Source organism: Corella eumyota, chromosome 2 (assembly GCF_963082875.1).
Source record: "Corella eumyota chromosome 2, kaCorEumy4.1, whole genome shotgun sequence".
NCBI lineage: Eukaryota > Metazoa > Chordata > Ascidiacea > Phlebobranchia > Corellidae > Corella > Corella eumyota.
In genome coordinates this window covers 2,252,040-2,739,626 of record NC_137491.1, presented here as the reverse complement: position 1 = coordinate 2,739,626, position 487,587 = coordinate 2,252,040, and the positions used below count along the sequence as shown (strand labels likewise).

Sequence of the window (487,587 nt, the reverse complement as noted above, 5' to 3'; positions counted from 1 at the left end):
TAATAATGAGACTTGATATAAAAATATTATGTACTCACTATTTTCACATGTAGGTTCTGAATTAGACCAAGTTTCATCAGCTTGACAAGTTCTATTCGTATCGCCAACCAAAATACCAACTTCACAGCCGATATATTCTATCGAATCACCTGGCCCATATGGCTCCATGGCGCCGTTTATATTTTGCAGAATAAGATTTGATACATTCACAGTAGAAGCCGGGCATTCAACTTTAAGAAATATAATTAAAGTTTTATATTTACCTTATTTCTATTTATAATTAAGTTAGAATAATATATATATATATATACAATAAAAGAAAAACAATGTACATGTCTTTAAAATAAAAAATATGTCATTAGTGGTGTACAGGCAAATTATGACTAGTCATTCTTAGATATATCTTTATCCTCGATGTGGAAAGGTCGAATGCGCGACCTAAACAATAATATCTCAAACTGCTAAAAGCAACTCGAGACTGTGGGGTCTGTAACTTCAGTTACTCCAACCCAGTCTCGAGTTGCCTTTTAGCAGTTTAAGATATTATGTAGATTATAATTGCCTGATAATTATACTGTTGATTAAGTGCTGGCCCAGCAGGAGTTTATACCGTTTATAGCGCCTTACTTAAGGGCGCTACAGCATGAGAGCAGTGGGGATTAAACCACCCATCTGATGGTGGTGTAGCAAGTGTTCTTACCATTACACCACGCTCCTGTTTTTGAATGGTAATAAGCTAAACAAACTGTTCCAATTAGGCAGGTAACCGAATGGTTGATATATATATATAAAAATATAACTTACGGAAACAAGTAGGCTCCAACCCTGCCCACGTTCCGTTCATTTGACAAGTTCTAACTGGATCACCCATAATAGTTCCAATATTACAAGAATAAAAAACTTGCTCTCCTAAAGTGTATGGTGGTACACTCCCAGCCATATCATTTAAAACTAGATTGGGATCAGTTATTACAGTAATAGGAGGGCATTCAAAAGGCACTAAGAATAAAATATCATATCATTACATTAGGTCTTGGTATGTAAAGAAGATTAAGAAAGCAAATACAAGAAAGTATAGCTACCTGGACAAGACATTGGCAAAGATACAGCTGCACCTTTTACATCAACATTATCATCAGTTAGTGCAATGGCATAATCTAGTGGACAAGCACAGTTATTGTATATGTCACTTATTTCCATGTCAGTTAGGGTTCGATTGTATATCACTACATTTGAGATATTTCCGCTAAAACAAAAAAGTAATAAAGATTCGATATTTCGAAAGAGTAAAATTGTAATAGGGTAATTTAGTTCAAAAAAAATTTTTTTTGCAAAAACACAACACCTAAAATATAATTTTTAGTCAATTACGCTTATTATCTTATTTTAAAAAGTAACTGGTGTAGTGGTCAAAGCACTTGGTTTTACTATATAAGGTCCTTGGTTCGTTTCTCACTGCTCTTATGCTGTAGCACCCACGAGCAAGGTTCTATAAACAAACTTTTGCTGAGCCAGCACATTATTTACTTATAATTATAAGACAATTATAAGCAATAGTATCTCAAACTGCCAAAGGCAACTTAAGATTGGGTCGGAGTAACAGATGTTACTCTATGTTTAGGTTATTTAGTCGACCTTTTCTCAAGGATAAATAAATATTAAAAATAATAAAAATTGCCTGTTAAAAATAAATTATACATTTCTTTTTCTATTTGAATTTTTAGACAAAAAAAATAAGTTGAAAGGTCAATTTTTTAAAACAAACTTACCTAAATGTTTGATCTGGGTCAAATCCCCCTTCAAAATCATCCTGTTCCTGTCCTAAAATTAGAGATCCACCTGGTTGTACAAAAGTAGATGACAAGGGTGCATTTAATGAGGCATCCATTTGAGCTCCGTTAAGGAAAAACTTAGCCACACCAGCCAGTGGGTCACTTGTAAAACATACATGGGTCTAAACATATGAACATTGTTGCAAAATAAATATTGCACTTTTGTGTTTGATTCCCTGAAAATAAATATTGCTAAATTGTTTTTAAAAAAAAACAAGTAGCAGTTTAATAGGTTTAGTTTAGACTATTAAGTGTAAAATTGTTCAAAAAAATAAACATTAAAAAAAAGATGTTTCTTATTTTATTTAAAGCAAAGGCAAATTAACTTAAAAAGTTTAATATTAAATTAATATAACCAATCTAGGGCTTTAAATTCAGTGTTAATTTATAAAAAAAATGTTGCATAGCTATAAGTTACATATAACAATTCAGGATTTTTTTTGTATATATATATATATATATATATATATCTTCATCATCGATGTGGGAAGGTCGAATGCGTGACCAAAACATAAAGTAACATCAGTTACTCCCGACCCAGTCTCGAGTTAACTTTTAGCAGTTTGGGATAGAGTACAATTATCTGGTAATTATGCTGCTGATTAAGTGCTAGCTCAGCAAGAGTTTATATTGTTTATAGTGCTTTACTCAAGAGCGATTCAGCATGGAAGCAGTGAGGATTAAACCCACAACCTCATGGTGGTGTAGCAAGTGTTCTTACCACTACACCACACTGCTGGATGTTATTTTTTTGCACGCAAGCTTTTTAAAAAAAAAAAATGCTTTGACCAATTAAACAAAAGAACAACATACCATTTCATAAAAAGGATTAGATAAACTGAATCTCTGAATATCGCGATCATTCACAGAGAACCTTAAATTTGGTAAAAAAAGTGCAAGTAATTCATTATCCATAGTTACTGTATTGTAACTAACAACCGGCACAACAGGTCCAGCGTCCATTGCCACTTCCACCCAGAAACATAAGGTTAAGTCAAATAAAGTCGGTACCATTTCATTATACTGCACATAGTCAGATATCTGACCTGTATTTGGAAAATGGTAAAAACTGGATGAGGGACAAGACGCTAAAAAAAAATGATGTAAATTTAAAACCGACAGAAATTTTAAAAGAATTTTTAAAATAGTTAAAAACAATTTAAAGTTAGGCCAAAAGAAATGCATATTAAAAAGTAACAAAATCGAAAAAAAACATAAAAAATAAATTTAAAATTACAAGTTGATGACAATTTTTTTCAATTTTGACATCATTAAAAATTTAGCTGAATATATTAAATTAACCTAAACCCAAAAATAAAAGAAAGCTTACGGACGCATGTTGGTTCCACACCGAGCCAGGTTTGGTCTACTTGACAAACACTGATTGGGTCTCCGACTAAAGCCCCCCTCAAACAAGAATACATAAACTGGGTTCCAGGGGTGTAGGGCAAGCTTGAAATGGGGTTAACATCAAGGTTTGGGTCAGCACTTGGGCTCAGTGTTAATGGAGGACATTCAGATGGTACTAAAACAAAAAGTTATTTTTAGGAATATGTTATCATTATTTGGTTTAAATGTTAGTGTGGAGAAATGGTTTAAATACTTTATTGAAGAGTTTTGCAATGGTGATGTATATAGCACGTTAGTATGGTTGACACTAAATCATAAAATGTCTTTAGAACCTTCAAAAAATGTTTGTGGTACTTATAATTATAATTTTCAAAAATACTGGAAAATGATTATCAAAAATCGGGTTACAATATTTTTTCGTGTGACGTAGAAAGTACTTACTAACGTAGTAAATTTAGCTTATCAAGCTGGTACTTTTTACATTGTCACAAACAGGGTCCCCTTTTTTTAAATTAAATTAAATTTTTTTTTTAAAGTTTTTATAACTTAAAAAGTAAGTAAAATTATTGAAAGTTAAAACCATTTTTGTGTTAAGTGACACCAACTTTATTAATTTTTGAGTGAAAAAATATCGCCAATATAGTACTTTAAAAAACACTTGGCTTAAGTCATTGGGTTGTTGATTCGAATCTTACCACGTAATGCCATAGCACCATTAGGTAGACCATAGTGCAATAAACAGTAAAAAAAAAAGTGCGATTTAAAATTACGATAAAAATATCCTAAACCACCCTAATCAACTCGAGATTATGTCAGGAAAGCAGATTGAAAATCTCTTGTGGAATAAATAAATGCAATAATAAAGTGAGAGTACATAAGTAAACCTGTTGCTTGAGAAATATATATATTAATCATCTTTTTTGAAAAAAAATTAAATTATTTTTTAACACACCTGGACACATGCTTTCAGAATAACTTGCCTCCCCATTTACTACTGTGTTATCATTTGTTAAGGCAACTGTAAAATCCAAAGGACATTCACATGCTGTATAAACATTCATTAACTCTTCATCTGATAAAATTCTTGACCATATGACCACATTTGAAATGTTTCCACTAAAAGTTAATATTTAAATGTATTAAACCATTTTTATGATTTTAATGTGCATTCACTCACATTGACTCAGTTTTGAGTTGAATTGCCATTTTTTTTAATATTTTTTCACAAATCATACTTTTAAAATTCATGTTAATTATGTCAGAACTTACACATAGGTAGTAAAATAATAAACAGGCTATATCTTCCACATTCAAACTTAATATTAAACAAAAAAATCCTTTTGAACAACCGGCAGCTTGGTGTAGTGGTAAGATCACTTGCTACACCACCATGAGGTTGTGGGTTCAATCCCCACTGATCTCATGCTGTAGCATCCATAAGTAAGGTGCTATAAACCTATAAACTCCTGCTAGGCCATGAACTCCTGCTAAGCTTAATCAGCAGCATAATTATCGAGCAATTATAATCTATAATATTCCAAACTGCCACAGGCAACTAGAGACTAGGTCGGAGTAACTGATGTTACTCTATGTTTAGGTTGCGCAATCGACCTTCCACATCGAGAATAAAAAATATATAAAAAAAATCTACATAAAAACTAAACCTCAGTTGTTAAAACTTAATAAATGCAATATAAAAAAAATATTAGAAAAAATTTTACCTAAAAGCGCTATCTGCCTGGTAGTCACTAACAGAAGCCACTTGATCCTGCCCCAACACAAATGTCCCACCACCATCAACCACAGTAGTTATACCAGGGTTAAGACCTCCAAAACCAGTAATTTCATTTCCGTTGACAAAGAGTGTTGTGGTGCCACCTACAGGATCACTTGTAGCACAAATATGTCTCTAAACATGATAAATTTTAGTTGGTTTTTAGGCTGCATTTAAAGCAAGTTAAATTACTAGTTGATAAATTTAATTATCATTGATGTGGAAAGGTTGACTTGATGAGTAACAATCAACCAAAGGGTAACTTTTCGACACACTCTGTCTCGATATGCTATTGGCGTTTCAAAATTTTATGGTTATATTTGATTATTATGCTGCTGATTAAATGTTGGTTCAGCAGAAGTTTATACTACTGTTTATAGTGCCTAACCCAAAGGCGCTACAGCATGAAAGCAGTAAGGATTAAACATAGTACATTCTGTAGTGAAGCAAAGTATTGAAGTTTATTCTAACCAACAGTTCTAAAGTCTGTTAGAACAAGTCTACAGTTTGAATATTTGGTATTATAACACATTTTATGAAATTAAAAAATGACATAGTCAACCCAACAAAATTAAAAATATTAAATTTAAAAAAGATACTCTCTCTTATATAAATCAGAAAGATTTACCCATACATTATTTTAACAAATTTAACAAACCTGAGCACTACTCTGCTCATATGTATACTCTTGAATAATCCTTCCATTAACATTTAAGATGATTTCAGTTTCTCCTATAAACCAAAACAACTGCCTGCTGCTTGAATAATAACTAAGTATAGTTTGATTAATTCCTGCTGGTGTTAACCACAGGCAAATAGTAAAAGCAGTCAGAGCTGGAAATGAATCAGTTAATTCAACAACATCTTCAAGTTGATTTGACCTTGGAAAAATGAATAGACTGGGGGTGCAACGGGCTAAAAATATATATATTTTTTTTTTTTAAATGACATTTTTAAATATTATTTTTATCTTAGAAATTTGCATAGGCTATTCATTTTCCGGTATAAACCTGCTTGCTACATTTTTAGATGTCATGAGCTTGAATGATACCCATTTAAAATATATAAACAGTATCAATTTATAGAAATGATGCAGTGGGTAATAAATGCAACTTAAAATTTATTAGCAACTTGAAGTTTGATGCTGTAAACAGTTTAGACTGTATGGGTGAGGGTGAAAGGCAACTTAAAACTAGGTTCAGGTAACAAATGTTACCCTATATTATGCCGTGAATGAGGCCTTTCCAAATCAAGAATAAAAATATTTAATTTTTTATTTATATATTCTTCTTTAATATGGTAAGGTCACCTCATGACCTAAACAAAGAGTAACATCAGTTACCCCGACCCAGTTTCGAGTTGCCTGTGGCAGTTTGGGATATTATAGATTATAATTGCCCGATTATTAAGATGCTGGCTAAGTGCTGGCTCAGTTCAAGTTTATACCGTTTAAACACCTTACTCAAGGGCGCTACAGCATGAGAGCAGTGGGAATCGACATTAAGACTCATGTAGTAAGTGTTCTAACCACTAGGTAATAATATTTACGTTCACAAGTTGGTTCCATTCCGCTCCAAGTCCCAGAAAACTCACAAGTTCGAAACTCATCCCCAGTTAACCTTCCACGCGAACAGATATACATAAACTGTTCACCCGGTGTGTATGGGGCTTCAGACCCAATCACTGGGGTTAAACTTAAAAAGGGGGCCACAGTAGTCAAAGGTGGGCATCGTACAGGAACTATATCAAAAAATTAAACATATTTTTAACTTTTTTTTATTGTTTATAATTTTTTGTTATTGGTCCTTAAAATGAAAGGTCGACTTCATGACCTAAACATAACTCAGTTCGAGTTACCTTTGGCAGCTTTAAATAAGAAAGATAATTTATAGACAGATGCAGATATTGACTATGCAGTAGCTCATGTTGTTTATAGTTGAGAGCAGTAGGCATCAAACCCAGCACATCCTATAGTGAATCCAAGTGTTCTGAACACTCCAGCAAACTCCAAATTTTAATAAGATTATATAAAAAGTATAAAAACAGGTTTGTACTTGGACAAGTACTGGGTAGAATTTGGGCCTGCCCTCTTAATTCTGTGTTTTCATCAGTAAAACCAATAACATAATCCAACGGACATTGACAATCCTGATAAACATCCGTTAATTCCTGATCAGTTAAAACTCTATCCCAAATCACGACATTCGAAATATTACCACTAGAAATATATTAATTAAATATTTGGTTATTGTTTACTTTTTTTTTTTAATTTCTTAAAAATAATGTTAACCATACAAATGTCAAATACTTATGTTAGTTAGATAAGATCACTAAAGCTACCGTGTAATTAAAAGTAAGGTTTTTTTATATGTTGCTGGTCTAGTGTTCTTTTTCAACAAACCCAACATTGACTGGCAGCTTGGTGTAGTAGTAAGAACACTAACTACACCACCATGGGGTCGTGGGTTCAATCACCCATGCTCTTATGCAGTAGCACCCTTAAGTAAGGCGCCATAAACAATATGAACTCCTGCTGAGCCAATCAGCAAGTAATCTATAATATTCCAAACATCCATAGGCAACTTGAGACTGGGTCAGAGTAACTAATGTTACTGTATGTTTAGGTCGCACATTTGACCTTTCCACATCAAGGATAAAGATAAATACAAATTAAAGTTAGCACAAACTTAAAGTAGGATAGTTAAATTATGATACATAACAACAGACTCACGCAAATGACTGAGAGGGAACGAAACCGCCACCAAACGAATCCTGTTCTTGACCTAAAAGCAATAAACCTCCTGCCATAACAATAGTTGATGCAATAGGAGCAGGACCGGTTGTTGAAACAGCAACATTGTTGATATACATTCTGGCTATACCTTCAAGTGGCGAGTTTGTAACGCAAATATGAGTCTGTAAAATAGTTAAAAATAAAATTTATCTGCAATATTTTTGATTTATTTTGTTTAACAACATAAACAAAAACACTATTTAATAGTAAGTTTTCTGTGTTTAAAAAAATTTAATAGTGAAACTTGTTTGCCATAAAACCTATTTTTTTATTTTTAAAATATATATATTTATTTGTCCTCGATGTGAGATGATTGACTTCACAACCTTAACATAGAGTAACAACCGCTATTACAACCCAATCTCGAGTTGCCTTTGACAGTTTGGAATATAATGGAAAATAATTGGTCGGTAATTATATGCTGGTGATTGATTGTTGGCTTAGCCGGAGTACATTCCATTTACAGCACACTACTCAAGAACACTACAGCATGCGAGCAGTGGAAATCACACCCAGGACCTCATGTTGTAAAACCAAGTGTTCTGACCACTACACTTTTCTGCAGGTAAATTTAGCATTTAAAAACAAAAAGGTCTTCCAAAATACAGTAGGAGTAAAATAATATTTTAACATAAAAGTACTTGCATTTTCAGTAAAGTGAGGGGTTGAAAATACCATAATATTCCTAAAATTTACAGTGAACCTTAAAGAAGGTACAAAAATTAACAGCAATTCATTATCCATGGTCACAGTATTATAACTAACAATGGGAGATACATTTGGTGAGTCAGCAGCTACGGATACCCAAACACACATTGTTAGACTGGTTATTTCTGGAACGTCATTGGAGTATATCACATAATCCTCAATCTGATTGGCTCTCGGGAAATTAAAGAGGTCAGAAAATGAACAACTAGCTGAAATCAAAAATTTAAAAAGAATATGACAATTAATTTATACGATTTTAGATATGTACTTATCACAGCAGACTAAACTTAAAATCGAGTTTTGATCAATAAATAATGTATGTTAATAATTTAATTAATGGTCTTTAAATTGGCCAGGATCCTTTTACCTGCGCAAGTCGGTTCCGATCCTGACCACATTTGGTTTCCTTGGCATGTTCTTGTGGTATCTCCGTTTAAAACACCTCTCGAGCAAGAATAAGTAAACTGGTTACCGGGTGTATATGGAGGTACGGAATCGGACGCCAAACTTAAGTAGGGATCCATTCCAGATAAAGTTAAAGCAGGACATGATGCAGGAACTAAGAATAAGAATAAACCTTACCAATGGGCCGGCAGCATGGTGTAGTGGTAAGAACACTTGCTACACCACACATGAGGTCGTGGGTTTAATCCCCACTGATTTCATGCTGTAGTGCCCTTGAGTAAGGTGCTATAAACGGTACAAACTCCTGCTGAGCCAGCACTTAATCAGCAGCATAATTATCGGGCAATTATAACTTATAATATCCCAAACTACCACAGGCAACTCGAGACTGGGTCGGAAAAACTCATGTTACTCTATGTTTAAGTCACGCATTTGACTTTCCCACATCGAGGATCAAGATATATACAAAAAAAAAAAAACTGTTCCAACCACTACACACTGCTTGGTAAATTTATAAAACAATCATACCTTAGATTGTAAGTTAAAAAATGTTGTAATTATTAACCTGGGCAGCTGCCTGGTGTTTGAGAGACTCCTCCATTAACCTCAATATTAAAGTCATCAGTAAATGCTACCAAATAATCGAGAGGACATAAACAGGCGGTATAAACCTCAGTAATTTCAGATTGGCTTAATGCTCGATCCCATATTATAATATTAGACATATTCCCCCTTTAAATAACAACAGTTTGAATTATTATTTTGCAGTATTAAAATTTTGCTAAAAAAAAATTTCAAAATATACAAATTTTTTTATAGTTTGAAATAAGCCTTTAAAAATATTCATAAAATATTTAAAACTCGTACTGGAAAGCTGATGCACCAACAAATTGACCCGCCGAATTGTGCATCTGCCCCAAAATTAAATTACTACCCCCAGTTATAAATATTGAAGGACTCGGGCTAGTTGGTTGCATAAAAGCCACGGAGTTTCCGTTTACGAAAAGCTCGGTTGTACCGCCAGTTGAATATGTCGTGCATAGGTGTGTCTACAATAAAAAGTTATTGAAAAAGGTTTTTAATATAGAAAAAGCACTGCACATCACTAGCTTGCATTGAAATGATAGTGGTCAGCCCACTAAGCCTCAATTCATAAGGTCCTGGGTTCGATTCTTACCACCTTCATGCTGTAGGGCTCTTTAAGTAAGACGCTTTAAACAATATGAACTTCTGCTGAGTCAACACTTATTGATAGCTTACTTTTTAGGCAATTATAAATCTATAATATCTCAAACTGCTATAGCAACTCTAGACTAGGTTGTGGTAACTGACATCACTATATGTTTAAGTCGTGAAGTTGACCTTTCCACATCGAGAATAAATATGTACACAACAGCACACCACCACTTTAGAGTTGTAAAGATAAATAGATACCACATTAGTTTCATAAGATGGAAAACCAAAACAGAGTAAAAAAAATTGTATAAATTTTACAAAATAGGTTTATATATATCCAAAAAATTACAAAACAAAACTTACATTAAATGCAATTGTACCGCTATCAATAGTATATAATTGAACTATAATGTTTTTCACAAGAAGTGTTAAGACACCTGCATTTATCCCCCAATTCAATTCATTATCAGTACCTGGATTGTGATAACTGATTAAGGTAGAATTAATGGTTGAAGATATATTGTCAAACTCAACCCAAAGACAAATAGTGAAATGACTTAGAGCAGGTAGTGAGTTTGTTAGCTCCACGTAGTCAGTTTCCTGGTTGTTGTTCGGGAAATTGAAAACATCGCTCGGAGGGCACACAGCTAAAAAAATTAAAAAAAGATTAAGTTTTTAAATTAACTTTTTTAATTTTATTTTTAATTTATTTTTAAATATTTTTTTCTTTTTTAACAGTTTTTTTTCTAATTAAACAAATAATTCTTTAGTTAACTAATTTCTTATTTTTTCTAATCTATTTATTGAAAAATTAAAAATAAAACATAAAAAAGGATTTATATAAAACAAATTTTATTTTTTTATTTCTAATATTTAAATACTTGTCTCTAACTTAAATATAATCAACGTCATTTTTAAAAATAAAATTATTTGCTCACGGCTGCATGTTGGTTCCATCCCAGAAAAAGTTCCATCAAACTGACAGGTTCGAATATCGCCACCCTCCAATACACCTCGTGTGCAATTATACATAAACTGCTCTCCAGGAGTAAAAGGATCTTCACTTCCTGGAAGTGGACCTAACTCCAGATTTACATTAACTGAAGTAAGTTCTGGACACTCTACTGGAACTAAAAAAATAAAAATAAGTTTTTTAAATACTTTTGTTTAGTCACTTACTTATTAACATCATTTTTAATAAAAAGAAATGTTAAATATTGTACTTGTAAAAATATAATTATTTCACATCCTTTGCAAGTATGACCTATATAAAATAGAGCTTACGGATGATATATATATGTTCAATTTACAGACCTTCAAATTAAAAAAGACTGCCATTTGTGGTGCGTGAGTAAATTATAACGAGTATTGGCTAAAAATTGCAAGAATGCGGAGAAATGAAAAATAAAGGGATCGGAAAATAAGGAAACAAAAAATGAAGAAACAGAAAATGAAGGAATAGAAAATAAAGTGACGGAAAAAAGAGAACAAAAAATAAAGAAATGCAAAACAAAAAAGGAGAAAATGAGGAACTAAAAAATAAGGGAACAAAAAATGTAAACTGCAATTTAAAGAAAAGGAAAATGAAGGAATGGAAAATGAAGAAACTGCAAAATAAGAAAACAGAAAATGAAGAAACGAAAAATAAAGAAGCAAAAAATGAAGAAACAGAAAAAGGAAGGAAATGAAAAATAAAAAAACAGAAAATAAAGAAACCAAACTTGAAAAAAAGAAAAATAAAGAAACCGGAAAATGAATGAAGAAACCTGACAATGAAGGAACAAAAAATAAGTTAAACGAAAAAATAAAGAAACAGATTTAGGAAAATGAAGAAACAGAAATTAAAGTAAGGTAAAAAAAGAAAAGGCGGAATATTAAAAATATAAAATGAAAAAATTTTATTGACTGTTTATTCGTATTTAGGTTAATAATGCTTTAGGAATTAGATAGCATTTTTAGAATAGATTTAGGTTCTGCTGGGGTAATAAAAAATATCCTTTTGTCGCTCCTTAGTTTTTGATTAAATGACATCAACCCTAAATAAACAGTCAATGCTATTTTCACAATTTATCATTTATTTATTTATTTTTTTATATATCTTTATCCTCGATGTGGGAAAGTTGAATGCACGACTTAAACATAGAGTAACATTAGTTACCCCGACCCAGTCTCGAGTTGCCTGTGGCAGTTTTGAGTACTAAAGATTATAATTGCCCGGTGATTATGCTGCTGATTAAGTAGTAGATTAAAGTATATTTAATGAGTTTTAATAAAAAAAAATGCAAAGCAATACCCATGCAACTTCTTAAATTATCTCCAGTACCACCAACTAGTAAAATACTTCCAGGAAGGGGGATTACAGTAATGTCATTTGGACATTCACAATCGTGATATATATTAAAAATTTCATCGTCTGATAAAACACGATCATAAATTAACACATCAGATATTTGGCCTCTACAAAAGAATTAATATAAAAAAATAAAAATTAATTTTAGTATGCGTTTATCCGCAAAAAAAAAAATTTAATTATATACATATAAACTACTTTGGCAACTAAAAGTTTAGAACAATAATAGTTATAGAAAATGTTTAAGTCTGTTTATTTGTTTATTAGGTTTTGTCTAAATTTCAAGGTTAGCACCACATTATGCTGAGTAAACACCAGCAGCATTGTGTGATAAACAAAACACTTAGATACAATACATAACATTTTGGGTTCAATCCCTACAGTTTTTATGTTGTTGCGCCTTTAAGTTAAAAGCTATAAACAGTATAAACTCCTGCTAAGCCAACAGCACATTAATTATAAGGCAATTATAATCAATAATATTCCAAACTGCCATAGGCAACTCGAGACTGAGTAAGGGCAAAGTATGTATAAAAACACAAGTAGTTTAACTAATTCAACCAGATCGTTACCTCATTTTTCTTATTCATGAAGGCTAAAAAATGCATTTCAGGCATAGAAAAAAAACATGAATATTTTGATTAACAAAAACTCCTTATGCAAAAATCTAAAAATTCACGTGTTAAACTACTTGTGTTTACTTTGGGTCATGGTACACCGACATTACCTTATGTTTTGGTCGTGAAGTCATCGAGAATTAATAAATATATCAAAAAAAATTAACAGCAAAAATATTTCAATAACATACGTAAAAGATTGATCTGGATCAAAACCCCCTTCCACTGAGTCTTGTTCTTGGCCAAAAAGAAGTGTTCCTCCTCCATCTATAACACTAGCACCATCAGGATTTGAAAAATCCAAGCCTACACTTTCTCCATTGACAAAAAGTTTGGTAACAACATTTTCCGTGTCATAGGTTGCACAAAGACGAGTCTTGAATTGTAAAAGAGTTTTTTTTCGAAAATGCACATGTTTTAAAAAACAAAAATTTTAGTTTAATAAAAGTCTTACTTCTACTGATAAAAAATCTGCTGGAACAGTGTACCGTTGAACCGTCATTGAGTCAACAAATAAAGTTAAACTGCCAGACAGTATTATCCAAAGCATTTCATTTCCATTATGAGCTGATATTTGGTAGCTAACAAAAGGTGGGGAAGTAGAGCTAGTTGGGTCCAATGTAACTGCTAAGCAAATTGTGAAAGATGTAATAGTCGGAAACGTGCCATCCCATCGAACATAATCTGTATCCTGATTGGGGTTTGGAAAGTCAAACACAGTAGTTTGTGGACAGGGCTCTGTGAATAAAATAGCTCTAATTTTTTTTTTGTATATATTTTTATCCTCGATGTGAGAAAGTCGAATGAGCGACTTAAACATAGAGTAACATCAGTTACTTCGACCCAGTCTTGAGTTGCCTGTGCAGTTTGGGATATTATAAATTATAATTGCCCGATAATTATGCTGCTGACTTAGTGCTGGTTCAGCAGGAGTTCATACCGTTTATAGCGTCTTACTCAAGGGCGCTACAGCATGAGATCAGTGGGGATCGAACTCACGACCTCATGTGGTAAAGCCAAGTGTTCTTATTTAAAGTTAATTGTATTTTTTATTTACTTATGCATTGGAACATGTATCATTTTAAAAAATTGCATGTGACTGTTGACTGTATAAGTAAATATTAAGTTAATTTCAGGTTATTAAAATGTAATTTAACTTTTAAAATTAAATCTCTTTATATCTAATCTAATTTTTTTTTTATCTAATTTTTTTTACCTGTAGAACACGTGGTAAAAATTTAACGGTTAAATTTTTAAATTTCCCTATTCAAAGACTTGATTTTTTTTAAAGTTTTGTCTAATTATATGTATATATTTATCCTCGATGAGTAAGTGACACTGACTTTGCAGTTTTAAATATTGTTCATCATATGCAAAAAAATGCGACTTTATTTTTTTTGTATATATCTTTATCCTCGATGTGGGAAAGTCGAATGCGCGACTTAAACATAGAGTAACGTTAGTTACTCCGACCCAGTCTCGAGCTGCCTGTGGCAGTTTGGGATATTATAATATAATTGCCCGATAATTATTCTGCTGATTAAGTTCTGGCTCAGCAGGAGTTCATACAGTTTATAGTGTGGAATTGATTGCTTGTGCAACCATTTCCTTTACGTGATACGGGGTGATATGAGAGATGGCACATTTAAAGACGTTTTATGTTATGGGTGTGGACAATGTGAAGCTAGCCACTGCAAACAAAATATCAGCGTGGCTAATAACTGAAAACAAACTATACTCTGTATTGCAATGCCTGGTGCGGAAATCAGGATATCTGTTAGAACCTAATTAACCCAAAGATATACAGCTGTATCAGGGGTTAGCAAAGGAGCACCAGGAAGCATTAAGCTTCACGAGAACACGAATAATGTGTTTATGGACCAACTCCGAGATGTGCTGTCAATCAATTATCATTTTTATATCACTTGTTTCCCTAATTTGAGTCATTGAATCGCCTATATATATTTAATTTATTTTGCTTAATATTCAGTGAGATAAAGATTATGTGTTAAACCTATAGTTATCGTTGCGATTATTCGCATTGGTAATCATGTATCGCCAAGTTTACGCCGTTTCACTAATAAAAGTGTGACTGTTAACATACAATCAAGTAGTCTAAATTAGCTAATCAATTAGTAAGGTTCAACGAAGTAGCTTAAATAAATCAACAGCAAAAATAAACTCTGTCAATCAAACTAAAATAACAATTAACTATACAAATGGTGACCCTACAAGAATAGCAACCCAAAAACTACATTATATAAACTCTACAATAGCGCCTTACTAAAGGGCGCTAAGCATGAGATCAGGTGGGATTGAACCCACGACCTCATGTGTGGTGTAGCAAGTGTTCTTACCACTACACCACGCTGTCGGTTTAATTGGGTATGTTACGACATAAGCCTTTGGAATCAAACCCAACACCCTCTACAAGCATAAAGTTCTAACTAATACATGCTTAATATTGTAACGTAAAAACTTTCGATCACGGTGTCATCACAGGGTTGTTTATAAAACCGTAGTCCACAGTGGCAGCTAAGATATTGCTAGATCATGCGCGTAATATTACCAAGAGGCAATATATTTATTAAAAACACAACTTTACTGGAAAAGATATGGTATCATTTTTTTGACAATTTTTTTTAAATTAGGCACGTTAAACCCGCTTATTAACATTTGACTACTTTTTGTTAAGATAACCATTAATAAATTGTAGTGATAATTTAAACGTCATTTAAAAATTAAACAAACTATCGTAATATAATTCATTTTTATTTATTATTACATACCTGGTATTCCCAAAACAATGCAAGTTAAACCCCAAAAACAAAATAGGAAAACTAAATTCCACATTTTGTTTAAACTATACGCAATACTAATGTTAATAAAATGTATCTTAAATATTTCTTTCAGATCAGATAGGAAGTGATTTACAGTCACGAACAAAAGCAGCTAGAGAAGATAACGTCCTGTCGGTATAATTGCGCTTAGAAACAATGCATTACATTTCTTGGTGAGATGTTTTTCTACAGTTATATTACTTTACGTCATAGATTCGAATGCCAGCTTATGTAACCATAGAACAACTCTACAAGTACGTTTAAGGCTAAAACTAATAAATAAAACCGAGCACTTGTGCATAATTTTAAAATTATATAATAATAATATATTTGACCGGCAGCGTGGTGTAGTGATAAGAACACTTGCTACACCACACATGAGGTCGTGAGTTCAATCCCCACTGATCTCATGCTGTAGCGCCCTTGAGTAAGGCGCTATAAACGGTACGAACTACTGCTAAGTCAGCACTTAATCAGCAGCATAATTATCGGGCAATTATAATCCATAATATCCCAAACTGCCACAGGCAACTCGAGACTGGGTTAAAGTAACTGATGTTACTCTATGTTTAAGTCGCGCATTCGACTTTCCCACATCGAGGATAATAATATATACAAAAAAGCATTGTAGACTTATTGCGATTATAGGTTTTTAATTATTTTTGGGTGTCTTAAAATAACCGAAGTACCAAATCTTTAGGAGATCTTCTAAAAAGTCCTACAATTTGTGTTAAAATATTTATAAATTTACAAAATATAAATTTAGAACTGTTGTTGATACCAATGTCAAAAGTGAGACAAAAATAAACCTTAACTAATAAAACTATATAAAAATATATGAAAAAGTTGTTTTAAGACTATATAAATTTGTTTTGAAGTATTAAATTCGTGTAGTTGACGCAAGGTACAGCTAAAGCCGCCTTACCAAAACAATGAGAATGCCAGAAATAAGAATACAGTAGTTTAATTTATATTTTAGTAAACAATATATACAAAACTTCATAAAAAAGCTTTTAGTTATATAGCTTTTTGTACTACTTTAAAATTAAGCTTTACATACTATTTTATTTTAAATATAGACGCACCAAAATATATATTGCAATACGAAAATTTATTGAAAACATTCAAATTAATATATATTTAAAATGCTGGTTCGTTTTCATACTTATGCAAATATTGACCGTAGCTAACACCTAACTGGAGACATTGTTAATTCAACTTATATTTCAAAATCCATATTGCCTTATAAGAAATACAACATTGTTGTATACCCGTTTATATATCACATGTGTACGAAATGATAAGTATTTTATATAGATTTTGATCTCTAAAAAATCACATTTACCGTGGAACTAAAACCATGAATAAAAACTACAGCAGTAAATTATTTTAAATACACATTTCAAAAACACATAATTGTTTAAGTTAAATTAAGTTGTACAAATATATACTGACAGTAATTAGGGTTTAATTAATGAATGACACAAATTTATATAATGCTGTTTTTCTCACTCCTTAGGAAGATAAAACCAAGAAAATGCTAAAAATAAAATAAGTGAGTTAAAAATTTAATAAAAAAAATATTTAAAAATTTTGTTGAAATTATTTTTACCTTTTTGATCCGTAACCTCTTCTCCTTGCTGCAAAGTTGAATGCTAAAACAAAAAAAAATTGAAAAAAAAAATATAAATAAAAATAAGTTTGATTTATTTTTTGTACTTACTTGTTCTACGATTTTATTTGCAGCATCTTGAGCAAGTAAACATGCACTTTCTTTACACGATGTATTATTTCTTTAAAAAAATATAAAAAATTTTAGGAAATGTAAAATATTCACACAAAAAAATTTAGAACAATTTCTAACAGGCCCATTCTTTAATGCAATTAATTTTGGAAAAATCAAGAACTTAAATTTAAAAAATAAAATAAAAAAAGGCCAAAAAACTTTTAAACTTACATATCCAAATCATGTTTAGCTTTGTTATTAACAAGACTTTCCCAAAACCCATGAGTTTCACTAATAATTTTCTCAGCAAAACCCTTGTCTTTAAACGCACCATCAAATGCAAAGTTATTAAGTGGTTTTCCATCTGCTACTTTGTAAATTTTAAACCAATTTCTTGTATCATCTAAGTACCCGGGTTTAATTTTTTCCACATCGCCAATATCTGTAACAAAAATTGATTTTCAAATTTAATTTTCCATAAAGTAAGATATAAAAGTAAATATTTTTGAAATTATGCACAAATAATAAAAGCAAACATTTTATTTAATAGTGTTCTGATGACAAAGAATTATTGCCATTGGACAGTCAACCTTTACAACAAAATTAATTATTAACTTTTAAACTTTTTAATACTATTAATACTGTCCACTAGGTAAAACAAACAATGGTCAAATAAATCAAAAATTTTTCAAATAAGTTAAAAATTTTCAAAAAGCACTGGTAAACTAACATTCCAACTAACAAAGCACTAAACTAATAACAAAAAGTTTATTAAAAAAAGCATAATAAAAAAATGTACAAAACATATTTATTAACATAAAAACTTTATAAAGTAACTGACCGTTAAGTTTATCAGCATCAGGATCTTTCACATCGATTGCAATCACTTTCCAATCTGTCTCTCCTTCGTCTATCATAGCTAACACCCCCAAAACTTTAACCTTTAAACAATAAAGCAGGTTAAATTATTTTAAAACCTCTGGTGTTATTTAATTTAATAAGTGCCTACTTAAAAACAATATAAAATAGGCATGGACTACTACAAATTTTTCGATGTAAAAAAATTTAAGTTTTTAAATTTAAAATTTAAGTTAAAATAGTTAAAAAATTTAGATGAAAAAATGCAGTTGGTGTTCTTAATTTAATATTTTTAAGATATACATTAAAACTAAATAAATAAGCAATTTAACAAAGTATTGGGTTACGAATATTTTATTAATAAAAGTATAAGCTTAATAAGTTAAGAATATAAAGTAGAGATTAAAATCTGCCCTTGCATCAATAGCCTCAAGGTAGAATACACTTAAGCAAATAAAATTGAAGATTAATTAAATATATTACCTCAACTAGGTTTAAAACCAATACTTGTTTAGGGGATTTGCTAATTATTAATTACTTTAACGCTTTAGTTAAGCCTTTGAGATTAAACAAACAAAATTATAGATTAAAGTACCAAGTAATATGCTTAAAATTATATGAAGGTTGCCTTTTATTTTTAAAAGTAAAAGTTTTTTTATCAGTTATACACTTATTTTATAGATGCACATTTGGCTTAAGGCTAAAGCAGCTAACATGTAGAATTTAATATAACAACAAGTTTAAAATAGATAAAATGGCCAAGATTTTTAACCTATTTTCTAGAAAAGTTGAAATTTTACCTCAATCACATCTCCTCTTTTACAAACTCTTGATCCAATTTCACAAACATCAATCGGATCATTATCCCCAGTTTGCTTTGTGTTTGGGTCAGTGTGGGCAGGGTTTTCCCATGTCTAAAATTAAACATTTTATAAAAAAATTTATTATCAATAATTCAAAACATTTTTAACTAACCGGTAGTTACACATATATACTAAAGACAATGTTCAAAGTAAGCCTACTGGATCTTATGCATAAGCATAAAAAAATCAGGTTTTTTGTATGGCCAATGCCTAGGAATACCTTGTATGAAATTTGGTTAATTAAACTTCACCCAATATTTCAAAAATTAAAATAGGGGTGAGGTGAGGTATATAATTAACCTTATAAATTACAGCTGTGTTTTTTTGCCGTTTCCTTCTACATAAGATCCAGCCTACTTATTATTTTATAAAAAAAAACAATACTAGAATTAAATATGTTTAAAGATATTATTTTACTGATAAATTTAAAAAAAGTAATACAATAATTAATTTTTATGATACTGTATATATATATAGAATACTCTAAATGTATTTTTACTTAATATTTTTAAATTAAAAATTAAGGTTACATACTTGTGGAATGGCTCCATAGTTCCAAATATAACCCTTGTATGGGTAAGTATTCGCTACAAATCTTAGTTTTCCTTTTTTGATATCTTGTTTGATTGGGTTTAAGGGATCTTTTGTGGCAATTTCCATTTTGTGGTTCGTCCATCTGGGTACTTCTACAACCATATTGTAAGTTTTCTAAAAAAAATAAGATAATAAAAATTAAAATAAAATAATAGTTTGCTGTGTAGGTTTTACTTTTTGTACTGGCCGTGTGGGGTGTAGTGGTCAGAACATTAGGCTTCACTACATGAAGTCCCAAGTTCAATCCCCACTGATCTCAAGCTCCCTTCCTTAAGTAAGGGTGCTATAAACAGTATGAACTCCTGCTGAGCCAGCACTTAATTAGCAGCATTATTACCAGGCAATTACAATCAATAATATCTTAACTGCCAAAAGCAACTTTATACTGGGTCAGGGTGACTGATGTTACTCTATGTTTAGGTCGTGAAGTCAACCTTTCTACATCAGTGACATCAACAGATCAAAGATGAGTACATATAAAAAAAAAAATATATATATATACATATGTTAATCTTAATTTTGTTAGAAAAAATAATATTAAACAGCCCTACCTTCTCTGATGCAAGCCATGGAATGTCATGAAATGGGGAAATATATTGTCCATCCTTTTCTAAAAATATAAAACCACATTAACAAAAAAACCTAAAGTGCAAAAATAAACTACATTATTTTTGACTATAACGTTTATCTACTTACTGTAAAATATTCGATATCCGAGAGTGTTTGGGGTGCCACGTTCTTCAATTTCGTAAGTCATTTCCACGTTTGCTGTCGACAGGTTACTTGACGAAGTTAAAACTGATTGAATATGAGAAATTCGGCGAATATACGTGGCACAATTCTTCGAGAAAAAAGCGGACATGAAAATATTCATTTACTTGAGTGATTTACTACGCTAAGCCGGCCTTAAGTAAGCAATCATGCGTTACCTTTTTTATGCTTCAATTCTTTAAGTAATTACTCAGTAGTTTATCCGCTTTAATTTGCAGAAAAAAACTTAACTGGAATCCCTTTAATTAGGTTTTAAACCTTATTAAGTTATTGGAGAAAAGTATTATAGTTTAACTAAGCTAATTGGTCATTAGACTATTAGCAATTTAAGTTTTAAAAATGGCAACTTTAGGGGCAAATTTTATGCCTAACCAAGGTCTTGAATATATATTTTTTTATATCGGCCAGTATTTAAGAACTTCTTAAACTACTGTTTGATTAAAAACAATATACTGTTTTAAATGGTTAGAAAATAAAAACCAGATGTGACCAGGAGTTTGTATTTAATAAAAAAACATGTGCTACAAATATATGGCGATTGTATAAAAAAAGAGGATACAGAATTGTACAAAAAATTACAAAAGAATTATAAAAAATTTGTACTAACCAAAAGTATAACTGATAAAAGTATAAACTTTTACAACAAGTCAAATAAGTAATGCTTTGTGCACAGAAATTTGATTCGTAAAAACTATAAGATAATTACCAAAAATAGTTTTTTATATTTAAACAAAATATAATTTTAATAGTTATAAAGTACAAAAAATAAAGCACAATGATTAATATTTTTCAATAATGTTAACAAACAAGTCGCAAACTAACTTAACGTATGAAAAATATTTTTGTTAAGGCAGGGTAATATATATGAATAGCGAGTTTGTTTTATAAGAAAATAACATTTCTACATAAAGAAAATATAAAAAAAATTAAGCAAAAATAGCACCAAATTATATAAGCTCGAAATATGATAACAAAATTAGCACCTAAAAATTTTAGAAAAATTATTAATAAAAAAGTAACAATTCAAATTTTATCAATATAACGAAAGCTTTTGGTAAAATTAACTATTTTACACCACTATCTTTTTAAACACGCCCATCATATCTTAGTCATTAGTTTAAATAATGTCAGGATATCAGCAACTGTTTTCATCTATCAAATAAATATCCCGCCATCCATTTAAGAAGTGTAAAAAGCACCCTAGTAGTACTAATACACAATTTGTTCCAAGCATATTTATTATAAAGTGTTTACTGTGTATATTATATAGTAGTTATTAAGTTACACAGTTGTTACTGATTGCCCATTGTCACCAGTGTCATTATAAACAGCTACCTCCATTTCCTCAAAGTTGGTATCAGCAGGAGGTGAAGAACTGAAAAAGGTATTTTATTTTTTAGTTTGATATATTTTAATTAACCTTATTTTTTTAGCTAAATTTTTAAACAAAATTAAAAATGTTTTTACTTTTCTCTACTCCTCGATTTTCCTCCTCCTTTCTTCTCCCTCTTCCCACTCTTCTCTCCATTCTCTTTGGGAGGAGCATATTTGTCTAGCCTCTCTGAACTCTTCATCTTTAAGGATGCTCTCGGTTTGGGTTTTGGCCTACTCCTAATAATAACAATTTATAATTTGATTAATTTAATATAAAACTTTATATATAAATTTAATTTTAACATGTTTAATATTCAAATTACCAAAAATTAAAAGAGGCGTTATGAAAATAAAAAATGTTAATGTCATTTTATTATTTACTTTTTACCACAATTCTAGTATTTAATAAATAGAGAATAAAATAAAAAATACCTTTCTCTGTCTTTGTCTCCATTTTCATTATCCTTAACAGAGTTTTGATATTGACTTGATCCCCTGCTGCCATTGGCAGTTAAAGATGTAGTCCCATCCGATGCCCTGCTCCTCCTTCTGACTGATCTTCTCGCATCCTTTACTATGCTGGTTGTTATGGCAACAAGGTCCTCAAAAGTTGGCCGAACTTCAGGATCGTCGTTCCAACATTTCTTCATCGCTTTGTATCTAAAAAAAAATAAAATAAAATTTTTTTTTATGAAAATACTTATTAAAAAAGTGCTAAAAAAGAATTTTTAATATTTATTTATTAAGCACTTATAATATAGCCTTAGGCACATAATATAATTTAAAAGTTGAATTTTATGGTCCTAATAAAACTACAAAGATACAAAACACTTAAAAATTTCAAAAAGGTAACGAACCCAAAAAGACCACATCGTACAGATGTAAATTAAATTAAAATATATTTAAGCATAATATTGTTAAAAAAATAAAATAAAAACGTGGCCTATCAATAAACACCATTTTGTGCATTTTGTTAACATAGTATTAAGTCATCGTTTTATGATTTAAAAGCTTATGGTATGTACTATCCATAATGTTCTATATCTGATACATTTGTTAGTTGAAGAAACTTACAGTTTATGTGGGCAACATTCTGGTCTATCCATTCTGTTTCCCTCTGAAAGATATTGTAAGATATCAACAGCTTGGACAGTTGGATAAGGTATAGCTCCTCTCGTCATAACTTCCCACATTGTAATTCCATACGACCACTGTAATACAAGTAATAAAATATAAAAAAAGTGGGTTTTAATTTAAAAAAATTTAAAAAAAAAAAATTAAGTATTACATTCAGAGTTTAAGAGCAATGAGTATTTAAAGTTTGACAATATACATTAAACATTATATTATTTATTCAGTCATTGTTAAATAAACTAACATAAATAAGTTTAATATTTAAAGCCCTTAATAGGCATTAAATTTCAAACTAATGATATAATTAAAATTACTTTTTATTGACTAAACACTTTACAATCAAAAGCAAATAATTAAACAAATTTCCCTAGACTTAGTATTAATGAAATTACAGAAACACAATATAAAAATTCAAAAGACCAACAAAAAGACAAAGACAATTGTGCACGAAAAGTTTTATAAAATCCCCCTTGACAAGTTCCCCAAAAAATATTTATAACTAATATCAGTTCCCCAAAAATGGGTTAAAAGTTATTTAAATGTTAGCAACTAATTGTCAATTTAATGTAAAAAAATCATAATAAAACAGACACCGTTAAATAACAAAATAAAATAATAAAAAATATTAAGAAGTATATATATATACAAAATCATTGTAATTTTGAATGTTTTTTTTTGTTAAAAATTTACATACCACGTCAGTTTTTTCTCCATATCTTCCATATTGAATACTTTCAGGTGGCATCCACTTTAAAGGTAGTTGAGTCTTCACGCTGCTCTTGTAATAATCTCGATCGAATAAATCACGAGAAAGACCAAAATCAGCAACTTTTACAGTCCAGTTATTATCAACCCTAAAAAATAAAAAAAATTAACAATTTTAAAAACCAAAAAAAATGTTGATAAAAAAACTTTTTAACACAGGTTTAACTTTAACAAATTTTAATTAAGATTTTTTTAACAAATTTTACAAAAATTTTTTTTATAATAATGTATTTTATACACTTAGTTAAAATACATTCAATATAGACTACACCCATGCGCACACAATATATTTAAACAAGGTTAAGTAAATAAAAGGAAAACTGTATTTGTATAGTGTTGTAAATGACCATTTAGAATATATATACTCTCTAGACTCCATCCATAGTAAAATGTAGGTTAAGATTATAGTTTTACATGGATTTTATATGTAACATATCTTACATGCAATTCCTTGCGGCTAAATCTCTGTGAACAAATTTCATACGACTTAAGTACTCCATTCCATGGGCTATTTGAGAGCAAAATTTAAGCAAATGTAGAACAGTTAATACCTGTAAAAATAAGTACAATATTACTTTAAAAAGTTTAACATTACAACTTAAACTTTATATATATATATATTACTTTGTCATATGTTATAAATCTATACGCCAGTTTGTTATAATATAGACTTTGTAATAAAGTATATTTAATAACTTGTAATAATATTGTTTGGACAAAAAAAAACATTAAATATTTAATTATTGTAAAACTTATAAGGCAAACAAAATACCAGTTGTATAAGATATATATTACAATATGTTAGCCATTCATTTTTTAAAATTTTTTTGACATTTTTATATATTTGAAGTAGCCGCCATTAGCAGACAAGCAGCTTACAAATCATTTAATAATCCTATTATTAACTACTTGAGATAATTACATGTCAGCTATTTAAGAACACATAATTTAATAACTAGGCTGTTGCAATCAATTCAAGCGAATCAATATTAAAAAAATATTTAAAAAAACAATATTTAATATATCTGTAAGAAAAGAAAAATGCCTTGTGTTTTTTTCTATGTACAAATACCTTAGTTTAGTGAAGTGGAAATAGTAAATGTGTTTGTGGCTTAGTGTTAGCTTTGTAACAACAAAATTACTTATTTAAAGTAATCTGTAAAATTTGCCTTATGGAAAAACAACAATTTTTCTACTAACAAAAAAACAAAATATATAAATATATATATACAACAATTTTAAATAAAATACTGATAGTTTACCAAACTTTATTGAATTGTAATTAAGTTGTTAGTTGTATTGCCAAAATATGCAAAACGACAATAAAAAAATGCTTTTCATAAAAAAACATTAAAAAAACTATTCAAAAAAAATTCACAAAATTAAAAAAAAACTTTTGAACTCACATTATTTCCGTCTCTTAAAAAGGTCCTGAGGTCTCCGTTATCCATAAAAGGAAGAATAATAAGCGGAGAAGTTTGATTCTTTTCCATCTCTGCATCTACACAAACTCCGATAAGCGATAAAACATTATCATGATCAAGTCCCCGCATCATTACTCCTTCCCGGAGGAATTTTTCAATGTCCGCAGGTTCATTTAAAGCTAAAAAAAATCAGATTTTAAATTTATATATATATACACAAAAATTTTACATAAAAAAAATGTTTCCTAAAAAAATTAAAAAGATTAAACTTTAAATATAAGCTCTAGTGATTAAACAATATACTGTATGCTTTATTCCAGTTTCATTTTTTGATTTTTGCTAGGCACTTAAGGATAGTAAAATAGTTCATAATTTTAGGTTACTTTTAAGGCTTTTAACAGCCACATTTGACCAAGAATTATCCCTGTTCCTTAATTCTCCTTTCCATACATCTCCAAAATTTCCACTTGTGATTACTTCTCCTAATCTTAACCTTTCACGCTCTAAGTAACATTTACTTAATCCCATTGCTAGTTCGCTGTCAAAGTTATCCAGTAGAGGGGTCTCATAATGATTGCTTGATGGCCCAGCTAAAATAAAATTAAACAATTCGATGGTTTGAAATCGGTAAGTAAATAGTATACAATATAGTTGTACAGAATCGTAAAAAAATAATTTTGATTGATCATATCATTTTATGTCATTCTTATATATATTTTAAGGCCTTTTGACCAATACAAAAGAAGCTGGTTACATATTAACTATATATATAGTTCTAAAATACCTATTGTTAATTATTAACAAAATGATAAAAAGTTACCATTTCTTGCTGCATAAAAACTTAAGATTGGGTAAGGATTGTAAGTTTGGACATTTTCTTTCATTTTTCGATCCAGATCACCATGCCGTTTCTTCCATAAAACGTAAACAATTAAAACGAGTACAAAAAATCCCACTACGCCGAATAGAATCCCAATTATTAATCCAACAGGGTTGTCTTGACTGGAGCTGGCAGTCTGGCCAGTGTACTGTGCCCAAAACTCATTCTAAAAAAAACTTATTTAAATTACACATCATAGTGAATATATACAAAATTTCTTTTTAAACAACTTTGTTATTTTAGAAATTGTAAAATACGTTTAATCGGTTTTAAACAATCTTTGAGTAAGTTAGCACCTTTAAAACTCTATGACATTAACCATAGGGGTGGTGCACTCTTTTTTTCGTTTAAGAAAATACATCCTTAAATAAGCGTTTTGCACGCCTGGTGTCTTAAAGCGTAAATACGCAAACATAAATCATGCGTGCAAACATAGACCTATAATTTTAATATGCGGGCATGAGCAGCCATGTCATTTTTTTAGCTTGCATGCACAAAATCCTGTCAAAAACTGCTTTACTTTATAGACTGGAATGACATGAATACAATGGGAATCAAACCTAGGATCTTATGGGATGATTGCCATTGCCTTAATTACTTTTATGATAAACTTTTAACAAATCTTTAAACGAGGTATATTATACATATATGTAATATTAATTTTAATATATATATATACACTATTTACAACTTTTTTTTTACCAGTCCAGGTACATCTGTTTCGAACACTTCTCTGGCTTCTTCATAAGAGCAAGCTTCTTCAATACATTCCCTCTCCAAATTACCAGGTTGCGCTTCTTCAAAATGGTGCCACGAATTCTTTAGCAATTTCCGAGACAAAAAACTATTTGCTTCTTGGTGGTTTATTTCTTCTTTTAATCTCATGTTTTTGATCGACTGACTAATCAGTCAAATTTTTATTGAAAATAACCAACCAGTGGTTAAGTGTTATTATATAGATAACTAAAAAAAAAATTACAAATAAATAAATGTGTAGTTTATATTAAGATGTTCAATGATTTAATAATGTAATATTTTGGGAGTTCTATTAGTGTTGTCTGCCAAGTTTATAAATGCAAAAAAGGGCGGAATATTTATAACCTTACCCTAATCTTCCCTTGTACATTCCGCCCTTTCCAAATTTACTATGGTACTAGTCGTTTAAACCATTGCTAAAAAAGCTCAATTTTTTGTTAGTACGTTTTTTCCAATATAAAGTTTATATATATTTATTCAAAATAGAAATATATATAAATGTAAAAGCGAACTGATCCAGTAACTTAAGTCCTATCTTAAAGTTTAATTATTAACTAAACAACAATGACAAAAAAATATTTAAACAATCAAGTCGGTAAAAGGAATTAATATACCACATTTTAACAATTACCAAACAATCGACGATTAGTACTTAACATTAATATTTATTTGTAGACAAACTAAAATATCTGAATAGTAGAATATTGGTCGTAACGCCCGTAACTGCTGACTGTCTATTGCAAAATCCAAGCAGGCAAGCATACAGTTTTTAGTTAACAATTTGACATTAAACAAATAATAATCCAGGCTTTTCTTATTGTTTTTAAAAAAAAAATTAAACGCCTGAATATCTATCTTAAACCATCTAACCATAACTTTAATTTAAAAGCGTTTTTCTATTTACAAACAGACAAAATACTGACGTCATAAAAATTAAAATTCATAAAACAAGCGAAAAAAAATCCACTTTTCCTGTCAATAACTATGATAAGTAACTTTTTGATGTTTTCTATTATGCTGACTGTTCATTGTTAAAATAATCTTGGTAAATTTAATCTTAGTTTCCCTACATCGCAAAGCTTTGTTTAAATGTATTGAGAATTGGCGTCTTGTGATTCACCGCGGTCGCTATAATCTAAATTCACAACGCTTGGGTGATTTTGTTTTGAAAATTTATTTCGACACAAGTTTTTGATATTTTACAAAACTGGTATTATTTAAATTAAACATTTGCATGTAAAATTCAATAACTATTGAGATTTAACAACAAATAGCTTTAACAAAATAAGGCTCAGTGTTTAACCTAACTACGAACATGTTCTAGTTTCCTTAGTTTAGGCAGGGCCATGTTGTAAAAGGCGGCTTCTAATAAATTGATTTTAGTGTTTTTTGGTTTCAGATTTCATTACGTAAGCATTGTAAAACTAACGTGCTATTATTTTTTGTTTTTAACAATAATTGACATGTTAAAAACAATTTAAACATTTTATTTAATTAAAAAAACAACCTCTTTAGGGCCTACATGCCTAATTTACGCCCCAAACATTTTGTTAAACATCATAATCAAATATTGTTATGTCGGCAAAAACTCTTTTAGTAATTAGTCATTTAATAGTTTATCATATACTCCAGAGCAACATTTCACTACAACAATTTTTTTTCACCCTGTTCTGCTTTTTGACACTGTTCTGGAAAATACCCATTTAAAAAAAAATTAATCTAAATTTGGATATAACAATATTATGTTATAATATTTACTCTATTAAATGGCCCTTTAAAAATCACGTTAATGCTTATAAGATGTTTTATTTTAAAACATGATTAGCACAAATTTCGTTTCAAGCAACACGAAATCTTTGCATTGAGTTGGAAAGCTCATTCTACTCCATAATATCATTTAAAGCCTCATCTAGTTGCTCAAACGTTGGTCGATCTTCTGGGTATAGTTCCCAGCAAGATTCCATTTCGTCATATCTGTATTGTAAAGTATTTTTTTAATTTTTTGTTAAAGAATACTGTTTATTTTAAACTTAACAAAACAAAGTTGTTTAATTAAACGTTGAGGTATAGCCATAAACATATAACAAGGCAATTACTAAATTCCATCACAAGTAAGGTTGTTTTAACATATTTTTATGGTTTGAAATCTTAGTTCCGTAACGTATTGTTATCGTCGTTATCATTAATCTTATATTCCCGGGTCTTAAAAGCAGTAAGCCTAAATGTTAAGCCAGAATAATTTTAGTAAATTTAAATTTCTGAAATAATGTCAATGATTTAAAAACGGGTTAAAAAATAATTTTTGTTCTTTTTTGTAAAATGTTGCTTCAATAAACCATAGCGAAATCCCCCGTTTAGTTAAAAAATTATTATTTATTATTCTATCTTAGTTATTTATCAAATGTTTTGACTAAGTAATGCTTAAGCCTTTTTCACTACATAAGTTGATGTTATTAAAATTATTAAACAGAACTTAATTTTCGAACCTTAATTTATTTATCAAATAAATCTAGTTAAAATTGTTTTAGTAAGCTTACATCTCCCATGGACAGTTTATTGGTCTACCTAATCTTCCTCTTCGCTCAACATATTCCAAGATTTTATTGTTAGAAATACTTGGATAAGGCTCATCTCCAAAGGCCATGACTTCCCACATTGTTATTCCAAATGACCACTATGACAAAAAAAAAGAAATATGTTTTAAAGTTTTATATAGTCTATTAATATTACAATGTGTTTTACCAAAATTGTTCAAGACTTTTATCAATGTTAAAAAAAAAAACGTTAAAAAAAATCACCAACCACATCAGTTTTCTCATCAAATTGGCCATAACTAAGACTCTCTGGTGCCATCCATTTACAAGGTAGAGCACCGCGTGAATACTGTTTGTAATAATCTCGAATGAAACCAGCTCCTGTTCGGTTGTGAATATTTCGGGCAAGACCAAAATCAGAAATTTTAATGGTCCTATGGCTATCCACCCTAAAGATTTTTAACATTTATTTACATAAAAATAACTTTTATCAAACTTTTTAACAATAACAAAACATGTTTTACATTACAATAAAGCCTTATATACCATATAATTAAAAGTTTAATTTGTTTAGTAAAGCAATTTTAACAAACTTTTTAAAATAATAAAAAACATACATGCAATTTCTTGCAGCCAAATCCCTGTGAACAATGCCCCTTTCACTTAAGTAATTCATTCCACCGGCTATTTCAGAACAAAATTTGAGCAAGTCAATCATGAATAAATTCTGTAAAAAAACATTTTTATTAAAAAATTTATTTTTAAACATTTTATTATTCTTAATATGAAATATATACAAATATGAAATATATGACTATAAATTAACAAAAAAATTTCCTTTAAATGATATCAAAAGATCTAAACTTATAACATTTTTTGGGTCACGTATGTTGTCCGGCTCTAGACTAAACAACGTGCCGTTTACTATAGAAGAGAATCCGACTGTAGATGATAATTCTCTCGCACCGCAATCCAGACGAGAGAATTTGGGAGCGCCGTAGTGTAAATATGTTTTGTCTAAAACTGGACAACATACGTGATCCCATCTTTTTAACAAAACTTCATTTTTTAATGACTAAAAAACAAACTTACCCCTATCTTTTTCAAAAAAGACTTGAGATCTCCATTTGGCATAAATGGAAGAATTATGCGCGGCGAAGAATACGGAAGACAATCACAAATTCCAATTGCAGGTAAAACATTTACGTGACGAAATGTTTTCATCATTTCCCCTTCCCTAATAAAGTTTCGAACGTCGTTACGACTTCTCACATCTAAAAAAACTCAATGCTCTTTAAATCGTTAAATTCAATATAAAAACAAAAAGATAAACTTTCATTGTAATTCAGACTAAATAAATTTTTTTGGTATTATTTAAATCAAACTTTTGCATGTAAAATTCAAAAACTATTGAGATTTAACAACAAATGGTTTTAACAAAATAAGGCTTAGTGTGTAACCTAACTACTAACATGTTCTAGTTTCCTTAGTTTAGGGCCATGTTGTAAAAGGCGCCTTCTAATAAATTGATTTTAGTGTTTTTTGGTTTTAAATTTCATTACGTAAGCATTGGAAAACTATTGTGCTATTATTTTTTGTTTTTAACAATAATTGAATTCGTTTCAAGCAACACGAAATCTCTACATTGAGTTGAAAAGCTCCTCCTCCTCCATAACACATTTAAAGCTTCATCTTGTTGCCAAAACGTTGGTCGATCTTCTGGGTATGGTTCCCAACAAGACATCATTATTTCGTATCTGGTTTGTAAAGTATATTTTTAATTTTTTTGTTAAAATACACTGTTTATTTTAATCATAACAAGACGGAGTTGTTAAATTAGACGTTTAAGGTGGCCGTAAACATCTACTAAGGCAATTACCTAATTCCATTAATTAAAAAGTTAATGTTTAAAAAATATTTCAGGTATGGTCATTTTAACATATTTTTATGGTTTGAAATCTTAAGGCCCGTTCACACGGCGTACGCAACGCAACGTAACGTAGTGTAAGATTTCGCAACCATTTAAAATGAACAGAGTGGTTCACACGTACGAAAGTTTGCGTTATACGTAAGATTTCGTAAAGTTTTGTAGCCGAAGCGAAATTTACGCAAGATTTCGTAAGCGGTATACTTTTACTAGATATTTTGTATTTGTTAATCCCTAGAACTCGTAAAGTTACGTAACGCAACGCAGCGCAGCGCAAGCTTGTCGTGTGAACAGGCCTTTAATCCCTAGAATCCGTAAAGTTACGTAACGCAACGCAACGTTACCTTGTCGTGTGAACAGGCCTTTAGTTCCGAAACGTATTGTTATCGTCGTTATCATTAATCTTATATTCCTGTGTCTTAAAAGCAGAAGGCCTAAATGTTAAGCCAGAATAACTTTTGTTTTAGTAAACTTTAATTTCTAAAATAATGTCAATGCCTTAAAAACGGGTTAATAAATAATTTTTGTCCTTTTTTTTGTAAAATGTTGCTTAAATAAACTATAGCGAAGCCCCCCGTTTGTTTAAGTAAGCTTACATCTCAGGTGGACAGTTATGTCTACCTAATCTTCCTCCTCGCTCAACATATTCCAAGATTTCATCGTTATAAATTTTTGGATAAGGCTCATCTCCAAAGTTCATGACTTCCCATATTGTTATTCCAAATGACCACTATGACAAAAAAAAGAAATATGTTTTAAAGTTTTATATAGCCTATTAATATTACAATGTGTTTTACCAAAATTGTTTAAGACTTTTATCAATGTTAAAAAAAATACTTTAAAAAAATCACCAACCACATCAGTTTTCTCATCAAATTGGCCATAACTAAGACTCTCTGGTGCCATCCATTTACAAGGTAGAGCACCGCGTGAATACTGTTTGTAATAATCTCGAATGAAACCAGCTCTTGTTCGGTTGTGAATATTTCGGGCAAGACCAAAATCAGAAATTTTAATGGTCTTATGGCTATCCACCCTAAAGATTTTTAACATTTATTTACATAAAAATAACTTTTATCAAACTTTTTAACAATAACAAAACATGTTTTACATTACAATAAAGCCTTATATACCATATAATTAAAAGTTTAATTTGTTTAGTAAAGCAATTTTAACAAACTTTTTAAAATAATAAAAAACATACATGCAATTTCTTGCAGCCAAATCCCTGTGAACAATGCCCCTTTCACTTAAGTAATTCATTCCACCGGCTATTTCAAAACAAAATTTGAGCAAGTCAAACATTAATAAATTCTGTAAAAAAACATTTTTATTAAAAAATTTATTTTTAAACATTTTATTATTCTTAATATGAAATATATACAAATATGAAATATATGACTATAAATTAACAAAAAAATTTCCTTTAAATGATATCAAAAGATCTAAACTTATAACATTTTTGGGTCACGTATGTTGTCCGGCTCTAGACTAAACAACGTGCCGTTTACTATAGAAGAGAATCCGACTGTAGATGATAATTCTCTCGCACCGTAATCCAGACGAGAGAATTTGGGAGCGCCGTAGTGTAAATATGTTTTGTCTAAAACTGGACAACATACGTGATCCCATCTTTTTAACAAAACTTCATTTTTTAATGACTAAAAAACAAACTTACCCCTTCTCCCTTTTTCAAAAAAGACTTGAGATCTCCATTTGGCATAAATGGAAGAATTATGCGCGGCGAAGAATACGGAAAACAATCACAAATTCCAATTGCAGGTAAAACATTTACGTGACGAAATGTTTTCATCATTTCCCCTTCCCTAATAAAGTTTCGAACGTCATTACGACTTCTCACATCTAAAAAAACTCAATGCTCTTTAAATCGTTAAATTCAATATAAAAACAAAAAGATAAACTTTCATTGTAATTCAGACTAAATAAATTTTTTCATACTTTTAAGACTTTTAATAGCTACTGTAATTCCATTCCATAAATGACCCAATGTAACTTCTCCAAAATTTCCACTTGCAATAGGCTTTTTCTTAAGTCTTTGTATCACCAACTGATAAATATGTATAATTATTTAAAATATATTTATATATTTAATTATTTGAATATATTTATTATATATTTAAATATAAATCTATTTAATGTATTAATATATTTTTTAAAATAAATTTTAAACAAATTTTGCCGAAAGTTTTAGACAAAAAACTCGATCAAAAATTTTTTCACTTTTTAGCTTAGCAGTCATTTTTAATTTTTCATAAAAAATTGACTTTTTTGCAAACGTCACATATAATAAATAACAACAAGGGTAACAAATGCAGAGATTATGTTGCTCTTAATTTAGCAAAAGAATGTTTTATTTAAGCTTCATTTCTTTAAAACATTGTTTAGAATATTGTTAATCATCACGCGAAAAAATCAATTTTGACGGTTTTCACAACGCGAATTTCCCGCTATTGGGCAAAAAAAACTACCGGGCTATATTATATTCTTATAGCCCAAGCCTTTGGCAACTCGCGACCAGACTGCGAATTTGTTTACAAAAAATACTATTGTTTTAGTTGTTTAAATTTGTTAAAACACATAAAAAATTTTGATACTAAAACTTAAACTATAAAAGTAAAATCGAAATAATAAATGTAAAAAAGGAGAACAAAAATAAATATCCAAAATTTATTTACAACTGTCTAATAAACCACTTTTTAAATCTTAATTTAAATATATGAAAATTACAGTTACCCCGGTGTCAGGGCAAACGCAGTCCCGAAATGAATCTTGGTAGTTCATCTTCTTTAACAAAATAAATAAAATTTATATAAATATATGGCAAAACATAATTGTTAATTAACGTTTAAGCCTAAAATTACCTTTCAACTATACCTTTCAACTATATTTCAACTATATTCGTTTTCAACTATACCTTACAACTATATTTCAACTATATTCGGATCTCTATTAGTTTCGCACGCTCTTAATGAACAAGGCGTTATAACCTAAGTATGGCAAATGTGCCACCAGATTTTTTAAAATCTGAAATGACGTCATAATTTTACATCGCATGACGTCATTATTTAGGCGTTTATTCTCAAAAACAATAAAAATTAGTTTAAAATATGTTTAATGAATTATTAATATTACCCAACAAACTAACCTTGACTTATTGGTTAATAACTCACGGCAACAAATTACCCCTGGCACAGTGGTTAATAACTCGAGTTTTAGTCAACCAAATTAAACAATTTAAAGTTTTCACGAAAGAAGAAGACTTCACCCACAGCAATCACCCATCAAGTTAACTCTATCGCCCCCAAGCGGAAAATGCGTAAACTTTAAATGTTAAAATTGAGGACAAATTTAGAATGAAGTCGCCCAAAAAATTTCTAAAGTTGGTGTTGCATTTAAATTGATCCACTTAACAACTTCTGAAAATTATAGCTTTCTAACCCAACCCAAATAGATTTTATAGACCATTAAACCTTACCGCGAAACATCGCGTTTTTACAAATGTAGATGCGCACGCCAGCAAATCACCCCTGGCACAGTGGTTAATAACTCGAGTTTTAGTCAACCAAATTAAACAATTTAAAGTTTTCACGAAAGAAGAAGACTTCACCCACAGCATACCTTTCAACTGTATTCGTTATATTTCAACTATATTCCATACCTTTCAACTATATTCGTTTCGTTTAAAGTGCTTGTTTGCTTCCAGTCTTAATAGAGCAACAGTTGAAAAAAAGTATTACGAAATAGTGAGCTATAAAACGAAAAAATAGTTTCTTATTTGTTTTGGAAAAAGTTCCGTATTTGTTCAAGCGGAAAAATTGAAATATAGTTTTCACTCAGTACTCAGTTTCTCTTTATGTAAAAGAACGTGAATTCGGGTGAAACTCTTGTTTGCGTGTCGGTGCTTTAGCAACGTGGTTCGTTTGGTTCGCGCAGACAAATTGCGCCATTGTAATAAGTTCGCTTTTGAATAAGTCAACTTTTTAGTATTTTATTTTTTTGGCTTTTTGCGCACAAATAATAATGTATGTCAAATTAATAATGTATGTCAAATTAATTATAATGTAGGTCATTAATCATAAAATAAACCTATGAAAACATTGCATAAATTTTAAATAATTGTTTTTTTAATAAATTTTAAAAAGCCTTCGTATTTTAAACCTACCTAATTCAAGTTTCAGAAACAAAATTTTATTTTTACATCCATTTCGATTTTATAAAAAAAAAAAAAAGTTTTTACAAAATATTTTTATACAAAAAATAAGTTTTACAAAATAGTGAGCTATAAAACGAAAATATAGTTTCTGACTTGTTTTGGAAAAAGTTCCGTATTTGTTCAAGTGGAAAAATTTAAATATAGTTTCCACTCAGTACTCAGTTTCTCTTTATGTAAAAGAACGTGAATTCGGGTGAAACTCTTGTTTGCGTGTCGGTGCTTTAGCAATGTGGTTCGTTTGGTTCGCGCAGACAAATTGCGCCATTGTAATAAGTTCGCTTTTGAATAAGTCAACTTTTTAGTATTTTATTTTTTTGGCTTTTTGCGCACAAATAATAATGTATGTCAAATTAATTATAATGTAGGTCATTAATCATAAAATAAACCTATGAAAACATTGCATAAATTTTAAATAATTGTTTTTTTAATAAATTTTAAAAAGCCTTCGTATTTTAAAACTACCTAATTCAAGTTTCAGAAACAAAATTTTATTTTTACATCCATTTCGATTTCATAAAAAAAAAAAAAGTTTTTACAAAATATTTTTATACAAAAAATAAGTTTTACAAAATAGTGAGCTATAAAACGAAAATATAGTTTCTGACTTGTTTTGGAAAAAGTTCCGTATTTGTTCAAGTGGAAAAATTTAAATATAGTTTCCACTCAGTACACAGTTTCCCTTTATGTAAAAAAATGTGGGGGGGGGGAGACTCTTGTTTGCATATCGGTTTTATTAAAAATTATTCTTAAAACAAAAAATTAAGTGATTTTAAATAAAGACTTTTACGACCAGGTAAAATGCTTAGTCAAGCATAAACAGATAATTCGCGCTACATTTTTTTTAATCAGAGAAGGTATAGACAAAAACCGAACTCTCTAACAGTCCAAAAAAATTGCTTTTATTTTATCTATCGAATAAATTAAAACCCTAAGAAGCAATTAAAATGTTAAAATTGATAGCTATTTTAGTGCTTGCTCGTAAAATGTTGATACTTAAAGCAGTATAATACGTCATAGTCATTAAATCCAAGATTTAGGAACTATGTAAAAGGTGGAGTGCTTGTGCGGAGTGCGGAGTGTTTTAATTTTTTTTTTATAATTATTTTTTTAAATTTATTATTGACGTCACTTATGGTGACTTCATCAGAATGTTATGCTGATAGCATAAAGTTAACATACAATCATCTGTGGGACATAAAATGTAGAAAACTATACGCAGCAGATACTGATAAATGATAATAATTTTAGGCGGAAATGACGTCATAACCCTTGTGTGCCATATTTTTATATTTTTATTGCCCCATTCTTAAATTTAATTTGCAATCGAATAATGCTAACTAGAAGTTGGCATAAAGGGGTTTAAGGGGTCAACTGGAGCATTATTGGACGAAATAACTTATTACGATTATTAGTTTTGGGGCGTCATAATCCCTGTGTGCCACATTTTTATTGTCACGTTTCCAACCATGGGTTACGTCGATTGCTTACATCTGAGTTATTGGTAAAAGTGCTTACCTCTAAAAAATAGGTAAAAGTGCCTACCTCTGAGGTATTGGTGAAAGTGCCCATCTTCTAAGATATTGGTAAAAGTGCCTACCTCTATAGAATAGTAAAAAGTGCTTACTTTCTGAGGTAATGGTAAAAGTGAGGAATTGGTACCTTTGAGTTTTCGGTAAAAGTGCCTACTTCTGAGTTATAGGTAAAAGTGCCTCCATCTAAAGTATAGGTAAAACTGTCTATCTCTAAGTTAAACTTACACGTGCCTCCTTTTGTGTTATAGGTAAAAGTGCCTATCTTCTAGTTAAAGGTAAAAGTGCCTACCTCCGAGTTATAGGTAAAAGTGCATACCATAAAGTTATAGATACAAGTGCTTACTTTAAGGTATAAGTTTCTACCTCTAAGTTGAAGAAATAGTTATAGATAAAAGTGCCTACCTCAAAGTTATAGGTAAGAGTGCCTACCTCAGAGTCATAGATACAAGTGCCAACTTTAAGGTTAAAGTGCCTACCTCTGAGTTTTAGATAAAAGTGCCTTTTTCAAAATTTAGATAAAGGTGACTACTTCTGAGTTATTGGTAAAAGTGCCTACTTTAAAGTATTAGATACAAGTGCCTACTTTAAGGTTAAAGTACCTGCCTCCAAGTTATAGATAAAATACCTGTTTTAAAGTTTTAGGCTGAAGTGCCTCCCTTAAGTTATATTTACAAGTGCCTATCTCAAAGTTATAACTAAAAGTGCCTAATTCTGAGTTATTGGTAAAAGTGCTCAGCTCAAAGTTATAGATAAAAGTGTCTACCTTCTAGGTAAAGGTGCCTTCCTTAAAGTTATAGGTATATATGACCTGCCTACGATTTATAGTTAAAAGCCCCAACTTCAAAATTATAGGTACAAGTGCCTACCTCTGAGTTATAGTTAAAAGTGCCTTCCTCAAAGTTACAGGTAAAGGTGCCTAAATTTAGGTATAAGCACAAATGCCTATGAAATTTTCAAGTAAAATGGCCTACTTTAAATTAATAAGTAAAAGAGCCTAAATCAAGGTTATAATGACAAGTGCCTACCCTTAAGTTATAAGTAAAAGTGCTTACCCCAAATTAATAAGTAAAAGATCCTGGTCAAAGTTATAGACAAGTGCTTACCTTATAGTTATGAGTGCCTACTTCAAAGTTATAGGTAAAGGTGTGGCACAAGTCCCTACCCCAAAACTTATAAGTAAAAAGGCTTATGTCAAAGTTAAAAACCAAGTGCCTACCCTGAAAACTAAGTAAAAGTGCCTATCCTAAAAGATACTTACAAGGTGCGTAAGACTAACAGTTTACAAGTTTCTTTCTACCTTAGAGCCCAGCTAAAAAATTAAAGTACCGCACCTAAACAAGCATAACAAAAAATCAACATAACACTGAAACAACAAAAAAACACAAAACAAAAAAAAGAATGAAAAAAAATAATAAAAGTATTGATTTTCGTAGTTAATCAGCAGTAAATATCGTAGGTTTGGTGATTAATAACGATATTTTAATTTACCCATACTTCACGGGTGGGTTTATTAAAGACTTCTGAGGTAATGCTTGTCTGATCCAATTTTTCAGCATGTTTCTTTTGCTTCTGATCCAATTTTTCCAAATGTTTTTTTCCTTAAAGTTAACCAAGAATTGTCAGTTTTTTCTCCTTAACTTTACAGCTGAATGAATAAATATTTAATATGTTATTAAAAAGATTTAAATTTAAAACATAACTAACTTTTATATTGAAAAAGTTCCTTACTTGTGGTGCAAACAATGAAAACATTATTCAACTCTTTTTTATTGGGTTTAGGTTTTCTTCTTGAAGGTTTGAAGGTTTCTAATAATAAAGTAACGCAAGTTTTTAAACAGTTTATCAAATGTTTTAAATTTGTATATTATTTTCATAATTCAAAAACTGAGCCAAAGTACTTACATGAGTGATGCACATTTTTTGATTTTTATTTATTTAAACAACATAATTCAATCAACAACTGGTTTCACCGTTCTAACAGGTTGAAAGATCACAACTATATAAACAAGCGAAAATAAAAATTTAAAACTTTTATCCAGTAAATTACTATAAGACAAGTAAATTTATTCAATACAAATATAAAAATAAAGTTATTTTTGGAATTTAAAAAAATATTTAAATAAAATTACCGTACTACTCGGTATATCTTCCTTGTGATTTATCTAAATAACATTTTCTGAGTAAAATACCAATTTCGTTGAACTTAAATAAAAATATATATGTTGTTAAATTAATAAAAATAAAAACAGAAGTTATTGGTTTGTACAAAGGCTTACCTAAAAATAACAACAAAAGCGCCTACCCATACTTAAATTGTTTGAAGATGCTAACATAAAAATATTCTAAAAAGTTCCTACCCATATTTCAATTACTATAAAAAGGTTTTTACACAAAAGTGCCTACTAACCTTTATTTAAACAAAGAAATGTTTATCTAGAACAAATTAAGTCACAGAAATAAACTTACCCAAAAAAAGGTTGAGTTGAGATTTGTTATTTAATCTTACTTAAACTTGGACCCAAGAAGCTAGGTTCAACAACAAAAATTCACTTTTTCAGAGAACTTCTAATACAGTAACTAAAATAATATAAGAATTGAATAAATATTTTATAAAGTATTCTAAATTGTGATATTAATTCTATTTTACCAAAAAGGAGTAAAACTACATACATAAGTGCACTTAGATTTCTTGATACTTATTTTTCGATAAAATTGTTTCATTAATAACTGACTTCACCCTCTAGGGAGGTTGAAAAGTCGCAACTAAGAAAACAAGCAAAAAATAGTAATTCAGGTTAATATAAAAATTTTAGTTTGATATTTTAAACTAGTAAAATACTTCAACCTGATTTGGTATAGTGGGTTACGAAACAAACTTTCATAACTTATCAATAATAAATAATCTTGCAAATTTTAATTAACAAACTATCAGTAAAATAATACAGGGACAAATTTATATAATAAGTAATTTTGTTACCATACTTTTTTTTGTATATCTTTGATAGCGTGACATTTTTCTAGATTACATAAGAAGTAAATCACCAAAATGTTGTGCTAAAATGAATGATGTTTGTTAAATTTATATAACGTGTTTATCAGAAGTTATAGATTTGTACAAGGGCCTACCAAAAAAAGGTTAAACAACAAAGGTGCCTACTCATATTTAAATTAATTTAAGGTATTAATATAAAAATATTACAAAATGTTCCTATTAAGACCTTATTCAAACAAAAACATGTTTATCTAGACCGAATTTAGTCACAGAAATAAGCTTACCCAGAGTAAAGTTTTCAAGTTGGTTTTCAAGTTGGTTTTCTTTAAGCCAATAGTTTAATCTTTCTTAATCTTGGACACAAGATGCTGGGTTGAATAACAATGTTGGTCTCGGAGACTATAAATAAAAGTTTAAAATGTAATTACAATGCTTTAAAATCTAAAGACTCAAAAAAAATTGGACTTACTGTGGTGTACACACAAAGAAGGTTGCAACGGTCTCAAGACAGTCCAAGAATTGTTGAAAGGCCAATCCAGATGTAAAGTTAGACTAGTGTCTACCCAGTATTAAAATATAAAGGTTGGTAAATGGAGATAATATTTCAGTTTCACTTATACCTTAAGTGTAGGTTGAATAAAGACTTCTGAGATAATGCGAAACTGATCCAATTTCGACAACTGTTTCTTTAATTTATTAATATCCAAAGGCCAATAAAGTTTTTGTTTGTTTTCTCTTGTCTTTAAAAGTTTTTCTTCTTTAAACTTCACAAACTAAAAAAATAAAAGTTTAATATGTTATCATAAAAATTTAAATTAAAAACATAAGTAACTTTTAGATTGAAAAAGTTTCTTACTTTTGATACACACAGTAAAAAGATTATTCAATTCTTTTTTATCGAGTTTAGGTTATCTTTTTGAAGGTTGGAAGGTTTCTAATAATAAAGTAATGCAAGTTTTTAAACAGTTTATCAAATGTTTTAAATTGGTATATTATTTTTATAACTCAAAAACTGAGCCAAAGTACTTACATGAGTGTATGCACATTTTTTAACCGTACCTTTTTGAAGCAATTATCTAGATTGCATTTTCTGCATAAAATACAATTTTTGTCAGGCTAAAATAATAAAAAGGTTTGGTAAATTTATAAAAAGTTCTTTTTTAACGAAATTGGTTGGTGAAAAAGCTTATTAAAAAGTAATGTGCCTATCAAAATGTATTCCAACAAAGAAAAGTGTTTATTATTTAGTTACAAAATTAAGCTTACCCCAAAAAAAGTTTTTAAGTTGGTTTTATTTTATTCAAGCCAATTGTTCAATCTATTTTAAACTTGGACACAAGGGGCTGGGTTTAATTACAATTTTCAGCACTTGGGCAAAATGTCTAGAGACTATAAATATAAGTTAAAAAAGTATATAATTAGAATGCTTTAAATTTAAAGTCACAAAACATTCAAGTACTTACTTTTAGTGCACACACAGGAAAAACCTTATTCGTTTATTTTCACATTGGGTTTAGGTAATCTTTCAGGAAAGTTCCTTCACTTTTTTAAAGGTTGGAAGATTTCTAATATAGTAACGTATGTAAATTATTAAATTAAATATTCTAAATTGTTGTATTAATTTTATATTATAATAACTGGGTGAAAGTACTTACATAGGTGCTCACAAATTTTTTAATGCTTTTTTCATTGGAATATTTTACGGACAACTGACTTCACTATCTTGGAAGTTTAAAAGGTCACAACTGTATAAACAAGCAATACTAAAAATTTGAAATTAAAAGTTTAGTCTATTGAGCTAGTATTAGACTTAAGTAAATTTATTTAATACTTGGACAAAAATATAATATTACATAATCTTTAAAAGTAACACAAAAGATTTAAATATAAAATATTACCATATTTTTATGTAGGTCTTTGATAATGTTTATCTAGATCACATTTTCTGAGTAAAATAAGTAGTGCTAAAATAAAAAAAACTTTTGTTAATTTAAAAAAAGTGCTTTTCTAAAAATATTAGTTAAGTGCTTACTAAGAGTTACGCTAAACTAAAAAGCGCCTATCCACATTTAAATTTTTATTAACAGGTTTCTTATACAAAAGTAAGCTGGTTGTTAAAACGTACTTAAACTTGGACACAAGAGGCCGCGTTCAATAACAATGTGTTCAAGACTAACGGTAAAAGATCTAAATATAAATAAAAGTTTTAAAATGAAATAAGAATGCTTAAGATTTAAAAACTAAGTTTTATGTAATAAAAAAGTTATCTACATTTGATGCACACACAGAAAAATTATTATTCAATTCTTTTTTTTGTTGGGAAGTTACTTTACTTCTTAAGGGTAAGAAGATTTTTAAAAAGAGTAACCTAAGTTATTAAATAGTAAATATTTTATTTAGTATTCCAAATTGTTCTACAGTTTTCATATTACAGAAACTGAGTCAAACTAGGTTCTTACACGTATGTGGCTTCTAAGACTTCATTCCAACAACAAAAAAGTTATTTAGAGTTAATTTAGCCAAGAAATAAGCTTACCTTATTCGTTTAATTCAATTGTCTTCAAAGACTTTGTGATAATAAAAGTAAAAAGGTCTATACACTGCAACAGAATAATAAAATTTAGTTAGTATTGTGGGGTACTATAACAAACATTCCTAACCCTTTAATGATAAATAATTCTGCAAAATTTACAAAGGTAATATAAAATGTGCCCACCATGACTTTATTCAAAAAAATATATTTATACCTTGACTCAATTTGGTTACAGAAATAAGCTTACCAGGAGTAAAGTTTTTAAGTTGATTTTAACTAAGCCGGTTGTTTAATTTTTCTAAAACTTGTACACAGGATGGTGGGTTTAACAACTGTCTCCATGTTTTTAGGCACAGAGGCAGTGAGAATGTCCAAGAACACGAAAAATTTGCTTTCTTTATCAAAGAGGTTGCCGAGTCAATTAAAGAAAAAAAATAAGCATAAATAAAAGCACCAAAAAATATATATAAAAATTTTTTTACTTGAGTGCACACAAATAGAAACTTCCTTGGGTTGCAGAAATCTTGATTGTTCTTTTTTTACGTTCAGTGATTCTAAACAAATTTGCCAAACTGAGAAATTAGTTAGATGATTAAATACTGAAGCTTTTGTTCATTATTTTTAATATGTATATTACTTAAAAAAGTAAAAATCATTTACCACTTTGAAAACCATACTTAAGTTTAAAGTAGAAAAGAAAGTTTGAGTTTTAAGTAGAAAAGAAACACTTACTCAACAAAATTCCACATTTCAAAATAAAATGAGTTTTTAATTATATAATTATATAATGCTTACCATGTTTATTAGTGATATTTTATTCTGATTCGGAAATTTTTTCTTTAAATCTTCTTTTTTTTAATAAAATTGGTGCTGGCAAGAAAAAACTTAACGCATATTTTACCAGAAATGTAATTTAAACTCATATGTAAGCTATATATATAAACCTAAATAATAACAACAGCTTGTTAAAATAAATAAACAGGAAAGAAAATTAGCAAGTAGAAGTACAAGAGTTCAGTTATTCATACGAACAATTGTTCATTAAACAAAACAAATTTTATTTAAAATTAATAAAGGTTGTACAAAATAAAATTTAAATTTATATATTCAAAAAAAAGGATGACAACATAAGATTTTTATGTTTGTATGTGTCATGTATATAATAACAACATTTAGATAAAACAGACACCTTATGCCTGATGGCATGCACATTAACTGGCTTCTTTTCAGTCAAGTATCATAACCATAATAGCAATATTTACAATCTTTATACCATGCACACATGCCAGAATGTTACCAAGCAAAAATGAGTAAGCTATTCTGTGACACGCCTGTAGCATAATTCTGCGTACGATTTCTAAAAATAGACACCGTGAAACGGCTTAGATTGTTTAAAATCTTTTGACACAGAGTCATATTAATCAATCATGGGATTGTTTATGGTAGGATAATAAGAATAACTTGGTAGTGTATATAGCAATGTAAAATTTAGTTTTGGAGTTAAAAATTGACCTTATGCAAATTTGAAATTAGTTTTGATTTTTTTTTTTTTTTTTTTTAAAGAATTTTTTTGCCTACAACATTTTACATATTTTAATAGTTTTAGTATCAATTTGACCATAAAGATGTTAAGGAATTTCATAACAATAAACATCAAAATATAAGTTTGAATAATTTCATTTTATGCATGTTAAATTTTTTTTAACAATGTGCATACTTTTAAATTTTAAAAATTTTGTACATGCTTTTTTCAATGGAGCTTATATTAGCTTTGGTTTTTAGAAAGAATAAGAAAAAAGACATTGTGATCACAAAGAATGAACACACTTTAATAAGAAACAAAGAAGTTTAATTTTGTGTTATAAATGTATTGTATACATGTGTTATGTTAAGTTTGCCAGGAATAAACTAACATAATCACATATTGTTAATCGTGTGTTTTTTGCAAAATATTTCGTGAAGCTTGACAAAAGTTTTTTTTTAAGTCGTCACGCTTTGAATTTTCTTTGCATGGTTACTTTTTAATTGTGCTTTGAAAATAAGCAATTCAATAACTAGCTGCTTGGTTAATTCAATTTTTCTTCTCCAACAATTTTCTTTAAATTAGCATTGTAGTTTGGCATGTTTTTATTAGCAATCATTTTTTTCTTTTTTTTCAAAATAGTTTTTAACATGCTTTGTGTTTTCAATGTTTTTCCAGAGTAAGTTTGATTTTGTTAGAGCATAACAACAGCAAAAATGAATCCCAAATCTTGAAAAAAAAACGATGTCAAGGATTTTATCTTGCAGTATGTTGTGTGTATTATTCTTTACTCAGTATTGTTTTTTAAAGCTCTTTATTTTTTTTAAGGCTTTATTTGATGTAACACCACATTTTTAGTTGTTCGTAAATTCGTTGAAATAAAATTAGCATAATGTCTGCCCAGTTTTTTTAGTTTTGCTCTAAATTTAAAAAAATGTTTGATCATCACTATTTTACTTGTTGTTACATCAAAATAGTTTTTAGTTTTTTTATGAACATTTTTTTCTTTTTTGGTTCACCAGCAAAATAAGTTTTCTTTTTCCACAATTTTTAATGCATGCGAGTAATTAGCATTCTGGTTTTCCATGTTTTTATCAACAATTCCCTTTTTCACTTTTTTTAAAAGGGTTTTTAACATGCTTTTAGTGTTTTCAATGTTTTTCCAGAGTAAGTTTCATTTTGTTAGAGCATAACAACAGCAAAAATGAACCTCAAATCTTAAAAAGAAACGATGTTCAAGTTTTTTTATACTGCGTATGTCGTGTGTAAAACTTTTTCTTCAGTATTGCTTTTTAAGTTCTTTTATATTTCTTTTCAATGCTTTTTTTTATGTACCACAGCAGTATTTTTAGTTAATCGTGAATTTGTTGTAGTGAAATTTGCATAACGTCTGCACAGTTTTTTTTAGTTTTGCTCTTTTTAGAAAATTTTTTACTATTTTACTTGTTGGTTACGTAAAAATAGTTTTTAGTTTTTTTTGAGGCACATTTTTTTCTTTCTTGATTCACCAGCAAAATATTTTATTTTTTCATTGTTTTTTTAATCATAAGTAGAATTATAACTACGTTATCCTTTTTTGGTGTATCAACATGATGATTAGCTCTTTTACTGTTCTTGGATTTGTTGTCCATTTTACAACATCATAATTTTTTTGACAGTAATGCTTCTTGGAAAATTTGTTTTAACGTTTCAACATTTTTATCGAATAATTAAGCTCAAAATCAGTGTCCAAATGATATGCCGATTGATGTCAGTTTCATATTTTGCAATATTTGTATGTGTTTTTTTTTGTGTTAATGATTTTGTAGAAAATTGTTTTATATAAAAGTGGGTACTCCAGGAACGACCACACTTTAATATCGAAAAGAATTTTTAAAAAAATTATTTATTATTCAATGAAATGTATATATAAAAAAATTTTAGTATTGTAGTGAGTACTCAAGGAGCGGCCACACTACAATAATTTAAAAAAAAAAAAAGTTTTAATATTTTAGTGGGTTCGCCTCGAATGACCACACTATAACATTTAAAAAAAAAAAAAATTTAAACTTCTTATATTTTGATTATTGTTAATAAAAACTAATTTAGTTATGGGCTTAACATCTTTTTTAGTATTTTTTTTGCAAATAAATAAACAAAGATTAAAGCAGTTTTTTTTTTTTTTTTAACAACTACTTATTTTTTTAGGTATGTAAATGTTGTTTAAGAAAAAATTCTTATTATTCTTTAAATTTTGTCATATTTAGTTTTTTCAAAAAAATTTTTTTTTTGATTTAGTTTTAACATAGGCTAGAATATATTAAATTTAAGTTTTAAAAAACTACATTGCATTACATGGCTATAAGTTGAACTACCAATCATTGTATCAATAATTTTGACATAATTTTTTATTTTTTTAATAAAAGATTAATTTTTTTTTTTTAAGTTTTTTTCAAAATTTAGAAAAATTTTCGCTTTTTTTATGTTATCCTACCAAAATTAAACAATCCCATGACAGTATTTTAATTTGAAACAATTTTTGGGGTTTTAATGTTTTTTTTTTAAATTTATGATTCCATGCCAAAAGCGTTTAAGCAATCTGTTGCCATTTCTATGTAGAGGTTTATTTTTAGAACGCGCAGCAGCATGTATGCTACCTGCGGACCACAAAATAACTTAGCCATTTTCGCAGGCAAAAACATTCTTGGAATGTGCACAGGGTACAAAGAATTATAAGATGCCACATGGCTACGTTACTTAACTGAAAAGATGTCAGCAAGGAAGTGCCACAAGCCATATAGCATATATTAGGTCCAAACATGTTACTTTATACATAAAACATAAAAACATGAAAACACATACTGATATCCGTTAATTAAACTAACAAAGAGCACAAATAAAAAAAGTTAATCTGGTTATATAGTGAATGTAAATGCCATATGGTAACAAGAACATAAAAAAAATTATAGGTATTTTCATCAATATTTACAAAGCCTTTCATATCTAGAAAACGAAATTGTCCTAGGGTAAATAAATTGTTATTTTGGTAGATTTAAATACCTCTTGTTTTTATATGACATGCACATCTACTATAAATCTGTTAGGCAAAGGTGGGCACAGTTATTTAAAAAGTTAACCTTAATGAGTGTTAATAACCACCTATTCCTTTAATTGATAAAATTAAAATTATTATTAAAAAAAATAAGAATAATAAACTGATACTAACAATAAACATTGTCAAGAACCTAGCAAGATTAAAGGATTTTTAGAAACACTTTAAAAATTTTAGAGTCACTTCAAAACGGTTTATTGTCCATCTTTGCCAAGTTATAACTCTTAATAACATAAAAAAATGAAAAAATAAGTAAAACCTTACCTAGTCTGACAAGTAGGGCAGCGTAGGATTAAAATTTTGATACCTGTATAAGCACAATCACAACTATGCCAGATCATGTCGTAACCGCCCTATTTTCCAGACTATGTCCCTACCACATTTGTTAGTTGTAAAGAAAGTGTATGCAGATCAATCGTCTCAGTCCAGGTCCTGATAATCCAATCATGTTTTGAAGATCTTTTAAATAACAAAATGTTAAATAAATAATAATTTTAAAAATATAAACATTAAAGTATATCTGTTATGTATGTTGCTGGTTTAAAAATCCAATTTGTAAAAACAACAATTTTTTAAATCGACGTTTGTCTATGCCATAACTTTTTATTTGCCTTAAAAAAATTATTTTAGGTAATTTATTAATTTTTTACTAAATTAACTTACCTTATTGAAGTATTAGCATTTATTGATATATTGCTTGTCTTCTTGTTTCTTAAAGGCTCCGGTAAATATAGATTAATATTATTTATTAACATTCTTAAAAAATCAATAAACCACTAACAAAATGGAAAATTTTGCTTACGTTATCAGTAAAATGCGCAAAAACACTTCAAACGGCGCCGATTTCGCACCTTTTACTGATAACGATACAACGTGACAAAAAAGAAAAAAAACTTTAAAAAATAGTGTTTCCCCCAATAACAGTTTATTTTTTTTTTAATTTTCAAACTATAAAGTTCTGTTAAAAAACTTTATTAAAATTAAGTAAAATTTATAAAACTGTTAAGGCCTTTTAATCCAAAATTTTAAATCCATTTTTGCGTTTTAACCTAGCGTAATATTTAAAATATCAAAAGTTAAAAATTGGAATAAAATTAAAAATTAATTACGAATAGGTTGCCTAATTTAGTGTACATGAATATAAGCGACTGAAACTTATGATAGGCTATATAAGTTTTTTAACATATGAGAAACAAATGTACGATTGCAAATTCAATTTACTTTGGGAACGTGGCAATAAAAATGTGGCACAGGGGTTATGACGTCATTACCGCCCAAAAACTGATAACCGAAATACGTAAATTCGTCATATGATGCCCCCGTCGACCCCTTTTATCTCTTTTGTGCCAACTTTTAGTTAGCATCATTTAATTGTAAATTTAATTTAGTTTGGGAACGTGGCAATAAAAATTTGGAACACATTGGTTATGACGTAATTTCCGCCCAAAAACTAATAATCGAACAACGTATTTTCGTCAAATATTGCTCTCGTTGACCATTTTATCTCCTTTGTGCCAACTTCTAGTTAGCATTACTTGATTGCAAATTAAATTTACTTTAATAATGAGGCAAAAAAAATTGGCACATAGGGGTTATGACGTCGTTTCCGCTCAAAAACTGATAATCAAAATACGTATTTTCGTCAAATATTGCTCTCGTTGACCCCTTTATCTCATTTATGCCAACTTCTAGTTAGCATTATTCGATTGCAGATTAAATTTAATTTAAGCATGGGGCAATAAAAATGTGGCACACAGGAGTTATGACGTTATTTCCGCTTAAAAACTGATAATCATAATACGTATTTTCGTTAAATATTGCTCTCGTTGACCCCTTTATCCCCTTCATGTTAACTTCTAGTTAGCATTATTCGATTGCAAATTAAATTTAATTTAAGAATGGGGCAATAAAAATGTGGCACTGAGGGGTTATGACGTCATTTTATTACTCTGCACTCCACCTTTTACATAGTGCCCAAGATTTAAACCTATTTTTGCATTTCTAATTTTTCTAATAAGTTAGATTCATTTATTGCGGCCTTCAATTTTTTAGAATTTTAGAACTATACTTTTTTTTATTTTTATTTTTGAACCAAAAAAAAAAATATCAATAAATAAATAATTTACTTAATTTTGGAGTTATATTGTTTAAGATTTAAAATCATCTTCGTTGCCTTTTTATTTTTTTTTTATTTTTTGTTCCTTCATTTTTTCAGCGACCAAAAATTACGCCATATTTGGGAAATCCCCTATTCTTTTCTTAAAATAAAAACAAATGAGGTAATTTTAAATTGGAGCTCTAAAACCAGGTGAAAAGACCAGCCAAGCATAAACACATAAATAGCTTAGTTGATGTTATTTCTTTGTGCCATATCCGCAAACGCTATTTAATAAACTCAGCTACGTTTTTATACTATAGAAAAGTTTAACGTCAGATCGTCCAATTAGTATTTTATATAAAATGGAATCGCGAACAGTTTCGAATAATATTCGAACATCAAGGGACGATCAAAATGTTGAAATTGAGATCGAAAACGTAGAAAATGTTGACGATTTTGAACCTTTAGATGTTGAAGGTAAATATGAAATGCTTTAAGTTTGTTATATGACTGTATTATTTAGACACTAAATTTTACACCATTCAGCCATTAGTTATTTCACATTGAATATTTATATTTTTAAAAGTGCATAGTTTAGGACTTTTTGCAGTTTTTTGCTTGCTTTTTCAAAGCCTAAAAACTTTTACATGTTTTTGCTTCTTAGTTGATGGTCCCCAGCAAAATAGTTTTTTACAAACTTTCCAGCGTACGTTAGCAGACTTTGTGTTAACGACAGATGAGGATAAATTAGCTTACTCAAAACAGAGATATTTCTGCAATCCACCACCTTTGTTTATTTTAACAATTTCACTCGTAGAGGTTACTATCTAAAGTTTTTATTCTACCAAAACATTCATGTATATATTGCATAGCTTATTCAACTGGCAGCATTGTGTATTGGTTAAAACACTTTGCTCTTCTACGTAAGGTTCTGGGTTTAATTCTTACTGCTGTCGTGCTGTACCAGCCTTAAGTAAGGCGTTATTAACAGTATAAACTTTTGTTAAGGCAAAACCATCAGCAGTTTAATTGTTGAGCAATTATAATTTATCATATTCTAAATTGCCGATTTAATTTAAAAGTACTCTTGCATTTTTTAAAGATATTTAAATATAAATATTTAATTAAATACTTTAACTACAACTAATAAAATGTTTGGTTTAAAAGTTTGACTTTATGTTTGCAGCTGATTATTTTTATCTATTATGCTATAAAAGCAGAAAGAAAAGATTGGTTGACAATTAATTCTGGGTTAACAACTTCTCCTTTAATTTATGATCCCTACAAACGTGAAGAAGTTTGGAGATTTTTCTCCTATCTTTTACTACATGCCGGGTAGGAAAAAAATAAAGGTTTAGTTTTTTAAGCCAACACATTAAAATTTTTTTAATTCTAGGATTGAGCATATATTGGGAAATGTGGTGATGCAGTTAGTTATTGGAGTGATGTTAGAAATGGTTCACAAAAGTTTAAGGGTTGCAATTGTTTACATTTGTGGGGTGGTTGCAGGTAAAAATACAAGAAAAAATTAAAATATCTACAAAAAATTGCAAAATTGGTAATTGTAAAACATATATGTTAAGCTGTAATGTTGGATTTTTTAATTAATGCCAAACTAAAAATAAGTTTTAAACAAAAAAAAAATGTAATTTTTTCAGGATCTTTGGCTAGTTCGATATTCGACCCCTTTGTCTATTTAGTGGGGGCATCGGGAGGGGTATACGCTCTTTTGGGGGGGTACTTAGCCAATGTAGTAATGGTAAGAATTGAATTTTTTTATAGTTTTAGTTCTGTTATTTTTTATCTGTAAATGTTTGTTTTTACTTCTAGAACTGGTCAAGAATGGCTTTTAATTATATTCATCTCCTTCTATTTGCCCTTATTGGTAAGATAAAATTAAAATGTTTTAAAATATTTAGTATGATTTTATAAAATGGAAAAAAAAAACTTTAAAAACAAACAATCATTCAATATAAAAAAAAGTACCTTTTGCAGTGCTCAGTTAACAATGTTATAAAAATTTAAATGCAGCTCTTAACAAAGGCATTTCAGAAAAGTATTTAAAATTTAGATTTTTTGAATTACAGTTTCAGTTGATATTGGATTTTCGTTATATCGCCGTATAATTGTCATGGACGGAACTCCTCAAGTCTCGTTAGCTGCCCACTTAGCTGGAGGTTTGGCTGGTATTACGATAGGTTATGTTGTATTTAGTAATTTCAACAAAAATCTTATGAAAGATCCAAAATGGTGGGTTTCTTTGTTAGCCTTTATGGCCTGCGTTGCATTTGCCGTGTTTTGGAATCTATTTCTTACCCCAGTTGGAACTGTTTAAATATTTTTTCAATTATATAAAAAATAATATGTTTTTTAAATTAATTTGATAAAGTTGTAAATTTTTCTGTAGATATCGCTTTTTTTCGCAATTTTTTTGTACTATTTTTCTATGCATGTACTTTTTTGCAGGATAGAATTTTTTCTGTAGTTTTTGCTGCATTAATTCTGTAAAATCAAGCAGTAAGACAGCAACAGCCTTGCCTTGAATTGCCTTATCATGTTCTTGTGCTTTTTACTTCAATAATAATGTATTATAAAATTTCATATATAGTCCCCACTGTTATTTATAGTTTTCTTACATACTGACATTTATAGTTCATTATTTTATACGAGTTGTTACCTAAATAATGTTTTATATATTTTACAAAACTAATGAAATTCTAATGTAAGTAATTCATATGAAGTTTAGAGTTATAATTACAATTGTTTAAAAAATAATTTTGTGTAGTTTTAGCAGTGCTTTTTTTTCACCTTATTACAAATCATTAAAATTAATTTTTGTTTTGTTATCAGGCTAACTTTTATAATTCAGCAGAAGTATAGAAAATGTTAAATCCATATCTTGAATATTATAGCAAAAAGGTTAATCAAAAAATATAAAAACCTGACTCTAATCCATTTCAAAAATTTAAAAGGTTTTTGCCTTTACTTTCTAAATAACTTCTTGGCCAGATTTTCCAATTTGAAACAGATGTATGAAACCAGTAAAATTAAGATGGTGTAGTGGTAAGAACACTTGCTACACCACACATAAGGTCGTGGGTTTAATCCCCACTGATCTCATGCTGTAGCGCCCTTGAGTAAGGCGCTATAAACGGTATGAGTAAGGCGCTATAAACGGCTCCTGCTGAGCCAGAACTTAGTCAGCAGCATAATTACAAGGTAAATATAATCTATACGATCCCAAACTGCCACAGGCAACTCGAGACTGGGTTAAAGTAACTGATGTTACTCTATGTTTAAGTCGCGCATTCGACTTTCCCACAACCAGGATAAAGATATATTAACAAAAAAAAGGTGTAAGTTATAAAAATAAATTTATTCTATCAGTAAACTATCATGGTATATACATTAACAAACAGTGGGCAAAAAATTCAATGTTTGGAGATGTAAATCGATGTCAGGTTATATTGATTTGTAACTGATCAAACGTTGCTTTGATAGTTTTAAGTTTCTCTTCCAAAACCCCTTTTTCTTTTTCACTCTCTCTTAGCACTTCTCTCATTTCTTCCTCAACACATTTAATCTAAAATATAAACTCTTAAGTTAGCCAGTGCTGTTAAAAAATATATACGAATTAAGTTACCTTTGTTTGCAAAATGTGAATTTCTTGATTTTTGTCTTTTAGCAAAGATTCAATTTCCCTTTGCTGTGATTTCTGACAATCCTTTAATTGTATTTCATGATCTTTCAAAATTTGACGAATTTTTTCCTCCAAATTTCTACAATGCAAAAGAGATAAAAATTACATAATGTGGACGAGTTTATTTCAAAATATTTGATTACTTACTGAGTGCTTTGCTTGAAATTTTCTCGTTCCTGTGTTAATTGTGTTGCATTTTGTCTACCTGCTTCTCCCAATTGTTTAACTTGTGATTCTAACTTGCTTAAAATATTTCCTTTTTCCTTCCACCGTGTTTTAAGTTGACTGAAGATAGAAATCGAGGATAAAGATATAAAAAAATTATATATTAGTTTCTTATTTCTTTTTCAAATAATTAGCCAAAATTTAAATTTTTTCTCTACTCACTCATGATCTTGTTGAAGGACTTCACGATCTTGGTCAAGATGAAGAATCTCATTTTTAAGTTCTTGTTTTCTTTCACTCAAAGTTGAATTATCCTCCTTCAACATCCCATTTTCCTATACAAAAATTCAATAAATATTATGTCAGAGAAATAACTAGTATAGTATTAAAAAACATAAATTAATAGCTTTGTTTTTCTTGTAAAAGCATTGTTTTATTTCTTAATTTGACAGGATTTCAAACCAATTTAATATTCATCTACATTAATGTATTTGATTTCTAATTTTTTGTTTTAAACAACATATTTATAAAATATTGCCGTCAAACTTTACATAAAATCACTAATCTCACAATAACCATTAAAAAAAATAGAGTTTAGGCTTTTGTGTTTAACAAATTATAACTTTATAATCGTAAATAATATCAAGAACCTGTGTTAAAAAATCAATTTCATCTTTTAGTTTACGTTGTTCGGTCAGCTCCACTTCCAATTTCTTCTCAATCTCCTTATCTTTGTCAGTTAATGCCTTTGAAAAAAAATTACAAGTTTTAATCATGGTTATAGCAAGTTATGGGTAGACTATGGCAAATCAAGTCAGCAGTAGAAAATAGGTAGTAAATAAGCTAAACAAAGTTCACTTATAAATATTTAAACTTTGGTTTGATTTTTTCTGCTTTTTATTTGCTTTGTGCTTGAAAAAAAATTACTTTAAATACTAATTAATAAGTTCCATACACTTAATATTTTTGGTTTTACCCATAAAAAATTACAACACAAAATGGAATTACTTGTTTCATTTTAAAGATAGTGTCGGTTTGGTCTTCAACTACTTTAGATTTTATCCTCAATGAGTCAAGATCTCGTTCGTTACTTTTCTTTAAACTTCGAATCTCAGTTGTTAATGTTTCAATTTTAATCTCCATTCGACCTCGATCTTGGGCAAGAGAAGATCCTGTAAAAATTAAAAAAAAAATAAATTTGGTTAAAATATAAAACAAGTTTTTTTGTATACATTTTTATCCTTGATGTTGGAAAGTCGAATGAGCGACCTAAACATGGGGTAACATCAGTTACCCTGACCCAGTCTCAAGTTGCCTTTAGCAGTTTGGAATATAATATGGATTATAATTGCCCGATATTTATACTGCTGATTAAGTGCTGGCTCAGCAGGAGTTCATACTGTTTATAACGCCTTACTCAAGGGCGCTACAGCATGAGGACAGTGGGGATTGAACCCATGACCTTATGGTGGCGTTTAATATAAATAATATCATTTCTATCACAAAATCTTTTTTAGAATTTGTTATAACAACTTAGCACTGGTTGGAGTTTTTAAATAATTTTTAAATTTTATTATTACAAAAAATGTAATATACTGTTTAAAATACTTATGCAATAGGTCAAACAAGTTGAAATTTTTTAAGGTAGTTTTTTTTGTACATGATATATATGTTTAATCAGTGTGATACAACCCTGATTAAGAGTTTTTGTTGAGATAGTAATATAAAGATGCAAGTCACTTTGAACTTAGCCTTTTGCACTTTAAAAACAAACATAGCTGAACATTATATGTTTACAATGTAATCAAGTTATTGATACAATGTATGTTAAACAACATGTAACAGTTTTTTTTTTTTTTTTTATGTAAATATTACCTTAACAAGTTTAGTGCATATTAACTCGAAATTTTTATAATTTAATTTTGAAAGATGATATTATGCACAAAGTTTGAATTTTTTTTTGTTTGTTTTGTAGTGGTCAAATGTTAAGATATTTTAGAAATTAATTATTAACTTTTGTAATATTACATTCTGCAATCCACTACTGAAAAATCTGGGTTGATGTTTTAAAGTATTAGCAAAAGAACGGTAGCATTTAAAGCAAAATTAAGTTTATTGGGTTTTTGTAAATGTCAAATAAAAAAAAAATTTGTAAAATATTATTTTGGTGCAAAAGTTAAGTAAGTTAAACCTTATTTTACAGGACTAAATTTAAACTGTGGTAAAACTCAAGTTCAAAATGATTTTTAAAAGTTTTTACTCTGATACAGTTATTTCCCAGGCCCCGATTGGAACCCGGATCCTGGAACAACTTGGCACATTTGGAGACCGGATTGCATTAGTAGATGGAGAAACTGGAAGAGAATTTACTTTTGCTGAAATCAAAAATGATGTCATTGAATTGTCAGCAACTTTATGGGGGTTAGGGGTTCGAAAAGGACATGTGGTCATGCTTGCAATCCCGTTAAAGCCAGAGTACAGCAGAAGATGAACTCGAAATTACAATGACGAGTGCCTATGGTTCCTCAGAAAGTGGCGGAGTATCGATTAGTTTCTCCAAGAATTGTCCGAGAAAGAGTGTTGGTATGCTAATGTCCAATGTAAAGGTTCAAATTATCGACCCGCTGACTGGAAGTTCTTTAGGGGTAAAACAATCTGGTGAAATTTGGGTAAAAGGACCCGGTGTAATGAAAGAGTATTTTAAACCCAAAGGTGAGGACAAATTAGTCAAGGACCCAGCAGGTTGGGTACACACTGGAGATGTTGGGTACTTTGATGAGTTTGATTATCTCTATATCGTTGATCGAATAAAGAATGTCATCAAAGGGTTGGGTGGGATTTCGATTTACCCCGCTCAAATGGAAGAAATATTGCTCCAGCACCCTCAAGTCAAGGATGTTGCTGTCGTGGGGGTTAAGGACCTAAAATTTTCTGAAACACCAATAGCTTTTGTTGTCCGTGAGAATGATTCAGCAAAATCAGAAGAAGTTCTAGATTTTTACAACGAAAAAGTTCCATCTTATCAGAGAATTTACAAAGAAATTGAATTTATTGATGTCCTTCCAAGAGTGGGCCTTGGAAAGGTAAACAAAATTGAGTTAAGGAAAAAGTATGATGAAAAACATGTATTTGAGTAAAGTTGCAAAGTAAATAAGAGTTGCAATATTTCTTAATCAATTAATACACCATTGATTTATCGCGTAATCATAATTTTTGTTATGTTTTTGTTTTGATAAAATTATAAAATTTTTAAACTACTACCCCAGAAGCCCATGTTATATGTAATATATAATATTCCATTTAATGTAAATTTGAAAATTAAATCAATTACTTTAGTTGACGTTTTATTGAAAATTAGTTTATTAGTTTCGTATGTGTAATCATAAATTATATCCAAGAATTAAAGAAAATTAAATTTGTTAATTTAGATTATTATACACCATATTACGTAGTTACAGAAACTAAAGTTTTTAAATCTTTAAATGAAAGATTTTTATTATTTGCATTAGTTTTAATACTTTATTATTTTTTAAATATTGGTAAAAAAATTAGTGTGTAAAAAATAGTAAAAACATGAATAAAAATAACTTACCTTGTTGAGCTAGCTCATGACTCCATAATTTTCGCTCGCCCTTAAGTCCGTCTACGACGCTGTGGAGTGAAGTAACTTGAGCAAGTAACCTTCCTTTTTCTTGAGTCATTAACTCGAGTTGAACTCCCTTTTTTCTTCCATTCTCTACTTCACGCTCCAATTCTTCTACTCTCTCCTATGATAAAAAAACATTTAGGAACTTTGGTTTAAGTATTTAACTCATAAAATTTTTCTAAGGCAGAATATAAAGTTTTCTAAGCAATAAAAAGTAACCAATATTGAATTAAAATGGGTAAAAAAATAACTGAAAAACCTTAAAATTCCTCGTCGATTCATCCTTATATTTTAAAAGTTCGGTTATCCTTGTTTTTTGTTCGCCAACAATGCTTCTCATCTCGGAGAGGAGGGCTCTTGACCGTTGTTCTCTCTCTGTTGCATCTTTGAGATGCTTCTGTAAAGTTTGGGATTGGTTTTCGGTAGCTTGAAGTTTGTGGTTAACCTTAAATTTAAAACAAAATCAATCTGAGGCAAAATTTAAAAAAATATTAAAGAAAATTTTTTTGATTATCTGGTCTAATTAAATAACACAAATACTAAAAAATGGTTTAATGCAATTTAAATCACCTCTTGGAATCTTTTATTTTCAATGTACAACGCTTCTCTAAACTCGTTCTCAAGTTGGTGAAGATTAAAATTTGATTCTTCCAATTTCATTTGAGTTTGTTCAACTCTTAATCTGCAAGTTTGTTCTTGTTGCTGCATTTTTTCTTTTAATATTATATTGAATTCATCACTGTCTATATGGATCATACCACTCATCTTTCTCCTTTAAAAAAAAAATTCAACAAAAATTCAACAAGAAAAAATAATTTACAGTTTAATAACTTATAACTGTGAAATCCAGTATTGAAATACTTCTTTGTAAGCCTTACTTAAATTTAAATCAAAAAACAATTTAACTAACTTGTGTGCTTCTTCTTGTGCCTCCAAGTTAGCTTCAACTTTGATTATTTTCCCTTCATATTCTTGACATTTGTGAACCAACTTACAATTATTTTGTTTAAGGGTTTTTACTGAGTTGGTTAATTCTTTTGTTTCCTTTGCCTAAACACAGACATTATTTATCTCATTTTAAATTTTAGTGTTTTTGTGTAAAAAATTTTTGAACATTAAAACTTAACAGTACGATCTTATAACACAATCAATTAACATTTGGGTTAAATATAGGCAAAAATTTGTAATACCGGCGGCCTGGTGTAGTAGTAAGAACACATGCTACACCACCATGAGCTCGTGGGTTTTATAATCTATAATATCCTAAACTGCTACAGGCAACTCGAGACTGGGTCCATGTACCTGATGTTACTCTATGTTTAAGTCGCGCATTCGACTTTCCCACATTGAGGATAAAGATATGTACAAAAAAAATAAATACACACTAAGAAGCAATATTGCCAAATAGCTTTATTAACTTTTAGTGTTTTAATGCTTAGTTTAATAAACTTAGTTTGTTATTACTTACATGGTTGCTTCTTATCTTAGAAATGTCTGTTTCAAATTTTGTCAAAGCTTTTTTTAAAGTTTGAATAGTAGTTTGTCGTTGATGTGAAACATTTTCAGCTGAGTGAAGTTTCGTGGTTATGTCCTCAATTTCTTTCTACAATATAAAATAAAAATTGCAATTTGAGAAAATTAAAATTATTATTTAATACACGTTATGTGTTCATATTTTAAAAAATTTAAAAACGCAGCAAAATTTTATATGTCAATATTTTAAAATAATTGCCGTCGAAACTTTTAGCTTATAAATGCAATATAAAAAAAAGTTTGCAATATTGCAAAATCTCAGTTTTAAAGTTTTGTTTTTTTACCTCATTTTCTGTAGCTTCTTGTCTTAATTGGTCGTTAATTTTTCGTTCTTGAATTAAGGTATTTTTTAATTTGTCAGCAGCATGTGCGGCCATAACCTATTTAATTTATATGAAAAAATATTTTAAATATCACAATTTTAGGCAATTTATTATTTACTTTAAATTTTTATTTTTGTAATCTAACCTGCAAAGATTTCCCTTCCTTATTTTCCACCTGAGATTCCTGCATTAATGCAATAAGTCTCCTGTTCGCTTGCTCAGCTTTAAATCTTCTTTCTCTCTCACTTTCAAGATTCCTAAGCAATTCCTATATTTAAATATTAAATAAATGTTAAAAAAAACAACAACTTTTAATTGCAAATGATTTTATACAAAAAAATATAATATAAACAAAAAATTAAACTAAAATATGTAAAATATTATGTTAAAAATAAGTAAAATACCAAACACGAATTGTCATCCTTTTTGCTTCCGGTCGCTAATTTTGAGTTTTCTGTTACTTTTGTTTTGATGGTTGTCTTTTTGCAGCTAAATATTTAATTTAACAAAAAAAAAATTAGAATTCTTAAAATGCGAATTTACCACTGCTTAAGATTATTTTTACCTTGGCACCCTTACATTTTTCTTTCTGGGTTGAGGAAGTCGATTAAGTGGTATTTTGGATTTCCTAAAACAATTTACTTTGATAATTTATTATTTGAATAAATTGTCAAATGATTTTAATCTTAAAGTAAATATGGTTTTCTAACAAATCATTATTTGCATAGGTATATTAGAACAAAATATAACTTTATCTTTAAAATAAGGAAAATAAAAAATATAGATAAATTTTACTTGGGAACAAAGTGGACAGAATCAGTCGAAGATTCTGGCAGGTTATTTTCCTTTTTATCACTAGATGGAGATGTTGTTGTGTCAAATCTCTCGCTAACAGACTTAAAATAAAAATAAAAATTTTATTTAAAAACTTTACCAAAAAAGAAGTTATTTTAACTTTTATTGATCCTGGTCCTTTTTTTGTCTATAATCATGGGTTATTCTCACAAAACTAGCTCAAGTCTTTGGTCAGAGTCTTTACCTGGTCCGAGTCTTTACTTGGAATTTGAAATGTAACAAGAGGTTTCACTTGTTGTTGTTTTTCTCTTCTTGCACTTAACACAGCATCTATACTTGATGTTGATATTAAACTTGGGGGATTGGAATGTGAAGTGTCTTTCTGAAGTTAAAAAATATAAAATTAATAATAAAAAAAAGAAAATTGTTATAGATAAATTGAATAAATGCAGGTTTTCTTTAATATTTTTATTACTATCCCTAAAATATATATAATACTGTTAGGTATTTTGTTAAAAATTATATTTAAGGTATGTAATTAAAACATGTGCATAGCTTTATTTTTCTTTAAAAACAAATTTTTTTATTTAATAAAACAAACTTGTGTTTAAAATTTCTTAATAACTTATTGATTTAATGTTAACCAACCTGCATTGTATTTTGTTCTGGCAGATAATTTTCCAACCAATCTTCATCAAAATCTGAAATAACTTCAGGTAAAGTTGGTTCAACTTGGAAACCAAATCTATCTTTGTAATCAACCGATTTTAATTGGGGTAAACCTTGAAATATTTGTTCCCGATAACCTAAATAAATTAAGTTAGGTATGTAAAAAAGTATAATAATTTTTAATATAAGTAAGGTTAAAAAAAACGGCAGTGTGGTGTAGTGGTAAGAACACTTGCTACACCACCATGAAGTCATGGGTTCAATCCCCACGGATCTCATGCTGTAGCGTCCTTGAGTAAGGCACTATAAGCGGTATGAACTACTGCTGAGCCAGCACTTAATCAGCAGCATAATTACCAGGCAATTACAATCTATAATATCCCAAACTGCCACAGGCAACTCGAGACTGGGTTGGAGTAACTGATGTTACTCTATGTTTAAGTCGCGCATTTGACTTTCCCACATCGAGGATAAAGATATATACAAAAAAAAAACATAAAAAATTAAATTTCATGGTTCAATAAAAAAAAAATTGAAAGTGAACTAAAAATGTTAACTTTGTTAAACTTTAGTTTTAAATTAAGATAATAAAATATGAACATTAAAAAACAATTTAAAAAACCTTTAAAAACAAGAAAGATATTATTTAATTGTCAATATTTTTAAAAAAAATGTTTTACAGTAGCTTATTTTAAACAGAAAAAAAGATAAAAAATATAGTTACCTGGGTTAGGGTTGTCACTTTCAGTGAATAACATCAAATGTTTTAATGAAATAATTCCTTGCAGATTTGAGATAACATCTTTCAAATTGTTTAACTCATTTCCATGCACTTCTATTGTTTCTAAACAACTTTGAATCCCTGTTTAAATTAAATATAAACCTTTAACAATCTTCAGATTTAATTAAATGTCATGTCCACAGCAAAATATATAGTATACAACTTTTATTACTTTCGACTCTGAAGTTTGTGGAACATTGTAAAAGTAAAATGATCATAAAATATTAAAAAATTACACTATTTTGCATTTATTACGATCATTTTAAAAACACATAGTTTATACCCTTATATTTTTGTTAAAAATTTTTATAGACTAAAAACATCTTTTTTTTTTTTTTTTGTATATATCTTTATCCTAGATGTGGGAAAGTCGAATGGACGACTTAAACATGGAGTAACATAAGTTACTCTGACCCAGTCTCGAGTTGCCTGTGGCAGTTTGGGATATTATAGATCATAATTGCCCAATAATTATACTGCTGATTAAGTGCTGGCTCAGCAGGAGTTCACACCGTTTATAGCGCCTTACTCAAGGACGCTACAGTATGAGATCAATGGGGATTGAACTACGACCTCATGGTGGTGTAGCAAGTGTTCTTACCACTACACCACGCTGCCGGTCAACTTATTTACCGTGTAAGCAACTTAATCCATTCAAAGAGGTAATACTGTTGTAAGACACATTTAAATAAGCAAGACTTGTAAGTCCATCAAGACAATTTAACGACGTGATTTGGTTTGAAGCCAGGTTGAGGGATTGAAGTGAAGTAAGATGTTCTAATCCTTGTAAAGTTAAAATAGAATTTGAAGATACATCAAGATGCTATAAAAATTTTTTAAGATTAAATAAGAATATTAAAAATAAATATTTTTCAGTTTGAACCAAAAAATTAGTAACATTACAAAAACATGTGAACTAATAAAAATTTAAACTAATAGATTAAACACTATGGGAGGAATGCAGAAAGTCGTGTTAATGTTAACCCAAATTAAAATCGCGATTTAAATTTTTTTTGTTATGCAGAAAGTAAAGTTAAGCTAATTTGAGGTTAAATCACGAGTTAAGTCACAACTTTAACTCAAGATTTTAACTCGATGTGACGGCTGGGTTAAACCTGAATTAACAGCCTGACGCCAGCTTAAAGTCAGTTTAAATTGCGCGTCAGAAAGTCGGACGTTGTATATTTTAATTATTTAAAAAAATTTGGTACACAGTTTTTTTGTAAGTACAATTGTGACTACAGACGCTAGCAGGAGGCGGTCGTGCATGAATAATTTTAAAATTTTGATTGTTACGAGTGTCTTTTCATAATCTTTTAATTATTATGCAAAAAAAAATTCGGCCTAGCAACAGGTTAACCTAGGGTTAGTTAACCTAGAGTTAAATTTAGTTTCTGCATACCATCAAAGGTTTTAACCCGAGATTCGTTAACTTCAGGTTAGTTAACTCGAGATTAGCTTAAACCTGGAATTAATTTAACTGGTATTACGGACAATACTAAAGTACGGGATGCGGGATAGTGCGGGACCGTATGTAAACGTTAACAAAAATTCGCGGAATGCGAACGGAACGGAATTTTTGTACTTTTCTGAGGATGATTGCTGTTTTTATCTAAAGGGCTAAGGGGTGATGTGGGATTGACTTTAAAGGTCAAGAAATGATGCAAAATCAACTATAAAGCACAAGGGAAGATTAGGGGAGGGTATAAAAAATCCGTCCTTTTCCGCATTCAGCGTTTTTTTTGTTAACGTTTACATACGGCCTCGGTATTTTCCACACCCCGCAACTTCCCGCATCCCGTATTTTAGTACTACCCCGTATTACCTACAAAAAGTTGTGACTTAAGTAACAGTCTAAAAACAACTTAAAAATCACTTACAGTTAAGCAAGTAAGATGAGATAAGCCATCAAGACTTGTAATATTGTTGCAGTGAACATTAATAGATTTTAAATTAACGTTTAAATTCGGTATTTCTTTGAAGCTAGTAATTTGTTGATCAATAAGAATAACAGCATCGTTCATTTTAGCTGTTTTCAGGTGAAAAAAAATTATCTGTTTAAAAATTCATTAGTTCTCATATATATTAAATTAGCTTTAAATAAAACATCAAATATTTTCTAATAATTTCTTTTTTTGTTATTATAATTTTAAAAAAATAATTTTGAATTTACCGAGTTTATAAAAGTCGAGTCTGGCTTAATCAACCTGACCAAAATATCGTACGTGATTGGCTGTTGGTATTCTCTGTTGCGTAACAGTAATCTCTGTTCCGTAACACAAAAATAACAATATATGCTTTTAAATAACAATGGGAGTTTTTACCGCGTAAATCTAAAGAATTATTCAGTTATAAAATTTTTAATAGATAAATTGTGTGACATTTAAGTAGTATTTTTTATTGGTAATTAAAATTAACTAACAGCATTTATGTTAATTTTTTAGAGAATACTACTGTAGTAGATTGCTGATTGCGTTTTTTAAAGCTCAATTTTTAAACATTAACCGGTTATAGTTCTTTAAGACTATTTCTACCAAAAACAGTTCTTTTCAGAACTATTTATTATTATTTATTTTTATATAATTCTATACTAAAACCGTTTTACCATATTTAATATATTGATTCTTTTGAACTTATTTGAAAATTGTGTAGCCTTTACTTTTAAGTTTTTTAAAGTAGTTAAGGAAGTCAAGTAGGCTTCTACTAACCGTATATATAGTTTATTTTTAGAATATTGCAGGAACAAGAAAGGCAGGGGCAACAGAAGGAAAAAAAAGAAATGAACATTTCAGAAGTAAAATCGCCTTCGAGTATGCTGACTGTGGTACAGCTAAAATATTTTTGTTTTTTAATTTTTAAAAAAACTGTATTATCCTTTTGTTATTAAAATACAGCATGTTAAAATTACATCTTAAATACAAATTTTTTAGTTTGTTACAACAATTGAGGAGGTTAAGGCCACAATTACTAAATTTGAAACCTCCACCTTGACCAAGTTTGTACAGCGTCAAGTCCACAAGAGTAAAAGTGAGCAAATTTTATGGAACAATGATTTTGTACCATACAGATTTATTGAAAGTTTTAATATGGAATGTCAACATGGCAAAGACCGTAGGAATAGCTTGAAAGCTAAGAGTAAAGTTATACCAGAGGTAAACCACTTAAATTATATTAATAATGATTTTGCTAAAGATAGGTCAAACTGAAAATTACTTAATAATTTACAATTTATTATTTTCAATTTTTAGCTTATTGATCATGTGGTACCTAGAACATACATGTGCTTACAAGGATCAAAAAAAACAAATTGTCCTGCTAACATTAGCATTACCAAAATGAAACTTTTTCCAACATACAAGGTTTATTTTAACATTTTAACTACTGCCTAAAACACAATTGCAACATTCTAATAACAAATTACATTTTCAAGATTAATTTCTATGAGTGCAAAAAAGAATTGAAGCAACTTAAAAACCGAGTATCCAAAAGTTTAAAGTATGAACTGAGCAACTCACCATCATCTATAAAATCTAGAATTGTTTATAAAATAAATTTTCCACCAAGCCACTCACATGTTGGTCATGTAACTGGAAAGGTTATTTAAAAAAAAAATTGTTATATATTTAAATACCTCTATAAAACAAAAAATAATATTAAATTATTGTAACAGGAAGCTGGATATCAGCAGGCAGTGGATAAGCGAATAATTGCTGAAATAGGAAAACTTGTTGACGAAGGTGTTAGCAGTGTCCGTGAACTTAAAAAAGCAATTGCTCTTTATGTTAGACATGATTTATTTAAAGATCAACCCCTGCCATGTCCTACAAATCGAAGATTTTATCCATGCATCAAGGATTTAAAAAACAGCTTTTATTATGCATTTGTAAATAGAAAACTATCAAAATTCGATCCAACCAACGTAAAACTTTTAATTGATGAATGGAAAAAGTCATATGGTACTGATGACAATGTTTTGTATCGACCATATGTGGCAGGAGAAGCAAACAATGTGAAAGAACAAGAAAGTGAATGGGATGAAATTCCTTTTATTAAGTGTAGGCAATCACTTTTATTTGTACATCAATTTGCTTGGCAAAAACGTTTGCTTGAAAGGTATGGGCAAGAGATGTGTCTTTTAGATGCTACCTACAAAACATCAAAATATGCCCTTCCCCTTTTTTTTCTTTGTGTAAAGACCAACGTTAACTATCAAGTTGTTGGGTCCTTTATTATACAAAATGAAACTGCTGATGATATTGAAGAGGCACTTAAAGTCTTGCGAAAATGGTGTCCCAATTGGAATCCCTTATATTTTATGACAGATAAGTGCGATGCTGAAATTCTTGCAATTGAGGCCATTTTTAAAGGTGTTATATATATTAGCCTAAAAAAACATTATATTATTTAAAAAGCATAAATAACAATTAAGCTGTTAATATTTTTTATTTATCGAAAGACTGTAGAGTATTGATTTGTGACTTTCACCGAGAACAAGCATGGGGGAGATGGGTGAGAAAACATGATAATGGCATTGGTGATAAAAGCAAGCAACAATGTGCATTGGGTTTATTGCGATCTGTTGCCTCAGCAGATACTGATGAGATGTTTACAACGGCAATAACTCAGTTGAAAAGTAGTAATATTTGGAATGATAATGCTAAGTTTCAAAGTTATTTTGAAAAATATTGGGAACCTACAAAAGAGGTAATTCAACAAACCACATCTAAGTGTTTAGATTTAATCAAAAAAATAAAATTAAAATCATTATTAATCTTTATTGCATTATTTTGTAGCGCTGGGCTTGGCTCTATAGAGTAAATAAGCTCAAAGTTATTATTAACACAAACAATGGTGTGGAAAGTCAAAACAGAACGTTAAAGGAATGCCATATACGCTTTCGCACAGACAGATCTTTATCTGGAGTTATCACAGTGTTACATAAAGACTTTTTGCCTGAAAGTTTTCAAAGGTTAGTATATCATTTTTAAAATGTGACCCCAAAAGTAGCAGTATCATTAAGTTTTGTTTTATATTTTACACCTAAAACGGTAACTGTTGCTTTTTTAGGTACAGAAATGAAAACCTTGCGGCTTCCAATAACTATCGTCAATACCATGGTAATGTTCCTTCTTTTTTACATGATAGACCCCACAACATTATAAAACATTGCATCAAAAGAATGCTTTCTTCAACTGACATTTCTAGTGAATCGATATCAAGAGTAGAAGATATGTTTTATGTGAACAGTGCAGAAACAAAAGAAGTCTATGAAATTTCTATTTATCAGGGACCAAAATGCTCATGTGTAGACTTTAAAAGAAACTGTTTACCATGCAAACATATGTTTAGCATTTTCAAAAAATTTCCAGATGTGTCATGGGAAAATTTTCCTACATGGTACATAAATTCTCCTTTTATGATTTTGGATCCTTGCATTGTTGATCCTACAAATCCAGTGTACCAAGCTACATGCAAAATTAAACAGACAGTACCACAACGACACGAACCCAATTGTGAATCCAAAACACCATCACAACAACTTAAAATACAAGAGAAAACAAAACACTCAACAATAACGAGAATCTCTAATGCTTTAACAACCATAAGAGATTTATCATTCGATGTTACTTCAGAAGAAGCCTTGTTGAAGGCTGAAGCGACACTAAATGAAGTTATCGAGAATATGAGAAATAATTGTAAACATGATGGTGGGTTGCGAGTGTTGGGATCAGAAGAAAAGATAAAAAAAAAATGGAAAAAAAATCAACCAAAGTAATTAAATCAAAAGTAGCAGTTCATGATGAGCTTCCGAGAAAGTATCCAAAGGCAAACAAGTTTGTATCAAGACATGGTAAACATGCTGATTCTATGCGGGACCTATACCGAGTAACTTCTTTGTTTCCAAAAGGGTGTTCCTTTTATGATGATGGGTCCGACTTTCAAGTTCCACCTGTCAAAAAACCCCGTACTAACTATGTAGCAAAAACACCAGTAGCAATTATAAAGAAGGTTACTCCATCTATTGCGGTACTTAAAAAAAAGGGCTTACTTAAAAACTTGTTAAAAAATGGTCCATATAATATTTCATTAGTAAATATTAAGTCTTTGGATCCCCTTCTTTCCAAGAGTGAATTACAAGTTTTACAAGCCTATGATGCGGACTTTACTGAAGGTTGGCTGTATGACGAAATTATAAATAGTTACCTTTGGTGGTTGTGCAACAAGTATAGCCATATTTTGTTTGTTGACTCATCAGTTGCGACAACTCTAAACAAAAATCCTTCCATAAAAAGGCTGTGGAATAATGTCACTTTGACCGATAAAAAATACATTTTTGTTCCCTGGAATATAACCGGGGCCCACTGGGTTTTGCTTGCTGTGGACATTGAACAGCGAGTTTTGTTATACCTTGATCCTATGAAGGATGTGTGCACAGAATCAAATATGGATGTAAAATCTGCACTGGACATGATGAACTATGTGACAAAACAAAAATTTGGATTTTTAGATTTAAAAGCAAAAGTTGTTCCACATACCCTGCAGCCAGATAGCATGAGTTGTGGAGTTTTTGTCTGTATGTACAGTAAGTGGCTTACTTTGCACCAGAATCTTAAACAACCTGACTGTCAAACTTCCATGTACAGAGATGAGATTTACGCTACTGTTGTTGGCAATTGTCTAACTGGTAGCCACATAAAAAACAAATGTCGGATGTGTGAAAACCAAGACAACAGTAGATGTGATTGGGTCGAATGTATAAGGTGCCAACAGTGGTATCACAGTCAATGTGTTTCCCTTTTACCAACTGAGGCAAAAAATGCCTTATTTGTATGTCCCTTACCTGCAGACAAAAAAAACTAACTTTACCCAGGGCTAAAAGCAACAAAGTTAAGACCGACTGAAGTGGAGGCATAAAAAGTTGAGATCTATTTAGATGTGGTCTGAGATGGCCCCAACAACAAATAAAGTTAAGACCGACTGAAATGGAGGCATAAAAAGTTGAGATCTTATTTAGATGTGGTCTGAGATGGCCCTAACAACAAACAAAGTTAAGACCGACTGAAATGGAGGCATAAAAAGTTGAGATCTTATTTAGATGTGGTCTGAGATGGCCCCAACAACAAACAAAGTTAAGACCGACTGAAATGGAGGCATAAAAAGTTGAGATCTTATTTAGATGTGGTCTGAGATGGCCCCAACAACAAACAAAGTTAAGACCGACTGAAATGGAGGCATAAAAAGTTGAGATCTTATTTAGATGTGGTCTGAGATGGCCCCAACAACAAACAAAGTTAAGACCGACTGAAATGGAGGCATAAAAAGTTGAGATCTTATTTAGATGTGGTCTGAGATGGCCCCAACAACAAACAAAGTTAAGACCGACTGAAATGGAGGCATAAAAAGTTGAGATCTTATTTAGATGTGGTCTAAAATGGCCCTATAATTTTTGGGAAAGATGGTGACAACCTTCTCGTGGTCTTTCCTGTGAAGTGTAGTGAACTAAATCATACACAAACCAATGTCACCCGAAAATTTATTTTGTAATACAATATATATTAAAAAAATGACAAAATTAATTCTGTTGCATGTTTTAAATCATGAAATTGATTTTGTTCCTTTTTCCCGCCGCATTATTTTTTGTGCATTTAAGTTTATGTAAAATTCAGGCCTAGTTCCGTAAATACCTTTGCAGTTTTTGTTTTTTTATTGATAATGGCAAGTTTTGTTAAAACATTGTTGTTATAAAATAAAGTAAAAAAATTAAACCTTTGAGTATTACTTAGATTATAGTCTTTAATACAAAGTAATTAAATTTGGTTAAATGTTTTTTGTTTCTATTAATTCCTAGCTTTCAAATATCAAAGTGATACTTTTTTTCATAACTGATAACTTTTAATTTGTTAAAATGCTGCCATTCTCAATTTGCCCTTATAAAACATAATCTTAAAATGAAGATACGATGACTATTATACCTTTTAAACGCCTAGGTTTTATAAACCACTCAGTTTTAAACAAAAATTATTTTATTTTGGATGGAGGCTTGGGGGAGCTGGAGTCCTTCACAGAAAGAGGGGCTCGGCAGTTCGGATGGCCAGTGGTGGGAGAGGGGTACAAGTTTTTACTTAAATAGTTCATTTCTGTCCCCCCACCACTGACCCACCTTTTCCGGTCTTCACTTGCATATCTACAAAAAAAGTGTTAATGTTTTTTTTAAACCATTCTAAATCGGTAAAATAAAAATTAAGAAGTTACTTTGATGTTGAATCCCCAGCAGGTTTTACTGCCGATCCCCTCTTCTGCTGTCTCCTCCAGCGAGCCCCCTTGCCTCCATGTGTATTTGTTTTTCTTTAAAAAAATATATACCGTATAAGCATTTTGCACTAACAGAATTACAATAAATTAAAAGGTCTACCAAACATTTACAAAACAGTGTTACTTTTAACAGCATCATTTATTTTAGATTTAGTAAAATGTTTAAAAAAATTTTAAAAACAATATAAAAAAATAACTTACTCGCCAAGTCTTTCCTTAACGTGTACAGATTTTCTAAAAAAATATATACTTTATTAGAATTTTGTACTAACATAATTACAATAAATTAAAAGGTCTACCAAATATTTAAAAAACAGTGTTACTTTTAACAGCATCATTTATTTTAGATTTAGTAAAATGCTTAAAAAAAATTTAAAAAACAATGTAAAAAAAATAACTTACTCGCCAAGTCTATTTTTAATACTGTTTGTAGATTTTCTAAAAAAATATAAACTTTATTAGCATTTTGCACTAACATAATTACCAAATATTTAAAATGCAGTGTTACTTTTACCAACACATTTATTTTAAATTCAGTAAAATGCAAAAAAAAATTAAAACAGCAAAAATAACTCACAGTTTATCTTCAATCCCTCCTCCAGATTCTAGGAGAGCCAGGTTATGAGCAACAGGGGGATTTGCAAGAGCTTTAAAATGCTCCTGCATTCCCCTGTTGCCGTGTAAAAAGAAACCTGGCCCTCAAATGTGTTTCCTGAAAAGTTCATCGAATTTGCAAACAAAGAATTTTCCAAAAAATTTCCAAACATATATATGCAAACGTAAAATTTTATAACTGAATAATTCTTTAGATTTACGCGGTAAAAACTCCCATTGTTATTTAAAAGCATATATTGTTATTTTTGTGTTACGGAACAGAGATTACTGTTACGCAACAGAGAATACCAACAGCCAATCACGTACGATATTTTGGTCAGGTTGATTAAGCCAGACTCATAAAAGTCACGTGACAAAACGGGGATTACCCTTTACCAACAAAACCCAAGATGGTAACCGCAAAAATTTTACACAATTTAAATTAGTTTATCCTCACAACAGTTCAATAAAAATTCAATTTTGGACGGACATATTTTTAACCGTGGACCTAATCTTGGTCTTTTCTATGGCGAAATATTTTTGTTTTTTACGGTTTGTTTGATTTATTTAGAAAAAAGTTTATTTTGGAAAAAAGCACAATTTAAACGGCGTTAATATAACGTATTAAGTACAAGGTCCAGTTGATTAAATTAAAGGCAGTGCATTCAATAACTTTAAACAAGTTATAAACGTCGTATCACTTCATAAATAAATAAATAAATAATTTATTTATTTGTAAAACTGCCAGTTGTTGTGTTTGTTTGAACAAAAAAATGTTTTTTGTTATGATCTCATTTTCTTTTTTCGTTCTTGTAATTTTTTTCTCCAGTCTGCACTCACTGGTTCAAAGTTAGCATTAGTCGACGCTTTACCACTACAGAATAAAAACAATTCAATTAAAAATTAATATATATGAAAAACATTAAGATAAAAGATACACAAAAGTTGCAACAAAAACTATTAAATTTTAAAATTAAAATTTAGATTCTAAAAGTTAAACAAATTAAAAAAAATATTTAATTTAAAAAAATTACCTTAAAATTTGATCAGTCTTCCACTTCTGGATCTGTTTGCCAACATCTCCTTCTGCTTTTAACTCCTCCTCCGTCTCCAGGATCAACCTCTTCTCTTCCTCTTCAATTTCCATCTTTGCTCGTTGCCACTTCATCACCATGCCAACCATCTCTTTCCTGGGTTTCTTCGGGACACTTTTTTCTCTCTTGTTCTAAAAATATAAAAAAAGGTAAATAAAAAAAAACAACTTGACACAAAATATAAATTGAATTTGTACCTTAAATAAAACTATAACATTGCTAAAATTGACCAAATTAATCCTCAATAATTAGATTAAATTAAGAAGTAAACACATTTTTAACTAAAACCGGCCATTTAAGCTATTATTTACTACGTCATTTATTTTAAGAGCGCTCAATTTACCGAATAAAATAAATAGGCAAATTTTTTTATTTTAAAAACAGATTTTGTTTAATGAGAACAAACCTTTTTCGCTTTTTTAATTTTTCCCATGTTTTCACTCGTTTTAATATTAATTTTATTATTTTGAGTTAAAGTAGAAGGGTGAGATCCATATTCTACCGGACCTTTTTTTAATTCTGTTACATGATGTCTTTTGGGCTCTAAAAACAAATCCAATTTAACATCTGTAAGCAAAAATCTTCTTGCAAGTTAAAAATTAAATTGAAGGTGGGGGTGGTGGGGGGTTGCTATCATCTGAAGGGGGTAAAGGGGCTGTTTCTTCACCTGAAGGTGGTGGGGGTACATCAGGGGGGTTATTTGGTTAAAAATCGTCGCTGTATTGGGTAGGGTTAACAAAGTAGAAAAGGCCCTTAATATTTTTAAAATAAAATTTAATACAAAATATAAACTAAAATATTGTTGCTTAAAAAATGTTCAATAACTTATAATAAAGCTTAGTGGACATTATATGTCCAATCACATACACATGCACAAAAGGCTGAGATAATTTAAAAACACTGCCACTTGTGATGTGCATGTAAATTTTCAAGGGCAAATATTTGTGAATAGTTGCAATCATATTACTACAATAAAAATCTGGACTGTAGGGTAGGCTACTGACTAGATTGATTAACTTTGTTATCATGTCATTATTAAAATCCCTTTCCCAATAGTGCCTTTATTTTAATTTAAATAATTTAAATTTTAACCTGAACTCTTTGCAGGTTCCTCCCCATCACTGATCTCCATCTCGATCCCATCTTCACCCACTAACCCCACAGCAGGGGAATCCACCCCATCTGGGATAGGTAATGGGGGCTGAGAATCACCAGGAGGTGGGGGTGGTGGGGGGTTGCTATCATCTGAAGGGGGTAAAGGGGCTGTTTCTTCACCTGGAGGTGGTGGGGGTACTTCAGGGGGGTTATTTGGTTGAAAATCGTCGCTGTATTGGGTAACATTGGTGTTGTATGGTTGTTGTGACATGTTGTACTGGTTCCAGTATTGCTGGTAGTAACCATAGTTTATCGACATGGGGTGGTGTGCATGGTTGTCAGGGTAACCAGCATGGTAACCATCTGGTTGTGGTGCACTGGTTGTTTTTGATGAAGTGGCATCATCGCCATTTTCAGGCGCGTCTAAAATCAATTTAAAGAAAATTTTAATTAATGTGAGCTGCTGCTTTAAAAATGATTACTTAAATTATCTTAAAAATTTTTACTATCCAATCTTTAGGCTAAAAGAACTGATTGTTTGCACTATGTTTTACCTGTTGTGTTTTCTGCTACTTTTTTTGGCAGCTCCCACTGTCCCACAGTCTCTCCTTCTTTTTTGAAGAAGTATCTTTTATGTTCACTGTTAATCATAAAAAAACAAATGTTAAAGCATTTGTAGAGTAATTATTTTGCTTTAAAAATAGAGGCTAAAATTAAGTTGGATTAAGAAGCATTAGACTTTAAATTAACTTACCTTATTCCTCATCTTCAAATTGTATTTCTTTTCAGCAAGAGACAAGGTGTGGTATAAACCTGGTTTTAATTTAAATAAAATATGCCCAAAAATTTGGATGTACAGACTACGAAGAGAGACATAGCCCCTATTACCCATTTTTAAAAAAAATGTTGCTATTCTTTTTTGTGTAGTGTAGGAGTTTTAGTCAGGATTAAAAAAATTTTTTAAGTGAATTTGATTTGTTTTTTAGTATTTAATGCCAACCAATTTTTATATCTATAACAACAATATGACTGTGGTAAATATAACAGGCTTTGTCCTTTGGATGCTTACAATTTTAAACTTTTCACCCCAACAACTAACCCTTGCCTTTATTAGAGCAGACAAAAAACGAAAAAAAATGATCTTAACTTTCAGGTAATGTTGCTTTGGTGATGCAGTTGGACACCTAATTTTTTTTTATCACAACAAACTGTCTATGCAAGACAGTCTTGCTATTAACCATCGCTGTTGAGTAATGTTTAAGCAGTCTAAAGTTAACCAACAAATTCCAATAAAATTGAAGTGAGAAAATCAGGTTTAGCGTACCTGTCCCAAAAACACGACCACTCGTCGGGCAAAAAAGATTTTTCATGCTTGTTGACTTGAGTTGTTGCGGTGTTAAGTTGTTTTAGAACATAATTGTCAGATAATTCGGCAGCCTGCCAGTCTTCGATTCGAACCTAAAAAAACAAAAATATTGGTGGTGGCTCTTTTTAAAAACAAATAAAACAACCGTACAACTTAAGAATCGCCAGACTAATTTTGAAGTCTTTGTTAATATCAAAAATAAATAAAATTAAATATAATATCACAGTGTTAAAAGTATGGTGTGGTTTTACAATTAAATAAAACCACTAACTGGGGTCTTAATTTAGATGCTGTTTTACCCATATTAAATCTTATATAACTTATGTACTATTGATAGATCTTATACTTCACTAATGACACCAATAATGATTTCACTTGTACTTTCACATAAAAAAAAACTATAACTACAAGGAACTTTAATTGTAGCACTAATTAAAAAAGTATGGTAGAGAGCAGGCTGTTATAGTTAAAACAAAAATAGTAGTGTTTGGAAAATTTAAATGGTAAAGATATTATAATATTACTGCCAGCGTGGTGTAGTGGTAAGAACACTTCCTACACCACCATTAGGTCGTGGGTTTAATCCCCACTGATCTCATGCTGTAGCGCCCTTGAGTAAGGCACTATAAACGATATGAACTCCTGCTGAGCCAGAACCTAATGAGCAGCATAATTACCGGGAAATTATAATCTATAATATCCCAAACTGCTATTAATATCCTAAACTGCCACAGGCAACTCAAGACTAGGTTGGAGTAGCTGATGTTTCTCTATGTTTAAGTCATGCATTCGACTTTCCCACATCGAGGATAATATACAAAAAAATAAATTACATATAATGTTGGTGATTGACTTACTTCTATTTCGGTGATAAGTTTATAAAAACTTGAAGATTCCTTTTCTATCACAGCAAAATATTCGAGTTTACTTAACAACGTTCCAGACATTTCTTCTATCTTTTCCTGTTGATTAATTAAAAGTAAAATAAAAATGTCGCAAACAATAATGGATGTTTTACACACATTGTGATATATACATTATAGAAACTGCAAGGCTATGAAACAAAGACCTAACCAGTGGGTAAGTTATTTAAAAATATGGTCCATTCCATACTATTTTAAACTGTCAAAGCAACTCGAGGACAAGGGTAACAAATGTTATCCTATGTTTAGGCAATTAAGATTAATTTAAAACATTTTACAATTTAAGTATCTACAATAGATCAAAAGTAATTACACTAACTACTCTTAAATAATTGTTAAAATTAATTGAAAAATAACAAATTACTATGCACAGTACCTTGTTTTTAGATCCAGTTTTTAATAGTTTAGAATCAACTTGTGTGGATTTATCCTCAAAACTTCGTTCAAATAACATGAACTTGCTTGGTTGAGATGGTTGGGGAGATTTCGAATCAATTTCACCTTCCTCAAGTTCACACACATTATATTTACTAAAAATATTTTTTACACTCTTAATTTTAATAATTAAAACTTACTACTTTTTTTGCAAAGCATTTCAATAAAGTTAGTTACACTTTTGACACTACCAAGAATTAAACCGGGTACCCCTGGCCCTAACTGTATAAACTATATGCCACTTTTTGCCGCTGCAATTCTTCACTATTAAATGTATTATATACACGACATTCTTTTTAATTAAAGTTTAATTTTGCACAATATCAGTTTTTTTTAGTTTTACAAAAAAATATTATAACATACCTAAAATCTTCACTAGAATTACTAGCTTCTTCCTCTTTAATAATTTTATCCAATCTAAAATAATAATAATAATAAGATCATAATAATAATAAAGCTAAAGTTTAAATAAAATTAGATTCAGGACCAAAAGTGATAAAACAGTTAAAAAAATAATTACCGTGTAGGCTTTTCTTCAAAATTCTCTTTCTTTTTTACTTCTTCTAAAAAAAATTTTAATCCAATAAAAAAAAACATTTTTATATTACTTAGAGTATGATACTCACATTCAATTAGGCCTACAAAATGTTTTTAACTTATTCTAAATTTTAATTTTAAATTAATATAGTGACCACTAGTGTCTGAATCTGATGATCCGGCATAATTCGTCAGTTTAATTTGATCTCCATTAAAGATTTTCCGCTTTTTCGGAGCAATAGAATCAATTTCTTCATCTTTTAATCTTACTTTTTTTACTTTTGTATCTGCGCATTTAAAAATCATTTTTTAGACAATTTAGTATTTTTAAAAGAGCCTAAATTTTGTTTTTTTTAGCTTCGGAAATAATTCATTTGATATGAGATTTGGTAACTAAAATTGTTTTTAGAAAAGTTTATTTTTAATCTTAAAAGTTACATTATAAAATGCAAGAAATGAGAATCAAACTTAAAGACCCAAGTTTGCAAAAATCAAAATATCAAACATGCACATTTTAAGTTGTTAAAAAAATGTAAAAATAAAACAAACTTACGTGTAGTAAGGGCGTTATCTAATTCCGCGTCAATGTCAAAGTCAACATCAGTTGAAATATTTTCTTTTATCATTACAGGCGATTTTCGATCCTTTTCCCTGTAAAGTTGTTGTTAAGAAATAATGTTATGGATAACTTAAAATCAAAAACTGCCACAGATATTTTTGCAAAACAAAAGCTAATAATTCATTGACTTAAACTAATGATACTTTCTTTACAGATAACTTACCTTCTGTCCGAAGAAAAAAAATTTATTATCTTGGCAATATTTAAAAATGAGTAATGTATTTATATGTCTTAAAAATGAAAAAATATTTGGCCAGATTTTTAACTTAATCTAAATCAAATAAAAATTACAAAAAAGTTTTAATATAATTTTGTTATGTATTTTTTTTATGCATTTTGGTTTTTACAGTGATTAAATTTCCATACCTCATTTTTTCTTGATGCTTTTTATGGGTTTGTAAAATAGCTGCTGCAATAAAAATAAATATAAAATATTTAAAAAAAAGAAAAATAGAATTAAGTAGTAAAAACCAACCAAAATAAAAAAAAAATTTTAACAAATTTGGCAAATAATTGAAAAATCTTACATGACATTTTAAAAACTTACATTTTAAAGAAGTTTTTGATATTAAATATTCCTTATTTGTTTGAAATTTGCTTGCCAAGATTTCGTCTTTAGATTTTGGCGATTTTTGTTCCACAATATCAATAACTGGTTCTTCTTTACTTATATTCACAATATCTTTTTCAACATCTTTTTCCGGTTCAACTTCTTTTTCAATTTTCTCATTTTTAGGAGAATTTTGTTCATATTGTTTTGATATTTCTTCGGGAACTGTCCAGGTGACTTCGTTAGTTTCAGTATTCCAGTAATAAGGGTGGTTCGTGTTTTCATCTATACATTGTGTCCATGAACCCCAGTCAACTAAAATAACAAAAAAATTTAATTTATTACTATAATGTCACAAAACTGGGGTGTTTTTTTCACATTTATTTATCCTTGATGTAGAAAGGTCACCTTTACAACCTAAACATAGGGTAACATAAGTTACCCTGACCCAGTCTCGAGATGCCAGAGCAGTTCAATAAAATATGAATTATAAAAGCACCTTACTCAAAGACAATTTAAGAGCAGAGGGGATTTAACCCAGGATCTCATGTAGTGCAGACAAGTGTTCTAACCACTAAACCATGTCGTTGGTCACTACACCAAGCTGCCGGTTTTTGTTGTGCTATGTTATTTATTTTATATTTCTTGACAAATTATCAAATTGAACATGGAATTTTAAAATAAAAAATTTTTCGTACTTTCTTGTATTGGTGTTGTATCGTCAGCTTGTTTGGTTTCAATATCATCAATTTCTTTCATAAAATCGGCAAGTTTTATATCAACTGAGTCATCATTAACTTTATCCTCAGTTTTATTTTTTGCTGAGTCATTTTCATCATCATCTGTTTGTGCACCATAATCTTCCACTAAGCCAATTCCACCATATGATGACTTTGTACCTTGAACAATTTTATGTTTAACAAAATGTTATATTTTATAACATAAAATTTTCGAAGCTCTATTAGCGTCATCTGCCAGTTTAAATGCATTATACTAAAATAAATGCGGAAAAGGACGGAATTCGCAGGGTAGATTACGGTAAGGTATAAAAATTTTTCTGCCCTTCCGTAAAACGGGCAGATGCTGCTAATAGAATTTCAAATTTTTAAGCATTTTTTTACACCCAAAAATATAGAAAAAGTTAACCTATGGTGGTGTAAATATTAGCTGCATAGGTAGGCACAGTTAACCAAAAAAGTAACTACGTTAAGTGCTAATTCGTTACACAATAAATTAACTAAAAAAATGACCATTTTTAAAAAAAAACAAAAGTTTTTATCTAAGTTCATAATTCAACTGAACAAACCTAGTTTTAAAAGATGTTTTTAAAACTGGAAAATTGCCCAAATAACAGTGGCCAGGTGGTAACCAGACACTTCGGCCCCCGGACACTTCGGCCAAAATTTTTTTTTCAAAACATATGTCATTAACGTAACAGCCAATAAAAACTTTTAGATATACTGTACTTTATGCAAAATTTTATTTTAAATATCGGTAAAATATGGTCTTACGCTGACTTTATACACGGGAATTTCATCGCTGACTCCCCGCCGTTTTTTTGCAGGACAAATCTTTTGGCAACTCTTTAAACATTTTATTCTTTGTGTTTTAGTATATAAATTTATATACATTAACACAGGCAATAACTAATAACATATTTATGCACATTCCTTAGTGTAAAAAATGATTAATTAATGATCTATTTTCTTCAAATATCGTTTAGAAAGACGGCCCTATTTCGCAAAACACGTGATATCATATTGCATCATCGTCTTGTGTCACCTAAAAGCACGCGCTTTCAAAATTAGTTTTTTATAGGTTTTAGTTTGTAAAATTAAAAAATTGACACAGGAAAAGAAAGATAACATATTTATGCATACTTCTTAGTGTAAAAAATAAAAAATGAACGCTCTATTTTCTTCAAATATTGTTTGGAAAGGCGGCACTATTTGGCAAAATACGAGATAACAATTATGCATTGTCTTCCGTCACCTAAAAGCGCGCGCTTTCAAAATTAGATTTTATAGGTTTTAGTTTGTAAAATTAAAAAATTGACACGGCAAAAGAAAGATAACATGTTCTTGCACATTATTATTAAAAAAAAATATTAATTTACTGCTTATTTTGTTTCAAATACTGTCTAAAAACTGTATATAACTACGCAAAAATAAAATTTATCGCGGTAATTAAAATGCAAAATCCCCACTGTTTTAAAAAAAAAATTTTGGCCGAAGTGTCCGGGGGCCGAAGTGTCTGGCATTCGGCCAAATGGTAGTTACATACATCGTTTAAAAATTGAAACATTTAAACCCGATAAACAGCAAAATTAAACAAACATATCCTATATTACCACGATTTTCTTGTAAAAATAATGACTTAACGAACTTAATTTAACGGAAGCACAATTTAACAAAAGTTAACAGGTTCGATAACAATCTTTAAAGTTAACATAAAAGTTAAATTTTAACGAAAAATTTAACTTCGTTAATTAACAATTAATGCATTAAAAGGTTTGGTGCCCACCTTTGATTAACTGTTTACGTTTTTGCAAAAGGCATTTCTTAAATTTCAATTAAGTTTTGGGACTAAAAATTTGATTTAAATTTTAGTTTACATTAAAAATCACTAAACACTTACTGATTGTAGGTTCTGGAGTATTTCTGTTAAGGTTTCGGCCACCAATCTGTAAAATTGGTTTCCGACGACTCATTTTGATTTTCAGATGACTGTATTAAAATCAGCAGATCAGATTAAAGTGTAGAACGTTGTGAGACAACAACTCAAATAAAATAATTTTGCTGTGTGTACGCAACGTTGTTTGACGATGAATTTTGAATTTGTGTACTTTGTGACTGTGAAATAGAAATACATTGTAAAAAATAGATAACAAAAACTTTAAATATATAACAGTCTAACTGTCTAAATGTCAGTTTTAAGCAGCTTAGGGTCACATTTTAAACTATTATACATTTGCTGTCCGTCGCCATTGCCTGTAGTTAACTGTTTGCAGAACTCGTTGGACCAAATCCTTAAAACCAAAGTGTTGTCAACTACTTTTTATTACTTGAAAAGTAGTTTGGGAATAGTTAACTATTTGATGCTAATCAATTTTGAACACAAAACCTTGTTTTTATTATTTTAAAAACTATTGTTTTTGCTTCAGCCTTTGGGTAAAAAGTAATTGTATAGGCTTAATTTACTATGGTTTCACCAGTAGTAAATATACACTCCATCAAAAATTAGAAGTGAAAACCAAACAAAAAAATGTAGCAAAATTTGATACTTATGGGCGTATTTATATTTAAACAAACAAAAATTGTATTAATAATAAACTTTTACATTTTAGTTTAAAACTGTAGGTGGTTAATAATTTAATATAAGGATTGCAAGTGACATAGACCAACCCAAATCATCTTAGTGCGTGTTAATCAAAAATAAACAAAGTTTACCGATTCCATAACAGACGAATATATAAAAAAACAATTTTATAATTGCAAACGGCAAACAAAATCAAATAAAAATTTATCCAACCCAGTTTTAATCGTTTTTGATGCAAAAAATACACAAAAAAAGCAAAAAGAAGCTCAGTAGTTGGTTTAATTGTATTCTAAGCTAGAACATTTTAGTACAATATTTCATCTCATTGTATTTTAAAGTAGGATATTTTATCTCACAGAAAATTATAAAGTCGATTTTAGCGAGTTATAACAAATTAGATCAAAAATATAAAGTCGATTTTAATAACTGTTTATTTTATGATTATTTTGCAGTAGTTTATTGAATAAGAACCCTTTCCGAAAACTGTAGCAATAAAACACAAATGCGTAAACGGTTTAAATGTTATATAAACACACTGGTTTGTAATATTTTTTATTCTTAATATTTTCACCTCGGCTTAATGTTACAAATTATGTAGCCCAACAGTTTTTTTTTAGATTGTATTTTATTTTACCGTAACCTAGGCCTACACGGATTTTAATATCTTTTAAACATCGAAAGCGCTACTTTGCCTAAATTAAACACCAAAATACTGAAAAACTGAACTAACAAAATTGTATTTTAAAATTACAACTTTCCATTCTGACCTCTATTAAACCCTTGGTGTATTAGTTTGATTTAGCCCTTAGATACAACATTTTTACTGTTAATCAAGTAATAAAATTGTTATACTTAGCTTTAATCTGCAGACTACCTATTTGTTTTAAGTATAGGATTGCATCCAATTTTATATACTACGAGAAAGTCTCGATCTTTCAAAAATGCAATCGATTGTTTATTTGTATTTTAACCAACTAAAATATAAATTAAATGATACATATAACTTTTAAATAGAGTATTAACTATCTTAACAATGTTTTATATCAGTTTTAGTTTGTGTTAAATAACAATATTTTTACTTGAACAGGTTTTCGCGATCGCGCTACAATTTCTAAGGACAGTATTCGCTTTTAAAACATTTTTAAAATTGTTTTGACTGCAATCCTGTAAGCTTTTTGCCTTTGACGAGTTAAACATTGGGAGGTTACTGAACCGTTAATAGTAACGAGTTTTATTCTGGCATACATAAAGCGCATATAGAATACATAATACAAGTTTTAAATACAGAAAATATACGTAGAGTACGTTAGCAAAGCCTTAACGAATAGTAATTTATTTTTAAGTTAACTCATATTGCTTGTGACTATTCTTTGTGCTTTAGGTAGGTACTGCTAAAGTTTTAACAAAAAAGCTCAGTTACAACAATAAACTATGGTTTAACCATGGTATAGATGATTTTAAATAGTTGTTCTTTATTAGTTTTTGCTCAAGGGATATATATTTATAAACCAATTAAAGTAATTGCTGTTTCATTAAATAGTTTAAAATTTTACAAATATTAAATAAACCATAAAAAGGTGAAGATGAAATTTAACATCATTTAAGTATATTTTTTTTATTTAATAAATATAAATTTTGTACTAACTAAAAATTGTTCATTTTTTATAAAAAATATTAATAAAATTAAATTTTTAGGTTTTTAATTTTACATTTTATTTCAACAAAAAACTAATCACCTAGTATGTTATTGTATAAATAACCATTTTAAATGCAAAAAAATTGGATTTGAGAATTCATTTTATTGTGAATGGTACGACTTTACATAAAAAATTTGACTATTTTTTATTGAAGCCCATAAAACCTTTACCATACGTAATTAAGTAAATAAATTTTTTTTATCATAGTATATTAATATAATTCAAGTTTAAACTTAAACAACTAATGCATATAAGTTTGGGCAGCTTGATAGATTATAAAATATGCTATTGTGAAACTGGTGTGGTTTGTATAAACTTTAGAAAATCCTAGCCTTTAAATAATTGCATATGAAAATTATTTAGATATTTGCTGAAGAATACAAGAACTTTTCAAAATTTCCAAATAAAAAATGTCGGATGAGGGTAAATAAAATTATTTTTTGTGTGAATATTAAAATATATAATAATAATTAAGACTTGTGTTTATATTGTTTTTTTTTAAGTAGGGTTAGTGCCTTTTTTAATAAATTAACAGTTTATAAAAACATAACATTTATTATTTCTTTTATATTTTATATTTTAGATAACAACGATTGGGTGGGTAATAAATATAATATTAAATATAATTTTTAACAATTTTACATTAATTTTATAACAACAGTTTAAATTAGTAATTATTTACAAATATATATTTTTAATTCATTAATAAGTACTCATATTAGTTTTACATAAATTAAAAAAAATTAATTAAACATTTTTTTAAAGTTTTATTTTTGTTAAATATTTAGAATAATTTTTTTTTACATTTTTAAAATAACTACTTTATTGTTTTTTATATTTTAAGGTTAAAATATTTTATTTTAAACGACTAATATTTTTGTTTTTATGTATTGGAACAACAGTTTGTAAGTATTAGAAAAATGATTTTAGTATTTTAAAAGTTATTATTTTTAATACATATTTGAAAAATATGGGTTTGTTTATTTAAAACTATTATCTTATGTTAAACTTACTCATTTCAAGATTTAAATATTTTAATAAAATGATTTCCATATTTATTTTTATGTTCATAAAAAAAACAGCCCGAAAAGATTAAACATTATTAATAAAATAAAACTGGTTTATTCATTTTAGATAACTAATTGATTGTCCAATTTTCTAACTTTAAATGCAAAATATTTTATTTTAAATGACTCACATTTTTGTTTTTATGTTTATGGAACAACAGGATGTAAGTATTAAACTAAATTAATCAACATTTTTTTTAAATTATTATTTTTGTTGAGTATATAAAATAAAACCGGTTTATTGATTTAAAATTACTACTTTATTGTTTATTTTTTTTTTAAGTTAAAATATTTTATTTTAAATGACTTACATTTTTGTTTTTATGTTTATGGAACAACAGCTTGTAAGTATTAAACTAAATTACTTAAACATTTTTTAAAATTATTATTTTTGTTAAATATATAAAACAAAACTGGTTTATTAATTTTAAATAAATAATTTATTGTTTATTTTATTTACTTTAAAATTAAAATTATTCATTTTAAATAACTGTTATTTTTGTTTTTATGTTTATGGAACAACAGCTTGTAAGTATTAAACTAAATTAATCAAATATTTTTTTATAGTTTTATTTTTGTTAAATATATAAAATAAAACTAGTTTATTGATTTAAAATTATCACTTTATTGTTTAATTAACTCATTTTAAGGTTAAAATATTATATTTTGAATGACTTACATTTTTATTTTTATGTTTATGAAACAACAGCGTGTAAATATTAAATTTAATTTATTGAACATTATTTTAAACTATTATTTTTGTTAAATATATGAAATAAAACTGGTTTATTGATTTAAAATTACTACTTTATTGTTTATTTTTTAACTTTTGAATTTAAAATATTTTATTTTAAACGACTTCCATTTTTGTTTTTATGTTTATGGAACAACAGTATGTAAGTATTAAACTAAATTAATCAAATATTTTTTTATAGTTTTATTTTTGTTAAATATATAAAATAAAACTAGTTTATTGATTTAAAATTATCACTTTATTGTTTAATTAACTCATTTTAAGGTTAAAATATTATATTTTGAATGACTTACATTTTTATTTTTATGTTTATGAAACAACAGCGTGTAAATATTAAATTTAATTTATTGAACATTATTTTAAACTATTATTTTTGTTAAATATATGAAATAAAACTGGTTTATTGATTTAAAATTACTACTTTATTGTTTATTTTTTAACTTTTGAATTTAAAATATTTTATTTTAAACGACTTCCATTTTTGTTTCTATGTTTATGGAACAACAGTATGTAAGTATTAAACTAAATTAATCAAACATTTTAAAAATGATTATTTTTGTTAAATATATAAAATAAATTTTTTTTTTTTTTTAATTACTACTTCATTGCTTAATTTACCTAGTTTAAAATAAAAAATAGATGCGTTAATATTTTTTTGGATTGTAATTTCATGGAACAATAGTTGGGTAATAAATGAATTTTATATAAGTCATTCCGATAAATTTTTTTTATCTAAACTGTAAAAATAACAAAACAAACAACTTTGGTATTAAAATCAATTAATTAAAAAGCACTTTATTTTAAATCAATTAAAAAAAAAATTTATTTCATTTGTAAGGAAATCGAATATAACGAAATCATGGACGAAGTAAGTATTTATTTACAATTAAAAAAATACCCAAATGTAATCACTTTTGTTCATTTAGACAATGGATATTATCTCTGTATTTATATAAAAATTTTATTTAAGTATTTTGTAAATAACCCTAAAAAACTTTTATGTTTATAAACAAAAAAATATATATTTAAAAAATTCTACTACATGACGTTTTACTTAACATAGTATTACTTTTTTTAACAGTTTTGTGAAAATCAAGCTTTAAGTAATGAAGAGTTTGAAAACTACCACCAGATAGCAATTCAAAGTGTTATAGAATTTTTTCCTTTCTATTTAAATAAGGAACGAATTGTAGAAATTACTAAAAATATGAAAAGAATCTATAAAGCTAACAATGACATAAACAATGAGGTAGGAATATTTAATTTTTTTAACAATACCCTTTTATTACCCACATTTATATGACATTAAAGAATATAATTGAGAAAAAAATTTTTAGAACATTTTTGTGGCACAAAGCAACTACAAAAAAGAAATGGAAAAGGTAGCTTACATCTTTTATAATTTGTTTACTTGACTAAAAAATTAAAAGTTATTTGGATTAAATTTATTAGGTTTTTGTTTTGTAATAAATACCATTACTAACAGACAAATATTATTAAAAATTGTTTTGGTTACTTAAAAGTGAGCTGTGTTATTATAGTTTTTAAATTAAATATTTATACATAACACAAAAACAAAGTAAAAAAAATTAGTATGGCTTATTTATTGGTTTCTATAATATACAAACTATTATATTATGAGAAATAAAAACATTAGTGCATACATGAAAAGATTTATTTGGGTAGTTTTTCGAGGACCATGCTTTAGAAGATGAAGAATTTGAAAACCTACATGAAAAATCCTTAAATATTGCTAAAGAATTATTTCATCCTCATCTTATTAACAACCAAAATTTTCAAGATTTTGTGGAACTAAAAAAAGCAGAATACAAAAATATTAATACAGGAAATTGGAAGGTAAGTTTAATATACTTTGTGTAGCACACCGCTAAAACTTTATTTCAGTTTTTTAAAAGGTATTCATTTTAATACATATATGAAAAATTTGAACTTTGTTATTTAAAACCATTATCTTATGTGAAACCTACTCATTTCAAGATATAAATATTTAATTTTAATTAAATTACATTTTTATGTTTATGGAGCAACAGATTGTAAGTATTAAACAAAATTAATTAAACATTTTAAAAATTATTATTTTTGTTAAATATATAAAATAAAACTGGTTTATTAATTTTAAATTACCACTTTTTTATTAACTTTGAAATTAAAATATTTCATTTTAAATGACTCACATTTTTGTTTTTATGTTTAAGAAACAACAGCTTGTAAGTATTAAACTAAATTAATCAAACATTTTAAAAACTATTATTTTTGTTAAATATATAAAATAAAACTGGTTTATTAATTTAATATTACTACTTTATTTTTTTACTTTTAATTTAAAATATTTTATTTTAAATGACTTTCATTTTTTTTTTATGTTTATGGAACAACAGCATGTAAGTATTAAACTAAATTAATCAAACATTTTAAAAATTAATATTTTTGTTAAATATATAAAATAAAACTGGTTTATTGATTTAAAACTACTACTTTATTGCCTAATTTTCTTACAATAAGGGTGAATTGTTTAATTTTAAATGATTTTTTTTTTATGTTTATGAAACAACAGCTTGTAAGTATTAAACAAAATAAATTAAATATTTTAAAAATTTTATTATTTTCTTATATTGTAGCCTTTAACAAATTTGCATTGTTTATTTTAAAATTTAAATGACTTCTTTATGGTGTAATTTACTTTTTTTTAATAATTAAATATGTTATTTTCGAAATCATACATTTTTGTTTTTATGTTTATGGAACAACAGTATGTAAGTATAAAACAAAATTATTTTAGTATTTTAAAAAATATTATTTTTGTTAAATATATATATATATTTTTTTTGTTTTTATAACTCTTTCATTGCTCAATTTACCTATTTTAAATTATCAAATAGATGCATTAATAATTTTTTAAATAGTTATTTAACAAAACAGCAGCTTTCGATAATAAATAAATTTTATATAACTCATTTTTGAAACTTATTCTATTAAAACTTTTAAAACAACATTTAGTGGTAAATAAATTATAAATAAAATCCATTTTTTTATAAAGCAATTAATTTTTTTTTGTAATTTGTAAGAATCTATCTGAAGACAAATATAAAGATTTTATGGACAAAGTAAGTATTAATTTACAATAAAAAAATTGTTAAATGTAATTGCTTTTGTTTATTTAGGCAATGGATTTTATTAGCTGTATTTAAATTATTATTTTTATATATACGTACTTTTAAAATCCCTGAAAAATGTCTAAGTTTATAAACAAAAAAATATATATATTTAGAATTGGCTAGTGACAATTTACGTAATATATTAATATTTTCTTTAACAGTTTTGTAAAAATCAAGCTTTAAGTAACGAAGAGTTTGAAAACCAACATCAGATAGCAGTTCAAAGTGCAAAAAGAATACTCCCTTCTTCTGATTTAAATAATCAAAAATTTGTAGATTATACAGAAAATATGAAAAAAATGTATAAAACTAACAATGACAAAAACAATAATAAGGTGAGAAGTTTTTTCTAGATTTCTTTATTATTTAAATTTATATAACAAATATGAATTAAAAAAAATTTTTAGAAAATTTCTGTGGCAAAAAGCAACTACAACAAAAAAATGAAAAAGGTACATCTGTTAAAATTTGTTTACATAACTAAAAAAAATTTAGTTTACATTCAACATGTTATGTCTTGATTTTGTGAAGAATAGCACCATTAGCATACATATAACTGCCAAAAATTGTTTTGGTTACTTAAAAATAACCTGTGTTATCATCATTTTTAAATTAAATATTCATAAAAAACACAAAAATCAGTAAAAAAAATTAGTATGGATTATTAATTGGTTTCTATAATACAAAAACTGTTATGTTATGAGAAATAAAAACATTAGTGCATACATAAAAATATTCATTTTTAACTTAAATTGGTAGATTTGTGAGGACCATGCTTTAGAAGATGAAGAATTTGAAAACCTACATGAAAAATCCTTAAATATTGCTAAAGAATTACAACATCCCCATCTTTTCAACAACCCAAATTTTCAAGATTTTGTGGAACTAACAAAAGCAGAAATTTTAATTCTTACACAAGACTTAAAAGAAGCAACAAACAAGTGCAAAACAGTAGAGTTAAATTTAAGGACAAGTGAAAGAAACTTCGCAAAAGAAACAGAGGTAAAAATAAACTTTAACTATGTTATTTAGTTCTATATTTCTAGTTTTGTAATATTATTATTTTATAATTAGACAAATAAAAACTCAGCAAAAAGAATTGAAGATTTATTAAAAATCAATAAAGAAAGTTCTCAAATTTTACAACAAAAAGAAAAACAACTACAAGAAATGCAAAAAGTAGGATTTATATATAGGCATAGTTAAAATAATATAACTTTATTACAACTAAAAAGTTTTTTAAATGTAACTATTAATTTTGTTTATAGAGCAAAGAAAACCTTGCAACTGAATTGCAAACATGGAAAGAAAAATGTTCCCAAACAGAATCAAAATTAAAAGAAAATGAAAATCAGCTTACCAGCACAGTTCAGGTACCTACAATAAGTTTAGGGTAATAAAAAGATTATTTAAAAACTTAAAATTAATAAAACTGTCAGTATACTTTTTAGGAAACCAACAAACTTAAAACTGAAATAAAAAGTTTGCAAAACAATATTCAAAGCCTCACACAAAAAAATCATAAGGTAAAATGTCTTTTAAGTTTAAAAAAAGTAAATAGTTTATGATTTAAGTAACAGATATATTTTAATATTTTAACAGATCTTTTTTAAATTTTTAATAGCTTAACATTAAAAAATATAAGTGATAATTTTTTTCAGTATTACAAACCAAGTGAAGTTGAAATCAACACTAAAAAAGAAGGTTTTCTTGGAAAAGGAGGTTTTGGTTGTGTGCGTCTTGGTTTTCTTAAACATTGTGGAGTTGTTGCTATGAAAGCCATCTCATTAACAGGCTCTGAAGATGAAATTGCAAATAAACAAGCCAAGTAATTTGCTTAGTATTTGATTTAAAACCTAAATTTGATCAAATGAATATTATAGTTCAATAGGCTTAACAGAAATATAACCTTTGTATCAACATAAAACAAATATTTTTTATCAGAATTATGCACGAAATTGAAATGTGTTTACATGCCACCCACATTAATATAGTCAGTTATATTGGCTATACAGAATGGGGACCATACCCAAAAACCACTGGAATCATCATGGAGTACATGCAGTGTGGTAACCTTAAAACTTTTATGGTAACAAAAGCCAATGACATTAAGATTGTACCAATACCTGTTAGGCTGCAATTTGCTTCTGACATTGCATGTGGAGTTTCCTTTATTCACAACTTGGATAAAGATCAAAGAATGACACATGGAGACTTGAAGATCGAAAATGTTCTTCTTACAAGTGATCTACGATGCAAAATCTCTGACTTCGGTGGAGCAGAATTAGCAACTGTTACCGATACGGACGAGTCTGATGTTCTCCTAGCAGCTGGGGCAAGGGAGCATACTTGGCTTTATACGGCTCCAGAGCGATTACAGAACATGAAATCGAAGGTTATGACAGCAATGGATGTGTACAGCTTTGCTATGATGCTCTTTATGATTCTTGCTAGAAGACTTCCATGGATCAAAGGCGAAAAGGCAAAACGAGATGACCACGAAAGGTTGGTAATGAAAGGTGAGCGTCCAGATTTAGACAAGACTACAACGTTGAAAGAGTCAGTTTCCAACCAAGATGGAAAGCTTGTCACATTCCTACAAGGTCAAATGCAAAAATGTTGGCATCCTAATCCTAAATCCCGCCCCAAGATGATTAAGGTTAGAGATCAAATTACAAAAAAGCTTGCAAAGCAAAACTATGTGAAGATAAAGCAACAAGTTGTAAACATCGTCGAAGAAATGAAAATTTCACCTCCATTTAAATCTACAATTTCCTTCGAGCCAATTGAAAATTACAGACCATAAACAATGCCACAGATTTTATGTTTTATCAAATTGAATTTTTACAACCAAAACAATCCTATTAAGTTTCATGTGTGGAATTATATGCATGTATTATTATTTACTGATTTGTTTATCATTTTAATTGCATGATTGCTTGGTTATTTAAATAAAAAAATTGTACTTGTAATGTTAACCTATGTAAATAAATGATTCTTCACAGAAAAATATACAGTCGATTTTAGGAAATTATAACAATTACGACACACTAGCATTTCCAAAATATTGTTTAAGTATTTAATAATTAATTGATTAAGTTTTGATTACCAAATGAACAGAATAATGTATAAAATATGTAGGCAACCATTAAACATAATAATTTTATTAAAGGGGAATTAAAAACATTACAGAAAACGTAAAAGCAATACAAAAATAAGTTAATATTACATATTTTAATTCCTATTTATATTTAAATTAAATTAATAAAATTTCAATTTTATTCATAAGGAACCGAAACCTTCCCCCAACAAAGCAACGCAAAAAGGTTTTATTTTATTGAAAAGTGATAAGATAGGAAGGGTAGACACTGGAATCTCTAAATACAACAAAGATAGTTGAATTTTTTGCATCATCGACAACACTGTCATATAATCGACCTTCTTGATGTGAATTTCTCTTTTCGGGAGGGGCTTTATAACTACTATCACCCTTGGAAAAATCACCAGTTAAAACTTCAGCCAAGAACATGAACTTGTGTAAATTAATATTTGCCTGGTAGTAGTTTATTGAATAAGAAGAATTGACAGCAAAATAAACACCCCTTCCGTAAACTGTAGCTTTAAAACAAAAATGTGCAAAACATAAACTAAGAGCTTAATATCTAAAATTACACATAACCATGTTTTATAAAATTTGAGGTAATTTTTGGTATACAAGTTCTTTAAGCCTATGCAAAAAACAAAAAAGACTTAAATTTTATGTCACTGTTCAATATATAAAACATACAAACCATTTTTTCCAGCAAAGTTCTTGTCAAAACCATGAGCACAAATTTTTTCTGCATCCTCTTGCGAGGTGCCATGAAATAAGTGCCATTCACTGATACCATTCTTAATCATATTTTTCTTGACATCTTTTCGCTGTATTTGGTACTGCTGGTAATATTTAAGATTTTGAATTCGTTCAATCTGTTATTTGTAAAATAAACAGTAAATATTTTAAAAAGCATGTAATTTTTTACTAAAGCTAGCGACCATGTTGTGATATTTTATGCACATAAAAACAATAAAAAATTTGTTTTATAAAATGGTGAAATTAAACATCTAAATAAAGATATTTTAGTGAAATTTTTTTTTTATATAATCACAAAAAAATCAACAAACTGATATAATATTGTTGTAATTTAATGGACTGCTTTTCTTGAATAAATTTGAAACTCGTGAATATTCGCTTGTACTTTGTTTTAAATTATTTTTTTTCCAACTTTTTCCTAGCATTTTATCCCAGTTTGAAGGAATCTCTTTAAAAAAATGTTTTGTTAATTTTACTAACATAAATTTTTTGTTAATTATAAAGCGAAGAAACAAAAGTTTTTTTTACCTTCCATTGTTGAGTTAGATGAGTCCTCTCTTATAATTATTCCAGAACAATTTTCAAATGTGAACGAAGAGTCATTAAAGTTGATTTTTAATTCCTTTCCATACAACAAAACATTACAGCTTCCATTATTGTGTTTCTATATTTAAATTTAATACTTTTAGAAATTAAGGCATTGTTATTCATCTTTGACATGTTAAGGCCAACATAACAATTTAAACAAATGATAACTTTTGTTATTAAAACAACTTTGCAAGCTTGCAAGGGGGCATGTTTAAAAGAAGCTATTTTTTATCATTGAAACATTTTGAACATTTACAATTTAAACTTAAACTCAAATTTAATGACCTAATATTCTTTTTCAATTTGTCCAATTGTTCTTACAGGAAAGGAATTCGAAGAGTAGAATAAAGACGATGATAATTTCCACTTCCATGAAATTAAAACAAGAGCTTCTTTTAACTCTGACAAAATGTCTTTAATTGAGTTAAATAACTTGGAAACCCTGTCTTCCAAGCCTGAAAGATGAATTTCATTTGATCTGAATTTAAATATTTAAATGGGGATTAATTTTAAGACCTTACTTTACACTGGTTGTAATATTGTGATACTTACGTTTGGTTAATAATTACATTTCTCCGTGCTTGCTCCGTGCTTTAAAGTGCTCCGTGCTTTAAAGCTTCTATGTGAATATCAATAATTTCATTATCACCAATATTTTTTATGACTTCTTCATCAATCTTTTTCGTGATCAAGTGCTTTGAAAAATGTGCTTTAAGTTCGTCTTCCAACTAATAAAAAAAGAAAGTGGCGATCAAATAAAAAAGGTTGATTTTATAGCCTAAAATAGCAATGAAAGTTAATGTTATTTCTTATGTTTAAAATTATTAGTTTTGCTGTTATCTTTCTGGTCTGACACCTTTATCTTTACGCCATTTCCTTTTTCCAGTTTACTACCCATTCTGATTTTAGTAATAGTGCTGGCTTTAAATGGGAGTTTGTTTTATATTGAGGATAACATTGTAAAGATTTATTGATGTAAATATTAATGCAAGTATTTAAATAAGGTTGGTTTTATTTAGTACAAGTAACAAAACCTCTTACTTTTTTAATGACATCAGATTTGTCACTGAGTAGAGTAATATATATGGTTTCGGGCTCTAGAACATTAGCGTTCGCTTTGTAAAAATTGACCTGCTTTTCTCCACTTAACAGCATTTCTGTGCATTTTAATTTATATGCTAAATTGTTAAATTTATCACAATTCCAACATTTTTACAAAAATTTAAAAAGTGTCCAGTGCTTAGTTGATGTTAAAATATTATAAACTTAACATTTATATTCCGATCACCAATTGCTAATCACAAGTTTTAAAGCTACATCATTGTACCAGTAGTGAAAACCCAACCAAGGATACACACTATAAATTCTACAAATTTATTTAATCAATTTCTTTATATAAATAGGTTTGTACCGTCATTGGAAAGAATTGTATTCTTGAAAATATCCAGGATGGAATCTTCGTACACAAAAACTTTTATTCTAGTTAAGTTGGTTGGGTTTTCTGCTGCAAACATCTGGAAAGCTTGGGACATACAGGCAGCTACATCCTCACATTTTAAACCAACCCCATCTATTAACATATATAAATTAAGCATTAACTATTAATGTAATGCAATGTTTAATATGTTTAAAGTCCTTTTACTCTGACCTGCCATAAAAATATAGCCAATTTGTACATCATATCTACACAACCAAAACTTATGACTTGACATAAAACTTTAAATAAATATAGATTTACCAGTGCCTAGAGTAGGAAATGCGATGGAGTCTTCCCCCAGCAAATCTGAAATGATGTAGAAACTTAACATTAAATAACAGAGTTCTTTTTTTTCTGTCCAGGTTGTAAAGTAAGTTTTACCAACAAAAAATATATTTGATCATTTAACATTGCATAATTGTTAATTTAAAATTTATCTATAATTTTACCTCTGGATAGATTAAAATCTGAAATATCTCCATTGACAATAATATCGGAATTATCTTGGCTTATATCACCCTGTGCCACTTCTACAGTTATGTTTCCATACTTTGATGGTTTAGATTTTTCTTTATATAAAAACAAGACAATATTTTTAAATTTGGCCATACTGAATTAGCACAAAATAGAAATAAAACAAAAATAATACAAATTGTTTTTATTCTTTGTCTAATATGGGCTTCTATGCTAATAATTTCATTATCTTTTTTAAAATTCTTATTGGCTCAGCAAGAGTTTATACCGTTTACAGCGCCTTACTTAACATTGCTACAATTTAATAGCAGTGGGGATTAAACCCAAGACCTCATGTAGTGCAGACAAGTGTTCTGACCACTAAACCATGCCGTTGGTCACTACATCCAACTGCCAGTTTTTGTTGTGCTATGTTATTTATTTTATATTTCTTGACAAATTACCAAATTGAACAAGGAATTTTTAAATAAACAATTTCTCGTACTTTCTTGTATCGTCAGCTTGCTTGGTCTCAATATCATCAATTTCTTTCATAAAATCGGCAAGTTTTGTATCAACTGAGTCACCTTTAACTTTATATTCAGTTTTATTTTTTGCCAAATCATTTCCATCATTGTCTGTTTGTGCACCGTAATCTTCCACTAAACCAAGTCCACTGTATGATGACTTTGTACCTTGAAAGAATTTCATAATTTTAAGTATAACAAAATCTTATATTTTATGACATAAAAAATATAGAATAAGTTAACCCATGTCACAGTAAATATTAGCCGTTTATGTTTTTGCAATAAGCATTCCTTAATATTTAATTTAGTTTAATGACTAATAAATTTGTTTTAAATTTAAATTTACATTAAAAAATTACTAAAAACTAACTGATTGTAGGATTTGGAGTATCTCTGTTAAGGTTTCGACCACCGATCTGTAAAAATGGTTTATGATGACTTGTTGTTATTTTCTGATGGCAGAGTTACTTATCAGCAGATCAGATAATGAATGTTGAAGTGTAAACGTTGTTAAACTTTGACAACAACTTAAATAAAATATTTTTTTACACTCTTACCACAGCCAAATCCTGTGTTTCTTACGAACTGTTAGTAGTAGGACTCGTTGTAGTTAAAAAAACTTAAAACAGCAGAGTTGTCAATTTTTTTTTTTTTTTATTTAAAAAGTGTTTAAAAACAGCTGACTATTTGAAAATATGAATCAAAATATAGGCCTATAAATTTCAACTGTTTTAAGAAATCTTTTTTTACGTTTTCTTGCCTAAACGGAAGTTCCATGTCCATAATTTTGCTTATAAAAAGTCATGATCATTCATTAGAACCTGTATGATTATTGCCACAAAATAACAGCAATAAAATTAAATCAAGGGCCAATAGTAAAATTTAAGACCAAAAACATATATTTTAAAACAAATCAATGCTGTATTATTAATCAAATCAAACATTTTATTTCCGATTTTTTGTAGTTTAATGTGTATGTTATATTAAGTGCTACAAGTTGCGACTAACGTTATTGGTGCGTATAAATTTAAACAATATTTAGGCCACTATGTTAAGCAGTAAATCAATTTTAAACCAAAATAAAAAAAACATTAATATTTCCTACACTATTTATCTACACATTAACTTCATGTTTGAATGTTTAGTTCATTATCACCATTTTAATTTTAAGCTCTTCGAATATTACATTGACTTAGTCTGGAACTACCTCCAATTTTACTATATATTTTTTTAATTCTTATAGCTATATGAGGGTTTGACTTAGCTCTTAAATGTACCTAGTTGTTGGTATCACGCGCCAATTTCTATACAACAAGAAAGGAAAAATTGTCCCTTTCTAGACCTATGTTAAAGTTATTTAAAAGAATAATTTCACGTAACTTTTATTTTTAATAACGGTAATGTAAATTATGTGATTTGTTTTTAAGGTTTAACAGTTATACCAAACAATTACAATGGTTTATGTCAAATGTTATATCTCAGTTCGTGTTAAATGATATCTCCAACTTAAAGCCTAAAGGTCTGCGAAACATGCTACACAAACACGCTGTACAAGTCCGTTTAGAACCCTTCATTAAAGTATTTATCTGTATTAATTAAATTATTTTTAGGTTTTTAAAGTAGGTTCATAATAAATAAGTTTATTTAACTTTACCAAGTAAAGAAGTTAAAATAGTATATTGGCAATTTTTTTTAATCAGAAATTAATATAAAAAGTGTACATACATTGAACAAGACCTACCTAATGTGATTTACATACCAAAGTATAAAGTTTCAAATACAGATTTTTTTAAAAGGAAATTTAAGCTACTTAACAAGGAGGTGTTGAAATAAAATCCTATTGTTTACGATTTTTCTTTGTGAGAATACACATTTTGTATTTAAACAATACACATTTTGTATCTTCAACAAACAATACGCTAGGATAATCGTACTTGGCAGAACATAAGTAATAGCAAAGATTGGGAATTGCACTATAAAGATAACAAATTGTTTTAAAAAGTTGTTTTGTTTGTTAAGTTTAAAAAGCACCTTATCATATTCTAAGTATATGTAAAATATGTCCTTAAAAAAAAACAGAAAGCAATTAGATAGTTCGGTTAGAAACATCATTAACAACATTTTCATATAATCGATCTTCTCGATGTAAATTTCTTTTTTCGGGTGGGCTTTAAAACTATTTTAACCCATTTAAAAACCACCAGTTAAAACATCAGCCAAGAACAATAATTTGTGTGAATTAATATTAGCCTGGCAGTAGTTTATTGAATAAGAAGAGTTGACAACAAAATAAACACCCCTTTCGTAAACTGTAGACATAAAAAACAAATGTGTAAACATTTTAAATGTTATACTAATACAGAATTTTGTATTACTTTTTATTAATACTATTAACACTTAGGCCTAATGTTCCAGATTATGTAGCCCAATAAGTTTTTGTTTTAATTTTAACGTAAACTAGGCCTACACGAATTTTAATATTTTTCTAATGCGCAATTTTGCATAATATAGACACCAAAAAGCTTAAACCTAAACTTTCAAAATCACATTTTAGTTCGCATTAAAAGCACAACTTTCCATTCTGACCTCTGTTAAACCCTTAGTTTATTAGTTTGATTTAGCCTTTAGATACAACATTTTTACTGTTAATCAGGTAATAAAATTGTTATACTTACCCTTAATCTGCGGACTACCTATTTGTTTTAAGTAAAGGATTTCATCCAATTTTATATACTACGAGAAAGTCTCGATCTTATAAAAAATCAATCGATTGTTTATTTGTATTTTAACCAACTAAAATGTAAATCAAATGACACACGGAATATTTAAATATAGTATTAAATATCTTAACAATGTTTTATATCAGTTTTAGTTTGTGTTAAATGACAATATTTTTACCTGAACAGGCTTGCGCAATCGCGCTACAATTTCTAAGGACAGTATTCGCTTTTAAAGCATTTATAAAATTGTTTTGTCTGCAATCCTGTAAGCTTTTTGACTTTGACGAGTTAAACATTGTAAAGTTACTAAACCGTTAATAGTAACGTTTCTTTTCTGGCATACATAAAGCGCATATAAAATATGTTTACCGAGCATAAACCAATGCGCTATCTCATATCAAAAAAATCAAGTAATACAAATTTTAAATACAGAAAATATACGTAGAGTTAGTAAAGCCTTAACAAATAGTAATTTATTTTTAAGTTGACTCATATTGCTTGTGACTATTCTTTGTGCTTTAGGGATGAATATTTTGTATTTTAACAAGCCACGTACTGCCAAAGTTGTTTTTAACAAAAAAGCTAATTTACAACAATAAACTATAGTTTAACCATGGACTAGATTATTTTAAATAGTTGTTCTTTATTTGTTTTTGCTTAAGGGCTATATTTATAAACGAATTTAAGTAATTGCTGTTTCATTAAATAGTTTAAAATTTTACAAATATTAAATAAACCATAAAAAGGTGAAGACGAAATTTAACATCATTTAAGTATATTTTTTTATTTAATAAATATAAATCTTGTACTAATTAAAAATTGTTCATTTTTATAAAAAATATAAATAAAAGTTTTTCTATTGCAAGTTAATTTTTAAGTTTTTAATTTTACATTTCATTTCAACAAAAAACTAATTACCTAATATGTTATTGTATAAATAGCCATTTTAAATGCAAAAAAAATTGGATTTGAGAATTCATTTATTGTGAATGGTATGACTTTACATAAAAAGTTTGCCTATTTTTTATTGAAGCAAATAAAACCTTTACCATATCTAATTAAGTAAATGAAATTTTTTATCATAGTATATTATTATAACTCAAGTTTAAACTTAAGCAACTTATGCATATAAGTTTTTGAAGCTTGATAGATTATAAAATATGCTATTGTGAAACTGGTGTAGTTTGTATAAACTTTAGAAAATCCTAGCCTTTAAATAATTGTTTATAAAAATTATTTAGATATTTGCTGAAGAATACAAAAACTTTTCAAAATTTCTAAATAAAAAATGTCAAAGAAGGGTAAATAAAATTATTTTTTGTGTCAACATTAAAATATATAATAATAATTTAAAGTTGTGTTTATATTGTTTTTTTTAGTAGGGTTAGTGCCTTTTTTAATAAATTAACAGTTTATAAAAACATAACATTTATTATTTCTCTTATATTTTATATTTTAGATAAAGGACATTGGGTAATAAACATAATATTAAATATTTGTTTATTTTACTAATTTTTAACAATTTTACCTTAATTTTATAACAACAGTTTCAATTAGTAATTATTTACCAATATAGTTTAATTCATTAATAAGTACTCATATTAGTTTGAAAACTAAAATATTTTATTTTAAGTGACTGTTATTTTTGTTTTTTTGCTAATATATAAAATAAAACTAGTTTTTAATTTAAAACTACTACTTTGTTGTTGTTTTTTTTACTTTAAAATTAAAACATTTTATTTTAAATGACTTACATTTTTGTTTTTATGTTTATGGAACAACAGATTGTAAGTGTTAATCTAAATTAATTAAACATTTTTAAAATTATTATTTTTGTTAAATATATAAAATAAAACAGATTTATTTATTTTAAATTACTAATTTATTGTTTAATTAACTCACATTTTTGTTTTTATGTTTATGGAACAACAGCCTGTAAGTATTAAATAAAATAATTCAAACATTTTAAAAATTATTATTTTTGTTAAATTTATAAAATAAAACTGCTTTTTTTTATTTTAAATTACTAATTTATTGTTTAATTAACTCATTTTAAGGTTAAAATATTTTAATTTAAATAACTCACTTTTTTGTTTTTATGTTCATGGAACAACAGCTTGTAAGTATTAAACTAAATTAATTAAACATTTTTTAAAATTATTATTTTTGCTAATATCTAAAAGAAAACTGGTTTATTAATTTAAAATTACTACTTTATTGTTAAATTTTTTACTTTGAAATTAAAATATTTTATTTTAAAAGAATCACATTTTTGTTTTTATGTTTATGGAACAACAGCGTGTAAGTATTAAACCAAATTAATTAAATATTTTTCAAATTTATTGTTTTTGCTAAATATATAAAATAAAACTGGTTTATTTATTTTAAATTACTAATTTATTGTTTAATCAACTCATTTTAAGGTTAAAATATTTTATTTTAAATGACCAACATTTTTGTTTTTATGTTCATGGAACAACAGCTTGTAAGTATTAAACTAAATTAATTGAACATTTTTTAAAATTAAGATTTTTGCTAAATATATAAAATAAAACTGGTTTATTAATTTAAAATTACTACTTTATGGTTTCCTTTTTTTCTTTCATGGTTAAAATATTTTATTTTAAATGACTTACATTTTTATTTTTATGTTTATTGGAACAAAAGAATGTAAGTATTAAAAAATTTTTTTAGTTTTTTTTTAAAAAATTATTATTTTAATACATATATGAAAAATATGGGTTTATTTATTTAAAATCATTATTTTATGTTAAACTTAACTATTTTAAGATTTAAATATTTTATTTTAAATGACTTACATTTTTGTTTTTATGTTCATGGAACAACAGCTTGTAAGTATTAAACTAAATTAATTGAACATTTTTTTAAATTAATATTTTTGTTAAATATATAAAATAAAACTGGTTTATTAAATTAAAATTACTACTTTATGGTTTAGTTTTTTTCTTTCAAGGTTAAAATATTTTATTTTAAATGACTTACATTTTATTTTTATGTTTATTGGAACAAAAGGAAGTAAGTATTAAAAATTTTTTTTATTTTTTTTAAAAAATTATTATTTTAATACATATATGAAAAATATGGGTTTATTTATTTAAAACCATTATTTTATGTTAAACTTTACTATTTTAAGATTTAAATATTTTATTTTAAATGACTTGCATTTATATTTTTATGTTTATGGAACAACAGCGTGTAAGTATTAAACAAAATTTTTTGAACATTTTTAAAAACTACTATTTTTGTTAAACATATAAAATAAAACTGGTTTGTTAATTAAAAATTACTAATTCATTGTCTAATTTTCTAACTTCGAGGTTATAATATTTTATTTTAAATGACTAACATTTTTGTTTTTATGTTTATTGGAACAAAAGGATGTAAGTATTAAAAAGATGATTTTAGTATTTTAAAAGTTATTATTTCTGTTATATATATGAAAAATATGAGTTTATTTATTTAAAATCATTATAATAAACGTACTTATTTGAAAATAAAGAATAGATGCAATAATTACTTTTTTCATTCCAAAATACCTTTTTTTATTGAAACTTTAAAATATAAATAAAATCTCCTCTTTAAAATTAGTAAAAAAATTTTAATTTCATTTGTAAGATTAAAATCAAATATGAAGAAATCATGAACAAAGTGAGTGTTGAGTTACAATTAAAATGTTAACTAAATGTAATTGCTTTTGTTTATTTAGTCAATAGACTTTATAAACCGTATTTTAACTGTCATTTTTATATGTTTTTTTTTTTAATTTCTCTGGAAAAATTTTATGTTTATGAACAAACAAATTTATATTTAAAAAAATGACTACATGACATTTTACTTAACATAATATCAAATTTTTTTTAACAGTTTTGTGAAAATCGTGCTTTAAGTAATGAAGAGTTTGAAAACAACCATCAGATGGCAGTTCAAAGTGCTAAAGACCTTTATTATTATCTTAATATAGTTGCAGATGTTACAGAAAATTTAAAAAAAATATATAAAGCTAACAATGACAAAAACAATGAGGTAGGAATATTTAATTTTTTTAACAATACCCTTTTATTACCCACATTTATATGACATTAAAGAATATAATAGAGAAAAACAATTTTAGAACATTTTTGTGGCACAAAGAAACTACAAAAAAGAAATGGAAAAGGTAGCTTACACCTTTTATAATTTGTTTAATTGACAAAAAAGTTAAAAGTTATTTGGATTAAATTTGTTATGTTTTTGTTTTGTAATAAATACCATTACTAACAAACAAATATTATTAAAAATTGTTTTGGTTACTTAAAAGTAAGCTGTGTTATTATAGTTTTTAACTTAAATATTTATACATAACACAAAAACATTTATTGGTTTCTATAATACACAAACTATTATATTATGAGAAATAAAAACATTAGTGCATACATGAAAAGATTTATTTTTAACTTAAATGGGTAGTTTTGTGAGGACCATGCTTTAGAAGATGAAGAATTTGAAAACCTACATAAAAAATCCTTAAATATTGTTAAAGACTTATTTCATCCTCATCTTATTAACAACCAAAATTTTCAAGATTTTGTGGAACTAACAAAAGCAGAATACAAAAATATTAATACAAGAAATTGGAAAGTTAGTTTAATATAGTTTGTAAAGCACACCGCTTAAACTAAAACATTGTAATAAATAAAAAATACCAATGTTTAGATAAACAAAATTCTTACACAAGACTTAAAAGAAGCAACAAATAAGTGCAAAACAGTAGAGTTAAATTTAAGGACAAGTGAAAGAAACTTTGCAAAGGAAACAGAGGTAATATAAACTTTAATTATGCTATTCAGTTCTATATTTCTAGTTTTCTTATATTACTATTTTTATAATTAGACAAATAAAAACTCAGCAAAAAGAATTGAAGAATTATTAAAAATCAATAAAGATATTTCTCAAAATTTACAGCAAAAAGAAAAACAACTACAAGAAATGCAAAAAGTAGGATTTATATATAGGCATAGTTAAAAATAATATAATTACAACTAAAAAGTTTTTTAAATGTAACTATTAATTATGTTTATAGAGCAAAGAAAATCTTGCAACTGAATTGCAAACATGGAAAGCAAAATGTTCCCAAACAGAATCAAAATTAAAAGAAAATAAAAATCAGCTTACCAGCACAGTTCAGGTACCTATAATAAGTTTAGAGTAATAAAAAGATTATTCAAAAAAAATATTAAAACTGTTGATACACTTTTTAGGAAACCAACAAACTTGAAACTGAAATAAGAAGTTTACAAAGCAAGATTCAAAGCCTAACACAAAAAAATCGTAAGGTAAGATGTCTTTTAAGTTTAAAAATGTAAATGATTTATAATTTAAGTGACAGAAAACAGAAATATTTTGACATTTGACCCACACTGTTTTTACTACTGGACTATATATTCTAAAAAATAGATTTAATTGCTTAACATCTAAATTTTAACAGTATTACAACCCAAATGAAGTTGAAATTAACACTGAAGAAGAAGGATTTCTTGGCAGAGGAGGTTTTGGTTGTGTGCGCCTTGGTTTTCTTAAACATTGTGGAGTTGTTGCTATGAAAGCTACCTCATTATCAGGCTCTAAAGATGAAATTGCAAATAAACAAGCAAAGTAATTTGCTTAGTATTTGATTTGAAATCTAAGTTTGATCAAATGAATAAACTTTATAATTCAATAGGCTTAACATAAATATAACCTTTATATTTAGTGTTTATATTAACATAGAACAAATATTTTTTATCAGAATTATGCACGAAATTGATATGTGTTTACATGCCACCCACATTAATATAGTCAGTTATATTGGCTATACAGAATGGGGACCATACCCACATACAACTGGAATCATTATGGAGTACATGCACTGTGGCAACCTTAAAACTTTGATGGTGACCAAAGCTGATAACATTAATATACCAATAGCTGTTAGGCTGCAATTTGCTTTTGACATTGCATGTGGAATTTCCTTTATTCACAACTTGGATAAAGATCAAAGAATGACACATGGAGACTTGAAGATCGAAAATGTTCTTCTTACAAGTGATCTACGATGCAAAATCTCTGACTTTGGTGGAGCTGACTTAGCAACTGTATCTGAGACTAATCAAACTGGTGTTGTCCTAGCAACAAATGCTGGTGAGCATACTTGGCTTTATACAGCTCCAGAGAGATTAGAAAACACGAAATCGAAGGTTACGACAGCAATGGATGTATACAGCTTTGCTATGATGCTCTTCATGATTCTTGCTAGAAGACTTCCATGGATCAAAGGCGAAAGAGCAAAACGAGATGACCACAAAAGGTTGGTAATACAAGGTGAGCGTCCAGATTTAGACAAGACTACATTGTTGAAAGAGTCAGTTTCAAACCAAGATGGAAAGCTTGTCACATTCCTACAAGATCAAATGCAAAAATGTTGGAATCAAAATCCTAAATCCCGCCCCAAGATGATCGAGGTTAGGGATCAAATTAGCGAAGAGCTGGCAGAGCAAAGTGATGTGCAAATAAAGCAACAAGTTGTAAACATCGTCGAAGAAATGAAAATTTCACCTCCATTTAAATCTACAGTTTCCTTCGAGCCAATTGAAAATTACAGACAATAAACAATGCCACAGATTTTATGTTTTATCAAATTAAATTTTACAACCAAAATAATCCTATCAAGCTTTATGTGTGGAATTATATGTATGTATTATTATTTACTGATTTTGTTTATCATTTTAATTGCATGATTGCTTAGTTAATCAAATAACAAAATTGTATTTATAATGTTAACCTATGTAAATAAATAATTCTTCACAGAAAAATATACAGTCGATTTTAGTAAATTTTAACAATTACGACACACTGGCATTTCCAAAATATTGTTTAAGTATTTAATCATAAATTGATTAAGTTTTGATTACCAAATGAACAGAATAATGTATAAAATATGTAGGCAACCATTAAACACAATATTTTTTTAAAACATTACAGAAAACGTAGAAGCAATACAAAAATGAGAGTTAATATTACATATTTTAATCCTATTTATATTTAAATTAAATTAATAAAAATTTCAATTTTATTCATAAGCAACCTAAACCTTCCCCCAACAAAACAACGCAAAAAGATTTTATTTCATTGAAAAGTGATAAGATAGAAAGGGTAGACACTGAAATCTCTAAATACAACAAAGATAGTTGGATTATTTTCATCATCGACAAAACTGTCATATAATCGACCTTCTTGATGTGAATTTCTTTTTTCGGAAGGGGCTTTATAACTACTATCAACCTTGCAAAAATCACCAGTTAAAACATCAGCCAAGAACATGAACTTGTGTAAATTAATATTTGCCTGGCAGTAGTTTATTGAATAAGAAGAATTGACAGCAAAATAAACACCCATTCCGTAAACTGTAGCTATAAAACAAAAATGTGCAAAACATAAAACTAAAAGTTTAATATCTAACATTACACATAACCATGTTTTATAAAATTTAAGGTAATTTTTGGTATACAAGCCTATGCAAAAACAAAAAAAGACTTAAATTTTATGTCACTGTTCAATATATAAAACATACAAACCATTTTTTCCAGCAAAGTTCTTGTCAAAACCATGAGCACAAATTTTTTCTGCATCCTCTTGCGAGGTGCCATGAAATAAATGCCGTTGACTGATACCATTCTTAATCATATTTTTCTTGAAATCTTTTCGCTGTATTTGGTACTGCTGGTAATATTTAAGATTTTGAATTCGTTCAATCTGTTATTTGTGAAATAAACAGTAATTATTTTAAAAAGCAAATAATTTTTTACTAAAGTTAGCGACCATGTTGTGATATTTTATGCACATAAAAACAATAAACAATTAGTATTATAAAATGGTGAAATTAAACATCTAAATAAAGATATTTTAGTGAAAAAATTTTTTTCATTTAATTACGAAAAAATCAACAAACTGATATAATATTGTTGTAATATAATAAACTGCTTTTCTTGAATAAATTTGAAACACGTAAATATTCGCTTGAACTTTGTATTAAATTAATTTTTTTCCAACTTTTTTCTAACATTTGATCCCAGTTTAAAGGAATCTCTTTAAAAAAAAGTTTTGTTAATTTTACTAACACTAATTTTTTGATAATTATAAAGCCAAGAAACACATTTTTTTTTTACCTACCATTGTTGAGTTAGATGAGTCCTCCCTTATAATTATTTCAGAACAATTTTCGAACGTGAACGAAGAGTCATTAAAGTTGATTTTTAATTCCTTTCCATACAACAAAACATTACAGCTTCCATTATTGTGTTTCTATATTTAAATTTAATACTTTTAGAAATTAAGGCATTGTTATTCATCTTTGACATGTTAAGGCCAACTTAACAATTTAAACAAATGATAACTTTTGTTATTAAAACAACTTTGCAAGCTTGCAAGGGGGGCATGTTTAAAAGATGCTATTTTTTTATCATTGAAACATTTTGAACATTTACAATTTCAACTTAAACCCAAATTTAATGATCTGATGTTTTTTTTTTTCAATTTGTACAACAATTGTTTTTTTTAATTTAACCATCGAATGTAAAGAGCATTTTTTAGACCATCACTTAAGTTTTGTGAACAAATATTTTAAATTTAGATTCACATCATAAAAAATATAAAACATTTTTACTCTTAAGGTTTTTACCACACCTGCAAAGTTTCGACATCTCATTTTTATTTTCTGACAAGATTAACAAAAAAACTAATCAGAAAGTTAATGATGAAATGTGGAAAGATGTTGAACAGCAACCCAAATATAATATTTTGTTTGTTTGTTTCTGTAGTAAGTTGCCCATTACTCATTAGCGGTTGCTAAAAGATATCGCCAGAGGAACGACATGTTATTCTTCACACACAGCAGCGTTGTGTAGCCGTTCAATGATCATATTAAATTGTATGATCATTGAGCTGCCGAAATAAAATCTTTCGCATAGTTATATAAGCTGATATTCTTAAGGAACTTGAACTAAAATATCTAAAACTTTTTAGGATTTATTGACCACCATCTTTCTGGCAGAGAGTAGCAGAAAATTTTGCTTGAGCGAATAATTATAAAAAATAGTGATTCCAAATTTTTTTATTGTACAATACAAAAAATCACGGGGTAAAATAGCCCTAAAAAGAACAAAGTAAAACCAAACCTAATGTAAAATAAGTTAACAAAGTTCTTAACACTTTAAAATAAAACTAAAATTAAACAAAACATTAAAAAATTGTTAAACACAGGAGTAAACTTTTGTACTAAACTGAAATACGTGTTATTACTGACGAAACAAATCGGGAGTTTTAACAACTTACCTATCATGTCGTTCCAACTTAATTTACATATATTGTGGAGAGCAACGCACCCAACAACAACATATTTTTAAAAAAGTGAACAAAATATTAGAAAGTGCTCAAATACAGGTGTAAACTTTGTATTTTCGTAATATACGCTATATAAGTGACGTCACAAATTGGGAGTTTTGACAACTTACCTATCATGTCGCTTCAATTTATTTTTAATTTTTTGTGGAAAACAACGTACCCAACCACGACATATTTTCAAAAAAGTGAACAAAGTATTAGAAAGTGGTCAAATACAGGTGTAAACTTTGTATTTTCGTAATATACGCTATATAAGTAACGTCACATATCGGGGGTTTTAACAACTTACCTATCATGTCGCTCCAATTTCGGCATGCTATACGTTGTTTTCCACAATATATGAGACTTAAGTAAGAGCGACATGATAAGTAAGTTGTTAAAACCCCCGATTTGTGACGTCAGTAATAACACGTATTTCAGTTTAGTACAAAAGTTTACTCCTGCGTTAAACAATTTTTTAATTATTTGTTTAATTTTATTTTAATTTTAAAAAGTTAAGAACTTTGTTAATTTATGTTACATTAGGTTTGGTTTTACTTTGTTTTTTTGGGGGCTATTTTACCCCGTGCTTTTTTGTATTGTACGATTAAAAAATATTTGGAATCACTATTTTTTATAATTATCCGCCCAAGCAAAATTTTCTGCTACTCTCTGGCAGAAAGATGGTGTCTCATTGTCTAAAATTTTTGTATAAAACAGGAAAATAATTTTTTTAAACTTAAGATTCAATGGAGGAAGGAAATCAAGAAGAAACAGAACTTTTGACTGTTCCCGAGGGTTGGAAGGAACCCAAATTCACAAAAGAAGACAACAAATATGGAATGTTAGAGGAGAGTTCGTTTGCAACTTTATTCCCGAAATATCGCGAAAAATATCTGCAAGAATGTTGGCCACTTGTCAAGAATTTTTTAAAAGATTACAACGTGGAGGCCGTGCTGGATTTAATTGAAGGGTCCATGACTGTTAAAACAACTAGAAAAACGTGGGACCCTTGTTCGATTTTAAACGCTAGGGATTTAATTAAATTACTTGCTAGAAGCGTTCCCTATCAGCAAGCAATCCGTATTTTTGATGATGACACCTTTTGTGATATTATGAAAGCTGGAAGTTTGGTTAGAAATCGTGAACGCTTCGTTAAACGACGCCAGCGCCTGATTGGTCCAAACGGTGCGACTCTTAAAGCTTTAGAGTTATTGACAGGTTGTTATATTTTTGTTCAGGGTAACACTGTTGCAGCTTTGGGACCACATCGTGGGTTAAAAGATGTTCGAAAAGTAGTAAACGATACAATGCATAACATCCACCCTGTCTATAACATCAAGTCTTTGATGATCAAAAAGGAGTTAAGCAAAGATCCAAAACTTAAGGACGAGTCTTGGGATAGATTTTTGCCGAAATTTAAGCGGAAAAATGTAAAGAACAAATCGAAAAAGCCACGAAAAGAGAAAAAAGAATACACCCCCTTCCCACCCCCACAACCTGAGTCAAAAATGGACAAAGAAATTGCAAGTGGGGAATATTTCCTTAAAGAAGCTGAGAGGAAACATAAAAAACTACAAGAACGGAAATCTAAGCAAGCGGAGAATGAACTAAAGAGAAAAGAAAAACGACTGAAATCTCTCAAGCCACCAGAAGAGAAAACTGTTCCGAAGCCAACCACTTTAAAATCTTCTGATGTTGATATTAAAAAGTTAAAGTTAAAAGTGAAAAAAGCAAAAAAACTAAAAATGGGAGCTACTAATACCAAAATTTAAAAACTTAAAGTCCTTTTTATCTGTAATCTTTGATTTTGAAACCATTGTCTTTTTTATCTGTTTTTAGTTTATTTTTGGTTTAATTTATAAAAATGTTAAACAAACTTCTAAATTTATGGAATATGAAATATCTGTGTGTTTAAAATTTTTTTACTTCATTTCCATCCATTTAAACAATCATATCAAATTTGCATCTGCAATCGAATTAACAAACCGTTTTTCTTAGGTTAAGTTTGTAAAACATGTAACCCTAACAAATAAGTTTAACAATGTCGACATCTGAACCAGTTTCTAATGGACAAAATAAATGGTGGAAAAGGTTGGTAAATAACTTTTTATCCTATTATTTAACAAATATATATAAAAAACTCCTTAAGCTTTTAAACCAATTTGTTGTATGTAAATTTTTTGTTAATGTGAAATACAATTTATTTTCTTATTATTTTTAGAATTTATCCAACTTATGGAAGTGTAAATAATACGTTGGAAGATACATCTCAAGGTAGTAATATTTAAATTAAATTCTAAATTAGCTACATAATCATTTACAAAAAAGAACCTAATTTTCATCCAAAATTTTTATTGAAATCCTTTTTCTAATTATTCAGGAACTGCAGACTTTGATTATGAGGAATTTAGTGGGAAAGATGGAAGAACCTGCCCCACTTGTAAGGGGACTGGAAGAATTGCTAAAGGTAGTTCTTAATTAAAATGATTTGTTTGATTTAATAATATGACTTTTTCGTTTTTGCTATCTCATTCCTACAATTTAAACCTTGTATAGATAAATATTGGCATGCCAATGTCATTTGCAAGCCAATATTTACACAAAAAATGTTTGGCGATGCCTGTTTAGTTTGTTTAGTAAAGTATTGTGATTAATTATCACTTACCCTGTTTAAAGGATTTAAAAATTGACCTACATTTGTTATTTCTGTTTAAACTGGTAAATCAAACATAAAACAATATTTGTAAAATAATTGTCATCTTATTTTGTAAATTTTATGTAAGCCAAAATAAATGTATGACAATTAAACCATTTTTTCTGTAATTTTTTTAAGTAAAACCCTAGTTCTTTAAATTAAGTTATAAATACTTGAGTAAACCTAATACAATATACCAATATATCAATTTTATCTTTTTAAACAAGTTCTTTGTTTGTAATTTATTTTTTTATTCAAATTTTAGAACAGGAAGATGAATTGGTTGCCCTTATTCCTTACAATGATCAAAGATTAAAACCGTCAAAAACGTAAGAACTTTCGTTTCTATTTGACAATATAGTAAATTTATGATACTTTTATTAGTATATATATAAATTATTTTTAAATTTGTGATACTTTTAGTGGCAAAATTTATCCTTTATCAATATCATTAGTTTATTTAGGCCTATTTTGTTTTTTTTCGGCCTATTTTGAAAGATACAATTAATTAAATGCTTGTCATTTTGTAACCTTTTAAAATATGTTTTGTAAAGCCCTTCTATTTTGTATTATGATGTCAGAGTCATTAATTATAAGATCACATGATAGTCGTGCTATTAAAGCAAATACTAAATTTGTTTTACGTTGGGTAAATAAATTTTATTGCCCTATTTTTAAAATCCTTTAAAAGATTTCAACATTTTATTACAATAAATTTGTAAACATTTTTTACAACATTATATATTAATTTTATAGTTATTGTGAATACCCAAAAGATAATGAAAATTTTTCAATTTTTTTGGTTAATGTAAAAATCCTTTTTTTAATTTTTTTTATAACTTTTAACTTTTTTAAAATTTTAAATTTTTTGTAGGAAATTCTATGTAATACTTGCTGTCGTAATATGTTTGTTGTTATGTGGATTAACTTTATTTTTCCTTCTCCCAAGATCGGTGGCAATAGTAGAAGATAAAATTGTATTTTTTAATGTTTCACTTGATTTTAATATGTCCTCTACTGTTATAACTGTTATAGTAAGTACAACTTATGTTAAAACATAATAATTTGATTTTTTTCCAAGTTAAAAATTATTTTTTTCAAGTTAAAAAATTATTTTTGTTTTACCTTAAAAAAAAAAAAAAAAAAAAGAAAGTCTTTATTGTTAATGCCAAAAACAGATGCCAATTAATTTTAACATTCATAAAAGCTAACAAAAAACTTTTATTTTTTAGAATCGTTTTAATATTTCAAACAAAAATTATTTTAATATTCAAGTTTCAAGTATAAACGTAGAAGCTTTTTTTGATCAGGTAAAAAAAAAATTTGCAAACTTTTTTGGAGGGATTTATAACTGAATTTTTTAATATTATATATACAATCTATGTATAATTGAGCTAATTAACAATAAGTATATGTTAGTTTTTAAATTTTCTTTGTTTTTTGAAGACAGTTTTTTAATATGTTTGATTTTTACTTCTCAGGTATCAGTAGGTACAAGTAAATTACCTGAACCACTAAGAATAGGAGGACGAACTACAAATTATCCCGTTCTAATCACAACAGTTATGACATTTGATAAAATTAATTCTTTAGAATTCATGGTGTAAGTTTTAATTTTTTTTTATTTTTTAATTAAACTAAAGACCAACTTCAGTTTTTAATTCAAAATATTGTTTTTAGGGATCTTTGTACAAATCCGAAAAGAAAGGTTCATGATATTGTCATTAAATTTCAGTAAGTTTTTTTTATTTTTGCTAAAATTTTAATATTGATCATCAAAGTGAAATTAAGTTTACAAAGTGACTGGCAGCTTGGTGTAGTGGTAAAAACACTTGCTACACCACACATGGGGTCGTGGGTTAAATCCTCACTGAGCTCATGTTGTAGCGCCCTTGAGTAAGGCGCCATAAATGGTACGAACTCCTGTTGAGCCAGCACTTAATCAGCATTATAATTATCGGGCAATTATAATCTATAATATCCCAAACTAACACAGGCAACTTGAGACTGGGTCTGAGTAACTCATGTTACTCTATGTTTAAGTAATTTGTTAGAAAATCAGAACAAATACTAAAAAAGCTTTGGAATAAAGTGCATAACTTTTTTCAAACAAAAATAACTTCTTAAATTGTCACAAGAAATGTCACAAGAAACTTTTTATTATAATATTAGAATTCCATTGTTATTTTTATTTTTTTTTATAAACTATTTTAAAACTTGTTAAAGAACACCATTTTTTTAAAAAAGAGCTACGCAAACAACATGGTACCTCCAGCATTCAGAACAGAATTCAATAACATCTTATCTTTATATTGATTGTAGCGTAAACAATTTTAATAACAGAGATCATATCAACTAGTGACACTTTTATTTCTTTATTTAAAAGACCTTTAGGATTTAATTTTTACTTTATTATTTCTTCATATATATATATATATCAAAATATGAGGGGTTGTTTTTTTTCGTCAATGTTATGTTGAATTTAAATTGAAAATATTTAACAAAAATATTTTAAATTTTTATTGATTATGCATCTTAAAATATTTACGTTGAACTATATTTTAAACTATAAGTAACAACTAGCCCAACATAATAAGAATTTTAAAACTTACAAAGTAATCTACTAAAATAGGCATTATTTTATAACTTCATGAACTTTTTTCACTGTGAGAAAATACATCTGATGATAAGTGCAATAAATTAATATTTTATTATTGAAATACAATATCATTACTTCATTTGTAATCCCTTTGGTTTTCATTTTAAAGTGTTATATTTTTTATTTCATTGTAAAGATATTGCATCAAAATAGTTAATGTATTTATAATACATTGTTTTGTTTAATAAGTATTGTACCTAAAAATGTAGTTGCAATATTGCTTACGAACTGATTTTGTATTTAAATCTTTGTAATAAAGTAAAATCATGATTCAATTTAAAGTTAAAAATATGGTCTATTAGGTAAAAAAATTAACAATTTATAAAAATTGTTTTAAATATTGAACTTACTGGTACATCGATTTTTATAGAACTTTAAAAATATAAAAGAAATAATTGCAGCACATAATAAGGTTATTAATATTGTTACTGGTATTACTATATCTATTCTAACATAATTAGTAATTTGCTTACAATTTTCAAAGTCTTTTATTGCTTTTACTAATTTTTTTGATCTTTTTTCACCAAAACTTACGGTAATAGTTTGAATATCATTGTTATCTGATACAGAAATGTCATAAATTTCTTCATTTTTTGGGAATTCTGGATCATCTTTATCAAGTACCTCAATTAACTTGTATTTTAGTTGTTGTAGTATTGTGGAGATTATACCTTCATAACCCTGTTAAAAGTATATGTTATTTATGTAAAAATTTATACTTTTTAATTTAACAAAATTAAAACTTCACTAACAATTTATAAGTAGCCTAACTAATTTAAATAAATAATATTTTTCTAAAAGACTTCATAATTACCTTTGTAGTTAGTGCAATATTGTTATAATGATGTGATGCTGTACCAATAGAGCTGGTTTCTCGCAAAGTAGTGGTGTTTTTTTTGGTGATTGGATTGGTGTTGATGGTAGTTTTTTTAAAGCTATTAGTGTATATTAGTTTTTGTTCAGTTGTAGTTTTGACAACCATATTAGTTTTTTTATCCAAATTAGAAGTGGTTGGTGAACTTGAAACCATTTTAGATGGTTCTATATTGGCAACCAATTCTGTAATCGATATTGAACCAGTGTTTGTTGTTTTAAAAGTAGTTTTACCAGTTTTAGGTGATGTGGTAGTTGAATGCAAAGTTGTAGGAGTTGAAAAAGTTACCAAATTCGAACCAGTTTGTGCAACATTTGGTATTTTAGTTGGTTCCAACTTATCTGATCGTATCGTAGTGGTTCTCGAAACAGTTTTATAATCAGTTTGTTGCGAAATTTCATTCTTTTGGCTTATTTTGGATTCAGTTATAGTAGGTAAAATGGTAGTAAAATTTAGACCATTTTTTTCAGTAATTACCTTATTTTCTGTTGTTGAAATATTAGGTTCAATATTTGGTGTCGGTTCGGTAATCAGTATTTGTTGAGTAATTGTTGTATCAGAAGCTTTGGTGGGCGTATTTCTTGTAAAAGTTTTGTCGTTTTTCGTTACTTTCACAATTAATTCTTCAGTCGAAAGTGTTTTTGTTTGGTCGGTAGTTGGCGTGCGGGAATAAGCACGTGTAGTTGCAAATAATCCTACTTTACTTGATGATACTATATAAAAAAATGTCTTTTAATTATATAAATATGTACATTTAAATAACAACGTATTCATTGTACTTTAGCAAAAAAATTGTTACATTGTATACAATATGTCACCAAGAAATAACTTACTATGGGGCAATGTTGTATCTTCCACAGTATTTAAATTGCAAGCCTGATTATATAAACCTAAATTGATTAAATATTGTTCATTAATGGAATACAACAAAACAAATATGCATACACTTATGTAGTAGTACGTATTCTGGGTACAACGTTTTTGGGAGCTCAATTAGCGTCGTCTGCCGGTTTAAACAATTAGTACTAAAATAAACGCGTAAAAGGGCGAAAGAGTAACATCAGTTACTATAGCACCTTACTCAAGGGCGGACAGCATGAGGGGAGTGGGGATTGAACCCACGACCTCATGTGTGGTGTAGTTTAGGGTAAGGTTTAAAAAATTCATCCCTTTTTGCATTTCAAAGCCAGGCGGACGACGCTAATAAAGCCTTCGTTTTTTTATCAAAATGCATTTTTTACTTAATACCAACCTACGCATGAGGCGTACATTAACACATGACCAATGTAATTTTGTTCGTAGACTCCAACTAATAAATGTGACATTGGGCCACCAGATAATACAAAAGTATCTTCACCGCTGTGCGATTCGAAACTCAGGGGCACTGCAGTCTGAAATCTATAGTTTGGATCACCTGTAAAATAATATTGTTTTGAACTGTATAAAAGTGTAGGTTAGGCTTTTTATTTATGACTGTCGATTTTTTAAAAAGCTTTGGCGGTTTAAACAGTTATTGATAATAAATGCCCAACTATTAATTAGTCAATCAGTTTTTGGCTTGGTAAAAGTTGTTTTAGTTTAGAGCGCCTCATGGTACTGCGTGTAAGTGGTGGGGTTTGAACCTAAGGCCCAATGTAGCAAAGTAATAAAAATTACTTAATATTAAGACGTAAAATCAACTTTTTTTTCTTTTGAGGATAAATCAAAATATAGAAAAAAATGTTACTTAAAATTTGCGTATCTTATTGCCCTTGCCTTGATTAAAGAACACATAAATTTTAAATGCTTTTTACCTAATAGAATCTTCTTTTTAAGTAATGCCATTTTAATTAATCTTTAATTTTATTTTTGGATTATTTTATAAATTTTTATTGTTTATATTAATTATTAATGCAAAACCAAAACTTCGTTATGACGTCAGAAAGCGAACTGTAAACTACTTGCAATGTGGTTTTATTAAATTTCACGCCGGGTTTTTAATTAAATATTTACATCCGCTTGCCATGAATAATTTAAAGTTTAAACAGGATAAACAAGTGTTTTGTTCCTAATTGAAATTTTTTAGAATCTTAATCTGATTTCTGTGATGAATAATTTGTTTAAGAGCGATGGCTGTCAAATTTTTAAGTAAACTAATTTGATTTGCCAAGGACAGGTAGTATGTATGATTATTTATGCATGAAGACTCTAATTTTTTACTGTTAATATGTTAAGTAGGCTTGTGAGGTCAAAACTGGCAGCGTGGTGTAGTAGTCAAAAGACATTGCTTCACTAAAAAAGGTCCTGTGTTCCAGCCTCACTGATATCATGCTGTAGGCGCTAGTAACGATATAAACTTCTGCTGAACCAGCACTTAATCAGCAGAATATCAGGCAATTTTAGGTAATATTCCAAACTACCAAAGGTAACTCGGGGCTGGGTCAGAGTAACTAATGTTACTCTATTATGTTTTGGTCGTAAAGTCGAGTACCTTTATCTGATTTAAATTTTTAGCCTGTATTTGGTTTGGTTTATTATGTGAGGTTTTGACTTTGTTATACTTACTTATTTTTGTTATGTCAAGTTTTTCTCTTCCCGGTTCTCCTGTCCCTCGGTACCCGGGTCCGTCGCTGTACCCCAAACTTGTGTAAGGTTTTCCGTCACTCGCTAAACTCGGGTTGTCATGGTTACGGGCAAAGCCTGTGGAGTATTTTTTTATTAAATTTGCCCGAAAAACATACATTTTACAAACGACATTTTACGGAAATGCCAACGCTTTTTTAAAAATTTAACATCATTTTTTTATAGGGGCGTTAGGGTAAGCTTAGGCTAATAAAAATGCCTTATTGTTGGTAGAATAGCAGTAATTTATAAACAGCAACTTTAAAAAAAAAATATTTTTAAGCAATCGTTCGTATTTTTTCACCTCCAATTAGATTTCCCCTATCCGAATACCCTCCTAAAGTAAACACGTGGCCATGATCAGCTGTTACCACTATTAATGTTTCCTCCAGTGACGTCATATTTAAAGCAACCTAAAATAACAAAAAAGCAAACCAATCCTTTAATTTAACGCATGGTTCGGACGACGTCACTATTAAATAACTGTGACGTCACACAAATCAACATTTGTAATTTACCTCAATTGCTTTTTCGAAAGCCACAAATTCGTTCATCGCAATGTTGGCTTTGTTTGCGTGGTGGGCGTGGTCTATTTTGCCTCCCTCGACCAATAGAAAGTAACCTTTGGGGTTACGGTTTAAAATTTCGATCGCCTGAAAACAGAAAAGTGTGATTTTTTAAAAATATAAACCTAAGACCGACAGCGTGGTGTAGTAGTTACGAACACTTGCTACACCACACATAAGGCCGTGGGTTCAATCCCCACTGCCCTCATGCTGTAGCGCCCTTAAGTAAGGTGCTATAAACGGTATGAACTCCTGCTGAGCCAGCACTTAATCAGCAGTATAATTATCAAGCAATTATAATCTATAATATTCCAAACTGTCACAAGCAACTCGAGACTGGGTCGGAGTAACTGATGATGTTTAAGTCGCGTATTTGACTTTCCCACATCGAGGATAAAAATATCTACAAAACAAAAAAGAAGCTATATTAAAAACAAAAAAAAAAGTATATGTTGGACCTTTGACGTCATTTCCGCTAAACTAGGTTCTTCGTTTACATCTCGTTGGTGATCAAAACTTAATTCCTCGTTTTTAAACAACCCAAGTAAATAATCGGTGCTGTTTGGGTTAATGGCATCCAGTTGTTTTTTGGTAGCTACATACCTATTTGTAAAACGTCAACTTTTTGTTTGAAAATTTTGTAAGTTAAAGCGACCTTTAATGAGTATAGCTTCGTTTTAATGTTTCCCTTGATTTTAAGTTATTTTTTTATTTCATTTTTTATTAAAATTTGTGGATTTGCTGTGAATTTTACTATTGTTCATATTTTTGTTAAAAAAGTTAAGAATTTGTTTTTAACTACATAATTTAAATTAAGCATAAACTACTAGCTAAAATTTATCAAGTTTGCAATGGGAACTAAACCCTGGAGTTTTGTTAATTAAATTTATAACCCTATTATTTCTAGGTCTTTTAAATATAAAATTTCGAATTACAAAATGTAAAACAAACCTAGCTTTATCATTGGGTTGAATATTTTTCCATTCCTTTATTAAATCCCTCCCATCGTTCCTTAACCCCTCTTTAGTTCCACCTTTATGGGGTCCCTCATTATTTGGGGGTCTCATATGCGCTCGCCCCCCACCAAGAACAACCTAAAATTGAACTGGTTATTTACTAAAACTAACATTTTATCCAAAACAACCATGTTTTGACTAAACAACCATTTTTGACGAAAAAAAACATTTTTTGACGAAAACAACTCTTTTTTTTCCTGAAACCATCATTTTAAATTAAAACAACCATTTTTTTTATTGAAATCACCATTTTGACCATAACAACCACTTTTTTCCCAAAACCCTCCAACTTTTCAACCACGTTATCAAACTTACATTTATTTTTCTTTCCATTTCTACAAGTTGAAGAGCGATATCTTTACATCCCTCCTCTATATCCTTCTTTTCCATGCTATGGTCCCCCACCCAACTACGGGACGGCGCATGTGCATAGGTAGCTGCTGGCGTGGCATGTTGTACTTGTGTGTTGGTCACAACTCCTGTCCATTTACCTAAGAAAGTCCTCATCTTAGTAATCAAATTTAAGACTTTTTTCGAACGATTTACAAAGCAATCAAAAGAAAAATGCTTAGGTATCAAGGTACATTTTTCCGTTTTTAAAACTACATGTTATATTAAATTCTATAAATAGCATCATAAAAAACTACAGACCTTTAAAATGGGCAAAACATTATATAAGTAACTTGATTCTATCTTAACGTCGTCTTTTTTAGGCAGTATAATTATTACCATATTTGCTAATACCCTACCTGCGTCTGCTGAGTGATGTAAAATTGATTTGACATCGTTTCCTTTTGTTGATGAACAGTTCTTAAAAGCAGCTTTTCCGTTAAGTCCAAGTAATTTGTTCTTGGTTTTTATTCCACTTAAAATTGCTGTAGCTGTCGAAGCACTATCAGGCGTTTGTTTGTCAACTATAAAGTTGTTTGTTTGTTAAACAAAAACTTAAATTATTTGAAATATGCAACGGCAACTTAACCATCAGATAACGAAAATTCAACCCTTAATTAACTTATTAGTAAAAAAAGCTTGGAGATATTAAAAAATATTAAAATTTTTGGTACTTGAGTAAACTTTTGCAAGTCCGGCGTTCGGTAATTTCTCCATTGACGTCACGGTTTCTTCACCGGGATTTCCCCACTTCTGACCTTTGTAAATTCTGCCTAAAAACAAAACAAAGATTCGCCCATTTATTAGCCTATGACAAACTATGTTACGACACCATTATATTGGCTTGTGAACAAAAATGAAAAAAGCACATTCTTTTAAGATTGCTTCAATTTAAAAATGGCAGAATGGCCGAGTGGTCTAAGGCGCTACGTTCAGGTCGTAGTCTACTTCGTAGGCGCGGGTTCGAATCCCGCTTCTGTCACTTACGCCCGGGCTAGCTCAGTCGGTAGAGCGTTGGACTTTTAATCCAACGGTCGTGGGTTCGAGCCCCACGTTGGGCGTTATTTTTATTTTGTAAAAATTTTCGACTTAAGTTTTTTTTACCTGCAGTTAGAGTGGATAACCCCATTCCGTCCCCTATAAATACAATAACATTCCGCGCCGGTTTATCTATATTCTTCCGCGCTAAAGCATCTTTTAGTGTTCTACTTGCCTTGTTATTCCAGAATTCTGGAAATTCTTCCGAAAATACTTCTACAAAGTTAAAAAAAATTGCGTAAATCTTTTTGTATAGCTTGTTAATACCTATAAAATTTCTACATTTTTTTAAAGACAAGTTTAAAAATCTAATAACTTCTACCTTTTAAATTGCTTTTGCTATTTAGACAAACTCCAATGCTTAGTATACAATATACCAAAGCGAATTTAAACGTGTGCATTGTGAACGTAACACTTCTAATTGTCTATGTGCATAATGGCTATATTACTATGAGTCGTTCGTCTATATCAAGCTCATTAATATTAACGTGTAATTACGCTTTTACGGATACACCAATTACGTAACTACACTGTTTTGTTACGTCATAATAATAGATAGGTTTCTTTTTTTAAAAAAGAAAGTTTTTTAATGCTTTTTGGTGATTAATAATTGGTTTTGACGCAAAAAATGTATGTTAGGATATTACGTAAAAAAAAAATTCATTGATAAAAAAACACTTACACATACAAGTTTTTTAACCTCTTTTGCAGTTTTAATATACGTTAAATTTAGCTGTTTTTTTTTTCACATCACCTTAAGGTGATAGGTTTTTATATTTTTTTATTGGGTAAGGGTTTGATATTGTGACGTGTTTAAGCTATCCGTACATGCCAGGCTCAATGGCGAATAGTGTGGCAAGTTAAAAGGTTAAAAGTTAAAAGGTTTAACGTTTCTCAAGGGACAGTCCTGTGGTTAAATTTATCTTAATCAACTTATTAATTACTTATTATTACTTATTAAATTCCGACAAATAATTGGAAGTATCTTATTGCATTTTTGGCATAGTAAACTAAAGAGAAAAATAACTTGAAATTGCAGTAGAAGTCTTAATTCTTAACGTTTAAAGTTGTGTAGTAAAACAAATTAACATTTCTTTAAACTCTGTTATCAAATTAACTTGTGATTTTATAAATAAATAATGAATTTAACTTAACTTCGGAATTTAACACAAATTCCCACGGGCATTTTGTTAATTTATCTAACATTTTGTTTATCACCGGCAGTAAAAGTACAATCAATATTACAGTTTATATTTACCGCTCCGAGAAGGTAGGTAATGCAAATAGTTGCATCCTGGATAGATAGTAAGATTGATTGGTATTTAGATATTACATAATGTGTTTTGATATTAAAAGGTTAATATACATGTTGCAAATTTTAATCAACCAGTAAGATTGGTTTAAAGTTGAAATTTAAACTTTAAATAAAAGAAAGTAGTAACAGTTAAGTTCGTGTATTTATTTTAGTTCCTTTTTAATTTACAAGATTCCGTTTAAATTTAAATTTTTAAATTGATTTACGAGATTGCGTTAAAAAGACAATTCTAAACTTTCTAAAACCAACTTTACAAAATGGCAAGTTTAAATAAATAAGGCAATTAATGATATCGACTTTCTAAAAGTAGGCTTGGTGTAATCAATAAATTTCTGTCAAAAAAAGAAAACAAATTTATTTATTTTTCAATAAATTAGGCTAGACTATTAATAAAATACAAAATTCTCAAAAGAAAAATTTTGTATTCTCAAAAGAAAAATAGGTTTTTGTAATGGGTACTACGGTATAAAAGGTTAACTCGGATTAGTCTTATTGGCTAATTTTTAGATAAATTCACTTCATTTTCAAAAATTAAGGTTAGTATTTTTTATCTGATAGCTTTTATATTTTAGAATTTATAATAATTTGATTGTTTTTTTTATAGTGATTGTGACGTCATGGAGGACGAAACGGCGTCAGTCGTGCTTCAAGATGATTTATTTATTATGGTTCGAAATCTTAAATTTCGAAACATATTGTTATTGTCATTATATTTATTATTGTTTTTATTCTTACTAGTCTGAATTTTGGTTCAAAATAACTTTTGTTCTAGTACTTTAAAAGTTTTTTCAAATTTTAGTATGTTGTTTGTCATAATAAAGTTTTCTGATTCTTCTATTTTCAAAATTTAATTATCACTAATTACTAATTAATAGGTGTTTGTTTAATAAAATTTAAAGATCGTTGTCAGGTTTTTAAATTTTGGTCATTTGTATATCATAATAATGGTAACTCAAAAATGAATTAAAATTTTAATTTTAATCACTAATTACCAAGTAATATGTGTTTGTTATTAAAATTTAAAGGTTGTTATTAATTTTTAAATCTCGGTCAATTGTATATCATGATATTAGTAACTCAAAAATGAATTAAAATTTTGATTTTTATTACTAATTACCAAGTGATATGTGTTTGTTTATTAAAATTTAAAGGTTGTTAGTTTTTTTTAAATCTTGGTCAATTGTATATCATGATATTGGTAACTCAAAAATGAATTAAAATTTTTATTACTATTTACTAATTAATAGGTGTTTATTGATAAAAATTTAAAGATTGGTATTAAATTTTTTTTATGTGTGGTGTAGCAAGAGTTCCACTACACCACACTGCCGGATTTATACTCATACGCCTACTATTAAACCTTCATATTTATACTCATACGCCTACTATTAAACCTTCATATTTATACTTATACGCCTACTATTAAACATTCATATTTATATTCATAAGCCTATTATTAAACCTTCATATTAATATTCATACGCCTACTATTAAACCTTCATATTTATATTCATACGCCTACTATTAAACCTTCATATTTATATTCATAAGCCTATTATTAAACCTTCATATTTATATTCATACGCCTACTATTAAACCTTCATACTTATATTCATAAGCCTATTATTAAACCTTCATATTTATATTCATGCGCCTACTATTAAACCTTCATATTTATATTCATACGCCTACTATTAAACCTTCAAATTTATATTCATAAGCCTATTATTAAACCTTCATATTTATATTCATATGCCTACTGTTAAACCTTCATATTTATACTCATACGCCTACTATTAAACCGCCTTTCAAGTTCGGTTAATTACTTTAATTGGAACTTGTTTATTTCAAATGGTCAAATTATTTTTTTCACTTAAAAGACAGATTCAACGAAGGCAATCACATTATTTGCAGTTTCGATTTACACATTTTCTAATTTAAAATATTTTTTTTTGCTCCAACAGTGAAACAGACCATTTGTAGCTTATTTTAGATAAATCCACATAAGCTAACCTTTAATTTTATAAACAAACAGTTTTTGATGTTGATTTAAAATGAAATTGTTATTTATTTGCTGTCAAGCTTTGGCGTATTTTTCCTCCCTATTTTAACAATGAGTTCCAATGCTTTCAACTATAACTTGTTTATCGAATTTGCGGGTGATTTAACAACTCTTTTCACATGGGAACTCTAACTTCGTTTCTCTAGTATTGAATTATTTTTCCAACGATTTATTTCTGTCCTTTATTAAGTACAAATGTTCGTTTTAAAAACAGTTAGGTAATTTCGTTTTACTAAACGGATGCCACTTAATAAACATGGATTTAGACATTACTTAAATTCAGAGATTATTTTCGTTAGACTTAGCCAGAATTTTATATTCCTGTATCAACTAACCACTAAAGAATGTTTTTAATAATTAAAATTAATAATTCGCTACAAATGGTGACCCCGACGTGATTAAGGTTTTGGGATTTAAACAGAATTTTGTAGCTTCTGTTCTCAGACCAAATGAACACCTTCCAAGGAGTTGCGCAGACGGAGATAAGCAAAGTTTTCAGCTTTTGTTTATCAGCCAAAACTTTAGAAAAAACAGACAATTAACAATTTTTAAATGGGAAAACGTTATTGCGAGCTTTAAATTTTAACAATCAAACTACAAAAACGACAGATGAAGAAAGACCATCGCAGCATTTTTTTACATGTTTTTCTTTGCCAAAGCGGGTCAAGTAAACAAGATGAAGTACATTTCTTGCACGAACTACCTAGTTTCTTTTGCCCAACGATGGTCAACTCAAGACGATGATCGACGCACCCATGTCTGATGCCCACAGAAGGCCGATTATTTTTCCGAAGTAGCCAAACGAGGCCAATATGTCTATAATGCCCACAGAGGCCAAGTCCCTTTATTTGTCGATCGTCGCAATCACCTACCTCATGAAAGTTCGAATGTGCGAGAAATACAGTCATCAAACAATAAACGCTTATTTACAAATTTACGCTTGTGAGAATTAAGACGTGTATCGAAGAGTAGCGGTTGTGTTTTCTTATTTTTGATTACCCCGGGCTCTACTTTGAGTTGGGTTGATGTAGCTTATTTTTGATAAATCCACATAAGCTAACCTTTAATTTTATAAACAAACAGTTTTTGATGTTGATTTAAAATGAAATTGTTATTTATTTGCCCTATTTTAACAATGAGTTCCAATATTTAATAATTCGCTACACTGGTAAGAGTTGATTTAGGTTAAAGTGCCTCATGGTACTGCGTGTAAGTGGTGGGGTTTAAACCTAAGGCCCAATGTAGCAAAGTAATAAAAATTGCTTAATATTAAGACGTAAGATCAACTTTGTTTCTTTTGAGGATAAATCAAAATATAGAAAAAAATGTTACTTAAAATTTGCGTATCTTATTGCCCTTGCCTTGATTAAAGAACACATAAATTTTAAATGCTTTTTACCTAATAGAATTTTCTTTTTAAGTAATGCCATTTTAATTAATCTTTAATTTTATTTTTGGATTATTTTATAAATTTTTATTGTTTATATTAATTATTGATGCAAAACCAAAACTTCGTTATAACGTCACAATGCGAACTGTAAACTACTTGCCATGTCGTTTTATTAAATTTCACGCCGGGTTTTTAATTAAATATTTACATCCGCTTGCCATGAATAATTTAAAGTTTAAACAGGATAAACAAGTGTTTTGTTCCTAATTGAAATTTCTTAGAATGTAATTTTGATTTCTGTGGTGAATAATTTGTTTAAGAGCGATGGCTGTCAAATTTTTAAGTAAACTAATTTGATTTGCCAAGGACAGGTAGTATGTATGATTATTTATGCATGGACCTCTAATTTTTTACGGTTAATATGTTAAGTAGGCTTTTGAGTTAAAAACTGGTAGCGTGGTATAGTGGTCAAAAGACATTGCTTCACTAAAAAAGGTCCTGGGTTCCATCCTCACTGCTATCATGCTATAGGCGCTAGTAACGGTATAAACTTCTGCTGAACCAGCACTTAATCAGCAGAATATCGGGCAATTTTAGGTAATATTCCAAACTACCAAAGGCAACTCGGGGCTGGGTCAGAGTAACTAATGTTACTTTATTATGTTTTGGTCGTAAAGTCGAGTACTTTTATCTGATTTAAATTTTTAGCCTGTATTTGGTTTGGTTTATTATGTGAGGTTTTGACTTTGTTATACTTACTTATTTTTGTTATGTCAAGTTTTTCTCTTCCCGGTTCTCCTGTCCCTCGGTACCCGGGTCCGTCGCTGTACCCCAAACTTGTGTAAGGTTTTTTTTTTTTTTTTTTATGTATATATTTTTATCCTCGATGTGGGAAAGTCAAATGCGCGACTTAAACATAGAGTAACATAAGTTACTCCGACCCAGTCTCGAGTTGCCTGTGGCAGTTTGGGATATTATAGATTATAATTGCCCGATAATTATACTGCTGATTAAGTGCTGGCTCAGCAGGAGTTAATACCGTTTATAGCGCCTTACTTAAGGGCGCTACAGCATGAGATCAGTGGGGATTGAACCCACGACCTCATGTATGGTGTAGCAAGTGTTCTTACCACTACATCACGCTGCCGGTTTCCCGTCGCTCGCTAAACTCGGGTTGTCATGGTTACGGGCAAACCCTGTTAAATATTTTTATGTTAGTTTAGTATTTAGGCTAACACTAAGATTTGTCCATTTGACAAAATGGACATTTAAAAACTGCATCTTGCTGAAATTTATGTCAAAACTTTTTAGAAATTAAATGACATTTTCCAAAGTAAGGTTTTTGGTAAGCTGAGATAAATAAAATGTATTATATTTCTTTTCAAAATGTTTAGTTTTATTTTTTACCTTCAATTGGATTTCCCCTATCTGAGTACCCTCCCAAAGTAAACACGTGACCATGATCAGCTGTTACCACTATTAATGTTTCCTCCAGTGGCGTCATATTTAAAGTAACCTAAAGTAACAAAAAACAAACCAATGCTTTAATTTAAAGCATGGTTCGGACGACGTCTGTATCAAATAACTATGACGCCACACAAATCAAACTTTGTAATTTACCTCAATTGCTTTTTCGAATGCCACAAATTCGCTTATTGCAATATTGGCTCTGTTTGCGTGGTGGGCGTGGTCTATTTTGCCTCTGTTTGCGTGGTGGGCGTGGTCTAATTTAGCAACCTTTGGGGTTACGGTTTAAAATTTCAATCGCCTGAAAAACAGAAAATTGACCGACAGCGTGATGTAGTGGTAAGAACACTTGCTACACCACATTTAAGGTCGTGGGTTCAATCCCCATTGCTCTCATGCTGTAGCGCCCTTAAAGGTGCTATAAACGTTATGAACTCCTGCTGAGTCAGCACTTAATCAGCAGCATAATTACTAGGCAATTATAATCTATAATATTCCAAACATCCACAGGCAACTTGAGACTGGGTCGGAGTAACTGATGTTACTCTATGTTTAAGTCGCGCATTTGACTTTCCCACATCAAGGATAAAGATATATACAACAAAAACCTTGGTTAAAATTGATCAGTTTCAAGTTGCCTTTACTTATTTAACACAATATTGGCAATAACTTTTAATTAATTTGTTAAAAAAAGCTATTTTGCTTTGTAGTATTTTGTTTTATAATGAATTTATTTTTATTTACAACAAAAATCAGTTTTTAATTCTTGTGCATCAAGAATTTAAATTCTGTTATGTTTTAGGAAAACACAAACGACAAAGAGAAAAACTAGTCACAGAAAGTTGTGGAGGGGTCTGTGCGGAAACAAGCAAACAAATTAAAAGTTGTAACACATTCTGTTGTAAAGTTCACTGTTCGTGGGATCAATGGGCAAACTGGGAAAGGTAGGCTTGCAAAATAAACGTTCTAGGTTTAACTTTAGCTTATTCATAAAACCTGCATCGTAGTGTAGTTGTCAGAAAACTTACTACACTTCACGGGTACTGGGTTCAATTCTTAGTGATCTTATGCTGTTCAATTCTTAGTGATCTTAAATAATTGACAGTGTATTAAACTAGAATAACCATTAGATTTATTTATTTGTTGTAGACCTTGCTTGGGCCATACTAAAAAAGATGTTATAGTTAGGTTGTTATACTGGCCTTTTTGACATATATGGAATGCCAAGTTAGCATAGTATTTCAAACGATTTACGGAGCATTTAAAAGAAAAATGGTTAGGTATCAAGGTACATTTTTCCGTTTTTAAAACTATATGTTATATTAAATTCTATAAATAGCATCATAAAGAACTACAGACCTTTAAAATGGGCAAAACATTATATAAGTAACTTGACTCTATCTTAACGTCATCTTTTTTAGGCAGTATAATTATTACCATATTTGCTTATAAGTTACCTGCGTCTGCTGAGTGATGTAATATTGATTTGACATCATTTCCTTTTGTTGATGAACAGTTCTTAAAAGCAGCTTTTTCGTTAAGTCCAAATAATTTGTTTTTAGTTTTTATTCCACTTAAAATTGCTGTGGCAGTCGAAGCACTATCAGGCGTTTGTTTGTCAACTATAAAGTTGTTTGTTTGTTAAACAAAAACTTAAAATATTTGAAATATGCAACGGCAACTTAACCGTCAGATAACGAAAATTCAACCCTTAATTAACTTGTTACCATTATATTGACTTGTGAACAAAAATGAAAAAGAGCTCATAATTTAAACGTGGCAGAATGGCCGAGTGGTCTAAGGCGCTCGGTTCAGGTCGTAGTCTACTTCGTAGGCGCGGGTTCGAATCCCGCTTCTGTCACTTACGCCCGGCTAGCTCAGTCGGTAGAGCGTTGGACTCTTAATCCAACGGTCGTGGGTTCGAGCCCCACGTTGGGCGTAATTTTTATTTTGTAAAAATTTTCGACTTAAGTTTTTTTTACCTGCAGGTAGAGTGGATAATCCCATTCCGTCCCCTATAAATACAATAACATTCCGCGCCGGTTTATCTATATTCTTCCGCGCTAAAGCATCTTTTAGTGTTCTACTTGCCTTGTTATTCCAGAATTCTGGAAATTCTTCCGAAAATACTTCTACAAAGTTAAAAAAAATTGCGTAAATTTTTTTGTATAGCTTGTTAATACCAATAAAATTTCTACATTTTTTATACAATATACCAAAGCGAATTTAAACGTGTGTATTGTGAACGTAACACTTCTAATTGTCTATGCATAATGGCTATATTACTCTGAGTCGTTCGTCTATAGCAACCTTATTAATATTAACGTGTAATTACGCTTTTACAGATACACCAATTACGTAACATACACTGTTTTGTTACGTCATAATAATATATAGGTTTCTTTTTTAAAACTGGATTTTTTAATGCTTTTTGGTGATTATTAATTGGTTTTGACGCAAAAAATGTATGTTAGGATATTACGTAAAAAAAAATTCATTGATAAAAAAAAGCACTTACACATACAAGTTTTATAACCTCTTTTGCAGTTTTAATATACGTTAAATTTAGCTGGGGTTTTTTTTCCACATCACCTTAAGGTGATAGGTTTTTATATTTTTTTATTGGGTAAGGGTTTGATATTGTGACGTGTTTAAGCTATCTGTAAATGCCAGGCTCAATGGCGAATAGTGTGGCAAGTTGAAAGGTTAAAAGTTAAAAGGTTTAAAGTTTCTCAAGGGATAGTCCTGTGGTTAAATTTATTTTAATCAACTTATTAATTACTTATTATTACTTATTAAATTCCGACAAATAATTGGAAGTATCTTATTACATTGTTGGCATAGTAAACTAAAGAGAAAAATAACTTGAAATTGCAGTAGAAGTCTTAATTCTTAACGTTTAAAGTTGTATAGTAAAACAAATTAACATTTCTTTAAACTCTGTTATCAAATTAACTTGTGATTTTATAAATAAATAATGAATTTAACTTAAGTTCGGAATTTAACACAAATTCCCACGGGCATTTTGTTAATTTATCTAACATTTTGTTTATCACCGGCAGTAAAAGTACAATCAATATTACAGTTTATATTTACCGCTCCGAGAAGGTAGGTAATGCAAATAGTTGCATCCTGGATAGATAGTAAGATTGATTGGTATTTAGATATTACATAATGTGTTTTGATATAAAAAGGTTAATATACATGTTGCAAATTTTAATCAACCAGTAAGATTGGTTTAAAGTTGAAATTTAAACTTTAAATAAAATAAAGTAGTAACAGTTTAGTTCCTGTATTTATTTTAGTTCCTTTTAAATTTACAAGATTCCGTTTAAATTTAAATTTTTAAATTAATTTACGAGATTGCGTTAAAAAGACAATTCTAAACTTTCTAAAACCAACTTTACAAAATGGCAAGTTTAAATAAATAAGGCAATTAATGATATCGACTTTTTAAAAGTAGGCTTGGTGTAATCAATAAATTTCTGTCAAAAAAAGAAAACAAATTTATTTATTTTTCAATAAATTGAGCTAGACTATTAATAAAATACAAAAACCTATCATATTAATAATATTTAAATTCAATCATCCGAAATTCTATTAAAGAAACAATAATTTAATATCAAAAATAGTTAATTAATATAAATTATTTATATTTAATTATCAATTCAGATGTAGATGTTTTTGTTATAAATTAGGTAATTATTTTGGTATTTATTACAATATTATCAGTATTTTTGTATTCTCAAAGAAAAAATAGGTTTTTGTAATGGGTACTACGGTATAAAAGGTTAACTCGGATTAGTCTTATTGGCTAATTTTTAGATAAATTCACTTCATTTTCAAAAATTAAGGTTAGTATTTTTTATCTGATAGCTTTTATTTTTTAGAATTTATAATAATTTGATTGTTTTTTTTATAGTGATTGTGACGTCATGGAGGACGAAACGGCGTCAGTCGTGCTTCAAGATGATTTATTTATTCTAATTGGTCCTGGCGAAACTATCATGCATATATTTATTTGTTGTCTAATTGCATTTTTATTTTTACAAATATATAGGTAAATGTCCTCTTTACAATAGTAATTGTGTTGTTACAGTATTGGCTTTAAATGTATATAACTTTGTAGATAATCTTTCAAAGGTTAAGGTAAGGTATATAATTACTTGTGGTTTTAAATCTAGTCTCCTAGGATTTTACAATTGACGTAGTAGTTATTATTACTGCCCCTTTGCGTAGCCTTATGTACTGGTAATTGATATATACTACACAACATATTTTAAACATAAGATAATGCTGTTAATTCTGCTAGGTCTTAAACATTTAACCTTGTTTTAGATGCGTTAAAACTGTACTTGATCCATACGCTGCAATTGACAACAACACATGGACGGATAATTTAGAAAAGGGCACTTTGCAAAGCTTTATGTGATCATTTAAGAAACAATTTATTCAATACTTATTTTCTATGATATTTTTTTAAATGATTCCACGCTTGAAAATGGAATAACTGAAGAATTGACGCTTGCAAACACAAAGAAGAAAAACTTAAAACTCTAAGTTCAAGACTTATTTTAAGCAAATAATTTAAACAGTTTTTCTATTGCGGCAAAAAACTATTTTTTTATTTAATTTATTAATTTTTTGTCAATTAGATTTGTTTTTTATTTATTTACTTTATTTATTGTTTTATAATGCTGCTAAAATTAAAAGAAAAGAGGATAAAGTATATTGCAAAATCATCTTTATTAGTCGTAAATTGGACGCGACGTTTTGATGTATTTTTCACGTGCATAAAAAAACAAAATTTATTGTTTGTAATTTCTCGATAAGTTTAACTAGGATATTAGATAAAGTTTATTTAATTATATGTAATGCCACGTAAATCTAACCAAGCCCCGGGTCTGGGCAACTCTTTAATAAAGAATAGATTTGGAAAGAAGGGTACAGCTCATTTACACGCTGCGCAATTAGCCGCTGAAAATTTCTCGGACCAAAATTTACAATCCGTCACCGAATTGAACTCGCTCGACGATTTTTTAGCGACTGCTGAGCTAGCTGGGACAGAGTTTACTGCCCAGCGATTAAATGTTAGATTTGTGGATGTACAAACCAGTGGTAAGCTATATTTTTAACTACAACATTTTTTTAACATTTATTTATCCTCGATGTGCAAAGGTTGACTACGCCTAAATATAGAGCAACATCAGTTAGCCCGACCCAGGCTCAAGTTGCCTTTGGCAGTTTGGGTCATTATTGATTAAAATTGGCGAGGTATTAAGTTGCTGATTAAGTGCTGGCTTAACAGAAGTTCATACCATATAGTTGAATATAGTGCCTTGCCATCAGACCATGGGCACTACAGCATGAGAGCAATGGAGATTGGACCCAGGACCTCATGTAGTGTAGCCAGGTGTTCTGACTAGTACACCATGCTGCCGGTTTAAAATTGTGCAATATTTGCTATAAAACTATAACAATAACTAAATACTGTTTCTGAATTATATTCAACTTTAAACAGGATTATTAAGTGAAGCTGAACTTTCAAAACAGAAACAAGCACAAGATGAGGTGAACCACCTTGTTGGGATTCCCCGCAGGCCAAAGTGGGATAAAAATACGACCAAAGAGGAGCTGGAAAAAAATGAGAGAGATTCGTTTCTTGCTTGGAGGAGACAATTAGCCGAGGTAAAATAATTTAGTTTTTAAATTTAAAATTGAATTTGGTAATTTTTTTTTACATTTATTTATTCTTGATGTGGAAAGTTCGACTTTCACACTTAAACATAAAGTAACATCAGTACCAGTCTCGTATTGTTTAGTTTTGGAAATATTAGTTTTGGAATATTATTGATTATAATAGCTTGCTGGTTAAAAGCTCCTGATTAAGTGTTCTCAAGGGCGCTACAGCATAAAAGCAGTGAAAAGCATTAAATTATATTGACAGAGGTTTTTCGCCCTGCGGTAATTTGTATTTAAATGTTAAATTTGGTATACCATGCTGTTAATTTTCCAAGCATTTACAACTGCAATTAAAGCAAAATAGTTGCTGATTAATATGCTTATTTGTTTAACGTGTTTAATTTTTTTACCTTAATATGTTAAATATAAACTCAAGAAAAATTATATTTATTAATAAATTAAATAATATACACAGATTCAAGAAAATGAGGACATCTCTTTAACACCTTATGAAAAAAACTTGGATTTTTGGAGACAATTATGGAGAGTAATTGAGAGAAGTGATGTTATAGTTCAAATTGTTGATGCAAGAAATCCTCTATTATTTAGGTTTGTCCATTAATTTAAAAATATTTATTCAGGAATAATTTTCGCTATTTTTTTTTTAATTTAGGGTTTAAAGTTAGCAGTTTGACCCTTTTAATGAACATTAACATTTTGGCATAACTACAATGTTATGTTGGTCTATAACAAAAACTCCAGCTGTTTGCAACTATTTGAACTTCTTTGTTTTAGATGTTCTGATCTTGAAACTTACGTGAAAGAAGTTGATCCAAAAAAGAAAAACATTCTTCTCGTTAATAAAGCTGATTTATTATCAGCTCAACAGCGCCTTGTGTGGCGAAGTTACTTTAAAAATTGCGATGTAGAGGCTATATTTTGGTCGGCGGTTTTGGAAAACGAAAAACTGGAAGCTAAAGATGATGAAGTAGTAATTGAGGAGCAAAAGCCAAGTGTTTTAGAAGATGGAGATCTTCTTACAAGAGAAGAATTTATTGACTATTTAAAAAATTTGATCAACAAAGATCTGAAGGTAGTTGGTATGGTGGGCTATCCTAACGTAGGAAAAAGTTCAACAGTCAACACTTTAATGGGAGTTAAAAAAGCTGCAGTATCAGCCACACCAGGCCGTACAAAACACTTTCAAACGCTGAACGTTGATAAGGAGCTGTGTTTGTGTGATTGCCCTGGTCTTGTCTTTCCAACTTTTGTATCGAACAAAGCTGAAATGGTGTTGAGCGGAATTCTGCCAATCGACCAAATGCGGGATCACGTCAGTCCCGTAAATTTACTCTGTCATCGTATCCCCAGAAAGGTCATAGAGGTCACATATGGTGTCAATATCGAACTTCCCCCAGAAGGTGATGACCCTGAGCGATCTCCAACCCCAGCAGAAGTGTTAAATGCTCATGCATTGTCACGAGGGTTTATGACGTCACATGGACAACCTGATAACTCCCGATCGGCCAGGATTATTCTTAAAGATTATGTAAACGGTAAATTACTTTGTAGTGTAAGCCCCCCTGGTATAGATAAAGAAGAGTACAAAAAATGGACAGTTTCGAAAGTTGAAACTGTCTTAAAAGCAGTAGCTGACAACTTGACAGTCACCGAAGACATGTCTCCATTTGTTGAAAAATTTCACCGTGTTAACAAAAAAGTCGTTCAGCAAATAAGTGAGGTGGAGCGGGAATTTTTTAAACCCCAAGAGGTTCGATCGTTTACAAAGAGTTTACTTCCAGCTAATAATGGTGTGAAAAGTAAGAAACGTCACAACAACAAGAAAAAGGATAAAATGAGAAGAAAGAGAACTGTAGAATATTAAATTTTTTTTCTTTATAATTTTTTTTTCTAATATCATTATCTTACAACGATGATGATAGTAATGGCATTTAGGCTTACATTTTATAGGGGTGTATTACTGTATAGCCAAGCCACTTATGAAACAGTTTAAAATTTAAACTGTTTTTTTTCTTGAAGAAGTTTACTGCTTGATTTTTGTTTATGTTTTTCTTGTACAAATTTCACTGTCTTATTTGAATATGATGGCTACAACAAATTTTAGAATTGCAGAGAATGTTTTGAGTTAAAATTACATAAAATCATTTGTAAATTTATTAATATTTTTGAATAAATATGTTGGAGATAAAATAAAACATGTTAACCAAAATATAATTCTGGTAACTTTTATCTAACTGTAAAAATAAATTTAGGTTTATTTAGTACAGAAATGAATAAAAATTTCCGATGTATATAACAAAATGAATACAATTGCCCATCAAAGGATTTTAAATGACTCACGCGTTTTAAATACAGACGTTTTACGGGTTCGTCTGGTTTTGTAACAAATCGCAGACAAACTAATTTGATTGATTTGTCGTTCTGGTTGATTAATAACATTCCAAATCCGTATCAAATTTTTCTTTTAACCACGTGATTTCTTATCAGTAAAAAGGTGTAAGTTTTTGCTGATAACACAAGCAAAGATTTCCCTTATCTATGGAATGGTGTTTTGTTGAAATTTTAAATAGTTAATATTAAAAAACAAAGCTTTTGTTGGAAATATTTATTATTACTTGAAAATCTAAACGAAGACTAGAAGATTTTATGAGAAAAAAGACAAAAAGTTAAATATAAGAAAATGATAGTTATTTAAATTTTAGTAAAAATTGATAAAATATAATTAAAACCTTTATAATTTGCTAATAAATTAGTAATTAAATCTAAAACAATAAAGCCTTAAGGGTTAATTTATTTAAATTAATAATTGTTTTAACTTTAACATTAAAGCTTTTACTTTTTTGTATTTGGGAAGTTTTTATAACAGATCTTAGCATGTTCAATGTTGGTTCACTGAATGTGTGTGATAAAGTTACTGAACTCCTATTTAGTTCGAGCCTACAAACAATCTTTTGGTGGTAACAAGTGAGTAGTACATTCTGTTATTCCAATCGAGGTAAGATTTAGGTTTTTAAATTTATTTAACACTACTCTGGCAAGCAAGGCAGCGTGCATGCCTAAAATTTTTGTTGTTAAAAAAATGAATATGAAAGTCAGTTTTTTAGTTTTTAACTACATTTAATTTAAAAGTTATACGAGAATTAGAAAAAATATGCGTTAATGATGTTTTGCAGCATTTTTATTTTATTTTTACCTATTAATTAAAGATTTCTTTATAAAATTTAGGTAAATATGCCAACATATTTGTTTGTATGCATAGACAAAAAAATTTTACGCTTGCACGCACACAATCTCGCTGAAAAATGCCCTTCTTTCCAGACTAGTTTTATTACCCAACTTAACATTGAATAAATTTGGTTACCTAATTTTAGTTATCATGGATATCAATATGTGTTTTTATGTTTTTATTTGCATTGTATATAACCATGTTTAAAAATACTATATGCTTTATGCCTTATGTCATTTACTTTACTGGTCTCTTTTTTAACTGTGTAAAGTAGTCATATGGTATCTTTATAATCATTTGTACTATGTACACACTCCAAGAATGTTTATTTATGAAAGCAGGTAAGTTATTTTGCTGGTCCGCAGGTAGCACACATGCTGCTGCGCTTTTTAATAATAGACCCTGATAAAAACGGGAAACCAATCGTTTAAACGCTTTTGACAAAGGTTTTTAAAGAAAATAACTAAAAATATTTTTGATTAATAAACTAACATGGAATTAATAAAATTCTATTTTAAATATAATCCAAACAACCAACAAACTAAAAAAATATAATAATGGATTAATTATTTTTATAGAATTATTAATAATCAGCTTATAGCTATGTTACCCAATTTAAATTTTATATATAAAATTTTTTTTAAAAAAGTTATTTTTACCAACACTGCATTGAATTATTTTGCAATTTTTCTCTAAATCTTTTTTTAAATATTATAGTGTGGTCGTTCCTGGAGTACCCTCTATAATATCACACTATTTTTTTTTCAAAACCTTAACAAAAACACATGTAAATTCCATTGAGTTTTATTTGCATATTAATTTTGGATTTCACCAATAAAATCGAACTAATATATGGTCAATAAAAAAGAAAATTAACAGCATTCAAGAAGCTAAAAAAGTTGTATTAATTTTGCAAATGCATCAACTACAAAAAATTAATTCAAAAGGACTATTTTAATAAAAACTGCAAGCGAAGGAGGTGATGATTAAAAAATTTAACTTTAAAGTGTCAATATATAAACAGACCATCATCTACAAGCAAAATAATGATAAAAACTAAAAAAAATATCATAACAAAAGAATACTACTTTAGAAAAAAACAATGATATATGGTCAATAAAAAAGAAAATTAACATCAATCAAGAAGCTAAAAAAGTTGTATTAATCTTGCAAATGCATCAACTACAAAAAATTAATTCAAAAAGACTATTTCAATAATAACTGCAAGCGAAGGTGTGATGATTAAAAAATTCAACTTTGAAGAGTCAATATACAAACAGATCATCATCTACAAGCAAAATAATGATGAAAACTAAAAAAAATATCATAACAAAAAATATTACTATAGAAAAAAACAATGTTATGGAATATTACCCTACTGGTGAACCATAAAAAAGTTTAAAAATGTTATATCACAAAAAAGGCAATACACTGAAAAATGTGCTGAATTTCAACTATGTATGCCTCGACAAAAAATTATAGTTTACCAATGCAGGAAGAATGAGTAACTACCTAGAACTGCTGCAGTGGTCCAAAGATTGAACATCGGGCATTAAAAAAACTTGAGGTTCTTCAAAAAAACTTGGACATCCTGTTGCAGTGCTCTAATGTTAATGGTGCTTACTTTATCATGTCAAACAGCTGGAATACAAATATTTGAAGCTCAATGAAAACATTGCAAATATTACAAGAAAAACATGCAAGAAAAAATTAAAATGATGAAAATCTACATTAAAAACTAACAATTTAAAAAGATAAACGAAGACTTAAAAAAACAAAAATGGACCTTCGCATCAAGTTCAAAAATTAATTTTGCAAATAAGTACTCGGATGAACTTTATGTTAATGTTGTGGTCATTCGAGGCGAACCCAGCAAAGCATACACATATAACACACACTAAGACTTACAATTACAGTGCATATAGCATAATTTAAATACAAAATCAAATATATTTTCTTCCTACAAATTATGTTGTGGTCGTTCTTAGAGTACCCAATATAACATACACTTAAAAATTACACTGCATATGGTAAAAATAACATGCAAAGTTAAATATATTATGTTCAACTTAATGTGACCCTTAAACTTTGTGCCCAAAATTTTGCATTGAAATAAAAAATATTTCAAGAAAAAAAAAAAAAAAAATTTAAATTTTGAAAAAAACAAAACTCTACATAGCTGTAAGCTTTCAAATTTTAATAAAATATTAATAAATATTCCATGTTAGTATAACAACTTCTAAAATAAACCTTTGTCAAAAGTTTTTAAACGAATGAACCCATTAAATTGGGTCTATTATTAGAAATCGTATGCAGAATTGTGCTACAGGCGTGTCACGAAATGGCTTACTTGTTTTCGTAATGTAACATTCTGGCATGTGTGTATGGTATAAACGATTGTAAACGATACTATTATGACTATAATACACAATTAAAAAAAGAGATCTGTATATGTGTATAACATTAAGTGTGAAGTGTGTATAATTTGAAATATGTTTATTATATTTTACACATACAAACAAAAAACCTCGTATTGCTATTCTTAAAAGAGTGCTAAGTTAGCTTAAACAAGTAAATTAAAAAATTGAAATGTAATTTTCATTAAATGATTTTGGGTAATATTATTGTTTAATAATGCTAATTAAAATGCATGAAAATAAGAACACTGGTTAGAATGTTTTTGTTTTTATTAGCATTTTTCTAAATCTTTTGCACTTCAATTTAAACTAGTTTAAATATTTTTAAAGCTTGCCAAAAATTGTACCAACCACGAATAACAAGCTTGTTTTTTGAGTATTTTACAGAATCGTAGATGGATTGGGGACTTATTATTGATCTGTTACAGATTCACGCCATGTGTTCTTATTTTTAAGTTTATTTAGCAAATAAACCATTTAGTAGGTAGGCCTTTGTACATTTCCAGTGCGATGTCGGTTAAAGTACTCAAGCAATTATTCAAGTAATTTCGAAAAAGAAAAGTCAAAAAATTACCCACAGCATTTGTAAACTTTTTCTCAACTAGAAGAAGAGGTGAGTATAACTAAAACTATTTAAACGAGTGGATATATGATTCGCCTAATTAAAAAAAAAAACTTTCTTATGTTTTTTTACATTCTAGATAATTAAGTAAGCATTTAATTAAAATAAACCCAGGTGCTTAAATGTAAATTATAATATATATAGGTCCATGAAAATATAATATATAGTCCGTTAAAATATTTTTGTTATTACTTTCTAGAAATTGTGCAGTTGTGAAGAGTATTTTGGGGAAATTAATTTTTCGATAAAAGCCTTTGGTAAGCACTTTTATACAGAAATAATTCCTACTGAATTTTGTTTCCCATTTAGCTGTACTTTTTTTATGCAATAAATATTTCTTTTGGTGGGCCTTTGTACAATTTCTGTACAATGTCGGTTTTTCAAAAAGGAAAGGCAAAAAAATTACCTGCAACTTTCATAAACATTCTCCTAAATAAAATAAGAGGTGAGTAAAAATAAATTTATTTAGAGAAAGTAGTAAGAATATATATTGCCTTATTTTTTGTAAAAAAACATTTTAATATCGTTTTACATTCTAGGTAATTTAGCAAGCAATAAAGAAACGATTCCTGATAAATTTTGTTTTCCAACATATACCGGAAATTTTATTTCTAGAAGCAAAGCCAGATACAGTTTAAATTATTTTACACCTGTATTGACTTTTTGAAATTCTAATGCTGGGTAAGTGCCGTTTTACTGTTTTATTTTATTTTTTACTACTGCAGGAAAGTCCTTTATTTTTAGGTATTTGTTTTTCTTATCCTGCAATTATTAAGTTGTTAAACTTTTTTCAATTACATAAAATGTTGTTTTTTTTCAGCAGAATAATAAGGTAAAGAAAGGGTTTCGGATGTCAATAAACATCAGCTAAAATAACTCAAGTTAATGTATGCTGATTTAAGTTAATGTATGCTGATTCAAGTTAATGTATGCTGATGACTTTTTCGTCCAACTGTTTTAAAGGCTATTTGAATATATTATAGCCTCAAAAATCATTGTAAAGTATATTGTTCATGTTTGTATTTAATATTCTTGTAAAGCTTTGTTCCATATCGAAAACTCTAACACACTTTTGTATAGTGTTGGTGTATATGTAAGGTGTAGTGTAACTTTATATCATGTTTTGTATTTTAACTTGCGCTATATTCACTTTTTACTGGTCATTGATATATTTATGTTTTGATGAGCTATCTTTGTGTTGTTGTTGCGTTGGTATCTGTATGCTTTTTGTTGTTGCTTTGTTATTGCCTTGTGTGTATTGTACTATAACTAAACCTTGGTTAGGCAGGTATTTCTAAGGTAAGCACTTAACAACTTAATGAAGGGGTTTTGTTAAAAAGGGTGGGGAGTTAACTTCTGGCTCTTAAACTTATGTAACTACTTAACATTTTGTAGGCATTTAAGCTTGTAGGCAATTAACCTTAAAATAGGTACTTACCCTTTGATAAGCACTAAATCCTGGGTAGACTCTTAACCCTGGGTGAGCAATTTGCCTTAGAATGGACACTTACCCTTAGATAAGAACTTAACATTGGGGAGACCCTTAATTCCGTGTAGCATCTTAAGTTAGGTAGGCACTTGCTTTTTTTTAAATAGGCACTTAACATTGGGTAGGCACCTAACAATAAATAGGCCCTTAAACTTTACCCTAAAGTAGGCACTTAACCTTTGGGAGGAACTTGGCTTCAGAATAGGCACTTAATCTAAGGTAACCACTTAATCCTGGGTATACACTTAACTTTAGGTTAGGCACTTACCTTTTAATAGGCACTTAACATTGGGTAGGCACCTAACTTACATAGGCACTCAAACTTTAGTAATACTTAGCTTCAGGATAGGTACCCAATTTATTGTAAGCACTTAACATTGGGTAGGCACTTTAAATTACGGTAAACACTTGAACAAAGATAGTCACTTAACCTTAACAGTAGGCACTAAAATTAGGACAGACTTTTAACCATGGGAAAGCTTTTAAATTTAGATAGCCACTTGGCCTTTGTGTAGGCACATAACCTTAGGATAGGCACTAAACTTGAGTAAGAAGTCAACATTGGGTAGGCACTTAACATTATGACAGGCACTTTACCATGGGTAGGCACTTACTTTTGGATATGCACTTAACATTGGGTAGGCACCTAACCTTAAAATTGGCACTTAAACTTTACCTTAGAGTAGGCTCTTAATCCTAAGTAGGCACTTTACATTATGGTAAAGACTTAAACAGAGATAGGCACTTAACCTTAAAAGTAGGCACCAAACTTAGGCCAGACTCTTAACCATGGGTAAGCACTTAAAATTAAATAGCCACTTGACCTTTGTGTTGGCACTTAAACTTGGGTAGGAACTCAACATTGGGTAGGCACTTAGCATCAGAATAGGCACCCATTCAAAGGTAAGCACTTAACATTGGGTAGGAACTTGATGCTGGGTAGACACTTAACATTGGGTAGGCACCTAACCTTAAAATTGGCACTTAAACTTTACCTTAGAGTAGGCTCTTAATCTTAGAGTACAATTTTTACTGTCTTATTAAAGAATAGTGCTACTACAAAATTTAAAATAAAAAATATTGTTTTGAGTAAAATTAACATAAAAATCTGTGTAAACTCAATATTTGTGTAATAAATATAGTGGTGGATAAAATACAACATAACTTCTATATATTTGTAAAATTAAATTTAGGTTTGTTTAATATAGAATTAAAAAATCCTTTTTATACATTTGTAACCAACTGTATGAAATAATCTACTAAGTATTTCAAATGACTCACGCATTTTAAATACAAACGTTTTTACCAGTTCATTTGGTTTTGTAACAAATCGAGGACAAAGTAACTTGATTGATGTGTCGTTCTGGTTGATTAATAACAACACAGACGTTGTTGTCTACGTCACGAGATAAATGCAAGGGGAGATTTTTTTATAAAAAGCGTTTAGGTTTTGCACTTTAAGTTTTACCGTAAAAAGCACTTAAATTAATGTTTTATTTTAAATATTGAGAATTATAGAAGGTGTTTATAGTAAGTTTTACTGTTTATTCACAAAATCAGCTAGCTTCCATGAATTAAACGTGCGTAGAGTTTATGTCACAATTAACAATTCATTTCTCAATACAAGTTTAAGATTTCTTTAGAAAATATATAATAATTCGTTTTTATTTTTTTTAAGAATTGCTTTTGTAGAAAAATAAAGATAATTACTTTTATTTTATAAGATAAAAAATAAATATGATAGTTTCTATTTTATAAATTTTTTAAGGTTTTTAGATTATTTCATATTTTTTTAGATTTTCAAAGTTTTTCTAGTAAAACCAAGAAAACAAAATGAAACTTTTTGGATTTATTGCATTTACAAACCTTATAACAATCTCATTAACTTTAACAAGTTACAAAGACCGAGACCGTGTTGACATTTTTATGAACAAAGTTGGCCCATATTTTAACCCCCACGAGACATATCATTATTACTCCTTACCTGTTTGTCGTCCCGATAAAATTGAGCACAAATCACTGACTTTAGGTGAAGTTTTGGATGGTGACCGAATGGCATATTCACTCTATGACGTTCAATTTAAATTCAACATGCAAGACAAAATATTATGTCGTTTGGATTTTACTGAGGACGATTTAACGAGGCTAAGAGAAGCAGTTGAAGAGTTATATTACTTTGAAATGGTCGCCGACGATATTCCGATCAGGAGTTTTATTGGACGATTTGAAGAGAGTGGGATATTTTCAGTGCCCCATGTTCATAAACTTTATCTTTACAACCACATTACATTTCAGTTTACATACAATGGTAATAAGGTAAGTTAAACTAAAAAAATGTTAAAAAATATCTAGTTTTAATAAATTAAGTTGTGGCTAAAATTACTAAGCTTAGGCACCATTTCTCCCAAAAAACAATATTTACTATAAATTTAAATCTTAAAAAACTTTTTAAAATTTTTAGATAGTATCAGCTAATGTGACTACTGCTCGTAAAGATCCAGTCTCATTAGATGTTGATGCACCTTATGGGGTTACTTTTATGTATGATGTAGAATGGAAAGAAACAAATACAGACCCAAAACAGAGAGGAGCTTTACTTAAGGATGACAGGTAACACAACAAATAGATTATTTTTAAAATCTTAAATTATTTATTCTGTTGTTTTTTCATGCAATAACATTGTTTTTTAAGCTACTATTTGAAATTTAAATTAATTATGAAATAAAATGCATTTGCTTTAAATAATAAGGTGAAATTTTTTATATGCTGTAAAACATTGGTTATGCTGTTTAATAAAGTGATTAGATTATAAAGTAAGTCAATAAAACTTGTAATATTTAAATAGAACAAATTATGTTTTAGTTTTTTTCCAAAGACCCTTGAAATTCACTGGCTCTCTATTATCAACTCAGTTATTTTGGTTTCACTTTTAATGGCCTTTGTGGTCGTTATTTTAACAAGAGTACTAAGAAGTGACTTCACAAGATATAATCGGTAAATTAAACCATTTCAAATACCCATATATATACATAATAGTTATTTGAAATATATTAAAGCTGAATTTTCAGCTTCAATTTTAAGTTTTTAAAAACATTATCTAGCTTGCGCTACAGTTTATTCATTAACATTTTTTTAGTTTATTTACTGTCCTCTTTTCAGGAAATTTTTTAGCATTCGCTACAGTTAATTTTAATGTGTTCATAATAACCGATCGTTTTAAAGTGAAACAAAAAACTATATACCATAAATGATATTAATTGCAATTTAGTATAAAAAATTTAAAAACAAAGCTGTCAGAAAGAAAATTATTTTTATCTAAACATATATATGTATATATAAAAAGTTTATTTAAAAGATGTTACCCAACCTTTCCTTCTTTTAGGTCAGATGATGAAGAGGACTTTGGGGATGACGACAATGGATGGAAGATCATTCATGCAGATGTTTTCAGGTTCCCAAAGATGAAGAGTTTGTTTTGTTCGATCATTGGAGTGGGATCCCAACTTCTAGCAATTGGAGCAGGTTTAAACTTAAACTACTACTTTTTTACTAAAACTACTTTTTTACTAAAAGGTTTAAACTACTACTTTTTTACTAAAACTAGTCAATAAAGTATTCAAAAGCATTTTGTTGTACATTAAATATATATAGATTTGCCCCCTGTTAGTAATCAGACTATGTTAGTTTTATTTGTTATTGATTTTATTTTTGTATTGTACATTTTTATGTGTTTTTATCACCCTTTATTAATTTTTCAATTAAGGGATCATTTTAATGGCTCTATTGGGGATGTTTAAAACCCATGGTCACGGCTCAATAAACACAGCTGCAATCCTTTTGTACGCACTCACTTCATGCATCGCTGGTTATGTATCGAGCTCATATTATCGTAAATTTCAAGGATTAAATTGGGTGGCAAATATTGTTCTGACTTCGTCACTTTTTACAGGTTGGTAAGCAGATAATTTTTAAAGGAGTTGTTTCTATTGTTTTGCACCTTATTTATGGGTGCCATGACTTAAAAGCAATGTGAATTGAAACTAGAACCTTAAGCAGTGAAGCTAACAGTTCTAACCATTTTACTATGCTGCTGTTTTTATAGTAGTTTTAAAAACTAGTCAATACCTTAACCTTTCGGTGGCAATATAATTACCATAGTATGGTTTAGGGATGGGCCAATCGAATCCGAGTCTAAGCACTCGGCCTGAGTATTAAGAATATTTTAATACTCGTGCCGTTGAGCATTTTTTGGTACTCGGACACCGAGTAATAATTTGTCATTTAAGATCGTATACGATTTACTAAACATAAAAAAACACCAAGTACTCGGACTCAGTCGAGTATCGCGACTAAATACTCAGGCTTGTCGAATCCGAGTAATTTGGATTTCAGCCCATCCCTAGTGTGGTTGTTGCTTTTAGCTTATATTTGCCTGCGATGACTCTCTGCCTACACAAGTTTTGTAGGCCTATAAATTGGACATTTATATATATCACCCACAAGGCTTATTTATATAAAAATGTTTATTATTTAGGTCCATGTTTTATGATGTGGAGTGTTGTGAACTCAGTTCATTGGTGGAATGGATCAACTCAAGCTCTTCCAGTCACAACTGTTATATTACTTTGCTTTATGTGGTTGCTGGTAAGTTTCCTTTTTATAAATTATGCAATTTTTTACTAATTTAAACTGGTCTAACATAATTTACTTTTAAAACTAATTGAAAGATTAGATTATTGTTCTCATCAATACTTTTCAATAGCTTGCCATATGGTCGGCACTCAACTAATGTATGTTCATGAAAATTTACTCACATATTTTGACAGTCTTATTTATTTGTTGGGCCTTGGATTGTCCACTAATCTCCATTATATTTTTATTAATATGAACACTAAAATAATATAAATTGTGTTGTTTAAATTAAACTGATTAATTTATACAAAATATCAGAAATAATTAAAAGCAAATTTTAGTTTATTTTTGTATTTAAAACAGGTTGGGTTACCACTCACAGTCATAGGTGGAATAATGGGCAAAAACACTTCCACAGATTTTGATGCTCCATGTCGTACCAAGAATATAGCTCGAGAAATCCCTGTGCAGCCCTGGTATCGATATACCATCTGCCATATTATATTCGGAGGCTTCTTGCCATTTAGGTATGTGTGGTACTTTGTAAATTCTTAAAGCCTTAAACCCCAACTTTTTGCATATTTTTAACTACCCTGGATAAGTTAAGTTTAGACTATTTTTGGACACTTTTTCCAATGAAAAACTCTATGTTTTGAGTTATGTTTCTAAAGAGAATCTGAGTAGTTTAATTTTATGCTAAGAGTGCAAATTAAAGCTAAAATTTCCATTTCAATAGAATGGAAAAGCATTTTTTCAACCATTTTTTAAAATGGAACTATCGTATTATATTTTGCTGAGCACCACATTTCTTTATAGAAAAGAACTTTATTTCCTTAATTCATTACCCATATATGTATTAGAGAACATATAACTACTTTAACAAAACAAGATTTGTAATATATATAATCTAATATGATAACTCTTAAATGTTATTACTTAAAAACAAGAACCCTTTCCTTTAATTTTACTTAAACTATTATATGTGCTGCTGTTTTTTCAAAAATGTTTGTATTTTTCAGTGCAATATCGGTGGAGTTGTACTACATATTTGCAACAGTCTGGGGCAGGGAGATTTACACATTATACGGAGTATTACTTCTTGTATTTGTTATTGAATTGTCTGTCTCTGCTTGTGTTGCTGTTGCTTTAACATACTTTCAACTCAGCAGTGAAGATTACAGGTAAAATTTTGCACAAATTGTTGGACAAAATTGTAATTTTTAAACAAGGTTTGTATAAGTTTTAAGAAGCACCTTTTTTACCGAATATGTTAAAAATCAAGTGGAGCACAAATGTCAATAGACTTAAACATTTTGTGCTGAATTACATTAATATTTGTTTGCTTTTATTGTATTATTCTAAACTGTTGAGTTTTTTGTATTCTTTTGTTCTCAACCTTATGTTTGTTTAGTAGGCTATATTAATATTCTTGTTACCCTCCTTATGCTCAATTATTTTTTTATTTTGGAATATTTTTACACTAAATAAAGTGTTGCTATTAATTTGTTTATATTTTTTTGTATTGTTTCAATAAAATTAATTTTTTTGGTATTAAGAATGCTTCTTTTATTTTTTAACCTTTATATAATATAAGCTCTCTTTTATAACAAATTTTTCATTGATGTTGTGTTTAGATGGTGGTGGAGATCCATATTTAGTGCAGGATCAACTGGATTCTTTGTTTTTATGTGAGTTTTAAAACTTTAAAATAATGTAATGTTAGGCTTATAAATTTTTTTTTATTTATTTTGTTTTTTTTCGCGCATTAATGAAAGTAAACAAAAAGATCTACAATAATTGTTACAATAAATGATTTTAAAGTATGTTATAGCATGGTCACAAAACCCAGTATTTATAACTAAGTATAAAAATAAATGTAAATTTTACTCTTTATTTAAATCATGTTGCATGACAATGCCATGCTTGTTTTTTAAATACCGTTTATATTCAACTATCATATAAAAAATTACGACAACTTAAGCTATGTTTTACGAACTTGTTAATGATTTTTTTACATTTTAGACACAGTATTTTAAAACTTATTAAAAATTTAATTTAAACCCAAGAGCCTAGTTTCAAAAATACATTGTGTATTGTGCTACAACTAATACTTGATAGTCTATGTATAATGTTGGTTGTTAAAATTTCTTAAATAATATTTAAGCTTTTCCATACTTACATTGTAAATGATGCCATATTTTATTTTAATAATATTTTTTTTATTTGTTAATATTTTGTTTCTGTGAAATATAATTAATTTTTTGTTTTTTTCTAGATACTCAATATTTTTTTACATCAGGCGCTCAAATATGTCAGGAATTGTCCAAACCGTGGAATTCTTTGGTTATTCCATCTTAACCTGTTTTGCCTTCTTTTTGGCTTTAGGAACAATTTCATTTTTTGCGTCTCTTAAATTTATTCGCTATATTTATGTCAACTTAAAAATGGATTAAATTTTGATTTTCTTTTGTATATTTTTATTACTACTAGGTTATTTCGGCCAAAATAAATTAATTTTGTATTTGGCAATACCAGTAAGCATTTATTTAGAAATGCTTTCTAATAAAACAGATTTGAGCAAAATTAAGCATTTGAACTAAAACAATGCTTTGTGTAAAAATGTTTTTGTTATTTTAAATAAATTTGATTAATTTAACTAACAATATTTAATTATTTATATATTTTTAATTTAGAGTGATTGGTTTTGTATGTTTTTGTACAAAACTCACATTTTGGGACAATATATATTTAAAAGTTTACCAAATTTAAGTTACAAAAAGCATTCAGTATAGATTTTGCAGTTTGTTAAAATTAAATTTTATTTTTTGTCAAAATGTGTTTATTTCTTTTTTTCCTAAGCTTTGCTCTTTTTGAAAAATATTTTAAACAATCTGTACATTTGGGCATTTATAACATAAAAAAATTTAAATTGCACATTTTTTTTATTATTTAAGTTTCCCTTCTATTCCATCCTTAAACAATTGTTTCAAGTAAATTAAATTATTTTGAAAACCTGATTACACTATTTTGTAACATAAATTTTTTCCTTTATAGCTTTACTTGTATTTCTATAATGCTTTTGGGTGTTGTGTAAAATTATTAGAAATTCTTTTTCAATGCCAACAACTTTTTAATTTTCAGTTTTTTGTATTTGTAAAAAATTCTGTTATTTATATTTTGGATCATAATTGGAAATAGTGTCAACTAACGATGCCCAGTTTTTTATGTGTGTTTTTTTCTTAGCGCTTTATTGTATGTTAAATGGCTTAAATAAAAAATAGGGTGATACCAATATAACTTATGAGTTTTTAAATAAGTTTTAGTTAGCTTCTTAATCTAAACAAAGCTATATATAGTTTTTATAAATTATCTTGTGCTAGTTTAAAAGTTAGTTAAAGGTAGGGTAGTAAGATTGTGTTTAGGTGGTGTATTGTTAATACAATTCTATGTGGGGTCCTGGGTGTAATACTCAGTGCGTTAATGTTTTACGGACTTTGGTTTAAGTTAGCAGTATTCGTAACAACTAAGCCAAAAATCTGTCATCAAGTTAATGTACAGGCACAAAGGCAAGTCAATAAAATTCGAAACTACAAAAGCCAGTCAATGTTTAGTATATTATCCAAGCTATACTTTTACATTGAGGATAAGTACAAATTTAGATCTTTTTAAAAACGGTTATTTTACAGAAGTAAAACTTTGCAACCATTAGAATAGCATTTAAATATATTTTAGAACTAACTGTACTGCGATTTCTTTAACTTTAGCAATATTTAACAAGTTTTGTGGGATTATAACCTAATAACTCTAACCTAGTACGTCACGTGGCTCTATTTATAAAAGTGAATCATTCTCTGAAAATATATTGGCAACACTACATTAACACGGTTGATCAAATATCCTATTTAGACAATAAAACTTTCGCAGTTAGGCGAAGATCATATGATTTTTAATCATAATTTATTCATAGCTCTACCTAAAACCGTAGAAGGCATACTACTACATGCATAATGGTATTTATAAATAGTAAAACAAGTTGAATACTAGGCTATGTTGATTTGAAATAAGGAAATATAGGTGAAATTAAAGAATAAGTTGTAAAAATACGTAAAACACTGTTAAAAAAGTTGTTTTTTAGTTCTAAATTTCTCTTATATTGTAGTTGGTATATTTTGGCTGTCTGATTGATTTTTTTTTGTATTTGAGACTTCTAATATTACCATATTAACTTTTACTTTTTTTAAGGATTGACTTTTTTACATAAATTCTAAAGAAATGTATATATTACTTAATTTTATATTTTATTTTTAGTAGATATTAAAAATTTGTATTGTAAAAATATTTTTGTAGCTAAATAATTAATTAAAATGTCGGGTTTTATGAAAATATTTGGGGGAACAAAAGAAAAAGCCCCATCTACTGGAGATGCTATCCAACAACTCCGTGAAACTACCGACATGCTGACAAAAAAATCTGAGTTTTTGGAACAAAAAATTGACGGTGAATTAAAAAAAGCGAAACAATACGGAACAAAAAATAAAAGAAGTATGTTTTGTATTTTCTTAAGGGTTTCTATTAAAAAATACCATAACAAAATATTTACATTAACATTGTTAAGTGTGTTGTTTAAATTGTTTTGACGGGCAACATGGTGTGGTGGTAAAAACACTTGCTACACCACACATGAGGTCGTAGGTTTAATCCTTACTGCTTTCATGCTGTAGCGCCCTTGATAAATTTGTGTATATATGTATTTCGATTTTGTTCAAAATTATTAACTTAGTGTTCTTAAGACGGTCACGATATTATAATTTAATGTTTCAGTGGCAATCATGGCTCTTAAGAGAAAGAAAAAATATGAAAAACAATTACAGAATATTGACGGTACCCTTTCCAGCGTGGAATTTCAGTTAGAAGCGTTACAGAATGCTCAATCAAATAAACAAGTTTTAGATACCATGAAAGTCGGAGCATCAGCGCTTAAAAAAGCTCACGGCAATCTGTAAGTTAGCTTCTTTTTATTTTTTTGTTTCAATGTAGTTTAATTTTTTAACTTTTTTTTAATTTATTATTTTGGACCAAGTTAAAATAAATAAAGTTATTGTTGAAGATTTAAAATTATGTTATCATTAAGCTTAGTTGTTTTTTTTGTATATATCTTTATCCCCGATGTTAGAAAGTCGAATGCGCGACCTAAACATAGAGTAACATAAGTTACTCCGACCCAGTCTCGAGTTGCCTGTGGCAGTTTGGGATTTTATAGATTATAATTGCCCGATAATTATACTGCTGATTAAGTGCTGGCTCAGCAGGAGTTCATACCGTTTATAGCGTCTTAGTCAAGGGCGCTACCGCATGAGATCAGTGGGGATTGAACCAACGACCTCATGTGTGGTGTAGCAAGTGTTCTTACCACTTCACCACACTGCTAGTTGTATGTTAAGTATAAAACAACAATAATCTATACATTTACACAACTTAATTGTTTATTTTCAGTGCTTAAATAAACTGTATTGTATTAAACTATTAATGGAAAGGATTATAATTGTAGAAATGTGTTAAAAAGTAACCTAATCTGCTAAGTAACAATTACATTTAACAGCTTGGTTTTATACGAAAATTTTTGTGTTTTATTGTTTTTAAAAGGCATTAATCATTTTCTTTACATATATATATTTTTTATGCAAATTTTGGGATAGTGTTTTGTAGGTTTAGAGTTAACATAATTATTTAATTAATTATCTGCTTATTTGCAGATCACCAGACGATGTTCATGATCTTATGGATGACATCCAAGATCAGCAAGAAGTCTCAGATGAGATCACAAATGCTCTTGCAACTGGAATATCTGGATCCGAAGATTTTGATGAAGTAAAATTTTAAAAACCATAAGTTTAAGAGGCATTTTGTGCGGTTATTATGCCTATCAATATATGTTGTTGTTTAGTGGACAAAACAGTTTTAAAGATCAGATTTGTAGGCCTAAAAAATTAAATAAAACTGCTGTTTGTGGTGCGTAAAAATTTATCGCAAGCAAATATTAATTGAAAGTTGCGACCGTTCTATAACAATTAAAATGCTGAATGTAGGGCGGTTTATAAACTGGTAATTAATTATACAATCATTTTAAAGTTATAAAATATTAAATAATTATTTCTTTTTCTTCAGGATGATTTATTAGCGGAATTGGAGGAGCTAGAGCAGGAGGACATTAACGAGCAACTTCTTGACATTGATCAAGATCTTCCTGAAGTGCCAACTACTGAAATTCCTTCGAAACCTACAAAAGGTAAGCAAATTGTTTTTTTTGTTTTAAATTTACTATTCTTCCTATTTAACTGTTATCTAAAGTAAAGATTTTCTGTAAAGGAGGCACAATTTTTAATTACAATAAGGGCACCTTGAAGATTTGAAAATCTCTTTGTCTTTATAGGAATTTTTTGTTTTTGATTTTTTTAGTAAAATTTATAGTTTTCAATAAAATTTGACACATTTAGGAATTCTCAAACCTTTTTTTTTAAATTGGTTGTGTAGTTAAATTGAACCAATTTGTTTTTTAAATAAAACAATATATTTAGTTATCGTAATTTGTGCTGGCCTTAAAACAAGGGGTATATTGATTTTCTGAACCTCTTAAATAATTGATTAAAATTTAAATGTTTAAAATTTTTTTTACATCTTTTAAACAGTTAAACTGTATACATTTTATATATAATTTTAATAACTTTTGCCTTTTTTTAAAGAATATTTTAACTAACTTAAAAGGCTATACTATTTAGGTATTACAAAATATGTTAAAATTTATAAAATAAACAAAAAAAAACAATATATATAATAAATAAATATACAATTAGATTTTTGTTTTAAACTATTCATATTCTATACTAAATTTATTTATGTTTTATTTTTTAACAGCCAAAAAACAAGAAGAAGACGATGAATTGGCTGAATTACAAATGTGGGCATCATAAAAAAAAAACAATTTCTACTATTTTTGGTACCATTTAAATTTAAATTCATTTTGAACTTGTTACTGTTCAAAATTGGTTTGAATTCTGTTTTGTTTAAAAATTAACAATTTTTTTGGTTTTAAATTATGAGTTAAAATGTAAGTATTAATTGGTAGGGTTTATATGTTAATATAACAAAGATCTTTTTAAATACCAAGAATGTCTTCTTGCATTTTTTAAAAATATTCAAGTTTGATGTTAAAATTTTTACTTAATCTTATTAGATTAGTAAATTAATTTATCTTAAACCCTAAAACTCAGAATTATTGGCCAATTTTTATTTATAAATTTATATAGTATACAAAATTGATGACCTAAATGAATTTTTTTTCAATGGCAAACTGCCCTTTTTTTTCCTTATTTTGTTTAAGAAACGTGGGCTTCTATTTTTTATATAACCATTACTTAAACAAAGCATCTTCTATATACAGGAAATTTTATATCTTTATTTTTAGGTTGATTTAAAATTTGGTAGAATAATTAATTTGCTAGCATATGCTTTATTGTCAAATTTTACATACACTATATCTAGAAATATTAAAACCATGTATTTTACTAGAATAGTAACTATCAGTTAATAAGGTAAGGAAAAATAAGAGTTGTTTTACAATGCCTGTGAAAAAAAAACGTTACTCTAATATTGGGTAAACTTTGGTATTTTCTTAACAGTGTACTATACAAATTTGTCTAATTAGTTGTAATTGTATTACAAGTTAGAAAATTATTTAAAAATTTTTTGAACTTGTGTTTATCTAATCCTATATCTAATTTACTTTTATACAAAACTATATACAACGCTTGTAGATTATGTTACTTTATAACTATCTAATAAAACATTAAATCACAAAGTGTGGTATTATTAACTGTTGTACTATATTTATAATGTTAAAAATGGTTTTTATTTATCTTAAGGGCATTAAAAACTTTTTATTTTTGGTTAATAATTTAGGAATGATTTTGTTTTGGTTAATTCCAATATGTTGGTAAATGAATTAAATTTTTATGCACTTTTTCGTTGTATATAAATATCAATAAACCTTTTTTTTGAAACTTTGTCTATTTAAGTTTTTCAACTCAACGAATGAACAGTTTTTGCTAACCAAATTTTTTTAATTTTTAGATGAAACAGAAAAATATTCAGCACAATTAGTACGATTGTGTAATATCAAAAGTATTACAGTATAATTTTATAAATTTACAAGCAAAATTATGAACACCTTTTTAGAAAAAATTATTTAAATAAATAAATTTGTCAAAATAGGTCAAACTAAACCTAAAAAATTAAATTTCAAACTTTACAGAAAAAAATGTTTTACTACAAAATGTTGGTAGTTTTTAAGTGCAACTTTTAGGTTTTGATGAACTTCCAATACTGACAGAAGATTCTGTTATGTCATAATATTACTATGATGTCATAATTATCCAGTCTCTAGAACTTGCTGAAGTTTATTTTTCATGATTTCAACTTGTCCTCTAGCAGGTAATTCTTCTGGCGGTTCCTGCAGTTGTGAATTTTGTGAAGTTGGTAAATCAGAATTCTAAAATAACAATGTTTTTAGTAGTTAAAATGTTTAATTAATTGTAATTTTGGTAAGTATAATTCATATATTTTTATTAAGCAGAAAGCAAAAAAGTTTTATTATATTTTTATAAATCTTGGGATCATTTTTTTATGTAGTCATTCAAAAACTGAAGGGTTATAAGAGTAATGTGATGTAAAGTGATAGTTTAAGTGATGTGATAGTTTAGGGTACTTTAAAAGTTTTAGAACTGTAAAAGTTCAAGAGCAGAATGCATTACTTATTTGCAAATAAAAAAATGCATAGTAGAGTTAGAGTTAAGGTATATAACTGGTTAAATTATTTATATTTTGCATACTTGTAAAAAACTGTATAAGTGAAGCAGTTGAAGGGCCTTAAAGTATGTATGCTCCTAAACTTGTATTAACATAAATGTAGTGCAACTAGCACAAAACAGCATAAACTTTTATTCTAAAGCTTTTTGTGCCAGGAAAATGTAATTAACCCTTTAATGGATGTTGATCTTTTGATATCAAATAACGTTTATTTAAATTAGAAAACCTGAGTTGGTATTTGTTGTTTTTCAATAGACAGTGAAGCCAACCGATCAGTTACAGAATCTTGTACAACTTGTAAGCTATCTTGATCCAGATCTTTAATCAAAGCCAGTGTCGCGATGAGAACATTGTTGTCCTGTAAATACATGCTTTAATTTATAATAGCAAAAATGGATTTAAAAATTAATAAAATAATATTATTAAAAAAAAAAATAAAATAAAAATAATATTAAAAAAAACTTTGCTTTTTTGTCATAATAAATTGTGTTGATACAATACATTGAATATTGTAGATATTTCTTAACTAATTTTACCTTAACAAATGGTTTTACTTTTTTGAGTGGTTTGTAAGGAAGGGATTTTGGACTTTGAAATCTTTCAGAATTAATTTTTTTGAGGCCAAGCTCAGCTCGTAACTCACTGCAAAAAAAATTTTAAAATTCGTTAAAAAATATTTTATTTATATTAAGCATGGAAAAAGGGTTTGTTTACTATTGCCAATTGAAATCTTTAAAATAACTATTTTTTTTTGTATATATCTTAATCCTTGATGCGGGAAGGTCGAATGCGCAACCTCTCCCCTAGTATTGAGTTGGCTGTGGCAGTTTGGGATATTATAGATTATAATTGCCCGATAATTATGCTGCTGATCAAGTACTGGCTCAGCAGGAGTTCATACTGTTTATAGCACCTTACTCAAGGGCGCTACAGCATGAGAGCAGTGGGGATTGAACCCATGACCTCATGTGTGGTGTAGCAAGTGTTCTTAATATAAAAACATAAATCTAATTTGATTTTAGACATTCAGATTAACCAAAACAAAAATTAATATAGCATTTTTATTTTATTCTAAATTGAAAAAAAACTAACTTGGTTTCATGCAGTGACATTTGTACAGCTGATTGATATTGCTGCGAGATAGAAGGTCCTTTAAGGTTGGGTTCACCCCCTTGAATTGGGGAAGGTTTTAAGGGGGATTTGGGGGGAGAGTTACTAGTTGAACACTCGGGGGCCTCATTAGCTTCATCGTCGCCAGCGAAACAACTCTGTAAAGCTTCACGAACTTCTTCTGACGATATATCTGTTTTGTTAGTAGAAATTCTAATTCAGTTATAGCTTTTTGTGTTGCTTTTTTAAACCACGTATACTGTGCCAATAGTAAAAATGCACCAGAAATTAATACAGATACAAGTTTTTTCTGGTTTTTACAAAATATGTATTGATAAAAAATCGATTAATATGTTCTTATTTAAAAGGGTTTAATTTTGAGGTGTGTAACACTAACTATGTCAAATACAAAACAGGGCAAATTTAATAAAATATTATTTGGGCACTGTGCTGCTAAATTACTCTAACACTGTAAGTTAAGTGTGATTTTATATTTGTACAAATGGGTTTAATTGAGTAAAGCTATGTTAAATTAAAGGGTTGGAATATAAAATGCCACTTCAAATAAAGTATAAATAAACAATAAAAAGTGTAAGGGTAAGCAGTATAATTAAGTTTACTTGTGTTGTCAAGTTTTTGAAGTTGTGGAATTATTTTAAGAACTTGGAGTCTGTATTCTTCTTCACTAATATTCTCACAGAAAGGGTTGCCTGAGAGCCACAACAGTCTAAATAAAAAATTAGTTTATAGCAATTTTGTTAACACAAAAATCATACAGTGACACAGCCTTTATTTCGAAATAAAATTTAACCCTAATTTAAGGCTTTTTAATTAAACCTTACCATATTCATCTGATTAAAAAATAAAGTTTTATTAACAAAACTTTATATAAGTAATTCCTTCATACATTAGCCATATTTAGTTACAACCTAATTTTATTTTATGCCATATTCCTTTACATGAAGTCCTTAATAAGATTTTATTTTTACCTTAAATCTTTCAAGCCTTTTAAATGCTCCAATTCTTCAATATTGTCAATGGCATTTTTTCTTAAATACAATTCCTTTAACTTTGTACATTTTGAGAATGGTTTTAACGACTTTATGTTGTTGGCACTAAAAAAGATTTGACAGATTTCGTAAAAATTGCTAAAATTTAAAACATTTTTTAATTTATTATTTTTTGAAGTTTAGTTGTTATTACCAGCAGCATGGTGTAGTGGTAAAAACACTTGCTACATCATACACGAGGTTCTGGGTTCAATCCCCACTGCTCTCATGCTGAAGTGCCATTGAGTAAGGCGCTATAAACAGTATGAACTCCTGCTGAGCCAGCACTCAATTAGCAGTATAATTATCGGGCAATTATATTCTATAATATCCCAAACTGCCACAGGCAACTCGAGACTGGGTTGGAGTAACTGATGTTACTCTATGTTTAAGTTGCACATTCGACTTTCCCACATCGAAGATAAAGATATATATATACAATAAAAATAAAAAAACTATATATACAAGCAACATTTATTTTACCTAAAATTTATGACCTCAACATTTTCCAGTTGCTCTAAAACTATAACCTAAACAATTATTGAAAGTTTTATTTTATTAATACTAAAAGATGTTTTAAGCCTTACAAATTAAAAAAAAAAAATTTTTGAGTTAAAAAATATCTGTTAGGAGATTATTATTTTAAACTAGTAAAAAAATTAGTAGGTAAATTTTCATGTTTTGTTAAGTATATATAATTTAATACTTACATCGTCAAGGTCATTTCCCCTAAAAAATAAAAACACTATAAACTATTGAATCACCATAATTTGACCAAATTAACACAAATTTGGTTATTAATATTGTTTTAAACTTACCAACAATTTAAAGTTTTTACTCCCGACAAATCGTTTGCTCTTGCCCGAGCTAGCACCAAATTTTCGGTTAATTTAACCATTTTAACACACAACTAAGTAATAAAAAAATTAAAACTAAAAATGAAGGTTAAGGGTAGACTTACAAGGTTTAATAGAATAGTAATTATGCGGTACTAAAAATAAAACTACTTCGTTGCTTTAGTGTTGTGTATTTAGTAATTCAAGCTGTTTCGAGTTTAATTCATAATTTACCTAACAAAATATTAATATATTTAATTTTATTTATTGTATAAATTTTTTTATTAGAACGGATAGGTAAAAATTTAAAAGTTTTAAGTAGAAATTAAAATCTTTAAATAGATAAAAATCTTGCACAACTTTAGGTCATGCTTGAGCTAATATTCTGAATCAGCTGATTTAGCACATTAAAAACAAAAAAAAAATTGTTGCACAAGATTTTGTTTTGAAATATGTTTTTGTTTTAAAAAAATGAACATTACACAATAAAATAACCTTTAAAGGGTAATTTAGTAAGTATTTCAACACTGGACCAATACTAGCTAAAGATTTTATAATATTTTTACAGACATAATAAGTTTAAGTTCAAACAAAAATCATAAAAATAATGTAACGTAATTAAAGGGAAATTAATATTATTTTCCACAAGAAAAGAAAATGGGATTTTTTCTTCAACTTTTGATTCTTTTGTGGAAGAATTGGAAACTGAAAATTAGAAACTATGTAAGTAACTAATTTATATTTCTATTTGACATATTTCCTAATTTTTTTTTTGTATATCTTTTTTCTTGATGTTCGAAGGTCGAAACGCGACCTAAACATAGAGTAACAACTGTTACTTCGACCCAGTCTCGAGTTGCCTTTAGCAGTTTGGGATATTGTAGATTAAAATTGCCCAGTAATTAGACTGCTGATTAAGTGCTGGCCCAGCAGAAGTCCATACTGTTTATAGCGCCTTACTTAAGGGCGCTGCACCATGAGAGCAGTGGGGATTGAACCTAAAATATAATTACAAAAATATAATTACATAAAATTGCTGAAATATAATTACATAAAATTGTGGTTATTATTATCAGTAAAAATACCTAGCTTTTTGTCTATTCTTTAAGTCAATACAGTTATAAATTAGCTTTGGTTATGTGCTATTGTAGGAATTTAACCTACAACAAGTGGCCTATATTGTATAAATGCACAACTAAATATGCCTTATGCTTATTAGGGCTATTAAATTAAAAAGGAAGTTTATTTGAGAACTAAGGAAATGGTTTAAATTGAATATAAAACTATCTGAAAAGACTTCCCATCTGGAATAAAGCCGTCTATGCATTTATCCCATACTTAGTTATATTAATTAGTAAGCATTAAAAGTATGGATCATTTTTTATTTAGTTTAAGTATTTTTTGCAATAAATTACACAGTATATTGCTATCAGAATATAAAAAAAAGAAAATTTAAATATAATATTAAGTTTTTAATATTAAACATTTCTTGCACATAAAAACTTTATTAAAATTTAGACAATATGGGTTATACAACAGGCTTTAGTTGTAAAATTATATTATTATTTTAATAAGCAACAAAAAATTGGGTGTTGTATTATATACTTTCTTATTTATTAAAGTTATAAACATTTATAGCAATATATGGCAAACTTTTTTATATTTATTTATTACTACATTTCTTTTTTTTTGAAATTTTTTTTTTTTTTAAGTAACTTTACAATCTAAAATATTGTATTTTTAAACCCCTAAAATTGCAGGGCATGGGAATCAAACTTAAGACCCTAACACTTGAAAAGATCTCAACTACTTTTCCACGCAGTTTCATTTTAATATCTTAAACGCTTAACTAGCGTTCCAAAGTTCACAAAAACACCTTTCGCTGAAGTGCTGTTTCGTTTGTCTATCGGATAAAAGCAATATTATGACGTCACAACCAGATTCTTTATTAAATAGACAAAAGGCACCGGTGTCTATTTCTCCATTAATATTGTTTGGTTGGAAAACGGTTTTCTTTTTTGGTAGAAAAGATAATAAGTTTTGTAAGGGCGCCGTATGTTATTTTAGGTATTTAAAATTAAAGCAGTTTTTACTGGATTTTTTGCTATACGCGTCGCAGTTAAAAATATTTTAGTAAGGGTTTAACGATAGTTTAAACAACATTAGTAAAAACTAATTAGTAGATTTGTTAAGTTTGCTAACTAAAGCGCAAGGAATCGTATTAAATGTAACTGTAACACTTTAAACTTACGTGTGTTATTAGCGTTTATAATATTTTATATTTTAACAAGCAAAATAATATATGTTGGTTAAGATTTAAGTAAGTTGTTTATTTTAGATTATTATAGGCAGCTCTATTTTATTTTTTTTTATTTTGTTTTTTTGCACATTGATAAAAGTAAATAATTAATACGATATACAATTAATATTACAACAATGCGACGGGATAAATTAAAATAGGTAAAAGTATTTAATAAATCGGTTTTAATATTATATCTACTATAGCTACATCGTAAAAATAAAAAATTCTTTTCTCAAAAAATATTTTTTTTATCAAGTTTGTTTTTATCGTTACAATAATAAGAATTAAAATTCTTGGTATTCTCTGCAATTCGATATTTTGCAACAATATTGTAACACGATATATTTGGAAGTATTTCCGGCATTTATAAGGAACTGGACAATAAACAAAATGTGGAATGTGCATTTTTTTAACATTTTTCAGCGCCATTTAAATGCTTAAATAAAAAAATAGATTAGTTTTTTATTAGAATTTATATTTATTTGTAAAATATCGCGTTTTAAAAATAAAAAAATAGTATTACGTAAAAATAGAATAAAATAGAAAAAAATAGTTTTTGCAGGTTTCTTTTCGCATTTTTTTTTATATTTTGTTGCAGGAACGATATTTTAGTTTACGCATAATCTACAATATCATTAATTTTTAAATCTATAATTAGATCTAAAAATACACGAAATTAATTGCAACAGTCAGATGAAAAAAGGATCTAAACTAATTAATTTTAAGCTATACATATTTTTTATTATATTAGGTTGAGTTATGTAGATTTTATTAGCCCAAATATTAAGTAATTTTTAAAGCAAAATCAATTATTTTTTTACAGTTTAACATTTATTTTTAAAGTATTTATTTATCTATGCAATTAATATAACTAAAATGTCAAGCTTTAGGGAATATTTGCGAGAAAAAATCAGCCAAAGTTCGTTTTGTATTCTAGTTTGGAAAAACTATTTACTTAAAAGAAAATCACCGGTAAGAAAACGTTAAAGATGAGTTTAATAAAAATCGTTATATGGAATATTAAAAGTAATAGAACTTTTAAGAGCAATCTATAAGTGACCATGCACCCGTAGCGTGGTGTAGTGGTAAGAAAACTTGCTACACCACACATGAGGTCGTGGGTTCAACCCCCACTGACCTTATGCTGTAGCGCTCTTGACTAAGTCGCTATAAACGGTACGAACTCCTGCTGAGCCAGCGCTTAATCAGCAGCATAATTATCGGGCAATTATAATCTATAATATCCCAAACTACCACAGGCAACTCGAGACTGGGTTGGGGTAACTAATGTTACTCTATGTTTAAGTCGCGCATTTGACTTTCCCACATCGAGGATAAAGATGTATACAAAAAAAGGTCGACTTTGCAGCCTAAGTATAACGGCCTTTTTTACCAGAGCTTGTATCTTAAATAAACTTTAGTTAAAATTTTGTAGACCTTATACCAAGTCTGGATTTTGTCTTATTAATGTATTTAAAAGGAGGTTTTTTCTATATATGTTTTATTAAGAATTGTTACAACAAACCACAAACAGGCATTTTAATATGCAAACTGCTACAGAACTTATATTAAAGCAGTTTTACTGAGCAAAATATATTTGTTTTTTTTTTATTTTGTTTTTTCGCACATTGATAAAAGTAAATAATAAATGTGATATACAATTAATATTACAACAATGCGACAGAAAAAAAATGACAAAATCAATTTAATGATTTAAAACATGCCAAAAGTATTAATGTTTACATAAAGATTTTAAGTATGTTATGACATGGTCACCAAACCCAAATTTTAGAATAGTTCCAACAAACCACAAACAGGCATTTTAATATACAAACTGCTACGGCTCTTATATTATAGCAGTTTTACTGAACAAAATATATTTGTTTTATTGGGTTTGGTGATTGCGTTATAATATAAAATATAACTTTTCTTTAAATTAATTTAGTAACTTCTGTTTTATTAATACTTTTGGCATGTTTTAAATCATTAAATTAATTTTGTCATTTTTTCCCGTCGCATTGTTGTAATATTATTTGTATATCGTATTTATTATTTACTTTTATCAATGCGCGAAAAACCAGCATAACTAAAAAATAAAAAAAAATAAAAAAAAACTTTTCTTATTATTTTATTTATTGCTTTGACGTTTCATTTTGTATCGGTAAAATTGTTGATAATGAATAAAAAGGTATGCAAGCTGATATAGGAAAATATATCGATTACAGGTAGTGTGTTATAACCAATATATAAGACCGGAACCCACTTTGTTGGGTTGTCCAATGTTGTTAGTCCAAAACATTTTAGCGCTTGACCAGTCAATATTTGTTTTGTATTCGAACAATAGATCAGCTGTTTTGTCACGTGGTACACTGTGACGTTTCACGTGGTGAAATATCGTTTTGTTTGCTTTTTTCAAAATTTTTTGGTAAATTTTTTAAAATTTATTGCAATTTTTTTATGTAAAGGCCTGTTCACACGACATGGTAACGTTGCGTTGCGCTGCGTTACGTAACTTTACGAGTTCTAGGGAATTCTTTTTAAATTTTTATAAAAATATTTAATAAAAATTTACCGCTTACGAAATCTTGCGTAAATTTCGCTTCAGCTACAAAACTTTACAAAATCTTGCGTAACTTTCGCTTCAGCTACAAAACTTTACAAAATCTTGCGTAACTTTCGCTTCAGCTACAAAACTTTACAAAATCTTGCGTAACTTTCGCTTCAGCTACAAAACTTTACAAAATCTTGCGTAACTTTCGCTTCAGCTACAAAACTTTACAAAATCTTGCGTAACTTTCGCTTCAGCTACAAAACTTTACAAAATCTTGCGTAACTTTCGCTTCAGCCACAAAACTTTACAAAATCTTACGTAACTTTCGCAAACTTTCGTACGTGTGAACGACTCTGTTCATTTCAAATGGTTGCGCAATCTTACGTTGCATTGCGTACGCCGTGTGAACGGGCCATAACTGTGTTAAATTCACAATTCTTTTATAATTTTACTTTTTTATTTAATTTTTACTTTTTGTAACTTTTATTTTCCTAAAATTTGAACACTATTTTCTACTTCAGTATAGTTCCTTTAAACTATTTTAATTTTAAAATATTTATTGTTTTTTAGTGGGTGACGGTATTCGAACTTGCAACCCCATTGGTTTTATTTTTTCTGTTATATGGTCTTAGAGGAAAACAACCAGTTCAAAAATATGCTCAAAGTAAGTTTTTAAATTTTTTTTTAAATCAGTAAAATATGTCAATAAAATACTAGGTCAATTAATAATTTATTATAAATATAATATTAAAGTACTGAAATTATTAAACATTACGGTTTTTTAAAAATTTAAAAGATTTAATAAGAAGTTTAAAAATTATAAATAAATTTATAAACTATAAACTTTACATGATTTTACTAGTGCAATAATTTTATATTTTATTCGTTTTTGTTTCATATTTTCCATTATTCTTAGGGGAAAAAATACCTTTTTTTATGAAAATATTTTTAACGTTTATGTTGTTTTAGCATATTTTAACCCCCAGCCTCTTCCAAGTGCCGGCATGTTGGCAGTTCTCCAGGAATTCTGTCCTGATGTGGACGGAACTGATGTTTATGGATACCCCATCTATAACAGATCAGCGTGAGTTACATTTAATCATATTATTTGATGTCTTAATAGAAATTAATAAGTGTAGATGCATTAGACTTTAAGTTGAAGGCTCTGGGATTGATTTCCACTGCAATATCAAAAAAAAAAAAAATAATTTTTTTATTTCTAACTTAATTATAGTTTTTGGATCGCTTGTACTTCATGGTCCTTACTATTTCTCAAAAGGACTTAATCCTTGCTTACTTATTCTTGTACTTTTGGTCCGTAATTTTCTCTTTTATTTTTTTATTCTTTAATTTTTTTATAGAATTGGACCATTTCTAGAGGACTTACATCATGCATGGGCAAATAGCAGTCAACTACATAATATAAGCCTAAACCAGGACATTATTAACTTCGATGCTGCAGTAACAAACCTATCAAAAACTTCTGACAAATTTAATGAACAATTTCAAAACACAAAAACTCCAAAAATTCATGTTTTTCAAATTCTTAAAAATTCAAGTGAATTTTATGAGTATCTGAACAAAAATTTGTCATTACCATCTGACCAAGCCAATAATATCCTAAATTCAACAATCAATATTTCTAAGCTATTAGAATATAGCACAACTATATCAAAATATCAAGACTTTTCAACCCAAAATCACAAAATAATTAAAAGAAGTGTAAATTTCCCCTATTCTTTATTTCATTTCCATTCACTTACAAAGATACCAAAATTAATGAAAACCATTTTAAAATCAAGTAACTCTGTAAAACATAAGCAATCTGGAATAATAGACAATCAATCTAATAATGTAATACAACCTTTATTGTTAATGGCGTTATATGGTGACGACGGTTTATTGGATTCTTATGCAAATGACACTAATCAACAGTTTGGGACACTCTTAGCTCTAGAAAGTATTCTTTTTACCCCACAAAGCCTTCGATTTTTAATTTGCGACCAAAATTCAAAAATTTTGTCGATTCAGCAAAACACTACCAGTGTTTCCAACAATTTTTTGTGCACAAACAGCAGCGTTGCCAAATTAAATTCCCTCTCAAGCGAACTTTTTCGACAAGTGAACAATACTGCATTGTTAGATTATATTTCTGAATTTTCTAACTCAAGTAGCCAAGTAACAAAATTCAACAAGTTGGAAAATAATTTGGAGTCAGTTATGATAAGTATAAACGACTTGAACAAGTTGTCAAAATATTTAAATTCTTTGTCAACTTTAGCAAAATTCATTCCTAAAAATTCTTGTGTTGAATTGGATTTAAAAGATGTTAATAATACAGGTAAAAAAAATACAATTTTTTTGGCAGTCTATTTTGTTTAATTCAGGATTTCATATTCATTTATCCAACTAAAATGAATATAACTTATTCTGTTAGTAGGTTTTTTTTAATTATTTTAAAAACTTTTTATGTTGTTTTTTTTACATATATGGTTTATAAAGAAATTTAGTGTTAAATTAAATATTTAATTTTTAGATTCATTGACCACCACCCAATCTCCCAACCTAAACTCAACAACACAACTAAACAAAACAACAACGAATCATAAAAAATCTAAAAACCTTGATCTACTTGAAATATGGTTGGCAGTACAACCTTTATTATGTGGCAAAAATATTAATGACGATCATAAAACAAAAAAGGGAACAAAAAAATCTGAAGACTTTTTCTTAACAGGACATCAAAAACATAATCTAGGAATTCTAATTCATGTTTTAACCAGCAATCCGAAGATATTATATGCACCTAACAATACACAAGTTGATGAAGTTATTCTGAAAGCGAACACTAGTTTTGCGATTATTGATTTGATTACAAAGGCTGCCGTCGAATGGAAAAATGTTTCGAAAACAATTAGGAACTCTTTATCGGACCCTAGTGTCAATAAAACAATCAATTGGTTATATCAGGTAATATAATATAAAAATTTTAAACATTACTTTTTTAAACAAAAAGAAAAATTACGTTAATTGTTATTTATTTGTTAGTTATTATTACTTCAACAACTTTTTTTAACAGGTTATCACTTTTTATTATATAGTTAAATACTCTAAATTTAATTTTTAGTTAAGAAAAGCCTACAGAGAAGACCCTTCTTTAGTTGGTAACCTAACAACCAATCAACCATTATTAACCAATTTTCTACAAAGTAACACCAGCCTACCAAACACCACCACACTACATAACCAGCTGAACGAAATCGACAATGCTGCATGTGCGTGGCGCAGCCTAGTGGTCAAAGTCAGCATAAATTGGTTCAAAGGTTTTAAAAATGAAACCGAAGCTGTGAAGTATGCCACAACAAGAGCTTATCATGACAACGCTTCGGTTTTTGCGACAGTGATTTTTGAAGTAGACAAAAATGGGAACCTACCCCCTCATGTTGTTTATAAAATTCGACAGAACGCAAGTTTTACCCAAGACACCAACCAGATAAGATTACCTTATTATAGACCTGACCCTAAAAACTGGGATTTTAGATACTACAACTTTGGTTTTGTTTGGCTTCAAGATTTAATTGAAAGAGCTATTATCTGGCAATTTGTTGGGCATGATGTTGTAAGTCCTGGTGCTTATTTGCATGAAATACCATTTCCTTGCTATAGACTAGATCAATTTGCTATGAACTTGGAGCATATTATGCCATTGGCTATGATCATATCATGGGTTTATACGGTAGCTATGCTGGTACAACATATTGTATATGAAAAAGAACGTAGATTAAAAGAAGTTATGAAAATAATGGGTTTGTCGAATGGAGTACATTGGATGGCTTGGTTTACTTCTATGTTCTTGCAACTAGAAGTTACAGTTACTGTTATTGCATTTTTACTAAAATTCGGAAATGTGTTGGGAAACAGTAGTTTTATCATAATCTGGTTGTTTTTTAGTCTCTATGCAGCCTGTACTATCATGTTTTGTTTCTTGGTTAGCGTTTTGTTCTCCAAAGCCAAAGTGGCATCGGCGTGTAGCGGAATTATTTATTTCATGACATATCTTCCATTCGCATACATGTCGATTCAGGTAATAAATAAAATAATTATAAACTGTTTAATTTAATAAGTATTAAACAGCTCAAGTTTTCTTAAATTTTTTAACACTTGAGCCTAGTTATTTTAGTTTGTTTTTAAATTAAAATTTACTATATAAGTTATATTGACATTTAAAAACTTTTTTTTTTTTAGGAATTTGTTCTTCATCAATCTGTGTCTAGAGTGGCCAAATTATTTGCTTCCCTATTATCAACAACAGCTTTTGGACTCGGTGCGAAATACTTTGCATTATACGAGTTATCGGGGGTCGGAATTCAATGGTCTAACATCTCTCTCACCCCAGTGGAAGGAGATACATTTAGCTTAGCACAAGTGGCTTATATGCTGATGGTTGATACAGTGTTGTATGGGGTGCTTACCTGGTATATTGAAGCTGTGTTCCCTGGTCAATATGGGCTTCCTAGGCCCTGGTATTTTCCCTTTACACAGGTAATTTATACTCTTGTTTTTTATAAGGGGATGTTTCTGCAAAATTAAAAAAAATTGTTGAGCTTTAACAATAATATATATAAGAGGATATTGTTTTTGGTGCAAGAATAAAAACAATAGTTGCATAAACACCACACCTTCCTGCGTAATAAACCAGTTAATAAACCAAAAATGGCACCAAATTAAAAACTTCAAACCAGTTAAGACAACCAAGGGAAAAAAACGTTAAAATTTTGCTAAATAATTAGAATTCTTAATTAAAGCCAAACTTCCTATGTAAAGGTTAAATCAATAGAAATTGTATTGCAGACCTAAACAGCCAATTAATTTAAGGTTAACTTTAACTTAGTAATATCTTAAATTGAATTCCTTGACCTAATAGTCAGAAATTTTAAAGTGTTTTGTGTAACTAATTCCAGATATTAATTTTGGTTTTATTTAATTTTTGATCTGCAGTCTTATTGGATGGGGCATGGAGGGACAGAATCTGAATGCTTTTCAGCTCGTAAACTTTACGAGAGATTGAGGAATTCCAGAAACTATCAGAGCGTGACAGAACACGATCAGGCTGTTGCTATGGAAACCAACCCCACTAGGTTTATCGAACAGGAGCCCGATAATTTGAAACTGGGGTTGAGTGTTCAAAACCTGACAAAGGTAGTTTTTTTTTTTTTTTAATTATTTATTTTTAAATTTGTACGTTAGCATTTTATTATTTTTTTTTAAACAAAAAATAGGCAAAGTTACTATTTAAATAAAAAAAGTTTAATTTAAATTTAGTAAATAATAAGTATTTTATGTTTTTTTTTTTATTTTGGTTTTTCGCGCATTGATAAAAGTAAATAATAAATACGATACACAATTAATAATACAACAATGCGACGGCAAAAAATGACAAAATTAATTTAATTAATTTAAAACATGCCAAAATTATTAATGTTTATACAAAGATTTTATAGTATATTATGGCATGGTCACCAAACCCAGCAAAAGCTAATAAAAAAATTTGAAATTATTTTAGATTTATAAACGCGGTAAAAAGAAGGCGGTTGACAAATTATATTTAAACCTTTATGAAAACCAAATAACTTCATTTTTGGGTCATAATGGAGCAGGAAAAACCACAACAATGTCCATTCTAACAGGTAAAATTAATCACTATTTTGGTGATATTGTGAAGTTGAATAACAATGTGTTAGTTGAATAACAATGTATTATATGTAAATGTATGACTTTTTTTGTGATTCTGACATTATTATTTGTTTGTGTGATTAATTTGATTGTGTTACTTAGTATTTTGTGTATAGATATATGATCATTTTTGTTGACCTATTGATTTTTAATGTTTGATTTAACAATTTAAAAAAAACAAACAAAGCTTACATATTAACAAAATATTGCCTAACTATTTATTTTTGCTCTACATGTTCTTGGCATAGCCTTTAACTTTTAGCTTTTTATCATATTTTTATGTAAAGTTTAGCCTAAATTACCATAAATTACCAGTGGCATTTTGTAGTTGCCAGAACACTTGATTTCACTACGTGAGGTCTTGCTTTTGATTCTCATTGCTTTTATGTTGTAGTGCACTTAAGTAAGGTGCTATAAAAGATATAAACTCCTGCTAAGCCAACACTTAATCAGCAGTTTAATAATCGGGCAATTATAATCTATAATATCCCAAACTGCCATAGGCAACTCAAGGCTAAGTTGGGGTAACTGATTTTACTCTGTGTTTAGATTGTGAAGTCAATTTTTCCACATCGAGGATAAAAATATATGAAAAAATAACATGTCAATATATTTTCACTTACAATGTTTAAAAAACGTTTATGTAAAATTTTGAATAATTATATTTACAGGTTTAATTCCCCCTACATCAGGTAGTGCTTATGTATATGGCTGCGATATAAGAACTGATATGTTGGACATAAGAAAGAGTTTAGGAATGTGTCCCCAACATAATGTTTTGTTCGATGTTCTAACTGTGGAAGAACATCTGTGGTTCTATGCAAGACTCAAGGTAGAAAAATTCCTTTATTTTAGTTGATAACTCGCACTATGACCGGGATATTATAATATGGTTGCAACTTACAATTAATATTTACCTGCAATAATTAACCAGCACACCACAAACAGTAGTTTACTTTTTTTTAGGTCTATAACTTACATATATATTCTCCACTAGGCTTCATATATATTGATGATGACTAAAATAACTTATTGTAATTTTTATATTACTTGTAACAACTATATTTTTTTATTGTCAGGGTGTTGCTGCCAGTGATATAGACAAGGAGATGGATCAATTTTTATTCGATATTGGTTTGCAAGATAAAAGAAATTCAAAAATTGAAACTTTGTCAGGTGGCATGAAAAGAAAATTATCAGTGGCTATAGGTTTGTTAATCTTTTAAAGTTTTTTTTTTGTATATATCTTTATCCTCAATGTGGGCAAGTCGAATGCGCGACTTAAACATAAAGTAACATAAGATACTTCGCCCCAATTTCAAGTTGCTTGTGGCAGTTTGGGATATTATAGAGACTATAATTGCCCCGTAATTATGCTGCTGATTAAGTGCTGACTCAGCAGGAGTTTATATCGTTTATAGCACCTTACTCAAGGGTGCTACACCATGAGAGCAGTGAGGGTTGAACCCACGACCTCTTGTGTGGTGTAGCAAACGTTCTTACCATTACACAATGCTGCCGGTTGTTTTTTAGTAAATAAAATATTTTGTAAAATGTTTTTGTTAAAGCAAATTAAACCATTTTTACTTTTATACATTAATAATAAAATAAATAAAACATGAATAAAAATAAATCATAATCTTTACAGCTTTTGTTGGTGGATCTAGGACAATCATTTTAGATGAACCCACAGCAGGGGTTGATCCCTATGCAAGAAGAGCTATATGGGACCTTATTGTTAAATATAAAGTGGGTCGAACCATTCTACTTTCAACCCATCATATGGATGAAGCCGATTTACTGGGTAATTTAAATATGAAAAAATAGTTAAAATTTATTTGTTGTTTATATTTACATATCAACATCAATTTACTTTAAATTATATTATTTTTGATTTACTTTGGCTTCATTTTTTTATTTTTAATTATTTTTATTTAAGGTGACAGAATTGCAATTATTTCAAATGGTAAACTCCAATGTTGTGGAAGTTCTTTATTTCTTAAAAGCACTTATGGAAATGGATACACATTAACACTTGTTAAAAAGGTAATATACTTAATTAACCTATGTTAGTAATACCATAACTTAAATGCTTGTTGTTTAAATTTTTTTTAAATTTAAATACCACATGTTTGAGTGATTTATTATTTTTGAACTTTGATTTTTAGGACTTTATTGAATCGACGAGTTCTTGTTCAAGCAGTCAACAGGTTTCAGTAGAAGATAAAATAACAAGGTGAATAAATAAAGTTGGTATTAAATTTTAATATTTAAACTGGTGGTGTGGAGTGGTGGTACATAAAGTCTCTTGTTCAAACTCTACTGCTCTTATGCTGTAGCACCCTTAAGTAAGGCACTTCAAACGGTATAAACTTCTTCTGAGCCAACACTTTATAAGCAGCTTAATTATCAGGCAATTATAATCAATAATATCCCAAACTGCCAAAGCCAACTCAAGGCTGGGTCAGGGTAAAATGTTACTTTATGTTTGGGTCAAGAAGTCGACCTTTCCACATTGAGTAAATACTAATTAATAATAATTATAGTCTAGTTTCTTCACTTTTTATTTTGTTTTGGTTAATTAATTTTTAAAATTACCTTATCCAATTTTTTTAGATTTGTTCAAACTTACGTTCCCATGGCGATACTAACCCACCAAACCCCGACCCAACTCACCTTCATTCTTCCCTCAGACTCTTGTAAGAAGGGTTGTTTCTCCAAACTCTTCCACAAGCTTCCTTCACACTTGGACACCCTCGGAATCAAGAGTTATGGTCTCAATGACACAACTCTGGAACAAGTCTTCCTCAAAGTGGATGAGAATACAAGGTTTTTAATTTGGATTTTTTTTGAACATTTTTTTAAAGTTTCAAATTTTTGTTTTATTAATTTATATTTTAATTAATTAAAAATTGTTGGGCCCTTTTAAATTGCATAACAGTATTTCAATTTGTTTTATTTTATTTAAAATTTTTTTTTTCTAGATGGGAAAGTGAATTGTCAACTAATAGTTCCTCACCCAAACTTAAAAACTCCCCAAGCAAGAAACCACATAACCCTTTACCCAATCACCATGACAATAAACCCAATGACCTAAGGTCAGAAGTTGAGTCAACCGACGACCTTAGTTCAGAGGTCGTGCCCCGAAAACAATCGTATTTGACCTCCGTTGAACAAGAAGCAAATGACATGGCATTAGCATGGCTTAACAGTCCGATAAATTATGACGTTCAAAAAACTCCAAATTCAAGTGAAAATTTATTGAAAACTGAACAAAATTTTCTGTGTGGATCAACAAATAATATTTCAAGTCAGCGTAGAAATCCATTTGATAATAATTCGATTACATCTCTTGAACAAGATGAAAATAGCGTGTTTAATGATGATGTTCCATTGCTTCCTAATCAAGGTAGTTATAAACCTTATTTAAAGTCATATATTAGCGATATTTTTGGTGTCACTGAACACAAAAATGAATAATTTCACTTACTTTTAAAGTTATACAACTTAAAAAAAAAATTAAAATTAATTAAAAGAGAAGCCCTGTTTGTCATGAGGTAGAAAGTACTAGTTTGTATACATTCACTATGCTACTTGGTACTTTCTACGTCACACAAAAAATATGGTAACCTGGTTTTTTATGTTAATCATTTTCCAGTATTTTTGAAAATTAAATTATAAGTACCATAGATATTTTTTTTAAGGTTCTAAAGCCATTTTGTGATTCATTGTCAACCATACTAACGTGCTATAAACATCACTTACAAAATTGCAAAACTCTCTAACATAACACTTTAAAATCTAAATATAATAAAGCTTGGTGGACTATATTTGTCCAATTTATATCCATGCAAAATAAAAGAAACTGTTTTAGGGTGGGCTATTGACTAGTAAAACTAATTTAAATTTTGGTTAACAAAACAAAATAAAGAATGATTTTTAACTAAAATCCTTTTTTGCTTACAACTTTTTTTTTTGTTATTTTCACACAGATTCAAACAGCAATAATGACAGTGATGATGACGAGTTGTTGAACCTGAGTAAAGATAACGATGGTATGGGAAGTTATAAACTATCTCCACTTTGCCACAACTTAAGAATTTTAAAGGTAAATTATTAACTTAATTATTTAAAAAGTTCATGTATTCAAAAAGTTTAAAGAGTGGGATTTTTATTTTCTATTAAATAAGGCAATTTTTAGTGGAACATACTAGCAAATTTTAAGTATTAACAGAGATTTATTTTTTTAATAAAAAACAATTAATTTTTAGGGTCTTCTGTTAAAAAGATTGCATTATGCTCGTCGTAGCAGAAAAGCCGTTTTCTATCAAATTATGCTGCCCTCTGTGTTCGTTTCCATAGCGATGACTGTTGCTCTATCCTTACCCAAAGCAGGGGATCCCCCTCCTTTAACCCTTAGCCCCTCCATGTTTCACAATATCACCCAACCTCGAGGTAACTTTATCCCGTACACAGATCAACGCGCACTTTTCTCCGCTCACTACGATGCCGAAGTAGGATCCGGGTTAAAGTTTGTCGATGCCGATCCCACGAAACTAATTTCGACTTTCACACTGCCATCTGGTGTCGGAGCGACATGTGTTCTTAAAAGTCCCTTTAATTCGACCTTTGACCTCTTTGACCTCAACCTTACGACCTCCGATGGTGAATTTGGGGACTTGAAACTTCTCTCAAAATATTTTAACCCGGAATGTCAATGGTCCTTTACAGGGGGGTTACCTCTGTCCCAATTTTTACCCCCAGTTACCCCTGATATTGACTTTATGAACGTGACTGACCATACGGACTGGGCGTTTAAAAATCATGCGCCATGCATGTGCACAAAAGATCGTCATTCTTATGTTTGTCGTAGCGACTATAACATTGAACCAGTAATCCGCAAGGCAGTAACTGGTGACTGGTTGCTTGATATAACTGGTAAAGAACCAATCTTACCATATTTGATGTACACCACAAACAAGTATAGATTGCATAGGTATGGTGGTTTAAGTTTTGGTGAAGTTAGAACGGGGATAAATCAATCTTTCCCAGGTTGGCCTTCCCCTTTAAGGAAAGTAGCAGTTAGGGATGCAGTACAAGTGTTATATAATCATAAGGTAAGTTGATCTTTTACTTTATTATATATAGTGAATTGCCATGGTCAGAACTTGCAACTATAATAAGCCCACGATTATTTATGACTCTTCTAAATCTAAATAGGCTCTTCTAAATTTTTGTAATTGAACATATATGTTTTTTGTACATTGTTCACCAAGCTACACTATTTATATACAAACAAAATATTATAGTAATGATTATAGTTTTTACAATTTTAAGTTTTTTTTTATGTATATCTTTATCCTCGATGTGGGAAGGTTGAGTGGTAGACCTAAACATAGAGTAACATCAGTTACTCCGACCCAGTCTTAAGTTGGCTTTAGCAGTTTGGGATATTATATATATTATAATTTCCCGATAATTAAGCTGCTGATTAAGTGCTGGCTCAACAGGAGTTCATACCGTTTATAGCGACTTACTTGAGGGCACTACAGCATAAGAGCAATGGGGATTAAACTCGCGACCTCATGTGTGGTGTAGCAAGTGTTTCTACCAATACACCATGCTGTCGGTGCATTGTATACTTGCCTTAGTAATTGGTAAAAAATAAATTATATTAGATTTATTTTTAAGCTTTAAGTAGTGTTAGTTTGAAAACAGGTAATGTTTTGTTTTTTAGGGCTTTCATTCTATGCCAATTTATTTAAATGTGTTAAATAATGCAATAATGAGAGCTAACTTACCACAATCAAAGGGCAACCCTGCAGCTTATGGAATAACTGTTATCAACCATCCTATGAATAAAACTGCAGGTGAGGAAACTTAAAAGAATAATTATTTTTTTTCAAAAATGGAGTCAACTGTGTTTAATATAGTAATAAAAAATATAACCAAACTGTTTTAGTGGTTTAAACATTGCACAGTTTTAATTTTAATGCAATACCGGCAGCGTGGTGTAGTAGTAAGAACATTTGCTTCACCACCATGAGGTCCAGGGTTTAATCCCCGCTGATCTCATGCTGTAGCGCCCTTGAGTAAGGTGATATAAACGGTATGAACTCCTGCTGAGCCAACACTTAATCAGCAGCTTAATTATCGGGCAATTATAATCTATATAATATCCCAAACTGCCACAGGCAACTCGAGACTGGGTCGGAGTAACTGATGTTACTCTATGTTTAAGTCGAGCATTCGACTTTCCTGCATCGAGGATAAAGATATATACAAAAAAAATACTAAATGCATCATTTCACTTTTTTGGTAATTTTCAGGTGCTTTAACAATGGATTTTCTGCTGTCTGGTACTGATGTTATTATCGCAATATTTATTATCGTTGCTATGTCCTTCGTTCCCGCAAGTTTTCTGGTGTTTCTGGTTGCAGAAAAATCATCCCGAGCAAAACATCTTCAGTTTATTAGCGGAGCAAGTCCCCTAACTTACTGGATTGCCAACTATATTTGGGATATGCTGAATTATATGTTTCCGGCTGCAGTGTTTATTCTTATATTGCAGATTTTTGATCTTCCAGCTTATACAAGGTTAGTAATAGTTTTTTTTATCTATCTCTTTATCTTCGATGTGGAAAGGTCGAATGCGCAACCTGAACATAGAGTAACATCAGTTACTTCAAGTTCGAGTTGTCTATGGCGGTTTGAGAGATATTATAAAAATTATAATTACCCGATAATTATGCTGCTGATTAAATGCTGGCTCAGCAGGAGTTTATACCGTTTATATCGCCTTACTCAAGGGCGCTACAGCATAAGAGCAGTGGGCGATTAAACCCACCCCCTTATGATGAGGTTATTTTTTTCAACATATTATTTTATCACAGAGGTCCCAATGCTTATGCTGTTGTTGCCTTATTTCTATTATATGGATGGTCCATGACTCCAATGATGTACCCTGCTTCCTTCTACTTTGACGTACCTTCTACTGCTTATGTTTGCCTTATTGTTCTCAACCTATTTGTCGGCATAACAACAGTTGTGACTTCATTTATGATTTCTCTGTTTCGGGATGATCCACATTTAGTGGCAATCAATAAAATTTTGGATGAAATTTTTTTGGTTTTTCCGAATTATAATTTAGGAAAGGGGTTGATGGATCTATCTTATATTGAGTTTATGAATGAATATTATGAACAGGTTTGTGGTTGTTTTAATGTTTGTTTTAGTTCTGCAATATTGAACTTTGGATTACATTTTTATATGGTGTTTCATAAATATATAAACTACCCACTAAAATTTAATTTTATTAAGGATAAATTGTACCTTTCGTTACTTGTGCAATGTTAGATTTTTTTTTTTTGTATATATTTTTATCCTCGATGTGGGAAAGTCAAATGCGCGACTTAAACATAGAGTAACATAAGTTACTCCGACCCAGTCTCGAGTTGCCTGTGGCAGTTTGGGATTTTATAGATTATAATTGCCCGATAATTATGCTGCTGATTAAGTGCTGGCTCAGCAGGAGTTTACACCGTTTATAGCGCTTTACTCAAGGGCGCTACAGCATGAGATCAGTGGGGATTGAACCCACAACCTTATGTGTGGTGTAGCAAGAGTTCTTAGCACTACACCACACTGCCGGTACACCATTTCCAATATAATGAAATTGATGAAACTTTAATTATGTACAACCTAAGACTGATTCTTACGCCTTGAAAAAAAATTTTTCATTTTTAAGTAACAAAAAATTTTTAAAGTTTTATTGTTGTCTTTTGCAGATTGGTGAAACTGGAATGATAAAATCTCCTTTTGAATGGGATTTGATAACCAGGCAGTTAGTTGCCATGGCAATAGAGGGCATAGTTGGTTTTCTGATCACTGTTTTGTTTGAAGTCAACTTTTTTGCCAAGAAATCAAAAACAAAAAAAGAATTAGGTAATTTTAATTGTTATGTAAAAAATAATTTTATGTAAAATTGTTAAAATTCTTAAAGATATTTTGTGCATTTCTTTTAAGCTTCATTATTTTATTTTAATATTTTTATTAATAAATAAACTTTAATATTTTATCGCTATAAACTTTTTTTCTGTTAATTTTTTAGAATACTTAAATGCTCGAGGGTTTGAAGATGCAGATGTGGCACAAGAGCGACATCGAGTAACTGAAAATAATAATGAGGATTTAATCACAGTTAAAAATGCATCAAAAATTTATCGAAAAAAACAAGTAAAAAATTAAAAAAATTTTGGATTATTTATAAAAGCAATCTAAACACAAAAAATTTAAATGAATAAAAATAAATTTTTAGAATAATTTTTATAATTTAATTTTTTTAGAGAAAAGTAGTTGCTGTAGATCAGTTAAACTTCGGGGTAGGTAAGGGTGAATGTTTTGGGTTGTTGGGAGTCAATGGGGCAGGAAAAACGACTACTTTTCAAATGATAACTGGTAAGACTAAAAAAAAAAATTTTTTTAAAAAAAGACTTTTATATTTTTTATCACCTGAAGGTGATACATTTTGTTTGTATTTTTATTGGGGAAGGGTGTGCTGTTGTGACATGTTAAGGTCATCTGTAATCGCCCGGCTCAAGGGCAAATTGTGTGGAATTAGTTTGGCTTAAATCCAAAACCATTTGTAGTTTTCACCACCAAAAATTATATGAAAAAAACTTTTTAACTTTAGGTGCTACAGAGCCATCTTGTGGTGAGGTTTACGTGGGAGGCCACAAGATGTCAGGAAGAGCACAAGAGCGCCTCCTAGCGCAACAATCAACCGGATATTGTCCCCAATTTGATGCTTTGTTCAACGAACTAACACCACTAGAACATTTACTTCTATATGCAAGGTAAATGGGTTTACAGTAATAGTCAGAGTATTGTTATTAGTGTAGTAAAAGGTGATTTTTTTTGTTTGTAAAAAGTTTTATTTGTGAATGTTAAGTAAATTTTGGGGTTGTTTAGGATATTCTACTTTTAAAAAAAATTGTTTTGTATTGGTATAAAATTTGTTTTAATTTAATAAAGTTTTTTTAAACTTTTTTTTGTATTTATTTATCCTTGATGTGGAAAGGTGGACTTTACAGCCTAAACATAGAGTAACATCTGTTACCCCGACCCAGTCTCGAGTTGCCTGTGGCAGTTTGGAATATTATAGATTAAGTGCCCCAAAGTCTAGCTGCTGATTAAGTGTGCTACAGCGTGATATCATTAGGAATTGAACCAGGACCTTATGTAGTAAAGCCAAGTGGTCTAACCACCGCACCACACTGCCAATTAAAGTAAAGGAATTAAATAAAAAAAAATTGTTTTGGAAAGATTAAGGGGAATCCCCGGTAAAGATGAACAAAGGGTATCCAGATGGGCGATCAAAAAACTCGACCTTGAGAAATACAAGAACGTGCCCTCTGGCGATCTTAGTGGTGGAAATAAGAGGAAGTTGTCAGTGGCCATCGCATTAATCGGATATCCATCTGTTGTGTTATTAGACGAACCAACTACTGGTAAGTAAACTTAAGTTTTATTATTTTTGTTTAAATAGTATATATATATATTTTTTGTATATATCTTTATCCTCGGTGTGGGAAAGTCGAATGCGCGAATTAAACATAGAGTCCCTTCAGTTACCAGTCTCGAGTTGCCTGTGGCAGTTTGAGATGTTATAGATTATATTTGCCCGGTAATTATGCTGCTGATTAAGTGCTGGCTCAGCAGGAGTTCATACCATTTATAGCAACTTAGGGCGCTACAGCATGAGCTCAGTGGGGATTGAACCCACGACCTTATGTGTGGTGTAGCAAGTGTTCTTACTACTACACCAAGCTGCCGGTTATTAAAAACCATAAGTTTATTTTCTTATATTTTTGTGTTATTTTATTCTTCTTTTTTGCTTTAAGAATAACCTAGACATAACAACGAACTAAATTCCATTTTTACCTATACATCATATTTTTCTAAAGTTTTGTCAATTTTTTGGCATAAAAACCCTTTGAAATTATTCCTTTTTAGAGAATGAATTCTTTTGGTTTTGGGTTTATTAGAGCTACTAGTTTTTGTGTTTTAATTCAGCTTTTTTCCTAAATTTTTATCATTTTTTTCTATACTATCTTAAATATTCTTTAAAAATCTTTTATTAGGAATGGATCCAGTTGCTCGCCGATTCTTATGGGATCTAATCCTGGATGTTGTGAAGAGTGGAAGATCAGTCCTCCTAACATCCCACAGTATGGAGGAATGTGAGGTCCTCTGTGATCGGATCGCGATCATGGTAAATGGAAGGTTTCAATGTCTTGGAGAAACTCAACATCTCAAGAATAAATTCGGAGAGGGATACATGGTTTCGGTACAAAAATATTTTTTATCTTAAATTTTTTAGTTTAAAAGGTGTTCACACGACAAAGTAACGTTGCGTTACGTACTTTACGAGTTCTAGGGATTTTTTTAAAAATTTTAATAAAAAATATCTAGTAAAGGTCACCGCTTACGAAATCCTGCAGAAATTTCGCATTGGGTACAAAAGTTTGCGAAAGTTACGTAAGATTTCGTAAAGTTTTGTACCCAATACGTGTGAACGACTCTGTTCATTAGAAATGGTTGCGAAATCTTACATTACGTTACGTTGCGTACGACTTTAACAAAGTGAAGGCCCATTCACACGCTACGTAACGTAAAATCTTACATTACGTTACGTAGCGTGTGAATGGGCCTTCACTTGTTAAAGTCCTGCCTCAGAGTTGTATTTGTACTCATATGGCGATTTACTTTCGAATTGTTTATTGTGATGTATTTAATTTGCCAATAGTAGGCATTTTTATTCAAAGAACTAAATATTGAGCATGTATATAAATCTTCTCTAAGGCCCCATTATAGTTGAATATCTTTTTCAAAAACTATAAATATTTAATAAACACCTCACGTTTTTGATTTTCTGTCTTGAATCACAATTTTTCTTTTTTAAATTAGTAACAATTTTTTTTTTGGCCAATCTAAATTTTATTCAAACTTTACCAGATTCGATCCCAAAAACCGGACAGAGTCGCCTCCACTTTTTCCACAAACTTTCCCTCTTCGACTCTTAAAGAACAACACTACCACCGGGTTTCCTTCCAAATCCCTGCACAATTACTCCACCAAGTGTTTAATTTTATAGAGGATAAACAAATAGAGTTGAGTATCGATGATTTTTCAGTAAGTCAAACCACATTGGACGACGTTTTTATTAATTTCGCAAAGGATCAAAAGGATTCAACAATTCAGGAAACAAAGAAAAAGTTAACTTGGAGTCAAAGTTGTAGAAATATGGTAAGTTTATAATTTTAATAAAACAGCGTGGTGTAGTAGTAAGAACACTTGCTAGACGACACATGAGGTCGTGGGTTTAATCCCCACTGATCTCATGCTGTAGCACCCTTGAGTAAAGCGCTAAAAACGGTATAAGCTCCTGCTGAGCCAGCACTGAAGGCAAAAACCAATGAGCAGTTCAACTATTGGGCAATTAAAATCTATAATTCTATAATATCCTAAACTACCAAAGTCAACTCAAGGCCGAGTCAGGGTCACAAATGTTACTTTATGTTTAAGCGAAACATAAGTTGACCTTTTTGTTTGTATATGGCTTTATCCTCGATGTGGGAAAGTCGAATGCGCGACTTAAACATAGAGTAACATCAGTTACCCCGACCCAGTCTCAAGTTGCCTGTGGCAGTTTGGAATATTATAGATTATAATTGCCTGATAATTATGCTGCTGATTAAGTGCTGGCTCAGCAGGAGTTCATACCGTTTATAGCGCCTTACTCAAGGGCGCTACAGCATGAGATCAGTGGGGATTGAACCCACGACCTCATGTTAGGTGTACCAAGTGTTCTTACCACTACACCACGCTGCCGGTATAAATCAATAAATTTATCTAATCTTTAAATTTTAAGTTTAACAAAATATTTCCACCAACTTCGTCCCCTACTCCCAGTCCCGGGGATTCCCCGCGCTCGTTAACTTTAACGGAAAGTTCCCTGTTGGATAACAACGACATCGAAGACGACGACGAACCACTTTATTTGTTCGACCAAAACATGGTAAGTAATGTGGTAGACACTTGTTTTTTTCACTTATTTTTTTAAAAGTTTTTTTTTAGGGTTTATGTTTTTTTTGCAGTTAAAATTAAATTACTTTTTTAAGTTAATTTTTATTTTAAAGTTTGTTTTTTAAATTGTATAAACATTTTTTAATAGAGTCTATATAATAATTATTTAGTGATATTAATATTTTAATTTTTAGTCTCTTTCGTTTATTGATTCAACTTGCTAAGGACTAAACTTGTCTTCCAAGTTTTATGTTAAAAAAATTTTGCAGTACTTTTTTATAATAACAATTTTAACGTAATTAGTTAAATATTTCATGCTTTAAATCAGATTTTTGGTTCGCTGCTTTTTTATTTCTTTGTTTAACAAAAAGTCCAAAGTCAAAATTATTGTAGTTATTCAAAATTAAAATTATTTTCACCTTAATAGCTTCACATATTAGTTTTAAAACTAAAAAGTTTTTTTAAATACTGTTCATCAACGCACTACATTTTCTACATGATTAGAATTTACATTTTTATATGTTTTTTTTGATAGTTCGTCTGTCTATCTACTGAACTGTTTTTTTTATATATTTGTATTATTTTGGTGCTGTCTTTTTTGTAGAGTTAATACTATTCCACATTTTCTAAAAAAAAGCTTTGTACATAGATGCTGCCAATGTATTAGAATGGTATTAAAAATACTAATACAAAAAATATTAATGTACGTTTAATTATAGATAAAACATATTGAAATCGGAAAGTTTGTGATATTTCATAATTTTTGTTAAATACTTATCTATTAAATTTATAAAAGTTTACATTAAAACATGTAATATAGATTAAATATAGGTAATTTTATGTACTTTTTAAATTGAATAATTTTTTAAAATAATAACAGGGTAATTTTGTTTTGTAGAAAATGCATTAAAAAATAAATATACTTCCAGTTAAACTGTTACGTAACAAATGTTTACAGTTTTAACGTAGTTCCGTTGAATAATTAGAAAGAAATTAACTGGCTTTAAATAGTATTATTTGTTAAACCATTGTTTTTAGAACATTTAAAATTTTGAAAAATTTTTATAATTTCACTTGCATAAAACAGGTGTAAACAAATAACGTACTTTCGTTTATTAATAAAAAATATTTCTGAAATTAGTTATAACTTAAAGAATGGGTACAAAAGAATTACAAAGTGTTAAGAAAAAGTCGTCAGATATTATGTATTCGTAAGTTGAAAAAACTTATTGTATATAGTTAAATAATTATATTTTTTATTTAAAACAAATTACCAACAGCAACTTAATCATTCTCAGTATTTAAGAAAAAATCATTTTTAAACATGTTTTATAATGTTTGATTTTGTATCATTCTTAGAAGGGTAACAGACTTAAAAAAATAGTTTTGTCTGTCTTTAAACCGCTAAAGTTATCTAACTTTGTTATGATTTTAGAGTTTCCTACGACAAATGGTTACGGTCTTACTACATGTTAAGAAACACCGAAACGGATATGTCGACTTCTCCTTTTATTTATCATGGGTATCGACCAAATCCATCCACTTTTTTATATTGCCTTAAAAGGTTGGTTGTAATAGGTTTTAAATGGGCTTTAAGTATAAGTTAGCATAGTTATGATAGCTTAATTTAATGTGCTTTAAAAACAAGTTGATATATTTCTAATTGTTGATTTTTTACTAATATAGTTGATTTTTTTGTAGGTAATTTATTAAATGTTAAACATAAATACCTTGGTTGAGCAATTATGTTTTCGTAATTTTTTTAAATATAACCCACACTTTGTTTTTATTACTTTAATTAAATTTTATTAATATTTATTTGGTTTTATCATTTTGTTTATAATAACTTCCTACATAAAATTTATTTCCTAGTTTATTATTTTCTATGTTTAAAATATTATCAATAAAATTTTATGGCCGGTAAGTATGCAGTTTAATTAAACAATAAAAAACATTTATTTTATAAATATTCAAAAAAATAAAAACAAAAATAGATTAGTTATAAACAGAGGTTGTTGTTATATATTTTTTTCAAACATTAAAATAATTATCTTCTATTTAGTAAAATAATGTATAAAATTTTATTAAAATACCATTTTTCCTTATTTTATTTAACTTTTTTTTCTAGCGCTTTTTACCCCCATCATGATCTCATGAATTTTTGGACTCATTTTCTGGCCTTTTTTGTTTTTGTGTACAAAGGATATGTTACCATGACAACGCTAAGCGACCCATTTAACATGATTTATGCTCCTTACTGGCTGCACATGTTTGGTTCGTAAAATTGACCCTGCAAATATTTTTTATTATTTTATTACAAAAATATTTTTCTGTTTATTTTTAAGTAAGGTACAACTGTAGTTTTAACTCTAGCAATATGCTATCCTAAATTAAACAATTCATAAGGGTGAAGGCATATAATATCACAAACTGCTAAAGGCAACTACTGGGTCAGAGTAACTTATGTTACTCTAAGTCTAGGTCGCGCATTCGACCTTTACACATCGAGGATAAAGATATATACAAAAAGGGGGCAATTTTAAAAGACAAGAATATCTAAAATGGCATATAGGCAACTTAAGATTAAGGCTACTAAAAATTATATCCTACAGCTTTATTTGCTGCTGTTCTTAAGTTGGCATAGGATTTATCAAATAAAAAATAGCTCACTTTGCAACCTTTATGTTATTGCTGTTTAGGTGGATGTTATATAATGTTAGCTAGTTCATTTGCTCATCTTTTTAACTGCCATTCGTCGTACGCTCAAGAGGCTTGTTACTGTTTTGATTACACAGCTCTATCAGTTATGGGTGGTTGTTTTTTAGTAAGCTATGAACATTACCTTAGTCCTGTTTCTTGTTGCACCAATGTGATAACACCAACTGGTAAATTTACTTTTTAAACTTTAAAGAGGTAGACTATATTATAAGTATAAACTCAAAAAGTTGTTGTTAAAAAAAGATAATTTCTAACTGTTATGGCAAATGAATTGGCGTTTTTTACTACTATTTCAATAATTTATTTGGATTACCACATCTACTTTTACTAGATGTAAAACGTTTTGACAGCTTGTTCAACCCTTTTTTAGGTTACATCGCTACAATTTTTGTATGTTTGGTTATCGTTGCTGCTTTAGCAATTTATTCACGATTTCCAAATTGCCCTAAACGATATTTATTTCGCTATTTGCCCTCTGGTATTATCTCACTGGCAATAAACGTACCACTTTTTATGAAGTAAGTATTCAGTAAAAATCTATAACCTTTTTATTATGTAAACAAATCACATGTTTAAAAAGAGCTACAAAATTTTAATTTAGGATATTTTCTATGTGTGATGCAACAACCACGACTTGTAATTTGGGAAACGAACGGATGACAGAGTTAGTTATCAAGCAAGGGGTGTTAACTTTTGTTGCTTATATTTTTGTGTTATCTTGCTTTCCAGAAAAATATTTTCCAGGTTTGTTAATCTTCTACTAACATAAATATATTTGGCCCGGTAAATTCTTTATCTATATATGTGGAACAGTCTGAAAGGGGTCAGGCTTAAGTCTACATTTTTTGGGATTACCAAAACGTTTGAGTTAAGTAATTATAAATAGCTTAAAAACTAATTCCACTGGTTCACTTTTTTACTGCAAAAAAACATAATAAAAGAATGGGTATTTGGTCTTTGGTTTATTTTTTACTACAGCATTTTTCTTGAAAATAGTTTAAATAAGACGTAAAGCTTTAGTTTGTTTTACATTTATTCAAGAATGGCTTAATCTACGTACAATCAAAAATGTTTTGGGTGGTTTTAATTGACTTAAGTACAGCACACTTAAATATTTGTACCAACGTAAAATGTTTTACATGATTCAGGTTACTTCGATATTTTTGGCCATTCGCATCAAATTTTTCACGTTTTTGTTGCTTTTGTTCTTTATCACCAAAATTTAAGTATCGAAGGAGCTATGCATGACGTAAGAAAATTATTTGAACAAAGGTTTGTGGCAACTTAACCATTTTTTTATTATTAATCAGTAAATGGCTCTTGCTTTTGTCATGCTTGGATATTGTTGAATGCTTATTAACTTGACCAGTTTTAGGAGCAAGTTTGCGTTTGATGACTTAAACAAAATTGCTACTATGGAGGCAGTAGGAATCAAACCTAAGACTTCATGTTGTGATTTTTAGCCTAGTGCTTTTAACAACTTCACCACTATTGTTGTTGAAAGTTATATCAAAATATATTTTTAATTTTAACTCATAAAAAAATTTCTTTTAGAAAACTAAACGCTGAAGCCCTAAATATATCGAAGTTTTCAACTTTTGGTGTCGTTTTTGCGACCGTTTTTGTTGGATCTATTCTCATTATTAAAATTTCTAAAACATTAGAAAAAATTGTAGATAGAAAACGAAAAATACATTGATGTATATTAAGTTCAAGTTGATCATTTTTAAAATGAACTTAAAATATCTTTTATAAACTTTATATCTTTTTTATTATATTCTATATATGAATCTAACTGACTTTTCTTTTTGTAAATATACAAATAAACTACGATAATGCTCACATAGTGTAGGCGAATTTAGTTATTGAGTAAATTAAGTTGATTAAATTTAAAAGAAATTATTAAGCTTAACATGACCATAAATTTTTAAAGTTAATTTCAATTTAACATTAATCAACCTTTTTAAAAAAAAACGAATTAAAAAAAAACTAAAATATTAACTTTTTACGAAAAAATGATGGGCAACCTTACTTTTTTATTACGTTTTAGAAAAATAAATCAGTTATTATTTATCTGTTTATTACAAAACATTATTTACATTTTGTAAGGTGCTGTGAATAAAGGTAAACTCACGAATACGTTGGGTAACAATTGTTTTAAAATCTTTTTACATCGACTATAAACAATTATAAAAAAGATGAAAAACTAATTAGGTAAAAATATGGCACAAATTGTTCAACCAAACCAAATGCAAACTGGAATAAACACAACACAAAACCCTGCTGTTGTTAATGCCCAGAATCCAGTAAACAACGCACAAAAATATTCAAAAATCTATCAGGGACTTGGGGTAAGTTTAGTAATGATTAATATTATTTTAACTACTTATTTCTTCTTCTTTTGGTTTGTGTTATAGTCTACCTACACCAGCTGACCAGACTAAATAGAGGTAGTATTAAAATATAATGGATTATGGGAACCTTTTTTTTGTATATATATCTTTATCCTCAATGTGGGAAAGTCGAATGCGTGACTCAAACATCTGAACATAGAGCAACATTAGTTACTTCGACCTAGTCTCGAGTTGCCTGTGGCAGTAATCTTCTTTTGTACATTCCGCCCTTCCCGCATTTATTTTAGTACTACTCATTTCAAGCGATGGACGGCACTCCATTGCATGGACTAAATAAAACAAATAAAAAAAAAGAATCAAATTAATTGAGTCCTAGCTTGACCACACTAACCCATTAAAAGTACACTTAATACATGCGATATTCAATCTATTTGATAAATTAGATTCTTGAAATTTTATAGGTACCGGCTTAGTGCCTAAAGTATATTCAGTTTTTATATTGGCTTAGAAAAAATACCGTTTTCAATACTGTTTTTTTCAATATAAAAAATACTGTTTTTAATATGTATATATAATAGTTGTAATTTTTATTTATTTATTTTAAGGCAGCTTTGTTGCTACTTGGTGTTGTAAGTGTTTTTCTTTCTGCATATACAATTGTAGTTGCTGCCAGAGGTCTTGGATTAGGAACTGCTTATATTGGAACTGGCATATGGGGTGGAGGATTTGTAAGTAATTTCAATTAAAAAAAATTTAACAATTCTATATTATAAATTTTACAAATATGCAATACCCATTGCTTAATTTTGTTATCAAGTTTAAAAAAGTTTAAAAATGAAAACTTTAAAAGGCGAAAGAAAACATTGCCAAAGCATATGTTTAATCTACTAGAATTTTTGTAACTTAAATTACAGACGATTTACAATTTTTGGGCTTATAATTTTTGTGCGTTTTTTTTGGCATGACATTCAGCATGTTTTGATTCTAAAATATCAACACGTACAGTAAAGCTAAGCCCCATACTTTAAGTTTTTAACAAACATTTTATATATACTTTAAATTGTATACATGCTAATAAATATTTTAATATATATATATCTTTTTTTATACAGTTTATAGCTTCTGGAGGCTTAAGTTATGCTTCAGGAAAAAATCCAAGTTACTGCAATGTAAGTAAATTTTTAACCAATTAGAAATGGCGCTATGTATTTTCTTTGCTAAAAAAACTATTTATAAATATTATAAAGAACTGGTTTATGTTATTATAAAAAGGTCCTTCTAATTACCACACAGGATTACCGCACAAAAGACATTAACTATTTATTTGGATTACTGTCATTTAATTGAAAAAAAAAATACTATTGATGAGACACTTTTTATTAACCCTAGCCGTAACCCCTTTCTGGAAATACCCTTGGCTGCCTTAAAAACAAAAAAACAGTCTATGTTATTTCTGAATTTTATTATTGTCCTGTGTGTTAAATGTATTGTCCTGTGTGGTCCTGGCAGTCCTGTGTGGTCTTGTGTGGAAATTAGTAGGACTGTTGTAAACAGTTTTATATATAATGTTTGATTTTATGACAGTTTTAACACATTAGTTTTAATAATAGCTCATTTCTAGATTGTTGGTGGGATGGTTGTTTCAATATTTTCTGCTTTGTGTGCCATTGTCTTGTTTGCTTTTTCCATCATTGGAAGTATAAGTTTTGGAACAGTAAGTTATTTAAATGATATTCAAATTCGTTTAATATCTTATAGAGTATGGTAGGCTATTTAAAAAATTTCTATAATTATAAGTTGATCCTAAATTTCTTGTACTCAATAAATGATTACTATTTTTAGGACGCTACCGCAAATATCCTTCTAACAATGATTGCATTTGTTGTTTTTATTTTATCAATTGTTCATTCTGCTTTTTGCTGTGCTGGCATGAGTTGTTGTAATACCAATAATCAAGTAAGAATTTATTAGAAATTTAAATTAACATAATCAAATACAAAAAAATAGTCTTTTATTACTAACAATTTAAAACATTGTTTTTGTAGCAAATGCAGGTGGTTTATGCAAGCCAGGTACCACAACAATATGTTGCCCAAGATCAACAATGTAAGTACATTCTCCTCATTTTATTTTTGTATATATCTTTATTTTTAATGTGGAAAAGTAACATTAGTTATCCTGAACCAGTCTTGAGTTTACTTCGAAAGATTGGAATATTATAAACTATAATTGCCCGAGTTGCCCTTATGAAACCTTTTCTGCTATTCCTAACTAAAATACTCCAATAACCCAGCCGTAAATTGTTATTTTAATTGCGTATTGTTTCTTAAATAACATTGCCTACGTTAGTTTACCTGGAAATTCTCCTACACCACAAATAGCATTTTTTTTGTAGGCCTTTAATTTGGGCATGCATATATTGTACACTATGTTAAAATATACACCAATTGATAGCATGCCCTACAGTCAGGATTCTTGTAATTTGGTTGCAACTCTAAAACTAATACTTGCCCATGATAATTTACACATGCACCATAAGTGACAGTTTTATTTTTTTTAGTCATTTGAATTAGACATATACATATATTGACCACAAAGCTCCATTATATACAGATAAAGATTATTCTTCTTTTGTCTCTGTATTTTTTTTTTGTATTAATCTTTATCCTCGATGTGGGAAAGTCGAATGCGCGACTTAAACATAGAGTAACATTAATTACTCCGACCCAGTCTCGAGTTGCCTGTGGCAATTTGGGATATTATTGATTATAATTGCCCAGTAATTATACTGCTGATTAAGTGCTACTTCGTACCGTTTATAGCGCCTTACTCAAGGGCGCTACAGCATGAGAGCAGTGGGGATTGAACCCAGGTCCTCATGTTGGTGTAGCAAGTGTTCTTACCACTACACCACGCTGCCGGTTATATAAATCCATTGTAAATTTTTTGGGGATTAGATTATCAAAATGTTGATCAACAAATTCCCAACCAACAACAACAACAATATCTTTATGCGCAACAACAGCAACCTTATCAACAAGTTTCTGATCATTTTACACCACCTCCAGCATACACTCCACAATCGAATGTTGAAAATCAAGAAAAGTTAACCCAACTTTAAAAAAAAATTAATGAAATATTTTATCAGTTTGGTGATACTGAGTAGATATAAAGTTTCTAGTTTTATTGTAGAAAGTTTTATAATATTTTTGTTTTATTTTTTTGTAACGTTTTTGGAATTGTTTGTTTTACTTTTAAGTTTCTTTCTTTTTCAAAAATTCAATTTTTATCATTATACTCCCATCCATGACTATGTAGTTAAAATTGTGTATAGAATTATGTGCTTTTTTTTTTTTAATAAATGTTTATATTCCTTATAAATTCATTAAAAGTTTTGCCTTTATTTATTATTATATTTACACAATTTTAAAGCAATATCAGCTTTTGTATTTCTTCAATTAAATATTCACATTTTTTCTAAAAAATAGGGTAATATACTGCTTTACCATTTATATTTTATTTATCTAATTTTATAGCATTATCTTCTTTTATATTTGTTTAACTAAATATTCACTTTTTTGTTGTATAATTAAGTAATATATTTCTTTTTTTTGATGTTATTTCAGAATTTTGTATTACGGTACTTAAACTATATATTAAGACTTTATTTCAATTATTGCAACATACTATTGTTACCTTCTATCTCAACATATTGCATTTGTTACTACTCTATTTTTGTAAAAATTAAGAAATTTTGTGAAAGTAATATGTTTTTGTCTGTAATATCGATCTTAATATTTTTTAATATAAAATGTAATATTTTTGCAAATTCTTAGTATTCTTTATCTGTTGTATTTTATGCACATTAAACGCAATTTAATTTTATAAATACCATAATAAATAAGTCATTTAAATTTAAAAACATAAAACTAATTTTTTTAAGAAACGGTATAAAAATAACCTACAAATCAACTAGCTGCAATACTTTAAATAAAGTTAGAAATTTGTCTTGTTTTTATGGAATAAGGTTTCATCAGTTAAAAAATGTTATTTTTAGTTAAAACGTCAGTTAAAAAAAAATCAAAGACGAACACGTGAATAAAATTTCCAAACACGTCAACAAAATTTTTTTTCGCATTCTTTCGGAATTTCCCGAAAAATCGGAGTCCTTTTGGGGTAAAAAATATAATTAGCGGTCGCTCTGGTCCTTCAAACACGGTATGTTAACTTGACTCTGAATGCGTTTTTTCAAATTTGCAAACAGCAAAAAACGATCTAATCAATATATTTTGGTATTTTTCGTTGTTGGTGTATACACTTGTTGTTAAAGGTAAAGTTATTTAAGGCATATCTTGAATTTAAAGGATTTTCGGTATAGCCTACTTAATAAGTCTAAAATTGCAAGAAAAGCTATAGTACATTTTTTACAGTTTAAGCAAAATGCAACATTATTAGATGTTTTTATGTGGTGAACTTAAAACCCCATGTTATTAATTGTTTCTCTATGTTTAGGATATAAATTTAATCCCCTTAAAACCCCATGTTATTAATTGTTTCTCTATGTTTAGGCTATAAATTTAATCCCCTATAATAATGATAAATTAAACATAAAATTAAGTATAAATTTTTTTTAAATCAATAGGTTACAAGCTAAAGTAAACACAATGAATGCTTCTGTTGTTGATCAGCAAAATCGTGTGAAGAATGCCCAAAAATATTCAAAAATCTTCAAAGGCCTTGGGGTAAGTTAGTTTATACTGAATTATAAAAGTTCTTGCTCTTTCGGATCTATATTTTATGTGATCATGGTGTAGCCTAAGTCTGCAATGTTTCTTAAACTACATGTGATGTTATTTTTATGTTTAGTACCGGATTACAGACTTTTTTACTTGTTTGTTTTTTTTTTAATAAAACTTTATTTAAATTATTATTATAATGTGTTGTTAATTTACTTTAAGGGTTCTTTGCTTATACTTGGTATAGTGAGCGTTGCTGTGGGTATTTTTAACATTATAGCTAATTTAACTATAATTGGAGTGGGAGTTTGGTGTGGACCAGTCGTAAGTAAATTGTACATGTTTTAGAACAAATAACACTTATATACTAAATGGTACGAATTTTTATACATAGCCCTTACATAATATAAATTTTTAAATATTAAGCTATTAAGTAATTTTGCATACCCTGTAAGTTATTGGTTCTTTTAAAGTTTTAGAGTTACAAAAGTAATAAGATAAGAAAAACTATAAAAGTAACAAAATCAATATGCTTTAATTATCTGGATTAATAAATAATAATACTCATTTGATATATATATAGAGTTAGGTATTAAGAATTTACATTTAAAATTATTTTGTTTAAAAACTATAAGCCTAACATGATCAGTAGTTGATTAATTAATTGCACTATTTTATGTATTTTTACAGTTTGTAGTTTCAGGAAGTTTGGGTATTGCTTCAGGAATAAAACCGACTTATTGTCATGTAAGTAAAATAGGTCATTTATTATACCTATGCATGGAAATTTAAAAAAAAAATTGTTAGTTTTAATTTTTTTAACTGTATTGCATAAATACATCCAAAAAGTTATTATGACAATGTTATAATATCGTTATTAATAAAAAATATTTTTAGATTGTCAGTGGAATGATTATTTCTATATTTTCTGCTATGTGTGCTTGTGTCTTGTTTGCTTTTGCAGTTATTGGAATTGTTATTTCAGTGGGGGTATATTATTTAGATTTTTTTTAAATTTTTGTTTGTTATGGCATGGCACATGGATTTTAGAATATCTAAACTTTTGAAGTTATAAAGTACAAATATTTACTATATTAAAAATGCTATTAAAAAACAAACTCACAAAAAAAGGTTTATCTTAACTTTTGTTATAGTACAAAAACAAACTATTTTTCTTTATACATCTGGTTTAGTAAAATTACTAAAAAAATAATTTTATTTTTTAGGTTATCGGAAATATTGTTTATTGTATATTTGCAGTCTCAGTTTTTATTTTATCAAGTGTTAATATTAAATATTGTTGTGCTGGATTGAATTGTTGCTGTTATGCACAAGATGATGATGATGATGATGATGATGAAGTAAGTAACAAAGACACACAAGGGTGATTATAACAACTAACCTGTAGATATAAAATCTAGTTGACTTTTTCAAATTCATAATTTATTATACAATGAAAAAATTATTTTTAGCGAAAGCAAGCAGTTTATTCAAGCCAGATATCACAAAATTATGTTGGTCAAGATCAAGTTCAACAAAGTAAAAACATTTAATTACTATCCCTCTTTTAAAATATTTTTTATGTTATTTAAATATTACTTTTATATATAATTCTTACCATCATTTTATCATTTTAAATATAAATATTTTTTTTCTATTTTTTAAAATATCTTTTTCAGTAGCATATATCATTTTTACTTCTTTTTTATTTGAATTTAATTTAAATCATTTTTTTTGCAAAAAAGGTTCTCAAAATCAAACTGATGATCAATTAATTGTCAAGCTGGAACAACAACCTTATTTGCAACCAATGCCTTTTCAAGAAAAAGAAATTTATCAAACAAGACCTGCACTACCACTCCCCTCATCCAGTTCCCAAACTAAAGATTTCCAACAAGAGTTTACTTCAGTGTATGTTGATTTTTCCTCACCATCTAATCCACAACCTAAAGATGAACAACAAGATGAAATCTATCCACAAATACCAGCAGATCCACCACCACTCCCCTCATCCAGTCCACCAACTAAAGCTGTCAAACAAAAAGAAGTAACTTCAGTGTATGTTAAACTTTTGAATATATTATACAATGATTAACCTATTTTTTTTGTTTACTAGATTGATTTGTTAAAGTTTGTTCAAATTTTTTAAAGTTAAGTCATTAAAATTTCCTTGTAAAAATTACATAAATTAGTTTTCGGTAAATTATTATTTTTTATTGCTCTTTTTCTTTCAATAATCAATATATATTTTTTTAATATGATTTTATTTATAACCGTTTGTCAGTCTAGAACAGAATCCTTATTTGCAATCCATATCTTCTCAAAAAGATAAAATGTATCAACAAATGCCAGAAGGTCCACCACCACTTCCTCTATCTAATTCACAAACTAAAGCTGACCAACAGGATGGATTTAATCCAGTGTATGTTGATTTTCCTTCTCCATCCAATCCACAACCTAAAGACGACCACCCAGATGGAATGTATCAACAAATACCAGAAGATCCACCACCACTCCCCCCACCAAATCCACAACCTAAAAATGACTAACAAGATGAAATGTATCAACAAATACCAGCAGATCCACCACTACTCCCTTCACCAAATTTACAAACTAAAAATGACTAACAAAAGGAATTCAACCCGGTATATGTTGTTCTTTAGAATATTTTATACAAGGTTTTTTAATCTACTTTTATTTACTACATTCAAATTTGTTTAAAGTAAAATGTTTTCAAATTTTTTTAAATTATATATTTTTGTTTAAGCTTGTTTAAAATTTTTTTTTTTGGAATTGTATACTTTAGTATATAATATGATATGCCTGTAGTATTTCTTGCAATGTAAAACTAACCAATTATGCACTTTGTAAAAATGCCACTAAATAACTTACAATTTTGAAAATTAACATCTGTTATATTTAAATTGAGGGTTTAACTACAAATATTTAAACTTATTTAGTTCTATTGCAGGTTAAAAAGCACAAGTAAGATATATTCGGCAACACTTTATTTATTGTTATTGTTGTTCCACCACGCTGATTTTGTCATTAGAGAACAAATCAGATGATTATCGTATGATTGCAGTAATTAAATTTTTAAAGTAATTAAATTTGCATAAAATTCGCGTTTGACTCAGCAAAATATGTTCAATTTGAGCTTAAACGTGAATTGTTTGGACTTTGAAGTTAATCTATTTACATCAATAATTGATAACTACATAAAAAGAATTTGTTAGTCTGTTAGTAAAAAAAAATAAATTCAAATCAGAAAATATGTCTCAAACCGTTTCACCACGCCGAATACAAGCTGAAATGAACACAACGAATGCATCTATTGTTAATAACAAAAATATAGTGAAGAATGCAAAAAAATATCTGAAAATCTACAAAGGCCTTGGGGTAGGTTTTTCTAAATATTAACCATGAGCTTTTTGTTATAATTATATCTTAATTTTATTGTTGATATTAATTCATTGAATCTATTGCTGACTGTAATTTTGTAAAAATTATTGTTCAAACATTTTTAGTATAAATACATTGTCAATTTATAAAATCCTTTTACTTTAAAGATTGGTTTCGTTGTTCTTGGCATTTTATGTGTTTCGCTGAGCACATATCTACTTATAATTACGCTGAAGGGAAAGAACGGTTATGGTAGATTTGGAACTGGAATTATCACTGGGGGTTTGGTAAGTTCACCGGCAGCGTGGTGTAGTGGTAAGAACACTTGCTACACCACACATGAGGTCGTGGGTTCAGTTCCTATTGATATCATGCTGTAGCACCCGTGAGTAAGACGCTATAAACGGTATAAGCTCCTGCTAAGCCAGCACTAAATCAGTAGCATAATTATCGGGCAATTATAATCTATAATATCCCAAACTGCCACAGGCAACTCGAGATTGGGTCGGATTAACTGATGTTACTCTATGTTTAGGTCGCGCATTCAACTTTTTCACACCGAGGATAAAGATATATACAAAAAAAGCACATATTATTTGTTATTTATCTTTTTAACTTTAGTTTAAAAACATACATTTAGTCTGGTTAAGTTTAAATACTGTACTATTAGGTGGAAAATTTGTTCAAAACTTTATTTTAATTTAAGATAATAAAATTTAACTGTTTTTTTTCGATAGATATGTATCAATTTTTATATTTAACAAAGTATAAACAATAAGTAAGAAATTTGGTCCTATAAACCAAATACCTAACTTAGATAATTATTTTTCTTTTTTCTTTTATTTATTTTTTTTGATAATTTCTGGAATTCTAAGTCTTAAGGCCTCTAGGAAGCCAACCACTTGCAATGTAATTTTTTTTGCCAAGTAAATGCTGTTTTTTTGTTAGTTTTTAACACTTTTCTTATTTTAAACTAAATTTGTATATAAACTAATTTTTTATTTAAAATCTTAATTTATTTTTAGATTGTAGGTGGATTGGTGGTTTCTATTTTTTCTGCTCTCAGCACTGGCCCAATGTTACTGTTTACAATTGCATCGGCAATCTTTAAAAATGTAGCCTTGAGTAATTTAGCTTACATTTAAAATTTTTTTTTTTTGTATTAGATTATAATTAGATATAGCTGCTGATTAAGTGCTGGCTCAGCGGGAGTTCATGCCGTTTATATCGGCTTACTCAAGGGCGCTATAGCATGAGATCAGTGAGGATTAAACCCACGACCTCATGAAGGTGTAGCAAGTGTTCTTACCACCACACCACGCTGCCGGTTAAATGTTAATTGAAATTAATATTTAGAATTAATAACTTTAAAATTAATATTTAGAACACTGCTACGAATGTTATTCTTGCCACAGTTGCATCCTTTGCTTTAGTTTTATTAATTGCCCATATTTGGTTTTGTAGTGCTGGGTGTACATGCTGTTGTAGTATTAAAAAAAAGGGGTAAAAAATTTTTATTATGGTTTAATTGAATTTTATATAGTAATATGTATTGTAAATTATTACGTAAGTTAGTAGCCTATAAAAACATTTTTTTTTCTGCATTTTTATTTTGATATGGAATAAAATTTCGTTTGTAAATTCAGTCAATAAGTTTGTGATTTAAAACTTATAACTCTTAGCAAAATACCACAGAATTAAGTGAAACACCACAAATCTATATTAACCAGGATCAACATCGTAAGTAAATTTTTTAACTTATTTAAATTTGTTATTTAAGTTTATCTAGATTTTCAGATATTATCATTATGCCTACTTAATATATGACAAATTTTTAATTTCACAGTTAATTTTATTCCACCATGATTTTTTTTGTATATATCTTTATTGTCGATGTGGGAAAGTCGAATGTGCAACTTAAACATAGAGTAACATCAGTTACTCCGACCCTGTCTCGAGTTGCCTGTGGCAGTTTGGGATATTATAGATTATAATTGCCTGATATTTATACTACTGATTAAGTACTGGCTCATCAGGAGTTCTTACCGTTAATAGCGCCTTACTCAAGGGCGCTACAGCATGAGATCAGTTGGGATTGAACCCACGACCTTATGTGTGGTGTAGCAAGTGTTCTTACCACTACACCACGCTTACGCCTAATGTGTTATTTATTGCCATTATAAATGTTATTTTATATATTACTTGCTATATCACTATAGCACAACCCTTTTAAATTCTTTTTGTTGGACATTTTTTTAACATAAAGCTTTTCTTTTAGTTGCAGTTAATGAACCTGTGTATGTTAACTTTTGTTAAACACTAAGAAAATAAACTCCTGTATAAAAATGTAAAATAATATTCAAGGTCAGGGGGTGGGTAAATGTAAACTTTTATGTTGTCATACTGTTGAATATTTGATTTTATGTTTTTATTATTCTCATTTCAATAAAGAATTTCAAAGTTTGTTTAAAATATTTTTGTATAAAATATTGTATTTTTATTTAATTTGAACCAACCAATGTTTCATTATACTTATTTGTCTTTAGTATATCATTTTTTAAATTAAATAATTCCTATATTTTTTTTATGTGTTGTTTCTTAAATATGCTAGATTTTTTTTATAGTTTTTGTTTTTTCTTATATCTTTTACACACAGTTTTCATATTGCAGAGGCCACTTTTATATCATAAAACTACTTAAATCGTACTTTTTTGTAGATATGCAAATAAATTGTTATGTAAATTAATAAAACTACTTTTAGTTTTCTATAAAATTAAATTTTAACTTAGCTTGAAATTGTTAAACTAATATTAGTTTGAGGATAAATTGAATTTAAGTTGCAAACCTAGTACTAACTCAACCATATCGTAGTAAACAACTTTGTTTTTTTTTAGACAACGTGAGTAAAACGGGGAATTTGTAAAAGAAAAATAAACAAAAAAAAGATCGTTATAAAAATATTGTGTTACAAGATTTATTTAAATTTAACAGCTACGATAAAATCAAGTAAAAACTTACGACAATAGCAATTTAGCGTCGTTAGAAAAACGAAACGTCCAATATATCAAGTAAAAATTAAACTTACATATTTTGTATGGACAATATTTTATAATTTTAATAAGAATGGTTTAGTAAGGTTATCTTAATATCTTGAATATCAATCTTGTTTTTTAAGCCAAAGATTTGTAAGAGAGATTTCAAGAATATAAGTTTGATGTTATTTAATCTCTTATATATACCGGCAGCGTGGTGTAGCTGTGTAGTGGTAAGGACACTTTCTACACCACACATGAGGTCGTGGGTTTAATTCCCACTGATCTTAAGCTGTAGCGCCCTTAAGTAAGGCAATATAAACGGTATAAACTTCTGCTGAGCAAGCACTTAATCAGCAGCATAATTACCAGGCAATTATAGTCTCTATAATATCCCAAACTGCCACAGGCAACTCGGGACTGGGTCTGAGCAACTGATGTTACTCTATGTTTAAGTCGCGCATTCGACTTTCCCACATCGAGGATAAAGATATATATTAAAAAAAAAAAAAAATATGTAAACGTAACTAATATTTAATTAAAATGTCACAGATAATTGCACAAAATAAGTTAACTATGAATTTTCAGTGGTGTATAAAGTTGTAATTAATTAAGGTCGGTTACATAATATTTTAAAAGTCAAAACAATATGTTTATAAAATTATATATGTCAGAAGGTATATTGTTAAAAACAATAAATTAAAAAAAAATTATAATCTATTAAAAAAATTAGTAAATGTGTTATGTTTATTTTACAGAAAGTTAATGAGCTTTAGTAACTAAGTTTCTAGGCGTCTTTGATTGTTTTTGGAATAAATGAGTTTATTGTCAGTAGCTACATTGACATTTTATTTGTTTAAATATGGGCGCTCTTCTGAAGTTTTAGGATCTTACATCATTTCTGGACATTTTGAAATTTTTTGGGGGGAAAGACCGATTGGTGTTTAGTAAGTTATTTCTACCTTATAAAGTATATCAGGATTTAAGGGTAGTCTTAAATGACTGGTCTGTGTATGTCTACTTTAATTTTGTTTAGCATGAAAGAAACAACACAGTAGGCTACATTTGGTTAACATATGTTTTGATTTTAATTTTTAAGTTTTCATAAATGTTCTCTCGATCGTTTGGAGAATTCTGAATTTTCTTTAAATTGTCTGCATAAAAAACAGATATAAATTTTACAATTTTCTTTATATTATGTATATACATTTTGACTGTTAAAAAATGCTTGTTAAAGATCTATGTATAGCTAGGTTTTACAATTATCTTAACATATATTTACCTTTGGGGTTATGAGAATTAGTAAGTTTAAAAAGTAAGTAAAGATTAGCGAGGATTGAAATAAAAAGGAATCCTCCAGTAATTACCCATCCTATTATAAGTGAAGTGTTCTAAACATAAATGCAATAATTCAATACTTTACTAAAAGCATGATGCCTGACTATTAACTAAAATTATTTTAAAATTGGTCAAAAATATATTATTAGTAAAAATGATATCAATTTTCACCTGTAAATTTTGTTGTTGTTCTTGGCAAAGTTGTAGAACTTTTTGTTTTGTTGTAAAACCTGTTGTTGTTGGGGCTGGTGTAGTTGTTGTAGCTACATAGAAGATTTATTTTGTTTATTAGTTTTGATGCTTAACAGTTGTTACATTCAATTGAAATAATTATTTTTCTGAGTAGTCACCACAAACATTATTAAAATATTACTTACTTGGTAAATTTCGTTGACAAATAAATTTTTCTTGCTCATTACATTTAATATCATTCCACTTTGAAGTCCAGGGTCTTAATAACACACAATTTTCGTTTCCTATACCATAATTATTGGGTTCCATTGCCCCATTATCTCTGTCCCAGTTAGCTTGGTCACTAGTTAAAGTTGTCCCATCAGACCAAATAAAAGGGGAATTGTCTTGGTTTGGAATTTGACGAGTTAAGCCTATCCAGAATCTAAAGCTCTCTCCTTAAATTAAAAATTTTTTTTGTTAGTAATAGGATTGTTTATTTAGATACAAAACGGTAAAAACTATTTATAATTTTTTTTTAACATTTATTTACCTCTAATTGAAGTAATTGTTTGTTGAATAAAATCACGAATTCCAGAAGTTTTAAGAGTTGCCAACATAGCATTTAATTCTGTGCATCTTGTATTTGCTATGTCATAACTATTAACTGTAGGTCCAAAGTGATATTCTACACCCTCATATTTATACCATTGTTGCCCATTTACAACATTTAAACTTAAAATCATTAAACTTAAAACTAACTTGTTCATTTTTAAACTTACGTTGCTCTGCAAAATTTTAACTAATAATAAAAATGTAACTATTATTTTTGACTATTTATATAAAATTTATTATCACAAAATTGTATGTGTTATTAAATAAACATGCGTGCAGCATGTTAGTTAATCATGTTTAGTCATGGTATTGTAATGGTAAAGTTGTAATATATCACATGGTTGTAAACTATTACTATTAGTGAGTGTTATTAAAAACATAGTTTTTATTTTTTTTTGTCATTCAAATGTTATTTTTACGTAGTGTAGGAAGACTTAATAACATGCATCGTGTTTTTAACATTAATATATGGACATAATCAACTATGACCAATACTTTAACAGTTTAAAAAACTAATAACAGATTAGATAACAAAACATGATGGTATAAACTGGTCACCCACATCGTGGTTTTAACGTCACATTTTTATTGTAAATAGGAATTACTTTTAAGCACTATAATCCAAACATAATGCTGGGTTTAGGTACTCTACTATAAAACTTATATTTGTATATGCAAAAATGCGTCATTTTTTAGTTTTAGACTTAAAGCATTATACGCCTGGTTAACAAATTGCCGTTTTTTATCTAAAGTTTTAAATTCTATGGTTTTGCATAAATTCTTTTAAGTATTATATGTATTTTTTTAAATCACCTATAATAAAAAAAATATAAAACTTTTTGATTTCTAATATAGCAAAATGTATGTTAAATGTTATAAAACATTATTTTAACTTCAAAAAGCATTTTATAAAAACTGTATTATTGAGTAAATGAGTACTACTTGGCAATATGCAACTATACAGAAATATTTTAATTTTTTTGGTTGACATATTTTAATTTTTTTTTTTGGGTAATATGCAACTATACAGAAATATTTTAATTTTTCCTTTTTTTAAGCGGGTTAAAAACATAAGATTAACAGGAATATAAAGATAATTTACTTATTGCCAATGATACTATAAGTGGGTATTAACACAACGTCCTTTTGGTTATTGTATAAACATGTGTAATGTGGGTTATAAGTTAATTGTGTTAAGTTTTAGACGATCATGTTTTTTATTTATTTATAAAATAATAATAACAAATGTGTTGGTTAAATATTAGTAGGTGTAAAAGGAAGACATTGGTGTTACAGTTTAAATATATTTATTTTGCATCCTGTAAATATAAGGACTACACGCATTACATAAGAAATTTTTAATAAAAATAGTAAATATGATGGTATATATAATATTTTTTATTTGCTCGGTTTATTTTATGCAATATTTTTTTATTATATTTACTTTAGGATTATTTTTTTTTATAATTTTGGCTATTACTGTCACATAAAGGATAAATTATATTTGGTTTCTGTGTGCCAAATATGCTAGTTTATTGCATATTATGAAACATTATAGACTTGGTTCCATTATTTACAGACTTTTTTTTCAAAAGTTTTAGATTTTGTGATTTTTGTAAATAATTTCTTGTTTTTGGGGAATATTCTGTGTTTTCTTTAAATCATCTGTAAAAAAATCCAAAAAATTAAAATTTTACAGTTTCGAATATAGCAAAAATAATATTATATGCTATGGTAACATTTTATAAAAATATTTACATTTTGTGTTTATCTTTGTTTTCAATTTGTAGAGTAAAACAAAATTCACAAGGAGGGAGTTGAATAAAAATGATCCAGTAATTGCCAATGACACTATCAGTAGGTTGATCTAAAAAGTAATTTTTACATGATTAAATAAATATTAACTAAACACTTTAGACTATTAACTTTAGTGTTGTCATTTATAATAAACCAACAATTCAATCTTATTGGGTTTTTGTATATTAATTATTACCTGGGATTGTTGTTGTTTTTGTTCAGTTGACGGTTTTGTTGTTGTTTCTCTAGTTACATTTGTTGTTTTGGCTGTTTCTATTGTTGTTGTTTTGGTTGTAGGGATTTTTGTATGTGTAGGGATTATTGTAGGTGTTGTTTTTGTTATAGGGTCTGTTATAGTTGTAGGGATTGTTGTAGTTGTTGTTTTTGTTGTAGGGATTGTTGTAGTAGTTGTTTTAGTTGTAGGGATTGTCGTAGTTGTTGATTTTGTTGTAGTTGTTGTTTTAGTTGTAGGAATTGTTGTAGATGTTGTTTTAGTTGTAGGGTTTGTTGTAGATGTTGTTGCTATTGTTGTTGTGGCTAAGTTAACAATTTATAATTGTTTTATTTGGAGTGATTGTTAATTTTGAGCAATAATTTCAGTGATTTATTTTTAACTTCTTTAAAATTTTCAACTTCTTAAGGTTTTAATACTTACTCAGTAGTGTACGCTGACAAATCAATTTTTCATTATATTTGTTACAACTGTAATCGAACCATTTAGAACTCCAAACTTTAATAAGTACACAATTTTCATTCCCAGCACCAGCATTATTAGGCTCATATACATTACTTGCATTATCTCTGTCCCAGTTAGCTTGGTCACTAGTTAAGTTTGTCCCATCAGATCAAATAAAAGGGGAATTATCTTGGTTTGGAAATTGTCGAGTTAGGCCGATATAATATCTTGAACTTTGTCCTTAAATAAAATATTAATTTTTGTTAATATTATACTTAGATATAAGCAGAAAAAATAATTTAATATTTTTACCTTTGATTAAATATATTGTTTGATTAATAAAACCTCGAATTTCAGAAGTTTTAAGAGTTGCCAATCTAGCATTTAATTCTGTGCATTTTGTTTTTGCTGTGTCATAACTATAAACATCTGCTCCAAAGTGATATTTTACACCCTCATATGTATACCATTGTTGCCCATTTACAATATTTAAACTTAAAATCATCAAACTTAAAACTAACTTGTTCATTTTAAGTACAATACTTGTTACACTTAGTCTTATTAAACTAAAAACTAGTCTTATAATGATTATACATAAAAATAAATAAGAAAGTTTTTGTTGTCATACTGCTTAAATGTGTAAAATTGTGTTTAGATAAGACATGGTGTTGTGATGTCATAGTTGAATAATATGTAGGTAAGTTAATAGTAGGTGTATTTGAAAAAAAGTGGTGTTTAAAAATATAAAGAGCCTACAAACACTAACACACTGTCATGCATTGCACATGTCTATTTAATAACATTATAATGATGTCTCATTGACATTTTAAATAGTATCAAGACTATTTTAAATATAACAAACAATGAAAAAAACATATCTGACACAAAATGATTACAATACACACATTGTTGTAAAATAAAACAATATTATTTTATTTAGTTTCACCTTCACATTTAGTCATATGAAATTACATTTTTGTTGCAATAAATTTTTGCATTGAAACTTTTTTGTATCTCCAAATTTTATTTTTATTTTGTACAACATATTTTTTTAGTGAATTTTTTTGCAAATCTATTCACTGCTTTATTTAATTACACTGTTTTCTTTTTAAAGTATGGTATATAAGTATAAAAAGCATAAAATGAAAAAACATATACATTTAGATAAGATATTAACATGCTTATATTTTAAAAGTTTTAGATATTATGGTTTTTGTGTTTTCTTTAAATTATCTGAAAATGGAATAATATATAAAAAAATAGGAAATTTTAACACAGTCATATTAAAAATTCCATCTTAATATTAGCTCTGTAACATAAGTTGTACATTTTAAAATGCAAAATCAATCGCATGTTACAATAAATTTAAAGTCATTCGCAAATATGTATGCCAAAAATTTCATTTTGTTGGTTAAGACATACAATAAAAAAAATTAAATTTGGTAAACTTGTTTCCATACTTTTATATTAAAAGTTTTAGATTTTATGATTTTCGTAAATACTTTCTTGTTGGTTAGAAGTATTTTGCACTTTTTGATTATCTGTCAAAAAGAAATTAAGTAAATTAACAATTTTAAATTTTTATAAAGCAACTAAAATTAACTGCTGTAACATTAGTACTCCAAATGAGTAGATGCCTAAAAACTGTTTTGTTTTTTAAGACAAATTATACTTCACTTTAATTTAACTGCTACCATATAAGATATTTACTTGGTTGGTTTTGAGTTTCTTTTCTTTTATAAAGAAGATATAGATGAGCAAGTACTGAAATAAGTAGTAGTGATGCAGTAATTGCAAATAGAATTGTAAGTGGATTATTGCCCTAAACATAAAAGTAATTTTTACTTTATTAGATTGCTTACCAAAAACCGAATTATTAACTAAAACTAATTTTATAAGTATATAGTATTTGTTATAAAAGCTGGTTATATTTATTATTAACCTGTGCTTGTTGTAGTTTAGTTGTGGGAATTGTAGCTGTCAGGTTTGACTGGGTTAATGTTGTTGGTTCTGTTGTTGTTGTATTTGAAGTTACTTTTGCTGTTGAGATTGTTGTAGTTAATGGGGTTGCTGTAGTTGTTTTTGTTGTAGTTGAGGTTGTAGTTGTTGTTGTTGAAGTTGTTGTGATTGTTGTTAAAGCTAAATTAACAATCAGCTTATGTGTTTTTTTTTAGTAAAAAATATTGTTGCCTTAAAAAGAAAAGTTCTATAAAAAGTTGTGCATAAAACACTTAAAGCCTGTTATAAATCTTACTTACTTGTTAAAATTTGTTCTGGTCCAAAGTAATATTCTACACCCTCATATGCATACCATTGTTGCCCATTTACAACATTTATACTTAAAATCATCAAACTTAAAACTAACTTGTTCATATTTAAATTAAGGTTGCTTTGCAAAATTTCAACTAATAATAAAAATGTAATTGTTATTCTTGACTATTTATATAAAGGTTTGACACCTAAAATTCCCTGTGTTATTAAATAAACATGTGTAAAGCATGTTAGTTGTTTAGTCATGGTATTGTTATGTTAAAATTGTAATATACATGGTTGTCAATTATTAGTGGGTGTAATTTTCATTCAAATGTTATTTTTACGTAGTGTAGGAGTACTTAATAACATGCATCGAGTTTTTAACATTATTATATAGACATAATCAACTATGACCAATACTTTAACAGTTTAAAAAACTAATAACAGATTAGATAACAAAACATGATGGTATAAACTGGACACCGACATTATGGTTTTAACGTCACGTTTTTATTATAAATAGGAATTACATTTAAGCACTATAATCCAAACATAATGCTGGGTTTAGGTACTCTACTATAAAACTTATATTTGTATATGCAAAAATGCGTCATTTTTTAGTTTTAGACTTAAAGCATTACACGCCTGGTTAACAAATTGCTGTTTTTTTATTTAAAGTTTTAAATTCTATGGTTTTGCATTTAAATTCTTTTAAGTATTTCGTTTTTTTTTTTTAAAGCATCTATAATAATGAAATCATATAAAATTTTATGGTTTCTCATATAGCAAAAATGTATGTTAAATGTTATAAAACACTATTTTAACGTCAAAAAGCATTTTATAAAAACTCTATGCAACTATACAGAAATATTTTAATTTTTCCTTTTTTTAAGCTGGTAAAAAACATAAGATTAACACGGATAAAAAAAATATTACTTATTGTCAATGATACTACAAGTGGGTACTAACACAACATTCTTTAAGTTAATATATAAACATGTGTAATGTAGGTTATGAGTTAATTGTGTTAAGTTTTAGGCGATCATGTTTTTATTTATTTATAAGATAATAATAACAAATGTGTTGGTTAAATAAGAGTAGGTGTAAAAGGAAAAGACATTGGTGTTACAGTTTAAATATTTATTTTGCATCCTGTAAATATAAGGACTTATATGCATTACATAATAAAATTTTAAATAAAAATAATAACTAAAATGGTTTATATGATATTTTTTATTTACTCGGTTTATTTTATGCAATATTTTTTTATTATATTTACATTAGGATTATTTTTTTTTATAATTTTGGCTAATACTGTCACATGAAGGTTAAATCATAAATGGTTTCTGTGTGCCAAATATGCTAGTTTATTGCATACTATAAAACATTATACATTTGGTTCCTTTATTTACAGGCTTTTATTTTAAAAGTTTTAGATTTTATGATTTTCGTAAATAATTTCTTGTTTTTGGGGAATATTCTGTGTTTTCTTTAAATCATCTAAAAAAAAATCCAAAAAATTTAAATTTTACAGTTTGTAATATAGCAAAAATAATATTATATGCTATGGTAACATTTTATAAAGATATTTACATTTTGTGGTTGTCTTTGTTTTCAATTTGTAGAGTAAAACAAAATTCACAAGGAGGGAGTTGAATAAAAATGATCCTGTTATTGCCAATGATACTATAAGTAGGTTGGTCTAAAAAGTAATTTTTACATGGTTAAAAAAATATTAACTAAACACTTTAGACTATTAACTTTAGTGTTGTCATCTATAATAAACCAACAATACAATCATAATGGGTTTTTGTATGTTAATTATAACCTGGGATTGTTGTTGTTTTTGTTTAGTTGAAGGTGTTGTTGTTGTTGTTTCTTTGGTTACACTTGTTTTTTGCACAGTTTCTATTGTTGTTGTTTTGGTTGTAGGGATTGTTGTAGGTGTTGTTTTGGTTGTAGGGTCTGTTGTAGCTGTAGGGATTGTTGTAGATGTTGTTTTTACTGTAGGGTCTGTTGTAGCTGTAGGGATTATTGTAGTTATAAGGATTGTTGTAGTTGTAGTTTTAGGGATAGTTGTTGTTTTAGTTGTAGGGATTGTTGTAGATGTTGTTGCTATTGTTGTTGTAGCTAAGTTAAGAATTTATAATTGTTTTATTTGGACTGGTTGTTATTTTTAAGCAATAATTTCAGTGATTTATTTTCAACTCCTTTAAAATTTTTTCTTAAATAATACTTACTTGGTAGTGTACGCTGACAAATAAATTTTTCATTATATTCGTTACAACTGTAATCGAACCATTTAGAAGTCCAACCTTTAATAAGTACACAATTTTCATTCCCAGCACCAGCATTATTTGGTTCATATACATTACTTGCATTATCTCTATCCCAGTTAGACTGGTCACTAGTTAGATTTGTTCCATCAGACCAAATAAAGGAGGAATTATCTTGGTTTGGAATTTTTCGAGTAAGGCCAATATAATAATTTGAACCTGAACCTTCAATGAAATAATGCTGTTATTTAGTAAAATTTATCTAAATATGGAAAAATATTTTTCATATTAAACTTCGTTTCTTTTACCTCCTGTTGAATTCAAGGTTTGTTGAATAAAATCACGAATTTCAGAGGTTTTAAGAGTTGCTAACGAAGCATTTAAAAATGCACAGTTGGTTTTTGCTGTTTCATAAGTAGTCAAACTTGATCCAAAGTTATATTCTACTCCCTCATATGCATACCATTGTTGCCCATTTACAACATTTAAACTTAAAATCATTAAACTTAAAATTAAGTTGTTCATATTTAAAATTAAGGCTACTTAAACTTTGACTTAATGAACTTTTGTTCATGTTTCTTGGCTATTTATTGATAAGATTTACTAACACAACATCCTTTTAGTTATTATATAAACATCTGTAATGCATGTTAAAAGTTGATTGTGTTACAATTAAGACAATCATGTTTTTATAAATTTATTAAACAATAATAATATATGTGTCAGTTCTATATTAGTGGGTGTAGAAGGAAAAAACATTGGAATTACAGTTTTTATATTTATTTTGCCTTCTGTAAATACATATAGAGATTATCATATATTAGATAGGAAATTTGTAATAGAATAAATACTAAATACAATGGATCAATTTTTTTTATTCCATCAATTTAACTGTCTATTCTATTAATTTAATGGTTAGATAATAAATTCAATTATTTCTGGTTTATTCTGTCAATGTACCAACTATAATGGTTTTTACATAAAGGTTAAATTGCAATTTTTAAGAAGGGATTTTTGCCTGGTTTGTAATTGGCAAATATATATACCAAAAAGTTCTGTTTTTTGTTTGATGCAATAAAAAAACATAACATTTGGTTAACATATTTGCAGGCTTTTATATTAAAAGTGTTAGATTTTATGATTTTCATAAATACTTTCTTGTTGGTTGGAAGTTTTCTGTATTTTTTGATTATCTGTATAAAAGAATCAAAGTTAACTGCTGTAACATTTGTGTTACAAATACTTAGATGCTTAAAAACTGTTATGTTTATATTATATATCACATTTATTTTACAGCTGCTTTTTAAAATATTTACCTGGTGGATTTTGAGTCTTTTTTCTGTTATAAAGTAGGTAGAGATTTACAAGAACTGAAAAAAGTAGAAGCGTTCCAGTAATTGCAAATGCAACTGTGAGTGGATTATTGCTCTAAACATAAAATTAATTTTTACTTTATTAGAATGTATTTATTCTAATTATTAACTTTATAATAATTTATCTGTTTTATAGTTATGCTAAAAAGTGGATATTAAGTTGTTATTTACTTCACATTGATGTAGTTTAGTTGTAGGATTTGTTGTTGCCAGATTTAGATTACTTAATGTTGTTGGTTCTGTTGTTGTATTTGTAAACATTTTTGTTACAGTCATTGTCAGGGTTGTTGTAGCTGATGTTGGAATTGTTGTTACTTTTGTTTTTGTGGTTGTTGTTGTTGTAGCTATGTTAACAATCAATTTTTGTTAAATTTTGCTGAATATTATTGTTGCCTTGTGATTGAAAATTCAATTAATAAGTTTTGTGCATTTCTTTAAATATAACCACCTAAAACATGACCTAAATATTAATTACTTGGTAAATGTCGTTGGCAAATAAATCTTGCCTGCTCATTGCATTTAATATCAGCCCACTTTGAAAACCAACCTTTAACTAAAACACAATTTTCATTTTTAGCACCCCCATTATTAGGTTCCATCACCCCACCATATCTGTCCCAGTTAGATTGGTCAACAGTTAAAGTTGTTCCATCAGACCAAATAAAAGGGGAATTGTCTTGGTTTGGAATTTGTCGAGTAAGACCAATATAATATCTTGAACTTTGTCCTTTAATAACATATAAATTTTTGTTAATATTATGCTCAGATATAAACAGAAAAACTTATTTAATATTTTTACCTTTGATTAAATATATTGTTTGATTAATAAAACCTCGAATTTCAGAATTTTTAAGAGTTGCCAATCTAGCATTTAATTCTGTGCATTTTGTTTTTGCTGTGTCATAACTATAAACATCTGCTCTAAAGTGATATTTTACACCCTCATATGTATACCATTGTTGCCCATTTACAATATTTAAACTTAAAATCATCAAACTTAAAACTAACTTGTTCATTTTAAGTACAATACCTGTTACACTTAGTCTTATGAAACTAAATACTACTCTTATAATATTCATACATAAAAATAAATAAGAAAGTTTTTGTTGTCATACTGCTTAAATGTGTAAAATTGTGTTTAGATAAGACACGGTGTTGTGATGTCATAGTTGAATAATATGTAGGTTGGTTATAAGTAGGTGTATTTGAAAAAAAGTGGTGTTTAAAAATATAAAGAGCCTACAAACACTAACACACAGTCATGCATTGTACATGTTTGTTTAATAACATTATAATGATGTCTAATGGACATTTTAAATAGTATTAAGACTATTTTAAATATAACAAACAGTGATAAAACATATCTGACACAAAATGATTACAACATACACATTGTTTTAAAATAAAACAACATTATTTTACTTAGTTTCACAATACATTTAGTTATATATATGAAATTACATTTTTGTTGCAATAATTTTTTGCTTAAAACATTTTGTCCCCTCTTATTTTAATTTAATTTTCTACATAACATATTTTTTTAGTAAAATTTTTTGTCTGTTTACTGTTTTATTAATTTATTTATATACATGTTTTTTTTTTAATTTTGATGTACAATACTATGATGTTTTTTTTTAAGTTTTAGAAATCAAATTTTGGTGTACGATATTAACATGTTTTTTTTCGAAGTTTTAGATATTATGGTTTTTATTTTTTCTTTAAATTATCTAAAAAAGGAATCATATATAAAAAAAAAAAATTAACACAGTCGTATTAAAAATTACATCTTATAACTAGCCCTGTAACATATGTCATACATTTTAAAATGCAAAATCAATCATATGTTACAATAAATTTAAAGTCATTTGCAAAAATATATGCCAAAACATTAATTTTTTTGGTTGAGGTATGCAATAAAAAAATTAAATTTGGTTAACTTGTTTCCATACTTTTATATTAAAAGTATTAGATTTTATGATTTTCGTAAATACTTTCTTGTTGGTTGGAATTATTCTGCACTTTTTGATTATCTGTCAAAAAGAAATGAGGTAAATTAACAATTTAATAATTTTATATATCAACCAAAATTCATTGCTGTTTTATTAGTCTTTCAAATGTGTAGATGCCTAAAAACTGTTTTGTGTTTGAAAACATATTAAATTTTAAATTTATTTAAAGGTGCTATATAAGATATTTACTTTGTAGATTTTGAGTCTTTTTTCTGTTATAAAGTAGTTAGAAATTGGAAAGAATAGGAATGAATGGAAGTGTTTCAGTAATTGTCAATGAAACTGTGAGTTGTTCTAAACATAAAAGTTATTTTTGTTTAATTAAATGGCCTTTTTTTAAAATTATTAACTAAAATTAATTTTGTATGTATATAATAATTATTGTATAAGTTTGATTTAAGTTATTGTTAACCTGTGATTGTTGTTCAGTTGTAAAATTTGTAGTTGTTGGGTTTGACTGGGTTAATGTTGTTGGTCCTGTTGTTGTTGTTGTATTTAAAGTTACTCTTGTTGTTAAAACTGTTGTGATTGTTGTTGTTGCAGTTGAGGTTGTAGTTGTTGTTGTTGTTGTTGTCACTAAGTTAGCAATTAGTTTGTGTTAGTTTTAATTAAAGTTACTGTTGCTTAAAAATGTATTTTTATTAAACTATCTAAAACCTAATCTAAATCTGACTTACTTGGTAAATTTTTTTGGCAAATAAATTTTGCTTGCACATTGCAATACAGGTCGGCCCACTTAAAACTCCAACTTTTAACTAAGACACAATCTTCATTCCCACTTTTCCCATTATTAGGTTCACCATAGTCCCAGTTAGATTGCTCCTTAGTTAAAGTTGTCCCATCAGACCAAAAAAAGGAAAAGTTGGTTTGCTTTGGAATTTGTCGAGTTAGTCCAATGTAATATTTTGAACTTTGTTCTTAAATAAAATATAAATTTATCTGTCAGTAGAATATTAAGTTAATTGCCTGAATGTAAAACAAAATACTATATATGTATTAAATACTTATTTTTATAGCCTATTTATTTACCTTTAATTGAAGTAATTGTTTGTTGAATAAATTTCTGAATTCCAGAAGTTTTAAGAGTTGCCAACATAGCATTTAATTCTGTACATCTTTTGTTTGCTAAGTCATAACTTAAAACATCTAATCCAAAGTAATATTCTACACTCTCATATGTATACCATTGTTGCCTATTCACAACATTTAAATTTAAAATTATTAAAATTAAAATTAACTTGTACATTTTTAAGTTAAGGTTGCTTTGCAAAATTTTAACTAATAATAAAAATGTAATTATTATTTTTGACTATTTATATGAAGATTTGATATTATAAAATTTCATGTGTGTGAATAAACATGTGTAATACATGTTATAAGTTGCCTATAATCTGTCATAGTATTGTCATGTTACAGATTTAGAAGAATACTTGGTAATAAATTATTAGTAGGTGTAATTAAAAACCTAGTATTTATTTTTTGTTTGTCATTTAAATGTTATTTTTACAGAGTGTAGGAAAACTTAATAACATGCATCGTGTTTTTAACATTATTATATAGGCATAATCATTATGACCAATACTTTAACAGTTTAAAAAACTAATAACAGATAAGATTATAAAACATGATGGTATAAACTGGTTTTGTGGTTTTAACATTGTGGTTTTAACGTCACATTTTTGTTGTAAATAGGAATTACTTTTAAGCACTATAATCCAAACATAATGCTGGGATTAGGTACTCTACTATAAAACTTATATTTGTATATGCAAAAATGCGTCTTTTTTTAGTTTTAGACTTAAAGCATTATACGCCTGGTTAACAAACTGCCGTTTTTTTAAGTTTTAAATTGTATGGTTTTGCATAAATTCTTTCAAGTATTTCGTGTTTTTTTTAAAGCATCTATAATAATGAAATCATAGAAAATTTTAAGATTTCTAATATAGCAAAAATGTATGTTAAATGTTATAAAACATTATTTTAACTTCAAAAAGCATTTTATAAAAACTGTATTATTGAGTAAATGAGTACTACTTGTTAATATGCAACTATACAGAAATATTTTAATTTTTTTGGTTGACATATTTTAATTTTTTTTTTGGGTAATATGCAACTATACAGAAATATTTTAATTTTTCCTTTTTTTAAGCGGGTTAAAAACATAAGATTAACAGGAATATAAAGATAATTTACTTATTGCCAATGATACTATAAGTGGGTATTAACACAACGTCCTTTTAGTTATTGTATAAACATGTGTAATGTAGGTTATAAGTTAATTGTGTTAAGTTTTAGACGATCATGTTTTTTATTTATTTATAAAATAATAATAACAAATGTGTTAATTAATATGAGTAGGTGTAAAAGGAAAAGACATTGGTGTTACAGTTTAAATGTTTATTTTGCATCCTGTAAATATAAGGACTTATATGCATTACATAAGAAATTTTAAATAAAAATAATAAACATAATGGTTTATATAATATTTTTTATTTGCTCGGTTTATTTTATGCAATATTTTTTTATTATATTTACATTAGGATTATTTTTTTTTATAATTTTGGCTATTACTGTCACATGAAGGTTAAATCATAAATGGTTTCTGTGTGCCAAATATGCTAGTTTATTGCATACTATAAAACATTATACATTTGGTTCCTTTATTTACAGGCTTTTATTTTAAAAGTTTTAGATTTTATGATTTTCGTAAATAATTTCTTGTTTTTGGGGAATATTCTGTGTTTTCTTTAAATCATCTAAAAAAAAATCCAAAAAATTTAAATTTTACAGTTTGTAATATAGCAAAAATAATATTATATGCTATGGTAACATTTTATAAAAATATTTACATTTTGTGGTTGTCTTTGTTTTCAATTTGTAGAGTAAAACAAAATTCACAAGGAGGGAGTTGAATAAAAATGATCCTGTTATTGCCAATGATACTATAAGTAGGTTGGTCTAAAAAGTAATTTTTACATGGTTAAAAAAATATTAACTAAACACTTTAGACTATTAACTTTAGTGTTGTCATCTATGATAAACCAACAATACAATCATATTGGGTTTTTGTATGTTAATTATAACCTGGAATTGTTGTTGTTTTTGTTCAGTTGAAGGTTTTGTTGTTGTGGTTGCTTATGTAGTTATTCTTATTTTTTTGGCTGTTTCTATTATTGTTGTTTTGGTTGTAGGGATTGTTGTAAGTGTTGTTTTTGTTGTAGGAACTGTTGTAGCTGTAGGGATTGTTGTAGGTGTTGTTTTTGTTGTAGGGATTGTTGTAGTTATTGTTTTAGTTGTAGTTGTAGGGATTGTAGTAGTAGTTGTTTTGGTTGTAGGGATTGTTGTAGTAGTTGTTTTGGTTGTAGGGATTGTTGCAGTTGTTGTTGTGGCTAAGTTAACAATTTATGTTTTATTTAGAGTGGTTGTTAATTTTGAGCAATAATTTCAGTGATTTAACTTCTTTAAATTTTTTTCCTTAAATAATACTTACTTGGTAGTGTACGCTGGCAAATAAATTTTTCATTATATTCGTTACAACTGTAATCGAACCATTTAGAACTCCAACCTTTAATAAGTACACAATTTTCATTCTCAGCACCACCATTATTAGGCTCAAATACATTACTTGCATTATCTCTATCCCAGTTAGACTGGTCACTAGTTAGATTTGTTCCATCAGACCAAATAAAGGAGGAATTATCTTGGTTTGGAATTTTTCGAGTAAGGCCAATGTAATAATTTGAACCTGAACCTTCAATGAAATAATGCTGTTATTTAGTAAAATTTACTTAAATATAGAAAAATAGAGTTTTTTTCATAATAAACTTCATTTCTTTTACCTCCTGTTGAATTTAAGGTTTGTTGAATAAAATCACGAATTTCAGAGGTTTTAAGAGTTGCTAATGAAGCATTTAAAAATGCACAGTTGGTTTTTGCTGTTTCATAAGTAGTCAAACTTGATCCAAAGTTATATTCTACTCCTTCATATGCATACCATTGTTGCCCATTTACAACATTTAAACTTAAAATCATCAAACTTAAAACTAACTTGTTCATATTTAAATTAAGGCTACTTAAACTTTGACTTAATGAACTTTTGTTCATGTTTCTTGGCTATTTATTGATAAGATTTACTAACACAACATCCTTTTAGTTATTATATAAACATCTGTAATGTAGGTTAAAAGTTAATTGTGTTACAATTAAGACATCATGTTTTTATTTATTTATTAAATATTAATGATATAAGTGTTAGTTCTATATTAGTGGGTGTAGAAGGAAAAAACATTGGCATTACAGTTTTTATATTTATTTTGCCTTCTGTAAATACATATAGAGATTATCATATATTAGATAGGAAATTTATAAATACTAAATACAATGGATCAATTTTTTTTTATTCCATCAATTTAACTGTCTCTTCTATTAATTTAATGGTTAGATAATAAATTCAATTATTTCTGGTTTATTCTGTCAATGTACCAACTATAATGGTTTTTACATAAAGGTTAAATTGCAATTTTTAAGAAGGGATTTTTGCCTGGTTTGTAATTGGCAAATATATATGCCAAAAAGTTCTGTTTTTTGTTTGATGCAATAAAAAAACATAACATTTGGTTAACATATTTGCAGGCTTTTATATTAAAAGTGTTAGATTTTATGATTTTCATAAATACTTTCTTGTTGGTTGGAAGTTTTCTGTATTTTTTGATTATCTGTATATAAGAAACAAAGTTAACTGCTGTAACATTTGTGTTACAAATGAGTAGATGCTTAAAAACTGTTATGTTTATATTATATATCACATTTATTTTACAGCTGCTTTTTAAAATATTTACCTGGTGGATTTTGAATCTTTTTTCTGTTATAAAGTAGGTAGAGATTTACAAGAACTGAAAAAAGTAGAAGCGTTCCAGTAATTGCAAATGCAACTGTAAATGGATTATTGCTCTAAACATAAAATTGATTTTTACTTAATTAGAAAGTATTTATTCTGATTATTAACTTTATATTAATTTATCTATTTTATAGTTATGCTAAAAAGTGAATTTAAAGTTGTTGTTTACTTCACATTGATGTAGTTTAGTTGTAGGATTTGTTGTTGCCAGATTTAGATTGGTTAATGTTGTTGGTTCTGTTGTTGTATTTGTAAACATTTTTGTCACAGTCATTGTCAGGGTTGTTGTAGCTGATGTTGGAATTGTTGTCACTTTTGTTTTTGTGGTTGTTGTTGTTGTAGCTATGTTAACAATCAATTTTTGTTAAATTTTGGTGAATATTATTGTTGCTTTGTGATTGAAAATTCAAATAATAAGTTTTGTGCATTTCTTTAAACTTAACCACCTAAAACATGACCTAAATATTAATTACTTGGTAAATGTCGTTGGCAAATATATCTTTCTTGCTCATTGCATTTATTATCAGCCCACTTTATGGACCATCTTTTAATACGGGCACAGTCTTCATTCCCACCACCCCCATTATTAGGTTCATAAGTGTCCCAGTTAGACTGGCTACTAGTTAGAGTTGTCCCATCAGACCAAATAAAAGAAGAATTGTTTTGGTTTGGAATTTGTCGAGTTAGGCCGATATAATAACTTGAACTTTGTCCTTAAATAACATATAAATTTTTGTTAATATTATACTCAGATATAAACAGAAAAACTTATTTAATATTTTTACCTTTGATCAAATACATTGTTTGATTAATAAAACCACGAATTTTAGAAGTTTTAAGAGTTACCAACTTAGCATTTAATTCTGTACATCTTGTTTTTGCTGAGTCGTAACTATTAACAATGGGTCCAAAATGATATTCTACACCTTCATATGCATACCATTGTTGTCCATTTACAACATTTAAACTTAAAATCATCAAACTTAAAACTAACTTGTTCATTTTAAGTACAATACCTGTTACACTTAGTCTTATTAAGTGCCACACTTAACTAAATACCAACTAAATACCACTCTTATAATGATCATACATAAAAATAAATAAGAAAGTTTTTGTTGTCATACTGCTTAGATGTGTAAAATTGTGTTTAGATTAAGACATGCTGTTGTGATGTCATAGTTGAATAATATGTAGGTTGGTTATAAGTAGGTGTATATGAAAAACGGTGGTGTTCTTAAAACATAAAAAGCCTGCAAACATTAACACACAGTCATGCATTGCACATGTTTATTTAATAACATTATAATGATGTCTAATGGAAATTTTAAATAGTATCAAGACTATTTTAAATATAACAAACAATGATAAAACATATCTGACACAAAATGATTACAACACAAACATTGTTGTAAAATAAAACAACATTGTTTTACTTAGTTTTCACTTCACATTTAGTCATATAAAATAACATTTTTGTTGCAATAAATTTTTGCATTGAAACATTTTTGTAACTCCAAATTTTATAAAAAAAATTAAATTTGGTTAACTTGTTTCCATACTTTTATATTAAAAGTTTTAGATTTTATGATTTTCGTAAATACTTTCTTGTTGGTTAGAAGTATTTTGCACTTTTCGATTATCTGTCAAAAAGAAATTAAAGTTTTTGAATTTTTATATAGCAATTTAATTTAACTGCTGTAACATTAGTACTCCAAATAAATGGATCTTAACAACTGTTTTGTTTTTAAAGACATAATATATTTCACTTTAATTTAACTGCTACCATATAAGATATTTACTTGGTTGGTTTTGAGTTTTTTTTCTTTTATAAAGAAGATATAGATGGGCAAGTATCGAAATAAGTAGTAGTGTTGCAGTAATTGCAAATGGAATTGTAAGTGGATTATTGCCCTAAACATAAAGTTAATTTTCACTTTATAAGATGGCTTACCAAAAACCGAATTATTCACTGTAACTAATTTTATAAGGATTAGCTATAGTATTTGTTATAAAAGTTTGTTATAATTATTATTAACTTGTGATTGTTGTAGTTTAGTTGTCGGGTTTGGACGGGTTAATGTTTTTGGTTCTGTTGTTGTTGTATTTAAAGTTTCTTTTGCTGTTGAGATTGTTGTAGTTAATGTGGTTGCTGTAGTTGTGTTTGTTGCAGTTAAGGTTGTAGTTGTTGGGGTTGTTGTGATTGTTGTTGTAACTAAGTTAACAATCAGTTTATGTTTATTGTTAGTAAAAATTATTGTTGCTTTAAAACAAAAAGTTCTATAAAAGTTTGTGCATGGAACACTTAAAGCCTGTCATAAATCTGACTTACTTGGTAAATTTCTTTGGCAAATAAATTTTGCTTGATATTTGCATTTATAATCGAACCATTTAGAAGTCCAACCTTTAACTAAGGCACAATTTTCATTCCTAGCACCAGCATTATTAGGCTCATATACATTACTTGCATTATCTCTATCCCAGTTAGACTGGTCACTAGTTAAAATTGTTCCATCAGACCAAATAAAAGGGGAATTGTCTTGGTCTGGAACTTGCCGAGTTAGCCCGATATAATATTGTAAGTATTGTCCTTTAATAACATGTCAATTTTTATTAATAATATACTTAAATATAAGCAAAAAAACTTTTTTAGTTATTTTTTACCTTTGATTGAAAATATTGTTTGATTAATGAAACTCTGAATTCCAGAAGTTTTAAGAGTTGCCAACATAGCATTTAATTCCATACATCTTGTATTTGCTATGTCATAACCAGTAACAGTTGATCCAAAATAATATTCTACACCTTCATATGCATACCATTGTTGCGCGTTTACAACATTTACACTTAAAATTATCAAACTTACAACTAACTTGTTCATTTTGATTATAAACGTTACACAAAGTCAGATTAAATCAAATGGGGTTAATACTAAGAAAGGTTTATTATTAATATACAGTAGCAAAAAAAATATATGTTATTAAATAAACATGTGTAATGCATGTTATAAGTTAATTGAGTTTAGATGGGGTGTTGTGATGTCATATTTAAATATTAGTAATGCTTGTAGGTTGGTTGTTAGTGAGTCTAATCAAAATAACAGTGGGATTTGTTAAATTATGATTACTAAACTAATTTACACCTGTTTTAAATTGCAAACTATATTATTTAACATTTTTCTAAGCCAAAATATTATGTTTTTTTGATTACAGTAAGCATAAACCTTTGTGATTTTTCACTCTTTCTTTTTATTTTATTAATTGTCTATTTTTATTATTGTTGTACTGGATAAAATGTTGTAAAAATTTACCAAATAATGTTGTGTAAAATCAATGTCGGTATTTACTTTTGATTTTTAATGACTTTATCTATTTTCTTTTAACAGATCCATCCAAATTACACATTATTTTTAATTTATCTGTGGAAAAACTTTTGATTTTTTGAATTTGCAGGTTTTTAGGTGATAGGTTGTAACATTAATAAAGAAAAATTTGGTGCTCCGTTATGTAAAGATTTCTTTTCAATTAGAGTATTGGATTTTATGCCAACAACAAATTATTGGAATTTTTGGAATTCTTTATTTTAAGTAAGTTTCACGAAGTATTTAAACTTTAAAATATAATTTTAATTTATTTACATTATCTTTTTTATTTAAATTCAAATTTAAAATTTTGCACTAGAGTGGTTACTTATTTTATAGTTTAACAGTGCGTACCTTCCCTTTAAAATCATGTTATCATAATGTTTTATGTATATAAATAGATTTTGAAATCATTTATAAAATAGCCAATAGCATTACTAGGAAATGACAGGAAATGAAAAGTAATTAAAGCTAACGTGGTTTCGGTTGATATCAAATGCTTCTCAAAAAATAAATAATTGCATTTTTGTAATTTTTAATAGTTGTTGTGGAATTAAAATTTAAAAAATTAAAAGTTGTTTTTAATGGCGATTTTGACTTTTTTTTAATATTATATTTAATTAAAAATAGCAGTTTAAGTTTTTTTTTATGATCTTAATATGTTGTAATTATATAGGCTATATAATAGTAATTATATAATATTTAAAAGTGGTATTAAACAATAAATACCTATGTAGGATATAAAAGTTTTTTTATTATTAATTTAAAAATTTATTGCTATTACACAAAAGCCTATATTTAAAGTGATATAAAACAGAACTGAACAAATGAGTTAGCTTTAAGGGCTATTGTACATTTGTATTTAACAGTTGCCATTCCATAATGTGGTTAGATTAAAATGATGTTAAATTGCCTTGTTTTGTGTCATGTTTAAGTATGTACATATATTTATACAGCAAGATTTAAATGAGGTATTGTTTAGTACGTCAATCAATCAATTAGGTGGACTGCTAAAAATGACATCATATTGTTAAGCCATTATTTAATCATTTAGTTACCCGCAATTATGTTTTAGCCTTATAAAAGTTAAAATGATTGTGTCGAAAAATTACATAAATTAAAGAATATTCAGAAAGATTGTCTATATTAAGAAAGAAATTTGTTAATTGTTTTATTTATTTTAAAAATCTACAACAATTTTTTTTTTACAGAGTGAAATTTTGTAAAGATGTCACAAACTGTTGTACCGCAAACAAGCATGCCGCAAGGTAGCCCACAAATTCAAATTATTCAAGCAGTCCAACAACCAAATCCAGCTGCAAAACATGCCAAGGTTTTTAAAGGGTTAGGGGTAAGTAAAATTAAATTGCTGACCAAATTAATAAGGCTAATATGAGTGAAAAAAAAAACAAGTTAAACATATGCAAATATTAAAATGTGGTAATTTTGTTTACAGATTGCTCAAATTGTTCTTGGCGGGTTGTGTATTATTTTGGGAATAACTTTAATTATTGTTGCATCTTTAAGTCGATATTACACGGATTATTATTCATATGTTGGATCTGGAATTTGGGGCGGCGCATTTGTAAGTTTTATTTTTAGTTTTAGATTTTTATAAAAAAAAATTTTACCAAAAATTTAAAGAGATGGTTCGGTCGCAGAGTTTTTTTTTTAATTATTTTGGAATTTTTCCAACTTGCACGAGGATACAATTATTTTAAAATTGGTCAAGTAGTTTTTGAGATACCGGGATTTGAAGGTAAATATTGTAAATAGGGAAAGTCCCAACGCTCGCGAGTCACATGATGCACGACGTCATCATCATAAGTCATTTGCTGGCAGACATAGGAAAATAACCTTATTTTGCTCTCTCTGATCCGTTTGTTGTACTTTTTTTTTAAATTTTTTTTGCAAAAAAAAAAAAACTTAGCATGAAAAGCAAAACTTATCTATATTAAAAAAATTTATCCCATACTCTTTAAGTACTGCAATTTACTGAAATTTGAATTTTAACATTTCCTTAATATTGACATTGAATTTAAATTAAAAATTGATTCTTGATGTAATTTTTGGTAAATGTTCTTGGGTTAATTTGCTATTAAAGTATAATAAACGTATTTGTAATATTTACTGAATAGCCTAGGCAATATTATTTTTTATAACTGTTTAAACAGAAAATTTAAATTAAATATTACTTCTCATCGATAAGCTATTTATTACCCAATATATAAAACCATGTTAGTCATTGAAACTGACCTATTTTCTTTAATTAATTTGCCTTAATTATTTTTGGAGCTAAGAATATTGTTAAAATCAAATTAAAAACAATTTTTGTTGTCTATAAAATAACTTTATTCAACAAAAGTTTATTCTTTAACACTATCACTATTATCCATTATGTTGAATATAATAAAATGTATATATGGTATTAATACAGTCAAAACCTGTATCAATATTATTTTTTATATTGTGCTTTAAATAAATTTTATTTATTAGACTGTAGTTGCTGGAGGTCTAGGTGTAGCATCAGCAAAACACCCAACAAACTGCATTGTAAGTTTGTATATTAATTTAAATAAGAAGTTACTAGGGATGTGCCAAATCGTAAAAAGCTCGGCTCGTACGAGCATCTTAATTTTAAAAAAGCTCGGCCGAGCAATACGAGCTTTTGAATAGCGAAAATAAATACCTAAGTGACCTTTCGATACGTAACGCAAAATGTATGCCCGAAAAAAATACATAAATTTTTGTTGTGGACACGATTTTTTACAAGATTTTTTTTAATTACTTGAATTAAATGTTATTACCCCTGCAAGCCCGCTAAAGATAAATAATTTAAAATTATATTGCTTTATTTAAAGAAGCGATTTAAAATCGTTAGAACGTACGGTGAAACGTCAAACTTTACCTGTTTTAAGAAAATTAAAATAGACTGAACTTGGGTTAGTGTTGTAGTTTGTATTAAAATGCGAAAATTTACTTGAGCTTGCGTAAATTCACATGAAGAAATGTAAGTATTTCGATATGCTCAGGAGTTAACCGGTTACGAAGCGGGCTAGCAATAGCTTCCGCTGTACTAAAAAGTCTTTCAATAAAAACACTTGTTGGCGGCGTGACAACAATTGAATAACAACGTCATATCTCGCGTGATATAATTAAACCATAGAGATACTAATATGTATATATTATATAGATAAATACACTAATATATACATATTAGTATATTTATCGGTGAACCGACGAATTTTCGGAGTGTGAAATATAAAACTATTGTATTTAAAAAGTTATAACACTGCACGGCGTTTGATTTCCATTATAATTTACCGAAAAGAAAAAAATTAATTTAGTTGATAATGCTCGGATATTTAACGTGAAAGCTCGGCAAAAACCGAGCCTTTAAAAATGTCTGGGCTCGTACACGAGTACGAGCCCGAGCACTCGGCTCGACACATCCCTAGAAGTTACTGTTTTTTTATGCTGGCTTTGATAATATTTTAGCAAAATACCAATAATATGATTTTCCTAGTCTTTGTTATTGTAACAGTTTTAAATTAAAGAAATATATATTAAACAGTATCTTATTTTAGGTAATTGCTGGTATGGTAATGTCAATTCTATCTGCTCTTGGTCAAGTCAATGTTTTTGCATTTGCAATTGTTGGAGCTATTGTTGGGTCTACTGCAGTAAGTTTAAACTTTATTTAGTTGTTTTATATATAGTGTAAGGGTTGGCCATAAACGGATATTTTTTATTGCAATAATTCGAATTTGTTAGTATGAAGATAATTTTAATATATTCTAGTGTAGGCTTATTTTGAGTTTAAGATTTATTCCATTTATTTGTTAACTTATTTCAAAACAAAATAGATAGTATGTTTATTTTTTTGCCACTACATCAAAAAAAAAAAAACATTTATTAAATTAATAACTTTTACCAAGTAAACTTATAAATGAATTTAATCTTAATTTATTTTATTTAAAAAAAACTAATTACAACTTAATTTTTTGATTATAGGGCACAGTTCTTAGTTCTTTTTTAGCTGTGATTGGATTCTCTGCCCTAGTTGTAAGCATAATTCATTCTTCGTACTGTTGTGTTGGACTTAACTGCTGTATTGGAAACAATGCTGTAAGTACATTACTTAGAATTAATACAATTTTAATATTGATGCAATGCAAATAATCCAAATTTTAAAATATTTCTATAAAAAAACAAGTATTAATTCGCATTTTAAAATGTACATTTTTACAATATTTTCTATAGTTTTTTTACATTATTTTTTAAAAAAAAGGTAATTTAAATATTGCCATATCATTCAATTAATTTTGAATATAAATTATATTATTATTCAGGCCATTTTCTATATTGCTATAACAAAAAAACTTGTTTTAAATTACATCTAAAAATTAATTTTATAACTTTTTTGTTGCAACTCTAAGTAAATAGAAGTTTGTATTAAATTCTGTTAACAATGTTTAAATTATTTAAATTTTATTTTCAGCCCACCCAGCTAATTTACACAAACCAAATTCCACCAAACTATGTTGCATCAGGCCAACAATGTAAGTTAAACTTTTTTTGTATTTAAATAAACTGAAATAAGATTTTTTTGCAGATTTTAGTAAAAACCAAATAATGACGTGGTACAATTTTTTTATTTGTTTTAAGATTACCAACCCCAATTGGTGTACCAACAACAACCATTCCAACAACCACAACCAGTAATAGCACCAAATCAACAACCATTTCAACAGCTTCAACAACCAATTATGGAGCCAAATCAGGCACCACAATCTGAACACAACGAAAAAAATTAAACTCAAAATTATAAATCGCCTAAAACTATTAAACATTATGATCTAAAAAATGATTTTTTAAATCTAATAAAATATCAACTAACATACTTATAAAAAAATTAAATCTAATGTTATGCAAAATCTTTTGTATTGCTTTTTTAATTTTACATAAATGTTTATTGTTATTACCAATTTATATTCATCTCCATAAGTGTTGCAAATTTAATTTACCACTTATTCTTATTTTAGAGCTTTCTTATTAGTGTTCTAAAACTTATAGATATTTTAATATATTTTTAATATTGCAAATGTATTTATATCCACAGTGTTGTTGCCATTTATATATTTTTAAGGTGTTTTATATTAATTCTATTATTTACTGTTTTAGCTTTATTTTTTACATCTGTTATTTATTCATGCTTCACTTAGATACTTCATTTATATTGCAGATTTACTTTAGGATTTTTTGCTTTAAAAATATGTAAGAAATATTATATTTAAATTCTTCAAAATTTAAATTTAAACCCGAGTTAATTTTATGGTAAGTTTAATTTTACTTTGATTTTTTAATAATTGAATTTATTTTTTAATTAATTTTTTAATGTTAATAATAGTTTTTGTTTTGTACAACTAAATATAGTTATACTGATTGTGTTTAATATTAACGCTAGTTACTACTAATTTGATTTTATTAAAAAATGAAGTTTATTAAACATTTTTTATATTTTACAGAAAAATATTTTTAATAATGGCACAAACTATTGTCCCACAAACTGTAATGCCACAGGATAACTCGCAAATCCAAATAATCCAAGCAGTTCCACAACCTAATCCAATTGCAAAACATGCCAAGGTTTTTAGAGGACTTGGTGTAAGTAAAATTAAGATGCTGACCAAAAATAATTAATGACTATTGTGTGTAAATTTAAAAATAAAATTGTATGTAATGTAAATTGCGAAAAAAATTGTTAATAACTGATTCAAAATTTTTAAATCCCTATTTTCTTTTTTATTTATTGAAAACAACAGTATATATTTGAAATAAATAAATATCTTGCCCTCAAAAACCTTTTTTATTTTTACAGATTGCTCAAATTGTGCTTGGTGGGTTATGTATTATATTGGGAATAACTTTAATTATTGTTGGAACTTCAGGTCCATATTACCTGAATTTTTTTTCACTTATTGCATCTGGGATTTGGGGTGGTGCATTTGTAAGTTCTATTTTTAATTTTTAATTTAATTTTTTGAAAAGGTTTTGCTAAATTTAAAATTTTTTTATAAAATTTAGTTTGTAAAGGTAAATTTTTTGTAAAGTTTTTAGCTTTCTATTTGAGCACTATATCAATAAATAGTTATTTAAAAAAGGAAATAATGAAAATTGAATTTACTAAATTTTTTTTTTTTAAGGAACTATTTTAAATTTTATTTTAGACTGTAATTGCTGGGGGTTTAGGTGTAGCAACCGGAAAAAACTCAACGCCTTGTATTGTAAGTTTTTGTATTGATTTCTATATTAAAGTAAATTTTTTTTATTTTTGTATTTGCTTTTTTTATTACCTGCAAAAACCTATTACTTCGATAGCTCTTTATTTTATTTTATTTTTTAATTTAAATAATTATGATAATTTTGTATTTACAAAAATAACTTGTTAAATACACTGATGTTATTAATAATTTAAGGTAATTGCTGGTTTAGTGATGTCAATTGTATCTGCTCTTGGTCAAATTAATGTTTTTGCATTTGCAATTATTGGAACTATTCTTGGCGAGATAGTGGTAAATAAAATAATGGCTTAAAAATATATTTAGATATTAGATTACAATTTATTTTATAATACCCTTAACCTGTTTGTTATAGTTTTAGATAATAAAAATACATAATATTTTTTAATAAATTTTACTAGCAAACACTTGCAATTAAATTGTTGTTATTAAATACTGTTTATTATAATTTCTAAAATTAACTTTTTCATCTTTTTGATTGTTTTTAGGGCATAGTTCTTAATTCTATTCTAGCTGCAATTGGATTCTCTGCCCTAGTTGTGAGCATAGTTCATTCTTCGTACTGTTGTGTTGGACTTAACTGTTGTTTTGGGAACAATGCTGTAAGTATATTACATGTCAAATAAATATGTTACAATTTTAATATTGTCGGCTTAAAAATATAAAAAAAATCAGCTTTTTGAATTAAAAAAATTATAAGTATTACACATTAGCATATTTCACTTTTAATGGTTTTGATTACTAGTTTTAGTGAATAATAATATAGATATTAAGACCTGTTAACAATGTTTAAATTATTTAAATTTTATTTCTAGCCGACCCAGTTAATTTACACAAACCAAATTCCACCAAACTATGTTGCATCAGGTCAACAATGTAAGTTAAACTTTTGTTTATTTAAATAAAATAAAATGTTTTGCAGATTTTATTACAAGCGATAAACCATTATTGGCGTGGTACAATTTTTTTTATTTTTTAAGATCACCAACCTCAAGTGGTGTACCAACAACAACCATTTCAACAACCACAACCAATAATGGCACTAAATCAACAACCATTTCAACAGCAACAACAACCATTAATGGCATCAGATCAACAAGTATTTCAACAGCCAGAACAACCATTTACAGAACCAAATCAGGCACCACCATCTGAACAAAAAGAAAAAATTTAAACTCAAAATTACAAATCACATTCTGATCTAAAAAATGATTTTTAAATCTAATAAAATATCAACTAATAAATCTTAAAAAAACTTAATTCAATATGTTATTTGAAATCTTTTATACAGTTTTCTTTAATTGCATTTATGATTTACTAAAACAAATTTTTAATAACGTAAATTTTAATTTCTTACCACAATATATTAAAATCTATCACCTGATATTGCAAATGTTATTTTACCATTTATTTATATTAAGTGCTCGCCTGTTAGCGATCCTGAACTTACAAATTTAAAAGTATTTTATTTTAAAGTTAATTGCATTTATATCCACAGTGTTGTTGCCATTTATATATTTTTAAGGTGTTTTATATTAATTCTATTATTTACTGTTTTAGCTTTATTTCTTACATCTGTTATTTATTCATGCTTCACTTAGATACTTCATTTATATTGCAGATTTACTTTAGGATTTTTTCCTTTAAAAATATGTAAGAAATATTGTTGTAGGAAGTTTTTGGTGAAGTTTTTAAATATTAAAATTCATCTTGAAATTCAAACCTGGTAAGTTTAATTTTTACAGTGTTGTTGTTATTTTTATTAACCTATTAATTCATTTTTAAATTATTTGTTTAATCGTAAAATTGGTTTTTGCTATGTACCACCTATTAAATTTATACTATCTGTGTAAATATTAATGCTTTTTTAACGTTTTTTAAAAACTTTATAACAAATTTTAATGCAATGTAATGATTATTGGAAAACTTTCAAAATTTTTTATATTTTAACAGAATAAAATTTTGTAAACATGGCACAAACTGTTGTACCACAAACTGTAATGCCACAGGATAACTCACAAATCCAAATAATCCAAGCAGTTCCACAACCTAATCCAGTTGCAAAACTTGCCAAGGTTTTTAGAGGACTCGGTGTAAGTAAAATCAAAAGTATTGAACAACTATTGTGTGTAAATTTAAAAATAATATCTAATGTGTAAAATATCAAAGTTTGTAAAAAATTGGTGAAGACTAGTTTAAAATTAAAAAAAATTTCTTTCTTATTTGTTGATTTTAACAACAGTTAATATTGAAAACAAAAAAAAACCATGAAAATTTTTTTACAGATTGCTCAAATTGTGCTTGGTGGATTGTGTATTATATTGGGAATAACTTTAATTATTGTTGGAACTTCAGGTCCATTTTACAGGGATTATTTTTCTTTTTTTGCATATGGGATCTGGGGTGGTGCACTAGTAAGTTTTATTTTTAATTTTTAACTTTTATTTCAAGAAAAAGTTTTGCTGAATTTAAAATTTTGAAGTTTCTAGCCTACTAGTTAGGCAATATATACAATATTTAATTTTATAAAAAAGGAAAATAGTGAAAATTGAAGTTACTAAAGTTTTAGACATTGCTTGAAAGTTTTAAATGTTAAACTATGCACACCAAAAAAAAATGTTTGTGCGAAAATGTTTTAGGTTGAAGACATATTTAAAGAACACCTGAGGTTGTGGGTTCAGTTCCCACTGATCTTATGCTGTAGAGCCCTTGGGTAAGGTGCTATAAACGGTATGAAGTCCTGCTGAGCCAGCACTTAATCAGTAGCATAATTATTGGGCAATTATAATCTATAATATCCTAAACTGCCACGGGCAACTTAAGACTGGGTCGGAGTAACTGATGTTACTCTATGTTTAGGTCGTGCATTCGACTTTCCCACATCGAGGATAAGGATTTATACAAAAAAGGTAACCATTTTTGTATTTATTTTAGACTATAATTGCTGGGGGTTTGGGTGTAGCAACCGGAAAAAAATCAACGCCCTGCATTGTAAGTTTCTTAATTAATTTAAATAATCAAATTTTTTTTTATGTTTGCTGATTTTATACTGGGTGATTCCAATCTTTAGATATTTGCAAGAATACTACTTAAAAAAAGCACAATATAGTTAGTGTGTATTTACAAAAACTTGTAAAAAATATCACTTATTATTAATTATTTAAGCTAATTGCTGGTATGGTAATGTCAATTGTATTTGCTCTTGGTCAAGTCAATGTTTTTGTATTTGCAATTTTTGGAGCAATTTTTAGTCAGACAACGGTAAATAAAAAATGCTATTTAGGATTAATTTTGTAATACCATACTTGCAATTAAAATGTTGGTAATAAATATTAACTAAGTTATTATTGCTATAATTGCCTTTTTAAATAATATTTGCTTTTAGAGCAGTGTTCTTAATTCTATTTTGGTTTTGATTGGGTTCTCTGCCATGATTGTGAGCATAGTTCATTCTTCATTCTGTTGTGTTGGACTTAACTGTTGTAATGGGAACAATGTTGTAAGTACATTACTTATCAATTGAGTTGTTTTTATTCTTCTGTTACAGGGCTATATAAATACACCAAATTTTTATACCAAAACTAGTACACTATATTGTATGTTTTTTATTAAAAATTTATATATGGTTTTTCTGTATGTTTTTTATTAAAAATTTAGTAAATAATAATCTATATTAACCCTGTTAACAATGTTTAAACTATTTAAAGTTTATTTTTAGCCCAACCAGCTAATTTACACAAACCAGATTCCACCAAACTATGTTGCATCAGGCCAACAAAGTAAGTTAAACCTTTTTTTGTTCGGATGAAAAACTAATTTTTACAAATTTAAATATGTTATATATGAAAACAATATTTATTTTTAAATTAGGTGTTTTTTTAAGACTTTTATTGTACAATTGTTGTTACACATACTTAAGATAACCAACCCCAAGTAAAGTACCAGCAATCACAACCAATATTGACACCTAATCAACAACTATTTCAACAGCAACAAAAACCATTATTAAACACCAATCAGGAACCTGTAAATGAAAATAAGGAACAATTTTAAACATTTAATTGTAATAACTTTAAAAATTTAAACACTAAATTGTGATTACTTTGAAAATTTGAACACCAATTTTCAGATAAAAAAACAATTTTAGACTTTAAATGTTAAATAAAGTCAAATTTTTGTTTACTTTTTTTTAAACACTTGTTCAATGTTCCAAACACACCAATTTAGTAGTAGTTGCTATGCAAAATTTTCTTCTTGTTTTTAAACTTTTTATTTGTAATTTTATTTTTCTTAAACACATTTTTTTAAATAAATTTTCATTTTTTACTAAACGTGCTAAAATCTATCGCCTTATATTGCAAATCTTATTATTTTATATTAAGTGCTTGCCTGTAGTGTTGTTTAATTTCATATTTTTACTATTTTTGCATTTGTATGTACATTAGTTGCCTATTTTTCATATTTTATATGAGTTGTTTTATTTACTGTTTTAGCGTTTAAATACCTGTTATCTTCTTTATATTTCACTTCAAATTTTCTTATTATGTTGCAGGTATGCCTTAGGCTTCTGTTATAAAACTATGTAATACTGTGTAAATTTTATTTGAAAGCTTTGTGGTATATTCTTTAATATTGGAATTTAAACCTCATTTATTTGTTTGGTAAGTAAAATTTTTACTTAAAATTATTTTGTTACATTTTTTTATGAGAATAGGTTTTAAACATGATGCCCATTCTAACTGATATTCATTTGTTTATTTTATCAATAAGTGATACTTGATGATTTTACAAAATGTTTTTAAAAGTATAAAATTATATTATTTTTAGGTAAACTAATTTTGGAGTGAAAGTCTGTCTGAAGGTAGTCACCTACATCAACCAAGTTCAACTAATTTCGTTGTTATGGATCTTAAACCAATCAACCCTGCCTTAAAGTATAAAGGTGTATTTAAGGGACTTGGGGTAAATATAATAAACAATTTTTTTGTTTTTTTGACAAATAAAAAATGTTTTTACATTAAGTTTTTTTTGTGATTATTGTTTGTTAATTTTAGTTTTAAATACTATTTTATTAATTAAATGGTATTAAAATTTACAAAATATCATTTCTGGTTAAAATAATTTAATTTTTAGTGAACATTTATAATTTAATTTTGTTTACACTACAATTTTAGTGAAATATATTCTAAATAAAATTTGATACATTTACATTTATCCTTTTTACTACTTACTTTTTGTTTGTTTAGATCACTGAAATTATATTAGGATTGCTAAGCATTATATTTGGTATAGTAGCCATGCGAATTGGTTCATATTATGATAACATCAGTTACCTTGGAACTGGAATATGGAGTGGTGTATTTGTAAGTGAAATTTATTTTTACAATGTTGGTTTAGTAATTAAATAAAGAAATCCCTTTATAATAAAATTTAATATTTGCAATAACAAAGCTATTAAACCTTTTTTTTCATATTTTTTTAGTATACTTGTTCCAGTAATGTTTTTATGTTTTTTTTTAGTTTATTATATTTGGAGGTTTCGCTATTGTCATAGAGAAAAAAACAATCCAATGTATTGTAAGTAAATTTTTTTATCTTTAGTAAGAAAAAAAATTAAGTAATGTTTAAATGACCTATGTAAATATAATGACTAGTAGTGAGTAAATAGCTTTTTCTTTGTTAGCATTATTTCGATAAAATCATGTTAGATATTACCAAAGTTAACAAATATAAGTACGATGCCTTTAAGAACAAAAACCTTATAATTTTGAAACTGTTGTTATATTTTATATGTATTCAAGTTTAAGTTGTGCTATTTTTAGACAATATTGATTTTTTTGATTGTATATTGGTTGAACAATAAGCCTTAGGTTACTTTATCTTATAGCCTTAAGGCTACTTAAACTTATGTTTAATAATGGAATGCTATAGTCTAGCAGAACCACACATTTTAAAAGATGAAAATTTAAAAGTTTTTGGTTACTGTATTTTGGAACAGGCAAAAAAGATTTTAAATGACAAAATTTTGGTTTTTAGTTGATAATCAACACGGTATTATCAATATTAAGTGGAATTGTTTCTCTTAATCTAATTGGTTGGGAAATTGCTGCAGCGGTTATAGCAGGAACTGGATATTATTATGGAGATAGTAGGGTAAGTTAATTCACTGGATTTTGGTTATTGGATTAACTGTTTTTGGGTTTGGTGACCATGCCATAACATACTTAAAATCTTTATGTAAACATTAATACTTTTGGCATGTTTTTAATCATTAAATTGATTTTGTCATTTTTTCCCGTCGCATTGTTGTAATATAAATTGTATATCATATTTATTATTTACTTTTATCAATGTGCGAAAAACCAAAATAAAAAAAAGTTGTAACTGTATTGTAGTTTAATTTTTTTTAAACAATTTTAAGTAAAGCTTACTTAAAATATAATTTTTTTTGTAAATTTTTTTTCTTTTTTTAAAAACTTTTTTTGTTTAAAGTTTTTTTATATTTTTGCAGGTAAACTCAGTTGCCATTCATGCAGTTTTAGGTTTTATTGGATGTTGTATGTTTATTTTATCGATTGTTCATTCTGTTTTCTCCTGTGTTGGAACTCAGTGTTGTGTAGAAGCTTGTTGTACTTATAATGAGGTAGGACTTTTATATATTTTTGGGGTTGTTACTAAATTTCATTTGGTGTTGGTAAACTTTATTTCTTTGTTTTCTGTTGTTTTTGTGTAATTATATACATTACTATTTTTTTAAGAATTTAAAAAAACCGACAATTTTTTTTAAACAAATATTTTAGGGGCTTTTTAAACATTAATTTGTATACTTTACCATGTACTTTAATTAATTGATAATATATTGGGTATGTTTTAAAAGGATGACAAGTCTGGTACAATTTCAACTACAAATCCAACTAATCAAGTTGAACCTCAAGGTACAACTAAATAAATAATATTTAAGAGGTTACATTGTTTTAAATGCAATTTGTTGTAAAAAAAATGTTTTTTGGTAACTTGCTTTGTTCAAAAACTTTATTTAAAGTTTTTTTTTGGTAATTTAACTTGGGTTAAAGAAAATCTTTAAACATTTCTAAATGTTGAAATATTTTAAACATTTTTTTTAGTTTTATATAAGAGTGATGAAGTTCATATAAGTTCTGTTGAACAACAAACTACAAAGGATCAACAAACCACTTATCAACAAGTACCTCAAGTTGATCAACAAGATCAACAAACAGCAAATACATCGGCAAACCAGGTATGGTATGATAAACATTTATTAATAAATCGTTTTCAAATAAAATCTAATAAATTTCTGTTAATGAAAATGTCATTTTGTTTTGATAGATTTTGCTCAAGCTTAAAATACTTTTTTAACTGTTTCAGTAAAATTAAAAAGCTAATTTAATTATTTATATGTTTAGACCTCAAGCAATGAAGATTTAGTTGTGTGAACTATAGCTTTTACTTACAAACCAAAGAGCTTATTGATTAAAATTGGTTATATGTACCAATTTAAAATTTTTCGTTTTGTTGCTGGCTTGAGTTTTTTTTAATGTTTTTAGTTTTTACATATTTTTTATTTCTTAATGCAATTGTTATAGTTATTTGTATGTACACTTTAACTTACCTATTTTTAAGAACAAAATGTTTTATATATTATTAACCCGATAATAAAAATTCAAACATCAAATTTTTGTTAGAGTAATTGTTATGCAACTAATAATTTTTCTGTAAAAAAATATATTATTTTCAAAAAAATGTGTTCGTTTATTTTATATAAAATTCTTAAATTTTTTTTTTTTTTTAAATTTACATTTAACTTATACATACTTTGTGTTAAATTATACCTTTTTAATTTTGTTGTTGCATTGAGTCATCTTTTGTAGATTTAAATGTTAATTTATCGTTTTTTTTTAACAGATTTTAAGATTGTTTTAAAACTAATGTTAAGTTAAAAATGGCTGAACCGGTTCAGCAAAATGTCCCAGTTGCTCCATTGATAGTTAATGTCAATCCTACCAACCCGGCAGACAAATATAAAAGTAAATACAAAGCTTTAGGGGTAAGTATTAATTTAAATTAAATTTATACTGTTAAGCGAAGTAGTACTATAGCTGGTTAATGTAAATGCACAGTTCATATTTTAAGGTTTACTTTCAAAAAATTATATAATTTGATTTTAGTTATTGAAATGAATTTAGGTTCACTTTAAATTAATAAACATCAAATCTTTAAATATTTTTAATTTTTTGACATTAATTTATCAGATTGCTCAAATAGTTTTAGGAGTTTTAAGTATTATATTGGGAATAACTGTTGTCTCACTTGGGGGACCTTACACTGATGCCTATTTTAGTGTTGGATTCGGAATATGGAGCGGTGTTATAGTAAGCAACTTATGTTTGTTCTTTTTTGCAAAAAACTAGAAAGGTAATAAATATACTTCATGCTTAGGTAGGCATTTTCATATTAATTTTAGGTAGGCATTTTCATATATTAATAGCATTTTCATATTATTTTTTTGAAATAACATGCACTTAGTGTTGAATTATAAGAATATAAATTATTGTTGGAACAAATAATTCTAGTAAATTATATTTTTTTAGTTTATTATACCTGGAATTTTGGGAATTGTGTCGGGCAAGAAACCTACAAGCTGTCCTGTAAATAAAATAATGCTTTTGTCTAATATATTTGTTTATTTAAAAACTTTATATTTTGCATGATATGAAGTTATTAAAATTAAACTTTTAAATTTTGTTTTTGTGTTTTGTTTAGATTATTGGAGCTATGGTAATGACAATCATTTCAGCTATTTTTGCTGTAAACATGCTGGGTTGGGAGCTTGCTGAAGCTGTTATATTATTTGATGTAAGCTATCATTTGTGACTCATTTCACTTAATTATTTTTCATATTTTGTGATATTCATATCTATTCTTTTTTAGAATTAGTTTTAGCATTAAATTAAATATTACAGGATTGTAATGACGCCGTCCTCCTAGGAGCAGTTCATGGTGTAATGGTAATTTTAGCATTCGTAGTTTTGATTATAGCAATTGTTCACTCTGCATATTGTTGTGCTGGATCAACTTGTTGTGGTGCCGGTACAATGGTAAAATATTCATTCAGTATATTGGATTTAAAAAAAAATTTTTTAAATTATTTTTTTCTAAAAATTGATTTAAGTTAGAGTTATCTTTTATTATGTTTTTGTGTACCTACGAATAAATATAAGTTAAATGAAAAATATAAATTAAAAATAAACTTTTTTGTAAGAACCAGCAAATAATCTACACTAGCCAGCCTGGTGCTTTTCCTAACCAAGTTGTTGTACAAACCCATGGTAATCCAGCTATGCCAATGCAGAGTAAGTCAAAAACATTTGTATTAATTTTTATGGTATAATAATGTATAAACATATTTTGGGCATGGATGTTTTTACGTTTTTTATTGAATGTTGTTATCTTTTTGTTTTTGGATATTTAATTTGACTTTTTTATTAATTTTTTAGTTGGCTACCCTGGAAATAATAAAGTTCTTTTTTCCTCCTTAATCCTTCAACATCAACGACAACCCTTTCAACAACAACAACAATTTCTTCAGGAGCAACAAAAAACTCCCCAACCCTATCAACAACCTGCTGAACAAACAGTGCATCCACAGGTTTTTCTTTTTGTGATATTTTGTTAAAATAACTGGTCTTTTACATACTTATAAAATTTTAAACATTTTTCTAGGCACCTCCTTATTCTGAAGCACCACTATCACATCGACAACAAGTTATACTTTACTTTTTCGTTTTTCTGCAAATATTTTTATTGCTTTTAAATGTATTTTCATATGATTTCATTATCATAGGTTTATGAAAAAAAAACAATAATATTTTGCCTACAAAATTAGATATTGAATTGCTTAAATAATTTACTTAATATTTTTATTATAACTTTTGGCAGGAATAATGTTAGTTAACATTTTAACTAAAAATAAAATGTATTATTAAACTTTTAATTCATTATAGCCCGTGGTTGAAAAGCCATCAAAATTACCATGTTGAAGTTATTGCACACAAAGCACTTGCCTGTATATATGTTTTAAATCATATTTGCTTTACTGGTGGAATTTGCCACCGTTTTTTCAAATTGTATTTAAATTTTGTTTAATTTGTTTACTAAAATTTTATTGGTACAATTTTGTGTATGTAAACATTTTAGAATTAGGGGGTAATGTGATAAGATAATAGAAATCATGTTAGCAAGTATTAAAAATCTAAATGTTGTTCATAAAGTGGTTTGTGAATTTTGTTTTATTGTACTAAATTATTGCATTTATTAGAAATATTATGTGTCATTTATACTCTACCATGTGTTTATGCTATAGAATGTAATCTTGTTACTTTATGCGATCAAAATTTGCAAGTGTAAAAAGCAAATACTTGTAGACCAAAAATTAAAATTTTTAGAATATTACGTTCAATGCTTTTTCTTTAATACAATGTCTTCTTTGTACTTTAATACATTTTTTACCTAAATAGCACTTATATACCTACAGTTGTTTTAAATATTTTGCATATTACTTATTTAACTTGTCCTAAATTTTTTTAACATTTTTAACTTATACTTTTAAGTATTACTTATTTATGTAAACTTCGTTCAAAGTTCAAAACTTTTACATTTTTAATTTTTTATGCAAATGTCTAATCTTACTTGTTAGCAATATTAGTGTTATAACTTTTTCAGTGTTAACTTTACGTTTACTGGTTTTGAAAATTTACATTTGTATCTATTTTCAACAGATTTTAAGATTGTTTTAAAACTAAGTTTAAGTTAAAAATGGCTGAACCGGTTCAACAAAATGTTCAAGTTGCTCCGTTAATTGTTAACGACAATCCTACAAACCCTGCAGAAAAATATAAAAGTAAATACCGATCTCTGGGGGTAAGTATTTTTATATTAACAAGTAGGCATATAGTTTGTAAATAAATATAATGCAATGTTTATGTAAGTTTTTTAGGTTTACTTGTAAGAATTTTATGATATGATTTAACTTTTAAAATATATTTATTTTTTACTTTAAATTGATAACCATGAACTGTTTAAAAATTATTATTTTTGCTCATTTTTTTTAGATTGCTCAAGTGGTATTAGGAGTTTTAAGTATTATTTTTGGAATAATTGTTATTTTTATTTATTCTTTTATCGGAACCGAAATATGGAGTGGTGTTATAGTAAGCAATTTTTGTTTTTTCTTATATGCAAAATACAAAAAGAATCATAAATATACTTTATGCTTATGTAGGCATTTTAATATCGAAAAATAACATTATTTGCAATAACATGCACTAAGTATTGTATTATAAAAAAATGAATTATTGTTGGAACAAATAATTTTAGTAAATTGTATTTTTTTAGTTTATTATACCTGGAATTTTGGGAATTGTGTCTAGCAAGAAACCTACAAGCTGCCGAGTAAATAAAATAATAATGCTTATGTTTAATATATATAAAAATAGAATAAATATAAAAAAAGAACAGTAACCTTGAAATTTAAAAAATCTGAAAAAGTCAGTTTAACAAACTTATTAATCTTTATTTATTTAATCTTCTAAAATTCTTATTTAGTTGTGTTTAATGTATTTAGATTGTTTATTTATAAACTTTGTTGCATGATATTAAGTTATTAAAATTGAACTTAATCTTTTAACCATGCTTTTGTGTTTTGTTTAGATTATTGGAGCTATGGTAATGACAATATTCTCAGCTATTATTGCTGCAACAATGCTGGGATTGGAGATGACTGTAACTATTTCATTATCTTCAGTAAGCTATAATTTGTAACTAATTTCACTTCTAATTATTATTTACCGTAATTTTTTTTATATTTTATAATATGCATATTTTATAATATGCATAGCCATTCTTTTATTTATTGCCTTATTGTCACTAAAATTAATTTCAGCATTAAATTGAATATTACAGAGTTTTTTTAATGACTTTACAACTCAAGCAGCAGTTCATGGTGTAATGGTAATTTTGGCATTTGTAGTTTTGATTGTAGCTATTGTTCACTCTGCGTATTGTTGTGCTGGATCAACTTGTTGTGGTGCCGGAACAATGGTAAAATAATCTTTCAGTTTATTGGATTTAAAATTTTTTTTTTAAGAATTAAAAAAAAAAACTTTTTTCTAAAAATTGATTTAAGGTAGAGTTATCTTTTATTATGCTTTTGTGTACCTACGAATAAATATAAGTTAAATGAAAAATATAAATTAAAAATAAACTTTTTTGTAAGAACCAGCAAATAATCTACACTAGCCAGCCTGGTGCTTTTCCTAACCAAGTTGTTGTACAAACCCATGGTAATCCAGCTATGCCAATGCAGAGTAAGTCAAAAACATTTGTATTATTTTGTATAGTATAATATTATATAAGTATATTTAGGCAGGAATGTTTTTACATTTTTTATTAAATGTTGCTATCTTTTTTGTTTTTGAATACTTCATTTTTTTCAATTTTACTTTTTCTGTTTTTTTTTTAGTTATCCCTCAACAACAACAACAACAACAACCCTTTCAACAGCAACAACAATTTGTCCAACAGCAGCAACAATTTCCCCAACAGCAACAACAACCATATCAACAACCTGTTGAACAAACAGTGCAACCACAGGTTAATACTTTCGTGATATTTTGTTAAAAAGCGTGGTGTAGTGGTAAGAACACTTGCTACACCACACATGAAGTCTGGGGTTCAATCCCCATTGTTCTCATGCTGTAGCGCTCTTGAGTAAGGCACTATAAACGGTACGAACTCCTGCTGAGCCAGCACTTAATCAGCAGTATAATTATCAGGCAATTATAATCTATAATATCCCAAAGTACCACAGGCAACTCGAGACTGGGTCGGAGTAACTTATGTTGTTACTCTATGTTTAAGTCACACATTCGACTTTTCCACATCAAGGATAAATTTATATACAAAAAAAAGATTGTCTTATGGATTTCATAAAATTTTAAATATTTCTCAGGCACCTCCTCATTCTGAATTACCACCATCATACCAACAACATCAACAACAAGTTAGTTTTTACTTTTTTAGTTTTGTGCAAATACTCATGTTATTTTTAGATGTATTTTTATATGATATTATTAACATGAACTATGAAAAAAAAACAATAATATTTTGTAAATCGCTAATTTTTCACTTTTATTTTTATTACAAAACTTCTATTATTTTTTTATAATTTTTTTAACATGGGTTTTATAAAAAAATTAATATTATTTTGCAATTGGCTTGCAAACTTAAAACTCAAATCTGCTCAGTTTATATTTTTAAATGTTGTTATCAGGTCTTTAACAATAAAATAATGATAGTTAACAATTTAACTAAAAATAAACTGTTTTATAAAAAAAATTGTTAAACTTTTTAATCATTACAGCCTGTGGATGAAGAACCATCAAAATTACCATGTTGAAGATATTACACACAATGCACTTGCCTGTAGATATGCCTTAAATCATATTTGCTTTACTGTTGGAATTTGCCATTGTTTTTAAAATTGTTTTTTTTTTTAATTTTGCTAAAATTGTTTAAAAATTTTATTGGTACAAATTTGTGTATGCAAACATTTTAGGATTAGTATGTAATATAATAAGGTAACAGAAATCATGTTAGCAAGTATTAAAAATCTAAATGTTGTTTATAAAGTGGTTTGTGAATTTTGTTTTACTAAGGTTGTATTATTGTACTGAATTATTGCGATTATTAAAAATAATATGTGAAATTTAGCCTTTGTATAAGCTTGTGTGTTTATGCTATAGAATGTAATCTTGTTACTTTATGCGATCAAAATTTGCAAGTGTAAAAAGCAAATACTCGTAGACCAAAAATTAAAATTTTTAGAATACAACGTTCAATGCCTTTTCTTTAATACAATGTCTTCTTTGTACTTTAATACATTTTTTACCTAAATAGCACTTATATACGTACAGTTGTTTTAAATATTTTGCATATTACTTATTTAACTTGTCTTAAATTTTTTTAACATTTTTAACTTATACTTTTAAGTATTACTTATTTATGTAAACTTCGTTCAAAGTTCAAAACTTTTACATTTTTAATTTTTTATGCAAATGTCTAATCTTACTTGTTAGCAATATTAGTGTTATAACTTTTTCAGTGTTAACTTTACGTTTACTGGTTTTGAAAATTTACATTTGTATCTATTTTCAACAGATTTTAAGATTGTTTTAAAACTAAGTTTAAGTTAAAAATGGCTGAACCGGTTCAGCAAAATGTTCAAGTTGCTCCAATAATTGTTAATGTCAATCCTACAAACCCTGCAGAAAAATATAAAAGTAAATACCGATCTCTGGGGGTAAGTATTTTTATATTAACAAGTAGGCATATAGTTTGTAAATAAATATAATGCAATGTTTATGTAAGTTTTTTAGGTTTACTTGCAAGAACTTTATGATATGATTTAACTTTTTAAAAATATTAATTTTTTACTTTAAATTGATAACCATGAACTGTTTAAAAATTATTATTTTTGCTCATTTTTTTTAGATTGCTCAAGTGGTATTAGGAGTTTTAAGTATTATTTTGGGAATAATTGTTATTTTTATTGTGGAACCTTACTATAATATTTATTCTTTTATCGGAACCGGAATATGGAGTGGTGTTATAGTAAGCAATTTTTGTTTATTCTTATATGCAAAAAACAAAAAGAATCATAAATATACTTTATGCTTAGGTAGGAATTTTATTATCGAAAAAATAACATTTTTTGCAATGACATGCACTAAGTGTTGTATCATAAGTTTAAAACTATTGTAAGAACAAATAATTTTAGTAAATTGTATTTTTTTAGTTTATTATACCTGGGATTTTGGGAATTGTGTCTAGCAAGAAACCTACAAGCTGTCCGGTAAATAAAATAATAATGCTTATGTTTAATATATATAAAAATAAAATAAAAAACAGTAACTTTGAAATTTAAATTTAAAAAATCTAAAAAAGTCAATTGAACAAACTTATTAATTTTTATTTATTTAATCTTCTAAAATTCTTTTTTAGTTGTGTTTAATGTATTTAGATTGTTTATTTATAAACTTTGTTGCATGATATTAAGTTATTAAAATTGAACTTAATCTTTTAACCATGCTTTTGTGTTTTGTTTAGATTATTGGAGCTATGGTAATGACAATATTTTCGGCTATTTTTGCTGCAACAATGCTGGGATTAGAGATGGCTGCAACTATTTCATTATCTTTAGTAAGCTATCATTTGTAACTAATTTCACTTCTAATTATTATTTACCGTATTTTTTTTTATATTTTATAATATGCATAGCCATTCTTTTTTATTTATTGCCATATTGTCACTAAAATTAATTTCAGCATTAAATTGAATGTTACAGAATTTTTTTTATAATGACTTTACAACTCAAGCAGCAGTTCATGGTGTAATGGCAGTTTTAGCATTCGTAGTTTTGATTATAGCTATTGTTCACTCTGCATATTGTTGTGCTGGATCAACTTGTTGTGGTGCCGGTACAATGGTAAAATAATCATTCAGTATATTGAATTTTAAAAAATTTTTTTAAGAAATAAAAAAAAATTTTAGGAATTAAAAAAAACAATTTTTTTCTAAAAATTGATTTAAGTTAGAGTTATCTTTTATTATGTTTTTGTGTACCTATGAATAAATATAAGTTAAATGAAAAATATAAATTAAAAATAAATTTTTTTGTAAGAACCAGCAAATAATCTACACTAGCCAGCCTGGTGCTTTTCCTAACCAAGTTGTTGTACAAACCCATGGTAATCCAGCTATGCCAATGCAGAGTAAGTCAAAAACATTTGTATTATTTTGTATAGTATAATATTATATAAGTATATTTAGGCAGGGATGTTTTTACATTTTTTATTAAATGTTGCTATCTTTTTTGTTTTTGAATACTTAATTTTTTTCAATTTTACTTTTTCTGTTTTTTTTTAGTTATCCCTCAACAACAACAACAACAACAACAACAACCCTTTCAACAACAACAACAACAACCCTTTCAACAGCAACAACAATTTGTCCAACAGCAGCAACAAATTCCCCAACAGCAACAACAACCATATCAACAACCTGTTGAACAAACAGTGCAACCACAGGTTAATACTTTCGTGATATTTTGTTAAAAAGCGTGGTGTAGTTGTAAGAACACTTGTTACACACATGAGTTTGTGGGTTTAATCCACACTGATTTCATGCTGTAGCGCCCTTGAGTAAAGCGCTATAAAGGGTATGAACTCCTGCTGAGCCAGCACTTAATCAGCAGTATAATTATCAGGCAATTATAATCTATAATATCCCAAACTACCACAGGCAACTCGAGACTGGGTCGGAGTAACTTATGTTGTTACTCTATGTTTAAGTCACACATTCGACTTTTCCACATCAAGGATAAATTTATATACAAAAAAAGATTGTCTTATGGATTTCATAAAATTTTAAATATTTCTCAGGCACCTCCTTATTCTAAGTTACCACAACAACAACATCAACAACAAGTTAGTTTTTACTTTTTTAGTTTTGTGCAAATACTCACGTTATTTTTAGATGTATTTTTTATATGATTTTATTAACATAAACTATGAAAAAAAAACAATAATATTTTGTAAATTGCTAATTTTTCACTCTTTTATTTTTTTACAAGCTTCTATCATTTTTCATAATTTTTTTAACATGGGTTTTATAAAAAAATTAACATTATTTTGCAATTGGCTTACAAACTTAAAACTCAAATTTGCTCAATTTAAAATTGTAAATATTAACATGACTTTAACAATAAAATAATGACAGTTAACACTTTAACTAAAAATAAACTGTTTTATAAAAAAAAAGTTAAAATTTTTAATCATTTAAGGCTGTGGATGAAGAACCATCAAAATTACCATGTTGAAGATATTACACACAATGCACTTGCCTGTAGATATGCCTTAAATCTTATTTGCTTTACTGGTGGAATTTGCCACCATTTTTTCTAATTGTATTTAAATTTTGTTTAATTTGTTTACTAAAATTTTATTGGTACAATTTTGTGTATGTAAACATTTTAGAATTAGGGGGTAATGTGATAAGATAATAGAAATCATGTTAGCAAGTATTAAAAATCTAAATGTTGTTCATAAAGTGGTTTGTGAATTTCGTTTTATTGTTCTAAATTATTGCATTTATTAAAAATATTATGTGTCATTTATCCTTTATCATGTGTTTATGCTATAGAATGTAATCTTGTTACTTTATGTGATCAAAATTTGCAAGTGTAAAAAGCATATACTTGTAGACCAAAAGTTAAAATTTTTAGAATACAACGTTCAATGCCTTTTCTTTAATACAATGTCTTCTTTGTACTTTAATACATTTTTTACCTAAATAGCACTTATATACGTACAGTTGTTTTAAATATTTTGCATATTACTTATTTAACTTGTCTTAAATTTTTTTAACATTTTTAACTTATACTTTTAAGTATTACTTATTTATGTAAACTTCGTTCAAAGTTCAAAACTTTTACATTTTTAATTTTTTATGCAAATGTCTAATCTTACTTGTTAGCAATATTAGTGTTATAACTTTTTCAGTGTTAACTTTACGTTTACTGGTTTTGAAAATTTACATTTGTATCTATTTTCAACAGATTTTAAGATTGTTTTAAAACTAAGTTTAAGTTAAAAATGGCTGAACCGGTTCAGCAAAATGTTCAAGTTGCTCCAATAATTGTTAATGTCAATCCTACAAACCCTGCAGAAAAATATAAAAGTAAATACCGATCTCTGGGGGTAAGTATTTTTATATTAACAAGTAGGCATATAGTTTGTAAATAAATATAATGCAATGTTTATGTAAGTTTTTTAGGTTTACTTGCAAGAACTTTATGATATGATTTAACTTTTTAAAAATATTAATTTTTTACTTTAAATTGATAACCATGAACTGTTTAAAAATTATTATTTTTGCTCATTTTTTTTTCAGATTGCTCAAGTGGTATTAGGAGTTTTAAGTATTATTTTGGGAATAATTGTTATTTTTATTGTGGAACCTTACTATAATATTTATTCTTTTATCGGAACCGGAATATGGAGTGGTGTTATAGTAAGCAATTTTTGTTTATTCTTATATGCAAAAAACAAAAAGAATCATAAATATACTTTATGCTTAGGTAGGAATTTTATTATCGAAAAAATAACATTTTTTGCAATGACATGCACTAAGTGTTGTATCATAAGTTTAAAACTATTGTAAGAACAAATAATTTTAGTAAATTGTATTTTTTTAGTTTATTATACCTGGGATTTTGGGAATTGTGTCTAGCAAGAAACCTACAAGCTGTCCGGTAAATAAAATAATAATGCTTATGTTTAATATATATAAAAATAAAATAAAAAACAGTAACTTTGAAATTTAAATTTAAAAAATCTAAAAAAGTCAATTGAACAAACTTATTAATTTTTATTTATTTAATCTTCTAAAATTCTTTTTTAGTTGTGTTTAATGTATTTAGATTGTTTATTTATAAACTTTGTTGCATGATATTAAGTTATTAAAATTGAACTTAATCTTTTAACCATGCTTTTGTGTTTTGTTTAGATTATTGGAGCTATGGTAATGACAATATTTTCGGCTATTTTTGCTGCAACAATGCTGGGATTAGAGATGGCTGCAACTATTTCATTATCTTTAGTAAGCTATCATTTGTAACTAATTTCACTTCTAATTATTATTTACCGTATTTTTTTTTATATTTTATAATATGCATAGCCATTCTTTTTTATTTATTGCCATATTGTCACTAAAATTAATTTCAGCATTAAATTGAATGTTACAGAATTTTTTTTATAATGACTTTACAACTCAAGCAGCAGTTCATGGTGTAATGGCAGTTTTAGCATTCGTAGTTTTGATTATAGCTATTGTTCACTCTGCATATTGTTGTGCTGGATCAACTTGTTGTGGTGCCGGTACAATGGTAAAATAATCATTCAGTATATTGAATTTTAAAAAATTTTTTTAAGAAATAAAAAAAAATTTTAGGAATTAAAAAAAACAATTTTTTTCTAAAAATTGATTTAAGTTAGAGTTATCTTTTATTATGTTTTTGTGTACCTATGAATAAATATAAGTTAAATGAAAAATATAAATTAAAAATAAATTTTTTTGTAAGAACCAGCAAATAATCTACACTAGCCAGCCTGGTGCTTTTCCTAACCAAGTTGTTGTACAAACCCATGGTAATCCAGCTATGCCAATGCAGAGTAAGTCAAAAACATTTGTATTATTTTGTATAGTATAATATTATATAAGTATATTTAGGCAGGGATGTTTTTACATTTTTTATTAAATGTTGCTATCTTTTTTGTTTTTGAATACTTAATTTTTTTCAATTTTACTTTTTCTGTTTTTTTTTAGTTATCCCTCAACAACAACAACAACAACAACAACAACCCTTTCAACAACAACAACAACAACCCTTTCAACAGCAACAACAATTTGTCCAACAGCAGCAACAAATTCCCCAACAGCAACAACAACCATATCAACAACCTGTTGAACAAACAGTGCAACCACAGGTTAATACTTTCGTGATATTTTGTTAAAAAGCGTGGTGTAGTTGTAAGAACACTTGTTACACACATGAGTTTGTGGGTTTAATCCACACTGATTTCATGCTGTAGCGCCCTTGAGTAAAGCGCTATAAAGGGTATGAACTCCTGCTGAGCCAGCACTTAATCAGCAGTATAATTATCAGGCAATTATAATCTATAATATCCCAAACTACCACAGGCAACTCGAGACTGGGTCGGAGTAACTTATGTTGTTACTCTATGTTTAAGTCACACATTCGACTTTTCCACATCAAGGATAAATTTATATACAAAAAAAGATTGTCTTATGGATTTCATAAAATTTTAAATATTTCTCAGGCACCTCCTTATTCTAAGTTACCACAACAACAACATCAACAACAAGTTAGTTTTTACTTTTTTAGTTTTGTGCAAATACTCACGTTATTTTTAGATGTATTTTTTATATGATTTTATTAACATGAACTATGAAAAAAAAACAATAATATTTTGTAAATTGCTAATTTTTCACTCTTTTATTTTTTTACAAGCTTCTATCATTTTTCATAATTTTTTTAACATGGGTTTTATAAAAAAATTAACATTATTTTGCAATTGGCTTACAAACTTAAAACTCAAATCTGCTCAATTTAAAATTGTAAATAATATCATGACTTTAACAATAAAATAATGACAATTAACACTTTAACTAAAAATAAACTGTTTTATAAAAAAAAATGTTAAAATTTTTAATCATTTTAGCCTGTGAATGAAGAACCATCAAAATTACCATGTTGAAGATATTACACACAATGCACTTGCCTGTAGATATGCCTTAAATCATATTTGCTTTACTGGTGGAATTTGCCATTGTTTTTAAAATGTTTTTTTTTTAATTTTGCTAAAATTGTTTGAAAATTTTATCGGTACAAATTTGTGTTTGCAAATTTTTTAGAATTAGTATAATAAAGTAATAAAAATCATGTTAGCAAGTATTTAAAATCTAAATGTTGTTTATAAAGTGGTTCGTGAATTTTTTTTGATTAAGCTTGTATGATTGTACCAAATTATTTTTTGTACTAAAACTAAAAATATTATGTGTCATATAACCTTTCATACAGTAAAAGCTTGTGTGGTTATACTATAGATTGTAGTCTTGTTACTAATATGTCATCAAAATTTGCAAGTGTAAAAAGCACAATATGTTTGTAGGCAAAAAAATATTTTGAATTTTATTTAGCAAAACTTTTAAATTATACCAATTAATGCCTTTTACCCAATTTTTTTGTTTTTACTTTCATAGATTGTAAATTTTTTATCTAAACTGCACTTATAATACGTACAGTTGTTTTAAATTTATTGCATATCACCAAATTCTTTTGTATTTTTTCTAACTTTTTTAACTTTTAAAATATCTCTAATTGATGTTAATTTCGTTCAAAGTTCATACCTTTTACATTCACCTAATTTGTATGCAAATATTTAACCATACCTGTTAGCACATTAGTTTAATAATTTTTTTAGTTTTAACTTTATATTTACTGGTTTCTAAAATTAATATTTGTATCTTTTTTCAACAGATTTTAAGATTGTTTTAAAACTAAGTTTAAGTTAAAAATGGCTGAACCTAGTCAGCAGAATGTTCAAATTGGTCCAATGATTGTTAATGTCAATCCTACAAACCCAGCAGAGAAATATAAAGGAAAATACAGGGCTCTTGGGGTAAGTTTCAATTAAATTCTTTTTATAGTTATCAGTAAAATAGAATTGGTAACTTTAAAAAGTGTGATGTTTTTAGGTTTTTGTGCAATAAGATCTATTTCTTCGTAGTAAACTAAGGCTTACATTAAATTATGCAAGTCTTTGGATCTTGTCATTTTTGTTCAATTTATTGTCTTTTTCAGATAACACAAGTGGTATTAGCTGTTTTAAGTATTTTATTTGGAATTATTGTTGTCTCAATTTCAAATTCTAATCGTGATACTTTTGCTGTTATTGGAACTGGAATATGGAGTGGTCTTATAGTAAGCAAGATATGTTAAAACAAATAACAATTTTGTAGAAAAGATTACTTTATTAAGTTAAGATTGTTTTTAGTTTTTGGTACCTGGAATTTTGGGAATTGTATCCGGCAAGAAACCTTCAACTTGTCCGGTAAATAAAAAAAATAATTTAAAATAAATTTAATTTAAAATCAAATTATACAAAAGGTAGAAATAAAATTCAAATTTAAAAATGACTCAAATACTAAAAAATTAAATTTGAAACACCGTTATATTTTTATTTTAATAAACTTTTTAAAATCTTTTAGTTAAATGGTATAATGTTTAATAGATTTTGGAAACAAGTTTTTATGTTATTTTTTTTTGTATATATTTATATCCTCGATGTGGAAAAGTCGAATGCGACTTAAACATAGAGTAACATCAGTTACTCCGACCCAGTCTCGAGTTGCCTGTGGCAGTTTAGGATATTTTAGATTATATAATTGCCCGATAATTATGTTGCTGATTAAGTGCTAGCTCAGCAGGAGTTGTTACCGTTTATAGCGCCTTACCCAAGGGCGCTACAGCATGAGAGCAGTGGGGATTGAACCCACAATCTCGTGTGTGGTGTAGCAAGTGTTCTTACCACTACACCACGCTGCCTGTTATGGAAGATATTAAAATTATAACAAGTTATGTTGTGTTTTGTTTAGATTATTGGAGCTATGGTGATGACAATAATTTCAGCAGTTTTTGCCACAAATATGTTGGGTTTAGAGATTGGTGCAGCTATTGCAGCATCCAGTGTAAGATGTTTAGTTTATTTTTCAATAAGTTGTTAATTTAATCAAAAAAGCATTTTTTTTACATATTTTGACTTATATTAATACAAATTTAAAAATAATATTATATTTAACTAAAAAAATGTAATTAAAGGGAATTTTTACAGAGTTATTATTATGATCTGACACCCCATGCAGCAATTCATTCCTTGATGGCAATTGTGGCTTTTTCTGTATTGGTCACAACTATCATTCACTCTGCTTATTGCTGTGCAGGAGCATCTTGTTGTGGTGGGAACACAATGGTAAAATAATCTTTTATGTTTTTCTATTTTTGGTAAAAATTTTAGTGATTTTATTTTAATTCTTGATACTATTTTTTAAGAACCGTCAAGTGATTTACACTGGCCAACCAGGTGTTTACCCTAACCAAGTACTTCTGCAAAACCCAAACAATCCAGCTATGCCTATGCAAAGTAGGTTATGTTATTAACATGATAAACTTTTATTTCATATCAACTGGTTCATAATTTGTATGTTTTTTATCAAATGTTTATTTCCTTGGTTTTTAACTATTTTTTTTCATATTTTTCTTACCTAAGTTTTTTTGTTTTTTTTTCAGTTGTCTATCATGGAAATGTTGGAGTTCTTCCATCAACCTCAATCCCTCAACAACAACAACAACTCTATCAACAACAACCCTTTCAACAGCAACAATTTCAACAACAACAATTTCAACAACAACAACTTCCCCAGCAGACAATGCCACCACAGGTATAAAGTTCATAATCGATTGTTCTGTTTTTGTGGGAAAAAAAGAAAAAAATTTGATCAATATCTTTAAAATTTTAAATATTTTTCAGGCACCCCCTTATACTGAACCATCTACACCACCTCCATTCTATCAACAGCAACAAGTTAGTTTTGTCTCTTAGGTTTTTCAACATAAGCTATTTTTCTATATATTTTTATAAATTTAAACCTTTTGTTTCAAATCTTAATTAAATTTATAAATGATGTACTACAAGTTTATGTTAATAGCAGCATTTACACTTTCTTTATTAGATTTTTTATTTTTTGCAGACTACGGCTGATGGGCAACAAAAATTGCCACTTTAAAGATTTGGTTTGTAGTGTTATGGGTGTATATATGCTTTAAAACCTGTTGACTTCGTCGCTTGCTCTTGTGTTTTTATATTAAGCTGTAGGAGTTTTATATTAAGCTATAGGAATTAGTTTTTTTGATTTTAAAAAGGTACCTAGTTTTTTATTGGTAACAAATTGTGTAAATGGGAAATTTTAGTAGTAGTTTTAAATGTGATAAAATGATATGTTAGTATTAAAAAAATGTAATAAAATAATGTGTAGGTGGGAGTATAAAAAGTGTAAGTATTAAAATACCCAGGTGTTGTAGATAAAATAAATTGTGCTTTTATGGACTAACTGAATGCGGTAAATATATTGTGTTATATTGAGCACTTTTATGTTTTTACAATAAAAAAAATCACATTGCTTTTAACTTATTAGTATTTCATTTATGTCAGTTACACTTTTATCAGTTGGTGTAAACACAAACAAGTGATTACGTTATGCCTTAAATGATGACGTCATGTCTGAAAAGATTATATCACGATACTAATTTATTGGAGCTGTTTTGGTGCTATTTTAAAGTTGATTGTTGATTTAGCCTTTAAGATACACTTAAGCTTTTATTGTTATAAAACCACATCTAAATTTTCATTATGTACAATATAGAGAATATAAAGTACTAGTTTGTGTAAACTTAATTTGTTTTACACTAATTTATTTTGAATATCGTCTCATCGTGTTAATTTTTCAAAAAACTAAAAAAAAATTTAATAACTTGCTTATATCAGAATGGTGCGAACTGCAAAAAAATATTTGATAAATTCAGCTTGAATATACCATGGTAAGGAGTGCCCCTCTTAATAGGCTGTGTGCAATGTGTGTCAAATAATTTCGAACCATATTTTATTTATCAAATAAATCTAGTTTTATTTTCCTAGTACCCGAAATTGGGCACCAATCAGCTAATGGGTTAATCGGTTAATTGTTACCTAACATAGTTAACTATGAAGTTATTTAACGGTAATAGTAGATATTGTTACATTGCAATTTTGTTAGTTTTATTTAATATTTTTAATAAAACAAATAACCCCATTTTATTTGATAAAATTATTAAAAGTATTTTTTTTTAACAAATTTAAGCACTTTAAACCATGGTCAAAATAAAACTACTGTTTAAATTGATTTTATTTTGAGGATAAAGAAGTTTATATAAAAAATATTTGCATGAGGATTATTTTGTTACGCCGTGTAACACGCTTTTTCTTTATAGAAATACACGTGGTTTGCCAAATAGTGTAACGATTTTAGTTAGCGTGTTTTTAGTATAAATCGCTTATTGCTAATGAGATGCTTTAAAAAACTTTTTCACAATGTTATTAATATTTCATTTAATGTTTACAGAAATTATTAACTAAAAGTTGTACAATTTTAAAAGGATTATTTGGCGGATTGGTCTTAATCAAAAATTTCCAATTTTTACGATTTTGTAATTTTCTTATTTCAGAATGGGAAGACCAGGTTAGTTAAAAACATGTTTTACAATTATTTTAACTAAATATTTTTTATCTTATTACAATATAATTTACTTACTTACATTTTAAAACAAGTTTAAACATATTTATCAGTTGACTGGCAGCAAGGTGTAGTGGTAACTGACAAGAACACTTGCTACACCACCATGAGGTCGTGGGTTTAGTCCCCACTGCTCTTATGCTGTAGCACCCTTGAGTAAGGCGCTATAAACGGTATGAACTCCTGCTGAGCCAGCACTTAATCAGCAGTATAATTATCGGTCAATTATAATCTATAAAATCTCAAACTGCCACAGGCAACTCGAGACTGGGTCGGAATAACTTATGTTACTCTATGTTTAACTCGCGCATTCGACTTTTCCACATCAAGGATAAAGATATATACAAAAAAAAAAAGTTCCTGTTTTGCGTTGTATTAATCTTTTTCATTTTAAAATTTGATTAATTATTTGTTGTTTTTAAACTTTAAAAATTTAAATTAGCTATTAAATGTATTACTTAAGACGTTTATATGCTTGTTTGTCTTTTAACAACTCTCGAATTCGTAATTCTAAATGTTATTTGTGGCAAATGCAATTTTTAAAAGTTAATGACCTTTATCGCATTATATGGGTTAAATTCATAGATTTTAATGTTTTAGGATTTAGTCCAGGACCAATGAGCAGAGGAGGTCGAGGTGGCAGAGGCGGTAAGTTAAAAATGTATTTTTTGTTTATTTTCATAAAATTTATAAGACTTTATCATTTTACAAAAAAACTTATTGGATAAATTTTTTTTTCTGTATCAAGGTCGAGGTGGTGGCAGAGGAGGTGGTTTTGGTGGAAGAGGTGGTTTTGGTGGAAGAGGGGGAGGAGGAGGGGGAGGGAGAGGATTTGGAGGTAGAGGAGGTGGACGTGGAGGTATGTTGAGTTTAAGTATCACAGTTCATAAAACCACAAACTCTAAATAGTTGCTAAGAAATGTTAAAATCAGTTAATTTTTAATATGAACTATAACTTAACACACTTTTTTTATTTTGTCAATAAAATCAATGTTATTACAATAAACTTTTACATTTAATCATTGTTTACAATAAAAAAAATTGTTCTTAATTGAATACAAAACAATAAAAATTGTGACATGCATACTAGTACTACAAAATCTTAAAACAACAAAAACATTAACTAATTAAAAATTTTTTTTAATAATTTAGGTGGTCGAGGTAGAGGGGGTTTCAGGGGTGGGAAAAGCACCACAGTTGAACCCCATCGACATGCTGGGGTGTTTATTGCAAGGGGTAAAGAAGATGCTCTTGTAACGAAGAATATGGTGCCAGGTGACACCGTATATGGGGAGAAAAAGATTGAAGTTGAGGTAGTTATTAGTTTAAAGTCTGTTTTAATCTTTGGAAGAGTGTCAATATAAAGTTTTTTGCATGTTTTTTTTTTTTTTTTTGTTTACATCTTTATCCTCGATGTCGGAAAGTCGAATGAGCGACTTAAACATAGAGTAACATCAGTTACTCTGACCCAGTCTCAAGTTGCCTGTAGCAGTTTGGGATATTATAGATTATAATTGCCCGATAATTATACTGCTGATTAAGTGCTGACCCAGCAGGAGTTCATACCGTTTGGTGTAGCAACTGTTCTTACCACTACACCACACTGCCGGTACTCATGTTAATTACATAGCTTAAAAACCCTCTAATGACTTTTTAAAATTTGTGTTTAGCAACTTTCCATTTTCTATGCGTGTTCTTTTTTCATTTCATATTAAATTTGTAAATTTTTTTGTCTTTCAATGTCAACTTTTTGTTAAAAAACATCATTTACCTTGCCTTGGGTTTATTCTAAATAAAACACAAATCATAGCCAGTTTTTAATTAAAAAACTTTTATATCCTTTAAGGTTGACGGAGCAAAGATTGAATATCGGGCGTGGAACCCATTTCGCTCCAAGTTAGCTGCAGCAATATTAGGGGGTGTTGGAGCAATTCACATGAAACCTGGCTCAAAAGTTTTGTATTTGGGGGCTGCATCGGGTACAACTGTATCTCATGTTTCCGATGTCGTTGGTCCAGTAAGTTTAATTGTTTTATAAGTTTGTAAAAATAAAGTCGGGTTAACTTTGTGCATTAGTTAGGTATGTGTAAGCTACCAGATATTTTATAAAGTGCTTTGGTTAACATTTTATGCTAAATTTTGTATTTAAAACCTATCCTATAACCTATGATGATAAATTTTAAAGCTACCGTATAAAATTATGTTTTTTATTGTTATATGCAAGCTTTTGTATTTTTTGACCTGCGAATTTTTTCCTTATTTATTATTAGGAAGGTCTGGTTTATGCTGTAGAGTTTTCACATCGGTCCGGTCGTGATTTAATCAACGTTGCCAAGAAACGAACAAATATTATTCCAATTATTGAGGATGCCAGACATCCACATAAATACAGAATGCTTGTTGGTAAGATTTTAATTTATAAAATTTTAAGTTTTTTTGAACTTAACCGTAGTTATCAGTTAGCTCAAAATTTGAAAATTTTTTTTGTTTATTTTTAACCTATTTTAAAGTTGATAATTCAAAACCGTTACAACCACTTTTTTAATTATGAAAAAGTGGATTTTTTTAACTATAAAACTTTAAACTTCTAGGTATGGTAGACACAATATTTGCTGATGTTGCACAGCCTGATCAAGCCAGAATTGTTGCGGTGAATGCTCACAAGTTTTTAAAAAATGGAGGACATTTTGTTATTTCAATTAAGGTTAGTTTAAGTTTTTATGATTCTTAGTAAAAGGTTAATTTAAGCTTTGACATTAAAAAAGGTTAGGGTTTTATCATATAAACCACTTTGATTTTTTTTAAATAATTTAAATCTTTGAAAAAAGTTACACCTTAAGAATTTACATTTACGAAATGTTAACCTTTAAGTTATTAAAGTTGGGAACAATAACTAAACTATTGTATTTGAAGGCATCCTGTATTGATTCTACTGCCAAACCAGAAGCTGTATTTGCAAGTGAGGTTAAAAAAATGCAAGGAGAGAAAATGAAACCACAAGAACAAATGTCATTGGAACCATACGAGCGTGACCATGCTGTTGTTGTGGGGGTATATCGACCCCCTCCAAAAGCAAAATAAACCCCCTTACATTTAATAAGGTTTATATTTTACGTGAATTGCTGGTAAACATAATTCCACTTGAATTTTTTTACAAACACTTTTTTGTATTGAGTACTTGTTAGGTATAAAAATCCTAATAAAGAAAGCTGTAATGGGCTTTTAATATGTGTAAAAAATTGCTAGTTTTAGCATCTTAAAAACAGTTTTATCAGTTTTTGATAAATTTGTTTTGTAAACCATTTGATAATATTTTTTTTATTTAGTTAACAATTATTTTAAACACAACAGTGTTTTTAAAATCTAACTTTAGGCTTTGTAAGGGTGTTGTTTTATATTTTGGTCATCATACTTTTGTACGCTACCACTGCCTTAACCATTGTGTATTTCTAACAAGGAGGGTTTAATATAAATTAAAATTTCATTTATTTGGAATCTTATCTAAAAATCAAATTGTTTTTCTGCATTTTTAATCTTTTGGACCTTGCTAGTATGATAATTATCATGGTTGATTTTCTTGTGAAACTCTTGTTCTGGAAAATAAATAATGATTGGTTATATGTATTTTGAATTAAAATTTTGAGCTTAATTTTCAATATAAAAACAAATTTATCTTTTAGTATATCTTGGTCAACTTTTGTGACATGATTAGGCGTAATGCAATTAATACAGAATGCTTAACAAAAGTCCAGGCAAAAAGTCGATTAGAGTGGTTGATACAGCAGATACCTAACTACTAGTTATGTAAATTTGTCATTGGGCTATCATTGTTGTTTAAGTTACTATAAATGATTAAAATCAGGCTTAAACTAGGTTTTATTAAAAGGTTTTCTTGGCTTATAAAACATTATTTTATTTTTTAGCGCCTACAATGTATTTAAAGTTTTACAACATCATGTTATCCTGTTTTTTCTTAAGTCTATAGGTTTGTGACAAAAACAAACTATGTTATAGTCAATGCCAAGCCAACAATTACATTAATTAGTCATTACATCTTTATGTACAACTGTTCAAGTCCTGGCAATGCAATCAAGTAAAAGTTATTTGCATTCTATTTAAATTATCCTAGCGGTCAACAACTGTTATCACCTAAACATCAAGACCAAAGAAAGGCAAACCGATCCGTTGAAAGATATTTCAAGACTGTTTTCAGTTTTCGATTTGTAGTTTCAGCACCTAGACCAAGTTGCTAGAATTTTTTTGACAAAGTTTGAAAGTGTTAAATTTCAAGCAAATTTTAGGGAGATATTTTAACATATTTGGTGACAAGGTAATTAGAAAGGTGTGAAATAAAGATTTTTTTTGTTAAATCAGTCAAGTTTGTATATTGATGATTTAAACGCAAAAAAGATACTGCTTAGTAAGAACCTTAATAATACTACTTGTTCAACCCATGTGAAGCCTAATTCATTTTTTATTTTATTTTGGTTTTTCGCACATTGATAAAAGTAAATAACAAATACGATATACAATTAATATTACAACAATGCGACGGGAAAAAATGACACAATCAATTTAATGATTTAAAACATGTCAAAAGTATTAATGTTTACATAAGGATTTTAAGTATGTTATGTCATGGTCACCAAACTCAAAATACTTAAGTACAATATTTTTAAATGTGTTTAAATATTTTTCACAATTTTTAAACAATGAAACTTACTTACCTTTTGATATAAAATCTTCATTAGGTACCGAACATATACTAAACTTTCGGATTAGCTTTTAATGCTAATAGTTTTATATTTCACTTTTAAACATGAAGCAAAATAACAATAAAGACGATAAAGATCACTTCAACGCTGATGTTTTTCCTTTTGAAATAGCTTCCGAAAAGCAACTCGAACCTCTAAAAACATTTACACAATCAGTTAATAACAGCCAGGAAAATACTTTATCAATGTTGTTAAATCATTCTGGCAATACTTCAGACCCATTATTCATCAACGAATCTACCAATAATATTGAAACTGGTTTAACTTACGATTATATGCACCATCACCAACACTTTAGCCAAAGTAATACAGAACAATGTAATATTGGCGACGTAGACGTTGACGCAAATGTTACGTCAACAGAATTTGACTGGAGTAATATTACAATACCTGAAGTTGTGTGGAGACCAATAACAATACACTCTAACTCTTCAACTGACAGGTAGAACGATTTCTAACACCCTTTTAAATAAATTATTTATTACCTGTTGCTCATCTCTTCCCTCATCTAGAAAATATTTTTTTTGTACTGCAATGTCAAAGCCTTTATTTTATTTTTTTTTTAATTTTTTTTATTCATACTTTTTCTAGTTCTTCTTCGACTTCATCAATACCAATTCAAGGTACTTTCTTTTATATATTACAACTATGCGCCAATTATATTTATAACTACTTAAAATATTTCGTTTTTCCTTAAACTACAAAGACTATTTTTCTTAAATTACAAAGACTATTTAAAACAACAAATAAATACTCTGATTAATTAAGCCTAAAAACATAGCCTAATATAAAAACTACCCCGTTAAAAGAAACCTTTGTTATAGTTAACCTGTTGTCAACCGATGTAAAATGTTAGTATTTGTATTTTAGAGTCATCAGGTGTTATTGATTTAACTACAGAAGAAGACAGCGAGCAAATCGATCTTTCTCCAACACATCAAGATGGTTTTAAAAGTTATTGTGCAACATCAGGCCAAGGTCAATACCATAGTCACATTGGAGAACATAGTTTTGAGGATCTTACAAATTTAGATTTAGCTCGAGTGACTACATCTGAAATAAACAATGAAAATCAACACAATACATCATTTTTGGAAAGTTTATCGGATCAATCAACTTTTACTTTCACTGATTGTAACCAAGAGTTTAAAAAGTTTGATCAAAACAACAATGAATATGATAACCAAATATCATTTGAAACAGAAATCCCAGCACAACAAAATATATCAGAACATGATAATTTTTCAAATTTTTCTGATGTCCAATATCCACAAATAAATCATTCAATAGAACATAACAATATTTTTCATTCATATATGACACAGTCAACTTCACAACATCAAGATTATTGCGAATTTCAAAGTCATCCTAATTCCAACGAAAAATACATATCCACATCTCAAAATAAATTTCCAAACTTTGTCAAATCTCCAAACTGCTCAAGTGCTTTAGCCTCTGTTTATATGCAGGGCAATTATAACTCAGATTCCAACTTTATTCCAATTGATAATTCACAAGATTCTGCAATAAATTCAAACTTCCAATTTTCGACAAACAGTTTGCATGAAAGTAGTCACATATCATCTTTAAACAGACCAACAACGCACGCTAGAATGGATAGTAGCGTTAATGTTCCAGAACAAGTTAAAGCCACAAGTAAAGTTAAAAGTTTTTTCGTTATTTTAAGGATATTAACTAATTATAATGATATTAAAAATATATAAAAAAGTTGGTTAAATAAACTTTTTTAACCTGCCATGTTTAAGTGCAAATGTAACGATTACTTCTTAGCATATTTAACTATGACATCGTATATAAAAAAGGGTTTACACGACCGGTGTATTTCAGTTTAGTATAATGAACCAACCTTTGCAATTACAGTCCCAACTATAAAGCTTGCTAACAGAGATTTATGGTGGAAATTCTACGAAATTGGAACTGAAATGATAATTACCAAAGCTGGCAGGTAATTACAATAAATGTACATTTTATTCAGGTAACATGGTAGCTTTTTTGAATTTTTTTAAATATTTTTACCATTCGTGTTCTCTAAAATAAATTATTTTTTGTGGTATTTAAACGTAAAAGTGGTTATTTAAATTAAACTTTAAATAAACCAAACTTAATTTTCACAGGAGGTTATTTCCAGCTATTAAGTTGGATGTTTCGGGTCTAAAACCCAACTCTAATTATGCGATGTGTGTTGATATAGTTCCAGTGGATAACAGTAGATACAGGTAAGTCATGATTTTGATCTCAACCTATGGCGATTTTAGATTCTTTTTTTAATTCATACTTGCAGAAAGAGTTTTTATGCAATAAATAAAACTTAATTTAAATGATATGTTGAACTAGGAACCCTAAAGTGATATATATGTAATCTAAACATTTAATAGTTTTGCGATAGTTTAACGCATACCGGTTGTTTAAGAACTTGTTTGTTTAATAGTGTGTGATTAAGCTTAACCATAGCAATTGTAAAGTTAGTGTGTTACACATAGCCCAAGCCTAAAACTCAACGCTCAATGGTAATTTTAAGTTATTTCTACATTCTATTATGTCGTTTCACAGATACGTTTACCATAGCTCGCAGTGGATGGCAGCAGGTACCACTGAAACAGTTACAACGCCAAGAACTTATATTCATCCTGATTCACCTGCGAGAGGAGAAATTTGGATGCGACAATCTGTCACCTTTGATAAATTAAAGTTGACAAACAACGAACTAAACACTAAGGGTCACGTGAGTAAAACTTTAACGATTATATCTCTTAGATAAAAGACGACGCTTAAGTTCCTTTATAGCCAATATTTTATTTGAAATTAGGAAAATAACAACGATGATTCTTTCAAGACAAAAATATATCTTGTATTAAGTTTTAACCATTTAGAACTTCTGTAAAGTCAAAAAAGTTTTTGAATCCGGATTAGGCATAAATAAAAATAAACTTACCAGATAAAAACTTTAGGTAATTTTGAATTCTATGCACAAGTATCAACCACGAATACACATTATTGAAATGAAACCGGGTGAAAAGGTCACTCATTTGATCCCATTTAACCGAAGAATCGACGAGCTGGAACGAGATGACGTCACAACATTTGTGTTTCCTGAATGTGCTTTTACGACAGTTACTGCTTATCAAAACCAACAAATTACAAAACTTAAAATTGACAGGAATCCATTTGCAAAAGGTCAGTTATAAATATAACAGCCAGAGTTTATAAAACTGGTTCTTTTTCACACAAGACCATATTTTTGTGTTTTTTTTTAAATTATGTGTTTTTTAAAAAAAAGATTAAATTATAACAAAATAAACGCATGTTGGCAAGTTATTTTTAAAAAAATAAAAACAACATAAACATTCAAGGCAAAAGGTAATGTTACCACCTAGATCATTTAATTTTCATTTAATTTTTTTTTAAAAGGTTTTCGTGACACGAACAACAAACATCAGTGGAAAGGAAAATGTGGAAAATCTACAAAGTGGAACGTAAACGCTGAATATTCCCCAAAAAGAGTTTCCTTAAAATGTGGTAATTATATTAAGTTTATATTTAGCTTAATAAATGGTTAACTGTGTTAATAAAATATTAAAGTTGTTAATTTAAAGTTTTTTTGAAGAGTTTAAGTAAATTACATTCTTATCGTTTTAATCCTTATTCTAAGATACCCAGAACGACTTTAGTCAATACGATTCACCAGAAATGAGCGCGAAACGTCATAAATTTGATGATTTGTTAACTTTACCTAATTCGTCCTTATCGGAGGTAGATTTAAATATAAACCTGGGCCTTATGGTAAAAATTAAAATGCCTAACCATAAGGTTATTAAACATTTGAACGGTGTAACATATTGTAAGTTTTATTGAACTGTTTTACCAGTTTTGTTTAGTTTAAATTAAAAAAAGCATATATTTTAAGATAAGCACGGAGTCAATGTCATCCCAAGACGACATATTGCCATGTAACTACATTGATACTAATATAGAAAATAATAAATTTCAAACACACGTGCCTGCAGAAATCAACCAAACTTCTTACCTAAGCGAGTTTTTACCAGCAAAAGAAACCACAATATTCACTAACTTTTTTCATGAAGAGAGTTCTCTAACTAATAATGTTAGATAATAACTGTTTACTCTAACCTAAAAGTAAATTTAACTGAACATATTGTTCCAAAAATATTTATTTTAAAGTTTACTTTTTTGTTGTATACCTATGTCACAAAACTATGTTTTTAATAAAATTATTAAACAAACTATTTGTAATTAATTTTGACTTATAAAAGTTTTGTTAGAACCAGGTTAAATATATGTTTAAAGATTTACCAACTATTTAAAATTTTGGTAAAAACAACACTTAAAAAAATAGTTGGTAACTCTAGTATCAAGGTTATTCCCCGTATTGTGGTTCCAAAGGTTAAAATTTATTTTAAATAAACACATTTTTGGTTTTTGGTTTGTAAACGCAGAAAGGTGATTGCAAATATGTTGTCTAGGTGCCTTAACGCTGCTAAATTAACAAATTCTGCCCGGGTTATAACAGCTAGTCAATTTGGACGTCGGGGTAAGTTTTACACAAATAGTTTAATCAGTTTTATGCAGATTTTATGCACATTTTCGTAAAGAAGTTTTATATTAGCTTAAATACGCATTGTTTTGTTTATTAATCATATAAACTAATTGCAAATTTATACAAATATAAAAACCTTGTCAGCTTATCTGGTTCAACTGGTTGTAACTTATTTCTTAAAATATTTATTTCTAACAATTAAAATATAGCTCACCAGTGTCAAAGTTTTTTTTATATTTTTTTTAGATACAAAGGTAGGATTGCTATCGCTACTAGCTTCAAGTGTCAAGAAAAAAAATAAAATATATTAAATTTTAAAAAAATATTAATTTTTTGACATTTGTGATTTTAAAACTATTTTGTGCAAAATTTTTTCTTAAACTTAATATTGTATTTAATCTGTATAAATACCGGCAGCCTGGTGTAGTGGTAAGAACACTTGCTACACCACACATGAGGTCGTGGGTTCAAGCCCCACTGATCTTATGCTGTAGCGACCTTGAGTAAGGCGATATAAACGGTATGAACTCCTGCTGAGCCAGCACTTAATCAGCAGTATAATTATCGGGCAAATATAATCTATAATATCCCAAACTGCCACAGGCAACACAAGACTAGGTCAGAGTAACTGATGTCACTTTATGATTGAGTTGCACATTCGACTTTCCCACATCGAGGATAAAGATATAGCCTATTAAAAATAATAATAATAATAATTACATATTAATTTCCAAATCTTATCATAATTTTGGGTATTTAATATTTTAGAATTTCTCCTTTATAAGTTCCAACAAAATTCATACGAGTTCAATAAAATATGCAAATGAAATTTCAAACAAATTAACACCGGGACAACTAAGGTAAAAGTTAATTACTTTTTAAATATAAATTTTAACATTTTTATTGCTTTTTAAAGACGAAAGTTTATAAGTTCAACCTTAATTAAATATTTTTTGGTTTTATTATTTTTTTGTTTTTCTTAGTTTTGTACACATTTTTTTTACTTTAAATATTTTTATACTTGTTTTTTTAATTTTTTAAAAACTTTTAATTTTTCTCATTTTTCTCATTTTTCTCATTTTTAAATTTTTATCATTTATTTTAGAATATTTTATTTCTCTTTAGAGGTGCTTGGAAAAGTGATGGATCATGTGACTTTGATGTTGAAAAGATGACTCATCTTCTTGATCACGACAATCATGAGATGAGGAAGGAGTTCCGTGAGTTCATGAGTGATCCCGTGATGACCCCAAGATATGATATCTCTCTGGAGGAAGAACGTGATATTGCTCTGCAGAGGTTGCAAAGAATCTGTGATGTAAGAAAAAAAAAATTAAATATTTTGATTTAAAAGTTTAGTTTTTTAAGGATTAAATAAGTTTCTAATATGAAATAAAAGTTTTATAAATGATGTTTTTAACATTACAAAAACTAGATTTAAAAAAAGAAAATTAACTTTTTTAAAAAAAATTATCTTAACTAAGTATTGTTGCCTTAACAGTTTAATTTGACTTAAAATATCTAGTTGATTTTTCTAGTTAAAGAATGTCACTCACAACTAAAATATGTCCTTAATAATTTACTTTCAAATTAAAAACAACTGTTTTTTATAGGGATGGGCCAATCGAATCCGAGTCCGAGTACTCGGCCCGAGTATTAGGAATATTTTAATACTCGTGCTCGTCGAGCATTTTTTAGTACTCGGACGCCGAGTAATAATTTGTCATTTAAGATCGTATACGATTTACTAAACATAAAAAAACACGAGGTTTGCCTTTTTTTATAATTTATAATCTACTCTCAATTATATCACGTTATTTAACCAACAATTGCGCAACAAATACACTCTTACTTAGAAAAATTTCACGCATAATAAATTTAAGATTTTTACATTTTTGTTTGGACTTAAAATGATATTGCTATCAGCGGTAAGTAGTTTTGCCAACGTTAAACACTTTACAATTCATAAATACGTGTTTTTTGGCAAATTTTGCTGTTTTAAAATTATGCGGGAAAGATTCTCGTAACCAGTTATATACGTTTAAATGAAGTCATAACCGAGTACTCGGACTCGGCTGAGTTCTCGTCGAATCCGAGTAATTTGGATTTCAGCCCATCCCTAGTTTTTTATATTGTAGGCCTATAAATTGTACAATGGACATTGACAGTCTAGACATGTTTTTTTTTCATATTTCTTTGTATTTATTTGTGTTTTTACTGAACAGGCTGGTTTTATCTCTGTAACTGATTTCTGGCATAATCCGCTTCGAATCTTTGCCGCCCATGAAATTTCAGCAGTTATTGACCCAGCTATGACAACTAAAATGACTGTGAGTTGATGTGGGTTTCATTTCTTTGAAGTTTTTATGTTATTTGTAATATTTTTAGTGATCAATTTTTTTTTCTATTTTTTTTGTATATATCTTTATTCTCGATGTGGGAAAGTCGAATGCGCGACTTAAACATAGAGTAACATCAGTTACTCCGACCCAGTCTCGAGTTGCCTGTGGCAGTTTGGGATATTATAGATTATAATTGCCCAGTAATTATGCTGCTGATTAAGTGCTGACTCAGCAGGAGTTTATACCGTTTATAGCGCCTTACTCAAGGGCGCTACAGCATGAGATCAGTGGGATTTGAACCCATGACCTCATGTGTGGTGTAACAAGTGTTTTTACTACTACACCACGCTACCGGTATTGAATTTGTTGTTTGTTGTCTGATTTAAATTGTAGTTTTTTCACAAATTTTACTACTTTCAATTATAATTGATTTAAAAATATTCTTTAATTTATTTTATATTTTTATGTTAACAGGTTCAATTTAATTTATTTGGAGGAACTGTTGTTAAACTGGGAACAAAAAGACATCACGACAAACTAATTCCTGGTTTGTTTACTAATATTTGAAATGTTAAATTTATACTTAGTATACCTGATGTAAAAGCATAAAACTTTTCATACTTTTAACCATGTAAATTATGTAAAATAACAGGAAATAGAAAACTAATTTCTGGTTTTATGATTACTTAGCGTCTTGGTTTTTTTTTTGTATATATCTTTATCCTCGATGTGGGAAAATCGAATGCGCGACTTAAACATAGAGTAACATCAGTTACTCCAACCCAATCTCGAGTTGCCTGTGGCAGTTTGGGATATTATAGATTATAATTGCCCGATAATTATACTGCTGATTAGGTGCTGGCTCAGCAGGAGTTGACACCGTTTATAGCGCCTTACTCAAGGGCGCTACAATTTGAGAGCAGTAGGGATTGAACCTGTGACCTCATTAGTGGTGTAGCAAGTGTTCTTACCACTACACCACGCTGTCGGTTTCTTACCACTTAAAAATAACTATTTTTTTAAATATTTAATTGCTTGATTTTGACCCAGGTATTGATTCTCTTAATGACGTTGGTTGTTTTGGGTTAACTGAGTTGGGATATGGAAATAATGCAGTAGAGATGGAAACAACTGCTGTCTATGACAAGGTTTGTGGATTTTTTTATTACAATTTGATTTTTAAAGATTTTTTTAAAATCGATTCACAACAAAACTTGTCATATACTTTAATTAAATAAAATTTTAGTATAAAATGTTATTAGTTAAATTAAGAGAAACATAAGTTTACCAATTTCTTATTTGATTTAGTATTTCACAAGACTAGTTTTTATTTGCTTAAGAACCAATTAATTATTAATTTAAAGGTTAATAGAATGGATACCTATTACAATATATTTTAATTCAATTTAAAAAACTAATTAACAATTTTAGGATACCGAAGAGTTTATAATCAACACTCCGACAACTCTGGCACAAAAATATTGGATAACAAATGGAGCAATCCATGCAAAACATATTATTGTATTTGCTCAGGTTAGATCCTTAGATTAAACTATAACAAAAGTAACGCCAAGTATTTCGATCACGCATTAAAAAAAAAGAGTATAACTAAAATTATCATACCAGTTATATACAAAAAAATAACACATCTTTTAAACAAGAAGTTATCTATTTAAAAAAGATGTAAGAAAAATAAATTGATTTTAGCTTGAAGCTGATGGTGAAAAAAGAGGAATTCATGGGATTCTTGTTCGAATTCGAGATGAAAACATGAAAATAGTTGAGGGGGTGAGGGTTGAGGATATGGGGCATAAAATGGGGTTAAATGGGGTGGATAATGCCAAACTTTTCTTTGATAATGTGAGGGTGCCAAGAGAGAATTTGTTAAATCGGTAAGTTTATGTTTTTAGTATTTGGTTCTAAAGTGCTTAGTGAATGATACGAAGGTCCAATTTATAGACCTGCTAAATAAAAAAACTGCCATTTGTGGTGTGTGAAAAAATTATTTCAAGCTAATATTAGCTAAGAGTTGCAACCATATTGCGACAATTAAAATGTCGAAAGCACGTCAGCTTTGACAAGTATTTTCTAAAAATTGTTTTTTTTTCTAAAGATTTCTATCTGAAAAATATAATAAATTTCTTTTAATAATATTTTTTTTTTAGTTACTCAGATGTTGATGAAAAAGGTGAATTTACAACCTCAATCAAGAGCAACCGAGAACGTTTTCTCACAGTCGCTGATCAACTACTTTCCGGAAGGATCTGTATCGCATCAATGTCACTAGGAGGGGCTAAAGCTTGTTTGACAATTGCTTTAAGATATGCCGCAACAAGATTAACAGTTGGCAAAACGGGAAAGTCTGATATGGCTATTTTAACTTATCAGGTAAAATATTTTTGTTTTAAGTTGTAATAAATGGTTTTATTTTTAGTAGCATTTTTCTTAGCTATATCAGGATAGGTTTTAAAAACGAAATTTATGTCAGTTCTTGTGGTATTAAAACACATGATATCATAACGCATTGTCTTGTGTTACCTAAAAGCGCGCACTTTCAAAATTAGTTTTTTATAGATTTTAGTTTGTAAAATTTAAAAATTGACACAGGAAAAGAAAGATAACATGTTCTTGCACATTATTCTTTAAAAACACTATTAATTTACTGCTTATTTTATTTCAAATACTGTCTAAAAAACTGCATAGGATACGTGAAAATAAAATTTTTTGCGGTAATTAAAATGCCAAATCCCTGCTGTTTTAAAAAAAAATTTTTGGCCGAAGTGTCTTGGCCGAGGTGTCCGGGGGCCGAAGTGTCTAGTTACCATTTTTTAATATATAACTTTTTTTTTTAACAAAAAGATACTCCAATGAAAAAAAATAGTCAAACTTAAATATTTCCACCTTAATATTTTTGTTTCTTCCAGCTTCAACAAAGAGCATTACTTCCACTTCTAGCTCGCACATACTGCATGAACATCGCTTTAGATTATGTTAAAGAAATGTGGGCTGCTCAACAGAATGTGAAAGTTGACCCAAAAGCACATGCAGAGGTTGTGACACTTTGTTGTGCAATTAAAGCATTGGTCGGATGGCACATAGGGGATGTAACAACTATTTCAAGGGAAAGATGTGGTGGTCAGGTAAGTTTGGGTAGTTAAATTTGTAAAAAAAAAATATTTTGCGTTTTTCTTTTTGTTTGGTATACCATATATTTGTTGTTAAAATACTTTTAGTACCAGAGTTTCTGAGTTAATCTCCCACTGATTCTTGCTGTATTGCTCTTGTGTAGGGTGCTTTAGACAGTATAATTTCTTGCCACATTAGAAATAAAATACATTTATTATTGAACAAAAATATTTTTATTCAAACTTCACCTTTTTTTCTAGGGTTATTTATCTTGCAATAGATTTGGAGCTTTCCTAGGAGCTGCTCATGCTTCAATGACAGCAGAAGGAGACAACTGTGTTCTCATGCAGGTATAATATATTGCTACATTTTTTAATTTTTTTTTTTGTATATATATTTATCCTCGATGTGGGAAAGTCGAATGTGCGACTTAAACATAGAGTAACATCAGTTACTCCGACCCAGTCTTGAGTTGCCGGTGGCAGATTGGAATATTATAAATTATAATTGCCCGATAATTATACTGCTGATTAAGTGCTGGCTCAGCAGGAGTTCATACCGTTTATAGCGCCTTACTCAAGGATGCTACAACATGAGATCAGTGGGGATTGAACCCACGACCTCATGTGTGGTTTAGCAAGTGTTCTTACCACTACACCACGCTGCCGGTTAATTATGTTCAAATTTTTTTTTATTCTAATATTGTCTATAAACAAAGTTCAAATTAATTTTTTTGTCAAAAGTGGTTAAAATTTAATTAAAATATGCTAAAATAAATTAAATTTTTTTTTAGAAAGTTGCCAAGGAGAAGTTGGCTGTATTTAGACCAAAACAATTAGCACCAGTGGCTGAAGGTAAAAATAAGTACACTGCTTCTTTTAAATTTAGTTTTATGATAAAAGCAGTTCATTTTTGAAATCAATTTACTATAGCAATGGATATTTTTACCCTGTAAATTGTATAACCTAAAAATTAATACCAAACTTTAGTTTTGCAAATGTGCATAAAATTGTTAGAAACCTGGTATTACTACATAAGACACTGGGTTTGATTACTACTGTCTTTATGTTGTAGCACTTTTTAATGAGAAATTTTTAGAACATGTTTTTTTAATGAGAAATTCTTAGAACACATTATATATTTTAAACTATTAAGGTCAACTTTGACTAGATCCACTAACAAATGTTACTCTAGGTTTTTTTTTTTTTGTATATATATTTATCCTCGATTTGGAAAAGTCGAATGCGCGACTTAAACATAGAGTAACATCAGTTACTCCGACCCAGTCTCGAGTTGCCTGTGGCAGTTTGGGATGTTATAGATTATAATTGCCCGATAATTATACTGCTGATTAAGTGCTGGCTCAGCAGGAGTTCATATCGTTTATAGCGCCTTACTCAAGGGTGCTACAGCATGAGATCAGTGTGGATTGAACCCCTGACCTCATGTGTGGTGTAGCAAGTGTTCTTACCACTACACCACGCTGCCGGTTTTAAAGCACTAAGTAAAAAAATGGCTTTGTTTTGCATTTAACAGATTTAAACAATGATGAATATTTACATTACTTACTTGAGGCAAGAGAGGTGACAAGATTTTCCAATCTTGCCATGAAGCTAATGAAGGCCGGTAAAGCAGGTTTATTTGAATCATGGATGCTTAAAGAAAGTGATTTGGTACAGGTATGTGAAAAGTTATTGGTTAATTGAGCAATATTCAAGTTTCTAATTTTCAATGTAGTTTTTTTAGTTTAAAAGGATTTCAAAATTCTTGTTGCAGTATTAACTTGCTGGAACTAGTATTTAAAGCCCTTTTTTCTTAAGCTTTTAGGTTTTAGTGAAATATGAATTTGGGACTTATTATGAATAAACACTGATATTATATTATAAAAAAATTGCAGTATTCATGATAAAAAATTTGTGCATTAGTTACCTAAAATAAAAATTGTGATTTTTTTTATATATATCTTTATCCTTGATGTGGGAAAGTCGAATGTGCGACTTAAACATAGAGTAACATCAGTTACTCCAACCCAGTCTCGAGTTGCCTGTGGCAGTTTTGGTTATTATAAATTATAATTGTCCAATAACTATGCTGCTGATTAAGTGCGGACTCAGCAGGAGTTCATACCGTTTATAGCGCCTTACTCAAGGACGTTATAGCATGAGCTCAGTGGGGATTGAATCTACGACCTCATGTGTGGTGTCAAATGTTCTTACCACTACATCAAGCTGCCGGTCTATATTATTCGATTTTTGTGCTATAGGGTGCAGCTTATGCTTATGGTGAGTTACTTATATCTGAACAATGTAAAGCAGCTGTGGACTCTGTTGCCACTGATAAATCCTTGAAGCCAATGTTGTCACAACTCAGACGACTTTATTTACTTGATGCTGTACTTCGTGATTTGGGGTGGTTTGCTGCTAATGAATTGATTTCCCCAAAACTGGCTAAAGAGGTAAATACAATTTTTAATATGCAAAATTAGTTAACTTGAGCTCAAAAGTAACATTTGTTAATAAAGATAAAATCGCTTTTGCTAAAAAATCAATTTTGTAAGGTTTTAAAACTGTTTGGGTCATCTTAGTCATTAAAAATAGTTTATTTTGCTAAAAAAATTATTTTATTTTTAAAAATTTAAAACTATTCAGGTTAACTAGCTCATCAAAAATGGTTCATGTATAATTTGCTATAAATACAATGTTTTTATTTAAAATAGATCTAAAATTTTGAAACTAGTTGGTTTAACCAATCTTTAGGAAACTTATTTTCTAATAATTTTTATTTTTTAGGTTAATGAAACAACAGCAGAAGCCTGCAGGGTAATAGCTCCACATTCACTTAAGTTGTGCGAGGCCTTCCAACTATCAGATGCAATGTTGTCGGCCCCTATTGCCCTTGATTGGGTTGGGTACAATGTAGGTGATAACAAGGGTGAAGTAAAACCCCCCTAATTACCCCCAGTTTGTCTGTTTACCCATAAACTTTGATGCTATACTGTTTAAAAAGATTCTATTTGTTTACTTTTGCAAACTTTAATTTTTTGTACAGAATTTGTTACTGCAATTAATTTAGTGATTTATGTCAGTAAGTTCAACTTAATTTTTAATTTATATTGACGATAATTTAGTAGTTAACTGTAAGGTATTTAGTTTTCTTAATTTTTTGCATTTACGAAGTAAAGTTATTTCAATTACAGTTTTCTTTTATGTTTGCTTGAAACAAAAAATTTTTTGAACGAGACTTAAAAAAATAAATACTAACAAAAAGATTTAATAAAAATGCAAGGGTTGAAAGCGATTTAATTAGTGTTACTATTAAAAAGTCATTTTAACGCTGTTTAAAAAGTATAAAAGGAACTGGGGATAAAAATTTACTGAAAAATGCGCCGTCAAGTTACTAGCAATGTTGTTGTGGAGATAAACGACGCGCAGCATGTTTCTTTAACGCCTGAAGTTGTATAGTTTGCGGCAATTTGTCCTAGTTGTAAACGGTTAGAGATAAGAGTTGTCTAACTTTGTTTTTATGTTACTAAATCTTAGGGTTTTAAGCAAAAATAAAAAATTTTTCTGTTAAAATGGTTAATTAAATAAAAACATTTTTGCGTAATTATTTGATTGCCAGATCATAATAATATGTATTTTTATATGTAGTTATCCCCAGTAAAAAAACGACAATAAACGTAACGTAACTTTAGTTACTCCAATATTTGTTATTGTTTTAGTTATATAATTAACTTATTTTTTGATAGTTTAAAATATTTTTTAAGCCTAATTGTTTAGTTTATGTCTGATTAACTATTTAGCTGCGCTATATTTAAAAGCAAATACGATTCTTAAATAAGTAAAAAAATTACTCATAGCAATAGTTGGGAGAGTATAGAAAGCGTATCTTATATATTTTAAATAAGGTTTTAGACTATAAATAAGGACAATACTAAAGTACAGGATGCGGGATAGTGCGGAGCCTGATGTAAACGTTAACATAAATTTGCAGAATGCGGGACGAAACGGAATTTTTGTACTTTTCTGCAGGATGATTGCTGTATTTATTCAAAGGACTAAGGGGTGATAAGAGATTGACTTTAAAGGCCAAGAAATAATGCAAAATCGATTATAAACCACAAGGAAAAGTTGGGGAAGGGTATAAAAGTTTTCCGTCCTTTTCCGCATTCAGAGTTTTTTTGTTAACGTTTACATACGCCCTCAGTATTTTCTGCACCCCGCAACTTCCCGCATCCCGTATTTTAGTTTTACCCATAAATAATAAACTTCAAAACCGTTGCAAAATTGAAGCTACAATAAAAATAAATTGTATTTTTAGCTTAAGTAATATTCTGATTGAAATAACTCTCACAATGGGTTGTGCTAGTAGTCAACCATCTGTTGTGACTCGCACCCAACAATATCCAATGCCTGTTCAAACTCAAACCATGCTCTTACAACAAAGACCAGTAATTGTACCAGTAAGTTTATGCATTGTAAATGTTTTTTTTTTGGCATATGAATTCTTAAATTATAGTTGAACTAATTAAACTTTTTGTTATTAAATTAAATGTATTTTGTCGGTGGTACTTAAAAAGTATGCTTTATTTGGTAAATTTTAAATGCTTTTATGGTGCACATTTTTTAGCAAATGCAACCAATACAAATGGTCAATATTAACCAGCAGCAACAACAACTACCACAACAAATTAACATCAATATCAATCAAAAACCACCTGTACCAATTCAAGCCAAAAATGTAACTAGTTTTAACCTTTTTTAGATTAACAATTGGTGTAAAAGTTTACTATTTAGTCTTCGATTATTACCTATTCACATTAAATAATATTAATATTACTTGTGAGTGATTAAATATACATTTGAGAACTGCAAACCATGATTTTTTTTCTAATAAGAGCTTCTGAATTAAGATATATAATTAATAAAATTGCATACAACTTTTAATGAAATAAAACACAGCAAGGTAATATTTAAAAAAAAATTATGTGTTTTATTGTTAAATAGGCAGCAGGGGAAGTTATTATTACACAGACAATGATCGACGACTTTCAGGCGTTAAATGTTGTGATCTTGGACTTGGAAAAAAAGAACATAATGGCACGTTTGAATGATCTTGGACTAAAACAAACAGATTTACAACGTGAGATTGATGCATTGCATCAACAATATCAACAACTTAGTGCTAAAACGTAGTTATTTCTATATATTTAATAACTAGAAAATATATTTTTTTAAGTTTTTATTTTTATGGACTTTGTTTAATTAGGATGAATGGTATAGAATATATGACATTGTCTTAAAACACATTTTTGTAAAATATTTGGCTTATGTTATTTAGTAATTAATTTTGTAATAATTTTATTATTTTATTTACTAGCATGAAGTCATTACAATTAATTCTATTTGGTTATTTGTTGTTATGTGAATTATCAGAATCAATCTTGTCTTAAATTATTTTTAGACCAAAAGAGTTTTCTGATGTGAGTAATTTAAAAGCGATGGCGGAAAGTGCTTCGGTGTTAAAGTATTTTCAATCAAAGGGGGATTTTGATCAAAAATTCTCCACAGAAGAAGAGGTAATATAACTTTTAAAATAAGAATAATAAGTGTTGTATACAAAAATTAAAAAAATACAAAAATTAAAAATACAAAAATTAAAAAAATAAAATAGTTAAAAAAAATGTTTAATACAAAAATAAAAAAAATAAAATAGTTAAAAAAAATATTTTTAATACTCTGGGTGTATTCTTTTTGCTTAACTCAGACAGTGATTTAGCAAAAATATCACAAAGTTAATTTATATATTTGGCAAACAAACAATATATTTTTATAGCTAATAAATTATTATTTTTATGTATTTAAAATGTAAAAGCACACATGCTAGAACGTTATCACAAGCTAAACACTAATACCTTACTTTGATAAAATGTTATATGTCCAATCAATTAATAATTATATTATGCAAAATCTTGCAGATTTAATGTGTTCTGACCCTAAGTTGCCCTTTTTTAAATAAATTATTATATTTTATGTTTAGGAATATGTGAAAGCCAGGGGTGAACTGGAGCAATGTTATAAGCATTTAACCGACTTACAAGAAGAAAACTCCCGATTGACGGCGGAGATTCAGGAAATTCATCAAGCTAAAAATGAACTTCTGGATTTATATGGAAAACAGGATGCCTTTTTGGGTATGTTAAAATTTTAAATGTGTTTAAAAACCGGACAGGTTTAACATTTTAAAACAGTAAGTTTTGTTTAAATGTTTAGAATATTCATATGTTGATTTTTATTACTATGTTATAGTATACTTTGAAATATTTAAGCATATTTAAGCATGTTCTAAAAGGTAAAAGTAATATTTTTATTGCTTTAAAGTATTATTTATTCAATTTACTTCCATTAATGGGCAAAATATGTAAATAAAACATATATACAGCCTTTAAATAAACATATAGTTAAATAAACTATTTTTTTAGTAAAACCAACTAGTTTTTTAATAATAGAGGTATAAGATTTATTATTAAGCACACTACATTTCACAATTGATGCTTTTCGATTTTCATTTTTGTTCATAAGCCCCTCTGTAAATAAAGGAAATTTAATACTAAGCCTATTGAGTTCTTTTGTGTAAATCCACACCTTTTATGATTAAACATCTATTGTCTGTTAAATGGTTGCTTGGTATAGCAAAACAAACAGATCTGTCACATAGTGATTTGATAAATATTTAGCTTTGAATTTATTCAAAATCACATGCTGTTTTGTAAAGCACTTGTAACATTTCTATATTTTTTTCCTAAACAATTACTCATATTCATGTGGGATAAGTAATCTTCTATTTTTAATACTTACTAAAGAGTTTAAAATTAATAGCTGGGTTTTCATAACTATATAACCTTATTTGCCAAAATATATTTACCTTTATTTTCTTGTCTATTATCTTATAATATAGTAAGTTTATAAATAAATTTAATTATTTAGTTTTATATAAATTTATGTGCTTTAGATTAAATCATTGTGACTCACTTTTTAAATGAGCCGGCAGCGTGGTGTAGTGGTGTAGGGTTTAAAATTTATGGTTTAAAATTTATAGCAGGGTTTTAATAAATATCTAACCTTATTTGCCGCAATCTCAAAAATCTCTTTCTTGTTAAATCTTATAAAATAGTAAGTTTATAAATAAATTTAATTATTTAGTTTTATATGAACTTATGTGCTTTCAGTATTTTTAGACTAAGCACTGTGACCTATTTTTTATATTAATAGCCATTTTTTTTTGTTAACTTAATACATTCATTTTTTTTAACTTCGTTTCTTTGGTACTTTAAACTCAAAGTTAATGTTTGTGTTGCTGACTTCATTTTTTTTTAATTGTAGAAAGCATATTTGAAGGCTTATATGGAAGTTCAAAAGAAGATGAGTTAGAATCCAGCTTTGACAGTCTTCAAGAAACAAAACAAAAAATTGAGACCGCTCTAAGGAACTGGAAAAACGGAGAAGTAAGAAATTAATTTCTTTAATGATTTTTAAATTGCTAGAAGAAACCTGGTAAACTCCTCAAAAAATTTATCAAAGCAAATAGAAAAGCTATTGCCAAATATTAAGCACAATTTTTTATTAAGTTAGAAGTGTTAATATAATAAGGTCAGTTTAAGTCAATAAACTGTAAAAATATTTTTAAGGCGCTTGCAAAAGCTAGTTTGAAACAATTAGAGTTTGCTTGTAAAAGGTGGAATGATGTAAACAGAATACCAAATGAGGGAATGTAAGTATTATTGTTGGCTAATTAGAAACTTTTTTATTGTTGACTTAGTTTAGATTGATTGTAACTAGGGATGGGCTGAAATCCAAATTACTCGGATTCGGCGAGTATTTTGTCGCCCGAGTATTTTGTCGCGATACTCCGCCGAGTCCGAGTACTCGGTTATGACGTCATTTAAACGTATATAACTGGTTACGAGAATCTTTCCCGCATAATTTTAAAACTGCAAAATTTGCCAAAAACACGTATTTATGAATTATAAAGTGTTTAACGTTGGCAAAACTACTAACCGCTGATAGCAATATCATTTTAAGTCCAAACGAAAATGTAAAAGTCTCAAATTTATTATGCGTATAATTTTACTAAGTGAAAAGTGTATTTGTTGCGCAAACGTTGCTTAAATAACGTGGTATAATTGAGAGTAGTTTAATATTTATTAGAAAAAGGCAAACCTCGTGTTTTTTTATGTTTAGTAAATCGTACACGATGTTAAATGACAAATTATTACTCGGCGTCCGTGTACAAAAAAATGCTCGACCAGCACGAGTATTAAAATATTCTTAATACTTATTTTTTTAGGCACCAAGTAACCAGAATACAAGCAATTACAGAAACAAGACATTACTTGAACGCTGCAAGTAAAAATCTTACTAATGCTCAGCGTTACATTTTCCCAGTTAGACCACCTTACTGTGATACTAATGAGGTGAAAAAACAAATAAATATTAAATTAATCATAAAATCTTACTAAAAAAAATTAAACTAATACACCTACTTGAAAAAGTATGAAGAAGGCCAAAGTTTTTACTAACATTTTTTAAATTTTTTTTAGTTAGCCACACTGAATACAGCAATTGCTCATATATTCACTGATGGAATGTCAAGAGAGAGACATGATTATGCCGAAAATGTTTACAGAACTACTTATGCACGCTCCTCTATGCTACTTAGGTGGATCTCAAATGTAAGTTTAAATAATAAAAATTGAGATAGAAACTTAAACGAAAATAATAAAAACAACAAATAAAAAGTAGAATGTAAACTGGTGACATGAAATTTTTAACAGTGTTTATACAATACCAAAAGTGTTTTAAGTTTTCAAAATAATTTTGTTGATGAAAAAAAAATTTATAAGCATTTTAAATTCTTTTAATAGTATTCTATGAGTATAGATAACATTTTTACCAAGATTTACTGTTTATTTAGGTTATTGAGAGTAAAATCAAGCAAGACTTGAAGGAAACACGTGAAAAATGTGAGGAGGCTCGACAGGCTTTAAGAATGGAACGGCTTCGATTAATGAAAGAGCGAGCTGAGCAACAATCTGGAGAAACTATTCACATTAATGAAAATGTTTTGCAAGGTGAATGCTTTGCTATTTCTTACGCTTTTTATAAAATAGTAATTATGTGTACTGGGCCAAGTACAGATTTAAAATGTTATTACCGTTGTTTGTGGTTTATGTCAAAAAACAGTTCTTGGTAATAATTATTGCTAGTGATAGTTGTTTTTGCAAAATTTGAAACACAGCATTTTAACAATAACTTTATGTAGCCATAAATTACCTGAATATAAATTTGTGCTAAAGTAACATGGAATTTTAAATTGTTAAACCAAACGAAGTTATACACATTTACAATGTTACATCGTATGTTGCATATACTATTTAACCAAATTAAAATTATTTAAGCTGATGAGAATGAACCGGAGGAAGGAGATGACGTTGCTCAAGCAGCAGAAGTTGAAAAAGACGAAGAGAATTCGAACCTTGACGAACAAATTAAACAAGCTAAACAAGATGGGGAAGAAGGGGTATGTTAATTTACGTTTAAGGGTTTTTAACATGTTATTTAAATTGAACAATTTTTTGTAGTCCAAACATAACAGGCAGCGTGGTGTAGTGGTAAGAACACTTGCTACACCACACATGAGGTCGTGGGTTCAATCCCCACTGATTTCATGCTGTAGCGCCCTTGAGTAAGGCACTATAAACGGTATGAACTCCTGCTGAGCCAGAACTTAATCAGCAGTATAATTATCGGGCAATTATAATCTATATAATATCCCAAACTGCCACAGGCAACTCGAGACTGGGTCGAAGTAACTAATGTTACTTTATGTTTAAGTCGCGCATTCGACTTTCTCACATCGCGGATAAAGATATATACAAAAAAAAAACTTTGTTGTTGCAACAAAAGCCCCCACCAAACTATGTCAAAATGTTATTTTAATGATATTTTTTCAAGGCTTTATAATTTTTTACTTTATAAAATTAAAGTTACTTTTACTAGGTTGAAGCTGATGAAACAGAATTAAAACTTCCTCTAGAGGAACTGGCTCCCGCACCATCCAAAAATGAACTTTTTGGTAAGTTTTTGTTTTGATTTAGGAAAGCCATTTTTTTGTAAATTGTAAAATGCAATCCTTTTTGAGATAAATAATTCAGGAAAATGTCAAAAAGCACAATTTTTAACATTGACCATATAAGAGTATATAAATTATTCTTGTACAAAATACTAAAAAAAAATTTTTTAAATTTAAAAGCTACTTTTTTTTTTACTTAATTTTCCGCAAACTTTTTACTAAATTACCCGCACTTGTATAATAAACGTATTTTTAAAAAAAATCAAAAAAAAATTATGAATATAAATATAATTATGACTATATTTCATACAAATCGCCAAAACTCATAATTGAATTTTATCTATTCTAATCGAATTGCATGGCGATATAAGATTCAGGAAATATAAATTATCAAAATATCTAATAAAAAAAAAAGTTAGATTATCACTTTGACATTACGTAACTTTGTTTTTTTTTGTTATTAGGTGATCTGGATTCGTTAATGGCCGAACACAATGAGCAGAAGCGAGCACTTCAACATGAACAAGATGTGGCTAAGGCTCGACAGGAAGCCAACTTTCAAGAAAAACTGCAACGACGACGATCAAGAAAAATGAGACTAGAAGCTCAATTAGAATAAGTTTTTTCTGAAGTCAGGAAAATGTAATATTGCTTTGCACAGAATTTGGTTGTACTAAGTTATTGACCATATAATAACTTTGTTGATATATACATTTCTATTTAATTGTGTATTATTTTGTGGTATTTTGCACTTAAAAAAATTCTGTTTTAAATAATTTTTACTGTTTAAAATAATATGCATCATTTTCTCTTATTTACAAAAGCACTTTAGATTTTGGTTTTATTTGTTGTTATCTGTTTGTTTACATTTATACTTTTTTTTTTCTTTAAAAATTGTATATATAACTTAAATATATGAAGTTGGTAGCGTTATTAAAGCGTTGGTGCTTTTATAGTGGTAAGACATAAAGACTGGCGATCTAAAAGTGTGGGTTCAATTCCAGGTGAATGTTACTTAGGACAATGTGCTTTTAATAAAATATACAAACCCTGTTTTAAAGAATGACACTTTATTAATAAAAGTGTCTTAACTTATTTAAATATTAACAATTTAACAAAATATTTCAAAAATATGTTCGTTTCACCTTTAACCTTGTAACATTGAACCCCATATGGTTGCCAGAAGCTTCGGCCGTGAGAAGCTTCAGCCAGAAGGTTCGGCCTGCAAAAAACGCGGGGGCTCGGTGACGAAATTGCCGCGTAAAATGTCAGCTTAAGACCATATTTTACCAATATTCAAAATAAAATTTGACAAAAAGTATAGTACGTAAAAAAATATTAAAAAGTTGTTATGAAAAATATATATGTTAGTTTTTAGAATATTTAATTTTTTTAAATTGTTATCTTAAAAATGTATTTTTAAAACGGATTAAAGACGGGCACTTATGGCCTGCATTTTTAAAATTTTAAAATTAATAATACTACATAGACCGCACTTGTATAATAAATGTATTTTTAAAATAAGTCTGAAATATACTACATTTGATAAATAAAATTTGGTTCAAAATTATTTAATTATTTTTAAAATTAATTTTTATTGTGAATAAATTTATGCATAAGCATTACTTAATTAAATATATTAACTAAACTAATTATTTATATATAATGTATTTAATTATTAGACTATAACCTTTTTTTAATTATTAGACCAAAAATTTTAAAACAAAATAAATTTAAAAGTTTTAAAATATCATCAATCAATCTTTATATTTTATTAAACAATTAGGAATTTAATTGCAATAAACAAAAAAAAGTTTTTAATATATTTTCTCTTTTTGGTATTTATATACATTAGACCAACATTTTGATAATAAAATTAATCTTTAATTTTTTAATCAACAAACGAGCATTTAAATATAATAAACAAACAAAAATTAAATTTCTAATCTATTTTTGAGTTATTAATATTATGATTTACAAGTGACCAAGATTTCAAATTTTAATGACAACTTTTAAATAATACTAAACAAACACATATTAATTAGTAATTAGTAATAATTAAATTTCATAACTAAGAAGATTAAAACACAAACTGATAATAAACAACATACTAAAATTTCAGAACTGTAAATATTCAAGAACAAAAGTTATTTTAATTCAAAATTTACAGCTTTTAAGACACTGGAATATAATAATAAATACCGATATGTATTAAAATCCAAGATTTCGAATTATATTAATGACAATAACAATATGGTTTGAAATCTAAGATTTCGAACTATAATAAAAATATTTACGATCGCAGCTGGATTTGAACTCGAGCCGTTCGATCAAAAGTCAAGGGTACTAATTTTCAAGCCATGAGGGCAGATGTAGCTTAACCTTGTTGCAACTACATCATTTAAAAAAAAAATTAAAATTAAAAAAAGATTTATAATTAACAACAATGTTAAGCCTAAAGATTGTAGTTTTTAACTTTGTTTCAATAAAATTAAAAGGCTAAAAGTGGCAATAATGCGATTACAATATCTCAATGTCATATTTCTAACTCTTTTTGTCAATCAAACTAAAATATAATTTGTTGCAAAGCCATATGACTTAAGCCTAACCTAATAATATACAATATAAAAATTAGCTCTAACTTTTGTTTCACTGAAATTTTTTGAGAAATGTTTTATCTTGAATGTTAGTTACGCCAATGCGCGTCTAATAAAATATAAAATTTTAGGTTTTGAGATTTCATAAATTTTTAATAAAAGTGTCATAACTTTTATGAATATTAAAATATTTAAAAAAAATATTTTGTAAACACGTTTATTAGACCTGTGCATTTCTAACAGAGCAATTATTTTTTGATTTACAATTTTTTATTTTTTTTTTAAATTTATGTGCAATATCATTGGCCAAAAATATCACGTGACCTAAATAAACCCAAAATAAACATTACCTCAAACTTTTGTTTTACTGAAAATTTTTGCAAAATGTTTTATCTTGAATGTTAGTTACGCCAATATACGTCTAATAAAATATAAAATTTTAAGTTTTGAGATTTCATAAAATTTTAATAAAAGTGTCATAACTTTTATGAATATTAATATTTTCAAAAAATATTTGGTAAACACGTTAATTGGACCTGTGCAGTTCTCACGAATCAATTATTTTTTGATTTAAAATTTTTTATTTTGTTATAAAATTTATATGCAATATCATTGGCCAAAAATATCACGTGACCTAATTAAACCCAAAATAAAAATTAGCTCTAACTTTTGTTCTAATGAAAATTTTTGCAAAATGTTTTATCTTGAATGTTAGTTACGCCAATGCGCGTCTACTTAAATATAAAATTTTAGGTTTTGAGATTTCATAAAATTTTAATAAAAGTGTCATAACTTTTATGAATATTAATATTTTCAAAAAATATTTGGTAAACACGTTAATTGGACCTGTGCAGTTCTCACGAATCAATTATTTTTTGATTTAAAATTTTTTATTTTGTTATAAAATTTATATAGAATATCATTGGCCAAAAATATCACGTGACCTAATTAAACCCAAAATAAAAATTAGCTCTAACTTTTGTTCTAATGAAAATTTTTGCAAAATGTTTTATCTTGAATGTTAGTTACGCCAATGCGCGTCTACTTAAATATAAAATTTTAGGTTTTGAGATTTCATAAAATTTTAATAAAAGTGTCATAACTTTTATGAATATTAATATTTTTGAAAAATATTTTGTGAACACGTTAATTGGACCTGTGCAGTTCTAACAGAGCAATTATTTTTTAATTTAAATTTTTTTATTTTTTTTTAAAATTTATATGCAATATCATTGGCCAAAAATATCACGTGACCTAATTAAACCCAAAATAAAAATTAGCTCTAACTTTTGTTCTACCGAAAATTTTTGCGAAATGTTTTATCTTGAATGTTAGTTAGCCCAATATACGTCTAATAAAATATAAAATTTTAGGTTTTGAGATTTTATAAATTTCCAATAAAAGTTTCATAACTTTTATGAATATTAATATTTAAAAAAAATATTTTGTGAATACGTTAATTGGACCTGTGCAGTTCTCACGAATCAATTATTTTTTGATTTAAATTTTTTTATTTTGTTATAAAATTTATATGCAATATCATTGGCCAAAAATATCACGTGACCTAATTAAACCCAGAATAAAAATTAGCTCTAACTTTTGTTCTTATGAAAATTTTTGCGAAATGTTTTATCTTGAATGTTAGTTAGGCCAATATACGTCTAATAAAATATAATATTTTAGGTTTTGAGATTTCATAACATTTCAATAAAAGTTTCATAACTTTTATGAATATTAATATTTTCGAAAAGTATTTTGTGAACACGTTAATTGGACCTGTGCAGTTCTAACAGAGCATTTATTTTTTGATTTAAAATTTTTTATTTTTTAAAAAAAATTTATATGCAATATCATTGGCCAAAAATATTACGTGACCTAATTAAACCAAAAATAAAAATTAGCTCTAACTTTTGTTCTTCTGAAAATTTGTTTTATCTTGAATGTTGGTTTCGCCAATGTGCGTCTAATAAAATGTAAAATTTTTAAAAAATGTGCGTCTAATAAAATATAAAAAAAAAACTAACTTTTATTATTCAATATTCAATTTTTTTTTTATACAAAAAAATTTATTTATAATTTAATAAAATTGTTTTAACGCAATTTCTTATTAATACAAGTTTTTAACGCTACGTACCTATTAACAGAAACGTATATTCTCAAAAATGCAAACAGTTTTTAATATCACATAAAAATATTTGTGATTTCTAAAAAAATTCTAAAAATCTACTGGGATTCGTGACGTCATGATATTCTACATAAATTTCAAAAATCCCTTAAATCATTAAAACAAATTTTTAGTAAATTTATTATATCAGTTAACATTGTTAGTAAATTTAGGCTTTAAGGATATGCACGGTTTTTATGAATTATTAAATTGTTAAACATTAGGGTGAACAAAAAATAATTGTTCATAGCTCATTTAACATATGACTTGAATTCAAAATTTCAAATTAACGAGCTAAAATACAATTCAAATACATTGTTACCAGTTACTAACACTGGTGTTTTATTTAATATATTTTTTATGACTTTAAAGACCATTGTTGATTACTAAGAGTCAATTACGTTTTTATTTAGTATTTAAATCTGGATGCTGCAATTTTTGTTTAATTTCCCTGAACATCTTTTTAAATGAATTTATTTTACATTTTAAACAATTTTTTACTAGAACCGGGCCTCAAACTGTATAGACTAATTTTTATCTGTATTCCATAGTAATTTAACGAATTTTACACTATATTCCATGGTAATTGGACTAATTTTAAATTACATTCCATGGTTATTTTACAACTTTTAAAATATTTTCCATGGTTTTTAGACTAATGTTAAACTATATCCTCTAGTTATTCGATATATTTTGTGGTTATTTGACTTATGTTAAACTATATTTCATGGTTATTGGACTTATGTTAAACTATATTCTATGATTATTGGACTAATGTTAAACTATATTAAATGATTAAAGGACTAATGTTGAACTATATTATATGGTTATTGAACTTAGGTTAAACAATATTTCATGGTTATTGGACCAATGTTAAACTATATTTCATGGTTATTGGACCAATGTTAAACCACATATCATGGTTATTGAACCGATGTTAAACTGTATTTGCATGTTATTGGACTTCTTTTGCATGTTATTGGACTAAAGTTAAAACTGTATTTTATGGTTGTAAGCAAAACAATGTTAAATTATATTTAATGGCAATTTAACAAACAAAATTTTTCCATGTTATTTCGTAAAGTTTAAGCAGGTATTTGTGACAAAATAGGCGGATGTGTAATAAGAATATTTACATTTTTCTATATTTATTTGACACTGTAAATCAGTACAAAATGTTAAATACAATTATGATACACACAAGACAAAAAAAAAATTAAAAATCGATAACCAATACAAAACTCTAAAGAATAAAAAGACAATGATTTTAACAAAACAAATGACATTAGAAGCACAAAAATAGTTAATAAAGAAAAAAATATTGCAAAGACACATAAGGTACAAGTTACAACTAATAATGAGTAAATATTTAACAAATATGAATGTTTTTTGTTAAAAATTAAATTGTAATATTGTTGTAATAAAGTTAGTTAACAGTAACATTTTTTTAAATTGAAATACAAAATTACAAAACAATAAAGTAAATACATAAAATATTATTTTTTTCGTAAATCATAAAAATGTTCAGTTTTAGTTGTACACCTTTACAACTTTGGCAAAAGGGGGCATGACAGCCCCTGAGCAAAAAAGAAATGGTCGGCCCCTCAGCAAAAAAAGAAATGGTCGGCCCCTCAGCAAAAAAAGGAATGGTCGGTCCCTCAGCAAAAAAAGGAATGGTCGGTCCCTCAGCAAAAAAAGGAATGGTCGGTCCCTCAGCAAAAAAAGGAATGGTTGGTCCCTCAGCAAAAAAAGGAATGGTTGGTCCCTCAGCAAAAAAAGGAATGGTTGGTCCCTCAGCAAAAAAAGGAATGGTTGGTCCCTCAGCAAAAAAAGGAATGGTTGGTCCCTCAGCAAAAAAAGGAATGGTTGGTCCCTCAGCAAAAAAAGGAATGGTTGGTCCCTCGGTAATAAGGGGCTGGTCGGCCCCTCAGAAAAAAATGTGGTTGACCCCTCAACAAAGAGGACTCGTCGGCCCCCAGGTTAAAGGTCTGGTTGGCCCTCGCTGGTTGCCCCTTTATTTTTTCTGTAACAGAATGGATATTAGAATTTTGTTCATATATATTAAAACAGTGTGCTTGTAACTATTTGATCATGATAATTAATGTTTTATTCATTTTACCTTTAAATGGTATTTGCTTTGTGATAGTCATGCCAAACAATAAAAAAGGTGTTATACAAACTCGATGCTCGCAACCAGAATCTAAAAATAAAAAAAACAGGGTTAATATTTGTTTGTAGTAATCTATCCACCCTGTGGAAAAAATCAAAAAATTGTTAGATTGAAGTTTTTCTGTAACGGGAACTCTAGAAATTCAAAACAAAGTAAAATTGGCCAAAAACAAATTGACGAGCCCTTCAAATATTCAACCAGAATCTAAAAATAAAAGACAGAAAGTTTAAATTTGTTTTTGGTAATCTAGCCTAAAAAATCTGTAAATAAAAGTTGAATAATAAACAGTTAAATGCCCCTGTATAAATAAAAACATATCAAGGCCCCTGTAAAGAATAATAAATAGTTAAAATGCCCCTGTATAAATAAAAACATATTAAGGCCCCTGTAAAGAATAATAAATAGTTAACATATTAAAGCCCCTGTAAAGAATAATAAATAGTTAAAATGCCCCTGTAAAGATAAAAACATATTAAGGCCCCTGTAAAGAATAATAAATAGTTAAAATGCCCCTGTATAAATAAAAACATATTAATGCCCCTGTATAAATAAAAACATATTAATGCCCCTGTAAAGAATAATAAATAGTTAAGATGCCCCTGTATAAATAAAAACATATTAAGGCCCCTGTAAAGAATAATAAATAGTTAAAATGCCCCTGTATAAATAAAAACATATTAATGCCCCTGTAAAGAATAAAAAATAGTTAAAATGGCTCTGTATAAATAAAAACATATTAAAGCCCCTGTTTAGAGATAAGACTTAGTTATTTAGGTTCCTGTGGAAAATATTGAGAAAAAGCCTGCAAAATATAAAGTGAAAAATAAGAAACGCCTGTAAAAAATAAAGTGGAAAAATAAGAAACGCCTGTAAAAAATAAAGTGGAAAAATAAGAAATGTCTGTAGAAGAAGATCATGTCTAAATTATTTTGGGAACCGCCCACACTTTAATAATATAAATTGGGCTCCGCCCATGCAATTAAATAATTTATGGTGGGTTCCAACCCATACACTTAGATTTAGCACATTATAGGGCGAATAAAATACAGTGAATTGCATAAAATACACACACAAAAAAAAATATATATATACACATATAGGTTTAGTTTCTAGATAAACTAATTCTACCAATTACTTGCGCAAAAACTTTTATAGGCCAAACTTTTAAAATACCATTAAACAGTCCCGTTTAAAATAATTATAATTACACAGAGACCTAAACACATTGGGACTGTGTCAACTATACCACATTTAATGCGCAAAATTATGAGTTTTTAACCAGTCATAAATAAAAAGAAAAGTAGACGAGTGATACTACAAACTTTTAACCCATAAAACTTATAAAGCGCTTGATTATGCAGTACATATAAAAATAGGCCCGTAAAAACCTACAGCCCTACAGACCTGAAGCCCTACAGCCCACCTTTTGTTGAGTGAGGTCCTGAGACTTTTTTTTTTGAGTTCGTCAAGTTGAAGTGAGGTCCTGAGACTTTTTTTATTTCTTCTTTTGCATAAATTACACATAACACACACATATAGGCCTAGTTTTATAAAAAGCCTATTCTTATCTAAATTCTACAGCGCAAAAACTTTTATAGACCATACTTTTAAAAAAACCATTAAACAGTCCCGTTTAATATAATTATGATTACACAGAAACCTAAACACATTGGGACTGTGTCAACTATACAACATTAAATGCGCAAAATTATGAGTTTTTAACCAGTCATAAATAAAAATAAAAGTAGACACGTGATACTACAAACTTTTAACTCGTAAAAATTTTTAAGCGCTTGATTATGTTGTACATACAAAAAATAGGCACGTGAAAACCTATAGCCCTACAGACCTCATCGTAATATTAAACACAAGGTCCTGAGACTTTTTTTTGAGTTTGTAAAATGATCCAATCCAATCTTAAATTGTCTTCGGGTCCTGAGTTCTTTGACTTAACTTCCCCCTTGCTAGTTGCAAAGAAGACTTGTATTGATTCCATCCATTTCCATTCCTCCAATTCCGGCCATAATCTTTTTCCTCCAATAAAATAATTTAATTTTTTCCTAGATAGAAAATATTGTTTAGAAAATAGTAATGAACACTAAACCCTACCTAATTGTAATCATGTTAATTTGTGCTAAGTTGTAGAATTTATGATATGTAAAATTATGCCAAAGTTTGTAAGTTATGTCATTATTTCCTTTTTTGTGCCAAACATCTAAAAAATATGCCAATATTTAAACTGTTGTGCCAAACAAGTTTAAGAATGGTTATTTTTTAAATTTTTGTGCCAGATATTTTAAATTATGCTAAATTTACAATTTATTTCTTAAAGCTAAAATACCTCGTTTAACAACTTTGTGGGAGTTCCTGCGCATCAACACAGGTTTAATTATGTTTAAAAAGTTTAAATAGATATAAAAAAGATTTAATATAAAAATAAATTTCTATTTAGTTTCATCAGGTCGTTTAATAAGTTATATATCTTTTTCATTTTAATTAATAGAAGTTAACTTACTTTGAATAATGCTTGGCTGCAAGTTGTCGCACTCTAGTTCTATTTCATAAACTTCCTAAAAAAAATTTGAATATTTTTAAGTTATATCTCAAACTAAATTACTCGCATTAAATAAAAAATATAGTATTTAATAAACTAATAATAACCTAGTAATATTAAATTAATAACCACTTAAATAAATAAATAAACACCAACAAAAACACGTCTACTCACTTTGAAAGTCCATTCAGAAAGAACTAGAATTCCGATTTCAATTCAAATTTGCCACGAAACACTAAGTCACGTGGCTTATTATATGTTCATTGACATGTGTGTACGTGCACGACGCCGATTGCAGTGAAAGGCGCCTTCCAAACAGTCACTCAAAATATATTTGCTCAAATCTTCTAAACAATTCAACAAAATGTTAATATAACAACACATACTTATACCTCGTCATAATATCTTAATATTTATTTACTTTTTTATTAATATTTCTAACAAATAACGTCTTTAATTGTGATTTAACAACTAACACGTGCTTTAACAAAGCGCTTTATGATGCACACCCAGCTCTCGCATTGAAGGAATTTCTCAGGAAGACGCTCTAATTATGACGCCCGTTTGCTCGCCTAATAAAAAAGATTGCAACATTTCGACTGATAGTCGTCTACAGTATGGCCTTATTTGGTAACAAACTCTCTGTTCAGACTTAATTAAAATTTGAAAACCCGGGATCTCGTGGCAAAGGAATTTCTCGGGGAGGCGCACTAATTATGACGTCACATTCCCCGCGCCTCGCTGAATGAAAAATTTCGAGTTTCTATGCTTTATAACAGACCTACTCTAGTCGTATTCAATGATATCATTCTTCCGTATTTTTAAATTAAAAAATTCAGATCTATTGTTTATTTGTGTTTTCGCATATTTTAAACATAGTATAAAGGTAGGCTGTATAAACATTTCTACAAAAAACATAAAGTAACTAAAATATATTTTTAAAACAAGCTAAATAAATATTTTGTACAAAATTAAAACAACAAATAATCAAACATTTAATTTACTACTTTCCCTATAAAAACGAATTGCACCATACAAACTACCAACTAAAAATAACTTAAAAACTAAAACAAATATATATATAATAAAGCTAAATGGAAGATATATATATATATTCATATATTCTTTATAAAAAATATTATGTGAAAATTAGGCATATAAAGTGTTTGCTCAATAAGTATTATCAATAGTACTTCTGAGAACGTTGTAACATATTTAAAACAAGTTCAAAAACAGAAAAATTGGGCAAAATAAATAAAAGCAAAAAAAATTAACAATAATAATAAATAAAAAAAGATTGCGGAAAATGGGACTTGAGCTATGGACCTTCAGGCAATAAATTTGATAGTACCACATAGGTAAAAATCATAAAAAAAAATTATTTTTTAGAGTAAGAGTTGGATTTATTTTTAACTGATGCTTTATTAAGTTGCTTCATACTTGGTTTACTTGAAAACCAGGAGGTCTAAATAAAAAGATTATTGTGTTAATATAAACTATAAATAAAGCTTAGTGGATTATGTATATGTAACTCTAATTTATAATCCTACAAAATAAATAAAACTGTCATTTGGGATGCGTGGTTAAATCATCGAAGCTAATATTAGCTAAAAATTTCAACGATTTTATGACAATAACAGTTCTGACCATATTGACTTGCATATATTATTGAGTTTAAAGGGCAATATATTTATAGATTTAATATATAAGAAAATTCATCAAAAATAAAAAAATGCCTCATAAGTGTCTGTTAATTGAATGGGGTATTTTTCAGAATTGTATTGTAACAAATAAGTAGGAGTCTAGCCTATAGAAGATATGCACATGTTGCAAACAAAACACTGTAAATTAAGCATAATATTAGTAGTTTATAGAAATAAAAGTGTTTACTATAAATTTTTGAACATTTAAAGTATTTACCTTGTAGTTCATAATGTCTTTTACTAAATTTTCCTCATCCGGAGTAAATTGTAAAATTGCTGAAATTGCTTTAATCAGGGGCTGGGCCTAGATAACAAAAACAAAAAAATGCAGTTTACTTTTAATGCACCTTTTTTAGTTAATAAATTGTAGTGCACCTTATTTAGTTAATTTTGTGCCTAATTTTGTTTGGAAATTCAAATCTAAGTTTTTAAAATTATTTTTGGCCAAAAAATTAAATTAACTTGATTTTTAAATAGGACAAAAAACAAATTCAACCATCAAAATTTAAACGTTTCTTACCTCAGTATGGCTGGAAGAAAGAAATCTTAAAACAACATGTTTTAAATACTTTAACACCACTTCACGTTGTTCGTTACTTAGTGTAGGATCATCCAATGACATGTTGCCGGATAAAAGTGAAAATATTGGGTCAATTGTTGAGTTTTCGTTAACTGATGATGACGGTTGTTGATCTTTCTTGCCGTTTTCTTCATTTACTGGCTGAGCTTTTTTCTATAAAATTAAAAAAATTAGGAAATTCATAAATGCATTATTTTTAGTGTAATATTTTTACATTAAAGCAAATAAAAATATAATTTAAATAAAAAGAAGCTTATTTGACAATAAATATATATATATATTTATGTATGTCCAATTTATAGGCCCAAAAATTAAATAAAACTGCAATTTGTGGTACAGGGGTTAATCATCACAAGTAAAAATTAGTTGAGAGTTGTAACCATATTATAACAATTAAAATCCCCTCCGTAACAAGATCTGTTTGGTTGTTTTTTATTTGGTTTTTGCTTTTTTGTAATAAAATTAACTAAATTCCTATTTTAGTCAACATTAATTTATATAGTCTTACCATTTCTTTTTGCAGTGATTTTTTGAGGTCATTATATTTAAGCAAAAGCAGTTTGTAAGAACGTTCTTTGTCAAGTAACTGGTTTTCTAATTTCGTTTTTTCTTGTTCTAACTCAGATATTGATTCTTCATCAGCTACTTGTGTATTCTAAAGATATTTTCACAAATAATTTTTTAACAAATAACTGTGGCATAATCACAAAGTTTTTTGTACACTTTTACTTGTAATTATTTGCAAATTATGGCAAAAAAATGAATGTAAAGTATATTTATTACCTTAATTTGGGCAATTTCTTTTTTACATTCCATTACTTCATTTGTCCTCATTTCCAAACTTGCTTGAATTTTGTTTACCTTTAAATAATTAACATTAAACTAATCATTTAACAATAACATCCACCTAGTACTTAAAATTAATTTTATAACATAATGTAATTTTAAAATGGTGTTTTAAAGCACTGTTAAACTGGTCTTTTATAACTTAATGCTGTATTTTATTGTAATTTTTGGCATGATGTTTCAAAAGTATATTACATGTATATTGATATGCGAATAAGTTTAATTTGTAGATAGTTTAAATGAGTTATTAATATTAAAAATTAAATTTTATAAAAATTGAAATTTTATCTTTACTTCTGCAGAATGATTTTCCAATTGTTTTTCATCCATCTTGTTAATTGTTTCATTTAATTCAAGTTCTTTTGTTTTAAATTCAGTTTCAATTATTTGAAATTTTTCACTCGATTCTTGATGTTCAGTCAACAACTTTTCATGTTCTTAAATAAAAATTTGGTTTATAAAAACACTTAAAAAGTCAATTTTAAAATTTACTGAATTAATTAAAAATTTAAACCATATATATAGTATAATGAAGCCTAATGGAGCCCATTTATATTTGTTTATCCAATTTAAGGACTTTGACATTAAAAAAACACTGTTTGAGGTGCAAGGGCAAATTATCACAAGCATATAGTGGTAATCCATGTTATGACAATTAAACCTGTAAGACAGAAAATTGACTAGCATACATAAAAATTTTAAATTAAATAACAAAATATAAATGGATTCCCTAATTTACATTGCACAAAATTTTTTTTTTACAAATTATAATTTTTTTATTCCAACCTTGAGTAAGTTTAGTGAGTTGAGTTTGCAATTCTAAAACCTCAGAACTCAGTTCATTTTGTTTAAGATTTAAATTTTCCTCGTTTTTATTCTTTTCATCATTTTCTTGAGTCAATTTTTCAAGTTTTGAAACAAGTTTAATATTTTCCTTTTCTTTGGTTTGAATGTCCTCCTATATTAGAAATGTTAAGTAAATTTGACTATTTTTTTCGGTAGTTTAATACATTTACACTTTATATATAGATAATATAACATTATGTTACTTTAATTGTTACGTTTCGGTCAACAATGGCATTTTTGCCTTACTATTTCTTATATATATTTAAATGTTAATCTTTAAAAGACGGAATAGAAACAATTAATTAAGTTAAAATATTTTACATAAAAGTTACAATAAATATTCTAATATTGAACCGGCAGCATGGTGTAGTGGTAAGAACACTTGCTACACTACACATGGGGTCGTGGGTTCAATCCCCACTGATCTCATGCTGTAGCGCCCTTGAGTAAGGCGATATAAACGGTACGAACTCCTGCTGAGCCAGCACTTAATCAGCAGTATAATTATCGGGCAATTATAATCTATAATATCCCAAACTGCCACAGACAACTCGAGACTGGGTCGGAGTAACTAATGTTACTCTATGTTTAAGTTGCGCATTCGACTTTCCCACATCAAGGAAAAAGATGTATACAAAAAAAATACATATTTTTACCTGTGTAGTTTTAAGTTCTGTTTTAATTTTTTCAAGTTTTTGAGTTGAAGTCAAAAATAAATTTTCTTTTTCTTGAGTCAACAATTTATTTTTGTTCTAAAAATAAAAACCAAAAATATTTTCAATTTAACTATAAATTTCATTTATAAGTAATTTTATAAACAACTTACAAAATGTTTTTGTTAATATAAAGTTATTTTATCTTCTTCTTTTTAAAATTGACATTCTTCTGCTAAAAATTAGCATTGTTTTTTAAATAAAAATTAATACTATTACATTTAATTTTTCTATTTCATTTTTATGAAGGATTTGGATATCTTCTTTAGATTGACTTTCCATTAACTTTAACTTTAATAATTTAGATTCATGTTCTTTAGTATGTTGCTCTTTTAAGTTTAATATTTCGTTCTCATGACTTGATTTCTACAAAAAAAAAACAATTACATTTTTATAAACAGGGCCAATATGTTAGGTTATTATGGATTAACTTAAACCAAAAACCAATCATACATTGACAAAAAAGGCCCCTCGGTCCGCATTTTAGTTGTTGAATATAGTTACAACTCTCAACTAATATTTGCAGGTGATAATTTACCCCTGCACCACAAATGGCAGTTTTACCATTTTTGTAGGCATGTTATTTTCTTTATATACAGATGATGATAATACAGCATGATTAATTTTAGTTATGGAGTTAACTTTTTAAAAAAATAAATTAATAATATTTTTACCAAACAAAAAAGGTATTTATATATAAAGTACTAAAAGTCTTAAATAAAACAAAATGAAATAAATTTACTTGTTCTATAAGGGTAGAATCTAGTTCAGTTATTTGTTGCAAATATGTTTTATTATTTAATGTTAACTCTTTGTTGTTTTCGGTTAGGACTTTCAATTCTTCTTGTAGTAAAGACAACTGTAAAAGTAAAAAAAGTAATAACAAAAAAAGATTTCCTAATTGAATTTATCTTAAACTTGTTTAATAAAGAATTAGCGTTCAATACTTACTTACTATTCCAGTGTATATACAAGCATTTATTTTTAACTTCAAATACAGTAAACACAATATTTTACCTTTTCATTTAAATTTTTTAAAGTGGTATTTTTTTCATTTATTTCCGAACTGTCTTCTGCTATTTTTACATTCAGATGAGAAACCTAAAAAAACATTACAGGATAGTTTAGGACAAAAAACATAGTTTAAAATGCATAAATATTGACCGGGTTAGATTCCCAATAAATTTGTAATTATCCTTAAAGACGTTAAGTAAATCAATAAATTTGTAATTATTTAGACATTTTTAAGACCAATCAAAAGTTAATAATTACACAACACACTAAATACACAATAGTACAAATACCAAGATATTAAATAAAATGTGAAACTAAGCTAGTTTTATTTAAAAATTTTAAATTTTTTTTTTATTTATTTTTTTTTGTTTTTATTTTTTTTTTTGCATCTCTTTATCCTCGATGTGGGAAAGTTGAATGCGCGACTTAAACATAGAGAAACATCAGTTACTCCGACCCAGTCTCGAGTTGCCTGTGGCAGTTTAGAATATTATAGATTATAATCGCCCAATAACTATGCTACTGATTAAGTGCTGGCTCAGCAGGAGTACATACCGTTTATAGCGCCTTACTCGAGGGCGCTACAGCATGAGAGCTGTGGGGATTAAACCCACAACCTCATGTGTCGTGTAGCAAGTGTTCTTACCACACCACACATGAGGTTGTTTTCCTATAAGCTTTACATATCAAGTTATAACATAAATTCTAAAAACTAAAATAGCGAAATATTACTTGTGTTTCAAGTTGGTTAATTTTTTCCGCCCAAGTTACTTTAACGTTGTTTAATTGTTGTCTTATTTCCTCGAGTTTTTCTTCTAATGCTTGCCTCTATTTAATAAAAATTAGAACCCTTTAAAACTTTATGTTATATTATTATTTAAACTAATTCAAATGCATTTTTTGTTTATGTCATGTAAATTTTTAAGAGAATTTACATTTTTTAACTATGTGTATAATATGTTTAAAGTACTATATTGGAGAGTAAGTGATGTATTTAACATGTTAGTATAGTTGACACTAATTCATAAAACGTCTTTAGAACCTCTAAAAAATGTATGTGGTACTTACAATTTAATTTTCAAAAAATATTAAAAATATTGAACATTAAAAACCAGGTTACCACATTTTTTTGTGTGACGAAGAAAGTACTGAGTTAGCATAGTAAATGTATACAAGCTAGTACTTTCTACGTCATCACAAACAGGGCTACCACTTTTCTTTTTTTAAAAGTTTTATAATTTAAAAACTAAGTAAAATTATTAAAAGTTAAAACCATTTTTGTGTTTAGTGCACCAACTTTATCAATTTTAAGTAAAAATTTGCCAACATATGACTTTAAATAATTTTTTTGCCCTAACCAATATTTAAACTAATAGTTTCTTTTTTTACATAAAGAGCCTTAAACATTAGGTCTAAACACAAAAAGTTACCTCATCGAGTAAAGCTTTAACTTGTTCGTCTTGTGGTAGTTTTTCTGTTGTTGAACGTTGCTCTAAAGTTTGAATTTTTTCCTCCAAATGTTTTATCATGTCTCCCTTTTCAGTTAAGTCATTGCTTGTCTACAACAAATCACAAAAAATTAAAATAAAATGACTTAAAATTAAATTGGAGGCAAAATTAAAAGAATGTGAGTTACTTTTTGTTTTTAAATAAAACAATTTTTTGGTAGACTACTAAATATTTATAAATATTATGCATGCTACAACATATTGTTAAATGTTAAATGACAGATTAAAAACTAAAGAAAGCAAAAAATGTTTTTGTGATTTCTCTACATATTTTGACCGATTTTAAAATGACTGAAACTATTAGAAACTAACCTTGTTAATAATGGTTAGATTGTTATGTTTCATAGTTTCATATTTATCATGCAAGTTGCCATTTACAAACTCTAACTCAGTTAAACTGCTACTTTTCTACATTAAAAATTAAAGTTTTAAACTGACACAGTTTAAAAAATAACAGCAAAATATAAAGGGTAAATTTAAAATTTTAGAAGAATAGACTATTCTGTTTAGATCGAACTTTAATTGAATAGGCTATACAGAGCATGCAATGCCATATAAATTTAAAAAAAAAGTTATTTTAGTAAGCTTTTGTTAAAGAAAAATTAATGAAATTGACATGATCATTAGATGATAGTAAATTCTGAATAAAAAGAAAAAGAAAACTGGAATTCAAACCTTCTGTAGTTGAAGATTAAGATCTGAAATTTTCTTTTCAAACTCTGAGTTCTCATTTGTTAATTTTTCAAGTAAACTTTTGCTTTTTCCGTTTAAATCAAGCAGTGATGTCCTAAAAAATTTAAAAACGCTTTTTCTAACAGTAAAACTATAAAGCAAAAGTTGCAAAATGATTAATGCTTTATAATCCAGAACTTTCCAAAACAAAAAGTTTTATTAGGTAAAGTTGATAACTAATATTCATTGTAATTTAATTATCCTGAAGAGTTACCAAGTTAAAATAAATTTACAATAGATTAATTAATGATCCGGGTAATAAACATAATTTAAAGTATAGGCAACAGATATTGGTATAATCGAAAGTAAACAAAAATTGTATAAAAAACCGCCAGAAATTTTAACATAATACCACTAAACTGATAAAAAAAATAATATATAAACTTAAATAAAATGACTAGTTACTTTTCTTCCATTTCTTTGCTTATTTCTTTTTGTAAACTTTCAATAATATCCAAATTTTTATTGACTTGTGACTCCATCTCTATGTTTTTGTCTTGAATTTGTAATTTTTCAGCCATAGTGTGATCCAGTTCTATTTGTAAGTTTTTACTAACTTTTTCACCATTCATTACCTAAGAAATTATATTAATTAATATTACTAGTAAATGTCCCCTGATTGTTTTTTTTAATTGCAATAATAATAGTTGCAACTCGCAACTAATATTTGCTCATGCACCACAAATAGAAGTTTTTTTTTATTTTAATGAGATGTTACTTGGACACACACATGTACCATATACTACACACATATATGGTAAATAAAAACGGTTGCATGCCGGTAGTGTAGCGAATCGGTAATGGCATCTGATTCGCCCTTAAGCCTAGTGTTTACAGATAGCTTAAACACACCAAAAGGTTTCGGGTTCGAGCCGCATCAACACTATTCGCCTATGAGCCCGGCGTTTAGATTGCTTAAAAACACGTCATACCAGCACACCCTTCTCCAAAAAAAAATATAAAAAAAACCTCAAAAACGGTTGCATGTTTTAATTAAAAAAAGTTTTTAAATATTACAAAAAATTTTTTTTTTTTAAATATACAATAAACAAAACTTAAAATATATTTAATTCGCACTAACTAACCATGTGTTTTAACTTTGCCAATTCTTGCAATTGTAAATCTTGTAATTCTGCATTGTTGTCTCGTTTCTCAAAAAATTCAGTTTTTGCATTTTCAAAATCTTCTTTTTGTTTCTCCCATTCAGTTATAAGATCACACAGTCTTTGATTTTCCTTTTCATTATAAATCGTTATTATAATAACTTAGTTTTAAATTAAAAAATTAAAAAAAAATGTCTATAAACATTTTTTCATGTAGTAAACTCTTTATTTAACATGATATGGTCATAATAAAAATGTGCACATAGCAGTATGCCTGCTCACCATAAACAGTGTTTTTTTGTGAAAGGTTATAAAGTGCGCGTATTTAAATATCGCTTATTAGGCTTTACGATTCATAGAAATTCTTTTATTAGTGTGGTATACCGGTCATGGCATTATGCTTTAAGCTAAAAGAGATGTATTTGGGTATAGACTTTTCGCCCGAAGTCCAGTGTTTACAAACAGCTTAAACATGTCATAACAGCATGTAAAATATAAAAACCTATCACCTTAAGATGATATAAAAAAATATTTAATTTTCGATTTACTTTATCCTGTGCTTCAAATTTCTGAGAGGTAGCTTCAAACTTTAATTTATCCTCCTGGAAAGCTTCGTTTAATTTATTTAATTTTCTTAACGACATGTCTTGTTGTTTTTCTAAAGTGCTCGTCAATTTCTCACATTCTCGATTTCGCTCTTTTAAAGATTGGCCACATGCTTAAAAATATATAATTTTTTTTCTATTAGTAAAGTAAAAGCATCTATATATAATAAGGTAAGTGGGCAATATATATATATTTATATATGTATGTCCAATTTAAAGGCTTACAAAAGAAATTAAACTGTCAATTGTGGTCTGCATTTATTATCACAAGCAAATATTAGTTGCTATTTATTATAAAAAAAAAATCACGACGATGGGACTTGCCATTTACTAGTTTTTAATAAATCTAACACAAGCAACCATTTTTAGCAAGTTACATCTTGTTTATGTTATTGAGATAAATTACACTTGTAATTCAAAAAAACTTAATTTAGTTTTTAACCTGCTAGCTTTACTTCCAATCTCTTAACTTGACTTGATTTATTTCTTAATAATTTCAACAAATCTTCGCGACTTGAAGATTCGGTCGGCTACAAACCATAAAAAACATAAGTTTAATTTTAAAACTATCCTAAAATAAGTAGAAAAAAGATGCATTGTTTATTTATAGAAAATATTTTAAATACAAAATAAATGTTATATACACTTCTTTATTTTTTATATTTGAGTTGAAATAAATATTTAATTTTACCATTTCTGTTTCCGATCCAGTCAATGAACTTAAACTATCACTTCGAATCAACTCATTTTCCAGAGGATTTTTACCTAAAATATTATTCAAATTTTGTTTTAGTAAATGAAAAATTTTAAGCTCTGAAGCTTAAAAAAAAACAAATCTAATTAAAAAAATTCAAATGTTTTAGTTAAATAAAACAAATACCTGTACAGCCCAACTAGAGATTATTAATAAACACCTTTAAGTATATATTGGCTAGTTTAAAAGCTAATTAGCTTCTTACTATAAAACTTTAATAAGTAATGAGTGCCGACAGCTTGGTGTAGTGGTAAGAACACTTACTACACCATACATAATCTATAATATCCCAAACTGTCACAGGCAACTCGAGACTGGGTCGGAGTAACTGATGTTACTCTATGTTTAAGTTGCGCATTCGACTTTCCCACATCGAGGCTACTGATATATACAGAAAAAAAGTTTAAAATAAATTAGGAATTACCAGTAACGTTTATTCTCCGATTCACTAAAGGTGAAACTCCATCTGAGTTGTTATATTTCGTCGGAGAAGAGGCTTCCACATTTTCTATTTTTTCCCTTAATCGTTTAAACATGATTTATTCTTTAAAATCCAACAGAAAACTTTTTGTTTAGTTTTGTTATTGAAAATCAGCTGCTGCTTACGTAGTACGTGATTAACGAGAAACTGTAACCGATTTGTGCCTGTAGAGATGTTATGACTTTTTCAAGGTATTAGCCACCTGCCTAACTTTCTAAAGTCTTATTAATTCTATTTATCCTCTTTGATAAATTAGACGCCCAAACTCAGAAAAATTTGTTAATTAAAACATAATTACAAGGTTTAAAAATACTAACTAATTAAATTTTAACCATATCTATTAATTCTAGACCCAATAATATATTCAATATCTTAATTATCAGATTATTCTCGAGTTTATAAAAATGGCAAATGATAAAGAAAGTTATATATCATACAATAAAATTAAAAAGTTTTTCGACTCAAAACAAAAATATTCACAATGATAGAAACACATTAGTAAGTTTGAAGGTTAAGTATTACACAAAAAAAAATTATTGTCGATCCCTGAATCGTATTAAAGACTTTTTTGGGGGGTTTAGTGACCATGCCATAACATACTTAAAATCCTTATGTAAACGTTAATACTTTCGGCATGTTTTAAATCATTAAATTAATTTTGTCATTTTTCCGTCGCATTGTTGTAATATTAATTGTATATCATATTTATCATTAACTTTTATCAATGCGCGAAAAACAAAAAAAAAATAAATTATTAATTAAAAACATTCTAACCAATTGTTTAAGTATCATAAATATTTTAAAGTAACAATTATGTGTTTGGCAATTTAAATATCAGAACTAACGCGTAAATGTCTCATAAATTTTTGTAATCAAAAAAAGACAACTGTTTATAAATCTTCTGCAGCAATATTGTCAAAACCCATCGGTGACGAAATAGCAAAATCTGAGTTCACAGATGAAGTTTGTCTGGATTGGTTGACTTTATAAATCTGTTAAAATAATTTGCTAGGTTATCTAATTATTTTATATGATTGACAAACTTAGAATTATACTATAAGGTAAAAATAAATAACTCAAGATTGGGTCGGGGTAACTGATGTTACTTTATGTTTAGGTCATGAAGTCGACTTTTCCACGTCAAGAATAAATAAATGTAAAAAAAAAGTATACTTTAAGTTTAGGTGCTACCTATTGTAATTTACTCTTAAACTTGGGACCTTAGGTTTAATTACAGCTGGTTATATGACAAAACATGCAAGTCACAATAAAAACACAACTAACTGTAATTTTTTTTCAAAAAAATGCAAAACCTTTTTTTTTTTTCAAGAGAATGCAAAATCAGCAATTTTATAAATAGACAGTAGCACTAACTTAACAATAAGAAAATTGGATTATAAAAATGAGTCAAAACTACCATGGTTATTCTAAAATTATAGAATAATGCCTAATCTAAATGTTAAAAATGGGTTTGGTGACTATGCCTTTTATACTGTAAAATTGTATACAAATATTTTATAATTTTGGCATGTTTTAAATCAGAAATTAGTTCTGTTGTTTTTTTCCATTTTTTCTTATCTCTTTCATTGATATGTAATAAAAAAATTAAATATAAAAAAGTAATAAAACTTACCCTTACAACTGTTAAAATCACAAGCAAAACTGCAGCCATACAACCCATTCCAATAACTAAATACTTTATCACGATATATTCATTACTGCCATCTTGTGGAAGATTTGTTGGGTCATTTGATTGGATTTCATTTTCGATGTCCATTTTTAGAGTGTTGCTGTTGAATTTGTTGTTGTTGATTTTTATTGGCGCCTTTTCTGTAATTTCAAATTGCAATATACTTTAAAAATAAATTTTTTTGTTTGTTTTGCTTTTAAAAAAATGTAATAAAAAAATAAATAAACCCATTGTTTTTTGTGGTAGATATCAATATGTGAAATAAGATATATTATTACATTATTAAAGGTTTCTACCTAATAAAAGCAATGGAAAATAAACCTTTTACTTTATGCACTGAAACCTATTATAAACCGGAAGCGTGGTGTAGTGGTAAGAACACTTGCTACACCACACATAAGGTCGTGGGTTCAATCCCCACATATCTCATGCTGTAGCGCCCTTAAGTAAGGTGCTATAAATGGTACGAACTACTGCTAAGCCAGCATTCACACAGCAGCATAATTATCGGGCAATTATAATCCATAATATCCCAAACTGCCACAGGCAACTCGAGACTGGGTTAAAGTAACTGATGTTGCTCTATGTTTAAGTCGCGCATTCGACTTTCCCACATTAAGGATAAAAATATATCCCAAAAAATTTTTTGGTAAACTTTTACTGTCTGTTGAGTTTTATAACACTTTTAAACTTACCAACACATTGGCCATCTTTGTATTGCAAAAACTTTCCACAATCACAGTAAAAACTTCCGTTTGTGTTTACACATTTTGCTAGGTTACTTTTACAGCTATCCTCTGATGTCAAACATTCATCTACATCTAAATTGTATTGATTTAAAAAAAAATAAAATTTTGTTACTTAAAAAAGGTATTTTGTTCAGTTCATAAAATAACTTTTATTTTTTTACCTTCACAAACAATTCCATTCCCCTTGAAGCCAGTATTACAAGCACAAGTATAACTACCAACTGTGTTTTCACATGTTGAATGAATGGAACAATTGTTTTCTTCAAAACATTCATCTATATCTAAATAAATGATATTATGTGTTTACATGTCTATTAAATCTATGCATAATAGCTCTTTTGACAGCTAATGCAGACCAAAAAAAAACAATTTAAATTAAAAAAAAAAGTTACTTTATCAATGTTTTTAAATTTCCAATTAAACAAGCCATAATAAAAACTTTTTAGATCCAAATCAAACTAAACAACTATTCACTTACTTTCACAATAAACACCATCTCCAAAATAACCAGTTCTGCACTGGCAACTAAAAGAACCATTGATGTTGCTACATGTTGCTAAGTCATGGCAATTGTCAGTGTTGGTTTGACATTCATTTACATCTTCACAACTTACACCATTTCCAAAATAACCAGTTATACACTGGCAGCTAAAAGAACCATCTAAATTGGTGCATGTTGCTAAATTATGGCAATTGTCAGTGTTGGTTTGACATTCATTTACATCTTCACAACTTACACCATTTCCAAAATAACCAGTTATACACTGGCAGCTAAAAGAACCATCTAAATTGGTGCATGTTGCTAAATTATGGCAATTGTCAGTGTTGGTTTGGCATTCATTTATATCTTCACAACTTACACCATTTCCAGAATAACCAGTTATGCACTGGCAACTAAAAGAACCATCTAAATTGGTGCATGTTGCTAAATTATGGCAATTGTCGGTGTTGGTTTGGCATTCATTTGTATCTTCACAACTTAAACCATTTCCAGAATAACCAGTTATGCACTGGCAACTAAAAGAACCATCTAAATTGGTGCATGTTGCTAAATTATGGCAATTGTCAGTGTTGGTTTGGCATTCATTTGTATCTTCACAACTTAAACCATTTCCAGAATAACCAGTTATGCACTGGCAACTAAAAGAACCATCTAAATTGGTGCATGTTGCTAAATTATGGCAATTGTCAGTGTTGGTTTGGCATTCATTTGTATCTTCACAACTTAAACCATTTCCAGAATAACCAGTTATGCACTGGCAACTAAAAGAACCATCCAAATTGGTGCATGTTGATAAATTATGGCAATTGTCAGTGTTGGTTTGGCATTCATTTATATCCTTACAATTTTCAGCATCACCAAAATAACCATTTCTACACTGGCAACTAAAAGAACCATTAGTATTGGTGCATGTTGCTAAATCATAACAATTGTTGGTGATGGTTTGACATTCATTTATATCTTCACAACTTACACCATTTCCAGAATAACCAGTTAAACACTGGCAACTAAAAGAACCATTAGTATTGGTGCATGTTGCTAATTTATGGCAATTGTCAGTGTTGGTTTGACATTCATTTACATCTTCACAACTTACACCATTTCCAGAATAACCAGTTACACACTGGCAATTAAAAGAACCATTGGTATTGGTGCAGGTTGCTAATTTGTGGCAATTATCAATGCTGGTTTGACATTCATTTATATCTTCACAACTTACACCATTTTCAGAATAACCAGTTACACACTGGCAACTAAAAGAACCATTAGTATTGGTGCAGGTTGCTAATTTGTGGCAATTATTAATGCTGGTTTGGCATTCATTTATATCTTCACAACTTACACCATTTCCAGAATAACCAGTTATGCACTGGCAACTAAAAGAACCATTAGTATTGGTGCAAGTTGCTAAATCATGGCAATTGTCAGTGTTGGTTTGACATTCATTTACATCCTCACAATTTTCAGCATCACCAAAATAACCACTCCTACACTGGCATATAAAAGAACCATTAGTATTGGTACAGAATGCAAATTGATGGCAATTGTCAGTGTTGGCTTGACATTCATTTACATCTTCACAACTTACACCATTTCCAGAATAACCAGTTATGCACTGGCAACTAAAAGAACCATTAGTGTTGGTGCAAGTTGCTAAATTATGGCAATTGTCAGTGTTGGTTTGACATTCATTTACATCTTCACAACTTACACCATTTCCAGAATAACCAGTTATGCACTGACAACTAAAAGAACCATTAGTATTGGTGCAAGTTCCTAAATTATGGCAATTGTCAGTGTTGGTTTGACATTCATTTACATCTTCACAACTTAAACCATTTCCAGAATAACCAGTTATGCACTGGCAACTAAAAGAACCATTTAAATTAATGCATGTTGCCAAATTATGGCAATTGTCAGTGTTGGTTCGACATTCATTTACATCTTCACAACTTATACCATTTCCAGAATAACCAGTTACACAATGGCAACTAAAAGAACCATTAGTGTTGGTGCAAGTTGCTAAATTATGGCAATTGTCACTGTTGGTTTGGCATTCATTTACATCTTTACAACTTACACCATTTCCAGAATAACCAGTTATGCACTGGCAACTAAAAGAACCATTAGTATTGGTGCAAGTTGCTAAGTCATGGCAATTGTCAGTGTTGGTTTGACATTCATTTACATCTTCACAACTTACACCATTTCCAGAATAACCAGTTATGCACTGGCAACTAAAAGAACCATTAGTATTGGTACAAATTGCTAAGTCATGACAATTGTCAGTGTTGGTTTGACATTCATTTACATCTTTACAACTTACACCATTTCCAGAATAACCAGTTATGCACTGGCAACCAAAAGAACCATTAGTATTGGTGCACGTTGCTAATTTGTGGCAATTATCAATGCTGGTTTGACATTCATTTATATCTTCACAACTTACACCACTTCCAGAATAACCATTTACACACTGGCAATTAAAACCACCTTTTGTATTGGTACAAATTGCATCTTCTGAGCAGTTATGTGTTTGTAATAAACATTCGTGTATATCTAGATTTATTTAAACCATTTTGTCAATATTTTAGACATACTTGAAAACATAATATTGTAAAAAATTAATATATATATATAAATTGGAGATAACTAGGAACTAGACTTGGAACCTTTTGATAAGTGTCTTGTGACTTAATTTTTTTTAAACAAAAGTTAATTTACCATTTGAACAACATTCACCATTCCAACCATTCATACATTTACAACCATTTTGCACGATAGTACCACCATTAAAGCATTTTTGGTTGCATTTTTTTGATTCGTTAAGAATTGGACATTTTTGACCGTTACAACTCTGCTGGGTGAGGATAACTCTTTTCCTGTGAGATAGCCCTTTACTGCCACAGGTGGCGGAACATTCTGACCAAGAAGACCAGTTCGAAGTTGCACAATCAACTAAAAAACAATCTGTTACTTACTAATAAAATACTTACTAATAAAACATTAAAATTATTTTTTTTATATGGTAATTGTTAAATATTAGTTATATTATTTATTTATTTAGAAGAACAGTAATAGATAATAATTGATACCTGGACAACATTGTGAGTTACAAGATCTTATTTCACTTGAACTTCCGGAACAGGAACTTCCTCCACATCTGTTACTTCTGTAAACTGAGCGAGATCTCGATTGAACTCCAGTTTCGCAAGATTGAGTGCATGACGACCAATTTGTCCAGTCATCCCATAAACATGATACTAAAAAATATATTCAAAAAAAAAAATTTTTAAAATAAATACTAAAAAACCTAAACCTTTTGCATATTTATTACAACTTATGCAAAGAATACAATTTTAAAACAAAATTGTAAAAATTTACCATGTTTATAAAAAGTAAACAAGTTTAATTAATGCATCATAATATTATTACTACATAGCTAAACTTATTTATGCTATTTACTCGTCAAAAAAATCTTTCAGGCAAGTTGAAATAGTAAAACTATTACAAGTGTGTAAAATTAAATTCCTGGGTTTTTATTCTGTAATAATGCTGTATTGTTCTTATGTTAACACTAATATATTAAACAAAGTCTTGCTGAGCCAAAAAGATTAATTATCGGGCGTATATAAAAATGTTTAAAACTTCCAGGGTCAACCCAAAGCCAGAGACTTAGTTTTTTGTATATATCTTTATTCTCGATGTAGAAAGTCGAATGCGCAACTGAAACATAAAGTAACATCAGTTACTCTGACCCAGTCTCGAGTTGCCTGTGGCAGTTTGTAATATTATAGATTATAATTGCCTGATAATTATGCTGCTGATTAAGTGCTGGCTCAGCAGGAGTTCATACCGTTTATAGCTTCTTACTTAAGCGCTATGGCATGAGATCAGTGGGGATTGAACCCACCTCATGTGTGGCGTAGCAAGTGTTCTTACCACTACACCACACTGCCGGAGTGAAAGTAGCAAATTTTACTCTATATGCAATAAAGTTGTCCAATTACCAACTTAGATAAAAAAATACAACATATAATAAAAATGTTCTTACCAGGGCAACACTGTAAATTACAAGGTTCAGAATCTGTGGTTGATCCTGAACAACTTTGTTTATCACAAGAAGAAATTTCTCTTGTTCGAGTTTTCGTTCCACCCCCACAAATTTTCGAACAAGTCCCAAAACTCGACCAATCTGACCATTGACAGGCTAAATGTTGATTAAAGTAATTGAAAAGATTTATTGTTTGAGAGCAGGTTTTTGTTTTTCTTGACTCTCCAGAACAACTCCTTCCTCCACAACTGCTACTTCTAGAAACTGAGCGAGATTTTGATCGTTCTCCGGTTCCACAAGATTTAGAGCATGCCGACCAACTTGTCCACCTACCCCATTTACATGATACTGAAAAACAGGAAAAGTTTAGATTGAAGAGATCCTACTAATTACCACACAGTAAGTAATTATTTACCACAAAAGAGGTCCTACTAATAACCACATGGAATGCGCTAACTTTGACAACGAGACACTTTTTTCAACCCCAGCTAACCCTAACCTTTTCTAGGAAATCCTATTGTTGCTTTTATAATAAATTTGAAACACTATTTGCGTCGTCCGCTGGTTTAAGCCAGTAGTAATAAAATGAATGTGGAAAGGGGGCAGAATGTACATTGGAAGATTAGGGTAAGGTTATAAATATTCCTGCATTTTATAAACTTGGCGGACGACGCTCATAGTTCCATAAATTTAAATTAACCAATTCTTTTAAAAAGACAAATGCGTTTTTATAAATTTTCCTAAAAAAACATTTTTTTTAAGAAACAAAGTTACAGCCAGCTATACAATAAATTATAACTAAACTCGAGGTTTGATTGTTAAAATATAACTCGTGTTGTTTGTTTTTAAATTGTTGAACCGTTATAGGATCCAATGTATAATGCTATACATTTGACCCTAGTGCGAGTTGAAATGAGTTCAACGGGTTGCATAATCAAAAGAGAATTATTTGTGATTAAATACGTGCTGATTCTTTGGAGAAACAATAAACTCAAATGGCACGGGCAGCGGCGATAATTAACAATACATTTCTCTTCGTCAAATCACCTGCACAAACGCCAAAAACAGAATATTCTCAAACGCACGAACAGATGGTAATCAATATTCAACAAAAACTGTCAATAAAACCCATCTAAAATCATGAACAGAACAACATTTTAATCAGCGCCTTTTTGGTGCTATAAAGAATAAACCAAGAAAAGGATTAAACCCAAAGCAGCCCTCGACTCATTAAAAACTCGTACGTCAATCACCACCCGTCAGGCACAACAACATTTCGGGTATATAAACCCAAAAATATTCCAAAATAATAAGGAGATAGAATAAAATACTGTCCGGCGGCTACGGCGACGAAAGGGGAAAAATTGGTATCTGAGAAACTTGAGATGCAGTAGAATAATTACTGATCTAGGTTACTTAGTATACCGGTCTCTACCCGGACGTCGACCCGCAGCCATGACATTATATGGCACAGTTATCGTATAATGTTAGTTGTACAAATATTGTATTTAGTAACAAGTTTAACGCCCTTTTATAGAGTAATGTAACTTTTATTGTAAATGTATAAAGTTAGATGTATTATGTAGTTTTATTTAGCGTTTTTCACGTTTGTTTGTTGTTTTAATATAATCCGTCACCACAAGAGTTATTAGTGATCTGACAACAGATAAACAATTTAGTTTAGCGGTAATACATAAATTAACCTTCCGATCAGGAGTCTTAGACATTACCAAACCAGTTAATAACCAGTTTATAATAATGATAGACATAAGTTTGTTAGTAATAAACTGCTATAATTAAATAATTGACAACAAGTCCTACAAAGTTGGTAGACACCCGTCCAGTGATTTTACAGTTAAATATACGGTTTGTAGGCTCTGTTTAACTTTGAACACGCAACTTCATCTTACGAACTGGTAAACCGATTTTATTTTTAATACATTTTTGGTAACTATTTGCGACTAGCACAGTTGAAAGTCAGCCAATAAGCTAGCCAGGATATCTCTTTGTTGGTGTGCGTTTTTATAATCCTTTAATTTTAATCGACTTTGAAGTATTAATTTGTTTTGGTTATTATAAAGTCTTTGTTAAAATTTGTTTAGCAAACGATATATTTTTATTTGTAATAATAGTTTGTTTGTGAGTTTTCTAATTTGAATTAATTGGTTAACTTCATATTTGGTATTAGTTTTTCTTGTTGTTACTATTTTTTGGAATAATTGCGTGTTTGGGCAACATTTTTTGTAACATTATGGATAAGATTTTTAGCAAGATTAGTGGTAGTAAGAATAAGACAAACCCTGAAGCTGTTTTTCAGTTTTCCACTGAAAATAACAATTTTGAGGACGACTTTTTAGAAACTCATAATGTTGTTGCCAGTACTACACTTAGTCCCCGATTTCCTAATAGCCCCGCTAACTATACTAGTATTTCTACTCAGGCTGACCTTCCTAACCAGACTCATTTAACGGCCTGGGCACATTTAGAACCAGGACCTTCTCAGGCTTATGATAATACATTGCCAGCACAGACCCCGATTAAGTCTAAGTTCGTGTCCATTATGCCCCAACCCTTAGATACGCCCTTTGGTACTTTTCCTTCTTCTTCTTCTTCTTCTTGTGGGCGAACAATGCCCACAACAAACTCTAATTGGGAAAACACGTTGGGTGGTTATAAAGCAACATCCACGCCCGCATACCAAACCCGTTTGTTCGATGATTACCCGTCTCGAATTTCTTCGTTACCTGAATTTCGAGAGTTTACCGATACGTTAAGGCGCTCTACTATGTCTTTACCTACGTTTATTCCTAATGATATTAAACTATGGTTTAAATTGGTAGACCGTTGTTTTCGAGAGGCAAACATCACGAACCAGGATTCCAAGTGTGCTATTATAGTACAAAGTCTTGATAAGGCCGTGTTAAATAAGATTGACTTTATCTTACACGACCAAGATGAAATTACACCTTACGATCATTTTAAAGAGAAAATGATCGAACAATTTTCCAAAAGCGAGGAATCTATGTTGCACTCGCTTTTATATGAAATGGAGACAAGAAACCATCAACTTTACTAAACCAAATGCTCAAATGCATCCACTTCCAAAAAGATGATACTTCTTTGTGTTTAGTCCGACTCATGTTCTTACAAAAATTACCGCCACAAATTTCTCTTGTTCTTCGTTGCCAATCTCACAAACCGTTAGAGGAACTGGCACAAATGGCTGATAACGCGATGCCCTCGATGAGACAGTTAACTTCCATAACCCAGACTAAGGAAACTTCAAACCAAGATTTAATTAACGATCTTTTGGGAGACAAGATCGTCGAATTAACAACAAGCTAAGCAAGCTAGAAACCACTTCAAATAAAGCACCCCGTTTTCCAGCAGGGTATCAAAGGGACTCACCCCGCCAAGGGGGAACTCTCGCAAGTCGATACCCCCGAGCGACCCCTTTTTCCGAGCACACCGATCACCACACTCAGGGACAACACAATCTGGCCAGATTAGCTCCCTCTACTCATCAAACTCATCAGCGACATGCTGCAAACTCAACTATGTGCTATTATCACAGCACTTACGGTGACCGAGCTCGGAAATGCAACCCGCCCTGCAATTACAGACCAAAAAACTACAATTTTCCCATGATGCGCAAGTAAATCATGGGAAACAGAAAAACAACTCCATTCTTGCTGATGTCAACATGTTGACTAATCACTTTCTTTACATCAAGGCTTTAAATATTAATAAATTTCTTCTTATCGACTCAGGTTCGCGTTATAACCTAATGCCCAAAACAACGGATGACAAATTAAATGTCATTCAGTACCTCACAGCCGCAAATGGTACAAAGATTTCAGTCTTTGAAAAACGAGAACTTGTTCTCGATCTGGGTATATCATATATCTTCCAAGACGAATTCTTAGTTACCTCCGTTGACGCTTGGATTATAGGTAGCTCATTCTTAATCAAACATTCTTTATCGGTAGATTTTGCAAACAAACAACTAACCCATAATCCCACTCAGCAATCTTGTTTGTTATACAATCAACCCACAACAACAATCCCAGATGTACCTTTTAACGCTACAAACGCTTCTTTGAGATTTCACAACATCTCTAACTTAGAACAAGAACATATTCATAATTCAACTACCGACACCCGCGACGATGATCCCAAAGGGGATATTACGAAATTCAACTCCGGTAACAGTACAATGCTGTCTACACTGACAAACCCCCAGGCTCAGCAATCTGTAGCCGTAAACCTGTCTGGAGATGTTTCAACTACGAACACTGTTAGACGATTAGTTGATCTAGGAGATGAGACGTCATCTTCTTCTTCATTTAAAGCTAATTCACATTTCAGTAACAAAGTTGACATCACAATTCCAGAAGCGCAACAGGCAATGACTCAACCAAAAGATGACGCTGTTATCAGCGGACAATATTACGACTCTCTTCCTATAAAAGAAGACGCTTCTCGCGTTAGAGAAACCCCTTTGCAAGTTCAATGTCGCGAACTAGCTCCCCTCTTTCCATACCCCGATCTGTCAAACCATCTCAGAAAGATCGCTGACAAATTTCCTAATTTACTTAAAAAGGAGTTTCGCCAAGGCTACCTGATTCATGGTTTTACACATCGAATTGACACTGGAACTTCGCTACCCGTATCATGTAAAGCACGCCGACTTTCACCAGAAAACCACTAATTAGTCGAAGAAAAACTTAATGAAATGTTGGACCAAGGTATAATAAGATTATCCAACTCTAACTATTCCAGCCCTCTACATTTAGTCAAGAAGAAAGACAACTCGATCAGGCTCGTTTGCGATTATCGAGCATTAAACAAAGTCACTACCAGAAACTCTTTCATAATGCGCAAGAACGTCGAACTGACCCACCGCCAGTATACAATACCACAACGCAAGATGAGCACTACAACAGAAGACAACACGTCCACGGCAACAACATTTAACCCAATCTCTCACAACCGGCTGCAGAGGAGTCGGGAGTATAAATTAATATTTTTTTTAAGTCCCTTAACCAATTATAAACATTTGTTTGTTTTTTTTTATCGCGTAAATTGGTCATCTACAACGATTTTGTTTTACTATTATAAGTTTTGTTTAAATCATTTTTGTTATGTTTTTTTTTGTATAATGTAACTTTCTGTATAACTACTTTATTGTCGAAAATTGTTATAGTTTATTTTTAGTGTAAAATGTTTTTTTTTAATATTATTGCGATAACAGCCAACCTAAAAATTCAAAATTTTTTTATTTACCAAATTTATTTTTTTTCAGTTACTACCAAAATTCTCTTGTTCTTGAAGGGGTGGTGATATAGGATCCAATGTATAATGCTATACATTTGACCCTAGTGCGAGTTGAAATGAGTTCAACGGGTTGCATAATCAAAAGAGAATTATTTGTGATTAAATACGTGCTGATTCTTTGGAGAAACAATAAACTCAAATGGCACGGGCAGCGGCGATAATTAACAATACATTTCTCTTCGTCAAATCACCTGCACAAACGCCAAAAACAGAATATTCTCAAACGCACGAACAGATGGTAATCAATATTCAACAAAAACTGTCAATAAAACCCATCTAAAATCATGAACAGAACAACATTTTAATCAGCGCCTTTTTGGTGCTATAAAGAATAAACCAAGAAAAGGATTAAACCCAAAGCAGCCCTCGACTCATTAAAAACTCGTACGTCAATCACCACCCGTCAGGCACAACAACATTTCGGGTATATAAACCCAAAAATATTCCAAAATAATAAGGAGATAGAATAAAATACTGTCCGGCGGCTACGGCGACGAAAGGGGAAAAATTGGTATCTGAGAAACTTGAGATGCAGTAGAATAATTACTGATCTAGGTTACTTAGTATACCGGTCTCTACCCGGACGTCGACCCGCAGCCATGACATTATATGGCACAGTTATCGTATAATGTTAGTTGTACAAATATTGTATTTAGTAACAAGTTTAACGCCCTTTTATAGAGTAATGTAACTTTTATTGTAAATGTATAAAGTTAGATGTATTATGTAGTTTTATTTAGCGTTTTTCACGTTTGTTTGTTGTTTTAATATAATCCGTCACCACAAGAGTTATTAGTGATCTGACAACAGATAAACAATTTAGTTTAGCGGTAATACATAAATTAACCTTCCGATCAGGAGTCTTAGACATTACCAAACCAGTTAATAACCAGTTTATAATAATGATAGACATAAGTTTGTTAGTAATAAACTGCTATAATTAAATAATTGACAACAAGTCCTACACCGTAAAGGAAATTTATTCGCTATAGCAACAAAATAAAAAAATATTTTTTGTTTATCCTTAAATTAGAAATGTTTATTAATTTTTTTTTATATATATCTTCATCCTTGATTTGGAAAAGTCAAATGCGCGACTTAAACCTAGAGTAACATTATTTACTCCGACCTAGTCCCGAGTTGCCTGTGGTTTAAAATATTATAGAATATAATTGCCTACTAATTATGCTGCTGATTAAGTGCTGGCTCAGCAGGAGTTTATACCGTTTATATCGCCTTACTCAAGGTCGCTACAGCATAAGATCAGTGGGAATTAAACCCACGACCTCATGTGTGGTGTATCAAGTGTTCTTACTACACCACGCTGCCGATTATTGACGTTCCTTTGTCAACGCTTTCATTAATTGGTCTTCTTTATTACCGGGACATAGAATTACATTTGTTACGCCGAGCAAGTTTAAAGTTTCTTTTGGCAGTTTCGGAATATTATAGATTATAATCGCCTATAATAAAACTGCTAATAAGTTTTGGCTCAGCATGAGTTTAAAGCGTTTATAGCGCCTTGCTTAAAACCGTATTGCAAGGTATGAAAAGTACAAAGAAGTAACTCTTACCAGGACAGCACTGCGTGTTACAACTTCCTGGACTAGACCTTACACAAGAACCACAAGAACCGGCTTTCCTTGAAATGTAAGGGAAAAACTGCGTTCCGCCTCCGCATGACCTAGTACAGCCTGCCCAGCTGTAAGTGCAAGGTGTAGAATCGCACCTTAGAATCGCACTTCTACTACGTCTGCGGCGCCTAAAATTAATTTAATTTTGGTTTTTTGCACATTGATAAAAGTAAATAATAAATACGATATACAATTAGTATTACATCAATGCGACGGGAAAAAATGAAAAAATCAATTTAATGATTTGAAACATGCCAAAAGTAATAAAGTTTATACAAAGATTTTATAGCATATTATGGCGAGGTCACCAAACCCAGCTTTAAAAATGTAGCATGACGCCTTGGGCCGCCCCTTACAACAACAACACATAAAGATTTAAAAAAATAAAATCCATGCATAATATGGTTTAGTGAACGATATATATATATATATATATATATATATGTCTAAATTTTAAATTTGTTTTTAATTTAACTTACCATGCATTGGACCCGCTTAATAAGAACATTAAAAAAACCAATAACAAACATGTATTGGTTAAATTCATTCTATTCTAATATTACAAAATTAACTTTTAAACTTACAATTTTCTTAACAAATTTTTTTGAAATATAAACCTATTAATTTAGTATGTTTTTTAATATTTACAGAAAAATATTTAAAAAAATGACAAAATATAAGTAGTAGACTACTCTAAGACATTGTAGTCTATAACAGATTTTCAAAACTTTGCAAGTAGCAGACTGTTAATGGCTTTTAAATAAAAGAATGGGTTTTAAAACAAGGAAAAACCAAGGTGCTATTTTGCTTATTTGCAAGTTAGCAGAATCTATTTGCAACCAAATTAGTCATCTTTTTTAATATGCTTTGCTAGAAGTTTCTTTTAATAATATAACATCTTCGAACATTAAAATTTAATCTATAGAATTTTAAGAATGAATTACTTCATTTGTAAAATAGCTTCTTCTTACATTACAAAAAAAATATTAAATTTATCAAATTTAAAAAGTTCTAAATTAACGCATAAACAACAAAACTGTAAAAAATTTACAAAAGTATATTAATTTAATTTTTTTTAAGTATTTGTGTAATTTATTTTTATGTTTGGTTCAAAAAATTTGCAAACTTTTAAATGAGTAATTGTATATATTTCGTGTTTTGCTGTGATATTAATTTCGGTTGCTGAATTTTAATTGTTCAGGTGTATGTATCGTTTTATGTCTAATCTGTATAAACATGGTAGTCAACAAAATCAGCTTTAAAGTATCAATCTTTATATTATATTAAACAATTAGGAATCTAATTGCAATAAACAAAAAAGTAACCCATTTTTTTGGTATTTATAAGCATTAGACCAAAATTTTAATGGGTGAAATTAATCTTTGATTTTTAAATCAACAAACAAGCGTTTAAATTTATAAAAAACAAACAAAAAGTAATTCTATCAGCCATTTTTAAGTTGTTGATATCAGAATATACATTAGACAACAAACAAACAAGCATTTAAATATGATAAACAACCTAAATCCAATTTTTTAACCCGTTTTCAGGTTTATAATAGTATAACATACAATTGACCAAAATTTAAAAACCTAATAATGATCCTTAAATTAAAAAAAAAACCTATTGGTAATTAGTAAAAATTAAATTTTGAAAATAGGAGGATTGGAACACAATATGATTATAAAAAACACTTTAAAATTTCAGAAATTAATATACATAAAATCAAGAGGGATTCTATTTTAAAATTCGGATAAGTAAGAATTATCTTTAAGACTCAAGGCCAAATAATATAATTAATATTTTAAATATTAGATAATTTTTGTGTTTATGGAAATAATAAATGATAACAAAAAATTATACATTCTATGATAAAGAATAAGAAAAGAGTTTTCATTAACTAAAATCAAAGAAATAAACATGAAAAATATTTACAATAATTAAACTCAATTGTAATATAAAGAGACCAGGTTTTAAAAAAACAGAGAAAAATATTGTGAAAACCTAAATCAAATTAAAGATTTTAATATTATTATACTAAAACATTTTTAACTACAGTAGAACTATCATTAACATTTAAACTGTTTGGCAAATGTTTAAAAAAGTTTTAAAAATGATGATTATCGACTTTATGAAAACAATTATTGGCAAGTTTATAAAAAAGGAGAGGTTTATAAAAATAAAATTAAAAAAAACTAAACCGTATTGCAGACTAAATATACATTTCAAACAACAGTTTAAGTATCATAAAATATTTTAGAGTAACAAAAATGTGTTTGGCAGTTTAATAAAAATTATGATTATCGACTTTTTGAAAACAATCTTTGGCTTTTTGAAAACAATCAAGTTTATAAAAAAGGTTGGCAGGAACAATAAAATAAAAATAAACAATAAAAAATGTAAACCTTATTGTGTATTGTAACAGCAAAAATTGTAGTTGTCTTATAAGTAATATTTTTTTTGTGTAAAATATAAGACAACTTTTTTATAAATCTTCTGTAGCAATATTGTCAACTCCAGTTGGAGATAAAAAAGCAAAATCTGAGTTCACAGATGAAGTTTGTCTGGATTGAGTACATTTATAAATCTGTTAAAACATTAGTTGTAATTTATTTTTAAATTTAAAGGTTTAATTACAGCAGGTGGCATAACGAAACATGCAAGTCACAATAACAATCAAACTAACTGTAATTTTTATTCAAGAAGAATGCAAAACCTTAATCAGCAATTTTATAAATAAACAATATCCAAATTTGATTCTTAAAAATGAGTCAAAACTACAATAGTTATTTGCAAATTATTGAATAGGGCTTAATAAAAATGGGTTTGGTGACTATGGTATACTACAAAACCATGTATATATAAATATTTAATAATTTTAAAAGTATAATAAATATATATTTCTTTCTTGTCACTTTAATTACACCAAGAAAAAAATTTAAAAATAAATAAATAAAACTTACCCTTACAACTGCTAAGAGCACGAGCAAAACTGCAGCCACTCCACCCAACCCATAAACCAAATATTTAATCAAGATATAATCATTACTGCCATCTTGTGGAAGATTTGTTGGGTCATCTGATTGGATTTTATTTTCGTTGTCATTTTTTAGATGGTTGCTGTTAAAATCATTGTTGTTGACTTTCGTTGGTGCCTTTTCTGTAATTTAAAATTGCAATATGAAAAAAAAAAATTTTTTATTTGTTTTATCTTGAATTTACAAAAAAGAGAGTTAAAAAAAACGATTATTAAAAAAAAAAAATCCCATTTTTATGTGGTGGATATCAATATGTAAAGTAACCCTGTTATTACTTTATTTAATTTTTTTTATACTTAATTATCCTCAATGTGGAGTGGTCAATTTAACGCTCTACCTAGAGTACATCAGTTATCCCAACCCAGTTTTAAGTTGACTTTGGTAATTTGGAATATTATAGATTATAATTGCTGATAATTATGCTGCTGATTGGATTTAGGTTAGACAGAAGTTCATACCAGTTAATGCGTCTTAAATTTCTAATAAATGGGAGCAAAGGGGCTTAAACCCATGAACTAAGTCACTGAATCCAAATAATCAAAATTACGCTGTAGTTTTAATAAACTTCTCAAAATTAGATTTTGTTTCATAACATTTTAAACTTACCTACACATTGACCATCTTTATATTGCAAAAACTTTCCACAATCACAATAAAAACTTCCGTTTTTGTTTACACATTTTGCTTGGTTACTTTTACAGATTTTCTCTGTTGTCAAACATTCATCTACATCTAAATTGTATCAATTTAATGAAAAAAAAAATTTTTGTTACTTTAAAAAGGTATTTTTTCAGTTTATAAAATAACCTATATTTTTTTACCTTCGCAAACAATTCCATTTCCCCTGAAGCCAGTATTACAAGCACAAGTATAACTACCAACTGTGTTTTCACATGTTGAATAAGTTGAACAATTGTTTTCTTCAAAACATTCATCTATATCTAAATAAATGATTCCTTACGTCATTTTTTTATTCAATACAACATTTTTACCTTACATCATTTTTATATAAGTAAAATCACAGAGTCAATTTTTTTTTTAAAAATGGCAGCAAAAAATGTACGTTTGATGATTAAAGCAGTTTTTAGTTGAAATCGGTTATGAGTAAGGCGTTTTAATTATTAAATGAAATTTAACCTTTGCATGAAAACCCATCACCAGTAAATCCATCCTTACAGTTACAAAAATAATCTCCAATTTTGTTTACACAAATTGCTTGGGGATCACACTTATGATCTTCATTTTCACACTCGTTAGTGTCTAAATATAAGATTTCTATATTTATTATGTTTAAAAATAAAAAACTAAGTCGAAAGTAACTAATAAAGGGGAGAGAGATGCTAAACTTGCAATTTCTGACAGAGAAGAAAAAACGGGATGTTACATTTATGTGTACAGTTTTACCTTCTTATTTCAAGCATTAAAAAAAAAACAATTTTTTACCTTCACATATTTTAAACCCATCGCCATGGTAACCAGTTTTACAAACACAGTCGAAACCGACCTCTTTATCCTCACATTTCGCCATTGGGTGGCAGCGGTAAGAACGAATTTGGCATTCATTTATATCTAAGAATAAAAAATATTTTAAAATGACTTAAACATAGAGTAACATAAGTTACTCCGACCCAGTCTCGAGTTGCCTGTGGCAGTTTGGGATGTTATAGATTATAATTGCCTGATACTTTTGGTGCTGATTAATTGCTGGCTCAGCAAAAGTTCATACCGTTTATAGCGCCTAACTCAAGGGCGCTACAGCATGAGAGCAGTGGGGATTAAACCCACGACCTCATGTGTGGTGTAACAAGTGTTCTTATCACTACACCACCCTGCCGGTGATATTAAATTATAAATTAACAAAACATGGTATTTTTTATGACCATGATACTCTTAAATTGGTAGTGCACAAAAATAAATTTTAAATAACAAAATATAGCCGCGTTTCCCAATGTCTTTAAATTTACAATTAAACAAGCATTAATGAAAACTTTTAAGGTACCAAATAAAACTAAACTACTATCCACTTACTTTCACAATAAACACCATTTCCGGAATAACCAGTACTACACTGGCAACTAAAAGAACCATTAGTGTTGGTGCAAGTTGCTAAGTCATGACAATTGTCAGTGTTGGTTTGACATTCATTTACATCTTCACAACTTTTACCATTTCCAGAATAACCAGTACTACACTGGCAACTAAAAGAACCATTAGTGTTGGTGCAAATTGCTAAGTCATGACAATTGTCAGTGTTGGTTTGACATTCATTTACATCTTCACAACTTTTACCATTTCCAGAATAACCAGTACTACACTGGCAACTAAAAGAACCATTAGTATTGGTGCAAGTTGCTAAATCATGGCAATTGTCAGTGTTGGTTTGACATTTATTTATATCTTCACAACTTACACCATTTCCAGAATAACCAGTTATGCACTGGCAACTAAAAGAACCATTACTATTGGTGCAAGTTGCTAAATCATGGCAATTGTCAGTGTTTGTTTGACATTCATTTACATCTTCACAACTTACACCACTTCCAGAATAACCATTTCTACACTGGCAACTAAAAGAACCATTAGTATTGGTGCAAGTTGCTAAGTCATGGCAATTGTCAGTGTTGGTTTGACATTCATTTACATCTTCACAACTTACACCACTTCCAGAATAACCATTTACACACTGGCAACTAAAAGAACCATTAGTATTGGTGCAAGTTGCCAAATCATGGCAATTGTCAGTATTGGTTTGACATTCATTTACATCTTCACAACTTACACCACTTCCAGAATAACCATTTACACACTGGCAACTAAAAGAACCATTAGTATTGGTGCAAGTTGCCAAATCATGGCAATTGTCAGTATTGGTTTGACATTCATTTACATCTTCACAACTTACACCACTTCCAGAATAACCATTTCTACACTGGCAACTAAAAGAACCATTAGTATTGGTGCAAGTTGCTAAGTCATGACAATTGTCAGTGTTGGTTTGGCATTCATTTACATCTTCACAACTTACACCATTTCCAGAATAACCAGTACTACACTGGCAACTAAAAGAACCATTAGCATTGGTGCAAGTTGCTAATTTATGGCAATTGTCAGTGTTGGTTTGGCATTCATTTGTATCTTCACAACCTACACCGTTTCCAGAATAACCAATTATGCACTGGCAACTAAAACAACCATTAGTATTGGTGCAAGTTGCCAAATCATGGCAATTGTCAGTTTTGATTTGGCATTCATTTACATCTTCACAACTTACACCATTTCCAGAATAACCAGTTATGCACTGGCAACTAAAAAAACCATCTAAATTGGTGCAAGTTGCCAAATCATGACAATTGTCAGTGTTGGTTTGACATTCATTTACATCTTCACAACTTACACCATTTCCAGAATAACCAATTCTGCACTGGCAACTAAAAGAACCATTAGTATTGGTGCATGTTGCTAATTTATGGCAATTGTCAGTGTTGGTTTGACATTCATTTACATCTTTACAACTTACACCATTTCCAGAATAACCAGTTATGCATTGACAACTAAAAGAACCATTAGTATTGGTGCATGTTGCTAATTTATGGCAATTTTCAGTGTTGGTTTGACATTCATTTACATCTTTACAACTTACACCATTTCCAGAATAACCAGTTATGCATTGGCAACTAAAAGAACCATCCAAATTGGTGCAAGTTGCTAATTCATGGCAATTGTCAGTGTTGGTTTGACATTCATTTACATCTTCACAACTTAAACCATTTCCAGAATAACCAGTTATGCATTGGCAACTAAAAGAACCATTAGAATTGGTGCAAGTTGCTAATTCATGGCAATTGTCGGTGTTGGTTTGACATTCATTTATATCTTCGCAACTTACACCATTTCCAGAATAACCAGTTATGCATTGGCAACTAAAAGAACTATCCAAATTGGTGCAAGTTGCTAATTCATGGCAATTGTCAGTGTTGGTTTGACATTCATTTACATCTTCACAACTTACACCACTTCCAGAATAACCAGTTATGCATTGGCAACTAAAAGAACCATTAGTATTGGTGCAAGTTGCTAATTCATGGCAATTGTCGGTGTTGGTTTGACATTCATTTACATCTTCACAACTTACACCATTTCCAGAATAACCAGTTATGCACTGGCAACTAAAAGAACCATTAGTATTGGTGCAAGTTGCTAAATCATGGCAATTGTCAGTGTTGGTTTGACATTCATTTACATCTTCACATCTTACACCATTTCCAGAATAACCAGTTCTGCACTGGCAACTAAAAGAACCATCTAAATTGGTGCATGTTGCTAAATTATGGCAATTGTCAGTGCTGGTTCGACATTCATTTACATCTTCACAACTTACACCATTTCCAGAATAACCAGTTATGCATTGGCAACTAAAAGAACCATTACTATTGGTGCAAGTTGCTAAATCATGGCAATTGTCAGTGTTGGTTTGACATTCATTTACATCTTCACAACTTACACCATTTCCAGAATAACCAGTTCTGCACTGGCAACTAAAAGAACCATTACTATTGGTGCAAGTTGCCAAATCATGGCAATTGTCAGTGTTGGTTCGACATTCATTTACATCTTCACAACTTACACCATTTCCAGAATAACCAGTTATGCATTGGCAACTAAAAGAACCATTAGTATTGGTGCATGTTGCTAATTTATGGCAATTGTCAATGTTGGTTTGACATTCATTTACATCTTTACAACTTACACCATTTCCAGAATAACCAGTTATGCATTGGCAACTAAAAGAACCATCCAAATTGGTGCAAGTTGCTAATTCATGGCAATTGTCAGTGTTGGTTTGACATTCATTTACATCTTCACAACTTAAACCATTTCCAGAATAACCAGTTATGCATTGGCAACTAAAAGAACCATTAGAATTGGTGCAAGTTGCTAATTCATGGCAATTGTCGGTGTTGGTTTGACATTCATTTATATCTTCGCAACTTACACCATTTCCAGAATAACCAGTTATGCATTGGCAACTAAAAGAACCATCCAAATTGGTGCAAGTTGCTAATTCATGGCAATTGTCAGTGTTGGTTTGACATTCATTTACATCTTCACAACTTACACCACTTCCAGAATAACCAGTTATGCATTGGCAACTAAAAGAACCATTAGTATTGGTGCAAGTTGCTAATTCATGGCAATTGTCGGTGTTGGTTTGACATTCATTTACATCTTCACAACTTACACCATTTCCAGAATAACCAGTTATGCACTGGCAACTAAAAGAACCATAAGTATTGGTGCAAGTTGCTAAATCATGGCAATTGTCAGTGTTGGTTTGACATTCATTTACATCTTCACATCTTACACCATTTCCAGAATAACCAGTTCTGCACTGGCAACTAAAAGAACCATCTAAATTGGTGCATGTTGCTAAATTATGGCAATTATCAGTGCTGGTTCGACATTCATTTACATCTTCACAACTTACACCATTTCCAGAATAACCAGTTATGCACTGGCAACTAAAAGAACCATAAGTATTGGTGCAAGTTGCTAAATCATGGCAATTGTCAGTGTTGGTTTGACATTCATTTACATCTTCACATCTTACACCATTTCCAGAATAACCAGTTCTGCACTGGCAACTAAAAGAACCATCTAAATTGGTGCATGTTGCTAAATTATGGCAATTGTCAGTGCTGGTTCGACATTCATTTACATCTTCACAACTTACACCATTTCCAGAATAACCAGTTATGCATTGGCAACTAAAAGAACCATTACTATTGGTGCAAGTTGCTAAATCATGGCAATTGTCAGTGTTGGTTTGACATTCATTTACATCTTCACAACTTACACCATTTCCAGAATAACTAGTTCTGCACTGGCAACTAAAAGAACCATTAGTATTGGTGCATGTTGCTAATTTATGGCAATTGTCAATGTTGGTTTGACATTCATTTACATCTTTACAACTTACACCATTTCCAGAATAACCAGTTATGCATTGGCAACTAAAAGAACCATTAGTATTGGTGCAAGTTGCTAATTCATGGCAATTGTCGGTGTTGGTTTGACATTCATTTACATCTTCACAACTTACACCACTTCCAGAATAACCATTTACACACTGGCAATTAAAACCACCTTTTGTATTGGTACAAATTGCGTCTTCTGAGCAGTTATGTGTTTGTAATAAACATTCGTGTACATCTAGATTTAATTAAACCATTTTGTCAATATTTTAGACATACTTAATAACATAATATTGTAAAAAATTAATAATATGGAGATAATTAGGAATTAGACTTGGAACCTTTTGATAAGCGTATTGTGACTTAATTTTTTTTAAACAAAAGTTAATTTACCATTTGAACAACATTCACCATTCCAACCATTCATACATTTACAACCATTTTGCACGATAGTACCACCATTAAAGCATTTTTGGTTGCATTTTTTTGATTCGTTAAGAATTGGACATTTTTGACCGTTACAACTCTGCTGGGTGAGGATAACTCTTTTCCTGTGAGATAGCCCTTTACTGCCACAGGTGGTGGAACATTCTGACCAAGAAGACCAGTTCGAAGTTGCACAATCAACTAAAAAACAATTATGTGTTCATTTTTTGAAAAGCCTTACATGTTTTAAATCCTAAAAATTGATTTTGCCTTTTTTGCAATTAAATTACATTATTTTTTACTATATTTATAAAATTGTCACCTCAATTAATATATAAGAATACCTAAGTTAAAACTTATATTTCGATAACAAACAAAAAATATTTGAAAATGGTTAATACATATTTGGTAAAAGAATATTAAAGCTTGGTGGACCATATGTGTGTGTTAATTTGGTATCTGTATTAAACTCTGTTAATTAAAAAACAATGTTATGTTGACTATTCAAACTTCCAGCCCAATCAAACTTCTTTTTTTATTTATGGTAGCTGTTAAATATGAACTATTAACAATATGGTATTGTCTATTTATTAAGCCATTGTTTTAGTTAAGATCAATAATGCGAAAAGTTTAAAAATCTGAAATTATATTTAAACCAAACTTGATTGAAATAAATAATACCTGGACAACATTGTGAGTTACAAGATCTTGTTTCACTTGAACTTCCGGAACAGGAACTTCCTCCACATCTGCTCGATCTGGAAACTGAGCGAGATCTCGATTGTTTTCCTCTTCCACAAGATTTCGTGCATGACGACCAAGTTGTCCAGCCATTCCATAAACATGATACTAAAAAACAAGAAAAGTTTAGATTAAAGAGAACCCACTAATTACCATATAAAACGCACTAACTTTAACAACGAGACACTTTTTATTAACCCCAGCTTACTCGTGTATTATCCTGTTTGGTTATGTGTGTCCTGTGTAGTAAATGTGTTGTTTTGTGCGGTCATGTGCCAGTCTGAAAAGTAGAGCAGTTTTCGACAAGATCTCTGACGTGCAAGCGTAAAAATGGCATGACTGCGCGTACACTTGTATGTTGGAGTGTTTTACTTAAATTTGGCTTAAATATACAAGTCATCAATATTGAGTGTGCGCAATTGTTTTTAAAAACCACGCATGCACACTGTTAATTTCGAGCGGGCATTTTTTTCTCGTGCCTGCACGCTGCCCTACTTTCCAGACTGGATCATGTGTGGTAAATGTATTGGATCTCTATTACTTTCGCACGCCCCAATTTAACAAGGCGTTATGACCTAAGTATGGCAATTGTTCAACCAGACATTAAAATTTGTTTGAAATATGTTTTAATGAGTATAACTTAGTCCGCTTTACGAGTCAGATGTGTTAATGGGTAAACTGAATATGTGAGGGTTAGGGTAAGGGTTTAATTTATGCAACCTCTTTGTTTAATTATATGTGCCATATTTCGGTTACACACCCTGTTTATGTAGGGCATGCGAAACTAATAGAGGTCCAATGTATTGTCCTGTGTAGTAATTAGTAAGACCAATATTGAAGTGTTTATAAAAGTAGGTTTACAAATAAGTTTAAAAATATTAAAGAATGATAAAAATAGAGCAAAAAGAATTAAACTAAAAACCTGAAATTTAAGTAAAATAATCACATTTACATCAGTTGTATTCTGACGAACGTCAGCTCTTAAAATTTAACATATTTAAAATACTTAAGTCATCAACTACTTAATATTATAGAAAAAAAGTACAATTGACCACTTACTGTAAAAAGAACGAACAAATTATTTTACATTTACGAAAAAAAATCTTTTTTATGGCACAAAGTAATTACCACCACCTAGTACAACAGATTATTATTAAAAGTTATAATCAGTAATATATAATAAACACTTACATATTATGTTTATTATCGTTGGTTATAATAGTTAAAATAAAAACACGTGTTGTTTGTTTTTAAATTATTGAACCGTAATAAAGTTCTTTCGTTTATCCTCAATATAAAAACATTTATATTTTATCATTACATCAACGCTTTTATTAATTGATCTACTTTACAACCTAAACATTATAAAGTTACAATAGTAACCACAACCAGTCTCGTGTTGCCTGTGGCAGTTCGGGATATTATAGATTATAATTGCCCAATAATAACGCTGCTGATTCAGTGCTGGCTCTGCAGGAGTTCATACCGTTTATAGCGCCTTACTTAAGGGCGCTACAGCATGAGAGCAGTGGGGATTGAACCCACGAGCCAATGTAGAGTAGAAAGAGTTTTTACTACTACACACCACGCTACCGGTATTGCGAAGTATAAGTTGAAAAATATAATGAAGTAACTCTCACCAGGACAGCACTGCGTGTTACAACTTCGCGGACTAGGCCTTACACAAGAACCACAAGAGCCGCCGCTTCTTGAAACGTAAGGCGAAGTCTGAACTCCGCCTCCGCAAGTTCTTGAGCAGCCTCTCCAACTGTAAGTACAAGGTGTAGAATCGCATCTGCGCCTTCTCCGTCTGCGACGCCTAAAATTATAATTTCAATTTTTAGAATAGCAGCATGACGCACTGGACAGCATCTTATAACATAACCAGATATTAAAAAAAAATAAAATCCATACATTAAAAGACTTAGTGGACCATATGTCCAATTTATACGTCAACCAATTTAATAAAAACTGCCGTTTGTGGCGCGCAAGTAAATCATCATTTGCAAATATTAGAGAATTGTGGCCACATTACAACAATTAAAATTCCAACTGTAAAGCGAGCTATCGACTAGTTATTATAAAATTATATTAATAGAAAGTTTGTTTATATTTTTAGTTCTATTTAAAGCTCGGTACGTGCACTAAATAGAAATTGTCATAGTGTAACAGTGCATAAATAATTTTTCTTTTATTTTAAAGTAGCCTAATTTTTAAAATATGTTTTAAAATTTAACTTACCAAGCATTAGATTCGTTAACTAATAATACCAAAACAACCAATGACAAACATGTATTGGTTAAATTCATTCTATTCTAATATTACAAAATTAACTTTTAAACTTAAAATATCCTTTAAATAAGTTTTTGCATTATAAATATATTAAAATAATTATAAAAAAAACATAAAAAAGACAAACTATAAGGATAAAGCTCTTTTGACACAACAGTCTACAACAGACTTCCAAAACTTTGCAAGTAGCAGACTTTGAATTGTTTTTAAATAAAAGATTAGATTTTAAAACAAGGAAAAAATGTGGTGCAATTTTCTTAATTTGCAAGTTAGCAGAATCTATATAACATGCAACTGAATTAGTCATCTTTTTCAGTATACCTTACTAGAAGTTTCTTTTAATAATATAACTAGAAGTTTCTTTTAATAATATGGAGTTTTAAGAATTAATTGCTATATTTTGTAAACAGTTTTTTGTGACATAACTAAAAAATTATTAAATTCATATATTTTAATTAATTTTAAATAAACGAATATACAATAAAACTATTTTAAAATTATATATTAATATATTTTTTTTACCCTTTTTAAAAACATTTTTTGTAATTTATTTTAACCTATAATTCGAAAATTTACAAACTTTTTAATGAGTAATTGTATATATGTTATGTTTCGCTGTGTCATTTATTTCGGTTGCTGAATTTCAATTCAATTGTTTAGGTTTATCGTTTTATGTCTCATATGCCAATAACAATATATTAGCCAACAGGTAAAAAACAACCAATCAAAGTATGACCTAGTTAAACTAAGCAGAAGACTAAATCGGACAATCCAAAACCTAAGGCAACTTAACTCTTTTGTTTAAGTTACTTAAAAAAATAAACAAATACGTTGTTATTAATTTTTTTTATTAGTTTATTCAAAAGCGAATCGAAGCTAGGTCAAGGCAACAAACGTTAATTTTTATCATAAAATGGTATAACATTTATTATGAGGTTGCAAATAAGCCTTTAATTTAAAATAAAACATATTTTATAGAAGGCACTTCGCAATAAAAAGTGCCCGCAAAGATTAGGTTATATCCAAAAGTGGGCACCAAACCGTTAATCCGTTAATCGTTACTTCACAAAGTTAAATTTTTCCTTAAAATTTAACTTTTAAGTTACTTTTAAAAATCGTTATCGGACCTGTTAACTTCAGTTTAAATGTGCTTCCGTTAAATTAAGTCCGTAAACCTAATATTTTTAAAAGTAAACAATGGTCATATAGGGATATATAAGTTTAACAATACTGTTTTTCGGGTTTGAACGTCGCAATTTTTAAACGATGTTTGTAACTACCATCTGGCCGCCGTTATTTTGGCATTATGTCAGTTTTGAAAACGATATTTAAAAAAAAATGTCATTTCTTTGTTTGTTTTAATTAAATTTTAACGTTAACGGTTAACGATAACTTCCGTTACACCTTTCGTTTAATTTAACTAAATAACGTTAACGAAGTTCATGTATTGTGTAACGAATAACCATTTAACGAAATTCCTTTTTCGGTTAACTGTGCCCACCTATGGTTATACCTTTACAACGTTCTTTTTAATTCTGAAAATAAATGTTACTAGACAAAAGCGGTAGATCTTATCAAATACAAGGCAACTTACTTTTGAGACAACTTAGCCCAGGAAAATCCAACCTAAAAACACCTTTTTCTGTTAATTTATTTAAACAAAATAAACCCTCAAGTGGTAAATGACATTAGGATGTAACGTCAAGTTTTTAAATAACAACATTAAAAATGCAAAAAATACCGGCAGCGTGGTGTAGTGGTAAGATAACTTGCTACGCCACCATGAGGTCGTGGGTTTAATCCCCACTGCTCTCATGCGGTAGTGCCCTTATGTAAAGCTATAAACGGTATAAACTCCTGCTGAGCCAGCACTTAATCAGCAGCATAATTACTGGGCAATTATATTCTATAATACCCCAAACTGCTGAAGGCAACTCGAGACTGGGTCGGGGTAACTGATGTTACACTATGTTTAGGTCGCGCATTTAACCTTCTCACATCGAGGATAAAGATATATACAAAAAAAATAAAGCCTTATCATGTATGCATTGGCCTTATATTATTACAATGCTTGTTTTTTGTTCTTTCAGAATACATTTTTTTATTTCCAATCGTTTAAAAAACGTACTACGCGTATTTAAAAATCAGTTAAAATTGTGCATTAAACAAACGAATCTTGCAATAAATAAAGAAACTAAATAAGATACACAATAAACACGGGAATTATAATATAAATAAGGCATAACAAAAAAAAAATAAACAACTTTTTGACATATTGGCATAAAATGACAAATCTTGTTATATATACAATATTTTTAACAAACGACAATGTTAAATAATATACAACTATATACTAAATTATAATTGCAAAGACTCTACGAACAAACTAACAGGTTTTTGTGATATTATTTATTAAAAAAAAACAAAAAATTAAATATAATAAGTTGTTATTTGTTACTTTTTTTACTTTTTTCATAAAAAATCAGATATCAATAATCTAAAGCCCTATTTTACAGAAGACAAAGCACTTATTTTATTATTAATATTAGCACAATTTTTTTTAATATATATATTTTTTTCTAATTCATATTATAGTACACCAGATAAGAAAAAATTAGGATATTTTACTAAGTAATTTCATTATACTACACTGCTGTGGAATGTGATGTTCAGATGGAATGTTTTTATGCATAGTCTTTCACAGCTATTCTCATGTTTATTCAAATAAATATATCATTTAAGTCATCAACAAGTCCTAAAAATATTAAAAACAATTTTAATTGTTGTAATATGGTGGCAACCCTCAACCAATATCTGCCTGTGATAATTTACCTGCACACAACAAAAATCATTTTTGTGTAATTTACAGGGCTATAACATGAACATATGTATATATCTATTTTTTTGTATATATCTTTATCCTCGATGTGGAAAAGTCGAATGCGCGACTTAAACATAGAATAACATAAGTTACTCCGATCCAGTCTCGAGTTGCCTGTGGCAGTTTGGGATATTATAGATTATAATTGTCCGATAATTATGCTGCTGATTAAGTGCTGGCTCAGCAGGAGTTCATACCGTTTATAGCGCCTTACTCAAGAGCGCTACAGCATGAGGTCAATGGGAATTGAACCCACGACCCCATGTGTATAGCCTGTACTGACAAAAGACTTTAATCATTAAAAAGCCTTCTAAACTAAAATAAAATCATTTTTGTTTCCATCATTTTACAAAAGTATTTAACCAAATAATAATTTGGATGACATTTTATTCAAGGGTCTTTAATAATAATAAAAGTATAAAAAGATTTACCCAAAACCGTGAAAAATAGATGGTAAAACCACAAAAAAAAACAAGAACCAAATTCTTTCATTATTAGAAAATTTTTTTCTAAATTTTTTACGAAAAATTTGTATTCTTACCTCATCTGAATCATCATGATACGATATCATGGCCCCATTAACGCCCACTGGTGGCACACTTGCTATATATGGAGCATCGTCTGCAGTGTCATCATTAATCACAGTACCAGTCCCAATCAGTGAACCCCCATTTTGATTTTGGTTAAGCGGGGTGTATCGTACCCTCAATATTCTATATTTAAAAACAATTTTTTACATTTTGTTTATATTCATTTATTCGTAATTTTTTACCTTATGTTTTGAATTGTTGAATTTTGGATTTTATTGGCCGAAATGCCTGATAATGCTGCCTAGAACTAGTTTCGGGCACAGTGAAGGTTTGTACTATTAAAAGCACTTTACAGACAAATCATGGAGTAACATTTGTTACCCTGACCCAATCTCAAGTTGCCTTTGCCAGTTTGGGATACTTTTTAACATGTTGATAATAATTAACTGACTAATTAGTTTTAGCTCATTAGGAGTTTGTCTTCGTTATGCACTTTACCCAAGGGTCCTACAGAATGAAAGCAGTGGGTATTAAACCCAGGACCTTATGTTTTAAAACCAAGAGTTTTACCCAATACACCAAACAGCTAATTAAAAAAAATTTCTAGTTAATAGTTAAAAATTTAAACTTACGATTTTCGTTTACGATAAACTAAAACTGAAATAGCGCCCCCTAGTGCAAGGACAAGAACGACCAAAAATATAACGAGACCCAAATTTGATTTGGTGTGATGGTTAGTATAAGTTTGAAAATCATTTTTATCAACTCCATAATTTTCATCAATTATTGCAGGCATACCATTTGCAGATACCAGCTAAAAATCAATATTTTGTAATTTTGTTTATGAGTAATTTAAACTGTAAATGATACAAAAAAAATTACAAAAAAAAATTTTATGACAAAAACAATAACATTAATAATTTTTTACAATCGAAAAGATCGTTTGATTTATCAACAAATCAAATTTTACCTGAACACAACTTTTTGAAAGAGTTTTAAAATGATGTGGGGGTTGGTATCCACCCTCGCAAACATCCCCGGGTATTTTCAAATAACCCTGTAATAAAAAAAAGGTTTAGAAGAAATAAAATCATAACATGTTCACTTAATTCATTTTTAACAGGGATATATAGGAAAACCATAGGAAAACCAACGATACAATAACAATAGACTAAAATTAAACATCTAAATGACAGTTTTCTTTGAAATAATAAACAGCCTAAAATAAAGAAAGTAAAAAATTGGCAAAAAAGATTAAAATACGGTCTAAATTTTTTACATAAATTTGGTATAATTATGTTAGTTATGATATTGATTTTGCTATTGGCTGCATTCTTTTCAGTTGAATATAATTTTAATTTTAAATATCTTATTCCATTGTTAATTTCATTGATCTTTAATGAAAATTGTCTGAAAAACCAATTTGAAAAAACTTAACTTTAAATCAGGTAATTATAAATACATAGAAAAACATTCTAAGTTAGGAAATATTATTGTTCGGTCTTTATTTTTTACCTTAGTTATAATTTTTTCTTCAAATCCTCCGATACAGATATCCATTCCGGATGTTGAAGCTAATGGGTCTTCCACACAACTTCCGTCACTCGATCTTTTGTATCCATAATCACTAAAGTATTTGTTTGGTTAACTTTTACGTTATAAGTGTAAAAAAATTTGAAGTACAAAATTTTACAACTGAAAATACTTAAATTTAATGTGTTAATATACAACACATGACTACTTGAAAATATCTTAATATATTAGGCCTAGTGGACACTTTTGTATGTGTATGTTTAAATTATAACCCTAAAAAATAAATAATAACTGCTGTTTGTGGTGTGCGACTAAATTTTTTATTTTTTTTTCTTGTATATATCTTTATCCTCGATGTGGAAAAGTCGAATGCGTGACTTAAACACAGAGTAACATTAGTTACTCCGACCCAGTCTCGAGTTGCCTTTAGCGGTTTGGAATATCATAGATTATAATTGCCCGATAATTATGCTGCTGATTAAGTGCTGGCTCAGCAGGAGTTCATACCATTTATAGCGCCTTACTTAAGGGCGCTACAGCATGAGAGATTAAACCTATGACCTCATGGTGGTGTAGCAAGTGTTCTTACCACTACACCACGATGCCGGTTTACACCAACATCAAACACCAAACTCATATAGCAACATAATGTACCATTAACCAACAAAATAAAATTAAACTAACCATCGCTTACCATAAATAATCAGTTAACTGGCATTCACATGTAGTTTTAACAGGAGTTGGAACCAACTGGTTTTTGTTTCTACAAACCGAACCTTTCACTCTTCTCACATAGCTAACATGAGCACCTAGGTTACAGCTTTGAACTTCGTTATTTAATAGATCACTTTGGTGCGCTTTCCATGTTGTATATTGGTAATTATTACCTGTATATAACAAAAACTGTAATTTATTTGTGATATTAAAAGGGGTATATGTGTAAAAACAGGGGTAAATTGCAAGAGCTTAGACCAATCTCAAAGTGCTGTTGTAATTTTTATATATTTTTGGCTTGGTGTACTGCTTATTAACCCAACCAAAAGTTTTTTGGGTTGGATTGAAGTAAATAAACTAAAGCATTATTTAAGGATGCTACACAATGTAGAAGCAGTGGAAATTAAACCCAAGACTTTAGTAGTTATTTTAAATGCTATAACCACATGGGTAGTCTGGAACAAATTTTCTAAAACTTAAATTTTTGAAAATACTTTTTTATCAAAAAATTTAGGGTGAAATTTTTGTGGAATTTAAAGTGCATATCACAATAAAAAAAGTCTTTACGGGCACACGATTTCTGGCAAAATGTCTACTTTGTTGAAAGCTTAGTGTCAATTTTTAAATTTTTTTTCCTGAACTAACTAGCAGCAGATACCGTATCTTAACTAGCAAAAACCAACAACTTACATTCTTCTCCTAGAATATCGGTGAAATCAACGGTTAACGCCATCCAAGACCCATCCCCATTTCTATCCCACCCCCATATACTAACATCAGTTGCTTTTTCACCCGGTTCAGCTGAAACTCCGGTGACTTGGATGGGTTGGTCGGTGAAGTTGTAGTTATACCAACACAACCCTTCATCTAATGAAAACCTAATTTTTTTTTTTTTTTTTAATTTGATGTTCTTGAATTTTTTAAAAAAATATTCATAGATTTAAAAAAAAATTTTCTTAAACTTTTTTAAATAACAATAATTTTGAAAGTGTATTTAAACTATAAATACATGGAACAATGTAACCTTTTGTAAAATACTCGCCGATAGCCCACCCTACAGTTTGTATATTAATTGTTAAAATCTGGTTGCTACTCTTGTATTTGCAAGTGATTACATATATTTTGCATTATTTTACCCAAAGACCACAAACAGCAGTTTTATTTATTTTTAGCCCTTTAATTGGATATATACATAGCTGACCAAGCTTCTTTATATATATTTAATAATTTACTACACAAAACCCTTAAAATTTAATTAAAAATACTTACTTTAATGTATTAATTGGATCTTCACTTAGCGGAATGGCGAACAATATTCCGCCAGAATCACCAATTCCATAAAAGTGGGGACCAACCAAGTCAGTTGGTTGGGTCCAGGAGTAACCCCCATCACCAGATACATAAACATTTGGGGGACTAAAACTTAAACCATCACCTAAAATGAATTAAAAGGAATATTTATTTTTATAATTTTTTTTTTCTAAATAAATTTTAAACTTTTATTTATTTTTGAACTTATTTTAAATAAATAAAAATAATTACCAATGTTTCCATGTGCCAGAATTAATCCAACAGTATGAGAACTTGAAAGAGGAAGAGAAGGTAACCGTACATGCTTGCTTGCGCTAAAGTAATTATGAATTTGGAGTTTGCACTAAAATAAAATAGGCAAATTGAGTCACATTACATTTAAACTAACCATCCGTGGATGATGAATAAGCGAAGTCTTAAGATAAATTTTAAAACCAAAATTTACATTGAGGATAAATTAAAAAATAAAAACTTACAGATTTCTCTGTTTTTTCACACACACTACCACTAGGTGGCTCCACAGGTTGCCAAACTCCTCCTTTATCAAACGAGATCATAGAATGAACGGTGTTGTCTTCTTGTAACTGGGAAGTTATGTAAACTCCTTGTAAAGATAAAACCTTAAAAATAAAAAAAAATTTAGAAATATAAAACAACTAAACTGCATAATTAAAAAATTAACGAAATATTTAATTAAGAAAATATAATAAAATTTAAGAAGACAAACCCACATAAATATTTGCGGTTTTATAAAAATAATGTGGTTAAATTGTCAATATAACTAAGTGCATTACAACGTTAAACCGTCAATTAGGTTTTTACATAATACATTTACGAGTTGACATACTTATAAAATCGTCAATGGTATTTACAATAAAAAAGCACAATATAACATAAACCATTAAAATATTTTGGTTTACTACTGTTTACATACTGGCAAGCTATTTGTCATATTTTATTTGTATAGGTTTTAAATATAAAACTTAAAATATTAAGTTTTTGTCAACTTTTTTAGTTTTACAATTTTTGGTATATACCTTTTTTTTACCAACTTTTTGGTATTAACAATTATAAAATAACAGGCAAAGTTAAATTTTTTTTTACGTTAGCATATACCAGTAGTTTTTTTTTCAATTTTTTTAATATTAATTAGTCAATTTGCTGAAAATTAACTTTACAAAAACAATTTAACATTGACTGAAAACCAAAAATCAACAACAAGTTTAAAACTTGAAAAAATATGATTTAACAAATGTAAACACATTCATCAAAATACTTCATTGTTTATAATTTTTAATTATTAATAAAAGTTCCCATAATCAAAAATTTTGAGGCATTAATTATTTTATAATAAATAACAAGTTCCATTTTCTAAACCAATAAAAAGACAAAAATTTAAAACATTTTAGAATGTTACAATGCCTGTATGTAAACTTATTGAGTTAATTCAATGAAATGGAAGATAATAATGAATGGAAGGAAATTATTAAAGAATAATATTTGATGGATTAACATTTAAAACTGCTGGAAAACATAAAAATACATCATAACTTAAAACAGCTTTAGTATATAGATTTAAAAACTTTAAATTAGTACCAGATGTTTACAAAACAATTCTAAACTACAATAAGCTGGCAAAGCAATTTTAATAGATTTAAATATAACAAAGTTTATATTATAAATTAAATCATATTTTTATTATATATATATAGACCCTTTTATGTACCTTAAAACATTGTATATATTTTAAACCACAAAGTTGCGAATTCATGGTAAAAGATTTAACTTTTTATTAAATTATTAAATTCAACTTTAAAACAAATTTTGCAGAGACCTGGAAAAATTTAATAAAATCCTTTTTCTATAAGTGAAACTAAATTTGACAAAGCATTGAACAAATATAAATTTTGAACAAATATAACTTTTATAAGTTTGATTTAATACACACTAACCTAACCTTAATACTTTTAACACATTATTCAAATTAATATAATCAGCATGGGCTTAAATTAGGTACATAAAAACAATATTTTTGAACAAGCAAGATTGTGGTTGAATTTAGTTTTAACCATTAGTTTTTTTGGCATTATTAATAAAATTTACCTTATAAAAGTCTGTGATTCCTGCTTGATTTGGGTAAAGATGTCGGGTTAAAGATTTAGAGTAAATAACTCCACTTGAATCAGATGTGTAAATATTTCCATGACCATTATCTAAAACATAAAATTTTTCATTAAAGAGTTTTTAACAAAATATACAAAACGTGATAAAATCTAAGTTTAAACCAAAAAGTTTTTCTTTATATACTTTAATCTCTAAACAAAAGGATAAAAAAGTGTACATTTCAATAACCAATACAATTTTTAAACTATATGAATTAACAAAAAACTATTCTAAATGCAAAAAAAACACTAGTTTAAAAATATAGAATAAAAAATAAACAAAACAATTTACTTATCTGTAAATCAAAGTTTAAATGATAATCGAAAATGAGCTTAAATACAAAAACATCAAAAATACCAAAATTAACTTACTTGTAGGAACGTCCACATGCACAAACACCATTCCTTCACTCATATCTAACAAAGAATAAAATTGATCTGAGTTAATTAAAGGAACTTGTGCTGCGTTCCATGATTCACCGTTGTTCTTTGATACATGTAAAACTCTACTCAGGTTTTTCTGTAAAACAGGAAAAGGTTCATTTACTGGTTTAGATAACTTAATTGAAATGAAAAGCAATAAAACAATCAAAAAATACAACAATAATGTTTGGTTGTCTGTTAAGATAGTGTTAAAAACCTTGTTTCAGAAATGTTTTGAAATTAAATGACTTACCCCTACAAACTCAACGGAAGCAAATAGAAAATCATCTTGAACAGTAAAACTATGTACGTGTTGTGCAAGTAAAGTTGGTTTTGATGATGAAATATCATAACTGTAAAGTTCATTATCTACTCCTGTGCCTAAAACATTCAGTTAAGCGTTAAACATTTGTAAAATTTCTGGTCGTACAAAATTCTATTAAATTTTTGCTAGGGCCAGAGTTTGATTGAATATATAACATAGAAATAAACATTACAAATATCTTAAAATCTATATATATATAGTGGAGCTTAGTGGAGGATATGTGTGTTCATTTTATAAGCTTACAAATTAAATAAATGTGCTGTTTGTAGTACATGAATAAATAATAGCAAGTAGATATTAATTCGGAATTACCACTATACTACAACAATTAAAATCCCAACTGTAAAGAACGCTATCGACTAGTAAAGATGGGCCAATCGAATCCGAGTGCGAGTACTCGGCCCGAGTATTAGAAATATTTAAATACTCGTGCTCGTCGAGCATTTTTTAGTACTCGGACGCCAAGTAATATTTTGTCATTTAAGATCGTATCTGAATTACTTTACATAAAAAAAAACACGAAGTTTGCCCTATTCTAATAAATTATAATCTACTCTCAAATATATCACGTTATTTAAGCAACGATTGCGCAACAAATACATTTTTTACGTAAAATTTAACGCATAATAAATTTGAGACTTTTACATTTTCATTTGGACTTAAAATGATAACGGTATCAGCGGTAAGTAGTTTTGCCAACGTTAAACACTTTACATCTATAAATACGTGTTTTTTGGCAAATTTTGCAGTTTTAATTATGCGGGAAAGATTCTCATGAACAGTTATATACGTTTAAATGACGTCATAACCGAGTACTCGGACTCGGCCGATTATCGTGACAAAATACTCGGGCTCATCAAATCCGAGTAATTTGGATTTCAGCCCATCCCTATCGACTAGTACTAAAAATGCTACAAAAGTTTAACAAAAACACAATTCTTACTTGACATTTTTTGTGTTGGATCAGTAACATAATAAAGTAAATCTTTGTTTAAAGGATCCCACTTCGCAGCTTGAACATATTCAGATATTTTTGTAAATTTACGACCAAAATCACTTGTATACCAAAGTGCGGAATTATAGTCCAAAGATTTTACCAACCAGCTGTAAAAAAAGGTTTTAATAAGTTCAACTTTAAAACAACAAAAAAAAACGACTACACTTTATTTTAAAATCTATAAAACAAAATTCTAAGTTAAAAAAAATTTAACAATAAACATATAGACACTTTAACAAAAAAAAGGTTTTTTACAAATTTTTAAGGTAAGGAATTGTTACTAAAAAAATAAAACAAAAAAATATTGTAAAATAAATATATAAAAAAAAAAATAAATATTATAATGTTTGATTGTGATCTACAAACCTATATTTATTTATAGGATTAAACTTAATTGTGGATGCATCAATCTTAAATGGACAAGCTAAAGTAGTCCATACTGCCCCAGCATTTTCACTTGCATATAGTTTAGTTTGTGGATTCATGATAAAAGCACTGTCATAACCAATTAGAAAAACCTATAAATGTATATATAGTGTTAAAACAAGAAAAGCATAAATATATATTAGAAGAGCTACATTTAAAAATAAAATTTATTCGTTTAATAAATAATTCATTACGCAGAAAATTAAAAGGTATTGACATTAATTTAATTTTAAGCAGTTTCTGTTTATGTTACATTTACAGAAAAAAACGTATATAAAAATTAATTTATTTATATACAAGAAAAGATTTAAATAAATTTAAATAGAAAATTAAAGGCTTAAATTGAATTACCATTTCAGTATTAACAGGGCTGACTTGTATCCCATAAGTTTTACGAATATTCACATTTCCAATCTGAGATGAAATGTCTACAAATTTGCTGAAAACAAAAATATTATTTAGAATTGCCTCAAAGTCAAAATATTCTAAAATTTTATCACTTTTGTTGACATTTTAAAACAGTAGGTTTAATATTTTAGTTGCAGAACTTAATATTTGATTAAGATTGTTATTTTGTGTTTTTAATATATTTTAATGTTATGGTTTACTTTATTTTTATTTAAATTTATTTTAATAGTATGATAAGCTGTAATTTTCAGGTAATACATTAACTAAAAAAAAAATTAAATCTAAAAAAAAATAGTCCATAAATGAACATGTCTAAAAATAATATAATTTTTTTTTTGTATATATTTTTATCCTCGATGTGGGAAAGTCAAATGCGCGACTTAAACATAGAGTAACATCAGTTACTCCGACCTAGTCTCGAGTTGCCGGTGGCAGTTTGGGATATTATGATTATAACTGCCCGATAATTATGCTGCTGATGAAGTGTTGGCTCAGCAGAAGTTCACACCGTTTATAGCGTCTTACTTAAGGGCGCTACAGCATGAGATCAGTGGGGATTGAACCTACGACCTTATGTCTGGTATAGAAAGTGTTCTTACCACTACACCACGCTGCCGGATTTTGTATATGCTTTAAATTTAATTGTATATATATGTTTTTAAATTTATGCTAAATAAAAGAATAAATTTACCCTCCACGATTTACACTTCTATACAGTTTAGAAGGTGATGTTACAAGTCCATAATTCATAGTGGTTACTGCAAGCAAAACTCCATTCAATCCACTCCATGTTAAAGATATTGAAGGATTTGAATCATTTTTAAAAATATGCTAAAAATAAAATTTGTAAAAAATATATTATTTTTGTTTTATAATTTAAAATAGGTATAAAAAATTATACAATAATAAAAAAGTATGGCTTCAATTAACATTTTTTTAACAATATGTTATTAGTCATTGTTTGTTTAAGGCCTCTCTTCAATATAAAAACACATGAAATAGTCCCATTGTCAATTGTCATGTGATTTTGACTAGCACAACTAAAATAGACAAGCAGCCATAAAAACCAATTGCGTGGCAACTTTAGCTTCGGTTTTATATAGCCTACATATTGTTTTATAAATTCAAATATATTTTGTTACGATACAGCTCTAAAAATCCATCTAATTTGTATTCTTAGGTTAACTAATTACAAAACACTATGACAAAAAACCATAAGTTTATTTTAACAGATTTTTTTTATTTATTTTTTTTTTGTATATCTTTATCCTCGATGTGAGAAAGTCAAATGCGCAACTTAAACATAGAGTAACATCAGTTACTCAGACCCAGTCTTGAGTTGCCTGTAGCAGTTTGGGATATTATAGAGACTATAATTGCCCGATAATTATGCTGCTGATTAAGTGCTGGCTCAGCAGGAGTTCATACCGTTTATAGCACCTTACTTAAGAGCGCTATAGCATGAGATCAGTGGGGATTGAACCCACAACCCCATGTGCAAGCATTCTTATTACTACACCACGCTGCCGGTTTTTTAGTATATGTTTTTTAGTATATGTAAATATAACTATTTAATATATGTAAATATAAATGTAACAATAGTGGATAATTTAAAAAATAAATTTGTTGTTTTGGTAAAACGACTCACTTGTGAATTTTTTAAAACATTAACATAATTAGAAGGTGGTGAGCAGGATGAAACGTCTCTTTTATGTAAACGATGATGTTTTGTAATTTCTTCATTTCTTTTATATTGAAATTCCTTCTCAAACGAAACAACTGTGTTTTTATTTGTCGCAGAACATAATTTTACCGCCAGTATAGTAAACAAAATACATAAACACTTCATTTTTAAAAATCTTAAAATTTGTCTAAATTAAAACAAATATTAAAATCATATTTTTGTCATAGATTATTGAAGGCCTGAATGCATTTAATATTTATTTAAACAATAACTAATATGTAACAAAAATTACTTTAATCAAATTAAAGTGAATACTTTATTCATAAAAACAGAAAGAAATATGTTTTAAACCAATTTTAAAAACCGTTTTCCAACTAAATAAACCATGAAAACACTTCTGTATTTTACTTCAATTTTACGTTTTTTATTAAACACTTTAATCTTGCTGAGTTTACATCTATGTAGTACTAGGTATCATATGATAAATTGATAAAATATTTTTGTAAAGTTATTCGCGTGAAATTACCAAAAAATTACGTTTTAAATCTATCTGTCTAATTGCAAGACGATCTTGTTGCTTTTTCCGACAGTTATGATTTAATTCGTTAATATCCAACACTAAACATTTGTCCAGACTAATTATCTGAAATCTTATTTCTTCTTAAATCTAGATAATTAAAAACAAATACAAAGATGTTAGATGAAAATGACGAAGTCCTAAAAATAAATAATATCAGATATCTATGTTGTTTACACGTCGTATCAAAATTGTGATTTACACACGCCGTGTCAAAACTACAAAGCTAATATTAAAAAAAAGTTTGTTTTATTTAGACAGTTTTATTTTAAATATTTTGGTTTTCTCTTTATTTTACAATTTAAAAAAAAAATAAATAACTTAAGCAGAAGTTTTTATTAAAACTAATTTATTGAAGTAAGTAACAACAAAATATACAAATATTGGAGGGTATAAAACATTAAAGTAAAAAATTAAAATTACATGAATAATAAAAGCACCAAATATTAAAATGTGAGTTATATAAATATCACAAAAGTCATGTAATTGCAGAATCTTAAATATTGTTTTAAAATTACTTAGTTATACAGAAATATAATGGTTTAAAAAATAAACAAAACAAAAAACAAACTCAAAATATTGAAAAAGGCACTTGTGTTTTCATCTTAACTTTAACAATTAATATCTTATGTACCGATAATATATAAATAAAACATTGAGTTAAAATAAAAAAGTAGCCATTAAAACAGTAAGAATTATTATAGAGCCATTATATATGAACGAATACTAAAAAATGTTTTAAATAAAACAACAAGCAAGTATACTATATATGAAACTTTTTAAAGAAATTCCTTAATTAAAGTAACAAAAAATATTTGTTTAAAATTACAGTAACAAATGTTAGTATAATACAACAAAGTTTTGCAGCATAACATTAAACAGTTGGCACAAAATTGTCAAGAAAAAATTATAATTAGTTCCCGTAAGATTGAATCACAAAACTTTGCATTAAGTCTGCATTTTTTCCTTCTTTTTGAGCTTTATAATCAATAAACAATTCTTTAAATGCAATAAAATCAGTAAAAGTAACAAACATTTCAAAAATCTCTTCGCTTATTTCATTCTTATGTGTTTGCAATGATTTTAAAAATTTGTCCATCAGAAATCCTGGCAATCTTGCAGTTAATTGTGCCTCTAAGTAATTTTCAATAATTGATCCATATTCTTGAAAAATATCCGTGTAAATAAATTTATTTTCTTCACTGTCTTCGAATTCATTATAATGTTTATCCATAAAAGTGTTTTGTAATTCTTGGAAGTCCTCAGTCATTATAATATCCTCTATAACCCCAATAACGGTGTCAAATTTCTTCTGTTCGTCATTACAACTCACATCCATTTTTTCAACAAATTGAAATGAAGTCATTTTTGCTATTTTTTTAATAGTTCTTTAAAATGACTTTTTGTTTTTAATTTTTTTACAGATTTTAAACACCTTTTGGTATTAAATCTACTAAAAAACCTAAAAAATATTCGTTGATAATAAAAAACAACGTCAGTGAGGCCAACTACGTTAAACACTAAATAGCTCAATATATTGATATAGTCAAAACGTTATAATGGATAAGCTTTTGGCAAGAATTAAACACCAATTTTTAACTTTATTTAAAGACGCAGTGAACGCTAAAAATTAAATAAGATAATAAATTAATAGGCCTACGTATAATTCTGTAGCATAAATGATTTTACCAGTTATTTAAATCTAACTTCACTAAGCTAGTGTTTTGGTTACCAAATCAACTTTAGATTTGTATTAACGAAATGTTTGTTTGCCCGAAAATCCTATAAAAAAGGGTTTCCCAACAAATCAAGGTAGACACAACTTAAAAAAACTACTTAAAGCTCAGGCTATACTTTTGTATAAAAGCATTTTTATAACTTAGGATTTGTATTTTAACGCATGTAACGCTTACTTGTATTTTAATGGAATAACTTTTCATCTAAGGTTTAGTCTATAACTTCTTCACGTTAATGAAATTCGGCAGTATAGTAGCTAAAATACTTTACAACCGGTAGCGTGGGTTAGTGGTAAGAACACTTGCTACACCACACATGAGGTCGTGTGTTCAATCCCCACTGATCTCATGCTGTAACGCCCTTGAGTGAGACACTATAGACATGAACTCCTACTGAGCCAACACTTAATCAGCAGTATAATTACCGGGCAATTATAATCTATAATATCCCAAACTAACACAGAAAACTCGAGACTGGGGGGGGGAGTAACTGATGTTACTCTATTTTTAAGTCGCGCATTCGACTTTCCCACATCGAGGATAAAGATATATACAAAAAAAATAAGGAACTGGGTTTAAAATGCTTTCAAAGCTTAAACCAGACTTTTTTAAAAATCAATCACATGTAAACGACCACATCTTAAACTGAATAAGTAACTTATGATTTAAGCTGGGTTACCCCATGTTCAGGTAATAAACGTAAAATAAATCGAAAAATATAGAACAAGTATTTTAAAATGTTTTTCATAACTTCTTTTTTATTATTAAAGTTCAATTTTTTTTACAAAACAATTCATCAATTTCAATTATTATACAATTACCAAAGTATATCCTTCAACAAAACAAAATTTAAAGAAGCAACTTAATAATCAAGAAGAATTTTTGTACAAATTTTATGTTAAAATATTAAGCTTCAAATTCTGCAGGTAAATCCATATCCAAAGTATCCTGAAATTTAAAACAAATCCATTTATTCCCTAAAACAATGTAAATTAAAATAGTATTTAAAGTTAATTATTACATTAATCAAAATACCTCAAGGCCTAAACCTTGACTTACAGTTTCTTCGTTCTCTTTATTATACATGATTGGGTTTTCAAATCCTGCTACAGCACTTGAACTTCCCAAAATGGGAATTTTAACACTGGTTTTTCTATATAAGAAAAAGGCAACTCCACCAGCAGCAAGGACAAATAGAACAGCAATTATTATACCAGCAATACCACCTGCATCTAAACCATCGTTTTCTGTATAAAAAGTGAAAGCATTTACATGTTCGTTGCTCTTAAACCTTTAGAAGTGGTCAGAACACTTGGCTTCACTACATGAGGTCAGGGGTTTAATTCCCACTGCTCTCATCTTGTAGCATATTTGAGTAAGGTGCTATAAACGAATTGAACTCCTGCTGAGCCAACACTTAACCAGCAACTTATAATTTTTAGCAATTATAATCAATAATATTCCAAACTGCCACAAGCAACTTGGATTGGTTTAGGTAAATAATGTTACTTAATGTTTAGGTTGTGAAGTTGACCTTCCCACATCAAGGATAAATAAATGTAATAAAAATGGTAGATGCAACAAAAATATTTATGTTGGATTTTTATAAAATATAATAGTTCAGGTTTTACCTGGTCCATATGAAACAACTGTTGGTTTATTAGTTGTTTGCGTTGTCATAGTTGTTTTGGCTGGGGTGTTATTCGGGTCAGTGGGTTTAGTTGTAGGCAATATTCCATCTTTAGTTGTCGTTGTTACGGGCCCATCTGGGGGTTTAGTTGGGGGATTCCCTTAAAAAATAATTTCTAATAAAATATTTTGAACCAAAAAAAAATTAATTTTTTTTTAATTTAAAAAACAAAAATAAACAAATTAATGTTTCAAGTTAAGCAATATTAAAAACTGTGTAAATATTAACAAAAATAGCCAGAAAAAAACTAAGTACATATATTATCTTATCTTTTTTGTTATATTTAATGCAACAGTTAAGACATATATATATATTACATAAGCTTTTTTGGCATGTTAAGTAACCACGAAATTGCAAGAAAATTAAATAAGTTATTTTACTTACTAACACAACATTGTCTGTTTCCTGGACCACCACATTTATTTGTTTCATAATAATTTGAAGCACAGTAATTTGAGTTATATTGGCAAGTTCCGTACCCTCCTGTCTCACATGGTGCATCCTGACTTTCCCACTCATCCACCTGAGCATTACCTATATTTGTATGCGTAATTTACAATACTAAAAGAAGGCAGGTTAGGCATATTATAAGTGTAGGATAGCCATTTTCTTTTAAATTTATCAGTTTGGTTCAGTAACTTGTTTTATAAAAATAAAACAAATGCTATCAGAATATGGTATTGTTACTATGTCTAAACTTTTTAATAGTTCTAGATGTAAAGTTACATATTTCATAACAAAATAGTCAAAAAATACAAAATGTAACATACATGTGTCATCATCTGTCGCACATGAGTAACAACATCTGTTCTCTGATGCCCCACCGCATAAAAATTGCTCATAACCAAGCTCACAAGAATTGTAACGATAATCTTTACATGCCCCTCCTTTTTCAATACAAGCTGCATCATCTGTTTAAAAGAATATGTTTTAACTTAAATACAAAAAATTTCCAAATGCAAAATTAACAGACAACACATACATAAACTAACAGCATAACAGAGTAGTTAGAACACTTAGTTTAACTACACAAGATCCTGGGTTTGATCCTTACTGCTTCATGCTGTAGTATCCTTAAGCAAGGCACCAAGAACATTGAAAAATTCTGCTAAAACTAAAATCAACCAGAAAATTAAATATTCAGCAATTATAATCTATGATATCCTAAACTGTCAAAGACAATTCAAGACTAAAACAGAGTAACTACCGTTTCTATATGTTCAGGCTGTAAAGGTAAACTTTGCACATCAAGAATAAATAAGTACATAAAACAGAGAGAAATTAAGTTATCTTACATCTTGAATAATAACAAGTATGTGGCCCAACTCCAGACGCATCCCAGCAACACAAACGTTCCAAACATTCATATTCGTTGATTCCTTCATATCCACAATCACTTCTTTCACTGTCAGGGAATGAACAGGTTGAGTAGGCTAGAGAAAGTTAGTAAAAATAAATTAAATCATTGTTGATTAGTTTAATAAAAACTGTTTAAGTTATGCTACCATTCAAATAGAGCTGTATATAATTTGAATACATAAAATGAATAAAAACTAGAAAAATTGAATATTTTATACATTTAAAGTAAACTTGTAACCAAACAATGATATTAAAATACTGGCAGCATGGTGTAGTGGTAAGAACACTTGCTACATCACACATGGGGTTGTGGGTTCAATCCCCACTGATCTCATGCTGTAGCGCCCTTGAGTAAGGCGCTATAAACAGTATAAACTTCTGCTGAGCCAGCACCTAATCAGCAGTATAATTATCGGGCAATTATAATCTATAATATCCCAAACTGCCACAGGCAACTCGAAACTGGGTCGGAGTAACTGATGCTACTCTATTTAAGTCACGCATTCGACTTTCCCACATCGAGGATAAAGATATATACAAAAAAAAATAATTTAATTAATAAAAGCAAAACTATCATAAACAAAAATACAATAAATTAATTATTTAACAAAGTTAAAATTTACTTACTTTTATGCTTCTTGCAAACATATCCCCTTTTAGTGGAACAAAAATTATCATTCCATGCACCGGTGTTATAATATTCCACACAGGCTTCCCCTGCTTCACCGACATTATTTGGTTCCCCTTCTGCCCAGTTTGTGTAATCAACAGGCGAGTTGTCCTGCCATTCCCACCCACCTTAATAAATAACAAAATAAATAAAATATTAGAAGTAGAATTGTGTAGTGGTTAAGACTACATGAGGTATTGAGTTTAATTTTCACTGTTTCCATTTTTAAGTTATTATTCAAGGACTGCACTAACATGTATGGAATAAAATTAAATTTTTATTACATAAGGTATAAGCTTTAATGTCTGGTGTTGTGGCAGGAACCATTGCTACACCACACATGAGGTCGTGGGTTCAATCCCCACTGATCTCATGCTGTAGCGCCCTCGAGTAAGGCACTAAAAGCGCCCTCGAGTAAGGCACTATAAACGGTATTAACTTCTGCTAAGCCAGCACTTAATCAGCAGCATAATTATTGGGCAATTATATTCTACAGTATTCTAAACTGCCACAGGCAACTCGAGACTGGGTCGGAGTAACTGATGTTACTCTATGTTTCCCACATCAAGGATAAATGAATACAAAAAAAAATGCCTGTCTTTTATGCATAGGGGTCTAAAAGTTGCCACAAAAAACGTTTTTTTGAGTTAAAAAACAGTCAGATTAACGATTAAGTAATATTACCAGCTCAAAAACGAGAAAAGGCAATTTAAAACAGAAAAAAAAAAACTTAATGATAACTATTTTTTTATTTAGGTTTTTAGCTAATTTAAAAAGTTAATAAAAATATTTACAATAAATATAACTAAAACTAAAGAATCCAACATTATTATTTCAAAACAGAAAGTAACAAAAATAAAAATTCCAAAGATGGATTTTTCATTAAAAATGACATAATTTAATCAAAACCTTACCCCATCCATTTCTCTTCAAGCCCAACCATAGAGTTTTATGATTAGCAGAGTTAAGAATAAATTTATTCTCCGCAGCATCATGAATACTGGCGAGATATCCAGTTCGTTTTTGGCATTCATCGTCGGCATCGCCCCAAGATCTTAAATCAATGTCGTTGTGACCTAAACAACAAATATGTTGTAGCAGCTCTTTTTTTAATCTTTTGCATTTTATTACGTTATGTTCTAAAACTAACAACTTTGTCTTCTTAACTGTTTTACTGTTTTTTTTTTTTGTATATATCTTTATCCTCGATGTGGGAAAGTCGAATGCGCGACTTAAACATAGAGTAACATCAGTTACCCCGACCCAGTCTCGAGTTGCCTGTGGCAGTTTCGGATATTATAGAGACTTAATTGCCCGGTAATTATGCTGCTGATTAAGTGCTGGCTCAGCAGGAGTTCATACCGTTTATAGCGCCTTACTCAAGCGCGCTACAGCATGAGGGCAGTGGGGATTGAACCCACAACCTCATGTGTGGTGTAGCAAGTGTTCTTACCACTACACCTTACTTAAGGGCGCTACAGCATGAGAACAGTGGGGATTGAACCCACGACCTCATGTGTGGTGTAGCAAGTGTTCTTACCACTACACCTTACTTAAGGGCGCTACAGCATGAGAACAGTGGGGATTGAACCCACGACCTCATGTGTGGTGTAGCAAGTGTTCTTACCACTACACCTTACTTAAGGGCGCTACAGCATGAGAACAGTGGGGATTGAACCCACGACCTCATGTGTGGTGTAGCAAGTGTTCTTACCACTACACCACGCTGCCGGTTAACGCTGTGAAAAGACAATATTACTAAGTTTCACTATTACTAAAAATTTAAATAGTTGTATATGTGGTTAAAGACTTAAAATTACAACTTAACTTAAACAGACGCAATTTTAATTATATCAAAAAGTTACACCATTTTCTATTTTTAAAATCAGTTTATGCCACTTTCTATTTTTAACTTAAATCTTCACAATTTTTAATTTTTAGCATAAATCTACACCACTTTCTATTTTAAATATAAGGTTACGCCACTATTACAAGTTGTGTTTAAGTTTATATTCACAGTGTTTATGTTACTTACCATAAACAATCAAGTAACAGTAATCTCCAAACCCGACCCATCCATTTCCACATATTCCTACACCAGGATCTTGAGGTGGGATCACCACTAAAAATAAATAAGAACAATTTAACTATAAGAAAACAAAACATAACTTAGTACATTTAAAAATAGATCACATTTAGCTAATGTAAATGTAAAGAACATTCATTTAAACAGCTAAAAAGAACAAAAAATGTTTGCATAACACAGAAAATAATTGTGATTAACAGAACAACCAGAGGTCCGGGGTTCAATTCTCATTATTTTCTGTTGAATTATGTAGCACTGCATTACCAATGTTCTTAACACATTTGGCAATAAGTTATTTTTTAATAGATGATTCTAAAATAAGTCACCTCTTAATGCTGATACCTCTTAATGCTGATAACTTTGCTAACAGCAAAAGTAAAACATAAGGTTTGCTAACAGCAAAAGTAAAACATAAGGTTTGCTAACAGCAAAGGTATAACATAAAGTTTGCTAACAGCAAAAGTAAAACATAAGGTTTGCTAACAGCAAAGGTATAACATAAAGTTTGCTAACAGCAAAAGTAAAACATAAGGTTTGCTAACAGCAAAGGTATAACATAAAGTTTGCTAACAGCAAAAGTAAAACATAAGGTTTGCTAACAGCAAAGGTATAACATAAAGTTTGCTAACAGCAAAGGTATAACATAAGGTTTGCTAACAGCAAAGGTAAAACATAAAGTTTGCTAACAGCAAAAGTAAAACATAAGGTTTGCTAACAGCAAAGGTAAAACATAAAGTTTGCTAACAGCAAAGGCAAAACATAAGGTTTGCTAACAGCAAAGGTAAAACATAAGGTTTGCTAACAGCAAAGGTAAAACAAAGGTAAGAAAACTCAAAGTACAATAAAACTACACATACCAATACTTTAAAATTCACTTACAAGTTTCATGTTTACACACAAAGGGGTTAGTTTCAGTGTTGCATTGAACTGGTAATCTGTTTTCCCAATTCCCATAATCACTCATTCTTACACAACCACTCGTTTGGTCCAAGTTTTGTGGTTCATTTTGGTTCCATTGGGTGAAAACAACTGGTGAATGGTCGGACCATTGAAAAGTTGAAAGACCATTGCTCTAAAATTTAAAAGTTTTAAACTAACACAATTTTGTTATTTGTAACTTAAATTATTACAAACATTTGTGTGTAAAAATATCCTTATAAAAGTTATAAACTGTTCATAATTTTTAACCAATGCTGTATGCTGTTACCCTGTTAATTCTTTTTAATTAAGTACTAATGTAAAAAGCAAAAGTCCGGTAGATCTTTGCAAAGTTATTTTTATTTAGTTTACTTCACCAATTCTGACAAAATTTTTAATTTACCAATCTCACTATTATTTTATATTTAAACCTTGTATTAGTTTAACTTACATTATTGTAGTTAAGTCCATTCCACATATGAACTTCTGTTTGAATGTCTGGCCAAATTGTTGTCAACAAATAATTATTCTCATAAACATTCCATATACTAGCTAAGTCCATTGTGATTCCTTCATGGAAAAAAACAAGTATGTTAGTAATACAATAGGAAGATTAAATTTTAAAAGCAAAATATATAGAGTAACCAAGATTTTTTAATAACTGGAAGCATGGTGTAGTGGTAAGAACACTTGCTACACCAACTGGCAGCGTGGGGAGACCGGCATCGCGGTGTAGTGGTAAGAACACTTGCTACACCACGCATGAGGTCGTGGGTTCAATCCCCACTGCTCTTATGCTATAGCGCCCTTGAGTATGGCGCTATATTAGGTATAAACTCCTGCTGAGCCAGCACTTAATTAGCAGTTTAATTATCAAGCAATTATAATTTATAATATCCCAAACTGCCACAGGCAACTCGAGACTGGGTCGGAGTAACTGATGTTACTCTATGTTTAAGTCGTGCATTCGACTTTTCCACATCGAGGATAAAGATATATACAAAAAATATATATATATGTTTATATACAAAAATTAACTTTGGGGAATCAATATTTTTTACCTAATGCAATTCCGTCATTTATACATTGTTGTCTGGCATTTGCCCATGTTTTATAATCATTTTCATTTATGTAAACTTTATAACAACTTGTATCCCATTCCACCAAACCCTGGCCATTAGGACATATTGTGGAGTCAACAGGCTGATCTAAAGTATTTACAAGTTAGAAGATCTTTTAATGTTAGTAATTTTGTATAAAAAATGTAAAATATAAAAGTTAAGTATTTTAAATAAGCCTTCACAAACTAAAAAAATAACTTTAACAGTAAAATTTGATCCATAGGCTAATAGGTATTGGGCTTATACATTTGTTGCAATACCCTTTTTTGTGAAAAATTTTAACTTTATTGTAGAAACTAATAAATAAATAACACACTTAATACCTGAAAAATCAGAGCTTTTTTCTCTAGAGCAGTAGAATGGTCTTGTTTCACTGCATTTTAAATCATTCCATCTTCCTGCATTGCTGGTTGACCACAATAATTCAACACATTCTTCCAACTATAATTTGTATAAAGTTAAATATAACACAACTTAGAAATATTATTTTTCACATTATTATTGTGAAATACAATGCAATATTAATAAAGAACATTGAGTAAATAAATTTAAACACAATTTAAATGTTACATAATATTTATTGTTTAATCATTTTTAAACAAATTTTTATTCTCAAATACAAAAAAACTAACCTCACGACTTAATTATATAGTGGCTTTCATTATTTTTTTTTGTATATATCTTTATCCTCGATGTGGGAAAGTCGAATGCGCGACTTAAACATAGAGTAACATCAGTTACTCCGACCCAGTCTCGAGTTGCCTGTGGCAGTTTGGGATATTATAGATTTTAATTGCCTGATAATTATGCTGCAGATGCTTAGCAGGAGTTTATACCGTTTATAGCACCTTACTCAAGGCCACTACAGTATAAGATCAATGGAATTGAACCCATGACCTTATGTGTGGTGTAGCAAGTGTTCTTACCACTACACCACGCTGCTGGTAATTATCCTAACTTAAGATGTTTTGCCATTTTCAATACAATTGCTGTAGTGGTAATACCTAGGTATTAATCTTATAAAATTTATGTTAAAACTTACATTTTCACTGTTATTAGGTTCATTTGTATTCCAGTTAGTATAATAAAGATCTGAATTGTCAGCCCATACAAACACTCGGTCAGTTCTGGTGGTGTGAAGTCCTATCCATATGTTACTGTTTTTTCCATACAACTGAGATGTCAAGAAAGCTAAACAAAATATTGAGATTTTAACAAAAATTTAGGTAACAGCTAAACCAGTATATAAAATTTAACATTTTACTTTTATGATTTTTTGACATATATATATCATTTTAATAATTAAATACAATTGCAAAACTTTGTTTAACCTTAGTATTAACATATTAATGTAACATTTAATACATCTTTTTTTATTTTATACCATTTGAAATGGACTTTAGTAGGTTCTTAAAAACAGAACTGATATTGAAATTTTTAAAATATCTCCAATATTTGTGAATTACCGTTATAAAACCTGTTGTTAACAGAAGCAAGGAACCCTCCCTTAGATTCACAATAAGTTTCAGCCTCATCCCAGGTAGTTCTCAAACTTCCATCAGTGAAACCAACTTCAAGGAAACATTGGCCTCCATAAGGCAGCCACAACTAACATTAAAAACATAAAATAACTAAGTTTTTTGCCTACACTTTTTAAATATTAAATTTTAAAAGCCTAAAATACATTAGAACACTTGTCTTTACTAAATAAGGTCCTTGGTTTAATCGCCAATGCTCTTATGCTGTAGTGCCTTTAAGTAAGGCACTATAAACAATAATATAAACTTCTGCTAAGCCAACACTTAATCGGCAGCTTATAAATATAAGGCAAATATAACCTTTAATATCCTAACCAGCCAAAGCCAACTTGAGATCGAGTCGGGGTAACTAAAGTTACTCTATGATTTGGTAGTCAAGTCAACCTTTCCAAGTCGAAGATAAATAAATATTTTATAAAAAATTTTTTTAAATGAGTATAAGCTATAAAAAAAGTTATCAATCAAATTAATAAGAATGTACAACTTTACTTCAGAATGAAATTATTTAAAAAAAGTTAATATGTAAGTTTAAAAATTAAACAATTATTTTACGTAAGGACAGCCTCCTTGTGCGATGGTAGTTGGGGCAGGTGGTTGTGGTGCAGCCCCTGGGTATTTCTGACAAATATATCCCGTACTTATTCCACAATTGTTATCACTCCATAAGCCTAATAACACACACAATTTTACATTAAGCAAATTTGTTTTTGTAATATTATAATTCACAAGTAAGTGGACAATAATAAATATTTATCAATAATTTTTTGGTATTTTTTTAAAATATTTATTTATCCTTAATGTGGTAAGGTCGACTTCACAACCTAAACATAACACCAGGTACCCTGACCCAGTCTTGAGTTGCCTTTGGCAGTTTGGGATATCATCACTTATAATTGCTGGATTATTATGCAGCTGATAAGTGTTGGCTTAGCAGGAGTTCATACCGATTATAGTGCCTTACTCGAGGGCGCTACAGCATGTAAGCAGCAAGAATCAAACCCAGGACCTAATGTTATAAAGCTAAGTTTTCTGACCACTACACCACGGTGCTAATAATTTAGTTTTTAAAACTTTTTACCAGCATAAGTTTTCATTTCAACACAAAGTTCTTGTCCGTGATTATTATCAGGTTGATTTCCCATCCAGTTCTGATATTGAACAGGACTCCCGTCGATCCAAACATATGGACCGTTCGTACCATCCTGTACCATTCCTATCCACATCTCGTCTATTCCAGCTCTTGTGCCCTGTTTAAATTTAAATATTTTCGGTAAACTGGATGTTGTAGCAATCTAAATAAGCAACAAATTATATGATGTTGCAATGTAGGTAAATAACAAATCAAATTCATGATTTGGAACATTTATTGACAAGAAATTTCTCATACTTTATTAAATATTAAACAGCCCCCTAAAAAGTTACAAATTTTATTTAACCGGCAACAGTATTGATAAATAAAAGATTGCAAAATTAGAAATTTTGCCCAAAATTGTTTTATATCTTCGATGTAAGAAGGTCAACTGCACATTTAAACAGAGTCAGGTCATATGACTTAAAAAACTGCCCATTGTGGTGCTTACTCAAATTTTACTAATAATAAAGGTTTAGTTTTGTAGCAAGTTAAGTATGCAATAAATATTATAATATAGCAATATGGGTAAATGGCAAACCGATTTTATGGTTAAGGTCATTTATTGCCATAAAATTTCCCATATATTAAATAATATTAAATAACCCTCCAACTCAACTTTACAAAAAAGCTACAATTTTTATTATCAAAATTCTGTAAAATAAAAAATAAAATTTGCAAAATTAGAAATTTTGCCCCAAAATTGGTTATATCTCGATGTGAGAAGGTCGACTTATCTAACGTTTTTGAACAGCCTCATGTTATATGACATAAAAAAACTGCCATTTGTGGTGCTTACTCAAATTTAACTAATAATAAAGGTTTAGTTTTGTAACAATTTAAGTATGCAATAAATATTATAATATAGCAATATAGGTAAATAACAAACCAAATTTATAATTTAGAACATTTATTGCCATCAAATTTTCCATATTTTAAATATGTTAAATAGCCCCTCAATTAACCTTACAAAAAATTTACAATTTTTATTATCAATATTCTGTAATTTAAAAAATAAAATTTGCAAAATTAGAAATTTTGCCCCAAAATTATTTTATATCTCGATGTGGGAAGGTCGACTTAACTAACCATTTAAACAGGGTCAGGTCATATAACTTAAAAAACTGCCATTTGTGGTGCTTACTCAAATTTCCCCAAATAGAGCTTTTGTTTTTCTGCCTTACAGACAGGTGAAAATTTAATGACAAGACCTATTTTAAAAAAGATTTAAAAGATTTCAAGATGACAAAAGACCTTTTCTAAGGGTCTAAATTTAACTTCTCACATTGAGGATAAACTAATACACAAATAATTTTAAACTAAACAGAAATTAATATTTTACCTGTCCAGTGATAAAACTTTGTTCATCTTGGGAAGCAATGGTAACAAGACTTCCACCATAAGTTTCGCAATCAGATTTAGCAGAGGACCAGCTCATTAAAGGTGTTGTCGCAAAATAATAACATTTCTGGAGACCAGTGTACGTACTTTTGTATGCCATCCAAGGACGATCCGATCCACAAATTTGTGGAGCTAAAAAGAAATCGAATTAGCATTTAAAACTAATTAAAACTTGGTGTTAAATTTACAACTAATACACCGAAGTACAATATTTAGTTATACAATAAAAACAAAAAAATTGTAAATGAAATAATATAAAAAGATATATAACCACACATTTTGATTCTTTGGCAAAATTGATTTTACAATAATTATAAGTTTATTTAGTTTAATTTAAATAAACTTTTTCTTATAATACCCGGCAGCGTGGTGTAGTGGTAAGAACACTTGCTACACCACCATGAGGTCGTGGGGGTTAAATCGCCACTGCTTTTATGCTGTGGCGCCCTTGAGTAAGGCGCTATAAACGGCATGAACTCTTGCTAAGTCAGCACTTTAGCATAATTACTGGGCAATTAAAATCTATAATATCCCAAACTAACTCGAGACTGGGTCGGAGTAACAGTTGTTACTCTATGTTTAAGTCGCACATTCGACTTTCCCACATCGAGGATAAAGATATATACAAAAAAAAAATAGTTTTAGTAAAACTTACATAATGTGCCCGGTGGTGCAGTATATGCTGGAAACAAATCTCTGCCTAAAATAATAAAAAAAGTCAGAAATAAACCAGGTTTATATTTTAGCTTAAAATACTAGCTAAAAGCCTGCCCTACAGAGGGCATTTTAATTGTCGTAATATGGTCGCAACTCTTGAATAATGTTTTCTAATTTACTCGTGTACCAGAAATGACAGTTTTTTTTAAGTTGTATTGGCTTATGAATTGAACATACATACATATATATATATCATTCACTAAGCTACGTCGTATATAGATAATAATAAATATTTTAAGATGCCATTTTACCTCTTTCAACTTTACAGATCCAGTTTCTTGCTGCATCACAATTCAAATCATTCCATCTAATATTACCGGGTGTAAAGTAAACTTCCACACAATTTTCACGGCCATTGTGGTTATTCGGTTCACCATCTTCCTGTTATTAAATATTAACCATGCTTATTTATTTTTTAATATTTTTTTATTCTTGAAATGGGGGGTTTGACTTTACGACCTAAACATAAAGTAAAATTTGTTACCCCGACCCAGTCTGAAGTTGACTTTGGCAGTTTGAGATATTAAAGTCATATCTGCCCAATATTTAAGCTACTAATTAAGTGTTTGCTTAGAAGGAGTTTATACCGTTTATGTTGCCTTACTTAAAGACACCACAGCTCGAGAGCAGTAGGAATCAAACTTAATACCTCATGTAGTGAAGCCAAGTCTTCTGACCACTACATCACACTGCCAGTTTTTAACAAACAATTTAACACAAAGACTAAAAAATCCAATAAAATTTATAATATATGCATAGCAATGAAGTAGGATGGACAATTTCAATGTAGATATTTTTACATAACATTTTATGATAAGCTTACCCAGTTAGTATAAGACAATGGTGTTTTATCAGACCAACCCATAAGACCATCTGCTCCGCGCTTCAAACCAACCCAGAAAGCATAAGACTGATCCAATCCTCTGTAAATTTGTAAATATATTTGTTAAGAATTTAACTTTAAAACTGTCAAGTTAATATTAATAACTTATAATTCATATGTTTTGCAATTTAGAACTTTGTTAAGGTACAAAAGGTAGTATAAAAAAATACAGTAACTTAAAAAAAATATATACATTTTTTGTCCTAGTTATGTTTTATGTTATTACTAAAAATTGGTGTAATTAAATTTTAACATTAACTAAATTAAAATCATTTATAATAAAACAGTATTTACTGAATGCCAGCTGCAATAATTTGTTCTTCCTGTGAGCTGTGGATACTGACTAAGTTTGAACCCTGAGATTCACAATGAAGCTTGGCAGCTTCCCATGATAATTGTTTAGTTGTATCTGTCCATTCATTTATCTATACAAAAAGTAAAACTGCTATTAAAGGTGTAAAGTAAGTAAAACTGCTATTAAAGGTGTAAAGTAAGTAAAACTGCTATTAAAGGTGTAAAGTAAGTAAAACTGCTATTAAAGGTGTAAAGAAAAATTAACACAGGCAAATATTGATTAGGAGTTGTGAATATTTTACTACAAATAAAATCCTATCCGTAGGTCTGACAAAAATTATTAGTATTGTAGAAATTGATAGAAGCATAACTCGAGTCAGATTTTTTATTTATTCGATTTATTCAAAATTTAAACCCAAATTAATGGCATTGTGTTTTTTTTTTTTTGGTGTATAAATTTATCCTCGATGTGGGAAAGTCGAGTGCGCGACTTAAACATAGAGTAAAATAAGTTACTCCGACCCAGTCTCGAGTTGCCTGTGGCAGTTTGGGATAATATAGACTATAATTGCCCAATAATTATGCTGCTAATTAAGTTTTGGCTCAGCAGGAGTTCATACCGTTTAAAGCGCCTTACTCAAGGGTGCTACAACATGATATCAGTAAGGATTGAACCCTTGACCTCATGTGTGGTGTAGCAAGTGTTCTTACCACTACACCACGCTGCCAGTTTAATAACTCCTAATATTTAGATTTAATTAAAAAAGTGCAATTGTTAATGATGTATATGAACATTTTAGTAGTTAAGTTTTATCATATTTACCTGATAACAGAAAGTGCCATTACTCCAACCATACCAACCATTGGGGCAGTTTCCATTGGGACTTGGCGCAGTTGGTCCGGCTGCTGTGGTGTATCCTATTCTAGGGGCTTCACATATTCTGTAAATGGAAATAAAGTAATTTTTTTATTTTTATGTACATTTGCTGTATATATATTTAAGAAAAGTTAAGGTAATTTACACTTAGTTTTTTGGGCATAAAATATGTAACTTTTTTTTACATTTATTTATCCTTGATATGGGAAAATCAATTTCACAATTTAAACGTAGAGCAATATTAGTTACCCCAACCCAGTCTAAAATTATTTTTGTCAGTTTGAGATATTAAAGATTATAATTGCCTTATAATTAAACTGCTTTTTGATATTAGACTTGGCATGGGTTTATACGGTTTACAGCGCTTACTCAAGGGGACCACAACATAAGCGCAGTGGGGATTAAACTCAGGACCTCATGTAGTGAAGCCAAGTGTTCTGACATAAAATAAATAAAAAAAAAATAAAAAATTAGCATTTGAACCTGTAGTTTGGTGATCCACATCCTACTGGGTTACCCTGATACCAAAGTCCAGTTGCTTTATCCAAAGTGATACAACCTACTTGCCCACCATCTCTACCCTCACATGGAACTGCATGGTTGGTGTATACTGGATCAGCAGAGCACCACGGTCCACCTAAAATAAAAAAGTTTTTAAAAAATTGTAAAGTAAAAAAAAAGAAATAGTTTCAACTGCAAAATTGTTTTAGTTAATAATTTTAAATGCATAAAGCTTTTGTTATCGTTTGGTGATGTACAAAAGCAAAAACAACTATAAAAAATGGTATTTAAAACTCAAATTTGCAAAAACTAATTAAAGTACTTGAACAACATAAAAATTTTACTAAAGTTATACTATTGTACACTTAAAGTTTGTAAAAATACAAAATTTATTCAACAAAATTTTAGATATTTTATATAACAACTTTTATTTTACCTAACAGTTCGTATGGTACACTTAAAGTTGGTAAAAAAAAACTCTTAAAAATTTAATATATATATAAACTTTATGTTTTACCTAATAGTTCATACGGTCTTCCAAAAGAAATGCAATCATAATAAGAGACACCTTCATATAGGAAAGGAAATGAACACTGGTGGACAATATCTAAAAAAAATAAAAATATTGTCAGTTAGTGTAAACTAAGTTGTTTTTAATTGCATTTAAAAATAAGTAAAAATTTAAAATTAAAATTGTAAATGCAAAAATATCTAAATAAATTAGATTTACTATTAAAATATTTTGAATTTACACTAAAAAATTTAAAGTTGCCAATTTTAGTATTTTAGTGTGTTGAGGATAAAAAAATTACATGGTTCATCGGGTCCCCAAGCTGTAAAGGTCACCGGTTCCCCTGATGACCACTTAAAGGTCATGGCACCAGAGGGGTCCACAAAAGCACCAAGTCCGATCATAAACCTTGTGTTGTCATCTGTATGTGAGGTTTGTGCAGCTTGACTTGAGATATATAACTGCTCATAATAGTTGTTGATTGTTGCTAGATGACCGCCCTGGTTTCTGTTAAAGTTGACAACAAATTAGTATAGGAAGTATAGGAGGCACTCTTACTATAATAAGTTGTCATACAAATTGCAGGTAAAATTTTAACATTTATGTGTTTTAACATTTAAATTAAGGTACTTAACATAAGAGTTACACTCTAACTACAATTAGGATTTGACAACAAAGTGAATATATAACATATGTTACGTAAATCACAGTTAAGGTATTGGACTATTTTTTTGATAATTTACTGCTTGTTATTTTTTGTATTATTTAACCTTAATGTGGAAAGGTCGACTTCACAACCTAAACATAAAGTAACATTATTTACCCTAACCTAGTCTTAAGTTGCCTTTGCCAGTTTTGAATATTATTAATCACAATTGCCCAATAGTTCATCTGCTGTTTGTATTTTTGTTCAACAGAAGTTTATACTATTAAAAGCACCTTACTTAAAGAGCGCCATGGCTTAAAAGCAGTAAGAATTAAACTCAGGACCTTAAAAGTAAAAGTAAGGGCTATAATCACTACTTACACACAGAAGGTTTCAGCATTAGTCCACACTGACGTAGTGATATCAAACAAATAACACGAAGCCTCATTTCCCTTCCATCCTGATGGACATCCATCTACTTGTTCTTGCGCTTGATTGGTTGGAATTTTATCCATTTTACACATGTAGTTCATGATTGTATCACATGAGTGGTCGTTCCATAAACCGCTGTAAGTAGTAGTTAAGACGTAAGTTTTTGTTTCATATTAAAAATAACGAGAAATGGAATTTTAAAATTCAAAAAATAATACTGTTTAATGTATTAGATGCAATTTCTTTGGTATTTTTTTTTGTACTTAAATATTTAAATTCTTAAAGTCAGAATATTTTTAAAAATATATATACCAGTTCTGCTTTTAAGTTATAGAATAGTTAATAATATAGATTTTAACCGTATTAACTTAGCAATATTAACAGGTTAAAAATACCCAAACAATAATAAAGGGCTTAGTTATCAAACAAGTTGGCCTTTTAACATCAAAAATAAATCAGTGTTTAGAAACCTTAAAAAATTGAATTTTTTACCTCCATTTCCACATGTGAACACATCTTTCTTGTGCACCATTCGGTTCGTTAAAACTCCATCTTGTATATTGAACTTCAGATCCATCACTCCATTGGTAATAATTCTGTTGTGAAAGATCGTCCATACCTATCCATACATCATCAGTAGACTCATCTGTATACAAAACAATATAATTCCCCATTTGTGTTTTGAAAAATTGCGAACAATGTAATTGATACAAATTTTTTTTGTATATATCTTTATCCTCGATGTAGGAAAGTTGAATGCGCGACTTAAACATAGAGTAACATCAGTTACCCCGACCTAGTCTCGAGTTACCTGTGGCAGTTTAGAATATTATAGATTATAATTGCCCGATAATTATACTGCCGATTAAGTGTTGGCTCAGCAGAAGTTTATACCGTTTATAGCGCCTTACTCAAGGGCGCTACAGCATGAGATCAGTGGGGATTAAACCCACGACCTCATGTGTGGTGTAGCAAGTGTTCTTACCACTACACCACGCTGCCGGTCAATTAAAAAAATAATAAAAGTTTTTTTTCAATTAAATTAAAGTTTTATCAAAAAGGCAACGTTCTATGTTTTAACATGCCTTTACTGTAGCACTTTTTAAAAGAGGTATGTATAAAACAAGCATAGTTTTATTTATGATAAGCCTAAGCATGTACAAATACTTATACAAAATAGAATGTATTGCTATGGTTAACATGTTGTAAATGGACACTAGGTACTTACATCCATAAAATACCATGCTCGAGACAAAATTCTGTTCAGCTTGGCTATGAATGCTGACCAAATTTCCTCCGTAACTCTGACAACGCTGAGATGCTGAACTGTAATCAACCTTAAACAAAAACAAATTAAAAATCAGGTTATCCTCCTTTTTAATTTTTGATAGGTTTAGATTTTTTTTCCAATCTTAAGTTGCAAGGAATAAGAAACTCTTTTTGACAAACAGACTTAAATACTTTTAGGCCTTGCAAAGCAATAGCTGCACTACTTTAAAACACACACATATACTGCCTAAAAGACAGTTTTACCTTGGAAGACCTTCTAGTTAGGTAATAACACCAATCCTTCCAACCACTCCAACCTGATGGACATCCTAAATGATCACCTAAAACAAGTAATATTACGTTATCTACTAATATATTAAACTATTTCACTATGTACTATAACATTTTATCTAGATATAATTGTATATTAAGCTGAACTGGTAGTTTATTGTTTACTATAGTGCAAAATTTACAGACAGCCGACAATTAACTTGCACCACCAATATTACTGTACATTTACAATTCTTTCTAAAAAGTTAAACAAACAAGTTACTTGTAAAAGCAAAAGCCAGCAAAGATATAAAACAACTACATACAAAAGTATAATAAAATAGGGTTAAATGGCAGTAAACAAGTTAAATGACAGTTTTGTTGTTAAGTTATCTTAAAGTTTAGTAAGACAACTTTGTACTGTTAGTTACATACCTTGAAAAACAAAGGAGCCAGGCCATGAACCATAACTACTTGAAGTAACTCCATGCTGGGTTGAACCTTCATATTTCTCCAAACCAGCAACTTTCTTAACATTTACAGTACCCCCATGGTCGGCTAAATTAATTGTTTTATTTATTAAATTGTTTGATTTAGTTTTTGTAAACCTAGCAGTATCCTATTTGGCCAAACAATAATGCCATATCTACATTATTAAATAACAAATAAAATACCGAAACTGCAAAAAACAGAGATTTTGGGTTAAAATCAAATTCATTTTTTTTATATTTATTTATCCTTAATGTGAGAAAGGTCAATAAACATAGAGTAACATCAATCACCCCAACCCAGTCTCAAGTAACCTTTGGCAGTTTGAAATATTATAGATTATAATTGCCCAATAATTAAGCTGCTGGTCAAGTATTAAATCAGCAGAAGTTCATACCGCTTATAGTGCCTTACTTTAGCAGACTTGAGTATCGAAGCAGCGGGAATTGAACTCAGAGCATCATGTAGTTAAGCTAAGTATTGTTACCATTAACTATATTAAATTGTTATCACATTAATAAAACATTACAAAATATATTACCTAGATTTTACAATACCAACAATTACAAAGTTTATTTACCCGTAAATCTTCCATCGTGGATAGCAGCAGGGCAGATGTAGGAATCATCAGTATAAACAATTGTACCCCATAATTTGTAAGTCCCTGCATCACAACCAGCTGGACAATTGACTGTAAACTGGTCTTTAGAGTAAGCAGTTGCTATATCGGTACAATATGCTCGATCTAAAGTAATAAAATAAAGCTTAAAATTGGGGTTTTAAAAAAGAAAACTGCTAAGTATGTATTTTTACAACACCATACAATTTTTTTTTATTTAATTAAAGATATTACAGAAGAAAATATGCAATTTTGTAGAGTTTTTGTACAGTATTTAATTAGTTTTGAAAGATTTTATTAATATATACAAAAGAGTCAGTTTTGGAGTGATTATATTTATATTTACAAATTAATTTAAATTTTACATTATTAATTCATCTATCAAATATTCTTGAATAAGGTGGTATATAATAATTTCTTATTTTAACAGTTTTCTGGTTTAAATACCTTCAACTGCACAACCCAATATATCCAATCTCAAAGCAATGTTATTGTTCCATGCTTGAGGTTGAATTCTTATATATCTCGTACTGATTGGTTCCCTTAAAAATCCTTCAACTGGAGTTGTTCTATCAAAACTACCAGGAAACAACTAAATATAAACAAGTTTTTACAGTTTTTGTATATATCTTTATCCTCGATGTGGGAAAGTCGAATGTGCGACTTAAACATAGAGTAACATTAGTTACTCCGACCCAGTCTCGAGTTGCCTGTGGCAGTTTAGGATAATATAGATTATAATTGCCCAATAATTATACTGCTGATTAAGTGCTGGCTCAGCAGGAGTTCATACCATTTATAGCGCCTTACTTAAGGGCGCTACAGCATGAGATCAGTGGGGATTGAACCCACGACCTCATGTGTGGTGTAGCAAGTGTTCTTACCACTACACCACGCTGCCGGTATTTAGTGTTTAAGTATTATCAAACGCCAAAGTTAAAACAGGTACCTTTAATCTGAATAGTAAAAGTAGCCTTATAATTATGTTACAAAATTAATATAATTAATTTAAAATAAAATGTTTTACAAGAAATAAAAATTCACAGTCTATTAAATTCTATATATTCAAAAAAAATTGTTTTATTAACTTGTATTATCGTATTTAACATTTAAAAAGACCAATAATAATTAATAAACTACCTCTTTTACTCCAGATGGGGTCATGTATGTTGAAAACCTTGTTCCATCTTCACTGAATGAAATATAATAATCTTTTATCCAATCGTCAGTGTTTACATCCCCCTGTACCACTACTCCAGACACCTGTAAGTATAAGATATATTTAATGTAGCTTAATGAATCATTAATATAAGTATAAATCTATATCCAAAATTATGGGCCTGAAGTAAGTTACTACAAGCAAATATTAGTTGAGAGTTGCGACCATATCATGACAATTAAAATGCTGCAGTAAAATAGGCTAGCGCTTTGTAATTATAAATCCAACAATATTTGCTTTTTTAGAGGTTTTTGATTAGTTTAAGGCTTGAATAATGTGTTTAATCCCCCATTACCCCATTTGTTTTTAATATTTTTTTTTGGGGGGGGGGTTGGTGACCATGCCATAACATACCTAAAATCTTTATGTAAACATTAATACTACATACTTAAAATCTTTATGTAAACATTAATACTAAATCATTAAATTGATTTTGTCATTTTTTCCTGTCGCATTGTTGTAATATTAATTGTATATCGTATTTATTATTTACTTTTATCAATGTGTGAAAAAACAAAATAAAAAAAATATTTAAAATTATATATAAAAATTTAGACTCAAATTTTTAATATTGCAAAAATTTTACCTTCCTAAATTCATTTAAATCAACTTGTAACCATTCGTCTATGGTGTTTGCCGTAGGTTTCCAACTTTTCAAGTTAACAGCTAAGTAAAAAATGTTTATTTTTAAGATAAAACTAATATCGTAAGAGTAAGGTTTTTCAAGTTATATGTTTAATTGAACAATATATAAAAAAAAGATATATTTTAAAGGGTTAAAAATAGTCTAGAATAGCAGTAGTTTTAGCCTAACTGTAAGATTAGTTTATTATTTGCATACAAACCTTTTCAGACAAATAGTACAATTAAACATTAATAATATTTAAAACTAATGTTTTTTTTATTTAACAAAAATCACATAAAAAATATTTCTTATTCTGTACTTACGACAACAGAAGATATGTCCTTTATGTGGGCAGGGATCAGTTGGGGTATTGTAAGGGGGGCATTCCCCCAAAACTTGACCCCACTGTGGGGCTCCGTAGTGATCATTATGGATCCAACAAACCCTTCCTGGGTCATTGGGGCTGTTATCATCACCCACTTCAACCCAATCGTTAACTCGATCCCTGTTTTAAAAAAAAAAAAATTTTTTTTTTTTTTTGACTCTAAACTCTAAACTCGAAAGTAATTTTAACTAGCCTTAAATGTAGAAAAATATTAGATTTTTTTAAAAAATTAAAATAGAAATAAAATTGTTGTTTAACAGCCTACAAAAAGATTAATTTTTAGTTTTAAACTTTTTTCGATGACCCTTTTATCTACGATACTGCAAACCATAAACAATACAGACCCTACAATTGAACAAAGTAATCAGAAAATTTTAACTGAATAAAATAAAGCTTTTTTGATTGGCTCAAAATGGTATGATTAAAATAACTGTCTTTTTTTCTTTTTTTTTTTTGTATATATCTTTATCCTCGATGTGGGAAAGTCGAATGTGCGACTTAAACATAGAGTAACATCAGTTACTCTGACCCAGTCCCGAGTTGCCTGTGGCAGTTTGGAATATTATATAGATTATAATTGCCCAGTAATTATGCCGCTGATTAAGTGCTGACTCAGCAGGAGTTCATACCGTTTATAGCACCTTACATAAGGGTGCTACATTGAACCCACGGCCTTATGTGTGGTGTAGCAACTGTTCTTACCACTACACCACGCTGCCGGTCTTTGATATTAACAGTATAATTTACCTAATAGGTGCCCACTGATCCCCACTTTGAACCCCAATAGTTGGAACTCCATTCGGACAAATCTCCTTCTGAGTACAAAGATCCCCTCCCATGCTTACACAATATGCTCGAGCTGAATCCCAAGATACTTCAGCTCCTGGTTTCTGGTAATGTTGTAAGACTTGCAACTCTGTGAAAGTTTAACATAAAAAGTTAATTGATCTATCTTTTAGTAAACAAGGTTTTATAAAATGTTAAGTTAAACTACTAATCAATAGGTAAAGCTATATTATTAGGTGTTTATTTTTGAGTAAATAACATTTTATAAAATATTCAGTTAAGATACCAAGCAATAGGTAAAACCATTTTATAAGAACTAGTCAATGGCCCGCCTTATGGTTGTCGTTTTTTGTTGGGATATAGTTGCTACTCTTTACAAAATTTTGCCTGCATTAGTTATATCAGGCACCACAAGCAGCAATTTTACTTTTATTTGTAAGCCTATAAATTTAACATTCATATATAACATATAGATAAACCAGTAATTTACATCAATTTTTTTTAGTTATTCTAAATCAAACCAAAAAATTAAACAGCTTTCAATTTTTAGAATATCTCCTTCTTTTAATTAAAACAAATACATTTAAAGTAAAATAACTTACGTCCTCCAGTATAATCTAATCTCGCATTAGCTGCTTCATACCCAGGTTGCTCTGACGAAGCAAGAAAATTACCGTCTGGTAAGATTGGAAGATCACTGCTGACAAAATCTTTAGATACACCAAGAGACTTGTAACAACTGTGGTAAAAAAAATAAATTTTGTTTGTATGTAACTTAAAATATTTTTTTGAAATTGAAAAAAAAATTGGCTGAAACTAAAGAAAATTAGTTTAAAATCTGTGTGTTTTTTATAAATTTGGGATTTCTTCTATGCATTAAAATTTTTTTTATCAAAGTTTGCAACATTTTGATTAAGAACCTACAACATCTTGATACATTTTAACTAAACCTAGAATTGTATCTTAAAAAAATTAGAGAAAGGCGCTATAGACAGAATAAACTCCTGCTGAGCCAACACTTAAAAGCAGCATAATTATCGGGCAATTATAATCTATAATATCCCAAACTGCCACAGGCAACTCGAGACTGGGTCGGTGTAAATGATGTTACTCTATATTTAGGTTGTGAAGTCGATCTTCCCACATCAAGGATAAGGATATATATATTAATAAAAAATAATAAATACTAACTCTGGTTTACAGCCCAGTAATTCCATCCTCATAGCACATTTTTTTCTGCAAACCACTGGTATAATCCGAATTACTGTAGTTACTATTGGTCGTATAAATATATTTGTAACTTGGTCGTTCTGGTTGAAATTCGCATCAAATACCTAAAAATAATTGTAAAGTATTATATATCTCAGTGCAAGTTAAATTTATTTTGTAATTAACTTTATAGCTACGTAAAAAAGTCAAGGTTAGGCTATGATCTTATTAAATTTGCCATGAATTTGTAAGTTTAGGCTATACAACTCTGGCAAAATTAATTAAGTTTTTACTTTAACAGTTCCTTCCAATTCTCGGTAATCTTCAAAGATGCCACGAGCAGGATTCCCCATGTATTGGACACTGTAAGACTTGAGCCAATTATTTTGGTTGTTCGGTTGATTAAATCCATTTCGACCCTAAAACATTTTAAAATTGTTAGGAACATTTGCTAAGTGCAGGCTTGTTTATGTTAGGTAGTAATATTCGAACAAGTACTATGGTAATGCAAAGTTTCAAGACATGTGGCTTAAGTGATACTAACAATATGAAGCTTAATTCACATAAAAACAGGGATTTAATGGATTCAAATATTGTGTTAGTTAATAAACTTAAATGTTGCAGCCCACCACATTCATATATCAATAAATACATATATATACAGATACATATCCAGTTTGAATCATTTAAAAAAAGTATTTGTGGTGTAGGGCAAATTACTAAAAAAAATTTGCAACTATATTATGACAATTTTATAGTAACTGGGGTAGGGCCTGTGGAAAATAATAGCCTTAAAATTTGTATACAAAGTCATTTCTTACTTGTGTTACAACCCCTCTTATCTCATACCACTCTCTAAGATTAACTTGAAACCAGGGAGCAGGATCATTTTCAGCTGCAATCCAAGCTCCACGACCTATTCCTCCAATATCAACAAGATCACTAAAAACAATCATTTTATGCAAAAAACAAAATATCGAAAATTATTCTAAATTTTTAAATAATTTTTTTTTTCGATTTTTAGTTACTCAAAATTTGTAAGAAGTTAGTTAGTTTATGAAATTTTAAATTAACAGGTATATATTTTAATTCAGCGTGGTGTAGTGGCACCAGCAGCATTGTGTAGTGGTAAGAACGCTTGCTACACCACCATGAGGTCGTGAGTTTAATCCCCACTGCTCTCATGCTGTAGCGCTCTTGAGTAATACGCTATAAACTCCTGCTGAGCCAGCACTTAATCAGTAGGATAATTACTGGGCAATTATAATCTATAATATCCTAAACTACCACAAGCAACTCGAGACTGGGTTGGAGTAACTGATGTTACTCTATGTTTAAGTCGCGCATTCAACCTTCCCATATCAAGAATAAAGATATATACGAAAAAAAAATTTGTAAAGTTTAACATTTGTTTTTAAATAACAAAATATGTTAAAATTTTACACATATTGGTCGATGGTGTTTAATCTTCCTCGAGCTGGGTAGGATGCGGCATCAAGTTGCGAAGAAGCACTCAATTGATTATCTTTAATTGCTCCTCCGACTTCCACTCCGAGATGTCGGAAGCAACAATCATCAGATGTACATTCAGCTACTGGGTCCTCCGCACTAAAATTTCAGCAAGATTTTAAATTATAAAATTTAACTTATATATTTTTTTATTAAAAATTTTAAGAATATCTAACTGTTAAAATGCTGTTGTATAAACAAAAAATATGCAAAACAGCATTTTTAATTTTTATGTAGAAGAAAACTGCATTAAAATTGAATAAGAATTGTTTTCAATTCATCACTAAACATAACTTTACATTTTTACTATGCAACAACCAAATTTAAATTCTTATAAAGTTTACAAAAAATTAATATATTTACTGATGAAGATCTTCTTTCTCACAGATGTAACCATAGTAACCACCGCAACCGATGTCATTCCATTCACCATTTGCCGCCCTGAACTCAATGCAATGTTCATCTCCTGCTCCATTCGGTTCACCTAAAATAAAATACTTTAATAAAAAAAATGGTAAAAATAAGCGATAAAACTTTTTTGTGGGGTTACATTCTAAACAAAATATCTTAGTTTTTTGGTTTATAATAATTGTAAGTAGGTATACAACATGTTTTAAAACTTAGATTTTATTTAATCCATTAAAATCTTACTACCTTAAACATAATACTTCGTTATAATAAATGTTAAAAATTAATGATAAAACGTGTTTAGTGAAGTTAGGTTATGTGTAAAATATATTTGTAAATAAGGGCTAGGTTTTTTTGCATCATAAAACAGTGACTAGTTATAAACAATGTATTTTTAAAACTAGAGTTTTTTTTTACTATTAATAATACATGAAACACATTTATAAATTGTAGTCAAGATGGGCAAAAACATTTCTATATCAAAAATAAAACAACATTCATATTACATCCATTTTTCATTAGGTTTTACTTTTACTCTTTATAATATTTAAAACACAATTAAAGTTAAGATTAAAAATAGATTTCAAGGTTTACACATTATCAATAATAAAGTTATATACTACATATTATAAATTTTTTTTAATTTTAAAAATAGTTTAAACAAACAAAATTTACTATAACAACACAGACCTGCAGCCCAGTTGATAAAATTAAAAGGGGATCCATCACTCCATCTCCACCCTCCATCAAAGGCATCAATATCACTTGGAATAAAATCAAAACCGTTGTAAGTATCCAAACCTCCTGTCCAGAATGCTCCGGTGTCTAAGAAAGCTGTGTAAGCTAAAAAAACATTTTTTGTTAGGTTTTATGTTAACTTGTTTAAGTATAAAAAACTTGCTAAAAAATATTTTAAATTAAGACAGCACAACATTTTTAAAGCATATTTTATTTATTTTTTGTATATATTTTTATCCTTGATGTGGGAAGGTCGAATGCGTGACTTAAACATAGAGTAACATGAATTACTCTGATCCAGTTTAAGGTTGCCATATTTATTTATTTATATTATGTGGTCTTAGAGTCAAAATGTTTTGTAGGCTAAAAAAGTTTGTTTCATTAGGTTTTTATTATAAATATGTAAAAAACTTAAAAAAATGCTCCCAAATTAAGATAGCAAAAAAAAAATAAATTTGTCCCATTTTACATACAATGTAGGTTAAAAATTAAAATTCCATTTTGAGCAATTAAAACTTGCCTTGAATAAAAGATTGTTCATTAGGTGAATTAAAACTGATTAAATCCCCTCCTTCTTGCTGGCAATGTAACCTGGCATCTGCCCATGGCCTGTAATTAAAAAATTTAAACTTTAAAAATGTAGTGTTGGGTCCCAAAAGTTTAGGGTTTGATGCCCAATGCTTTCAAATTCCATTTTCATCGAGATAGTGAAATAACTACTTTTTTATTGGTAGGCACAATAAAAAAATCACAAAATTACCGACTAATAAAAGTTATAATATTAATAAAAATTTATCTAGTAAATTAGTTTTTACAACCAAAATCAAACGAGCTGTTAAAATATTAAATTACCTTTGGTAGTTTCCAACAATTTTGTAACACTTATGAGTGGATGGATTATGAATATACCCAGTACCACAATATGTGTCATCGGGGTTGGCTTGGTAAAATAAAATTAATTTTTAAAATGTAACTTAAAATTGTAAATACATATACATATAAATGCCCCGTAAAAAATGTAAAATAAACAAAAATTAAAAAATACAAAATATACTAAATAACATAAACTACTCAATATATTAGTAACAAAAAAACTTATAAAATACCCTTATTAAAATTCTTAAAAGCATTATTATAGATATGTTAAATTTAACTTTTATATTAACTTACAAGGCACTGTTGGTGGTTCTTGTGGAGCTGTTCTAGCTAAAACAAAAATAATATGATCATTAACAGTAAAAAAAATTGTGTTGTACTAGTACTAAAATAGCTTCAAAAAGTATAATACCCATTTGTTTTTATAAAAAATACAAATGTATAATTTTATGGCATTGCATAATAAATAAAATAGTTGGCTTTACTACATGAGGTCCTGGGTTTGATCCCCACAGCTTTTATGCTGTAGTGACCTTAAGAAAGTTGCTATAAACAGTATAGATTTCTTCCGTGTCAAAACTAATTAGCAGAAGAATTATCAAGCAATTATAATCTATAATATCCCAAACTGCCTAAGGTCAACTTAAGACTGGGTCATGGTAATAAATGTTACTCTATGTTTAGGTCATGAAGTCGACCTTACCCTTTAAAAAACAATTAAAATAATCACTTAAATATTCAACATAAAAACCTAATACTTACTTGCATACATTTTACAAATGGGCAGCACCAATTCAGTGCAAGGTCTATCATTCCAAGCTCCCCATGCACCGTCTGTATCAACTCCTATTATTCTAATACAGTCTCCATCTAAACTAGGTTGCTCGTATTTCCAATTAAAAAAATCCTAAAAAAGTTGAGTATTAAATGTGGAAGTATTGCATGGAAAACTATTTAAGGTATTTTAACCTTTTACAAAATTTGGACAATGCTTATTTTGTATATATCTTTTTTTATTCTCGTTGTGGAAAGGTCGAATGCGCGACTTAAACATAGAGTAACATCAGTTACTCCAACCCAGTCTCGAGTTGCCTGTGGCAGTTTGGGATATTATAGATTATAATTGCCCGATAATTATACTGCTGATTAAGTGCTGGCTCAGCAGGAGTTCATACCGTTTATAAAGTCTTACTCAAAAAGTGCTACAGCATAAGAGCAGTGGGGATTGAACTCCCAACCTCATGTAGTGTAGCAAGTGTTCCTACCACCTTGCTGCCAGTTTTTAATAATTTTAAATTACTATAAAATTTAGGGAATGTGTTTAAAATTTGTTTTGAGTTTCTTCGAATAGAAGACCTCTTATTAATATTTATATCTGGACTCTGTCCTATAAAAACAAAATACTAAAATACAATCTACTTAAATTATGATTAAATAATCTGTTACCGAAGGTGTACCATCAGACCACACATATTTTCCTTCAACAGCTCTATCTGTCATTCCAATCCAGGATTGTGCCTTAATGTGTCCTATAAAACCATAAACAATAAACTAAAAATGTAACAATATTTTTATTCTAAATTGCAGCATTATTATAGTTTAGTGTGGCACTAAAAATGCTAACTGTAATGGTTTTAAGCCAAATAAGAATTTTTAAAATATATTGTACAACCTCTAAAACCTAATTCTAATAGTAAGTTAATAGCACAACCTATGGTTGACATTTTATTGTAGTAATAAGGTCACAACTAATATTTGTCCGCAATATCCTACCTGTACCACAAATAGCAGTTTTATTTATTTTGTAGACCTGTGAATTAAACATATATACATATATCTATCTAAAACAATGCTTTGTTACATATAGATGAAAGTCTATTAGTCATGATATTAAACTACAAACTGAAAGGTTTTAAGTTAAACCAGCAGCGTGGTGTAGTAGTAAGAACACTTGCTACACCACACATGAGGTCGTGGGTTCAATCCCCACTGATATCATTCTGTAGCGCCCTTGAGAAAGGTGCTATAAACAAAATTAACTCCTGCTAAGCCAACATTTGATCAGTAAATTAATTTTCCAGGCAATTATAAGCAATAATATCCCAAATTGCTAAAGGTAACTCGAAACTGGGCCGGGGTAACTGATGTTACTTTATGTCAAGAATAAAGTTATATACAAAGAAAAATAAATTATTACCGGATATAAAAGATTGTTCTCCAGCATCGTGAATACTCGCCAAATGAGCCCCATTTTGTTGCCCTGTACAAAAATGTTCAGCACTATCCCAGTTCTGCTGGGTTGAGTCAAAAAGGTAACAACGATCTCTAAATAATCTCCATCCATCAGGACAAGTGTAATTTACTGAAAAAAATGTTATGAAGATTATAATATTTAATCTAAAAAAAACTTGGTTAAATACAAATTACAGAATATTTTAGATAAAGTTTTGTTACAAAACATACAAAATATTTAACACTTAATTAAAAAAAACACCAGCAGTATAATGTAGTAAAAATATACTTGACTTTGCTAAAAAGGTCCCGGATTTAATCCCTACTGCTCTTATACTGTAGCGCCCTTAAGTAAGGCACTATTAATGATATGAAAACCAGCTGTGGCAGAAATTTATTAGCATTATCTTTCCAGCAAATATAATTAATAACCACTGCAGTCAACTTAAGACTGAGTTTGGGTCACAAACTTTAGACTCTTAGGTCGCCCTTTCTATATTGAAAACATTAAAGATCCCTAATTTAAGTTAAAAATGTTGTGCAATATCACAAAAAGGTTAATTTTACCCAGTGGAATGGGGATAGTCGATATTGAGCTCCCCTCCTTAATCTCACAGGCAAAAGCTTGAAGTGAATAACAATTTCCTATCTCCCAATTATAAGTACCTGAATGTAAATTCAATTTTATAAATATTAGAAAACCTAAAAAAATTTAATTTTTTTTAAGTCGGAGTACATAGAATAACTTCATTAAAATTTCATTACAAAATATTTAGTTCAAAATACAAAATTTGATTTAATAGAACAGCTATTTAAAGAAAAAAACAAAAAATATAACATTCTTAGAGTTCAAAACAATGGTATATCCTTTAAACCGGCAGCATGGTGTAGTGGTAAGAACACTTGCTAAACCACACATGGGGTCGTGGGTTCAATCCCCACTGATCTCATGCTGTTGCGCCCTTGAGTAAGGCGCTATCAACGGTACAAACTCCTGCATAATTAGCGGGCAATTATTATCTATAATATCCCAAACTGCCACAGGTAACTTGAGACTGGGTCGAAGTAACTGGTGTTACTCTATGTTTAAGTCGCGCATTTGACCTTTACACATCGAGGATTAATAAAAAAAAAACTTTTTAAATTCAAAACTAAATAAAATACTTTTCCCAGTAAAGACCCAACTACAATCATCTACATTCGCTTGTAGATTGTTCATTTGATTTCCATCCCATTCTGTGTAGGACCCTATTGTGCTACCATCAGACCAAGTTAATACGTTATCATGACCTAAATCTATGAAAGAAAATAATTAATTAATTTTAATTTTGTGAAAAAAATGGTCTTAATTAATAAGGGTAATTAAAATAATAATGATATGAATTTATCAATAAATTTAAAAGTGTAATAATGATGATAAATTAAAAAGAAGGGTTTTATATTTTTTGTGGTGATGAAGCAGTTTCATTTACATATTTATTAAAAAATGATTTAATATTTTTACTTAAAAATGATTTTTGGAATTAAATTTTACGTGTTATATTGAAAAATTTTAACTTGAATTCATAAAACATCTACTTACCAGATATTCCCAACCAAATTTGTAAAATTCCAATTGTTTTCCAATTTGGAAAAAAACTCTCAATAAACAATTGTTCAGTAAGTCTAAAAATTTTAGCTTTAAATGTCTAATTAGACTATTAAATTTTAATAGAACATATTTTTAAAAATAACTAAATTAAACTCTAAATTTTATAGTTTTTGTTAAAACCAATTAAGAACATATAAATATTTTCAAGGATTTAATGAAGTTGGTGTTGTATGTTTCGAAATTTTAAATACACAATTCAATATTGAATAAATATATTTAATTCAAAATTAAAACAAATATTTGTTAACCATTGTTTGAACAGAAATAATTAACTTTAATAATTAACCAACAATAATTTAAAACACGCAATCATTACATTTTTATACATACTTTAATGTTAATATAACGTTTTTTTTATACATCTTTATCCTCGATGTGTAAAGGTTGACTTAACAACCTAAACATAAAGTAGCAACTGTTACCCCAACTCAGTCTCCAGTTACTTTTGGCAGTTTATAGAATATAATTGCCCAATCATTAAGCTGCTGATTAAGTGCTGGCTCAGAAGAAGTTTATAGCAATTACAGCGCCTTTCACAAGGACGCTACATCATGAAATCAGTAGGGGTCACTGGTTTAAACATAAGAAAATCATTTTTAATAAACAAACTTACGATTCAATTTTTAAAAGCTGAGCATTCTGTGCTTGGCAAATATCTCTTGCCTCACTCCAGGTAACAAAGAGGTTTTGATTTAAATGAAAGTCGTAACATTTTCCTTTTCCATATGTCCAACCAACGGGACAGGTTTCTAAAAAAAGTAAATTAATATTTTTCAAGCAGTACCTAAATTGAAGTACACTTGTTTTTATCAAAAATTAAAGATATTTATGATTTTTTAACAATTATGTGAGCTAAAAACACTTAAATTCATATTAAAACAATGAACAACAAAAATAATTAAATAAATCTGGTTTTTAATAACACAGACCTAAACACAAAAAGTTTAAATTTAAAAAAATTTGCAATGAAATTATAAATTTTAGAAGTTTTTTTTTTTACCTCCTAGCTTTTTTTTGCAAGTGTAAGATTTTTCTTCACTACAGCGAGTAACAAACCATTTTCCACCCAAGGTATTATTCAGTTGAACACAACTACTACCCTGATTTCTATTAAAAAATTGTTACAATAATTTTTTTTTGTATATATCTTTATCCTCGATGTGGGAAAGTCGAATGCGCGACTTAAACATAGAGTAACATCAGTTACTCCGACCCAGTCTCGAGTTACCTGTGGCAGTTTGGGATATTATATAGATTATAATTGCCCGATAATTATGCTGCTAATTAAGTGCTGGCTCAGCAGGAGTTCATACAGTTTATAGCGGTTTCCTAAAGGAGCTACAGCATGAGAGCAGTGGGGATTGAACCCACGACCTTATGTGTGGTGTAGCAAGTGTTTTTACCACTACACCCCGCTGCCGGGTGATTAAAATTGGCCTATATACCAATACATCATTTAAAAGTAAATGTTAAATTTGAATGCGAATGTATTAAAATTAAACATATATAAATTGTTTAAAACTTAAAAAAAATTACTATTGATACTTTATAACATTCGAAATTATTGTAATAAAATTAAAATTATATTACATAACAACCATAATTTTTTTGAACATTATAATGTTACTGTTAACCATATTTTTATGAGGTTTTAAAATAAAAAATTTAACCAGTAGCATGGTGTAATTGTTAAAACACTTTACTTTACTACATGAGGTTTTAGGTTTGATTCCCACTGATCTCATGCTGTAGCGCCCTTGAGTAAGGCGCTATAAACGGTATAAACTCCTGCTAAGCCAGCACTTAATCAGCAGTATAATTATCGGGCAATTATAATCTAAGGAGTATCCCAAACTGCCACAGGCAACTCAAGACTGGGTCGAAGTACTGTTACTCTATGTTTAGGTACTAATGTTACTTTATGTTTAGGTTGTAAAGTCGACCCTTTCAAGAAACAATAAATACAACAAATAATATAAATTAAACATTTTATACTTACACTAAGTTGGGTTCATTTGTACCAAAGTTGTTGTAAGATACCCCTGGACTATAAATATCATGACCATTTGACCACTGAAGACTTCCTGGTGTAATCTTGAAATTAAAAACACTTATTAGAAAACAAAAAATGTTATTTTTATAATAAAATTTCATTGTTTTTAGTTTTGAACAAGTATTTTGCTTATGCACCAGAAAGAAACAAAAATTATCAGCACGTGTTTATAGCACCTTACTCAAGGGCGCTACAGCATAAAAGCAGTGGGGATTGAACCCACAACCTCATGGTGGTGGTAGCAGGTATTCTTACCACTACACCATGCTATATATATATATATATATATATCGGCAGCTTGGTGTAGTGGTAAAAACACTTGCTACACCACACATGAGGTCGTGGGTTCAATCTCCACTGAGCTCATGCTGTAGCGCCCTTGAGTAAGCCGCTATAAACAGTACAAACTCCTGCTGAGCCAGCACTTAATTGACAGCATAATTATCGGGCAATTATAATCTATAATATCCCAAACTGCCACAAGCAACTCAAGACTGGGTCGTAACTGATGTTACCCTATGTTTAAGTCGCGCATTCGACTTTCCCACATTGAGGATAAAGATATATACAAAATAAAAATTGTGAAATGAGAAATAAATCATTTGAATTAGACTTGTGAACAGTACTTCTTAAAAAAATAAAGTTAAAAACAAACTAAGTGAGTAAATAACAGGTTACATTAAAATGAGTAAAACTCAATAAAAGTGCCTTACAAAGGATCGAACACAAGACCAATTTGGTTAAGAATATTCAGGATTTAATTTTCGCGGTTCTTTTATACTCACTTATTACATTTGTTATTGTGACAAAACAATATTTATATTTTTCGCCAAAAAAGGGCAGAGCTTCCCAATTTTTTAACTAGATGTGACAGAATTTTTTTATATAACCGCGACAAAAATAAAGTTTCTATTCTTTTAAACGGTCATATCAACAAATGTAAATTAATTTAAGCTTTTAATTTGTTTAACTTTTTATAATTCGTAAATTGCATCTTTAAATTTGCAAAAATTTTAGACTATATTACCATATCAATAATATTTGTTCTTTTTATTGGGTTTTTATGGTTTTTAAATAATTTTGTAAATTTATAAAGGTTAAACTTTACGTACGGTATCTGATAGTCCTATCCACATTGCATCTTGAATATTCTGTGTTGCTAAGGAACTAAGGTAGCTTTGCTCTCCTGCATTTATAACAGATGATAAAGATGCGTCATAATTATTTTGACAAAACTCATCCGCCTAAAATAAAAAAATATTAGTTAAAGATTTTAGTTAAAAGAGAAAAACAGCGTTGTTTTACCAGTTAGGCCTACCGACAGCGTGATGTAGAAGTCAGAACACTTGACTTCATTATTTAAAGTGCTTGGTTCGACCCCCACAGCTCTCATGCTGTATCGCCCTTAAGAAGGCGCTATAAACGGTATGAACAACTGCTGAGCCAAAACTTAATCAGCAGATTAATTATCAGGCAATTATAATCTATATTTTTCCAAACTGCCAAAGGCATCTCGAGATTGGGTCGGAGTAACTAACTTTACTCTGAACTAAGTGGAAAAAATCACGGAAATCGAACCCACTATAGTAGGCTTAGGTTATAACTAAATACTGTTTAACAAAATATCTACTACATGATCTTAATGCTAGTTGGATAGTGAGATCTGTTAATTGATAAATATAACTTACCTCATGAAATGTAGCTTTTTGGGCTATATATAAAAAGCAATCATCTCCAGATTGGACAAAACCTCGGTCGGTATCACAAGTCGGCTGGGCTAAAAAAAAATTTTAAATAAAAATTATTTCGTGAACAAATTATACTTGTTTAAAAATATTAAATACTTTGGTTAGAAGAAACAATAACAGTAATATTGGTTGCGATAACAAATGTGCAAAAACAAAGAAAAAAAGAGGTTTTAATTAGTCCGAAATAAGTTTGTTACAAAAAAAGTAGAAACCCAATTTTAGCTGCTTTGTAAACGAAATATTAAAAAAATATAAAATACATTTATCACTAAGTAATAATATTTTTTTATTTAATTTAAATTGCTTTACTTACTTAAGGCCAGATCTATATAAACAATTGCCAAAAGCAACAGGCAATGTATTAACCGCATATTTTCATTTAAAATTAACTTCGCATTTATATAACATAGACCACCCTTAAAAATAAATATATTTTAAAGGAATAAAATGATGTTAGAGCTGATAACTAGTAAACTGCAAAACGGTATTTTTAATAACTAATTCTATGTGCTCAAAAACTGAAACCAAAATAATTTAAATCAATCTTCTTACTGCATTTACACGTTGTCTTAAAACGTTAAAAAGTATTACTACCTATTTTAGGCAATAATATAATTAAAAAAATTCGACAAAATTAACCAAAATGTTGCTGTTTTATAACAAGCTTTATAACTTAAAATTGAATTATCCCAGTATGAGAATAGTTGGAAATTAAATAACGCAATTTGTGCATGGCCTCCACTTGCACAGCAAAGAGATCATTAACTAACACGTTTAATTAAGTCAACACATGCAAGCTAAAACAATGCAATTGTTCAATATTTAATTTATGACCATTTAAACATTTATATAACAAAAATATTTCTAACTTAATATTAAAATCCTTAACAAAGTAATAAAGAATTTAAAATAACAGTTCAATAAAATAAAGATTTTGTAAATATATTTGAAAAGTTTTGAGTTAAGGCTTTTTTTTTAATAATTTGAATTTTTTTATTTTAAAGTTTTGCAGTAAACCCAATACTGCTTAAAAGGTCGCACATTTAAGTCAATACACCAATGTACTTTGTACTTTAGTTATTGCTGTTAAAATAAACAATATTTAATAAAGCGCGCGTGTCATTTGTAAGTTAGCACCAACGTTTATAAATCGTTAACAAACATGAATATAGTTTTATGGCTCAAATTCATATTTTAAAATAGACAACACATAAAAATCTTTGAACAACTGATTGATGGACGTTTTTATATCATTAGTAGATAATGATAAATAAATGATATTGACTAAGCATATTTCTTCATGCAATTTTAATTATTTTATAACATTCTTTCAATGTTACATTTTTAGGATTAACAATATTTACAAAATTTGCTACATTTTATGTTTGCAAAACCCCCGTAAAATTTATCTTAATTTTGACAATTTTTATAGGTAAAAACCCTTAAAGTTATCTTTTTATATGGCTGTTTTAGAACCTTTGGTTCGTTTATAATTCTGTACAAATAAACATTCTAAAGGTATTGAATAGCTTAATAAAAAAGGTCTTATAAACCCCAATTAAAATTTGAACTCGGCATATTTTTCATTTTTATGCAACTTTTAAATTCCTAAATTTCAAATTCTAAAATATTGCAATAGTTTTAAATAAAACTGTTGCTTATCAAACCATGTGTAATAACAAATCAAGTTAATCTCAAAACTTTTAAAGTTATTCAATTAAAAATATCTTCAGGAAAAGCTAACCTTGAAACCCATTTTAAATGGAACCAAAATAAATTTTATGATCGAGGATAAACTAATAAAATTACTTTCTAGTAAGCACCACGTTGTACGGAAGAGGAGAGTAAGTTAAAGTGTTTATCCCGTCGTCCTCTAAATCTGGTAAAGCAGAGTCAGGATCTTTACCAAAATGGAATTTTTGCAACAGATTTACAAAAACTATAAATATTTCCATCTTCGCCAGTTTCTCTCCCATGCAGAAGCGATTTCCAATGCCAAAGGGGATAACTTTAGGACTGGCAACAAAGTCGCCTTCGGAGGTCAAGTGGCGATTAGGGTTAAAGGTCATAGGGTAATCCCACGTCTGAGGGTCGTTGTGGATGCTCCATAGATTTGACGTAACCTGAAAAAATACGTCAAAATTGTTTTGTTTTTAAAATTTCGTGAATAGTCACAAAATTAAAAACTGTTATTTTTAACATAATATTTACTTAAATTCTGAAGTTGTTTGACTATTACTTATATTATACTTACAGTTGTATCTTTAGGAATAAAATAGCCATCCACGAAAGCGTCTTCAGTTGTGCAATGTTGAACTGACATCGGGTTCACTGTCTTGAATCGCATTGCCTCAAATATAAAAGCACAAGTAAACGGCATCTTGTCTTGCTTGTCCATAGAAATAACACCTTCAGTTCCTTTAAAAATTTTTAAACATTAAGTATTAAACGTATGCAATTTAATTTGTTACCTATATGTTTGCAATATTATATTAGCGTATTTTTTTCATCTTAAAGAATTATAATTTGGGATGTACTAAAGGCCTTAACTGTATTTGAAAAAAATCTTATTTGTTAACGGTGTTTAAAACCTTAATAAAATGGTTTTAAGTAATAAAATTGTGCTATACAAAAAGTCTTAGCTTGGCTTTTGAGATCTCAACAACTGACCAGTGACGTTACAACAACTTACCTATGATGTCATCAATTTCTTGTTCAACCTTTTCGTAATAGTCGGGGTAATGTAAAAGAATAAGAAATATCCACATCATGGTGTTACCAGTGGTTTCTAGTGGGGCAACAAGCAAGTCTCGAACGAATACTTGCAACTGGTCATCCTATTATACATGATTGTCAAACTGCCAGTTATTTTTGACTTATTATATCTTTATCCTAGATGTGGGAAAGTCGAATGCGCGACTTAAACATAGAGTAACATCAGTTACTCCGACCCAGTCTTGAGTTGCCTGTGGCAGTTTGGGATATTATAGATTATAATTGCCCAGTAATTATACTGCTGATTAAGTGCTGGCTTAGCAGGAGTTTATATTGTTTAAAGTGCCTTACTCATGGGCGCTACAGCAACAGATTTTGTCAATGTAAGCATTGTAAGCGCTTTAAAAAACAGCTCGACATGTAGTTTTCTATGTTACTCCTGAATTTTTCGTGTGAACATTTATGTAACTACACTTAGAACTTGTTTAACAATTTTGCAGGATGTACTTTAACAACTTTCAAACAGGAGTTTCTTGTTTCATTATTTTTACCATGAGATAACAATTTTCTTTCTTTTTTCTACTTTTTTCTACAGTTTTTGACTGTTTATAATGTCGTAGCGTTTATGAGTATAAAAATGTGAACGTTATCTACTTCTGTATATAATCAAACTGGTGAAGTCAATAAAAAAATGGTTATATTACCTCAAAACTAGATAGTTCGTGGTCCTTTCCATATTTCTGCTCGTAGATGTAAGCGTCAATAAAATCCCGAATACAATTTTTATCGAAAGTTTTGTGATGGGCAGTCACTTTTTGTTCGGCCAAGTCTAAAAAAAAGAAAAGTTGTTTAAAAAAACGTAAAATCTTTATTTTTTTTCCATATTACCTTAAGGTGATAAGTTTTATATTTTTTATTGGGAAAGGGTGTGCTGTTATAACGTGTTTTGAGCTATCCGTGAACGCTGGGCTCAAAGGCGAATAGTGTGACGTTGGTGCGGCTCGAACCCGAAACCCTTAGGCTCATAGTCCGACGCCATGACAGGCTTGCCACACTACCGAACAAAAAAACGTAAAATCTTAAAAAAAAGTTTTTGCCACCACGCTGTCTCCACCTAACGGAAAAAAAGTTTAAAAAAAATTTAACAATATTTGTTGAATGCATTTTTTTTAACTGTGATTTATAACCCACAAACTTATATTTGTTTATTAAGGCTTTTATTTACTTAAAACAATTTTTCTTAAATAAACTTTAACTTTATTACTCAGAAGTTTTTGAATTCTTTCCACAGTCCTTTTATTTGCTTCTTTAAATCCAGGTAAAAGTTTTAACGGAGGAAAATAATCAACAAGAAGAATCTTTGTTGCGTCATCAGCGTTACCTAGTCTAAAAATATAAATTAAAGTTACATTCTTTGTTGTTTTTATTGTTCAATATATATTGCTTAAGGCTTGGATTGAAAGAAAAATTTAATTTTTTTTGTAAAAAAAGTGTAATATTGTATTGTGTTTAAGCTATCCGGTAACGCCAGGCTTAATAGCAAACAGAAAAGCATTGGTGCGGCTCGAACCCAAAACCTTTCGGCTGTATACCACACTATTAAAAAATAATATTTTAATTGTTACTCCTTAAAAATTCTAAGTTAATGGAACAAACAACTTACACATCAACGCTTGCTTGTAGAACCTTTTCAAATTCTTCATCGTAAAAATCGAACCTTTCACCGATAACTAATTGAGCAACCGGGTTTAGCATCACTTTGTAGATGATTTTCTATTAAAAAAAAAATTAAAATAATTTAAGTAAATCTTTGTATATCTTAACGTGAATCGTACAGAGTATGCATATTTTATTACACAAATTTTTAATTTTCTTTTTTGGAATTCATTTGCTCTCGATGTAAAAAGGTCGACTTTACATTTTAAACATAAAGTAATATTTGTAACTTTGACTCAGTCTCGAGTGGTCTTTGGCAATTTCAAATAATATTACCTATAATTAATAGCACAATGGTTAACTTGTCAATTGGTTATGTGCTTAGCAGTAGTTTATTTCGTGAAAGCATGTTATTCAATAAGACCTTGTCAATGTGCATTTAGAATTTGGTCAAAGTTATTCACCTTAAAGTTAATTGGTTTTCCATTTTGTTTTTCAAAGTATTTCACCAAAATATCAACTTCTTCGTTAATTATATCCAACATTCCTTTTTTTCCAAAGCCTAATCTAAAAAAAAAAATTAAGTAAAAAGCTAAACAAAAAATGATCAAAAGTTTAAATTTTAACTTATCAAATTACCAAAAATTAATAAAAGTTAAATTTTCCAATTAAAATTTAAAAAAAAATTGATTTTTTTGTGTATACTTCGCTAATACTTGCACAGCAAATTTCCGTTGTATATTAAAATCATCGCTGTAATTCTTCAGCACTATACCGAGATCACCAGTTACTTGTTTAAATATGTTCTTGTAAGGTCGACCTGAAAACGCTTGGCCTTGTTGAAAGAACGTCTAAAAATTTTAACTATTATTTATTCCTAAAATTAAAATTATTAAACTAGAGATACTTTAGATTTAAAAAAAGTCAAAAAATACATTAATTTTAAAGCATTTTAGTCCACAAATAGTTCTCCAACGCAGATAATACATTTAGTATTTACTTTAGTATTAATTAATTAATTTCTGCAAACAACAAAGTAGTTAATTAAGCAATGTAAAAGTTAGGAACTTAAATTACACGAATTTACCTTTTGAGTCGCTTCGAATGAGTTTACGATTACGACATCCTCTGTCCCGAACCTCACAGACAAAATATCTCCATACTTCTCATCACCCCACTTTTTAAACAATCTTTCAGGGTACTTATCCAAGTAGGGTAATACCCCAAGTAAAGGTAACCCCCTGGGGCCTGGGGGGAACTTGGAGGGTCGTCTCCACCAAATGTAGATAAAGAGTACCACAGCTAGGGTTAGAACCCATATGTTAAGACTGCCCCAAATTAATTCTATTGCATGTAATCCTACACCAAGTAGCATAGTAGATTACTTAAGTTGTGACCTAATAAAAAGTGAAGAAAATGTTAAAATTTTAAACATTTATTTTCTATTATTATTTTATAGTAACGTACAAAGGCAATTTTAAAACCCCTACTATATATACAGTGTCAAAATAAACAAAAATTTAACTCGCAGGTGGTAGTGAGGTTGCCACGCTTATTTTTCTGCGCACTGCTAACGGTAATGTTTATGTAATGTTTGCTGTTATGTCCTTTTCACTCTTTAGTTTTTAATACCATTTTATCTACATTTTTTTACCGATTTTGCAAGTAAACAGTAAAAAAAATGGGGGTCGTACCATTGTTGCAACACATACAATATAATGCATTCAAACCGATACTTTTTCTGTTAGATTTTGCTAATATTTTATAGTTTCACCAGTTTTTGTTAACTACCGTTTCTTTACGTTACGTAAATGTTATGGTATTACTCTAAAAAAAGTTTGCAAATCAATTATATATATATATATACCTCTTAGAAAAATAACCTATTTTAAATAGTAACATTTTTAAGGAGTGTTATTTTAAGCGATAAAAATCGACAAATCAGCAATTTACAAATACCTAGAAAATTTCAAGTAACATTTCTATGAACCTAAGTGACCCAAGTATTATGTTATAGCTTCGTGATATTATATTCTGAAATACTAGAGGTTACGTTTCAGACAAAACGTGAGATAGGTATTTGAAAAATCGTTTGATATTTTTGTGTCGCTAAATTGGATTATTGTAAATAAAATACGAAAAAATAGGCCAAACTAAATCTAATTGTTACTGTTACCTTCTAGACTGGGTAAACAATAAATTTTCCGTAAACTAAAGTCAATTATTAACTAAATATCCATTAGTATTAATGATATCCGTTTTTATATATGACAAAGTTTCTTATATCTAATTTTACGAAACGTTTTCTGAGTTTTCCTTAAAACAAACTTTATGCATAAAGTCTACAATAATTTCTAATATTGTTAACACACAAAATTTACTAACTATTCAAACAGAAATTTATGTTTTTTGCTGTTTAAATATGCAATTCTCGTCTATGTTAAGTTTAGCTTGCTACAACTAAAACATTGCAATCTATATACTCCTTAGTAGCACAGTTTGTTACAGTTTAAACATAGTAGACCACTTGTAAATCATCACATTAGTACAAGCAGTCTAATCCCTGTACTTTAAGTAAATATTAGACCTGCCTACAACGCCATGATTTTCATTACGTCATACGTTAAAATTCGCCGAAGGCAAACTACATGTTATTTGCAATATCATGTTATCAATATTAACAACTAAATGATGACGTTTTTCCGTTTAGAAATATACAACGTTTTTTTAATTAACAACTAACTAGTAACATTGCAAATATAACTACGCAGTTAGTTTTGCGGTACTTTCAGCTGTCACGACATTTTATGTTTTCATTTCTATTTTAGTAACAAATTCCTACAACCTTTCAATTATTATCTTGAATCAAAGAATTTGAAAGCTGCTTACCTTCTTTTGTCAGCTACTAGTTCGACCCAATCCTATATTTACTTAGCAAATCTGTCCTGAATGTAGCCTATTTCAACAATAGTAACAAGATAATATCCCTGTAACCAAAGTGATGTAATAGGCAGGTATTTTAAAGCTCATAAACCGACGACATTTTTTGTGTTAAATAATTTATTTGACAACAATCCTAGTAGTATTTACATTTTAAAGTGCAGTAGAAAACAGTTAAGGCTATACTTTATCAATTTATAATAGAATAAAAGTAATATAATAACCAATTTTTTAACATTTTATCAATCCATTATTAATAAAAATTACATTAAATTTTGTAAGACCTTAGTTAATATATAGAATGTATAAATAAACTATACAGTTTTCATGCAAATGTTTTTTAGCGATATTTACAACATTTCTTAAACATTGGTAGTGAATTGCGGGCCCTATGTTAATCTAAACATTTTACGATTTTATCAGGTGCTGATTGATATTATGTACAACTTAAAGTAAAACACACCAAAACAAAAGTTTCAATAACAGTATTTAGAGCAAAACTAACATTTCTACATTTAAAACCTATTCAATTTATAAAATAATTACAAATTAACTCTTTTTTTAAATTTTATGTTTATATAAAAAAGTTCATGTTTTTTTTAATGATTAAATTTATTAAAAAAATCGTAATTTGTCCAAGAAAAAAGACCTTTTTTGTTAATATTTTCTTAAACTTAAAAACTTTCTATTATTTTTTACAAATTTTTCTAAAAATTAAAATAAAAAATTACGCCACCATTTTTACGTAATTTGCCGGTAACATCCCGGTCTGTCCGGTCCTTAAACAGGTCCCGAACATCCAACCTTCGTCGATCGTTTGTGCATCTATTATGACGTCACCATCGACGAATGTGATCTCATCACCGTCGGCAGCGTTGTAGTCGTACAAGGCTTTGTATTGGGGCTGCTTTAAAAATATTTTAAAATTTTAAATCTGTTTAAAACTAGTTTATTAAATTTGGCATCACTGGCCACTGGATGTAGGTACTGAGTTCGATTCACACTATAACATAGTTATGATGCCCTATGTAAGATCTTTTACGGTAACTACCCATACACCAAACGGCAGGTTGGAAATTTTGCAATATTAAAAAGTCAAAACTATCCAACAACAAAGTAAAAACAACTGGGGTAATGTAAGTTACCAAAAGTTTAGGCCGTAAAGTTGTCCTTCCCACATTAGGTATAAATATATAGAAACAAATTCTTAAAGACAACATTTGTAACTGATTCTGGTTTGTAAAAGTTAAACTAAAGTATTTGTCGACATTAAACGTTTACTTAACTTGGGTTAAGTAACAAATTGTAGTATAGAGATCAGTGTCTTACCTTTGCTGGTGTTGAGCCTCCCATGTTAAACTTTTGAAGCTTTGTTGAATCGTAATCATAAACTGAATTAGGTGCCCCCACATGTTTATGGCCTGAACCTATACAACAAACAATAAATTTTATTTAAGTTATATAATATTCTTAAAATATTCAAACCTATTTCATTTAGTAAAAACCAAAATTATGATTTAGAAATTAAACTTGTAAAGTTAAACTTATAATACTTTACACTAAACTAAGGATTAACTATTGTCATTATCATAAAAAATTAACAACATTACCAAGAACATAGTCGGTCCACGGAACAGCCTTATTCACAAAAGCTTTAGGATCAAGAGTTCGTAGCCGGTTAAAGTCTTCATCCTCATCTGTAGGTGCCGCATCCACCCCGTTCCCTGAGTAAGATTTCTTTACTAAAATGAAAAAAAAATTATAAAAAATTATAAAAATAGAAAATACCATTCCACAAACTTCCAGCGTTGTAATTATAATTATTATTCTAAAAACGTACTATTCTAAAGCTAGTTTTTTTAAAAAGTCTACTTCAAAATTAATCGTAAGTACAAAGTAGCAACTTTTTATTTACCTAAGAAGCGACAAAAGTACTTACCCCCTTCTTCATACTCGGTATCAGTCTCGTATTCTGAAGGATCGTAATCAAAGATAGAGCCAGGATTTCTCCTCCATCTTTTCATTGGAGCCGCACGAACAACTTCATGTTCAGGTTCAGATTTCATTTCAAATTTCTTTGTTTTGTTGAACATAATCTTACTAGATTTCTGTCCTTTGTCTACAAATAAAAACATGTTTAGAAAAGATCAAATATTTTTTCAACTTTATTAAGAATTTGTTTAACCAAGTGCAATAAAGCTACTTATTTATAAATTTAAGATAATTGTTCGCTAGTATTGTGTAAGCGCATATTTGTTGGTGTTTCGCATGATTATAACTAGCGTGGTGTAGTGGTAAGAACACTTGCTACATCACGCATGAGGTCATGGGTTCAATTCCCACAGATCTCATGCTGTAGCGCTCTTTAGTAAGGCGCTATAAACAGTATGAACTCCTGCTGAACCAGCACTTAATCAGCAGCATAATTATCGGGCAATTATAATCTATAATATCCCAAACTGCTACAAGCAACTCGAGACTGGGTCGAAGTAACTGATGTTACTCTATGTTTAAGTCGCGCATTCGACTTTCCCATATCGACGATAAAGATATATACAAAAAAAAATACTTAGTCTTGACAATATTATTTTCTATGATACAGGCACTATGCATTAGACGACTCTTTATCCAACATATCAATTACATAAAAAAGTATAATTTTTTAAGATTAAAATTTAAGTTTTGTAATAACTTACTGATTGGTTGAACGACATTTGGTCTCATTTTTTCCATTTCTTCCGTTTTCTTTAGCGCTCCCTTGTAGGCAAGATCGCTGACGTTTCGGGTGTTTTGTCGAACTGTTCGCAAAGTTGGAGTGTCCATCACTGACATAGCTTTGCCCCTCATATTTTCATGATCTTCTTTGTATTTAATCTGATATTGAAAAAAAAAAGAAAATCTTTAATTGTATTTATTTGGTATAATAATGTAAAGTAAAAATTTTATAAAAATAAGTATAATCATAAAAATCTTGTAAAATGAACGTTTATATATAAAGATCGAGAGTAAAAGTTTCGTTAATGTTTCAAACATAAAAGTAACATAAAATTAAAAGGCTTATTAAGTTTATAACAAAGATTTTCACATAACCACATATTTATAAATAGCAAGAAAGCAACAGTAAATTTATACCTGGCTAAAATTTTTAGAGTTTTGTTTTGCAGTTCGGAAAGCAGGAGTGTCCAAAACATTCATGGGTCGGTTGTTGTTTGTATCTTTATAATTAACCTGATGTTATTATTGGTGGTGGTATAGAAGAGAAGTTGAATGGAAGAGAAGTTGAATAGAAGGGAAAGTACATAGAAGAAAAAAAAACAAGTTTTAGAAATTATATATTTTTTAAAGATTAGTAATAAAAAAAGATTCAAAAAGCTACGAAAAATTAATTGAATATTAAAAAGAAGCGAAAATTATAAAATTATAAACTATATTATTTAAAAAATTTAAAAAGTTTTATAGTTTTTATATATAGTTTTTACCACAAAGATGCTCTAAAAATGTTATATTAACAAAAAACAATTCTGATTTAATAATAATAGACCAACGTTTAGTTAATACTTTAATAACATGTAGCTTTTTTCAACTGTCCATGTATTTTGCTTATTAAAGTGTTATTAGTTAATTAACCTAACAAACCAACTTACAGTGCTGGTGTTATAAGTGTTTTTCCTAACCCTTCGAAGTTCAGGTGTATCAAGTATGGCAGACTGGCGACCTCTGCTCATTTCTGCATCAGATCTGTAGTTGCTCTAAACCAATAAATACAACATTTTATAAATATTTGTTTTACTGCGTTCTTTAAAAATTGTGCCACAACTTTTATTTGTGAATTTACAGCAAAATTAATGTTACGTTTCGATTATGTCTAAGCAATTTTTAAATTACCTATTTTAGGTTAGAAAATTACTAGTAGCAAGAGTAGCAATAGCAAAAATTAATTGGTAAAAACTAAAAATTAAAAAAATTTTCATATTGTTTCAAAATATAAAAAACAGATAAAACATTTGACTTTATCAATAAGTTAATAAAGTAATAAGAAACCCTTACTTCTGACAAGTTTCTTTGATTTTCTTTCACTCTTCTCATCTCTGGTGTGTCCAACATTGAACACATTCGACCTCGATTTTCGTTGTAATCTTGTTTGTATTTCGCCTTTAAAATTTAAAAGAAAAATTATAACATTTTATAAAAGAGCTTCGCAAGGTTTTTATATTTTGAGAAGTTTGTTTTTAAATAAAGTTTGTTTAACCAGGTTTGCTTTAAACCGGCAGCGTGGTGTAGTAAGAACACTTGCTACACCACACATGAGATCATGGGTTTAATCCCCACTGATCTCATGCTGTAGTGCCCTTGAGTAAGGCGCTATAAACGGTATGAACTCCTGCTGAGCCAGCACTTAATCAGCAGCATATTTATCGGGCAATTATAATTTATAATATCCCAAACTGCCACAGGCAACTCGAGACTGGGTCGGAGTAACTGATGTTACTCTATGTTTAAGTCGCGCATTCAACTTTCCAACATCGAGGATAAAGATATATACAAAAAAAACATCTTGCGCAAAACTTTTGCTTTCTTAAAGTTTGCATCAAATAATCGCTCATTTAATTTTAATAAATGATAATTGAATGCTGTCAAAACTTATTATAGTCTTGTTAGATATAAGAAGAAAAACACATAAGTAGAAATATATGAAAAACATACGTCACTAATTAGAGCTGTTGCCTTCTGAGCATGAACAAGATGAGGTGCATCCATCACCAAAGTTGGCCTTCCTTTCATTGACTCATAATTTTCCTTGTACAGTTTCTAAAATATACAACATAAAAAATTAATATAAGATGTACGTTTCGATACATTTGTGTAAGATAAATAGATACCATTGTGAATAAAAAAAAGTTGCTACTAATGCAAAATTGGTAACATTTTCTTATTATCCTGAAAATTGATAAAAACTTGCGCTTAAATTAATCAAAAGCTGACAAAAAATTAAAAAGTTTCTACTTACATCGCTCTTGATATCTTCTGCGTGTTTAATGTGATCCATTGCCGGTGTTCCATGTAAATCAAACGTCATTCCCCTGCCCTTAACTGTTCTCTCATAATCAGCTTTATAAGCTCTACTATCCAGTATCTGTTGAGCTTTTTTGTGATGCTCCATAGCTGGAGTACTTTCCATTGCACCTGTGCCTCTAGCGTTAAGCTCTTTGGCATTCTTGCGATAATCAATCTAATATAAACAAAAATTATTTAAAAATTTTCAAATTATTTTAATTTTTTAAATAATTAGTTGTAGGGCAATTAACGTGTAGGATGTATTGCTAAATTTATGTGTATTTTATATTCTAGGCAAAATATACAAAAATCTTTTTTTGAGAAATCACTAAGGTAAACAAGCACTTTATCAAAACAAAAAACAGTTTGTTATATTTTGAATAAACTTACATTATCCACAAGTTTTTGAGCTTCTTTATAATGTCCAATGAATGGTGATTCTTCAGATTGCCAAGATTTTCCAGTATTTCCATATTTGCGACGATATTGTAACTAATTCAAAAAAAATATAGGTTAAATTGATTAAAAAATTATAATATGAATTTTATGAGTTATTAGAAAAAATTGAATACCATTTTTTGTAATATTTGGACCAATATTTACACTTCAATTTATTATTTAAACATTTAAAATTTTAAGATAACTAACATTTTTTTACAAGAAATTTTACCTAAGAAACCTGTTTATTAATATATACATTTAACTTTAAGCCCATACTTCACTCTGTAGATGTGTGGCCTCTTCAGCATGAACCTGGCCTGGGGTATTCGGTGTAAACGTATATCCCTTACCTGTCATGTTTCTATGACGACGCTTGTACTCGTACTAAACAGAATAACATGATATCAGCAAAACATTTCAAATAAATTTATGCACATAATATTTATATACTTAGGTTTATGCCATGTTTTACTTTACTTTAACGAATTTAGAAAATCTTAGAATTTTATAAACTATTTAAATTTTATAAAAATATAAGTTTTTGATACATAAATGTAAGACAGTTTAACTTACATCACTGACTAGATCCTTACAAGCAGTAGCATGTAAAATATCAGGTCTATCAGTAATTGAAGTGTAACCTTTTAACTTCTCGTTTCTATGCTTTTGTGTGTATTTGTACTACAAACAAATAAGTGAACATACATGATTACCAACATACAAAAAAAAAAAACAAGTTAATATAGAACTAAACTATAATAGTTGTAATCACATTTAACAATAAACCTGAAAATTTTATTATTTCTAGTTACACATAAGTAAATACAATACATTCTTATTAAACATATATAGCATATTTTTAGTTTTTGTTAATTTTTAATGTTTACCTGGCTTTGCACTTTACCGATCTCTTCAGCATGCTTCTGTGCTGGAGTGTCTTTGATGAACTTCCAACCTTTTCCTTTAATTTCTTTGTTAAACTCTTTGCGATACTCCAGCTAAAATATTTACAATAATAACGTTGATTATTGGCATAATTTCAAATAAGTTAGATTAAAAATTTTTGATTTACAAAAATAAAAATGTAACAGAAATGTATTAAGTTCTTTAAAATATCTAATTTTTAAATCAATATTACATTGCTTTGTAATTTGTTAGCATCCATTGCGCTCTTCATTGCTGGTGTTTTAGAAATGTTTTTATTCTTAAGTTTTTGCTTGTAGTGAACCTATAAAAATATAAAATTCTTTATTATAAACGAATAAACTACATTTACAACGATTTCATTACAACAGTATGAATTTTTTTTAACTAAACTGGTTTATATTTATTGGTTAATAACACATACAAACTAAATTTTGCAAAACTGTCCTTAAACTTACATCACTTTGTAACTTAGCAGTTTTAATAGCATGTTCAACATCAGGTCTACTCTCCATAACTGTAAAGTCTTTGTCAATATTTTCACGAGCTTCCTTGGTGTATTCAGCCTGCCACAACGAAAAAATGAGGTTAAAACAATATATCTAATTACCTGAAAAAAATTTTAAACTATAAAATTAGCTTATTTTTAAACTTAACAACAAAATTTCTACGTAAGATTCAAAGCTCTTGCAATATTATTTTATGAGTATACTTACGTAGAACAAATAGTATATTCAAATTAAATTGCTGTTCGTAATAAATAAGGTCAAAGCATGATAAAAAACTTACCAATTAGTAAAAAAATGCAAAAATTTAGAGCACACGATAAATAACACATCTGAATTTTGTAAACACTTAAATTGCTAACACTAAAAATTAAAATAACACAATAGGTGAGGTTTGTACAGAAAAAATAATATTGAAAGTGATGTAAAAAAGCAAAACAAAATAAAATGTTTTATAAAAACATAAAACTGCAATGTCATGCTAAAAAATATCGTGCAAACAAATACACATCAAATTTTGACAAAAACACAACTTTTGATGAAATAAAACACTGCAAAGTTTGTTGATTAAAACACAACCACGGCAAATCGATACAGTTTCCAACATACATTGCTGATATTTCTTTGCACTTGTTGCATATGATCAGTATCTCGACGATTCGCAAGTGAAGTAAATTTTCCCTTTGGCATTTTCTTCATCTCACGACCATATTCAACCTAGCGAGTAAATAGTTTTGATGTTTTAATAACAATAATTTTTTCAGGAACAATTGCATTTAGCAATAAAGTAATGCATAATATATTTTTTTTAATATTTTTTATTTAAAATAAAAATTTTAAATGTACCTTTGATTGCATCTTTTGTACATTTTGGGCATGGTCAACAACTGGTTCATTCTCAAGTGCCGTATAAGTTCCTTTATTTTTGTTAAAAGCCTCTTTATACTTGTTCTGTTGTTAACAAAAAACGTTATACAAATGAAAAAAGTTAAGTTTTTAATTTTAGCCGTTCCAAATAACCAAAAACACATATTTCTAATAAACTTTGTACGAATCAGATTAGTCATGAAATATAAACGGTTCTGCATTAAAATATTTATATTTTTCTTCACAACCATTTTCACAATACAACAGTAATAAAAACTGTCAACTTAGAAATTTTTTTATATGGTGTTATCATCACCGGGTCTTGAACTACTTACCTTACTGATAAGAGAAGACACTTGAGTTGCATGTTTGATCTCCGGTGTAATTTCAAGAACGGTAAAATCTTGAGCTTGGTCGACTCCACTTTCACCTTTGTATTTTGACTTAAAATAAAAAAATGTTCTAAATTATGTTCTTGTAAAAAGAAGCACCTAACCTTGAAAGGGTTATAAATATTAGGTTGAAAATAACTAAAAAAATTAAAAAAAACACATGAATACGTTCAGAGTTTGTTTAGAAAATAAAACACTGTTTAATAACTTCATTAAAACAAATATGATAATAATTTATTTGAACATAAAAACAAACAAGTCACATTTTGTTTACCTCACTAATATCAGATTGTACTTTTCTTAATCTTTCAAACTCTGGAGTGTCGGTTGTGATGTGATATTTTCCTTTCATCTTCATTGCTTCTTGCTTGTATTTGTTCTAAAACAACATCCAGTGAAAATTTTCAGTAAAAATAAAAAAAGAGTATTCAGAAAAAATATTTAAAAAATTACAATTAAAATCTATCAAAAATTTAGTGAAAAAAATTATATAAACAACAGTTTTTAAATTTTAAATAAATCTTTGAAGTTTTATTTATCCATAGTTTAAAAATATTATTTGTAGGCTAATTGTATTTGCTGTTATAAAAATTGAAAAACGAAGCAGTTGGTTTTAAAATTATGACTTACATTACTGCTCAGGTCAGCAACTTTCCTGGCATGCTCAAATATTCGCTCATTTGGTCTAAACCAACATAAACCAACATTTTCAATATAATCCGCTTTGTATTTGGCATCACTTATATTGTTTGTAACCTTTAAAAAAATTGAAAGATTATGCCTTGAAGTCAACTAAAATACATTAGTAATAATATTAATTTTTAAAACTAACGAGAAAAGTTTAACTTACGTTCATAGCATGTTTAGTAAAATTATCAGTTTCTTTTGCTTTGTAGTTATGAGCTAGTTCTTTATCCTTTGCTTTGTAGTTAATCTAAAATCAGGCACATAAATATTAAATAGAACAAAGATCTGTTTATAAATACAATTTAATCAACATTGCAGACTTTGTATCAGCAATACCAACATGCTACCGCATGATTTAGCCTTTTAACTGTTTAAAATTTTTTTTTAACTTTAATATTAATAAAATATTAAATCGTACATCACTGATATTCTTATTTGTTTCAATTGCTTTTTCAGTCCATGGATCACTTGCAGTAGGGTGAACATGTTGAAGGCTTTTCTTGGCACTTTCTTTGTATTTAATCTAAATAAAATAATAAATTAAATAATTTTAAATAGGTAATAATAAAAATTGTTAACTAGATTCTAGTTCATAAACTAGAATATTAAATTGATATTTCTTTAAAAAATATAAACAAAAATTTTATTGAGGATATTTTAGCTTTTATACCAAATCGTTATTTTAAAGAAAATATTTATTAAAGCAACTTACATCACTATGAGTTTTGTTCATTTCTTTGGCGTGTTTTGTGTCCATAGTTTCTTTCATGTTTTTATACCCTGTCGGTTCATGCTTAATCTCATCACCTTTAAACCAAAATTGTAAACACTAAATTACTATTGGTAAAAAATTAAAATAACTAGTGTTGTTTTAAAGATTTAAAAATCAAATTAAAGTAGAGAATCTGCAAATTTAATTTATATTATATGTTTAAAAAATGTGTTTAAATTTTTAAAAGTTTATGCTAAAGTTTACTTTACCTTTGTCTTTATAGATTTTATCACTTGTTAATGTGCTGGCATATAACTGTTGTTGCATAACTGATGTTCCTTCTTGAGGCAAAGTGTAATCGGTTTGCAATTTTTTTTTGGAATCTGATTTGTAAGCACTCTGAAAATTATATACAAAGAGTGTTGAGATTTCCAGTTAAGTGTACTTATTCTTACAAGTTGACTTTATTAATACAGAAGTCAATAACATATTTTTGTATAAAATTACATACCTATAAAGTAATATATTTAAAAAATAAGACATAGTTATCATTACTACCTATCCACTAACTTATTTAAATATTTGTAGTGACAATTTTTTCACTAACAACAAAAAAAAAAAAAAAAAAAACATCAAATTTACCTCGCTTTGCAAAATCATATTTTCCTTTGCTTTGATCAGAGATGGTGTATCCAAAATCATTGTAAATTCGCCCATTTTCTTACCAGCATCTTCCTTGTATGAGATATCACTTAAGTTTGTGTTTACATCTTTAAGTCGTTTGTATTCAGGGTGATCAGAGATGATTAGATAGTGATTTAAATCTTCCTTGGCTTTCTTCTTATATACAGACTATAAAATTAAAAAATAAAGATTAAAGGGCATACATTGACAAATAGTTGCAAATAATATTTATATATTTTCCTTTTTATAACATGCATTCAAATTTGTTTATATAAAATGATTAAGACCTACACTGCTTATAAGTTTTGAATTTTTAATGACATTTTCTACTTCGGGAGTTAAGGGTAATGGAATTAAATTTCCTTTGAAGTATTGTTCGTAATCATCATGGTATCTGTAAAATAAAAATATGTTATTTATACGTATGTTAAATGTCTTCCTTACAGATAGCATATTTACTTATTTACTCAGTTACTTATATATGTTTATTACTGATGTTTACGTTTAATCATAAACTAAAAAAAAATACCACAAACAACATTTTCAATATTTTGAAGGCCTATTAATCCAACCGACCATAAAGATATTGTATATTTATTTGAATAGTTAAGAAACTATTATTAAAAAAATGAACAAAAAAATGTTGTACAAAGGTGTTGTTAAATTAATTTTAGACTTACTTTGAATCACTGATGCTTTCTGTAACATTTTTAACATGTTTGTTGAACTTATCAGGTTGATATCTACACTTTAACTTTCTTCCACTATTTTGACCATATTTGATCTAAAAATATTTTGTTTAAAATTTACAATACGAATTTACTGATAGTTTATGTTAGATAAAATTTTAAAGATGCACCAATATATTATAAGATTTTCTTAATATGTTTTTGAAAGTCACCCAAAAAATAAAAATTTTGCGAATATAGCATGAATGAATTATTATAATTTTTTGAATAATAAATATTTGTAATCGAATAAATGTTAATTAATTCGCTTTTTTAACAACAGACTTACATGACTAATAAACTGTTGAGCTTGCTTATGGCCAGTTAACCATGGTGTATCAGCAACCTGGATAACTTTGCCTCTTGAAACAATCAGATCTTGCTTGTACTTGTTCTAAAAAAAGTTTTACAAATTAATAAAATGTAAATTAAAAAGTAAGTTTGTGTTAAAGAAAACATATTTTAAAATACATTTTTAAAAAAATATTTAATTTTGTAATAATTATAAACACAATTTTTACATCACTAATTTGATCTGGTAAAGATCTCAAATGTTTCATTTCAACTGAATCCTGGACAGAGTTGTAAGATTGTCCCTTCTCACTGTTGTGTTTTTGTTTGTAGCTAACCTAAAGAGGCAAAATGAATTGATTATATTTCTTAAAAAAAATATCATCTGCAACTTATTTAAGTTTCATTATATATAGTTTAATTTAAAAACTATATAATTCCATTTATTTAAGTATGTCAAAATTTATTTACTTTGCAATGTAAAATTAGCTATTTTTTACTTACATCACTAAGTATTTTATTAGCGTTCTTAGCATTCTGCAAAGCAGGGGCTGTTACATCCAAATGATATTTATCTTTGATTTCTTCATATTTGCTTTTATATTTCTTGTCACTCAACAGACTTTGCATTTTCTTGGAGTGTAGAATCGAAGGTACATCTCGAGTATCCTTTATTTTAGCTCCTTTGCCTTGGTAAGGCTGTCGATATTTCAACTAAAAAAGATAATAAGGCGAGGTTATATTACTTTTACTACCCGAAGCAAGACGCATAAGGTTCTTGTTTTAACTTGAAGAAAGAACTTAGTAATATTTTATCACGTTAAGATTTTTTGGGTTAGTTATTGCATTACAAAAACACATTCTATAGCGTTAAAACAAGAAAAAAATTAACTCACATCAGAGCATAAGTCAAGTGCTTCGCGAGCAAGTCTAAAGTTTGGTTGATCAGTGGTTAAGTGGAAGTGGTGCATATCTTTCTCAGCTTTCTTTTTGTAAAGTGACTAAAAAAGCAGAAGGTAAATCATATTATAACAACATTGTAGACTAAGGTTTAATTTTTTTTAATGATTTGTAAAATAATAAATTTAATAAAAAATATATTTACTTGGCTCTGTAGTTTCCCAGCTTTAACTTGAGCATTGTATTGTGGAGTTAAGAAATAAGGATAAAAGAAAATTCCTTTCTCATTTTCATAAGCTTCTTTGTATTTGAAATTACTAAGAATGTCTTTAGCCTAACAAAAACAGAATAGCAAAATGACGAACAGATATTGTAAAAAAAAGTATTTAAACAACAACAGAAAATTGTATACAAAATAAAACTTGTGACATTTACCTTCCTGGCATGTTTAACTAATGGAGTGTCGTTCAGACAGTTAAAATATGCCTTGTAATCTTCAGTTACTTTTTCACCCTGTTTCTTATACTCAATCTAGAAAAAAATATATTATTAAAAAAAAACAAAGTCAACTAATCTAAAGATGTCAAATTAGTAAGGTTTTTACTTACAAAATATTTTAATAGAATTTATCTCAGTAAAAATTTGTTCGTTATGATATAACAGATAGCATAAAAAATCTTTTATTAAATTTACTTATACAAAAGACAAGAAACATCTTATGATACATGAAACAATAACAAAGAAATTAAATCGATTTAAAACAACTTACATTGCTTTGTAGTTCAGTAGTTTTTACATTACTTTTGATCAGCACAGCATCTTTAAGTTCTGAAGACCTGCCAATATCTTCTTTGATGTGTTGTTCTTTGTATTTGTTCTAAAAAATAGAGGTTTTATTACTAAAGTACTCAATTGTTATATTATTACTAAAATTTAAGTGTTTTTTGAATTGTATGTTGGATAATAAAAAGATATATTTAAAAAAATTTCATTATTGAAATAATATTTTAAACTTACTTCACTCTGGTTTTTGCCGACTTCTTGAACATGTTGAATGCGGGGGGTTGAGGGGAGAATGGTGAAGGATGGTGGAGTAAGTCCATCTTCCACATGCTTCTCTTTGTATGATATGTCACTTACAGTCTACATGGTAAAAATATTTAAACAAAAATAAATACTAGGAAATGCAAAAGATAACAAGTATACGAAAAAATTAATGCTTTGGTAGAATGCTTTATTTAATGCTCTCATTTTCAAAAACCTGAATTATTGACACATTTTTAAAAAAAATTTAATTTAAAAAATATTTTGACAAGGTAAATTAACAGGTGATAGATAAAACGATTTTACAAACCTTGGTAACATCTTTAGCATGTGCTATAGCAGGAGTTATAATATTACAACCTTGACCCTTTGTTTTCTGATATTCTTCTCTGTATTTGTACTAAGCAAAAAAGTTTTAGGTGAAATATATTTTAGATCATTACCAATGTGTATGTTAAAAACAATAAAAATCAACTAATTGTTTCACAATTATTAGCCTTTTCTTGTAAAAAAACTAGCTAAAAAAAGTTACAAAAACATAGTTGCTTTACATCAAATATTACTATTTGTATTTAAAATAATAAAGCCCTTAAAAAAATTAGGTTTTGTATAACTTACATCACTTGTTAAGTCAGTAGTTTCCTTGGCTTTTACAGCAGATGGAGTGTTAATAGCTTCTCCGCTTTTCCATACATGTAAATCCTTTGTACCTTCTTTGTATTTTGTCTAAAGTAAGCAAAAGTTAAATTGTAAAATTAGATTATGAGAACAAGGATTTAACTTTTAAACTCAGCAACATGCAATATTTTAAATTTTTTATTTATGTTACACATATTATATAACAACTGTATACAAAATGTTTTTAAACTTACCATTTGACTTAAAACTTCTCCTTTAGAATTGTAATTGATCACAGCAAAACAAAAATAAACCACAGCAAAATACAATACAAAACTAAACATGCACGAATTTAAAATATTATGATTAATTATACAATAAAACTATATTTAAATAGAAACCAATATTTTACAATAAAAAACCGGCAGCGTGGTGTAGACCGGCAGCGTGGTGTAGACCGGCAGCGGGGTGTAGTGGTAAGAACACTTGCTACACCACACATGAGGTCGTGGGTTCAATCCCCACTGATCTCATGCTGTAGCGCCCTTGAGTAAGGCAATATAAACGGTACAAACTCCTGCTGAGCCAGCACTTAATCAGCAGTATAATTATCGGGCAATTATAATCTATAATATCCCAAACTGCCACAGGCAACTCGAGACTGGGTCGGAGTAACTTATGTTACTCTATGTTTAAGTCGCGCATTCGACTTTCCCACATCGAGGATAAAAATATATACAAAAAAAAAAAAAAAAAAATAATGAAAATCTGACAATTTTTTAACTAAGTGTGATGAATTTTTAGAAATATACAAAATGGGTGAAAATATTAACATAATAAATACACATGCAAAAAAACCCACACTAAATATGGCACACTTTTTTAAATACCTCGCTAAACAAAACAGCCATGTCTTTGGCATGTTCAATTTGTGGTGTTTTATCAGTGCTCAAACCATGACCTTTAATGTGCTTTTCTACATCTTTTTTATATAATTTCTATCAAACATAATATATTAGCAAAAGTGATTTAACAGCACATTTATAACACCAATAAAACATTACATGATTAAGATAAAAGTGACATAAACATAATCAGTAAAGCTAAAAAAAATATTTTTTTTTTGAAAAACGAATTTTAGTGATTTCACAAAAATAATTTTTGTTTTTTATTTAAAATTTATTTTAATATTGCTATTTCACTAATATATCTCACTAATATAACCCAATAGATATTTTAAATTAACATTAATAAATAAAATATTTAATACAATTAACAAAACGGGTAAGTAATATATACAACACCAAAATTTTTCAATTAATTTTTACTTTATAAAAATGTTAAATGTTTAATGAACAAAGATTTTTTAAGACAACTTACATCGCTTTGTAGTTTCTGTTGTTTTTGAAGCCTCACATTTTCTGGAGTATCAACAACTGGAATACTTTGCCCGCGTTGGTCGAATAAATCTTGTTTGTAATGAACCTGAAGAATAAAACAAGTTGGTTAAAATATGTTAAGTTAAAACAAAACATAACAAAAATTCGTTTAACAAATAATTTTTTTTAGCAGAGCACAACTACAGGAAAAAAATTTATATCAAAAATTAATAAGAAAGTAGAATCTGTTTAAAATATAAAAAAAAGTAAAAGCAAAAATAAAAAAACTAAAATTTCAATTCTAAAATAAGTGCAAACACAGCAAATAGTTAAAAATGTTTTAAATTAAATTTGTTAGAACATTATTATGTAAAAAAATAAAACAACTATTGCACACAAAAAAATAAATAAATAAAAAAAAATTAATGATAAACAAAATTTTAATAAAATGCACATTAAGTTTTTAAAACACAAAATTTTGATGAACACAAAAACACACATGCTAAAAATTTTTAATTAAGTTACACAGTTTATTCGACAAAAAAATGCAGATGCCAATGACTTTTCAAACTTCAATTCCAACAACTTGAAGCCCCAAACATATGCCAATCAATGTGTTCCAGACCTCGGATGCAATGTCTTTAATTCCATCTAAACGCCTTAGCGTGTAGTTGTCCTTCATTGCAATTTTGTTGTATCCTTGAAGTTTGTTTTCTTTAGCATCTTTTTTATACACAATCTAAAATTAACATATTTTTGTTAATAAATATCAGTCAAAAAAAAAAAAAAAACTTGTAGAAGTTTAATAGCCTTTATATTTTAAATTGTTTATTCACAAAAAGCAGAACGCATCAGAGTTTTTCTTTAAATTAATTTTATTTTTTTTATTTAACAAGTCAAACTAACACAGTTTATATTTTTAATATTTAATAAACAAAAAAAAACTTACATCACTCATCATAACTCCAACTTGTTGAGCATGTTTGATAGTTGTTGTATCTTCAGGCATTCGCACACTTTGTAATTCCCTTAAAGCTTCTTGCTTGTAAGGTTTCTATGGGTAATAAAGTAAAACAAGTTTGAACTACACAACCAATCGTCTAATTGTTACCTAAACAGACTTATAAATAATAATACTAAAATAACAATTGTGATTACTATCTACAAGTATTTTTACGATATATTATAATTGAATATGTTAAGCTAGATGACAATTTATTTTTATACCTTACCCATATATTTTAAAAATTGTTTTTATTTATGAAATGAATTAAATTTAACTAACCTCGCTTGCCAATTTACTTGATTTTAAGGCTTGTTGCATTTGTGGAGTTTCATGGATATTATGAGTTGGTTTTCCCTTGTTTTTTTCATAATCTTCTTTGTAAGTGTTCTTGAAAATTATATAAAAAATTGAAATTAGCAATCACCAAGTCATTAGAAATAAAAATTAAACATAATTGTTAGAAATCAAATTCAAAATAGAAAATAAAAATCAATAATCGACTATACTTACTTCACTGGCCAACTTTACAGCCCTTATAGCGTTAACCATTCTAGGTTCATCAGTAATCAAATCATATTTGTTCATAATTCCCTTTGCATCATTGCGATATAAGTTCTAAAAGGAAAAAAAGGGTTATAAATAAAAGTCAAAAATACAAGAAATATTATGACAGTATTAAAAGAGATTTACCTCGCTAAACAATGATTTCATGTCTCTATGATGTCCTCTTTCAGGTGTTTCAGTGATGTAAGGACATTTTCCCAAATCTTGGTTGTACGCTGCTCTATATGTAATCTAATTTGCAGAATAAATTTACAAGTCTTTAAATATAATAAATTGTTATTTTCATATGTGAAAAATCAATACAAAACACTAACAATTTAAATACTAACGCTTAGTACATTAGATTTAACTTACATTACTGATAGTTTGTTGTACAGCTCTGTCAAGTTGATATCCTTCTGTTTCATGAACTTTAAAATTGTTTAAAAATCGAGTTTTATAGAAATCCCTTTTGTAGTTTGCTGATGATGCAAATTTGTTAGCATTTACAGCACATTCATATCTGCAAAAGACAAAGTATTGGTTAGTATGTGAAGTAATTGGCAACAAAACCTATTTCTGAATGACGACATTTTCGACAAAAATTTCTCATAAAATCATAGCTTAGAAGTCCAACTTAGATTTAAAAAATTAATAATTAAATAGCTGTATATATACTTACCCATCAGTAAGATGCACTGGGAAGTAGATCAAGTTTCTAATTTCATTATATTCTTCCTTATATTTAGCTGGTGAGAAAATATCATTCACTTTTCTTGCATGAGCAATATCTCGCTGGTCAGAGGCTTTCAAATGCTGATACCCTTTCACCTTAGCTAAAAGCTCTGTACCTTTTTTCTTGTACTCAACCTAGAATTTAATATAATTTTCTATTGTTTAAACCATGAAGTTTTAGCCTTATTTATAATTTAATAAACTTGAATTTAAATACACTAGCTTATAAATACATATCTTAATTCATTTTACAGAGGAGATTTTAGTTTTCTATTATTGTTAATTATTTTATGTTGGTTTGAAAATAATTTTGTTTAAATAGATATTCAGCTCACTTACAATACTGGCTTGTTGAGTAACAGTTTTAGCATGGGTAATATCAGGAGCATCAGCAATAACTTGGTAGGTGTGTAAAGCTTGGTTTGCTTCATTCTTGTACAAATTCTACAAAAAAATTTAAATATAACACATTTAAATTGTTTTTTACTAGGTTGAATTTAAAAAATTTTATATGTAAGAATATTTATAGAAAATTAATGTTTAGCCTATTTTAGTTTTTGTAATATTTAAAATCTTACCTCGCTGTTTAAAGCTTTAACATTTCGAGCAAGTTGGTAAGCAGGAATTTCTGGATTGTATTCCATTCCTTTTCCTGTTTTGTAACCTTCTTTATACTTGTTCTGTAAAAACACATTTACAAATTTTTAATATATTAAAAACATAAACAATTTGAAATAACCTTGTAATTATTCTGAATCGCTTGGCAGTAATCTAACATAATAAAACCCTACATCATTTTGTAAAATAAATTAAAAAGTTATAAATATATCTTTTAATGCAATAAAAAATTTAAATCTAAGCAATATTAGTTTACCAAACTTTTAATAACTTTTTATAGCCTTTATACAAAAACGTTGAAGACCAATGTTACTTACATTGCTGGCCAATTTAGATGAAATTAAGGCTTGTTTAATCTCAGGTAGTTCAGCTGTAATATTGTATTTGTCCATAACTTCACGAGCTGCTGCTTTGTACAAGTTCTACAAAAAATGCAAAGAAATTAAGACAGTTGTTTAGTAATATATTGTAAAACTAAAAGGTTTTTACAGAAGTTTAAAAGTATAACAATTGTTTTTTTAACAAAATTGTGTTATAGTTTAATCCTATGTATTATATTTATTAAGGAAAATGTCACTTTGTAAATATTGTCAACGTTATCTTAAACATAAACCATGAAACAAAATTGAATAAGCTCCTTACTACTAGTTTTAACTAACTAAGATTATTATATATTAAAAATATCCCAAGGGAGTGAAAGATTAATTATCACTTCCTTATATTCAACTAACAATAATGTAATGACGTATTCTATTCCCACAGGTTATTTAATATAAACCAAAATAATGTAGTATAACTAACTTAATTTTTAAAGTAGAGGTCAAAAATAGCATTACATATTTTTAATGCAATATAACCTAATTCTTCATATTCATAAAAATTATTATTCAACAATATAAAAATTTATTAGCAAATGGTTTAAATTGTAATGTTTTTAAATATGGTTTAACACTTACGTTGCTGAGTCTTTTTTGTACACCCAACATGTGTTCATTCTGGATATCATCTGGTGAGGTTTTGTAACCATGTTGATGTAGTTCTTCCAATGCTTTTTTATCCTTGTGCTGTAAAAAGAAATGTTTAAAATTAAATTATTATGCTTTTAAGTAAGCACTTTAGATTTTTATTTATTTAAACTCATTATTGTAAATATAATAGGCTAATAAAGAGAGATTTGTGCGACTTTTATGAAAAATTAGACAACACTTTAAGTTTTATTTTATTTTATTTTTTTTTATGTTAACTTACAATATCCATCATTGATTGTAGCTCCTTGTTTGCCAAATAGCCAGGAATCTCATGATATTTAAAGTTAGATTTCGACATCAGTTCTTTATGGTTCTTAGCATACACAGCCTAAAAATTTAAAACAGTGTTTATTAGTTGAAAAATTAAGATATTTTAGAGCATGACAAAACGTTTTTTATTTACAATACCTCAATATTTAAATTAAAACAACAGGTATTAAAAACAAAGTTGCAACAAGGTTACCGGGTTAAGTAGTTTGCTGGCTTCTAATTTCTTCTCATATTCAGGTGTGATGTGATATGGAAAGTAAATATATTTCTTCATGTCATTGTATTCCTCCTTGTATTTAATCTATTTAAAACATAACTTAATATTTAAGCACTCTATCTATTGTCTACCTATTAAATAAAACAGCACAAAAACTACACTCTTTTCTTAAAATTAAATTTTAAAATAATAAAGCTTTTTTACATCACTCATATTTTCTGCCACATTTTTCAAATGCTTGTAGGTTGGAATCTGTTCTGTTGGCATCTTGAAATATCCTTTGCAGTTTTCTATTGCTTCAACTGCTCCCTTTTTGTATGTGACCTAAACCAATTAACCCCACACAATTAAATGGTATACATTAGCTTTAGTTATTTTTATAGATGGAAGTATACATTAGCTTTAGGTTTCAAGTCTTTATATTAGATTATATTAATATTTGTTACTACTAATGTTTGCCATTATTTTTTGTAAAAATAAAAACATTAATACCAAAACCTTAAAAAAATACATGAAAATAAATGTATTATCACATAATTATATAATCTTTTTAAACATTAATTGTAAAAATATAGAGGTTTATAGAATTATAGACAAAAAAATTTGCTTACATCACTGGTTAGCTTGTCAGCAATAAGAGCTTGTTGTATTTCTGCTGTATCTATCCCTAATCTGTATAAATGCATATCTTCGTTGGCTTTCTTGCCATAACATGCCTAAAAATAAAAAAGGAATGTACAAAAAATTCAGTAGCTATAAAAAAAAATAAAAACAATTTTTGTGAATGTTAAATTTTAAAATTAATTTTTTGTTTAATTTTTTAACAAAATAAAAATCCTTTTCAAGTTGTAATTTAAAAAAATTAATAATAATTAATTTTTTAGTATTACCTTGCTAGCTAGCTTAGATGCTTCTAACAATTGTTTGATGTAGGGAGATTTTTCCAAGTGTTCAGCCCCTTTTCCTTTAATATCTTTCTCATATTTTTTTTTGTAAATTGCCTAAAATTTAAATTTAAATTTTACATTTAAAATTGTTAGCATTACTGTTAAAAATTTTTAAAATATTGTTAAAATCAACTTACAGGAGATAAGACATTTGTAACAAACAAGGCATGAGCAATTTCAGGTACTTCTGCATCCAAGTGATATTTGCCCATCAGTGCTTTTGCATCATTTTTATATTTTTTCTAAAGTAAAGTACAAATAGGTGAACAAAAAATGCAACTAAAAAGGCCAAAAATACACTTTATAAAATGCCTTAACTATACAATTTCTTAAAATATTGCTTAAAAATTTCAAGTGAAGACTTATATATATAAAAATAATGTATTTGTCATATTGATATTTCCAATTACGTAATTTCTATAAGTTTACCTGGCTAAGCAATGGTTGTACTTCTCTAACATTTCTCATTTCATGAACATTAGGAACAGCAGTAAATTCAGATTTAGTTTCTTCATATTTCTTCTTATAAGCATTCTGTTTTAATATTAAAATGTTATGTCTAAATTTAAAACCGTTGAGCAGTAAACAGTTTACATTTATGTTCATTAAAATGATTAAACTTATTTAAATTTTAATATTTAATTAACCATAGCTTATATCTGTAAAAGCATATCTTTTTTTTTATATACCTTTATCCTCGATGTGGGAAAGTCGAATGCGTGACTTAAACATAGAGTAACATCAGTTACTCCGACCCAGTCTCGAGTTGCCTGTGGCAGTTTGGGATATTATAGATTTTAATTGCCCGATAATTATACTGCTGATTAAGTATTGGCTCAGCAGGAGTTTGTACTGTTTATAGCGCCTTACTCAAGGGCGCTACATCATGAGAGCATCTTATAAGTACAAAAGTTTTTTAAAGTATAGATTAAGTAAACTATATTTTAAATTTGAATTAATTACATTGCTTAGAAATTGTTGAGCTTGTTTGTTGACTTCATAACCAGGTGATAAATTGGCTGGAAAGTTGCCGCAGCCCTTAATGTTTCGGTTGTACCATTTCTTGTAATCAGCCTAAAAAAATAATTTAATATTAGTTTAGAAAGATTTGCTGCATTAAGTTGTAGTTGTGAAGGTTTGTATTATTTTATCTTAATAGTTGTGTGGCAAAGTTTATACCCAAGACGATGTAAATTACACGATAGTTTATAGAAACATTAAACTATATAAAAGTGTGACATAAATTGCAAAATGTTATAGTAAAAATCACTGTACCACTTTTAATAATGAAAATTATAAAAAACTTACATCGCTGGCAAATTTGCTTGATTTAGTTGCTGCTTCATAACCAGCAGTTAAATGAACTGGATAGTAGATTAAATTCCTATCTTCCATGTAATCTTCCTTATATTTCCTCTACAATTTAAAAACATTACATAAAGTTAATCAAATGTCAATGATTTTTAAAAATTACATCATGTAGTATTAGCTGTATGTTAAATTACCTCAGAAATGAGTTCAGCAGCTTTAATTCCACGCTGAACAACTGGATTATGTTTGCTGTCCATAGTTTGGAATCCTCTGTATTTATCAATCGTTTCTTGGCGTTGTTTGGTATATGCAGTCTACATAAAAATTAGTTTAACTTAAGCTAAGTTAGCAAAAAGATATCGCTTTAAAAATAGAAAATAAGAGTAAAAGTTGTAAAGTTTTTCATTTGTTTCAATAAAATTTGATTAATATTGTTCAATTACTGAACTCTCCTATTTGCCTTTTTTATAAAATATCATACTATTAAAAATATTTTCATCTTACCGTGCTAACATTCTCATCAACTTGTTTGGCATGTACAATAAATGGATGATCAGCAGGGATTGTATAATTATTCATATCCTTAGCACTTTCTTTGGTATAAGCAGTCTGTGTATAAAAATTTAAAATATTTTGAATTTAAAAAAGCCTTTTATTGTAGCTAATCAACAAACAAGACCACAACTTTTAACTGACATTGACAACAAGATATATTTAAAAATAACCATTAGCCTTGTTTGTTAACTTACAATGGAAAAAATCAACCATTATTTAAACCAACAGAAATTAAATTTTACAGATGGTTAAATTGCTTAATATTAATTATCTTAGCATATATATAATTACTATAAATTACTTACCTGGCTGGTGTTTTTGCCAACTTGCATTGCATGCTTGTATTCAGGGTAAGCTTCAATCGATTCGTTTTTCATTTTACCTTTGACATCTTTCTCGTAATTTGCCCTGTATGTGTTCTCAGATGTAAGCTATAAATGCAAAGTATTAAGTAAATTTAATACACTTCATTTTTATATCTTAATCAGTAATTAACATAATGTAACATTTCTAACAATTTTTTAATAAAAAAAATACGAAAAACACAATTTCAATTTTTTTCAAGAGAATATTTATAACATTTGCATATATTTACTCTTAAAGTTTATTTTAAAAACCCATTTGCTTTGTTAAAGTTTACCTTATTTGATTGTATAGCTTGCACCATTCTCTGGTCAGAAATATCAATGTGGTATTTGTCCAACATTTTTTTGGCCTGGTCCTTATAAAACCAGTAGCTAACCAGTGGTTTAACCATTCTTGCTCTTTCCATATCTGGTCCATCATTATTTTGTGTAAATTTTAAGGTAGATGGGTCAGTTTTGTAAGCGTGCTAAGAATTAAAATTATTCTTAATAAGCAAATTTGTGCACTTCTTAAACTTTATACAAAATAAGTATTTAAAAAATTAATTACAATAAAATCTATTTCAAAAAGTTACTACTATATCCTAAAAATATTAAGTTTTTGCAATCACAAAAAAATGGCAAATTTTTTGCAAAATTTCTACAAAACCAATATTTACATCAGAAAGTTTTCCAAGATCCTTGAAAGAATTATAAGCTTCAGTTTTAGTAACATCATATTTAAAATCATTTCGAGTTTTCTTGTATGCTTTTTGATAACTTGGCTACAAAATATGATAAATCAAAATTAATATTAAATTTAAACGAGTATCCAATAATAAATTGAAGTTCAAAGATATTATCTTATACTAAACATTGCAAAAAATCAAAAATTAAAAAAGCATTTTATTGTTACCCCATTAATATACTGGCTGGCCTTTGTTGCACTTTCATATCCAGCGGTTAAATGAACTGGATAGTAAATTAGGTTTCTATCTTCCATGTAATCTTCTTTGTATTTTCTCTAAAAGATAAAAAATTTCAATTTAACATATGTTACCCTTGTGAACATTGACAATATTCAAACTGTTATATAACATTGTCTATTTTTAATTTTTTAGTGACGAAATAAATATACTGACATTAAATGTTGGACATAGCTTGTGTTTTTATATAAAAAAGTACCTCAGACATAAGCTCAGCAGCTTTAATCCCTTGTTGTACAATTGGATGATCTTTGCTGTCCATGGTTTGAAATCCACGATAACTGTCAATTACTTCTTTGCGTTGTTTCTTGTAGTGAAGCTAGATAATCAAAAAACAACATTTTAAAACATATAGTTTCTTTATAATCTACAGTAGAAAACTCTTTGTAAAATATAATGTATTTTAACCAGTAGAAAACCTATTAAAATGCTAAAATTAACAGGTTATAAATTTAATTAAACTTTGTCTTTTACTTTTGGGGATATTAAAGTTTGTAAGATGAAACAATACATTGTTTATTTTGTTAGTGACATTTTATCATATATATATAAAAGTTTGTTTAATTAAATGGTCTTACGTCACTGGCATTTATTGCTGATTCTTTTGCTCTGTTTAAGTCAGGAGTATCGGCAGGCATAGTGTAATGATGAACCATTTTTTCATTTTCTTTAGAATATTCGCTCTAAATACACAACAGATAAAATAGAACACTCACAAAAACAAAATGTAAAATACAACATGTTAAATAATAGAACATTTAGTTTTGCTTATTTATATAAATTATTGCCTAATTATAGATAGTTTATTTATAATTTACCTTGCTAGCAAGCTTGGAGTTGTCTTTAGCCTTTACGTAGTCTGGGTAAAACTCAATACCGGATGCACTAACACCTTTTCCTTTCAAATTAGCTAAATATTCCTTTCTGTATTGCATTTCTGAGTTAATGGGTGTTGTAACAAGAGCACGTGCTATTTGAATCACATCAGCATTAATGTTGTATTTGTCTAAAGTTTTCTTTGCATCATCAGTATACTTTTTCTAAGAAAACAATTTGATTTTGTGAAGGTTTTGATAATTAATGTCGTTATTTAAAAAAGTTGCATTACAATTTTTCTTATAAAAAAGTATTAGGTAGAATAAAGTAACAGTTGCGATTCCTTTTTTTTTACTTACATTGTTCATTAAATGTTTCATTTCTTTTAAATGAGCTTGATCAATAGAATCAGCAATTGGAGTATGCGTTAAGTCTTCTGCACCTTTCTTGTAATTTTTCTACAAAAGAATAATTTTTTTATTTTAGTTGACTTGAATACAATAAAAACACTAAGCATACTAATTACAAATAAACAAAAATTAAAATTGATTTACAGATATTGCAAACAAAGTATTTTAATATTATGTAAAACACTTACGTCCATTAAAGCAGTTTGTTGTGCCTTTGACTGTTCATAACTATCAGTGTTAACTGGATTGAATCTGTTTAAAGATTTCTCTTTCTTGTGTTTCTCAGTGTATTTTACCTGTAATACATTTGTAATATAGAATAAATATAGAATTAATTCTTAATAATTTGAGTTTATAAAATACATGTGAAAATGAATAACATTAAAAGGAAATATTGTAAATCAGCCAAATAAAATTAAACTTAATTTTTAACAAATAAGTATTTTTTGGATTTATTTTATTTTAAATATAAACTTACATCGCTTTGAACTTCACCACTTTTGGTTGCAGCTTCATATCCAGGAGTAAGATGTACAGGAAAATAAATCATATCTCTTCCATCCATGTAATCTTCCTTATATTTCTTATCAGACATAAGTTCAGCAGCCTTGATTCCTTGTTGTACAATTGGATGATCTTTGCTGTCCATTGTTTGAAATCCCTTGTAGTTGTCAATCACTTCTTTGCGTTGTTTTTTGTAAATATGCTGAAAGGATATACAAAAAGTATAAATTTGCTAGCTATAAATTTTCTATTTTATTTAATATAGAGTATGTATTTACTATAAAAAAAAGTCAATAATATATTATAAAAATTAATGGAGTAAAAAGTTTGCGTTTTCTTTAAAAGTTAATATGTTTTGTTGAATTTTTAATTTTTAATTAATTAAAATATATACGCTTTAAACCTATATTTTATATTCAAAATATTAAAATTATGTAGTTTAAAATAGTATTGTGGTTTTAGTTAAATAACAATATGTCTTTTAACTTTATACTTACATCGCTGGCATTTTTAGCAGCTTCCTTGGCTCTATTTAGTTCAGGTGTATCCAAGGGAATTGTAAAATGATGTCTCATCTCTTCTCCAGTCTTAGTATATTCAGCTCTGCTTGTGTTTTTAGACACATTGCGCGCATGGATATATTCTGGATATGAGTTGACTAGATCAGAAGGTGCTGTGCCCTTGATGTTTTTGTTGTAATCTTTAAGATATTGATTTCTTGATTGAAGTTGAGTAACACATACTGCATGAGTAATTTCCTGATTATAAAACAAAAGATATTGTTAAAAAATATAAAGATTTGCTGATAAAATTGAACAAAAAAATTTAATGTAGTGTTTTGACAATATATCTAAACCTTTCACATATTAGTAGATTTTAAAAGAAAAACATTTTTTCATAAAACATCAATAACTAACATTAAATTTAAATGATAATGAAATTTATACCGGCAACTCAACGTTAAGATGATATTTTTGGAGCAAATCTTTTGCAGTTTTTTGGTATTCTGATGGTTTTAATGGTTTTAAAGTTTTTGCAATTTGCATTTCAGGAGTTTCTTCTACGGCTGAAAATTTAACATCTTTGCCAGACGCTTTGTACAGGTCCTGAAATAATTTGAAGATTTAAATTTAAAATATTTAAAAAATCTAAATGATCTACTGGTTTTAAATAATTTTAATTTAATACTAAGGTTAAACAATGCATGGCAGTTATAGTACTAATACTTACATTGTTTAGAAGACCTTGATTGTTTTTAACAGTTTGGTACTGGTCTGTGATAGTTGGATCAAATCTGACATCTCCTTTCATTTTGTTGTATCCTTCTTTATATTTTAACTACAAATAAAAAGCATTTAATGTTTTAAAAATACAATAATGTACTAAAAACCAATTGGTTTGTTACAATTTTTGTTTTTAGTCAGTAACAAGCTACTACATTTATTTAACAATAACTGCAAAATTTTTTCACATTTTACATACACAAAATGTAAAAATACTTACTTCACTCTGGAATTGGCCAGCCTTAGTAGCAGCTTCATAACCAGGTGTTAAATGAACTGGGTAGTAGATAATGTTCCTATCTACCATGTAGTCTTCAATGTACTTGTGCTAAGAATATATCATTAATATCTATGTAATATAATACTTAATAACTTTTGCTTTGTATTAAATATCGTTTGTCATTTTAAATATATTTTGTTATAAATGCTTACATGGGAAATAAGTTCAGCAGATTTTATTCCTTGTTGAACAACTGGATGGTTATTACTGTCCATGGTTTGAAATCCTCTATATTTGTCAATCGTTTCTTTGCGCTGTTTTCTATATTCAGCCTGCAAAATATCACGAAATTGTATGATACATATTATATTGCATTCTATTAGTGTAAAAATATTTTAAAGATTGTTATACAAATTATATTTATTTGTAATTAAAATAAGAAAGCTAAGAGTTTCTTTTTAAAATTTAGTCGTATTAACCAAGATAGTTATCTTAATAAATTTTTTTAGGATTTACGCACATTACGCAAGATTTAACAAATAACTATTCATACAATAAAATATCTTAAAATAAAATATATTTCTAAATTTTTTACTAACATCGCTAGCGTTTTTAGCACACTCTTTTGCTCTAATAAACTCAGGATAATCAAGTGGTATATTATGATGGTGCATCATCTTGTCAGCTTCCTTTACATATTCACTCTGTAAAAAAAGGAAACAAAAGTGTCAATAAATAAAAAGTAACTATTATTTACATTATTTGTATAAAAAATATTTAAGGTAATTTAGTTTCGTACAAACCACACATGAGGTCGTGGGTTCAATCCCCACTGATCTCATGCTGTAGCGCCCTTGAGTAAGGCGTTATAAAAGCGCCCTTGAGTAAGGCGTTTTAATCAGCAGCTTAATTATCGGGCAATTAAATCTATAACATCCTAAACTGCCACAGCAACTTAAGACTGGATCGGTGTAACTTAATGTTACTCTATGTTTAAGTCGCACATTTGACTTTCCCACATCGAGGATAAAGATATATACAAAAAAAAACTCAAACTTATTTACAGATAATTTGTTATATGTTTAAGCAATTTTCCTAACACATAATCTGTTTTTTCTCACCTTGCTATTCATCTTTGAAACTTGTCTTGCAAGCTCATATTCAGGATGTGCGATTGTGATATCATGAGGAGCTTTTCCTAATATTTCTTTCTTAAATTTTTTGGTGTACAAGGGTCCAGAAGATATCTGTGAAGTATTCCAACAAATAGTTAATAGCCTACATGCATTTATTTCTTTAGTAATGTTTAACATGATTATGTTTCTGTGATTTTTTTCTTAATAATATTATGTATAAACGTAAAAATAAAAGAATACCTTGCTAGCTTCTAGTGCATGAGCTAGTTTCTGATCAGTTAGATCCACATTGTATATATCTAGCCTTTTCTTTGCCTCCTTAGTATATGTAGCCTGACTAAGAAGACCCTTTACAAGATTGGAAGCCTCCATCTCCGGTGTAACTGGAATTGCAGTGAAGTTTCGGGGGTATTCACCTTTGTAGATATGCTAAAAATGTATATAAAAAAAGTAAGTGTAACAAAATGTTTTTAACCAAAACCAACGGTTTTAAAAATGCATAATTGTGTATAAATGTAGTGAATTAGAACATTTTGTAATAGTTTGGCTACATAATGCAAAACAATATTAACTTTTTTTTTCAAACCCACATTTGTAGATAGATTAAAAGTTTAGAATAAGAGAGATTAAAAGTTTAAAATAATTACATAGTATACTATGTTAACTGTATTGATCTTTTAAAAACATAAAAAATAAACAATGGTTTTAACTTACGTCTCTTAAAACATCCAGATTTTTCTTCCCAATATAACTTTCAGTATCAGTAAACTGATAATTATTTTTTGCACCTTCCTGGTTATGTTTCATCTTGTATGATGTCTAGTATTAAATATATAAATAAAATAATAACATAAATGTGTTATAAAAAATATAAAAGAATTTCTTAACTTATGTTTAGATAATGTGTGGTAAAAGATGCATTTTTTCATTAAAAAATTAAGAAAAATTGCCTACCTCACTTTGTATTTCTCCTGCTTTCATTGCACTCTCATAACCTGGAGTCAAATGTACAGGGTAGTAAATAATATCCTTATCTGCCATGTAATCTTCCTTGTATTTCTTATCAGACATCAGCTCAGCAGCTTTAATTCCTTGTTGTACAATTGGATGGTCATTACTGTCCATGGTTTGAAAACCTCTGTACTTGTCAATCACTTCTTTGCGTTGTTTTCTATATTCAGCCTGTAAAATTTTAAAATTAATTAGATAAAACAGTTTGCTTTTAATATTAATTTTTTAAAGTTTTAAATTGAAGCAATTTTTTGTTTTCGCTTTCTTAATTACAAATTTTTTTAAATGCTTACATCACTGGCGTTCTTAGCATTTTGTTTAGCTCTGACAAACTCAGGATAATCAAGCGGCAAGTTGTGAGTATGCATCATTTTCTCAGCATCTTTCCAATAAAGTGCCTGACATAAAAACAAATTATTAAGTTTAAAATTTTAGTAAAACTTTTATCTTGACAAATATAACTAACATTATTACAGATCAAGCTTTATTTAAATTTGAGTTGAAAGTGTAGTATAAAAAAATAAATAATGTAAAAAGTTTTTTATTAACCTTGCTTGTTAATTTCGAAACATTTCTTGCATGATCATATTCAGGATAAGATAAGGCCAAATCAGAAGGAGCAGTACCAATTACATTCTTTCTAAAATCTTTAGTGTAGAGTTGTTTGTCGGCTAACTTTTGAACTGATAAAGCCTGAGAAATTGCTTGCATGGCTGTAAAAGGAAATAGAATTTATAAAAAAATGTAAAGCGAATTAATTTAAAAAATATATTTACGTTTTTTTACATTTGTAAGTAATCATTAAGTACAATTAAAAAAAGCTATTTTAAGTATTTTTTTTCATACATGTATCTAGATTATATTCTTTCATCTTTCTCTTTGCATCTTCACCATAGATCTTGTTACTAAGCAAGGGTCTTAATGACTTAGAGATTGCCATCTCAGGTGTTTCCTTAATTTGAGCTGGATTCTTTCCTTTGGAAGCTTCATATGCTTCATGGTATTTTTTCTAAATTTTAGATGTTTTTAGAAAATGAATATCCTATTTTAAACTATGTAATTCCTTAAGCTTGTTTATAGATTTAAAATTATTTTTCGATAGTTAAATAATATAGGAAAAATAGTTGAAAAAAATCTTTAAAACAAATCTAACTTACATCGGAGACTAAATCTGAAACATCTTTATTTGTTTTATAAGTTTCAGTGTGCGTCATATTAAACTTGTTTGATGCCTTGGTCTTTTCATGATCTTTGGTATAAGCAATCTATAAATAAAATACACCGTTTTATAAGTTTTACTAATCAAGAGCAAACATTTTTTTATCTTATAAATTACTTTTTACTTTTTTATCTTATAATAATTTTTTCTAATTGTATTTTATTCTCAAATTTGTGTTAGTTTATTTTTGTTCATTGAGAAATTTCGTATTTTTACTAATTTTTATTAGCAATAGTTGTTTATTTTATTAATTTAGAATATTTAATAAAGTTTTAAAACAAACATTTTATCAAGCTATAAACATTAAATATGTACTTACATTACTTGTGGCCTTGCTTGCTAAAGCAGATTCATACCCAGGTGTTATATGAGCTGGAAAGTAAATCATTTGTTTGTCGTATTCCCAGTCCTCTCTGTAGGCTTTCTAAAAATTTACAGCATTTTTTTTAAAACACCTATTTTTTTAAATTTTTGTTACCTAAAATTGAACAATTGGTGAAAAGACAAATTCTTACATCAGACATAAGCTCAGCAGCCTTAATTCCTTGTTGTACAATTGGATGATCTTTGCTATCCATGGTTTGAAATCCCTTGTAGTTGTCAATTACCTCCTTGCGTTGTTTTTGATAATGACGCTAAAAATTTAATTAATTTGCAATTAGTTTTATGTGGAAATGATTAAACATAACCATTACTAAGAAACGATTGATTCACCAATTTTTTTTCTACTTACATCACTGGCATTAATTGCAGTTCGCTTTGCTCTCACAAATTCAGGATAATCAAGTGGCAAGTTATGAGTGTGCATTAACTTTTCTGCTTCTTTTTGGTACTCAGCCTAAATATTAATGAATCATTGTTAAATAAAAAGCGATTTTAAAATTTAAGAACAATAATATTTAAAAAATAATAGTGTGCATTCAGTTATAGTATACAAAAGTGTGTTTCTAATGAATTTATTTTCAGTTTTTAAAAAGTTTAGTTTTTTGAATAAATTGATACTATAAAATAAAATTCTTCTTACCCTGCTGTTTTGTTTGGTTACTTGTCTAAGTAGATCATATTCTGGATAAGCTTTAGCAATATCAGCTGGTGCTTTACCCAAAACATTTTTCTTAAAGTCCTTAACATAACCAAGCTGTGATGCTGTTTTTGTTGCACCAAGAGCATGAGAAATACCTTGTGTTGATGCTGAAAGTAAAAAGAAGTGTTAATACCAAATATTTTGAATGGTGTTAAAGTAACTAAAGCAAATGTTTTTTGTCTATATTATTAAAGTCACTGCAGCACAAATTTTTTTTTCTATATCAATAAAGTGACAGCAGCACATATTTTTGTTTATCTTATTTTACTTGAGTCTAAGTTGTACTGCTGCATGATCTTCTTGGAGTCTTGTGTGTAAGCTTTCTCACTCAGTAATGGTCTCAATGACTTAGAAAGCGTCATTTCAGGTGTTTCTTCAAGTGAATGTAAACCTTTACCACGATTTTCTACATGAGCTTCAGTGTATTTTTGCTAGAAAAAATATTTGTTAATTTAAAAAACAATAATTTCTAGAGTTAATTTTTATATAGAGCTTACATTTAAAAAAGCTATTTAATGGATATATTTATTTCAAAAAAATAACTTACGTCTGACACTAAGTCTAGTAGTTGTTTAGCGGTCTGATACTGCTCAGTTTCAGTAAAGGTGAAATTGTTTTTCGCTTTTGTAAGTTTTCCATCTTTTGTGTACTCAGCCTAAATCATATCAAAATTAAACCATATTTATAATTAATTTAATTTAAAGTTTAACGTTAATTTTGCAAAAGATTTTTTTAAAACTGAATTATTTTTAAAGGGTTACCTGGCTTTGAAACTTGCTTGCATCCAAAGCTTGCTCATAACCTGGAGTAATGTGAACTGGATAATAAACCAAAGGTTTGATGTATTCCCAATCTTCTTTGTACAGTTTCTAAAAGTTTAAAAATTAAATTTACTTTAATATAAACAATAAATTGGCAATAATATTAATAAAGAAAAAATATTACTAAGCCTTCTAACATATATTCAATTATAAACACTTACTCTAAATTAAAATTGGGCTATTTTTTTAATTTGTAAGAAACTACTGTATATGTTATTCTACTTACATCAGACATTAATTCAGCAGCTTTAATTCCATGTTGTACAATTGGATGATCATGACTATCCATGGTTTGAAAACCACGATAACTGTCAATCACTTCTTTACGTTGTTTTTGGTAGTGTCGCTAAACATGAATATATATACACATCAATACATACATTTAAACTAGTCCTTATATTTTGTTAATTTAAAATTAACATAAAAGTTCACAAATTTATTTTTAAGTTGTAAAGATTTTAGTTAAGCTAACTTACATCACTGGCATTAATTGCAGTTCGTTTAGCTCTGACAAACTCAGGATAATCGAGTGGCAAGTTGTGAGTATGCATCAGCTTTTCTGCTTCTTTTTGATACTCAGCCTGTGTAAAAGTTTAACCAAATTATTAAAACCATATTTACTATGATAAAACGTTTTCAAAATGTAATTTAACAGCAAATTGGCCTAGTATTTAAAAATAATAACAATACCTTGCTATTTTGTTTAGTAACTTGTCTAAGTAGATCATATTCTGGGTAAGCCTTTGCAATATCAGCGGGAGCTTTACCCAACATGTTTTTATCGTAATCAGCTTTGTACACTTTGCCAGATGACATCTTTTGTACATTAACAGCTGTTGAAAGTTCTTGAAGATCTGTAAAACCGTACATAAATTAAAGTAGATATAATCAAAAGTGTTTTAAAACAGGCATTCAGCTAAAATTATCAAAACAGCAAAGCATTTGATTAAAAACTTGATTTAAAAATGTTGTCAAAACTAAAATATCTTCCTAACTTACCAGGTCCAACGTTAACATTCTTTTGCATTTCCTTTGCATTAACAGTGTATTGTTTCTTGCTTTGGATTGGTCTGAGTTCTTTAGATAAAACCATCTCATGAGTCTCACTCACATTCGTTTGGTTTTTGCCCTTGTTTTTCTCATATTCTTCTTTGTATTTTACCTATTAAAATAAAGTATAATAAAAAAACACTGCTTTTTAATAACATTAAATTTAAAAGCTTTATTCTCTACAATGCTTTTATTCTTGGAAAGAAAAAAAATCTATTTAACTATGTTCTTTTTTATGTTTTGAACTTTTGTGTTTTATATTAATATTGTTTAAAGAAGCAATAAGATATTCCAAAACAAACTTAGAACTAAAAATATAATAATTTATAGAAATTTAAATGTTTTACTCACCTCAGATTTAGTTTTGTCATTTTCTTGCATTGATTTGTAGTTCTCAGTGCTTGTGACATCAAAGTTGTTTTTATCTTTGTTCTTCTCAAAGTTTTCTTTGTATTGAATCTGCAATTAAAACATAAAAGTTAAGGTTTGTTTAAATAAATGGTCTACTATTTAAATAACTTAAGGTAGCATAAAAACTTAGTAAAGACAATGTACTTACATCACTCTGTACTTTCTTAACATCAGCTGATGCTTCATACCCAGGTGTAATATGAACTGGATAATAAATCATTTGTTTGTCATATTCCCAATCTTCTACATAAGCAGCCTAAAAGCAATATAGTAATTTAAAAGTTATAACAAGTTATTAAAGTACTTTGGTTTTCTTTAAATACTATAACCGGCAGCGTGGTGTAGTGGTAACAACACTTGCTACACCACACATGAGGTCGTGGGTTTAATTCCCAGTACTCCCATATTGTAGTGCCCTTGAGTAAGGTGCTAAAAAGCAGTATAAACTCCTGCTGAGCCAGCACTTAATCAGCAGCATGATTATCGGGCAATTATAATTTATAATATCCCAAACTGCCACAGGCAACTCAAGACTGGGTCAGAGTAACTGAAGTTACTGTATGTTAAAGTTGCGCATTCGACTTTCCCACAACGAATATAAAAATATATACAAAAAAATAAATAAATAAAAATAAACCTATAACTTTACTTGCCTAGATTAAGGCCCATATGTGTGATAACAAAAAACAAAATAAATACCCTAACATAAAAATCTCACAAAATTTACCTTAGATGCAAGAGCAGCAGCTTTAATTCCTTGTTGTACAATTGGATGATCATTGCTGTCCATATTCTGAAACCCTTTGTAATTGTCAATCACTTCTTGCCGTTGTTTTTGGTAGTGACGCTGTAATAAAAGTAAAAACATATATAAAATTTTTTAGTTTGTTTTTAAAACTTTGTATTTTTGTTTAAACTTACGTCACTGGCATTAATTGCAGTTCGTTTAGCTCTTACAAATTCAGGATAATCAAGTGGCAAGTTGTGAGTATGCATAGATTTCTCGGCTTCCTTTTGATACTCAGCCTAAAAATTAAAAGATTATAATATGTAAAGTGATATGTAGATAAGACTCTTGTTCAAATCAAGTTTGCCAAATGTTTAAATATTAAAAAGTATAAATTGTATAATTTAAAAAACAGAAAAATAAATAATATCAAAGCAACTGATTTATTATTGTTTACTAACTTTAAATAAGGTATAGTATTACTTAAATAAAAGCAAAATCTAAATTGTTACCCTGCTGTTTTGTTTAGTAACTTGTCTAAGTAGATCATATTCTGGGTAAGCTTTTGCAATATCAGCAGGAGCTTTACCCAACATGTTTTTATCGTAATCAGCTTTGTACACTTTGCCAGATGACATCTTCTGTACATTAACAGCTGTTGAAAGCTCTTGAAGATCTGTAGAAAAATATATCTTTAGATATACACAGAAATATGTAGTTACAGCACTTTAATTTACCTTTAAATAACTTGAACATATTAAGTATAATAGTTAATGTCAAAAATTCTTCTATAAACTTGACTTTATTTACAAATAAAACTTTTTAAAAAGTACCTGATCCAACATTGACATTCTTTTGCATCTCCTTTGCATTTACTGTGTATTGTTTCTTGCTTTGAATTGGTCTGAGTTCTTTGGATAAAACCATCTCATGGGTCTCACTAACATTGGTTTGGTTTTTGCCTTTGTTTTTCTCATATTCTTCTTTGTACTTGACCTTTATTTAATTTATTAAAAAATGTTTAAAGGTATGTATCATACATGTATATAAAATCTTAATTTAATTAAGTGTTGTCATTATGTTGGTTTTTGCCATCTTAATTAAGATTGTTTGTTAGCGTTATCTACCTCAGATTTAGTTTTGTCATTTTCTTGCATTGATTTATAGTTCTCCGTACTTGTTACATCAAAGTTGTTTTTGTCTTTACTTTTTTCAAAGTTTTCCTTGTATTGAATCTAAAAAATTCAAAGATTGTGAAATTGATATAAATGGATTGCCAAAATGAACAATTTTTTTTTAAATAGGAGAATAAAATATACTTTCATTTAAACTTAAGTGTTATAAAAATTTATTTGTTGGATAAGAAGACAATATTCACTTACATCACTTTGTACTTTCTTGACATCAGCAGATGCTTCATACCCAGGTGTAATATGAACTGGATAATAAATCATTTGTTTGTCATATTCCCAATCTTCAGTATATGCAGTCTGTAAAACAATAATAAAAGTTTTATACCAAACAAATAAGCATCAATTCCTAAATCTGGTAATTTAATAAAAATATATTAATAAACCATACCTTGAATCACGCTGAACAAAAATTACAGAGTAAAATTTATTAAACACATGAAACAATATTTAACATATATTTAAATATACCCTAATAGTTGCTTTACTAAATTTATAATCATCTTATATTTGTAAAAGTAACCTTGGATGCAAGTTCAGCAGCTTTAATTCCTTGTTGTACAATTGGATGATCATTACTATCCATGGTTTGAAAACCCTTGTAGTTGTCGATTACTTCTTGTCGTTGTTTTTGGTAGTGACGCTAAAAACAAATTAAGAATAATAATTTATGATTAATGCAAACATTAAAAAAATTATTACAGAAATATTAAATATATTCCATTCACACAACATAGCCAATAAATAAATCATTTAAACTTACATCACTGGCATTAATTGCAGTTCGTTTAGCTCTGACAAACTCAGGATAATCAAGTGGCAAGTTGTGAGTGTGCATCAGCTTTTCTGCCTCTTTTTGGTACTCAGCCTAAAGAATAAATAAGCAGTGTATTGTATAGCAATGTAGCCTTCACAAATACAGTCTATAACTTAATAATTAGCAATCTTTAGATTATTTTAACATAGGCCCAACCTAACGCTACCAAATTAAACTATAAATTAAATATAAACAAAAAGTTAACAGTATTCTTTAATTTATAATCACCTTGCTGTTTTGTTTGGTGACTTGTCTAAGAAGATCATATTCTGGGTAAGCCTTTGCAATATCAGCAGGAGCTTTACCCAACATGTTTTTATCGTAATCAGCTTTGTACACTTTGCCAGATGACATCTTCTGTACATTAACAGCAGTTGAAAGCTCTTGAAGATCTGTAAAAAAAATTTACAAAAAACTTAATTAATATATTTTAATATTTACATTACGCTTAAAAAAACTACGTGAAAGGTTTGTTCATACTAAGTTTAAAATTTATTTTGTTATGCTAAACAAGCTTAAAATTAAAGAAAACATTTACATAAATTAATATGAGACTTTATACAAAATAAAAATTTCTTTATAAAAATTGTTTTTAAATTACCTGATCCAACATTGACATTCTTTTGCATCTCCTTTGCATTTACGGTATATTGTTTTTTGCTCTGGATAGGTCTAAGTTCTTTGGATAAAACCATTTCATGTGTTTCACTAACATTGGTTTGGTTTTTGCCCTTATTTTTCTCATATTCCTCCTTGTATTTTACCTACAATTAAACAATATTAGTAAGAAATACAGTAACTTAATACAAAAAAATTTTATCTAAATACATATGACTGTAAGTAGTAACAGATTTTGTTATATGTCGCTATCTAATTTTAATTATTTCTAAATAAATCCCACCTCCGATTTTGTTTTGTTATTTTCTTGCATTGATTTGTAGTTCTCAGTGCTTGTGACATCAAAGTTGTTTTTATCTTTGCTTTTCTCAAAGTTTTCCTTGTATTGAATCTTAAAATTAAAGCATAAATAAATTAATTCCTATTATTTTATTTAGTTAAAGTTTACCAAAGCTTGTTTTCTAGATGTTGCTGCTATATTAAATTACTTATTTTTTGTAAAGGTGTTAAACCAAATATATTTTTTTAAACTTACATCACTTTGTACTTTCTTGACATCAGCAGATGCTTCATACCCAGGTGTAATATGAACTGGGTAATAAATCATTTGTTTGTCGTATTCCCAATCTTCTACGTATGCGGTCTAAAAATTAACAAAATAAATTAAAAAAAAATAATATTACCATAGCAGATAAGCTTAATACAATAATAGAATTTTATTAGCACATTTATTGGTGTTGTAAAAATGATTAAAAGGAAAGAAATACAACAAAAGTAAAACTACCTTTAGAGGGCATTGCTTTAAACAAATATAAATTATTTTAAGTGCTAATTGTAGTTTAATTTTTTTAACACAAATGTAATTTATTAAATAAACTTTACTTTTGCTATTAAATAAGTACTGTCACCTTAGAAGCAAGCTCAGCAGCTTTAATTCCTTGTTGTACAATTGGATGATCATTACTGTCCATAGTTTGAAAACCTTTGTAGTTATCAATCACTTCTTGTTTTTGTTTTTGATAGTGACGCTAACATAAAAATATTATTACTTTGTTAACAATAAAGTAAGTTCATTAGTAGATAATGTATAAAACAATTGCTAGAAGTCGAATGAAAGTATATGTCTTTATTCATGCTAATTTTAAAAATCTATATATTATACAAGTCTTTTAGAAACTAGGTTGTGTTATCTTACATCACTGGCATTAATTGCAGTTCGTTTAGCTCTGACAAACTCAGGATAATCAAGTGGCAAGTTGTGAGTGTGCATCAGTTTTTCAGCTTCTTTTTGATATTCAGCCTAATAAAAATTAAAACATAGATATTGAATTTTGAATCTTTTTATAGTTGTTAAGCATTATAGCACAATGCCTATAGAAATTTTAGTATAAGCTAATCACTGAAGAAATAACATGAAACTTTTGGATAATAAATACCTTGCTATTTTGTTTGGTAACTTGTCTAAGCAGATCATATTCTGGGTAAGCCTTTGCAATATCAGCGGGAGCTTTACCCAACATGTTTTTATCGTAATCAGCTTTGTACACTTTGCCAGATGACATCTTCTGTACATTAACTGCTGTTGACAGCTCTTGAAGATCTGAACACAACAATTAGTTGATAAACATAGTCGTCAGTATTAAAAAATTATAAATTTATTTTAAATGTAATCACAGTAACGCTTTTTAGATTCTGCCTCACTATAACTTTTACCTGATCCAACATTGACATTCTTTTGCATTTCCTTTGCATTTACAGTGTATTGTTTTTTGCTGTGAATTGGTCTTAGTTCTTTGGATAAAACCATCTCATGAGTCTCACTAACATTGGTTTGATTTTTGCCCTTGTTTTTCTCATATTCTTCTTTGTATTTAACCTACAAAAATGTTGGTTTAATTCAGAAATCTACTAAAAAACTTATTTTAATAAAGAAAATAGAGTAACTTAATACCAGGACCTTAGTCATTTTCATGTAAATTACTAAACTTTAATAAAATAAAATTCAAAAGAGAAAATTTTAACCTATTAACCCACCTCAGATTTAGTTTTGTCATTTTCTTGCATTGATTTGTAGTTCTCAGTGCTTGTGACATCAAAGTTGTTTTTATCTTTGCTTTTCTCAAAGTTTTCTTTGTATTGAATCTGTGATTAATTTATATAAATTTTTATAGTACTAAAATATATAGTTTAACTTTACTAAATCTAATTTTCTAAAACTTACATCACTTTGTACTTTCTTGACATCAGCTGATGCTTCATACCCAGGTGTAATATGAACCGGATAATAAATCATTTGTTTGTCATATTCCCAATCCTCAGTATATGCAGTCTAAAAATTAGTATAACACTTTTTAATTAATATCTACAGACAATTAAATAATGTTAGTGTTCAAATTATAAATTTCTTTATGTCATGTGAGACAAAATGCAAACAAAAAATTTAACACTAGAATTTATAATGCACCATTTGAATTTGATTAAACAAGTTTAACAATGTTAGGTATAAAACATTTTAAAATGTTATATAATTTTAAAAGCTACCTTGGATGCAAGCTCAGCAGCTTTAATTCCTTGTTGTACAATTGGATGATCATTGCTGTCCATGGTTTGAAATCCCTTGTAGTTGTCAATTACTTCTTGTCTTTGTTTTTGATAATGACGCTAAAATAAAATAAATAAAAAAATTATAATTCTTTTATTGTTAAAACTTTGTATTTTTGTTTAAACTTACATCACTGGCATTAATTGCAGTTTGTTTAGCTCTGACAAACTCAGGATAATCAAGTGGCAAGTTGTGAGTGTGCATCAGTTTTTCAGCTTCTTTTTGATATTCAGCCTAATAATAAAAATATATCGAATAAATATAAATAGGTTAAATTACTTTCAATAAAAAGACATGCAGTAACATTACTTGGTAATTATGAATTGTTATTTATAATCAATACAATAATATATACCACCAATGTTATCTTAGTAAACAACAAACTTACTATTTACCAAGTTAAAAATTAAACTAAATTCATCATATAAACACTTACAGAGCTTGCCATGTTTCCAACTTTTCTATGCAACTCGTATTCAGGGTAAGCAACAGCAGGATCAACTGGACCCTTGCCCACTAAGTTTTTCTTGTAGTCCTCGGTGTATTGTAGTTTTGAAGCTAGTTGCTGAGATGAGACAGCTGATTTAATCTCTTGACCATCTTGAACAAATTTGAAACACATTTAGTTTTTAAAACAAATAACATTACAAATTAATATGTATAATAAAACAAATGTATTTTAACTTTGGAATTGTAATAACATTATTTCAATACCAGTTTAAAATTTTTTAAAGTTAATAAGATAATAAAGCTGATAAATGCTGTAACCAACCTGATCCAACATTGACATTCTTTTGCATCTCCTTTGCATTTACAGTATATTGTTTTTTGCTTTGGATTGGTCTGAGTTCTTTAGATAAAACCATCTCATGAGTTTCACTAACATTGGTTTGATTTTTGCCTTTATTTTTTTCATATTCTTCTTTGTATTTCAGCTGGTTAAAAAAACAAAGTTATTTGACAATATATTTATGTAGGTCCAACTTTAAATTAAATTAAACAACGCAATAAAATTTAATTACATTTTTTCATATAGCATTCCACAAATGTAAGTTAATTAGTAAATTTAACGATAAGTCTTACATTTGAAGCTGTATCATGAAGTTGTTTTAATTCTTTGTATTGTTCTGTATCAGTTGGTTGAAATCTGTTCTTATCCTTCGTTGCATCAAATTCTTTCTTGTATGTAACCTGAGAGAAGAAGAACCAATTTCAAAAAACAAGATGCACCAAGTTAAAAAGAAATAGATTGTCATTACTGTTATTGAAGCCTATGTGTTTAGGAAACTTACATTGCTCTGTACTTTCTTGACATCAGCAGATGCTTCATACCCAGGTGTAATATGAACTGGGAAGCAAACCATTTGTTTGTCGTATTCCCAATCTTCATGGTAAGCTTTCTGAAAAAAAAAAATTAAAGTTATAAAGCACAATAATCAAAGATATATTTAAGATAAAAACTTAAAGTTTGTTTGCATAGTGTAATATAACAACCTAGTTCAACAACTTAAAAAAAACAACTAAAAATATTTATATGTTATTAGAGTGAAGAAATGTTAATAGAGCTAGACAATCCTAGGTTTAAAAATAATGCAAGGTTTTTTTTTGTTATCTACCCCTGAGTTAAGTTCTGAGGCTTTATTAGCTTGAAGAACAACTGGATGATCTTTTGTTTCCATAGTTTGAAATCCTCGATAATTATCAATTACTTCTTGCTTCTGCTTTTTGTATTCAACCTGTTGAAAATGTAATTAATTATATTTCTGTGTTGCAAAGTGTTAATATTTGATTAATTTATAAATCTAAACATCAGTTACAATACTCTTTTTTAATTTTTTAAAAGTTTAGTGTGTTTAAGCAGTGTTAATAAATCATTGTGTAGCTTACATTACTAGCAATCTGTGCAGCAGCTTTAGGTTGAGTAAACTGGGGACAGTCAACTGGTAGTTGATTGCTACGTTGTAAAACTGCTGCTTCCTTGGTGTAGTCAGGCTAAAAAAATTAAAATTTTATAATACTCATACAATAAAAGTGTTTCTTTTTATAGATGAAATGTATTATGAAAATCATATTGATCAAATCTTTAAAAATATTAGGCTAAAAATACTTAACTATTTTTATTTACTCAAAAACCTACTGAGCTTTTTAGTTGGGTCATCTTCTTATGCAAGTCATGTTCAGGGTAAGCAGTTGTTGGGTTGTTTGGTGGTTTTCCAACCATGTTAATCTTGTAATCAGTCTTGTATGCGTTTAACGAAGACTGTTTTTGTGAATCAATAGCATGAGATATTTCTTGCACATCTAAAATAATTTTAATTTAAAAAAAAAATTTTTTTGTAAGATAATTTAATTGGTGATACTAACTTAAAGTTGCCTTTAAATAAAACTATCCTTTAAATAAATAGTTTTTGAACAAACCAAAGTAACCATTTTTTACAATTTATGTTACAATTATAAAAGTAATAAAACATTATCTGCTGATATTAATTTAATACAAAAAACTAAATAACCTGATCCAACGTTGACATTCTTATGCATTTCCTTTGACTTCTCGGTGTATTGTTTTTTACTATAAATTGGTTTTAACCCCTTAGATAAAACCATTTCTGGGGTTTCAGGTACTTGGGATAGCTGGCCTTGATTCTTGCGATATTGTTCTTTGTATTTTAACTAAAAAAATACAAATTATAAACAAATGATTTACATACAAAAGTATTGTGACAATATATGGTACAGCTTTAAACACGATTACTTACATCAGTTACACTGTTTTTCATGTCACCATACTTCTGAGTATCAGTAACATCATATCGATTTTTGGACTTCAATTTTTCAAACTCTTGTTTGTAAGAAGCCTGCAGAAAATAACATACATTATTATTAAACACTTGTATTGTAATTAGTATTCAAGGATAAAAAAGTTGTTTTACATTTACTGAATTACAACAAAAAGTGTAACCTGTTCTTTTAAATGAAGCCAACTGAGTTAAATTTCAAATAGAATACAATAATTTAAGACTAAATTTTAGGTAAATTACTTACATCACTTTGTACTTTCTTCACTCCAGCAGATGCTTCATACCCAGGGGTAATATGAACTGGATAATAAATCATTTGTTTGTCGTATTCCCAATCCTCAACGTATGATTTCTGGAAAACAGTAAAAAATTTAAAAAAATTGAGTATTAAGTAACTACCTTTCTAAATAGAAAACAAATTTTAAAATCTTTTCATACAGTAAGTTTTTTTTAACACTGCTGTTACAAAATTTTAACATTTAAGTTACTTACGTTATCAGATAAAGCAGCAGCAATGTTAGCTCTTTGTACAATTGGATGCAAACTTGGATCTAACTTCTGGTAGCCTTGAAAATCAGCAATTGCCTTTGCTTTTTGCTTCACATACTTGTTCTGTATAAATTTAAAAAAAAATGATTCTTCAAGTATTTCAAACTTAGCAACTTTATATAAAATAGCCAAATAATAATATATAGTAAACATATAAAACAAAAGATTGCATTGTGTAAAGTTAAACATAAATTTATTTCATTGTGTAAAATATAAGATTAGTAAATATAATAAAACTTACGTAGCTAGAGTTGGATGCAGTCTTAGCTCGAATAAAGTCCGGAGTGTCAGTTGTCATCGTGTAATTCATCTTAGCCTTGTCTGCTTCTTTTCGATAAGCAATCTAGAATAATTTAATTTATGTTAATAAATTGAATGTGATTATTATTTAATAAATTTTTAAGTTTTTAATAAAAATAACCCGGCAGTGTGGTGTAGTGGTAAAAACACTTGGTACACCACCCATGAGGTCTTGGGTTCAATCCCCACTGATCCCATGCTGTAGCACCCTTGAGTAAGGCACTATAAACGGTATGAACTCCGGCTGAGCCAGCACTTAATTAGCAGAATAATAATCGAAAAATTATTATCTATAATATCCCAAATTGCCACAGGCAACTCAAGACTGGGTAAGAGTAACTAATGTTACTCTATGTTTAAGTCAGACATTCGACTTTTCCACATCGAGGATTAATGTTTATACAAAAAAATAAAGCTTTTTTAAAAAAACTTGATAATTATAAGAAGGGTATATAAACAATAAGTAAAAGAAAGATCAAAATTTCAAATTAACATCAGTTTAAGAGAAAGTTAATAAATATCCAACTTACATTGCTTGCAAAGCCTCCAGCCTTTCTAGCTTGTTGTAACTGAGGGTAGTTAACAATATCAGCAGGTCCAGATTTTCCAACACATTCAGATTTATAGTCAGCTTTGTACCATTTTTCTGATGTCATCTTAGCTGTCTAAAAGAAGTACAAATTTTTTTAGTTGTATCTCAAATATTTAAAAACTAAAACCCCTTTTTATATTATAGAAGTATTATCTTATTACTATAAAGTAAATAAACGTAAAAAAATATTACTATAAAGTAAATAAACGTAAAATTTTTTTTGTATGTGCGACTTAAACATGAAGTAACATCAACATGGAGTTTCAGATGCACGACTTAAACATGGGGTAACATCAGTTACTCCGACCCAGTCTTAAGTTGTCTGTGACAGTTTAGGATATTATAGATTATAATTGCCCAGTAATTATGCTGCTGAATAAGTGCTGGTTCAGCAGGAGTTCATACCGTTTATAGCACCTTACTCAAGGGCGCTACAGCATGAGATAAGTGGGCATTGAACCCACGACCTTATGTATGGTGTAGCAAGTGTTCTCACCACTACATCATGCTGTTGGCATATAACATTATATAACAGCTTTACTGGTTAAAGTAAATTATTGTTTCATGTTTAAATGAATAAATATTATGTTAACTTCAATAAACTATCAAAACACAAGATAAATTAAAACAGTTACCTCGACAGCTTGTGCAATGAGTGGAATAGGAACAACCAAGTGATATTTTTCCCACAGTTTTCTAGCATAAGCAGTATAGGAATTCTTTTCAAAAATAAAACAAATATTTATTTCTATGTTAATTATTACAGTAGTTAAAAACCAACTATAATAATCAATTTACAATTTAGATTGAATAATAAGTTATAATTTAATAAAAAAAATATATTCACCCAGTTGGTAAAGTTGTTCAAGGCTTTAAACCTGATCATATCAGTAGTGAACGGCACTGGAGTATATTTGTGTTTGTTTTTTTCATAACCTTCCTTATACTCCTTCTGTATATACATAAAATAATATTAAGATATAGATATTAAATAAAATGTATATATCTGTTGTTTATAGTAATCTACTTTGTTACTTTAATAAAACTGGAATAAAATTAGTGAAATTAGGTATTAAAAACATCGTTAAAAACTAAAATATTTTTAGATATTACAACGTTATATGCAACAACGGTATATTTTTTTTCAGTTCTAAAATATACATAAAACGCATCAATGAATACAAAACGTAAGTAATGCTTTTAATATAGTAAAAGTTTTAACTTACACTGCTCGTATATTTCAAGTTGTCCTGAATAGTTTTGTAAAGATTCGTCTTGGTCGGATCGAAATGAACATTCTCCAATGTCTTGGACAAATCTTCTTTATAAACGTTCTATAAATACAAAACGTAAAACTAACCTAATTCAAAAATTAAATGGGAAAATCGATGTAAAGCAGTTTTAGATTTATAAATTAATTTTCTTAAAAAATATAACATAACTTGATAGATTATTATTTAAAAGTGTAACTACAAACTTCAGGTTTGTTTATTTAAAATGCCTTGAAACACATTTTATAAAACGCAACATATTTATAGTAACGCTTGTAGCTATTTTACAGCAATAAGACTACGTAAATAAATCGCTTAATAAACATATAAATAAGTACAAAAAATTAGTTACAAATGTGCCGAACTTTGCCTTAAAAAATGTTACTCTTGTTTTTTTATCTAGCATTTTTAAATATGTTTTTTATTTTGTTAACAGCAATTAGTAAACTAAAGTTACCGCGCTTGCGTTCCGTTGAGCCGAAGTCATTGCGTCATATCCTTTGGTGAGTGTGGCGGGAAAACAGATCACACCTTTGTCGTATTCCCATTCCTCCTTGTATGCTTTCTATAGAAATAATAAAGAAATTGTTTTAGACAGCTGCAATGTAGTTTTATTTAACGTTGTATGGGGCGATAATAAGATACGATCCATTTTTACCAATCAAAGAGTAACATGGTGTAGTGGCAAGAACACTTGTTACAACACACATGAGGTCGTGGATTCAATGCCCACTGCTCTCAAGCTGTAGCGCACTTGAGTAAGGCGCTATAAACATTGTGAACTCCTCCTGAGCCAGCACTTAATCAGCAGCATAATTACTGGGCAATTATAATCTATAATATCCTAAACTGCCACAGGCAACTCAAGAATGGGTCGGAGTAACTGTTGTTACTCTATGTTTAAGTCGCGCATTCGACTTTCCCACATTGAGGATAAAGATAAATACTAAAAAAATACTGGTAGCGTGAAAAGATAGGAATAATACAGTTCTTTAAAATTTCGGTATTAATAAAAATGTTTTAACAAGCTTACGTCTGACAAAATTGCTGCCTTCTCGCTTCGTTTAGCTTCTGGTGAATCTTTGTATTCAAGTTTCTGAAATCCTTTGAATTTTTCACGAACATCTTCCAAGCCTTTACGATAGACATTCTAACAAATAGTAAATAAATTAAATTTAAAATTTACATTTATTTTTAGTAGAATTTCTTGATACGGTTGTATTTAAATATAAGTTTTAAATAGTAATTTTAAATCATTAAATAACAAAAAAGTAAATAAAGTAAAATAAAAACTCACCAAAAAACTCCATGCTTTTCATAAACGTGCAAAAGATGAAAAAAGGAAGCCGTAATAAATTGAAAAGGTTCGCGAAAAAATAACAAATTAAAATGTGCAATGATAATATAATTTTATGCGAACATTAAACAAATATACACAAAGAAAAACCACACAAAATATTAAATACATAAAAAGGACAAAAATGAAGCATAAAGCAACACTACAAAATTAAAATACAAACAAAATATAAAACAGAGCTCTTTAAACTTGACTTGAAAGTAAACTTAAAGCGCATAACGTAAAGTATCTGACTGTAAACCTACCTTACTCGCCAGCATTCCTGCTTTCTTAGCCACCTGAACCTCAGGTAAGTTAGGAAGACAAACGTCGAGGTTGTATTTGCCTTGTAAGCGCTTCATGTCTCGTTGGTACTCAAACTAAAAAAATAAAATTTTATTTTATAATCTGTTGAATGTTGATAAACAATATAAGACATCACAGCCTAGACACAAAATAACGAGTAAAATGATTTCGATAATTTTTTATCGGAAAAGGCCTATCCATAAACGCCGGTCTTAAGGGCAAATAATGTGGCATTGGTGCGGCCTAAACCCTAAATTAAGGTTTACGGAAAATCATAAACGGGTACCTGGCTTTGAGTTTGCGACATCTTGAGAGCATGTTTCATTTGTGGAGTCATGAAAGCAACATTTCTCTGTTTATTGTCCGCCATCGACGTTTGCTCTTGTGACGTCATACCCATACTGCTGGTGACATTTATTACCTAAATATAATATTTAATGGAAAAAATTAAATAAAAGATTAATCAAAATAAATAAAAAACAGACAAAAAAAATTAAGGAATGAAAAAATGAATTTATTGTAACTTTAAAATATTTCGTAGTTTATGTTTTTTTTATCTTAGACTGTATATCAGTTTTACGGTAGCTTTTATTGGTATTCTGCGACTAAATATATTCGCTTAAGCTTAAGCCAGTTTTAACTGTTTTAACTGATCTCTAACTAGATTGTTTTTTCTATATTTGCAACTAATTCTAAGATAAACTGCAATAAACCTAAATGCTAGTTTTTAATGTTTTTTTGCTTCGATGAAATTTAAATCACGATTTAGATGAAATCTTATAAAAAGGAAACTTGAACGGAGTTTGTCGATATGAAATGAAAATGAACAAAGGTGGTGACATTTCATGACGTATGGCACACCTCGGTCATGGTGTCATCACTCAGGTACGAGCCCCACTCTTCCCCCTCCCCAACAACTGTCGAGTCATCGTTGACTTCGGAGACCAAATATTGCTGAGTCACTGATACGTCATCAGGTATACCCGATTGTGAATCAGCATTTTCTGAGTTAATTTCTTGAAAAGCAACATTACCGACTTGACCGTTGCTAGACGTGACGTCATTTTTTGTTACGTCATCATATTTATCTTTAGTTCGGTCGTCGTTTTTAGTATTTGTGACGTCATAAGACTTTTTGTTTTTGGATGTTTGGAGTGGTTTCCTATCTGGATTGTCGACACTGCGACCTTTTTTGACCAAAAACTTTTTCTTTTTCGGGGGTTTTTCGCGTTTTTTAGATTTTGGTTTCTAACAATTTAAAAGAATAGCTAATATTCCAAAAAGATAGTTTAACAAATTTAAGTACAAACACCTTCTTACAGACAATTTTGTTTAAATGTAATGGCACTTTAAAGTAATTATTAATATGTTAACCATACTTATAATAATCCTAAATTTTAACTTTGGATTTGATTTTTTTATGAAAAAAATCTTGCATTAAACGCAAAAAAAAACAATTTGTAATGCAATAAAAAATTATATTAAGTCAAAAAAATATATTCCACTTTCTTATTTTTTTAAATAAAAAAGTTTTTTTATTTTAAGTAAAAAATTAAACATTCTACCTCTTCCTGTTGTTCAACTATTTCGTATTGTTGAACTGATTCCGACATTTTAATTTAAATTCGACAAAAACGAAATTTAAACAAATATAACTTGAACAAAAATTGGATTTATATCTAAAATAAAAAAGCAATTTATAAACTTTAATATTTTTGTAAAATTTTAGCATTTGTTATCGAATTAAAACATCGATTTTTAGTTATTAAACTGGCAGCGTGGTGTAGTAGTAAGAACATTTGCTACACTACACATGAGGTCTTGGGTTCAATCCCCACTGATCTCATGCTGTAGCGCCCTTAAGTAAGGCGCTATAAACGATATGAACTTCTGCTGGAGCCAACTTAATCAGCAGTATAATTATCGGACAATTATAATCTATAATATCCCAAACTGCTAAAGGCAACTCGAGGCTTGGTCGGAGTAACTGATGGTACTCTATGTTTAAGTCGCGCATTCAACTTTCCCACATCGAGGATAAAGATATATACAAAAAAAACGCTAATTAATATGTTAACCGTAATCACAAAGTTGGGTGGTTTTACTTTTTACTAGGAATATATTGCTATTAACCTTTAACAAATATTAAATTACCTGTTTTATATTTTTTCTTGTTTTTTTAGAGATTAATATAAATCCAATTAATTGTCCGTTAATTTTCCACAATTTTAATACAACTTTAAATTTAAACACAGTAACCTACATTCATGCCTTAATAAAAGAATAATAACATTCCAATAGTCATTTAACTTAAACTTGTACGTTACAATTAATATAAAAATTGACAATTTTTATTTAAATATTTTACTTCTAAAATTATTACAAAAACGAATAATTGTGGTAATTTAAATTAATATTTCTTTATAATTTAAATCAAAAATGCTAACATCTACAATACCCATTACCTTATTTACCCCATTTTAAAATACCTTATCTAATATATAACCTTACTATTCTTCTTTAAAAACATTTACCTTAAATAATTCAAATATCCGATATGCCTTTACACATATAAGCCTAGCATTCCATATAGCGTATAACACGAACCCCCAAAGGCCTGTTATCAATATACATGTATATGATGAACTGTTGGTAGTCGTTTATGTCGCTTTACATCGTCGGCTGTCGCTGTCACTCCACAATTACATTTATGACGTCACTATACACAATTGTAACTTCTGTCATGAGGTGTTGATAACGCAAAGTGATGTCTTATCCAGAGCGATAAAAATAACTCTGGATAACTAAACAATATCAAAACTAAAATATAATAATATATTTAATCACTGTAAGCACTAAAAAACGTTAAAACCTTTTTTCTACGAGGTGATATTATAGCCCAATATTCGCACATTTACTTTATTTACAGAACTTGTTTGTAGATAACCTGTTTTTATACAATATTTATAGACATTAATAACATTAAGTTATAAATACTTTTCTACGTATATATAGTACTTTATGTTATATTGTAATAATAGCTTACTGTTAACCTTAATTCTTGCTAGAACATGACTAAATATAAAGGCTATTGCATTCTGGCAATTACTTAATACTTAAACTATAACAAAAAACTTAACCTTAAGTTTAAGTGCTTTAAGATTTAGGCAAACTACACCAATACGCTAGCTGAACTAAACGTCAAAAATGAAGACGCTTCCACGGGTGAAAGAAAAACGTTTTTTTTGCTTTTTTTAGGCGTAAAAATGCGTTTTTAGTTAACTTGTAAAAAGAATGCTTAGTACGCCTATTTTAAAAAAAGTCTTTAAAATAACAAAAATACAATTTAAATCTATATTTATTCTGTTTAAATATATATTTTGTAGCATCAGCACCATTAAAAATGTAAATATATAGCAATTAAATATGTATACTTATACAGTATTGCACTTTATTGGTATGTGAATTATTATAATACAATATACATCAAGCCTAAAACATTGTTAGTTAATCGTCAACATCGTCTGCTGTATAGTGGTTGAAGTCGTACTGGCAATATCCAAGCAGACTACATACCAATTGTGAATTATTCTCCTAAAAAAAATTAAAAAAAAAAAGTTTAAAATATGAAAACAATATTAATTTGTTACTTTAAAAAACTGGGCCAAAAACATGATTAGTAAATCCAAAGTTAATTGTTGAAAAATTTAAATTAACTTAGCTTCAGCGTGGTAAAGTGGTAAGAACACCACCATGAGGTCGTGGGTTCAATCCCCACTGATCTCATGCTGTAGCGCCCTTGAGTAAGGCGCTATAAACGGTATGAACTCCTGCTGAACCAGCACTTAATCAGCAGCATAATTACCGGGCAATTATAATCTATAATATCCCAAACTGCCACAGGCAACTTGAGACTGGGTCGGAGTAACTAATGTTACTCTATGTTAAGTCGCGCATTCGACTTTCCCACATCGAGAATAAAGATATATAAAAAAAACTTACCTTAGTTGCAAGTTTTATTTGTCTGCGAAGCGCTACAGATCTAGACTCACACTGAAACAATAAACATGTTGTTATCTTTTAAAACCACGTACTAAATGTTAATAATTATGTATTGTAAAACTGTAAAGCTGGGAATTGCCATTTATTTTTATTGCACATCTTTTGTTTATTGTTTGGGTTAAAAACTGTTACATTTTGCATTAAAATGTTTTTTTTACCAACCCGACAACATTTTAACCCTGAAATATTTAACCTTAACCCAACGCCAAGTATAATTAAACGCAAAACCTTGTTAAACAAACGTAGGCTGAGTTGCCATCGAATCAAAGTGTCTAAAACAGATTTGTTTTGCAGATTTGTCGAGTAAAATTGACCGATCATTATAACAAATATCAATAATAAAAACGACAAAGTGCTTACTAAAAAATAAAACAAAAAAGTGCTTACCGAGTTTCCTTTGTAGCCAGGATTAATTTGACAAATGCCAACTAACGTTGCACCCGGAATGGTATTTAATTCCTCCCAACTATTCTCAACTTCCTGGGTACAGTTATCACAAGTCGAATTAAAATCATCCTGAGTTTAAAAATATCGATAACAGTTTTAAAAGTGACCAGCACATTCTACCTTTAAATATATATATTTTTAAATAAGCGAGTCGTGTAGTATGGTATAGGTGATGGCAGCAGAGCACAAATCAAATGCTTTTGAGTTCGACTTGCGCCAATGCTACGCTTTTATCTCTAGTGCCCAGCGTTAAAGTGTAGCTTAACACACATTCCGACAACACCCCCTTGCTGATAAATTTACAAAAACATAACACCTTAATTAATAGAAAAAAAATTATATTTAAGTTTGTTTATGTCTCAGTTGTCGTAAAATTTTTTTGTTGTTACAAAATTTTATAATAATTAGTAAATCGCTACTATATTTCATGGTCAATCTTAAAATCACCAAAGTAGAATGTAGTTTGTAATATTGCCTTATATTTTAATTGGAACCTTGAGTTTTAAAAGCGATTCCATATCAATACTCCTTAGTCTTAAAGTGTTAATCTAATGTACTTTTTTGCTGTAGTAATTCCATTAAAACGTGATTAAAAGGCAAAGTAAAAATGTTCAGTTATTGTTAAACATTTTTCTAAATACTATTTCAACTCACCAGTGAAAAAGAATCAATTGCAATATTAGCAGATAAAATATCTAGGCTACAAGCTCTCTGTTCTACACATGTCATGTTTGGATTTCCGAACTAAAATGTTTAAAAACTTTTTTTAAATATTCAAGTTAAAATTAAAGTATAAATAAAATTAAAAAAAACCTTGCAAATATTTAAAATGTAATTAATCTGTATTTATTCACAAAGTACTAAAACAATTTAAAAACAATATTTTTTAGCATTCTATAAGTTTGTTATTACAGAATAAAAAAAGTAAAGTTACCGAATTTACAATCTCGTCCATCATGGCTTCTAAAATAGGAACAAGTTGCATTTGGCACTATAGAAATAAAGTTAAAATTTAGCCTGTTTAATATCATGAAAACTTTTAAATTTGCCAAAAAAATCCTACATATAAAATATTAATTTTAGAATCGAAAAAAACAACAGAAAAGCACTGTTTGTTACCCATACATATAATAAGCTAAAATTGTAGTACTTACAAAAAAGGTTAAACATATATAACTTTAAGTTGTAAGAAGTAAATATAATAAATATAACACGTTAATACTCACAAGAGCAGTTTGACCTTTGTTATCCAACCCCTTGCAAACATATGAGATCAACTTTGATTTAATATCTGTATTACCTTCACCAACCACATAAGCTATCTCCTCCATGTAAGTTAAACAAGTGTTGCATGCCTAAAAAAATTACAAAAAGAAACACAAAATATTCATACTTTTTTTGATATTTTCGACTAAAAATGACGTTAGCAAGATTTTTTTTTTAAGTAAGCATAGACTCACACCTAAGCATAGACTCACATAAGTTACCCCGATCCAGTCTCGAGTTCCTTTTAGAAGTTTGGAAAATATATATATCATAATTGCCCAATAGTCTGTTGATTAAGTGTTGGCTTACCAGGAGTTTATACCGTTTATAGCGCCCTAGTTAAGGGCTCAACAACATTAAGGCAGTAGGGATCAAACCAAAGACCTTATGTAGTAAAGTCAGGTGTTTAAACTCCTACACCACGCCGCTAGAATTAAGTTTAAAAGAACAATAAAATTAAAAAAACAAAATCTTTCTTACTTCTTCGTCAACACACAAAACAGGTCCAACAACTAAAAAATTACGCAGCATTAGTTTAAAGCATATGAAATAATATTATACATAAAACTCTATATCTTGGCGATACAATTATAATACATAAAGCAAAACTGCACCTTCAAAAAATCTTAATACTCACCACTAAGTACCAGACAAATCAAAATTCCAAATTTATTCATATTTAGTTGTTTTAGATTTTAGTAAACTGTCATATAATTGTTAAGCTAAATACAATAAAAGATCATCCAACGTAACTTAACAAATTAATAATATTGTTCATACATATATTTAAACCTAAACTAAGCAAAGCTTATTGTTCTAATTCTCCGATGTTTTAATAAATAAAAATTTATATGTTGTAACATATTTTTGTCACCGACAAAAAATTGACTTTTTCCCACCGACAAAAAATTGACTTTTTCCCATGACTTTGTCTACTTTGACAGGATATAGAAATAGTGTATGACATACATTTTGCTGGAAATAATATAGGGTAATAGTTTTAATAATGACTCGTTGTGAAAAATGTACAAAAATTTCGAAATATTTAAAAATTTAGAACACATTTTTAACCTGGCATAAAACAAAAAAATACAGGCAGAGTGGTGTAGTGGTAAGAACACTTGCTACACCACATGAGGTCCTAGGTTTAATCCCCACCGCTTTCATGCTGTAGAATCTTGCCCTTAAGTAAGGTGCTATAACCGGCATAAACTTGTGCTGAACTAACACTCAATCAGCAGCATAATTATCGGGCAATTATAATCTATAATATCCCAAACTTTCAAAGGCAACTTAAGACTTGGTCGGAGTAACTGATATTACTCTATATTTAAATCGTGCAGTCGACCTTCCCGCATCGAGAAAAAAGATATATAAAAAAATTTAACAGTTTTAGCTAATTTACCCTTTTATATGCTCGTTTTATTTGTTTTTCTTACTATTGTCTTTAAACAAAGAAAAAATTTGTTTTAAAATACAGAAAAACTCTAAAACTTACAAGAGCGGCCTGTGCCTGGATTATAAATAACTATGACCTCATATATATATAAGCTAGAAATGAAATAAAATCTTACGCTATCTAGCTTTCATATGCTAACATTTATATAACAACTAGCATAAGTTAAGTCGTAGTAAAATACCTATAAAGTTTAGATTCTATAAAACTTACGCTAAATAGGCAAATACGCCTATAGCTAAACCTTTAAAATTCGTAGGCGTTTCTACGTGAAGAAGAAAAACTTCTTTTTGCTCTTTGGGCGTAAAATGCACATGTTCAATTAGCATAAATAAAATGTAAAATACTTTAAATAAAGAATGTTTTAACTTTTTAAAATTTTTAAGAATTTATTTAGTTTGATTATTTTTTGCTTTTTGATATTGGCCTATTTTTACATTACCTAATACTAACTATGTTTTTTAATTCATTTTATTAAACAGTCTTCAAAAAAAACAAGTATAATTTAAATCTAAATTTATTCTGTTTAAATATTTAATTTACAGTAATAGCACCGTTTAAAAATCAAAATAATTGTCAAATAAATATATTTGTTTACAGTAATACACTTTATATTATTAGTTTGAGAGTTTGTATAATAAAATATATATTGGGCTGATAATATCGTTAATCGTCGAATTCGTACTGACAATATCCAATCAACCCACATACCAAACTTGAACTTTTTTCCTAAAAAAAATTTAAAATAGTCAAGTTAGGGCATCGCGGATTTATAAACTTAATATTTTTATGTTGCTAGGTATAACACTGGTATTTTTTTACAAATTCACCCAAAAATACATTAATTAGTCTTTAAGCCAGGCAACATGGTGTAGTGGTAAGAACACTTGCTACACCACATGAGGTCCTAGGTTTAATCCCCACCGCTTTCATGCTGTAGAATCTTGCCCTTAAGTAAGGTGCTATAAACGGCATAAACTTGTGCTGAACCAACACTCAATCAGCAGCATAATTATCGGGCAATTATAATCTATAATATCCCAAACTTTCAAAGGCAACTTAAGACTGGGTCGGAGTAACTGATGTTACTCTATGTTTAAGTCGTGCAGTCAACCTTCCGCATCGAGAATAAAAATATTTAAAAAAAAATTTAACAGTTTTAGCTAATTTACCTTTTTATATGCTCGTTTTATTTGTTTTCGAAGCGCTGTAGCTTTAGCTTCGCACTAAAAAATAAAAACATGAATAAATCACTTTATAATAAAAGCAATTAAAAAAAAGGTAAAGTTATATAACAAAATGTTTAAAATCTAGATTTAGTTAACAAATTTTTTGAAAATTTTTCAACGTACAAAACTTTAATAATTATGCCCTGTAAATTTATCAAGTCAGATTTGTTTATTTACGGCTTAAAAATTGCATCCTTATGTTTAAAGATAGTTGCGTGCCCATTTAACTTTGGCAATTAAACTCAATAACAGTTAAGTTCTAAGCAAACCAAACTAGTAACACCTTAATTTCTTTTTTTGATTTAAAAACCAATTCCCAAGAGTTAAGCTGTTGCAAAGTTAAGTTATCTAGAATACATTTTATGTTGGGATAAATCAAACAATTACTATACAAAATATTTTTATAGTTTGGTTCCACTTTAAAATAAAAAATTAGTGTTTACTAAAACCTAAAACAAAAAGCGTTTACCACTCCATCATCGATGTAGCCAGGGTTAGACTGACAAATCGAGACCATGGTTTCTTCCTGATTGCTATTTAACTCATCCCATTTATCCTCAACATCCGAGATGCAGCTATCACAAGTTGCATTAAAACCATCCTAAAAAAAGTTAAAAAACATTTTTAAATGTACCGGGCTACTTAGTCCACAGATATTTTAATTCTAAAAAACTAAACCATCAGCTGGTAGAGTGGTCAGAACACTTGACTTCACTACACGTTCGCAGTTTGATTTTTAAAGTTCTGAGTTTGATTTTTCAATGCTTTCAAGCTGAAAGGGCCTCGAGTAAAGAGTCATAAAACGGTATAAACTGCCAAGCCACCACTTAATCAGCAGCTTAATTATTGTCTTCAAGCCGCTTTTAAACCTTTACTACATATATATTTGTGCTTTGCAGAAGAAAGTACCTTAAAGGTGTTATTCTGGATATCTCAAACAACTTATAACTTACCAGTAAAGAAGAATCGTATGCAATATCAGCAGCTAAAATATCAGCACTACAAGCTCCTTCCTTAACACAAGTCAAGTTTGGGTTGGCAAACTAAAATGTTAAACATTCGTTTAAGTATTGCTTAAAACTATTTTTCCGAAGTTCATAATTTTGTTTTTACAAAATCAAATACTGTAAAAAAATTTACCGCTGCTACGATTGCGGCGAACACTGGTTCTGATATGGGAACAATATGCATTTGGCACTATAGAAATACAAATGAAAATTAGTTTAATATCAGACTTAAAATCTTTTTAATAAAATACCAATACTGTTTATTATACAGATACTAAATATTTTAAGATTTAAACAACAAAATACTTTGATAATAATTTACAGAAAAAGCAGAATGTAATACTACTATAAACTTTTTAAATTACAGAAAAAGAACAAAAAAAACGAAGAAAAAATTTGTTTTAAAATACAGAAAAACTCGAAAACTTACAAAAGCGGCCTGTGCCTGAATTATAAATCCTTTACAAACAAATTCGGTCAACTTAGCTCTAAATTGTTCATCATTATGATCAAACTCATAAGCTATTTTAGCCATATCAGACAAACATGTGTTGCAGCCCTAAAAAGTTTAATAATGTCAAATTTTAATGCTATTCTGAAATTAATTTTGTATTTTATATTTATTTATTTTCGATGCGGGAAGGTCAACTTCACGACGTAAACATAGAGTAACATTTGTTACGCCGACTCGGTCTGAAGTTGACTTTTCTAGTGTGGAATATTATTAGTTAAAATTGTCAAGTAATTATGCTGCTGATTAAGTGCTGGCTCTGCAGAAGTTTGTTTTGTTTATAACACCTTACTAAAGAGCGCTACAGCATTAGAGCAGTGGGAATCTAACCAGATTGATGTCAATATGTATGCGTAAGAAACTGAATGTAACTTAGGTGAATCTAAGTAACGTTATTGCATTTAAAACTACATTACGAGGCGCAACAGCGTGGGAGCAAGGGAGATCGAACCATGGTTGTTACATTTGACTTTACTACAAAGGGTCCTTGGCTCGATCCCCACTGCTCCCATGCTGTAGCATCTCGAGGAAGGCCCTATAAACGGTACAAACTCCTGCTGTGTCAGCACTTAATCAGCAGCATAATTATCGAACAATTATGATTTATAATATCCCAAACTGCAAAAGGCAACCCGAGACTGAGTTGGGGTAACTTATTTTAGCCCATATTTAAGTCGTATAGTTGACCTTTGTCAATAAAGGATGAATAAATGTATTCTTACTTTATAATCATCTTCGCATAAAACTGGTCCAACAACTAAAAAATTAAACAACACAACGTTAAAGTATATAAACTAAAATACCATACATAAAATCCTATTATTGGGCGATACTACTATAGGTAATATTTTATATAAAAAATAGCAAAAAAAACTTAAAGACAAAAACTTTAAGATAAAATATTTTTTAAAGTTTTTAAAGTTTTTTACTTACTGCTTATAATAAGAACAATGAAAACTGCAAATTTATTCATATTAATTGTTTAAAATTTTAGATAAAATGTTATTTAATTGTCAAGCTAAATACAACAAAAGTTAATCTAACCTAATGTTATCAATTAATTATATTTCGATATATGTCATAAAACCTAACCACTATTTTAACTAAAGTTCCTTTATGTTCTATAAAACAAAGTTTACAAAAAAAAGCATTTTTTCACCGACAAAAAATCGATTTTTTCACACGACTTTGTCGACTTTTACAGGATATAGAAAGAGTTAATGACATATATTTCATTGAAAATAATATAGGGCAATAATTTTTAACAACTCTTTGTGAAAATATACCAAAATATTTTAATATTTAAAATTTTGATGTCACAATTTTAACCTATCAAAAAATAATAAAAATTGCAAAAAATTTATGAAGAAAGAAGTCGTATTTAAAAAAAATTAAAATTAATTTTTAAGATAATAAATTTGACATTTTTAAATGTTTTTTATTAAAACCCAAGTTTATTTTATCTTAGCTACAAAAGTTAAACAAAAATTATTTTAGTTTTAAAAAAAAATTTAAGTGAAGAGTCCTGTTTAAATTATCACGTAATAGAGTTGCTCAATTTGTGTAAATGGCCAGTTAGTTAACCACGTGATTTAAATAAAAAAAGGCAATGATGTCATAAATATATCAGCTTTAAAGAAAATACAATCACACAAAAGACAACAGTCAATATTAAATTGCTTTAATCTATTGCAGTCGTTGTTTTATAATTTGGGTTTGGTGACCATGCCATAACATACTTAAAATCTTTATGTAAACATTAATACTTTTGGTATGTTTTAAATCATTAAATTGATATTTTCATTTTTTCCCGTCGCATTGTTGTAATATAAATTGTATATCGTATTTATTATTTACTTTTATCAATGTGCGAAAAACCAAAATAAAAAAAATAATTATTTTCTTTAAATTTTTATAAAATAATAATCATACTAAGTCATCAAAGTTTTAAGTTTTAAGTCATTCATTTTTTTTAATTAAATTTGACATTAGGCATACAACCTACTCTTGACTGTTTTGTTTGTCTTAAAAAATATATTTTAAATTTTCATATTCTAAGTGTTTTGGATCTAAGTTTTTTTCAACTTTAAATTTAACAGTAAGCATCACCGATTTCTAACTATCTTGTTATTTTAATAAAAAAAAAACTTTAAATGTGTTTCAATAAAAACTGCCTTTACTTTATATTTTAAATTAACCTAGTTTTAAAGTTTATACTCCTATAAAAAAATCAACATTTCCTTTATTTGCACGTATAATTTCTTTATTAAAACAAAACAGATTTTTTTTAAGATACATGTTATTATGTTTTATAACGTTAGGGCTAATAACCAGAAAACTAAAAGATGTCGAACTATTGACCAACTTTATACAACTCATCAAAGGCACAATAACCAATCACTTCACATATTATTTGAGCAGATGCTTTCTAAAAAATTAAAAAAGAAAAATAATATAACATAAAAGGTAGAATTTGGTATTATAATTATTGTACAAAAAAAATATTGGCAAGGGCTGTTATATTAGTTATATATATTAAACTATTATATTAAACTATATATATATATATATATATATTAAAATATTGGCAAGAGATGTTATATTAAGTAAGTTAAACCTGAATTTATTTAATTCACTTTAAACGATTTTTTTAAAAAGACGAAATAAAAATAATTAAATTAAGGTTAAATAACACAAATCAATTTTTGTGTTTCATGTATATTTAGCAGTAAATTCATACACATAACACGCCTACAGGTTAAGTTAGTAAATAAAATTCCTATTTACCTTTAAAACATCTTCTGTTAAGCGATTAGCAAATGCAAAAGAAGCGGTTTCACACTAAAAATGTTTAAATAGTAAAATAAAACACAAAGATATATATTTTTATTTTCAAACCAGTTGGTCAAAAACCAGGTTTCAAACCAGGTTTAGGTGGTCAATCTTTCTTTTTTGTATAAATTTATCCTTGTAGTGGAAAAGACGGCTTCACGGCTCAAACACGTGGTTAAATTTGCTGCCTTGGCCAAGTCTCGAGTTGACTTTGACAGTTTTAAATATGATTGAACAGGATGACAGATAATTAAACTGGCAACTAAATTTTAAGCGTATCAATAATTTGTACCGTTTAAAATGCCTTACTCGAAGACATTGAGCAGCAAAAATTGAACAAATGACCATATGTTTTGAATATACTGAAAAAGCCTGTAGACCTGTACAATTTATGACAAAATATTTTTTTTAAATCGATTTAAATTACCGATCCAGTATTCTCTGGGTTGACTTGACAAATATGGGTAACTGTTGCAACTGGACTATTTTTCAAGTTTTTACGATTAGCTTCCACTTCTTCTGTACAATTAGCACAACTTACATCATAACGGTCCTAAGAAAAACACAAAAAAGGTAAAATTTAAATGTAAAAAAAAAGAATTAAATATAAAACCAAGAGCAACAAAAGATGGCCATATGAAGATGGTTAAAAATAACAAGCCAACTAATATATCTTATTAAAGGGAGCAAAACCCATTTGAATAAAGTAACTTATAGTAGTATTTAGTTGTTGTACTATTCATTATATTTACCAGAACTGAAGCATCAAATTCGACACCGTCCATTATATATATCATCACTACAAGCTCCTTGTTCAACACAAGTCATATTGGGATTCAAAAACTAAAAAATTATTAATTATTTTAAATATTAGTTTAGATAAGGCAGTTTGATATTTTTACGTCAACCAAATTATTTTTCGACCGGCAGCGTGGTGTAGTGGTAAGAACACTTGCTACACCACAAATGAGGTCGTGGATTCAGTCCCTACTGATCTCATGCTGTAGCGCCCTTAAGTAAGGCGCTATTAACGGTATGTACTCCTGCGGAGCCAGCACTTAATCAGCAGCATAATTATCGGGTAATTATAATCTATAATAGCCCAAACTGCCACAGGCAACTCGAGACTGGGTCGGAGTAACTAAAGTTACTCTATGTTTAAGTCGCGCATTAGACTTTCCCACACCGAGGATAAAGATTTAAACAAAAAAAAGGAAAAAATGCCCAAGCAAGACGACTATATTTAATATGCCCAAATGTTAGATTTTGTTAATGTAGTTTTAACTTTACTTACTGCGTCAGAAGCGCTTTCCATAACGTTTCCCAATATAGTAGCCATTTGAAGTTAGCACTAAAAATAAAGATCAAACTTAAAAATACGCTAACTGGGTTTAAATAAAGTTTTTAAAAAGCTTACTTTAACTATTTTAGTAAACGAATCATGATCTCTGCAGAACATAGAAACCAAGCCAGCACGTATGGCTACATTTCCATTATTAGGGGAGTACTGTTTGCCCATTTCGGTTAAGTCAGAGATGCAAACATCACATATCTAAAGAAAATTAGAACAATTCAGTTGCAAACTGTTTTTCATACATGTTACAATAGAAATAGAATCTTTTTATGTTAATTTAAACTTCATGTAAAAATAAAGACTTTACAACCAAATATAATTTTTCTGTTATCTATTTTAAGTATACTTTTGGCAGTTTAAGGGGCCTTACTCAGCAATACCAAAGCTTGGTAAGTGGGGAGATCAAACCATTTTTTTTGTATATATCTTTATCCTCGATGTGGGAAAGTCGAATGCGCGACTTAAACATAGAGTAACATAAGTTACTTTGACCCAGTTTCGAGTTGCCTGTGGCATTTTGGGATATTATAGATTAATTATACTGCTGATTATGTGCTGGCTCAGCAGAAGTTTATACCGTTTATAGCGCCTTACTTAAGAGCGCTACAGCATGAGAGCAGTGGGGATTAAACCCACGACCTCATGGTGGTGAAACAAGTGTTCTTACCACTACACCATACTGCCGGTGTTGGTTTTAACAACTGCACTACGGCAGTTTTTTGATATACTAAAGTATTTATTTAACATTTTAGATAAACAGTGCCTGTTAAAATTTTAGTTGTGTCGCTAAAATACGGAAATATTCACGCAGTATATTAAAAGTAATTGATTTATTTAGTATTAAAAAGTTCAATTCACTTACATCAACTTCTTCTTCAGCAACGGTGTAAGTAACTAAAAATTAAATTGATTAACAAATTTTCGAAAAATTTAACTAACAAATAAGCTATAAAACATTACTTACCACATAAAAAAACTACTAAAAGAACTAATAAACTTCTGCATTTTGTTATTCTTCTATTTAGTATACTTAATTAAACCGATAACCCGAACTTTCGCTTATTAAATATAGTTATACTAAAAGTCGATTACTATACCGGTATATAAAAATTACTACCTAAACTATGACGATTAAGTAAAAATTAAACTGTATTGTTAAATAGATCAATATAGGTATAAAACAATTTCATTTCCTCTATATAAACGTGTGAAACAATTTTAAAACTGTAACTTTACTTTTACAGACATTACAACTAACTATAAGTTGTTAAGGTAATATTATTGTTATTATTATTAATAAATTCTGTTGCTAATATTACTGAATTTTAAAATAAACTGAACTATTTTAAAACCCAATTTTTTTTACAAATTGAACTATTTTAAAACCCAAACTAACAGGCTTTAAAGTAGTTTATGAGTAGTGGTAATGTACCCCAGACATTTTAGACTTTAATAAAGGTAATAGAAAAAGAAGTCGCACTTCCCCACAAACTTCTGTTTTTTGCTTTACATCTTCTATATAATTATCTTTCTATTTGTGGTGTTTAATATTTATGTGAGGAATTATGCAAATTATTTAGGTGTCACCACAAATAAATTTATATTTTTTTGCATATACAGCGCTCTGGTGCAATGTAAAGCTATTATCTTATGCATAGGAATATGTTTTCTATTTGGATCTTTTACTTTTGCTGTTAATGCTATAATTAACATTTAGCAAATGAGTAATTTGTTACTCACAAAGTTTTTTTGTAGGCGAAAGCTGTTTTTGCTGGACAAGTGGAAAGAGCTCCTTCTGGTGGTTGGATGTCTCTTTCCACTTACGGGATGGAGGAACAGAGTGGGAGGTAAGTGGGTTGGGTGGGATAGGTAGGTGTTAGGTGGGTTAGGTTTAGGTAGAATGGTGAAAGGTAGGTAGAGTGCGTAGACATTACAACTAACTATAAGTTGTTAAGGTATTAATATTATTTATAATAAATAAATTTTGTTGCTAATATTACTGAATTTTAAAATAAACCCTGCTCTAAGGCATACGATTAAAATACTAATAATAACTTAAAATACTAATAATAACAACCAATAAATATAATTTTTGTTAGACTGTTGTACCTTAGAATTGCTTGAATAAAATCCTTTAAAATCAATGCAATAATAAAAAAAACTGAAGTTGTATTTAATCTAACTAAATAAACAAAAACGAATATACTAAAAACTCAAGCAAATAATAATTCACTATCTTCGTCGAATGAGTACACATCTAAGTTGTCATCTTCATCACTAAAAGCTAAATACTGAATTAAAAATCGTATTTTACCTAAAATTTAATGACATAAGAATCCTATTCTTTTGGCTTATCACTTTATGGAAATAGGTTCCGTATTTTTATTAGGAAAGGGTGTGTTGTTGGAAAGTGTTTAAGCTTTTTCAAAACGCCGAATCAAGGACTATAATAATGTGGTATTGGTACGTTTCAAAACCCTTTGTAGTCCAGAGCCATAACGGGAATAGCTTACTACCGGACAGGTCCTAACTTTAATGTTATAGAGGAATCTATAACCTATTAAATATATATTTTTTTGTATATATCTTTATCTTCAATGTGGGAAAGTCGATTGCGCGACTTAAACAAAGAGTAACATCAGTTACTCCGACCCAGTCTCGAGTTGCCTGTGACAGTTTGGAATATTATAGATTATAATTGCCCAGTAATTATGCTGCTGTTTAAGTGCTGGCTCAGCAGGAGTTTATAGCGTTTATAGCGCCTTTCTCAAGGGCGCTACAGAATGACATCAGGGGGGATTGAACCCACGACCTCATGTGTGGTGTAGCAAGTGTTCTTACCACTACACCACACTGCCCGTTCCAAATAAAATAACAATTGCGTGAATAAAGTTAAAGTTAAAAAATTCATGTAGCTTTGTCATAGCAGCAACTTACTCCCCAAAAAATAAATAAAACTTGTTAATTTATAATATTTTACCAACATACCAAACTGTTTTTGTTCGGTAAATCACTTTTTTCTGTGGTTTTATCTTTCATTTGTGTTCTGAAAACATAAACCGTTTTAACAAGTAATATAACTGTAATTGTAAATATTTAAATTTGGTAAAAATATAACCTTACCTAGCATAGGGCTGTAGTTGTGATGATAAATTAAATGAACCACTTTCTCCATTATTTATCTTATATTATATTAAAAAGTTTGTAAGTTTAAAAATATAATACAATTATAAATAATTAAAAAATTTAACTTTTGTTTATAGGGATAATTATTTTAATATATATTTTACCCCTTTTTCAACAAAAGGCGATCGTAAATTTCCCATTTCTTGTGCTGTATTTTTCTGAGTTCTTAAAATTAAAACAGATATTGTTAAATTAAATTAACCTACTAACTTTTAAAATTTTGTTTTATAAAGTATATGTATGTCAAATATAATATTAATTTTGCCTACTTTTTAGGTAAAGGTTGTACTATTGTGTTTGTAGTTCTTCTGGTTTGCATTCTATTTCCTAATAACAGTAAAAAATAGTAATACAAAAAAGCACTTTTTTAATGAAATGTAGTGGGATTTAAAAAAAAATTAACAATAACATATAAATAGCGGCTCACCAGTTTTAATAATGGAAATAGGTTGTACAGTTGCTACTGGAGAGTCTTTAGGATTGTAATATCCATGTTTACCTAAAAACAAAGAAATTTAGTTTAGAAGATTAAATATTAAAAAAATTAATCTTTTTCGTTTTTATTTATTATTAACGTGAGACTAAGTTTTAAGTTGCTGACTAGTTTTTTGCTTTCCAGAAAGTTATACATTTTATAAACCTTTACTTAAAGTTGCTACAGCACAAAAGCACTTGTAATCAAACCAAAAACCTCATGCGGTGAATCCAAGCGTGTTAACCACTACCCTATGCGGCCGGTTTTTGGTTACAAAAATATAGTGTAATGTTTAATTCATTTTTAAACCAATTGTAGAAGAAATAGAAGGGGTTACTACTAATAACATAGCTTAACAAAAACAGCCTTTTTTAAATTACATTATAATTGCAACAAAACACAGGGACTGTATTTAAATGACCGGCAACATGGTGTAGTGGTAAAAACACTTGCTACGCCACCATGAGGTCGTGGGTTTAATCCCCACTGCTCTCATGCTGTTGCGCCCTTGAGTAAGGTGCTATAAACGGTATGAACTCCTGCTGAGCCAGCACTTAATCCGCAGCATAATTATCAGGCAATTATAATCTATAATATCCCAAACTGCCACAGGCAACTCGAGACTGGGTCGGAGTAACAGTTGTTACTCTATGTTTAAGTCGCACATTTGACTTTCCCACATCGAGGTTAAAGATATATACAAAAAAATAAAAATAAAATAAAAAAATAACTTATATATCATGTGTAGCTTATTTTAAAAAAACCACATAAGCCAACATTAATTTTTTTGCAGTTATTTTGCTGAAAAGTGTTAATATATTTTTCCTCCCTATTTTAAGAAGTATTAAATTCACTACACACGTTATATAAGAATAAATCTTACCATAATCATTAGAAGGTAATACAACTGGTTGATTGTTAACTTGAGGAGAATATTGACTCCACATCTCATGACTTGTTGGTTTAGCCTGATTTAAACTTAACATTATCTCGTTCGTTTTTGTAAACATTTTCTGAAAATATTAAACATTTTATTGTTATCAAGTTTGACAAAAAAGTAAAGTAACATAGATAGCTATATTGTAACATTGGGCCTGATAATATTTGTACAGTAAATTTTTTTTTAACTTCTGAGCCAGCACTTAATCAGCAGCTTAATAACTGGGCAATTATAATCTATAATATCCCAAACTACCACAGGCAACTCGAGACTGGGTAGGAGTAACTGATGTTACTCTATGTTTAAGTTGCGCATTCGACTTTCCCACATCGAGGTTAAAGATATATACAAAAATTAAATATATACAAATGAAATATTACCTGGATTGATTGTTTAGTTATTACCGTCGTATCATTTAACGCACTCAGAATTTTATCATTATGTTGGATGTACTTTTCTTCATTCAAATCATGCAATTGTTTGAACTCATTCTGTATTTCTATCAACTAAAATATTTTTTTAATAAATGTAATTTATTTAAAATTTTTTTTTTTTTTGGTATATGTCTTTATCCTCGATGTAAGAAAGTCAAATGCACGACTTGAACATAGAGTAACATCAGTTACTCCAACCCAGTCTCGAGTTGCCTGTGGCAGTTTGGGATATTATAGACTATAATTGCCCGATAATTATGCTGCTGTTTAAGTGCTGGCTCAGCAGGAGTTCTTACTGTTTATAGCGCCTCACTCAAGGGCATTACAGCATGAGAGCAGTGGAGATTGAACCCACGACCTCATGTGTGGTGTAGCAAGTGTTCTGTAGCAAGTGTTCCGGTTTAAATAGTTAAAACTTGATGGAAGAATTAGTTTTTATTAATTACCTTGTTCATAATTTCTGTTTTTTCACAAACTAATTTCTCCAGTAACTTCGGAACCTTAGACTCCAAACATTCAGTTACTGAAAAAAGATAAGTATCTTTTATTATCTTTATTTTTTTGTATATATATATTTATCCTTGATGTAAAAACTGGGAAGATCGAATGCGCGACCTAAACATATATTAAAATCAGTTACCCAGACCCAGTCTCGAGTTCCCTTTGGCACTGTTTAGAGTGTCTTACTTGAGGGCACTTTAGCATAAGATCCCTGGAAATTAAACCCAGAACCTCATGTAGTGTAAAAAGTGTTTTGACCACTTTACCACGCTGCCGGTAATATATATACTAAAAAAGGCATAAAATTAGAAGCAAGAAGTAGTGATATTTTTTAAAATAATAACTTTGCAAAAATACAAAACCTTTTAAAATCACATCAGCTGATGTCTGGTCCATATTCTCTTTAACTTTTGATGCAATTTCATTTGCTTGTTCACAACATTGCTTCGCTGATAACAAAAAATTATGAAGCATTTCTCTGTAAAAAAAAATAACAAATAGTAAATATATAGGGTAAATATGTATTTATTAAATGTATGTACAACAAAAGTAAGACCGAAAAAAGGTACAAATTAAACTATTTTAAAGCCCCATCTAAGAGGTTTTCAAATAGGTTATGAGTAGTGGTAATGTACCCCAGACATTTAGACTTTATTGAAAGTAATAAAAAAAGAAGTTGAACTTCCCCACAAACTTCTGATTTTTGCTTTACATCTTATATATAATTATCTTTCTATTTGTGGTGTTTAATATTTACGTAAGAAATTAAGCAAATTAGTTAGGTGTCACCACAAATAAATTTATATTTTTTTGCATATACAACATCCTGGTGCAATTTAAATGTAAGATCTTATGCATAGGACTTAGTCTACCATTTGGATCTTTTACTTTTCCTGTCAATGCAATAATTAACATTCAGCAAATGAGTAAATTGACACTCACAATTAATGGCTGCCTATTAAAAAAATATTATGGTTTATAATAATATCTTAGTATTTGTGGTCCGTGATCATTTTGTTATGTTGAGAAAAGAGTGCCGCAAATTTGAGCACCACAAATAAAATTATTTTTTTTAACATATATGGCGTAAATTTTATAAAGTTTGTTGAGATCATACGTGTGGACTTGCATCCTTCGTTTGTATCTTTTAACTTTCCTGTTTACAATAACAGCCCCTACTTCGAAATGGAAGTTATTTCTCATTTTGTTTTTGTAGGCGAAAGCTGTTTTTGCTGGACAAGTGGAAAGAGCTCCTTCTGGTGGTTGGATGTCTCTTTCCACTTACGGGATGGAGGAACAGAGTGGGAGGTAAGTGGGATGGGTGGGATAGGTAGGAGTTAGGTAGAGGGTAGGGTAGGTTTAGATAGGGTAGGTAGAGGTAAGTAGGTTTAGGTGGGTTAGGTTTAGGTAAGATGGGTAGGGGTAGGTTTGGGTAGGTTAAGGTAGGTTAAGGTAGGATGGGTAGGGGTAGGTTTAGTTGGGGGTAAGTAAGGGTAGGTTTAGGTAAGGTGGGTAGGTAGGTTTAGGTGGGGTAAGTAGGGGTAGATTTAGGTAGGATGGGTAGGTTTAGGTGGGTTAGGTAGGAGTAGGTTTAGGTAGGGTGGGTAGGTAGGGGTAAGTATAGGTAAAAAAAATAGTAGTTTAGCACAAACTATAATTACTTGTCAGTTTTTTCTTTAGCTTGCTGTCTTGCCACATCAGTATATTGTCGAAATGAAATGTTTTCTTGCTTCACAAATGTTTGCTTGGTATATGGTCGATACTGTTGTCGATTTGGAAAGCTAGTTTGGCAACCACCCATAATTTTCTGACTCCAACTTGGACTATCCTAAAAAAAGATTTATTTTATTAAAATAGGTCAAGTGAATAAATTATTGCTATATTTTATTCTTAATGTAAAAAATTAAAGATTTAGTCCATGACCATGTAACTAAATCGCACTTATGCATCTTTAGTTTAATAAGTATTTTTTCTATAATTAGGCTTTAAAGTCAGCCTTCTTACAACACACAGAAACAATATAAAATTGTGGTAAAAGCTGCAAATATAAATTTAATTTTGCTTACTTGAGATTGTGAAGAGTTTCCCATATAAAAATTCTGTGAATCATCCATCATCTGTGAGTTTGGTAATTGGGAATCATTTGATCTTTCACTAGACTGATTTTGATTATAGATAACTTGTTCTTTTAATTTTTCCGTATGTCTTTCTCTCTGGATGCATTAGGTTAAAACAAGATTAAAATTTAAATAAGAATCATGTGAATCAAAGTTACGGTTTTTAGTAATATTTTATTTTTAAATTTCTAGCAAAAAAATGTCATATTGTAAATTTTATTTCAAAGAGATTCCCCTAAAATTTTTTTATTGTATATATCTTTATTTTTGATGTGGGAAAGTCGAATGCACGACCCAAACATAGAGTAACATTAGTTACTCCGACCCAGTCCCGAGTTGCCTGTGGCAGTTTGGAATATTATAGATTATCATTGCCTGCTAATTATAAGCTGGGTTAACCCACGACCACATGCGTGGTGTAGCAAGTGTTTTTACCACTACACCAGGCTGCCTGTTTGTATTTTTTTTTTACATAATCACCCGACTGTTCTTGTAACGATAAAGTGGTTGATCTTGGTCATTATTGTCTGGTCCACGGTTACCACTGTAAGGCTTTTTCGAATGTTTGTTTGCATTCCTGTAAACATCATTTTGTTGTGGCATTGATTGAACACATCTTGGGTTCATATTATCACTAAAAGTATTAAACTTTTTTAGTTAAATAAAGTAAACTTTAAAGTAGTATAAATTGTTTTATACTAAGACAGCCTCAAATTTTCTAACTTTAGTTTTTATTTGTTAATTTTGTTGGTAAAATCTATCTTCAGTGTAGTAAGTGGAATAATTGCTACACTACATGAGGTCTAGGTTCAATCCCCTTGGCTCCCATGTTGAAGCACCTTTTAGTGAGCCGCTCTAAACGGTATAATTCCTGCTGAGCAAGCACTAAATCAGCAGATTAATTATCGGCAATTATATTCAAGAAAATCCTAAACTGGCAATGGAAACTCGTGACTGGGTCAGAATAACTAATGTTACTCTATGTTTAGGTTGTGAGCTCGACCTTCCCACATTAAAGCTAAAGATATATAAAAAAAATACAAATACAGCTAAATATTACAAGTTATAAATATAAAAATAGGCCTAGTTGTCTCGATATTATTTTAAAAAATACTTACGGTAAATTATGATTGAAAAACGCGTTGATTTTTGACTGTGGCATTATAAAAAAGCAAGTACAATATGTTATTACAAGTTTCTAAATAAAAATTAAATTATAATCAAGATAAATGCCGAAATTCAACAAAAAACGTTAAAATTTGAAAATTCAAAACGTAAAAGATCAAATGGACGACTTTTAACGATTTGTCGTCTGCCATGTTGTTGTTTTGCATGAGTAAACCTATAAACATTTTATTTATCCTCGGCTAAGTACACTACCCTGTAAAATTTAAAGCACTTAGCTTTTTTCAGGCCTAATGCTAGCAATAAATTACATAACAGTTTAATGGTAATTTGTAAACTAAGTATTTAAACTTGGTTTTAATTACCTAAGCAGGTATAATGCAATATTTTCACTGTCCTTAACATATCAACTACCCTTCACACGTAATATAAACCTTTTAATATATATTTTTACACCAAATAACATGAATGTTACTGTTTTATTTATATAAAAGCTTCCAGTTACAGAAAATGATAGATAGTTTACATAATTTTACAGAACCAATTAAAAAACAAAAGTTATGCAACATATGTACTTAAATGTCAAACCATATCAAACATAAATCTACAGTTACATTAAACAAACTTTAAAACAAATACCCAACTATTTTTAAACCCCTATTTACGTAACTTTAGTTTAATTTTGTTAGTGTGATTTGACATATTAAATTAATAAGAATATAAACAATGAATACAAAACAATGTTACAGCCACCTGACAACAATACTTTTATATTAGGCACAAGTTAATATTGATCAACTCTACTTAAGTTGCAATATAGTTTTAAAAAGGATTAAAAAAATAAATCAAGCAACTATTAATAAGGCAAACTATTAGATTATTTTACAGAAAAAACACAAGGCATTTATCGATTTAAAGTTCATATTAATAATGCAATATTCAGATATTAGATATTAATAAGCAAAATTCGCTGTTTGGAACAGAAAAACAATTATTAAATGTGAACAACATTAATAAAAATTAACATATTTAAACAAGTATAGGTCTTATATACAGATTACCATATTTTGTGTATATATTGCCAAATATTCAAATTTTACACATTCCAAATTATATTATATATAGTTTGGTTTGTATACAATTAAATTTCAATAACACCATTTATAAAAAACTTTTAAAAAAGAAAACGAGTTAAAAAACTGAAAAATAGCACAAACTTATTGCAGCCATTATTTTTAAATAAGAACCGAGTAATACTAACTCTTGGGCAACCAAATAATACAAAAATTAGGTGCAAAAATATTCATAATAAAGCATTTCTTTCGGTAAACAAATTATAAAAGTAAATTCAGAACATAAAGTGCAATATATAGACATTGAAGTAACAAAAAAGTTCCTTTATTTTAATGTTGTTGAATTCTGGGTTTAATGTCCTTTTGGTAGTTGAAGATCATACCTAAAAAAGATTTGTATATAGAGAAAGTAGAAAAAACAAAATGTAAATATTTACGTTTGCTAATAGTACAATATTTTTTTAATTTTGTTTTTAAAGGGGTACCCAGAAAAGTTATATTTACAAATTGTAACATTAACATAGAGTTAGCCGCAGCAAGTTAAGGTGCAAAACTATACTAGTTATCCTTGATATGAAAATGCCACCTTCACAGGTTAAACATAGAGTAACAACCATTACCTGACCTAGTTTTAAGTTGCCTTTGACAGTTTGTGATAGTATAGATTATATTTGCCCAATAATTAAGCTGCTGGTTAAGTGTTGGCTGAGCAGGGGTTTATACCGTTTACAGTGCCTAACTTGTAAACCCTAGAGAGTAATAGCAGTGGATATCAAACCCCCTATGTAGTGTAGCAGGTGTTCCGACTACTACACCACACTGTCGGTTTTTACTTACCAGTTTGTGGACGGTTGGGTTAGGTTTAATGTGGACAAATCAATGTAAGCATTCCCCATCAAAACTTTTTCCGAAGATAAAAACCCTGAATGGTTTTTGACAATCGCTGTCAGTTTATTCTTGGTGACCTCTCTGAATGAAACCTCAAAAATCAACCTAAATATTATAAGTAAAAGTTAAAACATACGGCTAAGATAAAGTCGCTGCTATGTTAGATTAAAGTTAAAAGCTATTTTGTCAGATGACCACATTTTAATTGTTATAATATGGTCGTAACCTGCCAATTTATATTAATTTAAAGAGACATGAATTGGACATACATATTATATGTGTACATATACCACTAGGGTATATTATATGTAAAAAACATATTTTAATAAAAACTTTATATACTCAACTATTCTTCAATAAAAAGGGTAACTTTATGCGCTAAACAGACAATAATTTTTATCTTAAACCTAGCGAAGTTTTGAGTTATGACATTTTGTGATATTTTTTTTTGTATATATCTTTATCCTCTATGTGGGAAAGCGCGACTTAAACATAGAGTAACAACTGTTACTCCGACCCAGTTTCGAGTTGCCTTTAGCAGTTTGGGATATTATAGATTATAATTGCCGGATAATTATGCTGCTGATTTAGTGCTGGCTCAGCAGGAGTTTACACCGTTTATAGCGCCTTACTTAAGGATGCTATAGCATGAGAGCAGTGGGGATTAAACCCACGTCCTCATGGTGGTGAAGCAAGTGTTCTTACCACTTTACCACGCTGCCGGTTATATTGTTTCTGGTATCTACTTAATATTTTCAAAATTTCACTAAAGCAGCATTTACCTTTGTTCAAACTCTGGGTTGAGGTTATTTTTAATCACTTTAGTTTTCTTCTTGTTTCTGGGTTGTGAATCAACAAATAGTTTCACATAAGGATCAGAGGTATTGTTGTCTTCATCGCAGACTATCAAATCTCTGTTAATTTGATTTGTTTTAATAAATATTCGATTTTATAATGTATAGAAAAAATTAGAAGACCTTAAATTAAACAAGCTTTAATAACAATCCAAGTCAAAAATTTGATTTTCCTAAAAATAGGAAATATTTTTTCCGTTCTAACTAAAATTTAAATGCTTGCCATGGAAAAATTTGAAATTAAGTGACATTAAATTTAGCTGCCCAAAATACAAATAAACTACCAAATTTGATTTTTGGTTGCATTTTTTTGAACATTTTGTTGGTTACAAGTAACTTGCTTGGGAAAGTGTGGTCGCAACAACAATTGTAAACTACAAACAGCAGTTTTTAACTTTAAGGACTATGAATTAGGTATACATTGATTTGTCCATCAAGCTTTATTACATGTAAATATACAGGTTTCCAGCTAAAGTATTCAATAATTTATTTTGCTGGGACTGTAAACCTACTGGCATCGTGGTGTAGTGGCCTTGAGTAATAAACAGTACGAACTCCTGCTGAGCCAGCACTTAATCAGCAGCATAATTAACGGGAAATTATAATCAATAATATCCCAAACTGCTAAAGGCAACTCGAAACTGGGTCGGAGTAACAGTTGTTACTCTATGTTTAAGTCGCGCATTCAACTTTCCCACATCGAGAATAAAGATATATACAAAAAAAAAACTAACATTTAAATTACAATTTATTATATTAGTATCTTACTCCAAGATACTTTGTTAGCACTAAAAAAATGTATTAGAAATTTAGCATAACATTGACAAAAAAGGTTAGATCAAAGTTCAACTTACTCAGCTTTATTAACAATAACAGACAGATGATTGCTGACATATTGTATTGTTAGTTTAAGTTTTCCCAATCCATTTCCTTTATTGTTATTGTTAGCTATTGGTGCAGCTCCATTTCTAGTTAACAAAACAAAAAAATGTACTTAACAAATTGACTATATTATTTTTAAATTTAATTATATTTATCCTCAAAAAGGCAAGGTCGACTGCACAACCTAAACGTAGAGTACATCAGTTACCCCGACCTAGTCTTAAGTTGCTATTGGTAGTTTGGGATATCATAGATTATAGTTCCAGATAATTAAATTGCTGATTAAGAATTGGCTCAGCAGGAGCTTATACCTATTATAGCATCTTACTCAAGGGTGCTACATGAGATCAGTGGGGATTGAACACAAAACCTTATGTGTGGTGTAGCAAGTGTTCTTACCACTACACCACATGGCCAGTTTTGCATATTGATTACAAATGGTGTAAAATAAAAAAAACTTTTTTGAAGTTTATTATTTTTTAACTAAATTAAAGGTTTCACTAACTTTGCATTTAATCTGTTTCTGAGATTATGAATCGCTCCCACATTGGAAATATCAGAGGAACTACTTTCAGTTCGAGATAAAGATTCTTTTCCTATTGAAAGATTTAAGTTATTTGGGTCAGATGCATTTCCTTCTATTAAAATATTCAAATAAATGGTCATTTAAAGAAGTCTTTGGCGTAAGAATTTAATTGTGAAAAAGTGAAATATTTCAAAAATTACTTGTAAAATATAAATTCATGGCAATAGTAATATATAATTAGTTTTAATTGAACTAGATTAGATTAGTATAAAATAGTATTATTAAATTAATAATATCTTTTTTTGATGCATATTTTTAATGCATTTTTTTGAATACAAAAATAGAAAATTGGTTATTTTTAATGGTTAAATAAAATAAACAATTAGAGTTTGTGCTATTATTAAGTCATTAATTAAGTATTTCAGAGTTAAAAAAATTAGGTTTTTGTGCAAAATTAAAAAAAAAATCATCTAAAAGTGCAAATTAAAACTTGATAATTACAATGTTATTCAAAAATCCACAGCACAAATGAATGTTAGTTTATAAATTTCGTATTGTTAGTTTATTATCTATTTAATCTTACCATAAAATGCCTTTAGTGATTTGTCCACTGTTATTACAAACAAATGTTAATAAAATAAAATGAAAATGAAAAGCTCTAAACTAAGTTGAATAAATAAGCATGAAAAAATGATAAGACTTTTAAATGACTTTTTATAGACGATATTAGCAAACTTTATATAAATAGATGTTAATTTTTTGAGAGCAATAACATGTATAAATGATTTTTAAGACGGCCTATCTAATAACTTCAAAAGAGTATGCATATTAAAAAAAATACTACCAAAAGTTTAAAACAAGAATTGATAAGCTAACACATAATTTAACACAAAAACTCAGTTAAGAAAGAAACTAACTGTTAATTTCTATGCATGTATAAAATCAAACAAAACTTGCTTTGGTAGCTAAAGTTAAAAAGTAAAAATAGTGCCTAAAAATAATAATTAATGTTAGATATTAAATCATAATTTAAAGAAGTTGTTTAACTAACCAAAGTCAATGTTGCCCGAGGAAATACTTGAAGTGTCTTCGTTTCTAGCTGAAACTTCTGGAAGCTCAGGCACTAAAAATTAAACAGTAAATACAATAATAAAACATTAATACTATAGTAACATGCACAATCCCTGCTGTTGCCTTTTTTTATATATATAAGTTATTCTCGATGTAGGAAGGTCGACTGCATGACCTAAACAACTGCTGATTAAGTATTGGCTCAGCAGAAGTTCATACCGTTTATAGTAACCCTTTATCTTCAGAGGCACTACAGCATGAGAGCAGTACGAATTGAACACACAACTGAAGTAGCGTAGCAAGTGTTTTTACCACTACACCATACTGCCGGTTACCACACCACACTGCCGTTTAGAGGTCCCGAGTTTGATTTCATCTTGTCCTATGCAACAGCCTTTTTAATAAGTCCATTTTCATAACTTAAGTTTACAAATTAACTAACAGACAAAATTAATTTGTTAAACAAACTAAGTTGGCCTATAAATAAATATAAAATTATCTTTCTTATTAATCCTAATTACTTAAACTTTTAAGTTTTGATTTTTGTGTTAACTGTTTGGTAGGAGATGTGACCAAGATTAGCCATAGTGTTTTTTAAAGTTACAACTTACATTTAAATTACTTACTTGTTTTTGGCGATGAATCCATAGATTCAGGAGTGCTAGCAGGTTTCTTTTCACTTGTAGTTACTCTAATGTGAGAGTGGGCGTGCTTGTTATCTGTCTTCTCCTTAGGTACCAACATCTAAAATGAAAAAGGCAGAAAATTTATTAATTATTTCCATACCAAGCATAGTTTGAGTCAGATGCAGTTTTTTAAATAAAAATTATTCGGAAAAAATTTTATTTATTTTTTTATTTTAAGGTCCTGGGTTTAGTTCCAATTTGTGCCACATTTTAATTTGTTTTTTCTTTAAAAATTTAATCAGCAATTTAGAAAAGCAAACAATATCCCAGAGTTAACAAAATACATTACTGACTAAGTTAACTTGAACATTTATAAGTTATTAAAGTTATTCAATAACTAAGCTGTTTACACACTTTGGGTGAAAAAATGCAATTACTAAAACAAACTGTTTTTATCCAGTTTTAATACAACTTAAATTTAAATGTAATTTACCCTTAAAGTAAGCCTCAAATTTAGAACAGATTTGATTCCCGATGCTTTCAATGAAAAAGGTTCATCTTTGCACATGTTATCACATTTCATTAAACTTTTAACTGAGAACTTTAACACACCGAGGCAGCCATTTTGTTGTTTATCCTCAATCTGGAAAAATAAAATGTAGAAAAATAAAATTTTATCAAAATTTTTTATTTGGAAATAAAAATTTTTATGGTGTAAAAATTTGATTTTTAATTTGAGTATATTAATAAATATCAAGTACTAAGTTTTAATCAAAAAAGAATAATTTTTTGGTTAATAAACAAATCAAAATAAAAAAATAAAACAAAAAAAAATAAAAGACGACAGTGGTTATTTTTAAATAAAAATCTAACCACAGCAAACAAAGTAAAAAGAAATAATAAGTAAAGTAACCAAAAACATAAAAATTAGAAATAAAACTGAAAGGTTATTTAGGTCACGTATGACAAAACAACATGGCGTTTGCCGTAGAAGAGAATTTTCTCGACTATAAACTGTAGGTGATAACTTTCTCGCACCATAATCCAGATGAGAGAATTTAGGAAAGCCGTAATGTAATTATGTTTTGTCTAGAACCGGACAACATATGTGATCCGATTATTATACTAAAGCCTATAAACTAATTTTTAAATGCCACTTTAAGATGGGTAAAATAAACTATTTCAAGAGTTTAGATCCTATTAGCAACAACTTTGTCTAAAAAAAACTTAACTACCATAACTATGGCACTTAAAAATGTTCTTAAATTGAAATGACTTTTTTTTTTGGCAAACACAAAGCAAAAACATGCAAAGTGGTAAACTACTTTGAAACAAAACAGATTTCAGAATTAAAAAAAGGTTTATAATCTACTTTTAGCCCATCTTAGTACAAACTTTGATATATAGCAATACTCTAGTTAAATTTTGCTTGAAACCAACAAATGCAAAACATTTACACAGACAACAGTTAGGTAAAAATCAATTTTCAAAAATTTTGAAATCAATTTTTTCGCAAACATTTTTTTAATACCCCGTTATCTAAAACATTACAGGAGGCATGACGATATTTCATTGGTTGACGATTTTTTCTATTTAAAACACGCCGCACGGTGGCAGCAGGGTGCAACATATTTTCAATCGAGTAGCTATGGCGACGGTCGACCACCTGAGTCAAAACTTTTACTTTTTTTAATTTGTCCTCGCTTTTAAAACGAAATCAATTTTTATCTTTTATTAATCTTAAGATGTGATTCTCAGTTTGGTATTTTATCAAGTTAAATTAATTATACAGAATACATTAAAAAGACAATTTTACAGCATTATTTTTAAAAAATATTTTTTTTTTAAATATTTAAAATAAAAAGAATTGTTCACAGTCCAATCAAAAAAAAAATGTAAAAAAAGCTTAAAAAGGAAAAGAAAATATGCTCCCAATTTTAGGCAATTTATTTAAACTAAAATTTTATTTGTGGTATTAATTTATGTGCATATATACAACCTTTTTCTAAAAATCTGCTCAAACAAACTGTTATTGTCCAATGAAAAAAACATAAATTATGCCTAGATAAAATTACCTCAAAAAAGATTTGGTCAGAGATTGGATTGGTTAGAAGAACTTTAAAGTTTTCCTCCCAGACAGGGTTGTTTGTATGCAATATCGTCTGATCAAAAAATTTAATTATTTTAAAAATATTTTCATTTTAGGAATTGAATGCATATTCTTAAGTAGATATTATTATTTATAACCGACAGCGTGGTGTAGTTGTGAAAACACTTGGCTTTACTAGATGAGGTACTGGGTTTGATCCCCACTGCTCTCAAGCTGTAGCGCCCTCGAGTAAGGCACTATAAACGGTATGAACTTCTGCTGAACCAACACTTAATCAGCAGTTTAATTATAATCTAAAATATTCCAAACCGCCAAAGCCAACTTATGACTGGGTTAATTTAACAAATGTTACTCTTGTTAAGCTCGTGAAGTCAATCTTTTCATACAAAAAAGTAGCCTACAATAATAATAATTTTACAGATCAAACTATGATATTGTTATAACCACTAAGTAATGTTTAAAGTCAAAATATATTTACACGATTAGGAACTAAGTGTAAGGTAATAAAAAGATCAAGATAAAATTACTTGAGTCTTCAAGGTCTCCATATCTTTTCCCACAACATTCATTTTCAAAGCTGGTGAAGGATCAAAATTGTCTTGTTCATTGTCCTATAATAAATATATTAACAATTAAATTGCTAACACAATATTTTTTATATTAGGAACTAATTTCAAAACCAACAAAATGTTAAAATAAATTCCACAATGTTATAATAATGGTCAAACTAAAAACTACGTACCCATGACACATATCAATAATAATAGAAAAAATGATATTTTTTAACTTTAGCTCATATTAAAACAACATTCTAATTTAAAGTATATTTAAAGGTTTAAGAGCAACAACATTACAGGTAAATATTGGGCACTGTCTGCATAAATATTCAACATGGCCGCATGAGAAGAGTGTTTTTCCGCAGAATGATCCATCGCCTAAAAAAGAATTTAAAAATCAAGTTAAAAATATTTAAATAACAACTTTAACCAAAATACTAAATTGCAATTGCAAAATTATTATGCACCACAAATGGTAGTTTTGTAACAAGTAGATTAATAAACACAAACCTGAGTTATATCCTGAGGGTCTGATGATAGTTCGTACCATTCAATCTTGACATGAATTGAACCTTGAGTCACTTCAGATAGCTTAATCCACTATCAAACATAAAGTTTAATGTTAATTACGACGATTTTTTAAAATAAATATAATATAGTAAGTAGAATTTACCCTTTAAAATAAAATAGTAGAAATAAGAGATTGGTTTTGTATTTTTAAATACCTTTTTTTTTGATATTTATAGTAAAGGAAATGTCAATTCAAATATTTCTTGCAAAACTGTGCAATTTTCTTTTTATTAGACAAGTATACTAAATTTTTATTTATAAATAGATCAAATTTTTTTAATAAATTAAAATTTTAAATAATTTTTTTTTTCAAAATTTTGAAGTTTATATTTTTCTTAAACCTAAAAAAGGCAAATATTTAAAATATTTTTAATATTGCACTTAGTTTAAATCCAGTGAGCAAAGTTTTAAATTACCTCATCAATCACACCATGGTCATAAACAGCTTGCACTGGTATAGAGGCACTAAACCATAAACATAAAATAATTTGTATTAGATGATAAAATTATATACCTGTTAATAATGCTATAGTTATAATAAATAAAGAAATTTAATGTTTAAAAAATAATTCTGTATATAGAAAAGTAATATTTATGTATTTAAAAGTATATAACAATTTAATATGCCTATAAAATAAAGAATTTTAAATCTAACTCTTTAAAATTTATAAATAAGTAGACATAGATTCTTTCAAAAATGTTTTTACTTTAAATTTAACAATACACCCTTCCGCTTCAAAAATAAAAACATTTTCTTACTAAACAAAGTTACTTACCTTGACTAAACAAAATATTTTAACAACACTTAGCCTACAATGCCTTCTTTACCTTCCTAGATCGTCTGCTTTATTCAAAGCACCATCATCGTCAAACAAGGCAAGATGTATGTTGGTCGAATGGACATCGTTTACAATCACATCAAATGATTCATTCCAGACTGGGTTAACGCAATGGTTGATAATCTTTGTTTGGTATTTACTGGTGTGTCCAACTAAAAATAAAACTTTAAAAATATTTAAGGGTTCAAAATTATAAACTTTTTAAAGATTTTTTTTTGTAATTTAAATTTAAAATGTTTTTTTTTTTGTTTTAAATTTATGTTTTGTAGCTTAAAAAGGTAAATTTTATTTGGTTTCAAGTACGTATATAAATGAATATAATATAACTTTTTTAACTAAAGTGTAACAAACTAGAAAATTAGAAACTGAATTTTGGTTTATAAAGTAGTGTGATATTATAATCGATAAACTTTAATTAGAATTTGCTGTTAAAATTAAGCTAATTTAATTGTTAATTTAGTTCACCCTTTGCTACAAACAGCAAAAAGCATATTAATAAATTTAAAATCAAAGTTATATCAAAAAGTTTGAATTAAATAGAATTTAAATAATTTTAAAGGTAATCATGCAAATTTAAAAATTTTGCTAATTCCTAAAAATCGAAATATTATTCAAAATTATTCAGAACAAATCATTAATCAGAAATTATTTTTACAAAACAAAAAAGTAAAAATACATTTTTTAAATAATAACAAATCAAAACATTGATAATATATAAAGAAAAAACGCTGACAAATTTTCCCTATTTTTTGTTATATAAACAGTAAACAATTAATATCCGACAATACAATATGTGGTTTTATTATGATTTTACACATATTAATAACAAACAAATTAAGCCAAAAGTTGACTATGTTAATAAAAGTTCGTGTGTTTAATTAATTCAACTTAACTTTAGAAAATTACATTGTACTTTTGCATTTAAGTTTGGTATTGATAAATTTAAAGTAAATTAGAAATGTGATATATATAAAATGAAGCCTAATAGATATTATATGTATGTATATATCTGTGTGTCAAATGCCTTTTAAAAATGACTAAAAAATACAAAACGGCATTTAACTAAATTGTACTAGATATACAACTCTTAGTTGGGTATAAATATGCAAAAAATTAAATAGCAAAATATATACCTTTTCTATTGTGTGTAAAACTGTGAATTAAGTAACTCCATGCAAATTATTGTTTAACCTTACCTCTAAACTTAATTCCAGCTACAGTTTAAAGCCAGAATTTAATTGAAACAAATCTTTACTACAGTTAACTTTAATTGTAATCATAAATTAAGGCAATTAAGTATGTAGCACCAACTTGCAAAAAGCTATTCAAAAATGTAGCAAATATGATTGCAATAACTAAATTAGAGAAACGCATATTATTTTAAACACCAAATAAGCAAGTTAAATTCAAACAAGCATTTGAGTATAATTTAGTGTTATTTATTTTGTTTTGTTTTGCCCTATGGCACATTAATTGTAAGTCCCATATACTTACTTTTTTATAAATAAACAAAAAAATGTTCAAAATAGTGCCCTTAAAATATTTTTGTTTTAGTTATTTTGTTAATAGAAGAAAATTTGAATTTAAAGACTTACATTTTTCTAAAACTTGGTAAAAATTTTAACTTGTTATATTTTTAGTCGATTATAAAAAAAAATTATTTAATTCAAAATGTTATAAAATAAAAATTCTAGCTATTACCTAAATCACAAGTAGTGTTAGTTTATCAACATAATCAAATCTTATGTAAAAATCTTTTTAATTTTTAGATTTATTCGTAACATTAATTTTCAGCCAATTTTTTTACCACCAAACATAATTAAGCAAGAAAGCAATTTTATCATTACATTCAAATCTCAAACCTCTATCAGAAGGCTCCCCAAATGAAGGTACTTTTAATAAACAGATTATATTAAAATAGCATACGGATATATATTATGTAGTATGGATAATTTCTAATAAAATAAATATATACCAGCAAATACATAGGCTACTTAATATTAAATCTGTTAAAATAAAAAAAGTAAACCAAAAAAAAGAAAAAATCTGTAAATTGTCTTAATACTTTTCCACACTGTTAAAACTTAAAAAAATTCGCCCAGAAATTAACTCAAATTTTTAAAATTTAAGAGTAGTAGTTGGTACCTTTATTAAAGGGTAATAACAGCATTAAAATAGGAAACCTATTTTTTTAAATAAGAAGAAATTAAAATACCTTTGACAGTGACATAAGGGTCACTACCTCCTCCTATTTTTCCAAATAATTTCCGATCTTTTTCCTCCAGATTCCGAGCCTCTATAATATGAATCCGAATCACACCCTAAAATATATAACACAAATAAAAATGTTTAGCAAATATCGATGTTAAGAAATTATTAAAATATGAATATGCCCCCAATATATAAAAAAGGTTTTTTTTTAAACATATGTTATAAAAAAATGTATAATTATTAAATATCAGTACTATGTATTTTTTTTTCAATTTATTTTTTTTAAATATTTAAACTCACTTTTTTGGATATTATAAAATTTTAAGATAAAATTAATATAAATACTATTTAAATTTTTTTTTAAATTAGTTAAAAAATATTGAGTAACTAATTAAAACATAATTTAATATAATAACAGCATTTATATGTAGACTGTTAAATCAAAACAATTAATGATAATATTTTTTTATCATAATAAATTATAGTTAGTATAGAGCATCTATTAATTAATTGCGTATTTACAATCGATCTTATATTCTATACGACCGTTTATTGCGCAAAAGGAAATACGAAATCCTATTCAATACTGCCTTAGCATAAGCAGTAAAAGAACATTGCAGACATTGTTGTATACAGCAGAACAAGGATCAATAGCATTTGACTTCCTTTTATTAATCACATAATTGATAGGTTTAACTATAGACTTTTATATATTATATTGTATGGCTGTGTTATGACAGTTAGCCTTATTATTCACATAAAAAAGAATGGGTCTATGTAAAAAACAATCAAATTTTTGTTGGCATTTTATAATGCCAAAGTAAAGTGTATAAACGTCTATACTTTTATGCATTATGAATTTTAGAGTTTTAAGTGCTTTTTGCTATAACTAAAGTTTTATACAATAAAACTAATAAAAAAAAACATAAACTATAAACTTTAATAGCCTAACAAGTAGGGATGGGCTGAAATTCAAATTACTCGGATTCGACGAGCCCGAGTATTTTGTCGCGATACTCGGCCGAGTCCGAGTACTCGGTTATGACGTCATTTAAACGTATACAACTGTTCATTAGAATCTTTCCCGCATAATTTTAAACTGCAAAATTTGCCAAAAAACACGTATTTATGGATTATAAATGTGTTTAACGTTGGCAAAACTACTAACCGCTAATAGCAATATCATTTTAAGTCTAAACAAAAATGTAAAAGTCTCAAATTTATTATGCGTTAAATTTTACTATGTAAAAAGTGTATTTGTTGCGCAATCGTTGCTTAAATAACGTGATAAATTGAGAGTAGATTATAATTTATTAGAAAAAGGCAAACCTCGTGTTTTTTTATGTTTAGTAAATCGTATACGATCTTAAATGACAAATTATCACTCGGCGTCCGAGTACTAAAAAATGCTCGACGAGCACGAGTATTAAAATGTTCTTAATACTCGGGCCGATTACTCGGACTCGGATTCGATTGGCCCATCCCTACTAACAAGGTAAGAACTAGTTTTTTATAAGCCCACCGAAAAATTGTTTTATTTTTATTCTTTTTACTGTTATTACTGCAAATTGAATTTATTGTTAAAAATTGAATTTATTGTTATTTTTTTTAAAAAAAGCACTTATTCAAAATAAATTCAGGGTAAGAATAAAATCCTTTCTAAAATAAATTAGTAACTGTTTATGGGAAATCACTAAAACATTCAAAATAACAAACAAAAAAATTTTAACTTTTGATATCATTTTAAATTTACTTACCAAGGGTAGTGGAAATCTAAGTCTGCTAATATCCAGATCAGTACAAAGTGGAAGAATATATTTCTCTGGCAACACCATTATACCACAAATACTATCTGTCACTGCACCTCTTAATAAACTATCAAACCCCGGCAGATCAAACAGATTTGCCAGGTTGGTTAAATTGAAATCGATACTCTGAAATAATATTTTAATTATTGTAATAATATAATTGTTTAAATATATATAGAATAGGCTTTTAAATTCAGGTAGGCCATTAATATATGGAAAATTAATACGGTAAGTTGTAAAGTTAACTTTAAATTATTAACTACAATAATAAAAGTGTTTAGTATTTATAAAATATTAACAATTTTGGAACTGTATCAATGCTTTTAACAGTAGTGGTAAGTAGTGGTAAAAACACTTGCTACACCACCCACTGCTCTTATGCTATAGCGCCCTTAAGTAAGGCGCTATAAACGGTATAAACTCCTGCTGAGCCAGCACTTAATCAGCAGCATAATTACCTGGCAATTATAATCTATAATATTCCAAACTGTCAAAGGCAACTCGAGGCTGGGTCGAGGTAACTGATGTTATTCTATGTTTAAGTCGCGCATTCGACTTTCCCACATCAAGGATAAAGATATATAAAAAAAAAGATATTATTTTTGTTTAAAAATGGTAGTTTAAATCACATTTTATTTGTTACTACCTGCTTAAAATTAATTATCAGCACTCTATAAACAAACATAACGAAGCTAATTAATAACACAATTCAATTAATTATTACAAATATGAGTCATATATATTTTTTTAATTACCGGTCTATGGACAAACGATACAGATACAGCACCAACAATCGGCATTTTCTCTAACAGGGGATGAAATTCCAATCTTAGCAACCCCCTAATTTTTAAGTCACTGATACCAGCTCTTAGTCTGTTGACTGATACTCCAAACTTGCAATCACTGTCATACCTATAAAAAAAATAGACCATTTGTAAAAAAGAATAAAAAAATTGTGTGTGTAAATCTTATTGAAATTTAAGGTAATAGGTTTTAGCTGCTAAGTAAAATTCATGAATAAAATGCATAGCACCAACTTACTTTTGCCTTCTTTTTTAATTAAACAAATAAAATAGCACAGTCACAAAGTGCCCACAGAATAATATTTTCCAACAAAATGCACACACAAATATAATGGCAAGATCACTAAGCATTTTAAGACTTAGATTTTATAACAAAAACACTTGGCAATCAAACTGTTAAAAAAAATTTGTTTTCTTACACAATCTGTAAATCCATGACTATTTCATTTCTTCTTGTCAGCGAGTTGCTGTAGACTTTGACACCTGCCACACGAGGCGCTCTATCACCCAGATCGACGTCAGTGAACACAAATCCACTTAATAGACTGGAAGAATTTTGAATCGATTTTTGAACCTAAAATAATTTGAAAAATATTATTTTTTTTTATATTAAAAGAAAACATTTTTATTAAAATTGTTCTTAACTTTAGCTTAAAGTAAAAATCAAAGCATTAATAAAAAAGGCCTTATTAAGACTACCATTCAAAATATTCAAAATTATGTTTTAAATTATCAAAATATATTAAACTTAAACTTTGTTAAAAGTACTAATTGCACTTTTACAATATTTTGTGTGTTGTTTAAAAAGTTTTTTTTGTATTTTTACCTGGTTTGTAAACATTTTTTTCACATATATTCCAATGTAAGGCCATAGTTGTTGCGTTATTTTATTCATCCATTCAGCTTTTTCAATATCAGGAAAATAAATCTAAACCAAAAATAGAGATAAATTGAAAAATGTTTATCTATTAATTGTCGAGTTATACAGGCTATACATACAATTTTAAAATTACAACAACAAATACAAAAATTGTAAATCGCAGAATATTTAAAAATAAACTTGTAAAAAGTGTCAAATATACTACCCAAGTAATTTTAAAAATACATTATTTTATTAAATTACAAATTTTAAACATGCCAATACAATTAAATTAAATTATTTTTAACTGAAGTTACCATTTTTTATAGAGGCAATTCAAAATGGTTTATAATAAATCATACAAGAAATGAACTTAGTTTAACACTTTATAAATTAATCACAAAACTTATAGAGTTGACATTTTACATCAATTCTATTACATAATTATATTCTAAATCACATTTAGACAACACTGGTCTACTAATCAAGCATAGAATTACAAGAAGTTTACATGATTTTTCGAACATTGTCATTTAACTGAATTGAACCAAAAAATTTAAATATAAAAACGCACACTTCAATTTTAAAACTGAACTAAAAATTTATTATATTTCATAGAAACTTTAAACAAATTAAAATTACTCGGAATTAAAGTGTATTACTAAAGATAATACCTGACAAAATGAATCAGAAATCTATATGATATAATTTAGTTATATATTAAAAAAATTGTACGAATATAAAATAATAAACAGCATAAATTTGTTAGGTCTTAAAACTTATTGTAAGAATAATAGAGCATTTTCCCAACATATAAGAAACAAACAGGTTTTAGGCTTGACATTAGTAAATAACCATTATGTCTAACTTAACATTTAAAAGAGTTGGTATTTAAAAAGATGTATACACATAGTTACTTGTTATTTCATTTTTTGTTTTTTATTCTTTCTTTTACCGACAAAAGTTATAAAACAAATTTATTTATTGTTTACCCAAGATGGCAGCCTTCTTCCGTTAGTGCGGTAAATATCTCTTAATGTGTCCATAAATTTCTTCGGATCGTCCGCATTATGTTTTAACACCTATAAATTAAAATTAAGTTATTAAATTAGTAAATTTTATAAAAATTAAAAAATTAAAATTGTTACTTTTATTTTTTCAGGCTTATAAGTGGGATGGCAAAAAACAATATTTTTTGTTTTAAATATGTGTGTAAAATATATTTTAATAGTTTCTGTGCAAAATTAATAAAAATAACTTACTTGTGAAATGACTCTTTTTCTACGTAATTTTTCTGATATAAACATCATTGTACAGACACCTGTTAAAAGGTTTCATTAATATAGCCCAAAAAATTAATTTAAAAAAAAAACTGTATAGGCCTATAAAAATGATAAAAACTGTTTTTTTTTATTTCGGTTTTTGGTTTTAATGACAGTAAATAATACAATAAATATTACAATAACGAAACAGGAAAAAATAAAAAAATCAATTTAATGATTTAAAACATATATACTATAAGTTTTAAGGTTTATATAAAGATTTTAAGTGTGTTATGGGATGGTCACCAAACCCAGTATAAATTAAATTAATATTAAAAGATAAAATGGCAACTCGAGACTGGGTCGGAGTAACTTATGTTACTCTATGTTTAAGTCGCGCATTCGACTTTCCCACATCGAGGATAAAGATATATATACAAAAAAAAAAAAATAAATAAATAAAATACATTTGAAAATGTACTGTTGGTACTTACCACAAAATATCCACAACAAACTGAACTCAAAGTACCCCATAAACCAAATAAATGCTGCAATACCAAATCTTAAACCTCCAACTTTTACAATATTTTGTGTGTTGTTTAATCTAAAAAAAACTTTTTTAATTACCATGATACTTCATATTTACATTTTTAAAATTCATGTGAACCAGTTGTTTAGTTTTTCAAGCAGTTTAAAATGGCCACTACTAAATAAAAATATAATTTACACTGCAAAAAAATAAACAAAACAGAGCAATTTAGAGTTGTTTTAAAGTTTTCTAATCCTGTAGGTAATTCCTTTTTTATTTAAGTCCATAATTTAACTATCAGACAATAGAGGTTATTTAATACCAAAAAAAAAAATATATATATATACATTAAAAAAAATGATTTACTTGGACATTAAAACTGATTGTACAATCTCTGAAACAGACGAAGGTTCATCCAAAGTAGCTTCCATTGCTCCATCCAAAACCTCCACACTTATTTTGTCCTCCAGCTTGTTGTCTATGTCAATCCCATCCGAAAGATCGTTAAACACTGGATCATCAGAAGACAGAGACCCCTTTATCGCAAACTCTTGTTTTGGTTCGCTTTCGCTTGGAAACCCTGAGTCTGTACGATTTTTTTCCATGAAAAAAATATCCTTATTTACATTTATTTAAAACTGCAATCTATAAAACCAAAAAAAAATTTTTTTAAATTTAAGTCAATCCATTTATATATCTTGACCTTAGAAAGTAGCATTAAAAGTATAACAAAATACTTTCTAATACTGAATTCTCTGAAAATTAACACAAACAATAAAGCCAATAACAAAAGTAAGATAACGTAAATTAATCCTAACGTCAATCTGTCAAGGTGACTTTAAAACAAATCTCATACAATTAACATATCGACAAATGCCAGTGGCCTAAACAGGATAACACTGTTGCAAGTCGTTTCTATGTATACTGTTTTGCGCAATTGGTATCAATCCAAACCCGCAAAAAATATTGAAAAAAAACAGACGTAACGTAAATGCAAAAGGTTATAAATGGATTAAAATTAGTCATACCCTAGACTAAAAATTATTTAATATTTAGCTAACCTAGCGCTTGTAAATTTAAATAAGGTTACACCAAATTCGTAAGCTCGTAATTGCCCGGTAATACAAAAATTTGCAACAGCTGCAACAAAAAAATAACAACACCTCGCTGACTAGCCGCCTACGCACTCTCTGCATTTTGCAATAACACATCGAGGATAAACTGATACTTGGTATCAAAACAAAGCATATAAAATCTAAGATTAATATAAATCCATTTATATTATTCAATTGGTCTAGTTTTGGAAAAATTAATGTTATTTATATTAAATTTAGGTAAAAAAAATATTTTAAATAACCGTGGAGGTCATACAGAAAATTGATGGAAACGGTAAAAATAGCAAGTTTTGTAAGAACTGTGATAGTAATTCTAAGTTTTGGTTTATTATGTTGTTTACAAAAAATCTGAAATCCAGCAACTCTATAAACGAATCATTAGTTTTTAATGACAAGTAACTTACGATTAGTATTTTTTGCACCAAACCGGCAGCATGGTGTAGTTATAAGAACACTTGCTACACCACCATGAGGTCATAAGTTTAATCCTCACTATTCTCGTGCAGTAGCGCCCTTGAGTAAGCCACTATAAACGGTATAAACTCCTACTGAGCCAGCACTTCATCAGCAGCATAATAACTGGGTAATTATGATCTAATATATTTTAAACTGCTAATTATAATCTAATAATACTTAAAGAGCAACTGGGTCGGGGTAACAATGTTACTCTATGTTTATGTTACACATTTGACCTTACCACATCAATGATAAAGATATATAAAAACAAATAAACAGTTAATCATATGTTTAAACATTTGTGTTTTGTTGCAACAGCAAAACTGTATATTTTTCTATTGATATATTATATTACATAAATTACTGCCAACACAAATTTATGTTTTAGCTGCCAATGGTTTTTGCTTAGGTAAAAGCAGCTATAAAATCTTTATTTTAATCCTTATTTTTAACTAGCACAAAATTTTCTTTTTTCATATTAAAGAAAATTGTAATCTAAAATTAAAAGGATTTTGTCAAATCATTTTTTATTTACAAAGGTTAACATAGCTAGTTGATTTTTTTGTAACATTTTTATACGTATTTTAATTTGCAAAGCGATAAAAAATAATTTGATTACAAATTAGATTACAAAATCAGCTTGATGGCTAGACTAATACAACACCACATATTTTGTTAGATTAAGAGCGCCATGCTGCAATTAACAACTAATTCTTAATTAGTATCTTAAAGTGGCGAATGTCTTTTTAATCAGGTCATACAAAAGTGTATAGATTGTTTCTTGTTTGTGGCAAAATCGCTGTTCATCTATGTACAGGTTATGCAAGGAATTCTGGTTAAGTGTGATGTTGGTAATGTGCTTCCCATTGCTATAAAAATAGGGGTTAAATGTAGCCGATCATAAGATTTTAACTTTTTTGAGCTGTAAATATTCAACGAAAAGTATGTAATTGCAATAAAAACAGACTGTTATGTATGAAGCTTTATCTACAGTTAATAGTTTCCCTTTTGTTAATAGTTTTCTAGTTTTTCCAAGAAACATGTTGATAAAGCAAAAAGTCTCTGGGAATATTAAAGTCTGTAGTTTTCAATCGGCTCAAAGGAAGTGGTAGATTTAAACGGTGTCGAAATTTTCATTTCCTTGATTATGTTTAAAACATGTTGTTTTATTTCCACATCACTTTGCTGTGCAAGCTCTGTGTCAATTTGATCTCTTATGTCAATCATTTTGGGACGAGATTTCGGATCTTGATTCCAACACTTTTGCATTTGATTTTGGAGGAATGTGACAAGTTTGCCATCTTGGGGGGAAACTGAGTTTTCCAAATTTGTGATCTCTTGCAAATTTGGGCGTTCTCTCCTTTCCACCAAACTAACATGTTCTTCCCTTTCAATGTTTTCACCTTTTATCCACGAAGGCCGGCGGGCAAGAATCATGAAGAGCATCATGGCAAAGCTGTACACATCCATTGCTGTCGTAACTTTTAACCCTATGTCTTCTAATCTCTCTGGAGCTGTATAGAGCCAAGTATGTACTCCACCCCTTTTTGCTGAGACAACACTAGATTGACCAGGATCAGTAACAGTTGCAAAGTCAGCTCCGCCGAAATCTGAGATTTTGCATCGTAGATCACTTGTAAGAAGAACATTTTCAATCTTCAAGTCTCCATGTGTCATTCTTTGATCTGAACTCAAATTGTGGAGAAAAGAAAGTCCACATGCAATGTCAAAAGCAAATTGTAGCCTAACAGCTATTGGTATATTAATGATATTTGCTTTTGTTATAATCAAAGTTTTAAGGTTACCACACTGCATGTACTCCATAATAATTCCAGTTGTTTGTGGGTATGGCCCCCATTCTGTATAGCCAAAATAACTGACTATTTTAGAGTGACTGGCTTGTAGACACATATCAATTTCGTGCATAATTCTAATAAAAAAATTGTTTTGTGTTATTAATTTAATAAACATATAGGTTATGTTCATGTTGTGCCTATTAAATTAACAAATTTTGAGAAAATTTGAATTTGTGATTGAATCAAATATCGAACAAGATACTTTGCTTTTTTTTGTTTAATTTCGTCATTAGAGCCCGTTAATGAGATGGCTTTAATAGCAACAGCCCCACAATGTTTAAGAAAGCCAAGGCGCACACAACCAAAACCTCCTCTGCCAAGAAAACCTTTTTCTTCAAGGTTGATTTTAATCTCATTTGAGTTGTAGTACTGTAAACATATCATTTATACTTGCTTTCAGGCTTTAACCAAATATATTTATATTCTAGAATAATTGAAATAACAGCAATTATGAAAGTAAAATATCACAATTGTCTTTATTAAATAAAAAGATTTAAGTTACATGCATTTATTTACTTTTCGATTTTTTTGGGTAATGCCTTGAATATTGCTCTGTAATGTTTGAATTTCATCTTCAAGTTTTATGGTTTCCTGGAAAAATATTGCGAAAGGTTTTATTTAAGGTTTTTTTTTAATAAAATAAATGGGAAAATTTACATAAGTTTATTACAGTTTACCTGGACTTGGTTTGTTAACTGATCTTGAGTTAGTTTTAGTTTTGATTCTGTTTGAGAATAATTTTCTTTCCATGTTTGTAATTCGGTTTCAAGATTTTTATTGCTCTGTTAATAAAATTAGGAGATGTAGCCTATAAAATTCTTGTTTTTGTTATATTAAACTATATTTGTTATATAAAAATATTAAACTTAATCTTATTATTTAGTTTCTAATTAGCTTCTACACTAAAAATTATTAAATTAGTTTTATACATTCTCTGTTTTTTTTAGTTGGTTTTTTTTTTGTTGTAACTTTCGAGAAATTGTTTTATTTTTTTCTGATAATTCTTCAACTTGTTTTGTCAAGTTTTTAATTGTCTAAAAATTTTATTTGAAATAAATTAAAACATTAAATTGTAAAAGCCTAAATGTAATACATACTTTCCCGAAAATGTACTTACCTGTGTTTTTTTTGTTAAGTTTCTTTGACTGATTCCTAAATTTAATTCCAGTTCATTGCTCTTGTTTGCAACTTCTTTTAAGTCTTTTTTAAGAATTTTGTTCATCTAAATATAGTTTTAAAATGCACAGGGGACTTTAAATAGTTATTGTTAAATTTAACTGACTTTTATTTATATTTTTAAAAATTTTTGCTTTTTTTAATGGAAGAAAACAGCCCAATTCATAAATTAAATTTTATTTCCTTGTTATGCTCTTTAATCAATGATAAATTGTGTAGAAATCAACCAAAAACTTAAGACAGCATAGCTTAGGTAAAAACTGCATCATTGTTTTTTACATACCTGCCAATTTCTTGTGTTATCTTTAATAAATTGATTTTTGGTTATTTGCACAAAATCTTGAAAGTTTAAGTTGTCAAAAAGGTTAGGGTGAAGCATTTCTTTAACAATATTCAATGATTTGTCATGTTGGTTTTCGAAGTCTTCTTCATTTAAAGCATGGGAATTGCATAGCTGCCAATGTAAAAATGTTATTATTATGTTTTTACTATATTTTGCATTTGTAATATTTGATCAATTATTTGTTGTTTTTTGAGATAGTTGTTAAAAATATGATTAGCAATTATATTCAAATCTATTTTAACTAATTTTTTTATTTTCACACTCGTTATTAACAAATTTTGAAAATAAAATATTTAAGAACTCAGCCATTTTGAATGTATAGTGGCACTTAAAATATTTTCTTCTGTTGTATTTGCTACTAATTTTTATTACCACATTTTTTTAGCATAATAACCAATTTTATCAGATGTCATAAAGCCTACCATTTCCATTTCTTCCTTGTATCTACTTTGTGCTGTCAGTATTTTCTTTAAAAAAAAACAGACAAATAGTTAAATTAAATTTAGATATAAAACATATATATTAATAAATTATTTATAAAAATAACTAAAATTTTCCAACCTTTTTGTTTTTATCATTATTGGTTTTAAATTCTTTCTTTAAATTTCCTGTAAAGTCTAAAAACTGTTTTTTTCCGAAATTAGAAAGAGATTCCTTTTTACCTTGGAATGCTTTTTGATGTTGGTTTTCAAACTCTTCCTCAGTTAAAGCTCGATTTTCACAAAACTTTTGAAAATAATTTAGTACAAAATATATATCTGTTTATCCAGTGTAAATTGTTATGCAATTAATTAATTTTTCGTAGTTTATGAACATATAAGAATTTTAGGGTTAGTAAATAATGAAATAGTAGATTATATTACAATTGGAATACATTAAATATAGTCCTTAACAAAAAATTTAATTAATTTGTTTTTAATTTTGTAAGTTACTGATGCTCACGTTGTACATGTCGGCTTTATATTTAGATTTAGCTCTCTCTAGTGCCTAATAAAACAAAAATGAAAGTTTTTTTGTTTATGTTTATATTGTTAATATTTATAAATTATTATTCAGTTTTTTAATTTAGATTTAAAGTCATTTTTGCAAATAACGAGAGTGAAACTCAAAACTTGGCGTACAATGTTTATTTGGCATTACTTATTGATTGTTAAATTTTGAGCTGTATTCTATTGTCGGAATATACTTTCTGTTGGAGAGTGGGATTCGTTTTTTCGGGTAGGAGCGGGCCTTTGTTTCTCTTTTGTTATTTCTCGGGTCAATAACTGCTGTAAACGTAAAATGTGGCGCTCAAAACTTTGCTATTTTAATTATTGTTAAACAATCAAGCCGCGTTAAAATTTTTTTTCGATTCCTATCGTCGGAAAGTATTTAAAAATAGCTCCAAATGTCGACGTTCGGCCGATTTATCAAACTTTTTTCGATAAGTTTTAGCTTAACTACTGACGTAATTAACAATTGTGGCCCTTAAAAATGACAACACTTTATCTTTGTTATAAGAGTTATGCAATGTTAAATTTTTTTTCAACTCCTATCGTCGGAAAGTATTTAAAATTACGGCCGAGCAAATCTTGGTTTCTTTAATGTTTTTTCGTCGCTCTACAACTTTTGCAAATAACGAGTGTGAAACTCAAAACTTGGCGTACAATGTTTATTTGGCATTACTTATTGATTGTTAAATTTTGGGCTGTATTCTATTGTCGGAATATACTTTCTGCTGGAGAGTGGGATTCGTTTTTTCGGGTAGAAGCGGGCATTTGTTTCTCTTTTGTTATTTCTCGGGTCATTAACTGCTGTAAACGTAAAATGTGGCGCTCAAAACTTTGCTATTTTAATTATTGTTAAACAATCAAGCCGCGTTAAAATTTTTTTTCGATTCCTATCGTCGGAAAGTTTTTGAAAATAGCTCCAAATGTCGACGTTCGGCCGATTTATCAAACTTTTTTCGATAAGTTTTAGCTTAACTACTGACGTAATTAACATTTGTGGCCCTTAAAAATGACAACACTTTATCTTTGTTATAAGAGTTATGCAATGTTAAATTTTTTTTCAACTCCTATCGTCGGAAAGTATTTAAAATTACGGCCGAGCAAATCTTGATTTCTTTAATGTTTTTTCGTCGCTCTACAACTTTTGCAAATAACGAGTGTGAAACTCAAAATTTAGCTAATAAATTCTTTATAACAGCTTATTACTTAAAAAAACACCTTTTGTAACACAATCTATAGAATAAATTTTCATTGTAGGTTAAATAATAGAAGGTAATGGTTTCTTTACTAGCTTAACATTTTTGTATTACCGAGTTAACTTTTTTATGTAAACACAACGTTTTGCGGAAAATAGCGGAGTTCTGCTAGGATTAAAAAAAAAAAAATTCTAGCAACATGACAGTGGTATTTAAACAGTTATATTAAACTTTAAATTAAAAAAATTTAATATTTATATAACACAAATGATAATTTTAAAAATGTTAAAATATTTACAAGCTGTTATTCCATAAACATAAAAAATTTATTAACATTTTAAGTATTAAATAAGACAGTTGTATTTATTATTTCAATTAAACAAAGCATTCTGTATTTACATAAAATAAATAATCTTAATGCAAAAGAACTTTATATATAATTTTGTTTAAAAACAGTTATATAAACTTTGTTGTTGTTTTAAGATATTTAAAAATTAGAATTTTGGTTCTTACCCAAGATGGTCCTAAAAAATAAAGATATTAAGAAATTAAATGTAAATATTTATTTTTAATTTTTAAATTTTGTTATAATAATATTTGTTCAAAACATAGAAAAACATTAATTCGTAAATGTTTTATATTAAAAAAATGTATTTACCTTCGTCGGACATTTTTGGTCTCCTGGTCTTGTGATATATGTGTTCCCTAAGAAAAAACATTTTAACAGTTTATATTTCGTAAAGTGGTTGGTGTATACATATTATTATAGGTGGATTTAACCGAGAAAGTAAATTCAGGTAACCGAAAAAGTAAATTCGTAAAATGGTAATTCGTTACACAATATATTACTTTAACTAAAAATACAAAAAACATGTCGCATGCCCTTTAAATGTGCGTTTTATATTTGTTTCATTTGGCAACCCTGAGGTGTTATAATCAGCCGTACGTTTCACTTGATTGAAAGGTTTTTTAATACTTATCGTAATTTTATGGCTATTATTTTTATCGTTAGGAATCTAGACTGATAGGCTATTTAAAAGTTATTTAAAGTGTTATATGTAATTACTACCTTCCCTACTGTGAAACTATTTGGAGTAGTGAACTGATACGTACGTTTTTTGATCCATAATCCGGGCTTGTGAATTTTCGGGTAATTACATTTTGCATTATTATTAAGTTATTTTGTGTTCATGTTTTGACTAATTCTAGAGATAATCATGTTTTGTACTTTATACTAAGTGTCTCTTTTACCTTTATCAGGAACTTATTGGGTAGTTTTATCGTCTGTGTCGTATATTTTCATGAGCCAATATCTGCCATTTCTTAGGTATTTATGCCTATATTGTTAATATGCCTAATAGGGCTTTGCTATTACAGCTTTTTTCATTACCTGACCTTATCAATTGCTAATTACAGGTTGCTTGAATTAACAACGATTAAACAAGTTGACCTTTGTATCCATTGTATAAGTGGCTTGCAAAACGTGTCGGTAAGATGTGTTTTGGCTTCGATATTCTTTGTATTAATTGGTAACAATTAGTTATATTGTGATCGCTTATTTTTCTATAGCATTATTGACTATAGCTGTTTTATTTTTTGTAGAAACTGTCAATGAACGAATGTGTTTGTGTGTGAACGGAATAAAATTGTTCATTTATGTGTGCGACTAAAAGCGGGGTCAACTTTAATAAAGCAAGAATAGTTCAATCAGTACAAATAGTCTTATGCTAAATACCCTCAGTGCATGGCCACTTAGCACTAGAAGAGAGGGGATTTAACAAACTTTGTTAAGGTTTATAATTTAAATTAAATCGAATGTAACGGATAACCGTGAACGGTAAAATTTATTTAAAATTTATTTAAAAAAAGTTCTTAAAAACAGCGGCCAAATAGAAGCTACAAACGTTTGTTAAAAATTGCAATGTTTAAACTTGATAAACAGCCATATTAAACATATATATATCCCTTACCTCGAATTTACTTGTAACGTAACGAAAGCACGAATTAACGAAAGTTAACTGGTTCGATATCGAAAAAAAGTTAAATTTTAATGAAAAATTTAACTACGTTAATTAACGATCAACGCTTTAACAGTTTGGTGCCCACCTTTGCATATTATAAATTAGAAAAAAAATTAAGGGTATGTTATAAACTTTAAATATTCTTACCAACGTTATCTTTTTACTTTACTTTAATGTTAGTGGAAATGTCTACTTTTTCTTGCTAGAACAATTATTCAAATGGTTTTATTTAAACCTACTGTTTAAACTTACTAAAAGAAAAACATTATTAACAATAATTCAATATATATTTTAGTTTAACTTGTTTGTAGATATCACATATATTATTAAATGATTTTATTTTATCAAAAATAAAATATGTATCACTTATTTTAATTGATATTGTAGTTTAACAATTATAAACCTCACAAATTTCTATAGTTTAAAGCTTAATTCAATTTCAAAAAACAAGATCTAAGAAAAGAAATTGTACTTGTAACGCTCTATTGTTTATATATAATACAAAAGATGGTGTAACTAAAAACAAAAGAGTACAGACTCTCGTTTCACTTCAAAGCTAAGGTGCGTTTCTTACTTATGGCAATGTGTAAGGCACTGTACCGATTATACCCAATACCCGTAAAACTAATTTGCAATTGGCACTACTAAAATATAACTTTGTTAATATTGTTGCTTATCTTATTTGTGTTTTGAGCAAATAAAAGCACGTTAAGTTAATCTACGTTTAAAAACTGAACTGCCTCGTTATTTATATATTTTAAAATTTTGCTATTTAAAATACCATCGACATAAAAAATTAAGAAAATTTTTCATTATTGTTTACAATATATTAAAACTACGACTCAACAATTTGTTCTTGAATTAAAAATTTAATAAAAAAATTTAAAACAAAATATAATATAAAGAAAATGGAAACAAATTAACTACAGAAAATTAAACAATATTTAAGGTAAATATGCGAGTTAAATGCTTAAAATGATAATTCTTATAGTAACGTGTAAATTTTGTTTCCACCAAATTGAAAGTTTCCACTGCAAAAAAACAATATTATCGTTATTAATCCGTGTTTGCTTTAAACTAATATGTAGTGGCGTCGCGTGGGGTAGTGATTAAAACCTTTGGCTTAACAATATGAGATTAAAACTTTGATCACCACTTTCATGTCGTAGCGTTCTGTTCATTTTAAATGGTTGCGCAATTTTGCATTACGTTACGTTTCGTACGCCGTGTGAACGGGCATTAAATTGTACAAAAATGAATACATAGCCTACTAGAGTTTCTCTTATTTTTATATTGATGCCTCAACTTGTTTTAAAAAGGTGATAATAAATTTATTTTTTTTTAATTACGTTTGCCCACCATTAGTTTTCTGCATCGTTAATTCTAAATCCCATTTAAAAAATGTTATAACTTTCATTGTTAGCTGCAAAACGAAGCAAGTAAATATAGGACGTTTAAATACTGGCAAAATACTAACGTATATTTTTAATATGATGTCACAAGGTTTTTTGTCCAAAATATCGGTAAAATAGTGTAATAACCGAGTACAAAGTTCTTAATATTAATTCACAATTTCACAATATTCAACAGTTTATTAATTTAGTCACGGTAAACCTTATTCAAATAGAATCACATTAATATTTACATAAACAATAACATAATAAATCTAAAGCAACCTTTAACTAACATAAGGAGTGGCGGTAAGCTAAAAGGGGAAGTGACGTAAGGGTGAAGGCGTCAGACCAGAAAGATAACGGCGAGGATAATAAAACACAGTACGTTACAATGCCCCTCCCCCGATAACAGTATTCTCCGAATACGATTCTAGCATACACAGAAAATCACAAAAACAGTATTTACAACTAAAAATTTACACGATAAATGAAATTGTTAACAATATCTTAATGGGCGGCGAATAAAACGTCCACCACGAGAATGTGAAGGCATATTTGTTTCTGGGTCAGATATATCAGATTCGTATAAATTAATAATATTATTATCACTTTGATCAAACACATTATTACTATTATTGTTATTATTATGATAATTTTCATTAGAAATATCAGAATTAAACCAATTGGGCAAGTTTTGGCCACTGTAACGCCACAACCTGTTGCGATTTACCACTTTTGGCTTGTTTTTACGAGATTTTTGTATACGATACACTAAGTCATTTATACGTTTTGTAATGACAAACGGTCCTTTCCATGGCAGGGACAGTTTTGGACTCTTTCCTTTTTTTCTTTGAGGGCAAAAAAGCCACACAGCCTGACCCACCCCAAAAATGTCTTTAGCCGAATTCCGATCGTAGTATTTTTTCATTCGTTTTCCTGTAAAGTTAAGCCTTTTTCTTGCAAACTCATGTACATTATCCAATGTTTTTTGGTTCATCTTTACGTAATCAATCGGTGAATATGTTGTTTTCTCAGGGCGACCAAACAAAAAGTCTGTCGGTAAGTTCATTTCTCGGCCAAACATAATCATGGCCGGGGTTAATTCAGTGCTGTCATGCACTGCGGTTCGATAAGCCATTAAAAGGTAAGGTAGTTGTAGATCCCAGTCTTGTTGATTTTCGTTTATAAACATCGACAATTGTGCTAATATAGTTCTGTTAAACCTTTCGACCATACCATCGCTTTGTGGGTAATATGGTGTAGTACGGGTTTTTGTTATATCAAATGTTTTTAAAATCTCTTTAAACAAATGAGATTCAAAATTTGAACCCTGGTCTGTATACAGTTCGCATGGTACACCAAATCTTGTGAACAGTTGTTCTATTAAAGTTTTTGCCACTGTTTTTGCTTCTTGGTTTGGTACTGGGTATGCTTCTGGCCATTTGCTAAAATAGTCCATGGCAATTATTATGTATTTATTCCCAGAACTTGATGTTGGTAAAGGACCAAGTACGTCAACTGCTATTCTTTCAAACGGATATCCTACGTTGTATAGCTTCAGTGGTGCTCTTAGTTTTGTAGCGGGACCTTTTCTTGCCGCACATTTGTCGCAGGCTTTGCAAAATATAGCTACATCCGTCCTGCATTTATACCAATGGTACTGTGAACTAATTTTCTCCAATGTTTTTTTCAACCCAAAGTGTCCTGCGGCAACTTGTCCATGCATGCGTTTGATGATTTGTTGCTGAAAAGGTTTTGGGACAATAATTTGATGTTTTATTATGAGACCATCATCTTGTTCCCATTTGCGGCACAAAAAATCGTTTTGAATAACTAACGAATCCCATTGTAAGTAGTAATACTTTGCCGCTTGACTGAGTGGTGCAATCTCATCCCAGTCAGGTCGATTTTTTCCTGAATGAAGGCAGCTTGCAATTGTTTTTGTATCAGGGTCTAATAATTGAGCTTCTTTTAGTTGCTGCGGAGACAAAAGGAAAACATCCGTTGTTGCGTTTATTATTTTTACATCCACAGTTTTTTCATTTTTATTTAAACCAGGTACTTTTTTACAATATTTACAATTTCGGTTGCATGGCCATCTTGAAAGCGCATCGGCGTTGTTGTGTTTTAATCCTTTTCTGTACACAATCTCAAAGTCGTATTCATTTAAACGTTCAATCCATCTTGCCATTTGGCCCTCTGGTTTACGAAAGTTCAAAAGCCAACTTAACGAGCCATGGTCGCTTCGAATTTTAATTTTTCGTCCGTATACATAATAACGAAAGTGTTCCACTGCATCCACAATAGCAAGAAGTTCCTTCCGTGTGGTACAATAATTTTTTTCTGCGCTAGACAATGATTTGGTAAAATATTCAATTACGTGTTCTAGGCCATCTTCTTGTCGTTGTGACAGAACAGCTCCTATTGCATAATTGCTGGCGTCTGCATCAATAATAAATTGTCCTGTTTCATTTGCAAATTTTAAAACTGGTGCTTCAGTTAATGCCCTTTTTAGAGATTGAAACGATTTTTCACAGTCGGCACTCCAATTAAAGCGAACATCTTTTCCCAATAAACGGTGCAAAGGCTGTACCATATAAGCAAAATTACGTATAAACTTTCGGTAATATGAACAGAGTCCCAAAAAACTTTGTAGCTCCTTAAGTTTACTTGGTGTCGGCCATTCTTGAATTGCCTTTATTTTTTCTTGTGATGTCTTAATTCCATCTTCAGTAATTACATGTCCTAAGTATTCGACTGATTTTGCAAAAAGTTTACATTTCAAGGCATTCAGTAGCAAGTTTGCATCAATTAATCGTTGAAACACTTCTTTCATATTTAGGCACAGTTTGTCAAAAGTTTCTGCGTGGACCATGACATCGTCTAAATATACAAAGCATTTTTTGTTTGAAATCCCTGACAACACCCGATCCATTAACCTTTCAAATGTACTAGGGCTACCACACAAACCAAAAGGCATAACATTAAAGTGAAACAACCCTTTACCAGATGAAAAGGCGGTTTTTTCTTTATCTTTCGGATCTACTAAAACTTGCCAGTAGCCACTTTTAAGGTCCAGTGTAGAAAACCATTTAGAGCCCTTAATGCAATCTAAAAGTGTGTCAATTCTTGGCAGTGGGTAGGCATCTTTTTTAGTAATTGCATTTAGTTTTCTGTAGTCGACACAAAAGCGTTTTGAGCCATCTTTCTTTTTTACCAAAACTACAGGCGAACACCATGGGCTATAAGACGGAGATATTATTTTATCTTTAAGCATTTCTTCTATTAATTTGTCCATTTCTTGTTGTTGACTTATTGGCAACCTCCGAGGTCGTTGTTTAATAGGCATTGCGTCGCCAGTTTCAATGCGATGAAGGGTTTTGTCGGTTGCCGTTGGTGTTAACGAACTTCTTACGTAACTTTTTATTAAGTCCGCGCATCGTTTACATTGTGTGGGTTTCAAGTTTATTTTTGCTCTCGTAATAAGGTCTTTTGTGGCCTCGTCATCTTGAAATATGCCTTCTAATTGTTCGTTTCTAGGTGATGGGGCTAACTGTATTTGTGCATCAACTTTTTGAACATAATTTTTTTTTTTGAACATAAAAACATAGTTTTTCCTAAAATAAAGTTCAATTCACACGTACCATCAACAGCGATTGTATTATTTCCCACCCCTCGCAAAGTAATGGGTGTCGGACAAAAACGGTTTTGATTATGGTGCTTGATTATTTTTCTGCTTATAATTGTTACGTCGGCTCCTGTATCAACCAACATAGAAATGTGTAAATGGCCATAAATAACTTTACAATATAAACCATTAAGATGACCTGATAAAGTTAAGCCGACGTTTCTAGAGGCACCTTTAAATCTAACCGAACGAGGCCTCAGTTGTTCGGTTATTGATAGTTTCCCGGCCCGGGACGATTATAGTTTCTATTTCGTTGTGGTCTGTTATAGTTAGGATAACGGTTTCCATTAGGCATTTTAAATTGCTCCGTCAAGTCTACAATAGCTTGACTCATTTTTTCCAATTTACTTGCTACAGATACATCGACTTGGGCGTTGGTCGCATTCGCTGTTCGCACTGGCCTTATTTGACGATTATTTTGCTCTTCTTCAAGACGCATTGCCCAATCCAAAGCTTCATCTAAGGAACGCGGATCTTTTAGCCTTAAGCCTGAAATAATAGAGGGGTAGTCTTTAAGGGCGTTGAGAAAACAGTTCACCTTGACGGTTTCCAAGTCGGATTCTTTTGATTGTTCGTATACCTTACAGCGTCGTGCCATCGAGTTTATATCTTCGGAAAGGTCAACAAGACTTTCATTATGCCGCCGAACGCGACAATGCAACAGCGACACAGGATCACGTATCTTTATTCCAAATTTTTGAATCAGCTTGTTTTTAACTACAATAAATTGTCGTCTTTTTTCAGGGTCCAGGCTCGTTATAACGCTTGAGGCGGAATCTTTTAAATGAAGAGCAAGTTGCGTGCCTTTGGTATATTACGACCACTGATTGTATTCTGCCGCAATCTCAAATCGAGCCAAAAAATCTTCAACAGAACCTTTACCATCGAATCGATCAAGGGTTACAGGCGATACCTTTTCTTTATTTGGAGTACTATTTGGTAAGGCAAATCTAACCCTTGTTGGCGTCAGAAGTTCAATGTTTTCATTTAGTTCTTCTTGATTAGCCCGGGTTGAACTCATGAAGTCTTGACCTTGGTATCAGCGTCTTCTTTAATATTTATCAATTTTTGTGAAACTTCCCTTTCACTTGCATTAAACGTTTCGTATTGCTCAAATTTCATTTTTAGATCATTTATTGCACCCACTGTTGTTTTTTGAGCTTTTTTAATATTGCTGTAAAGGCTCACATATTTTTGTTGCATCGACGTTACCGCGGCATTTAGCTGTTGTTGCATCTCAACCCTGATTTCGGTAACTCGGTGGTTGACTGTTTCTTCTAGTTCTCTCATTAGTAATGTTTCCATATCCTGCATTTTTTTTTCCATAACATTTTCCCAATTTTCAGGTAGTGGGGTTTTAATAAAAACCTCGCTTTCTGAATCAGACATTCTGGATCTCGGCAGGACCTCCAATGTAATAACCGAGTACAAAGTTCTTAATATTAATTCACAATTTCACAATATTCAACAGTTTATTAATTTAGTCACGGTAAACCTTATTCAAATAGAATCACATTAATATTTACATAAACAATAACATAATAAATCTAAAGCAACCTTTAACTAACATAAGAAGTGGCGGTAAGCTAAAAGGGGAAGTGACGTAAGGGTGAAGGCGTCAGACCAGAAAGATAACGGCGAGGATAATAAAACACAGTACGTTACAATAGGTTCTTACGTTAAAGGAATACGCGGGCTTGACGCTGCAGGCTCCCCGCAGTTTAATGAAATATTTCGCAGGCCGAAAACAAAAATTAAAAAAAAAATAATATTCTAAAAACTAACATATGTCATTAACGTAACAACTAATAAAAACTTAAAACTTTTATATATACTGTACTTTATGCAAAATTTTATTTTGAATATCGGTAAAATATGGTCCTACGCTGACTTTATACACCGGAATTTAATCGCCGACTTCCCGCCGTTTTTTTGCAGGACAAATCTTCTGGCAACTCTTTAAATGTTTTATTCTTTGTGTTTTAGTATATAAATTTATATACATTAACACGGGCAATAACTAATAACATATTTATGCACATTTCTCAGTGTAAAAAACGATTAATTAATGATCTATTTTCTTCAAATATTGTTTAGAAAGACGGCCCTATTTCGCAAAACACGTGATATCATAATGCATCGTCTTGTGTCACCTAAAAGCGCGCGCTTTCAAAATTAGTTTTTTATAGGTTTTAGTTTGTAAAATTAAAAAGTTGACACGGGAAAAGAAAAATAACATATTTATGCATAATCCTCAGTGTAAAAAATAAAAAATTAACGCTCTATTTTCTTCAAATATTGTTTGGAAAGGCGGCACTATTTGGCAAAATACGAGATATCATTATGCATCGTCTTGTGTCACCTAAAAGCGCGCGCTTTTAAAATTAGTTTTTTTTATTAACTGTAAATAATCATTAAAAAGTATATCATTGCAATAAATGCATATTGTTATGCATGAAGCTTTATCTATTGTTAACAGTTTCTCTCTAGTTAATAGTTCTTGTTACTAAGGAAAATGTTAATAAAGCAAAAAGTCTCCGGGAATATTAAGGTCTGTAGTTTTCAATGGAGTTGGTAGATTTAAATGGTGTCGAAATTTGTATTTTTTCAATAATATCCACCACATGATGCTTTATTTCTACATCACTTTGCTGTGCAAGCTCTGTGTCAATTTGATCTCTTGTGTCGATCATCTTGGGACGGGATATTGGATTTTGATTCCAACATTTTTGCATTTGATTTTGAAAGAATGTGACAAGTTTGCCATCTTGGGGGAAACTGACTTTTCCAAATTTGTAATCTCTTGCAAATTTGGGCGTTTTTTGTTTTTCACCAAACTAACATGGCTTCCCTTTCAATGCTTACACCGTTTATCCACGAAGGCCGTTGGGCAAGAATCATGAAGAGCATCATGGCAAAGCTGTACACACACATTCCTGTCGTAACTTTTAACCCCATGTTTTTTAATTATTCTGGAGCTGTACAGAGCCAAGTATGCTTCCCCCTTCTTCTGCTGCAACAACACTAGATTGACTAAGTCAGCTCCACTAAAATCTAAGATTTTGCATCTTCTGGCCGAATCTTCTCACGGCCGAATCTTCTGGTCCCCTGCTCTCGATACCCTACTTTTTACATCTAATTATAAACCAGAAAGATTTATTACAAAAACTATTAAAAACAATTAATCTTATGTTTAAACATTTGTGTTCCATAAAGCCTACAGCTAATGGAAAAACTGTCTGACTGTATATTTTGCTATCAATTTTCTAATTTAATAAATTTTTGCCAGACTTATATCAAACAATACAAATAAATGTTCTTGGCTGATGTTTTACCAGGCGATCTTGCTTGGGTGATAGAAGTAATCTAGCTTTCTTCTTTTAAATCTAGTTTACACAAAGTTTTCTTCTTTATATTATAGAAAATTATATTCTAAAATCAAAAGTATTTTGTCAAATCATTTTTTATTTACAATGGTTAACATAGCTAGTTGCTTTTTTTGTAATGTTTTTATACATATTTTAATTTGCAAAGCATTGAAAAATAATTTGATTACAAGTTAGATTACAAAATCAGCTGGGTGGCTAAACTAATGCAACACCACATATTATGTTAGATTTAGAACGCTATGCTGCAATTAACAACTAATTCTTAATTAGTATCTTAAAGTGGCGAATGTCTTTTTAATCAGGTCATTTAAAAGTGTATAGATTGTTTTTTGTTTGTGGCAAAGTCGCTGTTCATCTATGTACAGGTTATGCAGGGAATTCTGGTTAAGTGTGATGTTGGTAATGTGCTTCCCATTGCTATGAAAATAGGGGTTAAATGTAGTCGATCATTAGATTTTAACATTTTTGCACTGTTAATATTCAACAAAAAGTATATAATTGCAATAAATGCAGACTGTTATGCATGAAGCTTTATCTACAGTTAATAGTTTCCCTCTTGTTAATAGTTCTTGTTAATAAGAAACATGTTGATAAATCAAAAAGTCTCCGAAATAATTAAAGTTTGTAGTTTTCAATTGGCTCAAAGGAGGTGGTAGATTTAAATGGTGTCGAAATTTTTATTTTTTTAATAATATCCACCACATGATGTTTTATTTCCACATCACTTTGTTTTGCAAGCTTTGTGTCAATTTGATCTCTTATGTCGATCATTTTGGGACGGAATTTCGGATCTTGATTCCAACATTTTTGCATTTGATCTTGGAGGAATGTGACAAGTTTGCCATCTTGGGGGGAAACTGAGTTTTCCAAATTTGTGATCTCTTGCAAATTTGGGCGTTTTTTGTTTTTCACCAAACTAACATGTTCTTCCCTTTCAATGCTTACACCGTTTATCCACGAATGCCGTTGGGCAAGAATCATGAAGAGCATTATGACAAAGCTGTACACATCCATTGCTGTCGTAACTTTTAACCCCATGTTTTATAATTATTCTAGAGCTGTATAGAGCCAAGTATGCTCTCCCCTTCTTTCTGCTGCAACAACACTAGATTGACTAGGGTTAGTTATGGTTGCAAAGTCAGCTCCAATAAAATCTAAGATTTTGCATCTTCTGGCCGAATCTTCTCACGGCCGAGTCTTCTGGTCCCCTGCTCTCGATACCTTACTTTTTACATCTAATTATAAACTAGAATGATTTTTTAAAAAAACTATTAAAAACAATTAATCTTATGTTTAAACATTTGTGTTCCATAAAGTCTACAGCTAATGGAAAAACTGTCTGACTGTATATTTTGCTATCAATTTATCTAATTTAATAAATTTTTGCCAGACTTATATCAAACAATACAAATAAATGTTCTTGGCTGATGTTTTAGCAGGCGATCTTGCTTTGATGATAGAAGTAATATAGCCTTTTTCTTTTAAATTTAATTTGCACAAAAATTTTTGTTTTATATTATAAAAAATTGTATTCTAAAATTAAAAGTATTTTGTCAATCATTTTTTATTTACAATGGTTAACATAACTAGTTGATTTTTTTTGTAATATTTTTATACGTATTTTAATTTGCAAAGCGATAAAAAATAATTTGATTACAAGTTAGATTACAAAATCAGCTGGGTGGCTAAACTAATGCAACACCACATATTATGTTAGATTTAGAACGCTATGCTGCAATTAACAACTAATTCTTAATTAGTATCTTAAAGTGGCGAATGTCTTTTTAATCAGGTCATTTAAAAGTGTATAGATTGTTTTTTGTTTGTGGCAAAGTCGCTGTTCATCTATGTACAGGTTATGCAGGGAATTCTGGTTAAGTGTGATGTTGGTAATGTGCTTCCCATTGCTATGAAAATAGGGGTTAAATGTAGTCGATCATTAGATTTTAACATTTTTGCACTGTTAATATTCAACAAAAAGTATATAATTGCAATAAATGCAGACTGTTATGCATGAAGCTTTATCTACAGTTAATAGTTTCCCTCTTGTTAATAGTTCTTGTTAATAAGAAACATGTTGATAAATCAAAAAGTCTCCGAAAAAATTAAAGTTTGTAGTTTTCAATTGGCTCAAAGGAAGTGGTAGATTTAAATGGTGTCGAAATTTTTATTTTTTCAATGATATCCACCACATGATGCTTTATTTCCACATCACTTTCTCTTGCAAGCTCTGTGTCAATTTGATCTCTTATGTCGATCATTTTGGGACGGGATTTCGGATCTTGATTCCAACACTTTTGCATTTGATCTTGGAGGAATGTGACAAGTTTGCCATCTTGGGGGGAAACTGACTTTTCCAAATTTGTGATCTCTTGCAAATTTGGGCGTTCTCTCCTTTTCACCAAACTAACATGTTCTTCTCTTTCAATGCTTACACCGTTTATCCATGAAGGTTGCCGGGCAAGAATCATGAAGAGCATCATGGAGAAGCTGTACACATCCATTGCTGTCGTAACTTTTAACCTCATGTCTTCTAATCTCTCTGGAGCTGTATAGAGCCAAGTATGTTCTCCACCCCTTTTTGCTGGGACAACACTAGATTGACCAGGATCAGTAACAGTTGCGAAGTCAGCTCCACCAAAATCAGAGATTTTGCATCGTAGATCACTTGTAAGAAGGACGTTTTCGATCTTCAAGTCTCCATGTGTCATTCTTTGATCTTTATCCAAGTTGTGGAGAAAAGAAAGTCCACATGCAATTTCAAAAGCAAATTGTAGCCTTACAGCTATTGGTATATTAATGTTATCTGCTTTTGTTATCATTAAAGTTTTAAGGTTGCCACACTGCATGTACTCCATAATAATTCCAGTTGTTTGTGGATAAGGACCCCATTCTGTATAGCCAATGTAACTGACTATATTGGTGTGACTGGCATGTAAACACATATCAATTTCATGCATAATTCTGATAAATAAAATGTTGGTAATGAATTGAATATTATGTTATAGGTTATACAAAACAAACCCCTTTTTTCATAACAATTATAGATTTAAAGTTAAGTTGAATTAAAGAACAAGTTACTTTTTCTTTTTTTTAACAATTTCATCTTTAGAGCCTGTTAATGGGATAGCTTTAATAGCAATAACTCCAAAATGTTGCAGAAAACCAAGACGCACACAACCAAAACCTCCTCTTCCAAGAAAACCTTTTTCTTTAAGGTTAATTTCAACCTGACTTGGGTCATAATACTGTAAAATTATTTAGTTTAGATTAAGGGTTCTTAACCTTTTTATGAGTTTATTACGAATATTATGTGTTTTGAAGTTTAATGTAAAACATATGTATGTCTAATCTGTGGTGCACTGGTAATTTGTCACATGCCTATATTAATTGCAAGTTACCATCTTAATATGAGAATTTAAATACAGACCTAGGGTGGGGAATATACTAGTGCTTCATTAAAATACTATATTGTCCTATGCCTTAGCTTGGCTTCATTAAAATACTATATTGTCCTATGCCTTAGCTTAAAATTTTAGTATGCAAGATTTTCGTAACCCCTTAAAATCCCTTTTTTAAAAAACATTTCAAGTTAGAAACTATGAACAGATGCTATAGTATAAATTTAGCAGTTTATTAAGTTAATAAATAACACTAAAAAAGGTTTTTAAAATTCTGGATACCTATTTTAATTTATCCAATCTATTTATAAAAAAAAAACATTTTAAATACAATGTTATAAAAACCTTTCGATTTTTTTTAGTTAGGTTTCCAATATCGGTGAGTAACTTTTCCTTTTCTTCTTCAACATTGTTTAGGTTTTGTTTAAGAATGTTGTTCATCTACAAAAACATTTTTTACCTTTTTTATATTAACCAAAGTAAACCATGTTAATAAAGTAAATTAAGTTTACTTTACCTGCCAATTACTGGTATTATCCTCAATATATTGAGTTTTAGCCATTTCCACAAAATCTTGAAAGTTTTTATTGTTAAAAAAAACAGGGTGAAGTAATTTTTTAACAACTTTTAATGATTTTTCATGTTGATTCTTAAATTCTATGTCATTTAAGGCATGGTTGTTGCAAATCTAAATAGTTGAAAATATTTTTTAATGGTATTTCTTTATTAACCAATATCCATATTTTTACAAATTAGTTAATTCTTTAAAATTGTGTTTGCTAATTAGTTAAAAAAGTTTTTAACTTTAAAATAGCCTTCGCTGTTACCTTACAATTTTTAAAGTATAAAAACATTAAAAAAAAGATTTTGAACAATTTTATGCTATTTACATTTATTTAAATTTTGATACTTATTTTTAAATGGTAACAACAGACCTTATATGACAAACTAAATGTTGAAAAGGGTTAAATAAGAAAATTAACTCAGTTTTGTTAACTATACCTTTTCTACCATTTTTAAATTTGAAATTAAAAATGTATTAAAAAAATTGTTTATTTATATTTAAGAGATGTAATCTACCTTATCCATTTCTTCTTTGTATTTACTTTGTGCTTTAAGTATTTTCTAAAAAATTTTAGAAATAAAACATTTTGCTAAAAACAATTTTACTCTAGGATAAATTAATAATCCATAAAAAAATATAATATAACTTAAACTTTTACAATTCTTACATTGTTGTTTTCCTGGTTTATGGTTTCATGTTTGCACCGCATATCCTTTATAAAACTTAAAAACCCAGTGTTTTTAGAAAGCCCAGACGGGAGTAATTTTAGGGCTTCTTCTATTGCTTTTTGATGTTGGTTTTCAAACTCTTCTTGCTTTAAAGCCTGATCTGTACATAACTATTAAAAGAATATAAGTTTGTTATGCATATGTTTGTTCTTAAATTTTTTACCTAAATGTTTGCATAGAATTTAAGTTTAAAATTGAATTTTAAATTATTACATTGATGTTTGTATATTATATTTTTCTTAATTAAAAACATTTTTTTTTAAATTTTGCTTAAAGTAAGATAATTGCACATTTAAATGATACTTGCTTTTAATATGATTTCTTCATATTTGTTTTTAGCTTGACTGGTCGCCTTTAATATAATTATTGTTATTTATTAAACTACCATATTCACAATGTAATTAGAGAATAACTTACATAACAAAAAAACTAATATTTAAAAATACATCATTTTTTAATGAAGAAAATAATTGTTTAAAAATTTCTTATATAAAACACTGTGTTATGTTAAATGTACCTTTAAATTTCTTGCATTATTATTGTCTTGAAATTCCATTTTCTTTAATTGAACAAATTCTTGAAAGTTTTTGTTTTCAAAAAGATTAGGATGAAGCATTTCTTTAACAATATTTATTACTTTTTCATGTTGGTTCTCAAATTCTTGTTCATTGAAAGCACGGTTTTCACATTGCTACCAATAAAATATGTTATTTCTACAAGACCAATTTTGTTATTTGTTATATTGTAATACTTATTTGTACTAACATAATTTTAAAAAGATTTTTGTTAAAATTTATGTAGCAAACAAATTACAGTTTTACCTCTTTGTTTAAATTAGAACATGTTTTGTAAATTAACAGTTTCTTAATAAAAATTTTATTTTTTTTTTAACACAGAGTTGATTTTTTGGTGACACATTTAAGTTAGTTGACATTTTAACTAATGAAAACTACCTTTTTCATTTCTTTTTTGTATTCACTTTGTGCTTCAAGTATTTTCTTTAAACGAAAATTAAGATATTTAAATAAAAAATTACTAATTAATTATCCATAAAAATTACTTAAATTTCTCAACCTCATTGTTTTTGTCATTGGTGGTTTTATATTCTTCTTTCAAATTCTCAATAAAATCTTTAAACTTTTGGGTATCAGAATTAGAATAAAGAAGTTCCTTTCCAGCTTGGAATGTTTTTTGATGTTGGTTTTCAAACTCTTCATCAGTTAAAGCTTGGTTTATACAAAACTTTTAAAAATAATTTAACATTAAATATATATCTGTTTATCCAGTGTAAATTGTTATGCGATTATTTAATTTTTCGTAGTTTATGAACATATAAGTATTTTAGGGTTAGTAAATAATGAAATAGTAGAAAATATTACAATTGGAATACATTAAATATTTAAAACAAATTTAATTAATTTATTTTAATTTTGTAAGTTATTGATGCTCACGTTGTGCATGTCGGCTTTATATTTAGATTTAGCTCTCTCTAGTGGCTAATAAAACAAAAATTAATGTTTTTTTGTTTGTGTTTATGTTATTAATATTTATAAATTTTTATTCAGTAGTTTAATTTAGATTTAAAATCATTTTTTTTGCTTGTTATTATTTTTTTTAATAAAAGTTTTTGTAAAACGATTAGTAGGTATTTATTTAGAACATTGTTATTAAACATATTAAACATAAGCTTAACATTACAAAATAAATAATAACTTTACTACATTACAGTAATATGTCATTTTTTTAATTAAAAAAAAACTATCATATGGTATGTTACAAAAATTATATAGTGAAAAAATATTTTAAAAAAAAATAAAAATTTTGTAAAAAAAATTAAAATTCTAACTTTGTTTTCTTAATTTGTTTAATAGTTACAAACTGGTTGTTTCATAAACATAAAAATGTAAGTCATAATAATTACCCGTTTTAAACATAAAATTTGCTATTTAAACATTAAAATTAAATTTTAAACTAATAAACAAATTTTATTTCCTTCATATAACAAAAATAATAATTTCAAAAATGTTAGAATATTTTTGTTTAATACTTACAGCCTGTTGTTCCATGAACATAAAAACAAAAATGTAAATCATAAAAACTTGTATATTTTATCTCAAAATTAGTAATTTAAAGAATTATATTAAACTATAAATTAATAAATTCCATATTTATATAACAAAAATAATAATTTCAAAATTGTTTAAATATTTTTGCTTAATACTTACATACTGTTGTTTCATAAACATAAAAACAAAAATGTAAATCATGAAAACTTGTATATTTTATCTTAAATAAGTCATTTAAACAGTTATTACACTTTAAATAAATAAGAAATTAATATTTATATAACAAAAATAGGAAATTTGGGAATGTTATAATAATTTTGTTTAAATTTGTGTAAATTATTAAAAACTTGTTTATTTTATCTCGAAATTAGTAATGTAAACAATAACAATAAATTTTAAAGTAATAATAAATTACTATTTATGTAACAATAAATAATTGTAAAAACGTTAACATAACTTTGTTTAATACTTACTTGCTGTCGTTCCATAAACATAAAAACAAAGATTTAAATCATAAAAACTTTTATATTTTATCTTAAATTAGTCATTTAAACAGTTATATTAAACTTTTAATTAATAATGAATTATTATCATTATAACAAAAATGATAATTTAAAAAAATGATAAAATAATTTTGTTTAATACTTACAAGCTGTTGTCCCATAAACATAAAAAAAATTTAAAATTGTAATAAGGGTAAACCATTAACATTTTTAAGTATTAAGTAAGTCAGTTGTATTTATTATTTAAATTAAACAAAGCATTCTGTATTTACATAAAGTAAATAATGTTAATGCAAAAGAACTTTATATACAATTTTGTTTAGAAACAGTTATATAAACTTTGTTGTTGTTTTAAGATATTTAAAAATTAGAATTTTGGTTCTTACCCAAAATGGTCCTAAAAAATAAAGATATTAAGAAATTAAATGTAAATATTTATTTTTAATTAAAATTTTTTTTTTTAAATAATATTAGTTTAAAACACAGAAAAAAATCTACTTGTAAATGTTTTATATTAAAAAAATTATTTTATTTACCTTCGTCGGACATTTTTGGTCTTCAGGTTTTGTGATTTATGTGTTCCCTAAGAAAAAAATTTAAACAATTTATATTTTATAAGGTGTTTGTTGTATACATATTATTATAGCTGGGCACAGTTAACCGAAAATGTAACTTCGCAAAATGGTAATTCGTTGCAAAATACATTAACTTTGTTAACATTTATAATTTAAATTAAACGAAATGTAACCGAAGTTATCGATAACCGTTAACGTTAAAATTTTATTTAAACAAACCAAGAAATGACCCGTTTTTAAAAAAGGATCAATTTTATCTTAGTTGATATTTTAACTACACAAACGTAAGTTAAAAAAAACTTTTTAAAACTGAAATAATGCCCAAATAACATCGGCCCGGTAGTAGTTACAAACATCGTTTAAACAATCCGACGTTTAAACCCGGTAAACGGCCATATTAAACATAAATAAATACCTATATTACCTCAAATTTACTTGTAAAATATTGAAAAAGACTTAATTTAATAAAACCACAATTTAACAAAAGTGCACAAGTCCGATAACGAGTTTTAAAGTTAACTTAAAAGTTAAATTTTTACGAAA

General features: G+C 28.6%; 54 protein-coding genes, 5 long non-coding RNA genes and 3 other non-coding genes across 93 annotated transcripts in view; 32 read left to right on the top strand and 30 right to left on the bottom strand.

Annotated features, from left to right (window-relative positions):
* Positions 1 to 16,890: 16,890 nt before the first annotated feature.
* Positions 16,891 to 20,759, bottom strand: LOC145741603 (inorganic pyrophosphatase-like). The gene is made up of 9 exons (XM_082559211.1): positions 20,584 to 20,759; positions 20,439 to 20,497; positions 19,828 to 20,001; positions 19,231 to 19,344; positions 18,414 to 18,513; positions 17,804 to 18,014; positions 17,570 to 17,639; positions 17,459 to 17,501; positions 16,891 to 17,386 (listed from the first exon to the last, which is right to left on the bottom strand). The coding sequence occupies exons 1-9, from the start codon at positions 20,747 to 20,749 to the stop codon at positions 17,355 to 17,357; spliced, it is 969 nt and encodes a 322-aa protein (XP_082415337.1). The 5' UTR covers positions 20,750 to 20,759; the 3' UTR covers positions 16,891 to 17,354.
* A 546-nt stretch (positions 20,760 to 21,305) lies between these two features.
* On the bottom strand, positions 21,306 to 27,191 carry LOC145742115 (hepatocyte growth factor receptor-like). 2 transcript variants are annotated; one of them, XM_082559876.1, is made up of 10 exons: positions 26,938 to 27,191; positions 26,158 to 26,401; positions 25,739 to 25,945; positions 25,338 to 25,534; positions 24,373 to 24,482; positions 23,861 to 24,020; positions 23,107 to 23,243; positions 22,465 to 22,692; positions 22,126 to 22,266; positions 21,306 to 22,033 (listed from the first exon to the last, which is right to left on the bottom strand). In XM_082559876.1, exons 1-10 carry the CDS (start codon positions 27,118 to 27,120, stop codon positions 21,940 to 21,942), a joined length of 1,701 nt encoding a protein of 566 aa, XP_082416002.1. In that variant the 5' UTR covers positions 27,121 to 27,191; the 3' UTR covers positions 21,306 to 21,939. The 2 variants fall into 2 exon arrangements, with proteins under 2 accessions (XP_082416002.1, XP_082416001.1); XM_082559875.1 differs by having other exon boundaries at positions 21,308 to 22,033; positions 22,126 to 22,269; positions 26,176 to 26,401.
* A 1,109-nt stretch (positions 27,192 to 28,300) lies between these two features.
* LOC145741905 (tyrosine-protein kinase receptor UFO-like) lies at positions 28,301 to 35,204 on the bottom strand. 5 transcript variants are annotated; one of them, XM_082559585.1, is made up of 13 exons: positions 34,335 to 35,180; positions 34,207 to 34,257; positions 33,412 to 33,520; positions 33,131 to 33,315; positions 32,657 to 32,766; positions 32,308 to 32,488; positions 32,049 to 32,182; positions 31,170 to 31,282; positions 30,618 to 30,799; positions 30,143 to 30,252; positions 29,794 to 29,974; positions 29,529 to 29,665; positions 28,301 to 28,965 (listed from the first exon to the last, which is right to left on the bottom strand). In XM_082559585.1, the coding sequence occupies exons 2-13, from the start codon at positions 34,252 to 34,254 to the stop codon at positions 28,872 to 28,874; spliced, it is 1,584 nt and encodes a 527-aa protein (XP_082415711.1). In that variant the 5' UTR covers positions 34,255 to 34,257; positions 34,335 to 35,180; the 3' UTR covers positions 28,301 to 28,871. The 5 variants fall into 5 exon arrangements, with proteins under 5 accessions (XP_082415711.1, XP_082415713.1, XP_082415710.1 ...); XM_082559587.1 differs by lacking the exon at positions 34,207 to 34,257 and having other exon boundaries at positions 35,132 to 35,204; XM_082559584.1 differs by having other exon boundaries at positions 34,207 to 35,180.
* Positions 35,205 to 49,704: 14,500 nt separating this feature from the next.
* Positions 49,705 to 52,278, top strand: LOC145742148 (rhomboid-related protein 2-like). The gene is made up of 7 exons (XM_082559915.1): positions 49,705 to 49,931; positions 50,119 to 50,273; positions 50,641 to 50,789; positions 50,851 to 50,963; positions 51,113 to 51,213; positions 51,285 to 51,339; positions 51,542 to 52,278. The coding sequence occupies exons 1-7, from the start codon at positions 49,817 to 49,819 to the stop codon at positions 51,787 to 51,789; spliced, it is 936 nt and encodes a 311-aa protein (XP_082416041.1). The 5' UTR covers positions 49,705 to 49,816; the 3' UTR covers positions 51,790 to 52,278.
* Positions 52,279 to 52,817: 539 nt separating this feature from the next.
* Positions 52,818 to 63,292, bottom strand: LOC145742781 (leucine-rich repeat and coiled-coil domain-containing protein 1-like). Of its 2 annotated transcripts, none has more exons than XM_082560579.1 (22): positions 63,240 to 63,292; positions 62,947 to 63,120; positions 61,700 to 61,889; positions 61,010 to 61,147; positions 60,265 to 60,422; positions 59,861 to 59,998; positions 59,617 to 59,717; positions 59,387 to 59,449; positions 59,226 to 59,310; positions 58,967 to 59,089; positions 58,783 to 58,878; positions 58,434 to 58,568; positions 57,876 to 58,015; positions 57,536 to 57,737; positions 57,225 to 57,410; positions 56,912 to 57,086; positions 54,328 to 54,491; positions 53,970 to 54,065; positions 53,542 to 53,654; positions 53,302 to 53,439; positions 53,098 to 53,233; positions 52,818 to 53,037 (listed from the first exon to the last, which is right to left on the bottom strand). In XM_082560579.1, the coding sequence occupies exons 2-22, from the start codon at positions 63,088 to 63,090 to the stop codon at positions 52,912 to 52,914; spliced, it is 2,847 nt and encodes a 948-aa protein (XP_082416705.1). In that variant the 5' UTR covers positions 63,091 to 63,120; positions 63,240 to 63,292; the 3' UTR covers positions 52,818 to 52,911. The 2 variants fall into 2 exon arrangements, with proteins under 2 accessions (XP_082416705.1, XP_082416704.1); XM_082560578.1 differs by having other exon boundaries at positions 62,947 to 63,095; positions 63,240 to 63,274.
* Positions 63,293 to 69,085: 5,793 nt separating this feature from the next.
* Positions 69,086 to 70,315, bottom strand: LOC145741280 (uncharacterized). The gene is made up of 5 exons (XM_082558842.1): positions 69,957 to 70,315; positions 69,782 to 69,817; positions 69,581 to 69,613; positions 69,320 to 69,412; positions 69,086 to 69,251 (listed from the first exon to the last, which is right to left on the bottom strand). The coding sequence occupies exons 1-5, from the start codon at positions 70,043 to 70,045 to the stop codon at positions 69,086 to 69,088; spliced, it is 417 nt and encodes a 138-aa protein (XP_082414968.1). The 5' UTR covers positions 70,046 to 70,315.
* Positions 70,316 to 70,523: 208 nt separating this feature from the next.
* LOC145741921 (formin-binding protein 4-like) lies at positions 70,524 to 79,579 on the bottom strand. Of its 2 annotated transcripts, none has more exons than XM_082559614.1 (16): positions 79,230 to 79,579; positions 77,291 to 77,491; positions 76,590 to 76,907; positions 76,409 to 76,451; positions 75,977 to 76,074; positions 75,579 to 75,710; positions 75,407 to 75,449; positions 75,250 to 75,303; positions 74,828 to 74,981; positions 74,386 to 74,490; positions 73,487 to 73,620; positions 72,717 to 72,802; positions 72,160 to 72,585; positions 71,474 to 71,610; positions 71,008 to 71,198; positions 70,524 to 70,847 (listed from the first exon to the last, which is right to left on the bottom strand). In XM_082559614.1, exons 1-16 carry the CDS (start codon positions 79,300 to 79,302, stop codon positions 70,757 to 70,759), a joined length of 2,286 nt encoding a protein of 761 aa, XP_082415740.1. In that variant the 5' UTR covers positions 79,303 to 79,579; the 3' UTR covers positions 70,524 to 70,756. The 2 variants fall into 2 exon arrangements, with proteins under 2 accessions (XP_082415740.1, XP_082415741.1); XM_082559615.1 differs by having other exon boundaries at positions 75,407 to 75,446.
* Positions 79,580 to 81,615: 2,036 nt separating this feature from the next.
* On the top strand, positions 81,616 to 82,606 carry LOC145743621 (uncharacterized). Its single transcript, XR_014281030.1, has 4 exons — positions 81,616 to 81,720; positions 81,971 to 82,030; positions 82,191 to 82,204; positions 82,510 to 82,606. It is a non-coding gene; the product is annotated as an uncharacterized LOC145743621 (long non-coding RNA).
* Positions 82,607 to 84,520: 1,914 nt separating this feature from the next.
* On the top strand, positions 84,521 to 85,639 carry LOC145743559 (uncharacterized). The gene is made up of 4 exons (XR_014281024.1): positions 84,521 to 84,677; positions 84,766 to 84,810; positions 85,115 to 85,285; positions 85,480 to 85,639. It is a non-coding gene; the product is annotated as an uncharacterized LOC145743559 (long non-coding RNA).
* Positions 85,640 to 86,458: 819 nt separating this feature from the next.
* On the top strand, positions 86,459 to 89,578 carry LOC145743049 (uncharacterized). The gene is made up of 9 exons (XM_082560921.1): positions 86,459 to 86,553; positions 86,766 to 86,939; positions 87,012 to 87,056; positions 87,364 to 87,606; positions 87,679 to 87,783; positions 87,873 to 87,977; positions 88,056 to 88,130; positions 88,266 to 88,432; positions 88,549 to 89,578. The coding sequence occupies exons 1-9, from the start codon at positions 86,545 to 86,547 to the stop codon at positions 89,408 to 89,410; spliced, it is 1,785 nt and encodes a 594-aa protein (XP_082417047.1). The 5' UTR covers positions 86,459 to 86,544; the 3' UTR covers positions 89,411 to 89,578.
* Positions 89,579 to 89,752: 174 nt separating this feature from the next.
* On the bottom strand, positions 89,753 to 94,074 carry LOC145743228 (protein mono-ADP-ribosyltransferase PARP11-like). Of its 3 annotated transcripts, XR_014280999.1 has the most exons (9): positions 93,873 to 94,074; positions 93,481 to 93,670; positions 92,972 to 93,091; positions 92,784 to 92,828; positions 92,457 to 92,615; positions 92,087 to 92,202; positions 91,598 to 91,773; positions 91,331 to 91,523; positions 90,986 to 91,121 (listed from the first exon to the last, which is right to left on the bottom strand). XR_014280999.1 is itself a non-coding variant. In XM_082561145.1 (6 exons), exons 2-6 carry the CDS (start codon positions 90,990 to 90,992, stop codon positions 89,887 to 89,889), a joined length of 597 nt encoding a protein of 198 aa, XP_082417271.1. In that variant the 5' UTR covers positions 90,993 to 91,121; positions 91,331 to 91,517; the 3' UTR covers positions 89,753 to 89,886. The 3 variants fall into 3 exon arrangements, 2 of the variants coding, with proteins under 2 accessions (XP_082417271.1, XP_082417270.1); XM_082561145.1 differs by lacking the exons at positions 91,598 to 91,773; positions 92,087 to 92,202; positions 92,457 to 92,615; ... (2 more) ...; positions 93,481 to 93,670; positions 93,873 to 94,074 and adding exons at positions 89,753 to 89,981; positions 90,043 to 90,222; positions 90,396 to 90,573; positions 90,769 to 90,905 and having other exon boundaries at positions 91,331 to 91,517; XM_082561144.1 differs by lacking the exons at positions 91,598 to 91,773; positions 92,087 to 92,202; positions 92,457 to 92,615; ... (2 more) ...; positions 93,481 to 93,670; positions 93,873 to 94,074 and adding exons at positions 89,862 to 90,222; positions 90,396 to 90,573; positions 90,769 to 90,905 and having other exon boundaries at positions 91,331 to 91,517.
* Positions 94,075 to 99,859: 5,785 nt separating this feature from the next.
* LOC145743135 (uncharacterized) lies at positions 99,860 to 103,057 on the top strand. Of its 3 annotated transcripts, none has more exons than XM_082561040.1 (10): positions 99,860 to 99,891; positions 100,108 to 100,266; positions 100,355 to 100,399; positions 100,690 to 100,860; positions 100,936 to 101,040; positions 101,185 to 101,217; positions 101,303 to 101,407; positions 101,481 to 101,555; positions 101,708 to 101,874; positions 102,008 to 103,057. In XM_082561040.1, exons 1-10 carry the CDS (start codon positions 99,883 to 99,885, stop codon positions 102,864 to 102,866), a joined length of 1,728 nt encoding a protein of 575 aa, XP_082417166.1. In that variant the 5' UTR covers positions 99,860 to 99,882; the 3' UTR covers positions 102,867 to 103,057. The 3 variants fall into 3 exon arrangements, with proteins under 3 accessions (XP_082417166.1, XP_082417165.1, XP_082417167.1); XM_082561039.1 differs by having other exon boundaries at positions 101,113 to 101,217; XM_082561041.1 differs by lacking the exon at positions 100,690 to 100,860 and having other exon boundaries at positions 101,113 to 101,217.
* Positions 103,058 to 103,119: 62 nt separating this feature from the next.
* Positions 103,120 to 105,273, bottom strand: LOC145743373 (protein mono-ADP-ribosyltransferase PARP11-like). The gene is made up of 4 exons (XM_082561318.1): positions 104,941 to 105,273; positions 104,428 to 104,559; positions 103,833 to 104,010; positions 103,120 to 103,667 (listed from the first exon to the last, which is right to left on the bottom strand). The coding sequence occupies exons 2-4, from the start codon at positions 104,428 to 104,430 to the stop codon at positions 103,384 to 103,386; spliced, it is 465 nt and encodes a 154-aa protein (XP_082417444.1). The 5' UTR covers positions 104,431 to 104,559; positions 104,941 to 105,273; the 3' UTR covers positions 103,120 to 103,383.
* Positions 105,274 to 106,320: 1,047 nt separating this feature from the next.
* Positions 106,321 to 107,637, top strand: LOC145741532 (KRR1 small subunit processome component homolog). The gene has a single exon (XM_082559128.1). It carries the CDS (start codon positions 106,386 to 106,388, stop codon positions 107,409 to 107,411), a length of 1,026 nt encoding a protein of 341 aa, XP_082415254.1. The 5' UTR covers positions 106,321 to 106,385; the 3' UTR covers positions 107,412 to 107,637.
* Positions 107,637 to 111,021, top strand: LOC145741533 (transmembrane protein 106B-like). 2 transcript variants are annotated; one of them, XM_082559129.1, is made up of 9 exons: positions 107,637 to 107,730; positions 107,861 to 107,913; positions 108,020 to 108,106; positions 108,600 to 108,663; positions 109,209 to 109,368; positions 109,567 to 109,644; positions 109,816 to 109,937; positions 110,015 to 110,068; positions 110,582 to 111,021. In XM_082559129.1, the coding sequence occupies exons 1-9, from the start codon at positions 107,681 to 107,683 to the stop codon at positions 110,691 to 110,693; spliced, it is 780 nt and encodes a 259-aa protein (XP_082415255.1). In that variant the 5' UTR covers positions 107,637 to 107,680; the 3' UTR covers positions 110,694 to 111,021. The 2 variants fall into 2 exon arrangements, with proteins under 2 accessions (XP_082415255.1, XP_082415256.1); XM_082559130.1 differs by having other exon boundaries at positions 110,561 to 110,704.
* Positions 110,970 to 117,879, bottom strand: LOC145741279 (alkaline phosphatase-like). Its single transcript, XM_082558841.1, has 15 exons — positions 117,801 to 117,879; positions 117,545 to 117,694; positions 117,115 to 117,213; positions 116,800 to 116,964; positions 116,366 to 116,541; positions 115,986 to 116,128; positions 115,493 to 115,637; positions 114,987 to 115,121; positions 114,773 to 114,881; positions 114,412 to 114,546; positions 113,120 to 113,281; positions 112,701 to 112,757; positions 111,808 to 112,580; positions 111,528 to 111,674; positions 110,970 to 111,014 (listed from the first exon to the last, which is right to left on the bottom strand). The coding sequence occupies exons 1-15, from the start codon at positions 117,877 to 117,879 to the stop codon at positions 110,970 to 110,972; spliced, it is 2,520 nt and encodes an 839-aa protein (XP_082414967.1).
* Positions 117,340 to 117,422, top strand: Trnal-cag (transfer RNA leucine (anticodon CAG)). The gene has a single exon. It is a non-coding gene; the product is annotated as a tRNA-Leu (tRNA).
* Positions 117,880 to 125,490: 7,611 nt separating the features above from the next.
* On the top strand, positions 125,491 to 125,573 carry Trnal-cag (transfer RNA leucine (anticodon CAG)). Its single transcript has one exon. It is a non-coding gene; the product is annotated as a tRNA-Leu (tRNA).
* Positions 125,574 to 125,578: 5 nt separating this feature from the next.
* On the top strand, positions 125,579 to 125,651 carry Trnak-cuu (transfer RNA lysine (anticodon CUU)). Its single transcript has one exon. It is a non-coding gene; the product is annotated as a tRNA-Lys (tRNA).
* Positions 125,652 to 128,513: 2,862 nt separating this feature from the next.
* LOC145741875 (large subunit GTPase 1 homolog) lies at positions 128,514 to 131,613 on the top strand. The gene is made up of 4 exons (XM_082559544.1): positions 128,514 to 128,830; positions 129,234 to 129,400; positions 129,870 to 130,003; positions 130,190 to 131,613. Exons 1-4 carry the CDS (start codon positions 128,587 to 128,589, stop codon positions 131,277 to 131,279), a joined length of 1,635 nt encoding a protein of 544 aa, XP_082415670.1. The 5' UTR covers positions 128,514 to 128,586; the 3' UTR covers positions 131,280 to 131,613.
* Positions 131,614 to 138,925: 7,312 nt separating this feature from the next.
* On the top strand, positions 138,926 to 145,092 carry LOC145741361 (transmembrane 9 superfamily member 1-like). The gene is made up of 10 exons (XM_082558940.1): positions 138,926 to 139,485; positions 139,631 to 139,779; positions 140,032 to 140,163; positions 140,552 to 140,691; positions 140,933 to 141,118; positions 141,704 to 141,813; positions 142,165 to 142,328; positions 142,821 to 142,982; positions 143,436 to 143,489; positions 144,077 to 145,092. Exons 1-10 carry the CDS (start codon positions 139,003 to 139,005, stop codon positions 144,252 to 144,254), a joined length of 1,758 nt encoding a protein of 585 aa, XP_082415066.1. The 5' UTR covers positions 138,926 to 139,002; the 3' UTR covers positions 144,255 to 145,092.
* A 1,021-nt stretch (positions 145,093 to 146,113) lies between these two features.
* LOC145741619 (charged multivesicular body protein 4b-like) lies at positions 146,114 to 149,838 on the top strand. The gene is made up of 5 exons (XM_082559227.1): positions 146,114 to 146,343; positions 146,623 to 146,800; positions 147,555 to 147,669; positions 147,967 to 148,087; positions 148,714 to 149,838. The coding sequence occupies exons 1-5, from the start codon at positions 146,166 to 146,168 to the stop codon at positions 148,767 to 148,769; spliced, it is 648 nt and encodes a 215-aa protein (XP_082415353.1). The 5' UTR covers positions 146,114 to 146,165; the 3' UTR covers positions 148,770 to 149,838.
* A 71-nt stretch (positions 149,839 to 149,909) lies between these two features.
* Positions 149,910 to 153,792, bottom strand: LOC145741618 (cilia- and flagella-associated protein 410-like). Its single transcript, XM_082559226.1, has 9 exons — positions 153,641 to 153,792; positions 153,533 to 153,551; positions 153,306 to 153,352; positions 152,763 to 152,888; positions 152,394 to 152,500; positions 151,756 to 151,966; positions 151,200 to 151,305; positions 150,890 to 151,021; positions 149,910 to 150,346 (listed from the first exon to the last, which is right to left on the bottom strand). The coding sequence occupies exons 1-9, from the start codon at positions 153,718 to 153,720 to the stop codon at positions 150,227 to 150,229; spliced, it is 948 nt and encodes a 315-aa protein (XP_082415352.1). The 5' UTR covers positions 153,721 to 153,792; the 3' UTR covers positions 149,910 to 150,226.
* Positions 153,793 to 154,241: 449 nt separating this feature from the next.
* LOC145743960 (ATP-binding cassette sub-family A member 2-like) lies at positions 154,242 to 177,212 on the top strand. Of its 2 annotated transcripts, none has more exons than XM_082562042.1 (30): positions 154,242 to 154,381; positions 159,082 to 159,175; positions 159,481 to 159,595; positions 159,873 to 160,852; positions 161,048 to 161,481; positions 161,639 to 162,595; positions 162,757 to 163,053; positions 163,510 to 163,710; positions 164,075 to 164,198; positions 164,916 to 165,076; positions 165,324 to 165,453; positions 165,893 to 166,048; positions 166,184 to 166,290; positions 166,413 to 166,480; positions 166,861 to 167,073; positions 167,229 to 167,653; positions 168,237 to 168,352; positions 168,516 to 169,361; positions 169,982 to 170,114; positions 170,574 to 170,841; positions 171,138 to 171,450; positions 172,032 to 172,188; positions 172,355 to 172,479; positions 172,590 to 172,701; positions 172,937 to 173,099; positions 173,569 to 173,753; positions 174,387 to 174,592; positions 175,261 to 175,551; positions 176,177 to 176,323; positions 176,526 to 177,212. In XM_082562042.1, exons 1-30 carry the CDS (start codon positions 154,316 to 154,318, stop codon positions 176,553 to 176,555), a joined length of 7,620 nt encoding a protein of 2,539 aa, XP_082418168.1. In that variant the 5' UTR covers positions 154,242 to 154,315; the 3' UTR covers positions 176,556 to 177,212. The 2 variants fall into 2 exon arrangements, with proteins under 2 accessions (XP_082418168.1, XP_082418167.1); XM_082562041.1 differs by lacking the exon at positions 154,242 to 154,381 and adding an exon at positions 156,802 to 156,932.
* Positions 177,213 to 177,654: 442 nt separating this feature from the next.
* LOC145741278 (membrane progestin receptor gamma-B-like) lies at positions 177,655 to 180,748 on the top strand. The gene is made up of 7 exons (XM_082558840.1): positions 177,655 to 177,895; positions 178,460 to 178,605; positions 179,031 to 179,216; positions 179,420 to 179,567; positions 179,651 to 179,793; positions 180,198 to 180,321; positions 180,604 to 180,748. The coding sequence occupies exons 1-7, from the start codon at positions 177,801 to 177,803 to the stop codon at positions 180,746 to 180,748; spliced, it is 987 nt and encodes a 328-aa protein (XP_082414966.1). The 5' UTR covers positions 177,655 to 177,800.
* A 374-nt stretch (positions 180,749 to 181,122) lies between these two features.
* LOC145743232 (uncharacterized) lies at positions 181,123 to 184,903 on the top strand. The gene is made up of 7 exons (XM_082561148.1): positions 181,123 to 181,400; positions 182,009 to 182,131; positions 182,516 to 182,572; positions 183,025 to 183,117; positions 183,246 to 183,359; positions 183,449 to 183,509; positions 184,361 to 184,903. The coding sequence occupies exons 1-7, from the start codon at positions 181,272 to 181,274 to the stop codon at positions 184,522 to 184,524; spliced, it is 741 nt and encodes a 246-aa protein (XP_082417274.1). The 5' UTR covers positions 181,123 to 181,271; the 3' UTR covers positions 184,525 to 184,903.
* A 702-nt stretch (positions 184,904 to 185,605) lies between these two features.
* LOC145742130 (uncharacterized) lies at positions 185,606 to 188,692 on the top strand. The gene is made up of 9 exons (XM_082559894.1): positions 185,606 to 185,733; positions 186,046 to 186,145; positions 186,362 to 186,463; positions 186,830 to 186,886; positions 187,037 to 187,129; positions 187,366 to 187,500; positions 187,612 to 187,678; positions 187,885 to 188,197; positions 188,424 to 188,692. Exons 2-9 carry the CDS (start codon positions 186,068 to 186,070, stop codon positions 188,686 to 188,688), a joined length of 1,110 nt encoding a protein of 369 aa, XP_082416020.1. The 5' UTR covers positions 185,606 to 185,733; positions 186,046 to 186,067; the 3' UTR covers positions 188,689 to 188,692.
* A 715-nt stretch (positions 188,693 to 189,407) lies between these two features.
* LOC145742131 (uncharacterized) lies at positions 189,408 to 192,146 on the top strand. 3 transcript variants are annotated; one of them, XM_082559897.1, is made up of 6 exons: positions 189,408 to 189,538; positions 189,709 to 189,828; positions 190,567 to 190,656; positions 190,926 to 191,044; positions 191,237 to 191,281; positions 191,820 to 192,146. In XM_082559897.1, exons 1-5 carry the CDS (start codon positions 189,413 to 189,415, stop codon positions 191,244 to 191,246), a joined length of 465 nt encoding a protein of 154 aa, XP_082416023.1. In that variant the 5' UTR covers positions 189,408 to 189,412; the 3' UTR covers positions 191,247 to 191,281; positions 191,820 to 192,146. The 3 variants fall into 3 exon arrangements, with proteins under 3 accessions (XP_082416023.1, XP_082416021.1, XP_082416022.1); XM_082559895.1 differs by having other exon boundaries at positions 191,224 to 191,281; XM_082559896.1 differs by having other exon boundaries at positions 191,237 to 192,146.
* Positions 192,147 to 193,091: 945 nt separating this feature from the next.
* Positions 193,092 to 194,875, bottom strand: LOC145742816 (layilin-like). Its single transcript, XM_082560634.1, has 5 exons — positions 194,636 to 194,875; positions 194,289 to 194,540; positions 194,083 to 194,174; positions 193,856 to 193,964; positions 193,092 to 193,727 (listed from the first exon to the last, which is right to left on the bottom strand). The coding sequence occupies exons 1-5, from the start codon at positions 194,850 to 194,852 to the stop codon at positions 193,633 to 193,635; spliced, it is 765 nt and encodes a 254-aa protein (XP_082416760.1). The 5' UTR covers positions 194,853 to 194,875; the 3' UTR covers positions 193,092 to 193,632.
* LOC145742817 (uncharacterized) lies at positions 193,337 to 218,472 on the top strand. Of its 2 annotated transcripts, XM_082560635.1 has the most exons (11): positions 193,337 to 193,520; positions 202,996 to 203,110; positions 203,650 to 203,768; positions 213,428 to 213,561; positions 214,548 to 214,687; positions 214,793 to 214,921; positions 215,833 to 215,889; positions 216,924 to 217,019; positions 217,351 to 217,464; positions 217,838 to 217,898; positions 218,005 to 218,472. In XM_082560635.1, exons 5-11 carry the CDS (start codon positions 214,565 to 214,567, stop codon positions 218,151 to 218,153), a joined length of 729 nt encoding a protein of 242 aa, XP_082416761.1. In that variant the 5' UTR covers positions 193,337 to 193,520; positions 202,996 to 203,110; positions 203,650 to 203,768; positions 213,428 to 213,561; positions 214,548 to 214,564; the 3' UTR covers positions 218,154 to 218,472. The 2 variants fall into 2 exon arrangements, with proteins under 2 accessions (XP_082416761.1, XP_082416762.1); XM_082560636.1 differs by lacking the exons at positions 193,337 to 193,520; positions 202,996 to 203,110; positions 203,650 to 203,768 and adding an exon at positions 209,976 to 210,014.
* Positions 196,085 to 197,699, bottom strand: LOC145741276 (uncharacterized). The gene is made up of 5 exons (XM_082558836.1): positions 197,692 to 197,699; positions 197,150 to 197,316; positions 196,691 to 197,031; positions 196,456 to 196,564; positions 196,085 to 196,362 (listed from the first exon to the last, which is right to left on the bottom strand). The coding sequence occupies exons 1-5, from the start codon at positions 197,697 to 197,699 to the stop codon at positions 196,295 to 196,297; spliced, it is 693 nt and encodes a 230-aa protein (XP_082414962.1). The 3' UTR covers positions 196,085 to 196,294.
* LOC145743523 (uncharacterized) lies at positions 198,450 to 199,564 on the bottom strand. Its single transcript, XM_082561509.1, has 4 exons — positions 199,429 to 199,564; positions 199,113 to 199,309; positions 198,881 to 198,992; positions 198,450 to 198,711 (listed from the first exon to the last, which is right to left on the bottom strand). Exons 1-4 carry the CDS (start codon positions 199,541 to 199,543, stop codon positions 198,647 to 198,649), a joined length of 489 nt encoding a protein of 162 aa, XP_082417635.1. The 5' UTR covers positions 199,544 to 199,564; the 3' UTR covers positions 198,450 to 198,646.
* LOC145741272 (uncharacterized) lies at positions 200,915 to 202,314 on the bottom strand. The gene is made up of 5 exons (XM_082558833.1): positions 202,304 to 202,314; positions 202,008 to 202,189; positions 201,664 to 201,924; positions 201,252 to 201,553; positions 200,915 to 200,923 (listed from the first exon to the last, which is right to left on the bottom strand). Exons 1-5 carry the CDS (start codon positions 202,312 to 202,314, stop codon positions 200,915 to 200,917), a joined length of 765 nt encoding a protein of 254 aa, XP_082414959.1.
* Positions 202,534 to 204,143, bottom strand: LOC145742813 (uncharacterized). 2 transcript variants are annotated; one of them, XM_082560629.1, is made up of 5 exons: positions 203,872 to 204,143; positions 203,548 to 203,799; positions 203,244 to 203,416; positions 203,016 to 203,127; positions 202,534 to 202,892 (listed from the first exon to the last, which is right to left on the bottom strand). In XM_082560629.1, exons 1-5 carry the CDS (start codon positions 204,086 to 204,088, stop codon positions 202,828 to 202,830), a joined length of 819 nt encoding a protein of 272 aa, XP_082416755.1. In that variant the 5' UTR covers positions 204,089 to 204,143; the 3' UTR covers positions 202,534 to 202,827. The 2 variants fall into 2 exon arrangements, with proteins under 2 accessions (XP_082416755.1, XP_082416756.1); XM_082560630.1 differs by having other exon boundaries at positions 203,620 to 203,799.
* On the bottom strand, positions 204,979 to 206,617 carry LOC145741271 (hepatic lectin-like). The gene is made up of 6 exons (XM_082558832.1): positions 206,589 to 206,617; positions 206,111 to 206,274; positions 205,759 to 205,998; positions 205,494 to 205,657; positions 205,271 to 205,375; positions 204,979 to 205,102 (listed from the first exon to the last, which is right to left on the bottom strand). Exons 1-5 carry the CDS (start codon positions 206,615 to 206,617, stop codon positions 205,355 to 205,357), a joined length of 618 nt encoding a protein of 205 aa, XP_082414958.1. The 3' UTR covers positions 204,979 to 205,102; positions 205,271 to 205,354.
* LOC145743581 (uncharacterized) lies at positions 207,719 to 208,672 on the bottom strand. The gene is made up of 3 exons (XR_014281026.1): positions 208,572 to 208,672; positions 207,931 to 208,039; positions 207,719 to 207,837 (listed from the first exon to the last, which is right to left on the bottom strand). It is a non-coding gene; the product is annotated as an uncharacterized LOC145743581 (long non-coding RNA).
* LOC145742814 (uncharacterized) lies at positions 209,342 to 211,052 on the bottom strand. Its single transcript, XM_082560631.1, has 5 exons — positions 210,764 to 211,052; positions 210,452 to 210,691; positions 210,148 to 210,320; positions 209,920 to 210,031; positions 209,342 to 209,796 (listed from the first exon to the last, which is right to left on the bottom strand). The coding sequence occupies exons 1-5, from the start codon at positions 210,978 to 210,980 to the stop codon at positions 209,732 to 209,734; spliced, it is 807 nt and encodes a 268-aa protein (XP_082416757.1). The 5' UTR covers positions 210,981 to 211,052; the 3' UTR covers positions 209,342 to 209,731.
* A 96-nt stretch (positions 218,473 to 218,568) lies between the features above and the next one.
* Positions 218,569 to 221,156, top strand: LOC145742815 (uncharacterized). Its single transcript, XM_082560633.1, has 8 exons — positions 218,569 to 218,673; positions 218,865 to 219,003; positions 219,218 to 219,346; positions 219,567 to 219,623; positions 219,816 to 219,911; positions 220,127 to 220,240; positions 220,454 to 220,514; positions 220,619 to 221,156. The coding sequence occupies exons 2-8, from the start codon at positions 218,881 to 218,883 to the stop codon at positions 220,810 to 220,812; spliced, it is 774 nt and encodes a 257-aa protein (XP_082416759.1). The 5' UTR covers positions 218,569 to 218,673; positions 218,865 to 218,880; the 3' UTR covers positions 220,813 to 221,156.
* Positions 221,157 to 221,240: 84 nt separating this feature from the next.
* On the top strand, positions 221,241 to 224,137 carry LOC145742818 (uncharacterized). Of its 3 annotated transcripts, none has more exons than XM_082560638.1 (8): positions 221,241 to 221,364; positions 221,592 to 221,731; positions 221,924 to 222,052; positions 222,573 to 222,629; positions 222,804 to 222,899; positions 223,024 to 223,137; positions 223,357 to 223,417; positions 223,509 to 223,643. In XM_082560638.1, the coding sequence occupies exons 2-8, from the start codon at positions 221,609 to 221,611 to the stop codon at positions 223,559 to 223,561; spliced, it is 633 nt and encodes a 210-aa protein (XP_082416764.1). In that variant the 5' UTR covers positions 221,241 to 221,364; positions 221,592 to 221,608; the 3' UTR covers positions 223,562 to 223,643. The 3 variants fall into 3 exon arrangements, with proteins under 3 accessions (XP_082416764.1, XP_082416763.1, XP_082416765.1); XM_082560637.1 differs by having other exon boundaries at positions 221,244 to 221,364; positions 223,558 to 224,137; XM_082560639.1 differs by lacking the exon at positions 222,804 to 222,899 and having other exon boundaries at positions 221,244 to 221,364; positions 223,558 to 224,137.
* Positions 224,138 to 224,174: 37 nt separating this feature from the next.
* LOC145742819 (uncharacterized) lies at positions 224,175 to 227,562 on the top strand. Its single transcript, XM_082560640.1, has 9 exons — positions 224,175 to 224,299; positions 224,466 to 224,600; positions 224,885 to 225,001; positions 225,159 to 225,215; positions 225,675 to 225,791; positions 226,150 to 226,281; positions 226,516 to 226,573; positions 226,763 to 226,896; positions 227,063 to 227,562. The coding sequence occupies exons 2-9, from the start codon at positions 224,541 to 224,543 to the stop codon at positions 227,090 to 227,092; spliced, it is 705 nt and encodes a 234-aa protein (XP_082416766.1). The 5' UTR covers positions 224,175 to 224,299; positions 224,466 to 224,540; the 3' UTR covers positions 227,093 to 227,562.
* Positions 227,563 to 227,568: 6 nt separating this feature from the next.
* On the top strand, positions 227,569 to 230,225 carry LOC145742812 (uncharacterized). Its single transcript, XM_082560628.1, has 8 exons — positions 227,569 to 227,703; positions 227,909 to 228,028; positions 228,248 to 228,304; positions 228,420 to 228,512; positions 228,620 to 228,754; positions 228,919 to 229,009; positions 229,154 to 229,305; positions 229,380 to 230,225. The coding sequence occupies exons 1-8, from the start codon at positions 227,599 to 227,601 to the stop codon at positions 229,506 to 229,508; spliced, it is 882 nt and encodes a 293-aa protein (XP_082416754.1). The 5' UTR covers positions 227,569 to 227,598; the 3' UTR covers positions 229,509 to 230,225.
* A 213-nt stretch (positions 230,226 to 230,438) lies between these two features.
* On the top strand, positions 230,439 to 233,726 carry LOC145742876 (uncharacterized). Its single transcript, XM_082560708.1, has 9 exons — positions 230,439 to 230,576; positions 230,768 to 230,866; positions 231,051 to 231,107; positions 231,366 to 231,458; positions 231,618 to 231,755; positions 231,931 to 232,021; positions 232,177 to 232,307; positions 232,666 to 232,716; positions 233,077 to 233,726. The coding sequence occupies exons 1-9, from the start codon at positions 230,472 to 230,474 to the stop codon at positions 233,110 to 233,112; spliced, it is 801 nt and encodes a 266-aa protein (XP_082416834.1). The 5' UTR covers positions 230,439 to 230,471; the 3' UTR covers positions 233,113 to 233,726.
* Positions 233,727 to 233,877: 151 nt separating this feature from the next.
* On the top strand, positions 233,878 to 237,080 carry LOC145742875 (uncharacterized). Its single transcript, XM_082560707.1, has 9 exons — positions 233,878 to 234,015; positions 234,207 to 234,326; positions 234,511 to 234,567; positions 234,822 to 234,914; positions 235,060 to 235,200; positions 235,396 to 235,486; positions 235,641 to 235,801; positions 236,156 to 236,200; positions 236,557 to 237,080. Exons 1-9 carry the CDS (start codon positions 233,911 to 233,913, stop codon positions 236,590 to 236,592), a joined length of 849 nt encoding a protein of 282 aa, XP_082416833.1. The 5' UTR covers positions 233,878 to 233,910; the 3' UTR covers positions 236,593 to 237,080.
* A 254-nt stretch (positions 237,081 to 237,334) lies between these two features.
* On the top strand, positions 237,335 to 240,724 carry LOC145742877 (uncharacterized). The gene is made up of 9 exons (XM_082560709.1): positions 237,335 to 237,472; positions 237,666 to 237,785; positions 237,970 to 238,026; positions 238,281 to 238,373; positions 238,519 to 238,659; positions 238,855 to 238,945; positions 239,100 to 239,260; positions 239,615 to 239,659; positions 240,017 to 240,724. The coding sequence occupies exons 1-9, from the start codon at positions 237,368 to 237,370 to the stop codon at positions 240,050 to 240,052; spliced, it is 849 nt and encodes a 282-aa protein (XP_082416835.1). The 5' UTR covers positions 237,335 to 237,367; the 3' UTR covers positions 240,053 to 240,724.
* Positions 240,725 to 240,823: 99 nt separating this feature from the next.
* LOC145742879 (uncharacterized) lies at positions 240,824 to 243,534 on the top strand. The gene is made up of 9 exons (XM_082560710.1): positions 240,824 to 240,976; positions 241,159 to 241,278; positions 241,352 to 241,408; positions 241,953 to 242,045; positions 242,189 to 242,326; positions 242,407 to 242,497; positions 242,644 to 242,795; positions 242,885 to 242,938; positions 243,105 to 243,534. The coding sequence occupies exons 1-9, from the start codon at positions 240,872 to 240,874 to the stop codon at positions 243,138 to 243,140; spliced, it is 846 nt and encodes a 281-aa protein (XP_082416836.1). The 5' UTR covers positions 240,824 to 240,871; the 3' UTR covers positions 243,141 to 243,534.
* A 1,066-nt stretch (positions 243,535 to 244,600) lies between these two features.
* Positions 244,601 to 248,300, top strand: LOC145741338 (rRNA 2'-O-methyltransferase fibrillarin-like). The gene is made up of 8 exons (XM_082558911.1): positions 244,601 to 244,628; positions 245,283 to 245,330; positions 245,431 to 245,541; positions 245,835 to 245,995; positions 246,529 to 246,699; positions 246,953 to 247,085; positions 247,274 to 247,386; positions 247,596 to 248,300. The coding sequence occupies exons 1-8, from the start codon at positions 244,616 to 244,618 to the stop codon at positions 247,761 to 247,763; spliced, it is 918 nt and encodes a 305-aa protein (XP_082415037.1). The 5' UTR covers positions 244,601 to 244,615; the 3' UTR covers positions 247,764 to 248,300.
* A 3,085-nt stretch (positions 248,301 to 251,385) lies between these two features.
* On the top strand, positions 251,386 to 253,589 carry LOC145741269 (T-box transcription factor TBX18-like). Its single transcript, XM_082558830.1, has 7 exons — positions 251,386 to 251,423; positions 251,593 to 251,694; positions 252,029 to 252,200; positions 252,427 to 252,652; positions 252,887 to 252,994; positions 253,128 to 253,228; positions 253,383 to 253,589. Exons 1-7 carry the CDS (start codon positions 251,401 to 251,403, stop codon positions 253,587 to 253,589), a joined length of 939 nt encoding a protein of 312 aa, XP_082414956.1. The 5' UTR covers positions 251,386 to 251,400.
* Positions 253,590 to 254,805: 1,216 nt separating this feature from the next.
* LOC145741642 (uncharacterized) lies at positions 254,806 to 262,775 on the top strand. Its single transcript, XM_082559260.1, has 14 exons — positions 254,806 to 254,893; positions 255,159 to 255,351; positions 256,259 to 256,363; positions 256,850 to 256,922; positions 257,426 to 257,523; positions 257,807 to 257,908; positions 258,083 to 258,267; positions 258,541 to 258,763; positions 259,300 to 259,515; positions 259,762 to 259,851; positions 260,295 to 260,355; positions 261,038 to 261,180; positions 261,765 to 261,956; positions 262,291 to 262,775. The coding sequence occupies exons 2-14, from the start codon at positions 255,205 to 255,207 to the stop codon at positions 262,450 to 262,452; spliced, it is 1,797 nt and encodes a 598-aa protein (XP_082415386.1). The 5' UTR covers positions 254,806 to 254,893; positions 255,159 to 255,204; the 3' UTR covers positions 262,453 to 262,775.
* Positions 262,776 to 263,825: 1,050 nt separating this feature from the next.
* LOC145742705 (uncharacterized) lies at positions 263,826 to 271,064 on the top strand. 2 transcript variants are annotated; one of them, XM_082560487.1, is made up of 13 exons: positions 263,826 to 263,963; positions 264,131 to 264,241; positions 264,508 to 264,692; positions 264,965 to 265,079; positions 265,541 to 265,698; positions 266,888 to 267,005; positions 267,189 to 267,271; positions 267,848 to 267,974; positions 268,101 to 268,232; positions 268,475 to 268,631; positions 268,959 to 269,080; positions 269,560 to 269,635; positions 270,097 to 271,064. In XM_082560487.1, the coding sequence occupies exons 1-13, from the start codon at positions 263,856 to 263,858 to the stop codon at positions 270,249 to 270,251; spliced, it is 1,647 nt and encodes a 548-aa protein (XP_082416613.1). In that variant the 5' UTR covers positions 263,826 to 263,855; the 3' UTR covers positions 270,252 to 271,064. The 2 variants fall into 2 exon arrangements, with proteins under 2 accessions (XP_082416613.1, XP_082416612.1); XM_082560486.1 differs by having other exon boundaries at positions 265,541 to 265,694; positions 266,884 to 267,005; positions 270,097 to 271,058.
* A 9,161-nt stretch (positions 271,065 to 280,225) lies between these two features.
* Positions 280,226 to 290,138, bottom strand: LOC145742827 (golgin subfamily A member 1-like). 2 transcript variants are annotated; one of them, XM_082560648.1, is made up of 21 exons: positions 289,946 to 290,138; positions 289,459 to 289,532; positions 289,210 to 289,297; positions 288,711 to 288,880; positions 288,145 to 288,294; positions 287,465 to 287,634; positions 287,003 to 287,114; positions 286,640 to 286,735; positions 286,250 to 286,378; positions 285,552 to 285,647; positions 284,823 to 284,906; positions 284,548 to 284,664; positions 284,025 to 284,171; positions 283,749 to 283,844; positions 283,033 to 283,204; positions 282,541 to 282,683; positions 282,184 to 282,261; positions 281,909 to 282,055; positions 281,341 to 281,553; positions 281,038 to 281,124; positions 280,226 to 280,582 (listed from the first exon to the last, which is right to left on the bottom strand). In XM_082560648.1, the coding sequence occupies exons 1-21, from the start codon at positions 290,055 to 290,057 to the stop codon at positions 280,496 to 280,498; spliced, it is 2,568 nt and encodes an 855-aa protein (XP_082416774.1). In that variant the 5' UTR covers positions 290,058 to 290,138; the 3' UTR covers positions 280,226 to 280,495. The 2 variants fall into 2 exon arrangements, with proteins under 2 accessions (XP_082416774.1, XP_082416775.1); XM_082560649.1 differs by lacking the exon at positions 286,640 to 286,735 and having other exon boundaries at positions 280,228 to 280,582.
* A 208-nt stretch (positions 290,139 to 290,346) lies between these two features.
* LOC145741267 (uncharacterized) lies at positions 290,347 to 298,724 on the bottom strand. Its single transcript, XM_082558828.1, has 9 exons — positions 298,701 to 298,724; positions 296,998 to 297,379; positions 296,039 to 296,206; positions 295,668 to 295,901; positions 292,920 to 295,502; positions 292,603 to 292,722; positions 292,388 to 292,513; positions 291,636 to 291,832; positions 290,347 to 290,994 (listed from the first exon to the last, which is right to left on the bottom strand). The coding sequence occupies exons 1-9, from the start codon at positions 298,722 to 298,724 to the stop codon at positions 290,893 to 290,895; spliced, it is 3,936 nt and encodes a 1,311-aa protein (XP_082414954.1). The 3' UTR covers positions 290,347 to 290,892.
* Positions 298,725 to 305,940: 7,216 nt separating this feature from the next.
* Positions 305,941 to 316,500, bottom strand: LOC145743457 (uncharacterized). Its single transcript, XM_082561422.1, has 11 exons — positions 316,387 to 316,500; positions 315,786 to 315,964; positions 314,086 to 314,253; positions 313,372 to 313,605; positions 309,035 to 313,216; positions 308,450 to 308,575; positions 308,144 to 308,266; positions 307,828 to 307,947; positions 307,613 to 307,738; positions 306,932 to 307,128; positions 305,941 to 306,555 (listed from the first exon to the last, which is right to left on the bottom strand). Exons 1-11 carry the CDS (start codon positions 316,452 to 316,454, stop codon positions 306,454 to 306,456), a joined length of 5,625 nt encoding a protein of 1,874 aa, XP_082417548.1. The 5' UTR covers positions 316,455 to 316,500; the 3' UTR covers positions 305,941 to 306,453.
* Positions 316,501 to 318,564: 2,064 nt separating this feature from the next.
* On the bottom strand, positions 318,565 to 330,013 carry LOC145742121 (sortilin-like). Its single transcript, XM_082559884.1, has 18 exons — positions 329,796 to 330,013; positions 328,839 to 328,978; positions 328,091 to 328,178; positions 327,680 to 327,831; positions 327,260 to 327,420; positions 326,245 to 326,372; positions 325,941 to 326,088; positions 325,510 to 325,619; positions 323,883 to 324,026; positions 323,638 to 323,749; positions 323,365 to 323,530; positions 322,786 to 322,973; positions 322,076 to 322,268; positions 321,364 to 321,475; positions 320,819 to 320,905; positions 320,481 to 320,662; positions 319,860 to 320,031; positions 318,565 to 319,192 (listed from the first exon to the last, which is right to left on the bottom strand). The coding sequence occupies exons 1-18, from the start codon at positions 329,994 to 329,996 to the stop codon at positions 319,175 to 319,177; spliced, it is 2,502 nt and encodes an 833-aa protein (XP_082416010.1). The 5' UTR covers positions 329,997 to 330,013; the 3' UTR covers positions 318,565 to 319,174.
* Positions 330,014 to 330,850: 837 nt separating this feature from the next.
* LOC145742777 (ADP-ribosylation factor-like protein 2-binding protein) lies at positions 330,851 to 331,864 on the bottom strand. The gene has a single exon (XM_082560575.1). The coding sequence runs from the start codon at positions 331,772 to 331,774 to the stop codon at positions 331,322 to 331,324; it is 453 nt and encodes a 150-aa protein (XP_082416701.1). The 5' UTR covers positions 331,775 to 331,864; the 3' UTR covers positions 330,851 to 331,321.
* Positions 331,865 to 333,009: 1,145 nt separating this feature from the next.
* Positions 333,010 to 367,374, bottom strand: LOC145741257 (uncharacterized). Its single transcript, XM_082558813.1, has 59 exons — positions 367,317 to 367,374; positions 366,944 to 367,032; positions 366,368 to 366,499; positions 365,202 to 365,296; positions 364,203 to 364,309; positions 363,816 to 363,951; positions 363,134 to 363,216; positions 362,716 to 362,847; positions 362,119 to 362,217; positions 361,517 to 361,681; positions 360,766 to 360,848; positions 360,082 to 360,226; positions 359,614 to 359,649; positions 359,296 to 359,383; positions 358,964 to 359,052; positions 358,396 to 358,548; positions 357,661 to 357,781; positions 357,232 to 357,396; positions 356,610 to 356,730; positions 356,082 to 356,207; positions 355,771 to 355,913; positions 355,182 to 355,318; positions 354,541 to 354,709; positions 353,732 to 353,913; positions 353,370 to 353,449; positions 352,705 to 352,827; positions 352,012 to 352,156; positions 351,526 to 351,690; positions 350,892 to 351,014; positions 350,451 to 350,527; positions 350,146 to 350,254; positions 349,410 to 349,563; positions 348,867 to 349,052; positions 348,141 to 348,346; positions 347,846 to 347,935; positions 347,311 to 347,464; positions 346,774 to 346,891; positions 345,951 to 346,081; positions 345,597 to 345,696; positions 345,025 to 345,154; positions 344,712 to 344,756; positions 343,998 to 344,188; positions 342,605 to 342,773; positions 342,079 to 342,194; positions 341,455 to 341,596; positions 341,031 to 341,179; positions 340,312 to 340,429; positions 339,929 to 340,075; positions 339,319 to 339,437; positions 338,829 to 339,021; positions 337,899 to 337,985; positions 336,778 to 336,939; positions 335,821 to 335,991; positions 335,130 to 335,267; positions 334,605 to 334,745; positions 334,219 to 334,368; positions 333,776 to 333,934; positions 333,204 to 333,391; positions 333,010 to 333,092 (listed from the first exon to the last, which is right to left on the bottom strand). The coding sequence occupies exons 1-59, from the start codon at positions 367,372 to 367,374 to the stop codon at positions 333,051 to 333,053; spliced, it is 7,572 nt and encodes a 2,523-aa protein (XP_082414939.1). The 3' UTR covers positions 333,010 to 333,050.
* A 328-nt stretch (positions 367,375 to 367,702) lies between these two features.
* Positions 367,703 to 374,382, bottom strand: LOC145742154 (cytochrome P450 2D3-like). The gene is made up of 10 exons (XM_082559922.1): positions 374,264 to 374,382; positions 372,462 to 372,771; positions 372,080 to 372,225; positions 371,839 to 371,941; positions 371,382 to 371,491; positions 370,983 to 371,104; positions 370,423 to 370,547; positions 369,696 to 369,840; positions 369,258 to 369,421; positions 367,703 to 369,126 (listed from the first exon to the last, which is right to left on the bottom strand). Exons 2-10 carry the CDS (start codon positions 372,747 to 372,749, stop codon positions 368,809 to 368,811), a joined length of 1,521 nt encoding a protein of 506 aa, XP_082416048.1. The 5' UTR covers positions 372,750 to 372,771; positions 374,264 to 374,382; the 3' UTR covers positions 367,703 to 368,808.
* A 42-nt stretch (positions 374,383 to 374,424) lies between these two features.
* On the bottom strand, positions 374,425 to 423,444 carry LOC145742152 (uncharacterized). Of its 2 annotated transcripts, none has more exons than XM_082559920.1 (142): positions 423,328 to 423,444; positions 422,739 to 422,852; positions 422,035 to 422,421; positions 421,460 to 421,594; positions 421,134 to 421,247; positions 420,565 to 420,681; positions 419,989 to 420,096; positions 419,487 to 419,594; positions 419,108 to 419,212; positions 418,896 to 418,979; positions 418,199 to 418,333; positions 417,610 to 417,711; positions 417,312 to 417,431; positions 417,064 to 417,171; positions 416,778 to 416,876; positions 416,532 to 416,691; positions 416,159 to 416,322; positions 415,909 to 416,013; positions 415,638 to 415,757; positions 415,314 to 415,421; positions 415,105 to 415,212; positions 414,794 to 414,956; positions 414,458 to 414,621; positions 414,151 to 414,255; positions 413,961 to 414,080; positions 413,641 to 413,748; positions 413,454 to 413,561; positions 413,133 to 413,295; positions 412,856 to 413,019; positions 412,615 to 412,719; positions 412,328 to 412,447; positions 411,955 to 412,062; positions 411,703 to 411,810; positions 411,403 to 411,565; positions 411,030 to 411,193; positions 410,748 to 410,852; positions 410,508 to 410,627; positions 410,177 to 410,284; positions 409,922 to 410,029; positions 409,628 to 409,790; positions 409,307 to 409,470; positions 408,989 to 409,093; positions 408,795 to 408,914; positions 408,216 to 408,323; positions 408,008 to 408,115; positions 407,606 to 407,768; positions 407,297 to 407,460; positions 407,083 to 407,187; positions 406,833 to 406,952; positions 406,547 to 406,654; positions 406,333 to 406,440; positions 406,054 to 406,216; positions 405,726 to 405,892; positions 405,435 to 405,539; positions 405,217 to 405,336; positions 405,021 to 405,125; positions 404,640 to 404,747; positions 404,329 to 404,491; positions 404,032 to 404,195; positions 403,776 to 403,880; positions 403,426 to 403,653; positions 403,186 to 403,290; positions 402,712 to 402,900; positions 402,457 to 402,582; positions 401,935 to 402,039; positions 401,548 to 401,667; positions 401,336 to 401,443; positions 401,063 to 401,170; positions 400,780 to 400,938; positions 400,330 to 400,590; positions 399,807 to 400,034; positions 399,517 to 399,624; positions 399,278 to 399,376; positions 398,921 to 399,142; positions 398,681 to 398,785; positions 398,302 to 398,421; positions 398,033 to 398,140; positions 397,797 to 397,901; positions 397,413 to 397,604; positions 397,078 to 397,203; positions 396,722 to 396,826; positions 396,412 to 396,531; positions 396,215 to 396,322; positions 395,870 to 395,980; positions 395,336 to 395,440; positions 395,044 to 395,148; positions 394,850 to 394,960; positions 394,571 to 394,675; positions 394,164 to 394,283; positions 393,936 to 394,043; positions 393,693 to 393,800; positions 393,401 to 393,508; positions 392,762 to 392,866; positions 392,405 to 392,506; positions 392,166 to 392,270; positions 391,774 to 391,961; positions 391,467 to 391,614; positions 391,239 to 391,343; positions 391,059 to 391,163; positions 390,828 to 390,935; positions 390,492 to 390,596; positions 390,168 to 390,281; positions 389,544 to 389,648; positions 389,054 to 389,161; positions 388,164 to 388,271; positions 387,856 to 387,945; positions 387,519 to 387,644; positions 387,271 to 387,378; positions 386,937 to 387,032; positions 386,707 to 386,835; positions 386,498 to 386,602; positions 386,106 to 386,315; positions 385,832 to 385,939; positions 385,600 to 385,704; positions 385,263 to 385,366; positions 384,874 to 384,976; positions 384,541 to 384,750; positions 384,168 to 384,297; positions 383,899 to 383,993; positions 383,605 to 383,709; positions 383,350 to 383,433; positions 383,130 to 383,255; positions 382,774 to 382,878; positions 382,443 to 382,550; positions 382,087 to 382,191; positions 381,850 to 381,957; positions 381,193 to 381,300; positions 380,949 to 381,038; positions 380,698 to 380,808; positions 380,384 to 380,491; positions 380,087 to 380,194; positions 379,760 to 379,861; positions 379,323 to 379,544; positions 379,019 to 379,123; positions 378,362 to 378,466; positions 377,959 to 378,063; positions 377,447 to 377,542; positions 377,011 to 377,188; positions 376,254 to 376,433; positions 375,925 to 376,056; positions 375,644 to 375,741; positions 374,425 to 375,221 (listed from the first exon to the last, which is right to left on the bottom strand). In XM_082559920.1, exons 2-142 carry the CDS (start codon positions 422,784 to 422,786, stop codon positions 375,042 to 375,044), a joined length of 17,805 nt encoding a protein of 5,934 aa, XP_082416046.1. In that variant the 5' UTR covers positions 422,787 to 422,852; positions 423,328 to 423,444; the 3' UTR covers positions 374,425 to 375,041. The 2 variants fall into 2 exon arrangements, with proteins under 2 accessions (XP_082416046.1, XP_082416047.1); XM_082559921.1 differs by having other exon boundaries at positions 374,425 to 375,218.
* A 21,131-nt stretch (positions 423,445 to 444,575) lies between these two features.
* LOC145742807 (extended synaptotagmin-2-like) lies at positions 444,576 to 462,224 on the bottom strand. Of its 8 annotated transcripts, none has more exons than XM_082560616.1 (27): positions 461,950 to 462,224; positions 461,549 to 461,658; positions 461,055 to 461,113; positions 460,785 to 460,874; positions 460,467 to 460,487; positions 459,760 to 459,861; positions 459,353 to 459,507; positions 458,886 to 459,042; positions 458,080 to 458,256; positions 456,327 to 456,432; positions 455,974 to 456,003; positions 454,101 to 454,263; positions 453,689 to 453,737; positions 453,213 to 453,302; positions 453,000 to 453,080; positions 452,673 to 452,756; positions 452,111 to 452,197; positions 451,567 to 451,701; positions 450,529 to 450,678; positions 450,036 to 450,153; positions 449,390 to 449,461; positions 448,922 to 448,948; positions 448,318 to 448,450; positions 447,785 to 447,898; positions 446,859 to 446,990; positions 446,026 to 446,181; positions 444,576 to 445,571 (listed from the first exon to the last, which is right to left on the bottom strand). In XM_082560616.1, the coding sequence occupies exons 1-27, from the start codon at positions 462,186 to 462,188 to the stop codon at positions 445,541 to 445,543; spliced, it is 2,868 nt and encodes a 955-aa protein (XP_082416742.1). In that variant the 5' UTR covers positions 462,189 to 462,224; the 3' UTR covers positions 444,576 to 445,540. The 8 variants fall into 8 exon arrangements, with proteins under 8 accessions (XP_082416742.1, XP_082416747.1, XP_082416744.1 ...); XM_082560621.1 differs by having other exon boundaries at positions 448,318 to 448,408; XM_082560618.1 differs by lacking the exon at positions 448,922 to 448,948.
* Positions 462,225 to 463,744: 1,520 nt separating this feature from the next.
* On the bottom strand, positions 463,745 to 468,649 carry LOC145743007 (uncharacterized). Its single transcript, XM_082560863.1, has 9 exons — positions 467,091 to 468,649; positions 466,952 to 466,996; positions 466,470 to 466,640; positions 466,128 to 466,232; positions 465,940 to 466,044; positions 465,688 to 465,792; positions 465,527 to 465,601; positions 465,213 to 465,379; positions 463,745 to 465,084 (listed from the first exon to the last, which is right to left on the bottom strand). Exons 2-9 carry the CDS (start codon positions 466,958 to 466,960, stop codon positions 464,226 to 464,228), a joined length of 1,596 nt encoding a protein of 531 aa, XP_082416989.1. The 5' UTR covers positions 466,961 to 466,996; positions 467,091 to 468,649; the 3' UTR covers positions 463,745 to 464,225.
* A 1,076-nt stretch (positions 468,650 to 469,725) lies between these two features.
* LOC145743009 (uncharacterized) lies at positions 469,726 to 470,933 on the top strand. The gene is made up of 3 exons (XR_014280979.1): positions 469,726 to 469,864; positions 470,131 to 470,203; positions 470,317 to 470,933. It is a non-coding gene; the product is annotated as an uncharacterized LOC145743009 (long non-coding RNA).
* Positions 470,934 to 480,764: 9,831 nt separating this feature from the next.
* Positions 480,765 to 485,548, bottom strand: LOC145743006 (receptor-interacting serine/threonine-protein kinase 2-like). 3 transcript variants are annotated; one of them, XM_082560860.1, is made up of 11 exons: positions 485,352 to 485,548; positions 484,975 to 485,142; positions 484,854 to 484,898; positions 484,418 to 484,591; positions 484,208 to 484,252; positions 483,840 to 484,010; positions 483,688 to 483,732; positions 483,125 to 483,295; positions 482,953 to 483,048; positions 482,288 to 482,454; positions 480,765 to 482,170 (listed from the first exon to the last, which is right to left on the bottom strand). In XM_082560860.1, the coding sequence occupies exons 1-11, from the start codon at positions 485,358 to 485,360 to the stop codon at positions 481,312 to 481,314; spliced, it is 1,950 nt and encodes a 649-aa protein (XP_082416986.1). In that variant the 5' UTR covers positions 485,361 to 485,548; the 3' UTR covers positions 480,765 to 481,311. The 3 variants fall into 3 exon arrangements, with proteins under 3 accessions (XP_082416986.1, XP_082416988.1, XP_082416987.1); XM_082560862.1 differs by having other exon boundaries at positions 484,418 to 484,613; positions 484,975 to 485,548; XM_082560861.1 differs by lacking the exon at positions 484,854 to 484,898.
* A 1,307-nt stretch (positions 485,549 to 486,855) lies between these two features.
* LOC145743008 (uncharacterized) overlaps positions 486,856 to 487,587 on the bottom strand; it is a 1,012-nt gene continuing 280 nt past the window's right edge. The window contains exons 2-3 of the long non-coding RNA XR_014280978.1: positions 487,006 to 487,052; positions 486,856 to 486,866 (exon numbers count right to left, since the gene is read on the bottom strand). This is a non-coding gene — a long non-coding RNA (uncharacterized LOC145743008). The remainder of the gene's footprint in view (positions 486,867 to 487,005; positions 487,053 to 487,587) is intronic.

Coding starts and splice junctions, on each gene's coding strand:
- LOC145742807 (XM_082560616.1), bottom strand. CDS start 462,188: ATGGAAAAAAATCGTACAGACTCAGGGTTTCCAAGCGAAAGCGAACCA. Junction 459,862..460,466: donor TTTCTGATTCATTTTGTCAG/GTATTATCTTTA, acceptor TTTTTGGTTTAG/ATTTATTTTCCTGATATTGA. Junction 446,182..446,858: donor AACCCAGAGTTTGAACAAAG/GTAAATGCTGCT, acceptor TATAATATTTAG/GTTGATTTTTGAGGTTTCAT.
- LOC145741875 (XM_082559544.1), top strand. CDS start 128,587: ATGCCACGTAAATCTAACCAAGCCCCGGGTCTGGGCAACTCTTTAATA. Junction 128,831..129,233: donor TGTGGATGTACAAACCAGTG/GTAAGCTATATT, acceptor AACTTTAAACAG/GATTATTAAGTGAAGCTGAA. Junction 129,401..129,869: donor GGAGGAGACAATTAGCCGAG/GTAAAATAATTT, acceptor TAATATACACAG/ATTCAAGAAAATGAGGACAT.
- LOC145742813 (XM_082560629.1), bottom strand. CDS start 204,088: ATGAACAAGTTAGTTTTAAGTTTGATGATTTTAAGTTTAAATATTGTA. Junction 203,800..203,871: donor AACAATATATTTAATCAAAG/GTAAAAATATTA, acceptor ATGTTATTAAAG/GACAAAGTTCAAGATATTAT. Junction 203,417..203,547: donor TTGCCAACGACATTTACCAA/GTAATTAATATT, acceptor TTGTTAACATAG/CTACAACAACAACAACCACA.
- LOC145742121 (XM_082559884.1), bottom strand. CDS start 329,996: ATGAAGTGTTTATGTATTTTGTTTACTATACTGGCGGTAAAATTATGT. Junction 328,179..328,838: donor AGAAGTGTAAATCGTGGAGG/GTAAATTTATTC, acceptor TTTTGTTTTCAG/CAAATTTGTAGACATTTCAT. Junction 323,750..323,882: donor GTGAAAAAACAGAGAAATCT/GTAAGTTTTTAT, acceptor ATTTTATTTTAG/TGCAAACTCCAAATTCATAA.
- LOC145741272 (XM_082558833.1), bottom strand. Junction 201,925..202,007: donor AACCTTGAATTCAACAGGAG/GTAAAAGAAACG, acceptor ATTTCATTGAAG/GTTCAGGTTCAAATTATTAT. Junction 201,554..201,663: donor TTGTCAGCGTACACTACCAA/GTAAGTATTATT, acceptor TTCTTAACTTAG/CTACAACAACAATAGCAACA.
- LOC145741905 (XM_082559584.1), bottom strand. CDS start 34,254: ATGAACTACCAAGATTCATTTCGGGACTGCGTTTGCCCTGACACCGGG. Junction 32,183..32,307: donor TTGATGAGAAAACTGATGTG/GTTGGTGATTTT, acceptor TTTTTGTCATAG/TGGTCATTTGGAATAACAAT. Junction 29,975..30,142: donor TTGGCTGCAAGAAATTGCAT/GTATGTTTTTTA, acceptor AAAAATCTTTAG/GGTGGATAGCCATAGGACCA.
- LOC145742131 (XM_082559895.1), top strand. CDS start 189,413: ATGTCTCAAACCGTTTCACCACGCCGAATACAAGCTGAAATGAACACA. Junction 189,539..189,708: donor AAATCTACAAAGGCCTTGGG/GTAGGTTTTTCT, acceptor TTTACTTTAAAG/ATTGGTTTCGTTGTTCTTGG. Junction 189,829..190,566: donor GAATTATCACTGGGGGTTTG/GTAAGTTCACCG, acceptor ATTTATTTTTAG/ATTGTAGGTGGATTGGTGGT.
- LOC145741642 (XM_082559260.1), top strand. CDS start 255,205: ATGACTCATCTTCTTGATCACGACAATCATGAGATGAGGAAGGAGTTC. Junction 256,923..257,425: donor TCACGACAAACTAATTCCTG/GTTTGTTTACTA, acceptor ATTTTGACCCAG/GTATTGATTCTCTTAATGAC. Junction 257,524..257,806: donor CAACTGCTGTCTATGACAAG/GTTTGTGGATTT, acceptor TAACAATTTTAG/GATACCGAAGAGTTTATAAT.
- LOC145742817 (XM_082560635.1), top strand. CDS start 214,565: ATGTCACAAACTGTTGTACCGCAAACAAGCATGCCGCAAGGTAGCCCA. Junction 215,890..216,923: donor AACACCCAACAAACTGCATT/GTAAGTTTGTAT, acceptor ATCTTATTTTAG/GTAATTGCTGGTATGGTAAT. Junction 217,020..217,350: donor CTATTGTTGGGTCTACTGCA/GTAAGTTTAAAC, acceptor TTTTGATTATAG/GGCACAGTTCTTAGTTCTTT.
- LOC145742816 (XM_082560634.1), bottom strand. CDS start 194,852: ATGAACAAGTTAGTTTTAAGTTTAATGATTTTAAGTTTAAATGTTGTA. Junction 194,541..194,635: donor AACAATTACTTCAATTAGAG/GTAAATAAATGT, acceptor TTTTAATTTAAG/GAGAGAGCTTTAGATTCTGG. Junction 193,965..194,082: donor AACAACAACAAAATTTACAG/GTGAAAATTGAT, acceptor ATTTATGTTTAG/AACACTTCACTTATAATAGG.
- LOC145742818 (XM_082560637.1), top strand. CDS start 221,609: ATGGCACAAACTGTTGTACCACAAACTGTAATGCCACAGGATAACTCA. Junction 222,630..222,803: donor AAAAATCAACGCCCTGCATT/GTAAGTTTCTTA, acceptor TAATTATTTAAG/CTAATTGCTGGTATGGTAAT. Junction 223,138..223,356: donor GTTGTAATGGGAACAATGTT/GTAAGTACATTA, acceptor GTTTATTTTTAG/CCCAACCAGCTAATTTACAC.
- LOC145743232 (XM_082561148.1), top strand. CDS start 181,272: ATGGCACAAATTGTTCAACCAAACCAAATGCAAACTGGAATAAACACA. Junction 182,573..183,024: donor AAAATCCAAGTTACTGCAAT/GTAAGTAAATTT, acceptor GCTCATTTCTAG/ATTGTTGGTGGGATGGTTGT. Junction 183,510..184,360: donor TGTTGCCCAAGATCAACAAT/GTAAGTACATTC, acceptor TTTGGGGATTAG/ATTATCAAAATGTTGATCAA.
- LOC145743960 (XM_082562041.1), top strand. CDS start 156,837: ATGTCAAGCTTTAGGGAATATTTGCGAGAAAAAATCAGCCAAAGTTCG. Junction 159,176..159,480: donor AGTTCAAAAATATGCTCAAA/GTAAGTTTTTAA, acceptor ATGTTGTTTTAG/CATATTTTAACCCCCAGCCT. Junction 172,480..172,589: donor AAATTTATCGAAAAAAACAA/GTAAAAAATTAA, acceptor TAATTTTTTTAG/AGAAAAGTAGTTGCTGTAGA.
- LOC145742148 (XM_082559915.1), top strand. CDS start 49,817: ATGGAATCGCGAACAGTTTCGAATAATATTCGAACATCAAGGGACGAT. Junction 50,274..50,640: donor TAACAATTTCACTCGTAGAG/GTTACTATCTAA, acceptor TTATGTTTGCAG/CTGATTATTTTTATCTATTA. Junction 51,340..51,541: donor CCTTCTATTTGCCCTTATTG/GTAAGATAAAAT, acceptor TTTGAATTACAG/TTTCAGTTGATATTGGATTT.
- LOC145743007 (XM_082560863.1), bottom strand. Junction 466,233..466,469: donor ATAACACAAGAAATTGGCAG/GTATGTAAAAAA, acceptor AACTATATTTAG/ATGAACAAAATTCTTAAAAA. Junction 465,380..465,526: donor TTACCCAAAAAAATCGAAAA/GTAAATAAATGC, acceptor ATATGTTTACAG/TACTACAACTCAAATGAGAT.
- LOC145741280 (XM_082558842.1), bottom strand. CDS start 70,045: ATGCAGGAGCATTTTAAAGCTCTTGCAAATCCCCCTGTTGCTCATAAC. Junction 69,413..69,580: donor GTTAAGGAAAGACTTGGCGA/GTAAGTTATTTT, acceptor ATTTTTTTAAAG/AAAAACAAATACACATGGAG. Junction 69,252..69,319: donor GCTGGGGATTCAACATCAAA/GTAACTTCTTAA, acceptor CTTTTTTTGTAG/ATATGCAAGTGAAGACCGGA.
- LOC145742812 (XM_082560628.1), top strand. CDS start 227,599: ATGGCTGAACCGGTTCAGCAAAATGTCCCAGTTGCTCCATTGATAGTT. Junction 227,704..227,908: donor GTAAATACAAAGCTTTAGGG/GTAAGTATTAAT, acceptor TTAATTTATCAG/ATTGCTCAAATAGTTTTAGG. Junction 228,305..228,419: donor AGAAACCTACAAGCTGTCCT/GTAAATAAAATA, acceptor TGTTTTGTTTAG/ATTATTGGAGCTATGGTAAT.
- LOC145741361 (XM_082558940.1), top strand. CDS start 139,003: ATGAAACTTTTTGGATTTATTGCATTTACAAACCTTATAACAATCTCA. Junction 139,486..139,630: donor TTACATACAATGGTAATAAG/GTAAGTTAAACT, acceptor TAAAATTTTTAG/ATAGTATCAGCTAATGTGAC. Junction 143,490..144,076: donor ACTGGATTCTTTGTTTTTAT/GTGAGTTTTAAA, acceptor GTTTTTTTCTAG/ATACTCAATATTTTTTTACA.
- LOC145742827 (XM_082560648.1), bottom strand. CDS start 290,057: ATGTTTAAACGATTAAGGGAAAAAATAGAAAATGTGGAAGCCTCTTCT. Junction 281,554..281,908: donor AATCACTGCAAAAAGAAATG/GTAAGACTATAT, acceptor TTAATTTTATAG/AAAAAAGCTCAGCCAGTAAA. Junction 280,583..281,037: donor AAGACATTATGAACTACAAG/GTAAATACTTTA, acceptor CTTTTTATTTAG/ACCTCCTGGTTTTCAAGTAA.
- LOC145741257 (XM_082558813.1), bottom strand. CDS start 367,374: ATGCGGTTAATACATTGCCTGTTGCTTTTGGCAATTGTTTATATAGAT. Junction 360,227..360,765: donor GGTCTGATGGTACACCTTCG/GTAACAGATTAT, acceptor CAACTTTTTTAG/GATTTTTTTAATTGGAAATA. Junction 346,892..347,310: donor TGTGGATCACCAAACTACAG/GTTCAAATGCTA, acceptor TTCCATTTACAG/AATATGTGAAGCCCCTAGAA.
- LOC145742875 (XM_082560707.1), top strand. CDS start 233,911: ATGGCTGAACCGGTTCAGCAAAATGTTCAAGTTGCTCCAATAATTGTT. Junction 234,568..234,821: donor AGAAACCTACAAGCTGTCCG/GTAAATAAAATA, acceptor TGTTTTGTTTAG/ATTATTGGAGCTATGGTAAT. Junction 236,201..236,556: donor AACAACAACATCAACAACAA/GTTAGTTTTTAC, acceptor TAATCATTTAAG/GCTGTGGATGAAGAACCATC.
- LOC145741619 (XM_082559227.1), top strand. CDS start 146,166: ATGTCGGGTTTTATGAAAATATTTGGGGGAACAAAAGAAAAAGCCCCA. Junction 146,801..147,554: donor AAAAAAGCTCACGGCAATCT/GTAAGTTAGCTT, acceptor GCTTATTTGCAG/ATCACCAGACGATGTTCATG. Junction 148,088..148,713: donor TCCTTCGAAACCTACAAAAG/GTAAGCAAATTG, acceptor ATTTTTTAACAG/CCAAAAAACAAGAAGAAGAC.
- LOC145742130 (XM_082559894.1), top strand. CDS start 186,068: ATGAATGCTTCTGTTGTTGATCAGCAAAATCGTGTGAAGAATGCCCAA. Junction 187,501..187,611: donor ATGATGATGATGATGATGAA/GTAAGTAACAAA, acceptor AATTATTTTTAG/CGAAAGCAAGCAGTTTATTC. Junction 187,679..187,884: donor TCAAGATCAAGTTCAACAAA/GTAAAAACATTT, acceptor TTTGCAAAAAAG/GTTCTCAAAATCAAACTGAT.
- LOC145742705 (XM_082560487.1), top strand. CDS start 263,856: ATGGGTTGTGCTAGTAGTCAACCATCTGTTGTGACTCGCACCCAACAA. Junction 264,693..264,964: donor CAACAACTTAGTGCTAAAAC/GTAGTTATTTCT, acceptor AATTATTTTTAG/ACCAAAAGAGTTTTCTGATG. Junction 268,233..268,474: donor TACTTAGGTGGATCTCAAAT/GTAAGTTTAAAT, acceptor CTGTTTATTTAG/GTTATTGAGAGTAAAATCAA.
- LOC145741271 (XM_082558832.1), bottom strand. CDS start 206,617: ATGCATGTTATTAAGTTTTCCTACACTCT. Junction 206,275..206,588: donor ATTAAGTTTTCCTACACTCT/GTAAAAATAACA, acceptor TGTTGTGAATAG/GCAACAATGGTATACATATG. Junction 205,999..206,110: donor AACAATTACTTCAATTAAAG/GTAAATAAATAG, acceptor ATTTTATTTAAG/AACAAAGTTCAAAATATTAC.
- LOC145741338 (XM_082558911.1), top strand. Junction 245,542..245,834: donor TAGAGGAGGTGGACGTGGAG/GTATGTTGAGTT, acceptor TTAATAATTTAG/GTGGTCGAGGTAGAGGGGGT. Junction 245,996..246,528: donor AGAAAAAGATTGAAGTTGAG/GTAGTTATTAGT, acceptor ATATCCTTTAAG/GTTGACGGAGCAAAGATTGA.
- LOC145742814 (XM_082560631.1), bottom strand. CDS start 210,980: ATGAACAAGTTAGTTTTAAGTTTGATGATTTTAAGTTTAAATGTTGTA. Junction 210,692..210,763: donor AACAATGTATTTGATCAAAG/GTAAAAATATTA, acceptor ATGTTATTTAAG/GACAAAGTTCAAGTTATTAT. Junction 210,032..210,147: donor CTAAACTACATCAATGTGAA/GTAAACAACAAC, acceptor TTTTATGTTTAG/AGCAATAATCCATTTACAGT.
- LOC145743228 (XM_082561144.1), bottom strand. Junction 90,574..90,768: donor ATTACAACAATATTATATCA/GTTTGTTGATTT, acceptor TACAAATAACAG/ATTGAACGAATTCAAAATCT. Junction 90,223..90,395: donor GAACTTTGCTGGAAAAAATG/GTTTGTATGTTT, acceptor TTTGTTTTAAAG/CTACAGTTTACGGAAGGGGT.
- LOC145741603 (XM_082559211.1), bottom strand. CDS start 20,749: ATGTCCGCTTTTTTCTCGAAGAATTGTGCCACGTATATTCGCCGAATT. Junction 20,002..20,438: donor CATGGCTTGCATCAGAGAAG/GTAGGGCTGTTT, acceptor TATTTTTTTTAG/AAAACTTACAATATGGTTGT. Junction 18,015..18,413: donor TGATGCTGATAAACTTAACG/GTCAGTTACTTT, acceptor TTTTTGTTACAG/ATATTGGCGATGTGGAAAAA.
- LOC145743523 (XM_082561509.1), bottom strand. CDS start 199,543: ATGAACAAGTTAGTTTTAAGTTTGATGATTTTAAGTATAAATGTTGTA. Junction 199,310..199,428: donor ACCAGAACAAATTTTAACAA/GTAAGTAAGATT, acceptor TTGTTAATTTAG/CTTTAACAACAATCACAACA. Junction 198,712..198,880: donor AGAAACTCAAAACCAACCAA/GTAAATATCTTA, acceptor TCTTTTTGACAG/ATAATCAAAAAGTGCAAAAT.
- LOC145743049 (XM_082560921.1), top strand. Junction 87,784..87,872: donor AACTACAAGAAATGCAAAAA/GTAGGATTTATA, acceptor TTTTGTTTATAG/AGCAAAGAAAACCTTGCAAC. Junction 88,433..88,548: donor ATTGCAAATAAACAAGCCAA/GTAATTTGCTTA, acceptor ATTTTTTATCAG/AATTATGCACGAAATTGAAA.
- LOC145741269 (XM_082558830.1), top strand. CDS start 251,401: ATGATAATTACCAAAGCTGGCAG. Junction 251,424..251,592: donor ATAATTACCAAAGCTGGCAG/GTAATTACAATA, acceptor TAATTTTCACAG/GAGGTTATTTCCAGCTATTA. Junction 251,695..252,028: donor GTGGATAACAGTAGATACAG/GTAAGTCATGAT, acceptor GTCGTTTCACAG/ATACGTTTACCATAGCTCGC.
- LOC145742815 (XM_082560633.1), top strand. CDS start 218,881: ATGGCACAAACTATTGTCCCACAAACTGTAATGCCACAGGATAACTCG. Junction 219,004..219,217: donor AGGTTTTTAGAGGACTTGGT/GTAAGTAAAATT, acceptor TTATTTTTACAG/ATTGCTCAAATTGTGCTTGG. Junction 220,515..220,618: donor TGTTGCATCAGGTCAACAAT/GTAAGTTAAACT, acceptor TTATTTTTTAAG/ATCACCAACCTCAAGTGGTG.
- LOC145741279 (XM_082558841.1), bottom strand. CDS start 117,879: ATGCACACGTTTAAATTCGCTTTGGTATATTGTATACTAAGCATTGGA. Junction 117,214..117,544: donor GTTATCCACTCTAACTGCAG/GTAAAAAAAACT, acceptor TTTTGTTTTTAG/GCAGAATTTACAAAGGTCAG. Junction 116,965..117,114: donor ACTTGCAAAAGTTTACTCAA/GTACCAAAAATT, acceptor ACAACTTTATAG/TTGACAAACAAACGCCTGAT.
- LOC145742877 (XM_082560709.1), top strand. CDS start 237,368: ATGGCTGAACCGGTTCAGCAAAATGTTCAAGTTGCTCCAATAATTGTT. Junction 238,946..239,099: donor TCCAGCTATGCCAATGCAGA/GTAAGTCAAAAA, acceptor GTTTTTTTTTAG/TTATCCCTCAACAACAACAA. Junction 239,261..239,614: donor AACAAACAGTGCAACCACAG/GTTAATACTTTC, acceptor AATATTTCTCAG/GCACCTCCTTATTCTAAGTT.
- LOC145742879 (XM_082560710.1), top strand. CDS start 240,872: ATGGCTGAACCTAGTCAGCAGAATGTTCAAATTGGTCCAATGATTGTT. Junction 240,977..241,158: donor GAAAATACAGGGCTCTTGGG/GTAAGTTTCAAT, acceptor TGTCTTTTTCAG/ATAACACAAGTGGTATTAGC. Junction 242,327..242,406: donor GTTGTGGTGGGAACACAATG/GTAAAATAATCT, acceptor CTATTTTTTAAG/AACCGTCAAGTGATTTACAC.
- LOC145743135 (XM_082561039.1), top strand. Junction 100,861..100,935: donor TTAATACAAGAAATTGGAAA/GTTAGTTTAATA, acceptor ACCAATGTTTAG/ATAAACAAAATTCTTACACA. Junction 101,218..101,302: donor AACTACAAGAAATGCAAAAA/GTAGGATTTATA, acceptor TTATGTTTATAG/AGCAAAGAAAATCTTGCAAC.
- LOC145741921 (XM_082559614.1), bottom strand. CDS start 79,302: ATGAGTCGTCGGAAACCAATTTTACAGATTGGTGGCCGAAACCTTAAC. Junction 75,304..75,406: donor TTTGAAGAAAAGCCTACACG/GTAATTATTTTT, acceptor TTATTATTTTAG/ATTGGATAAAATTATTAAAG. Junction 74,982..75,249: donor AATTCTAGTGAAGATTTTAG/GTATGTTATAAT, acceptor AAATATTTTTAG/TAAATATAATGTGTGTGAAC.
- LOC145742777 (XM_082560575.1), bottom strand. CDS start 331,774: ATGACTTCATTTCAATTTGTTGAAAAAATGGATGTGAGTTGTAATGAC.
- LOC145742152 (XM_082559920.1), bottom strand. CDS start 422,786: ATGTCGGAATCAGTTCAACAATACGAAATAGTTGAACAACAGGAAGAG. Junction 403,654..403,775: donor ATGCTAAGAACGCCAGTGAT/GTAAGCATTTAA, acceptor AAAATTTTACAG/GCTGAATATAGAAAACAACG. Junction 403,291..403,425: donor CAGGAGAAATACAAAGTGAG/GTAGGCAATTTT, acceptor ATTTAATACTAG/ACATCATACAAGATGAAACA.
- LOC145742154 (XM_082559922.1), bottom strand. CDS start 372,749: ATGCTACTTGGTGTAGGATTACATGCAATAGAATTAATTTGGGGCAGT. Junction 371,942..372,079: donor GCTGTGCAAGTATTAGCGAA/GTATACACAAAA, acceptor TTTTTTTTTTAG/ATTAGGCTTTGGAAAAAAAG. Junction 371,492..371,838: donor GAAAACCAATTAACTTTAAG/GTGAATAACTTT, acceptor TTTTTTTAATAG/AAAATCATCTACAAAGTGAT.
- LOC145741532 (XM_082559128.1), top strand. CDS start 106,386: ATGGAGGAAGGAAATCAAGAAGAAACAGAACTTTTGACTGTTCCCGAG.
- LOC145742115 (XM_082559876.1), bottom strand. CDS start 27,120: ATGAGATTAAAAGAAGAAATAAACCACCAAGAAGCAAATAGTTTTTTG. Junction 25,946..26,157: donor TGGTAACTTTTTATCATTTT/GTTAATAATTAA, acceptor ATTTTATTTTAG/CTGGGCCATCAAGCAATCAT. Junction 24,021..24,372: donor TTAGCCGCAAGGAATTGCAT/GTAAGATATGTT, acceptor TTTATTTTTTAG/GGTTGATAATAACTGGACTG.
- LOC145741618 (XM_082559226.1), bottom strand. CDS start 153,720: ATGGTTAAATTAACCGAAAATTTGGTGCTAGCTCGGGCAAGAGCAAAC. Junction 152,501..152,762: donor AAAGGCTTGAAAGATTTAAG/GTAAAAATAAAA, acceptor TTTTTTATTTAG/ACTGTTGTGGCTCTCAGGCA. Junction 150,347..150,889: donor AACAACAAATACCAACTCAG/GTTTTCTAATTT, acceptor TTGTTATTTTAG/AATTCTGATTTACCAACTTC.
- LOC145742781 (XM_082560579.1), bottom strand. CDS start 63,090: ATGAACGATGCTGTTATTCTTATTGATCAACAAATTACTAGCTTCAAA. Junction 58,569..58,782: donor AAGAAGCTACAGAAAATGAG/GTAAAAAAACAA, acceptor TTTATATTGTAG/AAAGAAATTGAGGACATAAC. Junction 54,492..56,911: donor TCATGAGCTAGCTCAACAAG/GTAAGTTATTTT, acceptor TAATTTTTACAG/GATCTTCTCTTGCCCAAGAT.
- LOC145742876 (XM_082560708.1), top strand. CDS start 230,472: ATGGCTGAACCGGTTCAACAAAATGTTCAAGTTGCTCCGTTAATTGTT. Junction 230,867..231,050: donor AAATATGGAGTGGTGTTATA/GTAAGCAATTTT, acceptor GTATTTTTTTAG/TTTATTATACCTGGAATTTT. Junction 231,756..231,930: donor GTTGTGGTGCCGGAACAATG/GTAAAATAATCT, acceptor CTTTTTTGTAAG/AACCAGCAAATAATCTACAC.
- LOC145741278 (XM_082558840.1), top strand. CDS start 177,801: ATGTTAAGAAACACCGAAACGGATATGTCGACTTCTCCTTTTATTTAT. Junction 179,217..179,419: donor CAATGTGATAACACCAACTG/GTAAATTTACTT, acceptor ACCCTTTTTTAG/GTTACATCGCTACAATTTTT. Junction 179,794..180,197: donor TCCAGAAAAATATTTTCCAG/GTTTGTTAATCT, acceptor TACATGATTCAG/GTTACTTCGATATTTTTGGC.
- LOC145743006 (XM_082560860.1), bottom strand. Junction 484,253..484,417: donor ATAATGCAAGAAATTTAAAG/GTACATTTAACA, acceptor ATTATATTAAAG/GCGACCAGTCAAGCTAAAAA. Junction 484,011..484,207: donor ATGAAGAAATCATATTAAAA/GCAAGTATCATT, acceptor TTCTTTTAATAG/TTATGTACAGATCAGGCTTT.
- LOC145743457 (XM_082561422.1), bottom strand. CDS start 316,454: ATGAATTTAACCAATACATGTTTGTCATTGGTTGTTTTGGTATTATTA. Junction 307,948..308,143: donor TGATGGGTTTTCATGCAAAG/GTTAAATTTCAT, acceptor TCATTTATTTAG/ATATAGATGAATGTTTTGAA. Junction 306,556..306,931: donor TGCTCTTAGCAGTTGTAAGG/GTAAGTTTTATT, acceptor ATGTTTTAACAG/ATTTATAAATGTACTCAATC.
- LOC145741267 (XM_082558828.1), bottom strand. CDS start 298,724: ATGTCTAAGACTCCTGATCGGAAG. Junction 296,207..296,997: donor TAATTTACAGTGTTGCCCTG/GTAAGAACATTT, acceptor TATATTTTTTAG/TATCATGTTTATGGGATGAC. Junction 295,902..296,038: donor TAACTCACAATGTTGTCCAG/GTATCAATTATT, acceptor ATTGTTTTTTAG/TTGATTGTGCAACTTCGAAC.
- LOC145741276 (XM_082558836.1), bottom strand. Junction 197,032..197,149: donor TTGTCAGCGTACACTACTGA/GTAAGTATTAAA, acceptor TTGTTAACTTAG/CCACAACAACAATAGCAACA. Junction 196,565..196,690: donor AAAAACAACAACAATCCCAG/GTAATAATTAAT, acceptor ATTACTTTTTAG/ATCAACCTACTGATAGTGTC.
- LOC145743373 (XM_082561318.1), bottom strand. Junction 103,668..103,832: donor GAACTTTGCTGGAAAAAATG/GTTTGTATGTTT, acceptor TTTGTTTTATAG/CTACAGTTTACGGAATGGGT.
- LOC145742819 (XM_082560640.1), top strand. CDS start 224,541: ATGGATCTTAAACCAATCAACCCTGCCTTAAAGTATAAAGGTGTATTT. Junction 225,792..226,149: donor ATTATTATGGAGATAGTAGG/GTAAGTTAATTC, acceptor ATATTTTTGCAG/GTAAACTCAGTTGCCATTCA. Junction 226,574..226,762: donor TAATCAAGTTGAACCTCAAG/GTACAACTAAAT, acceptor CATTTTTTTTAG/TTTTATATAAGAGTGATGAA.
- LOC145741533 (XM_082559129.1), top strand. CDS start 107,681: ATGTCGACATCTGAACCAGTTTCTAATGGACAAAATAAATGGTGGAAA. Junction 107,731..107,860: donor CAAAATAAATGGTGGAAAAG/GTTGGTAAATAA, acceptor TATTATTTTTAG/AATTTATCCAACTTATGGAA. Junction 109,369..109,566: donor CTACTGTTATAACTGTTATA/GTAAGTACAACT, acceptor TTTATTTTTTAG/AATCGTTTTAATATTTCAAA.